The 557,860-nt window shown below is 46.4% G+C and overlaps 7 protein-coding genes and 2 long non-coding RNA genes across 30 annotated transcripts; 5 read left to right on the top strand and 4 right to left on the bottom strand.

The window, feature by feature from the left end:
• The first annotated feature begins 56,164 nt into the window (after positions 1–56,164).
• Positions 56,165–59,636, top strand: TRH (thyrotropin releasing hormone). 2 transcript variants are annotated; one of them, XM_008520842.2, is made up of 3 exons: positions 56,165–56,568; positions 57,546–57,767; positions 58,443–59,636. In XM_008520842.2, exons 2-3 carry the CDS (start codon positions 57,554–57,556, stop codon positions 58,952–58,954), a joined length of 726 nt encoding a protein of 241 aa, XP_008519064.2. In that variant the 5' UTR covers positions 56,165–56,568; positions 57,546–57,553; the 3' UTR covers positions 58,955–59,636. The 2 variants fall into 2 exon arrangements, with proteins under 2 accessions (XP_008519064.2, XP_070432585.1); XM_070576484.1 differs by lacking the exon at positions 56,165–56,568 and adding an exon at positions 57,110–57,342.
• A 30,178-nt stretch (positions 59,637–89,814) lies between these two features.
• On the top strand, positions 89,815–114,045 carry RBSN (rabenosyn, RAB effector). The gene is made up of 12 exons (XM_008520841.2): positions 89,815–90,052; positions 92,153–92,468; positions 95,003–95,143; positions 97,361–97,461; positions 98,626–98,671; positions 98,786–98,947; positions 100,833–101,074; positions 102,364–102,434; positions 107,273–107,359; positions 108,292–108,394; positions 109,611–109,715; positions 110,398–114,045. Exons 2-12 carry the CDS (start codon positions 92,321–92,323, stop codon positions 111,535–111,537), a joined length of 2,346 nt encoding a protein of 781 aa, XP_008519063.2. The 5' UTR covers positions 89,815–90,052; positions 92,153–92,320; the 3' UTR covers positions 111,538–114,045.
• Positions 114,046–118,435: 4,390 nt separating this feature from the next.
• Positions 118,436–141,257, top strand: MRPS25 (mitochondrial ribosomal protein S25). 2 transcript variants are annotated; one of them, XM_070574655.1, is made up of 6 exons: positions 118,446–118,727; positions 119,531–119,664; positions 120,424–120,547; positions 128,348–128,454; positions 140,003–140,090; positions 140,853–141,257. In XM_070574655.1, the coding sequence occupies exons 1-6, from the start codon at positions 118,594–118,596 to the stop codon at positions 141,043–141,045; spliced, it is 780 nt and encodes a 259-aa protein (XP_070430756.1). In that variant the 5' UTR covers positions 118,446–118,593; the 3' UTR covers positions 141,046–141,257. The 2 variants fall into 2 exon arrangements, with proteins under 2 accessions (XP_070430757.1, XP_070430756.1); XM_070574656.1 differs by lacking the exons at positions 119,531–119,664; positions 120,424–120,547 and having other exon boundaries at positions 118,436–118,727.
• Positions 121,641–257,154, bottom strand: NR2C2 (nuclear receptor subfamily 2 group C member 2). Of its 12 annotated transcripts, none has more exons than XM_070574651.1 (15): positions 256,796–256,939; positions 243,973–244,056; positions 192,729–192,839; positions 170,604–170,804; positions 168,403–168,505; positions 165,987–166,166; positions 164,863–165,010; positions 163,990–164,083; positions 159,505–159,638; positions 158,311–158,488; positions 156,838–156,959; positions 155,890–156,029; positions 154,109–154,246; positions 152,729–152,834; positions 121,641–122,335 (listed from the first exon to the last, which is right to left on the bottom strand). In XM_070574651.1, the coding sequence occupies exons 2-15, from the start codon at positions 244,030–244,032 to the stop codon at positions 122,320–122,322; spliced, it is 1,731 nt and encodes a 576-aa protein (XP_070430752.1). In that variant the 5' UTR covers positions 244,033–244,056; positions 256,796–256,939; the 3' UTR covers positions 121,641–122,319. The 12 variants fall into 12 exon arrangements, 8 of the variants coding, with proteins under 8 accessions (XP_070430752.1, XP_070430753.1, XP_070430747.1 ...); XR_011526839.1 differs by lacking the exon at positions 121,641–122,335 and adding an exon at positions 143,486–149,971 and having other exon boundaries at positions 154,147–154,246; XM_070574646.1 differs by lacking the exon at positions 121,641–122,335 and adding an exon at positions 143,486–149,971 and having other exon boundaries at positions 256,796–256,972.
• On the top strand, positions 256,438–260,238 carry LOC103551377 (uncharacterized). 7 transcript variants are annotated; one of them, XR_011526845.1, is made up of 4 exons: positions 256,438–256,688; positions 259,101–259,279; positions 259,371–259,520; positions 259,611–260,238. It is a non-coding gene; the product is annotated as an uncharacterized lncRNA (long non-coding RNA). The 7 variants fall into 7 exon arrangements; XR_011526847.1 differs by lacking the exon at positions 256,438–256,688 and adding an exon at positions 256,834–256,960; XR_011526848.1 differs by lacking the exon at positions 256,438–256,688 and adding an exon at positions 257,226–257,463 and having other exon boundaries at positions 259,371–259,524.
• Positions 260,239–271,593: 11,355 nt separating this feature from the next.
• Positions 271,594–382,301, bottom strand: FGD5 (FYVE, RhoGEF and PH domain containing 5). The gene is made up of 21 exons (XM_070574643.1): positions 382,060–382,301; positions 370,998–373,683; positions 335,480–335,612; positions 320,194–320,252; positions 320,051–320,081; positions 304,265–304,425; positions 303,837–303,993; positions 303,123–303,210; positions 301,388–301,438; positions 300,715–300,773; positions 293,966–294,037; positions 292,683–292,751; positions 287,077–287,160; positions 285,376–285,455; positions 283,178–283,277; positions 282,698–282,835; positions 281,655–281,784; positions 280,689–280,819; positions 278,065–278,193; positions 273,327–273,481; positions 271,594–272,946 (listed from the first exon to the last, which is right to left on the bottom strand). Exons 1-21 carry the CDS (start codon positions 382,070–382,072, stop codon positions 272,910–272,912), a joined length of 4,563 nt encoding a protein of 1,520 aa, XP_070430744.1. The 5' UTR covers positions 382,073–382,301; the 3' UTR covers positions 271,594–272,909.
• Positions 381,539–455,202, top strand: LOC103551372 (uncharacterized). 2 transcript variants are annotated; one of them, XR_544993.2, is made up of 6 exons: positions 381,539–381,636; positions 438,984–439,154; positions 440,022–440,178; positions 447,703–447,974; positions 448,070–448,221; positions 452,641–453,140. It is a non-coding gene; the product is annotated as an uncharacterized lncRNA (long non-coding RNA). The 2 variants fall into 2 exon arrangements; XR_011526838.1 differs by lacking the exon at positions 381,539–381,636 and adding an exon at positions 390,014–390,460 and having other exon boundaries at positions 439,931–440,178; positions 452,641–455,202.
• On the bottom strand, positions 432,767–522,874 carry C15H3orf20 (chromosome 15 C3orf20 homolog). 2 transcript variants are annotated; one of them, XM_070574644.1, is made up of 16 exons: positions 522,558–522,874; positions 514,276–514,796; positions 513,365–513,505; positions 509,463–509,582; positions 500,701–500,836; positions 499,418–499,702; positions 483,333–483,485; positions 482,443–482,563; positions 476,660–476,791; positions 471,724–471,847; positions 470,144–470,396; positions 453,135–453,438; positions 451,950–452,057; positions 450,383–450,525; positions 433,646–433,780; positions 432,767–432,999 (listed from the first exon to the last, which is right to left on the bottom strand). In XM_070574644.1, the coding sequence occupies exons 2-16, from the start codon at positions 514,733–514,735 to the stop codon at positions 432,906–432,908; spliced, it is 2,709 nt and encodes a 902-aa protein (XP_070430745.1). In that variant the 5' UTR covers positions 514,736–514,796; positions 522,558–522,874; the 3' UTR covers positions 432,767–432,905. The 2 variants fall into 2 exon arrangements, with proteins under 2 accessions (XP_070430745.1, XP_070430746.1); XM_070574645.1 differs by lacking the exon at positions 451,950–452,057.
• A 3,094-nt stretch (positions 522,875–525,968) lies between these two features.
• CCDC174 (coiled-coil domain containing 174) lies at positions 525,969–548,385 on the bottom strand. Its single transcript, XM_008520832.2, has 11 exons — positions 548,207–548,385; positions 545,907–546,011; positions 545,081–545,181; positions 539,640–539,698; positions 537,427–537,604; positions 534,305–534,400; positions 533,010–533,152; positions 532,477–532,571; positions 529,652–529,784; positions 527,518–527,670; positions 525,969–526,442 (listed from the first exon to the last, which is right to left on the bottom strand). Exons 1-11 carry the CDS (start codon positions 548,246–548,248, stop codon positions 526,144–526,146), a joined length of 1,404 nt encoding a protein of 467 aa, XP_008519054.1. The 5' UTR covers positions 548,249–548,385; the 3' UTR covers positions 525,969–526,143.
• Positions 548,386–557,860: the final 9,475 nt, after the last annotated feature.

Here is a 557,860-nt window from a genome sequence, read left to right as displayed (position 1 = left end):
GTAGGTGTCCCACATATAAAGTAGAGGAAGAGTTGCGCGGATGTTGACTCAGGGCCGGTCTTCCTCAGCAAAAAGAGGAGGACTGGCAGCAGATGTTAGCTCAGGGCTAATCTTCCTCAAAAAAATAAAATAAAATAATTTGAGAAGCCAGAAATATGACAATGGTGCAAATATGTGGGGAAGACATTGCAATAGAAGATCTTTGAGAAAAATTATATGCCATTCTATATTTATTTTTTTAAGCATTCTTTAAACTTGATAGTGAATACAGTCAAAATCTCCTTTGACATTAGTGAATTTTAAAAATATCTTCAAAGAACTGTATGAATGCTTTTCAGCTTCGGTTAAACATTCGAGTGTATTGAAAACACCCTGAATATAAATTTGAAACCACTGTTAAATATGTGATGGGAAAATTGAGTTGATACTATCATGCCAGTAAAAACTCAGTTACAAACAATGTATAATGATCTTTTTTATGATGATATTAATAAAGAATATGTGTTCTAAAATACCAACCAAAGTTATACTTTCAAACATATTCATGTCTAAATTTATTAGATTGATACTGACTTGGCATGATGCTTTAAGTAAAATTAATGGTTTAAGCAAAATGATACAGAAAATTCAATGTTCAAAAAAATTCAATGTACATAATGCTCTTGAAAACCTCAAAGGGATTAAGAAATTCTTTGAAGAAAAACTAAATGATGATGCTTATAAAAAAATAGATTATTGATTTTAAAATGACATGGTACCACTCATCAAGCAATGCTGAGGCAGCATCCCACATGCCACAACTAGAGGAACCCACAACTAAAAATATACAACTATGTACTGGGGGGCTTTGGGAAGAAAAAGGGGAAAAATAATAATGATAATAATAAAATAAAAGGTTACAATCCGGAAAGAAAATAATGATCTTTTCAGTCTTCTAATCTAGACCCTTACTATTCAAAATGTTATCCCTGAACCAATAGCATGGGCATCACCTAGGAGCTTATTAAAAGTGCAGAATCTCAGCCCCACTCCAGATCAATGTAGTCAAAGTCTTCATTTTAACATGACCTCCAGGCAATTCATTTGCTTATTAGTTCGAAAAGCACTAAACCTGATGACATATGTAATTTGAAGAATTACAATGAACATGAACTACAACAACTATTGAAAATTTAAAGCTGGCCCCATGGCCTAGTGGTTAAGTTCAGGGCACTTTGCTTTGGTGGCCCAGGTTTAGTTCCCAAGCACGGACCTACACCACTCATCAGCAGTCATGCTGTGGCAGCAACTCATGTACAAAATAGAGGAAGATTGGGGGGCCAGCCAGGTGACATAGTGGTTAAGTTTTCATGCTCCACTTTGGCAGCCTGGGATTTGTGAGTTCAGATCCCGAGAGTGGACCCACACATTGCTCACCAAGCCACGCTGTGGCAGCATCCCATGTACAAAATAAAGGAAGACTGGCACAGATGTTAGCTCAGCAACAATCTTCCTCAAGCAAAAAGAAGAAGACTGGCAACTGGTATTAGCTCAGGGTGAATCTTCCTCAGCAAAAAAAGAAAGAAAGAAAATTTATAGTTGAAATTGACTAATGAACATTAGTTAGTGATGACGTTGATGGGAAATGAATGCAGAGGAACTAAAAACCTTAAGCTATTTGGTAAAATCTAGCGCAACTTCCGGTAAAGTATTGCAATATTTTTGCAGCAATAATTCATCACATTTCAAAATACTCTTGTGTCTCTCAGTGTGTGTTTAACTTTGTTAACATGGGTAACCAGTAAAGAATGTAGCTTCACAAAACTAAAATTTAGTAAAAACTAGTTAAGATCTAGAGTGACCAAAAAGATTGTCACATCTAGTGACCATGATGTACTGGAGCAGGTAAGCATTGAAACTGTCTTGAGGCAGATTGGATTGGTGGTCACCAGAGGGGAAGAGGGGAGGCAGGAGGGCAAAAGGTGTGATTAGGCACATGTGTGTGGTGATGGATGGTAATTAGTCTTTGGGTGGTGAACATGATGTAATCTACACAGAATTCGAAATACATTATGATGTACACCTGAAATTTATGTAATGTTATAAACTAGTTACTGCAATAAAAAATAAATAAAAACTCAAAAAAATAGATTTGCAAGGAGTTTGACTTTAAAAAAAATAATAAACTGTCACAAGGAATTTTATTTCCATGAAAGCAAGGCAAGTAACTGTTGTATAGCAAATTATCATACGCGCGTGACTTTGAATTTCTAATTATGGTGCTAGTCATTCTCCCTCACCTTAGGGCCCTTGCTTCTGCTGTTTACTGTGCCTGGTTCAACTTCGTCTCTAAATCTGCTGAGCTTTCATGTCTCAAATGAAGTGTCATTTCCTCAAAGAGGACTTCCCTGATCCCACAGACAAGGTCAGCTTCTCCCATCACATATTCAAAGCATACTGAACTTCCCCTTTCTTAGCCCAACATACATGTAAGTTCCTCCTTAAACATCTGCTTTCCTCTCTGGACTGTGAACACCATGGTCCAAGGACTTTGTCTCTGTCATTCTGAGCCCACTGACCCTCCATGTATCTTTAGGTGTTCAATATATGTTTATTGGATTAATAAATGAATACATTGTAACCCTATTCATATTAAATGAAGCGTGTCTCTGGCATATATTTATACAACGCATTATTCTTTTTAGCAAATTTTTACCTCTGGTATCCCATTTGAGCCTCCAAAGACCACATCCACCTAGTGAGGTTCTCTCAGCCCTTGGAACACACAGGATGTCTCCTGCCTCCTAGATACAAGCATGGGCTACAGAAGGATTGCCTGCCTCCCCGTCCTAACACTGCCACTTCAGACCTGTGTCTTGGGCAAGTCACCTCACCTCTCTGTGCCCCACTTCCTGTGTTTGTACTTGCCTCATGGGAATACTATAAGGAGTAAATGAATATATACGTGTAAAGCACTTGCAACATGACCTAGCACCTAACAAATGTTAGCTATTTTTACAGGAGTACCACGAAGATCAAGAATGTTGGGGCCAATATTAAAGATTAGGCCTCCTCAATATTATGTTGTGTGAAAATGAAGCCAGACCCAAAAGACCATGTACTGTATGATTCTGTTACATGAAGTTCAAGGACAGGCAAAACTAACCTATGATGACAGACATAGATCAGAATAGAGGGGTCGGGCGTCAGGATATTGACTGGGAAGGGGTACACAGCAGTCTTCTTGGGTGCTGGAAATGTCCTGCATCTTGATCTAGGTGGTGGTTACACAGGTGAGTATGTAGGTGTAAATGTAGTCTTAAGATTTGTGTGATTTACTGCATGTAATTTATATCTCATTTAAAAATTTAGGCAGAAGTAAGGAATTGTCACCAATCTTCTTTTATCTTGGAGTAGAAGATTTCCCCCAACTCCTTCTCTGCCTCCCACCAAGAACCTCGAGGGGAGCCTTGATGAGTTTTAATCTCCTTCCCCTTGTTTCTCTTGACACTCAATAAACCACAGATTCCTTTCACTGACCTAGCCTTAACCCTGAGAGGGGTAGGATAAGGCCCTGTTCCGGGAATCCCAGCAGGTGAGGTGGGGTGTGAGTACAGATAGCCCTATCCACAGTGTAAGGACTACGGCCCTCCGTGGAAATCAAACATTGCCGGTGGGACAAGGCCTCAGTGGCAACTCTCATGGTCCCCACCACATCCAAGCAGAGCCAAGAGTGTAGTTGGCTCCAGCGGAACAGAACTCTACAGCCTCCCTGCTGGGGCCTTGTGGTCAAGATTGCTGGTGGTCAGATCTCAGATCTGTTCGTCTATTTTGATTTCACGTGATAGAAATCCAAAGCAAATAGGCTTCTGCCAAATCACAGCAATTTATTGGAAGGATGCCAGTGTATTTACAGAACATAACCATGGAAATAAATGCCAGGGCCTCAGATATGCCTGGACCCTAGGGCACTTTCTCCCTTCTCTGCTTCTCTTAGCTTTATTCTATCAAACAGCTTTCTCCTCACAATGGAGAATATGGTTGCCATCAGTTTCTAAGCCCCACACATGGTAGCCTCCCACTAGAGAAAGCCTACAACCTGCTTCCCTTAAATCCAGTCCAGAAACTCTCAGGGGAAGGGTCTGATTGGCCCATTTTGAGCCCAGTGCCCACCCCTACACCAATCAACTGTGGCCATGAGGGTGAAACATTGTGACTGGACACCCAGTAGAACCACCTGGTGGTTAGAAAGTAGAAAGAAACAGGGCCCCAAAAGAAGGTATTGTTCCCAAAAGTAGAAAGGGTGCTGAAGAGGGCAGACAATGATGGAACAGAGAGGGCTGCAACTTAATCCATGAGGCCTGGTCTGTTACTCTCCTAATTAAATGTAACCTTCTTAGTCCCCATTGCCCAGACTCTAGAGATAAGGCCAGCAGGGACCTGCCTTTGAGATGCAACCAGCTCAGCAAGTGATCGGAGGAGACTCCAGAGAAACAGTGGTCCTCTCTCAAGGCAGGACACTCAGCTCCATCAACAGGTGCAAGAGAGCAGTGGAGCTCACCCTGCTGGGATCCCAGAGACCGGTCTTTAAGCTGCCGCCAACACAAGCTGTGGCCAAGTGCAAATCCCCTTCCCTCTCTGGGCCTCGGTGTCCTCCTCTGTAAAATGGGAGAGATGGAGCTAACTCATTAGAGAGAGAGCAGAGTCCCTGAATGCCCAAATTGGCCTGCATTTACATCTCAGTTCTACCATTAGCACTGGTGTGCTCTTGGGGATTATTATTATTTTTTTACTTTTTATTTTGAAAATAATTTCAAAATTACAGAATATTTGCAAGAACGAGTCAAAGAACTCCTGTATACCCTTAACCCAAATTCTGCAATTTCTAACATGCTGGCACATATATTTAGTCATTCTCTCTCTTGTTTTTTTCCTGAACCATTTGAGAACACCTTGCATACATCACGCACCTTTACTCTTCACGGTTCAGTGTTTCCTAAGAACAAGGATTTTCTCTTACACAACCATGACACAGTTACCAAATTCAGTAAACTGAACATGGATACAATACCTCCTAATCAACAGTCCGTATTCCAATGTTGCCAATTGTCTCAGTGTCCTGGTAGGTTTTTCCCCTCTGGTACCAAGTCCAGTCCAGGATCAGGAATTGCATCTAGTTATCAGGTCCCTTTGGCCTCCGTTAGTCTGGAACAGTTCTTCAGCCTTCATGACATTGTCATTTTATAGAAAGTCTCTGAATGTAGCTTTGTCTGACATTCCCTCATGGTTAAGTTCAAGTAATGCATCCCTAACCGGGATATTCTGTAAGTGTTTTATCCTTTTAAGGGCAGCACACATGGAGGCACGGGATATCTGACCAAGTCTCCTTGGTGGTGTTCATATGGGTCACCTAGTCAGTGTCGTGTCTGCTTTCTCCATTGATTAGTTCCTGTTTTTCCCCTTGCATTAAACAAGCTGGGGGGAAACACTTTAAGACCATGCCAATGTCACGTTCCTCACCAAACTTTCCTCCCTCAATTCAGCATCAGTTGACGATACTTGCCAAATCAATCTTTACTGTGATTGCTATAAAATGATCATTTTTCAACTCGACTTCTTCCTCCACATTATTAGTTAACGTTTTAATATAAGGAAGAGCCCTCCCATCTCCCCTCTTTACTTATTTTCTATTTATTGTCAGTATGGACTCGTTGATTCCAATTTTATTCAATGGATTGTATTCTATAATTATAATCTATAGTCTATTTTTTATTGTGGTAAAGTCTACATAACATAAAACTTACCATCTTAATCATTTTTAAGTGTATAGTTGGGTGGCATTAAGTCCATTCACATTGTTGTGCAGCCATCGCCACCATCCACCTCCAGAACTTTTCCATCTTCCCAGACCGAAACTCTGCACCCTTTAAACAACAACTCTTCATCCCCTGCCCCTCCAACCCCTAGCAACCACTATTCTACTTTTCTTTTCTTTTTTTTTTTTTTTGAGGAAGATTAGCCCTGAGCTAACTGCTGCCAACCCTCCTCTCCTTGCTGAGGAAGACTGTCCCTGAGCTAACATCATGCCCATCTTCCTCTACTTTATATGTGGGATGCCTACCACAGCATGGTGTGCCAAGCGGTGCCATGTCCATACCTGGGATCCGAACCAGCAAATCCTAGGCCACCAAAGCAGAACGTGCGCACTTAACCACTGCACCACCAGGCCGGCCCCTCTACTTTCTGTCTCTATGATTTTAATTACTTTATGTACCTCATATAAGTGGAATCATACAGTATTTGTCTTTTTGTGACTAACTCATTTCACTTAGCATAATGTCATCAAGGTTTATCCATGTTGTAGCATGCATCAGAATTTTATTCCTTTTCAAGGGTGAACAATATTTCATTGTGTGTATAAATGCTAGTATTATGGTTATCATTATTTCATACATCTCGTCCAGCTCTCACATGTAAGGATCCTATGAATGGGAGAACACAATGAGAAAAAAACTATAAAAATATGCCCCATTCTTATTTTCAATCCCCAGGCTAAACTGACAGACAAGGGGACACCGGGAAACGTAGATACTGAGCATTTAGTGGGTACTTACTATTTGCCAAGCAACTTTACATGCATTTACTCATAGCGTCCTCACAACACCCTCCGTAGTAGCTTCTGAGAGCCAGTAGAGTCTCCTTCAGTTGGACTGCATGGTTTGAATACTAGCCTTGCCACTTACAAGCTGTGTGACCTTGGGCAAGTTATTTAACCTCTGTGTGCCTCAGTTTTCTCATTTGTTAAAAAAATAATAAAATGGTTTTTGTACCAGTCTCCTAGGGATGTTGTGTGGATTAAGTGAGTAAAGCACATAAGACAGGGACTGGCACATAGCAAGCATTTTGTTTGCTTATACTATTTTAGATATGCGAATACTGAAGCACAGAGAGGTTAGGTCACTTGCCCAGGCTCACACAGCTGGGAAGTGGCAGAACTGGGATTTAAACTCATGTCTTCTCTGATGACAGACAGACAAGTGCGTAGGCAACTACAGAGGTACAAAGTGCTGTGACGAGAGAGAGCTCGGAATCCATGGCAGCCCTGAGGAGGCCTTTAGGCAGTTCTGGGGCAGGTCTGGAAGGCTTCTTGGAGGAGATTGTACCTGAGCTGTGGCCTAAGGATGAGCAGAAGTTTGCCAGGTGACCAGGTGAAGGAGGTGGAGGAAAGCAGGGATCATGTGCAAAAGCCTGGGGGTGGGATAGGCTGGGGCGAACTGCAAGGTGTTTCCAATGGACGGATCATAGAGTGTAACCTGGGGTGTGGCAGCAGCTGAGGCTTACCACAGACCACAGGGGCAGAAGGAACCTTCACACCCTCGAAACCTCTCTATTTTAGTAGCAGAACTCTTTCAGATAAAACCTTACCGTGATTCCTAGGACAGGAAAGTAGAGGAGCAGCAGGTGGAGTCGGGATGGTTCTCTGGGCCCCCCTCCCTCACATCTTTGGGGAACCCCACAGGGCTGCATCCCTCCTTTTACAGATGGAGGGACTGAGTGCCAGAGGGAAGCGACTGGCCCACCACTCCTAGGCTGAAGCCAGGACATTGGATTCCCAACCCAGAGCTTTTCTCCTCAGGACCTGTTGAAGCTTTTCTGCCAGATGACAGCTTCAAAGAGCGCTGGGGAAAGGGTGGAGGGGCAGGCCTTTACCTCAGAAAACCACAAAGCACCCCCTTTCTGGGACTCGGTGCTCCCATCTGTACAAAGGGGAGTGCTGGGCAAGATGACTTCAAAGAGACTGTCCTTCCCTGGATCCTGAGCCACGGCCGGGCCTCAGCCCTTCTCAGGGGAGCCCCATCTCCGAGCCCCAGATCTTAGGCTCTGTCCCTCCAAATCCCACTCCTAGTCTCGGAGGGGGATGGGGGTGCCCAAGAGCTGCCAGTGAGTGAAGCCCAGAGGCTGAGCAGAGATGAGGCAGCTGGCTGGCCAGAGCCCCAAGTGATCCAACCTGGCAGCCACGGTATTTTTGGGCCTCTGTGCTCCTGCCCCTGGGCTCGAAGCAGATTAGAGAAAAGCAAAAATGGAATGACCTCTGCACAGCCTGACATTTCCCCCAAAGGGAAGAAAGACTTTGAGAAAAAACTAAACAGCCTTTGCTTTCTTTTTGCTCCATCTTCTCTCAGCAGATAGGAGCAAGATCCAGACTGATGAAGAGGTTTGAGGGGCATCAGGAGGGCCCCTCACTCCTGCAAATATCGCATTTGGCCGAGGAATTTCCTCCATCTGCCCTCACAAACTCATGCATCTGCTTATGTCGCCCTCTGCTTAGGGCCTTGGATGACCCCCCAACTTTCGTAAGTTGGACTTACGAAAGCCTCTGCAACCTGGCCACACTACCCAAACTCACCCTAACTCACCCTAACTTGGTGCCACCGACTGACTGAAGGGACACTTACATTCCAGGCTCTACTCTCAGCACTTTCCAATATTGACTCATTTAACCCTCAAACAGCCTCACTTTCACCAATGCGAGAACTGAGGTCAGAGAGAGATGGAGTAACCTGCCTGGGGCCCTAAGAAGCAGAGTCGGGACTCAAACCCAGGCAGTCTTGCTCCACAGAACCAACTCTGAACCTGCATGCTATGCCACTTCTCCAAAGTCTGATACCCTTCAGGGTGTGGGACACTCAGAGCCAGCCCTTTGAAGCAGCCCCAGCAGCCCCCACGATCACTAAGGTCACCCATGCACAGTGGGAGCCTGTTGACCCAGAGTAATTACTAATGCACCAATTGCTCGTCCACCCCATTCATCAGCTGCCTCTGACCTGCTCCTCTAGGCGGCCCTGACAGTGGTTCTGGGGACTTCTCACACTGCTCCTCCTCCAATTCCTCCAAGTAATCTGAGTCCAGGCTGAAGTTCTTACACAATTTTGCTGAAGACCTGAGGGAGTGAAAGAAAAACTGAAACCCAGTCAGCAGACATCTCTGCACTGGCCATGTCCCTGCCCTGGAGAACCCTGCTCTGGGGGCCCCTTCTGGCTGCCTCTCTCCTTGGCCCTTTGCCTCTCATTTTAGGCTGAGGCCTTGCCACCAGAAAGCCTTGTTTTCATCCCAGAGTCATGCCCCAGCCAGAGCCAGCAAACCCACAGAACAGCCCGCCGTCTCCAAAGATGCCTCCTCCCTGCTCCCACAGGACACAGCAATTAACATTCGGTTCCTCCGGGGCCAAGGTTTCTTCCTTCCAGAGGAAGGCTTTCACTTCATCTGAAATAAGTGTGTTCCCAAGTAAATAAAACAGTATTGCCCAAAGAGTAAGTCTAGTGCCACTGAAGAAATGAGCTCCGGGGCCAGCCCCATGGCTGAGCGGTTAAGTTCGCGCGCTCCGCTTCAGCGGCCCAGGGTTTCGCCAGTTCGGATCCTGGGCGCAGGACATGGCATCGCTCATCAAGCCACGCTGAGGTGGCATCCCACATGCCACAACTAGAAGGACCCACAACTAAGAATATACAGCTATGTACTGGGGGGGCTTTGGGGAGAAGAAGAAAAAAAAAAGATTGGCAGCATGTTAGTTCAGGTGCCAATCTTTAAAAAAGAACAACGAAATAGGCTCCTATTGAGAATGACTTTTCCCCTCCATTCCTTGCTGAAAACACAAGTAACAACTGTAATGACTGAGCAGGATACTCTTGGGGCACAATCACAGATGTTTGTCTGCCATTATCTCTTTAAAACGCATTCAGTGGAGGGAGCTCTACCTCTGTCCCTGGGTGAAAACTTGGACTCTCCCAGGGCTTTTCACATCATTCCCAGGTGTGATCGTTCATTTTATTTGTCAACTTGGCTAGGCCACAGAGTGCCCAGATATTTGGTCAAACAATGTTCTGGGTGTTTCTGTGAAAGTGTTTTTAGATGAGATTAACATTTAAATCCGTGGACTTTGAGTAAAGCAGATCACCCTCCATATTGTGGTGGGCCTCACCCAATCCGTTGAAGGCTTGAACAGAGAGACCAGCCTCCCTGGAGCAAGAGAGAATCCTCCAGCAGACGGCCTTTGGACTTCATCTGCAATATCAGCTCTTTCTGGTTCTGAGACAGCCTTTGGACTGAAACTGCAACATTTGCTCTCTGGGTCTCAGCTGCCAGCCTGGCTTGCAGATGTTAGACTTCCCAGCCTCCATAATTACATGAACGAATCCTTATAATCTCTCTCTATATCCTATTAGTTCTGTTTCTCTGAAGAACCCTGATGCATACACCGGATTAAACAAACAAACAGCTCTATATTCATTTTAGGTTCTTAAACACAGCCTCAGTTCAGAAGTTAGAATGGCCAGTCTGGGGAGCAGCCACAGCTGCCAACTGTTTGAAAAGTTACAGATGGCCGCTCGCACTGCTAGAGTGTGGGTGGATCTTTTTTTCTCCTCCCCACCTTAAAGCCTGACAAATAAAAATGGCAAGCAATAGGATATATTGGAATATATGAGGAAGCCATTTGGTCTAAACCTAATTCGGCCTGACCTTGTCTTTCCAAAAGGGCCTGACGAGGCCGTTGAGCATGCATTGTATATCTGCTTTAGAGATTCCCTACGGCAAGAGCAAAAGGCCCTTGAGATAAAGGTGCAACTTCCCTCCCCCTCCCAACGTTGGCATCTCCTTAAGGATTAAGCATCTTAGGCTAGAAACTGATTGCTGTGCTCACCTGTGGCCGCCCAGCTCGAGACAATAGACTTGCCTCCTGCTACGCCTTCCAAGATAGCAGACCCACTACCTGCTGTGTCCATCAAGTGCTGTGCCGACAGGGCAATCTTGTGACTATTGTGGGAGGGACATTTCAATCATATGTAAAACACCCTCTTTGAGGGTATATAACCACCTTGTGTACCCCCACTTCTTTGGAGTGCTCTGTTCCTTTGTGGAAAGACTCTCCCGGGTTGTAATCCTAAGATTTAAGCTCAGAATAAACTCACCCAAATTTTCGTTTATAGATTGGGTATGGATTATTTTCATCGACAAGGCTCCTCCTCCAACTTGCTAAGGTTGGAGAGGGGAGGGAGGGAGGACAGGTAAGCAGCCTTACCTGACTGACACTCCTATGGGATGGTTTTGTCCTGACCCACGTGTAAAGCTGATCCCTCCCAGGTGGTGCTCTCATGGATTCTGGAGGCCCACGGGAACATTCCATTTTACCTTTTTGATGTGGACAACGTTCACTTCCTGCTGCTGACTCTCTCCTCAGCTCCCGTTTTTACTCTTCCCTCCCCACAACCTGGGCACAAACCACATCGACTCTCTGAGGTATCCCGTCACTCCCCCAGGTGTCCTCTGGGGCATGACCAGGCCTGCCTTCCTGAGGGACCCACAGCTGACCTGCGGGAAATCCTCTTCTGTTTGCTCATTCCCCTGACAACCTCGGGGAGCGAGGCCTCCTTCCTGCTCAGCCACCTCTCTGAGGCTCCCTTCTCCCACCTTCAGGTTTCTAAAGTGGGAATCAGAGGCCAGGGCCAGCATCCCCCATCCTGCAGGAAGCCCATATTTAGCTTCCAAATGGTCCCGTCGGGGCCCCTCACCTGGTTTCAGGTAGGGGTACCCTCAACTCCTGCCCTGGGTGGGTGGGGCTGAGGGTGGGGAGAGTCAAAGTTCTCCTCTCTCCAGGCAGGTTCTCCTCACAAATGTCTTTCCTCTCCAGTAACTAGATCGTCAGACCCTCAAGGCCGCTGAGACACGTTAGGGCCTTATCATGGGTTTTTGTCTATTTCCTCTCCACATTTGCATCTCGGTTTGAAATGTCTTACCTATTTTATGTCGGTGACTCAGTAGGAAGTTGCAATTTAACACTTTGTTACACGCACACAGTTACACATGTGGGAAGAGATGGAGGACAGTTTATGCCACTGAATTATTGAGGGGAAGAGCTCTGTGTGTGTCTGGACAGGGAGCAGACGGGAGAGTTGACTTGGGGGTAGATGTTGAGGGTCCTGGACTCGCTCGTTCCAGTGCCCTCCCTTTTCCCACTGCACCTCTAACTACTTCCCTACCCCAACCCCCAGCTCCCAGCTCAAGGCGAGAGAAGGTATGGGAAGCTGCTTTGTACAACAAAGAAAGAATATGAAAGGTAATGGTAGTGGAGGGAGAACAGAAGTAAGGGGAAAGTGCGCTGTAGAACATGATGAAAGATGACCTGACACCTTAAAACTGTCTCTCTACCCCCAAAGCCTGAGAAAGTTCTTCTAAAACTCACAAGCAGGGGCCAGGCCCTCCCCTGTCAATGGACGCCAAGCCCCTCTATCTCATCCCTTCTGCAGGGCTGGGAGCTCTGCAAAGGCAAGGTGGGCTGGTTCTGTCATGGCCACCACTCGATCCCCCCAGAGGGGGTGACTAATAAAGGTCAGATGAATAAAGGTCAGGAGCCACAATCAGGCTCTAGGGTGGGCTGTGATTGCTGACCTATGTGCCCAGCACTCCCCTAGGATAAGTGCATGCCACCCGTGGGGCCAGTGTCCTTGCTTGCTAATATAATGAGGGCCTGTCCTCTTTGTCTTTCTCCCCAAGCTCAAGGGTGAAGGACCTGGACAGTCTGCGCTGAGGAAAACGGCAGAAAGAACTGAAGGAGTGGGCTGTTTGGCCTGGGGAAGGGACGCCTGTTGGTGGAAGGAAGACTCTGGGCAGCTGTGGGGCACCAGCTCTGCTGGCCTGGCATTAGATTCCAGGTTCTGGGGGGGAGCACTTTCTCATGGTTGGGCCTCTCTGTGTAGAGATGTGCAAGCAGGAGCTGGGGGACAGCCTTTCAGGACAGTCCAGAGGAGATTCTCAAACTGGGCAAGAGGTTGATCTCAGTTAGGGTCTTCTGATGAAACCCCCAGAGCCTGGTGAGCTCTAGAGATTCACCTTGCAGCTTGTTAAAAATCCGTATTCCTGGGACAGACATCTAGAGTCTGATTTATGAAGAGATTAAGGTGGGAAAAGGATCTGTAGTTTTAAAAAGCTCCCCAGGTGGTTCCGGTGCATAGTTCTAGATTTACGTCTCTGTGGCTGCAAGTTTTAAGTTCCAGAGGGAAGAAGTCGTATTTTATACTTCACTGTGTCACTTCAGCACCTAGCTGAGGACTCTGTATGTGGTAGGTATTCAAGAAATACTTGTTGAAGGGCAGGAGGGAAGAAGGAAGAAAAGAAAGAAGAAAGGGAGGGAGGAAGGAAGGAAAACTTTTGTCATTAAAACAAGAATCAGCAGATTTAGAAGCTACTTCCCCTGGTGGACAAGAATCCAAATTCTAAATTCAACCAGCTTTGAATTTTGTAGGGAAGGGAGTTTTGGTCCTTTTGCTTAAGAATGTGCCCTCAGTGGTTGCAAATTCAAATGTCTTCAGAGGCTGAGCAAATAATATAAATATGATAGGTGTAGAGTTGTAAGACATAGCAAATTAAAATGCAGGACACCTTGTTAAATTTGAATTTCAGATAAATAACAAATACATTTCCAGTGTACGTATATCCCAAATACTGCATGGGACATATTTATATAAAATATTATTTGTGGTTTTTCTGAAATTTAAATTTAAATTGGATGCCCTGTATTTTATCTGGCAACCCTAGATGGGGAGTTGAGTGAAAATGGAGAAGCTTGTGCCCAATCTTTTCCTGCCAAAGACTTTGCTTCATGTATTTTGGGCTTTGTTGTTATGTGCGTATATGTTAATTGTTATGTCTTCTTGCTGGATGAAGGCTTTTATCATTATACAGTGTCTTGCTTTGTCTCTAGTAATAATTTCTGTCTTAAAGTATATTTTATCTAATAGTTGTATAGCTATCCTAGCTTTCTTTTGGTTTGCATAGTTTATCTTTTTCTACCCTTTTACTTTCAACCTATTGTGTATTTGAATTTTAAGTTTGTCTCTTGTAGATGGATATAGTTGAATCATGTTTTTTCAATTCATTCTGCCAATCTCTGTCCTTTGATTGGAATTTTTAGTTCTTTTACATTTAATGTAATTACTGGAAGGCATGATTTATATTTGCCATTTTGCTATTCGTTTTCCATATATCATATGTCTTTTTTCCCTTCTATTCTCCCATTATGCCTTCTTTTGTGTCAAATAAACATTTTCCAGTGTACCATTCTAATTCCCTTGTTGATTTTTCTTATTGTATATTTTTTGGAGTTATTTTCTTAGTGCTTGCTCTGGGGACTACAGTTAACATCTTATAACAATCTAGTTCTGATTAATAACAACTTAATTCAATAGTATACAAAACTTTTGCTCGTATACAGCTCTTTTTTCTCCCCGTCTTTGTCCTATTATTGTCATACAAACTACATCTTCGTATATTATAAGCCCATCAATACAGTCTTATAACTGTTGTGTTATGCAATTGTCTTTTAAATTAGCTGGAAGAAAAAAAGCTACAAACAAAAAAATACGTTATAGTACTTTTATACTAATGTCTATGTTTAACTATGTAGTTACATTTATTGGTGCTCTTTATTTCTTCACATGGATTTGAGTTACTTTCTAGTGTTCTTTCATTTCAGCCTGAAGGACTCCCTTTAGATTTCTTGTAGAGCAGGTCTGCTTGAAATGAATTCTCAAAGTTTGGATTTATCTGAGGGTGGCTTAATTTCTTCTTCCTCTTCTTTTTTTACCCTGAAATATTTTTATTGTGGTGAAATATGTATAACATAAAGTTTGCCATTTAACTGTTTTTAAGTGTACAGTTCAGTGGCATTCATTACATTCCGAGTATTGTGCAACCATCACCACTATTTCCAGAACTTTTCACCCCCCCACCCAAAATTCTGTACCCATTAAGCAATAACTCTCCATGTGTGTAAGTATACATCACATTTTGTTTACCCATTCATTAATCAATGGATATTTGCATTGTTTCACCATTTGGCTACTGTGAATAATGCTGCAGTGAACACTGACATGTAAGTATCTGCTTGATCTACTTCATTTTTGAAGGGTAGTTTTGCTAAATATAGAATTCTTAGTTGACAGTGTTTTTCCTCTCAGCACTTTGAGCATGTCATCCCGTTGTCTTCTGGCCTCCATGGTTTCTGATGAGAGATCAGCTGTTAAGCTTACTGAGGAGCCCTTGCATGTGATAAATGTCTTCTCTTTTGCTGCTTTCAAGATTCTCTCTTTGTCTTTATCTTTCAACAGTTTGATTAAGATGTGTCTATGCGTGAATCTCTTTGAGTTTATCTCTTTGAGTTTGTTGAGCTTCTTGGTTGTGTAGATTACTACTTTTCATCAAATTTGGGACATTTTTTGCCATTATGTCTTCATAGTTCTATCTTCCCCGTTCTCTCTCTCCTCTCCTTCTGGGACTCCCACTGCACGTATTTTGATGTACTTGATGGTGTCCGCAGGTCTCTGAGATGCTACTCACTTTTCTTGATTCTTTTTTCCTTCTATTCCCCAGATTTGCTAATCTCAATTGACCTATCTTCACATTAGGTGATTATTTCTCCTGCCAACTCAAATCTACTGTTGAGCCCCTTTGGTGAATTTTTCATTTCAGTCACTGTACTTTTCAATTTCAGAATTTCTACTTGGTTCTTTTCGTTTGTTTGTCTTTACAATTTTTATCTCTTTATTGATATTCCCTATTTGGTGAAACATTATTCTCATACTTGCCTTCACTTCTTTTGACATAGTTTCCTTTAGTTCTTTGAGTATATTTAAAATAGCTGATTTAAAGCTTTTGTCTCGTAAGTCCAAGGTCTGGCCTTCCTCAAGGACAATTTCCCTTGGCTCCTTTTTTTCCTGTGTATGGGTCATACTTTCCTGTTTCTTTGTGTGTCTTGTAATTTTGTTGAAAATTTGGCTTTTTAAATATATAGTGTGGCAATTCTAAAAACCAGATTTTACTCCTCTGTAGGGCTTGTTGTTGATGCTCATTATTGTTGTGACTCTGTTGTTTGTTTGTTTATTGACTTTCCTGAACTAATTTTGTAAAATCTGTATTCTTTGCTGTGAGTGGCCACTAAAGTGTCCGCTTAGTCAGCTCAAGGGTCAACTAATGATTAGACAGAGATTTCTTTAAATGCCTTGACACATAAGCCTCCTAGCCTTTGATGAGAGGCTCTGTATGTGTTGGGGCATGCTTTAAATGTTCCATCAGGCGGTTTACAACACTACTTTAGCCTTCACTTTCTGCTCAAGCAGAGCCTCAAGGTTAGCCAGAGGTGAGTGGTCAGGGCCTTCTCAGGCATTTCCTGGACAAGTGCACAGCCCTGCACATGGATATGGCTTTATAGATCCTCAAGAATATGTTGGAGCTTTTCGAAGCCCTCTATGGACAGACATCTTATTCCTCAGTTTTTATTTTAAATTTTTTTGTCAGCTTCTAGTTTGTCCCATCTGTTATCACTGCCTCAGGCAGCTTTGGTGTTAAACTACTCTTGCTGATTATTTTTGACAAATGCCCCCGGGGAAAAGGCTGTTCACGCTGACTGAGCTCTGAGTCAGGTCAAATAAAGACAAACTTTGGGACTGGAGATTTACAAGGAACTTCCAGACAGATCAAATACCGACAACTCTCTGGGGATAGAGATTTTTAGGGAGCTCCAAACCTTTCTTCCTTTTCTGGTGGCTGCTAAGTTGCTGGTTTTCATGGCTACCATGATGGTAAAACTGTTGGTCTTCAAGGCTATTGCAGAGCTGGGCAGAGGGAATGAGATAGGATAAGTTAAAATGCCACAAAGCTCACAGTTCTTACTGAAATTTAGTATTTTTTTCTTTTTTTAAAATAAATGTTTCTTAGATTGTTGTAAGTCTTTGGTTAATTTCCAGAGTACTGAAAAAGTTAATTTGCTTATTTTTGCCAGTGTTCTCATTGGTCTTACAGAGGAGTAGACTTTCAGAGGTCCTTACTCCACCATTCCAGAAGTGCTCTCCCCTCCCTCAAAGACTCCGAAATTCAAAATTTAAAAATGTGCAGTTCAAACAAGAGAGTGTGTAGACTGAGATGGTCTACGGGCCATCAGATTTGCAATCTCTGACCAAAAAATAAGCCCTCTAAAAATATTCATTTATTTGTACAAAGTCATAACACCTTGCGGGGTGGGGGGGGGGGGTGCGGTCAGTAAACACTGATTTCATAGAGTGTGGTCCTAAGATTCCCTATGATATTCTGGTTGTGGTTTTCTCTCCTCCTGTCTCCTACCTATCAGACCATATGCATGGCCGTTGGCTGGTATCCACAACACTTTTGGCTATTCCAGTAGGTCTGGCCCCTGCTCCAGGACCTCACAGCCCAGGATTTTTCTTGGGGTCCCCAAGGCAGGCAGTGAGAGGGCTGCTCCCTGAGGAGAACACTGTTCCAGGGGAAATGCAGTGGGTATGGAGCCTGGCAGAGTCCGAGATCTTTTCTTGGGTAGCTTCTCATCATTTGACCAGGGATCAAATGAGACAGATGGCACAGAAATGAACATAAAAGAGATGCCTTTTGGATGCTACTGATTGATCAGACACTTGGGCACATCTCCCTGATTTATGAGTGAGTATGTGACTGTATAAGTGTTTGAGAGTGTGAGCATGAATGTTTGTAAACACATGTGTAAATATGTGATGTGTAAGTGTAAGTGTATGTGAGTGTGAGTAATGGTGTTTGAGTATGTGAGCGTAGGTTTGTATGTATAAATATGTGAGTTTGAATATGAACGTGTGTGAATGTTTGAGTGTGTAGAAGCATATGGCTGTGTATGTAAGTAAACATGTTGAGTATGTGTGAATGTGTGTATGAATGCTTGTGTGCATGTATGACTGTGTGAAATATATGTGTATGTATGTTTGAGTGTATGAGTGTGTGTGTGCATTACTGAGTGTGCATTTAAATGTATGAGTGTATAACTGAGTGTATGAGTATGTATGTTTGAGTGTGTGTAACTGCAAGTGAGTGAGTGTATGAGTATGTGGATATAAGTGAGTGTGTAAGGTATGAGCACATGTATATGTGTGTGAGCACATGAGTCTGAGTGTGCACATGTATCAGTGCGTATATGTATGTGAGTGTGTAAGTGCAGAGGGTATCTGCAGGTCTGGAGAGGCAAGTAAGTGGTTGATCACAGCTTGGAGAGAAAGCCCTGGTTCTCCCCTGGGATGCACTGGGCAGGTGTCCCCATGCAGGGAGTAGTAGGTCACACATGTCCGTAGTTCAGCTGCCCAGTGCCAGTGCCTGTATTGGGCCCTAAGGGTCCCTGGCCTTCCCTGACCCCTGTCACTCACACCCCTGAGGGGCAGGGGAGCGCTGCCCGGCACTGGTCCGCTTGCTGTGGCTTGGTCTTCCCCTCAGGCTTGAGGAGGCCTGGAGTTTACAGCTTCCCTTTGCCCCAGAGCTTGCTATCTTGGTAATGCAGGTAGAGCACCTCTTATTGGCACCATCAAACTTTTCCCATTGGCCTCGCTGCAAAGGCTAGGAGGCAGGAAAGGCAGGTGTGTTCCCGAGGTTGCTTTTAAAACCCCGCTCCTATTTGAGGAATAACAGGGTAGCTCCCATGTTTTAGAACCAGAAACTATGCTGAGGGCTTTGCCTGTATTACCTTACCCAGTCCTCCCAATAGCCAGTAGTAAGCCCCGTTCAAACTCAGACAGACCCGACTTCAAACAGTGATCCTGGGAGGGGTTAGCTGTGTGACCACAGAAACAGGAAACTGGAACTGGGAAACTGACAGCATCCCCTCTCAGTTCCCGTTACTTATCTGGAAATGGTTGCTGGGTTTCCTCTGGAGGGCTGGCAGCGCTGTTCTCATGATGCAGGCCTCCACCCAGCCCTCACCACCCGGCAGTTCTCTCCCTTCATTTTTCTCCATCACGTAACCCTGTTTATTTCCTTGATAACACAATCTGTAATTATCTTATGCTTTTATTTGTTTGTTGATGTTTCCACCTCCAGACTTCGCTGAGGCAGGAACTAAGTCTGTTCTGGCCATACCTGAATCCACAGCATCCAACACAGTTCGTGGCATGCAACACTAGTAGGTGCGCAGTGAGTAACTGTTAACTGACTGAATGAACTCACCTATATGGACAGAGGTAAATATCTCTTGGAACCAACTACCCACTGGGACCTCCCCTTCACAAAACTCAGGTGTGGCATTTGCTGTCGTGAATTTTCGAATCCACTGCTGCTAAGATTCGTCACACGTTACACGTCGATTATTTGAAAGCTCCAGTTCTTGGTCCTGGATCCATAATCCACACAGCCAGGAGGGTTCTGGCTATTTCTGGAACTACAGTGCCACCTACTGGCTGCAGATAGATCTGCAGCCTCAGGAACAGTCCCCACCCCTCAGGTCTCCGACTAGGAATGGGTTTGGGGAGGACGTGAGCAGATAAGGAATTGATAAAGTGAAGCCTGGCCATAAGGGATTCTGACAAGCAACTTGGTGGCAAAAGATAGGAAACCTCTCTTCTTCTGCATCTGCCCACTTTCTTGCAGCATTAAATTCCTCTCAGGGCTTCAGTTGTCAGGTGCCAGAGTTCTCAGAATCTAACCAAACTCCTCTTCCCCCTTTAAGCCTGCTTCCCCTGCAGCCTTCCCCATCTCAGTAACTGCTCAGGCCAAAACCACTGGAGTCATCCTGGAGAAGTCCTTGACTTCTCTCTTTCTTCCATGCCCCCTGCCTAGTCCATCAGCAAACCCTGTCTCCTCCATCTTCAAAAGATATCTAGAGAGGCTGGCCCTGTGGCTGAGTGGTTAAGATCACACGCTCCCATTCGGTGGCCCAGGGTTTCACTGGTTCAGATCCTGGGAGTGGACCTAGCACCGCTCATCAGGCCATGCTGAGGCGGCATCCCACATGGCACAACCAGAAAGACCCACAACTAGAATATACAACTGTGTACTGGGGGGGCTTTGGGGAGAGGAAGAAGAAGGAAAAAAAAGATTGGCAACAGATGTTAGCTCAGGTGCCAATCTTAAAAAAAAAGAAAGATATCTAGACCCTGACCACTTCACACTACTTTTTCTGACTTTACTTTGACCTGTGCCAACATCATCTGTCAACTGGAAAAGACTCCTCCTGAGAAATTTCTCCAAAGAAGATGTAAAGATGGTCAACAGGCACATGAAAAGATCTCAATCTCACTAACCATTAGGGAAATACAAATCAAAACCACAATGAGATACCGCTTCACACTAGGATGGCTACTATCAAAAAAAAAAAAAGTGTCGGGGAGGATTTGCAGAAATCAGAATCCTCATACATTTCTGGTGGGGATGGAAAATGGTACAGCCACTGTGGAAAACAATTTGGCAGTTTCTCAAAACGCTAAATATAGAGTTGCCATATGATCCAGCAGTTCTACTTCTGGGTTTATTCATGAAAGAAGTGAAAACAGAGAATCAAGCAGATACTTACATGAGAGTTCTTAGCAGCATCATTCACAATAGTCAAAAGATGGATACAACCCAAATGTCCTTCAACATGAATGAATAAACAAAATGTGATATATCCATGCAATGGAGCATCACTCAGCCACAAAAAAGAATGTGGGGCTGATATAGCTGCAGCACGGACGAACCATGAAAACATTATATTGAGTGAAATAAGCCAGATACAGAAAGACAAATACTGTATGATTCCATTAATATGAAATATCTAGAGTAGGCAAATTCACAGAGACAGAAAGCAGCTTAGAGGTTACCAGGGATTGGGGGCAGCAGTTAATGCTTCATGGGTACAGAGTTTTTGTTTGGGATGATGAAACTTCTGGAAATAGTGACAATGACTACGTAACATTGTGAATGTACATAATGTGACTGAATGTACATTTAAAAATGGTAAATTTTATGTTGTGTATATTTTACCTCAATTTTAAAAAAGGGGCAAGTGGAAAAAGACTCATCTCTGGTCTCCCTGCTTCCAGCTCCCTTCACTCCACCCCTAGAGTCCACTCTCCACCTGGTACCAGAGGCATCCGTGAAACCCTAAGTCAGGGCACTCCCAGCCTCTGCTCAGAACCTCCTGTGCCCACCTCTCCCTCAGAGTAAAAGCCAAGGTCCTTACCGCGGCCCTGAAGGCCCCATGTGATCTGGCCCATGGCCACCTCCTCACACCCTCCCCTGCCTCATTCCCCTTTCCACGTTGGCTTCCTCACTGAGCCTCTAAGTTGTGAGGCACACACTCCCCAGGGCCTTTGCATGGCTGTTCCCTATGCCTGGAACTTTCTTCTCCTGATATCCAGAGTTTGCTTGCTCAGTTCCTTCAGGACTTCGCTCAGCGTCCTTTTTTCGATGAGGCCTTCCCTGCCCACCTTATTTATACCTGTAAACTCCTCTCCACACTGGCAACCCCAATCCCTCTTTCTAACTTTATTTTTCTCTTGCTGCCATCTGCTACATGGCATACTTTACTTATTTGCTTATTGTCTTGTCTCCTCCCATGTAATATAAGCTTTATGAAGGCAAGGATCATCATCCCTCTCTGTTTAGTTCACTGGCACATACTAGGCACTCAATAACAATTTGTTGAATGAATGAATGCACGAATGAATGCCTACAGATTGAAGTGGGCAAGATGTGAGGCAACAGAGAGTGGTGGGGACTGGAGATTTACTGGAGAGCTCAAGTCCTGGTTGGTCATCTCCGGTTGGGTTTTGTCACATGGGAAAGCATCCCAGTATTGCCCAATTGTCTGATTATTCAAGGGAGTCTAGAAATCTGGACTTTTTAAGTGAAATTCTCCACTTTTTAAGTGCTAGGAACTAATTTAGCTTTTTAAAACATTGTGCAGAGTGAAAGATACCTGTCTGTGTGCTAAGTTTGGCCTGTGGGCTTCCCATTTGTGACATCTGATGAGCATGGTGCCCAGATCTCTCTCCTCATCCCTGACTCCTCTCCTGGGCTTCAGACCTATCTAACCAGGTCCCTCCGCCTAGATGGCCTCCAAACTTTCAGAATCCTCAGATTCCACCCTGAATTCACCCTCTCCTCCTCTCTACCACATCCTTCTGAGCTCCTCATCTCAGTGGTGGGGCCCCCAGGCCTCTTCTCTCATACACTCCCACATGCTATCTCCTCAAGCAGTCCCTTTCTAATCTGGCCCCTCCACTTGCCCTGTTCCTGACTTAGTGGCTCTACTCTAAGGTACAATGGGGTGGGGGGAGCTCACATAATCTTCTCAGGGCCTGGAGAGGTCTTAATCCAGCCCTGGAGCAGAGTGATCCTACAGAAGCATAAATCAAATGAGACAGTCTCTGCTCTCAGGATAAATTCTACACACTTAATTATTTTCCAAATCTATTTTTAAAAATTTAAATTGATATATATACATATAATATATATATGTTATACTTATTTATTTATATAGCCAAGTGCAAAAATCGTAAGTATTTGGCATGGTGGATTTTACATATGTATTTACGCTTGCACCAGACCCACATCAAGCTATCGAACACTTCTAGCTTCCCAGCGCGTTCCCTTGTGTCCCTTCCCTCAGTCAACACTGTCCCTTAGCCCAGCACTAATCTGACATGTAAATTAATTAGGCTCCTTCTGGAATTTCACATGAATGGGATCATACAGTATGTAGGCCTTTATGTGTGGCTTCTTTGGTCCGTGTAATGATTGTGAGCTCCATCCACGCTGTTGCATGTGTCGATGGTTTGCTCCTGTTGTCGTGTGGATGCCCCACTGGAAGAGTTGATCACAATTTGCTTATTTGTTCACCTGTCAGTGGTTAGTGGGCTGTTTCCAGCTTCAGGCAACTATGAAGGAGTCTGACACAAACTTTGCTGTGCACGTCTTCGGTGGCCCTAAGTTCTCGTTTCTGTGGGGTGTCTACCTGGAGTAGAATTCCTAAATCATACAGTAAATGTAGGCTTGCTGTTCGTGAAAAACGGCAGAGGAAAACTGGCTGCATTTTGCATTTTGCAGTTGCTCCAGCAGCAAATGAGGGTTCCAGGGGTTTCGCATTCTTGGCAACTCTTGGCATTGTCAGTAATTTGATTTCACGCATGCTTTATCTTCACAGCCAAGGCTTGTGATCGGAGATTCTGCTCACGGCTCCAGCCTCAACGCCCCTCTGGTCGTTGTGACCTGATGGCTTTCTCTCATTCTGCTCCTACACTTGCCCTGTGCTTTAGAGCGCTGCACACTAGAACCTTCTCCAGGTGCTCCTCACCCCTCAGGGCAGGGAGTTTGCAGGGCCAAGGGGACATGCCCTGCTGGAGCACATACCCCATCCCCTTCCAGACCATGTCACAGGTCTTCAGGACCTGAGAATTCTGTCTCAGTGTCCCAGAACCTATTTCCAGGGCCTGTGCAGGCTGCTTCCCAAAGTCAAGCTCCTAAGGGCCGATCGTGTCTCTGGTGTGTGTGCCCCTAATCGGAGGGGCGGCCAAGGAGGCTGTGGGTTGGGGTGTTCACGCGTGAGCATGTGAGGCCCTTAGCAGTATAGGACAGAGCCTATGGGAAGAGAAAGGGGTGGGAGACAGCCAGGGGCTGACTTTCCATACACCCCTGTGTTCTGGCACAGAACTTTGAGGAGCCCAGTAATTCTGCATTGAAACCTGGCCTGTCAGTTCCTCATGCACCTAGGGCTGCTGCAACAAAGTTCCACAAACTGAGTGGCTTAAGAGAAATTTATTGTCTCGCAGTTGTGGAGGCCAGACCGCCAAGGTCAAGCTGTTGTGGGGGTTGGTTCCTTCTGAGCTCCGTAAGGGAAAGATGGGTTCTGGGCCTCTCTCCTAGCTTCTGGTGGTTGGCTGGCAACCTTTGGTGTTCCTCAAGTGTAGAAGCGTCACCCCAGTCCCTGCTTCCTCTCCACAGGGCCTTCTCCCTGTGTGTGTGTCTCTGTGTCCAAATTTCCCCTCTTTACAAGGACACCAGTCATACTGGAGTAGGCTGGGCCCCTACTCCAGTATGACCTCGTCTTAACTCATTACATCTGCAATGACCCTATTTCCAAATCAGGTCACAATCTGGGGTACTGGGGCTTAGAACTGCAACATATGAATTTTGGGGGGACACAATTCAACCCGTAACACCCCCGAACACAGATACCTCACTGCTCACATAGACTTTGCTCCTGTTTCTCCTCTATCTTCCCCACACCATCCCCATTCCTCTGTTTATCTGGAAAATTCTTGTTCTTTCTTTAACAGTGGGTGCAGATATCCCCTCCTCCAGGAAGCCTTCCCTGATTCCCCTCTTCTTCTTCTTCTGTGTCCATATAACAGCCTGGGCCTCCTCAATTATAGTGACTTCTCTCTGCCACTAATCTACGTGCACAAACTGGTTTGTCTGGCTCATTGTTAGAAGCTGTGAGTGAGGGAGGTGCTTTCAGAGGAGGCTGATTTTAGGCTCCTGGAGACCTACGTCTACTGCGGGACTGAGAGGAGGAGCCTGTGGAGGGAGCAGGTTGAGGAGGATGGGGAGGGGCCAAGTGAGGTGAAGGACTAATTCTGGAGAGAGGGAGGCTGGTTTCTGGGTGTGGCCAGAGGAGCAGGAGGCAAAGCCGCAGTGCGAATGTGCTCTGGAGACAAAGGAAACCGAGGCAGCTCAAAAGGGCCGTGCAAAGTCTCACACGCGGTTGGGATCCCAGAGACCTGGAATTTGGTCCTAAAATGCCACTTACCAGCCTTGTGACCAAGCAGCTGTACTACCCTCTCTGGGCCTGACTTTTTTGTCTATAAAATGGGAGCATTGATTCCAGAGATCAAAAACTGGCTGTCGCTCTCCTGACAAATCTTGCCCCCTGACATATTTTGTTTGACCTGCATAACCATACATGAACTTTGAATTACTTGCCAACCTATAAAAATCGGGAAATTTCACCTAAAACTCAGATTTCCAGACTCTTTTGAGAAAAGGGTCCTTCTTCCCTCCCGGCTGTGATGGGCTGGTCTACATCATGGTGACACCGGCTCAACACAAGGCTGACATAAGGGAAGCCATATTGTAGAAAACAAACCATATTGTAGCTTTGAATGACCTCGGACTGACAAGCCCAGCTGGATTTGCACCCTCCAGGAGATCCACCTACTCTGTAGATTTTATGACCCCTGCTTGTGCTTGTACCTCCCAGCTGTGATAAGACGATAACTTCGTTCTTTTGAGTTCCTTAGGAATGGGATGACCCCCTAAACAGAGAGTCAATGCTGATGGCCATCATCAATGACAACGGAAAGATCTGGTGTGGCAACTCCCAGTCTGTAACACCAGAGGGTCAACATTTCTAACCCCCCCCCCAGAACCCACTGGCCTATATAACTGCTTCAAGACTCTGTGCCCCCTTAAGATGGTTCTTTCGGGCATTAGTCGGCCATCGTCCCCCTTGCTAGCAAGCTGTAATAAAATGCCCTTTCTCTGACACCATCCTGCCTCTTGACGATTGAGTTTTGTCTCCCCGCCGCAAGGAGATTGCGCCCTTTGTGCAGTAACAATGGCCGCCCCATTTAGAGGTCTCCTGTCAGCTCGGGGGCTAGGTCTGTGTAACTCCAAAGGCCTGTCTTAAAAATCTAAGCTTCTATGAAAAGGGTCGCAGGAAGTGGGGTTAGTGTTGCCTGATTTAGCAAATAAAAATATAGGATATCCGGTGCAGTGACCCCAGGCTACACTGAGCATTTTTCCCTTCCAGGAGCCAGGAGACGTCAAGGACAAGTTTAAGTGCAATTCTGAGTTTGACCACGAAGGGGAAGCAGAGCTGCAAAGTTGGCCTGAGTCTTCCAGGCCCAGGAGCGTTTCTCTGCTGGGACCTAGTGGGCCCCTGGGGGCGAAGGGGTGCCTGAAGCTGGCTGGCAGGAAGCTGAAAGGAGATGGAAACAGGAGGAGCAGGGGCCTGTGCCTGACCCAGAGTCCAACAAGGAGGGGAGGCCAGAGGGGGAGACGTTGTAGCAGTGTGATCAAAGAAGGCTTCTGGAAAAGGAGACTCTTGAGCCAGGCCTTAAAGATAGCCAGGACTTGGATAGTAAAGGAGAAGGGCCCTCTAGGAGGGAGGCATGGCTTGAGCAAAGACATGGATGGAGGGAAGAATGAGCTTGCACAGAGGGTGTAGCCTGGTTTGAGGCAATATGACGATGCTGGAAATTCTGAAACACCTCAAGCCATTGTTTTAGTCATCATTCATGGATACAAGTGACAGAAACCCACCTCAAATTGACTTTAAAAACAAAAAGAAAAGCTATTCTCTCACATTACTAAAAAGTCCAGCATAAGCCTTCAGGCACAGCTGCATCCAGGAACTCAAATGATGCCATTGTGTATCTGCCTCTCTCTATCTCTCTGTTCCACCTCTCTCTCCATTCTCAGGCAAGCTTCCTTCTCCTGGGGGAAAGATGGCTACCAGTAGCTCTAGGCAGACCCCCTAAAACAGCCTAGCAACTAGCAGACAAGGAGAGAATCTCATTCACAAAATTCCACCAGACATCCGGGGATTACTCTGATTGGTCTGGACTGGGTCGTATGCCCATCTTGAACCTCCTTGCTGCAACTCTGAATGACATGGTCTGAGTCACAGGCCACCTCTAGTATGAGCGGTGGATCTGTCCACCCGAACGCCCTGGACCAACATTGGAGGAGGAGGCGGTCTCCAAAGGAAAAGTAAGGTAGTCTTCTCCGAAGATGGGAAAATGGGTGCTGGGCAGACAAAAAGACGAGGCGTCTCTGTAGAAGGTTCTCACTGAGGGGCAGTCAGTCAGAAACGGCCGGGCAGGAAGGGGTGGGCCGTGAGGTTTGTCTCCGTTGTCTGTCTGTTCGTTTATTTTGCTTATTAAATGTGAATGTAGGAATGGCTTGTTGTTGTTGTTAGTCAATTTTATTGAGGTATAATATAATACAATAAGTTGCACGTACTGTAATTGTCCAGTTTGGTGAGGTTTGAGAAGTGGATACACTCAGATAATCATGGTATAGAAGATTTCTGACACCCTAGAGCTTTACATTGTGCCCCTTCCCAGTCAGTCCTCACACTTAAACTGTGGCCCAGAAAACCACTTACTGATCCGCTTTAAATTACTACGTATGAGGTTTATCTAAATAGAGTTTAATAGTAAATTAATGAAATCTTAAGGTATGCACTCTTTTTCGTCTGACTTCTTTTGGTCAACATAGTGTTTTCTGAGGTTGGCTTGTGTTGCCGCATGTATATATAATTCAAGGAATGGCTTTTTTGAGCCCCGTGTACAGTCTCCATCCAGGCCAGACCTCCGATGTACCTTTTACCCAGACAGCTGCAGCCTGAGCTCATTCGTTTAATAACGAGTTAGCGGCACCTACCACGTGCTGGAAGCTGAGAGCGTAGCAATGAACGAAAGAGATGAAGTCCTTGCCTTCCTAGAGTTTATAATCTGGTGGGAGAGACGGATAAAAACAAAGAAACAACTAAATACATAATGTGTCCAGTGAAGATTAAATACTGTGAAGAAAAATAAATCAGGGTAAGGGAAGATCAGTTGGTACACGTGTGTGCACAGGTGTGTGCAAGTGTGATATTCCATACAGGATGGTCAGGGGAGAAACATTTGAGCAGGGACCTGAAGGAGGTGAGGAGTTAGCCAAGCAGAGATCTGGGTATGAACATTCCAGGCAGAGAGAACAGCAAGTGCAAAGTCCCTGAGGCAGGAGTGAGGTTGTGTTTTCAAGGAACAACAAAAGTCCTCACGGCTCTGAGGGAAGGGGGAGCAGTAGGAGGGCAGGTCAGAGGAGTAGAGGACACAGAGGCAGGTGGTACAGGGCCTTGCAGGCCACTGTAAGGACTTCGGCCTTTACTCTCCCTAAAATGAGGAGCCACTGGGGGATTCTAAGAAGTGGAAGGACATGATCTGAGTTTGGTTTTAAAAGAGCCAGCTGGCAGCGGCTAGGGAATAGATCGTAGGGGGCACGGATGGAAGCAGGGGGACCGGAGGAGAGGCTGTTGCAGTTGACTGGGCGGGAGGCGAAGGCAGCTGGAGCAGGGTAATGGCAGGGAAAAGGGTGGAATTCTGAATCTATTTTGAAAGAAGAGCGAGTAGAATTGCTGGTAGATTGGTTGTGGGGTGCGAGACAAAGAGAGGAGTCAAAAATGAGCCCAAAGTGTTTTGCCTGAGCAACTGTCAGCATAGTTTCCTTTTCAGAGACAGAAGGATGGCAAGAGGAGCAGTCAGCAAATATTTGAGAACTGACTATGCACCAGGGGTTACGCCTGTGACCAAGCCAGCCTTGTCCTGGAGTTCGGCAAGAGGGACAAACAATAACCCCAAAACAGGTACGTGAACAAGAAGACACCAGCTGGGAGGAAAGCTATGCAGAAGATTAGAGCAGGGTCATGGGAGTCTGCATGTTATTCTAAGAGCAACCAGAACCTACCGGAGCGTTTTCAGCAGAATGACAGGATCTGCTTTACCCCTTGGAAGGCCACTCTGGCCGCCGTGTAGAGAACAGACTGTCGGGGGCAGAGGAGACAGGAGGCCGGCGAGAAGGCTGATGCCGGCCTCGAGGTGGGAGATGATGGTATTCACATGGAAGAGCTGAGAGAGAAATGGGCACAGGAAATCTGCCTTACTCTCTGCGAGAGACATTTTAGGGGCTTGGTGGCATCACCGTCCCTCTCCAGGGCCTTGGACAGGCCTGCCGCGCCCGGGGACTCTCCATCCCCAGACACTGTCACTTCATCGGTGACTGTTGCTTCTCCTTTGATCCCAGCATCACGGCTTCGTTTCCCTGCAGCCAGCTCCATCTCCAGCTTTTCTCATTTCTTCAGGAGCCACCCCGTCTTGCTCATGTCCTGTTGGTCCAGACCCCTCACCCACTAGTCCTGCTTGTCTCTCTGGTTATGACTTTCCAAATCTTCTCTTGGGGTAGCAAGGAGGGGCTCCCACCTTCACCTCACCCTGCAGCCCCATGTCTGCTTTTTGCCTCTCCATCCTCAAAAACACTCCTGGCCCTCTCGATCCCTCTCCCTAAATCTTTGAGTCAAATAACACCCAGTGGGTGCACAGAACTTTACAGTTGGTGCCATCTATCCTCCCATTTCACAGCCCAAAAAGTAGGTCCTTGAGGGGAGACTCACCAGGGAAGAAGTCTGGCCTCACCTCTTCCTATCTCTGTGACTCTGGGCAAGGCCTGTCACCATTCTGTGCATCAGTTTTCCCAGCTGTGAAATGGGGGTCACAATCTCTGTGGCACGTTTGAGGGGCCCAGCACAGCGCCTGGCACACAGGAGTTGCTCAGGAGGTGAGAATTCCCTTCCCTCCAGTGACTTACTCGAGCAGGACTTGCAAACTCACGGCCCTTCAGCTGAGGCCAGCCATGGGCTCGTTTTCTTTGGTGGACATTGTGGCTTCTCTGACCTGAATCTGAATGTTTTTAGAAGGGGACACGCATTTCCAGTGGGGCCAGATACCTCACCACCCCTTACATTTAAAGAAAAGACCAGATAGCTTCGCATATTTCTCCTACATTTCTGTTTACCACTCAGCCCCTACAGGCCTTGTGGCGACTGTTTCCAAGGTGGCCACCACTACATCTTCCATTTCATGCGCTCTTCTTGCCATGTGACCCAGACAGCCTCCCAATGAGAGGGAAGATCTGCGTTTCCTCCCTTGAGTCAGGGTGAGCGTGTGCGCACAGCACAAGGCATGCCATGTGACTTCCCCGACTAGGCCACAGAGGGAGACACAGCTTCCACCTGGTTCTCTTGGGACACTTGTCCTTGGGACTCAGCTGCCGCGCTGTGAGGAAGCTCCAGCCACAGGGAGAGGACGCCTGTAGGTTTCCCAGCTGACAGGTCCAGCTGAGGTCTCAGGCAAAGGTAGCAACAGGGTGTGTGAGCATAACGGCAAGGAAGCCATGGGAACAACTGAGCTCTCAGATCGCAACTACATGAGACTTGCCCCACTGAGCCCAGGAAACTCCCAGGAGATAACTATAAAACCACCATTTTTGCTTTAAGCCGAGAAGTTTTGGGTAATTTGTTACTCAGCAATACACAACTAAAACAGACTCCTTCAGCACAGCCAACAAAGAGAGGAGTTAGAACTCAAACCCAGGACTGTCAATTTCCAGAACTCAAATGACCCACTTCTCTGGCAGTTTCTGTGTCTTCTGTAGCATTTAAGGAAGCAGAGGGTGAGGAGAAGCGTCCAGGACACAAAAACTTCTGAAGAGAAAGGAACTCAGCTAACTACAGCAACGCAGAGCCTCATGACCCATGAAGAGCACGTATTGAGTCCCTGCTGTATACTCCAGTGGGGTGCTAGATGTGTACACAGAGTTGTGAAAGTAATCCAAAGACACAAGTATTCTGATTCTATCTCTAGCCATCAGTACAGCCTGTACCCAGTAGGTGCTCAATGCATGCTTATTATCCAGGATGAATATAACAATAGAGCTAGGATCAACAAGTCTTGTCCATGGCAATAAGCAGTGTCAGTAGTGATATGTCTCTGAAGAAAAATGAAGCCAGATAAGGGGATAGTGAGCGATGGGGGCTGCTATTTTGGTTTGGGTAGCCCAGGAAGGCCTCTCTAGGGCCGTGACATCTGAGCCGAGGCTGGAGTGAACCGTGGAGCTCTCTAGAGAGGGTCTGGGTGGAGGAAACAGCAGGTGCAACAGTGCAGATATGGGAGCCGGAGGCAATGTGCTGGAGAAAAGGGAGGGAGGAGGAGCAGGGGGAGTGGAGAGAAGAGTCACATGCCGGGTGTGTGGGCTCGCGGGCCTGGTAAGGACTTTGCCTTTTACTCTGGGTCAAATGGGGAGCCGCTGAAGGAAGGCAGAGGAGTCTAGTGACCTAAACTTCAAAATGGCCACTCTGGACATCACCAGGAATCCCTGCCTCTCTACCTCTCAGGCCCTCCTTCCTCCCGGTGGCAGGAAGGCCATCAGCATCTCTTGGATGGCTCCTGCCGGCTCAGCAACCTTAGAGGGAGGAAAGAACGTTGTTTCCAACAGGTCAGCTGTAGTCCTGAGGTCAAAGCTCATTGGATGGACTTGGGTCATGTGCCCATTCCTGAGCCAATCACTGTGTGTGTGTGGGGGGGATGGAGTGTTCTGATTGGCCAGGCCTGGGACACGTGCCCACCTCAGGAATCAAGAAGTAGAGTGAGGCCTTAGGAGCTGCAAGAACTCAGCATGGGGGAGGGGTCCTCCCAAGGAGAACAAGGGTCCCTTTCTAGAGGCAGGGAGGTGCCAGGCATGGGGTCACATGGTGGGGGTTGGGGGCAATGCCACCAGCCATCTCATCCTGCTCATTTTAGAGGGAGCATTGTGGTTCTCAACAGCTTTGGCTCTGGATCTGGATTGCCTGGGTTCATATCCCACATCTGTCACTTGCCGTCTGGGTGACCTCGAGTCATGTCAGATTCCTAGAAGCAGAGCCCGAGTTGGGGATTCTTGTGCACGTGATTTATTGAGGCTGGGCTCTCAGGAGGAATCTGTGAGGGACTGAGGGATACAGGACAGCACAGCGGAAGAAGCTGGGCAAAGATGTCGGTCTGATAGCAGTTTAGCTTCAGCCTGATCCTGGGGGGGCGCACTCTGAAGCATAAATAACCCCGAGGAGTTGTCCCACCTTGTGGCAAGGGAGCCCCGTGTCGGCAATCATTGTCCAAGGGCTGTGTATCAGTTTCTTAGGGCAACTGTCACAAAGTGCCACCAACTGGGTGACTTAAGCAGCAGAAGTGTGTTGTCTCACAGTTCTGGAGGCCAGATGTCTGAGAGCAGGGTTGTGCAGGGGCGTGTTCCCTCTGACACCTTTGTGCATGAGGGGGGTCCTTCCTTGCCTCTTCTAGTTTCTCATGGTGGCCAGCAATCCTTGGCACTCCTTGGCTTGTAGACGCGTCACTCCAATGTCCGCCTCTGTGGTCACATGGCCATCTGTCTGTGTGTCTCAGTCTCTATGTCTCTTCTCTCCTTTTCATAAGAAGTCATGTTGGACGGAGGGTGCATCCTGTTCTAGTATGAATTCCCCTCAACTGATTACATCTGCAGTCACCCTGTTTCTGAATAAGGTCACATTTTGAGGTACTGGGGCTTAGGACTTCAACATGTCTTTTTGAGGGGCACAGTTCAACCCATAACAGACTCCTTGTGGCAATGGGCCAGCCTTTTGTACCTCTACTGCAGACAGTCATTGCTGAGGGTGTCCCCTGAGGGGAGGGCTTTTGGGGTGAGGTGCTCCTGTTGGCCAAAGACAGTCGTTAGGAGAAGGGGGCAGCCAAAACTCACAGCAGCTGGGGGATGGGTGTACCAGCCAGTAAAGGGGACCTGGAAATGGCACCCACAGCATCTAAACAGGCGAGTTGTTCAGCTTCTCTATGCCTCAGTTTTCTCATTTGGAAAACGGGAGTTGTAGAGTGCCTACGTTAGGGAGAGGTGAAGATGAAAATAATTCATATTCTTGGAACAGTGCCTGACATAGTAAGCGCTTTGGAAATGTTAACTTGTTCTTAATTACTCCTTGGGCCATGGTGGGCGTGGCAGACTCTCTGAGAAGTAGCAGTGTTCTTTCTCAGCTCACTGATTGGCCCCTATTCCTCCTTCCCAGCGAACTCCAAAAAAACCCCAGAAGACTTAGTTCACCACAAACAAAAAGGCAGAGTGAGCCTTTCAAGACCATCCAATCCAGTCCTCCATGACCATTTCACAGATGGGGAAACTGAGGCCTAGCAAGGAACTTACCCAAGTAATAAACGGGAGGCAATATGGTGGTGGTTAAGAGAAAGATTTTAGAATCAGTCAGACTTGAGCTTGAATCCCAGTGACCTTGGGTCAGACCTCTCTGAGCCTCAGTTTCCTTATTGATAAAATGGATCATCATTATACCTATGGTTGAACATTAAATGACACTCTCTAAGTGCTTAACAATGTCAGCTCCTGTGTCACACTGACCTTATCAAGAAACATGGACACAGATGTAGCCATTCTGGAGAGAGGGGACTTCTTAGTCCAGGCCCCCAGGACACCCTGGCCTGAAAGGTTTCAGCCCCAGCCCCCTCCCCCTGGCTCTGGCCCCGCATGCTGTCTCCGATCTCTGCAGAGGACCCCATCTGGGCCAGGCTGTGGTCCCACCAGGCAGTCGATACAGGTTGCTGTCATCCAGCCCCTCAGCGCCGTCGAGCTGCTTAATTGTGTGAATGTTGGTGCCACCGCCAAGGCCTTGTTCATCAGAGGCCTGTGGTCACAGCCGTGCTTGGCTGAGAGGTACATTCATTATGCAGACAGCTTTTATCGAGACTTCCAGAGGGACTGGGGATGAGGAGCAAAGCACACAGGCACACCTCATCCCCAGGGTGCAGCAGGCTTCTAGCCTAGGCCGCAGATAATGACAGCAGCGCTCACTCAGGTCTCCCTCTGTGCCGGCCGCTGTCCTAAGAGCTTTAGAGATATCAACTCACGACAGCCCTGTGAGGTAGGTAATATGGTTATCATCCTTGTCCCCATTTTACAGATGGGGCAACCGAGGCCCAGAGAAGTGAAGTGACTTGTCCAAGTTCACTCAGAAAACAAGTGGGCCAGTGGCTCCAGGGCCTGGGGGTTCAGCCCCTGCTACGTGCGGCCTCCCAGGATAAGGGTGTTGATAGTAACAATAATAGCTTCCAAGTTTTGTGAGTTGGTGGGAGCTGGGTGTGGTGCTAAGCACCTTTACATGCCTGCTTTATTTCACTCCGGCTCTCTCAGATAGGGATGGATAGCCCCATTTGTAATGGGCCAGTTGGGCTATGGCAGGTGAAGGCACTTGCCAAGGCCACACGGCTGATCAAGGAAACAGCTGTTTTGTTTTTTTTAACAAAGGCCTGTCTGTCTCCAAGCCTAGGCTCTTAACCACCCCAGCTGCCGTCTTCCGCTCTTACTGTCTGGCTTCAGGGATGTCACTGCCCCTCTCTGGGCCTCAGTGCACTTTTAATCCATCAGTGAGTCTTTTCTGAGCTCCCATGGCCTAGACTGGGGTTGGGGCTGGTGCGGGTACAAAAGAGGGAGGGGATGCCTTGTCTGTGCCGTCAGGGTGTCGGACACCTGCTTCCAGCCCTGCAGCATTTCTCCCGGTGAGCACAGACCTTCTGCAACATGATGGCTAGGGAGCTTGTTAGCAAGGCTGGTGCCAGGCCCAGAAATTCTGATTCCGGAGGCCTAGGATGGGCCTGGCAACCTGCGTTTAAAGAGACTCTCGGGATGCTGGTGCACAGCGTGGAATTAGATTCTGGACTCCCCGCTCTTAATTAAAAAGCGTTATGAAGAGAACACGTTCTCTATCCAAAGACCCAAGAAGGTTATTTTAATCATTTAACAAATTAATACAAAATTAAACAAGTTTTAAAAATGATAAAAGTAATATGTGTTCACGTTAAAACATTCAAATGGCGGGGGGGCGGTGCGGGTGTCACTTTTGGCTCCTGTCCCTCCCACTCTGCCTTCTGTAGCTGCCCAAGGAAAACGGCTCTCCAGTGCTTTCTGATCGTCCACTCGGAGCCAAGCACCGTGCTGGGCACTGGGGGCGGACAGACGTGGTCCCTGCAGAACCAACGACAAGAACCTTGGCAGTTAACGTTTCCTGAGTGCTTACAATGGCCAGGCCCGACTCTGATCCTTATAACGGTGCTTTGGGGTGGTACTATGATTATTCCCCTTTTATAAAAGAGGAGAATGGAGTTTATTGCCCAAACCATGATTTCCCAAAGTTTATCCAAGTTCAGCCTGTACCAGAGGCGCTTGGACCAATCATGTGCGATGCAGATCCCTGGGCTTCCACTCACCAAGCTTCCCGGAGCGGGGCCAGGAGCCTGCATTTTTACGCACACACCACGCATGGCTCTGACCCCTGCTCTATTTTGAGAGCCACTGCCCCAGCTGTCTTGGGAGGTGGGAGCAGATAGTGGGACTTTGAAGAGGAGGGAAAGCAGCCCTGGGAGGTGGCCAGCCAGGGCAGAGGTGCAGTGGGACAGAGCTGGCCTGGGTTCCTCCCAAGTGGTGTAGCTCAGGCCCAGTCCAAGCCTCCCCTCCCTCACCCCGAGGCTGCTTGGCCCTGGCCCCCTCCTCCCCAAGAGGTGCAATTATCCCAGCCTCCAGCCTCCGGGCGATCCCAGCTGCTGCTGTTATATCTTATTAGTCAAGTGGAACATTAATTAAATGTGAGAATAATAGACCCAGAGACAAAAAAAATCGTAAAGCCAGAGGAAGAAAAGAAGTCCCTTCACAGGGCTCTGCAGTAGCTGGAACCCTTGATTGTGTGACAATGAGGAAGGCTGCCACCCTGCCGTTCTCACTCTGCCAGGTGACTCAAGGCAGCAGGCCTTTGGATGTGTGCGTGGGGTGGGGTGCGGGGGCATAGAGGTGGTGAGTGCAGGGAGCCGGGAGAAACCAGGGTCACCCGGGCCACCATGGGGCTCCATGGGGCAGGGGCACGAGAAGGGCCACCATACCGGGATAAACCAGACCCTGGGGGAAAAGGAGAAAGTCCACCCCATCCTCATCCTCCTGCCAGCTTCCCCTGGTAAACTTCTATTCATTCCTCCAGGCCCAGCCCAAAAATCCCCACCTCTGGGAAGCAGAGTTAATGCTTGCCTTCTCCTGGCTGTGGCAGCACTGCCTGCTGCTCTCTGCCGCAGTTTGGGTTCCTATTCCCATGTCTGTTCCCCCCACTCACAACCAGACTAGCACTGACTAGAGCAGTGTTTCCCACTTCAGGGGCCTCTGAACACGATCTGGCCCTGAACAGGTGTTGATGACCATTTGTCGGAAGAACGAATGTGTTTTGCCGAGATAAACCCAGGGCTGGTCAGCTCTGGTTTCAAACTCCTCCTTTCAAATTAAGTCTGGCTCCTACATCCAGCTGGTACAAAACAAGTAGACTAGAGTTGTTCGAACTTCTTTAAAAGTGACATTCAAGGTCCTTTATGACCTCACCCTAACCTACTTCTTCTGCAGGGCTTCTTGAGGATGCTCCTGGGCCACCTGTGTCAGAATGAGCAGGGGTGCCACCCCAGACCTACTCAGTCAGAATCTCAGGGGGTCTGAGGACCCCCAGTCTGCAGACAGTGCCGGGGAGTGCAAGGAGGTGGCGATGGGCAGGGCGTGTACGGAGCCCAGATGGTGGAGCTCTGTGGAAACCAAAACCGGAGTAGCCGCGCCTCTCGCCAGCCCCCCGGGCTGCAGTTTCCTCCTTCGCCAGCAGTCATTATCTAAATTAAACAGCACTCGCAATGAAACAGTGAGGTTATTACACACTCCGCTACCTCCTGGCAAAGCCTCTAATTGACTCAGCCATCCTGAGAAGGCACCGAGAGCTCCCACCCCGCCAGAAGGGAAGGTCTCGGAAGCTGGAAGGTAGCTCGGCAAAGCGCCTACCTGCCTCACTTTGCCGGGGTCCTAGAGTGGGAATACTGCCCTGGCAGGGCTGGGCGGCGGCAGGGGGTCAAAGTCGAGCCGCACAAAGAGCCCCCCTGGCTGGTCTTCCTTGCCTTCCTGGCTTTGTGACGACACACCTGCCCCGGGTTGGCAGGGGGCCTTCCCAACCAGCCCAGCCCGGGGGGCTTGGGCCCCTCCACGGCCGAGTTTCATGACCGCCTGCGTGCTCCGTGCACCCTCACAGCCCCGTACCCCTCTGCCGTTTCAGTCCTCTGTCCCTCGACTGTCTCTCCTCTCATTTCCCCAGCTGATAAAGTACGCCTTACATCACCTCCTCTGTAAGACATGCCCTAACTATCCCCACACCTCTGGCAGAAGGAGCTTCTCCGCCCCCTGTGCCCGCGAGGTCCTCACAAGGACCAAGAGAAGAGACGCTAACATTTACTGAGCACTTACTATATGCCAGGCCCTCTGTTTCCTGTCTGGACCCTCACTGCTTTAGGCCCCATGTCCCACTCTTTCCAGCCAGGGGAGGGGAGCGCAGTTTTCTGAGGTGGCCTCAGGAGGTCTCTGGGTGCTCCAGTTTGATGTGAGAAGCAGCAAAATGATCCCCATATTCCAAGAAACAGGATATGGCCCAAGAGGCCCAAGCAAGGGGATCTGGCAGTGAGGACCCAGGGGTCACAGACCGCAGGACCAATGACTACAGAGTGTGCAGGACAAGGCCAGTGTGAGGGAGAGGTGGTGTGGCAGATTATATTTTCAAGGTGGCCACCAACTCTCCAGTCACAGGCTCACATTGCAAGGAGATGTTGACTCTCTTTTCATGGAGGGGTTTATGTTCCCCTCCCTGGAGTGTGGCATGTGACAATAGCACAAGGATGCTGTGTGACTTCCAAGGCTGTTGTAAAAGGTGACACAATTTCAGCCTGGCTCTTTTGGGTCACTTGCTCTTGGAACCCAGCCACCATGCTGTGAGGGAACCCAGGTGACCTGGATAGGCCCCAACCGATGCCAGCATCAGCTGCTGACTGCGGAAGCCTTCAAGAAACCTCCAGCCTCACCGCCGTCTGACTGCAACAGCACGAGAGTCTGGAGCCAGAACTGCGTGGCGGGGCCCAGTCAGCCCCCAGAACTGTCCAAGAGAATGACAGATTGTTCTTGTTGTAAGCACTAAGTTTTGGGGTGATTCCTTGTGCAACAATAGAAAACCAACACAAATGAGGATTCTGGGGATTGAGTAGTAGGGGCAGGAAGATTCTGAAATGACCAAGATTAAGTTTCCACTTCCTGGTAGAAAGGGAGCTCGAAATAGAAATGAAGTTCCAATCTAAAAAGTCACAATCTTTGCATATTTGGCTTTTAGACTGGAAGTCATATCCTTTATGCCAGCTGTGGTAACCACTATGCCACCGGGCTGTCCCCTGAGCTTCAATCTTGATAGGGGTAAGAATCCCCCTTGCAGGATGGTTGTGTCAGGGAAGAGGGAGAATTCCAATTCCCCTTTTCCACTTCTGGTTCTTAAGGCTGATCAAATAATTAAAATGACATAAGACAGGTTAGCAGGAGAAAATCAAACAAAATTTAATTAATATATGTACACAGGGAATTCACATAGCATGAAGAATTCCAAAGACAGTCAGGCAGGATGAAGTATACATGTCTTTCTGCACTAAGAAGAGGGAGTCAGAGGTCTGAGACTTCAAAGGAGGAGAAGGCAATTTACAAGAAGATAAAAAGAGTTAATATTTGGTAGACAATGGGACCCGAAAGAGATCTTTTGATAAAATGGCCCTTGCTAGATGCCCTCCTGCCTACCACACCTAGAGTGATCTATGGTAATAGCTCCTTTCTGGGACAGGCCCTTCTGTCTTAAATTCTTTTAGGCAATTTGGGGGAAGGTCAAATATTCTTCCTGAGTCTTCTGAGCCTTGATTGTCTTCCACTCAAAATAGTCAGCATACCAGCGTGGCGCATCTTGGGGCAGCCTGTCCTGAACTCCATCAGTTGTAAGGATTTAAGGAGATCAAGCATGTGAAGTACCTGGAATTCACCTGGCACTCCTGGGTGCTCCCCCCCCCCCCTTAGCTGAGCGCAGGTGGCGAAGCGCCCTGGCCATCTCTCTTGCCACCTCTCTGTCTCCACTCCAGGGTCGTGCTGATGCCTGGAAACTTGTATGCAGCTCCTGGGGACACATACACTCCCCCTCCCTTCTCCTTTGCTGCTGGAGTGAGGTGATCGATGGCCAGCCCTGCCCGGATGAGCTCTCTGCTCATTATTAGTGCCTGCCACCTCCGCCTCCTTCCTCTCCAAGGACAGCTCAGTAGGTACTAATTCAGGACAGGAAAGAAACAGCCAGAAATCTGCTTCTCATCCCATCCCCTACACCCCCATTTGCCCAGAGCTGGAGACCTGGCTGCTCGTACTGCCCGCTTCAACAGGGCAGAGCCCGAGTGGACGCTAGACCTTCCCCGGCAAGGAGTCTGAGGTTTCTGGCCAGTCACCTCTTCTCCTGGTCATTTAGCCTAAACTTTTCCCATTAGTCCAAGTAGACTGACTGTGCGATGACCAGGCACTTTATATGTACATCTCAACCCATCCCCGCCAGATCCCTGTGGTAGGCCCTATAACAAGGCCGGTTGTATAGAGGAGAAACTGGGGAGCAAATAAGTCACTTTTCCTGGGGCGCAGTTGGGCTAGAATCAGTCCCGTCTGACTCCCAGAGCTCCTTACACTCAAGGGCTATCAAAATAGCCTCCAAATTCAAGCCCTGTCTTGTCCAGTGCTCGACAGAAGGAATCCTGTGATTCTGATAGAGAGATAGACAAATAGACCTATTCATTCACTCACTGAGCACCAGTGAAGTATCAAGCTCTGGTTCAGGTGAAGGGGATAGAGCAATAAACAAAAGGAAGACCTTGCCCTCACAGAGTTTACAATCTAGTGGCCCAGAGAGGCGACGTCGCTTGGCTGAGGTCACACAGCCAGTAAGTAGCCATATCTGTGGGCCAACCAGAAGAAGAGGGGTGGTCGTGGGGAAGGTCCCGTCTGATCACCCAGGGTCAGGCCAGCCAAGGCTTGGCGGGCAGCAGCTGCTTTGGCAACACACCGGCCAGGGTTTCAATCCCACTGCTGCCACATCCTTGCCTTGCAACCCTGGGCAAGTCATTTCACCTCCGAGCCTCTCTTTCCTCCTGGGCGGAATGGGGATGGTAAGGCCCATTGCGAGACATTTGGGAGGGTAAAATGAGATCTGGCGAGTGCTAGGTGATGCCGGCTCAGCGAGGACTCGAAAGAAAGATTCTTGGACTCTCAAGGCCTGGTAGTACTGCTCCTTTATTCAGAGAAGAGCATCGGGACGAGACCCGCGGGCAGTGAAGGGCTGCAGTGGGGTGAGGGTAGGGTTAAACTTATAAGGCAGAAGTATGTGAGTGATTTTTTTACAAGACAAAGGAAAGACCATGTAAAAAAGTCATTAAAATGGTATCAGCGCAGGTGGGGTCTGGTTATCCTGTGGTTGTATTAACTTTAGACATGAATCAGGTCAGGAGTCCTATTGGCGTGTAGGCCAGAACGCCTTGGGCTTCTCTCCCTGGGGCAGCCTTGATCCTCATCACTAGGGACTGGCTCTTCCTCTTCCCCTTCCAGTGGGGGTTTCACTCTTCTTCTCCTTCCTCTGTGTGGCCAACTTGGCCTTGGTCAACCCTAATGAACTTGGAAGAGATTTGGAAATACTGTGGCCTGATCAGCCGCCTCTGCTTCCTGTACCCTCATCAGTTCATTCCTGGGGATCTGGGGCATGGAGGGGCATGGAGTGGCAAGACTTTAGTGTAGGTAGGCAGACTAATGGTAAAAAGTTACAGCACAGGGGCTGGCCCGGGGGCCGAGTGGTTGGGTTCGCGCGCTCCACTGCAGGCAGCCCAGTGTTTCGTTGGTTCGAATCCTGGGCGTGGACATGGCACTGCTCATCAAGCCATGCTGGGGCAGCGTCCCACATGCCACAGCTAGAGGGATCCACAGCGAAGGATATACAACTATGTACCGGGGGCTTTGGGGAGAAAAAGGAAAAAAGTGAAATCTTTAAAAAAAAAAAAAGTTACAGCACACAAAGCACAAATTGTAAAAGAAGAGATTAAAAAGATAACTCTGGTAGTGTGGGAAGAATGGATTAGAGGGGGTGTATCCACAGCTATTGCCACAATGATGCTGCAACAAACCGCCTCAAACTCAGTGGCTGAAAACAATGATCATTTTTTCTCACAGGTCTTCAGATCAGTTGGGGTGACTCTGCTCCACATGTCTCTTATCCTTCTCCCAGGAGCAGTGGGTGAATTGAGGCATGTTCTCATGGCAAAGGCAGAGGCACAAGAGGGCAAGTCCTAGGCTTGGAAGTGGCCCACTTCTGCTCTATTCCATTGGCCAAAGCAAGTCAATGGCCAAAGCCAAAGTCAAGGGGCAGAGAAATCCATTCCACCCTTGATGAAGCCGTGGCAAGGGTCTGGCTGCAGGAAAGGGTAAAGAATTGGGAGCAATTCTCGATATACCACAAGAAGTGGGGAGGTAGTGCGTCCAGTTAAGAGGTGTCTGCAGACATCCAGGTGAGCAATAATGATGGACCAGAGTGGTAGCAGACGAAGTGATGAGAAATATCTGTTGGATGAATGAACACTCATTCACTTGCTATGGTCTGAATGCTTGTGTCTCCCCCAAATTCCTATTTTGAAATTCTTATGCCTAATGTGATGGTATTAGAAGGCGGGGCCTCTGGGAGGGGATTAGATCATGAGTGTGGAGCCCTGATGAATGGGATTAGTGCTCTTATAAAAGAGACACACAGAGTCCCCTTCCACCATGTGAGGACACAATGAAAAATCTGCAATCTGGAAGAGCACCCTCATCCGACCATGCTGGAACCGCAATCTCAGACTTCCAGCCTCCAGAACTGTGTGAAATAAATAAATAAATAAATAAATAAACTGTTGTTTATAAGCCACCCAGTCTGTGGTATTTTATTACAGCAGCCCAAACGGTCTAAGACACATCTCGACCATTAATTTCACTCCTGAGAATTCACGCTAAAAACATAATCTAAAAAGTGAAGATGTTCATTGCAGCATTGCTTCTAATAATGAAGTGCGGGAAACTATTTAAATGTGCGTGAAATGTAACCCCTGATTGCTAGGGCCTTAGAGAGTATAGCAGAAAGAGACTGGCCTTTGGATTCAGATAGACCTGATTTCAAATCTCAGTTCTACCACTTTTGAGATGTGTGACCCTGGGTAAGTCACTTCACCTCTCTGAGCCTTGGGTGTGAAGGAAGGAAAGGAAAACTCATAACTTTATAGAGCAGGACAGAGAGAGGGCACTGTGTCAGGAAGGGCTTCCTAGAGAAGTAGGACTCAAGGCGGGGAAGGAGAGGCAGAGGGAGAAGGTAGGCACCCTCAATGGAAGGGGTGGTACGGCTAAAGGCCTGCTGGCAGGAACAATATGGCACATCTGGGGAAGTGGGGAAACTGTAGGACTGGAGCAGAGATATCCAGGAGAGGAGTGGTAGAGACCAAGTAGGGAGGAGGCGGGGACCTGACCACAAAAGACTCTGAATTCTGGGCCTGGTGACAGAGGATGTGGGGCGAGGTCAGCGAGTTGTAAGTGTGGCCCCACTTTGGGATTGACTCAGGCTTAATGGGCTATGATCCAACAGTGCCTGTTCTGGGGTCACCCCTTTTGGACCACTGGACATTTTTCTTTTGTTTAAAATATAGGGCATTATGCTGTTAATGGGCTTCCCTTCCTTTTTGGTTTTAGGGAACCAACAGACACTGGGTGCCCTGCCCATTAAACCACTTAGTTGGCACTTGATGTCATTGTCCCATTCACCTGCCCTGTGTGTGTCTCTGAATGTGTTTGTCTCTGTATCTATGACTCTGTATGTTCGTGTGCACCCTTGTGTGTTCTTTTATGTCTGTCTTGTGTCTCTGCGTGTCCTTGTGTGTCCCTGTGTGTGTCTATATGTCTCTGGTGTCTTTGTATGTGTCCCTGTTTGAGTACTTGTATGTGTCTGGGTCTCTGGTGTCTGTGACTCTGTGTCTATGTGTGTCCCTGTTGAGTGTTCCTGTTTGTCTGTCTTCATGTCTCTGTATGTCCTTGTGTGTGTCTGAGCCCTCGTATTAGTCTCCACATGTCTGCATCTGTGTGTGCTGAATGTGTGACATCTTCTCCACCACCTTCCCCGCACCCTAGCCCCTGCCCATTCCGTCCCGCCTTAGGAGACAGCAACCCTGGCCTCTGTCCAGCAGGGACCCGCCTGGCAGCTCAGCACACAGGCCTGAATCCCAAGCCCACAGTAGAAGTGTCACAGCTTTGTAAGGAGAGCTTGAAACCCAAGCCCCCATCATCCTGCCGGCTGTGGAGAATCCATCTGCGATTTCTCTGCATACAAGCTGAAAGATGACCGTCGGGAACAGCGCAAGGCGCTCTTCTCTCTCCGCGTGACTCCAACCAGAATTTATTAAACTTTCTTTTATTAATTTCTTTTCATTTCCCCACCTGTTGGACTTGAGTGGCTCATCAGTCATGGAGCGCCTTCAGTGTGAAATGCATCCTCAGTGTTGCCACCCGACATCCAGCCACACCCGTTCCCCCAGAGCAGGCAGTGCCCCAGTGTCCGGTACCCACCCCCAGGCTGTGTCCCTGAAGAGACCACGCTTATCCTTCATCAGATTGTTGTCATCACAGCATTCCTCTCTCTGTCTGTGGAACATTGGCTATAATTGCATTTGGCCGGATGTAGACTGTGGACGAGGGGACTTGAGAGCATGTTCACAGGGATGGGGTCTTCAAGTTTATTGTCAACAGGGCATTCAGAAACTCTTTGTGCCAGATTCCTCTATTCGACCCTCTAGATCCGCTTTCCCGCCTTCCTCACCCTGCTCCATGCCTGGGAAGCCAGCCTTTATCAATAGCTCCCTTGGTTCCTGGTATTCTGTTGGGTTTGGCCAATGGAGAGTCTGAGATCAGAGGGTGGAAGAAAGAAGATGTGTATTTAATCCCCTGTCTCCCTCTCTGTGAGGTCCCTCAACTGAAGGTTACAGCTCCTGTCAAGACCCTCTCCACCCAGCCCCCTTTCTTTGGGTTCTGGTAATTGCTGCCTCCTCTCACCTCTTTAGCTTAGAGGTGCTAAGAGATCTCCTCTTGTCCGCCCTGGCTACTGCACTGTCCCTTGTGCACTCTGCCCATACTTTTATCGATAGTCCTTTTATTACATTATCCTCAAATTATCCAATTTGAGGATGCCATCTATTTCCTGGCAGGACTCTGACCCACACACTCTTTCTCCCCAGACCATAAGCAGACACACTTTTATTGTTTTAAATTTAAAAAAAAAAAAAAAAAACCTTAACTATATTTGTTTCTGATGACAAAGGTGCCCATTGGGGAAAAGTTGGAAAATAAATAACTGTTATTTATCAGGCAAGCACGATGCCAGACACATTCCGCATTTCCGCACAACACCCCTGTGAGGTATGTTTTACCACCCTATTGGACAGATGAGGAACCTGAGGCTCAGAAATAGGAGGCTACTTGCTCACAGTCACATAGCAAGGAAGTGGTGGGCCTAAGAGTGGAAACCAGGTCTATGAGAGTCCAGAGTCTTTTCTGTAGCCCTGACCCCTCCTCAGAGGCTCAAGCATCATTCATGACAGTCCTGAATAGCTCTCTCACCCCACAGCCAATAAAGGAAAGTCAATTTGCTGCAGCCAGCTTGGCCCTCAGAGCAGCCCTGGAGATGGGGCCAGACTCAGCCTTTGGCACGGCCAGACACAGGATGCTTGTGATGGACGGCTCTGGCTCTCCTCTCTACCCAAGCTGTGGGATAGACTTAGGAGCAGCCCTTCCTTGTGATTTCTGCCCCCAGGATCCATGCCCTAGATCTGTGCCCACAAGTGACTCCTGGCTAAGTGCTGATAGAGGCATCAGAAATGGCAAGGGCTGGGTGGGTCTGCAGGGAGGGAGCAAGTTTCCTCCACTTGGACAGCCTTACTTCTCCACCTGCACGTGGTGTCCCCTCCTGAGTGCCCTAGCCCCTCTTCTCCAGCTTTTCTAATATTATCCATTCTTCAGAGTCCCAGTCAGCCCCATTTCAAGTTTGACTAGACATCTCCAGTCCACAGAGACATCTTCCCACATGACACATCATTGATGCTTTGTGTCTTGGCACATAATTGTTCTCTAATGTTAATATTGTTTTTGTCTTGTCTCCCAGCTGCCCTGGGAGCTCCACAGGGCAAGGAACCAGTTCACTTCTATCTCACTCACTCACTTACTCATTCATAGATTTAATCACTTATTTATTCGCTCCTTGACTCACTCTTTCATTCATTCACTCAATCACCTAATGCATTATTATCCTTATAAACTTTCTGGCCTCCTTTTGGCCACATATAGATGAGACAAAGGTAAATGATGCATCTTTTGAAAGTCCAGGTCAGATGCTGTCCACAGGGCCAGGCTGAGTCCCATGACCCTGACCTTGTGAATGACCTTGACTTGCTTTGTCCTCTCAGAGACTCATGAGACTTTGGGTCTCTTCCCCATAGGGACACTTCTCATGTGGAATTGGAGATCTCCCTGTAAGGTATAGAATATGTCAAAAAGTGACCAGGGCTGGTTGAGTCAGAAGGTGGAGCAAGGCTCCTGGCCCCCTCCACCCTCCTGACCAGCTACATTTTCAACATCTGTGTAACACGGTGGTTAAGAGTCAAAAACTTGGTGTTTCATCTGGCGACCTTGGGCAAGCTGCCAACCTTCTGGGTCTCAGCTTTCTCATCTAAAATGGGGATACCGTAACACTTACATCATTCAATTTAAAAAAAAAATTATTTAAAGATTGGCACTGAGCTAACATCTGTTGCTAATAGTTATCTTTTTTTTCTTCTTCTTCTTCTTCTCCACAAAGCCCCCCAGTACATAGTTGTATATTCTAGTTGTAGATCCTTCTAGTTCTGCTATGTGGGATGCTGCCTCAGCATGGCCTGCTGAGCGGTGCCATGTCTGCGCCCAGGATCCAAACTAGTGAAACTCCAGGCCACTGAGGCAGAACGTGCGAATCCAACCACTCGGCCATGGGGCTGGCCCCACATCATTCAATTTTTATAAGGATTTAATGTAATAATTCATGGAAAATACTTTACATAAAGACTAGCATGCAGTAACCAATTAGTTGGCTGAAATTTTTTTTATTATTATTAACGTTTAAGCATTATCATCATCCTCATTTTACAGAAGGAAAACTGAGCCCTGAGGCCCCCCAGTGAATTAGTGGTCAAGCTGGTGCTGGAACACAGGCCTTCAGAGTTTGAGGCAGGGGTCAAGGCAGGGGAATTTGCTTTCGTGTCATGTGGCCCCTCTTTCCTGCCCTCGCATGGGATGAGCCGTGGCCCAGCCCCGGGATCCCTTCACTTCTTTGAGTTTCATCTGTTAGTCATTAGGTTGCAAGTGATAGAAAGGACAGCCCAAACTCACTTAAACAAAAAAGGAACTTATCAGCTCCATCCAGTGATATGTTCAAACAACGTCATGGAATACCAGTTACTTTCCACGTCCTGGTTCAACTAACTTTGCGGTGCCAACATTCATAAGCAGAAGCTTCCTCTGAGATGACAAAAATGGCCCCCAGCAGTTTTGGGCTTACATCCCACAACCCCAGTGTGAAAGGAACACCTCTGCCTGTGTAATTTCAGTAAAAGTCTCAAGTTTGAGTCTCATTGGCCTGGCCTGGTCTTACCTCTGTCGTTGAACTCTTCCCTGTAGCAGGGGAGACTCATACCCTGATTGGCCAGGCCTTGGTCACATAAGTCTCAAGGTGGTGCCAGCCCCACAAAACCAACAGGCCCAAGGGCAGGGGAGGTGGTTCTCCTTTGTAAACCCCAGGTCCTGTCATAAGGAGAAGAGGGGACTGGAGGCTGACCAGACAAAACTAATAGTTGCATGTACAAATGAGAATAAGAAGACTTTCTTTCAAGTTTCTTGTAAGAATTATTGGTGATCACGTAGAGAGAATTTCTGGAAACTTTGGGCCCCTACATGGGATTCTTTTTTTCTTATTGTCTTTGATAGCCATTTGACCCAACTGTATCTCTCTCTCTTTTTTTGTTTTTTTGGTGAGGAAGATTGGCCCTGAGTGAATATCTGTGCTAATCTTCCTCTATTTTGTATGTGGGACGCCACCACAGTATGGCTTGATGAGAAGTGTGTAGGTCCATGCCCGGGATCCAAATTCATGAACCCCAGGCCGCTCAAGTGGAGTGTGCGAACTTAACCACCATGCTACCTGGTTGACTGCCCCGCCGCATTGTATCTCCTTACCCTTCCCAGTCCTCAGCATTCCTCTTCCAACCTCTTCCCTCCCTTCACCTCTCTTTCCTGAAATCACAGCCAAGATCTTCCAGGATCCCAGTACAGAGGAGAAAGACTTATCAGTCAGGATTGCAAACAACAGAACCCAACTCTAGCTAACTTAGTTGAAATGGAGCATTTTTTGGCTCAGCAAGAGACCAAAGAGGCCAAAAGGAGGGCCTTGCATGGGTCCAGGCAGCAGGGACTTATCAACTATATTGTCCCAGTGCTGTCACTACTATTGGTATGAATGTCCCTCCAATAACTCTGGCATCTCTCCACCCAAGAGTCTAAGTCTTGGGAGAGAGGAGGCTCCAAAGGCCACGCTTGGGCCACTTGCTGACCCCTCACACAGGGAGGTGGGGCAGTGTGGCTGGTATCCCCTCAAGGCTGCACTGGATGGGGATACGGCAATTCTCCAGGAGGAAAGAGGGGTCCTTCTGCTTACTGGACGTCAAAGGGTGGATAGAGGCGGCCAAAGCACAACGGCTTCCACTCCAGACTCACAAGCGGGTTCTCATGGGGCAATGACAAGGAGCACTTGGACTCTCAGGAGGGATAGTGGGCATCTCATTGGGCTAAATTGAAGATCTTTGTCAGCACCCCCTGGGCCCCTCCCTTTCCATCTGTTGTCACCCTGACTCATGGCCCAGTTAGTGGCAGATTAATACCTGCCCCCCGACTTGCAATATTCAGGGTGCAGTCTCCATGTATTCTGAGGACAAGCTGTAATTAGCCCGGAACATCGGGATAGAGCCTGCTTGTGGCTGACAGCAAGACAAATATACCTAAATGGCCAAGGTGATTTGGAGCTGGTTTTCATTTTTCTCCTGCAATAAGAGAAACAATAGCAGGGTGGGGCCTCTTGTCTCCGGCGGGCCTGATGGATGACGAGGTGTCTCATCCGCCAGCGACTGTGGCTCATAGGCGGCAAGCCGTCTACCCCCTGCCCGCACCCTGGCCCACCCGGAGTACTTCTGTCCTCATCAGAGTTAGCACGCATCCTCTCAAAATGATCCAAAGATAAGCTTTATGATATTGCAAAAGTCAGAGTCTCACTCTTTCTCTATTACGGGCTTTGAGACATCAGATTCAGAGTTGAAGGGTAGCTTCAGATATTTTTTCTTCCCCGAAATACTTTCTATTAAAAATAAAAGTTCCTTTAATTTAGTGAGGAGAAGAGGCAACCTAAACATCAAAGAGAATTTTGCAAAAGGAAGAAAAAAATTCCCCATATTTGTCACCATCCTAACACATTAGCTATTTTCATCTGAACACATTCTCTTCCAGCAGGGTAGAACGGAAAAGCTTTGGAATAACACAGACCTGAGTTCAAATCCAAGTTCCTCTATTTCTCGGCTCTGTGACTTTGAACAAGTCACTTCACCTCTCTGGGCCTTGGTTTCTTTCCATAGGCAGAGTCATTTTGACCTCCTAGGGCTGTGTGGACTAAATGAGAAAACGCGCTCAGAGTACCCAGCAGCTGGTCCCTCACACCACTCCTCATCTGTCGTTCCTTTCCAGTGCTCGCCTTCTCCTGAGCACCCACTGTGTGCTAAGCTCTGTGGGAGATGAACACACACTCTGTCCTCAAGGAGATTCATTCTGTGACATTAATACATGTTAACTTACCAGACTGGTAGAGAACAGAGTTTGGAAGAGCAAAGTAAGAGTAGGTAAGTTTCAAAGGAGGCAGTGAGGATGCCCTACCCATGGGCAGAGCCTTAGATCTAGAGCCATGTTCCCTCACCATTTGGGGTCACCGGTGATCAACAAGATCCTAGGATGATCACTAGACTTCACCCCAAACTAAGACAGATACAGGTGCCACACATGTACACATTGACCTGTATACCTGGGCACAAACACACATGCAGACATAGACCCACATACATGCGTACACATACGTGCACATGTACACACATACACAAGGCATAGGTGTGCATGAATGTGTGCACACCATACAGACATGGACCATGCATGTGTACACACATATGCACAAGGTGCACTTGTAGATGCAGAGACGTGCACAAACACATACATGCACATGCTGCATGTCATCCAAATGCATCAGACAACACTCTCCAGAAATTGCTCCTGTGTATCCAGCTCCAGGCCAACCCTATGAGTTGGTGGCGTCCCTGCAGCCCCTGGTGCCCTCCCTGAGCATGAGCTCCACTCAGCAAGCTCCAGCTGGGCAGAAAATGGCTCTTTGGAAACAATCTGGACCACACAGACCTGCAATTGGCCTCTCAGCATGAATGTAAGACCTCATAGAGGGCACAGGGCCTGGTTTGGTGGGGGCTTACAGCTTCCGCTTGTCAGCCCAGACCATGAGTGTGGAAGCCTGGCCTGGCCCTGAGCCCAGACAGGGGCAGACTCTGCCTGGCGTCTCACAGTGAGTGGGCAGCCTCAGCAGTTGACATTATCCATCTCTGGACCACGCTGCTCTGGGGAGGGGAGGTGGTGGACAAGTCATCTCTTCTCAGGAAAGGGAAAGGAAGCAGGACCTTGAACAGCATTGGCTCACTTGCTTCCAGTTTTGCTTATCCTGATTCTCCCCATCCTTCAGGGCCTGGCATCTGCCCCTCCACCTCTAGGAAGCTTTCTCTGATTACTCTGGCCTTCGGGTATCTCCTCGTGCACCTCCAAGACTGCTCTCCACATTGTCTGTTCCTTCTTGTGGTAAATATCTTGACTCTTTCATGTGTGTCCAGAGATGATGGAGGGAGGTTGCCCTTGTGCCCTCTCAGCTCACAGGGCAGGAACAGGCAGCTTGTGCTTACTCACTCTATGCTGAATGCATTCATTCGAGTAGCCATTCATTCAACAAATCTTTACTGAGTGCCAGCTATGCGCCAGGAACTGCATAAACAGCGGGGAACAAGAAGCTGTCCTCATAAAGCTGAGGTTCTGGTTTGGAAGGTAGATAATAAACAAGGAATAAGGAAATAAATACCTAATTGCCCTTAACGATAAAGGCTGGGAAGTAAGAGAGAGTGTGATGGCCACCTATTGCTGGTAGGGTGGTCAGAAAAAGCCTTCTGGCGTGTCCTTTTATCCAAGGCAACTCCAAGACCTGTCCAACAAGACATCCTTGACCCCACAGCCTGGATCTATGGCCCTACTTCAAGGCTTCTGAGCACATGGTACAGTGGAATGTGATTTATATGGACACATCCTTCTCCCTTCCCAGACCGCTAGCACCTTCAGAACAGTGTTCCTGTCTGGATCCTGTCAGTGACCTCTAAAACTTTACACACAACCTGCCCAGGGGATGTTTATTAAATGAATGAATAAACGGGCATTTGCAGTGGGCCCTAAAGAATGAGTAAGTGGCCCGCAGGTAGCAGGAGGTGACGAGAGGGGCAAAAACATGGAGGTGTGAAATTGCACAGTGTGTTTGTAGAATGGAGTTTCATTGGTTGATGTTGGGGGGAACAGGGCATGGAGTAAGGGTAGAGCTGGTAGGAGAGGAGCCTAGATTGTGCCCAAATTATAAAGGGCCTTCAATGCCAGGCTAAAGATTTGGTCCTACAAGCAGCACGGAACCACGCAAGGTTTACCATCCCCTGGCACCTATCACATTGCTTATGAGGACTGGGAGCTGAATAAACGTGCATGGAATCGAAGGGTCCTGGAGGGAGTGGACTGAGTGCTTCTTTGCCAGCAGCTGGGCAGTGACCAAGGGTGGCTAAGTGGAATCAAAGTAGCAGCTGCCAGGAGGACTCTCTTTCCATCACAGTGTCTGAAATCCCTCCATTAGAGAGTCATTTATTAGGGGCTTAATGTTATTTGAGGGCAGGGCTCCTCCAAGTTTCCAGAAAAGACTATGCTCTCTTAATGGCAATTTACTGCCAACAAGACCAGGACAAGATCCTGAGGGTGGGGATGGGACATGGGGTGGAAGGTAGAGCCCACTCTGCCAGCGAGGGTTGGGTCACTTCCAGGTCCTTTAGAGGAAACCCTAACCCAGGCAGTATGGAGGAAAGACCCCGGGCAGAGCCCTGGTCTTGAGGTTGTTGCTATTCCCGAGGGACTCAGGCAGGCCTCTCCTCTCTCCGGGTCTTGGTTTCTTCATCCGTGTGATGGGACCTAGGACACCTGTGCCGTTTAACCGCTCAGCATGCCGCTCCTCTTCTCTTAGTAGGTGAACCTCAAAGTGCCTTTGGAGAAGCCCCTCAGTCCACGCTGTCCGGGTGGGACTGACTCCACCCCCGAGCCCCAGGGTTGGCCAATCTGAAGAGCGATGGGGACACGACCCAGGCTGGGCCACTGAGAACTGACGCTGGGCCTTTTGGGAAAGAGAAGGACTCTCAGGGCAACTCAGCTGAGAAAATGTGATCCTGGGGATGTCCACGGCCACTTCTCCACCTTTGAGGACAGTCAGCCTGCGAATGAAACATCTAGAGGAAAGCAGAGATAACGAAAGGAGAGAAGGACAGACTCTTAGTGACACCATTTGAGCCTCTGGATTCTGCCATACCTGAAACTAGTCCCAAACCTTTCTGTTGTTGGTTATATGCACCAATATAGCCCTCTTTTATTTTGCTAAGTCAGTTTGGGTTGTGTTTTCTCTGCCTGGCGGCTGGTAAGGGGGATCACCCCAGGGCGGGGAGCTCTTTATTTCAGATGACTGTGTAGTTTTTGTGGAGAAGCTGATTTGCGAGGCATCAGCATGTGGCCAGGTGCAGTGAAGGGGATGAAGAGGCGGGGGTGAGGGCAGACACAGGCTGAGCCTAGAGGAGCACACACACCTGAGAGGCAGGCAGAATAGAACGAGAGCCTCAGGAGAGGATGAACAGAGCCGGGGGAGACGCAGGAGAGCGTCACAAAGGAGCAAGGGTTTCACAGAAGTGCCTCAAACGGCTTCGCTGTTTCCCTCTTGCCCACTCCCCTCCCACCCCTTCCCCGGTGCACTCAATTCACCCAGCCGCCAGAGGGATGGTCTGAAAGAACAAGTCAGATCACATCTCTCCCCGGCTTTCCCACTGTTTTCCCACTGCCTCAAGAGTGAAATCCAAACTCCTTTCCTCCCCATGGCCAACAAGCCCCATGAGATCTGACCCCTTCCCACCTTTCTCTTATTGTGGGCATCCACCTCCCCTATCCCCCTACACCCACTGTGTGCCCTGGGCCTAGAACCATGCTTGACACCTGTGCGTATACTGGAATACTTGTGGAATAAAGAAATAAATCAGTGATTGAAATGAGAACTGAAAAGTTTCCAGTGGATTCAGCATCAGCAGTTATTGCTCAATTGGGTCAAAAATCTCTAATGGAATGAGTAAGGGGGAATCTGGGTAAGGGAGATTTCTGGAGCGAGTTTCTAAGGAAAAAGGTCAGACACTAAATGGACTCTTCTTTTTGGAATCCCTGAGATAATTTTTATGATCTTGAGGAAGAGAAGATCTTCATTATTTTGACAGCAAAAGCAGAACATAAAGGAAAGAATTGAATATTTAAAAGCTATTATTTTCTGTAATTAAAAAGCTACTATGTGGTGGATACATGAAACTACACATAACAAAATTGCACAGAACTAGCTGCACACACACACACACACACACACACATGAATACAAGTAAGAGTGGGGAAATCTGAGTCAGATCGGTGGGTTGTATCACTGTCACTATCCAGGTTGTGATACTGTACTATAGTTTTACAAGTTACCGTTAGGGGAAGCTGGGTGAAGGGTACCCATGATCTCTTTGTATTATTTCTTACAACTGCAAGTGAATCTACAGTTATCTCAAAATAAAAAGTTTAATTTAGAAAAACCACCACGAAAAAAATTAAAAGGTAAGCTAGGTGGGGCTGCTTCAGGCTCTTCTGCAGCTCAGGGTTGAGAAAGACGCTAAAATATCTGAGGGACTTCTCTGAACAGGGTCCAGAGGGGCTTTGAGAGACAAGCGCAGGGGAACTCAGGGGAGGTGGAGTTTGGGCACTCAGAACCCTCCGGGGAGTCAATAGACCTCCTGCAAGCAGACGAATGTGTGTGTTGCAGGGGTTGGGCAACTGAGAGTCAGAAATAGTGTATAAACCCATTAAATTACTCTATCCTTGGGGCCAGCCCGGTGGCACAGTGGTTAAGTTGGCACATTCCGGTTCTCCAGCGGCCCGGGATTCGCCGGCCTGGATCCCGGGTGCAGACATGGCACCGCTTGGCACACCATGCTGTGGTAGGCGTCCCATGTATAAAGTAGAGGAAGATCGGCATGGATGTTAGCTCAGGGCCAGGCTTCCTCAGCAAAAGAGAGGAGGACTGGTAGTAGTTAGCTCAGGGCTAGTCTTCCTCAAAAAAAAAAAAATTACCCTATCCTTCATTTTCAAAAGCATTAGTGTGTTAATCCGACAAGCAACTACAGTCTGCAGTTGTAAGACTCAAGCACATTTGTATTATCAAAGAATTACAGAAAAAGGCAAGCTAGAAAAATATATGCACTGTAGTGATTGCACTCTCAGCTCCATGAGAGAGAGAGCAGGATCCTGACTTTTTGTCCTACTGGATTCCTGTTGTAAAATGTGAGTTTCATTATTTTTCAGGTATGGTGAGGCCAGTTGATCAGGAGGCGGCTGCCATTGAGAAGAAAGTTTGCTACTCACGGTTCCTAAGAGGAGAGGCACACCACACCAGGCAGGGCCACACGGGGAAGCGCCAGGGTCTGTCAGGAGGCAGAGTGGGCAAAGAGTTGGGGGAAAGGTGGGCAAGAGCCTTCATTGTGGTTTCTACAGGAAGGAACAGGTGAGGTGGGGTAGTTTAGGGTAGTTAGGATTGGCTAGTTTGAAGAATTCCACCGGGCTCTGGGGCATAGGGGCTGTCCCTAGTTGTTTGGAACTTGGCCCTGGGTGATGAGGGCAGGGGGATAGTGGTCCAGAGTGTGGCAGGGTTGTGGGCTCTGGATTGGTTAGTTTGCATGTGAAAGGTCCTAGCAGGTAGCTCCTTTACTATACCTAGGAATTGGCTTACCCTGGGGAAGGCAGTCTCTCTAGGGTCAGCAAGATCCCAGAGGTCAAAGCATCAGAAACACGTGGTTAATACAGTGCCTAAGGTCTAGAATAGGTCCTGCTACCTATTTTGAATTGAATTGAATTGAACTGAATTGAATTGAATTGAATATTGCCTAGTGAAGAAGGAAGGAAGGGAAGGCGGGAGGGAGGGTCAAGCAAGTTGTTTTGCTGAGGACACCTCTGAGGCCTGTACCATCCTCTCTGGTCCCTTGGGCTACGTGGGAACTCCTTTGCCTCCTCCCCAGCCATCCAGGAACTCTCCTTCTAACAGGCAACTCAAATCCCTGATGATGGAAGCGCATCAAATGGGCTCACCAGGGGGTGATGTTCCAGCCATCTCGCCCTCCAGGAGGCAGCTTTCCCATTCATCCACACTTCTCACTCCTTTCAAGCCTCAGGCTGAGACAAGATTTTGTCGTTGCTGTTTTGTTTGTGGATAGGTAATTCCATACAGGGGAAAATTTCAAACAGCCCTACGGGCTGATGGTGAAAAGCAAGCCCCTCATCCAGCCTCCCTTTCCCTGGCTCCCCAGCTCCTCCTTTGTACTGTGCTGCACATTGCAACCAAGAGAATCTCTGCATAACAGCATAACAGTCCAACTCCCGCGCCCTCACACAGATGTATACGATGAACACATTGTTCTCTACTCTGCTTTTTTCACTTAACAATACATCCCAGAGCTCATTCCACATCAGTATGTATGGAACTGCCTCATTCTTTTAAAGGTGGAATAGTACCCCATAGTTTTGGATGGGCACTAGTTGATTTAAGCAGACCCCTCCTGGTGGACAGACATCCAGGCTGTTTCCAATTCTGGCTTCTATCAACCATGCTTTCCTGCATACCCTGTGTATACATCTGTAGTATATCTCTATCTGTAGGATAAATTCTGAGAAATGAAATTATCTTGTGCAAGGTACATATGTGCTAAATTTTCAGGTTGCCATCCAAGGAGCTGTATCGATTTATACCTCCACCATCGTGTATGAAAGAGAACAGGTCTGTCTGATTTAATGCTTAGCTAGGATGGCAATTCTCCAAATCCTGGAGCCTGGCTGGGAGATGAAGCCTGGGGTTTCAGGTTTACCATCAGTCCTGAGCCAATCATCTGACCCTGGGGACACAAAATGTGCCTGGGAGGTGGCGGGCCAATCAGGCCATCTCTCCAGACCTCAGTTTCTTCATTTAAAAATGAGGAGAGAACTCTAGCTGGTGATCTGAAAGTTCCCTTCCACCTCTACCCTTCAATGTCTCTGCCTCTCCAGGCCTGTGTGTTTCAATCTGTGAAGTGAGATGAATAGTCTCTGCCTTGTTTATCCCACTGGTGATGCGAGGATGCAAGGAGATGGTGGGGATGTCAGGAAAGCTGGGTATTCTGCCAAGGGAAGGAGTAATAATTAAACAGCTTTGGAATCCCTTGCCAAAACACTAGCATGGCCTGGGGCATACAAGAGGTACTCAGTTAAACTTTTAGACTGAAGAAATACTGTATGAAGAGACAGAACAACGCTGGGACTGACCAGAGGTAGGAGAAGCCTTTGCCAATACTGTTTCCTCTGCCTAACATGCAGTTCTCTCCAAGTGGGCCTGTCTAGCTTCTGTGTCTCTAGGACTGACCCAGGAGCCTGGCACAGCGGGTGCCCTTAAATGTTTCAGGATGGAGCTGGCCCAGGACTAGATGTGGCAGTGCTCTCTTCTAAGGTGTCATGTGACTTTGGGGACTAATTGGGGGACAGCCTGTTGGCATCTATACTTTGCTCCTCCCTGCATGCCCTTCTCTCCCTTCCTCTGCCTGGGCGGGGTGGACCCCAACAGACTTCTGGTCCAGAGGCCACAAACTCTAATGTCCCTCCTCAGTGACTGGAGCAATGTTTTTGGAGACAGCAGGACAGGGTGGAGAGTGTGGTGCCCAGGGGCAGCCAGGCTCAGCTCCAGCTGGCTGTTGTCAGCGGGAAATGCAGGTCCACTCTTTTTTAAGAGAAGCCATAAATCCATTTTTTTCCCTGAGTTCTCCTGGTTTTTGAGTGTTGGTTATTCAGGTTTTTTTCAGAACATTGTGGGAGTCAAACAAAGACATCTGTGAACTGGCGGTAGCCCACAGGCCACCAGTTTTGAAATTCTGAAAGCTGTTCCCCTCCACCACTGTACAGATGAGAAAACTGAGGCCCAGAGAGGAAAAGGCATTTGCCAGAGGTGACAGTCAAGATCAGAGCCCAGATCCCACTTGTCCCCTACCCCTCCTTCTCCTTCTCTCTCTTTGTCTCTCTCTGTTTGGACTCTCTTTGTCTCTGTCTCTTTGATGAGTGTCTCTTTCGTGTGTGTCTGCTCTGTATCTCTCCGTCTCTCTCTGTATGCGCCTCACAGTCTCTGTCTCTCTATCTCCCGTTCTTTCCTGCGTGTCTCATTTTAACTGTGTGATTCTCTGAATCCCGGCCTCCGCCGGGATGCCCGCCTTAGGTCTGTGCCGGGACAGGGGGGCAGAGATTCTCTCCGTCTCTCTCCCTCTCTCTCTGTTCCCTGCTCGAGTGATCTCTTAAACAACAGACCTTCGGAGCTGGTGCAGAAACGAGCCTACCCAGCACCCCATCCTGCGGCTCGTGCCTCCTCGCCTCCCCTCCCACCCCCACTGCCCCCGCCCCAGATTTCCGGCCGCGCTGGCAGGCGGCCGGCCGAGCGGGGTACCCTCGGGGCCGACTGCCGTCAGCGCCCCTTCCCGGCCCGCCGACCCCTCCCGGCTGACCTCACCCGCGCCGCCGCCTCGCGCGGATATAAGCAGCGACCCCGCCGAGGAGCGGGCAGCCGGCGCCCCGGGTCCTGCGAGCGCTCCCGGACTCCTGGCCCGCCGACTCCAGACCCCGAAACTGCGGTCTTGAAGCCCCCGAATCCCGGACCGGTCCCGCAGAACTCGCACCGGGCAGGTAACCGCTTCGGTCCCCTCTCCCCCGCAGCGCTGGAAAGGGGGCCCTCTGCCCCCGCCCTCGGGTGCGCCCCGGCTGCGGTCCCCGCGAGCCTCCCGCAGCGCGGGGTGGGCGCACCGGCGGGCGCTGCGCTCGTGCCCGGCTCTCCACGGCGCGGGCACACTGGCGGCTTTCCCTCCTGTGCACCCACGTCCTGGCGTCTGAAGCGCTCGGCGCCAGGCTTCCGATGGGAGGTTCGCATCCCACCTCCGCCGGGATGCCCGCCTTAGGTCTGCGCCGGGACAGGGGGGCAGAACCAAGCAGTCAGGGCGTCGGCGCGAGAGCCTGGGAGTTAGAATACGAATCTGGACGTTAGAAACAGAATTTTCGCGTTGGAATCGAATCTTAGCCTTAGAATCTCAGTCTCAGCGCTAGAAATAGATTTTAGCGTTGGAATTAGATTCCCATCTTAGCCATAGAATCTTAGCTTTGGAAATAGACTCTTAGCGTTGGAATTAGAACGATGGCGTTGGAATAAGAAAGTTGGAGGAGTGTTGGGATAGGAATGTTGCCCTGGGAGCCTTGGGGAGAATCTCAGCCTGCGACGCGGCGTCAGCCTCCCGGCCGTCGGGCCGGCCCTGCGGTCTTGGAGGGGTCGCTCCGGCGAGTCACCCCCGCGCTGGTTTCCCCGGCGCCCCTGACGCTGCAGAGGGCCGGCGGCGGAGGGGTCCCCGCGGCGTCCTGGCTCGCGCAGGCAGAACCGGGCGCGGGCAGGCACTCCAGGCATCCCCATGGGTGAGGACGCCCCGAGCCCGAGGCAGATTCTCCCGCTGCCCCCGCCCCCGCTCGAGGGGCCAGGTGGTCCTGCACCGGGGAGGATGTTTGAACGGCTCGTTACCCTGGCCTCGGGACCCGCTGGGACCGCAGAGCGGGGGATGGAGCGGGCTGGGAGCCGGGGCGCGGGCGCTCATGGTCTCTCTCTTTGCCCCCGACCCCAGACTCCGCGATGCCGAGCCCTTGGTCGCTGCTCGCCATGGCTTTGACCCTGACCCTGACCGGCGTTCCCGGCGGCCGCTCACAGCCCGAGGCGGCCCAGCAGGAGGCGGCGATGGGCGCCGAGCACCCGGGCCTGGACGACCTCCTGCGCCAGGCGGAGCGCCTACTCCTCCTCCGGGAAGACCTCCAGCGGCTGCGAGAGGACCAGGGCGAGCGCGAATCAGGTGAGGGGCGGGCTGTCCGGGGCTGCCGGGCCAGAGGAGGCCGCGGAGAGCGCTGGGGGAAAGCGGGACGCCGAGGGCGAGGGAGCGACTTGGTCATCCGGCCGCTTGCCTTTCAGAAGCTCAGAAAGTCTCATTGGCCACACCCTCACAAGGGTCGTGAGCTGACCATTTCCTGGGATCAGATTGCTCTTCCATCTCATTCTTGGGGCTATTTCACAGAGAGCTGAGAATATTTCCCCTTCAGTGGGGAAGATTCTGTGCGGGCAGGGGGAGGGAGGAAGAGAGAGTCTCTGTGTGTGTTGACAGTTTTAATTAGTAGGCACATATATACCAGGCAGTGTCCCAAGCACTTCAAACCACGTATCACACTATTCCATCTTCCTAATAACCTCTTAGATAGGTACTGTTATTACCGTCATTATACGCAGAAAAAAACTGAGGCTCAGAGAGGTTAAGTGAGTTGCTTATGGTCACACAGCTAGGGAGTGGCAGAGCTGGGGTTGGAATCAGAGGTCATGCCTTTGACCATCTGTGTGTGTGTGTGTCTGTAAGTCCTGAGAGGGAGGTGCAGGGCCATGACTGGTGGAGTGTGTGGGAATCTGCCTTGACTGGGAGGAAGGCTGGAGTGGGTACTCAGGGGTCAGGGGTCCCTCACTGGCATCTTTCCTTCTCCAGAGTCCCAGATTTTTCAACCCAACTGGCTCTCCAAGCGTCAGCATCCAGGCAAAAGGGAGGAAGAGGCAGAAGAGCGAGTTGAAGAGGAGGAGGCAGAAGAAGGGGCTGTGGGACGCCACAAACGGCAGCACCCCGGCCGGCGGGAGGATGAGGCTGCATGGTCAGCTGATGCAACCCAGCAAAAGCGGCAGCACCCTGGCCGGCGTTCCTCCTGGCTCGGGTACACTTTCACCAAGAGGCAGCACCCGGGCAGACGACTGGTGGATCCCCAGGCCCAAAGGAGTTGGGAAGATGAGGAAGAGGAGAGGGAGGAGGGGGAGCTGATGCCTGAGAAACGCCAGCATCCGGGCAAGAGGGCCCTGGGAAGCCCATGTGGGCCCCGGGGAGCCTGTGGTCAAGCCAGCCTCCTGCTGGGGCTCCTAGATGACCTGAGCAGGGGCCAGGGGGCTGAGGAGAAGCGGCAGCACCCCGGGCGGAGGGCGGCCTGGACCCGGGAGCCCCTGGAGGAGTGAGCCCAGTTTGCTGTAAAGTTGAGTTTGGGATCTAAGGATATCTGGAGCCCTGTGTGCCCCATCCCTTTGAGACCCCTCTTTCTCTCCTCCTTAGATCCCTGACCATAAACCTGAGCACCCTGTATACACACACCCATATTACTCCACCTTGCATGGCTGACAAGGGGCCAGATCCCAGAGTCTCTCTCCTCTCACCCCTGCAGGCCTGCTCCCCTTCCTTAACCCTGGCTACAATGACCCTTCCGTGTCTTCTAAGGGATTCCCAGATATGGGGCAGGGAGCCTCTGGGGCAAGCAGCCAGTGAGGGTGGAGTGGAATTGAAGCTGTGCCATCCAAATCCAGCTTGCATCCCCTGCCCCATATCAGGATTCGCCATGAGTAACCTTCACCCCCAAGACCCAGGATCTCCTCCCCATCTTCGGCATCCTTTTGTGGGTGGGCAGAGCCCTGACCCACAGCTGTGTTTTTCTTGGGGAACCATTGTAAGTGGAGACACCCTGTGGTGCTGTGCTGTGCTGTGCTGTGTGTTGGCTGTGGGAATAAACGTGTGTGGGAATATGCAGACATCGCTGAGAAAGTTGTGGTTTGTCTGTGACCCTCTGGCACTTTCCCCTTGTCAATGATCATCATCCTAACGATAATAAAACATGCATCTAGAGAATCGTGGAGCTCTGTGGCTGCAGTTCTGTCTCAGCTGGTGTGAGATTTCTCTTTTCAGCGTTGAGAGGGGACAGGACCAGAGTTGCCCAGCTCTGCTGAGAAGGGAATCAGGGATCCTGGGGGATGAGAAGTCCTCTCCACTGTCCCCATCCCAGAGCAAGCCTGGGAAGTGGACAGGGGTTCTGGAGCCCATTTGACACCTGGGGAAACTGAGACCTGGAGAAGAGGAAGGGCTTGCTGGAGGACACACAGCTGCCTGGGTGCAGGACAAGAGAGAGTGGTGGAGACTGGGGTAAAATGAAGATGCCATCTAAAGACACTTAAATCCAAAAAATTTAATGTCATGTGAATCAAATAATAATAATAACACCAACAACAACATATACACAGCCCACATTATGTGTCAGGCACTGTCCTAAGCACCTTAGGCATGTTAATTCCTTTAATCCTCACGACAATCCTGGGTATTACCATTGTTATGCCCATCTCACTAATGAGGAAACCAAGGTACAGAAAAGTTAAGTAACTTGTCTGAGGTTGAATTTGGCTCACTCATTGCCAGCTTGCAACCTCTGACTTAAAGGAAACTCCAAAATGTCCTCAGGCCTTAGACTCTGAGTTAGTTAGAGCAGCCCCTGTTTGGTGGATGGACCGGCTGCGTGGCTTTTCTGCAAACAGTTTTTAGTCACCTTCTTGGATGGAGGAAGAAGGGGACCAGAAGAGTGTCTGAGACCCAGCTCCTCTCCTTGGGGAGCTCACAGTTCAGGGGGGCGCAGGGACAGAGGAGGACTTGGGGTTTATAAGATGCATTCAACCCATCATCTCCTAGTACAAAAGCCCTCTGAAAAATTGAGCATTTGTTTTTTCAGATTTCGCTCATTTTCAGATGGACAACACAGAAGCTAGGGTCTTGCCCTGAGGCGCATGAAGCATGTAGACCCGGCCTTCCCTCTAAGCTGGCTTTCCACCTCGCCCAGCTGCCTACTGGAAGCTCTAAAACACCCCATCGTCGCCATCAGGCCAAGTGGGGCGCTCGCCAGATTCCCTCTGCTCGCAGACATCCTCTGGGGGCAGGTGCCCAACAGCGGCCATGTGGACGGCTTACACCGGACTTCCCGGGGGTCAGCGCTTACCGACACCTGCTCATCGAATCCCCCGACCCCCCAGGAGACCGGGCTGTCCTGTGCATTTGCAGTTGAGGAAAGTTAAGTTGCAGCTGAGTGTGGATAGGTGAGGCAATTGCTCAGGGATGCACCCACTCTCTCCTGCTTCCAGAGTTGATTGGTCCGGGGGCGGGGGGGGGGGGGGTGTTACCTCCTCAGATATGGGACCATTTGAAGAGGGAGAAACCCACCCTCCCAGACATTTGATGTTTTTCTCTCTGCCCCTGTGAGTGATTGTACCAACGCACCGTGACGGAAAGGATTGACCCTCAGCTTCAGTCGTGAACAAATGATTTGAGCCTCCACCTTCTCATCTATAATACGGGCACAGCCATCTCTAACCTCCCCCAGCATTGTTCTAAGGATTAAATGAGATGGAGCCATGCGTGCAGCTCCTAGCACAGTGCCTGGCATCAAGTTGACCACTGATAAAAGGCGTTGTTCGCTCTAGTGCTCTAGGGCCAGAGAGACTCAAAGCTGAGGCCTTGCAGACCCACTTGTTCCTTCCTTTATTCCTTCAACAACCACGCACACACAAAAACAAAACCAAAGGCGAAAAAACAAGAAACCAGTCCCTGGGGTTTTATTGCAAGTCGGTGCCAGGCACTGGGGCTCTATCCTTAAAATAGTCTACTGGCCACTCCCAAACACCCCTCTCCTTCCCCCTTTCACACACATGCCTTCGCTGGGCCTGGATGCGGTGGCAGAGATGCTGCATGTGCTTCTCTACATTTCCCAGCCTCCCTTGCAGTGAGGGTGGAGTCATAGACAGTCCTGGCCAGTGGGCTCTGAGCAGAAGGGTGTCACTCCTGGGCTGAGGCAGTTAGAGCCCAGGAGCCTCCTTCACCCCTTTCTTCCTGCCGCAGGAGCCTGGGAAGCCACAGATTGAGATGGCAGAGCATGTGATGGAGGGGTTCTGGGCCCCGGCGTCACCAGCTGGAACTTAAACCGTGCTTACCCACAACAGACTTCTCATGTGCAAGAAATAAACTGTGTTGTATGAAGTCTCTGAGATTGCAGGGTTTATTTGTTACCACAGCAAAACTTAGCTGGTTCTGACTCCCACAGAGGCCTCCCCCTTTGTTCTTCCTCCGCTGAATCCTTCCCATCTCTCCCTTCTCGTCTGTCTGCCTTCACCAAGGCACCCAGACCAGGGCCGGGCACAAAGTAGATGCTCAGTAACTATGTGTTGACCGGATGTCGAAAGCTTCAGGTCACTTCTGTCTCAGTTCCCCACCCTGACTTCCTGGGGCTCCCTGCCCCTGAGGGGCTCCCCATCCAGTGGGAAGACAGACAGGTGATGGCCATGTGGTGTGAGAAGTGTTGATTGTGGTGTGCGAAGCATGCAGGGAGTACATGGATACAGGAGGAACTCGGTCCGGTTGGGCAAAGCGGGCTTCCTGGAGGAGGCAACATCCAAGCTGAGTCAAAGGATAAATAAAAAGACAGATATTTCAGATAGAAGGAAAGAGCATTAACAAAGGCCCAGTGGAAAGAAATAATGTGTTCTTGGGGTTGCTAACGTTTGAAATCTGAGGTGTTTGTACCCTCCGTTTCCTCCCATCCCCTACCTTCTAGCCCTGGAGGGGATATGCCTCATCCAGGCCTTGTGCTTTATCTGGTCCACCCTGCTCCCTGGTTCAGTCCAGTCCCCACACAGGGACTCTGATTGCCATGGCTTAGAGGTGTGTGAGAGCAGTGTGGTTTGGGGTGGGATCAGGGAAGCCTTCCTGAGGGAAGGGGCACCTGAGTTGAGTTTTGAAAGATAAAGGAAAAAGAAAACTTTTCCTGAGCACTTACTCTAGGGCCAGACATTGGGGAAACCACTTTTACCCCCACTGTCAGGCACATAGTAGGCGATTTGCAAATATCTGTTGAATGAATTAATTACCCATCATAGTCACCCCTAGTCCAGCGAAGAGGAAACCGAGAGAGAAGTAAGGTGCTTTTCTAAGCTTAGGAGTCTGGAACTTAGGGGTTGTCTCTATGCCCCCCTAACACTCACATCCAATTTTCACCATGTCCTGTAGATTTTACCTCCTAGACACATCTCAAACCCACCCATTTCCTTCCAGCTTCTCCACCACCACCCTGATCCTGGCCACCATCATGTCTCATCTCGAGACTGCAGGGGCCTCCTCGCTGGTCTCTGGCTTCCACTCTTGTCCCCCAAACCCGTTCTCCACATACAGCTGGAGGGACCTTCTTGAAGTACAATGTGATCACGGCAACCACCTACTTAAGACTGATCAGTGGCTCCCATTTCACCTGGGAGAAAATCCAAACTCCTTGTCATGGCCCGTCCAATTGGACTCCTTTTGTCTCTGAACACACCTCAGGGCCTTTATCCCTGCTGTCCCTTTGCCCAGAGAGCCCTCTTTCCTGCGACTCCTGGTGGTACCTCCCTGTGGTGCCTGCGAGGCTGCCTTCCTGGAGTGCAGAGGTCGCAAAGAGAGCCACGTTTCTCTGCCTCCCTGCAGCTGGCTTTCGGGAAGCACAGCAGGTTCTCCGTGCGGCTGCTCTCCTGGGAGATTTGGAAGGCTGCTCTGACGATTCCTGCCGGAAAGCAAGGTGGCAGTGACGTGTGGCGTTTCTGCAGCAGCTTCTCAGTGCCCCAACGCAGGCTTCGGGAGTATCTGGAGTCAGTTGCTGATGGCAACTTTCTGGCCAGATTCATGGCTACAGGAGTATGTTCCTTTCTTTTCTCTTTTCTTTTTCAACAACTTTATTGGGGGTATATTTTACATGTCATAAAATTTATCCATTTCAGGTAGACAATTCAATGATTTTTAGTAAATTTACCTAGTAGTATAGCCATCACATCACTACAAATCAGTTTTGGAACATTTTCAGACCCCCAAGAAGACCCTTAGGCCCACTTACAGTTAATCTCTCCCCGCCCTCAGCCCCGGGCAACCACTAAGCTATTTTCTCTCTATTAACTTGCCTTTTCTATATGTTTTATACAAATAGAATCATAGAACACATGGTCTCTTGTGCCTGGCTTCTGCCGCGTAGCCTAACGTTTTTGAAGTTCATCCATGATGTAGCGTGTTTTAGTGGTTTGTTCCTTTTGATTGCTGGATAGTAGTCCAAGTAGTGAGTTCTTTGAGCTCAATAATCCCAAAGCTGGCTCCTCATTTCCCCCCTTCCTGATTGGAAACAGGGAACAGCTTCCCTGGCATCCACGTTTGTGGAAAGTGTGAATGAAGGCCACACGAAGGAAGGCGGAGCTGGGACCTGAGACCAGCTCTGCCTGATTCCCTGGCCCGAGAGGGAGGTGGTGTGGCAAACCCAAACATTGTAGGGCGCTATGCTCTACCTTTTAAAAACCCTTCAGAGGACACCAAACAGCCCACTGCAGGTGCCAGTGTTCACATCCACACCGTGCCACCAACAGCTGACTGCGTGCAGAGCCCTGTGCAAGGCACTTTCCACCCACCATTTCCACCTCCACTTTATGGGTGAGAAACGCCTGGCTCAGAGAGGTGAAACGACTTGCCTAAGGCCACACGTCTTATGTGGACGGCACTGCCGGGCTCGCCCAGTTCTGTAAGCCTCCAAGTCCACTGGTCTTTCCTCTACCCGTGCTGTTCCTTGCTCAGGCAGCTTTGAAAAGCTGGGGAACATTTCTTCAAGGGGCTGCCTCTCACAAACTCAGCGAAGCTGCCTATCCTGCTTTGGTGTGAAACATCCCGATATCATGACTTCCTTTAATATGTTCTTTGATTAACTCTTTCTGTGAACTTTATTTTGATTAATTAAATGCAGTCAGAGGACCGGTTTGCCGAGGGACTCAGTTCCTGCTCGGGCCTCTCGGGTGGCACGAGAATGTGGAGGGCTACTTACCTGAAGGATGTTGGCAATTAGAGCCCATTTCGATTGCCTGGGCGCGAGCTGACTGCCTTGGAGAACATCAATTAGTTTATCGGCTAAATTGTGCTGCGAGTTATGGGTTTCCAAGGGGACCTGTGGTCAATGCCAGGATTTAAGTGGCTCTAGTCTTCAGGGATCATCTCCCCTGAATCGCGGCCACGTTCTGGGCCTGGTAATTATTGGCAGACTGATTAGGCCTTGTCCGTTACGGAGAGTGACTTCCTAATCACCAGCTGCCGGAGCAGAGCTTCCCGGCACCGACGCACGTCCACCCCGTCCGACGTGCCAGAGGCTGGCCGCACGCGTGGGCACAGCTGCTTCGGGCCTGTGGCCAGAGAGATGGCACAGGGCACACGCTGGGCTCTGCCTGGTCTCCCTTGGGAGGAGCACAGGGTCTCAGGGCAGCCCTGGAGAGGGTGGAACCCCAGGCTGCTCCTGGGAGGTTGAACGTTATCTCCAAGGGCATGCCTGGCCTAGGAAGGAAAGGGAGCCCTCCTAATAAGGGCTCTGAGCTAGTAATGGAAAGGGTCGGTATTTAGTGAGCACTTACTGTGTGCCAAGCACTGCTCTAACCACTCCACAGGCAGTAGTCAGTCAACTGTCTCCAGGAGGAAACAGAGACACAGAGAGGTGACGCGATTGGCCCACACATCTGAAATTCACATCCAAGGTCTGCTTCCAAGTTGAAAGGCTGTGGAAGGCTGGCTGTCAGCTTTCACGTGTACTATTGCTTCTCGCCGCGGCTGTGAGGACCCCCAGGTCCTAAGACTCTTTCAGGGGCTCTGTGGGGTCTTCACTTTCCTAACCACATATCTGTGCGGGGCCTGGTTTTCTTCATATGCTTCAATCAAAATTTAATCTGTGATTTAATTCTAGAAGCAGATAAGATAATCCAGTTGTTTTCTATTGTCAGACATTTAAAAGATTTGTAAAAATGCAAACCGATGCCACTCTTCTCATTAAATTGTTCTTTCTTTTGGAAACTATATTTTCCACAAAAATGTTTTGTTTATGTTAACACATAATGGATTTATTACTTATTTTTAAATAAACATTAAAAAAATTCTCATTTTGGGGCTGGCCCCGTGGTGCAGCAGTTAAATTCACATGCTTGACTTCGGTGGCCCAGGGTTCATGGGTTTGGATCCTGGGCGCAGACCTATGCACTGCTTATCAAGCCATGCTGAGACAGCATCCCACATATAAAATAGAGGAAGATTAGCATAAATGCTAGCCAGCAACAGTCCTTCTCAAGCAAAAAGGGGAAGATTGGCAATAGATGTTAGCTCAGGGCCAATCTTCCTCAGCAAAAATAAATAAATAAATAAATAAATAAATAAATAAATCTCATTTTAATTTCTACTATAGGAAATATCAATAGCTATAACCCACATAGTCAAGGTTTTTGGGGTTCTCAATAATTTTAAGATCATCAAGGGGTCCTGAGATCACAAGATTGAAAACCGCAGATATACCCTATCATAAAAAGAGCTGATACTTAGCAAACCTGTGTGCTAGGCCTTGTTCTAAGTGCTTTACTATTTTGACTTATTTAATCTTCTCACCCAGGAAGTAACGATTACAATTATCTGTGTGAGGAAACAGAGGCATAGAGAGGTTAAGTCTCTTGCCCGAGGCCACACAGCTGGGACATGGCAAAGCCCAGCCACCACCCTAGGCCTCTAGGCTCTGAAGTCTGTGCTCTTAGCCATGGCCCTACACTCTACCTCCAGGCAGCCTTGCTTACACTCATGGGGGTAGGGGTGGGGTGGGGGGCCGGAGGGGGCACCTGCACTGAGCTAAGGGCTCACCTGTTTTATTTTGTTTTTTCTTGCTGAGGAAGATTAGCCCTGAGCTAAGACCTTTGCCCATCTTCCTCCACTTTTATAAGTGAGTTGCTGCCTCAGCATGGCTGAGTCATGTAGGTCTGCGCCTGGGATCCAAACCCATGAACCCTGGGCCTGCGAACCCAGGCCATCTAAGCAGAGGGTGCCAAACTCAACCACTGTGCCCATGGTGCCGGCCCCAGGGCTCATCTGTTTTGATGGCATCATCCTAAATTCCCCATAAGGACATTTCAGCACAGAGAGATGCAGTACTTTGCCTGGATCACACAGCCAGGAGGGGACTTCTTACTCCCCAGCTCTGAGTGGGACCCAGGCCCCACCCCCACCTCCACCACAGAGATTGGCTTGAGGTGGGGGGGGGGCGGGGGGGGGGGGGGCAGCAAGCAACGAGAGTTAGCTCCAGGACTTCTGCTAGAATTTTTGGTAAAAGGCTCTCTATTTCCCCTCATGGGTGCTAAACTAGTAGGATGTTAGCCTGGAGCTGCTGGAGGTCAGCTTGCCAGTGGAGAGAAAGAACCTGGTGGAGAACGAAGCCCACAGAAGACAGTCACGAGATGGAGAGAGAGACAGATATCTGGTCACTCTGAGCCCCTGGAAGCCATGCCGTATACCCTTGGCCTTTTCAGTTAGAAGGCCAGTAAGTTCTGTTTTTTCTCAAGTCATTTGTTTCTTTCAAATAGATCACAAGTTTTAACCCACTCTATAAATGCCACACTCCTTCAGCGTGTTTTTGAGTGGGAATATTCCTTCCTTTCTGTCCCCCTACCTCCTGCCAACCGCTTCCCCGGTCACTGCCCAGCTCAGAAGGGCACGCTGGGAAGGGCTCCAGTCGCTCTCTAGGATGGTGTCCCTGTCACCTCTTCTCCCAGATTCTGGTGTGGTTCAGGAGATCAAAGGCAGAGAGGAAGGTGGGGTACCCCTTCTTCCCGCTGCAGGCTGGGCCTCATCCCTGCCTCGGCCATAGCGCCCGTGGGCAGCCCTCTCCCTCACCCCTTCAGCCCTGCAGGGCGGCAACGGCTCCCTGCTGTTGCTCTCCTCGGGGTGCTGAAGTACCTCGAGCACGTCTCTTAACCTGCCCTCCCTGTGAGAAAAAGTCCCCTCGCTAAGATTTCTTCAGGGGCTGGCCAGGTGGCATAGTGATTAAGTTCGCATGCTTGCTTCGGTGGCCTGGGGTTTGCAGGTTTGGATCCTGGGTGCAGACCTACACACCACTCATCAAGCCATGCTGTGGCGGCGTGCCACATACAGAATAGAGGAAGGCTGGCAACTGATGTTAGCTCAGGGCCGATCTTCCTCACACACACAAAAAAGAAAGATTTCTTCAGACTCCCTTGCAGTGGGCAGCTGTTCCTTGTCTGGGCTCAGATGGACATAGCCTCACCAGCAGTCATAATAATAGCACCATAGTGAAGACAGAGGCCAGTCTTGTGGAATCATGGGAGACTTTAGTAAGCTCCTTATGCCCATTAATACTAAGGAAAATTATGAAGATGATGATTATAGCAACTACGTTTACTGAGCACTCACTATTTGCTGCCCACTGACCTCGGAACTTTACATACGTCATTACGTCATCCCACAATGGTTTTATTGGGTAAGAATTGCCCTTATTCCCATTTTACAGATGAGGGTACTGAGGTTCAGAGAAAGGAAGCCACTTCCCTACGATCACACAGCTAGTGAGTTGCTAAGCCAGGATTAAAACCCGTCTGTATGAACTCAAAACCACACTGTAGATTACGTGACAGAGTTCCAGCATCTAATTTCTGTTTGAGATTTAAATTCTGCCTCTCTCTTAGCTTCCCAGCAGCCCCCTCTGCTCTCACCTGGTTGCTTCTGAGCAGACCCTTCCTCTTTCCCCACAGCCCCAGCTCCTGCCCCTGCGGGACCTCTCAAACCCAAGCCGGGGGCAGCCGCTGGAGGAGAGAGGTCTCCTCTGCATGTCCCTCCTGCTGCTCTTCTGGCGCCAGCCGGAAATGAGAGCCAGATGGAGGGCCTGACCCGCCTTCTCACGGGGGCTCAGCCTGTCTGAGGAGAGAGCGGTGCCTTAATATTAATCACAATAATGGTAACAGCCCCTATCCATCGATCACCTACAGGGCGCATGCCAGGCACACCACATGCATTGTCTCATCTCATTCTCACAAACAGCTTTGCAGTGTAAGTACTATAGTTATGCCAGTATACAGATGGGGAAACTGAGGCTCAAAACCTTTAGGTAACTTGTCTAAGATCAGGCAAGCAACTTGTGATTCCAGTCTTCCTGACACCATACGCTTAACTTCTAAGAGAGTCTACCATTGTGTAGACAGTTTCTGAGGCAACAGTCCCCAGAGGTACAGTCAACAAGAACAGGCTGTCTCTCTTCATGTAGCCTGCGAGGTCTTGTGGTGTGGGGGAGGGCTTCTATCTGAAGGGCTCTGTAGAGAGGCTCAGCTACTGGGCTAATAACAGTGTTAATAACTCTCAAGCTCTTTTTTTTTTTGGTGAGCAAGATTGGCCCTGAGCTAAGACACATTGCCAATCTTCCTTTTTTTCCTTAAGGAAGATTGTCCCTGAGCTAACATCTGTGCCAATCTTCCTCTATTTTGTACTTGGGATGCTGCCACAGTATGGTTTGACGAGCAGTGTGTAGGTCTGTGCCCAGGATCTGAACCCACAGACCCTGGGCAGCTGAAGCAGAGCATGTGAACTTAACCACTGCACTGCTGGGCCAGCCCCACAAGCTCATTTTTTTAAAAATTATTTATTTATTAATTTTTTTGAGGAAGATTAGCTCTAAGCTAACATCTGTGCCCGTCTTCCTCTGCTTTATATGTGGGACGCCTGCCACAGCATGGCTTGATAAGCAGTGCCTAGGTCTGTGCCCGGGATGCAAACCAGTGAGCCCCAGGCCACTGAAGAGGAACGTGTGAACTTAACCGCTGGGCCACTGGGCCGGCGCCCCCGCAAGCTCACTTTAAAGACAGCCTGGATGCTTCTCTCCTCAGAGCCTGGGCATCTGTGCTTCCCTCCAACCCAATAACTCCTGTGATTCTGTATTTAAAATATCTCAGGAGGCTTCTGATTGAAGATGACTGACTGGTCACACACGGTGAGCTCCTCTTCCTGAGTGAATAGTCAAGGATGATCTAAACACTTGAGGAAAACTTGCAACCTAAACAAGAGACTAAGATAAAGCGACAGAATGACCCCAGAGGAAACAGATAATTCTGACAACAGAAAGGGATGTTAGGGGCTGGCCCCGTGGCCGAGTGGTTAAGTTCCCGCGCTCCGCTGCAGGCGGCCCAGTGTTTCGTTGGTTCGAATCCTGGGCGTGGACATGGCACTGCTCGTCAAACCACGCTGAGGCAGCATCCCACATGCCACAACTAAAAGGAGCCACAACAAAGAATATACAACCATGTACGGGGGCCTTTGGGGAGAAAAAGGAAAAAAAAAATAAAATCTTAAAAAAAAAAAAAAAGAAAGGGATGTTAAAAGAAACAAGAAAAAAGAAAATACCTTCTAACTGGTATTCTCAGAGAGATAAGACATAATATAGCATCCATAAAACTAGTAAAAGATGATATAGAAATGGATCAGTCAGGGAACAAGAAAAAACTTGCAAATTAAAACATGACTCCAAACATCTTAGCAATGCGTCTTTTCCTTTCCATCCCTCTGCCCAGCCCTAAATCTAGGGCCGCTCGCCCCCTCTCTTACCTGGTCTCTATTGCTGTTCCTTTCCCTTATCGCTTCTCCTGACTTCTGAATATCCCTCTTCTGGCACCAGGGTGATCTTTCAAAAACATGGGCTTCATTATACTTTCCTGCTTAAAACCCCTGCTGACTCTTCCTTTCCTTCGCAATGAAAGCTTTCGTGTCTAGAACCTGTGACAGACACTGTTAGTTGCCTTCTCAACAGACATCTCTCCCATTCATTCACAGTTTTGTTCAGTATCAAGCAGCCAGACATCTCAGAAGAGCTGTATATCGATGGGTCTAAGCTGATCTTGGAAATTCCATTCTCTTGCTAATGATCTGTTTAGGGGTGTTTGTGTCACTTAGTGAAATATGGGATGTCAATGTGGGAAAGATGGGGCCTCGGAGAAAGCTTTCCTTGCTGATAAAACAGAGGCACCACGGGAAAAAATAATCTCTCTTCTTCTGCTTAATGTCATAATGTTCTCAAGTGATATTTGGAACTTTGGCAGCCATTTTGTGACCACGAGGGCACAAGTCTGAGATAGAAGTCAACCCACTGGGGTGGCAGAGCAGAAAGATGGACACATCTGAGTCCTTGACAATGTCATTGAGCCAAGCAGAATTGACCAAACCCAGAGCCACCCCACCTCTGGACATCTTGTTATGTGGGATAATAAAATTGACTCATTGTTTAAACCACTTCTAGTTGGAATTTCTGTTACTTGTGGCCAAAAGCATCCTAACAACTATAGTACCTGACTTTTCAGCCCCATCCTCTGCCACCTCCCAGCTCTTGTGCTCTCCGTCCTTTGCTGTCACTTTCCTTAGCTGTTCACTATCCCCAAACACGCCACACTGGTTCTTGCCTCTACATCTTTGCCCCCACCATTCTGTCTGCCAGGAATGCCCTTGCCCACTCATCGTTTAATACCCTGAGACTTAACATTATTACTGCCTCTGGGACGTCCTTCCCAACACCCCCAGTTGTGTTGGATGACCTGCCTCTATGCTTCCAGCTCCCCTTTCATCCCTCCCACCACTAGGGAGCATGTCTGTCCCCCAGAGAACTGTGAGATCTTTGTGGGGGGGAGAGAATTGTGTCCCTAGCACTCAGGAAGGACGCTTCTCAGGACCTTTGTGGGTTTGTCACGTCTCGAAATTGCCTCCAAAGTTATGCTCATGTATGGATGTTTGTGTGGTAGAGTGAGCTGGCTAAAAGCCAGGCTTTGGAGTCCAACAGACCCAGGTCTGAGTCTGAGCTCAGGCCCTAACTGGCTGTGTGGCCTGCAAGAGCTAACAACAACCTCTCTGTGTCTCAGTCCTCCACCTGCAAAGTGGAGATGGCGAAACCTAGGGCATCATGAAGATTAAGCGAGATGAGGCTTGTAAACCATTTAACTCGGCGCCTGGCACGTAGTAACTTATTCATAAACGCCAGCTCCTGGGATTATTACTTTATTAGTTTGTATTTAATTTTTTTTGTGGAGAGGGTTGAGAGCTTTTGTCAGATTCTCAAAGGAGTCTTCCAGGAAGGTCAAGAACCACTGTTTGGGAGTAAAAGCAGCAGCGGGTCTGCCCGCTGGGGTGGGGGTACCACGATACGTGTGCACGTCTTGCCATTGTGAAGTCAGCTAGGGGAGTACTGTGTAACTGCCTCCTCCGTGGGGTCAGTGTGCCCACTGCCTGATCTTGCCATGATGAGTGCCCCTTTATCATCTCTCCCCCAAGGCCCTGGGTCCCCGTGACCTCAGGGCTCTCCAAATGCCTCATTAGCGCCTGTTGAGAGCAGAGCTGCACATGGGGCTGCTGCTCTCCCCTCATTCGAGCAGAAGGAGGCGCAGCTCTGACAGGGGCGGGCAGGGGCTGCAGCCCCTTTGTGTTTGGGTTTGATGACTCAGGGAACATGGCACTTCTGAGGACATCATTTTCACCGCAAAGAGTGGCTTTGGCCCTCTGGGCTGCACCGTACCCCCACCCACATGATTCCCCAACCCCAGGCCCAGCTCTTTTCCTAAGTTGCCTTAGCACCAGCATTAGAGCTGCATTTGTGGGGCCAGCCCGGTGGCACAGTGGTTAAGTTCGCACATTCCACTTCGGCAGCTGAGGTTTGCCCATTTGGATCCCAGGTGCAGACCTATGCACCACTTATTAAGCCATGTTGTGGCAGGCATCCCACATATAAAATAGAGGAAGATGGGCACGGGTCTTAGCTCTGAGCCAATCTTCTTCAGCAAAAAAGAGGAGGATTGGCAGCAGATGTTAGCTCAGGGCTAATTGTCCTCAAAAGAAAAAAAAAGCTGCATTTGTAATAAACTAGTTCTTGACTCTTTGGTCTTCCTAGTGGCCAAGAGAGGGTGGATCAGAACAGGAAGCCCCAGTGAGCCGGGGGCAGAGCAGGGATCAAGACCCTGCAGGGTGGTGAGCAGAAGTGCACACTTGGTGTCAGGCAAACGAAGGTGGATCCTGGCTCTGCCACTTTCCAGCCGTGGTGTTAGGTAAGTTCTTTCTGCTCTCATCTGTAAGGAGAGGGTAAATAATCAACCTGAGCCATCACTCCCCTACCTTGCAGAGAAGTCATTTCAAAAGTCAGCTCTGACCATGTCACTTTCCTGCTGACATCCCTCAGCCATGCTCCCCAGCCCTCAGGACAAAGGGCAAGTTCCTTGGCCTGCCATTCAAGGCCCTTTGTGAACTGGACACTGTTTGTGGCTCCTACCCCAGACACCACCACCCATCCCATTCAGTCACACTGTACAAACTATTTCTCTTCTTAGCCCACCAGCACTAGTGGCCTCTTTGCCTGGAATTCTTCCTGCTTCTCTTTTTGACCTGGAAAATCCCAGCTTCAGACTCAACTCAGGCACCTCCTCCTCCAGGAAGCCTTCTGTGACCTCCTCCCACGTCGTATCCAGCAAATCCTCTTGGCTCCCATGCATCAGAGTTGAATGGACCTGGCCTCAGAGTCTGGGGGTTCACCTAGAGCAGTGCATCTCAAAGTGTGGTCCAGCATCGTTTGGAAACTTGTGAGAAACATAAAATCTTGGGCCCCACCCTCAGACTTACTGAATCAGAAACTCTGGCAGCGGGGCCTGGTGATCTGTGTTGCAAAAGGCCCTCCAGGGAATTCTGCAGCTGGCGTTTGAGAACCGCTGGTCTAATCCGGTCCTCTGAAGCCACATTAGATTTCCACATCGGAAGTGCCTTGTGACATCAACTGCCACGGTGCCAACTCTGGCACCTGCTGCAGAAGGGAGAGGTCCTGGCCAAGCGGTCGGCTCCCTGGGTGCCGCCAGCTGATGGATGAGAACGTTCCCCGTCACATCGCCTTCTCCCACTTCCTGGAGACACCCCACCAATCTCAAATTCTAACTTTCTCTTATTGGCAAAGAAGAAATTTCAGCACCTGTCTCATTTATTTCTCATCAGCCTCCCTTCCCTCCCAATCACGCCAGGCAGGGACCTGCTGGGCTTGAGAATCGAACTACGGGTCACCTGCCTCTTCAGGAAAACGCTGTAAATTTCACGTGGCTCCTCTCAGACACATTAAATATTGTCTGGAAAAATACTTCTTTTCTCCTCTTCTCTTGCCCAGCACCCCACCAGTGTGGTTCAGAGAGTTGTGAAGCTCTCAGTAGTCCAGATGTTTTCTGAACCAGGTTTTCCTCCCCTTAGAAGAGTTGTTCCCCTCAATCCTCTGCCCGCCACATCTGGAATCTGTCAGCTTTTCATACCAGGAAGTTCTTCTGATGTCTAACCCAACTCTTTCTTGCTGTCAGTGGCTCCAAATCAGCCATGACCTATAAAGAACAAGTAATTCCATCTCTGTCTCACAGCTCTGGAAACTGGCAAAGGCCAGGCACACCGTAGGCACTTAGTAAGTGTAAGTTTAGAAAAATGAGTGAGTAGGGAGATTAATAATAACAAAATTTCATGATTGAAAATGAACATTTGCTCCAAGGATTATGTGTCTCAGATATATTCAAACATTAAATAACCTTATGAGATAAATACTATTTTATTCGCATTTTACATATAAGGAAACTGAGGCTCAGGGAGATTAAGCAATTTGCCTAAGGTCACACAGCACTCATGTCACAGAATCAGTATTTGAACCCAGGTGAACTAATTGTATAAGTGGGGGCTCGCTTCCTGGATAGTACCTTGAGTGTTGCTTTTCCAAGGGAGCAGCTGTCGCAGGAAGCATCTAGCTCCTGGAGATTCATGAGTGGGGACAAGGCATGAGGCAGAGACAAATGAGCCCTGTAATTGTCCTTTGATGAGAGGCTCCTGAAGAGCGCTGGGGAGGAGGAGGAAGCCATCAGCAGCTGAGTGCCCTGGAGGAGATGTGTGCGCCAAGGCACTAAGTGCCAACAGGTCTGAGGACGATGCCACTTTCCCTGGCACAGGGCTGGGGCTTCTGTTAGAGCAAAGCTTCAAAACCAATGACAAGCCAGCAAGACGGCGCTTGCCTCCCCCCGTTGCCAAAACACAGTTGTTGAGCCAATATGCCTTTCTTTCTTTCCCCCCCCAAGCCTATCATCATTTTTAATATTTTAAATTTAAGTAATAAATTAATACAGTGTCATTAAAAAATTCATGTAATATGTAGAGCATGAGATATGTAGAGCAAAAATTAGAGTCTCCTTTTATAACTCCCCACCCAGCATTGCTCAGAAGAGGCAGCCAAAGTGCAGAGCTTGGAGGTGGTGGGCCCCGGGCATTGCCAGCGAGGAGGAGGAAGGGAGCACGGGAGGCAACCAGAGGGGCGTTACCATGTGGCCATTGTTTCGTGAAAATCCTCGCAGGCTGTTCATGTGGACGGGATGGGCTGTGTGCAAGGAGGACTCTGGACTCCCAGGTCTCCACGTCCCACACACTGAGGGCTGGTATTTCAAGTACGGAAGTGGGGGAATGTTTTAAAATGTAGATTTCATTATGAATCAGGTATGATGAGGCCAACAGGTGGAAGACGACTGCATTGAAAGATAGTTTTTACTCACAGTTCCCAGAGGAGGGGGCATGCCACACCACGCAGGGCCACATGGGGAAGCACCAGGGTGGTCAGGAGGCAGAGGGAGGCGAGGAAATGTGGGCAGGAGCCCTTTGCTCTGGGTTCTGCAGGAAGGAACAGGTGAAGCAGGGTAAGCAGATTTAGGATTGGCTAGTTTGAGTAATGTCAGTGACTCTGGGGCAGGGGGCTGTCCCTAGTTGTCTGGCACCTGGCCCTGGGTGATTAGGACATGGGTACAGTGCCCCACAGTATAAAAGCCTGATAGATAAAGGAGGTGGTGAGAATGAGGGCTCTAGATCGGTTAGTTTGCATATGAAAGGAACGCTCCCAGGCAAATCCTTTGGGAATCAGCTACTCAGGGAAGGGCAATCTCTCCAGGGTCAACAAAGCCCCAGATATCAAAGCATCAGAATACAGACGATAAAAGATACAAGTCATGATTAACACAAGGGAGATGGGCACGAGGCTGGTAAGCCAAAGGGGAGCGTCCCATGCTTCCAGGGCCATAACTCCTGATCCCCAGCAAGGACATGCCCTCTGCCAGCTGTGACCTCCTGGAAGAGTTGGCGTAGGGAATTGGATGGTGGGCGTTTTGGGGGGTCACTATCAGCCTATCACAGTACCCCCTTCCTTCTTTTCCTCTCCTTCCCCCTGGGGTCAGACCTGCATCGTGCTCCGGCGACTCACTCAGTTGCCTGCAGATAAGGTACAGGCTGCTCAGTTAAATTTGAATGTCAGGTAAACAATAAATAATTTTTTAATATAAGTATGCCTGGGACATATTGCATAGGACATACTTATACTAAAAAATTATTCATGGTTTATCTGACATTTGAATTTAACTAGGTGTCCTGTATTTTTGTTTGCTAAATCTGGCGACATTATTCTAGGTCCTTCCCCATTTTCCTTCACGAGTATTTTCCCCAATAAACCTCTTTCATGTCTAGTCCCATATTGGCGTCTGCTTCTCCGAGGACCCCGACTAACACATGGTGAGAATTAAATGAGGGAACAGACAGAAAGATCACAGAACAGTGCGTGGTCGCCAGGAGATAAACGTCTGCTCCTAGCCGGTCAGCACAGCCAAATACTACCAGCTGACGTGTGAACCTTGGCCCGCCCAACTCCTTACTCTATGCTCTCTCACCTCGCCCCCGACACTTAGTAGGTACTCAAAACACATTTCACAAGAGATGTGTGCATTTGTTTGCATGTCTACAGACTATTTGCAGGATAATACCAAGGACTGGTGGTGGTCCTGCAGAGGAAGTATGGAAGGGAGACTCACTTTTCTCTAAATGACCTGCCTACCTTTTGAATTTGTACCATATGATTGTTAGCATCTATCACAAAACTAAAAAAAATTTAAATATATTTTGAATTGAATTAAATTTATTGCAGTTTTTATATCTTGGACGCCACAATTGTGCAGGAGTCCTGAGTGGGAGCCACTATCTTGCCCAAGGCCCCACATCGCTCTGAGAGGCACTGGCTTGGAGGTAGCAAAGGCCTCATCTCCTGTGTTCCTGGAGGTAATTTGCAAGGCCAAGTTCCTAACGTCAGTGCCTAACAATGGCCTTTGATACTGGACAGCCCTGGAGACCTCCCCGATCATCCCACTGCAGCGCTCCCGACCCACCCAGGTTCTTCTTTGGGAGGCAAGGATATTGGCACGGAGGGGCGGGGAAGACCTCCCACTTTGCCTCACACTTCACCTACCGGCAAAAGAGGAGGAGGCAGGGCTCATGTCAGGGAGCTGGAATCACAGAAGCTAGGCATTTAAAGAGTCTTAAAGGTCAGGGAGAGTAGGAAAATTCTCCCTGACCTCTCTGACACACATTTCTTTTCCTTAGTCCATGCTTGCACACCTCCCAGGATGAGTACCTCACTCCCTCAGGATCAGCCTTCCTAACCAGCACAGCTCTGCCGGGAAGAAGGTGTTTGCTGTCTCTGAGCTGAGAGCTGGCGCTGCATGGCTGCCCCAGGATGTCATCGTGGGTCCTCGCTCTGCTCTCCGAGCCTCCAGGCCCCGAGAGCTCACTGCAGAGTCAACCCCAGGATGGCTCCTCCAGCTCCTCGGGACTGGAGCCTTCTTGGCCCCCTACTTGCCCGGCACGCTCAGCCTGGCTTTCTCTCGGGTCCGGCACCTGGGGATGGGATGGAGAGCCAACGCACCTTTAGGAAGCACTTGTTGGGCTGGAACTCAGAGAAAGGTTGCTTGCTGGGCCCACCCTGGCCGAGGGCTGAGGAAGCATAAGTGTCCTACACAGAGGACAGCGGGTCTCTGATGACCAGAACACTGGGTGCCCCCACCCCAGTTCTGTGCCTCTCCTGCCTGGACATGGCAGGACATTCTCAGCCAAAGTTAGAGCTCAGACACTGGCGTCTCCATCTCAAGACACTTCCTCTGTTAACCCATTCTTTCCCTTTTAAAAAACGACTTATTTTTAAAAGTGAAAAAAAGATCTGGAAGATCCAGAGGTAGCTACTTTTACTGGTTTCTTGTGTGTTCTCTCGAGCCATTTTAAGCATTTTCAGCATATGCGTGCTGTCCTTGACTTGGGAGACAGCCCTTGTCCCCCCGTGTGCAACCCTGGAAGGCAGCCCCTGCTCCCTGCTCCCACACACCCTCGGGTGGCCCCTCCTGCTCCCTCCCAGATGGGGTGAGTGCACCCCTCGCTCTGCACAGAATGATTTTGAAGGCGGCATGTATTTAAGTTTGAACAGTTTAGCATTTATTTAAACAGACATTAAAGAAAACAGACTAGTCCACCCAGTCCATAATTTCACATTTGCCCAGAATGGGGTTACAGTTTAAAAATGAGTTTTAAAAAAAAGGTAAATAATATGAAGTTTATAGATAGGGCAAAATTGCACAGGAGGCGCAGGGACCACTCAAAAGTTTGGAAATGCTGCTGGCTGTTAAAGGCGGATGGAGAAAGTGAGACCTCTGCTTGGCACCTAGAAAGAGCCCACCCAGCAGGAGGCAGAGGACGGCAGAGGCTCTGGGGCTGATTCCCAATCTGGGCTGAACATCAGAATCACGTGGAGACCTTCAAAAGCCTCACCGTCCAGGCTGCATTTCACATCAATCTGAAGGTGCCGACTAGCATCGGAATTCTTTCAGTCCCACACGGGACAGGCGAGCGGATCCCAGAGCTCCCTTGAGCTTCTCAGGAGAAGGCAAATGTTGGGCGCCCCCTGCTGGCGGGAGGAGCAGCATGCTCCCACTCTGATGGGATTTGCTGGCGGACTCAGGGGCTCAGCAGTGCGGGTAGAGTTTGGGCAGCTTACGTAAGCTCTGCTGCGGGCCTCATATTAACAGTTAGCAAGAGGAAGCTATTTAAAGCAGGAGGCTCGAAGACAGGTGGGAGGCCGCTAGGTCCGGCGCAAGGCTCAGGACGTAGGCAGAAAACAATGCCCCAAATTCTGATGCTCGAAGTGTCACCCAGGCCAAACAAAAATAGGAGAAGAAGGCAGCGGCCAGACAGCACTGGGGCCCAGAGGAGGCTCTAATTAAAGTGCTTAATGCGCTTGGTGATATTCCTATGTTTCTCCCAGCTATTTTTCTACCCATCCCCATGCACCGGTTTTCTGCTCTTGAAGTTGAAGGTCATTTATAATTCATCATTTCATTCACTCAGCAAACAATTCCTAGGCCAGGTCCTATGCAGGGCACTGGGGGATAATATCAAAAACAGTAACAGCTCACATTTATTGAGCATTTACTTTGTGCTAGGTACTATTCCATGCGCTTTGTACATATTGACTCATTTGATCCTCACACAGCCCTGTGAGGAGGGTCCTTATTATCCCCATTTCACAGGTGAGGAAATGGGTGCACAGACAGGTCAAATAATTTGCTCAAGTTCTCACAGCTAAGATGTGGCTGGTACATGACTAAGACAGCACTCCTTCCTTTAGGAATTCATAGCCTAGCGGGGTGGCAGAGCTGGGACACATATATATGCAACCGGGGACTCACAAGAGAGGAAGTGCCACCTCTTTCTGAGAGAGGTCAGGGAAGGATACCCTTGGAATGGGTCCTAAAAGTTGAGTAGGAGCCAGCCAGGCTTAGAGGAGACAGGAGAAAAGGGAAGGGCACATCAGGCAGAGGGAATGGCTTTTGCAAAGGTGAGGAGGCAGGAAAACAGCACAGCTTCTGCTATAGTGAAAAGCAGTGTGACATGAAGGTGGGAAAGACATTATTCAGTACTTTAAACCTTTGTCTGGAACAGACCAGGAACGGCACTCTGTAGGAGGCTCTGGGACGTGTGCCTGTGCTCCCGAAATCACGGTTAACAGTTCCAAGAAATAACCAGCATGTTTTCAGGGCAAGGGAAAGGAGACCTGGGTGTTCTTTGTGTTTGCTCCACCGTGGGGAATGGTCCAGTGAGAGGGGGCCCCGGAGGCACCACGTGCTTGCCTCCTGCCCTGTTCATCACATCAGCTCGTTCAAGAGGAACAGCTGGTTTTCTAGATGCCCTGTGTCAGCCTGGGCCTGCCCGGGTACGCAGCCCGAATGCAGAAGAGAGGATGGGAGAGAGCCTTTCAGTCAGGAGGACAGAGGCTTCTGTGCTGGCTCCACAAGGCACCTACCTCGGAGCCTCAGCTCCCTGATGTGCGAATTGGGGACCAACTCACCTTGCAAGGCCTTTATCTTACTCAGGACGTAGCTAGGTGTCTGTGGGAGACGGAGCACAGAAGCGGTCACAGTCTCTATCCGTTATGAGCTGCATTATGTTCCCCCCAAATTCATGTCATTTAAGTCACCCAGCACGTGATACCTTGTTATGGCAGCCTGCAAACTGATACCTGTCTCTGTGGTTGCTCCTAGACAGAAGTGGGTCTGTTTCTCCATCCTTAGATCTGGGCTGGTCTTGTGACTTACTTTGGCCCATAGAAGGCAGTAGAAGTGACAATGTGACAGTTCTGAGCTTAGGCCTCAAGATACCTTGTCAGCTTCCGCTTGCTATCTTTTTGTGAACAAGCCTGGGCTGGCCTGCTGGAAGATGGGAGACCACAGGAGGAGAACGCATTTGTTCCCGTCAAAGCCGTTCTAGACCAGTCAACTCTCAAACACGTGGGAGCCTCGCTAAGATCAGCAGAGCTGCATATCTGGTCTGCAGCTGATCTCAGATGTACGAGGGGGCCCAAACTAAGACCAGAAGTACTGCCCAGCAGATCTCTGGGCTCATAAGCATAAACAAATGCTTATGTTGCTGGTTTTAGGGGTGTTTGTTTTAAGCCACTGAGTTTAGTGCTATTTGTCATACAGTAATAGCTAACTGGTACAGCTTCTGTAACAAGGGACCTCTCTCCTCAAACAAGCCTCCTGACTCTCAGTCAATGTGGGCCAGTGCCTGGCCAGAGAGACCTCTCTTTTCCCAGAAGATGACCTGTGCACCAGTGTTTTGAGGGGCTCACAAGGGGTGGACACAGGTCCTTTAGAGAAGGAAGGAAGCTCTGCTGAAGGGAAGCCAATGGGAGTGTGGAAGGCTGCTCAAAGGCAGGGCCTAGCTGAACTTTAAATCTCAAATGAAAACTCTGGATTCAATGGCAAATTCTGTAGCTTGGGGCTAAGGAAATAAGCTGAACCACATAGACAGAGGCAGGGAAGGGTGGTTCCCCAAGGAAATGGAGATGTTATCAGTAGAAAAGGGTTGCCTGCCAGCCAAGAAAGAGCAACAGATGTCCACTGCAACAGTGATGATGGTGATGATGATGATGGCGATGATGGATGATGTAAAAAGGAGAAAATGGTGAGGAGGAGGGGAGATTCGAGTACCCACAAAGTCGGCGGGAAAGGAGCCTTAAATGTGTAGGGGAAGCCTTGGCCTCTCCCAGACTCTTCTCCATTTCGTTCATCACTTTTGGGGTCTTCTGCTCCCTACAAGTTTGCTGTAGTTAGCCTGATGGGTTGTCTAATCTATTGAGCAGGAGGGTACTGGGCAGAAGCCCAGCCTTAAAGACAGGCTGGGACAAATCGTGTCCTCACGATCCAGAGACAGAGACAGAGACAGAGAGAAGCTGAGGCTGTGAGATTTCCACTGCTATCTTTTCCAATCCAGGGGGTCATCCCCCCGAGCTGCGTTACACATAGCATCTGCCCCTTCTCACACCAGCCCGCTAAAGTTGGTGACTTGAGAGCCTGGCAGACGCTCAGCCTGAGGCTGTCATGGAGTGTAGAACTCATCTGAGAAATGATCTGAGGCAGAGACGGCCAGCTGTGCACTGGACATTTGTGCTTCTCTTCCATGGTGTGGAGCTGTCCCTGGGATGCAGCTGCCCAGCTGGGGACTACAGTCCCCAGCCATGCCTGCATCCAGGAGGGGCTGTGTGACTGGTTCTTGCTGATGAAGGTGCCAGACAGTGAAGTGAGCTGCTCCTGGCTCAGGTGGTTGAGAAGAGGGTGTACTTTCTCCATTCTCTGTTCTTCCATTTCCTGGCTGGGCATTAACTCTGGGGTGACCTTGGAGGCCAGGCACCGAAACCGGCCCTTGGAATCATTGTTCTGCAAACCCCAAGGGAGTGAATGACTGCATGGAGAGAGGTTTCCTCCACCTCCACCTCCCCCCACCCACCCACTGACCAGGAACACCTGCACTGCCCATTACATGTTGTTATGGCACCAAAATTTGGGGGTTGGTTTGTTACAGCAACTAGCCTTACCTTCCCAATATAGGATCCATGGGTTAATAAGAATAAGGGCAACAGCTGACCTTTATTTCTTGCCTACTGTCCATCAGAAGCCTAGTGACCTATGTTAGATGCACCATCTTAAACCTCGCCACAACTCTGTGAGGTATGACTATTATCATCCCCATTTTACAGACATGGAAATGGAGGCTGAGAGAGATTCATCAACTTGCTCAAGATCACACATTCATTCACTGAGTCCTTCAACACACGTTTATTGAGGGCCTATTAAGTGCCAGCAGTTTGAGGCTGGGGATGCAGCAGCAAACGGGACAAAGTTCCCACCGTCATGCAGCTGGCACCCCAGTGGGAGGGAGGCAATCAGTAAATACAGGCACATATTCATAAGCGAATGCAGGGCTTGGCACAGAAGGAAAAGAGGGTGGTGGTGCTGGTGAACAGCCAGGAGCAGGGTGAGGTGAGTGAGGCTCCCAGAGTGCAAAAAGGAGACCAGTGCTTGCATGGTCCTGAGAGTGAGCATCTCTTACATTTTGTACTCTGGGAGCCTCACGTGCCTCACCTGGGCCCAGCTGTGGCCTGGGATGTGCCACTTTGATAGTGTGGACAGGGTGCAGTCACATTTGTGCAGAGGCCTGAAGGAGGTGAGGGAGAGAGGATTTTAGGAATCTGGGAGAAGAGTGTTCCAGGCACAGCACCAGCAAGTGCAGATGCAAGGGGCAGAGCATCCTCAGAGCAGGAGCAAGGAGGCCCTGGTGCCTGCATCCAGGGGGCCGTGAGGCTGGAGATGCATCCGAGGGTGCTGGGGGCCAGGTCATACAGGGCCCTGTGGCCATTGTGAAGACTTTGGTGGGAGCCACGGCAGGGTGCCTCGCAGAAGAGGGACGTTGCCTGACTTTGGTCCAGTTTGGACCCTCTCTCTGCACCTGGAGCAGAGGCTGGAGGGGTGAGGAGGCGGGGGCTGAGAGCAGAGGCAGGGAGAGCAGGAGGCTCCTGCAGTCACCCAGGTGAGAGATGGCGGGGTGGCAGCCAGGACAGGAGGAGTGGGCATATTCTAGATCCGTTTCAAAGTAACAGGCAACGGGATTCACTGATGGATTAGAAGTGAGGTGTGAGAGAAAGAGGGGCTCAAAGATGACCTCAAGGCTGTTCGCTGGGGCACCTGGCTGAATGGAGGTGCCATTTACTCCAATGGAAGGGTTGTGAAAAGAGCAGGTTTGGGAGTGGGGTTCCCGAGGGAAGAGAATCCATGAACTCTGCTGAAGGCACAGGCCAGTCCGAAACATGACTGTGTGTCCTGCCATCTGAGCTCCAGACTGTCAGCGGCTGCGCAGTGGAGCCCGGCAAGAGAAAGGGGGCTCAAATTCAGCAGTGCAGGAGCTTGGCAGGGGGAACGGACTCTGCCACCCCAGGCCGCTGAGGTACTCACCCACGTCTGCTGGACAGCAAGAGGGAGCCTCCCAAGGCATCGGACGTGAACCAGCCTAACCGCGCTGGCTCTGAAAACCTGGCTTGTCTGCACGGTTCTTGCGTGGCCAGATGGCGCCCCCTGGTGGCTGGCTCGGCTGCACACAGCGCTCTGCTCATCTTGCATACGTAGCTCGCAAAAAGGCGATAGATATACTGTGAAAAGGAGGTCGCCCTCCAGTGCCAGCTCCCCTTCCCGGAGGCAACGACTGTTAGAATTTGTGTTTCCTTCCGGAGACTCAACATGCATCCTGTCAACTGATCCTTACCTAGGGTCTACTATGTACGAAGCACACTTGGCATTTTTGCCCTCTGCATCTCTTCTCAACACAGAAGTTAGAGGTCAGATCCCGTCCCTCGCCTAAACCAAACCTTTCTCGGCTCTCCACCTCGCTCAGGCCAAAGTCCCTACAACAGCCGTGACCTGCTCTCTCCCCTGGAGTTCTCATCTGTTTCAGCCATATTGGCCTCATTACTTTTTTTATTGTGATACAATATACAAAAATGATGTTTATCATTTTAACCATTCTTAAGTGTACAATTCAGTGGCATTAATGCATTCACAACATTCAATTCTAATATTGCATAACCAGCACCACTATCTATACCCCAGACTTTTTCATCATCCCCACAAAAAGTCAGCGCTCAAACATCAACTCCTCCTCCTCTCCTTCCCCCAGCCCTTGCTAACCTCTGTTTCACTTTCTGTCTCTATGAACTTGCCTAATTCAGGTACAGCACACAAGTGGAATCACACAGTATTTGTCCTTCTATGTCTGGCTTATTTCACTAAGCATAATGAAAAAGCTCCATCCATGTTGTAGCATATATCAAAATACCATTCCTTTTTTGTGGCTGAATAATATTCCATTGTATGGATATGCCACATTTTGTCTATCCATTCATCCACTGATGGACACTTGGGTTGTTCCTACCTTTTGGCTACTGTGAATAATGTTGCTATCTATGAACACTGGTGTTAGTCTCATAACTTTTTCTTCAACCTGTGTGCCTGCCAGGCACACACCTGCCTTGAGGATTGCACTAGCTGTTCCCTCTGCATGGAATGTTCCTCCCCAAGATATCCACATGGCTCATTTCTCGCTGCTTTCAGGTCTTTGTTCAAATGGTGCCTTCCCAGTGAGGCCTACTCAGACCATCCCCGTTGCTCTATTTTTTCTTTTTTCTATAGCACTTATCACTCTCTAACATACTATGTGATGTACCTTTTTAGTATATTTATTATTTACTATCTGTGTCTCTCCACCACAGTGTCAGCTCCACGGGGGCAAGAATTGTCATCTGTTTGGTTTATCTCAGGCACCCAGGTAGGCAGGTGTTCAATAGATAGTTTGTTGAATTAACTTAAAATCGCAACCCTAAGTCCATCGCTGTTACACATTTTAAACCAGAGTCACAAGTCTAATGTGTTAGATGCTTTACACGCCAAACATTCTTAAATGCCTCAAAGACTTAGAATGTCACATTTACACGGCTTATTTCGAATCTGGGTTGGAATTGGGGTTAACTTCTTAACTGGCTGAGCATACCTATCTCCAGAGATCTCGGTCAGAGGAATGAGATGTGAAGCTGCAGACCACCAGTGTAATTTTTCTCACAAGCTGAGGACCAGGCTGGGCATTTATTCTTGTCCCTGGCCCGGGGACCGTCGTGCAGGTTGTGTATAGCACAGCTGAGGGGTTGATGGGAGCAGAAATCCAGTCTGTGCCCCACTCGCCAAGCGCAGGGCTTGGTCCTGGCACAGGGTAGCATCCGTTGGAGGGTTGGGGGGCCTCTTTCCCATCCACCAAAGGCCCCTCTGGGCTGGTGGTGGCCCTGCTTTGTCAAAAGAGATGCCAGCCCACCACCTGAAAATTGGGTGGCCTTGCAGCCCACATGCCCCCAGGCGAATTCCGTATTTTCTACTTTTCAGGTCTGTTGAGGCTGCCACTCCCCCCACTCCCACTGGATGCAGTGAATGTAGTTACTATTTGATTCTATTGTGAGTTCCCATCTGGCAGGGCCATGACTCTCACATATATTCCCACAACACCAGGTTGACGCCTCACACCTCCCGTGGCACTGTCTGACTCAACCTGACACAAGTGCCGAGGCATTTGAATGACACCTCCCTTCCTTTTTCTTTAACAAACATTTACATAGTCCTTCCTATGTACCAGGCGCTGTTCCAGCACTTTCCAAATATTAACTTATTTAATCCTCCAACCTAGGAGATAGGCACTTTTATTATCCCATTTTACAGATGAGGAAACTAAAGCTCAGAGAATTTAAGTGGCTTGCCTGGGATCACAGAGCTACAGGGCTGGGATCCAAACCCCAGTCGACCGGCTCCGAAGTCTGTGCTTATAACCACGATGCTTTGCTACCTCCTAACTTCTGTCATTCTCTCTCCCTCTTTTCCTACTTCCTTCCCTCTCTTTCTTCCCCTTCCCTTCCTCTTTCCCTTTCTCCTTTCCTCCATTCTCTGCTTCCTTCCTTCCTGACCCTGAACAGCTGCCACCTGCTTCCCTGGGGCACTGCCCAGCCTGGCACACCCTCTGCCAATTCTCCAGACCAGGCCCTGTGCTCCTGTGTCCCTGCCAGTCCCTCCGTCATCACTCATTTCCCTGTGCCAGCAGATGATGTGTGCCAATCTCTACCCACTCAGCCCGTCTGCTCACAACCACAGCGGCAGTTGGCAGAGGCCTGGGGAACTGGGGCCTGGGCCAGCCTGGAGGGAAGCCGGATCTTTGGGGAGTTACATGACGTGCCGCGCACCTTCCCCTGACGTAGGCTTACTCACATCATGATTTCCCTTTCCTGCTCAGGGATTTTAATGTGATACCAAGACATCTTGTGCTGCTTGGGATGAACTTAGATAATAAGGGGCCAGAAAGAGAGAGAGAGAGAGAGAGAAACTCTAAGGTGGAAGGCAAAGGTGAAGAGAGCCAGCTGTCTGAGATTCTACCATTAGAAGTGGCTCCCTACAGTGTTGGTGTTGTGGGCTCAGAAGGCCAAAGGGTCAAAAGAAAGATTTCTTGGACTCCCAAGGTCTGGCAGTAGTGCTCCTTTATTCAGAGAATAGCATGGGGACAGGACCCATGGGCAGTGAAGAGCTACAATGTGTTGAGGGTTAGGGCTAAATTTATAAGGCATGGGTGTGTGACTTATTTTACCAGACAAAGGAAGATGATGTAAAAAGTCATTAAAATGGTATCAGTGCAGGTGGGGTCTTGTTATTGTGTGGTCGTATAACTTTAGATATGAATCGGGTCATATAGATCGGGCATGTAGGCCAGGACGCCTTGGGCTTCCCTCCCTGGGGCAGCCTTGATCCACATCATTGGGATCAAGGAGGAGTGTGAATGAATTTTCCAAGTTTCTCAGAGGATGCATGTCCTTCTGCATGACCAGGCCTTTGCATACGCTGTTCCCCTGGCCTGGAAAGCCCTTCCTGACCATTTCTATCTGAGGGTTCTGTTCATGAGTCATCACCTCTGGGAAACCTTCCCTGAATTCCCACAGGGGATTCTGCCTCCCCTCTGATGCCAGAGCATCTGCACACATGTACATACTTCTCTCTCTCTCTCTTTTTTTTTTTTAACTATTTGGCTTATGAGCATCTGTGTCCCCTGCCAGCTGAGCCTTCCTCCAAGATTGAGACCATCCTGCCTTATTTTCCTCACACCCTCTAACTCTATGCCTGGTACATGGTTGGTGCCTGGAAAATACTGAGAAATTCAGGAAAGCTCAGAGATCAGACCTTCACAGAGGAAGGAAAAGTGGGGGTTGTGAAAGTTAAGGCAAGATGACTCTGGGTTCAGCACTTACCAGCTGTGTGACTTTGGACAAGTCACCTAACCTTCTGTGCCTCAGATTCCTCACTTATAAAATGAGAATGATATTGTGTAGTAAGTTTGTATCACACAGGATTATATGAGAATTAATGAGCTAAGACACGGAAAGCACATAGAACAATGACTGGCACACGTGAGTCACTCGGTTAATGTTAATCATTATTATTATTATTAAAACAGAAGTTGTAATAGAGTTACCCAAAGGATTTAAACAATAAACGTGCTTTTGATGAACTGTAAAGCAAACAGGAAGGTCTTTGCCACCATCATTCTTAAAAATATCAAGAGAACAGCAGCAGCTGGTCCATCATGATTTTCAGAAATAATTCACATGCTACAGGCCACACTGCCACTGCTTTTTTAAGCAAATGAAATGGTGAATGTGACACTGGCTTTTCTAAATGACAGAATGACAGGCAAAATCATGATGGTTTAATAAAAGGTTCATTGCCTGACCCCAAACATAGTCCTGCCTGTAAGCATGGCCTTACGGCCCCAGACATTCAATAAGGTGTTTTCACTCTCCAAGTCCTGGCTACTGGCACCCAAGGCAGAGGGCGAGGACAGAGAGACAGAGCTGCGTGTGTTGCTTTGCTTCTCACAGGTTGGCAAGTCTCTTCTCTGTCTGTGCCAATACACAAAGGGGAGTCGCTCTCCACTCCTGCCAAACCTGTGAAGTTAAAAAAAAAAGGGGGGGGGCCATCAAGATGAAAAAATAAAAGAGCTTGCAAGTCTTTGGAACGCATTTTATCTGTACAGATGGGAAAACTGAGGCCAAGGGAGGGGAAGAGACCTGTGCAAAGTCACAAAGTAAGGTGCAGCCAGGGCTAGAGCCCAGGTCTCTTGATGCTTAGCTCACCGCCTTTTCCCCGGCGATTGCTTTCCCAAAACTCAATGCTCTCCACACCAGGACACCCATCTCCTTAGTGGAAGGTGATGGAGGCCGGGCGCTAGTCGCAGAATCCGTGCTCCTGTCCACACGTGGAGCCAGTGTAAAGGAGCCCCCCCTGCCCCCGCCACCAATATCACCTTACTCAGTTTTCACAACACCATGAGGTGGAGACTATTATTTTCATCCCCATTTTACAGATGGTGATACCAGGAGTCAAAGAGGTCCAGTAACACTGCTGGAATGTGAACCGAGGCTGCTTTCTGACCCCAAAGCTCAGGATCTTCCCATCATGCTCTGCAGCTCTTTTTCTGGAGCCCAGGCCATTGCTGAAGGCCAGCACTTGTGCAGGACACAAAGCAAATAGCTCCCCAGAACTGGGCTGAGGTTTTGTCTCTATACATCTTGTGGTACTCAGCACAGCGCAGGGTATGGAATAGGTAATGGCTGATGATCCTTTTTTTTTTTTTTGAGGTATAATGTACATATAACGTATTAGTTTCAGATGTACAATATAATGACTTGATATTTGTATATATTGCAAAATGATCACAATTAATGTCACTATACATAGTTACAATTTTTTTCTTGTGATGAGAACTTTTAACATCTACTCTGTAAGCAACTTTCAAATATACAATACAGTATTATTGACTATAGTCACCACGCTGTACATTACATCCCCAGGACGTTTATTTTATAACTGGAATTTTGTACCTGTCGACCCCTTTCACCCATTTCACCCACTCCCAACCCCCGGCAACCACCAATCTGTTCTCTATACCTATGAACTTGGTTTTCCATGTGTGTGTGTGTGTGTGTGTGTGTGTGTGTGCTTAAAATTCCACATATAAGTCAGATTATACGGCATTTGTCTTTCTCTGTCTGACTTATATCACTTAGCATAAGGCACTCAAGGTCCATCCATATTGTCGCAAACGAAAAATTTCTTTCTTTTTTATGGCTAAATAATATTCCGTGTGTGTGTGTGTGTGTGTGTGTGTATTATATACACCATAATTTCTTTATCCATTCATCTACTGATGAACACTGTGTGTATGTCTCGACTACTGTAAATAACACTGCAATGAATATGGGGGTGCAGATATCTTTTTGAGTTAGTGTTTTTTTCTTTGGATAAATACCCAAAAGTGGAATTGCTGGATCACGCGGTAGTTCTACTTTTAATTTTTGGAGGAACTTCCACAGTTTTCTATAGTGGCTGCATCAATTTATGTTCCCAACAGTGCACAAGGGTTCCCTTTTCTTCACATCCTCTCCAACACTTTTATTTCTTATCTTTTTGATAGTAGCCATTCTACTAGGTATAAGGTGATACCTCACGGTGCTTTTGATTTGCATTTGAAAATGCCCCAGATTTCCCACAGATTTGACCACGCTCCACACCCTCCGGATGGATGCCCCCCCGATTCCAAGTCCCCACTCTCTCGTGGATCTTTTCACATCCTCCAAGTCTCCCGAATATTCCTTTATCTCTAGCTCTCAGGAACTTTGACACCAATTAATGTAGAACTGCAGTCGAGGTGGGATAGGAGGCGTTAAAGACTCCGCCGCCTCATCCATTGCGCCCCTTGGTCAGGAGCTAAAGAACTACGGACCACAGTCGTTCCCTCCACAAGCCGGGGCGAGGAGCAGGGCGTTGGCGTCAACGCGTTGCACTAAGTACCGGGACGTCAAAACGTCCGCAAACCAACCAGCCGCACCCGCTGGTTCTTACGCGCCTGCGTGGAGGCCGCGGGCCGCCCTTCGCCTTCTGAATCCGCCCCGCCTGCTGGGCGCCCTCGAAGACTCGGCGCTCGACGGGCCTCTGTCAGCCTGCCTTCCGGTTGCGGCGCCGCCGCAGGCGCGCCTGCCGAGTGCCGAGCAGCCGATGGAGATGGCGGCGGCTGTGTGAGGGACCGTGGAGGCCCAGCGCCCGGCCGCAGGGCTGGAGAGACCTGCGTGCCCGCGGGAGCCCGGCCGGGTACAGAGGGCAGGGCCGGGCCGCGCTGAGGGGCGGGGGCGCGGCTCCCCTCAGGGACAGAGGCGGGCGGGCCGCGCGGGTGTGGGATGCGTGAGGTTGTGGTGGGTGTGACGTGCGCGGTGGGAGAGGGGGCTTTCGGGCCGTGCGTTTCGCTTGTGTGTGCTTGCGATGCTGGGCTCTGTGTGGTTGTGAGGTTACGCGGGGCGTGAACAGTTGTGTTTGGTTGTGCGGCGGAGCCGGGGGTGGGTGGTGGTCTCCGCGGGGTTGTCCTTGATCCTCTGGTTGTGTGAGGTTGGGGCGTTTGGGTTCTGACTTGTGTGGAGTTTTTGTACTGTTTTGCGTGGCGTCTGTGCGATGTGTGGAGTTGTCATGTCTGCTCTGTGGGTGTTTCCTGTTGTGTGGCTGTGCGCCGTGTGCACAGTCGGGTTGAGTTCTGGGGAGGGGGTCGTGTGCGGTCGCGAGGCGGGGATGAGTGGGCTGTGGGATGCGCAGTCTGTGCGGCGTGGGGCCGGGGCCCTTCCTGCTGGACGTATAGTTGCAGGATATGTAGATTTTATTATTTTTTACGTTGTTTAGGGTGCGAGGGCTTGGTGGTTTGTGGTCGATTTCTTTGGTTTGTGGTGTATGTTTGGTTAGACGATTTTAGAATTAATGAATATTCCTGGAGCTTTGTTTTGTTTCCTCGTGGTTTGCGCCAGGCACTGTGCTAGACCCTGGGGATGTGGTGGCGAAGACAGGCATAGTCTCTGCCTCACGGCGCTTAGTCTTCTCTGTTTAGTCCCTTTGTGCACTTGTGATTATAAATTGAGGCGAGTGCTGTGAAGGAGAAGTGCAGGGGCTGTCCCGTGGGAGAATGCCTCAGGGAAGAGGCACTTCCTGAAGCAGTGAGGTTGGGTTGAGATGTGAAGGGGGCGTGTGTGTTTGATGTGTAGTTGTTAGGGGCCAGTGCCTGGCAAGGAAGGGAGTGGTCAGAGTCGGGCTCAGTTGAACCCCTGGCTGGGGAGGGAACTGGAGCTGCTGTTTCAGTGATCTGGAAAAGGGGCTGAGATCTGCATGTATACAGTCGTTGGGCTTCTTAGCTAGAGGGAAAGAACAGGGACCTGGTGTTTGATTTGTGCGTTTTCTGGGTCACTGCCACCCTTCAGCCTTGAGGACCAGGCAGTGCCTCCTCAGTGGCCCTCTAGGCAGGGCCATCCACAGCTAAGGTCAGACATTCCTCTTCACTCTCTGCTGTGGTTTGTGGCCTCAGGTTCTTGGGGAGAAATTTCTCTGCTTTTGTGGAAGGGTTTTGTCTGGATTCTCCTCTGGCCAGGAGTCTTTCTGAGGTGACATTGCAAGTGACTTTGTCATGGCCTGTTAAAAGTAACAGTGTAACTTATTAAGCCCCGAATTGTTTAAGCACTGAATCCTTTTATTTTGGAAGCAGCGAGAACATTAGGCTTGCTGCTCGACTGTCGTAAACTGTCATTTATGAAATCTAGTAAGTTCATTGGGGAGAAAGTGCTCTACAAACGTGAGACACAAAATAGATTTTTCTTTTTGACCCCTAGGTTTCAAGTGCTCCTCCTTAGACTGAGGTTGGGATTTTGGTTCTGTTTGCTTTTGTTTGTATTTTGGGGCAGACACTATCTCTTTTTCATTGGTGCAAGGTGCAAGGGCTCAATATATGTGGTTGAATAAATGATGAAGGTAAAGAGAGTCAAATAAAAACTTTTGCTTGTTGATAAGTACTTCAGACATTTCCCTAGTGGCTAAAGTGGCGTACAGATTATGGCGTTGGACCATTTGGAATGAATGTTAGAGGATTGCCTTGGTGTTGTGTTTGCTGTTGAAGTTGAATTTTCCTTCCTTGTCTTCAAGAGTCTGTGCTTCCCATTTCATTGAGTTGCCATTGTCCAGTGTCATATTGTAGAGCGAGATGAGATCATCTTAGAAGGTTTTGTGTTTTGGTCTAAGGATTTGAGAAAGTAGTTTGTGTTCTTAAACTTGCACTGAACAAACATTAAGTACCCTTGTTGAATTGTGAAAAGAACAAAGAAAATTCTTAATTGCTGCTGATTTGCCTGAATTGGCTTTTTCTTCCCTTGTTTCCTTTCTCAGGGCTTCTACTCCAAGGAGGAAGCCTCATCCAGGGCCATGATGCCACTACCCCATCATCTGTGTGCTGCTTGGTTAAGCTAATGCTGCGGGAGCCCTCGTCCCTTGTGGAGGAATCACGCTGACTCTTGGCATGAGGCCGCTGCCTTACAGTGGCTGAGAGTGACTGCCATGGCTTCTCTGGATGACCCAGGGGAAGTGAGGGAGGGCTTCCTCTGCCCTTTGTGCCTGAAGGACCTGCAGTCTTTCTATCAGCTTCAGTCACATTATGAGGAAGAGCACTCCGGGGAAGACCGTGATGTCAAAGGGCAAATTAAAAGTAAGAGGCGAGGATTTTTTGCTTATCCCATTCTGTCAATGGGAGTTCTAACTCATGGGATAGTTGTCATCAGTTTCCATGTTGCCACCAGAACATGATAACCAGTAATAAATAATAATAGTAGTGAACATAGCTAGTGCTTACCATGTGCCAGGCATTGTTCAGAGTCTTCCCGTATATTAACTTCATTTCATCCCCACAGTACCTGTGACTGTGAGCCCCATTTTACTGATGAGGGTTCCAGACATGGAGAGATTAGATAACTTACCTGAAGTCACACAGTGAGGCAGAGCCTGGCTTTGAACCTTGTAAATGTAATTACTCTGCTCTGTTGTTTCTTGCTAGACTGTTTGAATTATCGAACTGCTAGCCAAGGAGGGTTTTGGAGTGGAATTCCTCTCCTTTGCTCTGAAAGTGGAGGCACATTGTGCACCCATTTACCTGTCATAAAGTCAAGCCTTCCTGCCGTCCGTCCTTCAACTATGCCTTGTCCTCTGCAACCCAGGAAAAGGAAGGTCATAGTTGAAAAGCAAAGAGAAACAACCCAAAAAGTTAAAACTTGGTTTTTGAGCTTCCAAGGGCTCAGGTCCTGGAGGATTATAGAAAGAATTTTTCAAAGTAATTTGACTATTCATAGTGTTCATTTCCGGGACTTCAGATTTTTTTTTTTTTAAGATTTTATTTTTTCCTTTTTCTCCCCAAAGCCCCCCAGTATACAGTTGTATATTCTTTGTTGTGGGTCCTTCTAGTTGTGGCATGTGGGACGCTGCTTCAGCGTGGTTTGACGAGCAGTGCCATGTCCGCGCCCAGGATTCGAACCAGCGAAACACTGGGCTGCCTGCAGCGGAGCGTGCGAACTTAACCACTCGGCCACGGGGCCATCCCCCCGGGACTTCAGATTTTAACTCCTAAATACTATGCCGCTGCTCTGAAACTCACTTTCCTGATGGTTAGCTGACCAGCTTCAGTGAGATTAAAAAGGTCTGGATGCTGTATTCGCAGTTCTCTGTGGGGTGGGGGAGAAAGGAATGATCTTGTATTCCTAAGTGCACTGTGGCCTTCCCACATGTGAATCACATGAACCCTGGAACCGGATCGTCTCACTCTGTGTCTCACTTTTCAGTTCAGAAAAAAGAGGTATTGAAAGCATTAACATTTATAACTTCTGTCCAAAAATGTGTTTGACAAAGTCAAACATTTTCAAAATCCTGATGGCTATGATGGATGAGGTGGCTTCTGGCTGAAGAGGCTGGAGCAGAGCCATAACTATTAGGAGGGAAAAAAAAAAAAAACACTTTGTGCTTTATAGTTTTCAGAGTTCTCTCACATACATTATTATTTCTTTCTTTTTTTTTTTTTTTAAGATTGGCACCTGGGCTAACAACTGTTGCCAATCTTTTTTTTTTTTCCTGCTTTATTTCCCCAAACCCCCCCTGTACACAGTTGTATATCTTAGTTGCAGGACCTTCTAGTTGTGGGATACGGGACACCACCTCAACGTGGCCTGATGAGCGGTGCCATGTCCGCGCCCAGGATCCAAAACCTGGGCCGCCGCAGTGGAGTGCGCGAACTTAACCACTCGGCCACAGAGCTGGCCCCACATTATTATTTCATTTGACTCACTCAGAAACCTTGCAGGAGGGACGATGGTTGGTCTCATTTTACAGAGAAAAAGTCAGGTTCAGAGATGTTTAGTGACTTATCCAAAGTCATACAGGAATTGGCAGAACTAGGCCTTGAGCCCAGGTGTTCTGTCACCTCTGAGTCTAGTGCTGCTCTTTCTACTTGGTATCATTGATAATATGAGACCCTGTCTTCCAATCACAGCATGCACTGCAGCTGGAAAACAAGCAAACTGATTAAGTTTCCTTGGGAAACTGAAGGGTCTCCGTGATTTTCAGGAAGCATCTAGTCTCAGTGTCAGCTGAACTGAGTTATATGTCACGATATCACTAAGACTTTCATGCCAGTGGGTACAGAGTTGAGAGAGTGTCCTCAGATTCCTGTGATGACCTTTTTATTAGAGGGAAAATGTTTAAGGTTATTTATGGAATAATAGATTTGGGAGTCTATTTCAGGAATGCTAAAGTGAAAATTTTGTTCCTGTGAAAGAAACTTGAAAGGATTCTTTTGTTTTTTCCATCTCTACCTCAGAAGAACTAAGAGATTGAGTTAAGCATTCCTTTAGTACTCGATGATCATTTCTTTAGTTGAGAAGGAATTCTTGCTTGTGTTGCAGTTTTCTGTGTTTCAGAATCAGGAAAGTAAAGTTTTAAAGATTAATATCAAAGATTTTTGAAAAGTCTTAAAAAGCAGATGGCCTCTTCATTTGATCTTCTGATTCTTAGAAATTTTATGATATTGCTAGTTTAGGCAAGTGAAATGTTAAAGGCAAAAGAGCAAAGTGGACTTGGTATCAGGTTTTGGAAGTAGTTTAAAAAAGAAAATAGAGACTCTTGCATTTTGAGATTTCCCCCAACTCTTCACGGGTATTCTTCGTGGATTCATTTATGGTGTTTGTTCCACTTTTCAAGGTCTTGTCCAGAAGGCTAAAAAAGCGAAGAACAGACTGTTGAAACGAGAAGGAGATGACCGAGCAGAATCAGGGACCCAAGGATATGAGTCTTTCAGCTACGGAGGGGTGGATCCGTACATGTGGGAACCCCAGGAGCTTGGTGAGAAATTCTGTTCGTTCGTTCAGCAAATGTTTATTGAGCATCTATATGTTCTAGGTAATGTTTTAAAAGTTGGCTTAGGAGGCGTCAGCAAACAAGAATGGTCTAAGCTTCTTGTGGACCTTATTTCCTAGTAGGGGCAGAGAATGGACTGAGCATCTGCTTTGTGTTAGGCACTGCATTAAATGCTTTACATGAGTGCTCTCATTTAATCGTCACGGCACTCCCTCGGCACCTGCCCATGGTCACATAGCTGGGAGACTGCAGAACGGGAGTAGGAGTGCAGGTGTCTGACCTCAGCCCAGGCACAGACTCCACTGATGGGACTGTCTGCTCTCATGTAGGATGTTACCTGCCTACTGAGAGGCACTGATTTGTGCAACTTAATTTTCTGAAACATGTAATTATGGTATCATCTACTTACTTTCAAAATAATCATCTTTTTGGGGTGATGAAAATGTTCTAAAATTTATTTTGGTGCACAACTCTGTGAATATACTAAAAACTATTCAATTTGTGTGCTTTAACTGGTGGATTCTGTGTATGTGAATAATGTCTCAATAAAGCTGTTACCAAAAATGTCATGCCACGTGGAGTTGAACTAGCTAGTCTTAATATCCTTTAATTGTTGAATGATCACAGTCATTAATGTAATATAGTATTTTCTGTCCATGCAGTGGATAAATAATGATTCCTGTGTAGTGCTTTCTTATACTTTCATGTTCATTATCTTGCTCAGCTTTCACAAAAGCCCGTGTGAGGTAGAGTGGATAGTGATGTTCATTCCGTTTATAGATGAGGAAGCAGGCTCTGAGAAGAGAAGTGATATGTATCCAGGGTCATCTATCATATTCTTCTAGTGCCACCACAGAATGGCTCTTTTTGGATGAGGAAAGTTCTGGAACTGCACTGTCCAATGTGATAGCCACTACCTGTATGTGGCTATTTAAGTAAAAGTCACTTCCTCAGCCACACGCTAGCCGCGTTTCAAGTGCTGTATCTCCACATGTGGCTAGTGGCTACCATTTTGGAGAGTGGAAACATTTTCATCAGGGAGGAGAAAAATGGCTTTAAAAATAATACTATACACATATAATTATGAGTTATGTATGAAAGCCAATTAGAAACATGAAGGAGAAATTTCTTATTAGCTTTTTTGATAGCTTATTTCATGATTGCCAATGTTAAATTATCAGGGTGATTTTCTGATTTACTTGCCTGTTTCAACAACTGAAGGAAGTCAAATCGTGGAAGGTTAAGTGAATGGAAAATTTTAGAAGTTGATATTTGTTATCACCCCTAAGAATTCAAAGCTAAAATTTAATTAGATGTTAGAGTATGGTTAGGGAAAAAAAGATGCATGGATAGTTAAGAGTGTGCATGTGAGAAGCTCAGATATGGTACAGTGTATAAGTGAATAGGCCGTCACTGGGAGGAGGAAGGGAACTGAGTGCTGGCAAGGGGAGAGGGCAGGGCTGGTTCTTTGAAAGAGGTGAGATTGAGCAGGGGATATTTCAGATACTCTGAGACAACAGGCTGCTCGGTTCCATTTGTGTGAGGAGGTTTGTCCTAGGTCTTGGTTGCTGGACTGAGGAAGGTATCAGTTTAACTAGCTCCCGTAAGGGCATCTATTAGCATTTACATATTTTGGTTATTTTGAGGATTGTTTTTGTTCTGATGAAAAACCATATTGTACCAACTTTGGGAAGTACAGAAAAACATGAACGAATTTTCAAAATCATCCGTAATGTTACCGCCCTTTATATTTAACAAAAATTCATGTGCCAGGCAATGTTCTAAGGACTTTATAAACTTTAACTTATTTAATCCTCATAACAGCTCTGTGGAGTAGGTACTATTGTTATCCCCATTTTGTAGATGAGTACTCCAAATTACAGAGAGGTTAAGGAACTTGCCCAAGGTCACACAGTAGAGAATTGAAACTTGAGCACAGGCTGGCTCCAGAGTCCAAGCTCTTATCCACTGTACTCTGAGGTCTCTCATATTGTGCTTTGTGGCCTCCAGAGTCACCAAAATTAACATTTTAGCAAATTTCCTTCCATTTGCTTTCCTGTTTTTTTGAATTCTTAGTAAGGCTCTAAAATCCTAGAGTTTTTACTTACTTTTGAAATTCATTGCAGATAAACAGCAAGGTAGAGAGGCTCCCTCAGAGAAATGACAAGTCACTTATCTCCCCACCTCCTCCTCTCCTTCTAGGTGCTGTGAGAAGCCATCTTTCTGACTTCAAAAAACACCGAGCTGCCAGAATTGACCACTATGTTGTTGAAGTCAATAAATTAATAATCAGGTTAGAGAAGGTAAATTTTGTTGTTTTAAAACACTTATTTTCTGCAAATATAAATTTTTTGGGGGGGAAATTACATTTCTGCAGCTTGTGTTATGTATGTTGTATATATCTGTTTGGTTTTTCTTGAGGAAGATTAGCCCTGAGCTAACTGCTGCCAATCCTCCTCTTTTTTGCTGAGGAAGACTGGCCCTGAGCTAACATCCGTGCCCATCTTCTTCTGCTTTTATATTTGGGATGCCTACTACAACATGGTGTGCCAAATGGTGCCATGTCCCCACCCGGGATCTGAACCGGCGAACCCCGGGCTGCTGAAGCAGAACGAGTGAACTTAACTGCTGCGCCACCGGGCTGGCCCCTGTCGTATATATCTGATGCTGGCAGAGAAACACCCCACCTAGAGAGATGCAGAGGACATAGTGAACAGTTCTAGCCTGGACTGATTTTGCTGAAAGGAGTAGCCCAGGTTGACAGACTTGCCACATATCCAGCTTCCCTTTTCCTTCCTAGGAAGCCCGCTTGGCTGCTGGAAAGCCTTTCTGCCTTCAGATTCTTTCCTCTTTTGTGTGTCCCAGGCAATCACACAAAGGGGCATACTGTGTGATATCATTTGGTGGCAGACAGAAGTTGGTGACTAGATCCATGAGGAGTACTCGCCGGTGCCAGTGTGCAGTGTAGGAACATCTTGACTGGGCTTTGTTTTCTGTGGTGTGGATACCAGGATCACTCTGTTTTACTCTGACTCTAGAAGTGCTTGTTGTGTACAAGCTGGATTGTGTGGTGGGCATGGTAGCAACCACAGGTACAGTTCTTTATGTCTACTTTATAGGGCAGAAATACATGGCCAGTTTCATTGCCCAGGAAGACTATGGAGAATTGGGAGTTCCCCATTGCTTTCCCTGGCCGTCCCCACCGCATCCTTGCCTACCCTTGGTTATTGCTTAAATGGGTAACTAACAATAAAGAGATTGAAAGTGGGTCATGAGAAGGGAGGTGCCTTCTAGATGCAAAGCTAATACTCTGTCTCCCATGTTAAATTGCTTTTGTGACTTTGTGGGGTTGGAGATCACAGATGAGACTTGAGAAATGCAGATATGCTGATTCCCGCTTGATTCCTGTGCAAAGTGTATATACCTCACCTGATTAATTCCATTGGGCACTGTTTTCTCCTTGTCAGCTCACTGCATTTGACAGAGCAAATACCGAGTCTGCTAAGATCCGAGGTAACTCTAGAACTTTACTCACATTCATTCTATTTATCTTTCTGCCTGACCAAATCCTTTTTTTAAATGACTTGCTTTTTTGTTTGTTTGCTTTTTGTTTTGTTCTTTCTAAAGCAATAGAAAAGTCCGTGGTGCCTTGGGTCAACGACCAGGATGTCCCTTTCTGTCCAGACTGTGGGAATAAGTTCAACATCCGTAACCGCCGCCACCACTGCCGCCTCTGTGGGTCTATTATGTGCAAGAAGTGTATGGAGCTCATTAGCCTTCCCTTGGCAAGTAGGTAACACGGAGGCAGGGCCCTGGACCCTCATTTCCTCTTGAGACTAGCCTGTTTGCTAATCACCCCTGGGTGATTTTTTGAACCTTTTTGTTTAAATTAATTGCCCATGGGATCTTCATTCACTCGTTGAGTCATGAAGCTACTACAGGCTAGGCACTGTGCTAGGGGCCAGGGATACAATGGTCTATAACAGTGATTGGCAAACTTTTTTCGTAAAGGATCAAATAGTAAATACTTTAGGCTTTGTGGGTTAAGTATGATCTCTGTGACCTTTCTGCTTTTTTAAAAAAACCTTTGAAAAATGTAAAAACCATACTTAGCTTGAGGGCCATATAAAAAAAGGCTGGACTTGGCTTGCAGGTCATTGTTTCCCCACCTCTAGTCTATTATAAGGCATCATTCATTCTCCCAGGGGTTCCAGCATCTAGCAGGGGATACAGACTCACAAACAACTCATTGCTTTATAAAGAGATGTATACAATGAGAGAAGTTGTGTCAGGTATCCAGGAGAGCTGACCAAATCTTTGTCAGCTCTGCTTGGAAGTGGCAAGTGAGGCTTTGAGAGGAGACTATAGGAGAGAGTATTGAAAAATGGGCAGTAGGCTAGTCCTTTCCTTTGAGATAAAAGTCACAAATGGCTCACTGCCATATAGAACAGATAGTAATATCATAATATGAGAGAGACGGTGTGCTGTGGAGACTGGGCGAGAGGGAGAGCGTGGATGCTCAGGATTGAGAGGTGACGTTCAAGAAGAGCGTTGAAAGATGACTAGGCTTGCAGGGATGGGGCAGGAGGGCATCCTGGGTAGAGTGACGAGCAGGAGCAAAGGCGTGGAATGTGGAAAGGCCCCGGGGAAGGTTAGTAGATGAGCAGACAGACTAGTTGGGGGAGTGTGGAGGGCATGTTTGAGAATTGTGGGAAAGAGGCTACAAAGTAGGTGTAACCCGATCGTCTGGAACTTTGAATCTCAGCTGGCTAAAAGTTGCTAAAGACGATTTCATGAGCTTTTGGTCAGTTCTGGGATGTTTGGGTTGATTTTGCAACCCTGGAGAGTTCTGCTGACTCTACATGTGCTGTTGGCTACAGTGCGTCTGGATAACATGGGGCAGAAGCAGATGCTTCCTCTGTCTAGCTCTGATGTCATTGGGCACATGTTACTCTGATGCTTTCCCTTTCTCTCTGAGACAGACTCCCTGTCTCACCTGGGACTTCAGAAACTATGTTTTTGGGATACTATTCACCTTTCTTCTCTTGGACTAACTAATCAGCATTTACTGGGCAGCTGCTGTGGGGGAGCCCTGTTGGATATGTAGGGGTGCAAGTATGAGTAAGACATAGCTTCTACCCTTGAAGAGTCACAGATTCATAGGGCAGCTCTGGGGTGTACATAGAACTGTTATACAGGGAGAGAAGTGGAAAGTGCTCCAAGAGGGGCAGTGTGGTAGGAACTGATCAGAAGGGCAGATCCAGGAATAGGGGAGAGCTTCCTAGAGGATGTGCCATTTGAGTTGAGCTTGGGAAGGGGTAGGAGTCAGGCATTTGGGAGTGGGGGAAGGCTGTCAAGACAGTCCAGAGAGAAAGTGAGTTGCATCTGAGGCACAGCAAGTGAAGGAGGGCAGTAGGTTAACGGTGGGCCTCAGAGCCTCAAAGGCAGACCACCCTAGGCAGTCTGACTTTTTCCTGGCTGTTGGTGGGAGTCCATCCCATTGCAGAGCTTGACCACAGGAAGGCAGAGCTTCTTGCCCATAGGGAGAGCTTGCTTTTGCCGGCATCAGCACCTGCTGTTACCCCCCATCAGCTCTTACTCCCCTGCTGTCGTAGGAGGTGGGTGATTGGAGGCTGTGGGCTCGCTGCTGCCTGTCTTGTGTTGTGCTTTACAGACAAGCTCACCAGTGCCAGCAAGGATTCTTTGAGCACCCACACCAGCCCCAGCCAGTCACCCAACAGTGTTCATGGCTCCCGCCGGGGCAGCATCAGCAGCATGAGCAGTGTGAGCTCTGTCCTGGACGAGAAGGATGACGACCGGATCCGCTGCTGTACACACTGCAAGGACACGTTGCTCAAGAGAGAGCAGCAGATTGACGAGAAGGAACACACCCCTGACATTGTGAAGCTCTATGAGGTGACTCATTGTGTCCAGTCTTGGGTCTCACTTGCGAGGAAGATTTGGCTGTTCATTATGTACAAGCCTGCACATTTTGGAGAATGCTTTGGGAATTTGTTCCTCTGAATCATTTTTAGTTTCTGCTAAAGGGCTATGGTATAATTTCCCAGCTAGGGCCCTGGGAGAGTCACAGAGTCATCCTGGGTGTGTTGCAACAAACTTATTTCTTCACCCTCCTTGCCCACTTGAAGGCAGGAGGTTGGAGGCTTTGGTGGCCCAGAGGCAAGGGGAGGAAGGATGCTTGCCATGCAGCGTGAACAGGTTCTGTGAGATCTCGTGGTGAACCGTGGGCCAGAAGAGTCCTGGGAGACTCACTTGGGAGTTTCAGACTTTACAAGTTTGAGAAACTGCCCACAGGCTTAGAGCTTCCCCTTTCAAGTCCGTTTAAAGGCCTCCACTCTCATTACCACCAGTGACCACAGAACATCTTTAGTAGATGCACACTGTGAGAGGAACATAGTATAGTGCTAGAATATGAGATTTGGAGTCAGACTGGGAGTGAGACTGCCTCGGCCTCCTATTGGCCAGGTGAGACCTGCAAGCTGAGAAGGATTAGCCAGGAAGGGATTGGGCAGGGAGATGGTAGGAGATGGGGAGGAGGAGGAGATCAGCCCGGGCAGAGGACGCAGCTCATGCAAAACTCTGAACACAGGAGGAGTGTATTTTTGTTTGATCACTGAATGGTCACTGTTAGTGGTCCTGTAGGTCATAATGGCTATGTTTCTGAGATCACCATTAAAATACTCAGGCTACTAGAAATGGTGTTAATTGAACCCTGTGCTGAGGTGCACATGTAGCCATTATCTATCCTTTATGTGGAGTCCCTGACCAGATAACTCATTTTTGTAAAGAGGCACCTTGCTTTTTGCTTCCTTTTTTGAAGTAAGCCCTGGCATTGCCTTGTGCTGCTGTCTTGTATCATCTGTCAGAGAAAGAATGTCACAACTAGTTCCTTTTCTCTGCCTTGGTAAACTCGTTGGCTTGTGTCCTGAAAGGCCTTGCTCCTCTCAAAAACATCCAGTCAAAAGTTCCACCCTCACCTTCTTTCCTTCCTACAGGATTTTCTGCTTGTAAAGTGGGTCTGTAAATCAGGAAATTGATAACAACAATAAAAACAAAAGACTCTCTGCATTTTTCCATTTTAGAAACTGCACATTTTAAATATGTCTCTGCTGATGTAGCGTAACTTCTGGGTAGGCTTTTCTGTACCTTGAGAGAATCACTCACCTCTTCTTTTTTGTACTTAGAAATTACGACTTTGCATGGAGAAAGTTGACCAAAAAGCTCCTGAATACATCAGGATGGCAGCATCATTAAAGTAAGCTATTCTTTTCCATTTTTCTAGTTCAGTGGTGACTGTTTTCTGGCATTTTAGGTCAATTATTTAGTAGCTGAAAATGAAATCTTAACTGGCTGTGCTTCTCTTCTGTGACCAGCTATAATGGGGGTGAGCAAGGGCAGCAGGCCTCCTGCTCATGCCTGCGGAGATGCCACTTCAGGGCAGCAGTGAGGTATCGGGGCTTAGAGTAGGGGTTGGCAAACTTTGGCCTATGGGCCAAATCTAGGCTGCCATCTGTTTCTTTTTTTTAATTAAGATAGAATTCACACACCATAAAATTTACCCTTTTAAAGTGGTTTTTAGTATATTCACAACATTGTACAACCATCACCACTGTCTTAATTCTACAACATTTTCATCATTCTAATAAGAAACCCCATACGCATTAGCAGTCGCTGCTCATTCTCCCTCTCCCTGGCAACCACTAGTCTACTTTCTGTCTGTGGATTTGCCTGTTTTGGACATTTTGTATAAATGGGATCATAAATAAATGATCTTTTGTGTCTGTCTTCTTTCACATAGTGTAGTGTTTTCAAGATTCATCTGTGGGGGCTGGCCCAGTGGTGTGGCAGTTAAGTGTGCATGTTCCACTTCGGTGGCCCGGTGTTCACCAGTTCGGATCCCGGGTGTGGACATGGCACCGCTTGGCACACCATGCTGTGGTAGGCGTCCTACATATAAAAAAAAGTAGAGGAAGATGGGCAAGGATGTTAGCTCAGGGCCATCTTCCTCAGTGAACAGAGGATTGGCAGCAGTTAGCTCAGGACTAATCTTCTTCTTCAAAAAAGATTTATCTGTGTTGTAGCATGTATCCTTTTCTATGAGTACATTGTATGCACAGACCACATTTTGTTTACACATTAGTCTGTTGATGAATATTAGTCCATTGGGTTTTCCTCTTTTGGCTATTATAATGTTTCGATGAATGTTCATGTATAAATTGTTTTGCGGACATATATTTTTATTTCTTGTGGGTATCCACCTAGAACTGGAGTTCTTGGGTCTTATGATAACTCTGTGTTTAACTTTTTGAGGAATTGCCAGAGTGTTTTTCTAAAATGACTACACCACTTTACATTCCCACCAGTAATGTGTGAAGGTTTCAATTTCTTCACATCCTCACTAACACTTATTATTGCTGCTTGTTTTTTGTTTTTTGGGTTTTTTTTTTTTTTTTTTGGTGAGGAAGATTGGCCCTGAGCTAACATCTGTGCCAGACTTCTGCACTTTTTATGTGGGACCCTGCCACAGCATGGCTTGATGAGTGGTGTGTAGGTCTGTGCCTGGGATCCCAACCTGCGAACCCTGGGCTGCTGAAGCAGAGTGCACGAACTTAACCGCTATGCCACTGGGCTGGCCCTGCTGCTTGTTTTTATAAATAAAATTTTGTTGGACCACAGCCATACCCATTTGTTTGATTACTCTCTCTGGCTGCTTTTGCACTACAGCAGCAGAGTTAAACAGTTGGCGACAGAGACTGGCCTGCAAAGCTGAAAATATTTACTATCTGGCCCTTTACAGAAAAAATTTGCTGACTCTTTCTTAAGAGCATTGCTGCTTCTGAAAGTTAGTGATATGAGCTAGAATTTGAGGTGTTACTACTAGAATCAGATCCCAGAAGTTTTTTCCAAAGTTGCAGGAAAAAATTAATTATGGTATCCAGTATTCTCAATTTGAGGATCCTCTGTCTTTGTCTTAGGCCTGTGTTGCTCACCTGCCACCTTTGTCGTGATGCCTGTAGATTTAGATGTGCCTTGTTTAGAACAAACCTGCATTTTTATTTGGACATTTACTGCGGCAGTATTGTATAGAGGTCGCAAAAAACAAAGGTGTATGTTTGGCTTTTCCTGCACGATTTCCAGTATAAGTCTCACATGCAAAGAAAATGGACTTTTTTGTTTGTATAGTCCTTAAGGAGTCTCCTGACTTTTGAGCCTGTAAATGTCTGACTTACAAAATATGAATGGCTAAACCCAGTTGATTTGTGGCAAAACACCCCTTCCCCTGTATCTCTTTCTGCCTCTACTGTTGCTTTGGGCCTCTTCTTCCATTTTCTGTTCTTTCCTCCAATGTTTCCCAGCCAACAGGGAAAAAGAGGTGGAAGGGAATAGAAAAGAGTTAGGGAAACTCTTGCAGACTCTGCCCTATTTTGCCCACTTCTAACAGCTAGATGTTTGCAGCCCCTGGCTGCAGACAAAGGAAGGGGAAGAAACCCTATTTCTCAAGCCCTCTCAGTCACCACTGCCCAGGGCCCCTCCCTCCTTATATTTGCACGTCCTAGACACCAGTCTTCCTCTGTCCATTCCTCAGCCTAAAGCACTGGTTCTAAAGAACAGCAGGAAAGGGCACATCTTCTTCTCTACCTGCGGTTCACTGAGCACTAATTTCAGTCACTGGAACACACTGCCCTCCCTGTGAGTAGCTTGGGGAAAGCACTCCAAGTGACTCTCATATATACCTCCCCAAATGGAGAGTCCTCGGCTTGGAGCAGGTAGCTGTCTCATGCTCCTTTCCTCTGTGGAACTTACTGGAGTCAGCACCCCCTCCTCCCTCCCCTGCCCATTGGTTTGAAATTAGAGCAGGAGGGGCCCAGCCCCGTGGCCGAGTGGTTAAGTTTGTGCGCTCCGCTTCGGCAGCCCAGGGTTTCACCGGTTCAGATACTGGGCGTGGACATGGCACTGCTCATCGGGCCATGCTGAGGTGGCGTCCCACATAGCACAACCAGAAGGACCTGTAACTGGAACATACAACTATGTACTGGTAGGCTTTGGGGACAAGAAGAAGAGGAAGAGGAGGAAGAAGAGGAGGATGAGAAAGAGGAAGAAGAAAGAAAGATTGGCAAGAGATGTTAGCTCAGGTGCCAACCTTTGGAAAAAAAAGGAAATTCAAGCTGTTAGCCAAGGGGCTCCTCTCCCTGAGTCCTGTTGTTTTTTTGCTTTGTGCCTCAGACACAACTGTGGGTTAATGGACTTCCCTGGCCAGCTGGGGAACTACTATTGCTGAGCACATTTCCAGATGTCTAACTCCTGCTCCTTCAAAGACCAGTTCTAAAGGACTTTAAAGATATTTCACTCCCTCACTCATTCATTCAACGGATATTTATTGAGCACTGCTTATGTGCCAAGCACTATTCTAGGTGCTGGGGCTATTGCAATCTACAGTGAAGACAGTGTGTGCCTCTCAGGGAGCTTCATTTTCATGGGAGCACAGAGCATAACCAAGTGAACAAATAATGAACAAGATAACTGCAGATGTGATAGGTGCTCTGAGGGAAATACAATTGGATGACGTGATTGAGACCAGGAGAAGTGATTTCAGATTTGGGCCAACCTTGTTATTTTCCACATGTCTTGGAGATATCAAGACAAGGCACAAATCTCAATTCTAGTCTGCTGTGCTTTTTGCAAACTGTGCAGTAAGAGATGAACAGCCTTAGTGAATCCTCAGATTACAGCCCACACCAATATTTATCCAGCCAGGACTTTTTTATGGATGGTAAAATAGGTGAACGCAGCAATCCTTTCTGCTTATTTAGCTTGAATTGCTGCTCCCTCAGAAAGTGGCCATTGGTGAGGCTGGATTAATAGCTGTGAGATCTTCTTAAATGTTTCTCTTCTCAGTAAACATTGATTAAGCTTGGCCCGTGTGCAGTTACTGAGGATATAAAAATGAAAAGCTGTAAGCACTGCACCTTGAATTCAGCAGTCTAGTGGGGGTGACAGACTTATAAATGAACTATTCCAACATCACATAATAACTGCTGTTGTTCCCTGAAACCAGAGTCAAGCCACCCCTGGCCTTCCCTGTGTCCTCTGCTCCACCCTGGCCTTCCCTGTGTCCTCTGCTCCACCCTGGCCTTCCCTGTGTCCTCTGCTCCACCCTGGCCTTCCCTGTGTCCTCTGCTCCACCCTGGCCTTCCCTGTGTCCTCTGCTCCACCCTGGCCTTCCCTGTGTCCTCTGCTCCACCCTGGCCTTCCCTGTGTCCTCTGCTCCACCCTGGCCTTCCCTGTGTCCTCTGCTCCACCCTGGCCTTCCCTGTGTCCTCTGCTCCACCCTGGCCTTCCCTGTGTCCTCTGCTCCACCCTGGCCTTCCCTGTGTCCTCTGCTCCACCCTGGCCTTCCCTGTGTCCTCTGCTCCACCCTGGCCTTCCCTGTGTCCTCTGCTCCACCCTGGCCTTCCCTGTGTCCTCTGCTCCACCCTGGCCTTCCCTGTGTCCTCTCCTCCACCCTGGGCAGAGTTAGGCCCTTTCCTCCCTTCTTGATTTGGAGTCAAAGTGCTTTTCTCACACAGGGAGTGGTGGTTCATGAGACTTCGGAGCGTGTGGCAGTTGATACAATGCCATGCTGGAACTTGCTTGCCTAGGGCTTCCTTGGTCAGCTTTCCAGTTGTTTCTGTTCTCCATGGGTAGTCTTCAAGTGAGAAAAGCCAAGTGCTTTGTACTCTGATGTGGTGTAACCGACTTATTTAGTCAACTGCTTCATACATCTTACTAGATATAGTGACACTGTTTAGGGAAAGTAGGCCAAAGCCAATTCCGTTGCGTTTATTTTGGCAATAAGCTTAAGAGCTAGTCCTTAGAGGCCTAGGTATGAGTCTGTCCGTATGGTGTCTGCAAATTGGAAAGCGGCTTCCAGTTGATTAGCACTTATATTTTGAAAAGGAGTGAGCACTGCATTATATACAAGAGTCTGAAACATCGCTTTGAGAGAACTGTGTCTCCCTTTTTGAGCCCTTGAAACTTTAGAGTCCTTGTACGCTATACTCTCCGGTCAGTGCAGTGAAACTTAGATCAGACCTCTCTGTGATTTCTCCTTAGTGCTGGGGAGACGACCTACAGTCTGGAACATGCCAGTGACCTCCGAGTGGAAGTGCAGAAAGTGTATGAGCTGATAGATGCTTTAAGGTAAGGTTTATCAGGTGATGTCTTACCTGCTGCCTTGAGTGGAGGAGGTGCTGTTCTAATGAGGTTGTGGGAGGCTAGCAGACCTGAGCTTACCTAGAGTCCTGGTGACAGTGTGTATGTGTGAGGAGGAGGCTGAGGAAGGTGCCAGATCTGGCACTCAACTCGTATCAGTAACTTTTGGTTAAGGATTTCTAATGTTCATTATTATTAAAGGAATAGGAACTAATTATTAACACCAGCTGTATGCCAGCCACTGGATATTGAGAGTAGCTCGTTTATTCTACCAAAGTTACCCTGTGAGGTAGGGATTAACATCCCCATTTTATAGGTAAGAAAATGCACCATAGCTAGCAAAAGTGGTAGACTTAGGATAGAGACCTAGATTCTTTCTTCAAGTTGACGGCTGCTTTTTTTTAACTGTGGACTGGCCGTTGGTGTTAAATCAGCCCTTTGAGGTATAAGAAATACAGTGACTCAGGCTGAACTGAGATGAGGAATCCTTGTCCATCTGTATACATAGGACTGGCCACATAATTTGCAGGGCCTGGTACAAAATGAAAATGCAAGTCTTTTGTTCAAAATTATTAAGAATTTTAAGACAGTGACAGCAGACTGTTAAACCAAGCACAAGGCCCTTCCAAGACCAGACCCTGTGTGGCTACACAGGTCAATCACCCATGAAACTCGCCCTACATGTGTAGTCAGTCCCTCAGTGGGCGAGTATTTGTCATGTACCCTGTGCTGTGTTAGGGGACTTGGGTATAGCCAAAGGGTAAGAAACAGGCTTTGCCTTCACGGACACTTCAGCGGAGTCTCTAACTTGTCTCCTTCACAAATCTTCCTGATGTACAAGCCTGGCAGCTTAGAGACTTTTCACCCTTGTTTCTGAGTCTGGCAGCATCTGTTACATTGATGTGTTTCTTCCAATTCAGTAAGAAGATCTTAACCTTAGGCTTGAACCAAGACCCTCCACCACATCCAAACACCTTGCGGCTGCAGAGGATGATCAGATACTCAGCCACACTTTTTGTGCAGGTAAAGCCATCGTGGGGTGGCATAAACATCACGCTTGTCTACCCTGCTCTTCTACTGCATAGAGGGCAGACCGTGCCAATGACTTGTTTATTTTTTATTTATTATTTTTTGAGATTATAAATGCATTATGCCATATTTAGAGAAAAATCTGGATTTCAAAGAAAAGTAAAACTACTTTTAATCCTATGTCCTCAGTACAATCACACATCAGTCTGGTATATTTTCTTCTTTTTTTTCTGTTTGCATTTGTTGTATAAAGTAGTTATAATAATGTATATTTGCAAATTTATGTCTTCTCTTTTTTTCCCTGAATTTTGTGTCATAAGCACTTTTTTACATAGTCTTCAAGTGTGTGAATGTATTGAATGGCTATAGAGTATTGCTTTGACTGTGTATACCATCCTTTATTAGCCATTCCCCTTTCATTAGGTATTTGACAGACTCCCCTCTTGCTGTTGTGATCACTGCGTGATGGAAGTCCTTGTACATAGCATTTCTTCCTTGGGGATAAGCTCTGAAGGGGCTCTTCCTGGGCCGTTGGTTGGGACTAAACAGCTGATTGTTCAAGGGCAGGCTAAACCTAGGTGTTTAGATCTGAGTTGTTTCTACCTCAGAAAGCCCCTTCTGAGAGTCACAGTTGACAAAGTAATCTAACAGAATCCTACTGGGTTAGTTTCCCGACACCGTATTGTAGAGAATTAGGCCCTTTCTCCTTTGGATTAGTGACTATTCTCCAGTCATTTGGTGAGTGCTACTGTGTACCAGGCAATGTTCTAGGTGTTAGGTGTCCTACTGTGAGCAAAAAGACAAACGTTCTTGTTCTCATAAAGCTTATATTCTAGGGAGGGCGATAGACAAGAAACAACGAAAACATCTAGCTTATAAGATCGTGAAACGTGCTGTGGAGAAATGTAAAGCTGGGAAAGGGGGGCGTCAGGTGGAGGCTCACCAATTTAGATAGAGTGGGCAGGGAAAGGCCTCACTGAGAAGGTGAATTATTGGGATGCTGGTATTGATCATTCATAAGGGAAAGGCAGCCCATTTGGAAGGTGACTCTCTTGCGCGATTTAAGAGTTAGGTCCTTTCCCACTACTGATAATTAATGTACTGCCTAAGGGTGGAGTGGCTTAGCTTAAGGGGACTCTCGTCATAGGGCTTAAGGTTCATTTTTTCCCTAAAAAGGTTAAAGTGCAAAATTGTCTGTGACTTCCTGCAGGAAAAATTGCTTGGTTTGATGTCACTGCCCACCAAAGAACAGTTTGAGGAGCTGAAAAAGAAAAGGACGCAGGAGATGGAGAGGAAGAGGATCCTGGAGAGACAGGTGAGTGAAGCGCAGGGACGCTGGCGGCTGGCTTCCTCCTTGTGCTCTCTGGAGCACAGAGGCCTGTGCAGGCTCCTAAGAGATCCTGTGAGGTTGTAGGAAATCAGAACCTCTCACACGCTCTGCTTTGCCTTTTTCTCCTGTTTTGGACTGACAGTCATCTGTAGACACCAGAATAATTGTTTGTTTCTCTCTCTAGGTCCTAGTTTTCTTTCAGAGGTTCTGCTGATTTTCTCCTGTCCAGAATACCATAGGCAGTTCTCCCTCTAATACAGGTTGCAGGGGACCCAGACACCAGGGAGTTCTTTCTAGAACACTTTAGAATATGCAGTATTAAAGAGAAAAAAATTATGCATTTAATATTGTGTGAGATTCTAGTGAAGATGACTGGTAATAGACCTCAGAGGTTTAAGTATACAGTCAGTGAATCTATGATTGAGAAAATCTTATCCTTTAAGTTATTATTATTCATTATTTTATTTTGAAAATCAGGCTGGTTCCTCTTCTCCTCCTGAAAACAAAAGCACAATTCAATTTTAGCAGTTGGCTGTCTTAGTCCTGAGGTGGGCAGTTGGAGGTCTCACTGGCGCAGGGAGAGCAGGACCACAGAGGGCAGCTGACTATGTGGCTGCTGTTGGCTTGGTGACTGTGTCTCTTCTCTTTGGCTTTGGTGTCTCCCCAGGCTGCCCTGGAATCCCAGCGAAGGCTTGAGGAAAGGCGGAGTGACCTGGCGTCTCGTGCGGCCAACGGGGAGGTGGTGACCCTTCGAGGGGGCCCTGCCCCCTTGAGAAAGGCTGAGGGCTGGCTCCCGCTGTCAGGAAGTCAGGGGCAGAGTGAAGACTCAGACCCCCTCCTCCAGCAGATCCACAACATCACATCATTTATCAGGCAAGCCAAGGCTGCAGGCCGGACAGATGAAGTGCGCACACTGCAGGAGAACCTGCGGCAATTGCAGGATGAGTATGACCAGCAGCAGACAGAGAAGGCTATTGAGCTGTCCCGGAAGCAGGCCGAGGAGGAGGACCTGCAGCGAGAACAGCTGCAGATGCTGCGTGAACGTGAGTGGGAACGAGAAAGGGAGCAGTTCCGGGCGGCATCCCTGCACACACGGACTCGGTCCCTGGACTTCAGAGAAATCAGGCCTTTTCAGCGGGAGCCCGGCAGAGAGCCTCGCACCCAACTTGCTCATGTTTTGGATCTAGGCTCCTCCCCAGCTCAGAGCAGTGCAGCTGCCAAGACCCTTTCACCCAGCTCAGTTCTTGAGCCCATCAGCCTGTGGTCTGGGCCCCCAGCCCTTGGCCAGGAATTCTTCCCCCAGACCACCATATCACAGCAAAATGAGGTGCCCTCCCTAAATCTCTTTGATAAGGAAGACCTTTCCAGCCCCACAGCAGAGGGCACTGCCAGCCCACTTGCCGCAGAGCCTTCCTTTGGTCCTTCAGCCCGCATCCTCAAAGAGTACAATCCTTTTGAGGAAGAAGAGGCAGTGGCAGGGAATCCCTTCACTAACCCAGACAGTCCAGCACCCAACCCCTTCGACGAGGAAGATGAGCGTCCCCACCAAAGTCCCTCAAGCCCTCCTGTTCCTGGCAACCCCTTCGAGGAAGCTACCTGTACCAACCCCTTCGAGATGGACAGTGACAGTGCGCCAGAGAGCGAGGAGCCCATAGAGGAGGAGCTCCTCCTCCAGCAGATCGATAACATCAAGGCGTACATCTTTGATGCCAAGCAGTGTGGCCGCCTGGATGAGGTGGAGGTGCTGACAGAGAACCTGAGGGAGCTCAAGCGCACCCTGGCCAAACAGAAGAGGGGCGCTGACTGACTAGTGGGTGGGCAGGGCACCTTTGGGCTCAGGGCCTGGCAAGAGCTAGTGGAGCAGGAGAGAGGGTTGGTGGAATTGATGGGGAAAGAGGAAGGACGAGAATTAAGATGCACACAGGTTAGGAGAGGGAATCTGCTATTTTGTGCACTTGGAGATTTTCCACTACAGTTGAATAATAAAATGGGAACTAGAACAGGGAGAATCAGCACTCATTTGCTGTTTTTCCTGTTTTTTTTTTTAATTGGATTTTCCCTTTAGAAGGGATTTTAAATTTTACTAACAAGATATAACTAAATGCTGTTCTTTTGGGCCCAGGGCAGAAATGGCTGCCATGCACCTCGTGGGTCCATGTGCTCCTGCCTAGTCTTTGGTCATTATGCAGTATTATAGGGCTGCTTTAATAGGGCCCTTCCTTTAGCCAGGACAGACAAGACAGATTCCTTTAAACTGCTCTGTTCTGGCCGAAGTCTGTCCCCTTTAGGCTATGGGTTCGTTTCACCTGGGACTTCCTCTGCCCTGCTGGGCACATCCTAATTGTACAACGGAAGGGGGAGGCACTGCTATGAAAGCACTAGTTTAGGCCCAGGAGAGCCCAGCACCGCTTTTTTTTAAGAGTAGGTGATAGGGATGAGGTTTCGCCAGGATCTGTTTCCCTCTCAGTTTAAGTTCTTGTTTGTCTCTTTCGGGAAGTTAAACTCCCAGTGCAGGGTATCACTGTGAGTCTGATCATGAGCTTTTTAGAAAATAGGAGTGGTTAACTTTTGGTTGATAGAGGTTAGGTATTATTTGGGAGAAGAGTCTCTACACAAACATTGCTCTGTTGGAACTGAATGGCTGCTGGAACAATTGTCTGTCCCTGGAGAAACCTCCCTCTAGAGCTTTGGCAAAATTACCCTGGCCTGGGCTCTTTCAAAGGCCCCAGACTATAATTTAGGAATTGGTGATCAGGACATTTTGTGGAATATTGTTGGGAGAGTGGAAGCTTCCCTGAGTCAGAAGATAAATTCAAATAATTGCCAAGGCTAGTTGATCAGCCTTCTTCTCTTTTGGTTCATCCTGTCAGGACAGGGGCACTGGTGAGATATTTTCTTACCAATGTTTAGTATTAAGAAACTGAAATGTTTGAAGAGGCACAACCCAGGATTTTTCTGATAGCACTGCAGTACTTGAACTCTTCCCCAGTTAAGGGCAAAAAGGGAAATTGTTAATTTAGCTCTGGTGCTTTGGTTTACAGGAACATAACCCTTAACTGATGTCTGACATGATACCCAAGTGTGCTCAGCTTTGGGTAGAATTCCTGCAATTATGCTTGTGAATTAATGAACAATAACTAGCCACTAGTCACTTTAAACCCCTTAACTAACTCCGGGTCATAACTCTCATTGGTTACTGATGTGAGAGTCAAAATTCATTTTGTTCCTTTCTGGGAAGACCCCTGTTGATCTTGGGAATGTCTGAAAAACATTGTGGTGTAAAAATAAGCTCTATTCGTGTTGACACTATTCACATTTCTTTAGTACCTGCTGGATCTTTGGGCTGAATGAAAAGGTCCTGTCTAGGGGCGTGGGAATGGGGAGTGGGTAGAGGGTATATGGAGGACCTTCATATTTGGGTTCTGCTCATAAAGAAATGTGAGTGGGGTACTGTCCTCAGCCAGTTACTAACCTTGCTGATTGTCCTGGGGGTTTTTGGAAGTCGGCACCCAGGCATCTAAAATGTTGCCTGGTACAGGCGTCTTTTCTCCCTCGAGGTCCGTTCCCTTCATGCTATCCTGGAGGGTTTTACGAATGGTTGCATGCTCCTCCCTGCTCAGTCCGTCATTTCTCTCTGACTGAAGCAGAGGAAGCTCTCTGCACCAAAAAGCAGGTAGTTCCAGAAGCTAAATGCTACTTTCCGTCACAATTACTTTTCTTATGAGAATATATCTCTCTTAATTAGCTGGTGGTTTCAATTAAAATGAGTTTACTCAACATGCCCTTCCCCTGAAATCAACCACAGGTAGCAGTCTGAAGGAACTAAGAGCATTGAGAACCACACATATAAGAAACATTTTTTAAAACTAAAAAAAAAATCACTGAATATACTAAACCAAACTAAAACTGTTTGATGTGATGGAATTCTTCCATGGCTGTATTCTAGAATCATAGACACAACAGGAGTTAGAATTCTCTACCCGTCAGCAGTACCATTTCCCAGAACTCACACAGGCACAAAGTTGGATTCACAGAGACGAGGTAACGTCAGGGGGAAGATGGCCTATGAACTGCAACCACAACTTCAAGTTCTTACCTCGTGAATGTTTCACCGCCTGCAGTCCTTCAAGGCAAACAGCTCATCTCATCAGAAGATGGTGCAGTGTCGGCAGATCTCCCTAGATGTAGACCGTATGTGGAAGAGACTTTGGGGATTCAGGCATCTAATGAAGTTGGCTTTTCCCGTTTATGCCTTGTTTGTATTTTTCCCTGTCTAATACACTAAGGACACTTACTCATTAAACTTGCAGCTCAATGTGTCTTTGCTGTTCAGATACTAAAATGTACCTGAGTCATCATGAGCCATGTGGTAAGTTGAACATTGGCATAGTTAGGTGATGGGACTCAAAGTGAGAAGCTGGTCTCTTTACCAGGTCACAGACTGGGGTAGCAGATTGTGCTGGTCATGTGACAGTGATGGACAAAGGTCACTGATTTGCATGCACTACTCTGGGGCCTTGTATTGAAACCTTTTTAAAAAAATAAAATAACGAATGTTAGTGGTTGGGGATGTGTGTTTGTGTCTGTGCGTGTGTGTTGCAAGTGAGAATCACCAGGTAACATCCCTCCTCTTTCTTAATGACCATCTGAGTTGCTCCTGTGTTTAACTGGTTAAGGTCTTCAGACAGAGTCAAGGTCACTGGGCTCTTAAGAGGACAAATGTGGGTTCCAGTTCTGCTCTTATCCCCAGTTATTCCTGCAGTGTTGATTAAATGAACCATTTTACACAAGCATAGTGTAAAATCCTTTACAATCCTGTCACCCTCATTTGACAGTGGAAAAAACTGAAGCCCAGAGAGGATGAGGAACCTTATGGTTGTCATTGTGCCAGGCACTGTGCTGCGTTTCACACATTCCTCATAATAGCTCTACCAGCAAGCCTGTAAGTTAGTTACATAAGTATTCATCTGAGACTTGAAGAAGCAGATTAAGAGAGGTTAGCCTGGCTGGGGTCACACAGCCAGTAAGTGGTGGGATGAGGATTTAAAGCCTGGTCTGCCTGACTCATTTTGGCCTAAGTAGCAAGGTGGTTTGACGTGGGTCAGGCATGGTGGGAGTGCCCAAGCACTGTGTGTGACCCAGAGGTGGCAGGAACGGGCAGTGGGAGAAGAGGCTGGGAGCTGCTGAGTGAGTTTCTGATACTGACATCACTTGGGCCTTTGAAGCTGAGACCTCCCCAGGACCTATGTAGACTGATAAACCAGGAGGAGCTAATACTGCTTAGTGCCCACTGTGGGCCAGACAGAATGCTAAGTATTATACATGGATTACCACATTTAATCCTCCCAACGACCCCAGTTTGCAGATGAAAAAATAAGTGTGGTGTGAGGTTAAGCAGGCTCAGGGTTACACCACTGGGATTCCAGCCCAGATCTGTCTGACTCCAAAACCCGTGCTTCCCTGTCCTACTTCATATATGGACACTCATGTTTCTAACATGGGATGGAATATTTCATCCACAGGAAGCACCTTCTGTGGACTTGAATATCGAAAGCTCTTCTGCCTAAAACGCATCAGTAGTCTAGCACGATTTAAAAAAATACTTCAGAAAGGACTTCTGGTCTTAGCTCAGGCATGCAAAGAGTTTGGAAGTTGTCACTTCTGTACTTAGAAAGTAAAAGCTGGACAAACTGAAAATCAGTAAATTTTCTTGAACCCATCAGAGAACTGAGATTGCAGGGCAACTGCCACCATAAAATCTGGAGAGGCTTCCAGAGACTCACAACTGAGATCTGCTTACCAGGAGCAGAAGGCCTGGAGCCACAGCTGGTAGGAACACTTCTGATGAATTCCTGGAGGCTGTTTGGACTAGCACAAGTGTGAGAAACTCCTGGGGGCCACAACCCAAGGAAGACCACACACTTTCATGGGTTTTTGCTCCAGGAACCCCACCTGGTTTTCACAGCTCAGAGCTGAGAAACATCCCCTGATGGCCTGTGGCAGGGGAAGGAGAAGAGTAATCGTTGTAAAATAAACTTGGGTCATTCTCTGTAACAGAGGCCTATTTCCCAGGGGAAAAGACCTCACGAAAGTCTAATACCACCTGGGAGAAGGGCATTTCTCCCACTCCAGCCCCCTCTAGCCTTCCTGTCTCATCGAAGTGTGGGGGAGGGTAAAAGAAAACTTATTTTTCTATACACTCCACTACTCACACACATCTGACACTAAATGTGTGGATTTTTTTCCCCACACCAACCAATTCTTCAACGCCAGCTGAGTGTCCTGCAATTCAGTTCAATTCTGACAGCATCCCTGGAGTGAGCATCAGGTCCCACACATTAAGGGCTCAATCCCAAAGACTGCCCCCTCTTCGATGCCAGTCACAACAGCGGGTCTCTGGTACTGCTGACTGACTGGCTATAAATTGAGGGTTCCCATAACCCTTTTCTTAGGATTGATAATTTGCTATAACAGTTCATAGAACTCAGGAAAACAGCTTACTGGATTATTGATTTATTGTAAAAGAATACAACTTAGGAACAGCCAGAAGAAGAGATGCATAGGGCAAGGTATGGGGGAAGGGGTGCAGGGCTTCCATGCCACCTCTGGGCACAGCATTCTCCCAGCACCTTGATGTGTTCACTAACCCAGAAGGCTGCTCTGGCCAGCAGCCAGGAACAAAAACCAAATATATATTTCTTATTATATCACAACATCACAGAAGAGGATTGAGAAACACTTACGAAGGTCACAGCCCAGGGACACAGGCCCACTAAAATACTGAAATTTCATCATAACATTATAAAATGCTTCCCCTCTCCCACACCATACCACCACACTATCAGGGCCCAGTACAACAGTGGGTTATGGATGAAAGAGCTACAAAATATAGACTCTCTGAGAAGGAATATCTAGGGAAGCTCAAAGTCAGGAGAGAACGAAACAAAGAGTAAAGGCATTTGAAGCCTCTGGCACCTACAGCTATAGCAAACTTTACACACAGCTCGACTCCTAGCCAGATTAGCATAAATCCTTATACTAGAGGCTTATTTACCTCAGTTCCTATTATCCAACACACCTGATTATTGTTTGACCTTCAACAAAAAATTATAAGCATGCTAAAAGGCAAGAAAAAAACAGTCTGATGAGACAAAGCACGCATCAGAACCAGACTCAGATTTGACACAAATGTTGGAATTATCAGATGGGAAATTTAAAATAACTGATTAATATGTTAAGGAAGCCAATGGTAGAAGTAAATAATATTCGAGAATAGATGGGTAATGCAAGGTGAGATAAAGAACCTCTAAGAAATAGTTAAAAAAAAAAAAAAAAGATAAAAAAACTCCACACTGTAACAAATAAAGAATGCCTTGGTGGGCTCATCAGTAAACTGGATACAGCTGAGGAAATCAATGAGCTTGGAGATAGGTCAATAGAAACTTTCCCACTGAAGTGCAAAGGGAAGAAAGAATTTTAAAAAAAGAATAGAACATCCAAGAACTATGGGACAATTTCAAAAAATGTAAAGTATATGTAATTGGAATACCAGAAGGAGAAAAAAAAAGAATGAAGAAGAAATATTTGAAGTAATGGCCAAGAACGTTCCAAAATTAATGACAGTCACCAAACTGCAGATCCAGGAAGCTCTGAAAACACCAAGCAGGATAAATACCCAAAATCTACACCTAGGGATATCTTATTCAAACTCCATAAACCAAAGAAGAAGAGAAAATCTTGCAAGAAGCCAGAAGAAAAAATACTCTCTTACCTATAGAGAAACAAATATAAGAATTATAACTGACTACTGGTCAGAAACCATGCAAGAAGACGGTGGAGTGAAAAATTTAAAGTGTTAAAAGAAAATCCTCCACCAACCTAGAGTTCTATATCTGGCAAGATTATTCTTGAAAAGTGAAGGAGAAATAAAAACGTTCTCAGATCAATAAGAGCACCTTAGAACTGCATCTCATTCACTTTTGCTTATGAAAACATCGAGGTCCAAAGCTAAGTGCCTGAACTAGGAAGGAGTAAGTCCCAAACTTTTCTTTTTCCTTTTGCAAATCATTTTTTTTTTAAAGTCAGTGTTAAAAATTGCGCAGTCTGGGGGCTGGCCTGGTGGGGCAGCGGTTAAGTTCGCAAGTTCTGCTTGGTGGCCCCGGGTTGGCTGATTCTGATCCTGCCGGGGACGTGGCACTGCTTGGCAGGCCATGCTGTAGCAGGCGTCCCACATATAAAGTAGAGGAAGATGGGCATGGATGTTAGCTCAGGGCCAGTCTTCCTCAGCAAAAAGCGGAGGATTGGCAGCAGTTAGCTCAGGACTGATCTTCCTCAAAAATAAATAAATAAATAAATAAATAAATAAATAAATAAATAAAAATTGCGCAGTCTGAGTCCTTCATTTTGAAACTGGAGAAGTTGAGAGAGAAAAACTGACTTATTTGAGGTGGAATAGCAAGTTACTAGCCGACTTAGTATCCCAACTCAGCTCTCTTGATTTATTTCTTAGTGTAATTTTGTTGTCAGAATGATTGAGCTAGAGTCTATTTAAAAATATTTTCCCTGGCGGCGAGGCGGGTACTAAGTTACAAAGCATGAAAATCTAAACGTCCCAGGAGGAGGGTGTTCCAAAAGCAAGGTGTACATACCCGCTCCCCCAACAACAATGCTCCGCCAGCCAGGACTACAACTCCCAGGCTGCCCCGCGGCGTGCGCTGCCCGCCGGGAGACGGCTCCTGTGAGTCTGCGCGGGAAGTGGAAAACCACGCAGAGAAGCGGCCGCGCGAGGTCCGCTGGCGCGGCAGCGGCGGCTGCTCTGGTCTCTTCGCTGCTCGGGCTGCGGCCCGCCCTGTCCGCCGCCGCCATGCCCATGAAGGGCCGTTTCCCTATCCGCCGCACGCTGCAGTACCTGGGCCAGGGGGACGTGGTGTTCAAGGACTCAGTGAAGGTTATGACGGTGAACTACAACACGCACGGGGAGCTGGGCGAGGGCGCCAGGTCAGTCCGAGCCCTGCGACGCCGACGGCCGTGGTGGCGTGCTAGTCCCGGGGAGACTGGAGCGGCCCCCTGAGCCTGCGGCCGTCGCCCCATTCTGCGGATGAGCAGACAGGAGCAGCTTGCTCCGGGCCCACAGCGAGAAGAGGACGGCAGGGCCAGGCTTGCCGGCTGCAGGCGTGACGGGGGACGCGGAGGACGAGGCTTCCCTCCGGGCGGCAGCGCTGGCGCGGGGCGGCCGCAGCCTCCTTCCCACCCGGCGCCGGCGGGAGGGCGTGCTCAGGGGCGACGGCGCCGGGTGGGCCCCGCTCTCAGCCCGCCGGTTTTGTGCGCTGGTTTGGGCGAGTTGCTCCTCCTCGGCGTCCCGACCGGGGTGATGCCTGTCGCAGGGCCCGTGTGGGGACGCGGTGAGAGGCGTCGCGGGCGCTGGCGCTTCCCGAGCCGGCCCTGCACGTCCAGCACGGTTCTGGATGCCTCTGGCGCGGGTCTCGTTTGATCTTTACGGAAACCATTGCTGTCCCCACTCTAGGGAGGGGGAAAAGGTGCGAGGTTAAGTTAACTTGCTTCCCCAGGTACCACAGCTATCGAGCGAGCGAGTGGTAGCTCGGAAAGTGCTTCTCTCTCTTTTTTTTTTTTGAGGAAGATTGGCCCTGAGCTAACACCCATGCCCATCTTCCTCTACTTGTTGGCGTGGCTTGATGAGCGGTGCTAGGTCTGCGCCGCGGATCCGAACCCCCGAACCTGCGAACCCGGGCTGCGAAGCGGGGCGCGCGAACTTAACCGCTCCGCGGGCCGGCCCCTGGAAGGGCTTCTTTTGCAGGGCTCCTCACCGTCGTGATCGGGTCAGCGGGCTCCTCCGCCACCCCCACCGCCCCAGACTCCATAATGCTGTTTTCAGCCTGGAGCAGAGACTCACTGAGCCGAAGCTGGCGAGAGAAAGGTTTGGATTGAACCTTAAGGCAACAGCAGTGCTTGGGGCTTTGCTGGTGTTCAGTATAAATTTGTCGAGTGCCTGCTGAATGCTAGGCCACGTGCGGCGTGCTGGGAATTCTGCAGGGACCAAGGAAAAGGTCCCGTCCTTCAGAAGCTTCAGGGTTGGGTGTGGGATGGATCAGCACGGTCGGGGAGAGCATCTCCCTGGGGAGGCCCCCTCCCTGTGAGGGGCCTTGACTGCACCGCGCCTCCTAGTCATTTGCTGTCCCCTGGTGACTGGAGAACTTGGACCTGCTTGAGCTGGGATGAGGGCTTCCTGGAAGACTGGGTGTCACACGTGAATGGGCGCCCGGATGCTGCCTCATAACCCAGTGTGCATCCATCCGTCCACACTAGGAGTCAGGGCAGAGGCCAGGCCATGCCCGAAGCAGGGAGGCGACCTGGATGGACCTGTGAACTGGAAAGCGTGCCCTGTGTCAAGGGGTCATTAGCTGCCTGGCTCCAGCTTAGCTCCATGTGGGCTGTGTGGAGCATTTCTGATTTGTCCGGCAGCCAGAAATTTAGATTTTTATGTAGATGTCTGGTTTTCACATGGTCAGCCAATCAGAATAAGCCTGTAGGCACTGTACTCAAGTATTTTAATACCTTTTAGGTAAACAGGATCCAAACAGCCATTCTGTGTTTCCTTGTTCCTAGTGATAAGGCCTTGCCTGTCCCGCCTGTGCCCTTTGTGATTTCGCGCCCCTGCCTGACTTGCTTTTTCTAGCCCCCAGGCCTTTGCTTGTTCCTGTGCCCTCAGCAGTTCAGCTGTCCCCACCTGGACCTTGCTCCAAGTGCCAGTGGCCAGTGCTACAGCCCTGGGCTAGCCATCGTCTTGGGGTGTCTGCCGGGTATGTTGGGAGCTGCTTTGTTCAGTGTCTGAGGGCTAAGTCTCTGTTGACCTCTGCCAGGCGCTCTTGGCTTTAAGATGCAGTGACAGCAGTGACAGCTGTTAGCGTTTATTGAGTTCTTCCTGTGTGTGCAGCCCTGAGCCCCAGGATCTAGGTGAATTTGATAATTTGATAGTCACAGAACCCTATCTGTGGAAGAAGTCCAGATGCTAATCACGGCCCTGGTTCTTTCACTTACTAGTTGTGCTCCTAGTTGTGTGTTACTTAGCTTTTTTGACCTCAGCTTCCTTAGTCATAAAACCCTACCTTTCAGGGTCACTGAGGATTCGAGTATAAAGTGCCGAGTGAAGTGCCTTTCACATACAGCAGGTGCTCAACTAAAGTTTCCACAGTTACTGACTTTCCTCCCATGCTTCAGCAAGAACCATTTAAAAGTCCCTGTTGAATTTTTGTCCTAATAGTTTTAGGTGTGGGAAAGTCCTGCACGGATATGCCCTGGTTTGTTTGCACGGAGTTCTGGGATACTCTGCTGTGGGGTGGGAGTTGAGCGGAAGTGTCCTAAGCCCAGGAAGGTAAACTCAGCCTTTGTGCTGTTGTGGCCTGCGAGGCTTCTAGAAGTACCCTAACTCCGCTTCCTCCCCCAGAGGCAACAACTTTCCACACTAACCATTTAATTAGTGTTACCTCCCTATAGTTAAATTCCATCCTTAGAGAGCTGCTTCTTACTTGTTTAGCTTTAGGCATTATCTGTTGACTTGCCACTATGCAAAATGAGCATCTGGCTTTTTGCCCACCATGGCCATTCCCCGGCCCCCAACACGTGCATAGCACTGCACCCGCCATTCTCCCAATACAGTCCTTTCAGAATTTTGGATAGAACAATATTCACTGTTTAAATGTGACTTTTAAAACACTGTACGCAGTTGAGCCAAATAGAGTACTGTGACTGCTTTTCCTTTTTTGTTTTTGCAAAGCTTTTTTTCTCTAGAGTTAATAATTATCGTGGCTTTTGTTTTGTTTCAACTGCAGATAGATTTCATCTGCTTTTGTTTCTTTCAATTATGGAAGTCTCCCCAAATAAATGGTCACACAGTCAGGCTTTCTGTTGATTTATCAATTTCATCTTCTTGAAAATAGACTACAAGCTCCCATCTGGAGTGGTGGTTCTGCATCATAATCATCTTGGCATAAACACTGAGGCACAGAGCAGTAACTTGCCCTGGGTCATACAGCTGGGAAGTTGGTCAAGCCAGGTGACTATGTTTCTGTCCCATGTACCACTTGCACCTTCTGTCGTCTGGTGTATGCAGCAGGAAGCAGAGGGTGCATTTAAATTCAGATCATTTGAGGAGCCTTTAATTAAGGAACTGTTTACAGAGGTGTGGGCAAGAAGCCACAAGGAGCAGTGCAAGACCCCAGGTCTGGGCTTGCAGGAGTGAGGGGGAGAATGATTATTGGAACCTGCAGACAGACAGGCTGCCTGACAGGAGCCCACAGGGCTGGGACTCAGGCAGGGGCTAAGCCAGGGAAATAAATACCTTGACTACCTCCCTCCTAGTCTTTTGCCTATGCTTCCCATTGGCCCAATGCAACATGAAGCCAGGGGGCAAGGAAGCTCATTTCTTAGTCCATATAGGTTAGCCATTCAGGACGGAGAGCGAGTGGAAAGGGATCCAGACATCCAGTGGTGTCCTCTAGTGAGGGACGTGTGAGTCATTTCTGTCCTTTGCTGTAACAAATACTGCTGCAGTGAACCTCACACATCTTTGCGTTCAAATGTGAACATATCTAAAAGCAGAAGCAAAATCACTGAGTCAAGATACATGCTTTTGTTTTTACTTTTTTTAAGATTGGCACCTGAGCTAACGTCTGTTGCTAATCTTTTTTTTTCTTCTTCTTCTCCCCAAAGACCCCCCAGTACATAGCTGTATATTCTAGTTGCGGGTTCTTCTGGCTGTGCTCTGTGGGACACCGCCTCAACATGGCTTGATGAGTGGTGTCATGTCCGTGCCCAGGATCTGAACTGGTGAAACCCTGGGCCACTGAAGCTGAGCGCACGAACTTACATCACTCAGCCATGGAGCTGGCCCTAAGATCTATACTTTTAAAATTTTGCTAGTTCCAAATTGACCTACAAAGAAGTTAAACCAATTTATATTCTTTTATTTATTTTTTTGAGGAAGATTAGCTCTGAGCTAACTGCTGCCAGTCCTCCTCTTTTTGCTGAGGAAGACTGGCCCTGAGCTAACATCCATGTGCATTTTCCTCTATTTTATACGTGGGACGCCTACCACAGCATGGCTTTTGCCAAGCAGTGCCATGTCCGCGCCCGGGATCCAAACCAGTAAACCCTGGGCCGCTGAAGCAGAACATGCGAACTTAACCACTGTGCTGGCCCCCCAATTTATATTCTTAAGGAAATGTTTCCTCACTTCTATAGCTTTTTTATCTTTAAATTTTTATTTTTTCTGCCCTCAACGAACTGATAATTTACTGAGAAAATAAAAAAGAAAAGAATTAAAATATGTAGTGTTTTAGATCGTGAAAACCCTGAATTTAACTCTAAACAGAAGGAGGCAAGGCATTCAAAACATTTCTTCCAGTATCTTTATAGGGCGTGCTGGATGGTTCTTGCTGGAGACATGAAGTAGGTACTGTTATTATGTTACAGATGAGAAGTTAGACTCAGATGAAATACCTGCTAGAGAACACTCAACTAGTCGGAGTTAGCGGTGATGCAGCATTTAACCCCAGGTGTTTGAGAGCAGAGCCTAAGCTGGACCATATTTGTGTTATATCAAACTCAGTATTTCCTCATTTAGGGTAAATTTGAACTGTCTCAGGAAACAGATCCATACAGGGCAAGGAAGAACAACAGATCTTAAGAATTGTGAAGACATTTTGCTTATGTCTATAGGATGTGAAATAGTCTATTGCGATGGTGGGAGAATCATTATTCAAGCTATGGAAAGTAGTTGTGTATCAACATGACCTGTCCAATTCAAAGATATGCTTTCTTCCCAGATGGCAGATCTGTAATAATATAAAAATCTAACTTGTGCCCTTTCCTGGGATCTCAAGTAAAATGTATCTTCTTGAGACTGTTTCTGACATTTCTCTGCCTTCAGACAACAATCAGTCATTTCTTTATCCTGTGTAATAAAAGTAATTGCAGTTCTTGAGAAATGCATAGATATAATATTTTTCTAATGTAATCATTGACTTACATATCTAGTAAATTGAGCACTCCATTTGAATAATAACAGTGTCTAATTTCCCTTGTCATATATACAGTTTAGCATAGTAATCTTAATATAAATGCTCAGTAGAAATTTGTAGAATGAGTCAATGTAATAACAAGTTTTCTAGTTAAGAAAATAAGTGATAAGAAAATATCAAATATCACTACAAAATTCTGATAAGAACCAGAAAGTGCTGAGGATAAATGTTGGGCTTTTTTTGTGTATGTGTGTGTGAGGAAGATTGGCCCTGAGCCAACATCTGTGCCAATCTTCCTCTATTTTGTATGTGAGACACCGCCACAGCATGGCTTGATGAGTGGTATGTAGCTCCGCACCTGGGATCCCAACTTGTGAACCCTGGGCTGCCAAAGCAGGGTGTGCAAACTTAACCACCATGCCCTCAGGCTGGCCCATGAACTTTGGGCTTTAATTTCTTGTTTTCATGTGAAGCTGAGGTTTGACAAAGTTTTAAAGGTAAAGTGATCACCAGGATTTGGTTTTCTGGTACATAGTTTAATATGGAATACGTGGATTCTGCCCTAGGGCCAGATGACTCTTGTGAAGATTTTAAACATGTATTTTCCTTGAGTTTTATTAATTTCATGACAAGGAATTTAAGCTTAGAAGGAGTTGGGGAGAAAAAGAGTCTGATATGTCTCATATTGGTAGAATGCAAGAATCTTGTCTGTCAAGGGATACAGAAAATCAGCAGAAGGAAGTCTCAGTAGTTCCTGGGAGAAAGTATTGTAAAGTGTATCAGGAGTCATGGTCATGACTTTGGATGGCACAACATATGGGTCAGAGACAACATGAACTCGAGATTCAAATCTAAGTAGAAAAATACAATCATATGGGGAACTCTAAGTCCTGAGATCTAAAATATGGGTGTGTACGTTGTTCAAAAGCAACATGTCTGAAAGAAAATGTGCCAGTTATTGATAGCCACGTACACCTAAGACTGTAAGCATGATAGAGTACGTGTGAATGAAGCAGAGGGAAATGAAGAGACAAGTGAAGAAATGAGCTGGGAAAAGATAGAGACACAGAAGGAGAGGGAAAGGAGGGAGAGACTGCAGGAGAAAGAGGGAGAGAGGCACAGGGAGAAAGAGAGGGGAGGGGAGAGAGACTAAAGCTATTCTAATCAGATGGGAAAGGATGGATGATAGGAACAGATGATGTGTCTCCAGTAACAGATTGTGAAATGGAAGGCTTTATTTTAAAAGATATGTTTGAATGAGTTCCTCTATTAAAGTAAAAATTGCAATTATCCTCAAGTAAGTATCTGGAGTGGATATTTGAAAAAGAGATTGGAATTTTTGTGGTCTTAGAGGATAAAACTGGGATAGGTGGATGGAAGGTATAAGACGAGAGATTTTTTTCTCAATTTGCTACAGTCATTTACAGTTTTGAGCTCTTCAGAAACAGCCTATAATGTGTCATGAGATAGTATTTTCCTACCACTAGAAGTTGGAAGAAGAAATTGTCTCTTTTTCCTGAATGTTGGGGAAGAAATGCATACATTTATCAGGAGGTTGTTTTAGATGTCTCTAAGATCACTTACAGCCCATGAATTTATTTAACACCTTACTAAGCCAAAGACATTTCACATGGCTTTCTCAGATCTCTTTATCTCGGATATTATCATTCATGTACCGCCTCCCCACCCCGAACAAGGTCCCTTCTGCATGTCAGCACTTTCTTCTCCATCTGTGCTCCTCATTCCTCTTCATCTCCCCTGTTGCTCCTCGATCTATCCCTGTCACCTCCTTCTGATTCACCTAAAAATGTACTGGCTTCCATTGCCTTTTAAAACATTCTCTGAGATTGGTCACTACCTCAGACTAGCGTGTCATTTCTCTCCCGCTTCACCAACTACCCTCACTTCTTCCCACATCCATGCTGCTCACTTACTCCAACTCTTTGCAGTTTTGCTTTTGTCTCAGAAGTAAGTGAAATCCGTTTTCCTAAGTCACAAATGACCTATTAATTTCAGTTTTATAATGTTTTATTAAGATGTGACAGGGAAGAAGATTCAGTATAATATTGGGAAGAGATTTTTAAGATTTAAGTAAATTCAGACATAGAATTGGTTGCATCATGAGGCAGTGATTTTCCAGTCACTGGTGGTCTGGTAATGTACCACAGCTCCCTTCCCTAATTTATCTGCTTATGGTAAGAGTTCTCCCTGCCGTGCTTTCTGGATGAGGAAGGCAAGCAGCATGAACTCTTTGTTGCTAAGGCGAGCATAATATAATGTACTGGAAAGATCTGGAGGGCTTGTAGAATCCTAGGAGTCCTGATACTGGTTAGGAGCTCAGGTGATTGGGGAGTGTGAAGCACAGAACTGTGCTACTCAGAACAGGTGCATCAGACCCTGCTCCTCAGATTGATACTTTTCCTTTGGTTTGAGCAACACTATGTCAGGATCCAGTTTTTTGCCAGATATAGAGGTACCAGAATCTGACTCCTTCCTTTTGCCATTTTTATTTTTTTTTGCTCACCTTGGAAGGATGCTTGGGAACCAAGTCTTTATTTTGAAAACTGGTAAATAAAGAGAAAAACTCAAGAATTTATCTTATGTTTCCCATGAATATACCCCTGGGCAGCCAAATAACTGATGAGGGGAAGTTTGTCTTTGTAGAAGCATTTCAACAATAAATGAAGAAGGGATAGTAGAGTTGGAATATCGTCACTTTCCAAGCCCTGAGGAACTGGGCCCCAATGGCTGCCGGCAACACAAAAAGAGAGCCACCCGGATACTGTGTGCTTCTCGATGAAGACGACAGCACCTACCAGGGAGTCTTCCTCCCCCAAAGTCAAATCTGACTCGGATAAAGCCTCTAGATTCAACTGTCAGTTTGCAGGAAGTAGAGAGGGCAGGGGGTAATGATAGATAAACTACATTACAAGGCTGCAGTCAACAGGATCCTGACTCTGGGAAACTCTGTAGCACAAATGATTCAGTTTCTTCAACAATAAATTGCAAGGGGAGAAAAGAAGTTACAGGGAAACCTATAGATTTAGAGACCTAAAAGACATATTCCATAAAAAACCCCCAGTAAAACTGTATTGTTCAGGGATGCATAGTTAGATGATAAAACTGCAAATAAAAGAAGGTAACAATGCATACAAAAGGACAGTGCAGCATGGGGACTGCACTTAGTAATGCCTTATTATATATTTGAAAGTTGCTATCTTAAAAGTTCTCATCACAAGAAAAAGACTTGTAACTGTGAGGTGATGGATGTTAACGAGACTTATTGTGGTGATCATTTCACAATATATACAAATATCAAATTGTCATATCATACACTTGAAACTAATTAAATGTTATGTGTCAATTATATCTCGAAAAGGAAAAAGTTAAAAGTCAGGACAGTGGTTATTCTTTGTGGTGAGGGGGAGGCTTTGTATTTGAGATGGGCATAGGAATGGCTTCTGGAGTGACTGGCAGGGTACTGTCTTTTTTCATGGAGCGTGAACTTTTTATAAATAACCTTAAACTCTTCAGCGATCTAAGAGGTGAAAAAGAATCATTTTGATTTATATGACTTTATTGGGAAGATATTGAGAATCTCCCTGTGATGACAGGTCATTTGGGTTTCTGTCTGTTTGTGGCCTTTGTCTTTTGTTGTTATTGAATATACATCTTATTATTGATGTGTAAAACTCTATATCAAGGGAAGTAGCATTTTGTTTTATGTTTTGCAAATATTTTCCTTTTGGTTTGGCCAGTGTTGATTTTGTTTTGGGTAAATTTTGCCATGCTGTTGTTTTAATGTAGTCACATTTATCTGTATTTTTTTTTTTTCGAGGAAAATTAGCCCTGGGCTAACATCTGCTGCCAATCCTCTTTTTTTTTTTTTTCTGAGGAAGACTGGCCCTGAGCTAACATCCATGCCCGTCTTCCTCCACTTTATATGTGGGACGCCTGCCACAGCATGGCTTGATGAGCAGTGCATAGGTCTGCACCCGGGATCCCAACCGGTGAACCCCAGGCCGCTGAAGCAGAACATGAGAACTTAACTGCTGTGCCACTGGGCTGGCCCCCACGTTTATCTGTATTTTAAACCTTCTAATTTTAAAGGTTTTCCTATTCCTAGATTGTAAAAATATTTCCCATGTTTGTTTTCATGGTTTCATTCATTTTTAAATTGTGGTATAATCTACATAAAGTGTACACATGTAAGTATACAGCTTGATGAACTTCCACATATGAATACACCCCTGTAATCACCACACACATCAAGATGTAGGACATTTTGTAGTTTCGTTTTTACATTTATACTTCTCCTTTGGCGAGTTCTGGGTTAGTGCGCAATGTGAGGTAGGGATACAGATTTCTCTTCCTTCAAGTGACAAACCGGGAGTCCCAACACTCTCTGTTCAGAGAATTCATTAATAGATTCCTGAGAGCTGCTTTTCTAAGCCTTTTGGGTGGCAAGGTCCCCTGAGAATCTGATGAAAGTTCTAGACGTTCTCTCTAGAAGAGCACACAGGTAAACAAAATTTTACATTAAAAACTCTATTTCACAGGTTTAATTTCTTCCTTTTTCAGGAAATTTGTGTTTTTCAACATACCTCAGATTCAATACAAAAACCCTTGGGTGCAGATCATGATGTTTAAGAACATGACACCGTCACCCTTCCTGCGATTCTACCTAGGTGAGTGCGGGACCTCTCTGCTGTAGGCCAGGACTGTCTTTCCTCCGTCCATTCCTCTAACTGTAGCCATCAGGGTGACCTGAGATTCAGGCTCTTGGAAACTTCCAGAGGTCCCATCACTGGTGCACAGTGCCCCCTGAGATCTGGACTTCTCTTCCCCCAGCCTCATCTCCTGTTGCCCCTGTATGCCGTACATGCCTCACACTGCATGGGCTAGTTGTTCCAAATTCCCTTGCCACACCATGCTCTGATGCCCTTGCTCCTGCTGGTTCCTCTGCTGGAAATTCCCTTTCTACCTTTCTTAGCTTATTTAATTGTTTTTAAATCCTTCAAGACTCAGCGTGGGCACCACTCTCCCAGGAAGCCTTCTCTGCTCCCCTAGAGTGGCCCTTCCCTGTGTCCCGAAGCTCGTCTCTCTCAGTGCTGGCCACATTCTCTGAAACAGTGTATGTGTCTCTGTGTCCTCTTTGGGCCATGTACGCTTACATGGCCGCGCTGCTTTCCTGCCCCCTTGAGGTGCTAAAGTGAATGTTTATTCAGTTAAGTTGGGCTCGGTGCTTAGAAATGAGAAGACCAGACGTTTTGGCCCAGGCCTCTACTCTCTCATTCTGACCGTGAGCCAGTAACCTTGCCATTGCTGCATTTCTCAAGTGAAGGCAGAATGTCTACCCTGCACAGTTAGGAGAGTCAAAAGAAGTGTAGATTGGGAAACACCTCAGGACACAAATGATGTTCTTTCATTCAATCAGCAGATTTGTACAGAGCCTGCTAGGAGCTGGGCACTGTTCTGGGTGCTGGGGTGTCAGGGAGCCACACCACAAAGCTCTGTGCCCTTGTAGAGATGCCATGATAGTCTAGCAGGAGCAGACAGAATGAACAAGAAACTTAACAAGATGGTATGTTAGAAGGTAAGTGCAATGAAGAAAAAGGGAGAATAGAGCAAGGGAGGTGAAGACAGTGGTGGTGTGTGGCAATTTTGGATATGTATTTTGTGTTTGCATTTTAAAAAATTAACTTTATTGAGGTGTGATTTACCTGTAATGAATGCAAGGGTCTAATGTGCATTGATTGAGTTCTGACGACTTTCCCAGTGAAGACCCAGGACATTTCTAGTACTCCAGAAAGTTCTCTAGAGGTGCTTTCCAGTTAATTCCTGCTTCCACCAGAGGCAACCACTATTGCCTCTTTCACCATAGATTAGTTTTATTTGTTTCAGAACTTGATATAAATCGAATCTCACAGTACATGTTCTTTTGTGTCTGGCTTTTACTCATCATGTCTTTGAGACTTATCCGTGTTATGTGTATCAGTAGTTTATTCATTTTTATTGCTGAGTAGTATTCCATTACTGTAATATACCACAGTTTATTTGTCCATTCACCTGTTGGTGAACATTTGGGTTTTTGTTAGATGCCAAGGCGGAGTTAGAAGTATGAGATTTCTTGGAGCTAAGGGGAGAGGGAGGAGAAGTGGGCAGGGAGTCTTCAGGTGGCCCAACAGGTTTGACATCTCCGAAAGGAGAGGAGAGGGAAGGGAAGCAGGTCTGGAAGGAGGTACCTCAGATGTGATGCAGGTCTCAGAAAGTCTGGGCCAACCGAGCGGAAGGTTCTAGTGCTGTGTTGGGCAGAAATGACCATGTCCTAGACCTAGGTCAGGGAGAGCCTGAGCTTGGCTCTGGTGTGCAGTGGATTCCAAGACACAACAGCTGTCAGCTGGCTGCTTCTCACAGGAGGGCCTCTTGAGGGGAGGTTTGAGTGATGGGCCTCCATGGCTGCCAAGGGTCGTTTCTAGTTTTTGGCTGCTAAGATAAGGTGCACATTAGTACCTTCTTGCACAAGTCTTCTTTGTGGACATAGGCACTCAGTTCTTCTGGGCATACTCAGGATGGGATTTCTGGGTCATAGAATAGGTGTGTAATGTTCTTAAAAACTGTCAAACAGATTTCCAAAATGCTTGTGCCATTTCACCTCCAGTAAGCAGGGTGAGAGAGTCCTGATGGCTCCGCATCCTCATCCAGACTGGTATTGTTATTTGTTATTAGTTTCCTTTGTAACAAATCACCACAAACTTGGTGGCTTAAAGCAACACAAATTTCTTAGCTTACGGCTCTGTATGTTAGAAGCCCAGTGTGGCTGAAATCAATGTCAGCAGAGCCTTCCTTTCTGGAGGCTCTATGGATGAATCCATTCCCGTGCCTTTTCCAGCTCTTAGGGGCCACCCACATTGGCTTGTGGCCCGTTCCTCCATCTTCTGACAGCAGCAATGCATACCTGGCCATTCTTCCACAGTCACATGTCCCTCTGACCGCAGCCCTGATGGGTTCTCTGATTTTAAGGACTGTGTGATTAAGTTGAGCACACTAGATTATCCAGGAGAATCTTCTTGTCTTCAGGTCCTTTAATCATGTCTGCAGAGCCCCTTTTGCCACATAAGGTGACATATTCACAGTTCTTGGGGGAATAGGATGGGGACATCTTTGGGGGCCATTATTCTGCTCACTACCTTGTCTTTTAAATTTTAGCCATTCACATGGGTGTATATCTCACTGAAGTTTTAATTTGCATTTCCCTGTGACTGTCGTCTCATGTACTTATTGGCTATTCATATTTCTTTTGTGAAGACTGAATCTTTTGTCTGTTAAAAAAAAAAACTGGGTTTTCTTATTGAGTTCTTTATATATTCTGGATTCAATTTCCTTTGTCAGATATATATATTTTGAGTATTTTCTCTCAACCTGTGGCTTGCTTTCATTTTCTTAATGGTGCCTTTTGAAAGCAGAAGTTTTAATTTTGATGAGCTGCAGCTTATCATTTGTTTTCTTTTATATTTAAAGCTTTTCATGTCCTGTCCAAGAAATCTCTGCCTACCCCAAGGTTGCAAAGGCTTTCTCCTCTTTTTCCTTTGGAAATTTTATAGTTTTAGATTTTACATTTAAGTCTATGATCTAACTTGAGTTATTTGTGTATTAAGTGAGGATAGCGATTGAGAGTCATTTTTATTTTTTTAGATTCTCGATATTCAATTGTTACCACACCATTTGTTGAAAGACACTTCTTTCCCTTATTAAATTTCCTTGGCATCTTTGTCAAAAATCAATCAGCCATGAATGGATAAACAAAATTCACTGTATTCATTCAGTGGACTATTACTCAGCTACAAAAAGGTAGGAAGTTTGACACATGCTACAACACAGATGAACTTTGAAAAAATTATGCTAAGTGAAGAAAGGCACATTCAAAAGGCCACATATTGTATAATACTGTTTATATGAAATGTCCAGAATAGGCAAGTCCATTTAGAGACAAAGTCAGGGGCTGGGGAAGGGGTGGTGTGGGGAATAGAAAGTGATTGCTTAATGAGTACAGGGTTTCTCTCTGTGGTGATGAGAAAGTTCTGGAACTAGATGGTGGTGATAGTTGCACAACATTGTAAGTGTACTAAAAGCCACCAAATTGTACACTTTAAAATAGTTAAGGAGAGAGAATGACGTCAGCATCATGGTAGAGTGGTCTCTTCCCTTAGACTGGCCCCCCTCAGATACAGTGAAAAGGACATTCATACAACACAGTAGACGTCTGAGAGACCTACGCAGCTATACGTGTGAAGGTGGAGGTGCTGGACCCCCGGGGAGGAAGTGGAAGGAGGTGAGGGGATCTCCTCTCCCTCTGTGGCAGTGACCCAGGGTACAGGACCACGTGCTGCTCTGAGAAGAGAGGGGGGAGGGGTGGCTCTCTGTGGGAACACCTTCATTTTCTGAGTTGCCTCCTGGCCATGAAAAGCCCCACACAGAGGAGGCCAGGCAATTGCAGGGGTGTTTTCATCAAGCCTGTACCCCAGGAGGGCAGATAGTGAGGGCAGGGTGAGAATGCCCCCAGGATGCACACACGAAGGGAAGCACCCCTCCCACTGTCCAGCACACTGACCAGCTTGGCTGCTAGGTCAGAGCAAAGGACCCCCACCAGAGCGCATGCACATTCATTTTGTAAAGCAGCAGCAGTAAGTCGACAATCACAGATGTGCCCTGTCAGCATAGATTCCAAAGGACAGACACAGATGCCAGGGATCTCCGCAGGCTCAGAATACACAGCTCTTGCTGACCCTCCTGCAGCGGCAGGTGGAATCTGCAGCCAGATACTTCCACTATGTGAAGGCATAAGTCCATGCCATCAAACAGTATGAAGAAATATATTAATACTCAAGAGCAGAAGGAAAATGACAAGCACCCAGAAATCAATCCTGACGGTGCAGAAATTTACAATCTAAATGGCAGAGAATTCAAAATAGCTATCATAAAAAAACAATGAATTACAAGAACATTCAGAAAGGCAGTTCAATGAAATCAGGAACAAAATTAATGAACAGAGGGAATTCTTCACAAAAGGGATTGGAACTATAAAGAAAAACCAATCAGAAATGTTGGAGATGAAAAACTCAATGAATGGCATAAAAATCTGGAGTCCTTGAATAACAGAGCTGATGTTATGGAAGACAGAATTAGCAGCTTGGAGGACAGAAATATAGAAATGATTCACATGGAGAAGGAAAGAGAACAAAGATTAAAAAGCAATGAAGAAATTCTCCAAGAAATATCTGACTTAATTAGGAAATGCAACGTAAGGATTATAGGTTTTCCAGAGGGAGAAGGAAGGGAGAAAGGAGCAGAAAGCTTCAAAGAAATAATATCTGAGAACTTCCCAAACCTGGGGAAGGAGCTGGGATTGCAAGTAAAAGAAGCTAAAATAACTCCTAATTTTATCAGTGCAAGAAGACTTTCTCCAAGGTAAGTGTCAGTAAAACTGGCAAAAGTCAGTGACAAAGAAACCTCTGTTAGGCTGTCAGCGGATTTCTCAGCAGAAACCTTACAGGCTAGCAGAGAGTGGAATGATATATTCAAGATTCTGCTAGATAAAACCTTTCAGCCAAGAATACTCTATCCAGCAAAATTATCCTTCAGATATGATGGAGGAATAGAAACTTTGCCAGATAAACAAAAGCTGAGGGGGTTCATTGCTGCAAGATCCCCCTCCCCCCAAGAAACGCTCAAGAAGGCCCTCACACCAGAAAAAAAAAAATAGGGTTTACCAAGCCTTGAGCAGGGAGATAAATAGGCAGACAAAATCAGAAAGTTGCAGCTCTCTACGAGGACAGGTTAGCAAACATTTAAATATAACATTAAAGGTAAAGGGAGGGGCCGGCCCTGTGGCCGAGTGGTTAAGTTTGCATGCTCCACTTCTGCGGCCCAGGGTTTCACCAGTTCGGATCCTGGGCACGGACATGGCACCACTCATCAGGCCATGTTGAGGCGGCGTCCCACATGCCACAACTAGAAGGACCCACAACTAAAAGTATACAACTATCTACTGGGGGGATTTTGGGAGAAAAAGCAAAAAAAAAAAAAAAAGAAAAGATTGGTAACAGATGTTAGCTTACCTGCCCATCTTTAAAAAAAATAAATAAAGGGAAGGAAAACATAAAACATAGAAAATAACTATAATCTCATCACTTTAATCACAAACTTACAACACAAAACGGAATAATATGTGACAACACAATAACTGAGAAGGGGAAGAGGAGGGGGATGGAATCTGCTTAGGCTAAGGAAATAAGAGGCTATCAGAAAATGGTCTGTCTTGTCTATGAGGTTTTTTATACAAACCTCATGGTAATCACTAAACAATCAGACACAAATGATAAAATAGGAAACTGAGAAAACCATCACAGAGAACTATCAAACTGAACTGGCAGTCCGAAATACACAGGAGGAGAAATAAGGGAAATACCAAACAACTGGAAAACAACTGGAAAACTGGAAAACTGATAAAATGGCAGCATTAAGCCCTCATATTTCAGTAATCACTCTAAATGTAAATGGATTGAATTCTCCAATCAAAAGACACAGAATGACGGGATGGATTAAAAACACAAGACCCAACAATATGCTGCCTCCAGGAAACACATCTCAGCTCTAAAGACAAACACAGGCTCAGAGTGAAGGGATGGAAGATGATGCTTCAATCTAATGGCAAACAAAAGAAAGGTGTTGCCATACTTATATCAGACAAAGTAGACTTCAAGATAAAACAGGAAATGAGAGACAAAGAGAGGCAGTATATAATGATGAAACTGACCCTCCACCAAGAAGACATAACACTTATAGATGCACCCAACACAGGAGCACCAGAGTACATAAAGCAACTGTTAACAAACCTAAATGGAGATATTAACAGCAAGACAATAATAGTAGGAGACCTTAACACCCCATCAATGGATAGATCATCCAGACACCAAGTCCACAAGGAAATACTGGAATTAAAGGAAAAACTAGACCAGATGGACTTAACAGATGTATATAGAACACTCCATCCAAAAACAAAAGAATACACATTTTTCTCATGTGCACACAGAACATTCTCAAGGATAGACCATATGTTGGGAAACAAGGCAAGCCTCAATAAATTTAAGAACATTGAAATCATATCAAGCATCTTTTCCAGCCATAATGCTATGAAACTAGAAATCGACTACAAGAAAAAAGTTGAGAAAGTGACAAATATGTGGAGACTAAATATGCTACTGAATAGTCAATGAAGAAATTAAAGGAGACATAAAAAAAATCTGGAGACAAATGAAAATTAAAATACAGCATACCAACTCATATGGGATGCAGCAAAAGCAGTCCTAAGAGGGAAATGCATAGCAATACAGGCCCACCTTAACAAAACGAGAAAAATCTCAAATAAGCAATCTTAAACTACACCTAAAAGAACTAGAAAAAGAAGAACAAAGCAAGCCCAAAGTCAGAAGGAGGAAAATATTAAAAATTATCGCAGAAATAAATGAACTAGAGACAAAAAATCAAAGAAGAAACAAAAATGAAAACCTCAGTAGAAAGGATCAATGAAACAAAGAGCTGGTTCTTTGAGAAGATAAACAAAACTGACAAGCCCTTAGCCAGACTCACTAAGAAAAAAAGAGGCTTAAATAAGTAAAATTAGAAATAGAAGAGGAGAAATTACAATGGATATCACAGAAATACAAAGGATTATAAGAGAATACTATGAAAAACTATATGTCAACAAACTGGACAATCTAGAAGAAATGGATAAGTTCTTAGACTCATACAACTTTCCAAAACTGAATCAAGAAAAAATAGAGAATCTGAACAGACCAGTCACAAGTAAAGAGATGGAAACAGTAATTGAAAACCTCCCCAAAAATAAAAGTCCAGGACCAGATGGCTTCTCTGGACAATGCAACCAAACATTCCAAGATTTAATACCTATCCTCAAATTATTCCAAAAAGTCAAAAAGGACGGAATACTTCCTAACACATTTTATGAGGCCAACATCACCCTGAGACCAAAGCCAGACAAGGACAACAAAAGAAGGAAAATTACAGGCCAATATCGCTGATGACCATAGATGCAAAATTCCTCAACAAAATATTGGCAAACGAAATACAGCAATACATTAAAAGGATCAAACACCATGATCTAGTGGGATTTATAACAGGGATGCAGGGATGGTTCAACATCAGCAAATCAATCAGTGTGCTACATCACATTCACAAAATGAATAAAAACCACATGATCATCTCCCTAGATGCAGAGAAAGCATTTGACAAGATCCAACATCCATTTATCATAAAAACCCTCAATAAAATGGGTATAGACAGAAAATACCTTAACATAATAAGGGCCATATATGACAAACCCACAGCCATCATCGTAGTCCACGGGGAAACACTGAAAGCCATCCCTCTGAGAACAGGAACGAGACAAGGGTGCCCATTCTCATCACTGTTATTCAACATAGTACTGGAGGTTTTGGCCAGAGCAGTTAGGCAAGAAAAAGAAATAAAGGGTATCCAAATTGGCAATGAAGAAGTGAAACTCTTGCTGTTTGCAGACAACATGATTTTATGTATAGAAAACCCTAAAGAACCCATCGGAAGACTACTGGAAATAATCAACAACTACAGCAAAGTTGCAGGGTACAAAATCAACTTACAAAAATCAGTGACATTTCTATAATAACGAACTAACAGAATTCAAGAATACAATCCCATTTCGAATAGCAACAAAAAGAATAAAATATCTAGGAATAAATTTAACTAAGGAGGTGAAAGACCTATACAATGAAAACTATAAGACACAGTTGAAAGAAATTGATGATGACATAAAGAAATGGAAAGATATTCCATGCACGTGGAGTGGAAGAATAAACATAGTTAAAATGTCCATACTACCTAAAGCAATCTACAGATTCAATGCAATCCCAGTCAGAATCCCAGTGACATTCTTCACGGAAACAGAACAAAGATTCATTCATGTGGGGCAACAAAAGACCCTGAATACCCAAAGCAATCTGAGTAAAAAGAACAAAGCCGAGGGCATCACAATGCCTGACTTCAAACTATACTACAAAGCCACAGTAATCAAAACAGCATGGTACTGGTACAGAAAGAGACATCCAGATCAATGGAAGAGAATTGAAAGCCCAGAAATAAACCACACATCTATGGACGGTAATCTTCAACAAAAATGGAGAAAGGGAAGTCTGTTCAATAAATGGTGCTGGGAAAACTGGACAGCTACATGTAAAAGAATGAAAGTAGACCACTATCTTTTGCCATACAGAAAACTTAAAATGGATTAAAGACTTGAACATAAAATGTGAAACCATGTAACTCCTAGAAGAAAATATAGGCAGTAGCCTCTTTGACATTGGTCTTGGAAGGATCTTTTTGAATACCATGTCTACTTGGGCAAGGGAAACAAAAGAAAAAATAAACAAACGGGACTTCCTCAGACTAAAGAGCTTCTGCAAGGCAATGGCAACCAGGAACAGAAGAAAAGACAGCCCACCAACTGAGAGAAAATATTTACAAATCATATATCTGACAAAGGGTTAATCTCCAGAATACATAAAAGAACTCACACAACTCAACAACAAGAAAACAAACAACCCAATCAAAAACTGGGCAGAGGATCTGAACAGACATTTTTCCAGAGAAGACATACAGATGGCCAGTAGGCACATGAGGTGTTCAACATTGCTAATCAGCAGGGACACGCAAATCAAAACTACACTGAGCTATTACCTCACACCCATCAGAATGGCTAATGTTAAGAGCACAAAAAATAAATGTTGGAGAGGATGTGGAGAAAAGGGAACTCTCGTACACTGCTGGTGGGAATGCAAACTGGTGCAGCCACTATGGAGAACAGTATGGAGATTTCTCAAAAAATTAAAAATAGAAATACCGTACGACCTAGCTATCCCACTACTGGGTATTTATCCAAAGAGCTTGAAATCAACAATTCAAAGAGACTTAGTCACCCCTATGTTCATTGCAGCGTTATTCACAATAGCCAAGACGTGGAAGCAACCCAAGTGCCTATCGAGCAATGAATGGATAGAGAAGATGTGGTATATACAATGGAATACTCCTCAGCCATAAAAAAGACAAAATTGTCCCCTTTGCAACAACATGGATGGACCTTGGGGGTATTATGCTAAGCGAAATAAGCCAGACAGAGAAAGACAAACCCTGTATGATTTCACTCAGATATGGAAGGTAAACAATCACATGGAGAAAGAGATCAGATTAGTGGTTACCAGAGGGGAAGGGGGCTGGGGGATACCCATGGTGACCAACAAATAATAATGTACACCTGAAATTTCACAATGTTATAAACTTTATGACCTCAATAAAAGAATAACAAAAGGAAGGTTTGATCAACAGAAATAAAGCTTAAACTCCAAGTTCTTACCTAAAAAAATACAAAATAGAAGTTAAAAGTGTGAATTTTACGTTTTATTTTACCATACACAAAAAAGTCACTTGACCAATATTTCTGAACTCTTCACCCCTTTCACTGTCTTTCCTTATACTAATATCACCACAATGTCTTGGTTTTTTTAAGTCTTAAGATCAGGAGGTATAAATCTAACTTTGTCTTTTTCCCCCCCCAAATTACTTTGGCTATTGTAGGTTCTCTGTATTTCCATGTTAACTTTAAAATCTGCTTGCCAGTTTCTAGAAAACTTGCTGGGATTTTGATTGGAATTATGTTATCGATCATTTTGAGGAGAATGGACATTTGAACAATATTGAGTATCTTTTATGACTATTGTACATGGTATTTTAAAAAATTTCATTTTTTAGAAGTACAGCTGATTTTTGTAGTAGGCCTTGTGTCTTGCAACCTTGCTAAATTCACTCACATAATCATTCCATCTGCAAACAGGAAGTTTTACTTCTTCCTTCCCAATCTTTTTCTTTCTTTCCCTTGTGTGTGTGTGTCTTTATTCACTGGCTAAAGTGGCTGCAATATTTTGCATTTTACCAGTAATGCAGGAGAGTTCCAGTTACTTTGCATCCTCACTAGCACTTAATATTGTCCATTTAAAAGGAATTTAGCCACTCTGGTATCTCATTGTGGTTTTAATTTGCATTTTCTTAATGACTAGTGATATTAAGTATCTTTTCATGTGCTTATTATTAGCCTTTTTTGGTGGTGGTTGTTAAATGTTTATTCAGATATTTTGCCTATTTTTTCATTGGATTATCTTATTGTGAGAGTTCTTTATATAGTCAGGGTACAAATCCTGTATCAGATATATGCATTATGAATATTTTCTTCCAGTCTGTGGCTTTTGGTGTCTTTTGAAGCACAAAAGTTTTGAATTTTGATGAATTTCAATTTATCAAATTTTTCTTTTATGGATCATGTTTTTGATGTCATATCTTAAAATCTTTGCTTAGGTAAGGTTATGAAGATTTTCTCTGTTCTCTTCTGAAAGTTTTAGCTCTTACATTTAGGTCTCTGATCCCTTTTGAGCTCCCCCTCCTTTTTTTTTTTTTAATTTGGCGAGGTAAAGGTCTAAATTCATTTATTTGCATGTGGATATCCGGTTATCCCAGCACCATTTGTGGCAAAACTATTTTTTCCTCATTGAATTGTCTTGGCATCTTTGCTGAAAATCCATTGGCCATACATATGAGTGTTTATTCTGGACTCAGTTCTGTTCCATTATTCTATGGTCTGTTCTTTTGGTAGTACCACACTGTCTTGATTACTGTAGCTTATAGTAAATTTGAAATTGGAAAGTGAACATCCTCCCATTTTCTTGTTGTTCAAAATTGTTTTGGCTATTTTTGGTTTTCTGCATGAATTTTAGGCCCAACGTGTCTGTTTCTACAAAAACACCTGCTAGGACTTTGATAGGGATTGCACTGAATCTATAGACCAGTTTGGGGAAGAACTGCCATCTTAAATGATACTGAATCTCCCTATCCATGAATGTGGGATTTCTTTCCATTAAAATAGTACGCTTTTGTACATACTTAAGATTTGTCTGCTCGTGTCTAAAGAAATATGGAAAAAAGGAAGGGTGGCATTATGAGTTATATAAACAAGCATATTTATTTTATTGTTAAAGTTTCTCCACTAAAAGCAAATCCCAAATCACCACCATTTGAGGCTGAGGAGCACACTGCCGAGTTTCAGCTTTTCTTCTCCCCTTTGCTTCCTGTTTCCAGATTCTGGGGAGCAGGTCCTTGTGGATGTGGAGACCAAGAGCAATAAGGAGATCATGGAGCACATCAAAAAAGTCTTGGGGAAGAATGAGTGAGTTGCTGGGATTGACTTGGAAGGGAGCAAACAGCCTAGAGAATTTGAGAGAAGGGGTGCATTGGGAGGGGTGTTGAGAGGGCAGACTCCCTGACAGCAAGCCACGGACACCAGCCGGAGAGCGTGGCTATAAAGTCTGTTCCATCTGGCTTTGCTGCGCACAGATAGGTGACAGTAAGTCACTGAGCCTGTGTGAGCTGTACCTTCCTTGCTGTGAAGTGGGGATGAAGATGTCCGTCCCTCCTGGGGTTAAAGGAAGCTGAGATGCTGCTGAAATGCTTGCCCTGGATGGCTCTGACCACCTCTGTCCTTGGGAATCTCAGCTTGGAGCTGCTGGGTGTCTCTTCCTGGGACCTGCTGTGACACGTCCTTTTTCTTTCCATGGATGAAAGGAGGAAAGGGAGGGAAGCCAAGAAAGTCTGTCTTTGCGAAAGCAGGCCAGTGTCTTTCCAGGCCCCTGTATCCTGGTTGTCGGCCTCTCGGCTGTCGGAAGGCTGACCGCTGCTGTGTGGGCCTGTGGCGAGTGACCTTCCCCCACGGGGCCTGACACTGCTCACATGCAGGCCTTCCTGCTGTGCCTCCTCCCTCCTCTGGGAGGCCTGTGGGGAGGGAAGGGCTAGGCTTTGGCAGTGAGGAGCAGGTTAGGAGGCGGAGATGCAGCTCTCCCTGGCTGATGCGGGGGTTCACTCGCTAAGTCCCGTGCTTCCCAGAGGCTCAGAGCAATGTTCCTTATGCCTTCTTGTCTGTGCTTTTTGGCAGAGAAACCCTCAAGAAAGAGGAGCAAGAGAAAAAGCAGCTTTCTCACCCAGCGCACTTTGGCCCCCGAAAGTACTGCTTACGGGAATGCATCTGTGAGGTGGAAGGGCAGGTACCCTGCCCGGGCCTGGTGCCTTTACCCAAGGAGATGACGGGAAAGTACAAAGCAACTCTCAGAGCTGGTGCCCAGGACTAAGGCCTTAGGCCACTAGGGGCTGGGGCTACCTTGGCCACAGGGAAGCCTTGGTCCTGTCCCTGGAGAGACTCTGAAGAGCTTTTTGCAATAAAAGGATCCCCGTCACACACCTGTGTGCAAGGACGTGGGGGAGGGGAAGGAGTATCTGCAGTTGAGCCACTGAATGAATATCCCTCCTGCAGCAGGTCAATAAAATGCTTCTGTCTCCAGCAGTGTGGTGTGTGGGGTCTGATAGGCACAAGCAGGAAGGCCTGCATGGGGAGAGGGCTTTGGGATGCGGAAGAGTAAGGCCGCAGCCTGTTGACATCCCTGTCTTGGTCCTGCGGCCCTTTCCTGGTCTCCATCAGCTTCGGCTCTTCTTCCAGACCCTGCTCTGGAGAATTAGGAGCTGCTGTGGCCGTCTGGCTGGGGCCATCTGTGTGGATGGTCCCCTCCATTCAGGCTCTTTGGGTATTTTTCAGAAACCCCAGGGCAAGCCTTTGTGCAGTGTTCACCTTTTAACTTAAAGCCCACCGACCCTTTCCTCCTGAGGGGCCTGGCCGTGGGTGTGCCAGAGAGGCAGGAGGCCCCTGGTGGCTGGCTGGCAGACCCACCTCAGGAATGTGCCCACTGGTGAGTCAGCCACTGCCAGCCCTGTGGCCCCAGCCCCCTGCCCATTAGCAGGCAGGTTTGCAGGAACTGCCCTGAGGGTTGGTGCTGGAGGCTTGGAAGAGGGGGAGGCGTTACTGCAGGCCTGCGGGGGAGTTCTTTCCTCACAGGACACTGACATTGCTGTTGCTTTAGTTATGCTAGTTTCAGCCCTCAGGGGACACCAGAGCCCTCTAGGGTCACCAGAAGAATAGGTTTACTTGGTCAGAAAGTGAAGGGCCAGCTGGACCACAGACGCATGGAAACACTCAAGGAGACCTTGCCTTACGGGACATGGCAAAACAGCGGGGCTTAGAAGAGCAGGCTTGAGGTCCAAGCTCCCCTGCTGACCAGAACACTGGCCAAGGCCTAACGCTGTTTGTAAAGTGGGAGTAAAGGCAGTCCCTGCCCCGTGAGGGCGTTAGCCGCGGGAAATGACGTGAAACTAGAATGTTTTATATGAATGTTGCAGGTTATCTCATCAAATCGGGACAATTTTGATGCTCAAGTTATGGACCTGTTCAGGGTGATGGCTTGCGGGGGTTGGGAGGGCAAGGTGGGCGTGTGGGTCTAACGTGTAACGGGCAGGTGCTCCTTGAATGATCGCAGGCTTACTAGGGTTGTGTCGAATTGAAATTCAATACCGTGGCGCCCTCTCCCCCGTCACCGTTTTGGAGGGGTGGGTAGAGAAATCTATCCTCCGTTCTGCTCCTGCCCGTGGGTGCTGATTTCAGTTCCTGGTGTTTCTAATGACCACACCCGGCTGACTGACTGCAGCCACAGCCTTCACACCGGCTGCCAGGGCTTTTCAGTGAGTTCGTTCCTTCCGGTCTGTCTCCACAGCTAGTGAGACAGAAAGCCTTATGGAAGCATTCCTTCTCTCCATGGCCCACAGGGGGCCCAAAAAAGGCTGCGAAACAGAAGGCTCGCCCTGAACCAAAGTAATGCCCCCTTTTTAGAGAGAGACTAAATGTGCAGTGCCTCACGGGACAGCGCCGCGGTTACTGTTTGCGTGGACAGTTTCTTAGGCAGCAGATAACGAGTCATGGAAATAAACACCACTAGGGGGCATTATTATCTCTTCAAACCTTTGTCTCCCATTTCCTACTTTAATAGTGATTGATAGATGGGTTTAAAATTTACAGAAATGGGAGAAAATTAGTAGAGAAAATTGCTATGAGGATTTTATAAGTGACACACTGTTTCTTAATTTTATTTGCACAAGCAGTGTTCACGAGATGGTTTTTAACCTTGTTCTGAAGTGATCAATTTTCTTTTCGTTTTGAGTACTACCTGGCAGAGCCAGCTAAAGCTTTTTGCCTGCCAGTGGGTTCTGCCAAGAATCTGACTTTGGACCTCAGAATCCTCACCTGTAAAAGGAGAAGTCAGAGGACATGAGGAGCGTACTTCTTTCCAACTTGTGAAACTTAACACATGTTCACCCTGGAGAGCAAACACCCTTACAGGATGAATCTGCTGGTTTGAGGCCTGGCTCTGAGTGTGACGGCACTCACTGTGGTCTGGCAGCCCAAGCTGTGCTCTGCTCTAGCAACGTCTCTGGCTTTTTGGCTTCCACACCTTTCGCACTGAAGGTGTACAAGTCCAGGGGACCATGAAATAGCCCATGAAGGGCGAAGTCATTTCTGGCCGAGGCTGAAGTGAGGTGAGGTGAGGTGAGAAACGCAGAGTTCTGAGTCTCAGGGTGCTTCCTCACCATTGACACGGGGTTCCAGTGAGAGCATTCTGAGTGCCTCTGGGGGTCAGGTGGTGTTATTACTATTAGGAGGAGAAATGATGAGCAGGATGCACATTATTAGTCTTTAATTCACTTTTAATAGTATAAACCTCATTTAGGTAGTAGTATTAAGCCACAACAATAATGCCACATTGAAACAGCATTTAATAAAATGCATAAAGCTAATTCATGCACTGCAATACTCTATATACAAACACAACAATGCAAATTCTTCTTCAAGACTGAAGACATTGATTAGATGTAAAATTCAGTTTAAAAAGAACATGCTATTTTTAAATGCCATCACATAAACAAAGCTGACTTCAAGCTATAGCTTTCCGCAGGTTTTAAACCTGGAATTAAAATGTAATGGCATAAACAGTATTTTCTATATTGTGAAGGGGAGAGGTTACAGAAACGGTCCCAAGAAAATCTAACACCTGAATTTTCCTTTAACATGTCTTTTAAAAGGGCTGGTAATGCAGCTACATTTTAACAGAGAGGTCCAAACTACAGGTAAAAACCATGGTTTGTACTATGAAAAATGTGCAGCTTTTCAGTTATAAAACTAGTTGAACACTGGTTTACAAGATAATTGGGAGAACGGAGACTGTAGAAAAATATTCCAGCACTTGAGTTGTATGTGGCAGCAGCATTTGAGTCCATGAATGCTCTGGTCGTTAAAATGATTATACTTCCTAAAGAAAAGCCATTTTTAATGTAAAGCCTACTACTTCCAAGAGTTATCCAATTATTAAGCTTTATCACAGTCTGTCAACTGCCAAATGCTGCTGAGCAGTTTTTTCCAGCATTTATTTTTTCTAGCGTTTTTTTCTATGTTGTATGTATAAATATTGAGAAACCAAAATTACTGGCTTCTCAACTGAAAGTATAGCTGAGCATTAAAAATATCCCACCCCCACTGATACATTTTTAAGCTCAGTTTAATTAATTATTCTTAGACTGCTGTTAAGATAAGTAGCCCCAAAGAAAAATTTTCATTTAAAGATTCATTAAGAGACCGTCAAGCTTCCACTTGTATTTTAACTGGGAAGTCACCTTCAATAATGTGATTGTCATGACAGGCAAGGATGTGGGAAAGGTTCAACAATCACTGCTGGATTAGGCCAAAGAAGTAGCAGGAGCTTTCTTTACATCAAAAATAAGGGAAGCTGAAGGCTAAGTGACCCACCGTCTAATGAAAGGCACTGAGTACTGCGGTCTCAATGAAGTGTTCTCAAACATTTCAATAGCTTATGTTTTTTTAAAAAAAGCAACTTGTGGATTATGTGAGTTTTTGCAGTTATCCAGTGATTTCGTTTAGCAGGCCAGCTTTTAACCTTCCTGCCTGGCAGGCGCCTGCTTACCAGGTCCGTGAGCAACTACTGCAGGGCTGGGCCCTGGCTCCTGAGTGCCCTGCCTGTTTACAGCCCGATTAAGGGGGGAAATTCATCAGAATAGACCTGGACAAGGAAAATTTGGCATCTGTAGCTTTAAGGGCACACATATCTGTACTAAAATGCAATCTTTATCTGAAATTTTTAAATCATAATTTACAGAAAGGATTTAAGTCAGTGGATTTTATTCACATGCTATAGTTTGAGAAATAATTTAAGATTTGTAACTTTTACATGGCATAAAAGTTAGCCATCAACATTCATGCTCATTTTTAAAGAATACTTGGTAGGTTTTTTTTCCAACTGGTGTTAGAGAGATGGGAATCTCTATTTAGTCACAGGGCAGTGCCCACTGTTTAGTGACTGAGTCCAGAGCAAGCGTGGGAAACTGCCACCACACTGGGAGTCAGGCCCCATGACAGGGACCATTCCGCATCTCTCACCACGATGCCCATCTCTGGACCACATGAAAGAGTGAGTATTTGGGAAGGCTGATGGCTGTACCAGTTCCGTCCAGTTAAGCCATAAATAGGTGTGTGAAACCAGGTTAAAGATCGCCACCTAGTTTTAGACATAAGGATGAACTGTATTTCTGCTTCCTAGACTTCTGTCTGGAACCTTCCCCGGTGCAGAGTGGAGATTCTGACTTCATGGCCTTTCCCAGCCAGGCTCACCCAAAGGAAAATGGAGTTAAAATCTCAGCAAATGCATCCTGCTGAGGGACCTTGGAACATCCACATCAATTTACTTTAGCAACTCTGTCATAGACTCTCTTTAAAACATGAGGAAAGTTTGGCTATGTGGCTACATGTCTGTATACATAATATACATCTATGTACACATACACACTCTATATACACTGTACAGATAGAGAAGGTATAAACACATGTACATTCATTCAGTCATACAAGCCTATAAATCTGTACACGCACAAATCCACTGAAGGGACCCCAGGCTGGATGCATGAAGTGCACGCTGGCAGGAGGCACACACATGAGGAGGTCCAGAACCCTGGGTACAAAAGACCCAAACCCACTGTCTCAATTGGGGGTTGGTTTTACAAATTTACATCAGAATTAAGACATTTTCAAAGAGCCGCACAATCTAGAGAATGGAAGTGGGACAGAGGAAGAAAGTGGAGCATCCGCCCGGCCTGCTCAGTCCTTTCTAGGGACGAAAGGGCACTGTGCTCCCAGGATAAAAGTGAATGTCAGAAGATGACACTTTTCAGGACCTGGGCCTAGAGAAGAGTTGGACTGTCATCTACAGCCCCATTGTGCATAGGGCATTTCCACTGCAAAGTGGGCGACAAGCTTGTGGACCCTAATATGATCAGGTCCTGGAAGTGGGATCCACAGCAAGGGCTGCTAGGCAGGCAGACGGCAGGCTGGGAGCGAGACTGCTCTGCTGGAAATTACCCCAAAGGATTAGGATGTGGGCTTTTTCCAGAATCAAAGCACGAGATACAGCTAGAGCCTTTCTAATTCCTGGCTCCCTGCAGCGGCTCTCCCCGAAACAAGCCCAACAGCCAGGTAAGTATGTTGCTCCACCCCGTGCTCTAGTGAGTGTGCTGCCATATTGGGAGCCGGAGTCGACACGGCCATCGCTATTGCCACGGCTGGTGGGAACTGCCTCTCAACAGAGTCCACATTTAATACTGACACTGATAAGCTAGAAAACAATCCCTCCTGAGGGCAATTACATAACATCTCACAACAAGCGACCACACCTGAAATTAAATACAAACCCCAAACAACAAAGGAACCCCAAACAGCCTCATGGTAGAGTTTAGACAATAAATAATGTAACTCCCCAATACACACCACACACAAATCTCAAGTTAGAAAGGTGGTAACATACTTCTTTAGAAGTACCTTCCAAGAATAACTTGGAAAGTATTATTTGCTTGAGTAATTTGGTCTTTTTCTAAGTCTGCTCCTGTCCTGTTTTATGATTATATGTAATGAGCTCCACAAACTTCAACATATAACTGTCCAACATTATGTGAGATACTGCTGGAAAAGAGCCCACTTCATCAAGAAGTAATGGTGTGTGTGTCTGTCTCCACCTCCCTTAGCCAGCATACCTCTCTCCTCACTGAGGGGGGAGTGGCTATGGCAGCGGAAGGGGCGTGTGAATAGGCTACATGGCAAAGAATCCTGCTCCTGGCTTATTTCACTCAAGGATTCACTGGGCAGAGGGCTGGCCTCACTTCACTAAATCTAGAGTTTCACAAATTCCTAACAATGTTTGTTAAAAGCCTTGTGAAAGTTGAACCCAAATATTTGTTTGGGATCCCTTTAAATAATTCCTGACTTTGGGCTTACTTCTCTTAAGCAATTTGACAAGAGATGGAACGGACCTGCTGCCAAAGACTTGAAATGATTTGGGGCAGTAAGAATTCAGGTTGTGTGGACATGATTCTTAAGGAAAAGATGACTTCAAAGTAAGTTCAAGAGGATCTGGGAAACTAATGAGGCATGTTCAATGCCCAAAATGGTCCACTGGAATCAACCATCACCAGTGAAGGGACTTGGGGCAGGACCAGGTTAGAGTCAGCGACTTTCCAAGCTAAATCGATTTTTCTCCAGGAGTGTGGCAGTTCCTCATCCAAGTGTTCACTCTCTTCCTGCTGGTTATCACTTTCTCTTCCTAACATATCTAAACAGTGGCGTCGTCAGGACCTCAAGGTCTTGGCTAAGCTGTCCCAATATCTTAAGGAAACCTGAGTCTAGAAGCCTAATGGACAATGGACTTGGCAGGGCCTGCCCCTGGAAATGAGGGGAGCTAGTCAGTATGGACCTTTTCATGAACACTGAGAACTCAGATCTGAAAGATGCGACACAACATGTACTCCCAGGGAACTGCTACGCGATCAACAGACGTGCTTACATTCAAAAATCAAGAGAACTGAGAAACAGACAACTCACTGTGTAAGACGCATAAATCTGCTCCACAGTGCCCTCTGCTGAAATCATGCAGAAAGGAAACAGACTCACCCTAACTCCATTGTCTTGGCCAGTTTTTGGTGTTAATTTTGAAATTTAAATCACTTCAAAGTTAGAAAACCAAAAAATTTAAGCTGGCAAAATTAATCCTTTCCATCATTTTATATTGGGGACCCCCAGTATTCTTCAAAATTTGCTTCCAAGGCATGAATTATAAATGATATAACTAAATCCAAACAGAAATTTAGAAGTTGGAGATACTGTCGCCACTTAAGTCCCACTAATGACTTTCATAAAGTGCTAACACTTATTTCAGAATCAAGTACCCCGTTTTGCCATAAGCCTGTGGCCGGCTGGCTGGGCACCCACCTTGACTGGGGGCCAAGATGGACCAGGGAGCACCTCCGAGGCAGCGGAGTGCACCGGATCTTTTTGGATATCATCTTGCAAATTTAACTTTACACTGTATTTTCTTAATCTGGGCTATACAAAAAGAAAATACAAAGTACCTGGCCCAGGCTTGGACATGCCACTGTTCCCAAAGAGGAAATGCTTACTCACATCCAGGGGAATTCAGAGGTGCTCTTCTCTAGATATAACTTCCTTATAACTGCATTCTGTTCTCGTAAATGTTGGTCTCTATAACTTTTAAGGAGAAAGAAGATGACTTTGGCAATTATGGTTGTTTTTTATGGAGCAGGTGGCCTGCTTCTGCATCCATCATCTAAAATGCTCCAGGGGTGGTTTGCTGGCACACCCTAGGGGAATCAAAGTGCACGGTGTGCCAGCACCATGAAAAGGCTCAGCCAGCAGAGATGCTGAGTCTGGAGACATTCTGAAGAACCCTGATATTTAAGGTCAACAGAGAAACCTTCCATTCAGCTTCACTACCACCACCCTGGCCAGGCAACAAGATCCTGCATGCCCCACTCCACCTCACTGCACAGTTCTGACTGAACTGCAGGAATACAGGCCCTTCTCAAGGGGGCATTTGGAATGGAAATTCCGTTGAGAAGGGAACCCTCGCACTCCAAGGAGGCCACACTCCTCCATCTGAACAAAGTGCAACCACCCCAGACTGTATTCAGGAAGTACTGCCAGGGGTTCAAAATGCCCACCTCGCATTTTTTGGTCAGAAGGCTCCATGTGCCATGAGTAGTGGAGGTGGTATGGGGATGTTTTCAGTTGCTGCAGGAACTGGCTGTTAATGTCTGACTGCTTGCAATCCAATTCCAAGAACTAGGCATCAGAAGAGAGCCCCAGGTTTAGAGGCGCCTGCAGATGCCCCTCAGAGACCAGGGCCAGAAGTCAGGGAAGCTGACAAGCATCAACTCTACGGCCGAGAAGCTTCTGGTTTGGGTCACCACTGACTGTGCTGCCACGCTCCCCTCCCTGCGATGCAGACAGGCCACATTTCATTTGTTCATAGGAATTTAGCTCAACGCCACCATTGTGTGCATACAATTAGGAATGATGCCTTCTTTTCTTAAACATAAATGATTGTCTCCTGTACCCTAGTGCGTTTTCACAGAAATCATTAGCATTTCGGCAAAAGACATAAGACAGTTTTCCATTTGCCCTGCCCACAGGCAAGATGTTGCTAAGATTACGCATTGATAAGAAGTGCTTAGAAAGTGCTAATATTATTACCCTGGTAATTAGTAGCTATTAATTCCAAGGACATTTTTAATATATATACACACATACTGTTCTCTTAGGTTCTTTTAGTTTTCTTTAATACTACTCTCTGACATTATAAAACTTTGTTTTTTGCCCTTTGAGAATTTCTAAATACAAACTGCGTTAAAAGATTGTTCCAAAATCTGCTTCATCAAAAGGCATTAAAACATTTCTTATGGCAGGAAACGATCCTACTAGTCTTTTAGTTGCTATTGTCTGGGATTAACAGGTAAGAAGAAACCAGGTAGGAAATGGCTAACATACTGGAAATATTTGCACATACCAAAATACCACTACTTTATTTTCTCTGTATGTGAGCGGTCCTGGGGGGATCCTTTGCTCCTTGACAGGTGTGTGGTGTACACTATAGACTGGTTCCAGTGATCTGGCCATTATATTCTGCCGTCTCCATCTTGAGGATGTAGGGGATTATGCTGTCTATCGAAACATTGCCAATGAGACCAGTAAAAAAAAGTTCTTCTGTTATGTTGGAGCTCATCAGCCTGAGCGCAGGCAGGCGGACGAGAATCCGGGCCAATCTGTAAGAGGGAGGGTCATTAGAGAAAGAGGGGCTCACTGCCCTTCAGACTTCGCCCCGGAGAGGCTCCCGGGGCCCTGTCTGCACTGCTGGGAACTCAACCAAACACACAGACCCACTATCCAGCCCTTGTTTTTCTGATTTCAGCAGTTCCTCCTGTAGGATTTTATCATGAGAAAAATGTCAAACAAGTGAGTGCAAAGATGTATGTAAAAATATGCTCCCTTCATTGTTTATAACAACTCTCCCCACCCCCACCAAAAAAAAATTTTTTGGAAATCAATAGAGGATAGGTTAAAATAAAGTATGGTGTCTCCATATAATGGATCACTCCATACTTATCAAAAAGGATGATAAACACCTACATTCACTGGTAAGGACAGAAAGAAGTCCACGACATATAGCTGAATAAAAACTTAAAAAGAGGTTGTGAAGCACCAAGTATAGCACGATATCACGTGTGTATATTTATTTGTGTGTACATGTGGAAATACAGCGTTTGGAAGGATGTTCACCAGAATGCTAATGGTTGGCCTCTGGGTATTGGGATTTGGAGTGATTTTACCTATTAAAACTCTTTCTGTATTGCTCTAATTTCCAGTGTTCATTTAGCGTTATAATTAAAAATAAATAAAATTGTTTTTGTTTTGAAAAACCCCTGGGTGGAAGGGCACACCATGACCCTGTCCTGGTGAGCCACTGGACGCTGTACCTGAAGCATCCCGTGTGACTGGCCATTCCACACCAGTGCAGAAAGTGTGTGAGCAAGGGTGGCCCACTGTGGCGCCAGCCCAGTCTGGAAACAACTGACATTCTCATCAGTAGGGAAATTAAAGAAATTATGGCATCTCCTTAGCATGGAAAATGATGAAGAAGAATATGTAAGTTCTTTGAATATTAAATGAAAAAAAGATTACAAAACCTTTCTTTGTATTATATGATGATTCCAGTTACACATACATAAAAAATTTCTGGAAGTAAATACATAAAATGTTCACAAGTATCTCTGGACAGCAGTATTAAAAGTTTTCTTTTTGCTTTCCAGAATGTTCTAATTTTTTTTCTACAGTGAACATTGTTATTTTTGAAGAGGGAAAATATATTCATATTATGCAAGCAGTATTCCAGCACCATCATCCATTTGCCCAGCCCTTGTGAGTTCCGCCTGCCTCAGTACAGGCAGGCAGACAAGACCCACAAAGGTGTAAGGGGACACCACTGCAGAGCTGGAGGGGCTGACAGGCTGACGGGTCTCAGGAAGTCAGCAAGGGTAGATGAGAGAGGACTTCCTGGAGCATGGGACACGTCAGCTGCATCTTAGAGGCTGGCTAAGGTTTCTATCAGCTGAGATGCAAGGAATGGGAGGGTTGAAATACAAACAGTATGAGAAAAGGCATAAAAATGGGAAAGACTGAAAAAATGTATAATCAGGCCATAAACAAACCATTCTAGGGCCTTTTCTTTGGGAAGTGTCTTTGAGGGAGTTTTGAGTTCCATAAGAAAGCCTCCTTAATCTCGTTTTTGGCCCCAAATCACCTGGCTTGCCCTCCTCTTCTCTGGGATTCCTGAGTGGACCAGGAGTGACTCAGGAATTTTTCAGAAACATCTACTTTCAAAGGCCAGAGAGTTGCTGTTGTCAAGGTTGACTCTAGTGTGCTGTGGCTCTGCCAACAGCCCCCAGAGAGGCATTTCCAGCCTCTTGTGGCCAGAGGCACTGTGTGGAAGTAGGCCCATGGCCCCTCAAGGGACAGCGTGCCCGCAAGCCTGGCTGGATGTGTGGGCTCTGGGTGTGCGTACATTACTTGACAGTCCCATTCTATATGTACTGAGGCTGAAGTTACTCTAAGTCACGTGAGGTCTTCAGTGATTCCAAGAGAAAATGCATCCTGCTTTGACAAAAGCTACATTTGGGCCATGGAGGTGTGCCTAATGCAGAGGCAGGCTCTCTGCCAGCAGTGCCAGCCACAGGCCCCCCAGTCACCCCAGAGAAATGGTGTGGGCTTAGGGCATCCCCATTCCGTGGGGCACCTGTGGACTGAGGTCTGCGCTGGGGAGACAAGTTGGGGAAAGCAGGGCCATGCATCTTCCTGGTCAATTTCGTGCCAGTGTTTATTTTGAGGGGACAGGGTGGGGAGGGAAATATTAAATAATTTGCTTGACAGGACCCCAGAAATTCATGTAGCTTCCAGTGGGTCAGAAGTGGTCATGAGGAAAGAGCTCTTCTACTCCTCGGCTGAAAAGCCTGCCAGGCATTCTGCCCTATTTCAGAACAACTTTCCTGTTCAAATCTGCATGAGAAAGGCTCATACCTGTCTATCTGACTCCTTTATAGGGGGCAGATTTGGTTTCTGTCCATGAAAACTTGTCTGTCAAGTCCTCTAGCCCTGCCTCTTCAGTGGATGCAGAGCAGAGGGGCAGAGCTTCCATTCTGGACGAGAGGAATCTCCACCAGAATTCACGCCTCATGCACAATGTTAGCCCCGGAGGAGACCACACAGCATCGGCTACAACCCCTCAAAGAAAAGCAACCCATGGTCTCGCTCACAGTCTGCCCAGCAACACTGGAATGGCTTGGTATTCCTGACCCTCCTGCCTAGCACTTTCCACACTCCATTACCACCTACAAAATGCAAGAATTAAAGTGTGGTTAAATGGAGGCTCTACCAGGCTGCTGGAAATGAGAAGGCTAACACATTTTCTACTTGCAACTACAGATCCAGCTTCCTGCCCCAGCAAGCACGTGCGTCTGTGTACTCACCGGTAGGTGTCTTCTGAGTAGGTTTTCTGAACATAGTCCTGGAGCTCCATCTGTGCCTTTTCTTGGAATTTTTCAATCTGGCTTGTGCTAGTCAAACCCGGATGATCTGAAAAGAGAAAAGCGCCCCCAAATTGCCCTCTGTATTTGAAAAGCCTCACTTGCAGACATCTTAGTACTTAGTTTTAGTCAAACTTCTGGCTAATTTCTCAAGTACAACAGATTGAACTCTGAAAGCTGATCTGGTTTGGATATTATTGTTAAAACACTGGTTTCTGCTTTGTGCTCTGCCAAGGCCTGAAGGTTCCAAAGATGGGGCCGGGCTCCTGAGTGGTCACACCAGCCTCAGCAGCCCCACCTGGGTGGATCTGGACACCTGGTTTCCTACTACTAGAGAAAACAGAGATTCAAACTATCACATGAGATTAGAAATTATCATTTACTTTCTAGATATTTAATCACTTAATTTCCCCCCCCCCCTTTTTTTTTTGAGGAAGATTAGCCCTGAGCTAACATCTGCTACCAATCCTCCTCTTTTTGCTAAGGAAGACTGGCCCTGAGCTAACATCCGTGCCCATCTTCCTCCACTTTATACGTGGGACGCCTACCACAGCATGGCTTTTGCCAAGCGGTGCCATGTCCACACCCGGGATCCAAACCGGTGAACCCCGGGCTGCCAAGAAGCGGAACGTGTGAACTTAACTGCTGCGCCACCGGGCCGGACCCTCTCCCATTTTTATTAGCTATTTTGTTGTTCATGAACAGAGGGCTAGGGAGGAGGGGAAACTGGTAAGGCTGTGTCCAACTCCAGCTGTTGAGGACAAAAGTCGGCCCAAGCAAGCTCTCTGGAGGCTCCGAGAACAGCTGCGGGGAGTGGGTGAGGCAGCCAGGTCATCTTTTACCTTCCACCAATGTCCTGCAGCCTTTTCTTCATCTGCTGAGACCACACCTGCAGCAGCTGCTATTACTGCCCTACAGAGACAGTGGGTAAACCTGTGGAGTTGCTGCCTGTACTGGATTACTGTACTGAAAATCGGCAAAGAGCAAAACAAAACAGAAACAGGACCCTGGATGGTGGTATACTCTATTTGTATGCCGCATCTTGTCTGGCCAATGGTTTAATTTGGATACAGGTTAAATCTATTCTGCAAATGAAGTCACGAGGCTCTACAGCATATTTCTCTGGGACTGTAAAGGCAAGGATTTAAAAGAAAGTGTGTATTTATGTCAGCTGGCAAAGCACACCTATTCTAAGAACGTTTGGTCACATACAATCTGGCAGGGCTTGCTCTACACTGCTGATGACTTGACAACATGTTCATACTCAGAAATATCAGTAGACACAGGTGGAAAACTGTCATGAGTCACCACCGCATATCTTACCGGGGCTAAAGAGAACTATAGCTTTAAGGTATGCATACTCATAGCCGTCTATATCCAGCTTCGCCATACTGTTACAGAACTCTTGAAGCTTCCAGATGTGCTCCATGACTTGCTTTATCCGGTCGCCAGAAAGTTTATCTAGAAATCAACATCACAGATCCTCTGAGAAAGACTGATGGCTGATAAGAACAATAACACAAGCTTCTTCGAGGGGCCACAGATTGAAAGAAATGAGAGAATAATTTCACTTTTTTTTTTTGGTGGAAGATTAGCACTGACCTAACATCTGCTGCCAATCCTCCTCTTTTTGCTGAGGAAGACTGGCCCTGAGCTAACAGTTGTGCCCATCTTCCTCTACTTTATATGTGGGATGCCTGCCACAACAAAGCTTGATAAGCAGTGCCTAGGTTTGTGCCCAGGATCTGAAGCGGGGAACCCTGGGTCGCTGAAGCAGAGCATGCGAACTTAACCGCTATGCCACTGGGTTGGCCTCAATAATTTCACTTTGTCATGAAAAACCAGTTATCTCAAGATGGTCAAGAGCCTCATTTTCCAGTTGAAAGAGAAGTGAAGTGACAATAGGGACCCAAATTCTGCTCCATTATATATTCTGCCTTAACAACAAACCCCTGGACCGGTGATTCCTCCTGCTCCCACCCTGGGCAGCAGCTTCGGCTTGTAGGTGCAGACTGGTAATTCTTTTTATTCTGTGCTTAAGACCCACTCATCAGTTCTATCAATGGTTAGGTTTTCTAAGTCTCTGTAGGCATTTAATAAATATTTGCCAAGCTGAACATTAAATGTTGGCATTTTTTAGCTGTTAAAACAATTTTGTATGTTATCTTATTTAATCCTCATGACTATTTTGCTGAAGGTATTAGTATAATTATACTCAATTAAAAATAAAGAAAACTAAAGCTCATCTGTGAACAAATATAACTTAAATGCAATAAAATGTTATAGGGTTTTAAAAATCACCTTTATTTAACTATTTCAAAGGAATAATTGCAAAAACAAAGGTGTGACTAGGTAATACATCCCTAGACATCAGACACCTGGAATGCCCAATTAAAAGTGCAGCTCAGTTCCAATTCAGCTGCAAGTGTAGATTTTGGGTGTTAGTCTGGAGTCCTGGGTGCGCTCCCTCCAGACAGTGTCTTCAGTGTGGGTGGACATGCTGCGTGGGGAGAGGCTGCACCGGCCATTTCTTGGTCCTCATATGGCTGGGATTTAAGCACCAAATGTTAGATGGTTGCCACAGATCTTATTAGAAGAGTCACTTGTTCATTCACGAAGAGCTGGGTGGAACTGTGTCCTGGACTAGGGGATAGGCATGACCAGGCTGGTGCCCCAGCTCTTCTACCTGTTGTTTCATTTGGGGCAAGCCAGGGACCTTACTGGGACCTCAGTTTCCCCACATGTAACACTGAGATCATAGTCTCTACTTGATCGGGGTGGTGAGGATTTGTGAGATATTACAGATGAAAGGGTAATCTGTCAACGAAGGTGAAAATATAAGCTGTGATTATCCCGAAAACATGACTGAATGCTTATGTATCAAGGAAGTTGGTAACTTTTTTCAATTATCTTTTTTTTCCTTTCATATTCATTATACGAAAAGAAGGCTGTCAGGCAGAAATTCACATGTTCTGACTGGTAAACCTCCCCTGACTTAAAAGTTAAACTTCCCTCAGCCTATGGATGTTGTGAGACACGGAGGCTAGCCAATTTGTGATGAGCCAGCCTAGACCAAGACATACTCCCTCACATCCTCGCCCTACCTTCCTGGATGCTGTTCTGCAGGTGGTTGACGATGGCCGCCAGGATGGTGGAGAGACTCATGACCTGGGCACACTGGGCCAGGCCGAGGGTGAAGAGCTCATTCCAGCAGGCCCGCACCAGGCTGGTGTTGCAGTCCTGCCTGGGGACACAGAGGTGAGGATGGGTGTGGGTGCGGGCTGGCACTTCTCCAAGCCCCAGCATGTTCCAAACAAGTGGATTCAGCAAGAGTTTGTTGAAGGGCTATGATATGTTCAGGATCATTCCCCAAGAACACAACTATTTATGAATTTCTTAAAGTCCCTCTGAGAATAAACTATCTTTCTCTTAAAAAACATTCTTTAGACTTAAGTAATGAGAAATTTAACAGGCATGACTAAACTGTCATTTCCTGCAGCCTTTAAATCCGCAGCAGTCCTGGTGTGGCTCTGTCCTGAGAGCTGCAGTGATCAAAGGACTAAGAACTGAGTGTGGACTCTGAAGGAAGGAGACACACCCTACACCTATGCTTGAGAACTGAGGGCCTGCAAACCTTGGGCGAGTAGCAGGGAGGAAGGGGCCAGCCAAGTCACTTTCAGCCCTGCCTCAGGTCATTTATACTCAGGACAGCATGGTGGGGGCACTGCAAAACAGTAAGTCCTTCTTTGTCTCAGAAGTCCCCAGATGCAGCATCCCTCTACTTATCTCAAGGATGACTCCTGCCTTCTGTTCCACTCCGTCCCTGGCTCCCAGCACTGAGTCCTCAGCACGTGCAGAAGGCTCAATAAAGGTCTGAGGAACATTGCAGCATTGGCAATCATGGTCCCCTGCTACCATGAGTCTACTGATTGTATTTAATAAGAAAATCAGGTCATAGGAACAAACTGGAAAGGCCCTCAGAGATCTTCCAGGCCATTTCTACAGAGAGGAATGCTCTTGCCCAAGGATATGTAGAGAAAAAGGCTACTTACCCAAGTGCCTGAAAGGCCGGAATTGACCTGGCCCAGTGCATGGAGAGGAAAAGCAGGCGGGATGCAGACTCACAGATGTAGTGCACATTGAGGTACTCTGGCATTGGGCTGGGCATCGTGAGCTGGAAAAAAGGAGGCATACAGCACAAGAGGTGACCGAGGAACAGAGGATGGCTTTGTTTGTCAACATGAATCCCTGCTGTGTTTCGACAATCGTGGCCGTCAGAGTCACTGTCTCTGGTGGTGAAGCTCCTGAGCAGGCCATCCTTATCAAGTATGTGACCTCTGAAGCAGGGGGCTAGCATCAACTCCCTGTGGTTTCTTGCCCAGTGAACTAGGGTCTGATGGCCCTTGGAATGTGGTCAATGATGGACCTCCCAGTATACCCATACAAAGACACACTTTCAACTCTTGCCTCAACTAAATCATTATTTCTTCTAAGGCAATTACATTTTGAGCCATACGTTAAAGTCTCAATTACATCAGGAAACAAGGGTCAACTAAATGGGCTAGCAGGCATTTGACAGGTGACCTCAAGGTAACAGTGAATGAGAGCTGAGCAGAAGCCCAGATGGTAGGAGGATGATATCCCACCACCAGAATGTTGTATCGGGGCTCTAGGAGCTCCATTGTCTAGAAGGGACTCTGATGCCTTTGAAGCTAGAATCCCACTGGTGACTTGTGTGCTTTGCACCCTTGGCAACTATGAGCAGGAACCCAATCTACCTAAGTGATTGGCCATCTCTCTCTAGTAAAGAATCCTAGGGCCAGCCCTGATGGCCTGGTGGTTAAGTTCAGCATGCTATGCTTCAGTGTCCCAGGTTTGGTTCATGGGCGCAGACCTACACCACTCTGTTAGCAGCCATGCTGTGTTGGCAGCCCACATACTAAAAAATAGAAGAAGACTGATGACTCTTCCTCAGCTTAAAAAAAAAAGAAAGAATCCTGGGGGCATAGGAAGACTCAGACTGGAGACCTGGAGACCAAGAGGGCTTCAGGGTACCTGGGAGCGTCTGTAGGAGAGTGCGGGAAAGACTTAGGAGGACCTTACAGCACTCTTCAAGGACATCTCAGTCTATTTTCTATGGTTCTAGAGGAGAAGTGGTCAGAACCAATGGCTGGGAATAAGGTTTGGGTGACTTCTTGCTGGAGCAGATAAAGCCCTGACCCTGTGCTGGAGCCAGGCTGCCACTGGAAGGCAGACGGCAGAACAGTCAGCTATCAGCTCTCTCTGGTTAGCACCAAGTCAGCCCATCATGGCAAGGACAGGCCATGCCTGCTTCAGGGTTACCTTCAGAGCCAGTTAGTACTCTGAGCTACTGTTCTGAAATAAAAGATCCTGATCCAACACCACAATATGAAAAGAGCTCACTCCAAGGTTTGATTTTTAAACTGACACCAGCTTTGGTGAAGAGCCCCTCTCCTAGCTGGCCAGGGAGGTTGGGGGCATGTAGTTAGGCTAAATGTCCTCACCTTAAATGTGACGTGAGTATCTGAAAGGAGGGGGCCTTCGACCTCAATGATGGGTGTGGACTGGTCTCTGCTGATGACGTGGATGCCCCCTCCTCCACTGGTGTCTATCCCATCTGCCAGGCTTGGAGGCGAGGAGCTGTCTGTGGTATTAAGTGCTTTAGCTAAGGTATCAAATGCCCTGTGAGCAAAAACGAAGCAAGCAAGTGTTGTGAATCCACAGCTTTTAAGGGGAACAGAATTCAAGCTGAGACATAAATTAGAAAAACAATGCACCGGGGGAGAAGATAATTAAATTCTACCTGCTGAGAGAAGTGATATTGAAAGTGTCTATGTATTGTCTATACACCATCTTGGGCACTAGGCTATGTATTATTTATTTTCACAGGTAATTTCTACTTTTCACAACTACTCTCCAGGGTACAATTTTCTCCATTTTATAGATGTGAAAGCTGAAGCTTAGAGATGTTAAATAACTTTTCCAAGACCACTCTCTCAGTAAGTGATGGAACCAGAATTCTACTGAACTCAAATCTCATCCTCTTTCCATGGGATCTAGATCTTAATTTTGCTCGGACTGCAAGTGAACAAGAGGACCAGCACGCTGCTGAAGCCCCAGGCTGTGCCCCTGCCAGGCCTGGCAAGACGGGCACGAGTGGCTGGTCCCACAGCAAAGGAGCAAACACAAGAGCCAAGCTGCAGAGAAGAAATCCTTAGCAGCCAGTTATATAGAGGTCTGGGACCAGGTAATGCCATCTATCAGCTGATATCGATCTACCTTTATGGATTCAACCTCGAAACTCACTACTTGGAAGACATATAAGTGAGAAAAACAGGGTAAAACAGAAGTGGGGAAGGGGATGAAATGTTAATATTCAGGTACAATAAACAGTGACTAATACAAATGACATCTGTCCACTGAAGGGTTTTCCCCTGCTTCCACTGAGTTACTGAATTTCCTTCTTCATTGTTTAAATGAAAAGCAGTTTTTATTCTTTTATATCATGTAATACAAGTGGGTCCATGTTTCCATAGTTAAACTCGGAGGGAAGATCGACATGCAGGGGCACTGTTGACAATTTTATAATAATCCTTAATTAAAAACAGCGTGGGTGTCAAAATGCTGCCACCCACCCTCACAATGCAGCAACACTGTGTGCGTCAGGAGGGGAGAGCCTCCACCCTCATGGTTCATACCGAGTAATCTCACTTGCAGACTGGTCCTCTGGCTGCATTTCCGAAGCGTCACCATTGTTAAGGGATTCACTTAGGTTGGCAAGGGAGGTTACCACATTTGCCAGTGTGCCCAGAGCTCCCTGGCTTGTTTCAGCCTATTAAACAAAAAACAGTAACATCAAAGATGAATACACACATCCAAATGACTCTCAGGCCAATGAAGGTATAACGTTGTTTAAAAACAGCTTCTAAGGAGATATGACTACAACGGAGCAGCACTATGAAGATCTTCTGTGGTGATGGAATAGTTCTGTATCTTGATTGTAGTGGTAGTTACACAAATCTACACATGATAAGATGACAGAATAAAAACAAATAAACTGGACTTCACCAAAATTTAAACTTTTGTGCTTCAAAAGACATTATCGAGAAAGTAAAAAGACTCCCCCCCCCCCCCCCGCCAAAAGACAAAACACAGAATGGGAGGAAATATTTACAAATCATCTATTTGATTATGGTTGTATCTAAAGAACTCTTACAACTAAATAATAAAAAGACAAACCAGCCAGTTAAAAAATGGGCAAAGGATTTACAGATTGCACGTGAGCTAACAACTGTTGCCAATCTTTTTTTTTCCTGCTTTTTCTCCTCAAATTCCTCCAGTACGTAGTTGTATATTTTTAGTTGTGGGCCCTTCTAGTTGTGGCATGTGAGATGCTGCCTCAGCATGGCCTGATGAGCGGTGCCATGTCCACAGCCAGGATCTGAAGTGGGAAACCGGGTGGCCAAAGCCGAGCGTGGGAACTTAACCACTCAGCCATGGGGCCGGCCCCTGGGCAAAGGACTTAAATAGACATTTCTTTAAAGAAGATATACAAATGGCCAATAAGCACATGAAAAGATGCTCAACATCACTGGAAATGCAAATTAAAACCACCAATGAGACACCACTTCATACCCACTACGATGGTTATAATAAAAAAGACAAATAATAACAAGTGATGGGGGGAATGTGGAGAAACTGGAACCTTCATACACAGCTGGTGGAAATGTAAAATGCTGTAGTTTGAAAAATAGTCTGGAGGCTGGCCCCCTAGCATAGCAGTTAAGTTCAGGCGCTCTGCTTTGGGAGCCTGGGGTTCACCGGTTCGGATCCCAGCCACAGACCTGCACACTGTTTGTCAAGCCATGCTGTGGCAGGTGCCCCATATAGAAAGTAGAGGAAGGTGGGCACAGACGTTAGCTCAAGGCCAGTCTTCCTCAAAACAAACAAACAAACAAACAAATAAATAAATAAATGAAAAATAGTCTGGCAGTTCCTCAAAAGTTTAAACATAGAATACCATACAACCAGCAACTCCTAAGTATATACATTTGTTAGTGCCGTTGAATCAACTCCGACTCCTAGAGATCCTGTGTACAGTAGAGCGGAGTCCTGCCTGGTCTTTTTGTGCCATCCTCTCACCTTCTGGCACTACATTAGACAATGATTGACTGCTATTCATAGGGTTTTCACAGCCAATTTTTTCGGAAGTGGGTAGCCAGGTCCTTCTTCCTAGTCTGTTTTAGTCTGGAAGCTCTGGTGAAACCTGTCCACCATGGGTGACCCCGCTGGTATTTGAAATACCGGAGGCACAGCTTTCAGTATCACAGTGACATGCAGCTGTCATAGTATGATAACCGACAGATGGGTGGTGTGGCTCCCTGACTAGGAAACAAATCTGGGCCGTGGCGGTGAGAGCACTGAATCTTAACCGTTATATCACCAGGGCTGGGAGGTAAATACATAGGAGAAATAAAAACAAATATCCACAAAAAAACTTGTACACAAGGGGCTGGCATGGTGGTGCAGTGGTTAAGTTTGCATGTTCTCTTTGGCAGCCTGGGGTTTGCTGGTTGAGATCGTGGGCATGGACCTATGTACTGCTGCTCAAGCCATGCTGTGGCAGGCGTCCCACATATAAAGTAGAGGAAGATGGGCACGGATGTTAGCTCAGGGCCATTCTTCCTCAGCAAAAACAGGAGGATTGGTGGCAGATGTTAGCTCAGGGCTAATCTTCCTCAGCAAAAAGAGGAGGATTGGCAGCAGATGTTAACTCAGGGCTAATCTTCCTCAAACAAAACAAAACAAAAACACAACTTGTACCCAAATGTTCATAGCAGCATTATTCATAATAGAAAAAAAGTAGAAACACCCCAAATGTTCATCAGCTGATGAGTGGATAAATAAAATGTGGTACAGCCATTCAATGGAATATTATTCAAGAATAAGAAGGAAGGAAGTACTGATACATGCCAAAAGGATGAACCTTGAAAACATTACACTAAGAGAATGAAGTCAGTCACAAACGGCCACATACTGTATCATTCATTTTATATGAAATATCCAGAATTGACAAAACCAGAGTTAGAAGGTAGATTAAGTGGTTGGCAGAGGTTGGGAGTGGGGAGAAGGTGCAGTGACTGTTGAACAGGTTCAGGGTTTCTTTTCAGGGTGATGAAAATGTTCTGGAACTAAATAGTGGTGATAGTTCCACAACCTTGTAAATATAACAAAAAGCACTGAATTGTACACTAAGGGTGAATTTTATGGTATATGAATTACACCTCAATTTAAAAAAAAAGCCAGAGATAAACTCAAACAAATAAACCAAGATATGTATACACATATCCGTTGTATCTTGATTACAAAAGTGAAAAACTAGAATCAATAGAAAAGATCATAAACAGAGAAATGATTCATAAATCACAGAACAACCATATAATAGACTATTGTGCAACTGCGAAAAGATGTGGGTCATCGTGATAGAAAGATACGTAGAAGGAAAATGAAGAAGAGTAGGGAAAAAAAAAAAAAAACAGAACAGAACCCATACATTGTACCAACATCGTGTCCTGGTTTTGATATACTCTTCTACAGTTCTGCAAGGTACAGCCACTGGGGAAGCTGGGAAAAGGTGCATGGGGTCTCTATAATAGCTTTGTATTCATTCAAAGTAAATTATTTTGAATGCATAATTATTTCAAGGTAAAAAGTTTAAAAGACACCTTCTGAAAATAGCTCCCTTTAGGTGCTCTGCATACATTCCATTATTCATGACAAACTTCTGGGTGGATATTGTTACTTCCATTTTACAGAGCAGGGAATGGGGTAGAGCCTGGGTCTGACTGCAGCTCTTGCTCTTACCTACTGCTTAAATACCAGGCAGCTGTTGGTCCCTTCTCCTCTAGCCGGTGACAATAACTGCCTCCTAACAGTTAACATTTATTGAGTGCTCACTGAATGCCAAGTGCTTTATAAAATGAACTAACTCAAGTTTCCCAACACCCCTGTGTGATGGGTACTGAGGGAAACTGAAGTGTAGAAAACAGGGCACACAGCTGCCAAGAACAGTGCTGGGCTCTGAACCCAGGTCTGACTGACTCTGGAGCCTCCGTTCTTTCTCTCAGTCCCTGCATGGACGGTACAACAGAATAGTTGCTGCAAAATCCCTTAGAAATCAGGAGTTTTAAGGTTATTTGTGCCTTACTTTTAGGGTTACAGTTTCCTTCCACCCCACTACACAGTCACTGTCCCAAATGTCTGCTGGGTGACAGCAGTGAGCCAGGTGTGATTCCCAGGCCATGCATATCATCACTGCCCAGAGATGGGAAGCTCAAAGCCCAGCATGAGGACCAGTGGGTGGAGGGCAGCTTTCTATGCTAGCCAATAGCTCTAACTTTTGCCTTTTCTTTCCCAAAAGAGGATGCTCCTTAATGTACCGAGTGTGCACATGGATGTGCGTGTGAACAGATGAGAAGGAAGCCTGCAGGCCTCACTCTGGCTCTAAGTAATGCCAGTGCTCTGTTACTGAGTTGCTCCTTTTAGAGAAGAAAAACTGGACCTCAGTCGTGGCTTGTTGCTACTTCATCACTATTTGGGTTACATCAGGAACAACAACATGAGACAAACAGTGGATTCCCTTGCCTGCATAAAACCCTCCTCCTTCTTTACCTTCAGAGGAGTTAGCCACTTGTCTCGTCTCTCTTGGATTGACAAACATCTCTGACCACAACAAGTTACATTCCCTGTGGCTGATTTGCTCTAGCAAACGTTTAGAATTGTTAGAATCCTGGCTGAACTTCCTCTTACAGATCATCTAATAAAAAAGAACCAGGGGCTTCTGCAAAAGGCCCTCTTAGGATAAGTATCTATTTCCTCAGCACACCAGTAGTTTGCCAGTGTCTGTATAAGGGGAGAAACTCTTAATAGAGAAGAGAACCATAGAACTTCTGCCAAACTAAACTCTAGACTCTGACATATTATAATGACTATGACCAGCTAGCCCTGAGTTTCTGAAAAGCCATCAGCATCCCTAAAATAAATCACAGGTGGCTGTGTCACAATGAGAAGGCCACGCTTTCAATGTGGTCTCTGACGACCAGGAAGAAGGTGGGCGCACACATTTAGAGAAGCAGTCTGCACTGCAACATAAAGATGGAGAAGGCATAGGTAAAGAACATCACCTTGGAGTCCGTGGCCAGGAGAACCGTACCATCCTCACGTATCAAAGGCTGCTGGATGTTCACAAGCATCCCTGGATCAAGAAGACCTGTTTGTCTATTTAAGACATAAAGAAACCCAGAGTAGCTTCCAACATTTGATGCACAGTATGATCATGCTGCATTTCTCCATCCCTTCCACATTTGAAAAGCTGTTTGAGCAGCAGAAAAGCTCTAACTAGACTCAGTCACCGAGTGACTGAATACCCCCCTTCTCTCCGCAACGAGATTTGCACAAAGCCAGGGCTACAGCCTGAGACAGGTTGACACACAGATGCACATCATCCAGGGCTTTGACACTGACCCACTGACTATGGCCACTCCGCCGAATAAAGTTAACTTGATCTTTAGAATACCACCAAGGCATTCTCAAACTCCAGTTCTATCTATGATACATTTTGGATTTCTTGTTTTCCCTCTTTCTGTTCCTTTAAAATTAAGTTCAATAGATTACATTAAAAAGAATGCATAAATTAACTTGTGGCACTATCTGAGACCACACCTGGGATTTAAGCCCTTTGTCTATACTGCAAAGAAGCCCTAATCTTGAATTACAGAACACGGTTTACCTGTATGAATAATGTTTAAACTACAGGACATAATCTGAGCCCCTGAGATAGGAGAAATTCTGACCCATCTTAAATCAGCCATCCTCAGACCTATCCAAAGGTGTGTCTGCAGCAGCTCGAAAAAGGGTGGGATGAGCAAGACAAGGCTGAAGGTTGTGGTCGGTGGGTGGGGAGCTACAGAAGCCCCCTTTCCAAGGAAGAGCATGCCTCCTCTGATCAGCCCAAGAGGCTGACCACAGTGTTGCCCTTGGTCAAAACAGGGACTGACCTTGCTCCATCTTTATCTGCCACAAACGTGGGAGTGGCTATCAGAGGACTTCTCAGGTCCTTCCGGATATAAATTTTCTCAGTTGAAGCAGCACAATTGCTTGGTTTCTCCCGTTGTACATCAAAAGGCTTCCGTTCACTTTGTACAGCTTAAATCACAACATAAAGATTCATGTTTAGAGGAAAGATTCAAATCAATAAAAACCACATCCTTCATAGTAAAGCAAGGGGTCTTCTTTACTAAGTCTATGACTGTAGGGATGATACGCTCTAGTGCTAGATATGTCTAGCTCAATTTTCACAGTGAACTTTTCAGAGAAAGGTCCAAAGCTAAACAATGTCATGTCAAATCTAAAGGCTGGAAAAGACCTCAAGACAGTGGGTGCTGCCTGCTAAGAGACTGCAGCACGGCATTTGCATGGCCTTGTGGAAGGCGCACACTGAGCCCTCTGAGTTTCCACTTCTTGGTGCTAACAGGATGAGAAACATCCGTCTTCAAATGGGTCCCGAACAGAGAGCTTTTCAAAAGCCACATATTGTAGAGGAACCATACAAATGTCCAACTCAAGCCTGCACGGCTTTTGCCGATTGTTTAATGGGTGTCAATTTTGTATCACCCTAGCAACCTCTCCCCTCAACACTCTGATATAAGATCACGTATAGATGCCACAAACAACTGAAGAAAATAAAGACCTTTTTAAAAGAGAGAAAGGTTGAACCCAGACCCAGTAATGTAAGTAATGTAAGGAGTTCTACTGCACGGATGAGGACCCTGTGGCTGAAGGACGCTGCATGTCTTCCCCAGGCCTCGTAGCTCCTAAGTGGCAAAGCTGGAGTTTTATTTGGTATTAGCTTTACTCCAAAGCCTCTGTTCACTCCACTCCACTGTGCTGCCTCCCCATTTATCTGGAGTCGGTTTCCACATGCCCCATGGGAACTGACCAACCCCAGCAGCGTCAGCACTGCATCATCTTATCTGATCCAGAAGGAAAACCAAAATGAGCCAGAGTGGATAATTTTTTCTTAAAGTATTTTAAAGGTAGGTACTGAAACCTTATTTAATAGATTCTCGCTCACTTTCTCCCTTCTTGTTAACTCACGTGGTTTTTTAATACTGTTACTCACATTCCATTTTCATGCCCATCTCTAAGCATTTTTTCAGCCGGCAAAACTGACAGCGGTTCCGGTGGTGTTTATTGATGATGCAGTCTTGGTTGCTCCGACAGCTATAGGTCAAATTTTTCCTTACGCTCCTTTTGAAGAAACCTTTGCAACCTTCACAACTGACAGCCCCATAGTGACGGCCTAAAAGGAGAAAGAGTGCATGAGCAGTTCACCAAGAGAAGAGGTGATCTGTCACAGGCCCTGTTTTTAAGACAAGTCTTTCAAAGTGACTGGTGTGCAGTGTCAGATGCTGGGAGCCATGGGACAATCACAGGCCTGGGCATCAGGCATGGCACCCAGGTCCTTCACATAATTTCAGTACAACCTTTAGGACTGTGAAGCTACTCAGCGCCTCTGTCCTGCCAAGAGCAACAGGTAGCAAACGTGCTGTTTTAGCAGACAGGGTCTCACTCCTGCATTTATTCCCTCTGTGTGAGTCATATCCTGGGCCCTAGACCTACTCTGGGGGAAGCAGAATGGTCAGAGGAAGAAGCTTGGGAACTGACTGCGTAGGCCCAAGGTGAAGGAAGGTTGCCATGTGGCTCACGTGGGTTAGGTACTCAGATCATTTTGGAAACACAGTCCTAGAAATACATTTATTAAACACAGCTCTTTTTTCTAATCTTGTTTCGTGTCTCTAACTTCTAATTACTAATGACATTAAAAAGAGCTCCCTGCCTCAGTTTACCCTTCCTAGTTCACAAACTGCTTCCACATGCGTTACATCTCATTTGTTCCCAGCTGGGACTGACCATGGATGTTTTCGTGGTTTGCTCTTATGTAACCCAATGTCTTAGCTATGTTGCTGAGAGAACACATTTCACAGGATCACTATTTACAGCAGCTATAGAGCATCTCGTTGTCCTAAGCTCTAGCATGTGCACTTGGAGGGTCTTAATTTTGTGCCTTTAAGAATAGTTGTGCTAAAATTACTGTGTAGACATCATTTTCCTTCCTTGTGGGGTAAGTCCTTATGTCCTTGGGCTCTCTGGCCCTAAGAGTGACCTCTACTGTCTGGGAACAATGGCACTGTAAGCCTGTGACAAGGCCATTCCTCTAAGAAGGGGACTGACAAATGAGGAAGGCAAGTAGATTCTGTGGCCTCTCTGTTATGTTCATGCTTCAGTCATTTGTTTAGAAGTTTGCAGAGTGCCTCTCCTTGCTGAGCAGGAAGATGGGTATATACAGATGGAGGGGGTCAGCCATGGTTCTTCATCTACCTCAAAGAGCACATTCTGGGGGGGAAGGCAAGCCTTAGACTCAATTATAAGAGAACACTACAAATGCGCAGAGAGGGCTGTACAAAAAGGCAATGAGGATAGAGGCAGCACTGACCCCTGCAGACGGGGGCAGGCGAGGGCTTCAGAGAAGAGTGGGATGGGCTGGGTTTACCAGGACAAGGGGTGGGAGCAAGGGCAGGGCATCCTGGCAAAGCAAACAGTGTCATGAGCTGGGAGGGGGACTGGAGCTTCCAACCTTTTGTAGATGCTTACCTGGAGGCTGTCTTCCTAAGAGGCTTGGTCCAGCCTCCATTTTTTAAAAAAACCAGGACCACAAAGTGTCCAAAGTTCCTGTGAATTTAGTAATCACAGAACAAAGTGGAACCGTGCAGCCATCAAAGAACTCAGGTCTGTGCCCCTAGCATCACTAGAACTGTGCCTTTATCAAATACTTCTCCATTCCTCCCAGCCTGCCACACTTACCTTCTATGGCTCCCCAGTGTCAGCAGGCCAAAGTCTGAACTTTTGGGCCAGACATCTTCTCTAGTCTCCTTGTACCCACATCCTAACCACGGAGCTCTTCCCCAAACACACCATGGGTATGGACATTAAACTCTCTGGACCCTGGCTCCACCAGCTGGAATGCCCTTCTGCTTTATCCGACATGCACACACTCAACCTTCAAGGCTCACAGATGTGACTGCCTTTGGGGGGCCTTTCCTGACCCTGGGACTCCAGCCAAAAACGCATGTGCTCCCTCCTCCATCACAGCAGTTTATCACACTAGGTTATAGTGAGGGGATGACAGAGACAGTTACAGTTAGGACGAAGGGGGAACAGACAGCAAAGCACAGTGCAAATATTAACTAGATTAAAGAAATTATTACTCCCTTACTAGCACGTAAATATTTGACACTCAACCAGTACTTACAAATCACACAAATAGTTTGACTTTTCCTTTTGATTCTAATAATCTGATAAACTGGTTTGCTTGTTTATATCAAACAAAAACAATCCCAATAAGAAAAGTGGAGTTCAAGTTTTGAAACCTGTAAACCTACAGAAAATGTTCTCTCCCCATTAACCCCACAATCCTCTCATTTGTTTCACAACGTTGGTCCAAGATGCACAGCCAGTTAAGACCTAAGGTTACTTACCAGAGGCTTTGTCACCACAGACCACACAGTACTCTACCACCTGGGGCCGCTGGACGTCGGCCTTCCCCAGCAAACGCTCCACAGAAGCAGAGTCCGTGACGATCTAAGAATCAGGAAACAAGTAGGGTGCTGATTAAAAACCAGATTGCTAAGCAAAGTAATGTTTAACAGCAAATTCCTAATCCTGGGTTTCTAAGCAGAACTCTGGGCAGGACTGGGAAAATTCCAACCCACAACTTAATCTGATACTAAGAATGGCCCTGCTGCTCATCTGGCCTGTCCCTCCAGCAGGGGGGTTTGTCCAGGGCCAGGCACTGGTTTTCATGGATCTACTCTCCTATTTGGCTACCACAACCACCCACAATCAGGGACCATGGGGGGAATCACACACAGATCCTCTAAGAAGAAGATACTGGAGGTCTTTCCAGCTGCCTCTCTATTCCCAGGAAACAGCTTGAAAGCATACAGAGAGGTATATTTGGCAGAAAAATAATCCAGCTTTATTAATTAAATAACTAAGTCTCTCACTGAGGCAGCTGGAGTGGAAGGACTAAAATAGGTGACTTCTAAAACCTACTATTTTTCCTCCATTCGTAGGTGACTTTCTGGCAACCAAACAGTGCTACTCAACTGGAAGAATACCGTAACTGATATCAATATGAGAAAGTAAAAAATAGCCGTTATTAAATAAAGTACCAAATATGAGCCTTAAAATGACTCATGTATCGAGGGAAAATATACAGAAATCATTATGTAAAATGACGTTTTGTAAAACGTTTAACAAAATCAACAGCCATCCTTTCTCCAACGAGGAGCAGTCCAAGTAAGCAGGGAGGAACTCTGATCTCTGAGGATCAGAACGTGCTCTGGGGAAGGAAAGACGAGCAGCACTGACTAACTGCACTATGAGTGGCTCAAAAGTACAGTTCTGAACACAGCTCTGTCACAAGAAAAAAAATGCCTTCCTTCCTTAATTTTCTCCATAGTAGAAAGTCCCTCACGACACAGATTCTTAGCAGCATTTTTCACAGTAGCCAAAAGGCAGAAGCAACCTAAGCGTCCATCAACAGATGAATGGATAAACCAAGTATGGTCTCTATAAACAGTGGAATATTATTCAGTCTTAAAAAGGAGGGAAACAGTGCCACATGCTACTACATGGATGAACTTGAGGATATTACATTTAGTGAAATAAGCCAGTCACAAAAGGACAAATACCATGTGATTCACTTATATGAGGTACCTAGAAAAGTCAAAGTCACAGAGACAGAAAGTAGAATGGTGCTTGCTGGGGCTGCAGGGTGAGAGGAAATGGGCAGTTAGTGTTCAATGGGCACAGAGTTTCAGTTTGGGAAGATGAAAAAGTTCTGCAGAGGGATGTTGGTGGTAGTTGCACAACAATGTGAATATACTAAATGCCTCTGAACTGGACTCCTAAAAAATACTAAGATGGTAAGTTTTATGTTATATTTTACCACACATTTTTAAAAACTTAAAAATTAAAAACAAAACAAAAACATGGATTTCAACTTGACCCTCACTAAATGTGCTCCATGCTTGGCCACTGGCCTCAAGTCTCTGTTCCTCTAAGTGTTGGGCTTGGAAATTCAGTGCTTCCCAATAACCCTCCTTTCCTTCAAACCTTTTCTTTTCTTCCTGTACCCACCCCTGACCCCATCCCACCCTGCCAGCGTAGGGAGAACCAGGGCAAAGGGAGAGATAAGAACTGACAGGAACTATAGGCAGCATTTCACAGGAGCAAGTAAGGACAGTATGAGGAGCTGAACTGGGCCTGAGCATCTGGACAAGGCCAAGGTAAGAGTTAGAAACAAGGTGGTCCTCATCTGGCTGTGGTCAGCCCTAGGTGATGTCCCTAACATATGGGCCAAGGGCTGCCACCATGTGGCCTTTGTTAAGAAAAATCTCCAGCGGCCTCAGTGCCAGCTTGCCCATGCCAGTCTCCTGTGGGCCCCTGATTCTATCTGGTTTAACTTTCACCCCATCTGAGCACTGCAGTTGGCCACCTTCAGACCCTGCCACTCACTTGCTGGTTTTTAACTTTAGCCAAAGGAGCAATCTGCCATGTTTGCAGTTGCCCAAAGGACCTTCAGGGATAGATTTGACCTCCAAGGCAGAGGTAAGAGTCAGGAACAACTTCAGTAGCAGAAGCGCTGAAACAAATGCCTGTCTCCAGGCCTTACCTGGATCCTGCCAGGGACAAGGTTGTCCGAGGTGGTGAATATGAGCTGTTTGGCACTGGAGGTCTCCGGGGAAGCCAGGATCACCTTCCCAGTTCCAGCTCCATCTGGGCTGGTGAGGAGGAACTGCTGCTTGGGGGACCCAGAGGCGTCCACTGCGGTAACTATCTGGATCTTCTGTCCTGTCTGCTGGTCTGTCACAATCTACAAGACACAACATGGAGGCTGCTCTCACGGAGCATTGTGCGACCCGTGCACTTGCAGGTGGTGCTCAAAGCGGTGACTGCCCAATGCCGTCCTGGAGTCAATGCTGGTCCAAGATGAAGTTTCACCAGTCCGTGGTGAAATGAGAAAAATAAAACACAACAGTGAACTTTTCAGACACCAAATTTCGTAACGCTACTTTTATTCTAGGATGACATATTTCCTACTATTTTTAGAATTAAAATGCCCTTTCTTTTATGAAATGAAGACAATAATAAATAATAGATGATAGGTTTAACTTAAAAAAACAATATCCTTGCCCTGGCATGATAAAAAATGTGGGCAAAAACTAACTTTTTTGAAATGCTACTGATCAACAAAATTCAAAAACCTGGGAATGAGTGCTTTAAAGTAGGGCTATTTCCAAAGGAAGGGCCTGTAAATCATCTTGCCTGGGGTGACAGAATACAGGGAGTCCCCTGCTGACATATACTTCACAACTCCCACTCCCTGACTCAGAGGTCTTTAAGGATAGAGACAATACCTGATTTAGGGCTGTATCCCCAGGGCCAGCAGAGGGCTGGGCACATGAAGAGCTAAGTTTGATAGAAGACTGCAGAATGCATTGAAGGCCGTGGGTGCTGACTGTGGAGAGGTCCTGACTCTGATTCCTCCAGGGGCTCCAACCTTTTGGGTGCTACAGCTGTCAGAGCCTACCTCTTCCTAGATTCCCTGCCTTACTGCATGAGCCACAATTAAAATCTCTTATTCTCACTCATGAAATTCTCTGAAGCTGTTCTAGTCCCTGTCCTACCTCTCTTCCAGGCCAAGTACCCAGCTTAGAGCACTGTCTATCTTCTCTCTAAGGACACTAGCAGGGGCCTCTGGTGCAAACAGACTCTCGGGGCTGTTGTGGCTAGGCCTTGTGCAAGAGGAGATGTGCTTTGTCTCTGCTGGAACTCAGTTCCCTATAGTATATTTAGGGGCAGGTCTGGCATCCGTGCCACCTCTTGATAGATGCTGCTTTGTGACATGGAATTCCAAGGTTCAGACAGCAAACTCACACAGAGTTTAACACAACAGCTTTGCCAACTGTCCAATACAGAAAACCAGACAATACTGGTTGGCTCAAAAGAAAATGACATAGTCAAGAAAAGATTCAATCACTTAACACATAACATGTTTACTGAGCGTCTACTATGTGTCCAGCACTGTTCTGGTCCTAGGGATAGGGGTTTGAGCACAACAAAGGTCCTACTGCATGGAGCTAACTTAGTGGGGGAAACAGACCATGAACACCAATATTACAGAATACCAGTCAGTAGTAAGTGTCAAGGAGAAAACTAAAAAGCAGGGTAAACAAACAGAGCATCACATGGGGAAGGAGGCAGGAGGGCAACTTGAGGAAGAAAGACCTCTCTGAGGGAGTGAAGTTGAGCAAAGACCTGAAAGAAGCAAGAGAGGAAATCGTGCAAAGATGTGGCAAAGTGTGCTGCAAGGTGAGGGCACAGCAAACGCAAGAACAGAAAGAGCAGCAGACGGGGACAGAAGATACAAGAACAAATCTTTAGCTAATGACTAAGCACGAATCCCAGTAAATCATCATTTCCAACTGAAGGGTCAAAGATCTTTAAGGATGAAGAACAGATTTGCAGAGAAGAAAAGGAAGTGCCTTTCATTGTTACAACCTGTGGCGCACCCAGAGTCCCCTGGAACAGAAAAACACGAGATAGAAAACCTTGTAAAAAGGATTCTCTTTTTAAAAACTTTCCTACTCAAGGCTCAGCTGAAAGACTGTAGACACACTGCTTGATACACACTTCTTTCAGTTGCCACAGAAGGGACTCCAGCCTCAGGAGGTAATAAGCAAAATGGCCTTCGAAAGGCCCTCATAACCTTGAGATCTGAGTCAAATGTTTGACTTCCTTTTCATGTGTATCAATTCTTATTTCCTTCCTAAACTCTTTTCCCTGTTAAATGAAATAGTCATGTGATTGAGAGGGGTCTTCAATGACCAACTACAACCAAGGCACAGCTAGTAAGTCCTTCGCCCTCAGCGTGTTCAGAGATGATGTGTGCTGCACCTGAGCACACACAGTAATTGCCACGTCACTTCCTTTTATGTTATTCCCTATTCCACTTGGTTGAGGCATGGCAGGTATGGGACGGGGGCAGGGGATGGGAGGTAGGAGTGACTGGGTCTAGACAGGGATAGCTGCTCTTGGTAGCTATATATAACATATCCCAAAGCCCAGATTATTCTTTTCTTTCTTTGCCCAAAGATTTAGGCTCACACAAGTTCAACGAATTAGTTACAAACATTTCTTTTTGTCTGCCTTTCCCTCCCAAGATATCTCCATTTTCCCTTTACAGAGATCGCTTCCACAAAAAAACTAAAAGGTAAGCAGAAAAAAAGAATCCCCCAAATACTCCATTGGAACCCCAGGGTGACCATCAAGCAAACAAAGAACTTGCTAGCAGACACCATCAGGTAGACTCCTGTTAAATGAGACCGAAATATCAAATCGAGACGATGTATCCAGACGCATGAACACTGAAGTCTCCTGTGGAGGAGTTCTGTGGGTAGAATGTTTCTCCCTCAAGGAAGATGGTTAAGTCCTAACCCCTAGGACCTGTGATGTGACCTTATTTGGAAATAGAGCCTTTGCAGATGTAATTAAGTTAAGATGAGGCCATACTGGATTAGGGTGGGCCCTAAAGCCAGACTGGTGCCCATATAAGGCCATGTGACAACAGAGGCAGAGATTGGAGGATACAGCCACAAGCAAGGAAGGCCAAGAATTGCTGACAACTACAGAAGCTAGGAAGGGGCAAGGAAGGATGCTTCCCTAGAAGTTACGAGACAACGTGGCCCTGCCAACACCTAACACCTTGAGTTTGGGTTTCTGGCCTCCAGGACTATTAGAGAATAAATTTCTGTTGTTTTAAGCCACTAAGTTTGTGGCACTTTTTATGGCAGCCGTAGGAAACTAACACAAGAGGCAAACTGATTTCTTTACTTGGAACAAAGTCATACTCCCTGCTTGTAAACAATAATAAATTGGGGGGAGGGTACTAATATAAGCGATGTCTTATTTTCCCTGTGACTTTTAAGGCCCTCTATAGCCTGGCTACACAGTGAGTACTCTATAATGCTTGTTTTGAAAAGGTGCATTTGTTCCAATGTGATTGATATATTAGGGTATAATTTGAGCAAAATGTGACTCTTGTGCTTATACATGATTTCTTCCATAGAAACACTATGTAAACACAAAATGATGCCCAGGTAAAGTGAGCTGGGTGGGAATATCTAGCTCACGGCACTTGGTGTCACAGCTTTGCCTCTGATTTCAGATCACCCTCTGTGCACCACTCCCAATAAGTGACGAGCTGCAATCCTCCACCCTACCCCACAAGCAAGCTTCAGGTCTCTTTCAAGGTAAAGTACCATATTTATTGTAGTCATTAAGTATTTCTTAACCATTTAACATATGGAGACTGAAGTTCTTATTAAATTCACATCCATTTTTTAATGCGTCACTGACAGTTTTTGAATCTTGTACCACTAACCCCATTTTTTCCCATAAGCCCTGTGGTTTTCATTGTGTAAGTGTGTATAGTGTCGGAATTTTTTGGAACGTATATGTCACATTATAGCAGAGCTAATTGTACTCTACTTTCCCAAGGTCCCTCTCTAAGTTCTACCCAAAAGGCAGACCTGGATGTGACCTGGCACAGTGCCATTCCCCTCCATGTTACTCATTCTCTACTCCAGCCAGGCTGGGTTCATCATTTCTGTTGTGAAGAAGAGCCTGTAAACAAACAACCGGAGGGCAAAACAACCTGAGGGCAAAACCCAGCCATTGGATAATTTTTGTTTGATTTCCCAAAGCTTAAAATTTTTAAAAACTGGTTACCAACATCTAAAAATAGAATCTTATTTCCTACAAAAATCAGATTTACAGTTCTCTTGACAAACTGGAAGCTCTGGCCATTCTGGGCCTAAGTTTCCCTATGGCATGGGCTGGCTAGGTGTGGCTGCCCCTTTAGATGGAGCACAGACTATCTGGTTCACCCCAGTCCCCACTGTACCCACCTCCTCATTGCCACCTGGTCCTGTAAACACCTGTGTTTGTGATCCTGACATAGGGCTTTGCAGCTAGCATCGTGAATGGAATGTTTGCTCTCCTGCTTCCCAAAGGTGTCAATATGGAACAGTTATATGAGCTTTCTGAGCCTCTGTTTACATTATCTATAAAAAGGGATTACTAGGAAAGTGAAACGATATGATGTGTGTGAAAGCACCTGGTACACTGCCCAGAATGTTAACAGGACCTTGAAAAAAGTATTTCCTCCCTCTAAGCTCTCACATACTTCTCTCCTCACTTGGGAAGTCTTATATCCTTTTTATCTCATCAAATCTCTCCCACTGAGAAAATCAGGACTTTCTACTATGGCTCACTCACTCACTCCTCAAATACTTACTCTGTGCCAGGAGCTTTGCTAGATTACAGGCATTATGGAGATGGTTCCTGCTCTCATGAAGCTTTTAGTTTAGTGGAAAAGACTGGCAAAAAAACCCCAAGTAAACAGACCAATCAGTAAACAATTTAACTTTATGATAGACGTCATGAGGGAAAACATCAGGTCGGGGTAAGAGGGAATAATACAGGTACCAACTTCAGAAAGAGAGGTCAGGGAAGGCCTTGGTGACGAGGTAGCATTTAAAACAAGGTTCAAGGCTGAGGAGAAGGGAGCCACATAAAGGTTTAGGGAAAAGTGCGTTCTAAGCAACAGGAAATGTTCTGGCACACGGAAAGCCCTAAGAGGAAGGAACTTTTAAACTGATCTCAGGCCCACAGAAGAGTGGCCTAGGAGCCTAGAGAGGGAGGTAGGCTGGCCCTGCTGGGAGTCTGGATTTCATTCCGAGTGGCTCTAAGGGAGCCATGCAAGAGGTTTTTCCCTCCAAAACCAGGTCTTCAGGTTTCTTATACCATTTTATACCTACCTTATACTATTATATATATATAATAATGTATAATATATACTACATACATATATATTTTTTATATACATAAAATTTGACAGGTCAGGGTATACTAGAGCATTAACAAAGGATAAGAGCAGCGGTGATTAAATTAAAAATATAAAAGGTAAAGAAAATCTGTTTAAAAGTTTTTTTGACCTATGCAAAAAGGTAAACAAATCTTTTACGTAAATATAAATTTTAACTCATGAATAGTAAGTATTGCTCATAGATGATCAAAGGAACATCTCCATTTAGCCCCACTAACTGAATCCCTACAAAGTTTAGGTAGATAAAATATTTGACACAGCTTTCCTTCCTGAATAACATAAAATGGTGTTTCCCAAATACATTCAGGGTTTTAAGAGAAGGAATGATGGGAAGTGGTTTACATTTTAAGCAGATCTTCTGGGATGCTGGAATGGAAAATACATAGAACAAAAAATGTGGAAGCTGAAGAACTGTTAGGATGCCACTGCAGCAGCCCAGGTGAGAGGTGAAGGTGGTAGGTGTGGGTCTGGAAAGAAGAGGATCACTGTGAAATGCATGCTGGAGGGAGAAGGGACATCGTGAGCAGGTGGTAGAGATGTGAGGACTGGAGAGTGAAGGGTTAGGAATGACTCTTAGGTTTCCAGCCTGAGGAACTGGGTGGTGAAGGGGCAAGAGTTGGCAGGAATTCAGAAGCCTGTTTTTGGCTTGCCAAGTATGAGATGCCCAAGAAGATACGTCAGGTAAACTACCAGACAGATGAGTTTGGAGCTGAAAGTATACTTCTGGTTTCAACTTCGACATGTAAAGAGCTTGGAAGTCATCACTCCATCCTTAGAACAAGAAAAAGCTAGATAAGTGGAAAATTAATGACTCCCTTTTGGTTCATCAGAGAACTGAGTGTGCAGAGCAAACTCCATCCTGAAATCTGGAGAAAGGTGAATTCACTAAGTCTGAGATCTGCTTACCTGGGGCAAAAGCCAAACTGGTAGGACACTCAAATGGTAACTACAATAAATTGCTCGAGACTTAGTATGGACTAGCATGGGAGAAGAAACTCCTGGTGGTCAATGTCTTAGGGGGTCCCCTTATACTTTCATGAGTTTTAGCTCTAGAAATCCCACTTGGTTCTCATGGTAAAGAGATGAGAAAGACTCCCTGGTGGCTCTGGCAGGCGAAGGGGAATAGTCATTTTTGTAAAATAAACTCAAGAGTGTTCTCCATAACAAAGGCCTATCCCACCTGGGGAAAAGGGCATTTCATTAACTCCAGACCCCTCTAGCCTTCCTGTCTCATCTAATGGGGAGCAGGGATAACTAAGAAACACTAGTGAAGGTCACAGCCCCAGGACACAGGCCCACTAAAATACTGAGATTTTATCGTAAGATTACACAATGTTTCCCTTCCCCCACACCTTACCACTACACTAACAGGGCTCCAGTAAAACAGCGGGTTATAGCTGGAAGAGCTTCAAGACACAGACTCTCTGAGGAGGAAAATCTAAGGAAGCCCAAAGTCAAGAGGAGAGAAAAAAAGAAAGACACTAGAAGAATTTGAAGCTGCTGGCACCTAAAGCTAGAGCAAACGTTAAAAAAAGCTCTACTCCTAGCTAGATTAGCATAAATCCCCATACTAGAGGCTTATTTACCTTAGTTCCTATTACCTAATACAGCTGGATATTACCTGGCCTTCAACAAAAAATTTACAAGGCATGCCAAAAGGCAAGAAAAACACAATCTGAAGAGATAAAACAAGCATCAGAACCAGACTCAGACATGACACAAATGTTGAAATTGTGAGACAAGGAATGCAAAATAACCATGATTAATATGTTAAGGTCTCTAAAGGAAAAAGTAGATAACATGCAAGAACAGATGAAAATGTAAGCAGAGATGGAAATTCTCAGAAAGTAGGAAACACTAGAAATAAATACTGTAACAGAAATGAAGAATGCCTTGATGGGCTCATTAGTACACCAGACACAACCAAGGAAAGAATCACTGAGCTTGAAGATAGGTCAATAGAAACCTCCTTACTGAAGTGCAAGGAGAAAAAGAATGGGTGGTGGGGGACAGAACAGAATATCCCAGAACTATGGGACAATTTTAAGACATAATATCTGCATAACTGGAATACCAGAAGGAGAATGAAGAAATAATTAAAGTAATAATGGCCAAGAACTTTCCAAAATTAATGACAAACACCAAACCACAGATCCATGAAGCTCAGAAAATATCAAAATAAAACTTGACAGGGGCTGCCCCCGTGGCTGAGCGGTTAAGCTGGCGTGCTCTGCTTCGGCAGCCTAGGGTTTTGCTGGTTTGGATCCTGGGCATGGACATGCACCACTTGTCAGGCCACACTGAGGCAGCGTCCCACATGCCACAACTAGAAGGACCCACAACTAAAATATACAACTATGTATCGGGGGGATTTGGGGAGAAAAAGCAGGAAAAAAAAAAAGGAAGATTGGCAACAGTTGTTAGCTCAGGTGCCAATCTTTAAAAAAAATTAAAATAAATAAACAAAGTAAAATTTGATAAATACAAACAGGATAAATACACATCCTATTTGTAAAGCCAAATACAAATTAAAGATAAAAGGCTTAACTCTCTCTGCTGAAAATAAGGAAAGCGACTTCTCCCTTTCCCTTTCCTTTCAGAATTTCTTTCTCTCCTTTCTTTCTCTGAAATTCTTTCTCTGTCTGAAATTCTTTCTCTGTCCTTTCCTAAGTATGTAAATCTTTATAATGATGAGATAAGCCTGTTGCTAGTGCCACAACTCAGGAATGTTTTCTCAAGGACCTGGGAGCTATCTTTCTGAAATGTAAACTCCAAGAGAGAGATCTCCTTTACCTCCCAGTCTCTTAGGAGAGTGAGAGCCTAACTTGGCAGGCAGCTTGCTCCCATTTGCAAACTATCTCCTGTCATAAAGATATAAGAAGTTTGTTCCCCCCCACAAAGCTAACTAGCTAACACGTGATAAAGTTAGGATCTTGAAAACAAGTATGTAATGGGTTGTAACAGCTTGACTGTATAAATGAGTAAAATCCCTTTATGTGCTTGCAATCTCCGAGAGGATTGCCTGTGAGGCACAGTATGTTCTGGTTTAATGCTTATTCAATAACCCAGCCCCCAAATCTGTTTTCTGTCTCTACTACCTTTGTGGAAAGGTTTTCTGGGTTGAGAGAAGATTTTGTTTCTCTTAATTATATTTCCCTAACACTCATTTGAGTGTGGAAACCAAAGACAAAGAGAAAACATTGAAGGAAGCCAGAGGTGGAAAAAAAACCCCACCTTACCTATAGAGAAACAAGGATAAATTTATAGCAGATTTGTGATCATAAACCATACAAGCCAGAAAAGAGTAGAGTGAAATATTTCATATGTTGAAAGAAATAAACCACCAAACTAGAATTCTATGTTTGACAAAAGTAACCCTCAAAAGTGAAGGAGAGTCCACGAATGGATGAATGGATAAACAAATTGTGGTATATACATACATGGAATACTATACGGTCATCAAAAGAAATGAAGTACTGATATACGCTATAACATTGATAAACAAACATGCTAAGTGATACCAGCCAGACACAAAAGGTCACGTATTATATGATTCTATTTATATGAAACATGCAGAATTAATAAATCCACAGAGACAGAGTGCAGACTGATGGCTGCCAAGGACTAGGAGGAAGGAATAACAGGGAGAAACTGCTTACTGCTTAAGGGGTTTTACTTTGGAGTGATGGAAATATTTTGGAACTAGAAAGAGGTAGAAGTTGTATAACATTGTGAATGTACTAAATGCCACTGAAATGTTTACTTTAAAATGGTTAATTTTATGTCATATGAGTTTCACTGAAAATCATCTTTTAAAAAACCAATTAACAAAAAAGGCAAGGAGAAATAAAGACTTTCTCAGACAAAACAAAAAATAGGAAATTCATCACCAGCAGACCTGCCAGGTAAGAAATGTTAAAAGGTTTTCTTTAGGCAGAAAATAAATGATATCGGTCAGAAACTTGGATCTACATAAAGGATGGAAAAGCAATGTAAAAGGAATAAGTGAAGGTAAAATTAAATCTTATTTTTCTTATTCTTAATTGATCTAACAAAGAATTAAGTTAACAGTAGTAACAATGTACTGGGTAATCACAGCATGTGGAGAAGTGAAATGAATGACGGCAATGTCACAAGGGATGGGAGGGAGGAACTGGGAACATTCTGTTATATGATACCTACATTACATAAGAAACAATACTTTCAGTTGAAAGTGGACTTAGATTAGTTTAAAATGTAGATTGTAAACTCTAGGGCAACAATTAAAAACATTTGTAAAGAAGTATACTTGATACACTAAGAGAAGATATAAAAGGGATCATATAAGTTGCTCAGTGAAAGCCAGAGAAGGCAGAAAAAGAAGCCTCTGACAATAAACAGAAAATAGTTACACACATGATTGATATTAATCCAAATACATCCATAATCACTTTAAATGTGAATGGACTATATATACCAATTAAAAGACAGAGACTGTCACTGGACTAAAAAAGAAGTCCTAACTATAAATTGTCTACAGCAAACCCGAGACACAGATAGATTAAAAGTAAAGGGATGGAGAGAGATACCATGTAACACTAATCAAAAGACAGCCACAGTTACTATATCAATTTAAAGATAAGGTAGACTTCAGGACAAGAAAAATATCAGGCATAAAGAGGGGCATTAGATGATGATAAATGGGTCAATTCCCCCAAGACATAACAATCCTAAACGTGTACGCACCTAACAACAGACCATGAAAATATGTGAAGCAAAAACTGACAGAACTGTCAAGGGAATATAGAGAAATCAACCATTGTACAGTTGGAGATGTCATCACTCCCCTGTCAGCAACTGATAGATCAGGCAGGCAAAAAAATCAATAAAGATATAGTTGACTTGAACAGCACTATCAATCAACTTGATAGAACTGACATTTATAAAACAATCTATCTAACAGCAGCAGAATACACACTTCTCAAGCTTGCCTGGAACATCCACTAAGACAGATCATGTTCTGGACCATAAAATACACTGAAAAAAACCCCGGAATCATTAAAATATGTCCTCAGACCACAACAGAATTAAACTAGAAACCAATAACAGGAGGATTTGAGAGAACCCATGCTCCCCCGTTCTTGTCTTGGGCAATTCAAATAAACTTTTCACCACCTCCAAGCACTCATGCCTCAGTATTTGGCTTACCTCACACTGGGCACACAAACTTGAGATTAAGAGGTTTGGTAACAATTTTGGCAAGCCAGCCAGGAGTCCTAGCTGGGTGGCCCTGGTGAGGGTTTGAGTGATCAGTGGTCCCCAGTAGCTGACTGGGCATCTTTGCCTGGGGTACTTCCTGTATTACTCCCCTGTTCCTGCCGGTGTCAGCTACCCTCAGCGCAACACTCACTTGGAGTGGAGAAACACAATGGACTGAAGTCTACTTTTTGTCCTTGTGTGGATGTGTTTGTCTCGTACGCGAGTACTTTTGGTGTGCTTTGCCAGGTGAGTTGCCACAACACACGCAGTTGTGAATTCTCTGCCTCTCCATTTGCATTTTGTGTGGGTGAAAGGAGCGACCTTCATTTGGGAAAGATCTAGAGGACTGCTGAACTTCACCTGTTTTTGTTCTGCAGGAGTGTAATACCACGTGGCCACCTCCCCTGTTATACTGAGACTGATGAGGCAAATATGCCCCAGAAACCCATCTTGGAGAAAATCTGAATGCTTTCTGTGTCTCTGTGATGTAGATTTTCTGCTCCCACCTTCTCTAGGACCAGAAAGCCATTCTTTGAAATGACTGAGATAGAGGTATAAGAGTTGATGGAATTAAGTGATTACATTTCTTCCGCATGATTGTATTATAAATTCTATCAGGGGACAGACACTGTGTCTCACTGGAGGAAATGCTCCCCCAGTATTGATACTGTAACACAGCACATGCCGTTTTTTGGTGAGTAAGCTTTGGTACGAGTGACCATATTCTTATTTCTTCTTCCTTCTGGTTTGATTTCTGAAAAGGAAGCTTTGGTTTGGCAGGGGATCCCCTCCTCAACTTCTGAAAAAGGAAGCCTTGTTTCAGCCTTCAATGTGAGGGCCTTGGTTTTGGGATTTTCCAACATTAAGGAAGAATTAGGGGATCCGCTCACAGAAGTTCTCTTGGCTTGGTTTGGCTTTGAGATCTGGTTCTAGCTGCAGCGTAAGTATACTTTTGATTGGCCATGTCTAAACTCTGAAACAATGGGAAACTGCTACCCTTAAACAGTCAAGGGGAAATTAAAACAAAATTTAATGGAGTTGTTTAATGTTGTCAGGAATAGTCACTGTTTGTCCTAGCTGAAACTTGACAAGATATTTGAAAGGATTTAGTAACCTACGATTAGAAATTTATCCAAATTAGAAGCTGATATTTAAAGCCTGATAGGAATTTTCTTTTAGGACTTCTTCCTTAAATTAAGATAAAACTATGTACCCAGAGGGAAAGAAACAAATTAAGGATAATGTAACTGGATGGGCGTTTCAATGCTTTGATAAGTAACTAACTTTCCTTGTTAATCTCAAAAGCTTGTGACCTCTCTGGGAGCGATTATCTAGACTATCTCAGATTCTTAAGACTGACAGAAAGTAAAAAGATGGGAAAAGCTTTTGGAGATACGGACTGCTATGAAAGCACCCTTGCCCAAAAATCAAAGACTACAAAATCTTGGTTGCATCTGTCTGTTGTTTATGTGTGTGTCTATCTATATATGTCATAAATGTTAGACATTTTTCTACTTCCAGATTGTATGGCAAAAATTTAGAGCTCTGTTTGTCTTAAAGTAAGAGCTTACATAAATTCACTAAAAATTAAGGTATAAGAAATAATCTTCCATAAATAAAAGCTTTTTTAAATTTGTTGGTTTGATTGAAACAGGCACATCCTCAGAGCTGTATCAGTACTGAATATGAGACAGACATGCAACCTGGGTTTACGAGTCAAATACAAATTTGTCAGCAAAATAATAGCTTAAAATTACAGCTAATTTTGTCTAATGCCTCATGAAGTTTTTCATTGGTAATCAAAATGAAATTGTTGGGAAGAAATATTTAGACAGATAAAAATGGATAAGAGTTTTCGGGTACAATAATTATGTTTCACATGGTCTGTATACTTGAAAAAACAGCTTCCAAATTATTTTTGGTAACTTAAAACTCTAGACTTTTTGCTAAATTAAGTGAACAAAATTTGTTGAGTATCTAGATCATTTGCACATAAGACAAAATATTAGAGATTGATTATTAAGCACAGATTTGTCTGCCTTTGGTTTCTTACCTCAGAGAAACTAAAAAAAGGCTTGAGTTTGTTGATAGACATGTTTTGTACATGCTGAGAAATTTTCTCTGAGAAAGCATATTATTTCTAGAAAGTCTGTATACAAGGAAAGTAACATGTATGTTTTCAGTAAAGAAAGTATAAAGAAGACAGACATTATTTACTTACTTTTTTTTTTTTTTGAGGAAGATTAGCCCTGAGCTAACATCTGCCACCAATCTTCCTCTTATTTTTGCTGAGGAAGACTGGCCCTGAGCTAACAACCGTGCCCATCTTCCCCTACTTTATATGTGGGACACCTACCACAGCATGGCTTGCCAAGCAGTGCCATGTCCACATTCAGGATCTGAACTGGTGAACCCTGGGCCGCCAAAGTGGAACACGTGCACTTACCCGCTGTGCCACTGGGCCGGTCCTGAAGAGAGACATTTTTGTTTGTTTTATTAAGAAAGATACATTTGTCCTAGAGTACCAAGAAAGAAAAAAGGAAAAACATGGGACAAATTCTGAATGTAAAAAGTAAGTGACAGAAGGTTTGTGAAAGTAAAACCCTGAGGAGTTTTATGCATGGTCAAGTTGGCTAAGATTAAGGCAAATCCAATTAAGTAAATGAGTTTTAATATCAAAAGTAAGCTGGTAAAAAAAAAAAATAAGGACGTGTTTTTTTCCCCTCTCTTAAAAGGATAATTTTCTTGAAACTTTAGTCTGCTCTTGATTATGATCATGAAAGGTTTTTGTTACTTTTGAGCGAGTCCCACGTGGTTAAATGAATGACTAAGCACTGTTTCCTATTTGACCAAATGTTTTAAACCTTTTGCCTAAAATCATGATCTGTCCTGGTTGTCACCCATAATTCTAGTTATCATCTTGAAGTGTTGCATGTTATAGAAATAGCCAAGTTTCTTTGTCAATTCAGATCATAAAACTGAGCTTGGTAAGAAATTACAGAACTGTAATGAGAAACTGATGGCCTCATGAAACTGCTAACAGAAGATCAAGAGCTGATATCTTGGGACTGAATGAGTGATGAGGATATTGCTGATTTTCAATGTTTTGATTTAAGCAGAACTGAAATATTTATCTTCTCCTCCCTACCTGATTCCTCTAGAATTTAGAAACTCTGAGTGAGTGAATATTCTTATATTCACAGCAATATAGTTATTTGCATAAGTTCAATAAGAATGTTCTCTTTATAAGAGGACACGATTGGAAACATTGGTTATATGACCAAAGCTTTGACTGGAATGACAGATTTGAGAAAAACATGCAGACTCAGGTATGACAAGACAGCTAAGGGACAAAAGTTGATGTTATGACATAAACTCACTTGGAAATATTGGCCTGGTAGCTTGCTTACAGGGTTCCCAGTAACTTTACCAGGTGAGTAAAGACCTTCTTTAACCTGGCAGGTGCAAGGAATCTCAAAAGAGAGGAATCCACCCAAATCTATAGGTATTGCAGGCAGAGTCTGATGACAAGTCCTTGTCTTTGCTTGGCCTGGCCTTGAGAGGCCTTTAACGTTCAATCTGAGATTCCTTATAAAAAGTTCCAGCAAAGCAGTTTTAAAAGAGCCTAAATGATCAGGGCTATTCTTGCTGTACTTATATAAATTGAGCCAAGTTTACTGAAACTAGACTTACTTGGCAAACCAGTTTCTCTTAATTTGGTCATCTTTTGTAAAAAATGAGGGTGATTTTAGAGAGAAAAATTATGTTTCAGTAAAAACTATAGTACACACTTGTGGATATTAGATTCTAGTTCTGTAAACTGTCTTTGAGGTTTTTGTTTTCTATCTGTAAACCGGCTATTACACTTCCTTGTTGACTTGGACCCCCAAGCCTGGAAGGACAACTGGATTACTAGAATTTCTCAGATGCTGGCAAAGGCAAGTAATCTTTGTAGAGGTTGAATATGTCATCCCATACCTTATTTAGTGCATGACCATAAGGATCTCTTGATAATTCTGGTTTATAATGTCTACACTGGTTTTCAGGACTGTTCTCTTGGATTCCCCAAGGGATTCGATCTATTCTTCAGGGACTATTAAAATGTGGGTTGTATTCTTCTGGCCAGATATCTGAGGATAAAATGTGCTTTTAGATGTTGGACTAAAACTGTTGAATGAGGTGCAAAAATTCTAATAATGTAAAATTAAAAATATAACCCAGTACCCAAGAGTATTTTCAATCTTACGTTGAAAAATTTCATTCCTCAGTTTCCTTATCTTTGCTGCCTTTCAGCAGGAAGTAGCCAAAATGATTGACACTCCACTTCCTATAAGAACGAGGAAGGGAAAAAAGACAGTAGGGATTGAAGCCGGGCACCTAAGGATTACTATAAATATTCAATAAGATTACCTTTCAACCTTGTTATGAAAATAAGTTAAACTTGTCAATTTGCTGTTTTCCTGTTTAACCTCAGGGGTAACTCAAGGGTCACAAGGATTTACGAGCTTGTTTTACAGAATAAAGAGAATGCCTTCAAGGATTACCAGATAAGCAGCCCCAGTTGCTGTTGATGCCCAGAAGTCAGATGGCCCAGGGACTTACTGGAAGTGAAAGAAACATGATTACCCCCTTGTTTCTCCAAAAATCCTCTTGCTACACCTCTTAGCTCTATTAAAAACCCCTGCTTTCTTCTCTTGTTAAGGTGGATTTGAGAGAACCCACACTCTTGCTTTCTCTTCTTGGCCAATTCAAATAAACCTTTCTCCATCTCTGAAAAAAAAAAAAAAAAAACAAGAAAAGAAAAAGAAACCAGTAACAGTAAGATTGCTAGAAAAATCCCAATATTTAGAAATTAAACACACACTTCTGAATAACACATGGGTCAAAGTAGTAGTCTCAAGAAAAATTTTAAAATATTTTGAACTAAATGGAGCTCACAACAGAGGTCTGGGTCATAGATATTCATTTGGGAGTCACTGGTATAGAATGACATTTAAAGCTATAGGTTCAGGTAGAGAAAATACAGAGGAGAAAGTGTACCCAGAATGGAATCTTGAGGAACTCCAACATTTAGCAGTCTGGTAGAGAAGGTGCAGCAGAGAACTAGAAGCTGATACCATAAAAGTTATCCCATAATTATTTCCTGTAAGTTTTCTGAATATCAATCTTGCTATAAAACAGATACTCGGATGATTGACTGTTGTGGAGTATTTCAGAGCAGTGGTTCTTGAAAAGCCTAATATTTTAATATCTATATTTACCCTTGGATCATAAAGTACATTTAATGTAATACGATAATCATAACAAAATCAGACAGAATTTTCAAAAAGCTTATTGGCTGAAAAGTAAATGGTGTAGGGGTAAGGGAAGGATGAAGAAAAAAGTACTTTCTTACTTATAATTCTATAGACTTTGAATATCAGCTTGGATATTTAAAAACAGTAAATAATTTAGTTTATTACATACTTATATGTGAATAAATAACAGAAATGCAAACTTTATACACAATGACACATCATTTCAGTTAGCAAACTGAAAAAGATTAAAAAGTATATGTAACACATGTGGCAAGAACAGTCTTTTCAATAAATGGTTCTGGGAAAACTAGACAGCCACATGTAAAAGAAGGAAACTGGACCACTATCTTATACCAGTCACAAAACTTAACTCAAAATGGATTAAAGACTTGAATGTAAGATCTGAAGCCATAAAACTCCTAGAAGAAAACATAAGGCAGTAAGGTCTTTGACATTGGTCTTGGCAATGATTTTTTGAATTTGACACCAAAAGCAAAAATAAACAAATGAGACTACATCAAACTAAAAAGCTTCTGCACAGCTGAGGAAATCACCAACAGAATGAAAACGCAACCTACTAAATGGGAGAAAATATTTGCACACCATATATCTGATAAGGGGTTAATATCCAAAAGATATAAAGACATCATACACCTTAATAGCAAAAAAACAAACACTGATTAAAAAATGGGCAGAGAGGGGCTGGCCCCGTGGCCGAGTGGTTAAGTTTGCACGCTCCGCTGCAGGCGGCCCAGTGTTTCGTTGGTTCGAATCCTGGACGCGGACATGGCACTGCTCATCAAACCATGCTGAGGCAGCGTCCCACATGCCACAACTAGAAGGACCCACAACGAAGAATATACAACTATGTACTGGGGGGCTTTGGGGAGAAAAAGGAAAAAATAAAATCTTTGAAAAAAAAAAATGGGCAGAGAATCTGAATAGACATTTTTTCAAAAAAAGTCATACAGACGGCCAACAGGTACATGAAAAGGAGCTCAGCATCACTATTCATCAGGGAAATGCAAATCAAAACTACAATGAAATTAGCACCTCACACCTCTTAAAATGGCTATTATCAAAAAGACAAGAAATAACAAGTGTTGATGAGGACATGCAGAAAAGGGAACACTTCTGTACTGTTGGTGGGAATGTAAATTGGTGCAGCCACTATGGAAAACAGTATGAAGGTTCCTCAAAAAATTGAAAATAGAACTACCATATGATCCAGCAATTCCATTTCTGGGTATTTATCTGAGGAAAATGAAAATACTAACTCGAAAAGATACATGCACCCCAACGTTCACTGCAGCATTATTTACAATAGCCAAGATATGGAAACAACCTACATGTCCATCAATGGAGGAAATGATAAAGCAAATGTGACATACATACATATATACACACACACAAGAGAACATTATTCAGCCTTAAAAAAGAAGGAAATCTTGCCATTTGTAACAACGTGAATGGACCTTGTGGGCAGTATGCTAAGTGAAATAAGTCAGACAGGGGAAGACCAAGACAAATACCCTAAATACCAAAATGTGAGCTCAGAGATACAGAGCACAGGTTGGTGAATGCCAGAAGTGGGGGTCGGAGGGTATGTGAAAAAGGTACAAACTTCCAGTTATAAAATAAAGAAGTCATGGGATGTAATATACAGCATGGTGACTACAGTTAATAATACCGTACTGCATATTTGAAAGTTGCTAAGAAAGTAGATCTTAAAAGTTCTCATCACAAGAAAAAAAACTGTATAACTATGTATGGTGATGGATAGTAACTAGACTTATTGTGGAAATCATTCTGCAATATATACAAATACTGAATCATTACGTTGTGTACCTGAAACTAATATCAGGTTATATGTCAACTATATCTCAATAAAAAAAATTACACATGGATATACACCTTCTCCCTTTCTCCCAGTAATCCTACTTTGAGTAATTGATCCTACAGCAATACTCTCACACGTGCTAAATTAAGCAGGTGGAAGCTTATGCATTGCAGCATACACAAAATGGGATATCAAATCGCCACTCAAGAGAGACAGCTCTATTTCTACCACAAAGAACCACCTCCAAAAGATGTTGTTAAGAAAACAAAGTAAGGTACAGAACAGTGTGGGCAGAATGTTGACATGTGTAAAAATATGCTGTATGTATTTACACACGTACTTGTAGGTGTATATGCAGAGCCTGTCTCTGAAAGAATAAATAAGCAATATGCTAATAGCGGCTACCTCTTGGGAGAGACTCGGGAAGGAGGAGGAAGGGAGACTTGTCTTTTACTCTGTACTGTTTGGGGTAATTTTGTTACGGCGTGCACCTATTACCCATTTAACACATACAAACAAGCAACAACCTGAGTTGTTGAGTACCTGAGAGGGGCTGCTACAGCATCAGAGTGAGAAAGGAAACATCAGATAGTTGTGGACATGGAAAGGACAGAACAGGTACCAGCAGCTCAAAGAAGGATGTGCAGGAATAAAGAGTTGGTAGAAGAGAGAACTGGGGAAGGGGAGGGTGTTACAAGGGCCCAAGATGTCTTCCTCTGGGAAGTGTAATAAAGGTTTCAAACTTTTAAAAAATACGTAAACAGCAGAAGCCCTTTCTTGTAAAATGTGAAACCTCAATATGTAAAGTGGTTAAAAGAAATATTTTGTCACATAAATGTACTTAAAAGCTCAAATTTAAACATTTCCTTAAGTCAAACAAGGAGTACAACAATGCTCTCCTGAAAAACATACACTTGAAATAGGAAGTATGGAGGAATCTCTCAGGAAAACCTTTACACAGAGATGGCAAGAGAAGCTCTATACCAAGGTTTGTCCCAAACAGGGGAACACAGCAGCACGAGAAGTGCACCGGTGATCTCCAGCATGTCAAATTGGGCATATGACATGTTCAGGTGTGTTTTTCTTTTAATCTATCTTAATTGCTTTGAAAGCCAGATTAAAAAATAAAACTTGAACCTATTGTTTTTCGTAGTCTGGGAAGCAAGAAAGAACACAATTTGAAAATCTCTGGCCTAGAAAGATTACATATGATGAAAACCTGTGAAATTTACTGAGAAGCTACTTTGTGACTGGATGGCTTCAATTAAGTCTCGTTCTGAGCCAAGTGGGTGCTCTCCTATGGCTCTTATCTCCCCCATCTCCTCCCACAGTTCCCACCCTAGACCTCTGTATCCCAAAAAACAACAGTTCTCAACCTAGCCACAAGGCTTCCTCCCTGACTCTGAGGACTGCCACCCTTCCCATCTGGCCTCAAAGCGCTTTTGCAGACATTAGGATGACAAGATACTGATGGACACAAAGTCTATGCCCCAGATCACCCTCTGTTGGCCTGCATGACTACATAAGTTGGTCTTGTGTTGACTGTCACCTTAATTATTATTACCATTATTAAAAATAATAGCATAAATCCTGGAATGGGAAAAATAGCCATAAAGGACTTAACTGGGACAACTGATAACATTTTAGAATATAGACTATGGATCAGATAATGGCATGTTTCAATATCAAATCTTTCGACCGTGATAACTGTACTATAATTATGAAAGATAATGCCACTGTTCTTAGGAAATACACACTGGAGTATCCAGGGCAAAGAGGCGTGATGTCTCTAATATAGTCTCAAATGATTCAGAAAAAATACATATACACACACTCAGAATGTTATAACAATCAGTGAATCTAGGTAAAGGGTATATAGGATTTTCATGCACTATTTTCCATAAGTTTGAAATTATATAAAAATAAAACATTAAAAAATTATAACAGTTGCTAACATTTATTAGCATGTTAGATGTTAACATTTATTAGATGTTTCCTTCCTATAGGTTTATAGGCATTATCTCATTTAATCCTTTTAAAATCCTAAATAGGTACCATTATTGTTGCTATCTCACAGGTACAGAGGCTATGGAAACTTTCCCCAGGGTCACACAGCTGAGTGGAGACAAGATTTGATCCTAAATTTGCTCCCTTCAAAGCCAAACTCCTAAATGTTGCCTCACCTTATCCTTATTGTATAATCTTTCCCTCCCAACCTTATCACAGAAGCCATTATTTGGATTCCAAGCATTGTTATTCAAGAAAACATCATGAATATTGTCTTATTCTCTTCCCAGGCCTCAGGGCTTTGGAGATTCATTAGTCAGGACTAGAAATGAAAACTTCATTGAGGCCGTCAGCACCAACATCAAGAACCAGAAATCATCCTATAACCTTAATTTTCCTTTTCTAAAAACCAAACCTTGAAATACAGTCAGTTCAGTTGCACTTAGGTACGTCCAATTTTAGGGACGGTTCACAATGAAATGATTTTCAACTACTTTTATCGTACATAAAACTCACGCTGAAGGGATATCTTCCTTTCCTGGAGAGACTGAAAGCTCAACACCAAAGATCTATTCTACAAGACTTCTGCTCAAGGGCCCTTACTGCATTCCATCCAGGACAGCAGCATCACCATGGACCAAACACCAAGGCATGGGAATAGCCCCACTCTATGGAATAGGGACGCTAGAATGGGCCTTAGGAAAACAGAAAGATTATTCTTATACCAATACAGGGGGAAATGTGCACTCCCTTTTGATATACACACTAGCTACTGACAGAGTCTCCTGGGGGAACTTTCTATGTTCTCATCTGCTCTCAGATGGTTTTGAAACCATAATGTAATAGCCATGGTTAAACGCAGTGTTAGCTTCTTTCCCAGAGTTGGGAGTTATATAGGCAGGATCCTAATACCTATTACGTAAAATTATAAAGGACCTATTTTTAAGTCATAATCAGCAAGTAAGAACAAAGTAAAAGAGAAAAAATAATTTAGCTATATAAAGTTCCTAATTCTGAGGAATACTAAAACGTCATTAATGTTGGGCCCTTTACTTCTGAATTTCCAAACACTCAGATATGTGTTTCCTACTTAGTGTGAAGCTAAAATAATGACAAGTGTATAAACTTCTGTATTTATGATAAAATATGCAATACAGACATAACGGAAATATAATGTTTAACTTCTTTCATTTTACTTATTAGAACTCTTCTATGCTTAGTTTATCATAGTCCATAAAATCCCTTTTAAGAGTGGGAAAACAGTATAGAAATGATCTGGTTACTCTAACATACTGTTCACTTATACTGTGCTTAAAGTAAACAGTAACTAAAAGGAATCCTTTTACTTATTCACTCAAGTATCTGTCCACTCTGGTATTCTCTCAAAATCATATTATGTAACTAATGTTTCATGGGCCATTTATCTCTGTTCATGTTTTTTGGTTTGGCCTTTTGATTCAGCTTGTTGAGATAACTATGAATCTCTAATCTGTGTGTCATCAACATATTATCCCTTCCTCCCAGAGTGCTGGACCATGATTTCAATACACCTATCTTCTCTTTGTTCAATGGGCCAAAGGCAGGTTCAGAGCCCTGGGGAAGACTAAACTTCCCAGAAGCGAATATCAATTAGTTAACAGTAACAACAATACTGGTAATAGTTATTATATATAGATAATTAACACATACTGAACATTAGTATGTGCCAGGCACTGTTTTAAGCACTTTACAAGCAACAGCCCACTGATTCCTCACAATAATCTTATGATGTAACTACTAGTATTATGTACATATTCTAAATGAAAAAAACGAGGCATTGAAAAGTCAATTTTCCAAGATCAAAAAAGCTACAAAGTAGGGCAATGGATCTGACTTTAAGTGGGGTCCATACTTTTAACTACCAGGACATATTGCCTCTCAGTTTGGAAGCACATAAGTAATAAAATGTACTTCATCCCAATAGTTTGAAACAACAGTTTAGACTTTTGCATTAAAAGTAAGTAAATTCTGGGGCCGGCCCCATGGCCAAGTGGTTAAAGTTCTTCATGCTCTGCTTCGGTGGCCCAGGTTTGTGGGTTCGGATCCCAGGAGCCGACCTACTCCACTCATCAGCCATGCTGTGGAGGCATCCCACATACAAAGTGGAGGAAGACTGGCATGGATGTTAGCTCAGGGCAAATCTTCCTCACCAAAAAAAAAAGAAAAAAAAAAAGGATTGGCAACAGATGTCAGCTCAGGGAGAATCTTCCTCACAAAAGAAAAAAATAAAAAGTAAGTTAGTTCAATAAACGTAAACTTTTTCTTCCTTTATATTTCAAAGAAAAAATGAAGTTGTACAGTACTTGATGCCCAAGAAGCACAACTCTTAGTGAAACTCTCAGGCAGGTTTGTTTTTGGAAAGGATTCAGGGAAGGGAGGGCTGCACTTGGGCAGGTGGCTGGAACCAAGTGGGACTGGTGCAGGTACCTGAATGCGCTGAGGTGAGGCTACCGCAGAGTCAGTGGAGATTATCTGGATGCGCGGGGAGGGGCTGGTCATCCCTGGAGATTCCGGCCGAGAGGTCTGTGTACGTGGTACCTGTGGGCGAGAAGTGGGCTGGATCACAAGAGAGCTCAGAAAGATGCCCAGTAGTGGTCTCAGGACCATGCCTCTTGCTTTTGCTGTGGTTTTGAGTGATAAACTTGTGTAGCTCTGGAATATGAACCCAAGATGACAAAAGAATCAATGAGATATTGCCACAGAATGGCCCTTAGAAAACAGAATCTTAAAATAGCTGTTTCTAATGTTAAACATGCAATAAAAAAAACCAAAAGAATTTTCAGATCTGTTCTGCACAACTTAAATAAAATAAAAAGCTACCAAAATATCTTTTTAGCAATGATCTTTGAATTTTTTCACTGTCTCTAAAACCAGCTGTAAAACATTCCTGTAAGACCACAGTTTCCAGAAGAAAGGCTCTCACAACACTGTAGAGGATTGCAAACAGAACCAGCATTACAGTGAAAAACTACTGGGATTAGTACTTGTGAAACAGTCCTGGCAACATCCCAGCCCCATCTCAGTGGGGCTGAGTAATAGCAAGGTCTATAATTTAGTCAATATCCACCAAAGGCAAGGTTCAAGGTTCTGAATAGTCACCCGGGTACCTAAAGTAGGCAGATATTATTTCTCTTTGAACAAAGGTATGTTATGAACCAGTGAATTACAAAATTCCAAAAAACAGAAGAGAAGGAAATGCCTCTTAATTCATTCTATGAGACCATTATTACCTGATACCAAAACCAGACAAAGATATCACAGGAAAAGAAAACTATACACCAGTATTCCTTATGAATATAGATGCAACAATCCTCAACAAAACACCAGCAAACTGAACTCAGAAGCATATAAAGGATTATACACCATGACTAAAGCGGAATTTATCCCAGTAATGCAAGGTTGGTTCAACATATGAATCAAACAACGTAACACATCATATTAAAAGAATAGAGGACAAAAGCCACATTATTTCAACCATCTCAACTGACACAGAAAAATCATCTGACAAAATCCAACATCCTTTCATGATAAAAACACTCAACAAAATTGGAATAGAAGGAAAGTTCTCAACCCGATAAAGAGTATCGATAAAATATTCATAGCTAACACAGTACTTAATGGTAAAAGACTGACAGCTTTCTTGCTAAGATTAGGAATAAGGCAAAGATGTCTGCTTTCACATCTACTCGACATTGCACTGGAAGTTTCAGCCAGGGCAATTAGGAAAGAAAAAGAATAAAAGCATCCAGATTTGAAAAGGAAGAAGGAAAACAATCTCTCTTTGCAGATGACCTCATCTTGTATAAAGAAGAGTCTAAAGAATCCACAAAAAAACTATTAGAGCTGGTAAATGAGTTCCCAGGTTGAAGGATAAAAGATCAATATATAAAAATCAATTGTACTTCTTTCTTTCTTTTTTTGTTTTGAGGAAGATTGGTCCTGAGTTAACATCTGTTGCCAATCTTCCTCTTTTTGCTTGAGGAAGATTGTCACTGAGCTAACATCTGTGCCAATCTTCCTCTACTTTATGTGGGATGTTACCACAGCGTGGCTTGACAAGCAGTGCTAGGTCCGCGCCCAGGATCTGAACTTGCAAACCCTGGGCCACCAAAGCAGAGTGCACAAACTTAACCACCATGCCACCAGGCCAGCTCCTATATTTCTATACATTAGCAAAGAACAATCAGAAAAATGAAATTAAGGAATCCCACTGACTATAGTTTCAAAAAGAAGAAAATACTTAGGAATAGATTTAACAAAATAAGTGTAAGACTTGTACACTGAAAACCACAAAACATTACGAAAGAAATTTAAGCAGACTTAGATAAATGTAAAGATATTTGTATTCACGGATCAGAAGAATTAATAAATTGAGCTATAGGTTCAATGTAATTGCTAACAAAACTCCAGCTGCCTTTATTGCATAAATTGACAAGCTGATCCTAAAATTCTTATGTAAATACAAAGGATTCAGAATAGCCAAGACAATCTTGAAAAATAACAAAGTTGGAGGACTCACACTTACTGATTTCAAAATTTATTACAAAGCTATAGTAACCAAACAGTGTGGCACTGGCATAAAAACAGACACATAAACTAATAAAATAGAATAAAGAGGCCAGAAATAAACTCTCACATATATGGTCAAATGATTTTCCACAAAAATGCCATGATAATTCAGTGAGGAAAGAATAATCTTTTTAACAAACGGTGATGGGACAACTGGACAAAATATGCAGGAGAATGAAATTGGACCCCTCCTTCATACTACATAGGAAAACGTTAACTTGAGAGAGAATTCTGGGAAGATGATGGAGTAGGAAGCACCAGGAACCTGTTCCTCACTGGTGGAACCTATCTGACAAGATATTTTGGACCTCTGGAGTCTACTGAAGGTTTGCACAATAAATTGTGGTTAATTTTGGTCAACTTCAGCTCTTAGCACAGTAGCAGCTACTCATCCTCCACCTCCACCCTGAAGCACGCAGCTGTGCATGTGTTCCTGGAGCAGCTTGCACATAGCTTGAGGGAGCCAGCATAGGCAAAAAGGACCTTTGTCTTCCAAATAGTGGGGATCTGTGCTCTAACCACTGATTGCTGCTTCTGATCACAGAGGTGAAGACAAAGAGGGGGCAGCCATTGTCACTATACTTCCACCTATTGTTGCATGCTCCTCCATCTCTGGCTGAAGTGACTTCCAGGGGACTTTAAGGGCTGGACTGTTTCTTCCCACTGTGTATTATTCTCTTTTTGGAGTCAGACATTAAAGACTAGGACATTCAAAAGCAACTGCATATGCAGGGGAAATTAGAAAGTGACGACACATGCCCAGGCAAAGGCACAGGTTTAGAAAAGATCTTAGAAGACCTTATGTTTACATGTCAGAATGATCCTTGGCACAGAGGCAACCTACAAGATAAACAAATAAAACAACAACAATAGTAACAAAACACCAGCAAATTTTGGGAAAGGCAGTGAATCTGATTTCCAGAGGTACCGCATTACTGGAGTCAACGTTCAGTTTTTAACAATAACAAAAAATCACAAGGCGTTCAAAGAAACAGGAAAGTATGGCCCACTCAAATAAAATAAATCAACAAAACTATCGCTGAAAAATGTCTGATGTCAGTCTACCAGACACAAACTTAAAAGCAAATATGTAAAAGATACTCAGAGCATTAAGGAAAGATGTGGAAAAAGTCAGAAAATGATTTATGGGTAAAATGGAAATATCAATAAAGAGATAGAAAACCTACAAAGACAACAAAAGAAATTCTGGAGCTTGGGGCCAGCCCCATGGCGTAGTGGTTAAGTTCAGTGCATTCCACTTCAGTGGCCCAGGTTCGTGGGTTTGGATGCTGGGTATAGTCTATGCCACTTGCCACCTATGCTGTGGTGGTGACCCATATATAAACTGGAGGAAGACTGGCAACAGATGTTAGCTCAGGGCTAATCTTCCTGAGAAAAACAAAAAATAAACTATAAACAATTTAAAAAAAGAAATTCTAGAGCTAAAAAGTACAATAACTGAAAGGAGAAATTCACTAGACGGATTCAAAGGCAAATCTGAACAAGCAGAAGAATCAACGAACTTGAAGACAGCACAATGGAAATTGTGAAGTGTGAGGACTAGAAAGAAAAACGACTGAAGAAAAGTGATCAGAGCCTTAGAGGCCTGTAGAACACCAACAAATGGCCCAACATATGCATTGTGGGAGTCCCTGAAGAAGAAGAGTGAAAGGGGCAGAGAATATTTGAAAAATTAAGAGCTGAAAACTTCTAAATTTGATGAAGGACAAGACTATAAACATTGAAAAAGCTCAACAAGCTCCAAGTAAGAGGAACCCAAAGACACATTATAATCAAACTTTCAAAAAACAAAGACAAAGAGAGAATCTTGAAAAAGCAAGAGAGAAGGAAATTATCACACATAAAGAATCCTCAATTAGATTACTTGCAGATTTCTCATCAGAAACTATGGAGGCCAGAAAACAGTGTGACTATATATTCAAAGCACTCAAAGAAAAAAAAACTGTCAACCAAGAATCCTGTACCTGGCAAAACTTCAAAAAGTCAGGGAGAAATCAAGACATTCCCAGATGAACAAAAGCTGAGTGAGTTCGTGAGCCCTAGACCTGCTCTGCAAAAAATGCTCAAAGGAGTCCTGCAAGGTGAAATGAAAAGACATTAGACCTAATTCAAAGACAAGTGGAGAAATAACGATCTCAATAAGTGTACACACATGGGCAATTATAAAAGCTAGTACTGGGGCCAGCCTGGTGGTGCCACAGTTAAGTCTGCACGTTCCCCTTCGGTGGCCTGGGGTTCACTGGTTCAGATCCTGGGTGCAGATCTACACACTGCTTGGCAAGCCATGCTGTGGCAGGCACCCTACATATAAAAAGTAGAGGAAGATTGGTATGGATGTTAGCTCAGGGCCAGTCTTCCTCAGCAAAAAGAGGAGGATTCACAGCAGGTGTTAGCTCAGGGCTAATCTTCCTCAAAAAAAGTAAAAAAAAAAAAAAAAACAAGTAAAAAAAATAGCTAGTATTATCGTAATGATAGTTTGTAACTGTATTTTTTGTTTTCTACATAATTTAAGACACTAACATATTTAAAGAAAAACAAAACCATCTTTAGTATAAAAGCTGGCATTATTATAACTCTGGTTTGAAACTCCAAATCTTTGATCTACATAATTTAGGAGACTAATGCATTTAAAAGAATTACTAATTTATGTTTTGGGGCACACAATGTATAGATTTAATTGTGTGACATCGACAACCAAAAGGGGTAGGAACACAGCTGTAAAGGAAGAAAGTTGTTTCATGTCATTGAAGTTAAGCTGGTATAAATTGAAACTAGAGTGTTATAACTTCAGGATGTTAAATACAATCCCCATGGAGACCACAAAAAAACCCTAGCTATAGAATATATACAAAAGGAAATGAAAAAGGTTTTAAGCATTTCACCACAAAAAATCAACTAAACACAAAAGAAGACAAAAATGCAAGAAATGAGAAACAAAAAGCTAAAAGACATATATAATACAAACAGCAAAATGACAGAAGTCCCTCTTTATCAGTGATTACTTTAAATGTAAATGGATAAAACTCTCTAATCAAAAGAGAGATAGGCAGAATGTATACAAACTCATGATTAAACAATATGCTGTCTCCAAGAGACTCATTTTAGAACAAAGGACACAAATAGATTGCAAATGAAAGGAAGGAAAAAGATATTCCATGCAAATAGTAACCAAAAGAGAGCAGAGGTGGCTATACCAATACCAAATAAAATGGAGTTTAAATTTTAAAAGGTTACAAGAGACAAAGAAGGACACTATATATTAACAAAAGGTTCACCACAGCACGAAGATATGACAATTACAAACACCTACACACCTAATAACAGGCCAGGAAAATATGTGAAGCAAAAACTTTGAAAACTGAAGTGGGAAATACAGTTCTGCAATAATAGTTGCATGCTTCACTATCGCAATCTCCATAACAACCAGACAGAAAATATGTAAGGAAAGAGAGGACTTAAACAACAACAGACCAACTAGGTCTAACAATCTACACAGAACACTCTACCCAGAAAAAATAAATACATTCTTGTCAAGTGCACATGGGACATTCTCTGGGACAGCCCACATATTAGGCCACAAATTAAGTCTCAATGGATTTTAAAGGATAGATAACAAATTATCTTCTCTGACCATAATAGAATGAAGTCAGAAATCACCAACAGAAGGAAAGTGGAAAATTCACAAATTTGTAGGAATTAAAAACATACTCTTAACCAATGGATCAAACAGGAAATCACAAGACAAATTAGGAAAAACTTAGAGACAAATGAAAATGAAAACACAACATGCCAAAACTTATGAGACATTGGGAAGGCAGCGATAAGGGGAGAATTTATGAGCTACAAATGCTTACATTAAAAAACAAGAAAGGGGCCAGCCCGGTGGCGCAGCAGTTAAGTTCGTACGTTCTGCTTCTTGGCAGCTGGGGGCTCACTGGTTTGGATCCTGGGTGTGGACATGGCACTGTTTGGCAAAAGCCATGCTGTGGTAGGCATCCCATGTATAAAGTAGAGGAAGATGGGCATGGATGTTAGCTCAGGGCCAGTCTTCCTCAGCAAAAAGAGGAGGATTGGCAGTAGTTAGCTCAGGGCTAATCTTGCTAAAAAAATAAATAAATAAAATAAATAAAAAACAAGAAAGATCTCAAATGAACAACCTAACTTTATAACTTAAGGGACTAGAAGAAGAAGAAAAAACTAAACCCAAAGCTAGCAGGAGAAAAAAATAATAAAGATTACAGCAGAGATAAACTAGAGAAAATCAACAAAACCAAAAGTTGGTTCTTTGAAAGGTCAACAAAATTGAGAAAACTTTAGCTAGATGGACTAAGCGGGGGAAAAAAAGAGAGAAGAATCAAACTGCTAAAATCAGAAATGAAAGTGAGGACACTACTATCAATTCTACAGAAATATAAGGATTATAAAAGAATGCTATGAACAACTGTATGCCAACAAACTGGATAACCTAGATGAAATGGACAAATTCCTAGAAACACAAAATCTACCATAACTAAATCTTGAAGAAATAAAAAACATGAATAGCCCTATAACTACTAGAGAGATTAACTCAATAATAAAAAATCTTCCTGCAAAACAAACCACAAAACACAAACCAAAAAACCCTGGACTTCATGGCTTCACTGGTGACTTCTATCAAACATTTAAAGAAGAACTAGTACCAAGTCTTCTCAAACTTTTCCAAAAAATTGAAGAGAAAGGAATACTTCCTAACTCTTTCTTATGAAGCCAACATTACCCTGATACCAAAGCCAGACAGAAACACTACAAGAAAAGAAAACTACACACCAATATCTCCTATAAAACTCTGATACAAAAACCCTCAATAAATACTGGCAAACAGAATTCAGCAGCATATTAAAAGGATTATACACCATGACACCAAATGGGATCTATTCCTGGAATGCAAGGATAGTTCAACATACAGACCTCAAATCAATGTAATACATCACATTAACAGAATGAAGGAAAATTCCACAATGGATCATCTCAACAGCTGGACAAGAAGCATTTGACAAAACTCAACACCTTTTCATGATGAAAACATTCAACTAGGAAAAGAAGGAAACTCTACATAATAAAAGCCATGTATGAAAAACCCACAGTGAACAGCATACTCAATGGTGAAAGACTGAAAGGTTTCCGTCTAAGATGAAGAACAAAGGAAGAATGCCTGCTTTCATCACTTCTACTTAACATAGTAGTGGAAGTTCTAATCAGAGTAATTAGGCAAGGCAAGGAAAGCAAAGGCATCCAAATTGGAAAGGAAGAAGTGAAATTATCTCTGCAGATGGTATGACCGTATACAAAGAAAATCCTAAAGACTCCACACACACACACACAAAACTGTCAGAATAAATGAATCCAGCAAAGTAGCAGGATACAAAGTCAACACACAAAAAGCAGTAGCATTTCTATATGTAAATATCTGAAAAGGAACTTACATAGACAATTCCATTTACAATAGCATCAAAAATAATAAAATACTTAGAAATTAACTGAATCAAGGAAGTGAAAAACCTGTACAATAGTCTTCCCTTATCTGTGGTTTTGCTTTCCATGGTTTCAGTTACCCGCAATCAACCACGGTCAAAAGAATTAAATGGAAAATTCCAGAAATAAACAATTCATTAATTTTAAATTGCATGCCATTCTGAGTAGCGTGATGAAATCTCACGCCATCCTGCTTTGTCCCAACTGGGATGTGAATCATCCCCTTGTCCAGTATATCCACTATTGTATACACTACCTGACCATTAGTTGCTTAGAAGCCATCTCGGTTACGAGACTGTCTCAGTATTGCAGTACTTGTGTTAACGCAGCCTTTATGTTATTAATAGCCCAAAAGCACAAGAGCAATGACGTTAGCAATTTGAATATGCCAAAGAGAAGCCAAAAAATGCTTCCTTTAAGTGAAAAGGTCTAAATAAGGAAAGAAAAAAATCGTATGCTGAGGTTGCTAAGATCTATGGTAACTTTTATTACAGAATATTGTTATAATTGTTCTATTTTATTACTAGTTATTGTCGTTAATCTCTTACTATGCCAAACTTATAAACTGAACTTCACCACAGGTATATGTGATTAGGAAAAAACATAGTATACACAGGGTTTGCTGCTATCTGCAGTTTCAGGCATTCACTGAGGGTCTTAGAACATATCCCCCACAGATAAGGGGGAAGTACTACACAATGAAAACTACAAAACACTGCTGAAAAATATTAAAGACAAATAAATGGAAACACATTCAATGTCTGTGGATTGGAGCACTTAATACTGCTAAGATGTCAATACTACCCAAAGTGAAATGAACCATGAAGATATAGTTAAATGATTTTTTTTCCTACTTTTTCTCCCCAAATTCCCCCAGTCCATAGTTGTATATTATTAGTTGTGGGTCCTTGTAGTTGTGGCATGTGGGACACTGCCTCAGCATGGCCTAATGAGCGGTGCCACGTCTGCACCCACGATCCGAACCAGTGAAACCTTGGGCGTCTGAAGTGGAGCGCATGAACTTAACCACTCAGCCACGGGGCCGGCCCCTGGATAAATGATTTTTGACAACAATGCCAAGACCATTAACAGGGAAAGGACAGTCTTTGCAACAAATGGTGCTGGGAAAACTGGATATCCAAGTGCAAAAGAATGAAGTTAGATGCCTTACTTAACACCATATACAATAATTAACTCAAAATGGATCGAAGATCTAAATATAAGACGTAAAACTATAAAACTCTTAGAAGAAAACAAAGGAAAAAAGCATCAAACCATTGTATTTAGCAATGATTTCATGGATATGACACCAAAGGCACAGGCAACAAAAGAAAAACACAAACTTGGACTTCATAAAAATTTTAAAATCTGTGCATTCAAAGACAATACCAACAGAGTAAAAAGGCAACCAACAGAATGGGAGAAATATTAGGATGGCTGCTATCAAAAAACCCAGAAAACAACAAGCATTGGCTATGGTGTGCAAAAATTGGAACCCTTGTGCACTGTTGAGGGGAATGTAAAATGGTATAGCTGCTGTGGAAAACAGGATGGCAGTTCCACACAAAATTAAACATAGAATTACCACATCATCCAGCAACTCTACTTCTGAGTATATACACAAAAGAACTGAAAGCAGTGCCTTGAAGAGATATTTGTACACATGTGTTCACAGTAGCATTATTCACAACAGTCAAGAGGTGGAAGCAACCCAAATGTCCAAGTACAGATGAATGGATAAACAAAATGTGGTATATTAATAAAAGAAACTTTAACTAAATTGGAGTCAGGAAGATCTGTAGAGGGAGTTCTCATGCCCAGTCATACATTGTCAATGATTTCAAATAGGAAGAGACCAACAGTTCCATTTCTGACAGGAAGTAAAACTACTTTACTACTGAAGAAATATCTCTCTCCTTACCTGGCAATAGCCCAGCCAATGAGAAATGCTGTGGCTCAGCCAATGAAAAGCTGTTGCTGCCCTGAACTGTTATTGTTTTCCCAATGGACTTTCACTTGGAATAGCCCCTCCCTACTCCCCCTTTTTCTCTATAAAGGCAAGCTCTCCTCCTTTGCTTTCTGGATTTGCCTATGGTTTGTCATAGCATGCACATCTCAAATTGAAATTCTTTGTGCTATTCCTGAATAAACTCATTCTGAGAATAAAATAACAAGGTGTATTTGCTTTAACAAGGTGTATTTGCTTTTCAAGCTGACAGTATGGTGTCAAAAGTGGGATCTGAAGGTGACTCCCAGAATCAGGTACCTGCACCGAGCCCCTTGTGCTCATGGCTTCTGTGAGCTGCTGCCTGCTTTTGGTTTGGTGAGTCTCCTTTTGGATTCTGAGCTCTGCACCTTTTGCATTCTGAGTTCTCCAACTTTGTGTGCGACTGGGAGAGGCTTTCTCCTTTCAGGCGAGGAGCTTTGTCTTCCCAATTCAAGGCTCCATCCCTGGGTTCAAGGTGTCAGCCTCGGTGAGTACTCAGTTATTTTCTGAATAACTTCGGGGCTCAGGCTTGCTTAAAATCCAGGAATTTTTCTTTGATTTTCAGATTCCTTTTGGAATCAGGGCTGTGAATCCAACAACTTTGTTTTTAGATTCCTTTGGGGATCAGAGCTAGGACTCTAGTAACTTTCTTGGGTTTTCAGAGGGAATTTCAGAAATGGGATCCTGGTCATCTAAATGTTCTGAGGGAAAGCTTCCTTCAGGGACCTGACTGGGTTTAAGTTTAAGAACTATTGGCTCCTACATGTGCATTTTTAAGTGGGCCAAACGTACCAAAAGCAGTCCAGAATTGCAACAGCCATTATAGGGAACTTTCAATCTCCCCAAACTTGCTTTTCTTAAAACCAAGTTAGAAGACCATGGCTCTAAAGTTAAGCAAAACAAATGGTATGTCTATTTTAATTGGTACCTGGAAGCTTCTGAACATGTACAAAACTCTGTAACTGCCTCACTACAAGATACCTTGTGTAAATGGGCTGAAACAACTAAAAAAGTCAGGGAGAACACAGTGGCTTCTGAAGCGTTCGGTTCCCCTCTCCCGTCTTCTTTGTCTCAAGCATCATCTTGTTTGTCTTCCCAGACCCCTTTGTCTCAGGCTCCATCCCCAGCAGCCATCTTGTGCTCAGGCTCCACCCCTGACACCATCTTCCTCTTTTCCCCTCTGGGAAAACCTGCACGTTTGAAATCAGACCTTCTGAGGCTTCAAATGCTGAACACCTACTTACTAATTCTGAGTTAACTGGAGCAAATAAACAACCAGAAGGAAAAATTTAAATAGCACTTACCCTAAACTTTCGATAATAGACAAAATGACTCCAAAAACAGTTCTAAAAGAATCCTTACAACATGCCAATAAAAAATCTTTAGTAAAAGATTTGGGCCATCTGAGCAAGTAACGTTAACTTAGCCCATCTACCAGAAATACAATTTGCATCCAACTATTCTTTTGAGTTTTGTACCTGAGACATGGCTAAAATTTTTAAAATAAAAACTATGAGATCTCTGTCTGTATCTGTTTATATGTTATGTATATCTACGTAAGTATGTTATAGAGATGTGATATTTTTCTACCTCCAGATGGTAATGCTACGATTGATTTGTAAAAATCTCTATTTAACTGGCTTGAAATTAAGCATTTATAAATTACGTATTCCTAAATCTCAGAAATATACAGAAACTAACCCAAATGTTTTTCAGGTTCATGTGATCTAGGATTAATCTTTAGTAAATAAAAGCTAGCTTAAAGTTGTTGGTATAAACAAAAAACAGGAATGTCTTCAGAGTTCTTAGTATTGGGTGTAACGCACATGTGCAACTTTTTCACTGCCTGGATTTACTAGTCAAACAGGCTCATGATGTCTCTGTTTCAGAATTTGTCAGCAAAAAAGTAACTTAAGATGATAGTTGGCTATTTAATGTCTAATTCAAGCATGATTGTTTAAAGCAAGTAATTAAAATAAATGTAAGATCAAAGTTTATACCAAGTTAAACTAAATAATAGATAGTCACTGAATACCTAAACATTTTCCAAACAAGATAAAATACTAAAAGATTAATTATTGAACATAGGTTTATCTACTTTTGGCTTCTTATTCCAAAGAAACTAAAGATAAATTTGGGTCTGTTGGTAACCATGTCTTGTGCCACACTAAAAGACTGCATTATTCAAAGGGCATATACCCCTAGAAATTATAAAATGTTATTTATAAATCAGTCCACAATTACTTACTTCTTAGTTTTCACCGGGAATTGGGGATTCAAAGGGTTAAGAATTCTAATACATGTAACTAAAGCTATTTGCAACATAAAGGGAAACACCTCTGTAGGCAAGGAAAGTAGGATGTGTGTTTTGATAAATGAAGGTATAAAAAATAGAAATGTATTTTGCTGAGGAAAAAGAAAGCAATTTTGTCCTAAAAAGAGGCTGGTTATTTTGGAATGAGAAAGAGGAAAACATAGGACAAAATCTAAATGTAAAAGTCAAGTATAGAGAGTTTGTGGAAAGGAATTTTATGAGCATTCGGGACAGGCTAAGACTGGAATGAATGAATTTTAATATTAAAATAAGCTGATGGAAACTTAAAACTTGGTTTTCTTTTCTGTTAAAAGGATAATGCTTTCTTGGGCTATTGGTCTGCTGGTGAAACAGATTGCGAAAGCTCCTTTACCCTTAAGTAATAAGCCTAGTAAATCGAGATTTTGTCAAAATGATTTCCTGTGTTGTTTCTATCAGTTCTTTGATTACTTAAGAAAATTGAGTCTTCTTAGTACTGAAGAAGTTGAGTTTTGCTTACAACTATGTAACCTTTTGTATTTGCCTCTGAAACCTGTTTGTGTTACTGTGGTCAAACAGATACTTGAGTATTATTTCATAATGAGCTGTGATCTTGTTTGATCAAGTGGCCAAACCTTTTGATATTTTTGACAAGCTTCCCAAAATATTCAAATTCTAAGTGAAGTTTTTTCGACCCAGATGTAATTTTGGGATTTTCCAGAGGGCACCCAGGATATCTCAAAAGATTTAATCCTTCTCCTTATAAAAAGAGAGATACTACACTAATTAGATTTATTTGGTATTTCAAATTATGTGAGAAGCATGGCCAAGTATGTGATAACCTTTTTAGGTTATGCTGTATGGGTGAATGTTACTAAAAAAGTGTTCTAGAAATTGTAGGAAATTCCTAAAAATCTGATATATCCTAATATAAGGCTATTACTTGTAATTCTAGTTAGTATCTAAAATGTATGTCACTAAAATATCCAAATTTCCTTAACTCTATGTACCCATTGCCTTTTTAAAAAAGTCTTCTGTCAGTTACAGCTACTGTTTTATTCTGAAGCTTTTACAAATGTTTCATTTTCCAAGAACTCATGGAAAAATACTTTAACAAGTACACTGGAATACACAGGTTTTGATAACTTTAAGATCATAACACTGAATTGGGTGGGAGTTTCTGGAACTTGAGTGAAAGACTGATTGCTCTCATGGTTTGTTTTCCAGATGTAAAGGATCCCTCTTCTCCTCTCCTTTAAGCTATCTATGAATTACAGCAATTTGGTAAAGTTAATCTTTGCAACAAGGGTTGAAACACTTTTCTTCTTCTCTCTACCTGATCCCTCCAGAATTAAAAAAACTCTTAAGTATTCTTTCCATGAATATATATATTTTTTCATAAATTCATCAAGAATCTCCTTATAACAGGACACAATTGGAAATAATGGCTACATTACCAAGACATTGAGTGGAATGTTATATTCAAAAAAGATGTACTTAGACTCAGAAATCACCAGACAGCTTTAAGGATCTGCTTGGAAAAATCAGCCTAGTACCTGCTTGCAAGGTTCCAGCAAAACAATCTTAAAAAAAGAGCTTGTACGGTCAATCACTATTCCTGCTGCATTTATATAAATAATCAGACCAAGTTTAATACAAACAAATTAGTTTTACTATGTTTATCTTTAATAAAAATGGAGATTATTATGGAGAGAAAAATTATGCTTGCATCTTTGTAGATATTAAATTCTAGTCTGTTATCTTTAAGGTTTTGTCATATACCGGTAAGCTGGACTGGATCTTAAATTCTTCTGGTTTTCTTAAATGTCTGGATATGATAATCCAAACTGACATTTCCAATTTTACTGCCCTTGAAATCTTCTTGGAAGGGACTACACTAGGCCCTCCTCACTACCTAGATGGCAGTCAAACCCCAGGGACTTGAGCCTTGGGTACACATCTAACAGCTAAAGAAGGCTCCACGTGACATCTGATCCTGAACAAACACTGGAGACTTTCAAATCAAACTGACTAGGAAGAGAAGCAGTTGACATCTGAGGCAGATAGCTCTCCCAAGATGACTGGACCAGGCCTGTATACCCTCTTCCCACTGTTGTTTCTTACTTTATTTTCTCCTTCTCTTTCCTGGAAGGACAATGCTCTTGACTGCATTTCCCAATCCCTTGCAAAAGGCGGAAATCTCTGATTGCTGAATTTGTTACCAGAAACCTCAGTCTGTCCAAGAAAGTAATGACCCTTTAGTTCACCCTATAAGTAATTTCACTGGGATTCCAAATGCTGTTGATTGTCTAAATTGCTCTGCTAGCCATTTTACCAACTGAGGGTGCTAAGCCCACCTAAACTAATTCCTTGCTTTAATCTAACCCAGTCTTGGAAGGGAAAAACAAAATCTTTTGAATATTTTTATGAAAAGTTTTGTGGGACCATCGATGTAAGTAGAATCATTTATATATTTTTTAACATGTTCATGTATTTAGGCAACTCTTGGTATGTAACAACATAGTATCTGAGCCTTGGCCATATAGCGTTAATGCCTTTATGCCGATGAACCATCTATAGATGATGTCACTTATGTGGGGGTCTTATGTACGCTTGTATACGCCCTGGTTATATCTTCACATGTGGAGGTTTCAGTAATGGCCTTTATGTTTGGGCCACTCATTTCCTTGACAGCTGGAGAATACAAGGGCTGAACCCATATTGGATTCACTGTCCTGTTCTCTCTGCATAACAAAGATCTCTCATTGGTCTCTCCCATTGAATCTCCACAGCTGCCCTAAATGAGAACTCCCAGGAGGCATATGTCACTCTGGGTTTGCCTCTATGGGAAGAGCTTTCTTTCTGTGGATTTGAGTGAGTGCCAATGAACAAATGATCAGGAATCTCTCCCTGACGATAGAAGAGTTGGCTGACTCCACGGCCAAAGCAATTTCAGCTCAGCAAGGGATGCTTAACTCATTGGCCAAGGTAATTTTGGACAATCGTATAGCCCTTGATTATCTACTTGCTGAATAAGGAGGTGTCTGTGCAGTGGCAAACACCTCCTGTTGCACATGGATAAATGCCTCTGGGGAAGTAGAAACCCAATTACATAAGATTAGAGAGCAGGCACATTGGTTACAACAAATTTTACCTAACAATCCACTTCTTTTGATTTCTTCAACTGGTTACCTTCAGGTCTGGGCTCCTGGTTTAGAATCATCCTGCAAGCTGGGCAAGTAGGTATTGAAAGTACCTACTCCCTGTTGAACCTCTGTAAAAATGACATGCCCAAAAAGATGATGTAGGTTCAGCACTTCAAGATTATCTCCAATGCTTATTACAACCTTGGAGAAATATAGACTTTAGATGGGAAATGCCCAAGAGTTCCCGCTCCTAACCTTCCTTGTTACTCAAATGTGGCCTAAATGGTTTCCAACCACTAGACACTTTCCCTCCAATGTGGGACACAACAACCAGGAATAGTTCTTCCTGGCGCTGAGGGACAAGAGCACTACGTGCAGAGAACCTGACTGATCAGCGATGCTTTTGTAGAAAGGTCTCGATCAAAAGGGAAAATGTGGAAACTAACAAAAGAAACCTCAACTAAATTGGAGTAGTGAAGGCCTGTAGGGGGAGCTCTCACACTTTATCATACATTGTCTAGTACTCCAAACAGTAAGAGACTGATGCTTGCATCTTTGACAGGAAGTTAAACTCCTTTATTACTGAAGGAATATTTCTCTCCCTACCTGGAAACAGCCTAGCCAATGAGAAATGTAGTAGCTCAGCCAATGAGAAGCTGTTACCACTGTGAACTGTTACTTTCCCCCAAGAGACTTTCATTTAGCACAGTCTCTCCTTCCTACTCCCCCTTTTTCTCTATAAAAGCAAGCTCTCTTCCTTTGATTTCTGGATTTGCTTATGGTTCGCCATAGCATGCACATCCCAAACTGCAATTCTTTTGCCTACTCCCAGATAAACTCATTTTTAGGGTAAAATAACACGTGAATTTGCTTTATTTGACATATGCATACAATGGAATATTAGTCTTATAAGGGAAGGAAATTCTGATACATGCTACAACATGGATGAACTTTGAGGACATTATGCTAAATGAAATAAGCCAGTCACAAAAGGACAAATATTGTATGATGCCACTTATATGAGATACCAAGAGCAGTCAAATTCATGAATACAGAAAATAAATGGTGATTCCTAGGGACTGGGGCAGGGGCAATGGGAGTTAGTGCTTAATGCATATAGTTCCAGTTTTACAAGATGAAAAGAGTTATGGAGATGAATGGTGGTAAAAGTTGCACATTATTAATGTATTTAATACCACTGACCTATACACTTAAAAATGGTTAAGATGATAAACTTTATGTTATGCATAAAATTAACCCAAAATGGATCAAAGATTTAAATGTAAGAGTTAAAACTACAAAACTCTTGGAAGAAAATATAGGTATAAATCTTTGTGAACTTGGATTAGGTGATGGTTTCTTAGATGACACCAAAAACATAAGCAACAAAAGAAAAATTAGATAAAGTGGCTATTATCAAAACTAAAAAGTTAGTGCTTCAAAGGACACAATCTAGAAAGCGAAAAGACAGCCTACAAAATGGGAAAAAATCTTTGCAAATCATCTATGTGATACATGGATACACACATACAGAACATAAACTATTACAACTTAATATTTAAAAGACAAAAAAAGAGAACTGCATTAAAAAATGAGCAAAGGAGTTGAATAGAAATTTCCCCCAAGAAGATACATAAATGACCAATAGCATAGGAGAAGATGCTCAACATCATTAATTATTAAGGAAATGCAAATTAAAACCACAATAAGATGCCAGTTCACACCCACTAAGGGTGGCCACAATCAAAAAGATGGACAATAACAAGTGTTGACAAGGATGTGGAGGAACTGGAACTCTCATACACTGCTGGCAGAAATATAGAATGGTACAGCCTCTTTGGAAAGCAGCCTGGCCAATCTTCAAAGGTTAAATACAGAATTGCCATATGAACCAGCAATTCCACTCCTAGGTATATACTCAAGAGAAAGGCAAACATGTCCACACAAAATCTTGTATAGAAATGTTCCCATCAGCATTATTTATTATAGCTCAAAAGTAGAAACAACCCAAATGTCTATTAACTGATAAATGGAGAAATAAAATGTGGTATATCCATGTAATAAGATATTATTTGGCAATAAAAAAGACTTAAGTACTGATATATGCTACAAAATGGATGAAATCAGTCATAAAAGACAACATATTGTATGATTCCATTTATATGAAATGTCCACAATAGGCAAATCCATAGGGATAGAAAGTAGATTAGTGGTTGCCAGGAACTGAGGGGATGAGGGAGGGGGAAAAGCTGCTAAAAGGGATGAAGTTTCTTTTGGAGATGAAGAACATGTTCTGGAATTAGATAGTGGTCATGGCTATGCAACCTTGTGAATGTACCAAAACTCACTATACTGTACACTTTAAAAGGATGATTTTTTTTTTCCTGAGGAAGATTCTCCCTGAGCTAGCATCTGCTGCCAATCTTCCTCTTTTTGTATATGAACTGCCACCACAGTATGGCCACTGATGAGTCGTGCAGGTCCATGCCTGGGAAGTGAACTCGGACAAAGAGGAGTGTGCTGAACCCAACCATCAGGCAACCAGGGCTTGCCCAAGAGTGAATTTTATGGTAAGTGAATTATATCTCAATTTTATAAAGCATTCATGATTAATTAATTACTGGGGTAATTATGAAAAGATTTTTTTCTTTAAGTATTAATTTTACCAAAAAAAAAAATTCACTGTAATAAAGATAACATAAACCAATATTCTCATGGTTTATGCATGTCTGTGGATGTCTAGCTTACATAATGCTTCATATAAATTAGTTCTCTCTTATCTGAGAGATAGGCAGTATAGGCACAAACCATTTTAGAGAAGGTGTGATGAGGCTCAAATCCTGCAGAATACATTTCCCCCTCCCAGCATCCATGTACACATATTTGCTAGCTCTGTTTATTTGTAATTAAGAAGAAAGGGCAGCCCAGTCATTTTATAAGAGCACACTCACTAAATCCTTCTTTAATAAGAAAGTTAGAATTTTGGTTAAGTCATTTATTACTTTGCAAATTAATTCTACCAATTTCAGATATTTGGAATTCTTAACTGATAGAATAATATGTCAATTTTCTGATTTAGATACTCGCTTTACCTGTAAGAGGTTTTACAGCAATCAACATTATTTGAGTACCCACAGGCTATGGGATCAGAAAGACCTGGGCTCTGAAACATGTACTGTCACCCTGAACAAGTCATTTAAACCTCTAAACTTTAGTCTCCTCAAATTCAACATGGACATATTGTTATTACTGTACGGGATTCATGAGAAGGTTAATGAATAATATGTTAAGTATTAATTCCATTCAGCCCAAAGTAGCTATTAATACTATCACAAACTTCCTAAAAATTTTTCTAAAGCCTGACTTATAAACAGTGCATAACTATCTTTGTTGCACATGATAAACTGGACTAGTGAGTGTTTCCTCAAACAAAAAATTCTCTTTACTTACTATTAAAAAATATTAAATCCTACCACACATCATATACAAAAACTAGGAAATATGGGGGTAAATCTTGATGACCCTGGATCAGGCAATGATTTCTTAGCTACTTTAAGTGTTTAAAGTACAATAAACGAACAAAACAGATAAAATGTACTTTGTCAAAATTAAAAACTTTTGTGTTTCAAAGGACATTATAAAGAAAGTGAAAAGAAACACAGAGAATGGGAGACAATATTTGAAAGTGATATATCTGATAAGGAACTTGTATCGAGAATATTATAAAGAAACTTATAATTCAATAGGAATACCAAAAAACAATTTAAAAATGGACAAAGAAGTTGAATAGACATTTTTCCAAAGAAGATATACAAATGGCCAATAAGCCCATGAAAATGGCTCAATATCATTAGTCATTAGGGAAACGCAAATCAAAACCACATTAAGAGAGCAGCATCAGCATCATGGTGGAATGAGTTATTCCCTAAGTCTTTTCCCCCTAAGGTATAACCAGTGGACATTCATTAACCAACAGATGATTCCATACAAAGCACAGCAGGACGTCTGAGAGATCCATGCAGTCATACATCTGAAGGTGGGGCTACTGGATCCAGGGGATGCAGTGGAAGCAGGAGAGCGGATCCCCTCTCCCTCCCCAGTGGCAGCAATCTAGGTTGCAGGCAGGTCCTTAAACAGCAAGTATGCAACTGTAAGAGGCGGCGGGGGGGGGGGGGGGGGGGGGAGGAGACCTGTGCACAAACGCTTTTGCTTTTGGAGTTGCAGCCTGGCCTGCAGGAACACTCCACATAGTGGCATAGCTCAGCCACCACATGGCTGCCCCCACCAAACACAGCAGCCCAGGCAAACCACCTGTGAACTTAGGGCAGGCCCATGCTAGTGTACCAGCCTGGCTGGTCCCTGGCCAAGATAGCAGTTCTGAACCAGAGTGCTTGCACATACATGTGTGATGTGCCAAGTGGCTGCAACCAGTGGTCACACATAGACAAGCCCTATTGGCACAACTTCCAGCAGACATGGTGGGTTCAGACAACACAGCTCCAACCACCCCCTCAAGGTGGCAGGTAGAATCTGCAACCTGATACTACTACAAATGCCTTGGCAAAGGATCAGTTTATCAAACATTGTGAAAAACTACAGTAACACTTCAGAGCAGAAGGAAAATGACAAGTCTCCAGAAACCAATCCTGAAGTCACAGAACTTTACAATCTAAATGACAAAGAATTCAAAATAGTTGTCATAAAGAAACTCAACAAGTTACAAAAAAAACTCAGAAAGACAGTTCAATGAACTCAGGAATAAAATTAATGAGTAGGCGGAATACTTCACCAAAGAGACTGAAACTCTAAAAAACCCCCGAATTCTGGAGATGAAGAACACAATGACCGAAATAAAAAATGATCTAAAAACCTTAGAAAGCAGAGCTGACGTTATGGAGGACAGAATTAGTGATTTGGAAGACAGAAATATTGAAATGCTTTAGGTGGAGGAGGAGAGAGATCTAAGAATTTAAAAAAATGAAATTCTTAGGAAAAATCTGACTCAGGAAATGCAATGTAAGGATTATAGGTATTCTAGAGGGAGAAGAGAGGGAGAAAGGAGTAGAGAGCTTGTTCAAGGAAATAATAGCTGAGAACTTCCCAATCCTGGGGAAGGAACTGGACTTACAAATACATGAAGCCAACAGAACTCCCAATTACATCAATGCAAAAAGATCTTCTCCAAGGCATATAATAGTAAAACTGTCAAAAGTCAATGGCAAAGAAAAAGTATTAAGGGCAGCAAGGCAGGAGAGAATAATCTATGAAGGAATCCCTATCAGGCTTTCAGCGGATTTCTCAGCAGAGGCCTTACAGGCTAAGAGAGAACGGGACAATACATTCAAATACTGAAGGATAAATCTTTCAGCCAAGAATACTCTATCTGGTGAAACTATCCTTCAGATACGATGGAGAAATAAAAGCTTTCCCAGATAAACAAAAGCTGAGGAAGTTCATTTCCACTAGTTCTCCCTTATAAGAAATGATCAAGAAGGCCCTCATACCTGAAACAAAAAGGCAAAGGATTATAAAGCCTTGAGCAAGGAGATATACAGAGAGACATGATCAGAAAATTGCAGCTCTCTATCAAAACAGGTTAGCAGACACTTGATTATAACATAAAAGACAAAGGCAAGGAAAGTATCAATAATAACTATAAGCACTTCAGTTCAGTCACAAACTCACAACACAAAACAGAATAATTTGTGACAACATAACTCAGAAGGGGAAGAGGAAATGATGGAACCTGCTCAGGCTAATGGAGATAAGAGGCTATGAGAAAACGGACTACCTCATCTACGAGATCTTTTATACAAACCTCATGGTAACCACTAAACAAAAAATCAGAGTCACAAATCATAAATAAAGTTAAAACTGAGAAAACCATCACAGAAAACCAGCAACCTGAAAGGGAAGTCAGAAATACAAGGGAAGAGAAACAATGGAAATACGGAACAACCGGAAAGCAAGAGATAAAATGGAAGTATTAAGCCCTCATATATCAATAACCACTCTAAATGTTAATGGATTGAATTCTCTAATCAAAAGACACAGAGTGGCTGGATGGATTAAAAAACAAGACTTAACAATATGCTGCCTCCAGGAAACACATCTCAGCTTTAAAGATGAACAGGTTCAGAGTGAAGAGATGGAAAATGATACGCCAAGCCAATGGCAAGCAAAAGAAAGCAAGTGATGTCATAATTATATCAGACAAAGCAGACTTCAAGATAAAAAAGGTGATGAGAGACAAAGAGGGGCAGTACATAATGATAAAAGGGACTCTCCATCAAGAAGACATAACACTTATGAATATATATACACTTAAAACAAGAGCACCAAAGACGTAAAGGGAGAAATTAACAGCAACACAATAATAGTAGGGGACCTATACACCCCACTTACATTGATGGATATCATCCAGACAGAAAGCCAACAACTAAATGGTGGAATTAAATGAAAAACTAGACCAGATGGACTTAATAGATATACATAGAACATTCCACCCCAAAACAGCAGATACACATTCTTCTCAAATGTACATGCAACATTCTCAAAGCTAGACCATATGCTGGGAATCAAGGCAAGCCTCAATAAATTTAAGAAGATTGAAATCACATCAAGCATTTTTTATGAGCACAATGCTATGAAACTAGAAATACACTACAAGAAAAAAGCTGGGAAAATCACAAATATGTGGAGACTAGACAACATGCTACTGAACAACCAGTGAAACAATGAAGAAATCAAAAAATACCTGGAGGCAAATGAAAATGAAAATACATCATACCAACTCTTATGGGATGCAGCAAAATAAGTTTTAAGAGGGAAATTCATAGCATTACAGGCCCATCTCAACAAAGAAGACAAATCTCAAATAAGTAATCATAAACTACACCTAAGAACTAGAAAAAGAAGGAAAAAAGGCCAAAGTCAGCAGAAGGAGGGACATAATAAAAATTAGAGCAGAAACAAATGAAATAGAGACCAAAAAAAAAAATCAAACCCAACAATAGAAAGGATGAATGAAACGAGGAGCTAGTTCTTTGAGAAGATAAACAAAACTGAGAAACCCTTAGCCAGACTCACTAAGAAAAAAAGAGAGAAGGCTCAAATAAATAACATTAGAAATGAAAGAGAAGAAATTACAACAGATACCACAGAAATACAAAGGATTATAAGAGAACACTATGAAAAACTACATGCCAACAAATTGGATAACCTAGAAGAAATGGATCAAATGCTTACCCTCATACAACCTCCCAAAACTGAATTAAGAAGAAATAGCAAATCTAAATAGACTAATCACAAATAAAGAGATTGAAACAGTAATCAAAAACCTCAAGTCCAGGACCAGATGTCTTCTCTGGAGAATTATACCAAATACCCAAAGAAGATTTAATACCTATCCTTCTCAAAGTATTCCAGAAAACTGAAGAAGATGGAATGTATCCTAACTCATTCTATGAGGCCAACATAGCCCTGATACCAAAGTCAGACAAGGACAACACAAAGATGGAAAATTATCGGCCAATATTGCTGATGAACATAGATGCAAAAATCCTCAACAAAATACTGGCAAACCAAACACAGCAATACTTTACAAGGATCAAACACCATGATCTAGTGGGATTTATAAGAGGGATGCGGGGCCAGCCTGGTGGCACAGTGGTTAAGTTGGCATGTTCTGCTTCTTGGCGGCCTGGGGTTCGCCAGTTCAGATCCTGGGTGCAGACATGGCACCACTTGGCAAAAGCCATGCTGTGGTAGGCATCCCACATATAAAGTACAGGAAAATGGGCATGGATGTTAGCTCAGGGCCAGTCTTCTTCAGCAAAAAGAGGAGGATTGGCAATAGTTAGCTCAGGGCTAATCTTCCTCAAAAAAAAAAAAAAAAAAAAATGAGAGACCACATTAACAAAATGAAGAATAAAAGTCACATGATCATATTAATAGATGTAGAAAATGCATTTGAGAAGATCCAACATCCATTTATGATAAAAACTCTCAGTAAAATGGGTATAGAAGGAAAGTACCTCAACACAAAGGCCACATATGACAAACCTACAGCCAATATCATACTTAACAGTGAAAAACTGAAAGTCATCCCTCTGAAAACAGGGATAAGACAACGGTGCTCGCTCTTGCCACTCCTATTTAACACAGTACTGGAGGTTTTGGCCAGAGCAATTAGGCAAGAAAAAGATAAAAGGTATCCAAATTGGCAAGGAAGAAGTGAAACTCTCGCTGTTTGCAGACAACATGATCTTATATATAGAAAATACTAAAGAATCCACCAGAAAACTATTAGAAATAATCAACGACTACAGCAAAGTTGCACAGTAAAAAATCAACTTAGAAAAATCAGTTGTACTTCTGTACACTAATAATGAACAGAAAGAGAACTCAAGAATACAATCACATTTACAACTGCAACAAAAAGAATAAAATATCTAGGAATAAACTTTACCAAGGAGGTGAAAGCTCTACACACTGACAACTATAAGACATTATTGAAAGAAATGGAAAGATATTCCATGCTCATGGATTGGAAGAATAAACATAGTTTATTCATATTCATAGTTAAAATGTCCATACTACCTAAAGCAATCCACAGATTCAATGCAATCCCAGTCAGAATCCCAATGACATTCTTCATGGAAATGGATTAAGAATCCTAAAATTTATATGGAACAACATAAGACCCCAAATAGCTAAAGCAATTCTGAGAAAAAAGAACAAAGTTGGAGACATCACAATCCCTGACTTCAAAATATACTACAAAGCTATAGTAATCAAAACAGCATGGTACTGGCACAAAAACAGAAACACAGATCAATGGAACAGAACTGAAAGCCCAGAAATAAAACCATACATCTATGGAGAGCTAATCTTCAACAAAGGAGCCAAGAACATACAATGGAGAAAGGAAAGCCTCTTCAGTAAATGGTGTTGGGAAAATTGGATAGCCACATGCAAAAGAATGAAAGTAGACAATTATCTTACACCATACACAAAAATTAACTCAAAATGGATTAAAGACTTGAATGTAGGACCTGAAACTAAAAAACTCTTATAAGAAAATAGAGGCAGTACACTCTTTGACGTCTGTCTTAGCAGCATCTTTTTGAACACCATGTCTACTCAGGCAAGGAAAAGAAAAGAAAAAATAAACAAATGGGACTACATCAGAGTAAAAAGCTTCTTCAGGCAAAGGAAACCACGAACAAAACGAAGACAACTCATCAACTAGGAGAAAATATTTGCAAATCATCTATCTGACAAGGTTACGGTTAACTTCCAAAATATATAAAGATCTCATCAACTCAACAACAAATAACCAAACTCGATCAAAAAAAGGGCAGAGGATATGAATGGACATTTTTCCAATGAAGATATACAGAGGGCCAACAGGCACATGAAAAGATGTTCAACATCACTAATTATTGGGGAAGTGCTAATCAAAACCATAATGTGATATCACCTCACACCCGTCAGAATGGCTAATATTAACAAGATAAAAAATAACAAATGCTGGAGAGGACGTAGAAAAAAGGGAACCCTCACACACTACTGGTAGGAAGGCAAACTACTGCAGACACTATAGAAAGCAGTGTGGAGATTTCTCAAAAAATTAGAAATATCATACAATCCAGCTATCCCACTACTACGTATTTATCCAAAGACTTTAAAAATCAACATTTCAAAGAGATTTATGCACCCCTTGTTCATCGTGGCATTATTCACGATAGCCAAGACATGGAAGCAACCCAAGCACCTATCAACTGATGAATGGACAAAGACATACACATATATACAATGGAATACCACTCTGCCATAAAAAAAAGACAAAATTGTCCCATTTGCAACAATATGGACGAAGCTTGAGAGTCCATAACACATTATGTTAAGTGAAATAAACCAGACAGAGAAAGACAAACACTGCATGATTTCACTCATATGTGGAAGATAAACAAACACATGGATACAGAGAACAGATTAGTGGTTTCCAGAGGGAAAGTGGGTTGGGTGGTGAGCAAAAGGGGTAAAGGGGCACATATTTATGGTGACGGATAAAAATTAGACAACTGGTCGTAAGTGCTATGCAGTCTATACAAAAACTGATAAGTAATAATGTACTCCAAAAACTACACAATGTTATAAATGACTATGACCTCAATAAAATAACTGGAAAAAATGAGGCAGCCTACAGTTGAATACAAAAATGGCAAACATCATAGAAGGTAACTCATCAAAAAATATATTCTTAATATTCAATGAACAGATGAAAATGATCAACACTAACAAAGGAAACACAAATATAATCAATGAGATACCATTTTCACACATTAAATTGGCCCAGTAGTGAAAGATAAATATGAAGGAAATACATACATTCCTTCACAGTTAATAAACATATTAAACAGTGCATTTGGGAAGGTTCTTCAGCAATATGTTTATAAAAAGCCTTTAAAATTTATCTGGCCTTTCACCTACCCATTTTACTCCTAAGAATTCATCTGCTTTAATCAGAGTAGAGTGCGAATATGTGTCTATGAGTCTGCCCATTATGTTCCTAATTATAGTAATAAAAATTAGAAACCAATTAACCACCCCAAAATTGGTCTTAGATGAAGATTATGCTAGCCTCAAGGATATAAGAAATACTACAGAGAGAAAATAATTATCTCTCGTTAAGGACAGTAGTATCATTAGTTAAGGATAAGCAGATATTTACTTATATACAAAAATATCGACGATATTTTGTTATGTAAAAAGTAGGCTAAAGAGGAATGGAGACAGATAACCCTACCTTTGTATTGTGTTCATATTTATAAGCAGAAAAGTAAAAAGTATGATCAAGACTATACGATCAGCACTTTTGCCTTTTGGGCTTGTCTCTCAAAAATATTAAAACATATTTTATGACTGTGTTGGTATAAAGACAAATATATTAATTTTGCATATTAAAACATTTTTCTTTCTAAAAAGAAAACCACATTAAGATATCATTTCACACCCATTAAAATGGTTATAATCAAAAAGAAAGATAAGTGTTGGCAAGGATGTGGAGCAACTGGAACTGTCGTACCGCTGGCTGGAATACACAGTGGTACAAACACTTTGGAAAACGGTGTCAGTTCTTCAAATGGTTACAGATAGAGTTGCCATATGATTCAGCCATTCCACTTCAAGGTATATACACCAGAGAAATGAAAACATATGTCCACACAAAAACTTGTAAGTGAATGTTCATAGCAGCATCATTCCCAATAGCCAAAAAGTGGAAACAACCCAATGTCCATCAACTGATGAATAAACAAAATGTAGTACATACATACAATGGAATATTATTCAGTCATAAAAAGAAATGAAATACTAATTCATGCTACACCATGGATGAACCAGACACAAAAGGCCACATATGGTATGATTCCACTTATAAAATCTATACAATTTACATGTATGATTCCATTTATAAAATCTTTAAAAAGACAAAGTAAATTAGTGGTTGCCTATGGCTGGGGGAATAGGGAAACTGGGGAGAGGTGATACCTAGGGGGTAGAAGGGTTTCTTTTCGGGATAAGGAAAAATTTTCTAGAATTAGACAGTGGTGACGGCTACAGAGCTTTAGCAATATATTAAAAGCCACAGAATTTTACACTTTAAATAGGTAAATTGTATGGTATGTGAAATATATCTTAATAGACCTCTTAAATTTTTTTAAAAAGAATGAATGAACAAACAAAAAATTATTCAATCCATGGTGTAAGGAGTCAGGATAGAGGTCACCTTTAGGGAGGAGGGTGGGGGCAGTGATTGGGAGGGGGCAGGAAATTCTATTCTTTTCTTTTTTTTTTGAGGAAGATTAGCCCTGAGCTAACATCTGCTGCCAATCCTCCTCTTTTTTGTTTTTTTTTGCTGAGGAAGACTGGCCCTGAGCTAATATCGATGCCCATCTTCCTCTGTTTTATATGTGGGACGCCTACCCCAGCATGGCTTGCCAAGCAGTGCCACGTCTGCACCCAGGATCCAAACCAGCGAACCCCAGGCTGCTGAAGCGGAATGCACGCACTTAACCACTGTGATAGCGGGCCGGCCCCTATTCTTTTCTTAACTTATGTGGTGGTTACATACATTCTCTCTGTGATAATTCATTGTCTTACAGATTCATGATTTTTGAACTTATGCATGTTACACTACAATACAAAGTTTATTTAAAAGAATAACAGTATTCAAAAAGTATTCCACAGGGACTCAAAGAAGGTTTCTAAGTCAGTATGCCAAAGTTACCCTTGTACACGCTTCACTTGAACATGCTGAGCACCGACCCTGTGCCATCCTGGAGCTGCACACTGGGTGTGCAGAGCAATCAGAAGTGGCGCTGCCTTTGAGTACCTGGGAAGATGGACAGCTACAAGGGAAGAAGCACAGGGTTGGGTGATGAGACTGCTATTTGCAGCTTGGCAACCTTGCCTGAGCTACAGTTTAAACTCCCTGGATTCTAGTTTGCTCACCTATTAAGGGATAAACTTGCAAATTTTATGATTCCTCTTATAAGAGAAGCCCAAAGGCCTCTATAGATTTGCCTGAGAGGGGACATGGGTCATATTGGCAGTGGGCTCCCTGTAGCTCAGTAATAAATTTGGATTGGGTGAACAGTTTTAAATATCCCTGGGATTTACCAGAGAGATGCTTAACTCTGGAAGTGACAGGTTAATGGGAAAATATTTGGGATCCCTTCCTTCTGTGGCCTTTAGAGAGAAGGTGTGTTCTAGCGGCACCAGGGGCAGTTTAGATATGATCTGGCTTGAACGCAAAGTGATGCCATGAAATTCTTGCAGCTGTGTGAATTTAGAGCCTAATATTATGAATAGACATCAAGGTGAGGAATCTACTTTTTTCCCAGAAGCATTTTGTTGAATATCATTTAGCACAGCGATAAAAAGTCAACTTGGTAACAGGACAGAAGAATATTAGATGCATTTCTGACTAGTGGAAGCATCTTTCCATCCTTTCCTGCCTACCTTTTCGGTACCTGATGGCAGTCTTAACCCTCCACTTTGGCCTACTTTCTACTGCTTCAATCTGCTCAAGTTGAAAAGAAGAGGATCATTTAGTTCACACAGAAGTGTAAGTGCCTGGCAACACCCAGATGTGTGTTATACTCTGGCCAGAGCACTTGCACTTTGACAGGAAAATTGCTAGTCCAAAGGACTTAAAGTATTAGCAAGCAGGGTATGAAAGTATGTTTAGACATAGGTCTTCCCAGGCATGGTCTCTGACTCACACTGAAAGGCTAAAATCAGCTGTTCCATTTCGAATCCTTCCTAAAGTTAACCATGTTTGACCAAATCACAAACGTTTATTGTCTAAAGAGTTTAATAAAAGCCCTGCTCCTCTCTGGCCAGCCTTTCTCGATCCCTCAGGTTGGCATACATGTCCTGCTCTGGGCTCCCAGAGCTCCTGCATCTTAGCACTCTCCACAGGCACTTGCTGTAACTGCCTGTTTTAAGTCCACCTCAGAGGGCAGGAGGGAACATTTCCCATTTCTCCTTTTACTCCCAAGGCCAGGCATATATTATGCCCACAACAACTGCTTAACTTTGGGAATGATTAAGAAGTCTGCTTTATAGTCCTTGTTCCTGGGACTCTGCCTAGAACTTTCTTTGTTTTACTCCACTCTTGCACCTGTCTGCTAATTAGACATCCTGCAGGTACCTAGTAACACCTGCCTTGGTAGTTTAACATACAAAAAGAGTAATGGCTTCCACTGAAACACGTGGGATTATGAGGCTAATGAGAAAGTTCATACATCTTCACCCTGGAGTGAGAACCTTCTCTATTCCATCACAAGATAACATTGCCTTGGCAGTATTTTTTAAGGAAATAATTCTTAGGAAAAATTTCTGTGGTTTACCTGCAGTCATTTGCTAAAAGATGAACATCTAGGTCGAAGAGACTGCCCACAGCATTGAGCTAATGAGCAAATATCAAGAATTTATAAATCTATTATTTATCCTGGGTTTTGGCAGCAACATTCCCATGGATTATTAATAGGGCAACAAAGTTCACACCCTGTGAAAAAAACCGATCATACAGACATAATATGTTACAAATCTCAACCAGGAACTTCCGACTTCTCCTTAACATTCTCAGTGAAATAATGAACAATGTAAATACCTAAGCAGGGTAAAGGGTTTCAGGAAGCGGACAATTCCAGCCTGAAGTGAAATGTACCACAGCCTCCTTTTGTTTTTACTTCAAAGGGCGATTAAAAGTAAGCGTAGTGAGGGGTCAATGGGCAAAGAGTTAAGGCATCTTTGTGCTGCACCTTGCTTCATAGAGAGAAGAATCTATAGAGGAGGCTGATGGTCTTTAAAGTGCTTACCCCTCACCTCACACAAAGGACGAGTACATTATATTGCCAGTGTGCCACGTTCCTAAAGAATTACTTCTCTTGATGACTGGTAAGTCCAGCACTTCCTTACACTAAAGTCACTGACGGAATCAAAGCTGAACATTGTAAATCTGATTCATTTACATCAGAATTGATTAAATAGTTTTTGAATTTTCCAGTTGATAGTATGTTTAAAAAGATAAAATTACAGCCCTAAATTTCTTGGCACAAACAGAGATCCAAAGTGAACAACCACTACCTTCAATTATGTAAAACAATGAAGTATTTAAGGACGTAGTTCATAAATACTCTGTTCATAAGCAGGTTAACCTACTGAACACAACAGCAGCTTTTGCCTCATCCGAGTTTACCCAGTTACTCAAATACAAGTTCCTATGAAGAAATAATTTGCTAGGCGCTAAGCATAGCAATACAGGATAAATTGAATTCCTTCAAATACATAATAGGCGTCTAAATCTACTCCTATTTTCCCCACAACTCTAAAAACAAGTGCCTATGAAATAAACTGCATTACTAGGAAGCTTCCCCCAGAAAGAGAGAATGAGAACAAGCTTCAATATTACAGTCTTGTTTTCATATACTTACCATGCCAATAGCTCCCTTCAGCTTTATTTACATTTTTCCTCAGCAACCTCCCAGGTCAGAGAGTCCAACCAAAACAGGCAGGGGTTGGTTGGGGAAATTCACAGGCATTTGCTTTCCAAACTGCCAGTGCAGATTCCACTCACCACAACCAGACAGAGCTGTTTCAAGATGCCCTCTCTATGACCCTGCTCTGCTGAAGGTCAAGTACACTATCACTCCCTGTAACTAAGGAAGCAAAATTGACATGTTCCTGCTGTTTTGCCAGCTGCTGAAGCAGTTTGTCTAATAATATGATTAATTGCTTTTAGGGAAGATGTACTTTGCTTTACAAAGTTCTCTCTTCACCTAGATTGCTGCTTTTGCTAAAAGCACTCCCTTTCCTCTTAAAGACCACCTTTCCTGAGCTGAGAGCTCGCAAGAATGTTACCATGGAGTCCATCCAACTCAAAACAGTTTTAAGACTATAAGGCGTGGAGGGAAGATTTGGAGAACTCAGAAATACATTCTGCACGCAGCATTTCCAACTTTACAGCACCGTAAGCTAATATGTTTAAAGATATGGGGTCTTTGTAAGTTCCTCTTTCACTTAAAGGGAAGGCAATGGGGCCGGCCCCACAGCTGAGTGGTTCAGTTTGTGCGGCCACTTCGGTGGCCCAGGGTTTTGCCGGTTCAGATCCTGGGCACAGACGTGGCACCGCTCATCACGCCATGCTGAGGCGGCATCCCACATGCCATAACTAGAAGGACCCACAACTAAAAATATACAACTATGTACCAGGGGGCTTTGGGGAGAAAAAGGAAAAATAAAATCTTTAAAAGAAAGGCAACAACATAAGACATACAAAAACACCCACAAGAATAACAAGAATAACAGCATTGAACTCATTTAACAGACATTTTACTATACCTAGCCAACACGTGCCAGGCACGTGAATACAGGTCAGAGTTCTACCCTCTGCAACCTCCCATTCCGGCGGGAAGATGAGCATACGTCATCAGTGCAAATGAGGGTGCTATAACAGGCCAGTGAATGATTCAAGTCTAAGCCTCACCCCTCCCACAAGGCCACAGAGCTCGTGAGGTACAGTGAGTCAGAGGTGGGGCTGGAACTAATACCCAGATTCTCTGGCTGCAAGACAAGAGCACCTGCCACTAAGCCAAGCTGTAGCCTCCTGTTTGTCATGGAGACTCACTACCTGTTTTAATGACTCGACAACTAATATGAAACAAATGCTGGCCAATCACCAAAAACAAAACAAATGGAAGCCTGGGGGAAGCAAGAAAGAAGTTTTATGGATATATACTTTTATATAGGCTGGAGGGGGATTGACAGAGGAAGGAAATTTAAAAAAATAAGTTTATACTTATAAATGATGAACTTCCACTCCACAAATTTGTATGTGTACTAACCTAAAACAACCTAAGTGAAAGGACTATGTCATCCATTTTTCAGAATCTAGCACAAATCTAGGCACCTCAACCCAAAAGGGAAAAATTAATCAAGGGAAAAAAATCAGATGATTCTCCTTTTTCAAAAGGGAGACCAAAAGTCTCTCCACCTCAAAAACTATTTAAAGTTCTAAGAAACATAACACTCCATTGACTAAGTACAGCCAATAAATGACATGTAAAAGGAAAGATTAATGCAAGGAAGCAAAAAGCTCCAAGGCCCAACTATGGAGGTCAACAGGTCTGCTCCTCTCATCATAAAAATTTGTTCATGCCTTCTGACCTGGTAATTCTACTTCTGGGAATCCACCTTACACAAATTATCCTAAAACAGAAATGGCTTTATCAGTGCCTGGTCCTAAATTTTTTCTAGGGAATATAGGAATTTCCTCTCTCAGGGGGTCCAGATGAGGCAGAGCCCACCTCCAACTATAGAACCAGAAAATGCCAGATACTTGCAGGCCTGGCCTCCCTTGGAGGAGGGCAAGAGGTCAATCAGATGCATCAGCCTGAGACTTTGCACTGGCAGGAGGAGCTCCATGTCTGGCCCTGGTGGTGGTGTGTCAAGCAACAATAGCTTCACCAGACCAGCTCTTCACTCAGATCTGCGTATAGTTCCTAGCTGCAAAACTACTTCTCCAGCCCTCCTCGTAACTCTGTCAAGTTATCCATCCATCATTCCTCACTTATATTTTAATTCAATTAAAAAAAAAATCCCATTTCTGTTGAAATCAGCAACAGTTGGTTTCTGTTATTTACTATTAGGTCCCTAGGCTGGTAAAGCATGGATAAATTTATCAGTGTTAATTTATAATAGAGAAAGGTCAGAAGCAACTTAAATGTCCCAAACTAGGAGGTGGGTTAGTAAATTATACAATACTCCCTTGATACAAAACTATGTAGCTATGAAAAATGATGGTCAGGCAGGCGATGTAGCAACATGTGGAGAGGATAATGACATTTATTCTGTGAAATTAACATTCTGTGAAATCACAAGACACACAGTATGCACACTGTGATTCCAACTGGATGACATGCATGTGAAAAAGACCAAAAAACAATAGGTTTATTCATTCAATAAAGAAATCTTAATATTGTGTGCTTACTATGTTCCAGGCACTGCGTTTTACACACTGGGAAGACAACAGCAAATGAAACAAAGTTCTAGCCTTTCTGGAATTTATATTCTATGTGAGAAATAAAAAAATATATGTTAGTTAGTGATAAGCAGAAAGAGAAGAGAAACAAGAGGAAGGAGGATAAAGAATGACAGAGGTAGAGATGGAAATGGTTATTTGATAGAGGGAAGTGAAAAAGTAACAAAATGATAGTGATAGATAGGAAGAATGGTCAAAATATAGTTTTCTTATCCTTTTCAAATTTTCCAGAATCACTTTTATAGCCACTTTTAAAAAAGTTTCCAAAACAAAGTTACCTTTTAAAACCAGCAAATATTGCTAAACTTGGTATTATGAATGATCTTATTTTCCACCCCACGTCTGAAGTAATGATGTTCTTCGTACTTCTTTTCCTCATTTTTATTATTATTTTTAAAATTTATTTTAAAAAATCGGCACCCGAGCTAACCACAGTTGCTAATCTTTTTTTTTTTCCTGCTTTTTCTCCCTAAATCTCCCCAGTACATAGTTGTATATTTTAGTTGTGGGTCCTTCTAGTTGTGGCATGTGGGACACCGCCTCAATGTGGCTTGACGAGCAGTGCTATGTCCGCCCCCAGGATCCGAACCAGCGAAACCATGGGCTGCCGAAGCAGAGTGCACGAACCTAACCACTCAGACACGGGGCCAGCCCCTTTTCCCCGTTTTTAAAAGAAAAGCTCCTCTTCTACCCATCTAAGAAAGAACAAGGAAATCTATTTTTTTAATAAGATGAGATATAAAACTCTACTGTGAAAAATAATTCTCAGTCTCCTTCCCATTTAAAGAATTGCTGCTGACAATATTTTAAAACTAGGCTATGTTTCTGCAACTACAATCCAAACTGAATCATCCTGGTAGGAAGCTAGTTACGTGGAAACACATTACACTTAGACAGAGAACACCAGCTCCTGTTTCAGTGGATCAGGACAAGTCCTTTATTTGTTCTAAGCCTCTGTTTACTCAATTGTAAAACTGAGATTAATACCTCTCTCCTTACAGGACACTGGAAAGATTAAATGAGGCAATAAATATAAAGTGCAATGTATTATATAAAATACTTAATTTTCTCCCTTTTTGGGTAGAAAAAATGGTTCCATTTCTAATCCTCTATTTCCTGTGACCAATAAAAGGATATGGTCTACAAAATGTTTTTAAAGTAGCAGACACTAAAGGTATACACTTCAAATGGAGTGAGATTTTAAGAAACATGTTTTTTGTGATAGATCGTCACTATTCTGTCCCAAGACACACCAGAGTAAATTATTTTGACACAATCTTTACATGTAAGTTATATCTTTTATAAGGACATCATACTTCCTCATTTCCCCCATTTTGACAATTCCTCTTGTCAACTTTTTTTCTCCTACCATATTATAAGTAAGTATAGTCTTACTTTTCTAACACGAATTTTATCCCAGGTCCACTGTCCTATATTTCATCTACAAAATAGCTTCATCTTCTTACTCCTCTTAAGTCACAGCTCATTTAAGTATGTGCAACCATCTGATTTCTCCAGTATATCTTCTATGATGGCTGTGCCTGAGCACATTTACATGAAGTAAACTGCTTTCCATTTCTCCTGAATATAGTTATTGTACAATATTGATTTTTTGAAGTTATTTGTGTATGAATGGTAATATTTCCTATGAATATTTTTTGTACAGTAAAAGAGCCAATAAAAAATATTGCAATAAAAAGGGGACACTGGGTTTGAAGGAACTGAAAACCCCTAGAAAGAAAGGTTACACAGTACATATTCAATGAATGCTTGCTAAATTAATAACTGAGCTAATCACTGGCCCAGTTAAATTCATGCACATAAGGCTATGTGATTGCTAAAAAATTAAGACAACAACAACAACAAAACTTTGGAAGATAAAACTTGACCCAGATAGCTTTTGATTCAGCAATTCTACTTTTCCATCAAAGCTCCACTGGCAGCGTCCCAGACACAAAACAGAGGAAGATGGGCATAGATGTTAGCTCAGGGCCACTTTTCTTCAAGCAAAAAGAGGAAGATTGGCAACAGGTGTTAGTTCAGAGCCAATCTTCCTCACCAAAAAAAAAAAAAAAAAAAAAAAGGAAGAAGAAGAAAGGCTCATAGCAAACATCATAACTAATAATGAATTGAAAGCAAGGCAATGCTGCCTGCTATCACTACTTCTATTCTACATTGTACTGGAGATCCTAGCCAGGATAGTAAGGCAAGACAAACACATAAGAATTGGGAAGAAAAAATAAAAAGCCAAATGACTATGTAGTGGAATTATTAAAATTAATAAGAGAAAGATTACTGGGTTAAAAAAATCTATAAACAAAATCACTTGCATTTCTATATACCAGCAAGAGTTGGAAAATAAAATTTTAATATGACGTTTACAAATAGCATCATAGAACACAAAATATTAGAAAGCAAATCAAAGATACACTATACCTTTGTGGAAAAAATTAAAGAAAACCTAAATAAATGGAAAGATTTGCCATGTTCATGGATTGAAAGACTCAGTATCATCAAGATGTCAATTCTCTCTAAACTGATTCATTAAGTAAATGCATTCCAATTTTAAAAAGCCAACAGGTTTTTGTTTCTATATGCATAGAACCTAGTAAGTTAATTTAAAGATTTATATTGCAGATCAAAGGGCCAAGGATATGTACAACTTTCTTAAAGACAAAGAATAAAGTGAGTGAAACTTGACCCTTATTATAAAACCTTATATGATACTTCAACATCAATTCCAGGAGGCCCAAAAGCCTAAATCTAAAAGGCAAAACTCAAACTTCAGTAGACAATTTAACAATTGTGACCATGGGGTAGGGATGAATTTCTTAAAGAAGATATACACAGTGTAAACCACAAAGGACTGATGAAAATAAAATATCATAAAGAGAATGAAAAGATAAGCCATAAACTGAGAGTATTTTCGCAAAGCAAATAAGCAACAAAGGATTAACATCACACATATATAAAGAACTCTTACAAATTAATGAGAAAAGACAAACCAAAACAAAAACAGGTTTAAGAACAGAATTTCATTAATGAGGAGCTCATAAAAATGTAAAAGCACGCTCTATGTCATTAATAAATGAAGAAACAAAAATTAACACCATACTGAGCAACAATTTCATACCCACCTGATTGGCAAAAAAATAAGTTAGATCTTACCATGTATTACTGAGAATATGGAACATCAGTAACTTTCATCCAACCCATGCTGATGGGAATGGACAGTGGTCTAATTCCTTTGGAAACAGTTTGGTATTACCTATTAAAATTGAACATGAACATCCCCCACAACCAAGCAATCCCACTATTTGCTATGTAACCTAAAGAGGCTCTTGCACATGTATGCTAGAGACATGTATAAGGATTCCTGGAGTACTGTTCCCAATATCCCCCTAACCCTGTCACCCCCAAAAAGGGGATGTCCAGACAAACAACCCACATGGCCACCAGCAGTAGAATAAATACATAATGGTATATTCTACAACGGAATACTATAACTATGCCTAGAGAAGTGAATGAACTGTAGATTCATAAACTAACATGGACAAATCTCAAAAACACATGTTGAGGGGCTGGCCCTGTGGCCGAGTGGTTAAGTTTGCGTGCTCCGCTGCAGGCGGCCCAGTGTTTCGCTGGTTCGAATCCTGGGTGCGGACATGGCACTGCTCATCAAACCACGCTGAGGCAGTGTCCCACATGCCACAACTAGAAGGACCCACAATGAAGAATATACAACTAGGTACTGGGCGGCTGTGGGGAGAAAAAGGAAGAAGAAAAAAAAATAAATAAAAACACGTTGAACAAAAGACACAAGTCAGAGAAGACTACCTACAAAAGAATCACTCTTATTTAAAGTTTAAAATCGGAAAGAAAAACATATCATTTAGGAATATACGATATGTATATAGGCGGTAAAGTCATGGAGAAGAGCAAGGAAATGGTTCTATAAAATTCAGGACAATGGTTACATATTGTTACTGCAGAATAGATCTCACTTGACCCTTCATGTCAAAGAGAAACTAAGACAGAAAAAACACTGGAGCTACTTCAAGCTCTCTCCCTCGGTTCCTGACTTTTTCCCTATCTCCACAGCACCCTCCCCACACAAATCCAATCTATGTGCATATTTGAAAGCTATAGGCTTGAACTCCAACAGATGACCTATCCAGTTTCGTAGGGAAAAGAAGTCAAGTTAATCTACTTACTGAAAATTGAAGTTTATATCCTTGAAAAGTGACATGCCAGATACATATCCAATATTAGAATTTGGGAGGGTTTGGGTGCTTTTGTCAGTGACTGTTTGGTTACAAATGACACTCAAACTTGCTCACATGAAAAGGGGAGATTTGTTGGAAGGATACTCGGGGAACTCAATCTCAGGATGTATGATCGGGCTATATGGGAAGTAGACAGCTGTCAAGCAGCTTCTCTCTCCATCTCTTTCTGGGGCCACATGCTCACTCCTCTATGCTTCGTTCTGAGAGTCTGGTCACTCTCCAGAATCCCTCTCAGGACTAGCTTTCTTTGCTTCTGTGTTCCCCAACAATATGGGCTTATACATGACATAAATTCAAGCCCTGAGCCTATATGATCTTATAATGCCAGTGTCCAGTGCCACCTTTTACTGCCCATGTGACAGCAGACGTGTTATTTAACCCACTCCTGTGCCTTAGCTTCCTCAAGTATGAAAAGTGGTAGTAACACTTGACAGGTTTTGTTAAGATTAAATGAGATGACACACGTAACAGCTTAGCAGTACATGGTACATAGTAAGTGTTCAATAGGTATTATCGTTAACACGGTATGTTCTGTTGCAAGTTATTTCTGTAACGCGAATTTGATTCTACAAAACTGCAAATAGAAAAATTATCTTGGTATAACAGCTGAAATCATACTGATTCACAAGTGATTGCTCCCAACTCCTTAATGCTTTACATTACCGCTTAACAACCACAGAACGCCAAGTACTACCGGTAATGCAAGCTACCAGGAATTCAGAGTCCTGCATAATGCTATTCACATCAGGCTCTTCCTCTTGTCTCATTCCTGCCATGTGCTCTGTCTTGGCAAAGCTCATTGCATGGTTATCCCCAATCTTTGTGCATTTATGCAATAACTCAGCATCTTTAACTCTTCCTTATATCCTCTTCCGTAAAGCTACTTTCATTTTGTTTTTTTAAGACAAAATGCTATACTTACTCTAACGTTCATTAGGAATTTAACATGTCTTTTAAACTATACTAGCATTTTTATTAGGATTGTTATTATTTCTGTTAGTGCTCTGGTCCACCCTGAATGCTAATTTTCCATAAGCAATGTTATTTTTAGTGTGTAGAATACAAGGTTTTTCAGAAATGCGTATTTTGTGTGACAGCAGGAATGCTTGCCTTCCAACTCTTAATAGTAGAAATTCTATCAGCTCAACTCAGTCCATCAGGGATATAGCTTGGGGGAATCAGCCTGTAGACCAAGGAGGCCAGGGGTAATGTGGTATGGACACGGTCTTGTAGCTAAATTCCACAGCAGAGACTACAGGTAGCAATGGTTTAAAAACAGAGAGCACCTCCAAAATGTCCACAGTCCAGGAAGAGAGAGTGGTCTGTCAGGTCAGGAACTGAGTGCAGCAGTTTGCACTATCAGTAGGCTCCTGGCTCAGCCTTCAAAGATGGGTCATTCTGCTGAAACTCTCCGATGGCTCTCCAACATATATAGAATAATATGCAAATTCCTGACCATGGCCTATAAAACCCAAGATCTGGCCCTACCTACCACTCTGAACTCGTCTCCTACCACTTTCTCCCTCGTTCCCTGCACCGCTGCCACACAGGCCTCTCTGCTGTTCCTTTATCATACCAAACACGCACCCCCTCTTCCCTGCCTGCACTGCACCCCATGCACCCAATAATCACAAGAATCACTCTCTTACTTCATTCAGGTCTCCAATAAAATGTCACCCTCTAAGAAAAGTCTTCCCTGAATGTTTTTAGATAGTAACTCCTGTCACTTTCTCTCTCTTCACTTTTCTTTATAGCACTTACTCCTCTCTTGACATTTCATTTTTGTTTAGATGTTTATTGTCTGTTTCCCAATAGAATAGAAGCTTCACGTGAGCAGAACCTGTATCTTGAAAACTAGAAAAATGCCTAGCACACTGTGAGCACTCCTTAAATACTTGTTGAGTGGGTAAATGATGGGATTTTCTGGAACATCCTGAAGTCTACCAATGAACAATTTCAGTTTGCTTTACTAGCAATACTTTCCCTGACTTCCAGTTAAAGCAAATACATGCATTTATTATCTCTATTCCTTTACCAAATCACCTTTAAGTATGAGTAAAGGATTAAAAAAAATGTACAGACCTATGAGGACAAAAAGTATAGTCAAGGAGAGAGATGACAGTGGATCACAAATAGTAACAAACTTTAAGAAGATAGAGAGCAGATGGTGGAGTGGAAACTGACCGAGCAGAATGAACCAAGTTGAATTCCAAATGACGACAAAGTGGGATACAAGTAGGAAATAAGCTAATTCCCACCTTAGAACCCTGGAAAGGCCAGGTACTAGAACCCTAGGTCCCATAGAAAGCTAGAGTGAGAAACAGACTGAAAACCAGGGGACTAGCTGAATGTCTGTGCTGCAGCCAGGAAACTCACCAGCCTCACCACCACCACCTCTTAATTCTACTGCAGAAAAAAGGAAGTGCAATCTGGATAAGCTGAACCAAAGAGGCCCCAGACCCAGAGACATCAAATACATCTTCCTAGCAAAGGAGGGAGCCCCCATTCTCCAGTTTTCAGAGGCATATTAAGTGAAAGTATTGAAAGGTGAACCTTCAACTCCCCCTCCCCCGCCCTCCTTGTGCTACAGCTTTAAAATACCACCACCACCAGCACCACCACGACTACTGGCAACAACGCATATACCCCCCAGACAGGAAAGTGAGGAATTCTTGCCTGGAAAGACTGAATGGCCCCAGAAAAGAAACATAGTGACATTTGGGGCACCCTTCAAAGAAAATGTGAGGGTGCCTATCTAACTACCCCAAAGTAAAATCAAACCAAACTAGTTGACAAGTGTTACTCATGTATGAAAAACTTTTGTTTTTGTTTTCAGTTTTAAGTTCGTCATTCTTAAATGTGAACCAACAATAAGCATCATTAGCCATTTGAGAAAAGCTTCCATATGAAAAAAAGGAGCTAAAAAAACCAAAAAAGGAACTTGGATAAAACAGCAACTATGTAAGAAGCAAAAGAAAACTAAAAACGTTAGAGCGAAAAAGGGCAATTAACACCCTCACACAGAAAGAAGACAAGCTCCTGCACCCATGAGACAAGAAAAAGGTGGCATGCGGTTCCATCCGGTCCTCGCCACCCCCCACCCCAGACGGGTCTCAGCAGCTTGGGTGCAGCAGCTAGTTCACGGGAGGAGCAGAGCCCAGGGACCCAGCTTCACCACGGCTCTGATGCCATCCCCAGCCCCCACCATGCCCAAAGGAAGGTCAGCTCAGCCCAAGGGGCCCGGGCAGTGGAGACCAAGAAATCTGCAGTTGTTGGCTAAACCTGCTCCTGCAAAAGGGGAAACAAAGCCAAAAAAGGCGGCAGGAATGGGTAACTCTTCAGAAAAGAAACCGCAAACAAAAGGGAAAAGAGGAGCAAAGGGAAAACAAAGCAAGGGGCTAACCAAGACACTAAAGAAGCTTTACCTGCAGAAAACCCAGAGAAAGAAGCCAAGTCTGATTAATATCATATACTTGTCTTATCAGCGGTCCGTGTCTCCCTTCTTGTACAATCCAGAGAAATATTTTTATCAACTCTTTTGTAAACCCAAGTTTTTTTAGTAGGTCTAGAAACATTTTTTAAGACGGAGGGACTCCCACCTCATCCCATTTTTAAAGTGTAAATGCTTTTTTTGAGAGGTGAAATCACTTGCTGGTTGTTTATTTTTTTGGTACAACCAGAAAATAGTGGGATATTGAATGTGGGAGGTTTTGATTATCTTGGGCGTCAGCTTAACATTCCATAGATGGCGGGTAGTTTTTCTATCTTGTTATACAAAGCATACTAAGTGGCAATTTGGAGTCACAGTTGTGCATTTAATATGCCTTGAACATTTTAAATTACTTCTATTCCCATATTGTCGTTAGTAGAATTGTTTCCTGAAGAAAAACACTCCTTGATCTCAGCTCTTCCCCTCAGAATTGCATATGTGCTCTGTAACATCTATTGGGTTGTGCTAGTCCAGTTTTCCTAGAAACTTTTGTTAGGGGGCTGGCCCCGTGGTCGAGTGGTTAAGTTTGCGTGCTCTGCTGCAGTTGGCCCAGTGTTTCGTTGGTTCGAATCCTGGGCGCAGACATGGCACTGCTCATCAAACCGTGCTGAGGCAGCGTCCCACATGCCACAACTAGAAGGACCCACAACTAAGAATATACAACTATGTACTGGGGGGCTTTGGGGAGAAGAAAAAATAAATAAATAAATAAATAAAATGTGTGATTAAAAAAACAAGATAGCAAAAGTGAAAACAAAGTTGAAGAAACAACAATAACAACAGCAGCAGAAGGAACTGGGTGCTTACTATTTGCCACAATGTATTACTTGCAATGTGCCACGCTTTCTATGCATTAACTCATTTAATTCTCGCAATAATCCTCTAAAATGAGTACAATCATTAACCCCATTTGACAGCTGGAGAATCTGGCACAGCAAGGTTAAATATGTTCAAGCAACTGCTAAGTGCTGAAGACAGACCTATGTCGGGACATCTCCCTGAAAGTAGAAGCAGACAGAGTTGGAAATAGGAGAGAAAGATAAGGAAACGGAAAATTAGTTGAAGAGATCGAACTCCAATTAATCAGCAGTTCTGGAAAGAGACTAGAAAAATATTCAGGGGAGAAATTATCATAGAACTAGTATAAAACAATTTTCTAGAACAGGACACGAGTTTCTAGATTGAAAGGACCTTCTGAGTGCCCAGCAGAATGTATGAAAAAATAAGTACACGCAGAGAAATTATTGTAAAGTTTCTGAAAAACAGGGATGAAGAAAAGATCTTAACAAGGTGGGTGGTAAAGGCAAGAAAGAATGAAAGAGAAAGAGTCAGAAGCGGGGGTGGAGAAAGAGAGAGAAGGTCAGCTACAAGAATCAAGAATCTGAATGGCCTTGAAAGCAACAATTAAAGCTGGAAGACAATAAAATGATGCCTTCAAACTCTGAGGTAAAATTATTTTCAACTTAGATTTCTATTCCCAAACTACCAAGCATGTGGGTGTAAGATCTAAAAACAAGTCACCTCTGATGTACCCTTTCCTAGGGAGCTACTGGAGCATAATGCAGTTATTTCTATTTTTTTAAAAAAGGAAAAAACATGGACTGAAGGAAACAAAGAATCCAAAAAAAAAAAAGAGAAGGATGACAGCTGTGCAGCCAGCTTAAAAAGCAATCAGTAGGGACTGAAGCAGGAGGTCAGAGGGCTTTAGAAGGAATGTTTTCACAGAGAAAAAAAGGAGACTGAAAATTCCTCTGATGTATTTGCATGGAAAATAGTATTCAGAGGGTTTTACAACTACATTGGAGACACTAGAAAGTATCTGTGATAGTGCCATAATTAGGTAACAGGACATTAATTTATGCAAAGAGAATACAATTTTATTGGGAGAACGAAGGGAAGAGATGTGAGTGTATGCGGCACCGAATGAAGATGAAAGTTTCTTCATCCATGATGGTAAGTCAAAAAATGTCTAATCCTAAAAATGAAAGTAGAAACATTACCACTGATTTTGCAGAAAATAAAAAGATCATGAGAGTATTACGAACAACTGTCAACAAACTGCCAACAAACTGGATAAGTGAGATGAAATGGACAAATTCCTAGAAACACAAAACCTACCAAGACTGAATCATGAAGAAACAAAATCTGAATAGACCTATAACTAATAAGAAGACTGAATTAGTCATCAATGCAACCCATCCCCCCTAAAAAGCCCTGGACCAGCCCTGGGGATTCTACCAAACATTAAAAAAAAATTAACACTGATTCTTCTCAAACTCTTTCAAAAAACCAGAGAAGAAGAAGCACTCCCAAATTCCTTCTGCGAGGCCAGCATTCCCCTGACACCAGAGTCAGACAAGACCTACAAGAAAATAAAACTACAGACCAACATCCCTTATGAACACTGATGCAAAATTCCTCAGCAAAATACTAGCAAGCTGATATCAGCAGCATATTAAAAAGATTATACATCATGACCAAGTGGGATTTATTCCTGGAATGCAAGTATGGTTCAACATACAAAAATCAATCATGCAATACACTACATTAACAGAATGAAAGGAAAAAAATCACAAGATCATCTCAACTGATGGAGAAAAAGCATTTGAGAAAATTCAAAACCCTTTCATGATAAAAATATTCAACAAACTAAGAATAGAAGGAACCTATCTCAACACAATAAAGGTCATATATGAAAAACTCATAACTACCATCATATCCTGTGATGGAAGACTGAAAAATTTTCCTCTAAGATTTGGAAGACAAGGATACTTGCTTTTACCACTACTACTCAATAATGTATTGGAAATTTTAGCTAGAGCAATTGGGCAAGAAAAATAAATACAAGGCATTGAAATTGGAAAAGAAGAAGTAAAATTACCTCTATTCACAGATGACATGATCTTCCACATAGAAAATCTTAAAGATTCTACACACACACATACAAAAACCTGTTAGAACTAAGAAACAAATTCAGCAAAGTTGCAGGATACAAAACCAACACATAAAGACCAGTTGTGTTTCTATACACTAAAAATGAACAATGCTAAAAGGAAATTAAGAAAACAATTCCATTTAGAATAGCATCAAAAAGAAAAAAACCACTTAGGAATAAACTAAACCAAGGAAGTGAAAGACTTGTACACTAAAAACTACAAAACACTGCTGAAATGAATTAAAGACGACATAAAAAATAGAAAAACATCCTGTGTTCATGGTTTGGAAGATTTAATATTTCTAAGATGTCAATACTACCCAAAGCCATCTACAGATTCAATGTAATCCTTATTAAAATCCCAACTTTTTTTTTTGTAGAAATAGAAAAATCCATCCTAACCTTCATATGGAATCTTAAGGGACCCAAACAGCTAAAACAATCTTGAAAAATAAGAACAAACTGAATGTCTCACACTTCCTGATTTCAAAACTTAGTGCAAAGCTACAGTAATCAAATCAGTGTGGTTGTGGGATAAAGACAGACATATAGACCAATAGAATAGAATAGAGAGCTCAGAACTTTGAGGATATTATGCTACGTAAAATAAACCAGTCACAAAAAAGATAATTTCTCTATGATCCTACTTACATGAAGTACAAAAAGTAGTCAAATTTATACAAAGTAGAACGGTGGGTGCCAGGGGCTAGGGACAGAGGGAAACGGTGAGTTGCTGTTTAATGGATATAGAGTTTCAGTTTTAGAAACTAAAAAAGTTGAGGAGATCCACTGTACAACCATGTAAGTATACTTAACACTATTGAACTGTATACTTAGAAATGGTTACAATGGTAAATTTTATGTTATACAATTTTTACCACTGAAAAAAAAGAAGAGGTCAGAAATAAATCCTTGCATATATGTCAAATGACTTTTGAAAAGGGTGTGCCAAGACCATTCAATGGGGAAAGGTCAGTCTTTTCAACAAATGGTGCTGGAAAAACTGGAAAAGAATATGCAAAACAATAGTTGGACCCATAAGTTACACTATATACAAATGGATCATAAACCTAAATGTAAAAGCTAAAACTATAAAACTCATAGACAAAAACATAGGAGAAAAGTGTGACATTCGACTTGGCAATAATTTCATGGATATGACACCAAAGGCACAGACAACAAAAGAAAACGTAGGTAAACTGGACTTCATCCAAACTAAAAACTTTTGTGCATCAAAGAGCACTATCAAGGGAGTGAAAAAGCAACCCACAGAAAGGGAGAAAATATCTGCAAACCATTTATCTGATGAGGGTTTAATATTCAGAACACATGAAGAACTCTTACATCTTAACAAAAACAACAAAACAATCTAATTAAAAAATGGGCAAGGGACTTGAATTAAGAGACCTCTAAAGAAGATGTACAAATGGCCAATAGGCACGTGAAAAGCTGCTCAGCTTCACTAATCATTAGGAAAATGTAAATCAAAACCACAATGAGATACCACTTCATATCCATTAAATGGACATTATAAAACAAACAAACAGAAAATAAGTGTTGGTGAGAATGTGGAGAAATCAGAACCCTTGTGCACTGCTGGTAGGAATGTAAACTGTTGGCAGTTGCTGCGGAAAAACAACATGGTGGCTCCTCAAAAAATTAAACATCAAATTTTCAAAAGATCCAGCAATTCCACTTCCAGGTATATAACCAAAAGAAATGAAAGCATGGACTTGAAGAGGTATTTGCACACCCATGTTCACAGCAGCATTATTCACAGTAGCCAAGAGGTGGAAGCAACCCAAGTGTTCATGGATAGGTGAACTGATAAACAAAATATTGTATATACATACAATGGAATATTTTTCAGCCTTAAATAGGAAGAAAACTCTGATACATGCTACAACATGGATGAATCTCACTATGCTAAGTGAAGTAAGCTTGTTACAAAAGGACAGATATTATATGATTCCACTTATATGAGGTACCTAGAGTGGTCAAACTCACAGAGAAAGAATGGTGGTTGCCAGGGGCAGAAGGGAAGAGGGTATGAGAGTTGGTGTTTAATGGGGACAGAGTTTTAGTTAGGGAAGATGAAAAAGTTCTGGAGATGGATGGTTGCAGAATAATGTGTGTACACTTAAAACTGTTTATAACAGCAATTTTTATATTTTACCACAATTAAGAAAAAACCCCTCCCTCCCAAAAAAGGACAATGTCTAACACTGATAAGTCAAAAAAAAAAAAAAAAAAAGAAAGAAAGAAAAAAGTCAGGGCAAGGATATTTTTAGAAATAACAAGAAATCTGGTATTTAGAAAGGGAGACTCAGGGATAAGGAAAGGGGAGGGGGGTGGCTCAGGAGCTTGCTGTTTTCTGCTTCAAGCCAAACATAGCATTGTCCAACTTTTAAATCTATCATATGCTCTACTTTGACAAGAAAATGAAAACTTAAATATCCAGCTGCTAAGGGGGCAGAAAAATCAAATTTAATGGTAATGAGTTGGTCTTTCCAGAACATTGGAAAGCTGAAACTTGACCAATGACTCTGCTTTCTCCCACTTGAGGATGTAGCCTTGCCAATACTGAGTTTTGTTCAAAAACTGGGAGAGCCCTGTGTTTTTAAACATTCCCTTACATGGAGGCCTAAGGTTTCTGCAATGGTGAGGCAAGCTCTGATGATAAAAAGAGTAATGGGGTAATAAGAATTTGGCTGTTTTCTCAGTGGTGACAGGATCTTCCTATTCAAAGAGCATCTGATGGCAGAGAGCCCCTGAGACAGTTTGGGTGTACGAGTGATCTCTTTTTGTCAATCAGTAAGCGACTCAAAATGCTCCAACAAGTTAACTCCTAAGTTTTTCCTGACTCAAAGCATCTTACTGAGTTGAAAAGTGTCTTTATTTCATTTAGGCAATGATGAAGAAACACACAGTGTATGTATTTGTGTGTGTGTGTCTGTCTGCCTGTTTTAAATTTCCAGTTATAGAGGGAAATCTTAAATGCTTAAAAAATACTGAAGATCTTTAGAAAAATTCATTTATTTCACACATGAAAAGCAAAACTAATACTACTTTTAGGTATGATTCAATTTCCCACTGTTTCAGTTACAAATTCTCAACTCTCAACTATCCCTTTAAAAAAGAATTGACCATATTGCTTTTTTAATCAAGTTTCATAGTCAATTCCAGAGAACATAAATCCAGCAGAAGCCTGGATTTAGCTGTACTTCTGGCACTCTGTGACCACGGAAGAATCAATAGCTTTGTTTGTTTAAATAAGAGTGCTATCGACTTTTTAAAAGTGTTACAATTAAAATTTGGAAAATGAAAGTATAAAGATAATTGTCTATAATCCAGAAAACTAAAAAATACTATTAGCATGTAGGATATTTTAGAAAATGAACTTACTGTGTAGTGGTTAAAAGCCTGGGCTCTGAAGTCACTCAGATATGGAAACCTGGCAAATTAATCTACCTCTGAGTTTCCTCTTATTTAAAGTAGGGAAAATAATGTTTTCCTTGAAGTGCTAATGGAAGTATTAAATGAGATAATGAGCTTAGCAGAATACCTGGCACACTGTCTTGTGTACATAGCCTGAAGCTATAGATAATTATTAGATATAAATACCTCACAAATTGGAATCAAACTATATATACTGTTGTTTTTTTTTAACCCATAGTTTATCGTATGTGTAATCATTCTTTACTGTTTGGGAAAGTATATAATTCTAATTAAAAAGTAGAAGCAGTCACAAATCCCTTTAGTTTTTTTTTTCCTTTTTGTTCATTTTGGAAAATACTTCCGAATTTCGGAAGTGGCATCTGGTTGCTGTTGTGTACTATTTTTCAAAAAACAGTTTTATTGAGATATAATTCACCTACCATACAATTTACCCATTTAAAGTATATAATTCAATGATTTTAGTATATTCGCAGATACGTGCAACCATCACCACAGTGAATTTTAGAAGAGTTCGTCACGTCAACAAGAAACCCTGTACTCTCTAGGTAGCACCCCCAGTCTCGAGCCCTAAGCAACTACTAACCTACTTTCTATCTCTACAGATTTCCCTGTTCTGGACATTTCATATGAATGGAATAATATAATCTGTGGTCTTTTGTGACCGGCTTAGTATAATGTTGTCAAGGTTCATCCATGCTGTAGCATATATCAGTACTTCATTCCTTTTTATGGCTGAATAATATTCTATAGTATGGATATGCCACATTTGTCAGTTGATGGACATTCAGATATTTCCGCCTTTTGGCTATTTTGAATAATGCTGCTACAAACATTAGTGCATATGTTTTTGTGTGGACTTATGTTTTTATTTCTTTTGGGTATATACCTAGGAATGGAACTGCTGGGTCATATGTTATCTCTGTGTTAATTAGGAGGATCTGCCAGACTGTTTTCCAAAGTGGCTGCACCATTTAACATTACCTACAGCAATGCAGGACGTTTCTAATTTCTCTACATCCTCATCAACACTTGTTATCTTTTTATTTCTAGACATTCTGGTAGATGTGCAATGGTACCTCATTGTGGTTTTATTAGAGTGAAAATTAATGAAATAAAAAATACAAAAACAAGGGCTGGCCTGGTATCAAAGTGGTTAAGTTTACCTGCTCTGCTTCAGTGGCCCAGGGTTCACAGGGTCAGATCCTAGGCGTGGACCTATGCACCACTAATCAAGCCGTGCTATGGCAGCATCCCACATATGAAATGGAGGAAGAGTGCCACAGATGTTAGCTCAGAGACAATCTTCCTCAAGCAAAAAGTGGAAGATTGGCAACAGATGCTAGCTCAGGGCCAGTCTTCCTCACCAAAAAAAAAAAAAAGAGAGAGCAAGCGAGCAAAACATGAATAAAATCAAAAGGTGGTTCTTTGAAAAGATCAACAAATCGACAATCCTTTAGCGAGACTGACCAAGAAAAAGAAAGGTTCAAATTACTAGAATCATAAACAAATGAGGAGAAATTGCTACTAACCTTACAGAAAGAAAAAGAATTATAAAGGAATACTGTGAATAATAATTGTATATCAACAAATTAGATAACTTAGATGAAATGAGCAAATTCTGAAAAAGACACAAACTACTGAAACCGACTCAAGAAGAAACAGACAATATGAATAGACCTATAAGAAGTAAAGAGACTGAATTAGTAACCAAAAAAATACCTGCAAAGAAAAGCCCGAGCCCAGATGGCATCATTGCTGAATTCTACAAGACATTTAAAGAAGAATCAACACTAATTCTTCATAAACAATTCCAAAAAACAGAGAGGTCACACAATTTGCAAGTGGTAGGGCCAGAATTTAAATTCAGGTAATCAGGCTCCAGAGTCTACACTCTTGACTGCTGCATTACAATTGTCTTTCTGAATAACTGGATAAATTTGAACATATTATAGGACATCAAGTTGTTACTTTGTATTATCCAACTTTTGTAGTTTACCTTGGTATTTGTGACTTACCTGGTCTAGAGAAAAAGGCTGATTTGGTGACTCGAGAGAAAATCATTTACATAATTGACAACGTTGCTGTATCTCATTCATGGAGCAAAAGCACAGCCCCTACTAAAGCTCTTCATATAATTTCACTTCAAGGACTTCTCATAACAATCCCATGAGACAGACAGATACTATTATTACTTCTATGTTGTAGATGAGGAAACTGAGGCACAAGGCTGTCACCCAGATAACAAATGGCAGGGCCTGGATTTAAACCCCCAATCTGTCTGATCGCTATAGAATAGCCTCCTTTCCACTACTGATAGCCTGTCCTTTCCTATTCACCCCTTTAGTGTGGCCCATATCTCATGCTTGACCCCAGGGACAGAGAGCTCTTGGGAGCAGACGCCAAGTCCTATTATTCACCTGTGTGCCCTCTATGGCTGACGGGCAGGGAAGTGGTATGCTCCTTCACTGTCTGCTGACTGAATATACAACCGTCCAAAACTGATTGTTAATAACCCCCCAATTGAGATACTTTATTCCCACTCAGCTATTGTTTAGCACTGAAATGATGCACTGTAGGCTCCCTTACTTGTTTAGCTGTTCTATTATATAGTTATTATATGCAGTTTAAAGTTATTGAGCTTGAGATTTCAAAGAACACACACACATACTTATCCCTCAAATAACAGCAAGGAAATCTAGGGAATATTTTAAACAGGAAGATTGCTTTTGCACTTCAAATTAAGAATGCCTTCTATTATATTGGAAGTCTCCTAAAAATGCACTTTTTGCCATAGGAAACGATAGTTACACTAACTTAATATATGAAATACCATTTCGCGAAGAAAATAAGGCTGACAGAAAATTTTAGCTAGTAAATTTTCTGAACAAATACACAAAAGTTCTATTAACCTATAAGGAACTATACTATACTAACCTCTTCCCCTAAAGAACTAATGATGACCTCTTAGGGCAGTGATCCATATACTAGTCTCAAAATCAGCCTCAGTTGGAAACTGTATTAAATGCAAAATAACCCTAAATATTTGAAAAAATCAAAAATGATTTTTAAGGTTATTGTTCCTATCACAAACTAAAGTAACAAATAAACACAAGCATTTTAACTCTAATACTTTCATAGCTCTGACAGTCCTTCCAAAAACATGATATTAAAGAATTTGTGAAATCTCTCTGCTTTCATCTTCAGTTAATATTAATCATTATTTGCTGGGGGAAGATCAGTTATACTGTTGCCTTAAAGGTAATGGCTGATCTAAAATCTGCTCACCATTTTTATTGATTTAAACTGGCATGTGTGCACTTAGTTTTTATTTTTTTAAGTCCTTTCTTTAAATGTCCAGTCTTTGATAAATTTGCATCTTCACCCTAGAATTATGAGTATTGGTTCAAAAATGCAAACCTGAATCCGAATGGCTCCTGGTTTATTGGAGGAGCTTTGGAAAAAGTGAAACAGAACTGGGTCAGTGTGCCCTCAGCCAATTACTTCTATCTTTGAGTCTTGTTTTCCTCACCTAAAAAATGAGAATAATGATTATACCAACCTCAAAAGGTTGTTGTACAGATTGAAGCCCTTGCATATGGCCGGGTACAGAGTGAAAAGATCTGGCCCTACTTCCCTCCTTTCCACCTCAAGTTGCCTGAACATACCAAACTATTTCACGCCTCTCTCCTACCTTTACATAGGTTTCTGACTTAGGATGCCTTTGTAGCAGCACCTGCCACAAAGTTCTCCACCCCACTTCCTTGGGTCTATCTGACAAATGCTTACTTGTCATTCAAGACTCTCCTCCAGGATCACCTTCCTCACATGGAGTTATACTTCTCACTCTGTGTTATAATTACTCCTTAACCAGGCTCCAAGAACGCTGAAAGAAGGACCAACGGCTCATTCAAGCTCCATATTTCCCAGCACTTAGCAAAACCCCCAGTACATGGTAGACAGTCAGTACCGACAGCAGAATGCACAGAATGCACAGAATCGGGGCTTTCCACCATACCACAGTATTAACGAAGTATCAAATGTGCAAGAAACTAAGATGGAGCCTTGGAGTTAAAATTATACTCACAAGTTTGGATAAGCACCAGATTCTTTTAGCTTTTTGGCTCAAGGTGAAATTTTTTAAAGTTACCTTATTGTGTGCAGCTAGGCTACCCTACTCACTCAAAGAAACATTAGGAATAAATGTTCTTGTCATTTTTCTTTTTCTTAGATGGCATCATCCTGCTTTGGATTTAGATCACAAGCTGACTTCACTGGGACTGTTTTGAAACAACAGAGCGCAGTGATGTATTTTTCCTTTCAAAAGCAAGGGTGCCAGCCATTGTGCTAGCCCGTCACTCACCTCAGCCACCTGCTGGGTCCCCACTCTGTGCTGAACCAGCCCCTCCATATTTGTAGCCATGGTGAAGCAAGATCATTAGAGAACCTGTTTGGAAAGATGCAGCAACTTCTATCAGGTGGGGAGAAACCAGACTACTTGAAAAATTCACCTTTGTAATAAAAATTCATTTTTGGTACTGTCTTGTGCAGATTTTGCCTTCTATAGAAGACAGAGCTAGCAGGCTAAGAATATCTGGATGTGCTGCAACAGCTTCTTCAACTACAAGTACTAAAATTGATTAGTAGAAACATTTCAATTTGGAAACAAGACTTCCCCTGGTAAATATAGACAAAGATGAATTTAGAACTTTAATTATTAGGTCCCTTGGGTTGTAACAGCTTGGTTCACCTCTCAGAAAGGTGGGAATCACCCCTTTCCGGATAGCTCCCTGTCACAGTATGCTGAATAAGAAGGTGGCTATCTGAGAAAAGCGTGAGCTCAACTTCAGATACGGAGCACTAGATTGCTATCATCACTACACTTCTGTTACCAGTGGCAATGTGAGAAGCAAAACTCTGCCCAGGTGCTAACATGCCTCACTCAGGTTGATGAGGCAAACGCTATCCCTAAGAAAGAAAGAAAAGTAAGGAGACTGCGTTACTAAAGTGGGCTAAGAGCATGGTACCCATAAATTTATCAGTTTATATTTTTAGGTCCTTATTAAATTAGAAAACCAGATAATTCAGCTCTCTATTAATAGAAAAAATAGTACCATCATTTGTCAAAATTGAGGAAGATCATCTAAAGACCACCAAGTATGCTAGTCTCCTGGGTCAGGTTCACTTGAGTGCAAGCACTGTCGACGAAAGAGACGCCCTAGTCTCTGCAGGTCACAATACAGAGCTCCCCTAAACCCTTTCCAATAACTCTATCACAAAAAATTCAGGATAAAAGGATCTCATTTTGGACCTAATTCCTGGACAAATCAGAAAGACTTCATTATTGACTGCACACATCCCACGGTTAATAGAGAACAAAGCTCTGGTATAATTTATTTCCAGTATTTACAAATAAAAACTATATAGTACTACAAGTGTGCAATATACACAAATGTTCATTTGCTTGGCCCTTCCTCAACCACAAACTGGACTATTTTGCAATGCAATTTGACAAAACACTTTGCTGTAATTCTTACCTAAAGTATTATACCTGTAAGCACTGATCTCTATGAAGCTTTTTCACTCTCTGGTAACTGTGTATAGTATTCTATCCACTATTAGATAGCCCCTTCTATTATCATAATTCTCCTTCTGATTATTCTATTGCCAAAATGATAATGAGAGAGAAATGAGAGCATCAAACTGTGGTTGACAAATACAAAAGAACTGGCCCTTGCCTTCAAGGAGTCGAAATCCTGTAAGAGCAGGTACTGTACCAAGTGCTACAAGGGTAGCAGATCACCAGCATCAGTGATTCATCTTCTGAATCTATGAAGGTCTGAAACTATGGAAGTAGTGTTTCTAGTTATTCATTCTTTTAATAAGTAGTCAAGACTTTTAACTTTTTTTTTCAAGATTTTATTTTTTTCCTTTTTCTCCCCAAAGCTCCCTGGTACATAGTTGTATATTCTTCGTTGTGGGTCCTTCTGGTTGTGGCATGTGGGACGCCGCCTCAGCGTGGTCTGATGAGCAGTGCCATGTCCGTGCCCAGCATTCGAACCAACGAAACACTGGGCCGCCTGCAGCAGAGCGCGCGAACTTAACCACTCAGTCACGGGGCCAGCCCCAAGACTTTTAACTTTTATTTGTTTACTTTTCTTTGCTTCTAGAAGAAAAAACAGAGAAATACTCTGGTCTTTTTCCCTAGTTACAGTTTGGTTTCAACTAACAAAAATGAAGGAAAAAAGCATCACTTCACATATACCAGAAAAGTCAATCAAGTATTGTTAAAAACACAATTATTGCATGTGACGAGTCTAGAGTTCTTTTTTCTCAAAATGGTAAATAAGAGCTCTGTAAGAAATCAAATGGATAAAGATAGCCAATAGGTATTATATATTAAGAAATAAAATCTAAACATGCCACTGCAACTATTAATTTTACCACTTTTAGGTATTATTAGCATTTCTGTTGCTATTATTAACTACAGTTTGATGCAAGAAATGTATAAATTTGAATATTATAGATATATCATTAGGGAAATATTATTGAGTACTATAGGAATAACAGAGTACTAGAAAGACATATCTTTCTATGGGTTTCCCTAAAAGAGGTGGCTTGATCCTTTCAAGGTTTGCGTTGAAGTGGATTTTACAGATGACTGCCTGACAGAGACTTTGTAACTCAGATAACTTTCTGTAATGATTCACTTTAAATTTGCAGGACCAATCAACCTCAGATAGGGCTTGGGGGTCCCAAGATACTACTGCTAATGACTGGTGACTATAGATTTTTAGGTCACAGAGATGCAGTAGTTAACTTGTTTAGTTTAGAAAAGCTAAATATTCCGGATATTCTTTGTTGATTATATAAATTAGAAACATCTTCTCCTACTCTGTGGCTCATCTGTTTACCTTCTTTACAGTGTTTTTTGATGAACAGAAGTTGTCAAATTTAACAAAGCTGAATTTATCAATATTTTCTTTTACAGTTTGTATTTTTATATTTATGAAAATCTTGTCCTACCCCAGGGTGATAAGTATAATTGTATATATTTTCTTATAAATGTTTGAGTTCTGTCCCTCACATTTAAGTCCTCAATCCATCTGCAAATTGATTCTTGAGTTTGATGAGGAGTAAGGATCCAGTTAAATTTCTTCCTTTATGGATAATCATTTTTTCAGAACCATTTTTTGAAGAATATATTCTTCTCCCCGCTAATCCGTGATGCCACTTCTGCCACATGTCAGGCTTCTCTGTACGTGTGGCTATAATTCTAGGTTCTCTATGCTATCTCACTAGTGTTCCACTTATCTTTCTCCATGCCATTACCATTATCTTATCACTGCAGCTTTACAAGTATTGCTCTCTGTTAGGGCAATGCTTCCCACTTTGCTCTCTCCCCACAACAACTTCCTGGACGATCTCAAATATTCAAGACCCAGAGCAGCAACCTTTCTTTATATACTTGAATTCTTACAATTCTTGACCTCACTGTTGGTTTCCTGCCTCCAAAGCAGCTTCAGAAATCAACAGCAGCTCTGGAAGCTGCTTAAAAATGAACAAGAAGGACTGTGCACCTTCTGGAAAAACAAGCAAAGAGTGAGAATAAGAGTGAGAGAGAGAAACTATGAAAAGTTCTTTCAATAAAGATTTAAATTCAGTGAGAGAGGTGAGAGAGTAGTTTCAAAAAATATATTTTCCATTTCATCATTTTTGAAAATAAGTCACAAATCATATCCTATCTTCATATGTAAATAAGGAAGATAGAGGCCTCTTCTTCCAGGATACTACAATGTAAGACATAAGTTAAACAAAACCCTCAGGTGATGTCAGGAAGTGAGAGAAAACATTTAACTCAAGTGTACCCCAGAAAAAACAAGATGATGTCAGGGTTTGGTAAGACTCTCACCTGAGAGCTTTCTTATTGCTACCGTAGCCATAGGTGGTCCTAGAGACAGAAAGATGGCATAGTGAGAAGGAAGGGTAGAGAGCTTTGGAAAGAGTATTGCGCAATGGTAGTCAATTAGGGGGTGTCCCCCTAGAATGAGAAGCTCCAGGGAACAGTGGGTTGTGTCTAAATGTAGTGTGAAAAACCATATTCACTAGCACAATATAATTTTGTATTTGAAATCTGAAAAAAGAACAACGTATTGTTTTGATACTACAAACGAGACAAAGCATTTAAAAAGAATCTTCTTGGCTACCCGAGACAAAGCATTTAAAAAGAATCTTCTTGGCTGGTGGCGCTAAACATAATACTAATAGTAACTAATACTTACTGAGTGGTTACTACACACCAGGCACTGTATTAATAAGCACTGTGGACAGAACACTAAAATAGCTCTTAGTACAGAAACCTAAGGTCTTCAAAGGCTGGCACTTGACCCACTCGACTCTCTCTTGAAGATTGCCTACACACACAATAATGTTTCCTGAAAAGAACCTGATTAGTTGCCAGAAGAGCTATAAGTATCCTGACTAAAAATAACTGCTACAGAATATTGTCCTATGGTGGTTTTAAACTAATCAAGTTCAAAGACCACTAATCCTTTTTATGCAACTGCTGTGACCTAGGCAATGAACTGACTGCTGAGAATCAATAACAACAATAAGAATAAGAAAGGAGAAAAAAAGGAGGAAGAGGAGAAGAAAGTCTTTGTCTTAGAAGAACTTGAGACAGAAATCAATAATAGCTATGCAATGTAAATGATACAATGAACGTCCAAAGGAAGGAGCATCTCCCACTGCTTGCGGGAACCAATGAGGGTTTTATAGGAGGAGCTATTTAAACTGGGTCTTGAAGGAAGAGTGGAAATTTAGCAAGCAAAGAGAGGGAAGATAGAGAGAGAGTTTTAGGCAGAGAGGACAACTCATATAAACCATCAGATATGCAGGAGAACGGCATATTTGAGGAACAGCAGGCAACCTGGTGGGGAATTGTTGGAGAAGTCAGGGGAGGAGAGAGGCTGACACTGCAGACAAACGGAAAACTATCAGAGAAATGAAGTGATCACATCTGGATCTTCAAAAAACAATCCTGTGGACAACAATGTGGTGAAGACAAAAGGAGAGACTGTACATGGGAGGCCAGTTGCAAAGTGGTGGCAATCAAGTCCAGGAGGAAGGCAGAGTCTTAAACTTAACTTGAACTGGTGAAGTTTTCCTGTATAGCACACGAATGATGACAGGGCACACTACATAAAAACTGTAATACAGACCACAAAATGATGGAAGTAAAGCTATTAATGCTTGGCCTTATGTGGCAGTAGGTTTTATAACATAAATTCTTTCAAATACAAGTAGATCAAGATCATTCTTTTAACAACAAAGCAGCAGAGAACACAACGGTGACTTCGAATCAACTCTTCTAGGCTCACAAAAACTTGTGCAAGCAGGGTTTCCTTAGTCAAGCAGGGCTACAGAGCCCATGGCAGTGAAAACTGGGCTCCTACTGTGAACACGTGAATCCCTCATGAGTCGCTAGGACAGCCCAGCTATGCTCTCCACAGCAGCAGGCTTAGGAGCCACTGTCTGAAACAACAATAAACAAGTCCTGGGACAAGAAAATTGCCTTCCTTGACAGGAATGGGTGAGCCTGCCTTTCCCTTCACAATCAACTGATTCACATCATTCATATTTATGTATTGCGTGGCCCATAATTATATAGCATTCAAAATATCTACTGTCATGATATTTTCTCATCTAAACAAATATATGGGGTTCTGAGGCTCTGGCACTAGGTTGATCTCTCTTCGTGGAGCCACCTGAGGTTACTGTGTATTTAAAGGGCCTAACACTATGCCTGGCACATAGTAGATATGAAATACATGGTAGCTACTATTGGTACAAGGAGATGGTGCCACTTTTACTTTCTCAAGAAATCTGAAAGCAGTAACTCAAACTGTAAAATAGGATTTATAATTAGGAATAGGGGTCTCATCTTGATATAGGACCCATATGAAATTTAACTATATATATGCATTATATGCTCATACAGCATTTGTAATTCAATCTGTTAAATTGTGCAATTGGGCAAAATGAAAGGGGTGGATTAGAATAAATCTCACAAATATTTAAAAATAAACCAATACCTAATACTGACAGGTACAGAATTTCTTGATAGGTACAAGGTATTCAATGTAATTTTTATGCTGTGATTGTCAGAAGTCTTTTCATACTGACGGGGAAAATAAAAACTGAAGAATTTAGATAGCCTAAGAGAGAAAAAAAAGTGAGAAATACATAACTCAAGACTTGAAATCAAACATCAAGTCTTGAAATCAAGAAATGGAAATCAAGTGGCAGATTCAGTGTAATATAAATGTTCATCAACAGAAAAGATGCTCAGGGGGATGCCTCTAAGGTCAAGTTCAGATATACAGCCTGTCACCAGAAACCCTGCCACTATTTAGATTCAAAGATTACTTTGCTTTTGGGTCAGGTGATTTTCTGCTCTTCACAGGAAACTTGTTTCTTCCACATTACAGGTCTGGACTATAAGAAAGGGGCAGGTGGGGTGAGGAGTGAATTATGGGGAAGAGAACTGGCTCTCACCTACATGGAGTTCCTATGCTACCAGAGCAGTGCTACAATCCTGTGTGTGGAGAACTTCCCTAAAAAAATCATTGTACAGGGCTGGCCCCGTGGCCGAGTGGTTAAGTTCGCGCGCTCCGCTGCAGGCGGCCCAGTGTTTCGTCGGTTCGAATCCTGGGCGCGGACATGGCACTGCTCGTCAGACCACGCTGAGGCAGCATCCCACATGCCACAACTAGAGGAACCCACAACGAAGAATACACAACTATGTACCGGGGGGCTTTGGGGAGAAAAAGGAAAAAATAAAATCTTTAAAAAAAAAAAAAAAAAATCATTGTACACTGTGGGCGTCTTTCCTCACCTTACCAAGGGCCCAAGTGTAAGGGTGATATGGACTCTCTTCATTTCTATTAGTGTGAACCAGGAATAGACGGATGGAAGGAAAGCAGGATAGACTGCCTGAGCATCTACAATGTGCTGATGTGTCTTATATCAAACCAGGCATAACTTAATCCTTAACATACCTTCTGAGTAGGTATTAGCTCCACCAAAACAGACAGAAAAAAACTGAGACTCAAAGGTTTAATCAACTTGTTTCAGTCATCCAGCTAGTAAGAGATGGATCTAGGATTCTAACTCAGGCCTCCTTGACTTTAAAATCACATTACCTCTGTATACCACAGTGCCCTTCAAAATAGTTTCCCAGAAAAAGGAAGTCAAGAAGAGGTAATTGAAAAAAGTTACAGAAAACAATTTAATTATCTGAGCGAACAAATTATTTACATCAATACGCTAGATCATTTAATAACATTTATACAACCACTAATTCCTAAATATGTGATTTATGTTTCAGTATTGCTCATAGAAATTTCTGACCTAGCTCCACCAGACAGTAACATAACAGCTCTTTTGGAACTTGAACACACTTTTCCCTCAAAATTTTACCTGCATAATAATCATATTGATTAAAATAGTGAGGATAATTTTATCATCTATTTTTTAAGAAAAATTTTTTTACCAAAGTACATGTAAATACAAAAGTGCACAAATCATAAATGAAACAGCTCAATGAATTTTCACTAAGTGAATACACAGGTGTAAACGCCACTTAGATCAGAAAACAGAACGCTACCAGCACCCCAAAAGTCTCCCCTGAATCCCTTACCGTGATTTACTTCTCTTCTCCTGACTTCTGTTATCACGGATTAGTTTTGCTTGTTTTTGAGCTGTACGTAATATACTTTTTGTGTGTCTGGCTTCTTTCACTCATTATTTTTGAGATAACTAGGAGTAGATAGCCCATTTTCATCGTTGTATAGAATTCCAATGTAAGAGTATGCCAGAATTGAGCCATTCTATAGCTGATGAACATTTAGATTGTTTCTATTTTGGAGCTCTTACACCTCACGCTCTTATGAATGTTCATGTGCATGCCCTTTGATGCAGTGCTATCTTTTCTTCATTTCAAAATTTTCCTATTTTTAAAAATTGACTGTTTTTTTGCTTCTTCAGAAAAGAAACATATATTATAAATTTAACTTTTAATTTAAAAAACCTGCATTATATTAAACAAGTCAACAAATACATTCTAATTACCAGTCTTTTCAGCCAGGGTCTGACATATACTTCATGATACGTGCTTTTAACCTTGGTAAAGAGTAATTTTTCAATAATTCCAGGCTTATTCACTAATCAACCTAGTAAAAAGCTGCATTACTGTAGAAGCAATAGGCGAGAGGGAGAGGAGAATGAGGATGGTACAAATGACATTTCTGAAATGTTCTACAAATAATACATAATCAGATTCACTGTACAATAAACACCAGTGGGGGAAATGGTTCATGAAGCCTGCTGGCATTGTGCAACTTTTTAAGAGCCACTCAGTCTCATTGTGTATCCTTCTCAGTGGAGGCCTGTCTTCCGCACAGAGGCAGGCAGTTATTGGAGTTTTAAGGTGTATGTGTGAGCAGCCAGATAAGAGGGTTTTTTCTTTTTTTTTGCATAGTTTCTACGAGTACATGAACAATAAAGGTAAGTAAGGTGGCTCCCAGTAAAACCATGAAGCCTTCAAGTTTGAGTCTGGCCCCACCAGCCTCTCATTGCTCTTCTTCACTCTTCAACAGCATTCACCTCATTTTTCAGGCCCCCACACCTCCCATTAATCCAAACAGGAGAGAATGACATTCTCTTTTACACTTGGAATGAAACTCCTCCTTATCAACATGTTGGCATTTCCAGGAAATAGAATCTTTGGGGTTACTGTTAAAAATAATGGAATGAAAAGTTTTTATCTCCCATTAAGGGATTCAATCCTCTTATATAGCGGAGGAGGTAATTTTTATTGTGCCTAAAAATCATAATTTGTGCCTAAGGTTAGCTTTCATCATTATAGGCTACCTGGAGTCCAGGGGTAAATCGGAAAGGACGGTTGAGCATGTGAGCTAGCCTAATCCTTTCCCATCCTTAACAATTCACCTCCCATCCCTCTACTCCAAGACTCCCAGATACCAGGGGTATGAATCTGCTCTTATTGTCCCCCTAACAATGCCCTATGCAAATACCCTGATCTGGGCTTTCATTCTCTCTATCCACAACCCCCTTACCATCATTGTGAACTATGCTACTTGAGCTGTGTTCCTAGATAATCCTGCCTTTTGGTATAGAGTGCCTGCTACGGTAGAGTGCCTCTCTGGCACTCAGGGCACTTGCAGAGAAGCTGGGCAGCAGGTAGAGCAGCAGGTGTCAAGAGATATGGGACAGGAAAGGCAGGATGAGAAAGAATTGTAAAGAGAATCTCAGCCTCTAGGCATGTTTGAAAGCAAGTGAAACTCCAACAAATAAGAGCATATCTTTTACAATGTGTGACAAGAGCATGAATGTGTCCATCATGTTAAAAATGATAATTATCCATGGGGGAAAAAGACGTCACTATTTAAGTTCCTTATAACCAGCAATAAAGTAAAAAGAGATATCCTAAACTCTGGCAGGGGAGTTTTGCATCAGGTGTGAGGCTGGACTTGAAGAGCTCTAAGATGGATTCCTTCACAGATTCCTCCCATGTGGTACTGATTAAGGGGACTAGTATCTGCTCCAGGAGGTGCTTTGGGACTAAAGGAGCATATGGCATATAGATAAGAGAACTCAAAGATGAAAATCCCAAATGAGAGCCCTCAATATGTGGAGACACTCAGGTAGCTAGACACATGAGGCCAGTGGTTCAGTGACAAAGTTGAAGGGAGGCTGCTCTACACAGGCCCACCTGCCTTGTTCTTTATGTCATTTGGACAACAAGTGGCCCCTACTCCTGGCCCCAATCTCAGTGTTGGCTACTCCTCCCCATTTTACAAGTGGGGAATGTATAAACCTCAGACAGACTATCTACTCAAGGCTCTGGAGACAGGTGCTACACTGTCAGTTAACTGCGTGGACAAAGACGTTAAAACTTCCCAGAAGTCCTCAGAAAGTGAGGTTATTACACATCAAGTTTTTCTTCTTTCTGTAAAGGCATGTTCATTAAAACAAAACATCAAGGTCACTGCAAATACAGCTATTGAAAGTAATAAACAACCAGTTGAATGGCATAAGACAATATACAGCTTTTTCATTAAACTATGAGTTCTTTGGTTACCCTGTGTCATTAGTTCAAGGAATCAAAAGTGTTGAACAAGTGATACCGAAAAATCCCTGAACAGCATAGAAAAGAAACATCCAAAAATAAACAGAATTAAATAAAAGTGTGACTATTTTTAAAATACCGTAACATTTTATTTATAAAATCTGTATTATATAAAACAAATCAACAAAAATATTCTATTTACCAGACTTTCCAGCAGAAGCTCGATATATACTTTGAAAAATCTGCTTTTAACCTTAGTAAAGCGATTAAAAGATGATTCTCAATAATTCCATTGCATGAATCAACTTATCTTTGAAAAAATAAATGTTTAAAATTAATAGCTACAGAGACTTTCAACTCCCAACTCTCTGCAAACCCACTAAAAGCTTCTTCTCTGTTCTCTGATCCCCTGTGATAGAGAAACAAAGACCAGCATTTTTAATTTCAAGAAAATCATATTGGTGCTTTGTTTCTTCAATTAAAGTAAATGACATGATTATGTCTGGGCTATTTATTTATTAGTGAGTTCCATATGAGCTCATTAACTTTCATATAATTAAAACTGTAATTCAATTAATTATTAAATTATCTATTTCTTGTCTTAAAAAACCCCATAAATCAATACATAAGTGGGTAAAAAGGGATTCATCTGGGTTATCTTATCCATATTTATGTCTCTGGGCAGTGCCATATCTGTGAGGGACCACTTCCTAAATTCATCCAAATACTTTAACAGACACTTTATTGCCGGCACTGCTAGCTGAACTGCCAAACAGGCCCACGCAAAGAGGCGCCATTAATGAGCGGCGACTTAGTTATCAGCAATATAAATTATCGACAATTCATTCACTCAATAAATACTCCCAGGCACTCTGCTAAGTGCTGGAAATATAATGGTGAACAAAATGATTTCTGCCCTCATTGAGCTTATAGTAGGGTAAAGGGAACAGATACCAATCAAACAATCATATAATTGAGTGTAAGTACAAAGTGAGATAAAGGTTATAAAGGAAAAGAACACACTGTAAAGTAAAAGAATCTGATCTAGCCTGGCAGTGGGCATGAGAGCCAGAGCCCGCTTCCCTGAGGAAGTGACGCTTCAGCTGAGATCTGTGTGCATGTATCCACAAGGGGACGGAGAGAGGAAACATAACTCATGTGCAGAGAGCCACATTCACATCTGCCTGCGGACACGCATCAGTCTTAGTCATCTTTGTATTCCCAGTCTAGCACCTAGTGCCTGGGTATTAGTGGCGCTCCGCAAATATTTGATAAACTGAAGATGGATATAAGGCGCTGACAAAGGAACTCAAACTGGAAGTAATGGGATTTTCTGAGGCTTTCCCCCAAGTCATGTATTCATCAGCAATTCATCTGATGGCTAGACTTTCCTTGACTCTCCTCTTTCTCTTTTATTATTAAACTGAAGATTTATTCTCCATTACCCTTGTCATATTTCACACACTTTAGCCTGGAGGAAGAGTGAGATAACGGAAAGGACGACGAACTCTTTCCAACCACTCTCACGCCACAACCGGCCTGTTCTCAGTCACAGCACCCGCCTCCCCTCCCGGGCCTTGCGGCTCGCGGGCCTGTCTCGGGGCCCCTAGTCCCTCCCTGGCTCCCTCCCCGACCACCCAGCCTAGACGGTCTCCTCAGGCCTCGTTAACGCCTCATCCGGTGTCACCGCATTTCGGTCACGGAGCTGCCCACTCTGAAATCCTCCCGCGATCTGTCCACTCGCCTCCGTCTCCCGTTCTCGGAGGGCAGGGGCCTTGCCTAACCGCTTCCCTAGATGTGATCCCAGTGCCCCAAACTAAGCAAACGTGCTTCATCAACCAACGAGAAGAGAATTACCTCAGAGTCACCTCTATTCTTTCGAGCCCTAAAACCCTTAAGCTTCCCCTTCCTCGCCCTACATCCCATTTTCAACAATAACACCATTTTTACATTACTTTGAGGTTCACAAAGTAGCCTGGACTCCATTTTCTGAGCACAGCCCCTCAAACGATCCTGAGAAGGGAGGTCCGGCCCGGCAGAAACCCCCATTCTCGCCATTTGGCAGTCTATGAGTCGAGCCTCAGAAAGGGGATTCGCCCGCAGCCGTGCCGAGAAGACGGGCCGGAGCCCTGAGACGGTGCCAATTCCGAAAAGCCCTTCCACGAGCCGGCGCCGTGGATTCAAGATGCTCCATCACCCTTATTACTATTGTTCTATAGCACGCACTCCTGACGCTTTCCGGGACAAGAGCGGCCGCCCGGCCCCCAGCCGCGTCCCCGCGCGCCCCACACCTTCACCGTGCCGCGCCCCCACGCGCCCCGCCCCCGGCCCCGCCCCCCGCGCCCCGGCCCCACGCCGCGCCCCGGCCCCGGCCCCAGCTCCCGCCCCGCCCCGCCCCGCCAGGACTCCCGCGCCCCGTGGGGACTGCCCTCCCCCGCCCGAGCCAATCAGCAGAGGTTCGGGGGCGGAGCCACAGGCCCCGGCCCTCCTATGTGAGCACCAATTGGTCAGCCCAGCCGTCGCTCACGAGGTCGCGCCCCATACCCACCTCCCTCCTTTTCCTCCACCCTCCCCTTAGGAAAAAACGGCGGTTGGGCCGCGGCGGCCGTCAACGGCAGGCGGGAAGCGAAGGGGCGAGGAGCCCGGGAGCGGGGGAAGGAGGGACTGCGGGGAGGAGGAGGCTGAGAAAGAGGAAGGGAGCTCGGCCCAGCCGGAGCCATCTCCGTCGAGAACAAAATGGCGGCGCTGGCGGGGGGCCAACTGTGAGGCGGGGCCGCGGCCATTCCCCCTCCGCCCCCACCCTCGCGCCGGCCGGGCCGGTCAGGGGGAGCCCGCTCGCTTCGCCCGGCCGGGGCGGGGAGGGGAGGGGAGCGGCCCGTCCCACTATGCAAAGCGTCCAGCGCCGCCGCCGCCGCCCCGTGGCAAAGGTAAAAGGGTCGGGTTCAGCCGCCGCCGCGGCGCCTCCATGTCCGCGCGCCAGGCCCGCCCCCTCCGCCGCCGGCCCGAGCCCGCCCCGGCCCCTTTTCAATTTTACCTCAGGATTTGGCGCCAAAGCGGCCTCGAAGCAGGTCCCGTGTCTGCGGCGGGCGCCCCCGGCGCGGAGGGCAGGCGCGGGGAGGCCGGGCTCCCGGCGCTGGCGGATGGCGGGAGCCCCGGGCCGCGGGCTCACGGGGCGGCCGGCGAGAGCCGAGACGCCGAGGTGGGAGCGGGGGCGGGCCCGGGGGCGCCGCCGGGGTCGCGGGGAAGGGGGGGTTTGTTATTGTTTTTGTCAGTGAAAGGTCAGAGTTCGTGACCCCGGTGCCGCCGCCGCCGCCGCCCGCGCTGGTAGGAGGAGGGCGAATGTTCTCCTTCCTCTTCCCAGCGCCAGCCTCGCCGCGGCCGCGGGGGGCGGGCGAGCACGCGATTGGCTGAGGCGCGCGCGCGCACCGGAACGCCGCGGCCCGCGCTGCTCCGGCCGGCCCCTCGGCGGCGGCGGGCCCGGCGCGGCGGCGGCGGGGCGGGCGGGCACTGGGGCCCCGGGCTGCCGCCGCGCTCAGGCGAAAGGGTGTTTTGGTCGTCCGCAAAGCCCGGCCTGCGGGGCCGCGACTCCTCGGGCTGGGTGGGGCTGTGCGCTCGCCGAGCCGTCGTGCACCCCGGCCTCCTGCCCCCTGAAGCCTCCGCGTTTGTTGATTGAAGAGCGGTCCCGCGGCAGAGCGCCCGTAGGTCGGTGGTTTATTGGGTGGGTGTCCGACCGTTTGCGGCCTCCTCGGTACCGCGGGTTTGCTCTTTGGGTTTTCCGGGTCCGAAGATGCGCCAGCTTCTGGCGGTGTCGCGTGAAGTGTTGAAACCTTCCGAAAGCTGTGTCTTTGGTCTCTTAGTGAACGTAGGGTCAAAATCCTGCGGAGTCCACGCGTCTCGCCCTGCGAGCTCGTCAACAGCGGTACCGAAGTGTGTCTAGTAAAGCAGCTCTTTGCAAAATTGCTTAAATGGAGGAAGAAAATCGCTTCTCTCGATCTTACGCATCTTGGGTTGTAGGTTGTCCTTAGATATTTCTCTCTTTTAATTACGGTGTTGACTTGCTTTGGAAGGTGCGGATGCCGTGAGGAGTTCAGGCCGGGCTCTCCTGGGTCGCCATGCTTTGTAGGCCCACGATCCTCTGCTGATTGTTTTCCGCACTTTTGTTATTGCAAATAAATACTCCCAGTTGGATAGGTTAATCTTTTTTCTTAGATAGTAGCCATTGGGGCTTTTATCAGGGTGACCCCAACTGGGAGTATTTTGTCCATTATCTGGTGATATTTGTATTTGATAGGAAATGCTTTAAATACACTCATTTTCCTTACTTCCTTGTTCTCTCCTTGCAAGGAAGTAAGTGGAGAAGAGGTAAATTTGTAATGTCATGGTGAGCCACAGACCCTGAAGTTGGAAGTTGGAAGGCCTCAGCACATAATTATGGTCATATCCTCTTCTGGCAGGAAGGTTTTACAGGAGAGGTGGGTGAGAACCAGAAAGGTCAAGTGATGTGCCTAAGGTAGCCCAGCATTTTGATGGTTAAATCCTTGTAAACGTGGACTGCTTTGCAATTGTGTGCTCTTTCTCAAAAATTAAGTTTTTAATGTTAAATGATCCTTCTAGATAGAGCATAAAAATTCACACATCAGTGAGTTTTGGGGGGTTTTCACAAAAATTACAATTATACTAGATTTTGAAGTAAATATTAAACAATAATTAATGTTTCTATGATGGTTTATAGTTTTTTTTAATTTTCTTCATTTAATACTCAGCAGCTCTGTGAACAAGGTACTATTATTTCCATTTATTTGCACTGTTATTTCCTCAGTGTAGAAACTGAGGCCCAGATGAGTTAAGCAACCTGTCCAGTGCCGCAGGTGCAATAAGTGAAGCCAGGGCTCTGATCTATTCCTTTTGATTCAGGTTTATGGTATAAATCATGCTGTATCAGTTTGCCCTGTTTGTAATAGTATTCGGTAAATTTCAGCTAAAGGTTAGTTGTTTAAAAGTTAGTAGCAAGGGTTCATAATCTTGATCGATTTGAGTGGCTTTTCTTCCCCTGAACATAGACGTGCATGTACACACACACACAGATTGCAAACAGTATCGGCAGGTAACAGTCCTGTGCAAGCAGAGGTCAGCACTGCCATAGTGCCACTTTTTCCTCCATCGTGTTTTTGCTACAAGTCTTTTTAGTGAGCACTCTTTAAGTAGCTTTGTAACACTTGATGGATTTTATAATCACAAAAAATATTCAACTTGTATCATACTAGCTATACTTTCCTTTTATTGACTGTTAAGAAGTATCCTCATTTGCATTAACAGTGCTTTTAATATTATTTTATCAGCCTTGGTAACTAAAGGATTCTTGACTGGGGGGTGCGCTGCAGAGCTGCCAGGCCCCTGATGGTCTAGAAGCAGTAAGCTTTGATATCAGTACTTCTGCTGAGCATCACAGATACTTCTGATGCACACTACAGGCCTGGACCTGCATGGTGACAAATGCCAAACGTGTGGCAAAACCAAGGTAAAACTTTCTGTTTCACCTTTGAAATGCAGTTTAGAAGGTTTTCTTTTTTTTTTTTTTTACTCTGTGCCTGAATATTATTCACTCACAGGGAACCAGGCTCGACCGGAGTGATGATGTATGTGGCAGCACGCAGTCCTTGTGTGTGCATTATCTCGGCACCTACCCTGACTGTGAGCCCTGTATCGAGATGTGCCTTGTCTCTCTCGATCTCAGTCCTTACCACAGTACCTAGTTAAGAGTGGGTATGGAGTGGGCATTTATTGAATGAATGCTTTCCCAGCGACAGTGTATTGCAAACGATATTCATATCATCGTCCTGTTTTTACAGATGAACCCAGTGAAAACAAGGTTTGGTGACTTCTATGAGCTGGGATGTGAGCCTGGGGCTTCTGGCTCCTTGTTCAGTGCTCTGTGGATGAGACCCAGGTGTGCTCTCCGTGGTCCTCCGGGCAGGTCTTTTTTTCCCATAACACTTAACCAGTCTGTTCTGCAGTCAATCATTAATTGACTCCTTGAGCTGTGAGCTCCTTGAGAGCAGGAACTATATCATGCAATTTCCTTTTGTACCTAGCACAGAGTAAACATGTTTTTTGCCCTCCAAGCTTATTTTAAATTTGCATTAAAATGATAAATGTTGATTCACTGAAAATCAAATTTTGAGTAAACAATAGCAGTAGATGTGCTAAATTTGTCAGACTACTATTACCAGAGATTTTTTGCTTGTAAGGGTACTGCTTATATGATAGAATAAATAATGGTTTTCCTTTTTATTTTCATAGACCCGAAAAGCTTAATAATTACCTTCTTAAGTACTTATGTACATGTTTGTATCAATTGTTCTATAATAGCTTCGGCTTTATTTATTAGTATAGTAGTAATCATTTTATGAAACTTCTGTTTATATCATCTATATAAATATGACTTGTTTATAAAATAAACTTTTAAACCTCATATAATTGTTATTAGCCTTATTTTTTAAGAATGTGGAATCTGAACAGATGTAATTGCTGAATACCAGATTGCACATTCCTTACACTTACACATTATCCTGTTTAATCTTCCCAATAACCTTGTGAAGGAGATGGTATTATCTTGTTCTTACAGCTGAAGAGGCTGAGGACTTAAACAGAGGGAGGATGACTTCTCCAAAGTCACGTGGCCAGCAAGTGGTGGAACATTTATTAATAGTTATTTCTGCTTATTTCTCTCTTCTGTCGTTGAGAACTTCGAGAGGAAGACAGCTCTCTTCTTCTCACCTCAATTCCGTCAAAGTCAAGCTCTGACACAGTAGAAGACTACTTAGAGAGGTCTCAACTTCTCTAAAAATGTCCCTTGTTCTTCCCAGGAAGAGAAGAGAAAGAGCGCCCTGGTGAGTTAGTGGTACAGGAACACTGTGAGCGTGTGTTCCTGAGCCCCGGCCAGGATGGGTTTTACTGAGAGTCCTGCCCCTTTAGTTTTTGGCTTGGGGCTTCCTGGGCCTTGAAAAGATATTATTTCTAAGTTGTACTTGGCTTAAATATTTTGGAGCATCATGGAACATCAGATTATATTCTCAGAAAAATGCACCTGCCCTTGGTCCCCTGTTTTAGAATATGGGTTGCTTGGAAGGGTGTTTTTTGTTTTTTAAATGTTGCCTAATTAGGAACTCTCAATCTTGAGGCTTGGGAGTTTATTTTACTAGCTCAGTACCACCTCAAGAGCTAACCCACTTGGGACTGCCGGCCTTTCACTTGAGAAGTCTTAAAAAGTTAAATAGTGCCATTCCTTGAGTTTCTTAAAGAGATTATTTCAACCCCACAGCCTGTTCATTGTAGGCCAGGAAATGTGCCTAGAAGCGAGAGGTTCCTTGGAAAAGCCTCTCCCTTCTGTTCTTTGCTTTGAATCCTGCCCTTCACCTTGAGGAGAGATGGGATGCTACCCTGAGGCTTCTGCTTTGGAGTCTGTGGGTACACTGTCAGGACTGTGGGTCTAAATGACACCAAATCCTCTTGGTTCTACCCTCACATTTTATCCCTCCCCAACTCTTTTTTGGTTTAGGTCCTACTTCTGTCCCACTGCTATGGTTTCCTAACCTTCCTAACCAGTCTCCATCAGCTGCCCCCTCCTTCCCTCGATGGTGCTGCTGAAGTGTTCTAAAACGGAGCCATCCCTAGCCCTCTTCTGTTTATAAAATTCTTTAATGGTTCTGCATTGCTTAGGGCTGAAGTGAAAACTCAGATGCCTAAGCTAGGGGCAGGGTGGGGTGGGGGTCTGGCTGGTAGTCTAAAGGAGGTTAGGAAGCTAATGTAAACACCATTAGTATGTTAAATGGTTGCAGTGCTACCTGGAGAGCTCACTACCCACTTAAAGGGGCAGCCCCTCATCAGCACCTGGAATGCAGCCCAGGTATCTTCAGATTTCTTGAGAGAAGCCAGAAATCCAGATTTGTAAATGTGAAATCTCTTGACTTTAAAATGTTGGCAATTTACAAATGGTTTTTAAACTATGTAAGCCAAACAGAATCTCTTAAGCATAGTTCTGGGCCTCAGAACCAGTTAGGGACCTGTGACCTATCAGGTAAAATCCAAACTCCTGAGCAGCGCTGTTTGAAAGTCCTTCATAGTGGGTGTTTTCAGTCACCTTGAGATCAGAGCACCGCTCAGTGGTAGTCTTTCAATAAAAACACTGTTGAATTCAGTAAGAATTTTGATTCCTTCTATTGAGCATACATTTCCATCCGTTATGGAGAGGGTACTTGGCAGGCAGGAAACAGGAGTCCATGTCTAGAGGCTGAATCCAAAGTGTCAGTGTCTGTGTGTTGGGGGCGGGGGCCTGTTCCTCTTCTAGTTCTTATTTTTTCCAGAGAATAAACTCCATGTCTCCTGCCAGGGTGGTGAAGGGCAGTCTCTTGTCTGTATAGGGTGGGGTTGGGGATCTCAGGGTCTCATGACTCCTTACAGAGGCTCTCAACTGATCTTCATATCTTCAGTCCCATCCTGGCCTTCCCAGACACCTGTGCCTCCAGTTTCCGAGCCTCTCTTAGGAGCAGGGGTCCTGGTGTCTCACTGACGTTCCTCCCTGCAGGCCCTTTGGTGTTAGCTTTCTCCTCTGCCAAGCCAGCTGCCGCTGTCCATGCATGTTATATCTTCTGAAAATGGGTTGACGGTTTCCATACCCTATGCTTACTCTTGCATTTTCTTTGTCTTGTAGGTTATATCTTTTTATTCCTTTACTGTCCTTTTAGTTGGGTTTTGGGAGGGAGCCAAGAAATGCATGTTTCTTGGTTATCTGTGACTCCATAACTAATCATAAGCCCAATGACTTAGAAACCAACAATCATTTTATTTTTATTATCATCATCTTGCAGATCCAGGGGGCTCCGATAGGTTCTCTCTCGGGGTCTCTTGTGGTTGCAGTCAGATAAGAGCTGGAATCATCTGAAAGGCTTCTTTGTATGTCGAGTGGTTGATGCTGTCTGGCAGTGTGAACACTGACACATGGCCTCTCCATGTGGCCTTGGCTTCTTCATAGCATGGCTGATGCATTCCTAGAGCAAGTGTCACGAGAACAAAGTGGCATTTTATGTCAAGTTACTTCCTCTCTTTGCTACTCACTGGGCCACCACAAAAGTCTGTCCAGGTTCTAGGGGAGGGAATACATTCTCCACCACTCAATGGGAGAGGTGTCAAAGTCACATTGTAAGAACATGCAGGAGGGGATCTATTGTGGCCATCTTGGACAGAATAGACTCTACCTCACATGCCTTCAATTCGCCTTCTTTAAATAGAAGACCAGAGTGGTCTTTCTAATACATCTGTTCTTGTCACCTGTCTCTTTTAAAACATCGAAGGCTCCCACCTAAGTGCAATGGCTCTGAATGACCTGGCCCCAAACAGCCTTTCTTGTCTCATCTGCTTTTGTGACTTCCTGCATTCTGGCAATTTTGTACTACCCCATTCCCTGGATGCGCTGCGTGGTGACCTGCTCATTTTCACACACCTTACTCATTCTGCTCTCTGCCTACAGGGGCCTCTCCAACCCCCTATCTCTGTAAGACAACCCCGTCCTCCGATGTCAAGCCCCAACTCAGAAGTCACCCTCTGGAACTCTTTCCTAACCTGCCTCAGGCACAATCCATTCCCTGTTGTCCATTCTCCCACAGTGCTTTCTCATGCTTCTACCACAGAGAATTAGAGCGTTTGTACCTGACGCCTCAGATTGTGAGCTTCTGGAAGTAAATAACCGTGTGTCTCTAGTGCTTAGTACTATGCGAAGCCTGGTGTCATTGTGGAAATAGTGCCTGGGTATTGCAGCGTCCCACAGTCCCTTGGCGTAGGCTTACATACGCAACATTCAGCCACTTACTCTCCCTCTTCTTATTCCACCAGACTCAACTGCAGATTTCTAGTACCAGGAAACACAGCCCCAGTCATATTAACCTTTCTTTCCAGCTAATTAATCCTGGAAATATATATAATGTGTTTCTTGAGGCTCCAGGTTTCAATGTGTAATTTGATTTGTTCATAGATGTTTTGGCTATGACTTAGGTAATCAGCATTTCTCTATATTAGGAAAGTCAATTATTTTTGAGGAAGCTCAGCCCTGAGCTAACGTCTGCCAATCCTCCTCTTTTTGCTGAGGAAGACTGGCCCTGAGCTAACATCCGTGCCCATGTTCCTCTACTTGATATGTGGGACGCCTGCCACAGCATGGCTTGATGAGCGGTGCCATGTCCGCACCCGGGATCCGAACCAGCGGACTCTCGACTGCCAAAGCGGAATGTGCGCACTTAACTGCTGCGCCACTGGGCCAGCCCAGGAAAGTCAGTATTTATTAGTTAACTGTGTATCAGAGTCTTAATCAGCGAGTTTGTTTCCAGAATAACTGAAAATTAATAATCTTTCAGCTGAGGAGGGTGTTGGTGGCAGAGTGGAGAGCACCCTGCACGTCTCCCCACATTCCACATTTACCATTAACTTAGTGTGGGGCTTTTGACGAGAGCGCCAACTCCCGAGTCTCTTTGCTCCGAGGGCAGTTGAGGCTGCACCACCCACTGGGGGGTGAGTGTGCCAGGAAGCACACGCAAGTACCTTTGTGAGCGGTAAAGCGAGGCACTCACAAAGGCTTCTGAACCTCAAAGCTCAAAACTTTTCACAAGCCCTGAATTGAACACCTTATATTATGTAGATAAGAAACTCTGAATGTTTAATGCACTATGTTAAATTTATTTACAAATTTGAAATATGCTATCTAGCAAATTTTCTATTGTGATTTTTCCCTCAAAGAGAGAACTTGTCAAGAAACACTTTGTTGTATCCTTTATTAGAAGTTTTATCCCTGGGGCCAGCCCGGTGGTACAGCGGTTAAGGTTGCACGTTCTACTTCTCGGTGGCCTGGGGCTCGCCGGTTCGGATCCTGGGTGCGGACATGGCACTGCTTGGCACACCATGCTGTGGCAGGCATCCCACATATAAAGCAGAGGAAGATGGGCACGGATGTTAGCTCAGGGCCAGGCTTCCTCAGCAAAAAGAGGAGGATTGGCAGTGGTTAGCTCAGGGCTGATCTTCCTCAAAAAAAAAAAGTTTTATCCCTATAGCTTTTCTGAATAAAGAGGAAAAACACTTTTCTCTTAAAAATTTTCACAAAGAAAGCTTAACAATGTCAGGGGACATAGTTGGAAAAAGAAAAGCTTTTTTAAAAATGTTATTTAAAAGACCATTTTCTTCACTTATTACTGTCAGGAGAGGATCTTTTTCTCATCCTATGTAGCGAGGGATGGACCCATAAGAATGGAAGATCTTTCTTGAGTAGATGAAAGGTCGAGATTTAAGAGAAATTAGTAAAATTGCTATGGTGAAAACCAATGGTCATTTTTTACTTTGCCCCCCATAAAATAAGATTCAAGGTCACACTGAGTGGTATCATAGCTGTACTTTTAAAAGAGCTGTCTAATTTTATACCTATAATAACTTTCATAATTATACATGCTGGAATAATCAAGTCGCATGCTTGGGGACATAGCCAATTACTGTAGTGATGAAGAGGGAATTTATTTTCTCATGTATGCTGCTCACGGCGGGGCAGCTCCATTACACATTCATGAAGTCTAGTGGGTGGTGGCAAAGGTTGTTGAGTAGACTACTGGATTTGAAGGGCCACAGATTTACTGGGGATGGCAGTTCTTTTAAATCCTGATCTCCTGCTCATATTTGTTAGTCAGAGGACTTCTAAGGAACCTAGGACCTGCTGCCTACACTTTGCCACAAGACAGATGTTGGGAAACAGTTGCTGGTGAACGTTTTAGATGCACTTTCCCTCTGTGTCCACCTCTGGAGAGAACGTGATGCACTTTTGAAGGTGAGATCCTAATTCTGGAGAGACCTTGAGGTCATTTAGGGCAGTTCACACTTGAGTGGGGAATCTTTATATAAACCAGAGTGGCAGTCACTGTTGAAAACATGCTTTAGGAACCCCTGGCATAAAACATGTCATTTTACAGTTCTGTAGTATTTGCAGCTCTCAGCTCTTGGGGAATTTTTATAATTTACATATACAAATTATAATAGAGTTTTCTCTTAATTGCTACAGTATCCATTTCCTGATAAAATAATTTGTGTAGCTTTGCCATGAATTTTATACTTTTTCCCCTTGTAATATTTTTGAAACATTCAAAAAATAAAACTGGAAATGTGTTATTACATTTGAACATGTGACTTTAATAAAGTCTTTTTTGGCTCATTATGTGTCTGACTGCAACTTTGTGCTCTTTAATTTTTTCTTACCTGATTCTCTTAAGATAGTGGTTTAAAAATTTTTGGACCATAATCTATAGTATAAATACATTTTACATCAAAATCAGTATATCTGTATACACTTACACACACGATTAAAACAGAAATGTCATGAAATAGTCCTTGGGACAATGGACAAACTCTGCCATGTTAAGGCTGAAACGTGTTTATGATGCTTGCTTTTTTTTTTGGTGGTTTCTTATTATGGATTTTATTTTGTGCAAGCCTCTCGTTGGCTCTTGTGGAAGTGCTGCCACTCCACGCCGGCTCTGTCTATTGTAACGGCACTCTTGAAAGACAAGGTAGAAAATGAGGCCTGTTGTCATTCTGCTCTGTCCACACGGAATGCTCCCTCCTGTAAGACATCATCAGATTATCTGTACAAGGAAGAGGCCGAGACTATGTAGAGAACTTGTTCTGCAAATCTCTCCCATGATCACCAGGACATGAGGGTCATTAAGCCTCTCCAGAGAAGACTTCTGTGGAAGAGCATATTTTACTGGCTGCCACCGCTTTGTGGTAGTCCTGTGTCTGGCCCAGTTAGACTGGTTCCCTCGCAAATATTCACTACCTTGGCCATATATTTCTCCTTAAAATGTTTGGCATAGTGTCAGATTCTAAAAGGTGCCCTGCAATCTTGTGTGATAATCTCAGTGCCAGCTCTCATTCCTATAACATCATTTCAGACTGCCGGGGCTCACTTTTCTTCAGCTAAGTATCTGAATCACAGCACAGGTGTACCCCATAAATTGGCTCTTCTACCACAGACTCTCAGTCTGGCAGCAAGCTGAGGTCATTGCCCATGACTGGATTAAGTTTTAATTCTTACTTAAGGTGCAACTGAACTACTGCAAAACCTTTCCAGACCCTCCCAACCCCAGATCCCCAACCTGCTGGTGCGGAGTCTCCTGAGGCACTTGGTAAACACTGTAGATGCCTGGGCGTCCCCTCACCCCCAAGAGGGGAACACCAGGAGGACAGGAGTGGGTCATGGTAGGAGCCCAAGGCCAATCATGTATGGAGGACACTCGACTTGGGTGGGAATCTCAGGCTGTAGCCTGGGGTGTGAACGTACACAGTGGTCCCCAGGGCCAGCTCTCCCTCTGACTCCTCTCCACTTCCCACCATCAGTCTGTCTGCCGGGGGCTGGTGGGGAGAGGGGCAACCTTGGTAGAGCGGCCCAGGTTCTGCTTGCAACATGTTACAAATTTGTGGTCTCTCACCCCAGACACGCTGCTCTGGCTTCACATGACTTACAGGCTCTGGGCTGTGCACTGCTTGCATTGGCTTGATTTCATTTCTGAAGTAGTCCTCCTCCCTTGGGATGTGATCCCCCAGGACACAGAAGGATTCTGTGAACACGTGCTCTCTTCCTCTTGGAACTAGTCTGGCAAAGGTATGATGGCTTCCTTCCTGAAATGAGACTTCTTGTCAGCTCTCATAGAGCACATGGTAACCATAACGTTCAGGCTTGTGTTTTTTACCACACAATGCAAATTCTTAAAGGATTTGAGAAGAGCAAGTAAATGATCAATTTTTAGGTTACTGTTTATAAATCCATCTTAGAAATTGTGATCTTTTCCCTTATGTGAGGAAAATTTGCTGAATCTCGAAATCACTTACCTTAAAAATCCCTCATATCTTTGGCTAAAATAACCAAAACAAAAAATAAATGTTGGAGAGGTTGTGGAGAAAAAGGAACCCTCATACACTGCTGGTGGGAATGCAAACTAGTGCAGCCACTATGGAAAACAGTATGGAGATTTCTCAAAAAATTAGAAATATAAATACCATATGATCCAGCCATCCCACTATATGGTATCTATCCAAAAAACTTGAAATCAGCAATTCAAAGAGACCCATGCACCCCTATGTTCACTGCAGCACTATTCACAGTAACCAAGATGTGGAAGCAACCTAAGTGCCCATCAACTGATGAATGGATGAAGAAGATGTGGTATATGTACACAATGGAATACTGTTCGGCCATAAAAAGGGTAAAACAGTGCCATTCACAACAACATGGATGGACCCTGAGGGGATTATGTTAAGTGAAATAAGCCAGATAGAGAAAGACAAACTCTGTATGATTCCACTCATATGTGGAACAAACAAACACATGGACAAAGAGAACAGATTAGTGGTTACCAGGGGAAAGGGGGGTAAGGTTGGGCACAAAGGATGAAGTGTTGCACCTATAATATGACTGACAAATAATAATGTACAACTGAAATTTCACAAGGTTGTAAACTGTCATAACCGCAATTTAAAAAAATCCCTCATATCTGAGTGTTCATCCTAACAGGTCAATTATTGAATAACACCAGGAGAATGTTAAAAACTTTTAAAGCATGTACACTTTGCGTTTTAAATATCCAGATCCTCATCTGCAATTGAGGTATAAATCTTGTGCTTATGATTGCAGAAAAATAGAACTGTATTCATTGTTAAATTAGTATATTGAAATGTTGGATTGCGTGCATGGATTGTATATTATAACATTTAATGATTGTGCTTGCATAACGAAATGCAAAATTTAGGCTGACTGGACTTCACGTTTACTAGGATTTTGGAGGAAAAAGTCCTATTTATTGCTCCTCTGCAGTCAGAGATTTCTGTCAATTTTAGGAGGGAATTCACATTGCAGGTGTCAAAATTGCTCATAGTGTCAGCTCAGGCACGTTGCAGGAAAGCACTAAGGCGAAGCAGTTACAAGTGTGGCTTTGCCAATTGCAAGCGTGTGACCCTGGGCGAGTTACCTAATGGTTCTAACCCCTGGTTTTCTCATCTGCAAAATGGGGAAGATAACAGAACTCACCTCTAATGAAGTGACGGGTTAGCGTTTTTGGAGCACTTGGTGCAGAGATCCCTGCTATTATCTGTTGCTCATAATCACACAAAGGTCTTCGAGGAGCCCGTGAGAGGTCAGTGCTCTGGCTGCTGATTTAACAACTGTGTCTGATTAGGGACTTAAAAGATCACTAACACCAACCAGCCTCTTCAACACCACTTACAGTAAGTTTCAGCAGACACATATAACAGATGCCCAAGTAATTGCCCGGTAACTTATTCCATCACAGAGCATCTCCAAAATCCACGGCAAGGTGCAGCCCTTGCACTACACTAATCCAACCATAGTCTTCTTTCCAGAAGATGTGGACTAGAGGGTGGACATCAGGGTTGAATCCTCAGCAGCCATCTCACCCTCGCCCCCCAGCTGACTGGTCTGTGCTGGTCACAGAGGCCCCCTTCGTGGCGACTAGCTCAGGAGAGGGCAGACATAAGTAAGTGTGGTCCTGGAGCAGTGTGGAGGGCCTGCTGGGTGCTTCTAAGAAAAAGCTAGTTACAGGAAGCCTAGCTCTTCCTCCGTGGTAGCTGTGAACAGGCAAGCCTGTAGCCCCAAACATCAGAAGTCCCAACCCATCAGCTTCTTGGGAACCGGCCCTGGAATCAAGCTGACAGTGGACAGCAGGTCAGAGAAACCCAAAGAGCTTGGTTCTTGGAGATACTGTCTGCAGAGCCTGCCCTGCTTTTGCACCTCCTCTTGTTGAGCTAATTTCCTAACTGTTTAAACCAGTGTGGGGCTGGTTTCATTTTACTTGCTGTTGAAAACGGACATCTTAGTGTGGACACATCTGTCCTCTCAAACAACCGTGGCCATTAGTGCTTGGAAGCACAGAAGCCTCCCTGATCACAGACACTGCAGATCACAGCTGAACCAATTAACAGGAGAGTGTTCCAGCATGTTGACTTTGCCCCATACCAGAAAGAAACTCGGGCTTTAGCCTGGCCCTACCACTCCTAGCCCAGGTGGCCTCAGTCCCCATTTAGGGCTTCAGTGTCCAGCAGTGACATTTACACTGTCAATCAAAGGAAAGGCTGGACTAGATGAAGAAAGGACTCCGACCGCATTACCCTTCGGTAGCTGTAGCAGGGCTGTTGGGGTCCTCGGCGCTGGCTCACGTGGTGCCTGCCCAAAGATCAGCCTGAGCGTCGGGGCATCAGCACTCAGGACTAGGCTGCATCCAAGGGAGAATGAGTAGTCAGTCTGTCAGCCTGACCAGAACAACTCAGCAAGTATTTCTGATATGTAAAAGAATTATTATTAGGATCTGGGAACCCAATCGACATCCCTGACTGCTGTGTTTCTGATGTGCTTTGTATCGGTAATAATGAACAGAATTCATCCTGCTTACTAAGACCAAGGATGGAAAAAGACATTCAGTCTGCAGGGAAGGTGTGAAACCACTATAATGCAAAGTAAGTGCTACCTGCTTCCAGTAAAACCCTGAGTTTTATAAAATTTTACTGATTCTGAGAAGCAGGCAGAGGCCACCCCTGCAAAGGCCTGTGTTTTCTTGACTCACGTGTGGTGAGTTCAGGGAGGGGTCATTGAAACAAACTGAGGGGAGGAAAGCCCCGGTGACCACAGGAGGTCAGCCCAGGCCCTCTTCAGGCCTGGTTTCTCTTTCTTGCCATTTTCATGGATAAGAAGGAAGTCTCTTTTTTACATATTGTCTTCATTTTGTATTGGCACAGAGCAGGGCCCATGACTTTATTTTCACTTTATATAACAACTCTGTGCCTTTTCCCATAGGTTTATGGTTTTCAATCCACTTTCACAAATGTTTGGTTTGTGCTTTATCCCCTGAACTCTTTGGGAAGCTGGAATGGTCTCATGTGACAGAAGACACCAAGGCTCAGAGCTACCAGAGTGACTTGCACAGGGCCCGACTGTTCTCATTTCTGAGCCACAGCTTGGCACGGCACTGCATCCTCCTAGAAACACAGCCTTTGCTGGAGGTGCTCTGTGCCTGGGGAGCGGGGTGCGAGGCAGACGGCCTTGGGCAGCATGGCCCTGGTGGTGAAGCTGGCCATTTCTCCAGCCTCTGCGCCCAGGGGGAAAGAGCGCCCTCGGGCCAGTTGGGCAGCTTTGTCCAGGTTACTCCAGGCAGGCCTCATGGATAGATGGGTGACATGAACATGCAAAACGGGCTGGACAAAGAGGAGGGCAAGGAAGGAGCAATGAGCCAAGTTGGCCAGTAGAGATCGGCTGAAACGAGTACACAAAGAAACACGGGAAGGACAGGTAGAAACGAAGTCCGGGCAAACCAGGAGGGCCCGCGCAGTCTCACGTGACCCATCCAGTATGTCTCTCTGAAGCCTAGGTGTTTAATTAACTATTCACTGAGAAATAAAAGCCCTATTACCTCTTCTTTACAGAGTATCAGAAATAGGATGTCATACCATAAGAGGCCTTCGAATGACTTCCAAACACGTGATTCTACCCAGAGCTCAGAAACCGGCCATGGCTGTGCCCTGCGGCAGGGTGACCTTACCTGGCGCTGAGTCGTGCCTGCTTCCTAAAGGCTTTAGAGGGCCTAGGGGCCCACTTACATATGTCTGATAATGAAAATGAGTCCAATGGAATTAAGCCGTCCAAATTTAACAAAAGGACCCACCTAATCACTTAGTTTGAATCATTAATTAAATGTTTAATGCAAATATTCTAAAAGAAGAACTGCAAACTAGAAGAAAAAATTCCCCTGAAAATATTTAATGTAAGTAACTCCTTGAGATGGTGCTTTTTACAAAAGGTTTGTCAGCAAATGCCTTTTTTTAGGGGACAGGGCATCGGGAGGATGGGGACAGGATAGCAGAAAATGACACTGTTGTTTTTTATTTCGATGAGAGTAACAAGGAATCCCGCCCGCCTCCCCTCTGCTTTATGTAAAGAACCGTCCAGCACAATGAGCAGCAGTCATCAGCGAGAGGTGACTGGGCCCCAGGTGTCCAGAGAGTATCTTCAAGCTGCTACTTCTGTGCTCCCTCACTGCGGCCAGAGCCATCAGCCAAGACCATGAATTCACTTCCTGATCGTATCTGGTTTTCTCTCTTTCAAGACTTCAGTAACACAGCCGAAGGATTACCACGTGGAAAATAAGTCCAGGTTCTCAGAAACATAATGCTGTCAGCTCGTGTGGGGTCAACTCAGGAAGGCACACAATAAATTAAAGCAGACCCAGTCGCCTCAGAGGGTTTGCCGTGAGCGGGGTGGGCCGGATCCGCCAGCAGCCGAGTTTCCAGCACAGGCGTAGTGTTGAGACCTCCGGGGAGGGCGTCCCTCCTTTATTAAAGTCATGTCAGCAGACAGGTCGCAGGATCAAGAGGAGGAGAAAACCCTCGGCTTCCTATCCAGTGCCGTGTGGCCCTCCGCAGTAGGGAGGACCCTCCCCTTGGAGTGTCGCTTGCTTGCGCACTGGCAAGCCACAGCCAGGTGTGCACAAATCAATTGTACGTACACCCTTGTTGAATACTGGTGGCAAATTCGTCCACAGGACTTCATCTGCTACTTACTTAAGTAAATCACTGGGCAAACATAAAGTTGGAGGTTTAGCTCAGTAAAACAATAAAGTGCTTTCAATGAGAGTAGCTGTTATTTACTGGTTGTTTCTCATGTCACCTGAGGCACCAAAATCAACAATATGAAAGGTGATAATATTTACCATGAGTAAAAACTGTAAAAGCTTGTTTCCACTAAAAAGCCTGCATTTCTAAAATGTACTTTTCTACTGGCTTCCATGTCTTCACGTTACTAAACTTTAACCCACTGCTGGATAAGGAAGCAGTCTATGCCGGGGGCTGGGGCGGGGGGAACACGGAGACAGAAAAGGAGTGGTCCATAGATCTCTCCTCAGGGCTCCACTTGAGAGGGTGAGGGGGCGTTACAGCAAGAAAGATCAGGCCCCGTGCGGAATCCAGATGTGTGTCTGGATGAGTGGAGGCACGGGTTAACTTCTGGAAGGGTCCACATATCAATCTAAGAGTTTATTCTGAGTCCACATGCTTGATAACTGCTATAACACACTTGCGTCTTCCATGGCCTCGATCCACCTGTAACACAGAAGAGATGGGACACTTGGTGTCACGGTTCTGCCTGTGACTCTGGTCACAGAACCTATAAGTGACTGGACTAGATTACTATTAGCCTGAGGTCAGGGGTCATGTCATATTCATATTTGTTTCACTAGCATTTAGCAAAAGGCCCGGAACACAGTGCAAAGGTTTGTTGAATCAACGCACACCTGTGTGAACGCATCATCACAATCTTAAACCCCCTCACAGCCAGGAACAGGAGTTCCGCTGTTCTGCTGAGGCCCACAGGGACTTGCTGGCACAGGACGGCTGGAGAAGAGCAGAAGCCAAAGCCTGGGCAGCATCTGGTTCCCTTCCGAGAGAGGGGCAAGGAGACGCAGGGCTAGGTATGGTGGTACCTCTGAGCTGAGCTGGTATCCTCTGCCTTGAAGCTATAGAACAGGGTTTTCTTGTGGTAAAGGTGAAAAACAGGTCCTACTTCGCTGCTGCCCTCTTCCTTTTCTGGGGCAATGGTGAAACCTAGCAGGGGCATGCTCTCCATGGCCACTGTGTCCTGTGAAGGGCAGAGGGAAACGCCGATGTTAAACACACTCTGAGTACGGTCGACGGCCTAGCCTTCCCTGGTATCTCCAATCTAAGATGCAGGTGAGCCCCTGCGTGGGGGCAGGCTTTGGCAGCGGTGGACGAACCACACATGCTCCTCATCCCCGCTTCCCGCAGGGATCCGTCACGAGGAAGCAAAGAAACGTACCATTGTCTGACAGCCTATTAGGGTCCAGGTATTTTCATCTTCACATTATCTTGTTTAATCTTAACAACAATAATAGGAGGTGTCACCTCCATTCTAAGAAGAAACTGAAACTCAGAGAAGGTAAGTAACTCCCCAAGATCACACAGCGTAGTAAGGGCAGAGCCAGAATTTGGACCAGGACCGCGTTCTTACCCCACATTCCTTCCATTGACTCGATTAGTTGGTTGACTCAGTTTTCTAGAGTTACTTCTGCTAACTCTGTACTCATTCCCCACGCCCTCACTCACAGTGCCTCAATATGGAGCACTCAGGGAGTCTGACTATAAAATTGCTAACAACTCAGTGAGATGTACCCAGAGAACATTAGATGGATCTTAAAATCATAGGGCTCAGTGGAAAAGAAAGTTTATACAAATAAAGACATTTTTATACACATATATTTACGTAAAAATACATGTTCATAAACAATACAACTTTATAAAAACACACATAAACAGAGAGATATAATCAGTTAAGCACATGAGAATGGTTATGGAAGGAGGAGGAAGGAAAGTAGAACTTGTGTATAAAAGGGAATCAATTTTCAAAGATTGCTGGATCAGAAAAAGCATTTGACAAAATTCAACATCCATTCATGACAAAAACTGTCAGCAAACTAGGATTTGAAGGGAACTTCCTTAATCTGACAAAGGGCATCTATAAAATACCCACAGCTAACACCATACTTAACAGTGAAATACCAAATACCTTTCCCCTAAGACTGGGAACAAGGCAAAAGAGTGCTCACTTTCCCCAATTAAATTCCACATTGTCCTGGCAGTCCTAGCCACTGCATTAAGGCAAGAAAAAGAAAGAAAAGACAATGAAGGTCAGAAAGGAAGAAGTAAAACTGTCTGTGCCTGCAAAGGACACATTTGATGACAAAATAACTAGGAGAACTAATTATGAGTCTAGCAAGGTCACAGGATAATCAATTGTTTTTTATGTCTATGTATTAGCAGCAAACAACTAGAAAATAAAATAAACTCCATTCAAAACAGCACCCAAAATATAAAATACTTAGGAATGAAGTTAACGGAAGTATAAGACCTCTACACTCAAAACCAGAAAACACGAAAAGAGAATTGAAGAACTAAATAAATGAAGATGCACACCATGTTTGTAGACTGGAAGATTCAATCTTGCGAAGATGCTAATTCTCCCCAAATTGATCTCGAGATTCAGCAGTCTCTGTCAGCATCTAGGCAGGCCTTTTTGTAGAACTTGACAAGTTTATATGGAAATACAAAAGACCCAGAATCCCCAAAACAATCTTGACAAAGAACCAAGTTGGAAGACCTGACACAGCCCGGCGGCAAGGCCTCCAGCTGAGGGCGCGGCGGCAGCGCAGTAGTCAGCAACACGTCCGCGAGACAGGGCAGAGGAGCCAGGAACAGGCCCACGCTCACTAAGCCATTCGATATTTAACAAAGACACCAAAGTAATCCAGTAGGGAAAGGAAAGCCTTTTCAACGAGTGGTGCTGGAACAACTGGATACCCATATGGAAAAAAGTGAACCTTGACCTCACACCACACACAAAGATTAGAGATACACCTAAAGGTAAAAGCTAACACATTAAAGTTTTCGGAAGAAAATACAGAGGAATAACTTTGTGACTTCAAGTAGACAAAAGTGTCTTAGGACACGGAAAGCGACAGTCACAAAAGAAAACGTTGATAAATTATACTTCATTAAAGTTATAAACTTCTGTTCACCAAAAGATTCATTAATAAAATGAATGGGCAAGCCACAGACTGGGAAAGAATATTCATAAAGCATTTATCTGACAAAAGACTGGTATCCAAGATACAGAAAGAACTCCTGTAACTCAATAAAAAGGAGACAAACAACCTACTTAACAAAATGGGCAAGAGACCTGAACAGACACTTCTCAAAGGGAAATATGAAGAGCCAATAAGCACATGTAAAATATCATTAATCACTAGGGAAATGTAAATTAAAACCACACTGAGATACCACTGCATCCTTATCAGAGTGCCGAAAATTAAAAACTGACAATACCTAGTGTTGACAAAGATGTGAGGCAACCAGAACTCTCAAATTCACATACATTGCTGGAGGGAGTGTAAAATGGAACACCATTTTTTTGTGAAAAATGTTGGTAATTTCTTATAAAATAAACATATATCTCTCTATGATTCAGAAATTCCTATCTTAGATATTTACCCAAGTGAAATAATAACCTATCTTCACACAAACACTTGTATGCAAAAGTTTAAAGTGGCTTTATTCATAATCACCAAAACTGGAAAGAATCCAGATGTCCTTCAACAAGGGACTGGATGAACAAAGTGTGATGTAATCACAAAATGGAATACTACTCAACCACAAAAACGAATGAGCTATTGCCACATGCAGTGACATGGATGAATCTCAAAAACATCATGCTGAGTGGAAGAGGTCACAGAATTCCATTTATATGAAAATCTCAAAGAGGCAAAACTAATCTGGGTGGAAAAAATCAGAACGGTCTCTGTATACTTTGAAAAGCATCAAAAAGTAAGATGGGTAGAGGGATGGATAGATACTTGATCAAGGTAGGAAAATGTTAACTATAATCTAGTTGATGGCTAGGACAGTTCATTGTAAAATTCTTTCAACATTTCTCATGCTTAAAATTTTTATAATAATAAATGTAATAACTAAATAATAAAATGTTAGAAAAAGTAAAAAAAGATTCACATATATTTCTCATAGTCCCTTCCTCCCAGACTATTACTGAATAGCAAGTTGCATCCTCTTTGGGTCACCTCAGGGAACATGACAGTTCATGGCAGTAGAGCCAGTGAAGACTGGCTATCCGCTTTATCAAACCTTCTTTCTTCACTGGAATCTGAAAGCTTGGTCCTGTCACTGGACTAGGATTATTGAGAAATTGTACAAGGTCCTCTCTCTGCAAGAAACTATTTTGGAAGCATACTTATATTTATCTTTTCAAATTAACCTGTGCTGTCACTTCCATGACAACCGTTACTCAGAACCTGGAGACTCTGGGTTTTCCCATCTGTCTAAGCTAGCATTTCTTCCCAAAGTGTGTCCTGGACAACAACAGTCCTATGTGATGCTCCCTGAGGAAGGGCCTGTAGTCAGGACATCTCCATGTCTCAGAGACCCAGAGCACGCTCAGTGTATTAGAGATTCTGAGAAGCACTACCGTGAGGAAGGCCCACTAACTGCCTACTCGGGGTTCCCCAGGTGCCCAGTTTCTAGAGAACCCCTGTGTGTGTCTTGTGGAAAGCCTACTAAGGAAGATGCTGGTCTGGGCTGCAGAGGGTATCACATCGCATTTCAGTTTGTTCTGGAAAGATCAAAATTCTCCTCAGCACAGAAAGGCCCACCTATGGCCGCGTGAGTGAGGGGCCTCCTCAGGGAGGGCTTGGCTCGCACAGCACCCGAGTCACTCAGGCCCATAGTGGGTCCCTCTGTCTACTTGTGGCCCTGCTGGCCTCTGGGATCCCTGAGGGAGGGGCAGACTGCAACCATCCCAGCTGCACGTTTTCATGAGGGAAGCTTTATGCCGCGAAGAAGGAAGTGTCTTTGCACATTCGCCACATCTGCGGTCAGGGGAGAGGGGCCAGCGCTGTGCTGATGTGCACATCCTCGTGGGGTGACACACCCACACTCTGCAGCTGGCAGAATGCATTTAAGCCCTGTTTTCCAAGTGGATTTAGCCTGTGGAAACCACTAGATGGTGGGGCCTGGATGTGGAAATTTTTCACATCACCCTGTAGGTTCAGGCTGGGTCAGGACCAGACAGCCCCCTGCTGGTCAACCACAGCCCACGCCTGTCTCCTCTGGAAGCAGGCTTGATTTCCAAGGCCCTCTGTCCTATATTTTAGAAGATATAAGTGTAAGATGTTCTACAAAAATAGAAACTTAAGTTTTACCTAGTGGACGAGTCATCACGAGGCAATGTAGTTCCCTGATAAAAGAAAAGCACAGACAAAAAGCGCTTCCTCCAAGCTGCTCAATTTTGTCCCCAACAACTTGCACGGAGAGAAGAAAGGAGCTTTCTTTTATGGAGGGCCTGGCTTGTGCCGGATGCCGGGCCTGTGACAACCAAACACTCTGGTGCACAGGCCTGCACGCTGTCCTGCCGTATCTCCACCAAGAAATGGGATCAGCACGGACACGCGCTTGTGTATCCACAGCAGCACTCAGCACACGGCACTGCTCAGTAAGAACCTGACTGACACGGGAACTGGAAGGAGCAGCCCCGCCTCACACCGCCCCGCAGGTGACGGCATGTGCAAGCCCAGATGGACACTGAAGCGCCAGCATAACCTCGCAGGAGAGAGGAGAGAGAGCACAAACCACCACTACCTCACTGGCCATGTAGGTGTAGAGCACTTTGCCTTTGATGACAAACCAGAGCTTCTTCCAGTGCCTCTTGCCCTTCTTACACCGGCTGAGATAGCCACTGATGGCGGAGCCCTCTCCGGAGGCGGCCACCTGGCAGAAGGGAAGCAGAACGGTCAGGGCACCAGGCGGTGGGCACAGGTTAGACAGAGCCCAAGGACACTGTAAGCTGGCTGGCAGAGCGTTTACGCTGCCTTGAAATGTGAGACAGGGCTGAAGTCTCAGGATCCAGCCTGCGCCTCAAAGGCAGCAAAAGAGCACATGGTCACAGGGACAGGATTTACTGAGCGGACCCAGGAGAGACAGCATCGAAAACGGCCCTGGGGAGTGCTGCCCCCTAGTGGTGCTTCAGATTCTTTGCGCCCCCTCCCAAACTCCTAGACCCCAAATTATGAAACTGTGGACACGTGGGGGAAAGGTGCTTCCTTCTAAAATGGATTCTTCCACTTGTAAGCTTAACTCTTTCTTACATTTAAGGAGGGATCCTCTTTGTACTGTTTCCCTACAAGGCTTTATGATCTCCTGCCTAATGGGTGCGTAACTCTGACGATGAGGAGGCCGCAGCTTGATGGGGGGGTTAAGGACACAGGCTCGGAGGAGTAATACCAGTCCAGGGCTCCAATCCAGGCCGCGCCAGCTACTAGACAGGGAATGTCTGCGCTTCACTCACCTCCTCTAAGTCTCACTTTCCTTTCTAGTGAAATTGGAATTAAATGACATGAGACAGCGCCTGACCCACAGCAGGTGCTCCATAAATATTAATCTTACTATTAGAGCAAGAAGGCCAGGTTTTCAAATAATTTCACCTGATTTTCTCATTTCACGGATGGGGAAACTGAGCGAAAGGAATGGAAGGATCTAGCAAAGGTCAAATCCCTACCTGGGTGAAGAGAGGGTAAGGACTCAGACCTCTCTGGAGTCAGTGAGCTTCAGTGTAGGGGGCGGAAGCTACAACCAGCCCGGGCTGTTTTGAGAAGTACCAGGAAGGGAACCTGCGCCCCACAGGTTCCAGGGCTCCTGACACTGACCCTGGCTTTCTCTCCCCACACCTGACCTCAGGAGCGTCTCACAGGGCGAGAAAGGGAGAGCGGACAGAACACGTCAGAGGAAACCGATCCTGCGACCTCCCTTTCTGACAGATGCTGGGGGTGGGGGCAGCATTTCTGCAGACTTTCTCATGGGAAGCAGGTCACCCTGCTGAGGTGCAGCTCCCCAGGGAGGGGAGAGGGTGGCAGGAGACTGGGGCACCCTGTTCCTGGGGCCGCTGCTGATCCCAGAGTGCGGTCTCTACTAGATAATAAAAAGGCGGTCCCTTTGGGCAGCAATGACCAAGGGGCTGCTGGGGCAGATCCACCGGTACCAGGATCAGAGCAGCTTGACTCCAGAAGGGGAGGAGCAGTGGTTCTCAAACTCTGCACCCACGGACCACACAGGGTCTATGAGCTCGACCACGGCCACAGTGGGGAGAGAGGGAGGTCTGCTCTCCGTCTGTGGAAGGGGACTAATTAAATAAATGATGGCACAGCGTGCAATGTAAAATGTGTGGGATTTATGTGGAGGAGCAAATGTGAAATGATATCTAAGAGAAACTAAGTGGAAAAAATGTATAGAAGATTGAATATAACATGTTATCTTTTGGATAAGAAACCAGAGAATTTATGAATGTACATCTTTATTGTATATATGCATTAAAACTTCTGGAAGGATCCATAAGAAGATGGTGGTTACCTCTGGGAAGTAGAACTGAAGGAGTTCGGGGCGGGAGAGAAGCTCACTTTTCATCATATATTCCTTTGTGCTTTTTTGAAATTTTTTTTTTACCATATATGTGTTAGTCCCAAGATTTTTAATATGCAAAAGCAATTAAATTAATGGACAGAACTGTCTCCATTTAAATTTTTCATCCCCTAACACGTTTTTAAGCCTGCTACTCGATAATGAATATTAATGGACAACTTGGCAACGGCTGATCGTACTGTTTCGACAGCTCATATATTCATGGGCACACGTTGGTTTGTGGTTGTCATTAGAATACAGACATATAATTTGGTCCTATTTGCAGGACGGAACTGAGTTGAGCCAATCCTGCGGTTTCCTGCAGAGAGTCCCATGGCCTCCAGGGGGCTCAGCACCTGAGGCTGTTGGGAGCCACAGGGTGAGAGAATATTCCGGCTCAGAGGTCTGCCCAGGAGGGCCAAGCCAGGACTCCAGCTGCTTTAGTTGGAGAAGCCCCAGTGACCCCTGAGTACTAGGTTGACACTACGGAGCAGGAGACCAGGAAAGGAGAAAAAAGAAAGAGTTGGAGGGGAGAGGGAAAGAAGGATGGGGAAGACATCTTCTAGCACCATCTACAACCACTTCAGGTCCTGCCCTCTGCCACCAAGCAGGCGTCTTCTTGGTCACACCCAGGAGACACGCCCTGCCCTTGTTAGTAGTCAGTCAGTCCTCATACCGGAATGTCTCCCCCTGGGGACTGTCTTTGTCCTGAAGTCTGGTCAGGATGGGGCAGGGGGTCTGACCCCGTCCACTGAGGACAACTGTGAACCCGCCAAAGCCCCTGCCTCCCACAGGAGCCCCACCTGCCTTACCTCCGTCAGGGCGGAAGGGGCCTTCTTCTGCTTCTTGAAGGTCGAGGGGCTGATGCTGTGGAAGACGGCCGAGAAGGCACTGCTCGAGAAGCGGGGGGAGGACAGGGGGAAGCTCATGCTCACGGGCCGCTCTGTAACCAAGATAACCGGGGGTAAGGGAGGTGAGCGTCCACGGGACAGGCACACATCTTGTCTTTGGAACACTGATTCCTGTAAAATCAGAGCTCCTGGTCCCTCCCAGGATGGGACCAGCCTCACCATGGGGGTCATGAGTGACCAGAAAGATGGCCACACTGCATTCTGCTGACACGAAGACCATAGGGGCTAGGAGGGAAGGCCGTTCCTGGGTGCTGGCTAGCCCTTCTTCTCCAGGTCTCCACGAGGCTGGGGCTCGGCTGTCCTCTCTGACGGCCTTGGGTGGCCCCAGGGAGGAGACCTCTTTGATTTTAGGCCCAGGATACACTTGCTTTCCCTCTGGCCTGACCCTGCTGGAGCAGAGCCCGTCCCCTGAGCACAGTCTCTCAAAGGCCAGCTCAGCTTCCTCAGGCTGCTTTATCAGAGGACCCTCAGCCCTTCCCTGACCCACATCTCTGCCATCCATCTCACAATCCTTATCCCAAAACGGTCCCACAGAACACAGGTGTGCACAGCACTCTCGGAAAGAGGGCCGCTATGGCAAAGAAAACGTGAGCACCCCACCTACTGTCCCCTTTGCAGAGGCACCGGCCCAGCGTTTCCCAAATTCAGCTCCCACAGAACCCTTCTTCTGGGAGCACCCATTGATTTTCCATGGAAACAACATTTTGGGAAATGGTGCCCCAGGTTTGAGTTTAAACCCCTATTTCCTCCTTGAGGGCTGCTTTTGTCCCGAGCCCCCACAGGAAAGGAGTTTCAGGCACCAACCATGAACCAGGGAGAAGCCATGCGGGCCACGGGGAAGAAAGGTGAAGGTGGTCCCCAGGGTACCTCTCATCAGGCCTGGGACGTCCCCGCCTCTCTTCTTCAGCTCCCCATAGCAGCCATCGCAGACCTTGGCCATCCGGTCCTTGAGGTACTTCAGAGGGTACTTGTTTCTCGAACAGTTCCGGCACACGATCTGCAGGCCCGGGTGGGGATGCATCTCAGAGCACATGCAGGGGGCCAGCATCCTCTCTCCTCTGCTGACCCGCCCCACCTTCTCTAGGGACCCTGTGTCCTGAGCACAGCTCATCATGTTTCTATGCAAGTGCTTATCTGTTTTTCTTTTTTTATTGAGATATAATTAATATACAACATGATATTAGTTTCAGGTGAACATAATGATTTGATATTTGTATATACTGCAAAATGATCAGCACAATAATTCTAGTTAACATCCATCACCACACATAGTTACAAACTTTTTTCCTTGTGATGAGAACTTTTTTTTGGCGCCTGAGCTAACATCTGTTGCCAATCTTCTTTTTTTTTTTTCCTCTTCTTCTCCCCAAAGCCTCCCAGTATATAGTTGCATATTCTAGTTTCAGGTCCTTCTGGTTCTGCTATGTGGGACGCCGCCTCAGCATGGCCTGATGAGTGGCTCTAGGTCCACGACCAGGATCTGAACCCCTGAAACCCCGGGCCGCCAAAGCAGAGCGCACGAACTTAACCACTTGGCCAGGGCTGGCCCCCCAATGAGAACTTTTAAGATCTACTCTCTCAGCAACTTTCCAAATATGCAATACAGTATTGCTAACTCTAGTTGATGTGCTGTAAGTTTATCTGTTTTTCTGATGAGCCTGTGCCCTTAACCATGACATGGTACTTTTTCTCAAAGGACAATAACCACGTATGCTAGGATTTTCTTTTGAGAGTGTATGGTGTAGCGGGAATGGGCCTGAGATTTGCAGCTCTGGTTTGAGGACACACCTCGCAGAGTTGGTGTGAAGATGCCCTACCCTGGGCCCAACACGCAGTGGCTGCTGGATGCCCCTGAATCTCCACCCCATGCCACCCCTATGCACACACTCCACCCAGACAGGGTGACTCACCTTGCCACAGGCATGGCAGTGATGACGCCTCAGGGTGAGGGAGAAGTCACAGCCGCAGTTCATGCACATCATAACGTGCGTGACGGGCACCAGGGTGGGGGGCCTCTCCCCCAAGCTGACCCCCAGCCTCTCGCGCATCTGGAGCAAAGGATTTGGGTGAGCAGTGTGGCCAGGAGACTGGCTAGATGGGCACCCTCTTCCCTGTATGGGGTGTGTATGTGTGGGGTGGGGTGGACTCTAATCTATACCACCCCCTGCATCCTCCAGGATGCTAGTCTTGGGTTAGAAACAGCCAACCGGAGGTGCTGTAGTCCGGTTTGCACAGTGACGGCCCCTGAGCTGGCAGGAGCGTATGGAAGGGAGGAGGAGCAGCCAGTGCCCTGACAGGAAGAGCTGTGAGCCTCCTGGGTGTGCGGGGCCTGCCCAAGGAAACCCAGGGCTGTGAGGCAGTGTCAGGCAGGTCCCAGGACCCCCACTCACCTCCACGCTGTGGTGGAAGGCAGCCAGCGCTTGGGCCTTGTAGTCCTCGGGGAGAGCTCTGCTCAGACAGCCGTGCCACTCGTCCCGCTCCGCACAAGAGCTGTGGGCAGGAGCTGGAGTGAGCGCGCATGCTCCAGGGCTCTGCTTCCTGACTTCTCAGGGTGGCCCAGGTCCCGCTGCCCCTGCCCCCTCCGCCACACCTGAGCCTCTCTCAGTGTCTGAATCCCACCAGCAAGCACTGGGCCACCTGCCAGATGGGCCGAGGCTCACAGCCCAGCACCTCCATCTACTAGCAGGGTGGCCAGGACACTGCTCCTTCCCCCACAACATGGCGAATCGACACTATTCCTCTAACTCCAGTGCTGCTGTGGGGATGAGATGACGTGTGGGATGAGGCAAAGCACTGTGCAAAAGCAAGGGGTGTCAGGAGGCTCAGGGGGCCCCACCCTTTAGGAGGGATGGCCTGGCGGAGCGGAGGGTTAAGTACCATTGGGCGCTAGGGGGATGGATGGCAGCTGGCAAAGATCAATGTCCCAGTCTCTCCACCTTCCTCCTCATTTTCCCACGTAACTTTCCAGACACTCACTCATCCAATAAGTCAACTTCCCAAACCGCTCTGTGCCTGGTGGGGTTTCCTGAGTGGTGAGAGCCATGCCTGGGCTGGGAGCTGTCCCAGAGGGGCAGCGGGGGGGACATTCTCACAGTGCCCACTAGGTGGCGCTCCCACCCCGCAGTAAGTGTGCCCCTGTGGCAAGGGAGAAGGGACCAGTCTGACCTAGGAGGGAGGGAGTGGGGCGGGCAGCCAGATGCCATGTCCCTAAAAAGGAGATGTATAGTTCTTGCTGTCCGCGGGAAGCTTCAGCGTGAAGTATGTGGGCTGGCAGGAAGGTGACTGGCTTGTCAGTGACAGTGGTTCCTCAAGGCCTCACAGTTGGGTAAACAGAAACCATGCCCTGAGTGTCCTCAGGCCCCTGACTTTAAGGAGAGGAGAGGCCATGGAACTGCACCCAGGTGTCACCTCCTCCGGGAAGCCCTCCCTCAATCCCCTAGATGGGTGGGTCACTCCCTGGAATTTCCAAGGCTTCTTCTACCCCCTCAGGCGGTAGGTAGCAGTGGATAAGAGCTCTGGGCCACACAGTACCGCGTTTGAACTCCAGTTCTGCCTCATGTAGCTGTGTGACCTCTCTCTAGGCCTCAAGTCCCCATGAGTGGCAGGGGCTGCAAGCCCCACCTCCAAGATGGTGATGAGGGTCAGAGGATGTGCCCGAGACCTGGCAGGTGTTACCCTTGTCATCACTACTGTTAATTATTACAGCAGTTATGCTCTGCTTTCTAACCAGTCACCACTCTCCCACCCATAACGTACGCTCCTCCCAAGCAAATCAGGATTTAAACTGCTTGTGTCCTCAGCCCAGGACCTGGCAGCGAGGAGCAGCTAATAAACGCCCAGTGAGCACATGCAGGTACAAGAGAGCATGTGCATCCGTGTGCGTGCATCCTCTTTCATGCCCAGAACCACCACCCCACAAAAGGGCACGGCTGCCACCCCAGTGTCACATGTTAGCTGAGAGGGAAGACAAGCCTAGGAACACTGTCCCACCCCCACCAGGCCCAGAGCGGCCCCTGGCAGGAGCCACGCCTCCCAGTTCGGTTCATGAGCCCTTGAAGCCAGCTGCCTAAAGCCAGCGGTGAGGGCTCCCTCAGAAGGCACAGGCATTGCGGATGGAGAGGCCACACGCACAGCAGGGAAAGCTGAATGATGCTGCTTTCCCTCACTCCCCGGACACGAGAGCCTCAGGGCAGAGCCTCAGTGAACCCCAGTGCACAGTGCCTTCTTCACGCGCCCTCACCTCTCACATCGCTGCAAAGACCCGGGATCAGGAGGGCTTTACAACCGTGAGATGCTGTTACTGTTCTATTTAAACAGCGTGCTCTAGAAACCCCTGAAGTTTCACGTAAAATTTTATGCGCATGTATGTTTTTTCTGGGGAGAGAAGTCACAGTTTTATCGGATTCTCAAGGCAGTCTGTTAAATAAAAATGGTTAAGAAACACTGAGAAGAAAAACAGTCCTTTGATCCAGAAGGATACCAAAATAAAAATGATGACACATTCAGTATTTGTTATTCCAAACTTTCCCACCTTTAAAATCCTGCCCCTTTACCCTCCAGACCCGCCCTCCTTCCCGCCGCCCCATACCTCGCAGACAGAATCAGGCAGGACTCAGCAGTCTCGATCTTTAGAGCGTAGGGCACCTTCTCCATCACAGGGCGGCTGACCTGGAAAACCAACAGCGGCCCTCAGGGTCGGGGCAGGGAGGGGCAACCACAGACTGGATTCTTCTCCTGGTCCTCTCCCTGCCCCTCTCTGGGCCTGAGTTTCCTCATCAGGCAAACCTTTCTGTGATGGCAGATGCTGTGTGTGTGTGCGTGTGTGTGTGTGTACACATGTGCTCGCACATGTGTGTGTGCTGGCAGCCTGGCTGCCAACTCAGACTCCGCGGCCCTTGGTTACCTGCCTACCCCGAGTCAGGCTGAGTGGCATCCCTCTCAGGGCCCAGCCTCCAGGAGTACTTTGGTGCTGGGCGAGTGCCCACTCTGGCCTCTCTCTCTCACGGCCTTCTGTAACTGGCTCCTCAGTGGAACCTTTGGTTCAAAAAGAGAACAAACCCCCCTGCTGAGAAAGGTGCTTCCTTCTGCCCCTTTCTCCTATAAAAGAGCCTCTGGGAGCCAGGGAGGCCCTTCCAAGGCCTCTCACAGCTCTCCCCCACCGTCCTCACTTCCGCTGCCCTCAGAAATGATGCAACCTACTGCTCCGTTCTCCCACTTCAGGGTTCCCCTCCCCTCCCATCCCCACACTCTGCCAGAATTAATTTCCTCAAACCTCCTGCTCATTCAGACCTCAAGAATCCCAATCAGCTCCCAACTGCCCCTGCATTTAGGATGAAGTTACACTGAGCTGGACCACACATGACCAAGCCCACTTCCTGTCTCTCTGGCCTCACCCAGGAGACTGTCCAGCTGGGCTGACATTTCTCTTACATTTAAGAAATATTTGTCACTCAAACAAATATCTGTATACTCATGTTCATAACAGCATTATTCACAATAGCCAAAAGGTGGAAGCAACCCAAATGTCCATCAACAGATAAATGGATAAGCAAGATGTGGTCTATCCATACAATGGGATATTATTCAGTCTTAAACTGGAAGGAAATTCTGACACATGCGACAACATGGATGAACTTTGAGGACATTATGCTACACGAAATAGGCCAGTTCCAAAAAGACAAACACTGTACGATTGCACTTATATGAAATATCTAGAGTAGTCAAAGTCATAGAGGCAGAAAGTAGGGTGGGGGTTGCCAGGAGCTGGGGGGAGGAAGGAAAGAGGAGTTGGTGTTTAAAGGGGACAGAGTTTTGGTTTGGGAAGATGAAAAAGTTCTAGAGATGGATGGTGGTGATGGTTGCACAACAATGTGAATGTACTTTATGCCACTGAATTGTATACTTAAAAATGGTTAAAATGGTAAATTTTATATTATGTATATTTTACCATGATTTAAAAAAATTTACTGAACACGTGCTTGCTCCCTCCTCCAAGCCTTTCTTTATGCGTTTTCCTCCTCCTAGGACGCCCTTCTCTCTCCTTTCCCCATCTGTCCAAATATCATCCCCTCTAAGGAACTTAGCCCCCTCCTCCAGGAAGCCCAGCGTCACCCTCCCTTCTCCCTGGACCACCTACAGTGCAATCCTGCTGTAACCCACAATATAGCCCCATTTCCTGGGGGCTTCCTCTTCCTGTGAGCTCCTAGAAGCAGGGAGGCTGTCTCCTCCTCCCCTGGGGTCTCCCTTCTCCCCAACCGCCCACCCAGGCTGCCTAGCACCAGGCATTTACCTTCATGTTGGCCACAGCCAATGTGTTCTTCAGCCGGTACTTCCCGTCCTTCTGGGGATAGGTGTACAGGAGCACATCGCTCATCTGGGGAGAGGCAAACCCTGTCAGACGTGTCTTGGCCCCAGAAGGCTGCGCCGGGCTTCTGTCCTGTAGGATCACTGAGCACCGGATGCAGAGCACTGTGCTCTCCAGAGACTCCCCCAGAAGAGCAGAACCACACTGGGCTAAAACGTGAGCCCGTTCCCACAATCCCCCTTCCAGGGAGATGCTCAAGAGGAATAAATGCAGATGCTCACAAAAAGTCAAGTACTGGAATGTTCACAGAGGCTTTACTCCTAAGAGCCGAAAAGTGGAAACCACCCAAATGTCTGTCAACAGGTATAGGAATAAACACTGTGGTACGTCCACACTGTGGAATAACACATAGCCACCAAAAGGAAGGAACCAGTGACACACACGATGACAGGGATGAATCTCAAAACCATGCTGAATGAAAGAAGCCAGACACTGAGGAGGATGGGCCACTTGATGGCATTTACGCAGAGTACCAGAAAGGGCGAGACCAATCTGTAGTGACGGAAATCAGGCCAGCGGTTGCCTGGGGCAGGGGCGGGGAAAGCGACTGCCAAGGGCACAGGGGAACTTTCTGGGGGGCTGGAAACATTCTGTATCTTGACCCAGGTGGTGGTTACATGATGACAGGCATCTGTCAATACGCACTGACGTGTTCGCTAAGATTGATGTATTTTACTCCAGGTAAATGAAGACTCGGTCAAGTGTAGTTAAGGGAGGCATGGAGGGAAGAAGGGAGGAAGCTCCTGGGGGACAGGGAATTGGTGGGTCCCATTCACCGCTGTACCTCTAGTGACGTAGCAGATGCTCGATTAATATTTGTTGAATGAATAAGTGAAGCTCCCTGCCTCCATGCAGGGCAGACAGGAAGAAACGTAATAAAAGTTACTTCGCCTTCTTAGGAGACAACTCGTGTTTGGCTAAAATGTTTAAAGTTTAAAGGAGGATGTGGCGCTCCGGGTGGTGCGGTGGGCTGTCAATCCCGACCCTGCTCTGTAGCAGCTGTGTGACTATGCACAGGCCGTTTCCCTCTCTGAGCCTCAGCCTGCTCACCTGTGAAGCGGGGGCCACCTCGGCCCCTACTTCTTAGGGACGCTGAGAGAGAAAGGCCCCCAGTGAGCCCTCCGTGGACGGGAGCCAGCGTAAACTAGGGGCACCGTGAGGACTGAGCAGGACGAGACAGCCGAGGGTCTGAAACGGAGCGAGAACTCCCAGTGAACACCTCCTCTCCCTGTAGGCAGTCGGCTGCGGCAACAGAACGGAGGAGCTTTCCCGCCCCCAGCTCTTCCTGGGACCCGGACAGCCTAGCTCGAGCAGGGCAGGAGACCTGGCACGCTGGGCCGCTGTGCCTTCTCTCCGGGCCTCGCTGTCTCCAACTGGAGTTGGAGTAAACCAGGCTAGAAAAAACGTTTCTGTAAAGGGCTAGAGAGGAAAAATTTAGGGCTTTGTGGGCCATACAGTCTCTGTCGCAGCTCCTCAGCTCAGCCGTTGTGGCCCCGAAGCAGCCCCAGACAAGCCACAAAAAACACATGAGTCTCTGTTCCAGCAGACCTTATTAGCAAACCCAGGCAGCAGGCTGAGCCCCGGTTAGGGCAGCCTCCCAGCCCCTTCCAGCTCTGCCCTCCTAATGAGGACAAGAGCTGCCAGCCACCGGAGACTCACTCTGCGCCAGGCGCTGGGCTAAGCCCCTGACAGGAATGATGTCAGTTCAGGCCCCCAACAATCCCATTAGGCAGGCATTATCATCATCATCCCCATATCACGGAGAAACCGAGGCACAGACAGGCTAGTCAACCTGCCTGAGGTCCCAAAGCTTACAGGTGGCAGAGCCAGGGTGGTGCCTCTGGCATGCTCAGGTGTGGTGTGGTGGGGGTGGCCACACAGTGAGGCCTGGCCCTACCTGGGGACAGTGACCAACCCCAGCACAAAGCCTGCCCACCCTGGGGACCGGCCTGGGCCACTCACCAGAGCAGTCCCGGCCTTTTTGTGGCTACCCCTCGAGCACCTCTGCCGTGTCAACTGCCAATTAGCACCCTGAGGTTTTTTTTTTCTTTAAAGATTGGCACCTGAGCTAGAAACTGTTGCCAATCTTTTTTGCTTTTCTTTTTCTGCTTTATCTCCCCAAATCCCCCCGGTACATAGTTGTATATTCTAGCTGTGTCTCTGGTTGTGCTATGTGGGATGCCACCTCAGCATGGCCTGATGAGCAGTGCCATGTCCACGCCCAGGATCCGAACCAGCGAAACTCTGGGCCGCCGCAGCGGAGCACATGAACTTAACCACTGGGCCACGGGGCCGGGCCCCAGCACCCTGAGGTTTTATGAGCGGTTCAGGACCAGGCTGCCTCCTAACTGCCCGTGGTTCTCCTCTCCTCTTCAAAGCCATGTTTTACAATCCGGATGTGGAGGAAGGAAGAGGAATTCTTCAAGGAGGAGTAAGGGGGAATTTCTCACAATAATGAGCCACCAGTGGGCAGCCCCACCCACTGCTTGAGCCACGGTGGCAACCTCTCCACAGCATCACTGAGTCCCTCGTGCGCTGGTGAGCAGACGCCCTGACTCTGTTCTGCAGTTAAGGCTATTTTATGAAACTGGCACCTTATGAGGAAGGAAAATCCTCAGGTGTGTTGGCCATGGCGCCCCCTGCCTCAGGAACTGTCTGTCCATCCTCCTCTCCTCTATCCCTCCAGCAGTTATTTATTGACACCTGCTCAGTGGAAGGTGCTGTGCTGAGAGAAGAGACACAGACAAGAAGGGGACCCAGCTTGGGATCCTGGGGAGCCTGTGGACTCATCATGACAGGGAAATCGGAGAGACCTGGGCTTATCATCGTGACTGAGAGAGGGGCCACGATGAAGGGCCATACTAGATGCCGGAGAGAGCATGGCGCGGGGGGGCGGGGGGTGGTGGTGCAGGAGGCTTCCACAAGAGGTGACACTTGAGCACTGCTTGAAGGGGTAGCAGGGCAGAGAAGGGCGGTTCTCAGAGAGCCCGGTGTCGGAGGGAAGAGGTGAGGACAGAGGAGGCAAGAGGCTGGGTGTGGGCAGACCGGGGAAGATCACGATGCTGTGTCTGCATTCAAGGTCCCTGTGAGAGGCATAGGGACAAGCAGGGCATGGCCAGAGGGGGTGGCCAGGTGGGGAATGGCTGGGGGACCAAGATGGAGCTCCCTGTGCTCCAGCTGCTGCTGTACACGTTCCCTCACTTACAGGAGGGACTATCACCCCCACTGCAAAGACAAGGGCACTGAGGCTCGGAGGGCACGTGCCACGGGGCTCATAGCCAGGAAGTGTCAAGAGCTGGGATGTGAATCCAGTCTGTCTGACCCCAAGGCCCGTGCTCCTCATCGCCATCCTGGACAACCTCCCTTTTTCACCCTGGAGAAGAAAGGACTCAAGGGACCCACTCGTAGGCTCCATCTCTCCACAGGGCTGTGTGGGGCAGATGGAGCTGACAACTCTGCAGGTCTAGGCAGAGGGAGGACCCGTGTCCCATGGGGCAATTGTCAGAGGGAAGGGAGGAAACTGTTAGCAAAGAAGCTGCTTCTGTGTGCCGGGCACATAAGTCCCCTCATTTAATTCCCCAGACCACCCAGTATTTCCACTCTCCTGGTGGGAAACCCGAGCCTTGGACGCATCTGTGACTTGTCTAAGGTACAGAGAGGCCGAGCGTCCGGGCGGGATCGACCAGCTCAGTCTGGCTCATTACCACACAGACGCCCCTAAATCAAGGGTATGGACTTCTCGAGAGAGAAAGAGTTTTCAAGTATTTGGACTCTAATTGACACAGAACAAGGGATGGCTTCCCCCCCCAGATTCTGAGATCCACGACAGGCCAGGGGTCACATCTACACACCAGCACAGATGCTGGCACACAGAAGGAGGCAGATGATTGCTGAAGAATGAAAGATGTCACCAGAGACAGTAAAAAAGCCTATCTAGAGAAAGGGACTCAAGCATCTGGAGGGGCTCTGAGACCCTCCTGAGAACTCAAATCTGAACTGTCCACTGCCGGCTCTCACATCCCTCTCAAAGGTCCCGGGGATCTGCTCTCTTGCACTGAGTGAGGGTGAGGGGTCCTCAGGGGAGGGACCAGCTGGCTGTTAGGAGGGAGGACAGACTCTGAACTTGGTTCACCCTGTGCTCCACGCAGGGAGGGGGCACCCTCTGAGGCTGGGCTGAGGCCTCGGGACACCAGCCATGGAGGCCCAGCAAACCCCGCAGGCAGCCAGAGACTCTACTTTGTCGCCAGGCCTGGGACTTCTCTACTCAGTACACTCGCTGTCTTTGGAATTCAGCCCTAAGCGGCCCCTCTAGGGCTGGGTCTATTTGGGGCGCAGCAGAGACCCGACTCACGAGTGGAAGGGCCCGTCTGCAGCTGAGGATTTCGAGAGGCTCACTGAGGTCCTTTCAACACCACGCCTCTCACGCCCATCCTTTCTTATGCTGTGCCTACTCCTGAAATGCCCTCCCTTCCTCCCCCTGACAAACTCCTATCCTTCCTTCTGGGTGTAACTCAGGTATCATTTTCTCCAGGAAAAACACAAAACGCTGAGCACGGCGTGTAGCACCAGTAAACACTCAAATGTCAGCTGCTGCTGCTGCTGTCATCTTGTTCCCTGACTCCCCGGACCCTCCTCTTCGCTTCCACAGCCCTGAGATGCCACCTCATTCTCATAACTCAGTATTTACAGCCGACGCTGCAGGTCGAAGGCAGAGCGTGTGACTTCTACCTCTCTGCATCCCGTGCGCGGCACACAGGCGACGCTCAGTGAGTGGCTGGGACAGAGTTCGCAGACACTTACTCAAGCCTACTGACTGTCTCTTCACATGCAATTCTAACAAAGTGCAAGGAGGCTGTCAGGGGCAGCCCCGATGCACGGCGACAAGGGGTGAGGGAGCAGAGGGAAAAATGATGCCCAGCAGACAAAAGAACATAAGAGGCAAAACAACACAGGGGGTTGCCAGATTGGGGCAAAGAGCTGCTTGTAGCTCCACAGCCGCCGACGGTGACGTTCCTATACCCCAGGCCTGGACACGCCCTGGGATTCCAGACTGTGGCTGCAAATCATCAAAAATGTGCATTATACTCCGTCCTGTGCACAGTGGAGGCAGTGCTGGACTGGGGTCCCAACCCCGGATCCTTTCCGGGCCTCAGGCACCAGCCTCCTGGGAGATCTGGCCAAGTGGCGCTCCTTCCTGGGTCTCAGATTTCTGTCATGTTAGGTAAGGCGGTGGGACAGTCATTCCCCATTTAAGGACTTCCCAGTTTTAGGACGTCTAAGACGGGGACGTGGGTAATTGAACTTCGGCAACATCCCATTCCCAGTCACTCGGATAATAAATGAGGGACAGGCTGTGGTTTCCGAGGGGAAGCTCTCAGCCTTCTGGAAAGCTCAGCTGTCCAGCATGGTCCTCGTCATGAAGACTCAGGCCTGCTCTAGCCCTCCCCCGCTTCCAGCTTCCTTGAATGCTGGCCGCAGCCAACCGCATGAACTCGCCAGGCCTGGGGCCTGGTTTGGGGACAGGAACTTACCAGAAACAGGTGCCGGGGGCGTCTGTTCTTCCCCGTTACTTTCATCAGGGTCCCTTCCTTCAGAAACTCCTGTGGGGAGAGAAGCAGACCTCGGTGGTCAGGCTGATGCCTTCTACTGCCCTAGAGAAGGGTGGGGGGAGGCCTTTGAGGGGGAAACTTAAATTAGGACGCCTCCTAGAGTACCAGAGAGCAGCTCATGGGTGAACTCGTAGCCTAAGAGATGCTCCGCGTTTGCTAGAGCAGCTCTGAAGACAGGCATCTCGGCCTTTCAGGAGTGCTCCACCTGGAACTACACCAACCGCCCGCCACTGTCGTGGCCAGAGTGGTCCAAACAATGACTCCCTCCCTGGTTTGCTGGCATGAGCAGGCCATTCAGAACAGAGCCTCTGAAGGTTTGCTAACACAGCTGAAGACCTGTGAACAGTTGCTACAGCCCCCTGAATTCTGGAGGATGCAAACAGATGTTTAATAAATATTTACTAAAGTGATGACTCAGGCCAAAACACAAAGTGTGACTTTACAGAATCTCAGAGCAGTGAGATCCCTGCTAATTTTGAGGAAAATCTCCTGAGCACAGTCTCTCATTGCTTTGTCTCTTGTCCCTCATGGACTGCAACAAGTAAAAAACATATTTGACTATATTTTTCTTCTCCCCAGAACCCCTGTACATAGTTGTATATCCTAGTTGTAGGTCATTCTAGTTCTTCTATGTGGGACACCGCCACAGCACGGCCTGATGAGTGGTGCATAGCTTCACGCCCAGGATCCAAAATGGGGGAGCCAGAGCTGCTGAAGCAGAGCACGTGAACTTAACCACTCAGCCACGGGGCCAGCCCCCACACTTGACTATTTTTGACCTGAGTTGTATGTTTTCTATTTGGAAGCTTAAAAGTGGGTAAATCTGTCTCCTGAAAAACATTATTTTTAAGCTGCTTTGCTGGGGCTCTTGAGAGAGGGTTTTCCTGATTTCCCAGTGACACTGGACTGAGCTATAAATACTTGGCATCTTCTTCTGAGAGGAGAGAAGAACACAGGGGACACTGAACCCACTTCTGCACTGCTTCTTTAAGGACCCTGAGAGCAGAAAAGCCCAGGGAGGCCGCCTGTGGGCCCCGCGAGTCCAGCAGAGCCCACGCCCTGCCCACCCTCCCCCCGAGGGTAAACAGCACCTGCAGCCAGGCCTGTCTGGGGCCAGCCCAGCTGAACAATGGGCTTATCAGAGCCTCGCCCGCCTGCCTGCCAGGCCGCCCTCTGCCCCTGCCCACGGCGACAGTGGCACTCACCCTTCCTGGCTGGAGGAGATCCCCTTGGCCTCGAACGCTGTGCTCAATGTGGACCAGCTTCTGCAGGTTTTCCTGTGGGCAGGAGCAGGGTAAGCGGGAGACAGTCAAGGCCCCTTCAAGGGGTCTTATCTCTTCTGTAAGGGGTGGCATTGCTTCCGCTTCAGAGGAGGAAACCGGAGCCCAGTAAGGCCTTGCCCAAAATCTGACCTCCTGTCAGTGGCAGGATTGGGACCTGAGCCTGGGTCTGCAGGGTGCCAAGTGTGTGGACTGCCCATAATCAGGCTAGTCCCTCTGGGCCTGGGATCTGACCCTACCATCTTTCTGTGTGCCACAGGGATGGTCACTCAGCCTCACTGTGCTCTCTGGCCCACCACTCCTACCCTAAGCCTGTGTCCCCCATAAGGCTTGGAGCATCCAGACATCAGTAACTCAGAGGGAACAGATGCCCAAGGCCAGACTGTCTCTCTGGGCTGGCATCCCAGGATGGGGCCTCTGAGGGAGAGTAACCAAGAAAACGCACCACCTGGGGAGAAAGCAAGTCCGTGCTCCTGGACGTTATAATAAGTGTGCCTGGGAGCTCCTTGTCGGGCCCTCACTGGGTTACCCACAATAGGTAAGTGACATGCCTCCCTCCCCTCTGCCCAGCATGCATAGAAATAACAAGCCCTCACCCCATGGGGTGGGTGCCCCCTGAACCTTATGTAGCGTCAGGTTCTAAAGTTACCTATGAAGGTGAAAAGCGTGGGTAGAGAAATCACCTTGAAAAGGCCTTTACACTGTCCATAGTTTTGGGCATAAAATCCTACATAGTAGAAATGCATAATAGTCATTTCATTTCTGCTTATGATGTAGAAAGCTGCAAGAGAACAATGCCCCCACCCTAACAGTGAGAAAAAAAACAGATATTCTACAAAATCATAACTTTTCTTACATCTACTGGAGAGCTAAAGTCACAAGGCAACTAACCGAACCGATTTCTGAAGACTGACCAGCCCCTCTGTGGAGACATGAGATGGACCAACTGCTGCACCCCGGCAACACACAGGAGGACGGGTGGTCTGCACAGAGGCGGGTAGGAAGAACGCAGCTAAAATGTTAATGGATTCTTAAAGGTCAAGTGTGGGCTGCTGGGACAGCTTAGAATAGCAAGGAGCCCCAGACACAGGTGACATCTGCAGTCACTTGCAAGCTTTTTTCCAAGAGTTTCTGCTGGGTGCTCACAAGGAAGACTAGGGGTAGGGTGGGGGCCAGAAAGAGCCCCCCTGAGTGGTGAAGGTGTTCAGGCTGTCACTGGAGGGGCTGGCACAAAACTCGGCCCACTTCCTCAGGCCCCTCTCTCGTGCACAAAATCTTCAGCCACTAGGGGAGGCCAAGAACCCTCCCACTCCCAGAGCCCAGGCAAAGATCCACCCACTGCTTCTGGGGAAAGGGCAGAAGCAGAAGCTGTCTGCCCCCAGGAGAGGGGGAGGTGTAACCCTTCAGGCCCAGGATTGTGTACCAATATAAAGCAGAAACCTGTCTAAGACATGTCGCAGACACAAGGCAGAATTTGGCTGCCATGCAGGGGAGGGGCAGGAATGCTGAGAGAGCCTAGCAAGCAGGCCCTGCTGAAGACTGAGGCTTGTCAGGAGAGCTGGGACTTACGAGGCTAGCACTGAGGAACAGGAAACAGGAGTGTACCTCCAAGACAGGGCAAGAACATGCAGAGAGATCCCTTCTGTGGTGCAGGGACTGCTGAAAGCTGAGGATGGGGCAGAAACACGAGAAAACTCTCTGGCACTGCGGCCCCACAAACAGCACCAGGTAATGGCAGCCCCTTCTGGAGGAGCATGAAGACAGGGGGCACTGAAGGTCATGACAGTGACAACAGAACCCAAGCTCAGCTCAACTACTGACTGGACTGACTCACCTCCACTCCCCACATGAGTGGCATGACAGAAAAGAGGACGCCCACTTCTGGGGGTGCACACCATGCCCCCAGTCTCTGCAGGTTCTTCTACACTTAACGTCTGGCATTCCACCAAACATTACGAGAAACACACGAGAAACAAACAAGAAAAAACCCCAACTCACTTGCAAGAGATAAAGCATTCAACAAATCCAGAATGAAAGGTGACACAGACATTGGAACCATCAGACAGGGACTTCAGAGTAACTATGATTCTTATGTTAAAGAAGCTGGTGGAAAAGGTGGACAGCATGCAGGAACAGATGGAGAATTTCAGCAGAGATGGAAACTAGACAAGAGAGTCAAACAGAAATGCTAAAAATAAAAAGTATGATATCAGAAATGAAGAATTCTTTTGACAGGCCTAGCAGCAAATTTAACCCAGCTGAGGAAACAATTAATGAACTCAGAGACAGATAAGTAGAGATTATCCAAACTGAAACACAAAGAGAAAAGAGTATGGGGAGAAAGGGAAGAAAAGAGCATCCAAGAGAATTTTCCAAAATCAGTGAATGACAACAAAGATCCAGGAAGCTTGAGAATCACAATGGAAAAAATACCTCCCCTCCAAAAAAACCCCATGCATGTTTAGATATCATAGTCAAACTTCCAAAAGTCAAATGTAAAGAGATCTTGAAGGCAGCCAGAAAAAAGGGACACATTACATAAAAAGGATAAATATAAACATTACAGCAGATTTCTTATCAGAAATTATGCAAGCCCTAAGACAGTGGAGTGACATCTTTAAAGTACTAAAAGAAAAAATCAGTCCACCCAGATTTCCATGCCCAGGAAAAATCTCTCTCAACAATGAAGGTAAATTGACCAATTAAGTAAATGGATGGTGGGTGCTGGGAGCCAGATGTCTCACTGTCGGAGTGGAAATTTACAGATAAGCAGAGTAGGAGGCTGGAATGATCCATGTGGTGACGATTAGAAGTGGAGATGTAAGAAAGAACTCACATTTAGCTTAATAAAGATATAGACGGTTACGTACAGAAAATTTATAGATACGAGTATATAGATGATTATCACATACACATATATGTCTTTGTTCTGTCAGCTAAGATGACCTAAAAGAAATGGTACCCCAATAGCAATGAGCACACCTAGTGCCCAGATCTTGGTTTCTAACACCATTATCCAATTAAAGGAACCAGAGCTCCTTGGAGAAATCACGTTCTAAGACTGGGGCAGGGAATATATAAGATGAGCCTAGAGCATCTTGTACTGCCAGAAAGTAAGGAAGTGTTCAAAAAGCGAAAAAATAGGGGCTGGCCCCATGGTTGAGCAGTTAAAGTTCTGTGCACTCTGCTTTGGTGGCCCGGGGTTCGCAGGTTTAGATCCTGGGTGTGGACTGACTCCACTCATCAGCCATGCTGTGGAGGTATTCCACATACAAAGTCCAGGAAGACTGGGACAGATGTTACTCAGGGCTAATCTTCCTCAAGGGGGGAAAAAAAAGGAGGATTGGCAACAGATGTCAGCTCAGGGCAAATCCTCCTCACAAAAAAAACCCCAAAAACCCCAAAAACAAACAAAAAATTCCCAAACCCATATTGATGAGGGTATGTGATGGGGTACAGGAACCAAACGAAAGGGCTCCCAATGGCCAAAGTGGAAACAATTTGAGAAATAAAATAAATAAAGCCATATGGGATTATGACCCAAAGCATAAAACAAATATCCACGAATCCTTACTGATACAAATGATTATTTATAATGAGTGAATTCATTACTAAATGAGTGAGAAGAGACAAATCTCCCATGTGGAAGAATCCCAAATAATTTAGGTAGATAGTCTGCCCTCGAGTATGGGCTGTGCATAGTGACTTTCTTCCAAAGAGGATGGACAAGGCGGTGGGTGTGCGCGTATGTAAATTTACTGTGGAGAAACCTGACAAGCACTACCTCAGCCAAGTGATCAAGGTCCACATCAACAGCCATAAATCATGTTGCTGGTTCATACACTTCATATGAGGCGACGAAAGCGGTACTTTACTTCTGTGATCTTCCCCGCAAATCATACACCCAGTCTAATCATGAGAAAATCCCAACAGAGAGGCATCCTACAACAGACCTTGCCAGTATTCCTCAAAATTGTCAAGGTCATCAAAAACAAGGGAAGTTTTTGGCCTGGTGGTTAAGAAGGCGTGCGTTCAAATCCAGCTCTCATGCTGAGAGCTGAGTGATGCAGGGCAAAGCAATTCATCTCTTCAGGCCTCAGTTTCCTTACCGGTGAAACTGGGCTGACATTACTTCCCTTGAGGATTAGAGGAGCTCATCTGGTATGGCCCAGCACTCACGAGGGGCAGCTGTGATCACGATGAGTGAGGAAGCTGCGTGGGAATCTGCTACACCCCTTCCCAAATTTCCCACTTCCAAGACTTTTCCCATCCTGTCTACGGGACTCCTCCACTTATTCCCCGCCCTTCATCACAATGTGAGGCTAACAGGAGGGGAGGGCTTTCCTGGGTCTCAGCTCTTAGAATCATGCTTCCTGAAGCTTCTCTGGTCACCTAATAGTTTTCTGTTAACAGGCTGCTCTCACAACGGATTGACCACTTGGCTTGGCTGTCAGTACTTTATTCCAATGAGCTTAATGGTAGTGTTTCAGACCAGGTGTTTGGTAGATACGTGGGCCCTATTTTGGATCAGCGGGGTCGTGGGATCCGGCTCTTCCTAGAAATCATACCTCCGGCTTAGCTACCTTTGTGAGGAGTTGTGGCAATGGTTTGATGTGAGCATAAAGCCCAAGTGGACGCTGCCGCCTCCAGGAAGCCTTCTCTAGTCTTCACAGTAAGTACTTTCCAGATTCTACTGAAGGCAATGTGGAGGCATGGAAAGCTTTGGGAAAAGGAGGAATGGTCTCATCAGACATATTTTCATAGGATCATTCTGGCTGCCAGATGGAGAACGGAATGGCCGGGGTTGGGAGGTAATGAGGCCTGAGCTGGGTGGTGGCCATCAGGAGGGAGAGGCAGAGCCCCGACCCGTCCCTCAGGGACACTCACGGCCACAGAGCTCTGCCTCGGGGGCAGGCTTATCTGGACTCGCCTGTTCATGGCCCAGGCAGAGTGCTAGCTGGATCCAAGCAAGCACGGGGCGGGGGCCGCTGGTCCAGAGCGGGCCCAGGGCGGCTGTCCAGGCAGCTAGAGAGACAACCGCCAGCCTGTGCTTCTTGGGGCAGCACCCAACCTCGGCCCTGGAGAAGCCAGGAGGGCATCTGGCTGTCGCCGACTCCGGTCGCTCCTACACAAGGGCGCTGTGTGCAGGAGCTCACTGAGAAGACACAGCCCTTCCTGACTCGCTTTACTTTTTGGTAGCAGAGGCATCCCTGGCTAAAGGGACGTGTAAAGACCCCAGCCCATCTGCTGCTGTGTCAGGATGGGGCGCTGGAGCTGAGAGCACCTCTGCTTTTCAGCTGCATTGAGGGAAACTTCATGTACTTGTAAGATGCCAAAATGACAAAGAGCTCACGGACATCAGACGGGAAGGAGGACTCGAGGACAACGACAGTTTGACCTACCCTGATTTTCACACTCAGCTGGCTCAGGCCTCCACCCTGAGCCCACCCCGTCTACCAGGTGCCCTGACCTCCCTCCCCAGACTCTTGTCCCACCTCAGCTGCCCTGTTCCCACTCCGTGTCCCCAGCCACGCTGATGATGCTCTGAACTCTAACACGTCCTACACTTTCCCATCTCCATGTCTTTGCCCAGGCCGGGCCCTCTTCTGGCACCTTTTCTGCCTCCACATTCCTGGCACATGCACAGGTCCTCCCTCCAGGGGCACCTCCCATGTCATCTCTTCTTCAACCCCAGGTGGAAGGGATGTCCCCTTCTCTGAACCTTGTTAGCATTTAATCTCTCCCTCACGATATTTATCATGGTTCTTCCTGTCCACAGATTTACTGCTCCACTAAGCTGTGATTTCCTCAAGGACTGGGATGATGTCTTCTCTCTGTATCTCCAGTCCCCAACACAAGACCTGACACACAGCAGGTGTCCCACAGATGTTACTTCCCTTCCCCTTCCACCTGTGGCTGACTCACTAAGAGCACTCAGTGTACCTGCCACAGCAAAGCTGAGCAGCTGCTCAGGACATATACTACCCTCACTCCCCTCTCTGCCTGTAGAAGACATCACTAACTGATCACTGAGCTAGGACTCAGCCTCAGAATCATTCTCAACACAAAGCTCTAGCATATTTACAACTCAGTGCAGCAGAAAATACATGGACACAAGTAACAGTGGTAACCAACGGAATAGAGTTGGGATGGGGAATAAAGCTGGCCATCCGAGGCAGAAACCCAGGAAACCTCTGATCAGTGTCTAACAAACACAGAGTCACACCCTGTCAGAACCAGCTCATGTATTCTTGTAGATGAGCGGTTCTTAAACTTTCGTGGGCATAACAGTTACCTGGGATGCTTGTTAAAAACGCACATTTCTGGACCCTAGCCCTGGGAATTCCGACTGGGAAGACCTAAGGTGTGCCTAAGAATCTGTAGTTTACAAAGCACTCCCGGAGCTGATGCAGGCAGGCTCAGCCCACAGTCGGAGCACTGCTTATGGACAAGACTGTAGCTTCTCTTATTGTTCGAGCGACGAGGCCCAGAGAGGGACACACAGAATCCAAGGTCACACAACTAGTGTCAGGGCCAGAACCCAACGCTCTTTGCAAGAAAGATGGTTGCCTGCAGCTGCCCCGAGAAGTGCAGCATCGCAAGGCAGGCCTGGGCAGGATGGAGGGGCTCCTGGAACCCGCACCCGAGGGAAGGCGCCCAGGGCCCAGACTTACCCCTTGCTCCATGCTGTCGTTGGCGCGGTCTGTGACTTTCGAGATGAGGGTCAGTGCACCTGAGGGAAAGAGGGCAGAGAGCTGGGCCATCTGGGGACGGCCAGTCTAGTGCCACTGTGCCCGCCCCTTCCCCATCCACTGCCCCCGCCCCTGCCCCTGAGGTCACTGCAGTTTCAGGGCCTTGTATACGGGTGGCATCAATTGTTCCCGTGGCTGGGTCAGGTCACAGGCCAAATCCCAGCTTTGCCACTACTGCCTAAGTGCCCTTGACAGTGACCTGTCCACTCTGTGCCTCAGTTCCCCTGGCTGAGAACTGACTATGTTAAAATAGGGACTGCCCCGGCAGGTTGCATGCAGGGTCAGCCACACAGAACTGGCAGGAGGCAGGGAGACTGCGGTGAGGGTTTTAGACCTGGCAGCACCTCCCATCACCAAATTCCGCTCACCCCCTCCTCCTCCTCCGACGGAACATCAGCCCGTCCCAGGGAGTCCCCAGGGCTGAGGACGAGGGGGAATCATCTCAGAAGCCCTGGGGGCTTCACGTCCACTGCCCCCCCAGCTGGCAGGACGGGGGCTACATCCTGGGCCTGGGAACTGCTGTCGAGCCCAGAGTTGGGAGAGTGGGGCCGAAACAGGAACATGTCCCCTTCCTCCAGGTTCACGCGGGACTTACCTTGCGTGTTATCATACTCGGGCGAGTCCGGGCAAAGGTTATTCAGATAGTCTGCAGGCAGAACGAGAGCCAGGAGTCAGCGTGCCCTGGTGAGGCCTGCTGGCCACAACAGGAGCCCTCCTCACTCCAGAGATGGAAGAAAAGTTCCAGAAGAATGGGGTGTCCACTCTCTCTCCTGTTAGCCCCATCACAACACCACACTAGCACAAAACCAGGTCCCGGGTCCACCATCAGCATCACTGCCACCACTGCTGGTCACTCACTCATTCAACTAATGTCTACTGAGTGTCTGCCGTGGGCCTGGTACTGTGCTATGCCTTCAGGATACAGACATGGACGAAGTGAAACCCTGCCTTCAAAAGGCACACAGTCTACTGGGGGGAGACAGACGTGACCATCACGCCAGGAGAGTGTGACGTTAAACCCTTAAGATATTTGTACCCACAAGTCTCTGTGTGGGCTGGCCCCTCTCCATCTCACTCCTTATGGCATCCCTGGCATTCTCGCTCTCTCTTGAACATGTCAAGCTAGTTCCTACCCCAGGGCCTTTGCATTCACTCTTCCCTCTACCTGGCACTCTCTTCTTCCAGATCTTCCTATGGCTCACGTCCTCCCTTCACTGAGCTCTCCATTCGGTGTTACCTCCTCAGAGAGGTCTTCCCTGAGCACTGGAGCTAACACAGAGCCCTGTTCCCCTCCCCCTCAAACCTGCTTTGTTTTCCTCAGAGCTCTTCTCAGTGCATATGATGTTTTTATTTCTCTGTTTGTTTGTGAGAGTGTACGCTCCACGTGTCAGAGAGCTTTCCTGTTTAATCACTGCTCTGTCTCCAGCATCTACCACAGGGCCTGGGACAGTCAACGCTCAATAAACATTTGAATTAGATGAATGAATTCTCTGTCCCCTGGCTCTAACGTATTTTTCTTACAGGCTTGGTCACCACCTGCATGCGCCACATGCATATCTCGACGTGTGCGTGTCTGCCTCCCCCATTGGAACATCGGTTCCGCAGGCAGGGGTCTCTGTCCATTTGGAAGGCAGTTGGGCAAACGGTGTGGAGCTCAGGACAGAGGTGTGGGTGTTTCTGGCAGGTGGAGGTAGGGGAGGGGATGACATTCCCCGGGCAGAGTGTGTGGAGAGGGAAGGAAAGTGGACTAGGCCTGAGCCCTGAGGAACACTGACATTTACAGGACGGTGGAGGAAGAGAGGCCGTCAGCAGACACGGAGGAGGAGCCGTCAGAGAGGTGGGGGGAGACGGGAGAGGACTATTACAGGAGCGCTGGGAGGAAGGGGATTTGAGAATCAGGAAGTAGCGACTGGCAACGTCACAGAGACGGCCAGCAGGTCCAGGCAGACGTCCACTGGTTGGGCCACAAGGAGGGCTGTGGTGACAAGGCAGCTTAAGTGAAATGAGAGGACACGTGCTGAGACGGGAGAAAAACGCAGAGCGGGAGGAGCTGTTGAGTTTTGTCTTAGGACAGGAGGGGCTGCAGGAAGACACAGGAGGCGGCCGCTGGCGTGACGACGTGTCCAAGCTGGCAGCAGGGGTCCAAAGCTCAGCTGGGGGAGAGGTGGCGGCAGGGTCTGGCACCTCTGGAGAGGCAGGAACTGAGAGCAATTCTCCGCCCCTTCCAGCCAGGAGGGGAGACCGTGGTCCTACACCTTGCCCGTCACCCCCGCCCTCCTCAGGTGCCGCCCCCCGCGCCCCTCCGTGCCCGAGACTGCCCGGGAGCCCACCTGTGAGGAGCACTTGGTACTGGAAGAGGCGCTGGACCACCCGGAGCAGCCGGTGCTTCACGTGCTGGCCGCCTCCCTGCAGGCTCCGCTGCTCCCGAGAGGGAATGACAAACCCCCATCAGAGACCCCTGCCGCCGGGCACCGGGCTCACGGCACCCCACACACACTATCCCCTCCATACCTCTTCCTGGCCAAGCTGAGCTTCTCCCCATCTCCAAAACCAGGTTCCCCTCCTCCAGGAGGGCCCCCCAGATAGCGCCGCCCCGCTGCGACAGGTCATGCCTTCAGCCTCACAGTCTGTGCTACACTCAGCAATAAGCCTCTCCCAGCCCCTGCTTTGCATCTAGCGTTAGTAACAGAAAAAAGCCGCCCATCTTTCTGCCCAATAACTGGATCCCCAGTTGGTGGCCATTTGTTGGTCACTCCCATCGCTAGGGTCTCAGCTTGCTTTGTGCTTTTCTACTGGGATAGGAGAATGACCACTAAACCCCCCATGGCTGGGGCTCACCAAGTTGTCACTGATCACTCAACAGGGGATGTTCTGGGTTCTGGGTTCTCCCCCCTGCTGGGTCACCCTCTCTTCCCCCAGCCAGGTCTTCCCCTCTGCCCATCAGCCTCAGACCCACCTAGAAACCCTGATTTGCATTAGGCCCCTTGATACCCACCCGACCCCTGCATCCTTCGAGCAGGTTCTCAGAGGACCAGGGGACCCACCTCAAATTCTCGGACGGCAGCTGCCAGCTGCGGGGAGTGGAGGCAGTGCTCACTGAGCAGACTCAGGGACCTGTCGAACTGCAAGATGTGGGTGGCGTGGTGGTCAAACCCCTCTTCCCGGGCCAGGAAGACATCGGCCACCTTCTGCTGGCCTTCCCTGCAGCCAAGAGGGAGACGGGATGGCGAGAACTCAGGCTTGTGACCAGTCGGCACAGTGTTAGAGGGTGACTGCTGGAGTCACGTCCCTGGATGGGGATCCCAGCTCAACCCTCCCACACATGTTTTACTTCAGGCAAATGACCTAACATCTCTGTGCCTCAGCTTCCCCAGAGTCAAATGGAGACACCATTTCATGCAGTTGGGTTCTGGACCCCTCGCCCCACCCTCCAACACAACAGAAGTCGGGCAGGAATCTGGGGAACGCTCACCAGTTCAGCAGCCTCTCCTCCAGCTCCTCCAGGATCCCCTGGTGCAGGTCATGGATCGCTGGGAGCTCACTCAGGCTGCGCCTCAGCTCTTCCCTGGCCGACACGTCCTGGCCCTCTTGGTCCATCTCATCCAAGGCTCTCAGGACGGCTTCGTGGAAATCCTGAAATCCCAATTGGCCCATTACCCACAGTCCTCCTTGGCAGTTTCCCCTGCGGCCCTGGAGCCCTGACCTACACACAGGCAGCGTGGGCCTGAGGCAGCGTCTGCAGACCCAGCAACCTCACCTGTAAAACCAGGGTGGTAACACGCACCTGGTGACCACAGGCAACTGACGCCCAAGGAGACCTGACAACTGCAGGCACAGAGTAGGGCTCACAGGGCTTAAAGGCTCCTTCCTCCCCCTGCCTAGGGGGACTTGGGGGCTGCCCAAACTCTACAAGAGGGCTGAGAAGCTGAGTAATTCCTTCTGTGAAGAAACAGAAGCTCTTGTATTACAGTTAGCCCTCTTTGAAGAGGTTCACGTGCTGTGTTGTTTGAAAGCAAAGTCTAAAGGAATCACAGGCATGCCCTCCACGGTGTGGCAAGCAGTCCTAGAAATGGTGACGAGCTGACTGTGTACAAATATTCCTGTTGTAGTGCTAAGAAATCAAGAAGAGGCACAAAGCTGTTTTCCCACCCTAACGCAGCTGCATAAAAAATGAACGAAGAAAAAGGCTAAAAGGAAATGGAATAAACTGCAAACAGTGGCTGTTTCAGGATATGGAATTAGGAATGATTTTTTTCCTTCTTATCTCTGTTTTCTAAAACTTCTGTACCATGATCAATTACTTTAAAAATTAAAATAAGGTTAGTACACATTAAAATTACAAAGAATGTAAGACTTCTTCCTCACAACAAAAATATTTGATTTTCAAATACACTTGCTCTTACATGAGGTCCAGTTCTATAGTTTTAAATGCAAGGACTATCCTGAAACTACCCTGACCTGCGGAGCAAGGCGCATCGGGAACATCAAAGTCATGCGGTCCAGCCCAAATCAGGAAGGTCAAGTCACCTTTACAACATTCAGAAAGGACGATCACTCTGCCTGCTTGATCGCCTCCCTGACAGGGAACTCATTACTGGACAAGACAGTTAATTCCATTGCTGAATAGTTTTTACCACTAGAAAGGTGTCTTTATACAGAGACCTGAAACGGGAAAGTGCTGAGAGGATGGGCAGCCCTTCCTCCAGGAAGCCCTTATGGTCTCCTCCCTCCCAGTAAAAGAGTATGGGGGGGTGGGGGGGGTAGAGGTGACAGGAGAGGAATAGGAAAAAAGGCAGGGTGGTGGGACAGGGACAGAGAAACGGAAAGAGGGAAAAAGAAAAATGATAAAGGAGATTAGGAGGGGAGAAGGGAGGGAGAGAGGGAGACAAGGAACATGAGGCAGAGATGAGGGAGCCACCCCGTGCTCTGCCCCCGGAACATCTGTAAAGAGGCCGCCCACGCTGCCAGACAGGGGACAGCAGATGTGGAGGCTACAAAGGTCTCCACTTCCTGAACACCTCATCCTGTCTGGTGCTGACCTCCTGTAGCCGCAACCTGCTCTGCCGGGAACCGCAGGGAGGACAAGGGGAGGGTGGCCCACGCTGGCCTGCAGTCCCGAGGACGGAGGACCAGCTGGTTCCTGCCTGCAGCCACCCCTCCCCAGCCCTCCCCAGCCCCAGTCTGGTGCAACTGGCAGGTCTGCGGAAACCTGCAGCACCCTCACTAGGCTCAGAAACTCTTCGGGACTGAATCCTGAACTGATGAACGGATTCTCTGGGCTGAGGCACGTGCGTCCTCACGTGGAGCCCACACGCTTGAGCCGTAATTAGAAACCGAACCTCACAGAGCCTGAGCGACCCGGCCCTTCCTGAAAGCACAGTTTGGAGGGTAGAGGAGGGGAACTACAGTGAGAGCACACTTGGGCCGGGAGGGCAGCCAGAGGGACAGGTCTTCTTTCTGCCCACGGCCGGCTCTGGGGCACGGGGGTCCTTCCGAACCTCAAGTGCCACTTTCTCTGCTGACATGGGGCAGGAGGGCCCTCCTCCTCTTTCCTGTGAGTCCCCATGTTTAGGCTGCAGCCCCCAGCCCTGCAGGGTCTTCTCAGCCCTGGCATCCCAGAGAGAGAAAGAAAACATCCTGACAAGCACCAGAATCTCTCTTACTTGGGCCACTGGTTGACAGGGGCTTGCAGTGCACCCTCTCCTCAGCTCTGTGCCAGGGCCAAGCCCAGCTGCACCGTAAGGGTAGCTGCGTGACCGTGGGCAAGCTGAGCCTCAGTTTCCTCATCTGTAAAGTGGGGCTAACAGTACCACCAAGTGTAACATAAGGCCTCATATCTAAAACTGCCTTGTAAACTGTAGAGCGCTATTCCCATGGCAGTTATGACCATATTTTAGATATGACATCTTCAGAACAGGGCCAGTTCTGTTTTGTTTCCTGCTATTTCTAAAGTCCAGCAGAGTTTGTGACACAGAGAATTTTATAACGCTTGCTGATTGACTGATAGCAGGACCCTTACTTAACAGAAAAGGGGAGTAAGTCACAGGGGAGTCAAGACCAGAATCGAGTCACTGTGATGCCCAGACCCAGAGCCCCACAGAAAGAGGGGGAGCAAGGGAGAGAGAGAAGGAAGGACCAAGCAAAGACGAGACTGACGGTCACATTTGCATCACCCTCCAGGGAGCTTGGACAGTAACTGCTCTGCAAGCTGGCTGCTCATCTGTAATTAATTCTCACTAAATGGACTCAGTCCCAAAGGGTGGGATGGCCATCACCAACATGACTCATTTCAAAAACTGGAGCATAATCAGAATTGCCACAAACATCCGTTCTTAAAGCTCGAGCATCAGCTGGAAGCGCTGAGTGCCAGCCGCACCATCCCTCACTCCCAGAACGGTTTCCGCTGTCTCAATAGCTCTGGCCATCATCGCACCTGGGGGTCCTGGCATTCACCTCAGAGGGAGGCAGGAGGAGGAAGATACTCAGCCTTCATCCCCTGATTCATTCAACAAGTATTCCGAGTGCCTACTGTGCACCAAGCCCTGAGTGGGGAGAGGGAGCAGGAGAGACTCAGTTCTGCCCTGGAGGAGTTTACAATCTGGGGGAAAAGAGATGAGCAAAAAGATGATTTCAACACAGCAGTGCAAATGTGGCGGTGGGGAAAAGCACAAGGACTGTGGCAGACCACAGCAGGAAGATGTGGCTTAGCTCTGGGAGGGAGCCAATGCCTACACTGAGAAAACAGGGGGAGTTTTCCAGGCAGCGGGGACAGCATGTGCAAAGGCCTTGAGGTGGCAGAGGAGCTGAGTTCAGCATGGTTTGGGTGCAGTGTGTATGTGTGTGTGTGCACATGTGCGTGTGTATACTCTGGCAAGAAGTACACAGAATCGGAACATGATGCTGCTGGAGGGTCAGGCATGGGACCCATTCCACAGGGCCCTGTAGGCTTTTTAAGGGACTTGGGTTTCATCCTGGGGTGACAGGGAACTACTGAAGGTGCTAAGCAGGGGAACAATGTGGGCAAATATCTGTCTTAGAAAGTTCACTTTGTTAGAAGAAACTGGAGGTGGCCGGAATGGGAGTGAGACCAGTGAGAAGGCCGTTGCAGCCATCCAAGAGAGTGGGAAAGAGCCAGGACTGGACGACGGTCATGGGGATAGAGAGAGTGGATGGACTAGAGACAATACAGAGGAAGAACTGACTGGCTCCGGTGCCTGCAGGGTCCAACCCAAACCCATCTGAGCACCCAAGGCCTTCCCGATCTGGGGAACCCTCACCCTATCACTTCCCCAGCTCTTTGTGGAGTCCCTGCGCCAACCTTATAAGGCCCTGGAGAACAGAGACGACTCCTCATCTATGTAGATAACTGTCTGTGTGTGCGCTGGGGAAAGTCACTTCATCTCCACGGAGCCCAATTTCCCCAGCTGCAAAATGGGGATACAAATACCTTCTTCACAGGGTTTGTGCAGATTGCCTTCTGTCATGTTTCAGGATTATTTGTTTCTGTGTCTTCCTGTTCCCTACACTGAGTTTTACTTCTCTGTATCCCCAGCGCCCAGCCCAGGGAAGGCGCTCAACAAATAACACCAGCCGACGTTTACTGAACACTCCTGCCATGCAAGCCATCCTGTGCTCAACACGTTACATTCATTTTCTCACTTAACCCTTACAACAACCCTATCCCTTTGGCATTATTATTATTTCCATTTTACCAATAAGGGAGTTAGGCCCAGAGGGATTAAGTAACTTGCCCAAGGCCATCAAGATGGCAAGATTTGAGCCAAGTGGGCCTGATGCCAAAGTCTTACTTTCTCCATTTCTCTGTACAATTCTTCATTTTACAGATGGTCCAGACAGGCAGGTGACTTGCTCAGGTCAAGGCAGGAGACTAGAACTCAGATCTCCAGAAGCATGGCCTGGCTCTCTGTCTAACCTCAGAGACCCTGGGGCAGCCTGGTGGACAAGCCCCAGTGTGAGAACCGCCCCTCTGCCTCTGGCGGCCAGCTGAGTCTCCGGGCACTCACAGAGTTCTCAGGTCCCCGCCCCAGGCTCGCCCACAGTGGAAGCGGGGACCTGACATTCAGGGACCTGCTACCCTGGCCCCTTTTCCCCTCCTCCGAATCCACTACTGAGTTTTTTGGGTGGCACAGCATCTCCATTCTCCGGGCTGGACAGTCAGTAGGGGGCCAGAATGTCTTCCTCTTTGCAAGCGGTCAAACTACCGATGTCGCTGCTGAAAGTCAAGTGGACTTGCTGGGATCCCATTTGGCCAAACGCACACCAACTTCAGCCATGACCCACCCATGTCCCAAACACACACCGGCAGGCCGCGAGCTGCCTAGCAGACTTCACTTGGCCTGGTCCATAACTGGGGGTACTTGGGAACCTTGAAAATAGTTCTCTATGGGGCAGGCAAGACTTCTTAAACTATACAAAAAGTACTAACCATACAGCAAAACAATAATAAATTGGACTTCCTGTTACAAGGCAGATATGGAGAAAGGGAATTTGGTTGTTCTATGTAGTACTCCTAATCTCGCTACTTCTCTGTAAAATTGAAATTATTTTTAAATAAAAGGTGAAAATCATTTGAAAAGTGAATAAAATAAAAAAGAATAAAATGCTGAGGAATAAATTTAAAAGAAGCATAAAACCTGTACTCTGAAAACAACAAAACATTGTTGAAAGAAATTAAAGAAAATCTAAGTAAATGGAAAAATGTCCCATGTTCATGACTTAATATTGTCAAGAGGTCAACAATGCCCAAGCTGATGTACAGATTCCTCTCAACTCCTATCGAAATCCCAGTTGCCTTTTTTACAGAAACTGACAAGCTGATGCTAAAATTCATAGGGAAATACAAGGGACCCAGAATAGCCAAAACAACTTTGAAAGAGAAGAAGAAAATTGGAGGACTCACACTTCCTGATTTCAAAGCTTACTATAGGCTACAGGAGTCAAGACTATGTGGTACTGGCATAAGGACAGACACACAGATAAATGGACAAGAATTGAAAAATCCAGAAATAAACCCTCACTTTTATGGTCAAGTGAGTTTCAATAAGAGTACCAGGAAAATTCAATGGGAAAAATAGTCTTTTCACCCAATTGTGCTGGGACCTTTGGATATCCACACGCAAAAGAACGAATCTGGACTACTCTACATCACACACAAAAATTAACTCAAATGGGTGAAAGTCTTAATCTAAGAGCTAAAACTATCAAACTGTTAAAAGAAAATATAGGAGAAAATCTTTGTGATTTGGGGCCAGGCAAAGCTTTCTTAGATACGACACCAAACGCAAAGCAACAAAAGAAAAAATAGATAAACTGGACTTCATCAAAATGAAAACTTTTGTGCTTCAAAGGACACCGTCAAGAGAGCGAAAAGACAACCCGCACACTGCGAGAAAATATCTGCAAACCACATCTGATATGAGGCTTGCATACAGAATTACAATAAAAAGTCCATCAAACAAACGGTAAAGGATTTGAAAAGACATTTCTCCAAAGAAAATATACAAATGACCAAAAAGAACATGAAAAGATGCCCAACATCATTAGTCATTAGGGAAATGCAAATCAAAACCACAGTGAGAAACCACTTCACATCTGCTAGGATGGCTATAATAGAAAAGACATATAACAACAAATGTTCCAAGGACGTAGAGAAATTGGAACCCTCATACTATGATGGTGGGAATGTAAAATGGTGTAGCCACTTTGGAGAACAGTCTGGCAGCTCCTCAAAAGGTGAAAGAGTTACCATATGATCCAGCAATTGCACTCCTGGGTAAATACCCAAGAGAAGTGAAAACATATGTGCACATAAGAATTTGTACATGAATGTCCATAGCAGCATTTTCATGATAAACAAAAAGTGGAAAGAACCCAAATGTCCATCAACTGATGAATGTGGCATATCCACACGATGGAATATTATTTAGCCATGAAAAGGAGTAAAGTACTGATACATGCTAGATACAACATGGACGAACCTTGAAAACATTATGCTGGCGAAAGAAGCCAATGACAAGAGACCACAAATTGTACAATTCTGTTTACCTGAAATGTCCAGAACAGGCAAATCTATAGAGATGGACTAGACTGACGGATGCTGAGGGGAGGGGGACAGGGTGTCATAGCTCAGGGGTCTGGGGTTTCTTTGTGGGGTGATGAGAATGCACTAACATTGATTGTGGTGATGACTGCACAACTCTGTGAATATACTAAAAGTCATTGAATTTTATGCTCTAAATAGCTGAATTGTATGGTATGAGATTTATATCTCAGTTAAGCTGTTAAAAAAAATTGAATAGGGAAGCCACAAATTGGGAGAATATTCCCAAAATGCATATCTGAAACTGGACTGGTGTCTAGAATATTTAAAGAACTCCTATAAATCAATAATGAAAAAACGGACAACCCAATTAAAAAATAAGCAAAAGACACTTTCCAAATGGTTAATAAACAGATGGAAAGATACTCAATTTCATTAGTCATCAGGGAAATGCAAATTAAAACCACAACAAGAAACCACTACACAATCACCAGAATGGTCATGGTTACAGACTGACCATATCAATCTGTTGCAAGCCTGAGGAATAAGCGATGCTCCCCCACGCTGGGAATGGGTGTGATATTGCTTCCACCGCTCTACAAACCAGTTTGGCAGTTTCTAATGAAGCCAAATCTATGCTCACCCTATGACCCCACAGTTCCACTCCTAGGCAAATACTGAGGACAAATGAGCGCACGTGTTCCCTAAAAGACATGTACAAGAGCATTCATAGCAGTTTTATAACAGCGCAAGCTGGAAACAACCCAAATGATCATTAACAGGAAGACACATACACCAACTGTGGTATAGCCATACAAAGGAATACTAATATCCATGAAAACCTGGACGAGTCTCACACGTTATGTTGAGCTAAAGACGCCAGACACAAAAGAATACATAATTCATGATTCCGTTCACAGGAGGTGCAAGAACAGGCTAAACCACCCGAATGTGATGGAAGGCAAAACAGCGGTAACCTCTGGGGGATGACACTGACTCGAAAAGGGCAGAGAGGCATCTTCTGGGATGACAGGAATGCTCTCTGTGGGTGGTGGTTACAAGTGTACACACACGCTAAAATTTGAGCCCTATCCTTAAGATCTGTGCACTTAACTGTAAGTTACAAAACATTTTTAAGAAAGGAAAACAGCAGCCAGCCTGGTGGTGCAGTGGTTAAGTTCACACGCTCCAAGTCGGGAGCCTGGGGTTTGCCAGTTCAGATCCTGGGTGCAGACCTAGCACTGCTTGTTGGGCCATGCTGTGGTAGGCGTCCCATGTATAAAATAGAGGAAAATAGGCATGGATGTTAGCTCAGGGCGAGTCTTCCTCAGCAAAAAGAGACAGATTGGCAGCAGATGTTAGCTCAGGGCTAATCTTCCTCAAAAAAAAAAGAAAAAGAAAAAGAAAGGAAAACAGTTCTCTGAGGCTCCTTGGGGAAGGAGTAAAAGCAAGGACCCCCCTCCGCCCCCGCCACCGCTTTCACTCTCCTCCCAACCCACTGAGGTCCCTCCTGCCCTCATGGCCAAGTTAAAGTCCTTGGCCTGGAGTTCATGGCCCTTTAGGAGCTGGTCCAGCTCACCTCTGCAGCTGACGGCTCATTCCCTTACACCAATGGTCCTCCAAGCCAAGTGGGCATCAAAATTCCCTGCCAGACCTACTCAACCCCAGAACGCTGGGCCCCGCCCCCGAGTTTCCACTCAGTAGGTCAGCCCTGGGGCTGGACAACTGCCATTTCTTCCAAGTTCCAGGAGGTGGTGCCGCAGCTGTCCCGGGGCCATGCTTTATATGAATCCTCTTTTCTAGCCTCTGTTCTGTGCTTCTGGCATCCGATCCATATCTTGCTCATCTTTCAAAGCTGTTTCAAATGCCACCTCCATCACGAGGCCCTCCTGGATTACTTCAGCAGTCACAGTTAGTCTAAGGGACTCAAGTGTCCTACAGCCTCCAGAAATCTGGGTCACAGCCAGAAAGGAGTCACCCCAATCTCAGAATGTCTCTAAAGTCTTATATTTTAGCTTAAAAATTAATGTATATTTTACATTATTCCCCAAAATATAGCCATGTTCGATTTAATTTATTTAAAATTATGCACCTAGAGCAAAACAGAGGTTCTTAGAAAATGTGCTGTGTCTATCCTGTGGCCTCAGGTATTCCCTGGGCACCTACTGCACCTGGGCAGGGTTACAAGCATCCCAGCCTGAAAAGCAAACGCTTTACAAAATATTGCATTGTCAGGCTATTTACTTATTCTGCACGTTTGTCGTCTTCCCTCCAACCAAGCAGAGAGGAGACCGGGTCTCCTTCACTTTTGCTGTCACCCTCAGATCCACCCAGCTTTGCTCACAACTGTGCTGAATCCATGCCTGCTACTTCCACCCTAGCTTCTCAGGTCTAGGTGCAAACGGGAATCCCCTGGGGAGCTTTGCAACACCCGATGGCTATACTGCACCCCAGACAATTAAATACAATCGTCTGGGGTGGGCCCTGAGCATCCACATTTTTTAAAGCTCCCAGGTCCCCATGCACAGCCACAGTTGGGGACCAGGGTCCTAGAGGGTGCTGGCTGCCAGGGGGCAGGAAGTCACAGAGTGCTGGAGCTGAAGGGACCTTACAGGACCGTCTCTGTGAGTGTCATACATTACTGTCCATCAGTATCGCTTGGAGGGTTCATTAAAACTCAGACAGCTGGGTCCCACCCCCAGAGTGTCTCAATTAGCAATTGTGGGATGGGGTCCAAGAGTCTGCCCCACAAGTTCTCGCAAGCCCCTCACACTTAATAAGACCCACACTGAACTCATCGTCTCCCCCCACGCCTAGCCAGCAAGCCAGAAGTCTGGGGTCAGCCTGGACCCCTCTCTGCCTCTCCCGCACCCCATAGTCAGTCAGTCAACAAGCACATAGTCCTCAAATCTGCCGGCAGCTCTCCAGTCCACCGTCACCTATCGCTGGAATCACCCAATGCCTCCCCAGGGACCTTCAGGGGATCAAACCCAAACCCCGCCACAGCTGTTGGGCTCTCCCTGTCTGCCCCCACCAAGCTGGCCTCAGCTCTCACCGCTCTCTTGCTCACAAGGCTCCAGCAGGCTGAGTTTCTTTCAGTTCCCAGCATGCCACTCTCTAATGGCCTCTGGGGCTCTGAACGTGCTGATCCTTTTGCCAGGTGCAAGCCTGCCTGCCTGCTGCCCACCTGCTCACTCCTCCCCATCTCTCAGTCTCAGTTTAGACACGTTTCCTCTAGGAATCCTGCTTTGGCCCCCAGGAGCCCAGGGCGAGTGCCTCGCCTGAACCCCCCAGCCTTGGTGTGCCCCCCCCCGCCACTGTATTATTATTGTTCCTCTTCACGCCCATCTCCCTTCTAGACTGTTAGTTCCTGGACGGCAGGGACCTCCCCTTGTTGCTCCCCAGTACGTCCCCAGTACCCGGCACACAGGAGGTGCTCAGGAAATATTTCTGACTGAAGAAGTGGTTGGATGGCTGGAAGGCGTGGCTCCACCATCACTCACTCATCAGATGTCTACTGAGCACTGACAGTGTACTGGATATCGCACCACTGGGGACGGACAGTCAGGCTCTGCCCTCAAGGGGCTCCAAGCTCAGCGAGGGACATGGACAGTAAACAAGCCCCTAAAAACAGCCCCAAGACGTAAGACGCAAAGCTGACAGGACTGAAGAGAGAGACACGTAATTCAAAAACCATAGCTGGAAACTTCAATACTCCACTCTTGGCAATGGACAGAAGGACTAGAAGAAACTCAGCAAGGATGCAGAAGGCTCCGGCAGTGCTATCAGCAAACAGGTCTAAGTGACCTCTGCAGGACAGCCCCAACGAGCGCAGGAAACACACGCTCTTCAGGCACATTCCACAGGCGTGGAACATTCTCCAGGACAGACCGTATGCCAGGCCACGAAACAAGCCTCCATAAAGCTCAAGGATTAAAACCATACAAAATACATTCCCCAACCACAATGGAATTAAATCAGAGATGAGCAGCAGAAGGAAACTGGGGAAATTCACAGATCTTTGGAAACTAAACAACATAATTTAAAGTAACCCATGGGTCAAAGAAGAAATCACAAAGGGAATTAAAAGTATTTGGAAATGAATGAAAACGAAAACACAACGTACAAGTTAACAGACACGTAAGTTAGATAATTTCAGATAGCGAGAGGCGCTACAAAGAAGATCAGATGAAGCCTGAGAGAGAGTGCAGAAGAGCCAGCAGAGCTGCAGGTCTGGCCCCCACCACTGGCAGCTTGGCCTCCCCATGGGGAGAGCACGGCCCCGCCCCTTGCCTCCAGGCCTGGCCATGGCACTTGCTCTGGCCAATGGGATGTGGGCAGAGTGAGGATGTGCCAGTTGGAGCCTGAATCGTAGAAGCCCTCTGGTGTTTCCACCTGCTCTCCCTCCACCCCCGCGGGAAGAGCCTTCCTTTGGTACCTGCTGCCCCTTCAGCCCAGACCCCACACATGAACACACAAGAAGCACAGCCACTGAGCTGAACCCAGCTTTGACCTACAGTTGACCCAGCTTCCCTTGCAACTAGAAGTACCCAAGGAGATGGAAGTTGAAGTTGTCAAGAACAGCTTTCAGAAAATCTTTTTCAAGGGGACTAACTCAGCTGGGAGCATGAGCTTTTCATTTTCCCTTTTTCCTTCTTCGTGCCTGGGACGTGGGTGTGATGGTTAGAGCTGCAGAAGCCATCCTGTGTTCATGAGGAACCTTCAAACTGGATGTAGCAGAAAGACAGATGGAACCTTTCGCTCCTGAGACTTTGTGGAGCTGCCAAACTTGACCTGGATTTCCTACTTCTGGACTTATTCCACATGAGAGAATCACCTCTAAATTATTTAAGCCACCATAATTGGGTTTTTTTTACCAGCAGTCGAACATAACTCTTAACTGACAGAATTATTAGGAAAGGCTTCCATGGTAGATTGTATTTTTGCAAAATGGCCAGAACAATATCTCTTATCTCACGTGGTCTTTACGCAATGTGAGCTTGATACTCCTCCCCTTGTATGTGGAGACTATGTCCCCTCCCCTTGAACTTGGGTGGACCTTTGTGACTGTCTCGACTAGCAAAACATGGTGGAAGTGGTGCTACGTGACTTCTAAGGCTAGACCATAAAAATGCCACGCATTTCCTCCTGGCTGTCTCTTGGGACACACACTCTTGGAACCCAGCCACCATGCTGTGAGGAAGCCCAAACTTGCCCATGCAGAGACCACACGGAGAGGCCACAAGTAAGTGTTCCAGCCAATAGCCCAGCTGAGGTCCCAGACAATAGCTAGCATCAACCAACCAGCCGTGCCAGCTGATTCCAGCCCCTGGCCCCCAGTCACCTCTAGTCCTTAAGTCTTCTCCAGATCTTGCAGAGCAGGGACATGCTTACCCCATCATGCCCTGTCTGAATTCCTGGCCCAGACAATCCGCAAGCTCAATAACCTGGTTGTTTTAGGCCACTAGGTTTTGGGGCACCACATCTTTGAGAAGGTGACACTTGAGCAGAGAGCAGAATGAGGAGGAGGAACCAGCTATGAGAAGATCAGGGGTAAGACGTTCCAGGAGAGGGAAGAGCAACTGCAGAAACTGTACTGAGAACGCATTTGCAGTGTGTGAGGACCAGGAGGAAGGCCAGTGCGGCTGGAGCGAAGAAGAAGAAAGTGGCAGAAGGTGATGCTGGAGAGGCAGACAGGATAGATCACGCGGGGCCTCTCAGGTGAGGGAACTTCTCCTGCGCCATCAGGCAGACTAGCTTCTGAACAGGCCTTCAACACCTTAGCCCAAAGGAGGGACCCAGAATTTTCAGCTTCTGCTAGGAGAGGGATTTTTGTTTAGATGAGAAAACAGGATTGAAGGCTCCCAGGGGCCATATCTGTTCAAGGTCTCTAACAACTCACCATATACAAGGAAAAGCATAAACCCCTTAGCCTGGTAGTTTGGGAACTTCTCAACTTGGTCCGGACCTTGTTTTTGGACCCATCACTTGAGCTCAGATTCCACTTCCAACCTCCCTTTCCAAACTTCTCCACGTTCTCACCCCACGTGACGATGCGGCACTCTCCAGGCACATCGTGTGCCTTCAGGCCTGGGAGCGCATCCATGTTGACCGCCTGCCTCATGTGCCCTTCCAATCACCATCCTGGCCTGACGGACTCCTCCAAAGTCCATCTCAGTGACACTCTTCTGCCAACCTTCCTAAATGCCCCAAAAGGGAACAAGTCTTTCTCCTCACCACGCTCCTGCAGATTTTGAACAAAACTACACTTGGGCAAATTATGCTTACCACAGAGTAGCATAACTGTCTGTTCACGTGTCTATTTCTCTTTCCTACCTCCATCCTTTCCACCAACAAAAAACAGAGCCCTATTCAAGGGCAGGTTCTGGGCCGTTTTCATCCTGGGGCTCCAAGGCCTATCTCAGTATCGATGGCATTATAAACATCCTGTGATATTCCATCCAGAAGGAATGAGTAACTTGGATGGATGGATGGATGGATGGATGGATGGATGGATGGATGGGGAGTTTGATGAATGACTAGACAGATGGATGGAGGGGTGGATGAATGGATGGGTGGATGGTTGGTTGCTTTGGTGGATGGGTGGATGGATGGATGCATGGATGGATGGAAGGATGGACGGATGAATGAATTGATGAATGGATGGGGAGTCTGATGAATGACTAGATGGATGGATGGGTAGACATTTGAATAGTGGATGAATCGGGGTGGGGGTGGGTGAGTGGGTGTGTGGATGTGCCATAGATCCACAGATAGATGAGTGGGTGAGAGTTTGATTACACAGATAGATGGGCAGGTGGATGGAGCCATTTACAGATGGGATGCTGGAAGGATGGGAGGGAGTCTTTAAACCAGAAGTCAGTAAACTTTCTGTAAAGGGCTAGATAATACATATTTTAGGTTTTGTGGACCACATATGGTCTCAGTCATATATTATTCTTTGCCTTCTTTCACAAACGTTTAAAACACATAAAATCCATTCTTAGTTAACAGGCTATACAAAAACAGGAAATCAGGACTCAGGTTTGGATGACCAGAACGTTTAGTGACCCCTGTGTTAGCTCTGTCTACTATTTGACAAGCACTGAGTTGACTCCCAAACACAGAAGGCCAGAGGCCACGGCCTCCCCCTCAACAGCAGCGTAATGGAGCCAGGGAGTCCTCTGGCCAGGGAGGTTCAGAATGCACAGTCGGCCCCTCCCCATCACTGGGCAGCCTTGGGATTTCAATAGCAGCAAATCTCTAAGAAGAAAGTCTGAGAGAGAACCTGCCAACCTTAGTAATCAGAGATGGATCCAGGGGGAGTGGTGGAGACGTCCCAAAGCCTATGGGCCTCCTTTAGACTACTGTCCCTGGCGAGCACTTGGAGTCACAATGGGGCATTTCTGCCACTTCTATCCCCACAAGCACTGACGTCATAAATGCAGCTCCAGACCACAATTTCCCGCAACTAGCTTCTGAGTGGTGATTCTTACGGGCTCTTTTTTTCTCCTCAGGATATTATTATGGATTACCAGCAGCTTCAGCATCTTTCCAACTGGCAGGAAGCAGTGCAAACACAGATGGAAGTTTCCCAGTTAAAACCCTCTTCACAAAGTCATAAAACAAAAAAGCCCAGCCCCTCTGTCACGCTGCCAGCTCAGAAGTGAGTGAGAGAAGGAAATGGGAGAGTGACTCTTCCTGCCCTTGCTAGAGCAATCTTTTAGGTGGAAAGGTGGGGTGGGGGGTATATTTCAGACCCACGGACATCTGGGTTTAATAACACACACAAAGATCTCGACAAAATGAGGGTTGGGAGCGCGGACCAGAGTGGTGCTCTGTTCTCCTGCTGGGGACCTGGGTGCCCCTGCTCACATGACAACATGACACCAGGGTGATGTCACTGACGGGGATCTCAGCTGGATTCAGCAGGAGGCCTGGCTTGGGGCCAGGAACTCCAAAGGCAGTGGGGACGCATGGTTAACACGTGATGACATGACCATGGTGCCCTGGGAGGCAGCAGACCCAGGTGTTCATCCTGGCTCAGCCACTGTGTGACACTGGCCAAGTCCCTCCCTCTGGGCCTCCAATCCACCACTGGCAAAATGTCCAGGGGGGACATTCCTGGCTCTGACGTTCTTGGAAAGACCTGGTGAGCTATACAAAGCAGTGTAGAATGAGTGCTAAACTATGAGGCTTAGAGAGCTGCAAATGGTTTAGAGAGCTCAGAGGCACAGGCAGCCGTCACAAGGACCTGAGGCAGCTGAGCCTGACACGTCCCCTCACGTCCCATGTCTTTGCTGTACCCTCTTCCCTCACCCCTCCTGTGACCTAGCCTGAACGTCACCTCCTCAAGGAAGCCTGCCTAGATTCCCTGAGGTTGTCAGTCACTCCCCCCGTGCTCCAAATTATTCATTCACTAATCTGTCTCCTTCGCTGGCCAGAGAGTTCCTGGGGAAGGGCCCTGGCTGTTCTGACTCTCCATTCCCAGCTCTTGTCACATAGCAAGTTTTCAAAAAATGTTTGTTGAACTGAATCGAACTGACTGCAAAGGGAGATTTTCCAGGCTGTCTTGTCACAGGCCTGTGAAGGATGACAGTGCCTGATACCCAGGCAGTCCCCAAGTCTAACCTCCTTTCCTCTGAAAGTCCAGAGGATTCTGTCACTGGCTCAGGCATTGTTGCCCCAGTTCTAGGGGGACTGGGAAAGCCTCTTGACACCCCAACCGCTGTGTCACTGTGCAAACACATCACTTCCTCTGTATGGACCTAAACATATGACATGCGCACACACATGTACACATGCACGCATACATGTGCACCCCCCCACACATTCACATGCACACTCACACACATCCCTCAACTTGCACACACAGCAATGACTCAGAACTGCATCTGTTCTCCTTCTGCCTTACTCAACTAAAGGGCTGAGGAAACTTCAAGCATCCCCCAGAAACCTCAGCACGTCCCCCATTCAACCCTGGGTGGGCAGGGAGCATACCCACGAGAGCATGGGGCTACTGTCCCCGCAGCGCAGGAATCAGAAGAGGGACTTCCCTGAAAAGCCCCGGTGAACACTCGCCTGCCGCCAAGCCCCCGCCCGTGGACATGACCTCTGTCTCCTCATTGCGTCTCTGCCTCTTATATCACAGCCTGTCAAAGGGCAATTCGCTCTGGACAATTAAAATGATTAACTCACCACATGTAAGTGCTGGAGCATCTCCACGTATCTGCGGAGGGAAAGAGGGTTGAGTCTGCGTTAATTCCCGTCCTGTATAAGCCCGGGAGGGGTGATGTTCTGTTAACAAGCTCAAGGCCACCGGCAGCTGCTTGGGGACTCACGCTTTCTCTGAGGACAGCAGTTCCTGTGCGATGACATGGGCTCTGGACTGTCCTTCCACCTGCGGGAGGAAAGAGAGCCATCAGCAGGGGCCACATCAGCGGAGGCAGCAGAAGGGAGACTCAGCTCTGCCCGCGTCAGGTTTACAGCAGGACTCCACGCCGCCGGAGACAATCCACCACCGTCTCAGCCCACTTCCTGGCCCTCGCTACCTGTGTGACCCACCCCGCTGCACCTCGGTCTCCTCGTCTGTACATGTGGACAGTAAGAGCATCTGACTCCGAAGGCTGTCGAGCTGATGCTCAGCATGGTGCCTGACACACGGTGCTCAATAAGTGGCCACTATCGTGATGGCCTCCACCCACGGCCCAAGCAATCCCAAACAAGCTGTAATTCTCCTGCGTGGGGTGCTCTCTCACCTCCTGCATTTGTACACACTGTCCCCTCAGTGTCCTTTTCCCCTTCTCTGCCTGGCTAACTCCCAGTTATCCTTTAAGACACAGCCATGGTATCTGTCACCTCCTCCAAGGAACCTTTCCTGGTCCCCTCTCTGAATTGGCTGGGTTAGGTATCCTTTCTGGACACCCCTCTCAGGACACCAGTTGTGTCTCCCTGCAGGGCAGGGACCACAGATTTCACCTCTGCACGACCAGTGCCCGGCATATGGTAGGTTCCCTTCTGTTGCCTGAATGAGCGAGTGAAGGAATGAATGTTCATTCCATTTTGGAAGCACTGAGTCCCCTGGCTGACCCCAGGAGTTGTGCCATTTAACCCACCTAAGTCCCAACTTCTGCACCCGCAAGACCTGAGAATAACTGAGATTATGTCTGTAAACAGGAAGGATGGGTGGGGGCTCAGGCACCTGCCTCAACCTTTGGCATAAGCTGGCCCTCCTCTGTGTCCCCAAACCTGCTGGATGTCAGACACGGAAGGTGGCTGGGATCCAGGAAAGCAAGGACACTACAGGGCAGCCTGACAGAACAGATGGTAGACGCTGGGAATGTGCAGGCATGGCCGGGGCGGAGTGGCCCATGGAGGAGCAGAGGGTACTCAGCCAGGACACTTGGCTTCCGAGTCCAGCTCTACCACGGCCTCCCAGTGCAGGCCTGTACGAGTCACTCTCGGAGGCCAGGCCTCAGTTTCCCGTGTGTGGACAAAGTGACCTCTAACTTCCCTTCTGCACTGAACCTGTGTGTTACCGAACTCGAGGAGCCACTGCTCAAGGGATGAGCTGCCCCAGTGACTAGAAACTCACTACCTGCTGGGAGGACAACTGCAGTGTTGCGGTTAAGAGTATTGACTCTGGAACTTGGCAGTTTGGACTCAAATCCTGCCTCTGCCTTTTACCAGTTGAACAAGCCAGTTAACCATTCTATGTCACAATTTTCTTATCTGTAAAATGGGCACAACAGCATAATGGCGTCTAACAGACAGGCATCCTGTGAGGATTACATGAGTGTGCGTACAGTATGTGGATACAGATGTAGACACAGATGCGTGCGCCTCACAGCTGGAACAGTGCCTGGCACACAGGAAGCCCTAGAGAAGGCACAGCTATCATCATCCTTGTTATTCAAGTGGTGCCAGGAATGGAACCAAGTGCCCAGGGGTGGAAGGAGAACAAAAAACAGTTGATAGTGTCAGGTAGAGGAAAGGCCTGATGAACGTGGGATGAAGGGTGAGCCACTCCTCTGACAACAGCAGCTGAGGCAGCGGAAAGCAAACAGACCCTGGAATCAAGCACATCCAACTTCAAATCCTGTCTCCACTGCTGTCTAATTGTATGATGTTGGCAACCCATTACCTCCGAGCCTGTGTTCTCTCCTGCAATACGGTGGAGAACAATCCCTGGTCTCCCACAGTGGTCTTCTGGACGACGCATTCCTGACTCAGGGCCTTCGCACTTGCTGTTCCCTCTGCTTGTGATGCTCTCCCCCAGATCTCCTCATTCTTTCTTTCTGACTTTTTCAGGTCTCTACTCCAAAGCCACATCCTCGGAGTGGCCATCTGTGACCACTTGACCTTAACCACACCCAGAGTCATTTTCTACCCCAGGTTTCTGAACCTTGGCACCACTGACATTTGGGGCCAGACGGCTTTAGTCACAGGGGCTGTCCTATGTGTTGTAGGACTGTTAACTGCACCCATGGCTTTTACCCTTGGATGACAGGAGCAGCGCCCACCCCTAGTTGTGACACCCCAAAAGATCTCCAGACATTGCCAAATGTCCTCTAGGGGCAAAATCTCACCCCTGGATAAGAACTACTGCGCCAATGCTTTATCTTCTGAACTTTTCTTTCCAGCGGTCGCACTACCTAACAGAATACTTGCACAGAGGAGATGTTCAATAAACATCTGAACAAACTAATGAAATGAGACACAGTGCCTGACCAAAGTAGGTACTCAATAAATGAATTCCCTTCCCTAGCTGGTCTGTCCCTAATAGTCTGTTGGCTAAGAAGCACAGTGTTTTTGGAGATTTCAGTCTCTCTGAGGCCACCCTAACAGGGCAGAACTTGGGCCCACGGTCAGTCTCCCCACTGTGTCTCACTGCCCCCTCTTTGGTGGGCTGTCACAGCATCCACCAGGCAGGAGGGAAAATTTTGAGGCCCGCGGAGGCCTCCAGTCCCACCTGGCCTCCTGCCCTCCCATCCGCCTTCTGCACCTGCAGGGCCAGCGTGGGGCTCTGTGGACACGAGCAGCCCACACTCCCCAAGCAGGGCTCCTGCAGAGCCCCACTCGTGACCAGGATTGGGAAGAAAACCCCCACAATGGAAAATGTAATCTGCTAGGACAGGCCTCAACAGCTAAGCAAAGGCTGCGCTCAGGCTTCCACGAGGAGAATTACTGCGCAGAGAAAGGACAACAGTCAGGAGATCTGAAGCTCAGCTTCTTCCCTTATAAAATGCGGACAAGAGGCAAGATGGCCTCAGTCTTCAGGGCCTGTGATGCGGTTCTTGCTTGTCACCCAGCACGATGCTGAGAGCCCTGGGTGACACTCTGGGGTCAGGGCCTGGCTTCCAATCCTGGGCTCCGCTCCTGCCTATAGCTGTACCCTTGGGAAATTACTTTTCTTCTGAGCCCCATCTGTAAAACATGGGTAATGATAACAATAATAATACCTACTTAATAATCTAACAGCTAGCATTTATTGAACACTTGTTTGTGCTAAGTCTGGCTCTGAGCTTTCTACACGTATTAGCTCACTGAACCCTCCCGACAACCTATGAGGTAGGTACTACTACTATCATCTCCAGTTTGCAGATGAGGAAACTGAGGCACAAGTCAGTCCTACCCTTTGCCAAAAGTCACTGCTACTAAGTGGCAGAGCCAAGACTCAAATCCAGGTCGTGTGGCTCCAACACCCAGGCACTCAGCAGTGTGCCTGGCACCCAGCTGTACTCAGCAGAGGGCATCTCTGCTCATTATACACAGTGGGGAAGCACCTGTTCTCCACCTGCGCTGCAAAGCTGGCAGCAGCGGGCCACACCCCAGGACGGCCGGGCTCGTCCTCTGGCCTCAGCTCTTCCTGATTCTGGCCCTCGGAGCAGAGGCTACAGAGGAAAGAGAACTATCAGCAAGTCAGGACGCCCGGGTCCACATCCCAGCCAGGCCACACGCACTATGTGGCCGTGCGCAAGCCCCTCTCAGATGCCTCAGTTTCCTCAGGTGGAAGACGGGGTCAGTATTCCCACCTTGCAAGGATGAGCTGATGAGATGATGGAGGGGAGTGGTCACGCCCCGCCCAAATTTTGGAGTTGTCGTCATTACCACTGTTTACAATCTCAAAGCTGTCGGGGACAGAGGTCTGGGTGGGGTCGGGGCACGAGCCACTCTGCACGTCCCTCCCAGACACTCTTACCAGACGGCAGACTCTGGGTGGGACACACGGGCCGTCCTGCTTCAGGGACTGCACCGATGATGGATGTGTCTTCACCAGCCCGACACGGAGGCCTGGCAGGCCATGTGCCCGAGGCTCTCCTCAGGAGCTGCTTCTGGGCGTTGCCCAATGGGGCCATTGAGTATGGATGTTTGTTTAACCAGGAAATGAACTCTGAGGTTGACGGCAGTGTCCAGAGACAGACTTCTGGGAACAGGGTTCCTCCCAGGAGTGTGGGGGCTGGGGTGCCGGGGCCAGGCTATCGCACTTCTCAGGCTGATGCTGTTGGTGTTACATCAGGAGGCCTTGGCCCCTCTGCCTGAGGCCGAAGCAGCTTATCGCCTCTGTTCCCTGGGGCCACCCAGTCTCCACTTCCTCCCCAGGCCCCAGGCAAACTAGCCATTCTGGGCTCTTCTGGGCCAGGGCAGGTCACAGGGACAGCCCTCCTGTGGAGACCGTGGTGAACAGTCACAGGCAGAGCTGGGAGACCTGGGCCTCTGTCTCTGAGCCTCAGTTGCTCCAGCTGTAAAGGGGAGTCCTCAGCCTCCTCCTAGAGCGGCCGTTGCCCAGGTGTGGGCCCAGAGCTCTGGGTCCCGCCTCCCTTTCCAACTACACATGTGTGTGAGCCTGGATTTTCACTGAAGTCCAGCAAAACCACTGTCCAACAGACGCAGTGCAGACGCAGCGGGGGGAGCCCAGCCATCTTCCCTGAGGCCACACATCAACAACATTGGAAAAGCGTCAAACCAGCGTCACTCTCCTCAATACATTTTTTTGAAAACAGCTATTTTTCATAAAAAATGCTACTTATGTTAACATGTAATGGGTCTATTACTGGTATTTTTAAAAGAATTAAAAGAGAAATGTTTTAAAATGTTCTCAGTGTCACTTCCTCATGTGGTAAATACTGATAGATATACCTCATAGAAACGAAAACTCCATCATTTTTAAGAGGGTAGAGGGGTCTGAGACCAAAAGGTTTGAGAACCACTGTTTTAGAGGCTGTCACAAAGATCATACGGAATTGTGGATGGAAAAGCTCTTCACTCTCAGTGAAAGCTATAGAAGAGTGAGGCATCACTGTCACTGAATAATAATAGTAATAAAAGCAATAATAATAATTAGTAGTAGTAAAGCTCCCATTCCGTCACCTCTCCCTGCTTACGGCCTCCTGGGTTGGCACCTGCTCTGCCTTTAAACAGCCCCTCTTTCTTTTCACCCTCTTCTCTGCCGGCTCCTGGCCAAGCCCCATGTCCTGATGTCTTGGTGTCTGGCTCAGTTTCCCCTCCCCAGTTCACACCTGCTCCCCCCACCCGTGGTCACCTGGACACTTGACTCTCCATGCTGTAACCCTCAGCCCTTCGCCTCCTTGAGCCCTCTTTCTCAGAGGACTTTCTCCAACATCCACATGCACTCCACCCACCCTGGGCCTTGTCCACGCTCAGAACTCCCCTGCCTCTGAAGTGGTAAGCTTTCTGGTCCCCATCTTGGACCTAAGCCCCCCGGTGTCCCTCCCCCGTCAGCTGAACTTGCTCCAGCTCATCGAGAGCTCCAGTCTTTCACCGGCTCCAATCCATCCTAGGTCTTGGTGGTCACCTTCCGCTGTCACTTGCAGCCCCGAGGGGCTCCTGTGGCTCCCTGGCACTTACAGAGAACTTGTCACCCAGCATGATGGTGACAGCCTGCACTCTGGGGTCAGAGAACCTGGGTTCAAATCCTGGGCTCCACCCCTTCCTATACCTGAGCCCTTGGACAAGTTACTTCTCTTCTCCGAGCCCCATCTGTAAAACAGAGAGAATAATAATACCTACTTAATAATATAACAGTGAGCATTTATTCAACACTTGTTTGTGAAAAGTCTGGCTCTGAGCTTTCTACACATATTACCTCACTGAACCCTCCCAACAACCTATGAGGTAGGTACTATTATAATTATCTCCATTTTACAGATGAGGAAACTGAGGCACAAATAAGTCCTACCCCTTGCCTGTAACTCAGCCTGAAGACCCTTTCCAGGCACCTCTCCTGCATTCCTCCATGCCTCATGGAACTCAGTTTTACTCAAGTTCACCTTGTTTTTTCCCTACTTTCAGGCCTTTTGGGCTCATGCAGGTAGGTCCCTGTGCCCAGAATTTCCCTATAATCTCGGTAAGTGTCTCTAAGTCACAGGCTAAACCTGGGGTGGGGCAAAGGGCCAGGGCAGGCACCCCAATGCTCCATATCTGTTAGCCTCCTCAGCCGCACAGCCCATTGGGGAAAATGTAAATCGCATCCGGAAAGAAGGAAGGGGCTGCCTTCCGCGGCTGTTCCAAGCCCTGGGGAAATATTCCTCATGAGTCTTCACTGTTCTGAGGGCCCCGAGGAGGGGACTTGCGGAGTGTTCCAAAGTCGCATCTGGAGAAAGGAGGTGCCCGGGAAGCCAGGCTCACAGGCGGCACCAGATCCAGGAGTGCGCCGGCCGCGACGTTCCTCCGGGCACCACTGTTATGGACATCCTCCTTCCCCTTGGAACTCACATTGGGATTTCCAGCACAGCCTTACCAGTCACTGGAAAATACAGAGACAGGGGCTCAGGGAGAGACAGCTCATTTTCATCCCAGCTACCACCTGTGTTCCCACAGGGAGTGGAGAAGGGATGAGGCCACGCCCGCTAGGACAAGGAGGGAAGAGGGTGGGACCAAACAGAGGTGCCCCCCGGCTCCCCCAGGACCAGGTGGTTGGCTCCCAGTTCACGCTGACGCCTTGTCTTATTCTAGTTTCTGAAGATAGGCTGGTGTGAGTCTGGGTTTGCCCCAGATAGTCTAAAAAACGTTTAATTTTGGAAGAATCTTTGGTTTGTAAAACATTCGTAGAAGCAGCATGTATCCTGGAATGCCCCGAATGAGGCCTCAGGAAACCTGATGTCTACTCCCGACTTTGCCTCCAACCTGCTGAATAACCCCCAGCCTTGGTTTCCTTTCCTCTGAGACACCGTCTCTTGCATAACCGAGACTTTACACCTATTCAACAGCAGCTCCACATCTCCCTCTCCCGCCAGGCCCTGCCAACCACCGTCCTGCTCTCTGCTTCTAGGAGTTCGACTGTCTTGTTTTAGATTCCTCATCTAAGTGGAATTAGGCAGTATTTCTTCTTCTCAGACTGACCAACTCCACTCAGCACAACGTCATCCAGGTTCATCCATGTTGTTGCATGTGACAGGATTTCCTTCCTTTTTAAGGCTGAATAATATTCCATTGTATGTACAGACCACATTTTGTTTATCCATTCATCCTTCCATGGACATTAAGAGGGTGGATCTCATGTTAATTGTTCTTAAAAACAGTGATCTCTAAATGCCCCGGTCAGTTCTCTCCTCTCCTAGAGTCCTAAGAGAGTGGTTGTAACTGTGACTGGCAAGCTCTCACTGTTGGACGGCAGGAAAAGGCCAGTACATGGCTCACGTGAGACACGGTCTTCCTGTCCTCACTATCTCATGTTAGTTGGGGAAAGGACCAGCCATGACCTCAGGAACCCAGGCAATGGTTGGATTCCAAGCCTCATGCTGTCCATTTCTGCCTCCTGTGTATCCTCCTTCTCCTTTCTACCTGACTACATCTACTCTCCTTCAAAGAGCACTCAGGCCTCACCTCCTGCAAGCCTCCCTGATTGCCCTGACTCTTAAGACTTGAGATTCTGCCACTGCTCAGGGTTTAGCTCAGACAGCTGGGCACACTAGGGTTGCCCTACACTGTTCCATCTCAGAGGCCGTTTTTATTGGTTTTTAAATCGCGTGATACAACATTCAGAAAATTGCATAAAACATAAGTGTACAGTTTAAAGAGTATCATGTGAGTAGCTTTTCCAACTTGACTATAAGTTCCCCTTGGTCCGGGACCCCACTAGCTTCTTTTCTGGCATCCCCAGAGCTGAGGGCACTGTGGGTGCTCAAAATAGACTGGAAGGCTGAGATACACAGACCAGGGTTCAAACTTGAATGAGCATAAGAATCTCTGGGGATCTTGAGAACATGGGGATCCTGATTCGGTGAGTTTGGGGTGGGACCTGGGGTGCTGCTGGGCCACATGTCAAACTCTGAATAGCAGAACCATAGACTCAGGACAGAGAGTGACCACCAAGAAGTCAGGAAGGAGAAAGCAAGGGTCAGTGTGACCTTGGGGCCTAAATCCCAAATTGCAGCCAGGGGCACGTCTGAGACTCAGCAGAGAGGAAAATCAGCCATGGAACCAGCTCTCACCGGACCAGGGGGTCCTAACTGTCCTCATACCCAGGCCGCTGGCTTCTGACAGCCCCAAGCCCCTCCAGGACCCTGAACGAGGGGTGTGAGACATGTGGGTGCCCAGGACGCCCCCTGGACCTCTGAGCCCCTATTCTCTCCTATCCCCCTGGGTTCTGAGGTCTGTATCCTCCAGGCCCTCTGCTCATGCTGCCCTGAAACAGGGCTATGATGAACTCTGCCTGGTCACCGGGGAGCTGGCGAGAAGCAAGTTTGGCTCCCAGCTCTGCCTCTCGTTGTGCAAAGAAAATTATACAGGACCAAACAAAGGTTTTCATTTCATTAAACTGTTGTACATTTAAGTTTGTTTTCCTTTCTTAAATACAGAAACTGGTCTAACGTATTTACTTATTTATCAGTTTATTCGGAGATATTTACTGAATACAATCTGATGTGTCGGGTAGCAGGACGCAACTGTGAAGGGGATAAGCGTGGTCCCTGCCCACCTGGAGCTATTCTGACAAGAAAAGGCAACCAATATGCAAATATGCAGGCAAACAAAGAGCAAACCACAGCTGGAGATGAGCATGAGGCAGGAAATCAACAGGAACTCTGCAACCCAGCACTGCAGGGTGAGCAGGGGAGGCCTCTTGGAGGAGGTGACATCTAATTGAGACCTGTAGCCAGCTGTGCAAACAGCAGGAAGAGTGTTTCAGATGGAGGAAACTGCAAGTGCAAACGCGCTGGGGCATTTAAAGTGCAGACAGAGCTCATTTTTGGATCCTTCGTGGTGCCTGGCCAAAGGCCTAGGTGGCTATTAAACTTCATATGATCCACGATTAAGACACGGCGATAGAAAATGAAATGCCAGGGTTCCAAATCTTTCAGATCTGGTGCCAACAACCAGAATGGCAGACACAAGAGGAGAAGCAGTCCGGGGGCGCTGGGAAGACGCCGAGTTCAGCTAGGGATGTGTTGAGTCTGAGGTGTCTGTGATGTTCCCAAGAAGGGCCCACAAGGGCAGCTGGCAGCTGGAGCGAGTGTGGGGCTGCAGCTTCTGGGGTTGGGGGAGGGCGGGTCAGAAGGTCAGCTCTGGGAATGTCACCTGAGAACAGCTGGCTCCTGGCCTGGCATGGGCTGCCTGAGCAAAGGACAGGAATGAGAGGCAGGGCTGGAGGAGCTTGGGCCTTGGGAATAAATGCCTCATGTGGAGGTGTAGGCAGAGTGGGATGGTTGGAGAAGCAGGGAGAGAACCAGCAGAGGACGGAACCAGCGAAGTCCAGGGCAGGGGGAGCTCCTGAGGTGAGGAGACCACCAGAGCTGAGGCGGACGGCATGGAGAGGGCCTGGCTCGAGTAGGTCGTGCAGAGTGAGTGACAGCAGTGAGGGAGGCAGAAGAGTGGGGAAAACCTGAACACGGCCGCAGGCTGAGGGAGGTCCCACAGAGGCCCTCCTGCCCATCTCCCCTTTGCTCCAGCCAAGCTGACCGTCTAGTCTTGCAGTTCTCGAAGCTCGAAGCTCGCCCCCCCTCCCGCCTCTGCGCTGCTATCTCTGCCGGGAACGCTCTGTCCCCAGACCTTCCCACGTCTTGTTCCCTCACACTGTTCAGCAACCTGCTCAAGGGTTTCCTCCTCAGCAGAAAGGCCTTCCTGAGAAATTAGAACCCTGGTGCACTGTTGGTGGGGCTGTTAAATGGCTCAGCCACTGTGGAAAATGGTATGGTGGTTCCTCAAACGATTAAAAATAGAACTACCAAAAGATCTAGCAATTCCACTCCCAGATAGACACCCCAAAAGTGAAAGCAGCGTCTTGAAGAGAGATCTGTACACCCACGCTCACAGCAGCATGACTCACAAAAGGAGGCGGAAACAACCCAAGTGTCCATCACTGCATGAACGGGTAAACAAAATGTGGCCTATCCACACAATGGAGCATCACTCAGCCTTAAAAAGGAAGGAAATCCTGATGCCTGCTACAACATGCATGAACCTTGAGAACACTATGCTAAGTGAAATAAGCCAATCAAATAAAGACAAATGCTGTCTGATTCCACTCATCTGAGGTCCTTAGCGTAGTCAAAGTCACAGAGACAGAAAGTAGAATGGTGGGTGCCAGGGGGGCTGGGGGAAGAGGAATGAGGAGCTGTGTTTTATGGGGACAGAGTTTCAGTTTGGGAAGATTAAAGAGTTCTGGAGACGGATGGTGGTGACGGCTGCAACAACGTGAACAGACTAATGCCGCTGGCTGTACACTTAAAAATGATTAAGATTGTGGATTTTATGTTACATGTATTTTAACATAATTTTTACAAACTGGAAAAAAAAAAGGCTTTCTCTAGCCTCACTGTCCATTTCCCCCGCCCCGCCCCCCGGTGCTCTGTCCACCACAACCATGGTCTTTTGGGTTTGTTCATGGTTTACGGCACTTTCAGCACCTAAGCCCCCTTAGGAGTTTCCTGGCTGACAGTTCAGCTCCTCCTCTGGAAGGTGAACTCCACCAGGGCGGGGGGCGCCTGGTCCAATCTGCGGCTGCTGTACCTTCAGCCCCTAGAAGGGTGTCTGGCACACAGTAGGAGTGAGTAAGTCCTTAGTAAATAAATGAATGTCTGTTGAAGAAGAGGAGGGGACGGAGGGAAACTGAGGTAGAGAGGAGATGCAGACGGGAGGGAGTTCATGTTCACCAGGAGACAAGGTTGTTTTCTGGGAAGGAAAACAGGGTGCAGCCTGAGGAAGCTGATGCTGGTTGACAGTGACCTCCCTGGGGCCCGGAGAAGTGAGCATGTGCGGAGGGCCGATGTGCAGGGCTGCACCAGAGGGTCCAGAGAAAGCACAGGGTGACATTTAACCCAGGCTGGGGATGTGCCCAGGGGAAATAACCAGGGTTCCAGTGGACCCTTTAACCTAGGCAGAGGCCACAGGCACGAGGCCTGGGAGCATGAGGTCAGCAAGGAAGCCCAGGCCAGGCCGAGTGACCTTGGGTGCAGCCAGGGAGGAGATGACCTACACGGCGGGGGCTAGGGAGGGCGTGATGGCAGATGGGTCTGCTCCAGAGGACAGGGCAAACTTCTGCCTGGGCTCAGGGCTGGACCTGTCAGGGAAATGTGGTGACAACGGGACTCAGGTGAGGGAGGAAGGAGCCGGGGGGGGGGGTGGGGGGCGCCACCTCCTGGGCTGGTCTTGGGGGAGCTGGTATTTAGCTTGAAAAGACCCCATTAGTCTGAAAAGTGGGCTCATTGTCTGGGAGGAGCGACCGGCCAGCCAGCCTTTGAATGTCTTCTTTCATAGCCAGATCTATTTTTAAGTTCTCACTTTTCCTTTTTGCCCCCTCTTGCCTTCAACCCATACCCTTTGTATGTCCATGAGTGGGAGAGAGGGAGAGGTCAGACATGTGGGTGGACCAGCTGGGCTCAGCTTCCTGTCTTGCTCCAAAACTCTCCCCTCCTGACTCGGTCACCCCAAAACATCTGGGAAGGGCGGGGCTCACCACCTTTTATTCACTTAACATAAACCATATCAACTGTGTGAAGGCAGGGCTCCTCACCACACCCCCAGACAAGCCCCCTGAGGCCCCACGGAGGCGCTTCCACTGACCACACACCCTCTCTAGGCCGCTCCTTTGAGATGGCTGCAGACGGGAGATCCAGCCCCCACTCCCCCGATGTGACGGAAGCACAGAGAGGAGACTTTGCCTTTTGGAGAAACAGAATTTTCAGAGCCAGTGGAAGACAAAAGAATAAGAAGTAAATGCTCCTTCTCCCCACTTCCTGCCCCGCCAAAACTCCCACGGCAGAAAGGAGCCGGGAAAGATTGCTCATCTGGAAGTCTCCCCTCCCATCTGCACTGAGGCCCAGGGACGGGCAGCCCCTCACCCCGAGGGCTGCCAGGGGGCGTTGCTGGAACACCTCCCGGGGTCACCTCAGCAGCAGGTACAGAAGACTGACAACATGCTTGCTCTCTGATCCACCGACCCCCTGCTGGGATCCGCCCTGGAGGAGAAGGCATAGAAGGCACCGTGTGAGCAAGTGCCCCGCAATGCTGTCGGCAGAGCACAAACCCAGAATCACTGTAAATGTCCCTCAGCAGGGGGATGGCAAAATGAACTCAGCATATCCACAAACTGGAACACTGCGTGACAGAAAAAAAGTGAATTTAGAGTTCTAGGTGCCAAGATGGGAAAATCTCTAAGATACTAGTGAATGAAAGCAACTAAGTTATCTCACAGTTTCTATTTTATAGAAGAATAACTCCACCAACAATACCATCCATTTTCACTCATAATGAATGACGTATGTAGGCGAATACAGGGAGAAAGTTCTGGAAGGATACACAATATAATGCGTACTCCAGCCACCTCGTGAGGGCACAGGGACTGGGAAGGAGGACCCCAGGGGACTGTGACCCTCATCTGTCACAATTTATACTTTACGAGGAGAATCTAGAAGAGCACGCATTGTGAGACGAAAACTTAATTCAGCTTTGGTGCATCATGAACGCTCATACAGGAGGATGAGGGCAGAAGGCAGGGACGCTCAGTCCCGTGGGGCAGGTGGGAAGGCGAGGCTGCTGAGAGGGAATGAACCCGCCGTGAGGAGTCTAGACCTCCGTGCTCTCAGAATGACAGGATGCTCCTGTCTCCGACCCGGCGCCCTGTGTGGACCCTGACCCCAGCTGACACTGAAGGGGGGCCCCTGTCCCAGGCAGGAGCTGCCTCAGTTCCATGACCTTGGCATTATTACTGAGTCCTGCTTGACCTTGGGCAGGCTGCTTCCCTGTCCGGGACCACGGTCCCACCCAAAAGCTCTGACCTTTGTGTGTTCTTTCACTGTATGTCAGGCATTATTCTAAGTCTCCTTAGATTTATTTACTTTCATAACTAATCTGAAGCAGGTACTATTATTGTTTTCCTGATTATACAGACAGGGAAACTGGGGAACAGAGTGGTTAAGAAATTGCCCATTTCCTAGTCACTTAACTAGTAAGCGGCAAAGCTGGGTTTGAACCTCTCATTCCCTATGCTATCCGGCCTCCTGCAAGCTCCTTATTCCTGGGGGTGTCCAAGCAGTGGCCTGGAGACAGAACACTGGGAAGCTGACCCCGATGACCACCAATGTCCGGGGCCCTAGGACTACAAGTCTTCACAATGGTTCTGAGCAGGCCAGACTCTCTCTTGTCCCATGCCCCCTCTGATCCCAGACTCAGAAACAACAGAGAGTTATTATGCCCCTACTGTGTTGGGCTGGCACTCTTGCATCAGTGTCCTCATTCAACCCTCCCACAGCCCAGCAGTTGCTATTAATGCTCCCATTTTAGAGATGGGGAAGCTGAGGTCCCATGATGGGAAGTGACGGGCCACTGGTGACACGGGTAGAGGAGATTCAGGTGGTTCCAGAGGAAGGTTTAACAGAGAACTCATTGGTTGTGGTGAAAGCATCACGGGGTGGGGGACCCTGAGGTATAGAAAGTTGCACAAGGGAGGCCCCACTGCTCTGTCAGCCCTTCACCTCCTCTGGGCCTGGACCCAGACATGATCCTCAGTTTCAGAATGGGGACCAAATCCCTGATGATAACTCTCCCTTTCTGCTCCCAGGTTCCATGACCCCAGTGATGCCCAGAAAAGCCAAAGCCATTTCTAAACAGGCACCACTAACTCAACAGTTCCCTCCTGGGGAAGGGAGGGTGGAGGGCCAAGAGGAGGCCACCAGCACTACAGTGAAACACACATACACTGGGCCTGCAGCCACTTCCATCAGCAGCAGTGTGGCCTTGCACAAGTTACTTAACCTCTCTGAACCTCTGTGTCCTTGACTGCAAAACAGGGATGATGGCACTGAAGTCAGTGTAAGGAGGAAAAGAGATGACAAAGCTGGGAGCATTTAGTGCCAGCAGAGAACTCACTCTATCTAAAGACGGAGGAGCAGGGACAGGAGGGAAGAGGAAGGGGTGAGGAGAGGTGAAGCGGCAGCTAGAGGGAGAAGGAGAAGAGAAGCCAGGTGCCGGGTGGGTCAGCCCCGTCAGCGCCCCCAGAGCCACGGGTGGGTAACTGCGGAAAACACTGTGCAGAGAGACAAATGAATTTTTAAAGGGTATGAAAACACCACGAAAGAAGGACCATTTATAAAAGGCTTGGTAAGTGTTGGGCACTTCTGCTGAGTGCTTCCACACGAAGAGCCTCGAACCACTGTGACACAGCGCACCCAGGCTCGGAAGAGAGGATGACAAGGGCGGGACGGACACAGGACAAGGACAAGGCGCCTGAAGGGGGTGTGTCAGGTAGGAGGCATGGCTCCACGGCCTGTGCAGCTGATCCTGGGCAGACAGAAGCGGACCCGGGAGACGCGGTGGGGGCATCTCAAGCTGGTCTCAGCCGTCCCAGCCTGTTCCCTCTGCTGCAGTGGTGCCCCTGGGGTGGCAATTCCTGGCCCCCATCACCTCATGATATTTCCTGGGTGACACCAAATAACAGCCATGTGACCCTGGGCAAGTTCTTCACCTCTAACTGTTCCTGCAACTGTGAAACATGGGGAACAATTCGCAGCTCCGAGAAGCCGCATGTGGGAGTACTGAGGTCATGTCGGCGAATGGAAGTGAAGCGCTGGTTCACCGAGAGTGCCCACCAGCCAGCGTGTGGAATTACCACCAGGAAGAAGGCCTGGGTCTCCAGTGGCCACCCACCTCCAGACACGTAACGGCCTTCCCTCCGCCCCAACCCCTCACAGCGGCGCTGCAGGGTATGAGGAAACCAAGTTTCACTCCAAGACTGTTTTCGTTTAACAAAACTCACTCACACCCCTTAACTCATCTCACTCTCACGATTCCTACTTCACAGAGGAGGAAACTGAGGCCCAGCGGCCCGAGATCATTAGAATCCAGATCTGTCTGGACTCAAATCAGACAGCTCTCTTCCACTTCATCCCCAAAGGCTCTGGGAAGCCGCAGATGTCCTCAGACCCAAGGGACATCAGCAGGAGCAGCCACCCTTGCATCCCCAATGCAGGACCCATGTTGGCCGTGTGTCTCACAGCCACAGCCCCCGCTGCTCTGTGACTGAGCGTCTGCGTCCAGCTTGGGGCCAGACGTTTGCAAACAGGTCCTTCTGCACCGAGAGGGAATGGAGTGGATCCTCTACCGTCCTCTCTCCACTTTCACATCTCTGACCCCCACATCCCTCAGCCCCTTGCCTGGGATGGGGCACTCTACCTTGTGGGTGAGGCTGGGGTCTCTTGGAGCACTGTCCTCCTCCTCCGAGCTCCCCTGCTCCGCATCCGACGTGAGGTCCTCCTTGGGGGCCGCCGTTGAGATGGGACAGACCTTGTAGGGCTCTGTGTAGGCACTGGGGTCAGAGCAGAGGAGACAGAGGGTTAGAGTTTCCTGTTCAGCGAAGGCAAAGTGAACAGGCCAGGGGCCCTATTAATGCCACAAGCCATTAATGAGTACTCTGTGTGCAAAGCTCCGTGCCCTCCTTGGGGACCCAGAAATGCATGAGACCCAGGCACAAACCTCCCTATCTGCCCCCACTCTGGCCTCCTTTTAGCTCCTTGACCATGCCAAGCTCTTTGCTGCCTCAGTGCCTTTACACATGCTGTCTAAGACAGACTTATCTTCCTGCTAGATACAAGGCAGGCTGTGATACTGAAGGAAGGTACAAATAATTACTAGAGGGCAAGAGATGTTCAGTCTGATTGGTCTGGTAGTCTGGACTGGCCCGGTCAGGCAGCAGGGTTAGTCCTCAAAGTGGCCATGTCCTCCATGCCTGAAGAAGGGATGCAATGATATGGTAGACAGAGTCTGGCCCCTAGTCCCAGCCCTGCCATCAGCTACATCATGGAAAAGACACAATTCAGGGTATCAGTTTCCACCTAGGCTACCTGGGGATAATGATTCCTGTTGCATTTTCTTGGCAGATGCTGTGAGGTCAATGCTTAGAAAGGTGTGATAACAGTCTTATATCCATGTAACTATGACCATTATGCAGGCTCTGCCATTAACTAACTAAATAATTCATACATGCATTCAGCAAATACGTATTGACTGCCTGCTTTAGGCCAGGCACAGGGCTCGGCACTGGGTAAAACACTGGTGAATAAAGCAGATGTCATCCCTGTCCTCAGAAAGGGAACAACTAATATATGGTCATAAATCGTAATGAGTGAAGGAGGAGGAGGTGCTTTCACAAAGAATAACAAGGGGGAACTATGTAGATAGGTCAGGGAGGGCTTCTCGGCGGCTGAGACTGGAAGGAGGAGGAGGAGTCTTGTGACGGCACAGGGAAGCACTCCAGGCAGAGCAGCAGCATGTGTAAAGGCACTGAGACAGCAAAGAGCTTGGTATGGGACATAAAGCAACCTGGAGCAGAAGCAGCTTCCTTTCTTCGACTTCTAAATCATCCCCACAGAGGAGGCTCTCGTCCAATCACAATAGCCTCTTGGTTCTGCTCCCTGCTCCCAGCCCACCCCTCTGCACAGCAGAATGACTGTTCTACAACAGAGATCGGGCCATGCCCCTCTTCTACTCAAAAACCTTCAACGGCTCCCTCACGCCCTTGGCAATGTGGTCCCGGACAACTGCTCACAAAACTTCTCTCATACTAAAAGTCCAGGCATCTGGCTTTATTAAATTCTTACCATATACTTATTCCCGCCCTCTGGGAATGCCAGGATGGGATGCTGGAATGATGGATGGATGGATGGATGGATGGACGGATGGGAGGAGAGAAGGGAGCATCCACTTGCTGGAGGTGCTCGGGCAACTCTAGCCCAGGCCTTATGCAGGCAGTGAGCCCTGCCCTTGCCTCTGGCCCCACTCCCCGCAGGTGGAAGCATGGCTGGGGTGGGGACATCAGGAGAGGAGAGACTGAGCCTTAGGCCACATCTGAACTAGGGATCCATCCTGGAGCTCCTTCTCAACTATTGTAGGAGCCAGAACTGTACATATCTATCTCCAGAGCACTTGGAGCCCAAGAAACAAGAGCAGGACAGGCATCCCCCGGTCCACACGGGGGCCCTGAGGCCAGGGACAAGGTGGCCGGTGATGGTGGGACCTGCTCCTCCCTGGGCTTCCCTGACATAATAAGTGTCTGTGGGGGGACTGTAGCTGTGCACTTTGTGTGCAGAGGCACAAACTGATCCTGACCCAGGCTGAACCTTGACCCTGAACCCTGTCCTGAGCCCCAGGCTGAATGGGTGATCCACTCTACGCTCCAAATGGCTATACTTCTGCTCAGACCTCTTTGCCTTTTCAAAAATTATTGTGTTGGTCTTTTCTTTCAAATGATGAGAGCAAACAACGTATTTTGCAACAAGCCATATACCACCGAGGTGTACAAAGGCATGCTAGAGTCTCCCCTCCCAGGACCACCCTAGACCTCCCTCTCTCCCCACACCACGCCTTAGGGGCCACCAGTTCCTGCCACTAAGGAGCTGTACCCAGTCTAATGGTCAGGAACACTACAGCTGCTCAGCGAGCTCAGAATCACATAGGGACATGGCTACGTGGACCGGTCTGTCTGAGTTCTAGCTCCCCTCCCTCCAGAGCCGCCTGCGTCAATTTACAGCCATGTGTCTGGCATGCAGGGAGAGGAGCCTGTCCTCCCTCCAGGAGGAACGGCCACCTCAGGCCCCAAAAGGAGCCCATTACCTCTGTCAGGATAACCAGTAATGGTGAGGGATGGAGCAGTTAACTGTGCCCCTGGACCACTCCTCCTTCTCATTAAGGAAAAGAAGGTATATGCCAGGCCTTTCCTAGAATGTGCTGCAAAGGAGGAAAGGATTCTCAGCCAAGCCTCCCACCGGGTGAAGGGTGTCACCATCCTCCCAGGCAGAAAGCCAGAAATCTGAGCATCTCCTTGCATAGCCAGCTGCTACTTAAGCATTAAACCCTTCTCCAATTTACCTATAAATATCTCCCGACTCCACTCACATCTCTATCAGAGTCTCAGTGGTCCAAGCCATACACTGCCTGGACGTCTGTAACAGCTGCATTCCTACTCTCTCCCCGTCCTGACTGCTCTCCAATCTGTTCTCCACCCAGCGGACAGAAGAATCTTCTCAAAACCCAACCTGATTTGTCACTCTCCTGCTTAAATTGTTCAGGAATATTCCAGTGCTGGTGGGATTCGGCCCCAACAGCTCAGCCATCCGGCAAGGCTCTGCTCCCCCTGGGGTGTGGGAAGGTGGGCATCCTCAGGTCCTGATGCTGCAGGAAGTCTCCCCAGCATCAGATGCTGCTGGGCATCATGGAACCAGGGGCTCTGCTTCAAGCCAAGCAGAGGGTTGGATCCACAGAGCAGAGCCATGGGTGACACTGGGGCGAGAGCTCACAGAAGCTAAACCCCCAAAGAGGGGAAACGGCTGGCCCAAGGTCATGTGGCAAATCTGGGCCAACACACAAGGCCTGAGAAAATGCCTTTCCCTACAAGTGATCTCACTTTAGAGGCATGAAAACAGAGGCCCAGTCGGGTTTCCTCAGAGCACGAACAAGGGAAGCTGGGTCTCAGGTTGCAAGAGCAAAAGGGGGCTTGGCTTTTGTTGTTGTGCTATTATTTTATTTTTGAGAGGCAATAAAGTGCACAGAATAGAGTTTACAGTCCTGAGTCAGACTGCCTGCGTTCAGATCTGGCTCAGCCATTTATTTAACTTCTCCAAGCTTCAGCAGTGCCTAACTCATGGAGCTGTTGGGAGGGCTCAACGAGTGAAATAATGCAAAATGCTTAGAACAGTGCCCAACACATCATAACTCGATAAATATTAGCTCTCTTCGTTACCAGCCCAGCCCTAGCTGCATACAGCTTGTCTATTCTTTACCTACTGTTGTCTTTAAGTCAACTCATTTTTAACATTTGCTACCTAGTATGGCCTCATCCTAAGGAATAACACCTGTGAAGTCACTGCGTATTCTTGTAACACTTTAAAATAAACCATATCATTATTAATCTATCACGTTTGACTCAAACGATCCTGCTCACCACTGGAGATGCCCAGACCTCCCAGAGATAAACCCAGTCACCTCTGATCCCCCAGCCATCTGTCCTCAACCCAGCCTCAGCTTCAGCCAGGAGCGGGGCCCATGCTCTTTGCATTCTACTTCTTTCTCTGTCTTCTGTTTTCTCGAAAGATCACTAAAATGGAAGTCAGGAGGCAAGAGTTCGGGTGCTCTGATGATATTTCTGGCTCATTTATTTCACTGTACTATTTAGGGACTGTGAACACAACGAATGGGGATAAATTACCATTAAAAATAAGCTTTCACAACATAAAAGAGCAAGTCTAATCCAGCGCCTTTGCAGATTCAATGAAAGCTGCAGTGACCGACCTTATCCTTACAGAAGTCATTAGTTAAATAAGTAAATCAAAATATTCTAAGACCACAAGCGTCAACAGAGCTGCCCCTACAGGCCCTTCACATTTGCTACCACGCTGATCTTCAAATACAGGGGAAGGAAACACCTCCGAGAAATGTTTTCTTAACAACTTCTGCCCAAATGCTCCGACAGGCCCTGGCAGAACTTGTGTTCCGGGTGAGTAACCACTTCTTCCCTTGGGAAAACAGACTGGGAACGCTTGCATACAACTCTTGCATCCATCTCCCCAGTCTGTCAACATAAACCTCTGAGATGGGTCCTTCGCACAGTATGGTCTAAGGATAGCTGCAAGGCTCTATATTTTTGGCTATCTGGTACCTGACTGTTTGGTTTTTCAGTCATTCAAAAACACCTATTAAGAGCCCTCTGTGTTCCAGACCCTGTCCTGTAGGTACTGGTAATCCAGCGGTAAGCAAATAGTCATTGTCTGTGTTCTATGGCCTCTCCAGTCAAAACAGTGATTATAATCATAACTAAGTGAGGTGATGTCTCCAGACAGCTTCTGTGAACATATCAATATAGTGCATATGAGAAAGCCATCTAACAAACCACCTACCCATCTGCATACTCTTCCATCCACTTCCCCATCCACCCAGCCTGCCCTCCCTCCCCCACTCCCTCCAGCCATCCAACCATTCATCTACCCATCTACCCATCCCCTCACCTATCCGTGCGTCCATTCATCCACCCATCCAGCCATCCTTCTATCTACCCACTCGGCCATCCAACCATCCAATCATCCATCTCTCACTTCCAGCCACCCATTTCCTCACTTATTTAGTCAACAAATATGGATCAGCACCTACTTCAAGGAGCTCGCACGTGGAAGAACCAGAGATGACTAAAGCACTCTCTGGCGTCAAGAAAGCACACTACAAAGTGCTGGTTAACTGGGTGGACTCCGAAGTCAGACTGCTTCGAATCCCAGCTCGACCACTTCAAGCAAGTTACTTAACCTTTCCACGCCTCAGTTTTTGACTTTTTATTTTTTTTAATCTGTAAATCAATGGTGATGAAACATGTCATGGAAAACAGGCAAAAGGGCCAGGCGGTCAGCCCCATAATTTAGCGACCAAGTGGTCTAGAACTTAGGCATCAGATAGAGGAGAGTCACTGTGTGACCTTAGGCCAGGCACCCAACCTCTCTGTTTCTTATCCATAAAGTGGGGATGACCATGTAGGTTCATTGTGAGAGTAAATGAGAACATGATGGTGAAAGCAGCCACTGCCTGGCACGCAGTAGGTCCTTTCTGGCCAGCCCAGAAGAGCCTGCAGAAGGGCCAAGTTCTAAACCCCCAGACTAGTCTCCATAGAGCTGTGTCCTCCCTCTGGGTCGCCTTGTGTTTTAAAGGGAACATAAATCATAGCTGCCCAGAGCTCGTTACCTTAAACGACCCTCCAAATGAGCACAGTCCTTTCCAGCAGCCTAGCATCGTAAAAGGACATGCACGTCCACGTGGGGGGATGAGCACTTTGTAACCCGGCACGGGGCTGTCCAACTCTGCCCATTAAATCCCATCCTATGTGACACTCACTGGGAGCCGTAACCCCGAGCACAGCCAAAATGGCCCAATAACTCATAAAAAAGGAACGCTTCCCCCACGGGGAATCTGTCAGCGGGCGCTGTGTCCCCGAACTCCATCCTCGCTGGTGCGGTATGTATGAAGGAGGCCAGATTGCAGATGTAACATCCTCTGGCCTCTGAGATAGGCGGGGGCCTTTCTGAAGCCTGCCAGCTCAGCGGGGAGGGGCAGGGGGCTTCAGGGCCGAGCTCTCAGAGAGCTGGAAAGTTTGAGATGGAGGAGGCAGGATGACGGACTCGGCGAAGATGACTATCCTAATTAGCGGAGCGGCTGGAAGAGCTTGCAAGCGGATGGAGGGGAGGGCTGGGTACAAAAGCAGGGATTTCCAAACCCTCAGACATCCAGTCCCGTCCCTCCCCACTCCCCATACCCCCAGCCCCCAGCCCCTTCAGAGTTCACCCAAAGGATCTCTCTGGGCCTTCCCCAGGTGGCACCTCTGCTCTGATACTCCTTGTCACTCAAAACTGACACCTCCCATCTTCCCCCTCTGAAGGGGACGCTGAGGTTTCCACAGATACAGATATCATCTGCACGGTAACTGGGAACCTTCAATCTGATACAGCAGAAAGAGCCCAAGAGGACCGGGGTCAGAGACCCAGAAGTCCTGGATTCACTGCTAATGCAGTGCACGACCTGGGCTACGTGACCACCCTGGTGGGCCTCAGTTTCCGCATCTGTAAAATGGAGATGGAGAAACAAAACACCCAGAGTTGTGAAACCATGCGTGGAGAGCAGACTGCAGGCATCCTGTGGCCTGGGGGCCGAGCTCGGAGAGCAGCCGGCTGCCCAGAGCCTCCTCTTCTGGAGTGAGGCTCTGCTTCGTCCCCTCTTGGAGGGAACGCATCCTGCACCCAGGGTCAGCCAAGGGATAGGGCTTGTAATGGTTCCCAGAAACATGACTGAAGGAGCGGCTTCTCTAAAAACTCAATTTCCACTGCACTAAGTAAAAACAGAAGGACATCCTTGCTCTCTGACCTGGAACGTCCCCACCCCTCCTCTTAAAACACATTGTCAATGGCTTTACAGGGATTTGTTTTCTTGTTATATAACAGCTTTACTGAGATAAAATTCACACACCATAAAATTTACCCTTTTAAAGTGAGCAGTTCAGTGCTGTTTAGTACATCCACGGAGTTGTGCAATCATCATCACTATCTAACTTTAGAACATTGTCATCAACCCAAAAAGAAACTCCACACCTTTTAGCAGTCGAACACATTCTTCTCTCCCCCCAGTCTGTGACAGCTACTAATCTACTTTCTGTCTCTATAGATTTGCCTAATCTGGACATTTCATATAAACAGAATCATACAATATGTGGCCTTTTGTGTCTGGCTTCTTTCACTTAGCATAATGTTTCCAAGGTTCATCCACATGATAACATGTATCAGCACTTTGTTCCTTTTTACGGCCAAATAATATTCCACTGCATGGTTGTACCACGTTTTGTTTAACCATTCATCTGTTGATGAATCTCTGGCTTGTTTCCAATTTTTCACTATCATCAACAAAGCTGCTGTGAACATTCGTGTGCAAGTCTTTGTGTGGACATGTGTCTTCATTTCTCTTGGGTGTACACCTAGGAACGGAGTTGCTGGGTTACAGGGTCACTATGATTAACCTTTTGAGGAACTGCCAGACTGTGTCCCACAGTGCTGCACCATTTTACACACACACCCCAGCAGTGTTGAGGGTTCCAATTTCTCTGCATCCTCATCAGCACTTATATTGTCTGTCTTTTTTATTTTAGCCATCCTATTGGGTTTGAGGTGGTTTTTATGGAGATTTCAAGGAATTCTGTTTTCCTTGATTCCACTTCAGCTTCCTCCCACCTCAAGCAAACACCAGCATCTTTCCTAGCCAAAGAGAAACATATTCCTAAGTGTGAAGGCTTTCTTTTCAGATAATCAATCAAAGTTCAGAGGTCGAGGGGAAAAATTATCATTAGAAGATCTGCAGAAGCCTCATAAAATGATAAACTAATATAAAGAGTTAATGTATCAGAAAAATCGTAAGCCACAGCCCCAAACCCACCAGTGCAGTGGTCCCTCGGGTTCTGCTTTGGGAGACAGTAACTGCCTTGTGCGACTTGGGGAACGATGCGGGCAGCAGAGTGATGCTGTTGTGGCCCTCAGCAGCAGCCGCATGCCGGCACATGGGCCTGGCCTTGCTCTGATCACTGACCCTAGAATTCTGCCCATGGGGACCAGAGAAGAGGATAATGATAACAGGCACAAGTCTCGAAATTCCAATCCCTGAGGTCAGGACCCAGCTGCCACTTGTCAGCCTGATGACCCTCGGTCAGTTGCTTAACCTCCTTGCCTCAGTTTCCTCATCTGTTTATGAGATGGGTTTATGAGATGATGTATAGGAACGAGGCAGATGGACCACTCAGCACAGTGCCTGGCAGTTTTATTTGCTACAATGAGTTTGACCTAAAGGCCAGGGCTGAATTGATCAGGCAGAGCTCCAAAAGGCCTTACAGACCTGGGTTCTAGTCCCACTTCTGCCAGCAGCTTGCTGTGTGACACTGGGTGGGCCCCTACCTCTCTCTGGGCCTCAGTTTCCTCACCTATAAAATAAGAGAATTGCTGGGCCGGCCCAGTGGCACAGTGGTTAAGTTGGCACGTTCTGCTTCTCGGCGGCCCAGGGTCCGCCGGTTTGGATCCCGGGTGCGGACATGGCACCGCTTGGCAAGCCATGCTGTGATAGGCGTCCCACATATAAAGTAGAGGAAGATGGGCACGGATGTTAGCTCAGGGCCAGGCTTCCTCAGCAAAAAGAGGAGGACTGGCAGTAGTTAGCTCAGGGCCAATCTCCCTCAAAAAAAAAAAAAAGAGAACTGGAGGAAATCTGAAGGCTCCCCCCTCTGCAATGCTCTGTGATTTTTATGCCCAAAGGGGCCCCCTGTGAAGCTGAGGAATCTTGTGCTAGCGATTCCTGCCACATCTCTGGCATTGTCAACCATCATATACAGCCAACCACCAACTCACTGCATGCAGGGAACAGGGGGCGCATAATCATCACTGTGAGGCAACAAGGGCTGGGAGGAGTGGCTGGCAAGGCAGCGGGGGGCTCAAATGTAGGGTGAGGTGCCTGGACGCATATCCCAGGGCTAATGGGGAGCCAGGGAAAGGTTCTAGCCAGGGGAAGGACCCGATCAGTTGTGCTCCCTGGCGAGTTCACCCTGGCCACTTGTAAACAGTGATGGGAGGGAGCCACACAGGAGGCTGGGAGCCCACAGAAGGCTGGGAGCCCACAGAAGGCTGGCGGCAGTCGGGGGTGGGGATGGCAAGGTGGGGGCTCAGGCAAGCCAGTGGGACGAAGAGGATGGTGTGGGAAACAACAAGGTAGTATCCTCATTTCACAGATGAGAAAACCGAGGCCCCGAGAAGCTGGGGGATTTGCTCAGGGTGACCCAGGCAGCAAGTGGCAGACCCAAGACTTAAATTCAGGTCTTTTACCCCCAAACATAATCCTTATCTCTTAACAAGTGAAATCGGGTATGTAAAAGCAACTAAGACAGTGCCTGACAGCCGGCATGGACAAAATGAATGTTAGTTCCCTTCCCAATTCTTATTCAGGCTTTAAAAAATAACCCACATGCCCAGCATAATCAACATGGGGCCTATTTTTAGAAAATTTCAATTTACGCACACTTCTCATGGAATATCGCTGTGGCATATGTGAAGCCAACCTGTGCTCCCGCGTCACAGGCTGACCAGGGCTGGCCTGTTCTCTTCCCGTCTTGCTTCTCAGAGCTGGGCTGTGGGCTCCATGAGGGCAGTGAGCGAGGCCATGTGTTTGTGAGGGCTGCGGCAAGTCACCCATTGAACAGGTGGAGGACAGAGGTTCAGAGCAGGAAGGACTCGAGTCAGATCTCCTGTCACCAGCTCAGTGCTCCTTCCACAGCTCCCAGGAGGCTCCCCGGGAGGAGGGGTCAGCTGGCTGGGGGGTTTTGGAGGCCTGCAGGCTGTGGCAGTCTTGGGGGGAAGAGACAAGGGGAGGGGAACGGCTGCCTGGGAAGTGGGACTTTTCCTTCAAAACAACAAAAAGGCTCGTCCTTGGGGTGGGAAGAGGGGCACGGGCCCTCAGCCCCACCATTGCCCAGACGCATCTTCAGGGCTTGCAGTGGCTGGCTGCCCCTCCTCCACCCGCCTCCCAGGCCTTGTCCTGCATTTCCTGTAAACACCAACACTTCCTCCCTGGGGAAGGCCTGGCAGCGCTTGGGCCACACCCAGCCAGCCTGTGAGCCCAGCACACAATGGCTGGCCGGGGCTGGGGCTGACCACTCCACAACCCAGCCCTTCCCTGGAACCCAGAGAAATGCCACGCTCTGCTAGAGCTGGACAGTCCAATGCCCCCATGCCAAAGGTGGGCAAAGTAAGGCTTGCGGGGTAGGAAGGAAAGAAATGTGCCCCAGACGGCACAGCGAGCCTGCAGCAAAAGGCAGGGCCACGCCTCGCTCATCTCTTCACTCCAACACCTCCCACGCTGACAGCACGTGTTGAGGCCCTGAAGCAGGAACGCTGGGGAGAAGCCCAGACTGGAGCCAGCCCGCCTGGACGTCCAAAGCCAGGTTCTCTGCCACCTACCGGTGATGCAAACTTGGCAAGTGTTTAGTGTCAGTTTTCTCAGTAAAATGGGAGAGCAACACTATAGTCTCACTGGGTTTTTGTGAGGATGTAGTGAGTTGACACACATGCATACAGCACCCAGGACAGTGCCTGGAACATGTTTACTGACAGGTCCACCAGGACAGACCGCAGCCTCCAGGCCACAGCCCACTACAGATGCATTCTGGGTTGGATTTCCAACCTCAAAACACTCAGGGTTAGAAGGGCTATTCTGGGAGTGAGGAGACTTGCTCCGCCAGTAACTCACCCTGTGACCTCGGACAAAGCCACTTCCCTCCTCTGTGCCTCAATTTCCTCATCTGTAGAATGGTGATTAAAACCCCTGCTCTGCCCAGCTCACGGGTTGTTGGAGATCAGATGAGACGGTGTGCAGGAAAACAAGTGGACGTCTTAGCGTTTCAGGTAGGGGCCAGCATCCCCAGACAAATCATCGCAGAATCTCACCTTGAGCGATATGCTCTGAAGGTCCTTCTTGGTACAGTGTTGACACTACGGCTACATCGAGAGCTTCCCAGGTGCCAAGCCGTGGCCACGCGCCTACCTGAGTGATCTCTCAGTGACTCCTCGCGACAGGTGTGCGAGGGGGCTGTTATCCCGCGTCACCGATGAGAAAACTGAAGCTGGTGCAGTGGCAGAGTCGGGACTGGCACTGATCTGACTCCAAAGAAACCGTGCGTGCTGCGCCGCTGGGAGTGACTGCCTAAGCTTAGCCTCCTCTGACTTGGCCTAAACTTCACCCCTTGGCCTCTGAGAATGGGCTGCACGGGATTTTCTTGGAGCTCAGCTGAGATCTGCACAGCACTTACAGTCTACAAACACCCCCACATACTTCATCTCAGCTGATCCTCCCCACAAACCCGGAAGGTAGGCATCATCACTTCCAACTGAGAGGAGAGAATGAGGCCCAGGGAGGCTGAGCAACTTGCCCAGGGTCCCCAGTAACAGAAGAGAAATGGAGGACGAGAATCCGAGATGTGGCCCCACGGCTGAGAAGCCTCCCGTGTGCCTGGCGATACCTCTTTACTCCCTGCATGGACCTCAGCGGACTCTGGACGGTCGCTCCTGACTCCCGACCCAGCGCGGGGGCACGTCAGGCGACTCCCCCATGGACTCGGGGTGCCTTATGAGCAGTTTCTGGAGCCTGTGGCTCCGAATCTGGAAGTACTTACAAGCTCTGCAGCTAAGCCTGCTTTTTTTTTGTCAGTAATTGCTTTGAAATACGGGTTCTGAGAGTTCGGCTGCAATGCCAGCTGGCACGGCCTTCTCCCAACACGCCCAGGACAGAGACTACAACAATGGAAGGCTGGGAAAACCACTCGTGGCACAGGCCATTCTGGCTTGGAACGAAAGAAAGTGCTGGAAAAGAGGCAGTGAGCTGGAAAACAGAACCCTGAGGACAGCTTGGCGCCCTCCTCCCTCGGCCCCATCCACCCTCGGCCCCATCCACCCTCGGCCCCATCCTCCCTCGGCCCCATCCACCCTCGGCCCCATCCACCCTCGGCCCCATCCTCCCTCGGCCCCATCCACCCTCGGCCCCATCCACCCTCGGCCCCATCCACCCTCGGCCCCATCCTCCCTACGGCCCCATCCTCCCTCGGCCCCATCCTCCCTCGGCCCCATCCACCCTCGGCCCCATCCACCCTCGGCCCCATCCTCCCTCAGCCCCATCCTCCCTCAGCCCCATCCTTCAGCGCCCTCTGTGGAGGAGCCCTGAGCCCCTAAACCAGTTAAAACAACTTCTTCAACATGAAGATCAGACTGTACCCCAGGTTCAATTAAAAGGAGGAGTTTGTCCCTAGGCTGTGATTCAGGAGAAAAGTCTTACGTGTAACAAGCTGGAAGCATCATCAACCACAGAAGAGTTTTCGGAAGAGCACGTCGCCTTCACCTAAACAAACCATGGGGCGTGGTGGGTTGAGTTCTCACTTCTGCACCTACACCCAGACCCAAATCCGGCCTCCGAGCAGCCCAGCTCCTCATCTCTGCATCCTTCCTCTCTCCCCGCAGAGCCACCTGGTCCCCAACTTCAGCCTTAGCCCCTCAGATTCTGGGATTCATTCTGCCACTGGTCAGGGAGGAACCAGGGAACCTCATTTGGCTCCGTGGGATCCGAACATAAGTACATTAAGGCGGTTTTCAAACTGTAAAGTCTCTAAGACAAGGCATGCTGGGGTGACCACCGCCCCAGAGCCCACCATGACTGTGCTGTTTCTGACATGAAGCCCACCGCATAACCCTGCTCCAGGGTCTGGGTCCGTCTCTCACATTCCAGCCTCATAAAAGGAGCCCTGCTACATTCATCCCACCTGCATCGCCTGCTCCCGGACTCCCTGGTTCAGAGAAACTTCCCAAACCTCTCAGAGCAGGAAGAGGAACTAACGGGTAAAACTGTAATGCCACAGCCTTGCATGGGGAGGTGAGAGCCTCGTCCCTGGAGGTACTCAAGCACTGGCTTGTTGAGAACTGAAGCATTCAGCGAGGGTTGGGGTATCTCCATCTTGAAAGTCCCTTCAATCCAAAGGTGACTAACTTCATTACTTTTAATTCAAACTTCCCACAGTAAAATAAGTTATGGGTTGATGAGGTCAGCAAGTTGAGGATGACTTCAGAATGCAGCTGGGTGAAACCTTTCCTGCAGTCCACCTCAATCCACAGGGTGGAACAGGAGCGTCCCTGTCTGCCTTCAGAGTCCTCACAATGGAAACAAACTGGGGTGAGGTGGGGGGCATCAGGAGGATTTTGTTGATATATATGAATGACAGAAAAGAAAGGGAAAAAACCCACCTAGATGCTCTAGGCATTTTCTGAGTGAGCAAAGGCAGAATTTCTGTTTACTCTCAAATTCCAGGAGGCACAGAAGTTAGAGCCTGAGCTGAGGTAGACACCTGTCCTTCCCAGCTACTCCAAAACCCAAGCATGGGGACTTCCTTGCACACCTTAGAAGGTAATGAGATGCCAGTCACAGGCTACTGCAACTGAGCAGACCAGCAAGACTTAGTTCAGAGGAGAGAGGAGGGAGAGACTTTCCAGGAAGGAAACACAGCAAGAAAAGGCATGGAGCCAGGGATTGGTGTGGCCTATCTGGGAGAAATTGGGCGTTCTTTTTTATTCAAGCACAACACTGTGTTAGCTCTTTATATACTCTGTCTGGTTTAGTTCTCCCAACGAGCCTCAGAGGTAGGAATTCCGACTGCATTTCCCGGATGACAGAACTGTGGTGCAGACATGAAACGACGACCCCATCACACGGCTGTCAAACTGTGCGGCCAGGGCTGGAGACCAAGGCTGTCCGACCGAAAGGCAAGCTGCTGGGGCACTGCAGCCTACAGCTACCTGTCCAGGCGTGAACCGAAGGAACCTCTTCCCCCGCCCCATCCTTTACATAAATCTAGGGGTGTCAGCCAGGTCCCAAGGCTGCCTCCCTTCTGGAACGGACCTGGCTGAGGGAGGCACTTCTCCACGCAGCTAGTGAAGGAGAAGCCACGTGGTGTAGGGGAGTGTTTATTTAAGCGTATACTGGGGGTCCCGGAGCAGTCTGCACAAATGCAGGTTCCTGAGCCACACCTGAGATCCTGTGGATCAGAATCTCTGGGTGTGGGGCCTGGGGACCTGCATCTTTAACAGGTGTTCCTTTGGTTTGTTTAAAGGCTTATTGAGATTTGAGAAATGCTGTAGCTGAAAGGGTCAGGAGACTCACGCTGAAGCCCCAGGTCCCCTAGATGTGCAATTCTGGGCAAACCACCTCTCTCTTCTGAGTCTCAGTTTCTCCATCTGTCAGTGGGAATCCCTTCCCTGCTGCCCCAGGGTTGCTGGGAAGATGAAAGGAAGTTAGAAAGCTCTCTGGGCAGGCACAGGTGTAGACCCTACAAGTCCTGCGCTTCCTCCAGCCACCAGCCCAGGGCTTGGTCCACAGAAACCACTCCCTGGTAGGGAGGGGCTGGCTAGGACCTCAGAAAGAGAGGGAGGCAGGGTGGACTCGGTCCCCCTCCCACCCCCAATCCCTCTTCCAACGTCAGGGTGAGATGCGTGGCATCCAGATGGCGCTCTGCCTGCAATGCCTGCTGCAGAGCCCTGGGCGGAGGGCTGTCTGGAGCCTGGTCCGAGTCACTGTCAGCCCCCAAGAGCGCGTCTACAGAGGGAAGAGGGGAGCCCAGTCCCAGACTTCAAGGCTAAAGGGAGAAGCCCACAGCAGAGAGAGGCCATCCGGCACAGCCCATCAGCCTCACTCTCCCCTAAGCTAAAAACTCACTTCCAGCACATGAAGAGGACCACCTCCAAGCGCACAGACCCCAAGAGTTCCTGGGCAGTTACGCACAGTGCGATTCTGTTCAGTATTTACAGAGACCCTGCTGTGTGCCAGGTACTGGCTAAGTTTGGGATGGGGACCCTCCCTTTCACAGAGAGCCAGAGTCTAAAAAGAAAAAAATAAATCAAGAAAATGTCAAACATGAGAAAAAGGCAACTCAATTTGGAATCTCTTGTTCTTGAAGAAACATCAAGTATTCAAGTCAGGATTTTTAAATTAAGAACAAGAAACATAAGACTTCATTTGAAAAATATAGCAAACTCTGAAAAATACGATTCTGTTTTCTATTTTAATAGTGGGGAGGAAGAACGGAGGGAGGAAGCACGGCCCAGAGGTCTCACCAGGGCCATCCATCTCGGATAAGAGGACGCCACGGACAAAGGCACCAGTGTTTGACACCCACCCTCCTGCCCAACTACCTACCCGTCCGTCTGCCCACCCACTACCACTGGTCTTCACATCAACACTCAGTCCTGACCAGGCAAGACTCCTGCCAGACTCTGAGGAAAGGAGGGAGGGAGGCGCCCGCTCACTAGGAGGGACCACAACACAGTTACACGCACACAGCCCCCCAAACGGGGCGGGCAGCAGAAAGCCCCAGGAGAAGAGGAGGAGAGAGAAACTGTTTGGAGAATTCAGATGACATCAGAGATACCACTAATTGCCACAAGATACAACGAAGGCTTCAAGGAGAAAGTGGCAGTTAAAACGGGCCACACCGTGCCCTTGGGAAGATGTGAACCTACAGAGAGAGTGACAGAGCAGCTGGGCATAAAGCACAGCAGGGACAAAGGCAGGGAAGTCAGATAGCTCAGGATGTGTAAAGGGGCAAGACAGAATTCCAGTGGAGGGATGAAAAGGGGAGCAGGGAGATGCTGGGAGAAACAGGTGCCGACAAGTGCGCAAGGCCCTGAGCTGGGCTCCAGCCGGTGGGCTCTGCGTGGGCCAGCCGCTGTGACCCACGGCACTGTGCTCTGGGGGTGGGGAGGGGGATGCTCTCACAGTCCCCAGCCTCCAGGAGCAGGGGTCACACGCTGACAGGGTGAGGGATGGCCTGATCCTGAGGTCTGAGGTTGACGGAGAAGCTCCCCTGGGACTCCTTGAAGGAAACGGCGAAGGGGCCTGGCTGGGAACACCGCCGGTTGGTTTGAAGACAACTTGGCGTTTTCAACTTGGGGATGCGTAGTTACACTTCTCTGGGTCCCAGAAAGCTGCCGCTGCCCAGGCCGTACGCCTTTCCAGGAAAAAGCACACCCAATGTAACTGTCAGCCCAAGGGCTGCGCCAGGCAGTGACGGGAGCCAAAGACAGATTTCAGAAACCGCCTGAGGTCTTGCTGGGGAAAAAGGACTGCAGATAGCCAGGGTTTGGGACCTGGCACACAGCAGGGGTAGGACAGGGGCGGGGGCTTCCAAACCCCCAGGAACAAGCACCCTCAAGCGACTGGGAAGTGTGGGAAGCAGGCAGGAGAGGGCTGTTTTGGGGGTAGGTACCCCTCAATCATATCCACAAGGTCAGCACTGCTAGGTGACAGGGCTTCCTTTGGCACCTGGGTCCACAGGAGCCAGTGTGGGACCCCACCCCCACCTGTGTCCTCTCTAGATGAGGGAGAAAGGAGAACTGTCAGGTATACCCTTCGGTGTCTGACTTTTCCTGTATCTCTTCTGAAATCTTATCTTAAAAAAATACCTCATCTCCTTAACTAAAGCCTGTTCATCTTCTTCACCTCCCCCCCCCCCCCCCCCAGTAATCCTTTCTCTGTCTCAGAATCTTGAATTATTCACACCGCCCCGTCTCAGCTTGTCAGCCCTCCACAATTTGACACCAGCCAGGGCCGAGCAGCGTTTAACCCAGCAGGCCCCGGCGCTCCTCAAGCGCACGCGCACCGGCCTCGCCCGAACAGGGGCAGCCATCCACCCTGCGCACGGCAGCGCTTTCCCATTCTAACTCCCACTGTCTTCACTCTTATTAACATCTTCACTTTTATTCCTCTCCACCCCTTGGCCGAACCACGGGTCTCATCTTAGATGGTACCCATGGAGCAGGCCCAGGGGATTGCTGGTGCTGCCCCTTTGGAGAGCATTTTGGCAACACATAACCCCTTCCCCTGCCATCTCTCCTGTGGAAATAAACCCAAACGCCAAAAAAGCTTTAATTACAAACATGCTCACCTGAGCATTCTTTACAACGCAGCAAGATTTTACAAATACCCTGAGCACAAAGCAAGAGGGAACGAGTATGTTAATTTGGGTCACAACCACTCAAATGGAGTATTTGTGCAGTCACTTGGTACTGCTGTATCTGCAGAGCCCAGCACAGACTGTCTCATAGTCATTTTTATTACTTTACTAAGTTATTTAATAAAATAGGCAAATACAATATGCAGTTAAATAAAATAAGCAAGAGATTTTATGCACGGCATGACTACATCTGCTAAACAGACCCCAGATACATTCTCCCAAGACAAGAACAAGACACAACCCACTGCTCACAGTGGTTATGTTAGCACGGTGGAACTGTCTGTTTTTTTAACCTTCAGATATATTCACAAATGTGTGCAAACATGCACACAAAGTTATTAATTTCAGTGTTTCCAGAGGAGTGTAGGCCTGGAAACGACCTGGATATCCAGCCATCAGTGACCAGACATTGGAACTCCTTGCAGTCGTGAAAAGGAATGGGGGCAGACCTCTGCGCCCGGACAGGGAACAATGTCTCACGGGACAAAAGGAAGGTCCAGAGGAGAGCATTCAGCACACTGCCATTATGTGCAGAGACAGTCGCGGAGGGACGTGCGTGTGTCTCCCTGCATGTCTGCACACACACAAAGCATCTGGGGGGCTGGAGGACGGGAGTCCAGTCGGGCAAGATTTGATTTTTCCCTCCAGATCTAAATTTCTGGAGTGCATGCTTCCTTTTACAAAACATTTTAAAAATGGTTTTTTGAACCAAAATGGACTGGCCAAATTTCCCTCCTACTGGACTATCCCAACAGCAAGATTTCGTCCTCTGTGGCCAGAATTCTGGCCATTGTAGTGACCTCCATGCCCCTGCACCTCTTGTCCTCTGAACACTCGCCAGTTCATCAGGTTAGCTTGAGGGTGGGGGTCATTCCAGAGGAGGAGGAGAAGGTGCCATGGCAGCCACGCCCGCCCCGGGGGGCACTACAGGGCCCAGACCACAAATACAGCTACCGTTTGCAAACAGTTCCAAGTCCACAGGACACTCTTCACATACTATTCTCATTGGATCTTCGCAACAAGTCTTATGTTTACAGTGATAGCTCCATTGTACAGCAGAGGAAACTAAGGCTGGGGGGGGGGGGGGCAGGGCGAAAGGAATTTCCTAATTCCACTCTGCTAGGTGGCAGATCTAATGCGAAAATCTGTGCGTTTCCCACTTCCTGGTGCTGAGGACGGGGAGGGAGGTGCTGGAAGCACGTGCTCTTCCTTTGCTGGTGCTGGCAGACCCCCTTCACATCAAACCTCACTCTAATTCCTACCTGAATCCTTTTTCCTACATTTCAACTACATTCCCTATCGCTTCTAGCCAACTGGCACAAAGATATGTGAATGCATTCTCTCAGCACCCCAGAGACAGGGCCAGAGTACAGCCAGCCACCGCTCGCAGAGGTGGCGGGGGACTGAGGAGCTGGTGTTGTTGTATTTTTCCCCATAGTTTGGGAGAGGGGTGTGAGGCCCCTGGAATGTCATCTGCCTCCATTTTCCATCCCCGCTTTGAACTGGAATGTCTATAACTGGTCCCATCACTGTATTTTGGGAACAGATAACTTGTTTCTTTAGTTTTCCAGGTTCACAGATGGAGAGGAGTTATGCCCCAGGATGGATGATACCCCGAGCCTTGCCCATACCCAGCTAGAGGACCGAGATGACAAGATCTGGGACTTCTGAGCTGATGAGATTCAGATGAAATTTGGTGAGCTGATGCCGTCATGGGATGAGGTCTTTGGGACCCTGGGATGGAGTAAATTTTGCATTTGAGATGAACATGGATCTTTGGAGGTCAGAGAGTAGACGGTCATAATGGCCCTCAGAAATGTCCATGCCCTAATCCTGAGACATATGGATATTTTGCATTATGTGGCAAAAGAGACTTTGCAGATGTATTTAAGATTATAGAAAAGGGAAATTATCCTGGCTTATCTGGGTGGGCCAATCTAATCACACATCTTAAAACAGCAAACCTTCTCTGGCTGGAGTCAGAGATTCAAAGGGTGAGAGAGCCTCAACCTACCGATGCTGGAGAAGGCCACAGGAAAGCCCGAGAAAGAAGGCAGGCCTCAGGAGCACAGACCAGCCCCGGCTGCCCGCCGGCAGGGAAACGGGCCTCTGTCCTACAGGGAACTGAAGTCGGCCAACAAGCTGAACGTGCTTGGGAGCGGACGCTGTCCTGCAGCCTCCAGATAAAAGCCCAGGCCAGCCTACAGCTCGGTTTTGGCCTTGTGAGACCCTAAGCAGAGCACCCAGCTCAGCCCACCGGACTTCTAACCTATAGAACTGTGAGATTAAAATGGACCTTGTTTGAAGCCAATACATGTATTGCAAACTGCTATGGCAGCAACAGGAACGAACATGTCATCTCAGACTCTGAACAGCCCTTAGAGATCACTTCACTGAACCTTCATTTTGCAAATGTGGAAACTGAGGCCCAGAAAGCAGAACACAGCAAAAAAGGCTACACAGCAAGAGGTAGAGAGCCAAAGAGCCCCGGTACTCTGGGCCAGTTCTTGTTCTCAGAGCGAGACTCAGGGCTCTCAGCGCACAACCAAACTGTGGAGCACAATGAACACGTTTGTCAATGACCATAATCAACCACTTTAGACACAGTGGTTCACAGAGAGCCCACAAGTGGCTCCCAGCCTGCCTCCATCTCTGTGGGAGGAAGAGAGTCCACGCAGGGCTGGACTTTATTTATACAAAGCCCAGCTGCTCCTCAGGCTGCAGACATAGGGACAGGACAGGGCAGATGCCGACTGAGAGGCCAGGATTCCCAAAAGCCACCATCTAAAGGCGGCTAGTCCTTAGGCCAAAGCCATCTAAATATGTTTTCCCCCCAGTGATTATCTCTAATTGGCCTATTCAAAGGAAACTAACTTATGCCTGTCACCAGGGCCTTCTGGAGCAGCAGCAACTTGAGAATGAAGCCCCCATGAGCTGAGCAGTCACCTCTCCAGGGATAAAGGGGAGGCAGACCGGACCGCAGCCTCAAAAGACACGGTCAGCTCCACACCTTCCCCGTCTCGCCCTGTGTGGGCGGGGAGTAAGGCTGAAAAGGGCGGGCATGGCCCACGACGGTCCTGGTCCGAGGAAGGCTGCAGAGGCAGGGCGAGCCGCGGCTGGGCCCACTGCTGACCTCCACCCTCAGCCTCTGCATTTCCCCTCCACACTTCAGAACCTCAGGCTGCTGGCTGTAAATGTCACCTTCGGTCACTCCCTGTCACATACAGTCCGGCCATCAGCCACCACGCGCTTGTCCTCAGTCTCTGCGGACCCCAGGCCCTTTACAACCGTGCATCTTCACGCACGCCCGCCCTTACGTTTGGAATGCCCTTCCCACACCTGTCCACCGGGCAAAGCCTTAACTCGCGCAAGCGCAAATGTCCCATCCGAACTCTGCCAACTCCTCAGGGAGACGTCTTCTTCAACACGCTTGGCTGTGCTGCCAGAACACTGCTCCCTTTCCTCTTGTACCTAGAATCATGTCCAGTAGCTGTTTATGGACCTGCCCTCCCTCCGAGGCCTTAAATCTGAGCCGCGTCTGTGACATCCAGCTCACACCCTACAGGGGCTGGCAGGCAGTAGATGCCTGCTAAATACTCCTCAAATTGACTTGAGTCTTCCTTTCAGACGTGAGGCTCACAGATGTTTTCCAAGGTCTGACTTGTATGCAGTAAGATCTCAGACTGTCAGGAGCCTGATCCCCTCATTGAACTGAAGAAACAGAGGCCTGGATCACAGAGGTGAGGCCAAGACACACGAGACACAGGGCAAACAAGAAAAGGAAGGAGACAGGAGTGGGGGAGCTCCTGGCTGCAGGGAGGGAGCAGAGCAGCGAGTGTGCAGGGTCCAACCTTCCCCGTGGGAGTGAGGGCTCTGGCCCAGCACCCTGTGACGTTGCCATGGCCAACTTGGGCTTCCTGCCTTGTCCAGGACAGACTGGAAGGAGAAAGCATGGGCTCTGGGGTCAGACAGACCTGCATGCAAACCCAGCTTCTCCTCTTGATACCTGTGTGGGCCTAGGCAAGGCACATTCCTGCTCTGAGCCTCAGTTTCCTCATCTGTAAAATGGGAAAGATGATTGTACCTTCCTCACAGGGTCCTCCCTGCCCCTCTCCCTCTATCAATGCTCGCTATCAAGTTAATCTCTCCTCATATTTCAGGGCCAAGCTCATGTCTCATTTTCTCAGAAGTCTTCTCCAGCCACAAATAGGTCAGGGCACCTGCTAGAAGCTCTTGGAACTGCCTGCACTTTTTTGGAACACTGAGCACTGTTGAATTTAAATAATTAACTGTGCAACCAGGCATTTCATGCCTTAGTCGTCAGGCCGACTATCAACCTGTCTTGTTTCTCCTGTTGTCCCATCATTGGAGCACTGACGAGGCTTGGGGAGAATCCATGGAAAGTCCTGTCTGGGTGCAGTGTGACCCTCTGAGATAACACAGTGCTCTTCAGCCTTAGAATCCGTCTGTTTATTTAACACACTTTTATTGAGCAGCATCTGGGTACCAAGCCCTATGCTAAGTGCCGGGGACACAGGGATGAGCTGTAGGTGGTGATGCCCTGGAGGGGCTCACAGTGAGGTAAGGGAGACCATTACATAAACAACACAGGGCAGAGCGCACAGAGGCACAAAGGAGAAAGTTGTCAACCCCGGGGTCAGGAGGTTGGGAGGTCAGCAAGGTGGTGCTTACCTGCCGGGGTCTGAGGAACACAAAGGCGGCTTTCTGCTCTGGAATATTTTTCCAAGCACTTAATACAGTGTCTGAAATTCCCCCACTGGTGTCAGGCCCTTCCTCCTTTGCCCTCACTCCCTCCTCCCCATCATCACCGTATGCATTGACGAGGGCGGCAGCTTATCTACTGGAAGGAAGGACAGAGGGAGGAACGAAGTCCCCTCTCTGGGCTTCAGTTTTCTCCTCTGTGAAGTGAGGGGGTTCCCAGAGGCTTGGTGGAACCCTGAACTTCCCTCCCCGACACTGGGCACAGGGCAGGGTTAAAGACAGACCCAAAGTCAGGGCAGATCCTGCGACGCAACAAGGTCTCTTCGGCACAGTGCTGCGGCCGCTTGCATGGAGACCTCGGGGCCTCTGGCATCTGCGACCGGGTCTGAGGAGGACGGGAGGATGGGGTGGCGGGCTCCTCATCCCAGCGGCTCAGCAGCCGCCTAAACTCTGATCCCTGCTAAGCCAGTGACTCACTCCATGGCTCTGAACCCAGCCTGGACCTCTGGCCCAGGCCGGCAAGGAAACTTGGGTTTGGACCAGGGACCTCCCTGGAAACTAGATGCAGCATCCACGAGGAGCTTCCGAGAGGGGAACGCGGGCCCAAGCAATCCCCAGCCACAGGACACCTCCCTCCTGTCTTCTGTTTCACTCAGAGCAGCTCCGGGTGTGGCCCAGGACCTGCCTGCCCTGCCCCGGCTCAGTCCCAGGGACCCAGCTTTGCTCGCCTCAATTCCTCACACAACACGTGGCTCGGCGGCTGCTCAGCAGACACCCCCGAGTTCTAGTCCGACTCTGCCACTTGCCGGCTAGGCGATCTTGGACGACACTTCACCCCAGCTCCTTTTCTGCTCTTCATCACCCCTTCCTTCCCTGCTATTGTCCAAACCCTCAGTCTTACAGGGACCTTCTCCTTCTGCCCCGCCTCAGACCCCTCTTCACATCAGGTACAATCCTAATAACAACCATAATTACATCTACTAAAAACCCACTTCACACCAGGCCCTGCACCATGCACCTGCCATGAGTTCCTCTTAACCATTAGAGCCCTGTCACTGTCCATTATCCCCATTTACAGTCGAGTAAACTGAGAAACATTCCAGGAGAATGGCTTACCCCAGGTGCTGCACAGAAAATAACTCTGCCTACCTCCCTCCTATCTTTCTTCAGGTCTTTCCTTAAATTTTGCTTTTAATCAGTATCTTGACAACTCCAAATGGTCATTGTTAAGAGAGTCAATGGAGCTAAAGGGCATGGAAAAGCTGTGTAAACTGTAAAGTGCAGTGCACAAGTATGTGACTGTCATACCAGGTTTCATGACTTTCTGGGTTTTCTAGTCTAGCTTTCTGGCCACAAAAGGAATCCCCAGGACAGCCTCTCTGGCAGGAGTTCACCCAGCCCTCTGCACACACCCACAGTGAGGATGAATCACCACGTCCTAAGGCAAGGCAACTCCTGCCAGGAACACGCATCCTCTGCGGAGCCAGGCCCGCTCCTGTGCTCGCCCTGGGGGCCTGGCGCTGCACTCTGGGCCCGCAGATCCTGTCTGCCGCCTCTGCCTCAGGACATCTTGCAGCGCCAGTTTCCTCACCTGTAAATCGGGGCTGCTAATCAATGAGATAACGTACATAAAGTAGCGGCACGTGCACACGTATATAAAATATCGGCAGACGCTGGAACCTGCTGAGTGTTGCTTCCTTTCCCCATTCACATCATTAATTTCATTTCCATTCTTACAAATTAGATGGTGAGAGGGTTATCATAAGCCAGGAGTTTACGATCCAATAGTTATTTACCCCTAAACTGCTTCTTAACCTGTCACGCCTTCCCCCCCATCAAGGAATCAGAGGCCAGTTGTTGAAAGATGGGCAGAAACCATCATTTCTCCACCTCCCCTACTGTGTCTGGCACAGTGTTCTGTAAACCACTGATTACATTATTGGTGAAAAAGACTTAGAAACACTGTCTTTTTTTTTAGAAACACTGTATACCCAACAGACAGCACTTACTAAAGGAAGCCCGCCTGGATTACTATCAGGTGAGGTGGGGCTTTCAAACCGCATTCCTCAGAAACCCCAGGCTCTTGTGGGAGAGGACTGACAAACGTCTGCTTCAAATTTCATGGACACAGACACTTCTACAGTGTTAACAATGATACTGAAAGTATCTTGAGCACTTAAAGTGCACCAGGCTTCAGCTACATCCTTTGCAAGTGTTAAGTCATTCAAATCTCATCACAACTCTTGAGGCAGGTAGTGTCATCTTCCCAGTTTTTACAGATGAGGTGGCTAAAGCACAGAGAGGTTAAGTAATTTACCCAAGGACACACAGCTACTAACTGGCAGAGCTGGGATTTGAACCCAGCCATCTGCTCTAAAAAACACACTCTCAATCTCCATAATATACCACTCTGGACAATCATTGCCCCTCATTAGGCTGTAGGAGCAGCACTAAAATACATAACTCCCAATTTCCAAGATTTCTATTCATCACGACAATCTCATTACTGACTTCCTATGAAGTATTAAAATTTTGAACTTATGAAAGAGAATCATAATAACAAACGCTTGCCTTCTATGTTGGGGTTCTGAATAAGATTTCATTCGAAAAAGGATCCTGCTGCAACGGAAAGTTTGAAAACTACTGAGATTAAGTGTGTGAGGGAGCCCCAGGAGGCACCCAATAACCGATCTTGCCATTTGCTTCAATATGGCCAGGTCCTTGACTCCAGGAGGAGGACTTCCGGCCCCTCCCAAGGCAGGCCAGAGGCCGGGACCGCCACCTCCCCAAACGCTGCCTTTTCCGCAGGTGAGCCTTCAGCATTTCAGCACTTCAGAGGACCAGACCCCGTGGGCATCGGGCATGAAAAACGTGCTTCACTGTATCAGAAGGCGCCTTCTGGACTGGTCTCGGAGCTGACACCAAGTCTTCCTATCTGCTGAGGCTTCTCCAGCCTTGGGGCCCTTCACAGGCCGCTGAAGAGGACCTATGGCAGCCCACCTGCTTTCCTGGGACTCCATCTGCCCAGCCAGAAATAACCCCAAGAGCTCAGATTTCCTGACCTGTGCAAGTCACAAGAGCCTCAGGATAGATTCTGGTATCCTTTCCATTTGTGCTTAGTTACTGACCATGATGGAGAGCTCACCCCCTAACAGGACATCCTTGCTGGACACATCTCTTAGTGTAAGAAAGTCTCATCATAACAGAGTACAGTAGAAATTAAGGTCTCTGAGCAGATTCTATAAGGCAGGATTTTTTGTGTGTGTGTCTTGCTTTCTTAATTAAAATCATGCAAGCAAGACTGAAATTTCAAGTTCTTGGGTCATGCCTTGACCTGGAGAAACTTCCCTTGGGCTCCATCCATGGCTCTAGACCAGCCCCATGCACGTAGATAATGGGTCTGTTTACATAGAGACCAGCCACGTCATCTCGAAAAACAATCTCAACCCTGAGACATTCGTCTTGCAGGAAAACAGCCAAAGACACAAGCCTCTCCAAGATAGGGAAATAGCAGAATTCTCAGCTGCAAGCTCAGAACTCCCCGACACGAGGCTCGGTGGCTGCCTGCGTCTGCTAGAGGGAGGACAGTCTCAGGGCAGATGAAACACATTAACTCATCACTCAGAAATTATTATGAGTTTTTTGTCCTGTTGACCTGCAGTATCATGAGCACGGATGACAAATCCCCCAGGGCCCTTCCTGAGCATAGCCAGGTGACCTCAGGAAGCACTGACCTCCTGCATAATATCATCCCTTTGATTGTTACTGCAACAGTGTGTGCTGTTCTCTCTATATATAGTTTTTACATCACCCCCTGGTCATGTGGACCTAAGCAAGCAGACAGTCACTATAAGCTGTCCACTGCGAACGCCTACAATAAGGGCATTTCCGTTCTGAAGATTCCTACCCCATTGTGGGTCCTCACCTTTGACATCTGGACGGTCAGTTTCAGTGACGAAGTTCTCAAAGGGGGTGAACCAGAAAGGGGGAAGAACCCACACCTAGAGGTACCTTCCTTCCAATCCTAGCTCCATCACTCACGGGCTTACAAGTCACGTTACCACTCCCAACCTCAGTTTCCTCTCTATTAAAAAAGTAAAACTGGATAACTGCTCCCAAAGGACATTCAGTAAATTAAATGAAGTGATGCCCATAAAGTGAGAAAGAATCTCACAGCACAGTTGAAAACACAGGTGCTGGAACCTGCCTGGGTTAAAATTCTGCCTCTGCTGCTGACTAGCTGTGTGACCTTGGGTCCTTTACTTAACTTCTTTGTACCTTAGTTTCCTTATCTGCTGAGTGTAAAAAACAAAAAAAACAAAAAACAAAAAAAAAACAACCAAAAAGCCACACAGTATCTATGTGGCAGGGTGGTTTTTCAGCTACCCTGAGTTAATACATAGAAAGGGTCTAAGACAGCGCCTGGCATATAGTGAACACACAGAAGCACATGTTGGCCTCAGCTCCCAGCAGCAAACTACAAGACTGGAAACACTGTCTATTAATCCCTGACACAGCCCTCATCCATGCGCCACCTGTGACTCCTCACAACAGCTCAGTGATGAAGGAACCATCACACCACTGGAACAGGTGGGGAAACTGAGGCTGAGATCAGATGACAAGGTAAGGGGCAGAGCCAGACCTGAGCTCATTCTCTCTTCCTGTCGTGCGATCCTGCTTCTCTGGGTCTGTCATCTGGGCCACCTACATGCCAACAACCACCCTGAGAACTCCTATGCTGAGGAGTTCCAGACTAGCCAGAGCTCTGGTTTATTCTGCTCTGAGCGACTACAGCAGCAGTGGCTGAGAGGCCATCCCACCACAGAGGCTGAAGCAGCTAGGTCCTGTTGTCAGGCCTTGATCCCTTGACATTCAGACACCTTACTGAGGTGTCTTCTCTTCCTCCCTGCCACCCCACACAGCTCACAATGACTGAGCTATGGCACTAGCTCACCATGTCACCCCTTTGCTCTAAAATCCTTACTAGCTCCCTGTGGCTCAGAGATCAAATCAATCTGCGTAGGGAGTAAAAGTCCAAATGCAGCACACTCCTTTTCAAGAAACTCCCCAGGCTTACCACCTCCCTCCCTCCCTCTAGTGTGGGTGGGCCAGTCTCCTTTCGGTTCTCTGGACCCCCACCATGTTCTGTAAAGAGCACTGGGATGGGGAACGCAGAACTGCTGGTTCCAGGCCAGTCGGAGCAGTTACCGTGGGAGAGAGACCTGAGTCCCGGACGCTCGAACATCACCCAGCCACAGGCAGAGCCCGGACCTAAATTCAGATCTCTTTACACTTCCAGAACCATTCTGAACAGCAAATACTCCATGCTGCATTTTCAAATGATTTGCTGATCTGACCCTAAATGTATAAGTCCTGTGAAGTGGTCTGAAGAGTTCAGATAATTCAAACATTCTGGACTAACGCTTCCCTCCAAAGGTGTCTCATTAAAGTCAAGTCCAAATCTTTTACACAGGCCTCTGCCCACCCCATCCCCATCGCTCTCATCGCTGCGTTCTGTACTCCAGTCATGCTGGCTTCCTGGCCTCTCCATGACCTCCACAAGGGCCTCCAGCCTCAGAGCCTTTGTCCCTGCTGTTCCCTCTGCCTGGAATGCCCTTCCCCCGATATGTCTGATCATCATTCAGGTTTCACTCAATTGTCACCTCCTCAGAGAAGCCTTCCCTGACCATCCTGTCTGAAATGTCCTTTCCACAGCCACTTCCTATCACACCGCTCGTTTCTTTTTCACAAAAGGATCATCTCATCCTAAAAGAATGATCTCATGACCTGTGATGATCTCTTTTACTTATTAGTTTGTTTACTGTCTGCCTCCCCCCAGGAGAATACCAGGTCTGCCGCAGCGGGGACCCTGTTGATCTGTCTGCTCGTCACCTCATCCGAGGCTCGGACCAGCGCCCGGCACCCGGGAGGGACTTCACACACATTAACTGAGGGAACGCATGAAACACAGAGCCGACTTTTGTCTTCGGCTGCATCCTCTGCGGGCTACGCTCCTCCCCAATCCACAGGCAGAGCAGAGCGAGGCCCAGGCACACTGGCGCCACCCAAACTCGGGAACAAAGGCAGCCTCTCCTCCGGGGCTCAGCTGGTCAAGGAGACCTCTGCTGCCATCTCAGCACAGAGCTCGTGCACCGAGACTGTCCCCTGTTAGAGAGAGTCACTCCCACACCTCCCACAGGGGGCGACTCTGATTTTGTGACGGTAAAACCACAGTCCGATTAACACTTAATCAGTATTTCGTCTATATTACAGCTCTGCAAGGAAAAAGAATAGTTGGGGGCCTTAATATCACGCTAGCAAATGTTATAATACGTGTATTCCTGACACGATTTTCTTATTAGGGTCCTTCCCTGTAAATTTTATTGCGTTTAATTAAAAATTATTGCTAAAAGAAACAGCTGCAGATGGTCTTATTTTAAGGCAGAAAATTAAAAACTGAATATTCTCATCAGTCAATTTCAACAAGAAGCACAGCCGCATGCATTAGGAATGTGATGGATTTGAGATTATAATAATTTTTACGGCATTTCCAGGTCCTTTCAATGAAACTTAATGAAAGCTCTGCATGAGTTCATTTGTCAAAAACGTAATAATAATGGGAAGGCTCCCGGCTTACAGGCAGATATAAAGATACCAATGAATACCACGGTTGGGACGTGCCAAAAATCCAGCCACGCAGCTCTCAGCACCAATGGAATTAGTCAGCAGGAGGCTTAGCCGCCACTCTGCCGTGTACCAACCCAGGGATTTAGGGCCGCGGCTGTAAATCACCTTTGTTTTACAATGATGTATATATTTGTTGCTGCATCACTGTCTGCAGTTGTAAAAAATAAAAGTCAGGTTTCACTCTCTCAGAGAATCACTTCAGCAAAATATTTACTGCCCTCTAAGGCTGCTGGGGGCATTCTGGGGCTGCGGAAGGGGGAGGGGCCCCGGTGCTAGATTTTGTGCTGGATTTCAGAATTTTCGTTGCAGTCGCTGTCCTTGGTCTGCACGGCGGTACAATCACCTCCCTCAATGTTATTACTCGGCTTGTAATCTTTAACTTTAATTTTAAGGACTGAATTCTTAATATTTCTTGCTATGTCTTTAACGGGAAATGAACTCAAATCTTGTATTTATTTGGGACCAGACTGTAACAGATAAGTAAAAGAAGAAAAGAAAAGCAAAGGCAGACCCAAGCTAGCCCTGGAGTTAATCCACACTGGAGAAGTGGGTTGCTGTGTACACTCTGGAGACAGAACTCCACTCTGGCCCTTCCCGCTGCCCCAGCCCTGCCTCGTCTTCATTTTCTCTGGAGGGAACCATTGTAATGGTGTCTTGACTAACCCCCTGCTTCCCATCTCTCCACCCACTCTGCTCTCCACCCTGCTAAGAGTGTTCACGCCAATGCACCATCCCCATCATGGCACTCCCCTGCCGAAAACCCACCGCAGTCCCCCCACTGCCCAGGGGTACGCATTAACTCATCAAGCCAATACACAAGGCATCCTGGCTGGGCCCAAGCTGCCTTCCCGACTTCATCCCACAGACGTGTACACGGATCTGAACACTTCACGGTCTTTTCTTACCCCCAGGCCTGTGTTCCTCCTGGACTGTCTCCATCAGGGACGCCTGTTCCTGCAGCAATACCCACCTCAAGTGCCTCCCAGATAGTGAAGGCTGCCGGCTGCCCCTCCCCCAGAGCTGTCTGGAGGGACCTCTAACAAAGCCCTTATCACACCAGGTTCTAAGGGCCTCTATTAGTCTCTCTCCAGCCAGACTGAAGACACCTTGAGGGCAGGAACCTTCATCCTTCTAGCACCTAGAATAGTAAGTAGCTGGTTTAGTGGATGCTGAATAAATGTTGGCAGAGTGAGGGAGCCAATTAGCTGCACTGGTACAACGTTGTATGGTAAGAACTGGAAATCAGAAAGAGACGGCATTTGAGTTTAGTCCTTAAGCCTTTCACCCTGATCTCTCCCATATATTCTCCAAGCCTGGAGATGACGTGAACTGCCTTCCAGAATAAAGATACCAAGCTACCTTCTGAACCCAGATTAAATCATTTTCATTGCAGCCTTACACACTAAAAACCACAGTCCCGTGTTTCTCTGCACGTTCTTGCACCTTTCTTCCACCTCCATATGTCAAAATCCTACTTTTCCTTCAGTGTCCATTCAAATGCCACCTGGTCCATGAAGCCTTCCACCCTCCACTGGATTCCCCCTCTTTGGTCTTAAGTATTTCCTATCTCATGTTTCAGGGACTTGGGCCTAAGTCCTCTTCCTACCCCCAACTGTAAGCCCACTGAGGCCAGCGATGGCATCTGGTCCACCTCACTCCTTCCATACTTCACTCAGCACAGTTCCTTGCTCAGAATTTCTCAAATGGTCATCATCAGTTAGCCACAGTATTCAATTACCTGGATTTCTGCACTCCTTATCCTCATACACATGCTGTATAACGTGGCCAATCCACAAACTCTCAAGCATGTAATTTGAGCTGCATTCCAGCAAAGCATAGCTCTGTAAGGACCCCGGGCGGGAGAAGGGAGTCCTCAAACTCTGCACTTCAGACCTTCCACCTGGACCAGCCCAGTGCTCTCGGGAGGCACAGGCACTCAGGAGCTGCTGCTCCTGGGTGGGCTGAACCATCTGAACTCCCCTAATGAGCAGTCCCAACCCAAACAGATGGCCTGCTCCAAACCCAGAAGCTCTGGTGACTCAGCAGGCACAGCTGGCCATGGGAGGGCAAGGGTCCCCTACTGTGGCCCTGAGGGAAGGAAAGACACCTGAGCACCTCGTTAGCAAGCCCCAGGAAAGCTTGCCAGTCTCCTTGACGGACTGCCAACAGAGCAACAAACCCACCAGCCACGAGAAAAGAAAGGAAAGTGTCTTTCCACTCTTCCTTGAGCCCTCGGGACCAATAAGCAAAGCCAACATTTTGGTGGTGGCTATACGAGCCTGTCTCCTGCCAGGGAGACACTCTGCAGCTGCTGGATCAAGACCACCAGCTAATGTGGCACTTTTCAACCACGGAAAATGGAGAGAAGTGGAAAGAGCACTGGATTGAGAGTCAGAAAGAGCTGGGTTCGAATCTTGGCTTGGCACTTACTACCTGTGTGATAGAGAATAGTTCATACCACTTCACCGGGCGTCAGTTATGAAACAATAGCCATAGCCAGAGTCACAGAGACAAGCATTTCTACTATTATGATTATGGAATCATAAAACCCCTGGTCCTGCTGTCCTGGGTGTAGAGGCTGCTGATGACTTCAAATCAATATTGCTCAGGCTGTTGTCTGCAGCCCTGACCCCACCTCATGTGAGAGTTAGAAACGATGCTGATGCCACACCCTACAGCTTGCAAGCTCCTGGTCCAGATTTTACTGATGTGATCTCCTGAACCCTGCATCAAACACATGCAGAAGAAGGGTCTTGAGAGAGAGAGAGAGAGAGACATAGAGACAGACACACCCCCACAGGTCTGAAAGGGACCAGATTCTCCACCCTCACCTCGGGAATGAAATTCAAACCCTGCATCCACCACTATGTGACCCGGATCATGTCCCTTAGTAACAGCTGATGCTTACTGAACACTATGTGTTGTATTAACTCGCATAGTCTCAATGACATTACCAGGCAGGTACTGTTATCATCCCCTTTTACAGATAAAGAAACTGAGGCAGACAGAGGTAAGTGACTTGTCTCAGGTGACACAGATAGTAAGTGGTGGAGCGCAGACTGAAACCCAGGCAGCTCGGCTCAAAAGCCTTCGCGCTCAGCCGCTGTACTCTCACAGGCTCTCCCTGGGCTGTGGCGTCCTCATCTGTAAACATAAAAAGCCACCATAAATGCATCAAAAACAATACGCATTAATGGATGGAGAGAGTGCGGGGCAGAAAGAGACGAGAAAAGCCAGTGCAACCATATGTTAACAGAACAATCTAGATGGTGGGGACATGGACAGGCACTGTACAAACTCTTTCAACTTTTCTGTAAGTTGAATATTTTCATAATGAAATGCTGGGGAAACGTGGCATCAGGGATCTGTGCGGATGATAATGCCGAGTGATTATCATCATCATGCAAAAAACAAACATACAATTATAGGGATTTAAATGAGACACTTAGGACAAACTAGTTTGTGTAGTGCTCTGCATCAAATGGATATTTCCTAAGTGTATACAAGGCACTTGGCATTGTGTTGCTGAAGATACACACTTAATATGGTTCTCTCCCCCTGGTGAAGTTCAAAATCACCAACTTGCACGGAATCATAAAACCCCTGGTCATCAACACACATTTATTAAGCTCCTGGTACATAACCAGCATGGGAGCCATGGGATATTCAGAAGTAAAGACTGGGTTCCCCTAACCAAGAGTACTGACTGAGGACATAAAACATCCTATTTGAAAACTAAGAGTGTTAGACTAGCTCTCCAGTCTTTTTTTCTTTTTTTTTTTTGCACGAGGACCAACTCAGGAAGAAAAGAATGTTTTAGGGATACACTTTAATTAAAGGATGACAAAATCTTTCTTGTATACAATGGGAAAAATGTACATAGGTAACAATGTACACACTTCTATGTTCCAAGATAGAAGATTGCTTATAAGAATATTATTGTAGCTCCTAAAATGTTATCTGTGTATTCAAATCTCTAACTTCATGAAAGAAATTTTATAATCATCCATTAGACCCTGAGCTGCTGCTCTGATTTGGGGGTCTCCAAGGGCTCTCTACACGTTTCTTGAAGGGGGTACTCTTAGTGGAAAAAGCACTTAGATTTAAACAACATTGAATCACACCACAAAAGTTATTCCCTTTTCAATTTTTTGAATCCTTCTGATTACGCCAAGTAGAAAGCCTCCGTGTGGTGCCAGGATGTCTTTAACACCTCTCCCTGCTTAACAAAGGGACCAGGCCTCCAGCTCATGGCCTTGGCAAGTAATAACCTCAAGGTAGACTTTACCCTTGTTACTTTATTTTCCTTTGTATCTTATTTGTGCAACTGCTTTCTATTTATGGCAACTGATACCGTTTTTCCATTTCCCAACAGTGACATAAAATTTCCTTTCTAAATATTTTTTAAGTAAAAAAGATGGACTGCTTTAAAGACAAATAATAAGTGAGTGATAGTCTCGGTGGTGTAACAGAAATATCAAGGTGGCACAGGAAAGGCGATTGGTTGAGAAATACAGACCTGGGCCAATCTTAACATTTTACAGACGAGCAACGCGGCCAGCTTTTCCAAGATCCCACAGCAATCAGCCACCAGATGGGCTCTGAACCCTCGTCTGCTGACACACTGGGACTGTTGATATTTATTTTGGCTTCTGCCTCTGATCTTCACACCGAAGCAAGATGTGGGGCAGGACAAGCAGCGGAAGAAAGGAACTGCCTCTCCGCCCTCTCGGCCCGGCCCGTCCAACAGCACCCCTGGGCACGTGTCTCCGATCAGTAGCACCCTCCACTCAATCCTCCAAGCTCCCATTCAGGCCGAGAGGCACTGGCCCCCCACTCCCACGGTAGGCCCTCGTGCCTCTCAACTTGATGTGTCTGAAACCTCCCTTGTCCAGACCTGTTCCAGCCCAAAGTGGGGATTTTTCTCCCCTTCCGCTTCCACCTATTTCGTGTGGGAAAACTGAAGAAAGCTTTGCTCACTGATCGATGTCCAAGAGGATGTGATTCCTACCCGGGAGATTTATCCCAGTCAGCCTGGTCTTGGGTGAAACAGTATCAGGGTGGGGCAACAGTGCTTTTGAAATGTGGTCTGACTGTCAAGACTCACCCCACGCCCCAGGCTGTAGCATCAAATCTGAGATAATGCAGGGAAAGCCCCGATTCCACTGCATGGCACACAGTGAGCATTCAAGATATGGTAGCATTAGCATTGTCTTGGGCATTTTATTCTTATTTTCAAGTTATGAAGGAAGTGGTTTTGTCTTTTGGACAAAATACAGATCAAGGCAACAGGACCTTACATATGGACAAGCAACCTGCACACTACATAACCCCATGGGGCACCATATATAGACTAACAGGTGAATGTGGCCCTGGGATTGTGCAGTGCACAGAGAAGACAACCAGACCTGGCATCCCTTAGCATAAGTCACTGCAAATTCCTGAACCAGGAGTCAGGAAATCTGAGTCCTGGCACTTATTTCTTCACTAACTTGCCGAGAGACCTTAGGCAAGTCCCTTTCCCTCTCTGTGCCTCAGTTTCCTCCTCTGTAACAGGACCAAATGTTGTCTGAAGTTCCCTTCCAGGTATAAAATTCTGTGATTCTACAGAAGCATATTTCAATTTCTGAAGGTGTCATACAAAAGAGGAAATGAGCTCTCACCTGGCTTGAGAGGGGAGAGCCGGCATGTGTGGGGTGGGGATGTTAGAGGGAGAGCGCTTTTGCCTGTCAGAAAGAAGAACTTAGTCAGAGTACCTAGCAACAGAGGTTGCAGCTCTGGGAGGCGGTGAGTTCCCTGTGGCTTGAGGAATTCAGGTACAGACTGGGTTAAGAGAGAGACCTGTTGGGGTGGGAGGTTTGACCATGGGCCCTTTGAGGTCCTTTCCAGCATGGAGATTTTAAGGTTCAAAGCTTAATTCTGTTTTCATTAGTGCCTGGAGGCACTCGGCCAGGGCGGTGTCTCATCAAACCCTCTGGTAACTACGAATGTGATGAACTTGTCGGCTCTGCACACTCGCCCTCTCAGAGTCTGCGCATCCACATGCCCCAAATTAAACTTGGTGCCTCCGGCAGTGTTGGTATTCACCTTTGCTCCAGGAACAAATTCTTTCATCCTAGAAAGAACTGATGCTAGCCTTACCCAGACTTGCAGTGGGGAGAGGATGGAGCCAGGGGGACCACGTAAAACCTCAAGAGAATAAACCACACAAACACTCCGACGATCTACACTCTGGCGACAGCTAGCACTAACTCCCAATCATTCTCATCTCCTCTTTACTGCAAGCCCCCTAGGAATACCTAGCTGCACTGGGGTAAGATACTGCACGTGAGGGGAAAGAATCAGGGTTTCCTTTAAAATCTCCACCATCTCGGCTTTTCATTCATTCAGATCAGGCGCCCCAAAGAGTGTGACTGGCTCAGGTGGAACTGCATCGCCTTCAAGCTGCACCCACAATGTATAAGGAACGGCAAGATCGGGCAATTTGCCACTTGGGATAATCAATAAGGGCATTCAGTCAGCCTCAGGAAGGTGGGGTCAGAAAATCCCCACTGTTGTCAATAATTTCAGTGTTTCGCCCTCACTTCCAAGGTGCATGAGTCCAAAAGGGAAAAAAAGAAAAGAAAAATCCGCTTGGATGAACCTCTTAAAGACGTCTATTCAGAAATTTAGCTCAGGGCACCTTCAGCTCTTTAAACAACTTAAATAAATTGTCTTTTCTAGTTCCCTTGAATAGAGTGCATATTTACACAATAAAAAGGTATCAATCTCAAGTTAGGGCATTTTCCTGATGGCGAAAGATATTTAGTTTGGCAAGATTCCAGAACCTTCTCTCTTGGTGACTTCCCTGGAGGGGAGTAGCAAAGCCATCCATCTAGGAGATGAGAAATGCCTCCCAAATAATGGAAACACAGATGTTCGCATTTGTACCATATCTGGCATTTTAGGCAACACATTTCACATAGATTACCTACTCTGATCTTCTCAAACACTCTGCACGAATCCCATTTCACGGACGCAGTAAGTGAGGCTCAGAGAGGTAAAGACACTCACTCTAAGTCACACAGCTAGAAAGAAATAGAGTTTGAGGCTAAAAAAGCAAGCCCGTTCTGTCCCCTCCACCTACGCTTGCCTCTGGGGTAGTCACACTCGCTGAATAACCAAGAAAGCATAAGTTCACCGTACCTTTCTGCTTCCGGGTCTGCGCTCTGCTGTTTGCTCTCGAAGGCGTTGAAGCTGCTCATGTCCACGTAGCCGTCATTTTCGTTCGCTGTGGACAGGGCTCTGCTCTGATCTTCGAACAGCTTTGTAAACGTCCCGGCCCTTGCTGGCCTCCGCGGCGGAATCTGGATATTTTCGTAGTCCGAGTTCATGGCTGGAATGTTCTCATAGTCTGAAGTGTCGGCGTTGGGGAACGAGATGGACCGTGGCTTGGTCAGGGGCAGGGGCAGGAACGGGGGCCGGGAGCGGTCTTCGAAGGACTCCACTCTGGACACCGTCCTGCTGAAGGGGACGCCCTTCCTCTTGCCATCCCTGTAGAAAATGAGGGAGGAGGGCGATTCAGAAGCCCGGAGCTTGCCAGTCCGAGCCTTCAGCTGAGGGGAGTTACTGAGGCTCCCGCGGTCCAGCTCCAGGAGCCGGGAAGGCCCGTGGTGGCTGGACTCCGAAGAGGATCTGGAAGACACACTCACATCCACGTGCACCTTGCTCTCGCTCTTCTTCTTAAACGTCAGCGCCAGGAACCGCTTAAAGGAAGACTTCTTCTTCTTGGTGTGCTTGTCCGGGGGCTCGCTCTCGATCAGCAGCGAGGGAGAACTCTTCGTGATGGGCTTTTTGGTGATACAGGCCAGGTCAAAAGGGGGTGGGATGTCGACCACGGAAGACGGTGTTGAGGTACCGCTGGACGGGAGGTGGTTCCTCTGGGAGAAACTCCCAGAGGAGCCAATCACACAGGGCAGAGACAGGTTGTCGTCTTTCCTTTTGATCCTGTGGTCATCTAAACCAGATGCCTCTGGCTCCCGGTAAATGGAGACTGGAATCTCTCGGCCTTCCACGGAGAACGATCGTGGGTATAAAGTGAAGGCTCTGGGCTTTGCTGGCAAGGCCCTGCTGGCTTCCAGCGGCTTCCCCTCCAATGACAGAACCGTCTTTCTCATCTCCTTGGTGGCACCTCCCATGCCAATGGCTGACGAGCCAGGTTCTGGTCCAGTTTCTTCCAGGACAGTCTCTGGGACATAGCCAGCCACCTTCCCAGAGTGGGGTCTGGCCCTTGTGACGATGTTCATTCTGTCCGTGGGGACCAGGCCACCCTCAGCATCAGGGTCCATTTCTTCTTTCATGCCATAGCCACCCAGGAGGGCGTCTGATGCAGCCTGTGTCTCAGGCTGCTCTCCCTCTCCAGGGTCAGCCTCACATGCCAGGTCAACTCCCATCTCATAGGGGTTGGTGAGCGCGTCGTCTGCAGCGTCCTCATCCTCTGGCATGACCACCACATCAGGAACAGAGGGGTCCTCACCAGCACCACCCTGCGGGGAGCCACACGGGCCACACGGCGTCCCAGCCACAGGGTCCTGCTCCACACACGCTCCCGACTGCGGTTCCTGCTCTGACACTAAGCCTTTCGCTGACTCGGAAAAAGGAGAGCAGCTTTCGCTAGAGAAAGAGGTGCTCTCAGTCGGGAAGAACTCATAGGGACTTCCCGAGAGCGCAGTCACGAAGTTGTCCACACAGTCACTCTCGAAAGGAATGATCTGGCAGCTCTCCTCGGCAGGCTCATCCTGCGCGGGGTCTTCGCTTTCCTGGGGGTCTTCTCCCGCCACCTGGGTGACTGCTGCCATTTCTTCTTGGTCATTTTTCTCATTTTGGTCAGGTGGCCCATCCTGATCATTCTGGTCACCACCGCCTGTGGCTTCTTCACACTCCTCCTCAGAGACATCAGGACTGTCTGTAGCCATCTCCACCTCCTGGGTGCCCGTGGCCAATCCCTCACTCTCCGGTGGATCCTTGCCAGCGTCTTCAGTGTCCCCCTCGGCGGGCCTGCTGGAATCTACACACTCATCTGGCTCCCCCGGGTCCGCGCTGGCACAGCCTTCCTCAGCATCCTCCTCTGCCTCCCTGAGTGTCCCAGGGGGCCCGGGCTCCTCATCAGGAGCTGCTGGATCCTCTAAATTGACATGAGTTAGAATGGTATCACTTGGAAAGACCGCCTCTCCATCCCAAGCGCCCTTGTCCTCCAGCTTGAACAGGCTGTGTTCTTCCACCAGCTTCTCTTCCTCCTCACTTGGGAACTTTTGCTCCTCGGCCCCTGCATCCTGGCCGCAGTCCTGAGCCTCCATGTTCTCAGGACTGGGGGCTATGCCTTCGTTACCCTCTCCACTCAGCACGACTTCAGCTGGGGTGGCTAAGTCCTCAGCCGCTCCCGTCCCCTCTGTGTCACACTCCTCGTCTCCCTCCTGGCATGCCTCTTCCCCGGTGACATCTGGAGGTGCCATGACTGCATTCTCCACGGAGTCCCCATCCCTGGGTTCGCCCTCGCTCGGCGGAGCCCCGGGGACCACGATGTAATCCTCGTCCACCTCAGACTCGGAACACTCCAGGCTGGACCGGCGCTCCTCGTAAAGCCCCCGATCTACGCAGAGCAGCTTCCCATTGCTACACTTGTTCAAGCTGTTGATCACGTACACGCTGGCTCTCCACTCGTTGGGGGCAGCCAGCCTGGGCTTAGGGGCGATGGGGGGTTTCGGACCCCTAGACATGGAGTTGGGACTGGGAAAACTAGCAGGTCGGGGTGACGAAGGAAATTTGGGTGTCGCCACTGGCGTGAGGGGACTGGCAGTCTTTGGCTTGGGAGCAAGTGGTGGTTTTGGTGAATCTAAAGCAAGAAAATAGAGAAAAGAAGGAGACAAAAAGTACAGTTACCTTTATTTCCATTCAGAATCTCCTACTTACCATTTTTGAGAGAACACTCAAGATGGTTTCCCAAGGCATGGGAACTCAATCGACTCTGTTCTGTCTTACGTTTATGCCCTCCACCATCTCTTTAAAATCCCTTGACCTTCCACTGAAGATTCATTCTCTAAACAAAGTGAATAGACCTTTGTTCTATACACAGTCCAGCTAACGAAACCCAAGGGAATGACATCTTCTACTCCTCAAATAAGGGTGTCCAAGCATGGCACCCCTCATTCAACAATGACATATTAAATGCATTCTGTGTGCCGGGTACACATGAGACGATGTTGACCTTGACAGTCACCATCCTTGCTATCCTCATGGAGCTTACATTCATTCCACAGTTAACTCATTGGATACCTACTATCTACACGCACAGCAATGCAAACAGTAGGGTCTTATAGGGTCAAGAGGAGAAGGGTCTTATAGGGTCAAGAGGAGAATACCTCTGCTGAGCGCTTACAGTGGAGTTAGGTGGCCGAGACTAACAGAGCAGTTGGAGGACAGAGCTGCAGACCCTTGGAATACTATGACTGAATAGCCATTACCTCATTCCCTCAAGAATGATACACCAAAGGTGTGTGACAGCGATGTATGATTCTTCTGAGGGTCACCTCTGAGTTCCACATGCTTCAAGGCTGGAGTCCAGCTAATTGCCCTGCATCCAAATTTTAAGAGCGTCCAAATTTCATGGGAGAAATTATATAGTACTTTTCAACATGGATATTTGCAAAAGTTCTCCTCCCTTGTGGATGTTGAGGATCTACTGACCATGGCAGAACAAAAGATGTGGTACAAGTTGTACCAGCAACAGGAGTTAGAGAAGCAAGAGCTGCCACGGCCAGGGAAGACCTCTTGGACAAGGTGAAGTGTCAGCTAAATTTTCCAGGGTGGAGGGACCCGGACAAGTGGAAGGTCAAGGCATTTTAGCTGCTCCCTCCAAGCTCAGCATCTGTCCTGCCACAAGCCAGCCCATGCTTCCATACCGCCTGCCTGTGCTTCCAAGCCCCAGCCTCACTGGAGGCAGAGTGAGGAACGCAGATCTCCAGGAATGCAACTCCATCCTGACAGCTCTGCTTCCAAAGCACCACCTGGATCCCTACTGCCCACGGATCAGGAGGCAGTCCCCTCCCCAGCCCAGTGCCACCCCCACGAAGGCTTGGGTTTGACACAGAGCAGCCTCAGAAGGACAGCCTGGCTTGTGAAAGAAGGAAGATGGAGCAGAGGGCCTGGAGGTCTGTCAGCAAACTCCTCTCCTCCCCATGCATTTGACTCCCAGTTAAATCCTTGCAGCGCCCAACCCCAGTCATCTCTAATCCAGGGCTGTCTGACAGAAAGATAATGCGAGCCACATTTATCATTACAGATGTAATCTTTAATTTTCTCCTAGCCACATTAAAATGTAAAATGGAAACAGGTAGAATTAATTTCAATGATACATTTTTTCAACTCAGGATATCCAAAATATTATCCTCATGTAATCAATGAATCATGTTCGGATCAACATGTAATCAATATACAACATTTACTCGTGAGACATTTGACTTTCTTTTTTGTACGAAGTCCTCAAAACCTACTGTGCATTTTACACTCACGGCACATCACAATTCAGATTAGCCACACTCAAGGCTCGGGAGCCACGTGTGGGCGGTGGCTACGGTACTGGCCAGCACAGCTCTAACTGAGTTTAACCTATCTCCACGGACCGTCCCATTGGTACCTCAATTTCAATACGTCTGAAGCCAAAGTCAATGTCATCTTCCCTAAACTGGCAGAACTATGTAAAATTCAGCTGAAGAGGCCCCGAAGGAAATAAAAAAGGCCTGGAGTAGCAATAATACAGGGTTATAAAAGCCATGCACTCTGTTCCCAAAAGGGCTTGATTTCAGAGCCTCTTTACTTGTACTTTGCACATCAATCGAATGAACTTAGCGGTCTGGATTCCCATGGCACAGCTAATCAGGAGGGGCCGGGGGCAGCCAGGCAGGAACACTGCCAGTTCTAAGACGTGGTGGCCGACGGCACAAGGGGAGAGAAGAGGCACAGCTGCCAAGCCTCTAAAGGCCGAAGCCCCCCTGCGCCAAGCCCCAGCCCACACCCACCCTCATCGCATCCACATGACAATCAGAGGCTTCAAGACAGAGTACGCGACTTCCCAACTCCCTGTCTCCTAAGCAAGCAAATACGTCCTAGTTTAGAAAAATATCTGCCCAAATCAGCAAAAAACAAAACAAACAAACAAAACCCACAAATATTTGGAGCTTAAACAGCTAAGCTTCAGCTAACTGTCAACATGGAGCAACAGAGTGAGTCTCTGGAGCCTTGGTGATCTGGGTTCAAATCCTGATGTTGCCACTTACAAGCTATGAACCTGAGCCTCAGATTCCTCATCTGTAAAGTGGGTACAACAGTAACACCTATTCTCAAGAGGTTGTTACAAAGACTAAAAGATACATATTAAAAGCGCTTCTTCAAAAGCACTACTATATATATATATAACATGTAATATATTAGTAGCAGGACTTCAGAGAGGAGCACTCAAGAAACAGCAGCTATCATTGTTCTACTAAAATCCGTCTCTGCCCACCCCACATCCTCCCTGGTACAGGTCCTGCTCTACACTGACACATTATGAACATTAGCTTTGGGCTCTCAGCATCAGGTGTCAGGCACTGGCATGGAAATTATCCTTTGGGGGTGGGGACTCTCATTTCTCATCCTTAACAGGTGATATTTCGCATAGGTGCCATGAGACCTGACAGCGGGACCGAAGGGCCGTGAAAAATGACCATCACCTTCGCTGCATCGCCCCCACCCCCACTGCATCCTTCATCCAATCAAGCTATTGATCTGTGGGTGAAGTCTCCTTAGGAAAGGTTCCAGTGGGTGTCTGAGGCGTGATCCTGCAAGAAAATGCCTTCCCCACAGGAGCCCCTAGGAATGATAAGTACGCAGCGTCCCCGCTCTGCTTCCAGCTCTGCAGCTGCATCCCCTCTCACATCAAAGGACGCCAGAGTCAGAAAGGCCTTGTCTGACCCTTCATTCAAAGACGGGAAAGCTGAGGCACAGAGAGGGCAGATGACTGGCGTGGGGCTACTCAGCATGTCTGGAGCAGGGCTCAGGTAGAATGTGGGTTTCCTGCTTCCTGGTCCAGTCACTTGAACCTCTGCCTTCACCCTTTTGCCACGGAACATTTCTTCTACAGTCTCCACTCAGGGCTCCCAGCTTGTAGTGAGGCAGACAAGGGCAAAATGCAGGGAAACTGAGCCCAGAAAGACCAGGACAGCTGGGTGAGAAATTCACATAAGGCTGAGTCCAGCCTGACCTGACCATGATGTGAATGTCTGGCTTTCATTTGCTCCCATCCAACTTCCTTTAATCCACTTCCATCAAAGAGATATTTATTGAGCACCTACTATGTGCTGGCCACTCATCCAGATTCTTTGCATACATCAATAAACAAAACAAAGACCCTGTGCCTCCTGGACCCCATATTCTAGTGGGAGATAGGCAATAAGAAGACTAAGTATATGACATATTGCATGCTACATGATCACAAGCCTATGGAAAAAGATTAGGAGTTAGGGGTTTTAGAGTCACCAGGACAGGCCTCACAGAGAAGACATTAGAGCAAAGACCTGAAACAGGTGAGGGAGCCAGGACTCACCTGGCATGTTCGAGGAGGCCAGAGTGGCTGGAAGGGAGGGAGGTGAGAGGCAGGAGATGACATCAGAAAGGTCAAGGGGAGGGTGTAGATTATGTAGGGCCTTGAGCAGAAGGACATGCACACTCTGGCTGATGTGTTGAAATAAACAGAAGCAGTGAGGACGGGGCAAGGAGACCCAGTGAGGAGTCTCTTGCAATAATCCAGGCAACGGATGATGGAGGCTGGGACCAGGGGGTAGCAGTGAAAGTGGTAAAAAGGAGTCAGTTCCGAACATGAAGGTAGAGCTGGCAGGACTTGCTGACATTTTGGCTATGGCGTAAGAGAGAGAAGTCAAGGACAACACGAAGGTTTTGAGTAGGAGCAACTGAAAAAGTGAAGTGGCAGCAAGTGAATTGGGGAAGGCTATATGCGCTGGGGAGGGAAAACCAGAATTTCAGTTTGCACGTGTTGAATCTCAGTAACCTGTCACACACCTAGGTGGAGATGTCAAATGGGCTCCTGGATATTCCAGTCCGGGCTCCCAGCAGAGGTTTGGCTGGAGGAATCCATCACAGAGATGGAATTTAAGGCATACGGCCGACGAGATCACCAAGTGAATAAGTGTGGACAGAGAAAAGAACAGGGCCAAGGAGGGAGCCCTGGTGGCCCCAAGGTTATGAGAAGGCACCAGCAAAAAGGACTGAGGAGGGAGGAAAGAAAACGAAGGGAGTGTGAGAGCTTCCAGCTCTGCTCCCTCTCTGCTGCCCTCACAGAAGGAAACGGGATAGAGCCCCTGCCCTCAGCACAAGGTTATCTGGCTCTCAGACCAATTCTGCCCAGAGAAGATCCAGGAAGAGGTAGCAATGAGTTGCACCTTGAAGGACAGGGAGGATTTTCATAATCAAAGAAGAGGCTGGGTATTCCAGGTAGAGGGAACAGAATGTGCAGAGGCCCAGAGGCATTTAGATGCAAGCCCTTCGGAAGTACAATAGAGTCCAGTTTGGCTGAGCTTTAGAGTACGGCAGGGGTGGTGGATTATAGGGTAAATCAGAGCTGAGATTTCCTCCTCTAGGTTAAGCTTAACTTTCTTTCTTTTTTTTTTTTTTTGAGGAAGATTAGCCCTGAGCTAACATCTGCCGCCAATCCTCCTCTTTTTGCTGAGGAAGACTGGCCCTGAGCTAACATCCGTGCCCATCTTCCTCTACTTCTTATATGTGGGTCGCCTACCACAGCATGGCTTGCCAAGCGGTGCCATGTCCACATCTGGGATCTGAACCGGCAAACCCAGGGGCTGCCAAAGCGGAACGTGCGAACTTAACTGCTGCGCCACCGGGCCGGCCCCCTTAACTTTCTGACTGTCCAGAACTCAGCCTGGATGGAGCTACTGGACCCTGTGCTGCTTCCTGGGTCCTTCCCGCTGCTGCATGAACCATCTCTCTTCCTGTATCACAGAGCCTGAGGGTCATACCCTCCCCACCCTGAGTTACCAACGCCCTCCCGGCAATTTGCTGTGCCTGAGGATGACTTGAGTGCAGAACACCCTTCGAGCCAAGATGCCAGGAGTTAACTGGGGGGTGGGGAAACCACAGGGACAGGAGGAAGAGATTTTTAACAGCTTCTGGTGATAGAAATCATCCCCAGCCAGCCCCCTGGTACCAGTTTACTGTTCTCTATTTTAACTAAATATCTGTCACTCACGCATTCATGCTGCTGCTCCCTGGTCAGCTAGGCAGAAGTTACATCACAAGGGGTACTGGGAGGAGCACTGGACTGGGAGTTGCAAGCTCTGATCTCTACTCCTGGGACTGCCATTAATTGGAGGTGTGACCTTGGGCAAGTCCCTTCCTCTCTCTGAGCCTCAGTTTTCCCATCCATAAAGTGAGGGGACTGCACCAAACAGCCAGATGGTGCCTTCTGCTCTGGCCGACTAGTCCATTAACTCATGGCTCTTGTTATGATGTCCCCTGATAGCCTCATCTCAGTCCCCGAGTCTGTTTCAACCGCAGTTCACTGTACTCCCCGTGGAACTCTCATAACCATATGTTCTAAGAGGAATTATCTTCCAATTTCACCTTCCATTTGCATCTTAATTTAACTTTCATTCCTGGGTGCCTGCTGGAATGTCCAAGCCAAGCTTGATGATTTCTAATTAGGCTGCTGTTAAGCTAGTCCAGTGGTCCCCAGCAGGGCACTTGCTGGGAAGACAGCATGGGACAGTGGGAAGAGCAGGGGCCCCAGGCTCCGCCAGACCTGGACTCCAATCCCAGCTCTGCCACACGTCAGCAAGGTGATCTTGCACACGCCACTTTGCCTCTCTGAGCCTCAGTTTCTTTCTTGGTAAAATGGAAGAAATACCCTCTTTTTTCATAAGGCTGTTGAGAAGTTCAAGGGAAAAAAATAGACATGAGATGCCTAACTAAGTCAATTGGCAAACATTTCCTGTGTACCTACTATGTGTTAGGCACTGGATAAAAAAGCAGGCTCTCAAGCCCAACAGTCTGTTTCAAACCTGTCTTGGCTCCTCGTTAAGTCAGTGACCATAAAACCCCTGCAGATCAGTTTTTCCATCTGTAAAATGGGAACAGCAAGAGCAGCCTTATAACAGTACAGTAAACTCGTAAGGTTGCTGCGAAAAGTGAACTGATACAAGCAAAACACTTAAAGCAGCATATGGTTCATCGTAAGTACGTACCCAACAAATATTAGTACTATTTATTGGTTGCCTATAATGTGAGAGACACTGTTCCAGGCACCTTACAAGCTTTCTTTTATTTAATCATGAGAACTCAATGAAAAAGATATTATCCTCATTTTTCAGATGAAGAAACTGAGGCACAGGGAGGTTAACCCACTCAAGGTCACATAACTAAGTACGCGCTGGTTCTGAGATTCAGTCCCATGGAGTCTGTGAACTACTATGTGACACGATCAGGACGTTCAGAGCATGGCACGCAGACATCATCATGTGAAGCGTCTATCACTGCCATCACACTGAAAGAGTAACCAGGTTTATGCTGGAGAAAAATTACAGGATGGCTGAACCCAAGAGTGGCAACTGCTAAGATTTCCCGGGACCAAACCTGCCTCTCAGTTTATGCCGGCTCACTCCATCCCCCCAGAGTCTCAGAGAAGGGAGGGCCTGCCCAAGCCTCATGCAGGGAAACGTGGGAAAACTGGAACCGCTCTCACCATTGTTTGAAAGCGCGTTTTATTAGGAGTGTAGGAAAAAGCTAGCCTGACTCTGTCCAGGCTGTGCCAGGACAGGCAGGAGGCGACCTCCTCCCTCCAAGAATGGCTGGTGGTCACTGGGACCCAGCTCCAGCCTTTTCCACTCCCACAAAGTGATACCCCTGCTCCACCCCCGCTTCTGTGACCCACACTCACTCACCACCCAGGGGTCCACATGCCCAGCAACAACAGGGCCTGGACATAGGGAGGTGGCTGCCAGACTCCCAAGTCCCCAAGTGTCTCCCTTGTCAGATCAGTCCAGCCAAACATCTCCCGTCTCCACCTCACTCCTAAGACAACGACTTTTCTCACTGAAAAGATTTTAAAAAGAAAACACCCCACAACACACACACACACACACACACAAGGCAGCAGGATATGGTTCTAAGACAGCCAAAATGGTGGCTTCCTGTTTCTTTAGGGATGTGTGTTTTGGAGTATGGCTTCGGACAAGGGTGTTGGTTGGGGACAGGGCTGCCTTCTGCTAAATTCTAAGAGAAAAAGAGAAAAGAGTGACGATCGCTCCCTGGCAGACAGATGCAGGCAGCTGGGATTGCGGCCCTGCGAACGCGCCTCTTTGAGGGAACTTTCTGCCCTTCCCGCGGCTGCAGTCAGCAGTCCGGAGACCTGGGATCCAGGCACCGACCATCTCTGAGTCTCAGTCACTGAATCTGTTAAATGGCACTCCTCCGGAGGGATCGCGAACATTTAGCGTCACACGCACTCTGGATCTCACGGAATCCCTGCCTGGCAGTCGGGTTCACAGGGCAGAGACGTGAGGGCGGGAGGGGCCGCCTGCACGCGGCTCAGCCTCGCCAGGAGCGTCCCCTCGGCGCTCGGTCCCAGCGGGAGGCACAAAGAGGGCCCCGGGCCAGGGCGCTGAGAGGGAGGCTGCGCTGCGGGGGGCGGGGGCAACCCAGGGCTTTTCAGTCCCAGCCCGAGAGTGAGCTCCAAGTCTCGGGGTCCAGGAGAGAGAAGGAAGCCGGCATCCTCTTAAGGGTGAGCCGCCGGGTGCGGAGGGACCGGCTGGTCCCCGGCGTGGGGAAGGGCTGCGGGCGGACCCTGCGGGCCAGGAGGGGCCTCGGAGGGCCGGGCGGGCCCCCGAGGAGCAGGGCTGAGCACTCAGGGGCACGACCAAGTTGCCTTCGCGAAAGGAGCGTCCTTCTCGGTTGCCGAGGGACCCTCACGCCGGGGGCCGCGGCGGGGCAGGGACAGGGCGGACGTGGCCGGGTGCGGCCTCGCCGAGGCTGGCGGGCGTCCGGACAGGGGCCCCCGGTGGCCCTCAGCCTCCCCGGCGTCGAGGGGCAGCGGCTCGGCCGGCAGAGCGAGTGGGAGGGGCGGGGGCACGGCGGCCGCTCGCTCCAGGCGCCCCGCGGGCTCCAGCCCGGAGCGCCCGGCGGGCCCGTCGCGCGTCGCTCCTACCTGCCCTGTTCATCTTCCAGCGCGCGGAGCCGGGCCGCCCGTCGGTCCGCCGTGCGTCCGTGCGTCCGTCCGTCCGAGCCGAGCCCGCGCGCCGCTCACTCCATGGCCGCCCCGCGGGGCCCGCACCCTGCGCCGCCCCGCCCCCGGCGCGCGCCGGACTCCGCGCGGCGCGCAGGGCCAGTGGGCGCGGGGCGCGAGCCTCGGGGCTGGGCGGGGCGCGGGGGCGAGCGCGGGCGCGGGGCGCGGGGCTCCGGGCGGGGCCGGCGGCGGGGCGGGGGCGGCGTCGCGGCGGCTCCGCGCTCGGGGCTCCCGGCTCCGCACCCGGCGCGCTGCGCTCGGCCGCCGCGCCTCCGCCCCTACTGGACGTTTCCTCCGCTCGCGGAGAGGAAGGCTTTTTCCCTTTCTGCTCCGTCAGGATCGAGGGAGCCGAGGGGCGAGGCGTCCCCGCGCACATTTAAAGGGGCCGTGGCCTGGGGACCGGGGGACCGCGCGAGGCTCGAGGGACTAGGATCCGGGCTGGGGCTGGGGGGAAGCCGGCGAGTTGGGCTTCTGGGGACTTCCCGGTTCCTCCGCCCGACGGACCGTCCTTCTCTTTCTTTTCAACCCGAGGCGTCCATTCAGTCCTGCGCCAAGTGCTGTGCTGAGCGCCGAGCAAGACAGCCCCAAATTCTTGTCCTCATGGAGCGTAAATGGGAGAACGTCAGTGGAGACACAAGACAAATAAGCCGCAAATAGCATTTCAGAGAGTGATAAGTGCCTTGAGGGAGATAAACCAGGGTAATGGGGCAGAGCAGTGGCTCTCAAAGTGTGCCGGCCAGCGTCACAATTGTTAGAAACAGCAAATTCTCGGGAGCCTCCCTAGACTTACTGAGTGAGAAATCCCGTGTTTAACAAACCCTTCTGTTGCTTTTGATGAAAGCTAAAGTTTGAGAACCACTTGAGTAGAGAATGGGTGATCAAGGAAGGCCTCCCTGAGGAGGTGACATTGAAAGGGAAGCGTGGTTGATGGGAAGCCTTTCTTTGTTCTCTCGTGGCACGCTGGCCAGCCAGCACCTCCCTGGGACCAGGCCGGTGCTGGGTGACGTGGATGACTCAGACCAAGCTCTCGGTCTGATTGGCCACGCAAACACAGGCAGATGGTTTTGCTTCCCGGACAAGAGCTGGGATGGGGACAGGAGTGCATAGGAGCTTGTGGGGACCCAGAGGTGGCGCCCAAGTGGAGAGAGTTCAAGCAAAAGAAAGGCCTTTCAGACAGAGGGACTAGCTTGGGCAAAGACTTAGAGGTGTGGAAAGGCGGCCCATTGGAGGAGCCTGTGAAGGCTTTGGCTCGTCAGCGACATAGAAGATGGAAGGGTGCCAGGTGCTTTGAATGCCACACTGGGGCTTCCTTCCACCAGCCATTGGAAGAGGGGTGCAAGGATCATATCTTTCATATATATCTGGCAGCTAACATTTATGGAGCGCCTACTGTGTGCCTGGCATGCTGCTGAGCTCTGTACTTGTGTGTTGACCCATTTAAGCCCCACCACAACCCTACGAAGCTGGTATCAAAATTCTTCCCATTTTACATTTGAGGAAACTGAGTAAACTAAGTGTTAGAATGAGATTTCCTGGCTCTGTGCTTGCCCTCGCTGCATCTCCAGAACCCGGCTCAAGGTGTGGCTTGGTCATTTAGCAGTCTGGCTGTGAGTCTGCCGTGGGCCAGGCTTTGGGCTTTCTGCAATTCCAGCGTGCTGTGGGAAGAGCGGGGAGGGGGCTGTCTCAATTCATCTTGGCAGTTTAGCCAAGGTATCTACTGTGTGGAAGTTGGGGGAGGAGCATGGGACATCCCTCCCCTTCCCCCCCAACCACCACCACCATCCCTTCCTGTCCATCAAGTGGGGAAGAAAGACCCAGAAATGACCTCCTGCCAGCGTGATGGCTCCAGGGCAGGGGCTGTTTCTGCCCTGCTCACCACTGCAGCCCTCGCATCTGAACATAGAACCCAGCACTTAGTAGGTGTTAAAAAAATATGTCTTGTCCACAAGAATAAAGGCTTAGGACAGAGGTTCAGCCTGTTCTTCGGGACCACTTTGGTTTTCTGGGATTGAAGGTGCCAGAGGCCAGAATTTTTGTGCCTTTGACCAGCTGTGCTGGGACCTTGAGAGGAGCAGAATTCCAGATGGACACGGGGCATCTCACAGCCTTGCCATGTCTCCCCGAACCTGGAGACCTCTGGTCCAGCCTTGGGTCTAGGTGGTCCCCAATAACCAGGTAAACACCTTACTGCTCTAAGCCTGCTTCATGGAGCAGGAACATCAGCATCACTCGAGTGCTTCTTAGAAACGCAGAGCCTCGGGCTCCACCCCAGACCTGCTAAACCAAAATCTGCATTTCAACAAGGTCTCCAGATTTTCTGTATACACATTACAGTTGGAGAAACACTGCCCCAGATAACCCACCCCATTTCTTTTTGGCCAGATGTGCTGCCAAAGTATGCAAAACTAGAGAAAAGACATAGATTCCCCAGTTTCTCACTGGGGTGAGAAGTGAATCCCTTGACCTCTGTCTCTATATTAATACATCATTTTATTATTATTATTTTTTTGCTGAGGAAGATTCACCCTGAACTAACACCCGTGCCAATCTTCATGTTCATCTCTGAGCAGCCACAGAGTTTTTAAGCCTGAAACATTTTGTGGAGAAATTCTTGTGTCTCTGGAATAGAAAATCTACAGCAGAATTTGTTACTTGGGCTCTTGATAAACTTTATGAATCTCTGCATGGAGATGGTGGAGATGGTGATGGAAGTGATGGTGGAGGTGGGAGAGGTGGTGTTGGAGTTGAAGGAGGGGGAGGAGGTAGAGGTGCTGAGGTGACAGAAGTGGTGGAGGCGAAGGAGGTGACAAAAGTAGCTGTGGAAGTCATGGTGAAGATGGAAGACGACGTAGTTGGTGGTGGCGGAGGAGGTGGAGGGAGTGGAATTGACAAATCTGGGGGAGGTGGATTTGGAGAAGGGATGCAGGCGGTAGAGTTGGTGTGGTAAGTGAGGGGATGGAGATGGAGTTGCGTAAGGTGATGGAAGTGGTGGAGCTGGTGGAGCCGAGTGAGGTGATAGGGGTGGTGGAGGTGGTGGTGGTAGGGGTGGTGGAGTTGACCAAGGCGGTGGAGATGATGGAAGTGGTGAAGATGGTGGTAGAGGAGGTGGCGGGGGGGGGGGGGGGTGTCTGCTTGAGTATGGGTACAAATGAGTGAGTGGATAAATCACTTCAATATTTGATGCACAAAGAAAACATGTTTTAAAAATTAAGCTTGTTTCTGGGAATTAGCAATGAAACCCAAATAACCTAGGACCCTAAGGCAGGAGCAGGAGAGGGAGGCTCAGGTAATCCAGTCACTGGCCAAGTTACCCTTCTACCCTTTGCCTAGGGCCTGCACAAAGGAGAAGGGAGGGCCGGAAAAGACCTCAGTCTTTGCTAAGCCCTTTCCACTGCTGTTGAATTTGGGATTTGAGGCTAAGCAAAGTCTGCTTAAAAAGATCATAGCACCAGTGACAGTTGGGAAAAAATACATGTCTGAACTTGTTTAGCTGAACCCACACGTTGGTGTGGAGTGATAGGCTAAACGCTTATTCCTTTGTTTGCTTTTCCTAATAAGAGAAAATGGATGTGAAAGACCATGAGGCTTTACAAACATCCGGGGCTAATACTGGTGGTTGGACTCACTTAGTCCTTATGGAACCGAGCCATCACTACTCACTGAGCTCAGGGGATGGCCATAAATACCCACAGAGGACATGCGTGTGGGGGTAATGAGCATCATCAAGCCTTTTGCACATGTACTGTGCCCAAGAATCCTATAAAGGGATTATTATTTCCCCATTTCACACATGGGAAAACTGAGGCCCCGACGGGGGAAGTGACTTGCCCTTATAGCCAGCCAGGACTCACACCCCATTCACTCTGAGAACATGGTCTGAGTTCTTAACTACCAGGCTACACTATTTTCTCTATAATGGACAAAAAGTCTGCCGAGATTTTCACTTTTTCCAAATCACTCTCACCATCTTAGTTGTTCCTCTCAGCAAACTGAGAGCCACCAGGGTAGGTGTTATGCCCACTTGACAGTTTGGGAAACTGAGGCCTAGAGGGGAACGTAACTGGGCTGGGATCACACAGCAAGTTAGGGGAGCGGCCAGCACTGGAGTCCTCGCCTCCTGACATCCAGGCCCGAGCTGGAATCATGCGGTGCCTGAACCTGTGCCCTTCTCCTCAGACGGCAGCAGTCTCTTGCTTTGCCTTTTGAGGGCAGGAGACCCCCCGTTTTCTGAAGGAGCCTCCCAGTGTGGGGGCAGAGGGTGACACCTTTAAGGCAGATCCCCTCAGGAGTCTGGCCTCCTTGAGCCGGCTTCTTCTCTCTCCCTCCTTCTTTTGCTCCCTTCTTTCTCTCTGTCTGCCTTGGACGCTGTGGAAGGGGCGGTCAAGGGCCCACACTGTGGTTCTGATATGTCCAGGGAACAGCCAGGCGGGAGCCTCAGAGCCTGAGGAACTGGGGGTGAAAGGAACTCGGACAGCCAGCGCATTGCCGGATGAGGAGTCTGTGGCAGTAACAGCAGGCAACAGTAACACTGATAATAGTAATCAATGCTGACAGATAACCTCTACTGAGCACTTGGTGCTAAACCTCGTACATGCTTCTTGTGATCATGTGATTTCTATCAGTCTCCATTTTACAGATGAGAAAACCGAGGGCAGAGAGGTAAGAGACTTACTCAAGACTCAGAGCCAGCGGTGGTGCTGGGAGTAAACCTAAGTTTCTCTGTCCCCAAGGCCTGTGCTATTCACCTGATACCACATTTGTCCAAGGTCATGGCGCCAGGATCAGGACCAGAATCCCAGGTGGTCGTCCTTCCTTCCATCCTTCCTTCCTTCCATCCTTCCCACCTTCCTCCATTCTTCCCTCCCTCTCTCCTTTCCTTCCACAAAAATGCACTGAGTGCCTACTCTGTGCCAGGCACTAGGTCAGGTGCCAGGTAAACAGAATCCTTCTGTGCCTTCCAATGTTCCCAGGCCAGCTGAGGAGGCAGGACACCCAATGGCAAATTACCTGTCAGTTTGATGAGAGCACTAATGGGGGAACATAGGCCTCCCAGCTCCCCTCGGATGTCTTAGATCCCTGCTGTGGGGCTGGCAGGTTCCCTGGGGCCCCTAAAATCAAAGTCACCCCCTCACTGGAGCCTTTAAGATCCCCAGGCCCCTCCCCACTGAAGGCCGCTCCCTCACGCCTCTCGTACACACACAGAACGCTGCATAAACGCTCAGGATTCTCCAAGTAAGCACAGGTCCCCCACCTTTTTGTTATCCTTAGACCCTCCGGGGCTCATTACCTCCCTGCACACAGCTTAGGTGACCTCAGATCAGCACCGCGGAAATCCAGCTCCCTGTTCCTGCCTGCCTGAAGCCTCGCAGGGTGCTACACCAGCACCGTGGCATGTCCTCCAGAAACACAGAGCACCCGGGCTCTGAACACATAAGGGGGCCGTGGCCACGCCCCCAGACAGGCAGTAGAACTCTGGTCAGGAGCCACGCTGACCTGGGTGGGACCTGGGGGCAAGTCCCAGCCTCAGTTTCCCCATTGGTAGATCATAATAGGAAGTATTTGCTGAGCGCTTATTTTGTGCACTTGGTAAGTGTCTTGAGTATATTATTAACTCACTTAATCCTCTCAATGAACCTGTGAAGTAGGCACTATTGTTACCCCCATGTTTCAGATGAGACTCCCATGGCACAGAGAGGCCAAGGCACTTGCCTGGGGATACTCAGCTAGTAAGTGGTGGGCACCCCGTCCTGGCTCTGGGGCGGGCTTTCCTACCCACTTCAACACGCTGTCCCCTCTGTCAAGTGGATACGATAATAATCGCTGCTCGTTAAAGGAGATAATTCACCTAAAGCATTCAGGAGGGGAAAGAGGGACACAGGAGGTGCTCAATAAATGATCACTATCATTTAAATGTCTTGTACATAGTTGGTGCTTAATAACTGTTAACAAACTAAGTACACCAGAACTGGGGCACACAAACCCCACAATCAGAGGAAGAGAGGGGCAGGCGAGAGCATTTATTGAGCAGCCACTGTATACGGGGATGGGTGAGAGGAGTAATGTGGGAACCCCACAGGAGCCTGGGGAGACAGCCTGGGTTCTACTTCCTGCCCCGGCCCAGAGGGGTGACAGTCAGGGTTTTGTTTTGGGGGCCCAGCTCTAAGGCTGGGCCATGATTCTGTCCTGCTCCTCCGGCTGAGTGCCCCTGGGTTTCCATGGGGGCAGGTATACCTTTTGTCTACAGGGAGAAAATGCATGTTATTAAAAAGGAAATGACCCTGGCCCCACAGCCTCTTGAGCTGCTGACCCGCAGGTTCCCCCAGCCTTGGACTGCTCGCCCCGCAGAGCCACGGCCAGAGCACCATCAGCTCCCAGGCCTTATCTTGCCCTGGAAAGCCATCGAGTCACCTTCCTGGCTCCAGAGTGGGCAGATCGGAGCCAGACACCTGCTAGGTGGATGGAGTCTTTGCAAGGTCGCCCTTCCCTTCCTGTGCCCCAAAGATTGGTGGGGGGAACGTCAGATAAGTTCGGCTTAGGTATCTCCAACCCCCACTGTACACACCTGGCCAGGCACAAGGAGAGAAAGGAGCCGGGGCCTGGAGACCCTGGCTCCACAGATCACTGGCTCTGTGGCCTTGGGCAAGACTCTGCACCTCAGTCTCTCCTCTGTAAAATGGGAATAGTGAGACCTTTCTCTTGGGTCGTGTGGTGAAGGTTAAAGGAATGTTGGTTTCCCTCTCTCGTCACTTTCCTGTCCTTGAAGAGCTCACAGTACGGTTGAGAGAAGGGCTTGTGGGCAGCTAATAGTGATGCAGTGGAGTGAAAGTAGGGGATTGAGATGAGCTAAGGGGCTAGAGGAAGGGAGGTGACATTGTGCTGGCCTTTAAAGGTCAGGTGGCATTTTCCAGGTGGAGGAGTAGGGTCGCCATTCCAGGTAGGGGAGCAGCCTGAGCAAGCACCTGTGGGGTGCAAGAGGGAGGCAGGGTTGGAGCAAGGTGAGAAGAGCGCTATGGTCACAGCACAGGATGGGTGTGGGGAAAAGCTCTCTAATGGCCTGCTGAAGAGTTTGGACTTGACCCCATAGGTGATAGGGAGCCATAGAATGTTGCTGGGTGAGGGAGTGACATGGTCAGACTTGTGTGGTAGCTGGAGTGGGAGGAACAAGCCTGGAGTGGGGATGACCTGAGGAGGCTGGGGCGGGGCCCCCGAGAGAGATTAGGCCTGAATTCATGAATGCTCCTGACTCACAGTTGTAGGGGCTCAATGCATGCTGGGAAGGTTTTCAGAAGGAGGTAGGCTTTGCCCTGTACCCTGAAGGAATCACAGGAGGAGAGGGGAGCAGGAAAGGGCGCGCCAGGCAGGGGCCAGGGCAGGCCGGCGCCCAGTTTGGCTGAGTGTCCAGGGTGCAGGGCGAGAGGGGCAGGCAGGGGCTCGTAGGCCTTTGTCCAGCAGGCCTGCGGCTCCCCAAGGAAGGGCTGAGCTCTGGGGGAGGGGAGTCGGGCTGGGCAGGGCCAGCTCGGAGTTATCACCAGTGGGTGGGACCCAAGGTCTGTGGAGGAAGGGACCACCCTCTTCCGGCCAGCCATTTTTTTTCCTTCTGCTGGCCGGCTTGGCTTTTTCCCCTAGGCTGCATTTCCACAAGGGCCCCTCCTGGCTGGCTGGGCGTGGGCATGGCTCCACCACACACCCGGCAGCAGGGGCGGCCCGGCCGGAGGCTTCCTGCCCCTCTCTGGGCTGGCCGATTGGAGGAAAACAGCCCTCGAGCCTTCTTCAAAACAGGAAACTGCTCTCCCTGCTTCCTGAAGGACAGGAACTGTCCCCATGGCAACCATGGGACAAAGAGGCCACCTTAACCCTTCCGAGGGCAGGCCTGGCTGAGAGCCCTTCTTACCACCCCCTGGTGGGTGTGGCACTGTACAGGTGACGGGGTCTGCTGCAGGGATGTGCTCCAATGGAAAGGCAGAGCTGGGATTTGTACCCATTGTGTGGATGACAGCGTTGAGGCTAACTCAGAGGGTGAAGGCCTGCCCACACAGTAAGTCAAGCGCAGCAGGGCACAGCGTGGGGTCTGAAGCCGGGCTGACTCCATCGAAGTCTTGGCTCCCTGCCGGCTGTGTACCTTGGACAGGTGCTTTAGCCTTCCTGTCGTCCGTTTCTCTTCCTGTGAGATGGGATGATTACAATGCTGGCCTCATGAGGCTGCTGTGAGCATCTGCTGAGGTGGTCCACTCGTCCACTGCATCCTCACTGGTGCTGTGTGAGCTGTAGCAGGCCCCAAGGACACGACAGTGACACGAGCCTGACGAAAGCTCCTGCCTGGAGGGTGAGTGTCATGGTTGGGGCAGGCAGGCAGTGAAGTCCACAGATCAGTGCACGTGAGAGAGATTGACGGTGCCGTGAGCAAGGATGGGGAGCAGAGTGCAGAGACGCCCCCCAGCTTGGTGGTCCCCTCAGAGGCGAGGACACTGAGGGGAGTAAGAAGGAGCCTGTCTTGTGAAAACCTGGGGTGAGCCTTCAGGCAGAGGGGCCAGAAGGAGAAGGGTCCAGAGGTGGGGAAGGTTCCGGGAGTGGGGTGAGGGAGGGAGCAGGCAGAGGGGCTGGTCATCAGAGCCCCTGGGTTGCATGCTCGGAGCAGGTGGAGCCGTGTGGGGTGAAGCAGGCACCCCAGGCTATGCGTGCCGATGGGATGTACTCGGCGTGACAGGACGCAGGACTCTGAAAGTGTGTTTTCGGCTGGCGGGGGGCGGGGGGGGGCTTGCCCTGTGGACCCAGAGAGACCTGAGTCATGGGGAGAGGCAGTCCTTCTTGTTGTTTTGGGGGGCGGGGCAGGGCGGGGAGCCAGTGGCCTGTGCCCAGTGCTGCCACTGTTCAGGAGCCCAACCTTTTCCTTGACCTCCCACCAGGACACACCCCTCCCTCGTTCTCTGTCTGGATGCCCAGGGGCTGCTGTGAGGAGGCCACAGACGCGGCTTCCAGCATCATGGCACACGCGGCTGCTGCTTCACAGCTGCATTGGGAATAAGTTCCTCACCACAGCGTATCCTCATCACAGCTTCCAAGACCCGACACCCCCTCTCCACATCATCCCCCACCACCCACCGCCTTTTCCCTCCTGTCCAGCAGCACTGGCCTTCCTCTCCATCCCTGACCCTGCCTAGCTCTCTCCAGCCCCAGGGACTTTGCACCTGCCATTCAGTGCTCTCTAGAAAATACCTTCCCAAATTTTCACATGGCTGGGCCAGCTCCCCTCATCAGTCAGGTCTCAAATGTCACCTCTTCACAGAGACACCCCCCCCCGACCCCAGTCTCTCACCGTCTCATCACCCCGTGTCCCCTCTTCAGCAGCACTTACCCATAGCTGAGACCCTCCTGTTTGTCTGTGTACCTGTGTGCTGTCTGTCTCCCCACCTAGAATGCCAGCTCCCTGAGGGCAGGGCTGGCTCTCTCTTGTCGGCCGCCCTCTCCCGGCACCTGGGACAGGGCCTGGCTCACCCCAGTATCTGCTGCACACCGGAGTGAACAGATAGCGACAGAGACGTCCATTCCCGGGGCTTATCACCACTCCCCCTCACCTCCACAGTCTGAGGGGACTGGTGGTCTCTCTGTAGGAAGGCAGCTCTCAAGAGGGGTTAGTGGAGGTGAGGGGAGCAAGAATTAACTGTCCACCCTAGAGAGGGACTAAGGTTTGCTCACCGACAAACACACTAATGTCTGTTCACTGTGTTACCACTCCCAGGAGCTGGATTGGGGCCCGGAGCACTGGGAGGGATGCCGCATTATCCCCATTTTCCAGATGAGGAAACTGAGGCTCAGAGAAGTAAAGTCTCGTGCCCGAGGCCACATGGCTGGGAAGCGGCGGAGTTGAGGGAGGACTCAGGACTGACGACTGGGAGCCTGCACCTTTCTCCTCACCCTCCCACCACAAGCTGAAAGGGGCCTCGATTGACTCTCTGAAAAGTCTCCTCCGAGGCTTCCTCAAGGCCACTGCCACCAGCCACATCTTTGGGTTAAGATTCTTCTGGGCTGGTTAAAATATGCATTCCAAAGGCTCTCCCAGGCCACTGAGTTCAGATCCCCTGGGGCTGGGATCCAGATTCTTTGTTTTGGGAAACATGGGGTTAAGGCTTTGGAGGACCCAATAAAAGGCGAGTGGAGCCTGCAGTGGGAGGGGCACAGGGACCTCTTTCTAGACAAAGGACTTGAAGTTCCAACTGGGTCACCAGGAGAGAACCTGACCACAGTAATCCACCAGTGTGTACTAATGTCCAAAGGGGTGCGTCTCCCTGCCCTGCCCAGCCCCCGGGAAGGCCCTGCCGCACACTCCATCCCAACTTCCTATCTCTGACAACCACCTGCACTTGAGCTCCCCCAGGAACAGGAGCTCACGGCCTCACAGGCCACCCTTCCCCCGTGGGACAGCTTTGCAGAATGAGAGTGGCAATGTCACCTTTCCTGATGCACCAGGGAGAGCAGCAGGTCACAGAGAGGCATTTGATGAGCTGCAACATGGGCTGCTGACTTCTTTTCCCCTGGGGCTCCAGAGCGGGGACGTGTCTCTGCCGGCCCCAAGGCAGAGGCTGAGGGAGATAGCTGCTCTGGAAAGACCATATTAATTAGCTTAATAAGAGCATGTGTGACTGAGCAGTTGTGCACGGAGAGGGACCCAGGAGGCAATGTGACCCCCTGTCATGGGCACCATCAATTGCTGGGGTGAGCCTCCCGCACCTGGAACCAGATGCTTAGAGAAATGAATCGGGCCCAGTCTGGGAACACCATTAAAACACTTGGCGCTCTGGGCGCTGGTCCATTGCCCCATGGTTGCTGTCCTCCTTCCTTCTAGAAGAGGCTGCAGTCAACAGGCATGCTTTCTTGTGGGAGCTGGCGGGGGCTACAGGCTGCCTCCTGACCCTCTCCCGCTCAGGGAGTCCCTCGTGAGGGGCCGGCATGGGTGGGGAGGGGGAGAGGGTGTGGATGACACACTGGGGGTTGAGCCTCAGCCCCACTGCTTCCCAGCTCTGAGACCCGGGCAAATCCTTTCCCTTCTGCGTGTCCCTCTCCTCATCTGTGAAATGGGGTATTTCCTTACCAACCGCACATGCCCAGTAGGAAGACGAGATAAGATAATGACCCTCAAGTGCTCAGCCTGGTGCGTGGCACAGGGTAACTACTCAGGAGATGCCACATGCCATCACTGAGGCTCATTAATGAGGAAGCACCGGGCACGAAGTGGGCCATTGCTTAGGCTGTGGTAGCTTTTAGCTAGTAGACATTTGCTTGTGTCTAGTCAAAGTCTAATCCGCACACAGTTTCTCACTGACTTGACAGTTTGGTTAGCTAATTTTTAGCTATTTCTGAAGACAGTATCTGCTACACACCGGAGTGACCCCTGTCTTCTCCTCGCCTATTTGTTTCAACCCTACTTAGCAAGCAGTCAAAAAGCATCATCGGTTCTTGCCTCACACCTGGGATCAGCAACATAATTTGTGAGGCCCAGTGCAGAATGAAAATGCAGTACCTCTTGTTCAAAAATTAAGAATTTCAAGGTGCCGACGCCAGAGCACAGGGGTTTAAACCAAGCACAAGGTCCTCCAGAGCGTGCGTCCCTGTGTGACAGCACCAGTCACATGCCCATGGAGCTTCCCCAAGCACACCAGTGCTAGGAAAGCAGCATCTCGGGGAGTCTCACTCCCAGCTCACAGCCTGGCATGGAATATGAGCTAAGCACACGTTTACTGAGTGAGTGAAATGGTGCATTCACGCTGAGCTCTGTGAGAGGGATGCAGGGTTGTGAATTTGCAGATGGGTAAATTGAGGCTCAGGAAAGCTCCTGCCTCACGTGGCATCACCCAAGCCCAGGTCCCTGCCTCCTGCCTGGCGTGCTTGCCCGCTGTTCCATGCTGACCCCAATCCTGGCCTGTGTTTTCCTGATCCCAGAGAGAAGGGGTAGTGTTTACCACAGGCTGAACTTTATTTTATTTTTGTGTTTTCCAATAATTGATTCCAACAGTCCTACAGACGTCCTGCTGAAGGAAAACATGTTTTGCTCGCTCAGCCTTCGACTTCCTCATGGCGCCACAGTGGTGGGGGCCCATGGCCGCGAGGAAAGCGTGGGGTGACTTTTCCCTTGCTTATTTTATTTTTTCCATCTCACTGTCGGGGGACAACAAAACATGTTTTCCTTTTTCTCCAAAGGAAATCGGAACTTTCTTATTGGCTACTTGTCGCCTAAAATTCATCTTCCTTAACCTGTGATTATCTTGGATTGGGTCAGTTGTGTGGTTGAACTTCAGAATAAAGGGATGTTCTTTGTTTTACTGAAAGGACAACTGTCAAAACCAAAATTTTCATTCACATGAAGCCATCGGCTCCACTGAAATTCACCTTGGCTTTCCTGTCAGAGTCTGTGCACACGTTTGAATGCTTTATTATCCCAAGTTCACCTTTCTCCAAGTGCAGGACTGGGTAAACACACACACAGCCAATCTTCTGGTCAAGGTGAATGGCTGCTTAGAGTTCATTGAAACAGATGTGGGTGTATGGTGTGAGGTAGGGGTCAAGAAACTTCTCCCCATGTGCATATCCAACTGATCCGGCTCCCTTTATTTAAAGCATCATCCTTTTGCCACTGTACTGCAGCATCTCATTGGCATAAATTGGTGATTCTACACATGTTGGTCTAGTTCTGGACTTTCTATTCTCTTCCCTTAGTCTATTTGTCAATCTTTCTACCAAGACCACCTATCTTAATTACTGTTGTGTCCACTGAAGTTGATAAATCATGGTTGGCTTAATAACTCCCCTATTGCTGAACATTTAGGTTGTTTCCAATGTTTTATTATCATGACTTACATCCTACAAAGTCATAGTAATAAAAAAAGCAATAATAGCTGAGATGAAGTGCCAGGCGCTGTTCTAAGTGCTTTCCATATATTAACTGGTTTAATCTTCACAAGGACCCTTCGAGGGAGGTGCTACTGTGATCTCCTCTTTGAGAGATGAGGAAGTTGGGGCACTGAGGGGGTTGTCATTTGCCTTCAGTCCATGGCTTCTGCCCGGCAGAGCTGGGTTCTGAACCCAGGCAGGCTGGCTCTTGGACCTGCACTTTCATCCACTCCCCTCTATGTTGAGAGCAGATAAAAGGGAAATGCATAAAGGAATGACTCAAATGCAGGCAATGATGCCTCCCTTATCTTCTTGAATTAATGACGTGGCTCAATGGCTGTGGAGCCTGAGTGCCCTGGGACCCCGCCCCAACTCCACCACTCACTGGCCTGACTTTGGGCAGGTCACTACTCCTCTTTAAGCCTCAGTTTCCCCATCTGTAAAATGGAGATTACTGACCTACTTATACGTCTATAGACCTGTAGACCCTGAGCTGTCAGGGGGCTTCAGGGACCAATATGGTGCCTGCTGGCTCAGAGGAGCTGCCCTGCCCTGCCCAGGGGCCTTGCTAGCCTCAGAGGGCTCCTCTCAAAGAGGTCTTTCCTTTGCAGATATTCTGGGCTTCATGCTGGATCTGAAGGGGCCTTCCCAGATGGGGACACTGAGGCCTGGAGCAGCTGGGGGCATGACCTCTGGGACCCCAGAATCTGCTTCTCACAGCATCTCTCTGCATTTGTAGATCTGAAGCTCAGGGCTTTCCTAGTTATCAGCTCACCAGGGTGGGTGCTCTGCCCAGAACACCCCCTCCCCATTCACTGGGCGGCAACTCCCCCTCCACAGGCAGCCTAGCCTCACCACCCCAGGACGGCTCTCCCGACCTGCAGGCCAGATAAGCATCTGATGATATGGCCTGCCTCTTGCAACTGGACTCTGAGCTCAATGAGGACAGGACCCTGTCCTGGTTCTACTGACAGAGCCTGGCACAGGGAGACATCAGGAGGTGTTTGCTGAATGAATGAGTGACTCTTATCAGTTACCAGTGAGCAACCATCCTGGTTTGCCCAGGTCGGAGGGGTTTTCTGGGATGCAGGACTTTCAGTGCGAAGACCATAAACGTCTTGGGTAAACAGGAGACCTGGTCACCTTCAGACACCCCGCGTGGCTGGCACGGGGTCCAGGCTTCACGGTCGTGTTTGATCTAATCCTCACGTCGTGGGTCGGGGTCCAGAAGCAGAGCCCGAGTCAGGGATCCAGATGTGCGTGAATTATTGAAGAAGCTCTCTTGCAGTGGGTGAGGGATGCAAGGAGGGCACCAAAACGCCAGGCAGAGCTGTGGTCCCCGCTGGAGATGGCCTCAGCCTGGCCCCCTGGGGGACTCTGGAGCACAAACAGACCCCCAGAGTTGACCCCACCTCGAGTGGAGGGGCCCACGCTGGAGAAAGGTGGAGGCTGGGGCAATGCTCAGGAGAGCAGGGCAGCTCTCAGTCGCGAGCAGCCAAGAGCACCGCAGCTGGGGGACAGGAGCACAGCCCTGTAATGGGGGCCGGGGCAGAGCCCCCAGAGTCCACGACACTTCATAACAGCTATGGAGGGAGGTGAAGTGTGATTAAAGCCCCAATGACCTTTTTAACCTAACACCATCCAGTGGCTCCCTGTGCTGAGAATAAAATCTGAAGCCCTTACAAGGGCTGCTGGCCCTATTTCTCTCCTCCCTTACCTCATTAACTCTTGGCACCCTGGCCTCCTCTCCTGTCACTATGCTGGCCAAGCTTTGCCTGACCAACAGCCTTCGTCCTGGCTCTTTGCTCCCTCTGCCTGGAGTCCCCTTGGCCCAGATCTCTCTCTCTCTGGCTCCTCCTCATCATTCAGGTCTCAGCTCACATGCCACCTCCTTGGAGAGGCTGTCCCTGAACACTCTCACTAATGCTGCCCCAGGCCATGGGCACTCTCCTCCACGTGACTCGGGATTATTTTCTTCATTGCACTCACCACTCTCTGAAATCACTCTATTTGTTTTGTTCAATTGCTTTCTGTCTGTCTCCATCTCCAGAATGTAAATTCTGTGAGGGCAGCGAGCTTTCCTGCACCTGTTTTACGGCAGGTGCTCAATAAATATTTGTCAAATGAATGAACATGTCCCTACTTTAAGATCAGAAAAATGGAGTCTCTGAAAAGTCACGGGACTTGCAGGCAAGGTCACTGGCTGGTGAGTGGCAGTCAGGAGGTTGTGCTCTTGACCACCAGGCAGCCCTCCTCCCTCACCTCATGGCCAGCCCCGCGACGGACACATGCTGGAGTGTGCAGGAGGGCTCCCCAGCTCCTGCCTCAGGACCTGGCAGAACAGGGGCTGGCAGATGTGTGGGGAGCAGATGAGTGACAGTGACAGGATGAGAAACCCTTCTTGACCTCTTGGAAGGGGCTGCTGAGCTGGCTGTGTCCTGCGTGCATTTCCTGGGCACTCTGGATGCATGAGCCCCTCCAGTCCACACCGCCATCCTCTGATCAGAATGCACCGGCCGGCTCCCGGGGGGTGGGGTGGCGGGTGCTGTCTGCCTCGGTGATCAATGTGAATAATAAACGTTTAGAGTTAATAAGCTCTAGTTAACTTCTCTCGCTTCAGTGACTAATGGGCTTCCCGGAGCCCATAACTCACGCTGTCGGCCAGCCTCCCTTTCCTCCGCGGCTGCCCTGGACCCAGCCTGCTGAGAGATGTTGCCAAGGGAGAGGAGGGACCTGACACGGCCGAGGCCTTATTTATGGCACTGAACGCAGGGCTTCTGGGGAGCCGCAGGGTCTTTCTGGCTCCAGAAAGGAAACCTTTGGGGCTGGGGGAGGTTGGTAATCCATCTGCCGTTCAGGCACCCCTCTGCCACCAGTGGCTGGGGGACCGCGGATGAGTTATTTCCCCTCTTGGACCTCCAGTTCCTCATCTGTCAAGGAAGATAATAATAACCTGGGCTGTTCCAAGAATCAAAGATGTGACGGATATAAATAGTGCTAGACAGTGGGGAGGGGTTGGTCAGTTCTGTTGGCAAATGTGTGAAAAGTTGAGGGAGAAGAGAAGGTAGCTATGAATAGAGATCTCAAAGATGTGTGCCCCATGCTCCTCAAAGGGTCCTCAGACCAGCAGCATCCGAATCTCCTGGTGGCTTGCTGGAAATGCAGAATGTTGGGTCAGGCTCCAGACCTGCTGGACCCGAATCTGCATGTTAATAAGATGCCCAGTGGTTTTTGTGTCTGTTTCAGCCTGGGAATCGCTGGCCTAGACCAAGCATGGCCGGTAAATACCTTTGGTCCTTGGATTCACCAGTCTGCTGCCGATGCAGACATTGCTAATCAATCACAGAACTCTTGCCAGTGGAGCTTAGAAACAGCCTCAGAATCCCTTTCTGCATAGCAGCCTCTGCCACTGTTCAGAACTGGCATGCAATACGGAAACTGGCTATTGTCCTGGTCCAAGACCCTGCAGCCCCAAACCTTTGACCAAGATTAGGAAACCCAGCCCAGTCCCTTCTGCACAGCTTCTGGAACCAGTACCATTCACAAGATAGAAAGGTAGGATGAGGCACAGGAGAGGCAGATGTGGGAAACTGAGGGAGGAAACATCGGTGAGGCTCAGTGAGCAATGGGATTCCTGCTAGCGTGAGGGTGGGAAGAGGAGTGGACACTTGAATATCACTTGGAAGGCCCAGGAAGGGGGTCTGCAGGAAGCTGGACCCTCCAGCTCGGCAGGGGGAGGGCAGCCTTCCACGCTAGTGCCCTGTGTTCGTGATCGTGACACGACAGGCAGATCTCCATACAAAGCACTTCAAAATGACTTTTAAGAAAAAGTGTTTACTACATAAATTATTAGAGCTATAAAAACTTATTGTGAAAGTCAAACAATACAGAAGTGACATAAAAAATATAATAATCTTGCTCCTAGCGATCCTCTTGCCCTGGGGTAACCAATGTTAGCAGTTGGGTGAATATTTCTTTCCATTTTACTCTTTGCTCTTTCAAACATATTTACAATAATAAGATCATACCGAATACCTGACTTTGCAACCTGTTTTCTGTCTAATAATATAAACATGGTTCCACGTCCATATATATGTATGTACAGGCATGCAAATCTAATTATTTTTTATCAGCTACCTAATATTTTGTAGAATGAATGTCTCAGGATTCATTCAATCATTGCCCTATTGATTGACATTTAGTACATTCTTTTTTTGTTTTTTTTTTTGTAACAAACACCTTTGTATGTATCTATATGGTTTTGCAGGATAAATTCTCCAAAGTGGAATGGCTGGATCAAAGGGCATACACATTTTAAACTTTAATAGAAACTGCAGATTACTGTCCCAAAAGATTGTGGCAGCTCACACTCCCACCAGCAGTGTCAAAACTGCTTGACTGCCCTGCTCCTTGCTGGCACTGGATGTCATCAATATTTAATATTTTTTTCCAAATGGCATCTCATTGTTCTTTTAATTTGCATTTCCACAACTGCCTGAAAGGTTGAACGTCTTTTTGTTTGCTTATTAGCCATTTGCATTTCTGCAGTGAATTGCCTGATCATATTCTCTGCACATGTTCCTTTCTTTAGTTGTGTTGTGTATTTTTCTTATAGATTTTTAGGCACTCTTTGCATGTTAATATTAACTCTTTGTCTCATAATGTGGTCCACCTCTGTGCCAAAAAGATCTCTGCAAGCCACAAGGATAGAATTCCACATGATGGAACAATAGGAACGAATGCACATTCTTGCTCTGGGGTCTGCACTACCCTTGGATGGAGGAGGCGGGGCTTGTCCGCACAGGGCATCAGAGGCCGTGGGCTCCGGAGGAGGTAACAGCGGGATACGGCTGCTAAAACAGCTAAATTGGGGCCTCAGGTGCATTCACAGAGACAGAGAGTTTAAAATGCTCTGCCCGCTTCTGGGAAAGGCGTTCAGCTCTGAACCGCCGGAGAAGAATAAGGCGGGGGGGAGCCCCCTTACCAGGAGTAGCTGGTCCTGCTCAGCCTGGAACGGGGCAGGGCTGTCCCCGGACGTGGAGAGCAGACGGGCTACAGGACCAGAGGGAAGAGTGGGGACTTGGGAGACATCCCAGAGAGCTGGGTCCCAGCTGAGAGTGAGGAGGAATTTTCTCCTTATCCCCTGTTTTTAAAGATTTTATTTTTTTTCCTTTTTCTCCCCAAAGCCCCCCGGTACATAGTTGTACATTCTTTGTTGTGAGTCCTTCTAGTTGTGGCATGTGGGACGCCGCCTCAGCGTGGCCTGATGAGCAGTGCCATGTCCGCGCCCAGGATCCAAACCAACGAAACACTGGGCCGCCTGCAGCGGAGCGCGCGAACTCAACCACTCAGCCACAGGGCCAGCCCCCTTATCCCCCTGTTTTTAAAGATTTTATTTTTTTCCTTTTTCTCCCCAAAGCCCCCTGGTACATAGTTGTATATTCTTAGTTGTGGGTCCTTCTAGTTGTGGCATGTGGGACGCCGCCTCAGCATGGCTCTTCGAGCAGTGCCATGTCCGTGCCCAGGATTTGAACCGACCGACAAAACACTGGGCCGCCTGCAGCGGAGCGCACGAACTTAACCACTCGGCCACGGGGCCGGCCCCCCCCCCACCCCCCCATTTTTAGAATAGAAAGTTCCAAGCACTTTCTCCTCCTTTCCTGGTTTACCTTCTCGTAGTGCCTGCGATTTCTAACATTTCTAACATTACTACTTTTGTGTACTGTTTATGTCTCCTTGCTAGAATGTCAGCTCCATAAGCACTGAAGTTTTTGTCTGCTTTGCTCACTACCACGTCCCCTCCAGAAGCATCATTCTTGTTTCTCCTAGTCTGAGCTGTGCAGAAATGGGATGGGCTGAACAATAGGTAGTGAGCTCCCCATCAGGAGAGGCAAGCAAGCAGAATCTGCCTAGCCACCTAGCAGGCTTTCTGGACAGGGGATCCCACTATTCATCTGCAGTCCTCTCATCAAGGTGAAGTCTAGAAGGCCTTGGACCAACAGGAGACCCCCTGGGCCTCCCAGGGCTGCGAGGGGCCTGTGGGTCAGCCAGCTGGGACACCAGAGCGCTCCAACTGGGTCAGCTTCTGTTTATGTCCTCGTCCTGGCCCATCCTGAGCCCCGGCCCCACCCCCGGTCAGCCCCAGTCCAACCTCGACTCTCCCCCCAGCATGAGGCCCTCATGTTTTGGAAAATCAACCGGCATCACACCAGACTGAAAATATCTCAAAATATCGCTTGCGACTTCCTCCCACCCCCCGAGGCCCCCGCCTGGGCGGGCGGCAACCTTTCCCTTGCTGTTGATTTTCAAGAAAGGCTCTTCCATCGCTGGGACACAGGGAATTTCCAGTATTTTTCTTCCTCTGCTTTTTTTTTTTGGCCTTCAGACGCTCACATTGTGTTGTCCTGACGCAGCTCCAGGCAATGTTTGGCCCCAAAGGCCTGGGCTGGGTCAGTGAGGCCTGGACCAGCAACCCTGGCTCCTTGGGCGCAGGAACAATGCCTCCATAATTCATTGAAAACTCCCCTCGGATGACTTTTTCCTGTTGCTGATTGTCTCCGCGTTCCAGGCCTGCACAAACTGCTTTTTCCTGCAGCTAAATTTAAAAGGGCCAGACCCTGGAAACAGTGCACAGGCTGGCCTCACTGTGGGGGCAAAGGTGGGGAGGCTGGGTGGAAGCGGAGCCCAGAAGCCACCACTTCTCCACCAGCCCTGAAACACACGCGTGTACATAGGTGGCTGCAGCCCTGTCTTCATTTTAATTCCCCAAACGGCCGTTAGAGCCCGTTGGGCCACAGTCATAGTCGTTGGAGTTCAGGAAAACCCTCAGGGTCTGTGGAGGTCAGAGGGGCCCCAGGTGCTGTCCCAGGGCAGGGAGAGAAGGCCAGTCTGGGGGGCCACAGGGCAGAGCCGGCCCCCGCTGGGCTCTGGATTCACAGGGTGAAGGAGAGGCGATTTCTCTCAGGCAGAGCAGAGCAAGGAGGGCATAGGCAGCCAGGAGGGAGTGAGCCCCTCATCGCTGGGGGTGTGCAAGCAGAGGTGGCATGACCACCTGCCAGGGAAGCTGTCAAGGGCTCATGGTGCCAGGTGGAAGGCAGGTGGCCAAGGGCCCTTTTGGGCCTCCGTGGCTCTGGCCTTGACACAGGTCAATGAGGAGGGGCTGGCCCTTCTGCACCAGCGGCCTTGGAGGTTCCAGAGGGAACAGAGACCACAGCCTTGCCACCTCTGCCCATGCAGTCCTGGTCTGTGGCTTTTGGCAAGTGTGACACTAAATTCTCTGGCCTTGACTTCCGGCTCTGCCACTGACCTGCTGTGTGACATTATGCAAATCTTTTTACCTCTCTGTGCCTCAATGTCCCCATCTTCGACATGGCAATAATAAAAGCACCTACATTATAGGGTTTTTAGGAGAAGTAAGCAAGTTAATACCTGTAAAGTGTGTAGAATAGTGCCTGGCACAGTGTAGATATGATAAAAATTATTATTATTATTATCAAGGGATTCTGAAGAGGAGCCATCTTTCATATGTCAGAAATGGCAGTGTTTTGTGTCAAGCATTGCCCCTTCGGGGGTCAGATTTAAGCCCCTCCAAGGGAGGAGGAAATCCTCCATGTCTGAGGGACCTGGTTTTGTCCCTAAGAGGCTGGAGTGTGGCATTGGGAAGAGGCAGAGTCCTGGGCACCGCCCCCACCCCCCGCCCATCTCCTGCTCCTCCTGCCTGCCCTTCTGAGCGGGTGCTTTCACGGGACATGGGGGCCCAGACCAGCACCCACTATCATTGTGTCATCCTGGATCAGCTGCTCGTCTGCCAGGCGACCTCACCAGCCTTGTCACCTCTTAGCGCCGGTCCCCACCTCACTGCAGAGAGGGCTGCAGGGAGGGAGAGGGCTGGATGAGACGGTGCCCGGGCAGGGGGGTGGGGCATGATGTGGAAAGCCCTGCTGGACAGAAAGCGAAACCTGGTGCTGCTGAGAAGTCCTAAGGCCCCGGCGGAGGTGTGCCGCCAGTGCCTGCAGACAGCATGGGGCACGCAGACCTGCCAGGGTGGAGACGCCCCCCAGCGGGCTCAGCTCTGCAGAAAGAGGTCCTCGGATGCTCTGGAGCCTGGCCAGGGTAGGTGGGGCGAAGGCTGGATCCCACCCATCCCTACTTCCTAGAGGAAAAGGCCAGGGGACAGTAGAGAAGAGGGGAGAGAAATATCAGACAGGGGACAGACCCAGCAAGTACCCCACGCAAAAGGATGACACGAGACGCACCTCAGCAACCCTACAAACATGTCTGTCAAGGAGTGTTTCCCAAAGGCTGGCTATTTACACATCACCTCCATGACACGTGCCACATTTATTGACTGAATAGCTTTCATTCAGTCCATTCACATTTTCAACCTAGATGTATTTAGAAGAATTATGACCATTGCCGTGATTTTCCATAAATACAACGTTACTGTAAACAGACTGGACATAAGCCACGTTGTTCAATGCTAGCCACATACTGCTGGCTGCAGAGGCTCTGAGATTGAGACCTCTCCCCTTGGTTAAGAAGGGAGACTAGCAGGTGTCAGAGGCCTTAAAGATGGGGTAGCATCCACCCGAGACTCCCCTTGACGTAACGGGAGGATGAGAGAAGGAAGGAATACCTTTCTGAGTCTGTGCTCCGTCTGCTCCCACCTAAAATACATTGCTTACAGCTAGTGTCACCACTGAAAAGAGTCCCGTGAAAGCGCTAATGGGTGAGAATTCCAGCCACCCTCGGGGGAGTCGCTCCGGACCCCCCTCCCCGCAACCTCCCAGGCCAGCTTGGGGAGGGATCCTGGACTTCAGGCTGGGGAACCCCAGGATCCGGGCTGCACCCCGTCTCTCAGGATGTGTGGTCCTTTCTGGTACCTCTATTATAGGGTGTGGCCCCTGCAGGGTCTTTCTTCCCCAGAAAGCTCCTCCCTGAGCTGAGAGGTCCCCTCCCTTCCTCTTCCACCTGCGGAGGTGATGCGCTGGATAGGGACCCAGGGAAGATGGCACATCAGCCTTCTCTGCCTGAGCGCGGAGCGGGCATCTCTAGTTCACAGGCACCCAACCCACTTCCTAACGTCCCACCCCAAGCAGGCTGCTCGTGCAGCTCCGCGACTCGGGCACAGCCTCTCCATCCTTCCAGAACACGGGAGTCACACCTGGTGTCTCTCTTCTCACCCCCCAAGTCTGATCTGTGAGGAAATCCTATTGGCTTGAAAACACAGTCACACTCTCCCTGCCTCCACCTTGCCCCAGACAGACTGTTCTTCCCCACAGCCAGAGGGATCCTGCTGAAACCAAGTCAGGTCTGTCCCTCCTCCATGCCATACCCTCCACGGCTCCCACCTCACTCAGGGTAAAAGCCAAAGCCCTTCCAGTGGTCTGTAAGGTGTCCCCCCGCCAACTGTTACCTCTCCGTCCTCACTGTCCCCCAGCTCCTCTACTCTGGCCCGGATTCTTGCTGAGTATTCTCTTAACACTCCAAGCGCCTCTGCCCCAGGGCCTTTGCTTGGAAAGCTCTTCCTTGAGACATCCACATGGCTCACCCCTCACCTTCTTCAGGACTTTGTTCAAAGGTCACCTCCTCCATGATGTCCTCCCTGCTTTAACTCTCCATAGCACTCATCACCATGGGACATGCTGAGGGTTGTACTTTCTGGGTTTGGGGGGTCTTGTCTCTCCCCTCCCTGGAGAGAGGGGGTTTTCCCTGTTTTGTTCACTGCTGTAGCCTGGTGGGTGTCCCACACGAGGGGTCAACACCTATTTGTTGATGTGTTGACCAGACGACTAACAGGAGGAGAGAGGGGCTCCCAATGCCCTGAGGGCATTAGCTGCCACCACTGTGGCCAGCCCAGCACAACCCCCCACTCAGCTCCAGCCACAGGCTCATGGGGACAGAGTGGAGCCTGGCATGTCCACCTTGGGGCTAGCAGCCATCAGGGGCTCACAGAGCTGTGGGAGGCTGGGTGGCCTCTGGGAGGACTCAACAATCTGCAGAGCAGGCTGGCATTGGGGCCTCGCCCATGAGCCCAGTGGGCATCAGGCGTGGGCTGTGGTGGCTCTGGTGTCTGGAGGGGGCCACTGACCCCTCTTATGTCTATAAGCATATCTGTCATTGATGCACTACTGCACCCACGTCTCCTGACTCCCAAGCTTCTGGCACTAGATAAGAGTCCCCCCGCCCCTGGATGGTTGTCTGACCCCCCCAAAATATAGTCTCATGGGAGTGCCCACCTCTGAGGCCTCTGGAAGGTTTAAATGGACGGCCCATGCAGCATGATCAGAACACACCGGCCCTGAGTCAGAGCTGGGTAAACTGCGCCAGCCTTCGGGAGCCTCCTGTCGGCGGGGACTCTACTGAGAGGCTCAGGCACAGCGCAGTCCAGGAGGGAGAACTGCTTTGGGATGGGGCCTTGCGCTGCCTGTAAACTGAGGCAAAGGGTGAGAGATGAGCCCAGGAGAGCACTGGAGCTCATGTGGGGGTGACGGGAAAAGGCGGGAGCTATGCTGCATATGTTGGGGTCCTCTCTGGGGCATGCAGTTCTGCTCCTAGGCCAGGGCTGATCAAAGCTAAAGGCCCTGTGGCTGTCCCCCTCTCCCACCCTCCCTTCCAGGCTGCTTCCCTTCCTTCCAACACACATTTGGTCAGTTTCATAGTCATTCAACAAACACTCCCTGAGAACTCTCGATGTGCCAGCTCCTGGCAGGAGTAGGGGCATAAGTGAGAGAGAAGATTAAGGTCCTGCCCGGAGAAGCCCAGAGTCCATGGGGGAGCCTGATGCACACAGGCATGAACGACTATGGGAGATGGGAGGAGGGGGGCTGTGGAAGCCTGGAAGAGACATGGAACCCTACCAGGCTTGGGGAAGTCTTCCTGGAAGAGGGGATCTCTGAGACCTGGACCCTGAGCAGAAGTAAACTAGCTAAAGGCACAGGGAGAAATAAGATATGGGAAGCAGCATTTGCAAAGGCAATAGAAGCCATGGAAGGTTTTGAGCAGGCTGTGCCAGGGCCAGATTGTGCCATAACAAGGGCACTTGTGAGGGGCCAGGAGGAGGCAGGGAGCAGGTGACTGTGGTGGTCCGGGGGAGCTCTGATGGGGGTCTGGGCTGGGCAGAGGTGGCAGGGATGACAGAAGCGCTGGCCAGGAGGGCTGTGGAGGAGGCCTACCCCCTTCCCCTGGTCAAGGCCATGCTATGCCCCCAAATCCACACTGTGGCCAAGTGTCCACGGCCCAGGAAACTTCCTGGCTCCAGTGCCCAGGGTCAGAGCACAGAGGTGGGGAGCATCGGCTCCACAAACCAAGGACACTGCAGCGCCAGCTGGAAACTCAGGCACCAGCCCCCTAGACTCTGGGGAGGCACCTCCTGCTCCTCCTCTCTCTGCCCCCGGCACCCTGGAGCCGTCTGCTGTGGAAAGTGGGAACTGGCTGCTAGGGAGTCAGGAGACCTGCCATGGCTTTTGAGAACCTTTGGCTCCAACCCAGTTTCCTACCATGTTCTCCACTGCTCCCTTCCAGGGACCTTACCTTCCAGCCAAACACTCCACAGGCCTGCCTGCCTCCCAGCCTTTGCGGAGGCTGTGCCCCCGACCTGCTGTGGCCGCCCTCTCCTTGCCCCACCTCCTCACAGCTTTTGATATCAAACCTGAAGTGAGTTCACTCACCCGTTGTGCCAATCTCTGACACCGGGGATAGTGGAAGAAAGTAGGAATTTTATTATTGCACAGTGCTGAGCAAGGAGAAAGGGCAGCTAACGCCGAAATCCCAAACTCCCTGAAAAGCTAAAAGGAAGGGTTTTTATTTGGTGTTTTAGGTAGGGGAGAGGGAGCATATGGCCTTGCTGGTCAGAGTCTTCCCCCAGCCTGGGTCTCTTTGGGGGGAGGAGATAATGAATCCAGGTGCTTGTCCTTGGCGGTTGGTGTCCGTCTCCATGGAGGATAGTGGATTCTGGAGCCAGGAAGCCAGGAGGAAGCAGGGAATGAGTGCTTTGGTTTCAACCCCATATATGCTAGGTTTAATGGAGAGAAACTGATGTCAGGGCTGACATCACTTTGGAGCAGGAGAGATCCATGTTTATATTTCTGGGGAAAATTGTTGCTTTTAGCTTTTCTGACATTCTCCTTTCCTCCTCTCTTTTTTTCTCTTTCCCCTCCTCTCTTCCTATTTTCTATGTTATAATGTCTGTCCTAAGCTCAAGCTTTGTAGTCAAAAGACTTGAGTTTAAATCCTGGCTCTGCCATTCACTGTGCAACTTTAGACAAATTCCTTAACATCTTGGTGTCTCAATTTCCACTTCTGAAAAATGGAGAGAATTGGGGCCGGCCTCGTGGTGTAGTGGTTAGGTTCACACACCCCACTTTGGTGGCCTAGGGTTCACAGGTTCAGATCCTGGGCATGGACCTATGCACTACTCATCAAGCCATGCTGTGGTGGCAACCCACATATAAAAAAAAAAAAATAGAGGAAGATTGGCACAGAAGTTAGCTAAGGCCCAATCTTCCTCACCCCCCCAAAAAAATAAGAAAGGAAAGAATAGAAAAACTAAGTCAGAGGACTGACAGTACTCAACTTCAAGACTCACCATAAAGCTACAGTAATCATGACAGTGTGGTATTGGTGAAAGAATGGATAAAGAGATCGATGGAACAGAAGAGAGAGCCTGGAAATAGACCCACAAAAATATAATCTACTGACCTTTGACAAAAGAGCAAGAGCAACACCATGGAGAAAAGATAGTCTTTTTACCAAATAGTACTGGGACAAGCAGACAGCCACATGCCAAAAAAAAAAAAAAAAAAAAAGAGAGAGAGAGAATCTAGACACAGACCTTTCACCCTTCACAAGAATTAACTGGAAATGCATCATTGACCTCAATGTAAACTGCAAAACTATAAAACTCCTGGAAGGTGACATAGGAGAAAACCCAGCTGACCTTGGGTATGGTGATGGCCTTTTAGATACAACATCAAAGGCACCATCCATGACAGAAATAATTGATTAGCTAGATTTCATCAACATTAAAAACTTCTGCTCTGTGAAAGACAATGTCAAGAGAAGGAGAAGACAAGCCACAGACTGGGATAAAATATTTGCAAAGACATGACTGATAAAAGACTGTTATCCAAAAATATACAAATAACACTTAAAACTCAACAGCAAGGAAATAAACAACCCAATTTAAAAATAGGCAAAAGACCTGAAGAGACACCTCACCAAACAAGATATCCAGATGGAAGATAGGCTTATTGAAAGATGCTCAAAATCGCATACTATTATTAAATTTGAACAACGAGATAACACGATGTCTACTAGCACGGCCAAAATCCAACACGCTGACAATATTAAATTCCAACAAGGACGTGGAGTAGCAGGAGCTCTCATTGGTGCTGGTGGGAAGGCAAAATGGTCCAGCCACTGTGGAAGACAGTTTGGTTTCTCACAAAACTAGACATACTCTTCCACATGATCCAGCAATGACACTCCTTGGTATTTACTCAAAGGAGTTGAAAACTCATGTCCACACAAAAACCTGCTCATGGGTATTTATAGCAGCTTTATTCATACGTGCCAAAACCTGGAAGCACCAAGATGCCCTTCAGTAAGTGAAGGATAAATCAACTGTGGTCCATCCACACAGTGGGGTATTACTCCATGCTAAGAAGAAATGAGCTATCGAGCCACGAAAAGATATGGAGGAAGTTTAAATGCATATTACTAAGTGAAAGAGGCCAATCCGAACAGGCTGCGTACTGTGTGACTCCAACTGTATGACCTTCTGGAAAAGGAAGAACTATGGGGACAGGAAGAAGCTCAGGGTTGGGGGAGGGCGGGGTGAGGGGGTATATGGGATCTCCGTGTACTTTCTGCTCAGTTTTGCTGCAAACCTAAAACTACTCTAAAAAATAAAGTCTGTCTTTAAAAAATTGGAGAGAATGAGAGTCCCTCCCGCCTGGGGCTAATGTCAGGCCCGAATGAGAGCACAGGAGGAAAGCTCTTAGGACAGCATCTGAAAGCAGAGTTCATTAATTGAGAAACCAAAGGAAACACAGGGCAGGGCTTCTGGCCGGGCAGAGGGATCCTCCAAACATGGCACGTTTGTGCACTCTGCAGGTTTAAGGAGGAGGAGTCATTAGGGACCCTCCCTTTCCTTTGCCTTCAGTCTCACTTTCATAGATGGGGAAACTCTCAGCTCAGCTTCTCCGGTGAAATGAGTGATTGCAGCCCTCAGGGAAATCAGTTCAGGGAAGGACTCTGATTGGCGACTCCTTGGACCAGTCACTGTTGCGGGCGGTGGGTGGCGGGAATAGAGAGCTGTGATTGGCCAGGCTGGGCCACATGCCTACTGCCACGTGGGAGAGTCAGAGTTTGTTACCTGGAGAAGGGGGATGGGAATACTTGCTAGGCAGAGAAAGACTATGGCTGCCATGGTCTATTCCTTGGGCTGAGTATGTGGCTTGAAGACATCAGCCAGCTCACTGTTGGTGCCAGAGCGGGGGGAGGAAACCTGTGTGGTCTTCCCAGGCCCCTGCCTAGCTGACCGCTGTCCCCAGCCATAAAAACTTGTTTTCAGGAGAGGAGGGCACCGGGTGGGAGGGGACAGCTTATCTAGAAGGGATTTCTGTCCAAAAAGAGACCACAGGAGGGAGGGAGCTAAAAAGGCAGTGGAAATGCAGAGACAGACAACGAGAGAGAGAGAGCAGACGGATGGAGAGGCAGAAAGACAGCCTGAGTCAGAGGCTGTTTTTCAAATGTGTGTCCTGATACACCCATTCCAAAAGAGATGAGGGGGCAGGTGGAGAGTAAGAGAAAGCCTGAGGAGGAGGCCAGCGGGGCAGAGCAGCCTGCAGAGCGGGCAAAGGAGATGGAAGAAGGGGGAGGTAATGGGGCCCCAGGCCCTCCTGTCGGAGTCCCGGCATGCTGTGCGCCTCACTCTCTTCAACTCCTCCAGCTCAGCACCCCCATTTCAGGCTGGTAAACACCCCCACAAGGAGGCGGGCACTGGCACCCCTGGAAGAAGCCCCTGCAGGCTCCATCTGCCCCACGTTGGCCCAGCCCTCCTCACCACTGGTTCAGGTATCCTGGCCATACCTGGGACATGGGTCCTGCCAACCTGGGCATTCATCTCTGCCTTTGGCCTTGAGACATATCCCAGCCTCAGTTTCCTCATCTGTGAAAGGGAGAGCTAACAGCACACATTATAAGGATTAAAGAAGGCAGTGTCTGTCAACACGCCTGCTCTGCGTCCCAGAGGTTCATAGGTGCTCAGGACAGGCTGGCCCAAGGATGCTGAGAACATTCTCCTTTCTTCACAGCAAAATGCCATTTGGCCCATCTGCTCTGGGAAGAATTAACTTAGGGGCTTTGCCCACTGCCCGGGGGCACCTCTTATATTACTTCTGCCCCTTGCCCGGTTGCCTCCTGCTTTGTCATTAAGGGCCCTTCCCAGGACACCCACAGACTGAAAACCAAGGCGCGTTTTTCTTTCTTTTTTTTCTTTTCAATAAGTCTTGTTGGGGGGCAACATTCAGAATCACAGAATCAAAACCCACTCAATAAAGGACGACTAAATCTTGGAGGGGGTGTCCACTCGCTGGTGGGACACTGAGGCCCAAGGGCTGCCTAGCGGTGGGGAGGCACTTGCCTGCTCTGAGCCTCAGTTTCCCCATGTGTAAAGGAAGTGCCAGGCTCCATGACCCCTTGATATACTTTCCAGGAAGCAGCCGGACGGAGGAGAAAGAGCACAGGTTTGCTTGTCAGATAGGAGAGTTCATGTCCAAGCCTCGTTGTCAGCTGGCCTCGGGCAGGCTGCTGGAGCCTCCCAGAGCCTGCTCCCCATCCTACAAACGGGGTGAGCAGTGGCTGAGCTCAGAGGAGGACGGCTTGACGAGGCAGGTGTCTAACAAATAGCAGCTCTTCTTGTTGGGTGTTAGAGCATATATTCTAGGAACGCTAATATTTGTCTGGGTGTCAGATATAAAAGTAGGTAAGAACATGGGCTCTGGGGTCAACTGCTTGGGTTCTAACCTCAGCCTGGCCGCTAACTAACTGTATACTCTTGGGCAACTGAACTCATCTCTCTGCACCTCAATTCAACTCTGTAAAACGATGCCAACAAGGGAGCTTATCTCCCAGGGTTAGTTTTTAACATAACATACAATTCACTCACGTAAAGCGTGAAGTTCAGCGGTTGTTAGGACGTCCACAGAGTTGTATGCCGTTGTCACAATCAGTTTTAGAACATTTTCATCAACCCATAAAGAAACCCCGAACCTATTAGCAGTCACTGTCCATGCCCTCCCCACCTCCCAGCCCTAGTCAACCATGAGTCTTGTTTCTGTCTCTATAGATTTGCCATTTCACATAAATGCAATCACACAGTATGTAGCCTTTTGTGACTAGCTTCTTTCACTTATAATGTCTTCAAGGTCCATCCATGTTAGAGCATGTGTGAGTACTTCCTTCCTTGTTTATGGCTGAATAATATTCCATTGCACGGATAGAACACTTTTGTTTGCCCATTCACCTGTTGGGGTACATCTCAGTGGTTTCCACTTTTTGACCATTATCAGTAACACCGCTGTGAACGTTCCTGCACAAGTGTTTGTGTGGACATGTGTTTTCTTTTCTCTTGGGTACATACCCAGGAGCGGAGTTGCTGAGTCACATGGTAACCTGATGCTGAACTGCCTGAGGACCCGCCAGACTGTTTTCCACGGGGGCTGCACCATTTTTACATTCCCACCAGCAGTGCCTGAAGGTTCCAGTTTCTCCACATCTTCCCCAATGCTCATTATTGTCTGTCTTTTTTATTAGAGCCATTCTAGCGGGTTTGGAGTGGTATTTGTGGTTTGGATTTGCATTTCCCTAATGGCTAATGATACTGAGCATCTTTTCATGTGTTTAGTGGCCATTCATATATCTTCTTTGGAGAAATGTCTATTCAGCTCCTTTGCCCATTTCTTAAATGAATTATTTGTTGTGTTTTACTATACCACCTTCTGTGTGATATGCACCTACTATGTGCTGGGCATCATGCCATTGTCACATTGCACCCTTCCCAATATGCTGGGATGTAGGTGTTAGTGCCCCAGTTTTACAGATGAGGAAACTGAGGTTGAGAGAAAGGAAGTGAGTTACCCAAGGTCACTCTGCTCTGTCGGGGTAGAACTAGAACCTGAACCCCATGCCCATGAAGCTTGCATTCCCGTTAGGGAGACAGACAACACACAACTGAATAGAAACCAGGTAGTAATAGGCACCAAGAGGAAGATAAAACAGCAATGTGCTGGCAAGGGCCTGGGCATGGAGGTGGAGGACAACATGAAAGGGGAGGGCAGAGGGCCGTCTGAGGAGCCAAGACTGACCAACAGTAAGTGCTGACCATATGGAGAGCCAGGGAATGAGCCTTCCAGGCAGAGGAGATGGCTGTGCAAAGGCCCTGAGGTGGCCTGCCTGAAGGACAGAGAGGAGGGCACCGTGATGGTGAGAGGAGAGTGAGGCTGTGGGGTAGCAGAGAGACGGAGGGAGGCGGTTCTTTCGTGCTTCCGCTGGGCAGGGCGCAGCCAGGGCTTCACTGGCTTAGGGAGTGTTTCTGAGGGCAGCGGGACAGTCGCCAGGGCACAGAGTCCTGGATCGGACCCTGCTCCACCGCAAACCGGCTGTGGGCTGGTGGACCAGGCCTTATGCCACTCCCAGATTCAGCTTCCCTTTTGAAAACGTGGTTTCAAGTGCGGGAGACCTTGAGGCACGCATCAAATGAGCTAACGCAGGTAAGTGCAGAGGCTGACGCACAGGAGGAGGACAAGAAACGACTACCTCCTCATTGGTACTGAGGGTCCACCTCTGCCTGTCCTTTCACCATTAAATTGCCAAGGCCTGGCAGGTAGTAGCTGCTCATTAAAAATCAGTTGAATGGCTGACCAGGAGGGGAGGTGATTCTGGTGAGGATCGGTTGTGTACATGAGGCTGTGGAGCCTGGTTCTTACACCCACAGGCTCTGGAGCCTGCGTCCTAGTGCTGCCTCAGGCTCTCTGCGCCTCAGCTTACCCACCCGTAAAATGGGCACGATAGAGTCGTGCGGAGGATTAGATGAACAGATGCACATCGCAGCCACTCAAGACATTCGAGTGTCATCATGAGGGTCCTGGGACAAGCTCAGCCCCAGTCTCTGCCCCAGCATCCCGATCACGGCAGAGGCCCGGTTAGTGGAATTTCTGAGCTGCCACTGCTTTTGGTCAAGGCCGGTGCTCAGTTGAAATGTAGGACTCCTGGTGGGCTCCTGGTGGGCTCCTGGTGGGCTCCCGCGGACTCAAGAACGCTGTGTGGGAACCGCCTCGGAATCAAGCCCTTCCTCTGGTGGTTTATTCTCTGCAGACCCTGTCCCAGAGGACGGGCAATGGCAAAAGAGAAGATGGCCGTGGGATTTTTTCAAGTTTATTTCCTTCCTTCCGGTGCCAGTTTCTTGGGAAATTAGGGGAATTTTTATCATTTCCACGTTGCACACCCCCCAAAAAGACACGCTGTTGGGTGCAAGTGACCAGCACGGTTCAGCCTCCACAGTCAGGCCTGCAGCCACCAGAGACTGCGCACAGATGGCCCCTCACCTGAGCCTCCACTCGCCTGCGAGACGGGCACAACCGGCCACAGCAGCCTGTCCACGGCGGCGGAGGGAGGCAGCGGGCGGTGTACACTGTGGAGGGCTGTGCACACACAGACCTGCCTAGGGGACTCTGGTTCCTTCTCTCAGCCCCTCTCTTCCAATGTGCTAAGAGCAGCCTCCGGCCCAAGGCTGCAGCCTGAGTGCTGGCTGTGAGCAGGCCCTGTATCCAGTCCTCGACTCCAGCGACTTTCAAGCTCTCGTCACGACTCTCCTGGGGGAGAAATACATTTTACACGGTCAGGACAAAAGACAGTGCCCACGCTCACGGTGGGTGCACGTTCCCTGAGCTCTGGGTCACTCCTTCACTCCTGACGTACCCACGGTGAGGGGGTGAGGCTTCTCCCACGACAGAGAAGGAATGGAGGCACGTGTCCGAGCTCACACGGCCCCGCAGGTGAGCTCTGGGTCTGTGTTTTAGCCTCTGCACTCACGGTGACTGAAATAAAGCTGGTCGCTTTATCACACACGATGAGTGCTATCTTCTATTCCAGTTCTCTTTTTAAAAATGCGGATCACGACCCACTAAACGGATTTCACAGCTCACTAACGGGTCGTGATCTGCAGACCCACGGCAGGATGGGTTCGTTTTCTGAGACCTAAAGGGCTTGGGGCACACCAACAGGGTGCTCCCCAACCTGTCAGCACCCCCAGCTCCAGGATCCCCTCCCAGCCCCCTCCTCCCTTGTTTCCCCTTCCTCAGCCCAACAGGGCCAGGAGCTGGAATGACCCCATCTCTCTCCCACACGCCCGCCAACAGCTCCAGGGTCCCCACAGCCCCTAGACCTGGGCAGAGAGCAAGCGAGAGGGGAGGGCCCATCCCAGCCTCCCTGTTCTGTTCGGGGAAAGTCATTATGATGCAGCCAGCGGAGGAGCTTCAGCCTAGAGGGCCTTTCATTTCCGAAGGCCTGAGCTGGGGCGGGAGGAGATCGCTCACAGATAGGGAGACGCTGCTCTGAGGGGGCTGGCACTTATTCCGGCTTCTCAGCAGGCAGCCGAGCTCCTTAACCCTTGATGGAGCTGGAGGCTGGCAGCAGCAGGTGGGCCGTGCTGTGGTGGAAGCTGGCACTGGGGCGGGGGCTCTTTAATCACTTTATTAGTAAGTAGTTATTCTCATCCACGTTTCCCACGTATGAGCTAAGTCTTTCTCCTGCGTGATCATATTTAATCCACCCACATCCTGGGAAGGTTGTCACTGTGCTCGCCCCGCTTTATGGATGAGGAAATGGAGGCCCGGAGAACAAGGTCACCTGCCCACAGTCTCAAGGCTTTGGATGGGAGGAGGGGCACAAGGAGCAGCAGGTTTTGTGTTTTGAAGGGGGAGACACTTGCGGGTTCTGGGTGAGGGACGGCAGGGGCCTCAGCAACTTGGGGCGTCAGATTTATTTTGCGTCTTCCTGAGACCTCCTGGGCTCTCAGCAGAGAGACCCCATCCTCCCTCGGGCACACACTGTCTTTCTCCTGCCTCCGTCCACTCCTGGCACCGTGTTATGGATCTCATCCTGCTTCTCATCTGCTCGCACCGGCTCACTGTGCATGCAACCTGGCTCCCCGCTCCTCTCCATGAGAAACTGAGTCTGTGTGTTCTTGTGTCCAGCACTTTGGCGAATCCATATTAATTCGAATCGTTTGTCTACTGATTCTTGCTTGGTTTTTCTAGGTAGATGATTAATTCGCCTGCAAATAGTGACAATTTTGTCATTTCTTTTCACATCTGTAAATCTCTTTGCTGTGGACTGAACATCTGTGTGTTTGTGTCTCTCCCAAATTCATCTTTGAAGCCCTAGCCCCCGGTGCAATGGTGTTTGGAGGTGAGGCCTCTGGGAGGTAATTAGGTTTAGATGGGGTCATGAGGATGGAGCCCCCATGATGACATTTGTGCCCTTATAAGAAGAGGAAGAGACAGGGGATCTCTCTCTGCGAGCACACACCAAGGCAGGCCACGCCGAGGAAGAGGGTCCTTACCAAGAGCCCGAGCGTGTTGGCACCCTGGCCGTGGACTTCCATTCCAGGCTCCAGATGGTGAGGAATAAATGTTTAAGCCACCCAGTCTATGGCATTTTGTAACAGCAGCCTGAACTAAGACACTCTTATTTCTATTGTTTCCACACCATGTTCAGGATTTCCAGTATATTTTGGATAGTGGTATCGACAGCAGTATCCTTGTCTTGTTCCTAATTTACAGAGAATGCATATAAAGTGTCTCCAATGAGAAAAATGTTTGCTGCAAGGTTGCTTTGGTTTTTTTAGGTAGAATACACATAACATGCAATTTGCCGTCGTAAGCATTTTCAAGTGTACAGTTCAGGGACATGAAATATGTTCACATTGCTGTGCAGCCATCACTAACATCTGTTCCCATAACTCTTTTCATCTCGTAAAGCCAAAACTCTGCACCCGTTAAACAACAACCCCACTCTCCCCTCCCCCCAGACCCTGGCAACCCCTATTCTACTTTCTGTCTCTGATTTGGACTTCTCTAGGGACCTCATACAAGTGGAATCATGCAGTATTTGTCTTTTTGTGATTGGCTCATTTCCTTCAGCTTAATGTCCTTAAGATTTGTTGGTGTAGTGGTATTGCAGAATTTTCTTCCTTTTTAAGGCTGAATAACATTCTATTGTATGTATAGACCCCATTTTGATTATCCATTTCTCTGTCAATGGGCTCTTGGGTTGCTTTCACATTTTAGCCACTGTGAATAATGTTGCTATGAACATGGGTGTACAGGTGTTTTTTGGAGACCTTGCTTTCAAATCTTTTGGGTACAGAAGTGAAATTACTGGATCAAATAGTGACTCTGTTTTTAATTTTTGGAGGAACCACCATACTGTTTTCCATAGCAGCTGTATCATTTTACATTCCCACCAAGAGTACACAAGGGTTCCAACTTCTCTGTATCCTCTTCAACTCTTGTTGTTTTCTGGGTTTTTTTGATAGTAGACATCCCACTGGCGGTGAGGTAGCATCTCACTGTAGTTTTGATTTGCCTTTCCCTATGATCAGTGATGTTGAGCATCTTTTCCTGTGCTTATTGGCCATTTGTATATCGTCTTTGGAAAAATGACTATTTAAGGTCCTTTATCCCACTTTGAATCAGGCTGTTTTAGAAGTTCTCTGTATATTCTGGATATCAGTCCCTTCTCGGATACATGATTTGCAAATATTTTCTCCCATTCTGTTGGCTGCCTTTCTACTCTGTGGATAGTGTCTTTTGAAGCACAAATTTTTAAAATCTTCATGAAGTCCAATTTGTCTATTTTTTCTTTTGCTTCCTGTCCTTTCGGTGGCATATTCGTGAAATCCTTGCCAAATCCAATATCATGAAGCTTTTGTCCTACATTTCCTTCTAAAAGTTTTATTGTTTTAGTTCTTACATTTAGGTCCTTGACTCATTTTGAGTTAACTTTTGTATATAGTGTTAGGGAAGGGTTGAACTTCATCTTTTACATGTAGATATCCAGTTTTCCCAGCACCACTTGTTGAAAGACTCTCCTTTCTCCGTTGAATGGTCTTGGCACCCTTGTCAAAATCATTTGACCATATATGTGAGGGTTTACTTCTGGGCTCTCTATTCTGTTTCATTGGTGTACGTGTCTGTCTTCAGGCCAATACCACACTGTTTTGATTCCTGTAGTTTTGTAGTAAACTTTGAAATCAGGAAGTGTGAGTTCTCCAGCTTTATTCTTTTTCAAGACTGTTTTGGCTATTCAGAGGTCCCTTGAGATTCCTCATGAATTTTAGGATGGGTTTTTCTATTTCTGCAAAGACTGTCATTGGGATTTTGGCAGGGATTGCATGGGCTCTCAGGTTGCTTCGGGCAGTGTGGACATGTGAGCAATACTGAGTCTTCCAATCCCTGAATGCGGGAGGGGTTTTCATGTCTTCTTTAATTTTTTTCAGAAATGTTTTGTGGTTTTCATTGTATGAGTCTTCCACCTCCTCGGTGAAGGTAATTCCCAAGTATTTTATTCTTTTTGATGCTACGTAAATGGAATTGTTTCTGTAGTTTCCTTTTCAGATTGTTCATTGTTAGCCTATAGAACTGCAACTGATACTTGCATGTTGGCTGTATCCTGCTGCTTTGATGAATTCATTTGTTAATTCTAAAAGTTTTTTTGTGAAATTTTTAGGGTTTTCTACATATAAGATCATATCATCTATGAACAGAGATAATTTTACTTCTTTCTTTCCAATTAAGATGCTTTTTATTTATTTTCTTGCCAAATTGCTCTGGCTACAACTTCCAGTACTACATTGCATTGAAGTGGTGAGAGCAGACATCCTTGCCTCGTTCGTTTTTGTTTTTTTTTAAAGATTGGCACCTGAGCTAACAACTGTTGCCAATCTTTTTTTTTTTTTTTTTTTAAGATTTTATTTTTTTCCCTTTTCTCTCCAAAGCCCCCTGGGACATAGTTGTATATTCTTCATTGTGGGTCCTTCTAGCTGTGGCATGTGGGATGCTGCCTCAGCGTGGCTTGATGAGCAGTGCCATGTCCGCGCCCAGGATTCGAACCAACGAAACACTGGGCCGCCTGCAGCGGAGCGCGCAAACCTAACCACTCAGCCACGGGGCCAGCCCCGCCAATCTTTTTTTTTTCCTGCTTTTTTCTCCCCAAATCCGCCCAGTACATAGTTGTATAATTTTTTAGTTGTGGATCCTTCTAGTTGTGGGATGTGGGACGCCGCCTCAACGTGGCCTGATGAGCAGTGCCATGTTCATGCCCAGGATTCGAACCCTGGGCCGCTGAAGTGGAGTGCGCGAACTTAAACACTCGGCCATGGAGCCGGCCCCAGCCTTGCCTTGTTCTTGATCTTAGAGGAAAGCTTTCAGTCTTTCACTATTGACATGATGTTTGCTGTGGGTTTTTCATATACAACTTTTATTCTGTGGAGGTAGTTTCCTTCTATTCCTAGTTTGTTGAGTGTTTTTATCATGAAAGTGTGTTAAATTTTGTCAAATGCTTTTTCTGCATCAATTGAGACAATCATGTGGTTTTTCTTCCTTCGTGCTGTTCACATGACGTATTATATTGAGTTTTATGTGTTGAACCTTGCATCAAATCCTTGCACTTCAGGAATAAATCCCACTTGGTGTCATGGTGTACAATCCTTTCAAATATGCTGTTGAATTCTGTTTGCTAGTATTTTGTTGAATATTTGTATCAATGTTCATAAGGAATATTGGTCTTAATTTTCTTTTCTTGTGTTTTTATCTGGCTTTGGTATTAGGGTAATGCTGACCCTATAGAACGAGTTAGAAGTGTTCCCTCTTCAATTTTTGGGGAAAGTTTGGGATCCATTGGCATCAGTGGTTTAAATGATTGACGGAATTCTCCACTGAAACCATCACGTCCAAGGCCATCATCATCCATGTCAGGGGACAGACTCACGTAGCTTCCTGCTCTGCCTTCTTTCTCTCGTCTCCTATTGATTCTCACACTTATCAATATCCATCTACCTCCTAAGAAGCTAAACACTTTATCACACTGTCATGTCCTTTAGTTTCTCTGCCCCATCCCTATAGTTTAAAGTGCTTTACCTTCAATTCTTTAAAAAATACTACTTTATTTTTCTTGCACCGGGTGTTGCTGTGAGAAATCTGACGTCTGTCTGATCTTTACTTCTTTGTAGCTGGTCTGCTCTCCATCTAGTATCTTTTAGAATTTTCTGTTTGATTATCTCATATTTCACTCTAATATGTCTGTGTATGGGTTTTTCTTTTTCTCTTCAGTTTGGAATTCTGATTCCTTTCATTCTAAAGTCTTTAATTTTTCTTAATTATGGTATATTAATCTCCATTATTTCTTCAAATAGTTCTTCCCTTTCACTTTTACTTCTGTCCTTTCTGGGACTCTTATGATCTGGGTTTTGGCACCTTCCTTTCCTCCTCAACATTTGCGCTCCTTTTCTATTTTTTACGTCGCTAGCTTTCCTGATGCTTTCTTGGAGAGTTCCACAGTCTGATCTTCCAACTCATTAATTGGCTCTCCAGCTTTTATCTCATACACATGATGCTCTTTATTATATTTTTTAAACTTACAATTTCCACTTTGTTCTTTCTTGCAATCTTTTTTACTTCTTTCATATTGCTAATATATTTCCTTATCTCTTGAGATATATTGACTGCACTTATTTAATTTTTTTCCGCTCTTACCAACAGTCCCGCTTCAGATGGGATTTCTTGTCCAGTTTCTCATCTTTCTTTTGCAGTAAATGATTCCTCCTGTATTTACTTTGGCCTTTGAGCTCATATTTCCTCGATCACCTCAGCTACTCTGCTATGTGTTTGGGGGAAGAATGAAAGGCCCGTTTATGTCAGAGTTGTGAAGGGATGAGCCCCAAATACTACAGAACTTCCATTCATCACTCAAATTTGCTGTTGCCCCACCAGGCAAATCCTCTGGATAGGGCACGACCTTAAAAACCCCTGGGGGAAGCAGCACCCACCGTCTAAAGAGGCCTCTCCTTGCCTTGTAGATCAGTTGCCCCTGGCGTCTAGAGACTAAAGGCAAAGGCAGGAATGGTCAAAGGCACCTGTTTGGTCAGCATCTGACACCTTGTCAGTTAGGATCTGCTTTCATCAACACCTTAATGCAAAAGGCCCTCACACTCCTTCGATATCACCACCTGCTCCGTGCCAGCAGCCCAGCCTGTCGCTACAGTGAAGAGGTAGGTGAAGATTGTCCCAAAGCTACGCCGAGGAGAGGCAGGACAGAGCCAAAAGGGATTTCATGCAACTATCTTCCATTGCCACCTCTATCCCTTGTCCTCCTCAGGCTGCAGCCACCCACATTTCCTACACAAACCTCTTCAAAGCATGTTTAGCCTTCTGGGGTTTCTCAAAGGATTTAGTTCGAGGTATCCATGCTTTTTTCTTGCTTCCACAGTTTCTCTAGGGTTGATTTAGAGGTTAGAAGCCAACAGTCCATGCCAGTTTGCCATGTTGGCAGGAACCAGAGTTGCTGTCAGTGGTGTCCATATCTGTGGACACCTTGCTGGCTCTAGCTCTGGCCCCATTGGTCTTTGGACAAAGGGGTCCTTGGGGAGATTTCTGACTATGGTTTCAGCCTAAGCACTCCTTCTTATTTCAATAGAAAGGTGCTGAAACCCGTCTATGACTTTCCTTTTACAGTCTCAGGCCCTGGGATAGCCCCACAGAGACGGGGGACGGTGACTGAGCCTCCTTGAGGCTTTGGGTTCAGGCTGAATTGTCCCAGGCCCCTCAGCCGCTCCTCACAGAATGGGGTCTGCAACCCTCTCCTCAACCTGGCTCCTTCTTCTGGTCATATAATGTGTGACATTATGAGAAATCTTTATAAGAAATCACTAAAGGGTCTTCCAAAGTACTTGTACCATTTCACATTCCGTCTGGTAATGTAAGAGAGGTCTACTTGCTCCTCGTACTTGCCGGTAGTTGGTATTTTCAGTTAAAATTTTGTTTTCAAAGATTTTTGTTTTTTCCCTTTTCTCCCCAAAGCCACCCAGTACATAGCTGTATATTCTTCATTGTGGGTCCTTCTAGTTGTGGCATGTGGGACGCCGCCTCAGCGTGGTTAGATGAGTGGTGCCATGTCTGCGCCCAGGATTCGAACCAACGAAACTTTGGGCCGCCTGCAGCGGAGCGCGCGAATTTAACCACTCGGCCACGGGGCCAGGCCCTCAGTTAAAATTTTTTTAGCCCTAATAGGTATCTAAGACTATCTCATTTGTGGTGTTAATTTGCCTTTCTTTAAAGACTTATGATATTAGGCATCTTGTCATGTGTGTTTTTGCCTTCTATATATCTTCTTTTGTAAAATATCTGTTCAAATATTTCGCCCATTTAAAAACATAGGGTTGTTTTCTTCTTATTAAGTTGTAAGGGTTCTTTAGCTATTCTAAAAATTTATATTCTTTTCCCAGTTTGTGGTGCACTGATTTTTTTCTTAAAGTTTTTTTTTCTTTCCTAAAGAACAGAAGTTTTTAACTTGGGTGAAATCTAGTCCATTATTTTTTCTTGTATTTTTATTTTCACTATTTTTTCTTAGTGTTGTAGGAAATCTTTTCTGCCTTAAAGTCACAAGTATTTTCTCCTGTTTTCTTCTGGAAGTTTTATAATTTTAGCTCTTAAGATCTATGATGCATTTTGAATTAATTATTGTGAATAGTGTGAGATAAAGATCAATTCTAATTTTTTTCCCATGTGGATATTCAGTTGTTCCAGCACCATTTGTTGACAAGACTATCTTTCTCCATTGAATTACCTTGTCCTTTCATTGAACATCAGTTGACCATATGCACATGATTCTGATCCTGGAGTCTACTCTGTTCCATTTATCTACACATCTACCCTTTTGTCAATATCAAAATCTAAATTACTGTAACTTTATAGTAAATCTTGAAATAAGGTAGTGTAAATTCTTCAATTTTGTTCTTTTTTTCCAAAAAAATTTCGGCTACTCTAAGGCTTTTGCATTTCCACATAAATTTTATAATCAGTCAGTCAATTTCTGCTAAAAGAGCCTCCTGGATTTGGGTCAGGATTGCATCAAAGCCAGGCATCCTTCTGAAAACAGCTGACATTTAACAACGTCGAGTCTTCTAATACATGAAATGGTATATCTCTCTACTTTAGTCTTTTTCTCAGCAATGGTTTATGATTTTTTTAAACTGAGATAAAATTCACGATTTTAATCATTTTAAAGTGTACAGTTCAGTGGCTGTCAGTATAGTCATGGTGTTATGCAACCATACCCCCCTCTAACTCCAGAACATTTCCATCACCCCAAAAAAGAAGCTCCATATGCTGTAAGCAATCAGTCTCCACTCTAAATGTCCTCCCTTCCCCATTCCCTGGTGACCATTAATCCGCTTTCTATCTCTAGATATTTGACTATTGTGGACATTTAGCACATGTGGAATCATATAACATGTGGCTTTTTGTGTCTGGCTTCTTTCACAAAGCATAATGTTTTCAAGGTTCATCCATATTGTAGCATATATTAATATTTTATTCCTTTTAATGGCCAAATAATATTCCACAGTATGGCTACACCACATTTTGTTTATCCATTCCTCTGTTGACGCACATTGGGTCATTTCCACTTTTTGGATAATGCTGCTATGGACATTGATTTGCGAGTTTTTGTGAGTCCCTATTTTTTGGTTGGTGAGTTTAACCCATTCACGTTTACTGTACTATTATTATTATTTGCTTTCATTCTTGAAGGATATTTTTGTTGGATATAAAAATTGTAGGTTGACTTTTTTGTCACTCAAAACTTGCATATTTTAGATGAGAAATCAGGATTCATATTTTTTCTTTTTAGTATATAATGAATCTCTGTGATTCTTTTTATCATCAGCTTTCAACAATTTGATTATGATGTACCTTGGTGCTGTCTCCTTTGTGTTTATTCTGCTTGGGATTCATTGAAATTCTGTATCAAATATGCAGAATTTTTGGTCAAATTTACTTCAAATATTTTTTCTAACTATTGTTTCCCCTTTTCCTTTTAGGACCCCAATTATACATATATTAGACCACTTACTGTTGTCTCACTGGTTACTAAGGTTCTGTTCATTTTTTCAGACTTTTTCTCCTTCTGAACTTTATTTGGATATTTTACATTGCCCTGTCTTCAAGTTCACTGATCTTTCCTTCTATCGTGTCTAATCTGCTGTTACTGTTACCCACTATATGTTACCCAGCATATTTTTCATGCAGTTGTTTTTATTGTTCCCATTTCTCTCATTGTATTCCATTAAATCACTTAAAATATGTATGATAGCTGTTATAAAGAACTTTCGTGCAACTTTCATCACTTCTATCTTTTCTAGGTCTGTTTCTATTGACTGATTTTATTTTTCTGGTCTTGGGTCACATTTTCTTGCTTCTTCACATATCCAGAGATTTTTTTTTTTTAACTGTATGCCAGCCATTATGAATGTTATGTTGTTATGTTATGTTGAATGTTATTTTGTGTCTGTACTATATTGTTTTCCTTCAAAAGGACATGCGTTTTTTCAGGCAGTTCAATTTACTTGAAGATCAGCTCGATCCTTTCAAGGCTTGTTTTCTTATAATTTTAAAATTCAGGCATAATTTATATATAGTAAAGTTCACTCTTGGGTCAGCCCGGTGGTGTAGTGGTTAAGTTCACATGCTCTGCTTCAGCAGCCTAGGGTTCATGGGTTCAGATCCCGGGCATAGACCTACACAGCATTCATCAAGCCATGCTGTGGTGGCATCCCACATATAAAATAGAGCAAGACTGGCACAGATGTTAGCTCAGAGACAATCTTCCTCAAGCAAAAAGAGGAAGATTGGCAACAGATGTTAGCTCAGGGCCAGTCTTCCTCACCAAAAAAAAAAAAAAAAAAAAAAAATTCACTCTTTTAGGTGTACAGTTCTATGAGTTTTGACAAATGCATATAGCCAGGTAACCACTGCCATAATCAAGATATAAAATAATTCCATCATCAGCCCCCTAAACTCTCTCATGTCCTTTGTAGTCATCCTCTCTGCCGCACCACCCCCTGCCCCAGCCCCAGCCCCAGGCAATCATTTATCTACTTTTTTCTGTCCCTATGGCTTTGTTGAGGATTGTTTTTCAACTTTACTAGAGAAGGTCTAGATTAGCCTTTACTGCAAGACTAGTTCATCTTTACTCCTGTGGCCTCGCTTTTCTGGGGTCTCCACCGAAAGGCCCAGGTCTCTACTTATGATTGGTTGGTGTCACAACTGTCTATGAGTTGTCAGTTCATAGCTCCCCCAGTTCTTTACCTGACCTCAGGAAGCCACACCCTAAACACATGTCGTTTAGCATTCAGCCAAAGACTCAAAGAGACTCCTATGCAGATTTCTAGAGTTCTCTGCATAACTCCCTCCTCTCTATACCCTGCCCACAAATTCCACTCACTATTGTCTCTGAAAACTCTGATCTCTCTCCTCGTTCAGCAATACTATCATACTCTGCTTGAATTCTCCTTCCCTGAACCATGATCCAGAAAGTATTTCTAGAAGAAAGCTGGGGGGGGGGGGGGCGGATTATAGAATTTGCTTTGTTTCTCTTGTCCTGGTTGTTTCTGTCAGGAGGATTACTCCAGTCCCAGTTCCTCCAACACGTCTAGAAGTGAAATTCAGTCCACCTCTTTTTTGTTTGATAATATCTTGTTCCTTGCTTATGTTTTCAGTTCCTTCGTTTATTTAAACATTGAAAACACAACTATTTTATATTGTGTCTGACAATTCCAATACCCAAGTCTTACATGTCTAATTTAATGTTTGATATTTCTGTTTTCATTCACTTTGGCTTATATTTTTAAGTTTTGGATTGTGAGCTCATGTTCAACCGGCTTCTCTCTGTGGGGATCCTATGAGGGCTGGGTTAAGAGTGAACATCTTCAGAGAGAGTTCATGTTTGCTTCTGCCAGGCATCCTGGGGTGCTAATAACCAGGTTTCCCACACCTCATAGACAGCATATATAAATATACACAGGTAATCCCAAAATCTCTGTGAAGACAGACTTGGGTTACACATTCTCAGAAGACTCCTTAACCAAAACATTCTTCCTCTGGCTGAGACTGAGACATTCACATTCCCTTGTGATTTTGTTGGGACCCTTGTATATCAAGGGCCCCATATTCCTATTTTGGAGTCTCATTTAATGTGTGGTGTCTTGTTCAGGCCCAAGGCTTGGTCCATGTCTCCCTGCAACCAGTGAAGCCCAGGTTCTGGGTCACTGGGATAAAAACAGCCCCAGGACAGCTGTGATTTTAGAGCTCACTTACCACTTGGTTTTCCGAGTCTTATTTTCAGTCCCTGAAGATTTCCCTTATGACTTCATGAGCTCCAATATGCAATTAAAGGAGTATTTATGTTATTCAATATTTCCATGTGTTTTGTAACAGGATGATTTTTTTTCAGGCCATTTAATCCATCCTATTGCTGGAAATGGAAGTCTGATCTTTGTCTTGCTGCCCTCCTGGTTCCCCCTTCCCCTGGCCCTGGGTCCATCTCCACACAGAAGGATGGAGTGGAGGAAAGAGAGTAGATGTGGCACCAAGGACCTTGCCTAATGCTACTGTGTGCCAACAGTATTGCCTCTGGCAGTCCCTCCCTATCTCATGGCCTCCGTCTCCCTCTTTATAAAGTGAGAGATTAGATACCCCGATCCCTGGGTTTCCTTCTCATTTTAATTTTCTTTGACTCTGAATCTATTCTTGGATAGTCGTCCCCTCTCCTGAGCCTTCTACTGGGTCAGCTTGAACGAGAATTGGGGAAAGAGTGCTCAGTGATGAGGGGAAATCCTGCTCCCATTTCCCAGAGGTCCTGAGGCTGCCGACCATCACGTGTCCCCGACAGGCTGTGTGCGTGGGCGGCGAGCAATCAGATTGCCCCTTACTTCCCTGCTGGCACAGATAACACACAGAAAGGCTTCCTAACAAAACCCACCCTCTAAGCTCTAGCTCCAACTCTGCCCTCATTTCTTCTAGAAGTCTTCCTAAAGGCTGAGGCCCAGGGAGAGGAGAGGGCTACTTCATGAGTGGCATTTATTAGTAGTTAATTGGTCGTGGCTGCCTGAACCTTTGTGCCAAAGATGGGTTCTGAGGCATCCTCTGGTTCAGAGTGCTGTGATTATTTAATGATACCTGCAAGGGCCTGGGGTGAGTGGCAGCAGGCTGAATGTCATGTGTTTGCCATCTCTGAAGCATCCACGTGAGTCATGTCACAGCTTTTTGCTTTAGAAAGCCTTGGACCTCCCTATATCCAAGAAAGAAGATGACAGGAGGGAGCTTGAAGGAAAAATCAGGTACTCTAGTCAGATAAGAGTTTATGACTTTCTCAGATAATTTCACACCTTCCCATCATTCCTGGTCTGTTGGGGGCTGAAGCTGTATCCCCCTCTCATGATGTTTCCACGGAGAAGGGGGCTTCCTCTTTTCTCCCTCCTCCCCAGGGGACAATTTGACTTTGTAGCACTGGACATTTGTTGGCCCTGTTCCACCAGAGGGTGACATCCCTGCTCATGGCAGCTTATTTTTGGCCCATTTCAATGTGGGGAGCACCCTGCATTGGGCAAGGGCCTGCCCTTTAGAGATAGGTCTGTGCTCCCTGTGCATGCATCTGTTGAAGTGCACAGCTGAACATATAGGCCTTAAGGTTGGATTCAGGGTGGAAACAAAGAATGTGGACTGATGTTTCCATTCCAACCTTTACCAGAGTCCTGCCTGAGGGGCTGAAGGTACCTGTGTGCCAGGTCAGAGGTGGAATTTGCTTCCCCTTGCCTTCTAATCCTTGTGTGTCCTTGTGCTCAGGAGAGGAGGAGGGCAGAGTGGTTAGATGCCTAGGACCCCTAACAAATATCAGGATCTTAGGTATCAAAGGATGTAGGCTTGAGGACATAGCACGTCATTTCAAATCTACTTCTAGGGGGACAAATTTATAATTCAAAAAAAGCCTTTGAGAAGAGCATTACAAATGATAAAGGGAATGATCCAATGGAAGGATATGACACTTGTAAATATCTATGTGACTAACATGGAGGCACTAAATACATAAAGCAAATATTAACAGACATTAAAGGAGAAAGTGACAGTAATGCAATAATAGTAGGGGACTTTAACACTGCACTTACATCAATGGATAGATCATCCAGATGGAAGATCTATAAGGAAACACTGGCCTTAAATGAGACATTAGACCAGATGGACTTACTAGATACATACAGAATAGTCCATCCAAAACTCCAGAATACACATTCTTTTCAAATGCACATGGAACAGATAAATCACATATTAGGTCAAAAAACAAACCTCAATAAATTTAAGGAGACTGAAATAATGTCAAGCATCTTTACCAACCACAACAGTATGAAACTAGAAATCAACTACAAGAAGAAAACTGGAAAAGTCACAAATATGTGGAGATTAAACAAAATGCTACTGAACAACTACTGGGCCAATGAAGAAATAAAAAAATACCAGAAGACAAATAAAAATGAAAATACAACATAGCAAAATCTATGGGATACAGCAAAAGTGGTACCAAGAGAGAAGTTTATAGCAACACAGGCCTACCTCAACAAACGAGAAAAATCTCAAATAAACAACCTAACACTACATCTAAAGGAACTAATAAAGAAGAACAAATGAAGCCCAAAATAACTAGAAGGAAGGAAATAATAAAAAGCAGAGCAGAAATAAATGAAATAGAGACTAAACAGACAATAGAAAAGTTCAATGAAACTAAGAGCTGGTTATTTGAAAAGATAAACAAAATTGACAAACTCACTAAGAAAAAAAAGAAGCTTCAAATAAATAAAATCAGAAACAAAAGGGGAGAAATTACAATGGATACCACATAAATATAAAGAATTATAAGAGATGCTATGAAAAGCTATATGCCAACAAATTGGATAGCATAGAAGAAATTGATAAATTCTTAGAATTATACAAGCTTCCAAAACTAAATCAAGAAGGGGCTGGCCCCGTGGCCGAGTGGTTAAGTTCGCGCGCTCCACTGCAGGCGGCCCAGTGTTTCGTCGGTTCGAATCCTGGGCACGGACATGGCACTGCTCGTCAGACCACGCTGAGGCAGCGTCCCACATGCCACAACTAGAGGACCCCACAACGAAGAATACACAACTATGTACCGGGGGGCTTTGGGGAGAAAAAGGAAAAAATAAAATCTTTAAAAAAAAAAAAAAAAAACTAAATCAAGAAGAAACAGAAAATCTGAATAGACTGATCACTAGTAAAGAGATGAAAACAGTAACAAAAAACCTCTCCAAAACCAAAAGTCCAGGACCAGATGGCTTCCCCAGTGAATTCTACCAAACATTCAAAGAAGAATTAATACCTATCCTTCCCAAACTCTTCCAAAAACCTGAAGAGGAGGAGATACTTCCTAACTCATTTTACGAGGCCAACATTACCCTAATACCAAAACCAGATAAGGATGACACGAAAAAAGAAAATTACAGGCCAATATTGCCGATGAACATAGACGTAAAAATCCTCAACAAACTATTAGCTAATCGAATACAACAATACATTAAAAGATCATACATTGTGATCAAGTAGGATTTATTCCAGGGGTGCAAGGATGGTTCAACATCCACAAATCAATCAATATCATATTCCACATTGACAAAATGAAGAATAAAAATCACATGATCATCTCAATAGATGCAGAGAAAGCATTTCACAAGATTCAGCATCCATTTATAATATTTAAAAAAACTCTGAATAAAAAAGGTGTAGAAGGAAAGTACCTCAACACAATAAAGGGCATATATGACAAACCCATAGCTAATATCATACACAATGGAGGAAAACTGAAAGCCATTCCTCTGAGAACAGGAACCAAAGATGCCCACTTTCACCACTCTAATTCAGCATAGTATTGGAAGTCCTAGCCAGAGCAATTAGGCAAGAAAAAGATATAAAAGAGATCCAAGTGGGAAAGGAAGAAGTGGAACTGTCACTATTTGCCAGTGATATGATTTTATATATAGAAAACCCTAAAGAATACACCAAAAAAACTGTTAGGAGGAATAAACAAGTACAGTAAAGTTGCATGGTACAAAATCAACATAGAAAACTCAGCTGAATTTCTAAACATTAGCAATGAAATAGCAGATAGAGAAATCAAGAATACAATCCCATTACAACCACAACGAAAAGAATAAAATACCCAGGAGTAAACTGAACCAAGGAGGGGAAAGACCTGTATACTGAAAACTATAAAACACTGTTGAAAGAAATCAAAGTAGACACAAAGAAATGGAAAGATATTCTGTACTCATGGACTGGAAGAATTAATATCGTTTAAATGTCCACACTACCTAAAACAATCTACAGATTCAATGCAATCCCAACCAGAATCCCAAAGACATTCTTCATGGAAATAGAACAAAGAATCCTAAAATATATATAGTACAAGAAAAGACCCTGAATAGCCAAAAGCAGTACTGAGAAAAAAGAACAACGTCGGAGGTACCACACTCCCTGAATTCAAAATATACTAAAAAGCTGTAGTAATCAAGAGAGCAACTTACTGGCAGAAAAACAGATATACAGATCAGTGGAACAGAATTGGGAGCCCAGCAATAAACCGACACATTTATGGAGAGCTAATTTTTGACAAGGGAGCCAAGAACATACAATGGAGAAAGGAAAGTCTCTTCGATAAATGGTGCTGGGAAAACTGGATGGCTACATGCAAAGGAATGAAAGTAGACCATTATCTTACACCATGCACAAAAATCAACTCAAAATGGACCAAAGACTTGAATGTAAGACCTGAAACCATGAAACTTCTACAAGAAAACATAGGCAGTACATTCTTGGACACTGGTCTTAGCAGTATCTCTTTGAATATGTCTCCTCAGGCAAGGGAAACAATAGAAAAAATAAACAAATGGGACTACGTCAAACTAAAAGTCTTCTGCAAGGTAAAGGAAACCATCAACAAAATGAAAAGACAACCTAACAATTGGGAGAAGATATTTGCAAATCATATATCCAATAAGTGGTTAATATCCAAAATATATAAATAATGCATACAACTCAACAACAAAAAACCAAACAACCTGATCAAAAAATGAGCAGAGGAACCGAACAGACATTTTGCCAAAGAAGACATACAGATGGACAACAGGCACATGAAAACATGTTCAACATCACTAATTATTAGGGAAATGCAAATCAAAACCACAATGAGATGTCACCTCACACCCATCAGAACGGCTATTACTAAAAGACAAGAAATAACAAGTGTTGGCAAGGATGGAGAGAAAAGGGAATCCTCATACACTGCTGGTGGGAATGTAAATTGGTGCAGCCACTATGGATAACAGTACGGAGATTCTTCAAAAAACTGAAAATAGAACTACCATGTGACCCAGCTATCCCACTTCTGGATATTTATCCAAAGGACACGAAAACACTAATTCAAAAAGGTATGCGCACCCCTGTGTCTACTGCAGCATTATTCACAATAGCCAAGACTTGGAAACAACCTAAGGGCCCATCAACAGATGAATGGGGGCTGGTCCCGTGGCCCGGTGGTTAAGTTTGCGCACTCCACTTCAGCAGCCGAATTTCGCCGATTTGGATCCTGGGTGCGGATCTAGCACCGCTCATCAAGCAGTGCTGGGGCGGCGTCCCACATAGCAGAACTAGAAGGACCTACAGCTAGAATATACAACTATGTACTGGGGAGGGGGTGCTTTGGGGAGAAGAAGAAAAGAAATAAAAACCAAAAAATCCCCAAACAAAACGAATGGATAAAGAAGATGTGGTATAGGGGCTGGCCCCGTGGCCGAGTGGTTAAGTTCGCGCGCTCCGCTGCAGGCGGCCCAGTGTTTCGTCAGTTCGAATCCTGGGTGCGGACATGGCACTGCTCATCAGACCACGCTGAGGCAGCGTCCCACATGCCACAACTAGAAGGACCCACAACGAAGAATACACAACTATGTACTGGGGGGCTTTGGGGAGAAAAAGGAAAAAATAAAATCTTTAAAAAAAAAAAAAAAAAAAAAAAAAAAAAAAGAAGATGTGGTATATATACACAATGGACTACCACTCAGCCATAAAAAAAAGATGAAATCTTGCCATTTGCGACAGCATAGATGGACCTTGAAGATATTATGCTAAGCCAAATAAGTCAGATGGAGAAAGTCAAATACCATATGATTTCACTCATACGTGGAAGACAAAACAAGAACAAAAAACAAACACATAGATATGGAGAACAGATTGGTGGTTTCCAGAGGGGAAGGGAGTAGGGGGAGGGCAAAAGGGGTAAAGGGGCACATGTGTGTGGTGATGGATGGTAATTAGTCTTTGGGTGGTGAACACGATGTAATCTTCACAGAAACAGAAATATAATGATGTACACCTGAAATTTATATGATGTAATAAACCAATGTTACCTCAACTGAAATAATTAATTAATTAAAAATAAATTGAAAAATGAAATTACTTGTAATAGAAATCTTTTGTATTATCAAGTGAACAAAAATATCACCCTGCGGTATGGATGTAAAAACAAAGCCTTTGAATGATACAAATAATAAAAATTAAGCCTCAAAAAATTCAGATTAAGAAAACATCTTACAAAGGGAGCACAGCGGTTAAGTGTGACATGCATCCCGGAACGCGGCCCATAGACTGGGGCCTGAAGTCTCTCCCGGGCTTGGAGCACAAGGCCAACCTTTGACCTTCGGCGGTCCTCCCCCTGCTCCTGAGAAGTGGCTCTCTGGAGCTGGCACTCAGCCAAGCAGGCCCAGGGCTGGTGTGACGTCCAGCCGGCCCTCTCAGGGGCCGGCGGGGAGAACTCAGCACAGCAGATGCTGGGACGGATGCTTGAGGCCTGTGGGCTCCAGGAAGGGATGTCTAATCCGCCAAAGGGCTCTGAGGCTGGGCTAAATGGGGATGTGAGCACAAGGAGCACGTGGCCACAGGGGTTCTGGTTTTTCGGGCGCCACCAAAGGGCCCCGGGGTATAGCCTGTTGCTGCCTTTTCCATCCTACTCCATGCCCCTCTCCCTCTCATTCCACCTGTCTCTTATTCTCCCTACCCCTTTCCCTGTCCTCCCTCCCCACCCTCCCCTCCCCTTCCTTTCCCCCTCCCCTCATGCCTCCTCCCCCCAGCACCCCCTTCCCTCCCACCCTTCCTTCTTCTCCCTCTCCCCTCTCCTCCCACTCTCTCCCTTCTCATCATCTTTCTCTCCCTCCCTCTGTCTCTTTTCCCACCTGCTCCACCTTTCTGTCTCTCTCCCCTCTTTTGTCTCTCTCCTTATTTTCCACCTGGGCCGGAATCTGAGCCCTTCCTGCACTCGCCTCAACCCCCGCCCACAGTGAAGGGTAGCAGGGCACAGTTTAGTCCATCTGAAACCTCCCCAGGGCTAAGAGATCATTTGGCTTGCCCCGTGGGAGACTTTCATTTCCTTGGGAGTGGATGATTCTCGGGCTGACTTAACTGGTCACAGAGGAAGCTCCAGGTCAGAGCAAGTTTCCAGGCTGGCCTAGAACAGGGCTGTTGGGGGGCCTCTGGCCTTGTAAGAGCCAGCCTACCCGATGGCCTCACCCAGATGCTGGAGCACGCTTGTTTATTACGCAGGGGCTTGGAGAACGGGGGTGGGAGCTGTGGAGGCAGGACCGGGGTGGCCCTGGGTGGGTGTGGGAGGAGCCGTGTCCAGGCCTAGCGCTCTGGGTGGCCGTGGGGGCGGCATCACTTCTTGGAGGTCGGTTTCTTCCCGTTGGTTATCTTGCTGCCTCTCCTGGTTTTGCTGGGAGGATGCAGATCCACTTCAGTCTGCTGAATTCTAAAAATCAAAAGAGAGAGAAGCAAATGCTGGGAAATGGGTGGAGAAGGCTGGTCTGGAGCCCCGGCCTGGCCTGGGGAGGTGGGCGTGGCCCTCTACCTTGCACATTTGAGACCTCTGGGTGTTGCTTTGGCCTGGGGGTCCCAGCAGCACCTGTGGCCTTTCTAGGTGCTCACAGTTTGCATTTCTATCTTGATGAGAAATGTGTGATTTTCTTGCTCTTGCAGAACACAGGATTTGCTTCCCAGTGGCCTTGGCCAAGCCTGTGGACTTTCGATAGGTCTAGGAAGTTTCTCGCAGGGAGCCAGGGGGCAGTCTTCACCCTTCTCAGACTGATGCATCTGGGTTGTGGGGTTTCGCTCCAAAGTCCTCAAAGGCCTCAATCTCCAGCCCCCAGACCACTGCCAGCAGTTCCAGGGAGCAGCCTTCATGCCCCACTGGACACTGTGCTGATAAACAGGCCAGACCTCAGGGACTGCTGGAGATGGCCCATGCCCGGGGATGGGGTTGGGAAGTGGCATGCCCAAGGCCACTTAACCCCGAGAGGCCTCTACGGCCTGTGGTGGAGCCAGGGGCCCTGCTGGGAGCCACACCCATTCTGCCGCCCATAGGAGGGCCCCTCAGCCCTGGCAGGGTGGCCACCTACTTCTGCTCAGCTTCAGAAGACGACTCCTCCACCTTGTCACTTATGGCCAACGAGGAGAAGCTTCCTTGGATGTCTTCTGACCTTACTCTCTTGACCGAGTCAGGGTCTTCCGGGCTCCAGATGGAGGCTGGGCTGCTGTAGGGAGGCAGGGCAGGGAGGGCAGTGCTCAGCGAGGAACAGCCGGAGGGCCCAGAGCCGGGCGGCCCAGGCAAGCAGCCCCCGCCTGGCACGGCCCCTTCAATGTTCCAGCTCCTAGAAAGAAAGGGGCCCAGGTGCTTCTCCCCTCGAGGGGGTCAAGGGAGAACGTGATCCCCTGGGGACCCAGAGACTCACTGGCGGTTGGCTTCCCTGGCTTCTGTTTAAGGCTGGAATTGCCCTGATTGTGTGTCAGCGACACCTGTCCACCCAGCACTGACCGCCAGAAAGGCCTGTAGTGGGGCGGGAGGCTCCACAAAGCAAGCAAAGGAGAGAGGACAGGAAGCCAAGGAAATAAGTCATCGTGTATGGGGTTATGGGTTGACTGTGTCCCCCCAAATTCACATGGAGTCCTAACCCCAGCACCCCAGAAGGCATCCTTACTCGGAAATAGGGTCATTGCAGATGTAATGAGTTAAGATGTGGTCATACCAGAGTGGGGTGGGCCTCCACTCCGACGCACCAGATGGCCTGACACAAATGGGGAGATGTGGACAGAGACATGCGCGCAGAGCGACAGCATGTGAGGACAGGGACAGTCTGCCATAGCCAAGGGACAGGTCCTTCCCTAGCACGCTCAGGGGGAGCATGACCTGCCCACACCTTGATCTCAGACTTCTGGCCTCCCAAACCAAGAGACAATGAATTTCTCTTCAGGCCACTCAGTGTGTGGAACGTTGTGACAGCCGTCCTGGGACCTAACGAACACATGTGGTCACTCCCCACCTTTGCACCAACCCCAAGGCCCTGCAGCCGGGCACTGTTCTCACACGCCTTCCAGGCTATTGATGGCGTTGAGCATCACAGCAGCCCCGGGAGGCAGGCAGCTCAGGGGCCTTCGTCCCCATTTTACCGACAAGGACAGAGAGGAGAGCGGGCTTGCCGAAGGGACAGGACTGGCCCTTTCATTGATTGTCTCTTGGAATTTATCAAGCCCCTGCTATGTGACTTGCTTAAGGAAAGGGCATTTAAGAGACAAGTGTTGCGGGGGGAGGGGGGGGGGCCTCTTCCATCATTGGAGGGCCCTAGAAAAATTAAAAGTGGAGAAATACCAAAACGGGGGTCACAGATCTGGGTACATTCCCAGTGTTTACATTTAGCAAACTAATGCCCCCCTCCATGCCTCACTCTACCGCCCCACCCCACCCCACCCCCAGGGAGCACACACATGAAGTCCAAGTGGCCCCTTGCAACATGGCACTGGAGATGGGGCAAAGGCCTACGTGCGGGCCCTTGAGAAGTCGGGTCCCTGGTGGTCTGTGGAGGAATGTGGGCTGAGACCAGGGGTGCTGGCCTCCATGCCTGCTAGTCCCAGAGGGCAGGGTAGGGCTGCAGGGGCAGGGCCGGGCTGATGGGCTCCTGCTGGGCCGCTGCCTGGGTGACGGGAGGAGGTCCCCGGGCTCTCTGAGTACATAGAGTGCTTGGGAAGTGCAGGGGAAAAGCCCAGAAGGAAGAATGAACCCCTAAACCTCTCCATCATTCATTCATTTGTTCCACAAGTATTTGCTGAGCACCTACCCCCAAGCTGGGCTCATAGCCAGCCCCGCGGTCCCTCCCACCCTGAAGCGGCCCCTCCAGGGTGCTGGCCTCCTCCGTGGCCTCCCCGTGTCCAGCCTCACCCGCACAGCGTCCACGCTGCTGCCTGAGGGCTTGTCCTCCCTGATCTGGCCTTGTCTCTCCCACTTAACACCAGTCTGTAGCTCTCCAACTTCTGCAGGGTGAGCCCCCACTCCCTAGAGTGATGCCCAGCTCAAGGCCCATGAGAATCTGGCCCGAAACTACCGGTACGTTTTTCTAACAGCCCCCCTTGGCAGCCCCCCTAAATCCACAGCTCTCCTGCTCCCTGGTCCACACAGAGCTCCACACCCTTGCCCACACTAGCCCTGCCAGGAGTGCCTTACCCCTCCTCTTCTGCTGGGCCTTCTACTCATCCCTCAAGGCTAGGCTCCCATGTCACCACCTCTAGGAAGCCCTCCCTGAACTCTCGAAGGAGTGGTTTCCTCCATTGTTTATCACGGTGCACGGTTTGCAGCTCTGAGTCTGCCTCCAGTCACCTGAGCAGAGGACTTGATCTTAGCAACCTGGCATGGCTCTTGGGAGGTATGAGTGAGTGAATGAATGAATGAACCAAATGACATCAGGGGAACGTGAGTGACCAGGCCAGTGGGGCCACATGGCCATCCTGCTGGGATGACAGGCGCACTCCTGTTCCTGCCAACAGTACTGATCTAGAGATGAATGCCAAGACCATCCTTGGTCAGGGATAAGTAGAAAAGGCCACCTGGAGGTTTGCTTGAGGCCAGCCCCTCCAGTCAATTCAAAAACCTTGGTACTCCCCTCAGTGATAAGGAAAACATCAGCAAGGGCTGGCCCTTATCAGACCACCTCTCCCTAGCGTCAAGGCCAGCCCCTGTTTCAGAGCTGTTGGCCCACTTCCCGAAGGTAACTTCTCCCCACTCAGCTCATTCAGGGCACACAACAGCATACACAGCACCGGTCACTACAAAGTCAGCTCCCAGTGCGTCAGCTCTTACAGCTTTTGATTCTCTCAACTCACTCCTCTGAGCATGGTCTTGAGAGAATGCTGTGCCCATCCCACAGGGAGAAAACCGAGGTCCAAAGAGGGTGAATGACACATCTAAAGTCACGGCTGTGGCACCCTGCCCCTCCAGGGCACATCTCTGCCCTCGCTGGCTCCCTGCACGAGGCGTTCAGAGCCTAGGTCAGCTTCTTTGTAGGAGGCCCACCTCCTGGACCCCACATTGACCAGCCGCTGGGCCTGGAGCCCACAGCCTCACTGTCTTCTCCCCGCCACCCTGTGCCGGCCCCAGGCAGGGCCCCAGGGGCAGCACCTGAAGGCAGGTCCAGGTGGCGGGGCACTGACAGCAGGGTGAGTCTGTGCTCTGTGGCCCCGAGGTGAGGACCAGGCTGCCTCTCCCTGTCCCCTTTGAGCCCCAGATGGACAGGGGTGGGTCTCTTGAGACTTCCTGTGCTTGGAGAACTGCAGTGAGCAGGGAGGGAGAGCTGTGGTGATGCTGAGGGCTCCCCTTGGCCCCCACCAACCTGCCCCTGCCCCCAGGGCCCGGCATTTTTTAGGAACTCAAAGCACAGCTAAACCGAGAAATAATGTCAAGCCACGTGGGACACAGGGGAAGGACCCTGGTGAAAGCTGCTGACAGCAGGATACGGATGAGAGAGTCGGGGGACGGGGACGGGCATCGCTAGGTGCCCCCAGCAGCACACCGAGCTTCTTGACGTGGCCAGGAGGGTCTCGCTGCTCTCTCTGCCTGGCCAGCCTTTCTCTGTCACTCCTCCCCTGCGTCACACCCTGCCCTGTTGGTGCCCCCACTGCAGCACAGCTTGCCTCTGCTCACAGGCACAGGTCGCAGGGCCTGCGAATCGCCGTGACCTCTCTTGGCCACAGTGAGGACTCCCCGAGCCAACGAGGGCGGCAGAGAAGAGCAGCAGCCTAACGTTCAGGCGGATGCAGCCCAGACTCACGAGGGGCCACCTCCTCAAGACGCAGCCCCATGTGTGCTCTGGTTGTCCTTCCGGCTGGCTGTAGCCCACTCTGCCCAGGAGCTTTCTGCACTGCTCCGGCCTGCGGAGCCCCTCCTTGGTCAGGGCTCCCTCCGTGCCCTCCATCTGCGGGCCCAGAGGCTTGGCTGGGTGAGGACGAGCCCTGTGCACCTCTGTGCATATGTGCCACTGCTTGACCCCAGCCCAGAGCCGCAGAATGTCAGAGAGAACCCAAGACGGCAAGGGGGGCCGAGCCAGCATGGATCAGTGCCAAGCACAGGGCTGCCCCCAGGGGTGGGAGGGCCACTGTCTGCTGAGTGAAGGAAGGCAGGGAAGGAGGTGCAGGGTGGGTAGGGGGCAGTGGGGGTCCAAGCCTCCCACAGCTCTGGTCTCTAGGCCAGTCCTGGCTCCCGGTTTACCCAGCCAGGAGCCTTCACTGGGCCTCACCTTGGTGCAGCCCCCTCAGCCCAGTCCCAGGGGTCAAAGATGAGGACCATGGAAGCTCCCCCTTCTGGAGGCCACCCCACCCCATAGGCTCCCTCTCCTCACCCACCCCGTGCAGCCTGGCTGGCTGGGCCTCACGCACGAGGAAGGAGCTGCTCCGCGGAGCACTCAGGAAGCCTTCTGTGGGGAGGGCCACTGTGGACAGACTGTGAGGGACAGACGTGGACAGGCTGGTAGAGCAGGGGGACATGTTCTGGTGGCCAGAGTGAGCCTGGGACCTGGTGCCACCAGAGCAAGGAGGTTGAGCTTTGGAGAGCAACCAGCCCTTGCCCAGCAGCTCACTAGCCAAGGAGACAGCCCTTCCCTCCCCCTCAGCTGCAAGCGCCCGCAGAGCATCCCCTCCTAGCTGTTTAAAAACCTGTGGTTAAAAGCACATAATGTAAAATTTATCATCTTAACCATATTTAAGTGTCCAGTTCAGCGGCATTAAATACATTCACATTGCTGTGCAATCATCACCACCATCCATCTCCAGAACTTTTTCATCTTCCCAAACTGAAACTCTGTATCCATTAAACACCAAGCCCTCATCTTCTTCCGGCCCCAGGCACCCCCCCCGTTCTACTTTCTGTCTCTAGGAATGTGACTATCCAGGGACCTCATATAAGTGGAATCGTGTCGTATTTGTCTTTTTGTGACTAGCTAATTTCACTAGCTTACTGTCCTCAAGGTTCATCCATGTTGTAGTATGTGTTAGAATTTCCTTCCTTTTTCTTTATCCCTTCACCCCTCAATGGACGCTTGGGTTGCTTCCACTTCTTGGCTACTGTGAATAATGCTGCTATGAACATGGGTGTACAAATATTCCTTTGAGACCCTGATTTCAATTCTTTTGGGTATGTACCCAGAAGTGGAATTCCTGGATCATACGATAATTCCATGTTTAAGTTTTTGAGGAAGCGCCACACTGTTTCCACAGTGGCTGCACCATTTTACGTTCCCACCAGCACTGCACAAGCATTCCAACGTCTCCATAACCACTCTAACGGCTGCTACTTATTGTTTTGGGGTTTTTTTTGATAGCAGCCATCCTAACGGGGATGAGGTGCTATCTCACTGTGGTTTTGACTTGCATTTCTCTAATGATTAGTGCCCTTCACTCTTTCACATCAATTTCTAGGTCTTTGGATCAGTGAAGGTGAAGCAGGTCGAGGTCCTGTTCACCTCCAAACCACCAATGCTGAGTGTGAAGCTGGACATGTGGCAGCTGCTCCAAAATTGATGGAGCGGCATGACTTTCAGGCTGAAAGAGGAGGCTGCTTCTGGAGTGAGGGGTCTCCCATCATTAGAGGTATGTGAGGGGCAGTCGCGTAACCACGGCAGCCAGTTATCAGTGGACACTCTGTCAACCAGCCCTTCCTCATTCTGACCTGACCTCTGCCTCCCTGGGATAAAGTCAGCCCTAGGTCATCATTCAGCAAACATTTCCCAAGCGGCCTCCTATGTTCTGGGCCCTGAGATGAGTGGAGGATGCAAACAGAGGGGAGGTGGGACGTCTAGGGTATGTGACACAGGACACCCCGCCCTCTGGGCTGGTATGGCTTAATACATGCAGAGAGACCTGCAGCCCTTCCCATCCCACTGCCTGCTCCTCAGGGCAGGGCTGTCCCCAGGCAGCCCCAGCTCCTCGGGCCTGTGTGAGTCTGGGGCCCTCGTATTGGTCTCATAGTCTCCCCTAGTTGTCCTTGGCCTGGCCCTACCCTTTTGCTCTGTTTGTCACAACCAGTCTACTCACTAGGCAGGAGCCCACCCCAACCTCGCTGGGGCTCAGGAGGAGCGCTGCCTCCCTGGGGAGCTGAGCTCCGCTGCTGGCTAAGGATAGACCTGGGGCCTCTTCCCACCCACAGCTCTTGCTTCTCCATGGTGGCTTCACAGACCCCAAGCCCAGACTGAGGACTGTCTCTGTGGCTGGTTCCTCTTAGGAAAGAGAAGGTCAAAGAGTCCCCAGGCCAGTGACCAGGGCAGCCTTTCTGGATCTGGCTCCCAGCTCTGCCCACCTCCCAGCGTTTACTCTGCTGACCTGTCTCTTCTCCTCTCAACTCCCTACCTCTAATCCTCCCACTACAGCTGTACAAAACCCAGCAGATTCAAAGTCTTCTCTGCAGGATGGTGTCAAGATGGCGGCGTAGGTGGACTCTGAACTCACCTTCTCCCATAGATGCAACCTACTCTTGGAATGATTACCCCTAAGAGAGGACTGAAAACTGGATACAGGGAACCCCAACAATGAGACAGTGTTGACTGAGGTGGAAAAAGCAGAAGTTCCTTTCTGGAGAGAAAAAAGCCACCTTTGACCAGCCAGGAGCAACCCTAAGGTATGAAACCTTCCCTGGAGGAGTGGGGGATCTGAGCAGGGGAGCATTACCACAATAAGCAGCTTTTAGACTCCCAACTGAGATAGGTGTCAAAATACCTCGCTTTGCTGGCTGTTAACTACAGTGGGGAATACCCCCAGGAAAGCTATCAGACATAAGGGGAAAAAAAGCCTGTTCTTAAAGGACACACACACAAATTCACCTGTTTCAGAAAGCAACCTAAAATCACCATGAAGAAAGGTGCACAGTCCTTTGGTGAAAAGAGACTCACCTGATAGGCTCTGAGTGCATCTTGATGAGAGGTGAGACCTCTCCAGGGACTGAGACATTGGTGGCAGCCATTACTGTGATGTGGTACAGGTATGCTGACATAGGTGCTGGCAGATGACATTGGAGATCTTCCCCTGGCCTGTTACACAGGGTCTGCCCCTCCCACTAGAGGACCTATTTAATCCAGCTCAGTCAGGGCAGGCAGCCCACCTACCAGACCAGCCCTACCCAACAGCAAGCCTTTGGGCAACTTGTGGGCCTGCATAAGTGGGGTGCCTGGAACCTCTGCAGCCAGGTGAGTGAGTCCACCTCTGCAGGGCAGGACATGCATGAGGGGTGGGCCTGCAGCAGTGGAGTATGTGGGGCCTCTGAAGTGGGGTGACTGGGTCCACTTCAGTGGGTCAGGGCATGTGCATGGGGCAGGACTGTGTTGATGGAGTATGTGGCCCTGCAGGTGGTGGGGCTTGTCAGCTACAGCAGACTTGTGCTTCTCAAACAGCCACATAAGGGATCAGCTCAACCCTCCAAAGCCTGAAACAATTGGGTGCTCCCATGCCTAGGGGTAGCCCCACTCAGCTGCAACCCTGAGAGAGCCAACAACAGCCTTGCAGGCCAGAGGCCTACAGCAAGTGTAAGTGCCAGCCATGCTGGGAGCCTACTCATTTAACAGAAAAACTACAACAGGAATGGGCTATTGGACTCTGCAGCCAACTGTGCTGGGGCTCCCCATGCCTGATAAAGTGACTGAAGTGTCCCTAGCAGCCACACACAGCTGAGCATTCAACCAGCTGGCCAGGTGGACAGCCTAGCCTCCATGGACACCTGCAGTAAGAGCAACTCTGCCACAACAGAAGGACACATGTAGCCCACAGGGGGACACTCCTAGAACATTTGGAACTGGTGACGAGAGGGAAGCACACTGCTGGGCCTCATAAGGCATCTCTTACGTAAGACCACCTCTCCAAGATCAGGAGACATAGCTGATCTACCTAAAACAGAGATATAAGCACAGAGAAAGAAGTAAAATGAGGACACAAAGGAATGTGTTCCAAGTAAGGGAACAGGACAAAAGCCCAGAAAAAGAACTAAATGAAACAGAAGTAAACAATCTACCTGACAAAGAGTTCAAACAAAAAGTCATAAGGATGCTCAGTGATCTTGGGAGAAGAAGGGATGAACTCAGAGAGAACCTCAACAAAGAGTTGGAAAATATCAAAAAGAACCAGCAGCAATGAAGAACACAGTACTGGATATGAAAAATTCACTACAGGGACTCAACAGCAGAGTAGATGACACAGAAGAACAGACCAGCCAGCTGGATGAAAGACTGGAGAAATCACCCAAGCTGAACAGAAAAAAGAATTAAAAAGAACAAGGACAGTCTAAGGGACCTCTGGGACAATGTCAAATGCAATAATATCTGTATTATACGTATCCCAGAAGGAGAAGAGAGAGACAAAGGGGCAGAGAATCTATTTCAAGAAATGATAGCTGAAAACTTTCCTAACATAAGGAAGGAAACAGACATCCAGGTACAGGAAGCACAGAGAGCACTAAACAAGGTAAACCCAAAGAGGCCCACACCAAGACACATTGTAATTAAAACATCAAGAATTAAGATAAAGAGAAAATCCTAAAAGCTACAAGAGAAAGGCAACAAGTTACATACAAAGGAAACCCCATAAGGCTATCAGCTGACTTCTCAGCAGAAACATTACAGGCTAGAAGGGAGTGGCACAATATATTTAAAGTGTTGAAAGGAAAAAAACCTACAGCCAAGAATACTCTACCTGGCAAGGTTATCATTCAGAATGGAAGGAGAGATAAAGAGTTTCCCAGACAGGCAACAACTAAAGGAGTTTATCACCAAGAAACAAGCTTTACAAGAAATGGTAAAGGGATTTATTTAAGTGGAAAAGAGATTACATATAAGAATAAGAAAATCATCCAAAAAGACCCCAAAATCACTGGTAAAGGTAAATATACGGTAAAGGTAGTAGATCAACCATCTGTGAAGCTAATATGACGGTAAGAAGACAAAAGTACTGGGACCGGCCCCATGGCCCAGTGGTTAAGTTCGCATGCTCCACTTTGGCGGCCCAGGGTTTCGCTGGTTCAAATCCTGGGCACAGACATGGCGCCACTCATCAAGCCATGTGGAGGCGGCATCCCACATGCCACAACTAGGACCCACAACTAAAAATACACAACTATGTACTGGGGAGCTTTGGGGAGAAAAAAGGAAAAATAAAATCTTTAAAAAAAAAAAGACAAAAGCACTAAAATTATTTGTTTCCAAGATAAGAGGGTAATGGATACACACACACAAAAAAAGAGGTTAGATATGATATCAAAAACATAAAATGTGGGAGGAGGGGAATAAAAGAGTAGAGCTTTTAGCAAGAGGTCAAACTAAAGAGCCCATCGACTTAATACAGATTGCTATATATATGGAGGTTATTGTATATGAACCTCATGGTAATCACAAACCAGAAGCCCATAATAAATACACAAAAAATTAAGAGAAAGGAACCCAAACATAACACTAAAGAAAGCCATAAAACCACAAGGGAAGAGAGCAAGAGAAGAAGAAAGGAACAGAGAAAAACTACTAAAACACCCAGAAAAAGTAACAAAATGGCAATAAGTACATAATTATCAATAGCTACTTTAAATCTCAATGGACTAAATGCTGCAATCAAAAGGCAGAGGGTGGCTGATTGAATAAAAAAACAAGATTCATATGTATGCTGCATACAAGAGACACACTTCAGACCTAAAGACACAATTGGAAGTGAAATGATGGAAAAAGATACTCCATGCAAATGACAATGAAAAGAACACGGGGTTGCAATACTTATGTAAGACACAAGAGGCTTTAAAACAAAAACTGTAACAAGAGACAAAGAAGGGCACTACATAATGATAAAAGGAATAATCCAACAAGAGGATATAACACTTGTAAATATCTATGCACCCAACATAGGAGCACCTAAATATACAAAGCAATTATTAACACACAAAAAGGGAGAAATAGTAACACAATAAAAGTAGGGGACTTTAACACTCCACTTACATCAATGGATAGGCCATCCAAACAGAAGAGCAATAAGGAAACACTGGTCTTAAATGACTTATTAGACAAGTTAGACTTAGTAGATATATACTGTACATTCATTCTTTCCAAATGCACATGGAACATTATCCAGGATAGATCACATATTAGGCCACAAAACAAGTCTCAATAAATTTAAGAAGACTGAAATAATACCAAGCATCTTTTCTGACCACAATGCTATAAAACTAGAAATCAACTAAAGGAAGAAAATCAGAAAAGCTGCAAATAGGTGGAGTTTCAACAAAATGCTACTGAACAATGATTGGGTCAATGAAGAAATCAAAGGAGAAATCAAAAAGTACCTGGAGACAAATGAAAATGAAAATACAACATGCCAAAATTTATGGGATACAGTAAAAGCAGTTCTACGAGGGAAGTTTACAGCAATACAGGCCTACCTCAACAAGAAAAATCTCAGATAAACAATCTAACAGTGAACCTAAATGAATTGGAAAAAGAAGAACAAACAAAGCCCAAAATCAGTAGAAGGAAGGAAATAATAAAAATCAGAGCAGAAATAGATGAAATAGAGACTAAAAAAAACCAGAAAAAATCAATGAAACTAAGAGCTAGCTCTTTGAAAAGAGAAACAAAATTGACAAGTCTTTAGCTAGACTCACCAAGAAAAAAGGAGGAAGGCTCAAATAAAATCAGAAATGAAAGAGGAGAAATTACAGTGGACACCTCAGAAATACAAAGGATTATAAGATAACACTACAAAAAGCTATACGTCAACAAATTGGATAACCTAGAAGAAATGGATAAATTCTTAGAATTATACAGCCTTCCAAAACTGAATCAAGAAGAAATAGACAGGGCCAGCCTGGTGGCACAGCAGTTAAGTTTGCATGTTCTGCTTTGGCAGCCCGGGGTTTGCCGGTTTGGATCCCGGGTGTGGACCTACGCACTGCTCAGTAAGCCATGCTGTGGCAGGTGCCCCACATATAAAGTAGAGGAAAATGGACACAGATGTTAGCCCAGGGTCAGTCTTCCTCAGCAAAAAGAGGAGGACTGGTGGCAGATGTTAGCTCAGGGCTAACCTTCCTGAAAAGAAAAAAAGGAAGAAATAGTTTGAATAGATTGATCACCAGTAAAGAGACCAAAGCAGTAATCAAAACTTCTCAAAAATAAAAGTCCAGGACCAGATGGCTTCCCTGGTGAATTCTACCAAACATTCAAAGAAGACTCAATACCTATCCTTCTCAAACTCTTCCAAAAGACTGAAGAGGAGGGCAAGCTTCCTAACTCATTCTATGAAGCCAACATTACCCTGATACCAAAACGAGACAAGGACAACACACACAAAAAAGAAATTTATAGGTCAATATCACTGATGAAGATCGATGCAAAAATCCTCAACAAAATACTAGCAAATCGAATACAACAATCCATTAAAAAGATCACACACCATGATCAAGTGGGATTTATTCTAGGGATGCAGGGATGGTTCAACATCCGCAAATCTATCAACATAATACACCACATTAACAAAAAGAAGAATAAAAATCACATGATAATCTCAATAGATGCAGAGAAAGCATTTGACAAGATACAGCATCCATTTATGATAAAAACCTTGAATAAAACAGGTATGGAAGGAAAGTAGCTCAACATAATAAAAGCCATATATGACAAACCCAGAGCTAATATCATTCTCAATGGAGAAAAACTGAAAGCTATCCCTCTAAGAACAGGAACCAGACAAGGATGCCCACTGTCACCACTCTTACTTAACATAGTATTGGAAGTCCTAGCCAGAGCAATCAGGCAAGAAAAAGAAATAAAAGGGACCTAAATTGGAAAATAAGAAGTGAAGCTGTCACTATTTGCAGATGACACGATTTTGTATACAGAAAACCCTAAGGAATCCACCAAAAAACTTTTAGAAATAATAAATGAACACGATAAAGTTGCAGGATACAAAATCAACATACAAAAATCAATTGCATTTCTATACACTAACAACAAAGTAGCAGAAAGAGAAATTAAGAATACAATCTCATTTACGACTGCAACAAAAAGAATAAAACACCTAGGAATAAACTTAACGAAAGATGTAAAATACCAGTACACTGAAAACTATAAAACACTGTCAAAAGAAATAGGAGAAAACACAAAGAAATAGAAAGATATTCCATGCTCTTGGATTGGAAGAATTAACATAGTTAAAATGTTTACACTTCCTAAAGCAATTTACAGATTCAATGCAATCCCTATCAAAGTTTCAACAACATTTTTCACAGAAATAGAACAAACAATTCTAAAATTTATATGGAACAACGAAAGACCCCGAATAGTCAAAGGAAGCCTGAGAAAAAAGAACAAAGCCGGAGGCATCACAATCCCTGATTTCAACATATACTACAAAGCTTCAGTAAGCAAAACAGCATGGTACTGGCACAAAAACAGACACACAGATCAGTGGAACAGAATCAAGAGCCCAGAAATAAACCCACACATCTATGGACAGCTAGTTTTCAACAAGAGAGCCAAGAACATACAATGGAGAAAGGAGAGTCTCTTCAATAAACGGTGCTGGGAAAACTGGACAGCCACATGCAAAAGAACGAAAGTAGACCATTATCTTACACCATGCACAAAAATTAACTCAAAATGGATTAAAGACTTGCATGTAAGACCTAAAACCATGAAACTTCTAGAAGAAAACACAGGCAGTGCGCTCTTCGACATCGGTCTTAGCAGAATATTTTCAAGTACCATGTCTGACTGGGCAAGAGAAACAATAGAAAAAATAAACAATGGACTACATCAAACTAAAAAGCTTCTGCACAGCAAAGGAAACCATCAACAAAACAAAAAGACAACTTAACAATTTGGAGAAGATACTTGCAAACTATATATCTGATAATGGGTTAATATTCAAAATATATAAAGAACTCATACATCTCAACAACAACAAAACTAACAACCCAATTAAAAAATGGGCCAAAGATCTAAACAGACATTTCTCCAAAGAAGATATATAGATGGACAACAGGCACACGAAAAGATGTTCAACATCGCTAATTATCAGGGAAACGCAAATCAAAACCACAATGAGATCACCTCATACCTGTCAGAATGGCTATAATGAACAAGATAGGAAATAACAAGTGTTGGAGAGGATGTGTAGAAAAGAGAATTCTCATACACTAATGGTAGGAGTGAAGCCACTATGGAAAACAGTATGGAGATTCCTCAAAATATTAAGAAAAGAACTACCATATGATCCAGCTATTCCACTGCTGTGTAGTTATTCAAAGAACATGAAAATACGAATGCATAAAGATATATGAACCCCTATGTTCATTGCAGCATTATTCACGATAGTCAAGACTTGAAGCAACCAAGGTGCCCACCAAGGGATGAATGGATCAAGAAGATGTGGTCTAGATACACAATGGAATACTACTCAGCCATAAGAAATGATGAAATCCAGCCATTTGCAACAACATGGATGGACCTTGAGGGTATTATGCTAAGCAAAATAAGTCAGAGGGAGAAAGTCAAATACCTTATGATCTCACTCATAAATGGAAGATAAAAACAACAACAAACAACACATAGAGACAGAGACTGGATTCGTGGTTACCAGAGGGGAAGCGGGAAGAAGGGGGGTGAAAGGGGTGATTAGGCACGTGGTGATGGATTGTAATTAGTCTTTGGGTGGTGGACATGATGTAATCTACATAGAAATCGAAATATAACGATCTACATCTGAAGTTTATATAATGTTATAAACGAATGTTACCACAAGAAAAGAATAAAGCACTAAAAACAAACAAACAAACAAAACAAAGTCTGCTCTGCGTTAAACAAGACATGATTCCCACCACGGGATGGTGAGGGCCCCCCTCGCAGAGTCCTGATTGCAAAGCTGCTGGCCACTGTCCCTCTTGTAACAGAAGGACCCAGAAACCAAACGTCAGCACCCAGGCGCTACACCTCGATCTACACACTGATACTTCTGCCTTCTAAGATTTCGTTGCGGCGTAATAGTCTGTTGCGCTGGGACTTCCACCTCCACTGACCATAAACCTTCCAAACCTAAAGGTGAACATTTGTTCTTCCTCCCCAACCCCCTCCTGGCGGCTGAGCAGCTGCAAACCTTGATTCAGTCATCTCTCCCCGTCTAGGGCACAAGTGACCAGCAAGTCTTCCATGTGCTCATCCCGGTTGCGTATTTAGGCAAGAAGTGACCAGGCCAAGCACAGAGCCCTGCCCTTCAGGCTCTCCACCACTCACTGGGTGTGGCCGAACAAGCCGCTACCTGAGCCACACCTATCCCCCTTTCCACGAGGACATCAAGAGCTTTCACCCAGCGTCTTCCCGGAATCTGGATGGTCTAGGCCAGCAGCATGTCTCTCACTACTCCTCCAGTCACCCTGCCGGAAGATGAACCGGGCCGGTAGGTGGTTTTAAAACCCGTCCACAAATTCTTCAACAGTCCTCCCATCAGGAGGTGAGTCTCACTCCCCTCCCTTGAATGTGGGCTGGCCCTAGGACTCACATGCAGGGAAGGAAACGCTACACGTCTTACAAGGCCAAGTCGTAAAAGGCAACGCAGCTCCCACCTGGCTGTCGCTCTGGACACTCCCTCTTGGAACCCAACCGCCATACTGCGAGGAAGCCCAGACCACACGGAGAGGCCATGTGTAAGTGTTCCGGCTGACGGCCTGCAGTGACCGTCAGGCGTGTGGGTGAGCAAGCCTTTGGGATGACACCAGGCCCAGCCAACTTCTGGCTGCAACCCGAGAGACCCCAAGCAAGAACCACCCACCCAAGCCCAGTCAGCCCCCGACCATCAGTGACAATAATAACAAATGATTGTGTTGTTTTCCACCACTAAGCCTGGGTAGTTAGTTTCACAGGTCCAGATAACAGAACTGTTGCTATGGCAACAAGAATCTCTTGCAGAGGTCCCATTCCCTTTTTTCCGTGAGCGTTTTCAAACTGTCGACCTAACAGGCCATCTAGAATTAGGAAGAGTCCTTCGGGTTTACAGTTCAGGAATCTGCCCCTTTCCACTTTCCAGAACCTGAACCATCTATGTGTGTGTCGTCTCCTGATTCTTCCCCACCATTCCTCAAAAATTGTTGAAAACTGTTGTAAGCATACTATTGAGTCTGTTTAGAACCCTTGGATATAACAAATTAGGAGCCCAGAATTCATTTTAGTAATCATAATAGCACTAACAACTGTAATTTGTAACCTCTCAGTAAATGTTAGTGGTGCCAGCACTTCACATGTATCAACTCATCTAATCCTCACAACCCAACACACTGAAAACTATGCTTATTCTTGCTGAGGCACAGAGAGGGTGAGCAGTTTGCTCGGGTCACACAGCCACTAAAGGTGGCCAGATTCCTTTTTCCTGCCCCTTCGCCTATCTCATGTATAGGCTGCCCTTTCCCATTAAAGGTCATCCTCCTTTTGAGGATAGCAAAAGCCAAATAAGAGCTGCGTCTTTTTGTAAGTAGTTTTTGGCATCCCCCACTCCCCAGCTACCGCACCCCCAAGTGGCAGGCCAACCTTCCGAATGTTTCTGAAAAGTTGCTGGTCATCTTCGGCCTCAGCTCACCTTCCGTTTGGGCCTTCCTGATGGTGTGCTCCCTCACCCACTTAGGTCTTCGTGTATTTCCTACCTAAACCTGAGCAGCCCCTCTGCCTCATCTCCCCTCCTCCCGGGGACTGTCGAGGAACTCGTCTTCACGGGGCTCCAAGCCCTCCCTCTCTGGGTCTCTGGCCTTCAGGTCTCAGTGACTTTGCTCTCTGCACCTGTCAGCATCTGCCCTTCCTAATGTCCACAGGTTCCTCTGGCTCCTGTCTCCTCTGCTAAGTGTCCAGGATCCTGGGGTCACAGCGTGACCTCCACGATTCCTCCAGGGATGGCTTTCCCCCGAACCTCTTTAGGGTCAGGCACACATTGTGACAAGGTCCAAACTCAGTACTCTGGGGAGAGACTGGCATCAAGGCTCCTAGAAAGCTGAGGGGTCTGGTGCTGCCCAGACTCGGTGTGGTGGCGGGGTGCAGTCAGGCGGGCCATGGCTGCAGGCCGGTAACACTTTTTACACGCTTGCTCATCACTTTGCGGTTTATGAAACATTTCGGTACACACGCTTTCATAAGATCCTCACAACGGCCCTTGCAGGTGGGCATTCTTACCCTCACGGTAAGGGGGAGGAGAGTGAGATTAGCCCACGGTCACCCAGCAAGTAAGGAGCAGAGCAGAGGCTCCAGCCTCGTCTTGGGACCCCTGACCCAGTAAGCTTTTCACTGTACCTCCTGCTCAGGCATTCCAGAACCTGCTCTTATCTCCTGACGCCACCTGCACTGCGGCAACAGCGTAACCCCAGCTCCTGCCGTGACCCAGGCGCTATGCTTCTCCAGAGAGACAGCTACCTTTGCTCATCACGCCCAAGCCGGGCCCAGGTGGTGCTCAATGGATGGGCATCACCTGGCTGAAAAGCCAAGAGGCAGGCTGGGGCCAGCACGCGACCCTTGTCTACGTGGCCCTGCTGGGAGACAAAGGCGCAGCAGGACTGGGATCCACACAGGATGGGGCGGGTGTGGTGGGATAAAGGCAGGGGTGTCGCTACAGCCCCACCCAAACCCATCTGCATGACTCCCCCACAGAACCCGGCACTGCACAAACGCCCCCGTGGCCCTTTCCCCAAGTCTGTGTCCCGAAGACACCAACAGCACCGCCCCCTCGCCACCGCAGGCTCCCATTCCAGCCTCCGCGGCACCCGGCCGCTCCTCCCTCCCCTCCCCCCCACACTGTGCCCACCCCTCATCCACGGTTTCCTGTTTTACCTAAATTTGTAGTTGCCCGGCAGGAAGCAGCCCATCTTGCAGTTGTGTCGAGCCTGGTCGATCTGCTTCAGCAGATTCTTCCTGCTTAAGCCGCAGCCATTCAAAACGCTGCCCCCGAAAAGGAGCTTCCCCCCAGCAAACATCTGCTGACACACAGGGAGGAAACAGAGGGCGAGGCCCTCAGCACAGCAGCCCTGACTCTTGGGACAGGCCGCTGGCTCTCAGTGCTCGTGCTGGGACCCAGGCCTTCTTCTGTGGATGGAGAAGGGGTGTTGCCTTCCCTGAGTTGCCCAGTGAGGTGTAGCTGAGCCTGTCCCCAGTCCAGGTCCCCCAAGTCAGAGGGCAGACCCCCGTCCCAGCCTTGGCCCCTTGCCAGCCCAACCAGCTCAAATGCCGTTTCACACGCAAGCCCTCCCGGGGCCCCAGGCCTGAAGGGTGTCTCCCTGCTCAGAGGGCCCTTAGCCCACCCACCTCTAACACACTTATCCGCATGCACCAATCAGCTGGTCCCATGGGATGGGAGCCCCTTGAGGGCAGGGATCTTGTCCCATTGCTCTCTGAACCCTACCCTCCAGGTGTCAGTCTCCAACCAGTAGAGACCTCTCCAAAGATTTCTGTGTGACGACATCCATTATAGTGTTTTTTGCTATGGCCAAAACAAAAAACAAACAAACAAGGAAATAACCTAAACATGGGACAAAAGGAACACAGGTAGAGAAATGACACGACAGGCTCCTACACAGTGGTTAAAAATCACAATTTAAAAAGCAGGAGCTCGGGGCTGGCCTGGTGGCACAGCAGTAGAGTTCGCACGTTCCGCTTCAGCGGCCTGGGGTTCACCGGTTCAGATCCCGTGTGCGGAACTACACACTGCTTGTCAAGCCATGCTGTGGCAGGCGTCCCACATATAAAGTAGAGGAAGATGGGCACGATGTTAGCTCAGGGCCAGTCTTCCTCAGCAAAAAGAGGAGGATTGGCAGCAGATGTTAGCTCAGGGCTAATCTTCCTCAAAAGAAAAAAAAGGAAAAAGCAGGACCTCAAAGTCAGAAAGAAGACTAAAGAGCCAGACACCAAAATGTCAGCAGGGTGTGCCCCAGGGCTTCTGACAGTGTGGGCCAAGCAGGTGCCCAGTACCCACTTGCTGTGTGAACAAATGGGGCATGGGCTCAGCAGGAACCTGGCCTGGCTGAGAATGCAGGAATCTGAGCATGAAGCATGAAGAAATTTTCTAAATTGTATTTTCCAAATTTTCTACAATGAATATATCTGTTTTTATGATATGCTTTTTAGTAAAAAGTTATTTACAAACAAACAGATGAAGGGAATTTGGTTCTCCGGGTTAAGTGTCATCCATCCCTTCCGTCTCCTGGGATGGGAGACGCATGGGCTCTATGTGCTGTGTGACTCTCAGTCAGTCCTTCTGCTCTCTGGGCCTCAGGCTGGGCAGGGAGAGGGTCCCATGGGCCCCCTCTCCTCCCCCCTCCCACATCTGTGATGCCACACGGGTGGGGGCTGCAGGAGATAGGGTGGCAGCCAGTCAGCGAGTCCCTGCTGGGCCCCGGCTCACCAGAACCATCCCCTGCACCACACCATTGTTCTTCACCAGCAGAGGCGGGTCCTTCTGCAGGGGGCTGTCCAGGTCGTACCGCAGCAGGCGGTAGGGGTCATGCCGGCACTGCCAACAGAGAAATGAGTGCCCATCGCCCCATGCCAAGAGGATGCCCTCAGATTCCTGCATCACAGCCAGACCAGGTTCCCACTGAGTCCTGGAGGCTCAGACAACAACTCTCCCAACTCCTGCTCAACGGGCCATTCAGCCCCTGCGTGCATACCTCCCCTCACCATCCCCAGAGCATGTCCCTGGATCCATTTAGGGCCCTCGACTGGTGAAGGCTGTCATGGAGACAATTGCCCCCCACCATGTGACACCCAGAAGCCTGGCCCTCTGGGGTCTGCAGGACTAGACTGTTCCCTGTGCCTGTGAGAAGCCCTGCAGAGATCTGAAGGTGAACCACGTTCCCAGGTGTCCCCAGTCCCAGGATTCCTCCACCCCCACCCCCTGCTGGCTGCCCCTCCGGACACCTCCCAGTCATTAAATCCAGTGCCAGGACCTGAACTGAACCTACACCTCAAGGTAGGGCATGTCAATCCAGAGTAAAGCTAGTCTCTTTCCCCTCCTTTTTCCGGATGCTATGGATCCATTAATATGGCTAACGTGTAACGTGATGTTTTCTGATTTTTTCTGCCTTTTATTCCAGGTGCCTCCAGTTGTCCTGCCTGATCTTCCAGTTTAAGATGTGAAACTCAGACCTGCACCTGACATTCTGGCTGTCAGAGCAAGAGAAGCCCGGGAATGTTTCTGTTTTAACCAAAGACACGGGAAGGGTGGAAGCAGAGTCTCTGCAAAATCCAGCCCCACCCTCCAGGCCTGTCCTGCACTCCTCAAATCCCCCCGCCCACTCCTCCATCCGCTCCAGCGCCTCCGGCTGGCCCCCGTCCCCATCCACGCTGCTCGTGGCCGGGCTGGACCACTGTGCACTCTATGCTTATGAACAATTGTAAGGGAACAGTTAATAGCCCCAAGATACGCTAAAGTCAACCCCAAGTGCCCACCGGGCAGGGATTATATCCGTCTATACACAGATGGGCCAGAGCAGGTATTCAGTCAGCCCTGGCCCCCTGTGGGGTTCTTTCTCCACTCGCCTCCCCACCCCCAGACCCCGGGGCCTCCTCGGCTGGACCCCAGACCAACCTGGATGCAGGGCGAGGCGCGACCCCGCTGCTGGTGACTGTAGAGGGTGTTGAACAGCCACTGGAGCTCCGCCGTGCTGGTGGGGCTCTGGCCTGCCACTATCCCAAACACCAGCACCTGGGTGGGGTCCCGGGGCGCCGACAGGAAGTGCGCCAGCTCCACGTCAGACACCAGGGGTGTCTTCACCAAGCACTTGCAGCTGGCCCGGAAGTCTTCCTTTCGAATGAGCTTCCGCAGCACTAGAGGGCAGTCAGAGGGCAAGGCCTCCCCTCTGGTGGCGCAGTGCGGCGCTCTCGCCTTCCCTCTGCAAGGAGGAGCAGGTGGCCGAGGGCTCAGTGGGAGGGGTGCAGGTCCCTGCCCCCGGGCCCCCAGTCCCTGGTTCTAGACAGACAAAGATCCTGCTGCTGCCGAGTTCGGGCTCCAGGCGGTTGTATCCTGGCCTCTGCCACCAACCTGCATCACCACCTTGGATGGGTCCCCTGACCTCTCTGAGCCTCAGTTTCCTCAGGTACAAAACAGGCTCAACAAGCGACATGTTCATCCATCCAACAAAACTATGGAGTCATCTTGAATTCCTTTCTTTCTCTTACATCTCACATCCCACAATCTATCTGCAAGCCTGTCCACTCTACATTGAAGAAAGACACAGACCGCAAGCACTTTCCTGACCCTACTCCTAGAACATGGTCCAGGCCTCCATCATTTCTTGCCTGGATGCCTACCAGTGCCTCCTAAGGGGTCTTCTGCTTTCTCCTCTGGCCCCTCTGCAGTCTGTTCTTCACACAGCAGACTGAGGGATCCTGTCAGAACCCAAGTTACGTCACGTCACTACTCTCTTCCAAACCCTCCAGCGGCTTTCCACATTTCAGGGAACAAAAGCCAAAGTCCCTACAATGCGCTCCCGGGCTGTCCACGCTCTGGCCCCCTCCCTCAGCCCCTTGACCTCTTGCTCTTCTCCAACATTCTCACCTTTGCTCATTGCGCTTAGCCATTCTGGCCTCTGCTTATCCTCCACCCTCAGGGCCTTTGCTCTTGCTGTCCTTCTGCCTGACTGGCTCTTCCCCCAGATAGCCACACAACTCAATTTCTTACCTCCTTTACATCTTTATGCAAATGTCACCTTCTAAGTGGGACTTTCTCTGACCCTCCTGTTGGGAACTGCATGCCTCTACCTCCAACGCCCCTTCCCTTTCCCCGCCTGTTTTCCCCCCAGCATTGCTCACTATCTAACATTCTGTACATTTGCTTATTTCCTTTAGCTGTTGTACTTCTCCCTCCCACTAGAACGTAAGTTCCATGAGTTCATGAGTTCAGAATGTGTCGCTCAGTGGAGTAAATAGTAACCCTTGGTAAATAGCAAAGATTCAATAGAGACTCAAGCAAATGCTTATCAGGCACCTACCACGTACTAGACACTGTGCTGGGTTGTTGCAGGATCACGAGGGGCTGCTGTATTTAGATGAGAAAATATAAAGCACTACTAGACTTTATTCTCATCATTCCTGCCACCTTACATCGTGGTTAGCATTTCACAGCATCCACAGCCCTTGACACAGACATTGTCTTGGTTGTTTTTCAATAACCTGTATAATAGGCTGGGCAGAAACTCTTATCACTGTTTACAGGTCAGAAAGCGGAAGGCTCCCACCAGGTGAATGGGTTGCCCAGGTTCATAGGGTAATTAAGCGGCAAGGGCTAGGATGAGAAACCAGGTCGTCCTAACAAGAGCCATGCGAGTGACTTGCTGCTCATACTCCTTCAGAGGCTACTCGACACTAATGAAGACGTGCTAAACAAACTAAAGAATATCTCCTGTTCAAGAGCCCGAGCCTCTGGAGGGGAAAAGGTTGGACCTAAGGCTCATAACTTATACAAAGACAAATCCAAAATGGATCAAGCATTTAAATGTGGGAAAATTGAGCCAGAAAAGTTCTAGTAGAATATATGAGAGAAGCATTTAATAAATTTTGAGCAGGGAAGGCTTTTTCTAATTATGATTCAAAAGTCCAGAAGTCGTGATAGAAAAAGATTGATAAATTCAGCTGTGCAAAAGAAAAAACAAAAAAAACCCCTGAGGGGTGAAACCATCACTAGCAAAGACAAGAGACAAATGAAAAACTGGGAAACATATATGAAACTCTTATCACAGACAAGTGGCTAGTTTCCCTACTATGTAAAGAACTTTAAATGAATTAGAAAAAATTAATAATTCAATAAAACATGGACAAAGGAAGCGAACACACCATTCATAAAAAATTATATAGGAAGGATTGTTTTACTTACAAAAAGACAGTAGTGACGGTGTGGAAAATGGCAGCGTAGGGCACTCCAAAGCTATGTCCCTTCACTAAAGCAACAACTGAGCTGGAAAAACTGTCAGAATTATCTCTATCAGAGCTCCAGAAACTACTTTAAAAACACAACAATCAGGGAAATGCTTAATGAAGGAAGAAACTGCTAAATTTTGGTAAGAAAGTGTTGTGGTGTTTTAACTTACCTACCATCCCCCACTCCCCAGCTTGGTGGGATCCATCAGGGTGGGAGCCCATGTGCCTGGTGTGGCACTGGTCCCAGAGAGGGCAATCTGGACTTGCTCCCAGGAACTATGGTTTGACCTGTCTGGAGGCTCCCTGAGGGGTTGGCTAAGGGGCTTGCCTTTGTTTTGCTCACCTTGGAACTTTTGCAGGCGTGTAGCAGTCTCCCAGGCAGCGTTTGTCAAAAGCTTTTAAAGGAAAATATACCAGACACAACCTCCAGGTGCCCAGGATAACAGACAGGGCACACAGTAGGAGATCAAAATGTGTGGGAAGAAAGAGGCTGTGGAAAAAAATATATGCAGGAATAAAGGCTTTGAAAGTTTCCACATACACTAGGGAATCTAAAGGGGCACAAGAATGCCCAGGGTTGGAACCACAGTTAGAAAAGGCCTCAAAACACCCTAAGCTTTCACCTCTGGCTGACCCCTGGGCTCTGGGCGAGTGAGAAGTCAAGGCTAGAGCAGAGGTGTAAACAGCCTGCTGAGAGCACAGACAAAGTACCCCAACACAGAGTCGATCTGTAACAACTGGGAGAGGATTTGTTTGCAGCACTAGGTATTTAAGGAAGTCTCTGTCAAAACACTAGCTGACCACTAAGCTAACCAAACAGTCTTCAGTGACCACACGTGACAAAGAATAGTCTTAGACAAATAGTTAGGAAAAGTTGCTAAACAAACAAATAACTACAAACTGCAGCAAGCAGCAACAACAAACCCTGGGGAGAGGAGGGAATTTGACTTTCTGAGTTATCACATTATAATATTAAAAACATTCAGTTTTCAACAAAAAATTATGAGGCATGCAATGACACAAGAAAGTATGGCTTGTTCACAGGAAAAAAGAAATTAATAGAAACTGTCCCTGAGGAAACCCAGATATTGGACTTACTAGACAAAGATTTTAAATTAACTATATTAAATATGCTCAAAGTACTAAGGGAATTAGGGACAAGGAACTAAAGGAAACCAGGAGAACAAAGTTTCATCATATAGAGAATATCAATAGGAGATAGAAATTCTAAAAAGTAAGCAACCTAGAGTTGAAATGTACAATAACTGAAATGAAAATGAAATGAAAAATTCAACAGCAGATCTGAACAAGCAGAAAAAAGAATCAGCAAACTTGAACGTAGGCCAATTGAGATTATCCAGTGTGAGGAGCAGAAAGAAAAAAGAATGAAGAAAAATTAATAGAGCCTAAGACACCTGTGGGGCAACATACACATAGTGAGAGTTCCATAGGGACCAGAGAAAGGAGCAGTAAGAATACTTGAAGACATAGTTGACAAAACTTCTCCAGATTTGATGAAAGACAAGACTCTACACATTCAAGAAGCTCAACCAACTCTACGTTGGATAAATTCAGAGAGATCCACACTGAGACACACTATAATAAAACTGTTGAAAGACAAAGAGAGAATCTTGAAAGCAACCAGAGAAAAGAGACTCATCACATACAAGAGATCCCCAATAAGATTAACAGCCAATTTCTCATCCAAAAACTATGGAGGTCAGAAGGCAGTGGAATGCCATATTTAAAGTGCTGAAAGAAAAAAACCCCTATCAACCAAAAATTATATAGTGAGCAAAACTATCCTTCAGAAATGAAGGAGAAGTGAAGACATCATGGATAAACAAAACTGAGGGAGTTTTTCACTAGTTTTTCACTAGGCCTGCCCCACAAGAAATGCTAAAGAAAGTCCTTTAGGCTGAAATGGAAGAATACTAGACAGTAACTTCAAATTATATGAAGAAATAAAGAACAGGGGTAAAGATAACTACATAAGTAAATATAAAACCAATATTATATAGTTTCAGTTTGAAACTCCTCTGTTTTTTCCTATATGATTTAAAAGACAAAATATATAAAACAACAATTATAAATCTGTTAATTGGGCACACAATGCATAAAGATGTATTTTGTGACAATAATACCATAAGGGGAGAGGGATGGGCTATACAGGAGCAGAAATTTTGTATACTATTGAAGCTAAGTTAGTATTAATTCAAACTAAATTGCTACCATAATCCCCAGAGTAATCACTAAGAAGATAAACTACAGAAAAGGAAATGAGATGGAAATCAAAACCATATGTATTAGTCAGGGTTTTCCAGAGAAACAGAACCAATATGATATACATGGTTCTTTTTCTTCATTCCTTTCTTCCTTTGTTCTGTCCTTTCTTTCTTTCCATAATAAATTTCATCATGGATAAATATCTATATCTGTCTATCTATCTATCTATCTATCTATCTATCTATCTATCTATCTATCTATGTAGGTGTCTTTGTCTCTCTCTCTCTGAGGAAATTTATTATAGGAATTGGTTCATGCAGTTACAGAGGCCAAGAAGTCCCACAATCTGCCGTCTGCAAGCTGGAGACCCAGGGAAGCCAGTGGTGTAGTTCACTCTGAGTCTGAAGGCATGAGAACCTGGGGAGAAAATGGTGTCATTCTCAGACCAAGGCCAAAGACCTAACAACTGGGGGCTTCAATGCCTGAAAGCAAGAAGAGATGGACTTCCCAGCTCAAGAAGAGAAAGAGGGAATGTGTCCTTCCTTTGCTTTTTTTGTTTTATTCAGGATTCAGTGAATCCCTCAATGGATCGGATGATACCTGCCCACCTTGGTGGGTGTGGGCCTCTTTTCTCAGTCTACTGAATCAAATGCTAATCTCTTCCAGAAACAGTCGCATATACACACCCAGAAAAAATGTTTTACCCTTAGCCCAGTCATCACTCAGCCCTGTCAAGTTGACGCATAAAAGTAACATCACACCATAAGCTAAAAAAAGTCAACCACAAAAGTCAATAATCAAGGAATTGAGGAATAAAAAAGGTGTAAGTTTTAAAGAAAACAAATAAAGAAGTTTAAAGAAGTAAGTCATTCCTTTTTGGTAATTACTTTTAAATGTAAATGGATTAAAATCTTCAACAAAAGTCAGAGATTGGCACAATGGAAAAAAAAAATGGCACCACTATTTACGCTATACAGGAAACTCATTTTAGATTCAAAGACACAACTAGGTTACAAGTGAAAGGACAGCAACAAACATTTCAAGCAAACAGTAACCCAAAAGGAGCCAGGGTGGCTATACGAACATCAGACAAAAATAGACTTTAAGACAAAAATTATTACAGGAGACAAATGAAGCTTTATATATTAAGAAAAGGGTCACTCCCTCTAGAAATATAACAATTGTGAAGCATACACATATATCAGTAGAACCCCTAAATATACGAAGCAAAAACTGAGAGAGTTGAAGGGAGAAATAGACAATTCTAGAAGAATAGTTGGAGATTCAACACCTTGTTGTCAATAAGGGACAGGAAAACTAGACAAAAGAAAAACAAAGAAACAAACAACTTGAAGAAAACTGTAAACCAACTAGACCAAAGAGACATATATAGACCAATTAAATCAACTACAGCATAATACACATTCTTCTCAGGTGCACATGGAACATTCTCCAAGATAGACCATATATTCGGTCACAAAACAACTCTTAAAAAATTTAAAAAGAAATCATACAAAATATCTTCTCTATCCACAATGGAATGAAATTAGAAATCAATAAGAGAAGGAAATTTGGAAAATTCACAAATTTGTGGAAATTAAGCAACACATTCTTAAACAACAAGTGGATCAAAGAAGGAATCACAAGGGAAATTATAAAACACTTTGACATGATTGAAAACAGACACACAACATAGCAGAGCTTACGGAACGCACTGAGAGCGGTACTCAGGGGAGGGGTCTATTTGCAAACACCTACATTGAAAGAGAAGAAATCAATGACCTAACCTAACCTCACACCAGAAAAACAAAAGCAAACTAAGCCCAAAGCTAGCAGAGGGAAGGAAATAATAGTGATTAGAGTCAAGATAAAGAAAATAGGGAATAGGAAAACAATGCAGAGAAACAGTGGAACAAACGTTGGTTCTCTAAAAAGTTCAACAAAATTGACTAATCTTCACCTAGACAAACTAAGCAAAAAGAGAGAAGACTGAAATTACTAAAATCAAAAAGGAAAGTGGGACATTACTACTGGCTTTACAGAATTAAAAAGGATTATGGGAGGATATCGTGAACTGTATATTAATAAATTAGATAACCTAAATGAAGCAGACAAATTCCTAGAAAAGCCCCAACTCTAAAACTGACTCAAGAAGAAATACAAAATCTGAATAAGCCTCTGATAAGTAAAAAGATTGAATCACTAATCAAAACACTCCCCAACAAAGAAAAGCCCAGGACCAGATGATTTCACTTGTGAATTCTACCAAACACTTAAAGAACTATTACCAATTGTTCCCAAACTCACCTGAAAAATAGAACGAAGGGAACACTTCTTAACTCATTCTATGAAGCCAGCATTACTCTGATACCAAAGCCAGACAAAGACATAATAAGAAAAGAAAAATACAGATGAATATTCCTTATGAATATAGATGCAAAACTTCTCAGTGAAATACTACCAGACTGAGGGAACAGCTCCAGTTGCCTAGTGGTTAAGTTCAACACACTCCGCTTTGGCAGCCTGGGTTTGGCGTCTGGGTGTGGACCTACACCGCTCTGTTAGCAGCCATGCTGTGCAGGCAGCCCACGTAATAAGAAACAGAGGAAGATTGGCACAGATGTTAGCTATGGGTGAATTTTCCTCAAGAAAAAAAATACTAGCAAACTTGATCCAGCAGCATATTGAAAGGATTACACACTATTAGTAAGAGGGGTTTGTCCAAGGAATGTAAAGGTGGTTCAACATACAAAAAGCAATAAGCGTAATACATCATATTAATACAATAAAGAAAAAAAGACACAATCATCTCAATTGATGGAGAAAAAGAATTTGACAAAGTCCAACACCCTTTCATGATAAAAACACCACTCAACAAACTAGGATTAAAAGAGAACTCCTCAATATGATAAAGGGAAATTATGAAACACAGCTAAATCGTACTCAATGGTAAAAGAAGAAAGCTTTACCCCTTAGTAATCAGGAACAAGACAAGGATGTCCACTTTCACTATTTCTTTCAACACTGTACAGGAAGTTCCAGCTAAAGCAATCAGGCAAGAAAAAGAGATAAAAGCCATCTAACTTGGAAAGGAAGAAATAAAACTATTTCTATTCACAGATTATATAATTTATGTATGGAAAGTCCTAAAGAACATACACAGACACACTATTAGAGCTAATAAATTGAGCAAACTTTCAGGATAAAAGATTAACGTGCAAAAATCAATTATAGTTCTATACAACAGCAATGAACAAACGGAAAAGGAAATTAAGAAAATAATTTCACTTAGCATCAAAAAGAATCAAATACTTAGGAATTAGCTTAACCAAGGCAGTAAAAGACTTGTACAAGAAAAACTACAAAACACTGCTGGAAGAAATTAAAGACATAAATAAATGAAAACACATTCCACGTTCACGGATTGAAAGACTTACTATTGTTAAAATGTCAATACTCTGCAAAAGGATCTATAGATCCAAAGCAATCCCTATCAAAATCCCAATCAGATTTTTTTGCAGAAACACAAAAACTCATGCTAAAATTCATATGGAATCTCAATCTTCAAACAATCTTGAAAAAGAACAAAACTGGAGGTCTCACATTTCCTGATCTCGAAACTTACTGCAAAACTACAGTTATCATAAAGGTGTCACATTGGCATAATGACAGACATATAGACCTATGGCATAGAACACAGACCCCAGAAATAAACTCTCAGACATATGCCTAAATGATTTTTGACAATGGTGCCAAGACCATTCAATGGGGAAAGGACAGTCTTTTCAACAATGGTGCAAATATCTACATGCAAAAGAATGAAGTTGAACCCTTACCTAACACCATATATAAAAATTAATTCAAAATGGATCAAAGACCTAAATGTCAGGCCTAAAACAATAAAATTCTTACAAGAAAGCATAGGACAAAAGCTTCATGACATTGAATTTGGCAGTAATTTTAGGCAACAAAAGAAAAAATGGACAAATTGGGTTTCATAAAAATTTTTGAATTTTGTACATCAAAAGACACTACCAACAAAGTAAAAAGGCAACCCACAGAATGGGAGAAAATACTTGCAGATCATATATCTGATAAGGGATTCATATCCTGAATATGTAGAGAACTTCTAAAACTCAACAACAAAATAGCAAACAAGCTAATTCGAAAATGGGCGAAGGACTCAAATGGACACTCCTCCAAAGAAGACACACAAAGGGCCAATAGCACATTAAAAGATGCTCAGCATCACTCATCACCAGGGAAATGGAAGTTAAAACTACAATGAGATACCACCACACACCCATCAGGATGTCTACTATCAAAAAATCAGAAAACAGCAAGTATTGGCAAGGATATGAAGAAACTGAACCCTTGCGCACTGTTGGTGGGAATGTGGCCATTGTGGGAAACTGTATGGCGGTTTCTTTAAAAATTAAAAACCAGAATTACCATATAATCCAGAAATTCTATTATGGGCATATACCCAAAAGAATTGAAAGCAGGGTATCAAAGAGATGTTAGTACACCCATGTTCATAGCGGCAGTATTTACAATAGCTAAAACCTGAAGTGTCTATCAATGATGAATGGATAAGCAACCCAAGTGTCCATCCACAGATGAGTGGACAAGCAAAATGTGGTCTATACACACAATGGGATATTATTCAGCCTTAAAAGGAAGGAGTTTCTGCAATGTGCTACAACATGGATAAACCGTGAGGACATGACGATAAGTGAAATGTCAGTCACAAAAAGGTAACTACTGTATGATTCCACTCACTTAGAATCACTTAGACTAGTCAAAGCATAGAGACAGAAAATAGAGCGGTGGTTGCCAGGGGCTGGGGAGAGAAGGGAATAGAAGATTATTGTTTAATGAGTACGGAGTTTCAGTTTTACAAGATGAAAAGAGTTAGGGAGATGGATGGTGGTGATGGTTGCATAAAATTACGAATGTATTTAATACCTCTGAACTGTACAGATAAAAATGGTTAAGATGGTAAACTTTATGTTACATGTAGTTTTTACTACAATGAACAAATTGAAAGAGATACTATAAGAAGATGCTCAACTTCACTTACAATAAGACAAATACAAATTAAAACTATACTAAGGTAACATTCTACTGGTGAGAATATATATTGGTATAACGTTTATGGAGATTAAATTGGCACTCTCTCTTAAAATTATAAATGTGCATGACACTTGGTCTATCAATCCCATCTTTAGAATTTATTTACAGATATTTTTGTACAAATGAGGAAACTGAGGTTTCAAGAGTTTGAGTTACTTAGACAAGAAAGTCTTCTCCTAAAGAACAATTCCTATAACCTCAAGGCTTTAGGACGGTGTTCTCTGACTTGAAGAGTCTGAGCTTTAGGATCAAAGGAGCAAAGGATGCGGAAGCCCATTGAACAGCCCTACGAAAATCCACGACAATGGCTCTGAATGACTCCTGAGGTCTCCATCTGGGCCAGGGGCCCTGTTCACAGAGGCACAGATGCATACTGAAGTGCATATATTTGTAATTTGCACATTTATTCTAACCCCTCATAAACCTACTTTTCCCTCATTCTTTCCCATCCAAGTTAATGACACCATCATCTCTCAGTTATTTAAGCCAAAAACCTAAAAATCACCCATGATTCTTCTTTTTTTTCCCTATTCCAAACCTATGAGTTCTGTTAGTTCTGCTTCCAAAATGTATTACAATTATGTCTAAGTGTCCCCTTTGCCCTGCTACTACCCTCGACAGCATAGCATCAGTGTCACCGGGATTATTCAAGTAGCCCCCCAACTACTTTGGTGTCACTCTTTCCACCCTAAAATCGTTTTCCCACAGAGCAATCAGAGATGTTCCCCTTCCAAAACTGGCTGACTAGGGTGTTTTAGAGCAACTCTCTTGAGAAAAACGAGAAAAGTTCAACAACATATATTTTTAAAAATCTGTTTAAATGCCTTAAGAGATTTCACAGGTCAGTGAGAGTTTGCAGGATCAGGATCTGGAAGAAGAGAGGAACCAAGAAAGATGAGCGTGATGTTTAAGACAGCTCTACCCCTGAAGGCAAATGATTAGGCAAGTGAAACCTGGGGATGAGAGTCTGAGAAGCCGAACAGAGCTCCTGACATGGTCATGGGTTGGAGGGGGAAAACGGGAATTCAGGGCCCACCAAAGAAGATGGCCCTGGTAAACAATCCCAGCTTTGAGTTGAAGACCTGAAGGCTATAGCTGAAGAGTAAAGGCGAAACAGAGATAGCAAGCCCTCACAAGATTGAAACACAGCTTCAATCCCAACCCAGATGAGGGTGGTCGGGCCCTAGGCAAGGAGACATTGAAAGGGAAGGTGAGTCCTCTCTGAAAGAACATTACGTCACCCAGAGCCTCAAGTCATCTCTACATTTTTTCATACACAATATCTGGCATACACAAAAATGTCAGGTATATAAAAAGTCGAGAATTGACTGAACATAATGAGAAACAGCTCCATGGGGATATAGATAGTGCAGATGTCTGACACGGACGGTAAGGTAGCCACGATTAATGTATACAAGGAAACAGGAGACAAGATGAAGTTTTAGATCAGCAGAGCAGACAGTTAAAGAGCATTAGTGAACTGGAAGACAGGTCAGTTGAAATACCTAGACTGAAGTACAAAGGGAAGAAAAGGATGGAAAATAAAGACTAGAGGAAAAAAAACATGCGTGGAACTCAGTGAAAAGGTATAACTTGGATACACTTGGAGTCTCAGAAGGAGGGGAGGAAGAGGGAGAGGAAGAGGCCCGAATGGGGAAGGGGGAGGGGGAGGAAAGGAGAGAGTGAATATTTAACGAAATAACGGCTGAGAATTTTCCAAAAATCAATGAAAGCCACGGATCAAGAAGCGCTGCAGAGAGGATAAATACAATGGGAATCACGTTTGCGCACAGCACGGAAAAGCTGCTCACTAAGGAAAGGCCACTAACTGAAGGTGGAGAGCAAAAGAGCCAGAGGAAAAAGACCCTTACCTTCAAAGGAGCAACGATAAGACTGAGAGCTGACTTCAAAACAAAAACGACAGAAGCCGGAAAACAACAGAAAGACATCTTTAAAGTGCTGAAAAAAAATAATTGCCAATCACAGGAAATATCGTTCAAAAATGAAAGTGAAATAAAGAAATATTAAGGCAAAAAAAAAAAAAGGCATCAGCAGACATACTGGAGGAATTCTAAAGGCAGACCCTCAGGCAGAAGGGAAACGATCCTAAAATGGAAGCATAGAGAAGGAAGACAGAAGGCACAAATAAATATTAGTTAATGTAAAAGCAGGTGTCACTGCCTGTTCTACAGTCATTTAAAATATCGCAAGAGGACATTTTGAAAAACTTTATTTCAACATACTTAAATATTTAGATGAAATGGTAAATTCCTAGAAAAATCCAACTTACCAAAACAAACAGAAAAAAAAAAATGAAGATCTGAATAGTCCTATATCTATCAAAAATAAAAGTTTTAATTAAAACTTCCACTGAAAGAAAATGCCAGGGCAGATGGCCTCACTGGTAAACTCTAGAAAATATTTAAGGAAGAAATAACCCAAGTGTACACAAACACCAGCAGATCGTAGAAAAAGAAAAAATAGTTCCCAGACTGTTGTAAGAGGCCAGTCTTACAGAACGTGACAAAAAGGGAAAACTGTCGGCCAATCTCTTTCATAAACACAAGCACCAAACTCCTAGATAAAATACTAGCAAACCAAATCTAGAAAAATATAAAAAGGGAATATATTAAAACAAAATTAGATACGTTGGGAATATAAGATTGGTTGAACATTTGAAAGCCAATCAGTAAAATTCATCACAATAATAGAATAAAGGAAAAAACAGGATCATCTCAATAGATGCAAAAAAGGTATTTGATAGAAGTTAGTATGTGTTTATGATAAAAACTCTTGGCAAACTAGGAATAAAAGGAAACTTCTTTAATCTAATAAAAGGTCTCTATAAAACACAGTATAGTGGAAAAAATACTAAAAATTTTTCCTCTAAGATGAGAAGGAGGCAGGAATGCCTGTTATTACCGCTTCTGTTGACTGTTGCATTGGGGGACAAACCTGTGGAGTTAGGCAAGAAAAGAAATAAAAAGGTATACTATTTGGAAAAGAAGAAATTAACCTTGCAGAGAACAAGTCTGTGTATCCAGGAAATCCAAATAATCTACTGATAATAAATGAAATTGAGCAAGATCACTGCAAAAAAAGTCGGTATGTAGAATTCAATTGTGGCTTCCAGTTTTGACCAAGATGGAGTAATGACACCGCAGTTTCCCTCTACCACTGACTACGACTAAAAACTCTGGACAGAATATTTTTTAAAGCACCTGACGACTTTGAAAGGTAAACAATAGCAGGTAGATTGTGGGAGGGGGAGCAGGGAGTCAAAAACTTGAGGAAGGATCAGTATGGCGGTGGGGACTTTCCTGGCCTTATTCTTTTTTCCTTCCTATATATCCCAGCTGGACTTGACGGTGAACCGAATCTGGAGAACTGGCCAGTGGAAGCAGTTAACAAAAACTCTGAGGAAAAACATTCTTTCTAGCCGAGGGACTAGCAAAAGAGGTCCCTGTGATCCTAGGAGTGTGGAGAGAAATCCCTATTTCCTGTTTTCTCTCTCCTGGCTCTGCCACATGGCCAGTACTCGTAACAGAAGTGCACTGCTGTCACAGTGGCAGCAATGGCATGGGCACCTAAAGACTGAGGGAAAATGTGTCCTTTCTGAATAGAGGAACCAGGAAAAGGGGCTCCTCATGTGCAGAGTGTGGTTAGAATCCATAATATTTTAAAACTCTCTCTTCTCTTGACATTTCACCCTAAGGGCAGGCCCAGTTATAAAGAACTATGTGATATATAATAGCTATAACTCTGAGAAATTCCTCGCTTTTTACTAAAAGATCAGAAGATGAGGCTCCTAGGAGCTGGAGAGTGTGGTGGAAATCCTGTGGAGGAGAGAGCAGAAGGGGCTCCCCTATTTCCATGTCTGAACTGACGTAAGTCCTGGGCTCACACCCTAGATGCGCATACACAGAACATCCCTAGAAAAGCACAGCAGAAGCTCTGAGAACTTAACTACCATTTAAACCACTACCCCAGTTTCAGAGTAACGTCTGAGTACACAGGGAAGAGCCAGACCTAAACAACACTGTAAAGACTTTTAAAATCAGACAGATATTGGAACTCCACACCCAGAAGCCAAGACAGAACTTGCAGTCTGAACGTAAGCACGTTGATTGTTTGCCAAACCAAATCAACATTTCCCCAGAGGATTTTAAAAGAATCTAGAGTCTGACAACATAATATACAAAATGTTCAGGATATAAACCAAAATTACTTGACGTACCCTACCGCAGGATAATCTATCAAATATGTTGCTGATGAGAATGCATAATGGTCCAGCCACTTGGGAAAACAGTTTGGCGATTTCTTATAAAGTTAAACATACATTTACACATGACCCAGCAGTGCAACTCGCACGTGTTTACCCAAGTGAAATGAAAACCTATGCTCACATAACAACCTGTTCTGGAGTATTTATATCAGTTTTATTCATAATCACCAAAAACTGAAAACAATCCAAATGTCTTCCAATGAGTGAATGGATAAATAAATTTTTGCCCATCTACGTCACATAGCACATGCAGAAATGAGTTAGCATAGAAAGCCTGAGGCTGCTGTCTTTAGAAGAACCTGCTTACAAGGTTGGCCCTTGGCTGGTGTCCGAGAACTGGCACTGGAACCGTTTCTAACACTGTGTCTGGACGGTCTGTGTGAACAATGTGATTTATGCTGAACTCCTGCTTTCCTTCTGGCAGTCTGGAATTTTGATATTTGTTAGGCAGAGAGCACCCATGTGACCAGCACCCAGCAAAAACCTTGGGCTCTGAGTCTCTAGTGGGCATCCCTGGGCAGAAACATTGCACATATGTTACTACACTTTTCAGCGCTAGAGAAAGGAGTATGCTTGGTGTTTCCCCTCACAGGAGGGAGACAGCATATGAAATCTATCTATGGATTTCTCCAGATTCCACCTGCATCTTTTTCCCTTGTGGATCCTATCACGCATCCTTTCACTGTAATCAACTTTATCTGTGAGTTAAACTATATGCTGAATCCCATGAGTACTAGCAAATCTCTGAATGTGGGGTGCTGTTGGGGCCTCCTGAAACGGACTACTCGGCAATAAAAAGAAATAAACTATTGATACATGTGACAACACGGATGAATCTTGTATGCACTGTGCTAAGTGAAAGAAGCTACATAAGACTCAAAAGGCTATACACGGTACGATTCCATTTACACGACATTGTGGAAAACGCAAAACTACAGCGGCAGAGAGCAGGTCAGTGGTGGTTAAGGGTTAAGGAGAGGAAGACTCTGAGTACAAGGGGGTGGCAGGAGGGAACTTCAGTTTTAGGGGGAGAGGTGATGGAACTGCTCTGCATCCTGTATATCAGTACTTATTATAAAGCTATAATAACTAAGAGAGTTTGGTGTTGGTAAAAGGTTGGACAAATAAGGTAAAAAACAGAGAGGCCAGAAAAATGACCTTTGATTTATAATCTAGAGCCCCTTGATTTACGACAGAGTTTGCAAAAAAGAGCTGAGGGAAAATTACAGTCTTTTCAATAGGTGATGCTGGGTCATATATATATATATAGGAATATTTATAAATTAATAAAAATATTAAACATATGTAAATTAAATATATATGTTAAAATTATACATAATGATAATAAAACTTGGCCCCTACTTCGCATCATACACAGAAATCATTTCCAAGAAGAGGATAGATATAAACGTAAAAGTTAAAAAAACTACTAGAATGAAACTTTGGAAAATATCATCATGTTGTTTGACATATTCGTAGACAGGAAAGTTCTTAAACGGGATACAAAAAGCTAATTAGAAACAAAAAGATTGAAAATAGGATATTAAATTTAATAACTTCTGTTCACCAATAAACACTGTTACCAGACTAAAAGTGGGAGAATCATTTCCAACACATATTACTGACAAAAATCCTGTATCCATGATATATAAAGAACTCCAAAAGATAAATCAAGAAAAGCTGAACGACCAGTAGAAAAATGAACAAGAGAACTAACACGCACTTTGCAAGAGAGAATATCCAAAACGGTCAATGACGCATATTCTATGACGGCACTTTCACACCAGTCACAATCAACCAGAAATCAGACACATGCAAACAGCAGCACAGTCTGTGATTACCAAATCTGTAAACACCCCAAATCCCCATCAACTCTAGAATGCATAATTTTAGGTGTACTCATACAACAGGTTATCACACAGCAATGCAAGCGAGCATCTACTGTTACAAGCAACAACGTGCATAAATCTCACTATTGCAACGTTGAGGGAGAGAAGCTGGATGCCAAAGAATACATACTGAATAGCTGCATGTAAACAAAGTTAAAAACAATAAAAACTAATCTATGATGTTAGCAACCTTCCCTTTGCGGGCAGGATGGGGTGAGTGGTTGGGGCGGGGAGGGGACAAGAAGCCACGTCTAGGGAGCTAGTTAAAGTTAAAATATAAATGTATACATTTTATGTTTCTTAAAAGTTTAAAATAAAACCCCATAGATCAGAAGATGTCACTTCCCGTCTTAACGTTATGGAACGGCTTCCTACAACACTAGCGAGGCTTCCTGGTCTGGCCCCTGCCTACCTCTCTGTCCTCAGTTCGCATCATTCTCCCCACTTCATCACGATGCTCTGGCCACGCTGGTCTTACTTTCCCTCACACATCCAAACTTGTTCTTGCCTCAGGGCCTTTGTACGTGCGCTCCCCTCTGCCTGATGCTCCTGCCCCACCCATCTCTGTGGCTGCCTATTTCTCATTCTTCAGGTCTCCACGAAAGCACTGTCTCCTCAGAACTGCCTTCCCCGACTCGTCCACCTAACGCAGCACATCCTGCCCCCTTCCCAGTCACTCTCCACCCCTGTGGTTGGCCCGCATTTTCTATAAAGGGCCAGAGCATAAATGTTCCGGTCCTTACAGGCCAGATGGCCTCGGTCACAGCTCCTCAACATTCCACCCCAGCAGGAAAGCCGCTCTGGGCAATATGTAAGGATCATGAAAACTTCTTTTGATTTCCGCCCCCCACAAACACTTAAAAACATAAAGACCCTTCTCAGCTTACCCATAAAAAGGGCCCGCCGCGGGGCCAGGTCGGGCACGGCTGCCGGGTGCCAACCTCTGCTCTAACGCATCACCCCGGTTACTTTCTCCTGGCCCTTGTCACTCCCTTGATGATTCAGTGGTCCCTGTGTTTCTTTTCCCTCTCTCCCCACCCCTAGGATTTCAGCTCCGAGACGGGGAGGCCTCACGTTTTGGTCACCGGGTTTACCATCCATCACGGCCCGACGCGGGGAGGTGGGGGGACGGGACGGTGGAGCCACCTGGGCACGGCCGCGGCTTTGGCTTCAGTCTGGATGGTCTTCTTCCGAAGGCGCCTCACAGGAACACACACGGAGTCTTCCCTCACAGACTCCCCCGCGGAGGCTTCGGCTCGGGTCAACTGAGACTGTGACGACAGGACTTCCCCCGAGTGCCGACTGAGCTTGGTACCCTGCTCCAGATGGGGCCCGGATTTTATCCTGGCTCGGCTGATTTCCGTCTCTTCCTTCACAGTATATTCGATGGTGAACAGGCCTGTCGACAGAAGACACTGCCGTCACCCTCTCCCGGGGCCTGGCCTGCCCTGCCTGCTGTGAGGCTCTGCACACTGGAGCCCCTTCAGTTCATGGCCCTCTCTACTCCTTGCCTCTTGCACATTTTCCTGCCGGGCTGCCTCCCCTGTCCTCTGGCACAGTGCTCCAATCCTAGCACTGCTGGCGATCAGCATATGCGGGTGAATGTCAGAACGAGCCCATCTCATTTCTCTTCATTCCTCAAGACCCAGCTGAGATCCCTCCTCTCCCAAAGGGCCTGTGTTTCCTTCAGTTTCGTGTCTTCCATAGCACTCAATGCAGAGGCTGGGTACACGATGCATCCATGCTGTTCCCTCCCCTGAGAATGCTGTTCCCTGTGTCTCCAGATTTAAGTCATTTCCATCTACTTTCTTTGTTGTAGTGTATTTATTTGTATTCTTGTTTTGCTTTCCCTACTAGACCAGAAAACTTCTGAGGCCAGGGACCTCTTATTCCTTCCTTCACTCACCAAACAGTTATTGAATGCTGGGTGCTGGGTACACAGAGACAACCCCAAACAGGGTTCCCTGCCTCTGGGAACTCCTAGCGGGCAGACAGGGCAGATGGGGACACAAAGAAATGTTCACAGTGCGAGGTAGTAAGACTTATAATTAGAGCATGCCGAAAGTGCTGTGAGAGCCAGGGGGAGAGTGCGGTCCTGTCTGCGGAGGGAATCAGGGAAGGCTCCCCAGAAGAAGGGCACGGTCGAACCGAGTCTTCCAGGGACAAGGAGAAACTCCACAGGGAGGCCGTGGGGGAGCACAGCCCCTTCATGCCCAGCCAGGCATGGAGCGGGCGTCAGTGTTCCTTTGTCCCCAGGCCCACCAGCAGTGAGGAGGAGAGCCCAGATGTGGGAGGGGTCCCGAAGCCACCCACACTGGCCCTGGGGGACTAACAGGGACTTTGTCTCTTCTCCTGAGATCTTCCACGACAAGGAGAGAGGAATGGGGCTGCAAACAGATGATGGACGATATGGGTGATGGAGCTGAAAGGTGGACGAGGGGTGGGCGTAGGGACAGACAGAGATCCGGAAAGATGATGAGAGGCCCAGGAAACAGGACAATCACATGAAGACATTAAGGACACACGGGAGAGCACTCGCGAAATGAAGTTGGTGAGGGTCACCATTATCAGCCGTGTGGCCTTGAGCAAGTCCCCTCACACTCTGAGCCTCTTCGTCCCATCCACCTCCCCAGGGGGGAAAGAGCTGTCCCTGGAGGCGACTTGTAGGTGACCCGAGACTTGGGAAGCCATCAGCTAGGCTGTCACCCACCTTCTTGCCCCCTTACCTGCCGCCAGCAAGACAGAGTTCATGAACTGAGTCACCGTCTTCTGGAACCGCCGCTTGATCTCCGCCAGGGCCCGGCACAGCCTAGCCGTCTTCTCGTCCATGTTGTTGATTCTGTGCGTCAGCTGGGGAGAGGCCAAGGGGCAGGGGCCATTGTCACCTGCCCTGCCAGGGGCTGTCTGCGCAGCCCAGCGTCACCCAGGCCTTGCTCCAGCTTGGATGCAGTGCCGTCCCCACCGCCTGGAGCACACTGCTTCCCTCCCTAGCCCAGCGAACGCCTGCACCCGGCCCCACCCGCCTCAAACCTCCCCTCCGTGCAGGCTTTTCCCTGACTCTCCTGGGCAGGGCTGTCCCCTGCCTTGGTCCCCGTCAGGCTCGCGACACAGCCGGAAGACAGAAACTAGTCCTTTATGAAGGAAATGGAGGCATTTGAGCCTCTGTCTCCAGCTAGACCGTAAGCTCTAGAGGACGGGGACCGGCTCTAGTCTCCTCTGTGGCTGCGTGCCTGTCACGTAGAGGATGCTCGATAAATGCTTGCTGCATTAATGAACAACTGGATGGACACAGGCCTCTCCGGAGCCGTTGCTGCCATTCCCCCTCTGTGTGCATCCTCCAGAATCCCCTTCATCCCTCCAGCTGCCAGACAATCTCAGCTGAGAAACCGCCCTTGGCCAAGGTTACAGGGATTGACTGGTCCCTGTGGGGCACGAGGCCCAGGCCTCCTGCCTCGATCTGGGGTTACTCTGAAGGGCATTCTGGCCCTGGGGCTCCCGGTGGGACGGCACTTCCTGCAGTTCAGCCCCTCCCTCTGCCAGAGCCTCTCAGTGGCACTACAGAACTAGGCTCAGATTCCAGAGCTGGCTGCAGTCAAGGTCTGACTTTTCCTCCAGGAAGCCTTCACTGATTTCCTCAGCCAGCAGCAACCACTCTCTGTGCTAAAACCTGAGCATCGGCCCATTTTAGTCCTTTCTTCCCAGGGTCCTGGTCACTTTTTCCTTTCCTCACCTCTAAACTTGGTTAGCCCCTTGAAGGCAGGAACCGTGCTTTCTACATCGCCCAGTTAACCCAGAGGAGGTGGGAAAAAATTTTTCTTCTATGGAATTGAAGCCTCCGGTGGAGAGAGAGTGGGGTGGACAGTGGACAGATTTTCTAAAGAACAATGAAGTCGGCCACATGTCCTTCCTTAGCCTGCAGGCAGGACTTCTGTAGAGGACGCCCCAATTAACAGCGAAGCCTCAACCACTTTCCGATGGTCGGGCCCAGCTGCCGCTTCTGGGCGAATTTCATTTATTTATTTGTAATTTATACCCAGCCTGCTTCCAAGAAGGATATGGGGCAGACTCTGAGCTCATAAAGCCTTCACAGTGAGGTGCTGCCTCACTTCAAAGTGCTGCCGTGACAGAAATACTTGGTGAGGAGCCTGGCCACAGGGCCATAAAAGCTGGGACCGCCATTCTGCCTGTCACTCTGATGTGTGGCTCCTTCCAGGATGATGGGTGTCTGGGGAAGCCATTTAACAAGCTTCCCAGTGACAGGGACTTTGAGGGGGACGGCCACCCTGTCCCTCACCCTCAGCTCCCCTAGACTGCCATGGACTTTGCTGATGAGTGACAACCAGCCCTGAACACAAACACAGGATGAGGTGGGGCAGATTGTAAAAGTCCCAGGGTGGGAGCGTGTGAAAGCTGGGGGGTCCCTTACACACCACTATATGGATGGGGAAACTGAGGCCCAGAAATGAAAGGGACTGGCCCAAGGCCCTACGGCCTCTTCCTAGCCTAGGCTCTTTGCCAGCCCCCGCTGCAAAGTGTCTCGGGAGCTCCTCATAGCTCTCGCTGTCCAAGACTCTAAGATGAGCCAATTCTCTGAGCCTTGAGGGTTCGTGTAAAAACATCCCAAGATTCTCAACCTGGCAGCTACATTTGGAAATCCTGTTACCTACAATAAATCTGATCTTCCGTCATTTGTTGTTTATTCATTAGAAAGTTGTAATATATATTACACCTCCCTGAATTCTCAAGCAGAAGGGGTTACCGCCCTGACGTTTTTTTGGCAAGTCAATCTTCTTGGTCAACATCAATGACTGTCACCTAGGATGCGGTACTGTGTTCAGTCGCTGTTTTAATGTACTGGTCTGTGTATCCCTACGCCAAGTGTCCCCAAGACGGTTATGCTTTTTGAGTCATGATGTCCTTTTAAAGAAATAACTTTCCAGCCTCTATGCACCGTCAGACTGCCTCTGGGAGCCTCCCTTGTGGAGACTCCATCTTCCAGACCTGCACGGTCCAGCAGATATCCACTGCAAGCCACAGGCACAGTTACTGAAGCCACAATAAAAACCATAAAAGGTGAAATTAATTCTAATATCCAAATATGATTATTTCAACATAGAAGCAAAACAAATGATTAACGAGAAATTTTGCACCCTCTTTTCTGCTAAGTCTTTGAAATGCAGTGTGCATTTTCACTCTCCGTCCTCTCCATTGCCACTTGTCACTTTGCAAGTGCTCAACAGCCATTTGCGACTCACAGCGGCCACTCGGCCAGCACGGCTCTGCACTTCCAGCTCTAGCTTGCCAAGGTCACCTTTAGGTAAGAAAAAATAAAGCCTGAATGACTAAGGGGCTTTTTTAGGCCTAGAGGGCATGTTTGGGTCATGGACTCAGAGTGTGTCTCAGCTGTTCACCGGCGTCTTTAACTGCTTATGCCCCGGTTCTTAGCTGAGTTCCACGCTTCCACGACCACAGGCGAGAGACTGCCAAGAAAACGGAACATAACTGCTACTTTATGGGAAGAAATAATTCTCTAATATCGATTGCCTTTCTCAAGAAAAGTAAACTCACATTTTTTACACCGTCTAAAAAAGGTTTTCAAGACATGAGGACATGTGACCTCATACACACTTAGTCACTTAACAATGGCGCTTAGAGTAAGTGTATGGAACCAAATGGACAGGAGGGACTCAGCAAGAAGTGTGATCATTCAGCTTAGGCCAGATGGACTCCAAATCCTGGACTATTTTACTCTTTGACGTAATGAGTGTGGGCTGACATCACAGGCATCCGAGTGTCCCCGGTGCTCCCAAGAAACCCCTTTCACAAACACCCTCTGCTCCTGCAGCACAGCAGCCCCCACGGCGCCCAGCTGGATTCCGACGGGGGCTGATGCTTCGCCCTTTCCATGAGTCTGAACATATTTCAGAGGCTACGGGGAGAGAGACTTCTTTCATTTCTACGTCCCCAGCGGCCAGCATGGCACACTGCAGGCGCCAGCACATGTTCATTGTTTCAGTTAATGAATGAACGAAGTCAAAATGCTGCTGAAATGAAAATATAGTGGAAAAAACAGGTGCGACATTTTCTTCCAGGAGAAACACAGGTGTTCTCTGTGTCTTGTTCAGATAACATGGATCCCTAACCAATGCTTGTCTCCCGAGTCCCCATGTGGATTGAGGACGTTGGGCTGGCTGCTCCTTAGGGCTTCTGTCAGCTCTGTGAGTCCACGAGCCTGTGGCATCGGCAGCAAGTGCTCCTGCAGCACAAGAGCCTCTTTCTCAGGGTGACCATATAATTGATCATCCAAACCGGGACACTTTTGAGAGTGAAAGGGGGATGCTGTTAACAATTCCTCCAGACTGATAGCTAGACACTGGGACTGGCCCCGGGCAAACAGAGGTATGGTCCCCCGGCTCCTACTTCATGGAGCCTTCCAGAGCGAGCCAATCCCAGCCAAGCGCCCTGTGTGCAGTGCAAGTGGCATCCTCCATCAACGAGACCTTGGGCACCCCAGTTTCATGGCGTGTGTCAACTGCTCTCTTCTAGACTACAAACTCCTCAAGGATCAGGGATTGTGTCCCCTTCATCCTCCCCATCTCTCTCCATCATGTTGACTTGAGACCAGCCACACAGTAGGATCCAGTGAATGGAAGAATTGGGTTCCCAGTCGCCACAATTTTCTCACCTGCCCAACAAACATTTAGCAAGTACTTAATTAGAAGCAGTCTTTGTGCTGGGCCCTGGGGCAACCGACAGCAGTAGGAATCACAGGGAATTTGCAATTTGGTGGAGAAGACTGGCTTGTAAATAAAGGAGTGCCAGAAGAGAGGTGAGTCTGGGAGGGCCAAGTAGAGGGAGAGGCGGCCTCTACCTGGGACGGAAAAGCGGGTGGTGGGAGGGTCATAACACCCATTGGTAGTTATTCTGTCCAGCATCCTCGCTTCCTTTTCTGGTAACAGCACCATGATTTTCCTTTTGGAAAACATTCCTGCCTCATCCTCTGCCCTGGTGGCACAGCTGGGGCTGACTGTAACTCTTGGCTTCCAGGAAGGATATGACACTCGAGCCTCGCCAGTGAGAGCAACACACATTCCTGGCTACAGGGAACATTTCAGGCATGGGCAGCCAATAGAGTCAATGATGTGGTTTTGGCACGTCTACTGGAGAACTCAGGAAAAAGAAGCCCTCTTTCTCCTGGGGAGACCAAAGCTGGTAGAATAATGAGCCCAGAGACGCTCAAGATCACCTTCTCACCATAAGGAGAGAAAATCCCCGAGAATAAAGCCAACAAAGAGGAAAGCAGAGCCAAGAGATGGAAAGAGCTAATGGAATCATTTGAAGGCCTGGATCCAGCCAAGCCTGAAGCTGTCTCTCAACAGATTTTTCAGCGTGCTGAGCCAATACAGACTCTTTTCATGCTTAAGCCACTCTGAATTGCATTCTGGCACAACTGAAAGACTACCGATGGATAGAAGTTTCACAGAGAAGGTGGTACTAAGGTCAGACAGTGAATGGTGAGTAGGACTCCATTAGGCAGAGAAAGAGGTAGGGCCTTGCATGGGGTGGGAGGGTAAGAGAAGCAAAGGCGTTAAGATGTAGAGCGGCAACCCACATTGAGATGCCCTGGGGTCAGGCCTGGGTGACTGATCTGCTCTGCCTTACCCGTTTATCATGTGCTATCCCGTGGGGACAGTTGTTGGCTGACACAGTGAGTGTAACTGTTTCATTCACGGAGGTGAAGGTGACCATGATGGCATCCTGCCCCAGCACCGTCAGCTTCATTTGCTCGTTCACCTGCAGATGAAGAAACCAGTAATCAGCGGACCCCTGCTTCTACCGTCTCACCCACCCCTTCCTGATCCTCCACAAACAACAAAACCCCTCTTGGCTTGGAGCTGAGGGAGCTGTGAGGTCTTTCCAGTTCTTATGTTGGAATTTAGCTTCATGGAGAAAACAGAATTCTAGTCTCTCTTTGGGGGATTAGCAGAAGAAATGATGCCTTCGTCCGCCCGCCCCTGCCCTTTCCAACCCAAGCTAGGAACCAGCTGTGAAAGAAACACAGGAGTCTGGCAGGTGAATCCGCTCCAGCTCGGGGAGAGCTGGATGGGGAGGCTGCCGAGTCAGAAGCCAACACCACCCCTGAATCAGACGACGTGTCCACCCAGGCACCAGGTCCGATCACGAGCCTTGCTCCACAGCATGCAGAGCTGCCCTGGGAAGCTGGCCACACGGTAGGGGGTTCCAGAACACACGCATCTTCAGACGGTGGGCAGATGGCATAGGGAACCCAGCAGGTGCTGAGCCACACACACTCAGTCCCCTGCCCTACAGTCACCAAATACATCACTACTCTTCCTCTGAGGAGGACCCAAAGGAGCCACCTTTGTCTACCACTTTCAACAGGGTGGGGCTTTTCCATGTAGCAGTCCCAGAGAGGAACACAGGGAGGGTTCTCTGTCCCGAGAAGCGTGTGGTCCAGGGGTGAGTCCCAGGTCTGCCTCCTGTTAGCAAGCTATTGACTCTCTCTGATGCTCGAAGTCTTCAACAAAAAATCGTTGAAAGGCTAGCAGCAGGTTCAAATGAGATAAAGATTATGGAAGTGGCTTTGAAGCCATAAAGGCCCATACTGAACACGAGCAGATATTCTCAGGACGTGGCAGAGCAACTCACATGTAAGGCGCCTGGATGGCCCACGTGTGTCGAGAGTTATCCATGCACAGTGGCCCTACCCAAGGGCCTCGGATTCTACAGCCCTACACTGCTGTGCAGCAATTCTCCCTTTCGTATTCAACGTCCCTGACCATACACGCGCCCCAGGACTCCTCTGAACTAAGAAGTCACGCTCCCTTCTGCTCTTTCCACTTGTTGGCCCAAAGATCAACACTCAAATTCCTCACCACTGAGCCCCTTCCTCACACTCTATGGCCTGGATGCTTGTCTCCTTCAGTACCCCGAAAATATTTGATTCATAACTGTCTTCTTGCCAAGTTTTCTGACATCTTCACACCTTGTAGATCACTCTCACTTAAGAGAAACCCTACCCTCTCCTATGCTCCTTCTAGAGAGTGTAGTTTAGAGGTTGGGAGCTCAAGTGCTGCAGCTGGACAGGGTTCCAATCCCAATGTCACCACTTATCAGTTGGGCATTTGTAGGCAAGTTAGTTAGCTCCTCTGACCTGGGAACAGTAAAAGAACCCTTTTCCTGGGGTGCTGAGCAGATTTCATGGGATAAGTCATGCCAAGGGCTCAGCATGATGCAACTGTTCTTTACCACCTTGCTCCCGGGGGGGTTCCTCTTCCTCTCCCCACTGCCCCAGATATCGGTGCTCTACAAACAGTCAGTGCTCATCATCTTGGGAGCTCGTGTGCCAGCCCAGTCACATATTTCATCATCTCCATCTCTCACCCTAGATGCAGATTATGTCACAACAGCCCAGAGAGATATGGCCACTGAGCCCAATCAGCATGTCTAAAACCACATTGATCTCAGACTTTCTCAGAAACATCTCTATTTCTATCCAGACACACACTCGACTGCAGAGTCATCTACAATTTCCTCCTCAACTTATTTACCCCTGATAGCTCATGCCTGCATGCCGCTGTATTCTTTTGCTGAAAAAGCCCCTTCAAAAAATATTGCTACTATCCTTCATCATGTCAGGTCTGGCTAGTAACTTCCTAACTAGTCTTTCTACTACCCTATCCACTGATCTTTTCCTCTCTACTTGATCTTCCACATAAATTCTGGACTGAGCATGCCAGGCCTCAGCTTAACAACTAACCAGTTAGCTATGCTTCCAATGTAGCTAAGTTAACTCCTAACAGGCTGACCCTCCCACAGAACATGAAAAAAAAAACCCAAAGGCTCTGAAGAGTAAACAAAGCAGGCAGATTTTGAAGAGTCAAAACTTAAAAGAAAGGACCAGCATGGGACAAGTTTCCATTTTACAACTTTACGTGAAGGCAGGCCATAGTCATAGCAAAACACCACCATCTTTCTGGCCCAAAGAAACAGAGGACAGACCCTAGGGCAACTACAGTTACAGCAAAGTAAGAAGAGAATTCCAGAAGGGACAGAGCCAGAGAAATAGACCCCCAAATTCTCTGTATAAACCGTCCACATCTCTGCCTGAACCCTGAACCATGTACGAGCAGGGCAAACTCAAGACAGCTCACAGTCAAGGAAATAGAAAAATGGAAGTGAGTTTGAGCTGCTGCACAATGCAGGGGAGACAAAGTTCACGGTGTGAGTCTAACCAAGCTCGTTGCCTATTAAAACAAAAATATCAACACTCTGCAGAGAAACGCATCAGAATTCGGCGACTCCACAACATAACATTCACACTGTTAGCAATCCAAAATTACTCAACATGTGAAGAACCAGTGAGGTGGGAGCCATTCTCAAGCCAGTGGATAAGAACCTGTCTCATATGTCCCAGATGCTGAAACTATCAGACAAGGAATTTAAAGCAGCTAATTTAACCATACTCGATGAGGCAAAGGAAAACATACTTGTAATGAATGAAACAATAGGAAACCTCAGCAGAGAAATAGAAAATATAAAAAGAACTAAATGGAAATTGTAGAACTAAAAATATCTATTTGAAATTTAAAAATTTCACAGAATTAGCATAATACCAGAATGGAGATGACAGAATAAAGTCAGCGAGCTTGGAGATGGATCTATAGAAATTATCCAATCTGAGAAGAGAAAAAACTTGAACAACAAAAAAGAACAGAGCCTCAGGGACCTTTGGGACAATATTAAAAGTTTTAAAATACATCTAATTGGAGTCTCAGGAGAAAAGGAGAGAAATTGGAGCAGATTTTGTTTTCTAAAATAATGGCAGAAGACATCCCAAATTTGGTTAAAGACATGAATTTACAGATTCAAAAAGCTCAGTAAATCCCCAACAGAATAAATATGAAGACAACCACACCTAGACATATCATAATCCAACTTAGAAAACCAAAAAAAGAGAAAATATTGAAAGCAGCTTAAGAAAATGAGCAATGATTTGAATAACTACAGACTTCTCATCATAAACTATGGAGGACAGACACAGTGGAACAACATCTTTAAAATATTGGAAGAAAAACAGTCAACCCAGAATTCCATATCCAGGAAAAAATATCCTTTCAGAAAGACATTTTTTCACATTTGCACTTCAAGAAACACTAAAGGAAGTTCTTCAGGCTGAAGAGAAATGATACCAGAGGGAAACTTGGATTGTCAGAGAGGAATGAAAAACACTGGAAATGGTAAATATCCAGGTGGAAACAAACTGGCCACTGCAGCCTCCAATACAGCATACAAACTCCTCAGCCTGACATCCAACACCTCTCACCTGCACCCCAAAACACGTACACCTCTTGCTCTCCTTTCTTTGACAAGAAACACTCGTGAACTTCTAAAGATGCCACATGGAGTCCCAACTCCAAGCCTTTCCAGATGCTACTGCCTCTGCCTATGAATCACATGCACACACACTCATGTCACAGCTCAAGGGCCACCTCAGCTTCCAGGCCACTCCTGGATGCAGCAGCCCCTGTTGTGCATTTGTGTATGTGGCTCCAGGGAACAGAACAATGAACTAAAATATACTGCTAAAACACTTCACTGACGTCAGAGCACCTTCCTCACTATTATATCATTTAGTTTTCACAAAAGCAGCATGAGGCAGGAGGGCAGGTCTGGTGACCCACCTTGTATTAATGAGACAGCGAAGGCTCAGAGAAGCTGAGCAGTTTTCACAAAGCTGCACAGCCAGAGTCTAGCAAAGCTGGCACTAGTACTTGGCTCCTCAGACTCTCATCCTAGTTCTTCATCCACTTGGCCACACAGACACATAACATATTATGCCTGCTTGCAACTGATTAATAATCTTCTTGGATTTTAAACCTTTCATATAACTACAAAAAATATATATTAAGACAAGAGCTCAATACCCTCCAAGATTGGGAATCTTGGACCTAGCCAAGCATCAGAACTGTGAAAACTATAGAAATCTCAAACTCATAACAGACCAACTAAATCAGAATCTCTCTGGGGCTGTGCCTAAGGGTCTGCATTTTTTTTAAGTCTCATGGGTGATTCTGAAAGGCAACCGGAGCTGAGAACCTGTGCATTGCAGGACTAATTGTCAAATGACTAACCCACACTGTGGGCACTGTGAGAAGAGAGAAATGGACGTGGGCTGGGATGGCATGAAGGAGGGAAATCTGAGCAGGGCTATGAAGGAGGGAAAATTGGATTGGTGGAGAGAGGAGGGAGTGCATTTCAGGCCAAGGAGGTAGGAAAGGTAAGACATGCTCAAGTAATTGAATGTTCCTGAGCAGAGGTGTGATCTACAGAAACTGGGATATAAGAATGAGAATCCAGTGGCCAGTGCAGAGGATGAACAATCAGGGTGCGAGACAGGAGGTGAGGGGCAGGGCGCCTGAGCCCTGCCATGCACTCCCGGAGGGCTTCTGTCCATAACCTCACCTCGGGGCTCTTAATCTCAGGCCACCTTAGGTGGATTCTATGCCCTGTGATCTTTCTCTAATCCCAACTCTATGAGCATGTCCCTCTCTTACGGCCTTATCCTTTTCTACCCCATGTTCTTATTACTCCTTGAGACTTCTGAGTCCCTCAAAGGGCCTTTCTTAGCTTTCTATCCCCTAGATCAGTGATTCTCAATCAGGGGTGATTTTGCCACCAGGGGACATTTGGCAATGTTTGGAAATATTTTTGTTGTCACAACTGGGGCAGGGGGTACTAGTGGCATCTATTGGGATGCTGCTAATTACCCTACAATGCACAGTTATAACAAAGAATTATTCATCCCCAAATGTCAGTAGTGCCAATGATGAGAAAATTCGCCTTCGATAAAGTGACAAGCACATAGAATTGCTTTATTAGTAATGTAATGTATTGGTATTTAATATTAATAATTCAACAGTAATTTATCACAATAAATCTCTGATGAATGACTGAACAACAAAATGAATGAAAATAAAGTCTGTGTTTATCAGCACCTTTGACTCCCAGATTTTTTTTTATTTCACAGATAGTAAAGTTATAAAAACAAACACTGGGCAGATAACATAGAATTTTCCTACTGCCACATATAGACGTTAAAAATAAAGCTATCAACTACTATAAGTTATTTTCTAAAATAAAGGACATTTTAACAATAAAAATGTAATAATATTAATAATAACAATAAAATAGGAAAGATAGTACCAAAAAAAGGTCAGTACGGCAGCCAACAGCTGCTGTCAGCTGGTGAAAAGTTCACTTTAGCCAGCCCTGGACCACCACCCACCAACCTGGGAACATCCCAATGAGAACACAAGCTCCTGGAAGGCAGAGCTCCCGGCTCGGGGTGGCCCTCTGGCTTTAATGCTGGGCAGCCTTGGAAAGGCCACCACGGCCACCCAGCCTGTGCTGCCTGCCCATACCTTATATTGCAGGGAGAGCAAAGTCTCTGTCTTGGAGGTCCAGTTCCACTTGTGGACTACGTAGCCCTTGTAGTCGTAGGTGGCCCCACCTTCCTCATCCAAGACCAAGACGTAGGGGCAGCTAGGAGAGACACAGAGGTAAGGAGCCGCCACCAGGCCCCTGAAGGCAGCTCTCATCACCTTGGGCCATAGGCAGGCAGGGCCTTGAGACTCTGCCCCAGGCTGGAGGAACCATGAAGTCCTGCAGGCAGCCTCACTTACCCCATCTAACATGGCCTGAGGCCTCCTCACCTGTTAATGCTACCGGGAGTCTGTCAGGAATGGCAGTTCTGAGGGAGATGATAGAGGCTCAGGCCAAACCCAAGCAGGGAAGACAAGGAATGTGTGCCCTGTTGCCCGGGAGCCTGAGCATACAAGACCTCAGGCACAAAAACGGGAACTAGAACATCTATAACACGAGAGTAAGTCATCCCTTCTGAGGACAGTGCCTTACGAAAGGCCAGACAAAATCAACTATTTTGCTGACAAGAATATGTGCTTCTCTTAAAAGATCCCAGAGAAGTGGTGCCCATGGCCTCTCCTTCACTCTCTCCTGGTATAAAACACTTTTCTCCACTAAAGAATTCTTTCATGAATCCAGCCAACAATCAAGATCTTAGCGCTCTGGGGGTGCAGGTGGAGTAGGACTTGGGGAGTTGCCCCTCTCATTGACTATGACATGGATCCAGGAAGCGAGGACCAGGCAGCCCAGCCTCAGCCCTGCCTCACTGCCTTCCTAGACTCCTGGACACTGCTGGCCCCTCCTTTTCCCAGGGACTGTCACCACAGTGCCCCCTTCATTACCCCAAGAGATATTTCCATGGGGCCAATGGTCCCCCCAACCCACTCACCAGGCCTTCAAGTTGTAGTGAACACAGCCCTGGCCTTCAGCATTGAATAGAGCCAGGAAGGAGAAGCTGGGTGTGTCATTAAAGAGGTAGGTGATGGTCCTCCCTCTGCAGCATGTGGGGATCTGACACATGGCGATGTTTCCGGAGGGATAGCTGGCAGAAATGGTTAAGTAGAACTAACAGAAACTCTCCAGGTTCCCCTCTCAGGTGCCCCGTGGAAAGCAAGTTGACATGTCAAGGTATTAGCTATTGGGTGCATCATTCCCAGTCTTCAAAGACCCTCCCTGCACTTTTCATAAGTAACAGTTAAATTCCTATGGAACCTGACCACGCCCTGGGTGCTTTCCTGGATCTTCTTTCTATTCCTCACAACCACCCTGTGGCAGTAGTATTATCTCCATCTCACAGACAAGTGGGGTTTCCCTGCATCTGAGCGGTTTCCTGGGATACAGGACTTTCAGTGTCCAAACCAGGATGAGCTGGTCACTCTACAGATGAGGAATCGAAGGTGCAGAGGAACAATCTTCCTCTCAGAACACCACAAGGGAGCGGCAGAGCCGGGATCTGAGCTCTGAGGCCAGTGATATTTCTAACTCTGTCAGGCTACCTCCCCTTCTGACTAATAGGAGAGTAGGCAATGTATCCCTACTCATTCCTACTAAGGAGGCCCCAAAAGCAATGGTCTCAACTAACAGAGACATGGTGTGGGCATCTACTATCCTATGTGCCGCGGTCTCAGAAGCACCACAGACATAAGAATTTCAATGGCAGCACCGGGGTGCACACCCTTAATCCTTCCCTACTAACTGATTGAAAGAAATTAACAGATAGAAATTATGAAAGGTAACTAAATAGAAACTCTGGAGTTGAATAGTAAAATAAATGAAATGAAAAATTCACTAGATGGGTTTAGCAGCAGATTAGAGCAGTAGAAGACAGTAGAAGGAAGAATCAGTGAACTTCAAGACAGATCAATTGAAATTATCCAGTCTGAGGAGTAGAAAGAAAAAAGAATGTAGAAAAATGAACAGAGCCTAAGAGATGTGTGGGAGACCATGAAGCAGATCAAAATATGTATAACAAGAGTCTCAGAAGGAGAGAGCAGAGAGAAGGGGTCAGAAAGCATATTTGAGGAAATAATGGCTGAAAACTCCCCAAATTTTATGAAAGATATAAATCTACACATTCAAGAAGCTCAACAAACTCCAAGTAGGATAAATTCAAAGAGAGCCACCCTGAGACACAAATAATGTATCAAACTGCCAAAAGACAAAGACAAAGAGAGAATCTTGAAAGCAGGAAGAGAAAAGAGATTCATTGTGTACAAGGGATCCTTACAAAGATTGATGGCCAAATTCTCATCAGAAACCAGAGGTCACCGGGAGGAAATACCTAAAGAACTGAAAGAAAAAAGCCGTTAACCAAGAATTCTATATTAAGCAAAACTATCCTTCAAAAATGGAGAAATTAAGACTTCCCACATAAACAAAGCTGAGGGCGTTCATCACTAGTAGACCTGCCTTCCCAAAAATGCTAACGGGAGTCCTTTAGGCTGAAATGAAAGGACACTAGGCAGCAATTCAAAGTCATACACAGAAAAAAAGAACACCAGCAAAGGTGACTATATAAGTAAATATAAAATCCAGTATTATTATATTTTTGGTTTATAGTTTCTCTTTTTTTCCTATAGGATTTCAAAAAACAAATGTATAAAATAATCATTGTAAATCTATGTTAGTGACACACAATGGATATACAAAGATATAATTTCTGATTGTAATGACACACAGGAGAAGGAATGGAGCTATAGAGAAGCAGAGTTCTGTATACTGTTGAGGCTAAGTTGGTATTAATTCAAACTAGTTTGTTGTCAGTTGTAATAATAAAGTGTATTATTTTCTTGGGGCTGCCATAAATAAGTAAACTGGGTGACCTGAACAAGAGAAACATATTCTTTCATGGTTCTGGAGGCTACAAGTCTGAAATCAAGGTGTTGACAGGGCCATGCTCTTGGAGGCTCTAGGGAAAAATGCTTCCTTGTTTCTTCCTAGTTTCTGGTGGTTGCCAAAAATCTTTGGCATTCCTTGGTTTATAGATGCATCATTCTATCTCCGCCTCGGTCATCTCATAGCCTTCTTCCCTTTGTGTATGTCTCAGTTTTCTCTTCTTATAAGGATACTAGTCATTGAATTAGGGCCCACCTTAATCCAGTATGACCACATCTTAACTTAATAATTATTTCTGCAAATACTCTATTCCCAAATATGGTCACATTCTGAGGTTCCAGGGGAACACATATTTTTGGGAGACACTACTCAACCCATTATACCAGGGTAACCACTAAGAAAATAACTAAAAAATTTTGAGAAAAGGAAATGAAAAGGGAATTCAAATGGCTTGCTACCAAAAAAAATCAATTAAATACAAAAGAATGCAGTAATGGAGAAACTGAGGAATAAAAAAGATATAAGACATATAGAATACAGATAGAAAAATGGCAGAATTCAGCCCTTCCATATCAGCAATTACTTTAAATATAAATGGATTAAACTGTCCAATCAAAGGTCAGAGACTGACAGAATGGATTTAAAAGAAACAACAAACAAAACATGATCTGACTGTATGGTGTCTACAAGAGACTCACTTTAGATCCAAAGATACAGTTAGGTTGAAAGTAAAAAGATGGAAAAAGATCTTACACGCAAACAGTAACCAAACAAGAGCAGAGGTGGATATACTGACGTCAGACAAAGTAGACTTTAAGTAAAACTTTTTGACAAGAGACAAACAAAAACACTATGTATTGAGAAAAGGGTCAATACCCCAAGAAGATCTAACAATTATAGACATATACACACCTAACAACAGAACCCCAAAATATACAAAGCAAAAATTGACAGAATTAAAGGAAGAAATAGTTCTACAATAAGAGTTGGAGATTTCACTACCTCACATTCAATAAGGATAGAACTAGATAGAAGACCAATAAAGAAACAGAGGACTTGAACACCATAAACCAACTAGATCTAACTACAGAATGCTCCACCCAACAATAGCAGAATATACATTCTTTTCAAGTTCACATGGATCATTCTCCAGTATGTACAATATGTCAGGCAATAAAGCAAGTCTAACAAATTTTAAAAGATTGGAACCATAGAGAATATCTTCTCTAAAAACAGAAAGAAACTAGAAATCACTGGCAGAAGGAAATTTGGAAAATTCACAAATAGGTGGAAATTAAATGACACAGTCTTAAACAACCAATTGCTAAAGAAGAAATCACAAGGGGAAAGTATTTTGAGACAAACGAAAACAAAAACCCAACATATCAAAATCTATGGGATAAAGTGAAAGCAGTACTCAGAGAGAAATTTATAGCTATAAATACTCATATTAAAAGAGAAGAAAGATCTCAAATCAATAACCCAAACTTCTACCTTAGTGAATTATAAAAATAAGAGCAAATTAAAGGTAAAGCTAGCAGAAAGAAGGAAATAATAAAGACTAGAGCAGAAAAAATAAAATAGAGAATAGAAAAATAATAGAGATAACCAGCAAAACCAAAAGTTGGTTCTTTGAAAAGATCAACAAAATTGACAAACCTTTAGCTAGACTGACTGAGAAAAAATGAAGACTTAAATTCCTAAAATCAGAAATGAAAGTGGAGACATTACTACTGACCTTACAAAAATGAAAAAAGATCATAAGAGAACTATATGAACAATTGTACGTCTACAAGTTAGATAACCTAGTTGAAAAGAACAAATTCTTAGAAACATGAAAGCATAACTACAGGATACAAGAGCAACACAAAAAAACTAGTTGACCCTGACACACATGGGATGTCTTTCCATTCATTTCAGTCTTCTTCCATTTATTTCAATAATATTTTTAGTTTTCAGTGTACAAGTCTTGCACTTCCTTGGTTAAGTTTATTCCAAAGTATGTTATCTCTTTTGATGCTATTGTAAGAGGCATCATTTCCTTTTCTTCATTGCTTTTTTATTGTTGTTGCTCATAAAGCATTTCAGATAATTTGTTGCTACTATTCATGGATTGGAAGACCTAATATTGTCAATGGCAATACTCTCCAAAACGATCTACAGCTTCAATGTAATCCCTATCAAAATCCCACTCATCTTTTTTGCAGAAATGGAAAGTCCCATCCTAAAATGCATGTGGAATTGCAAGGGACCCCAAATAACCAAAATAATCTTGAAAAAAAGAACAAAGTTGAAGGACTCACACTTTCTGATTTCAACACTTATTATAAAGCTACAATAATTGAAACAGTGTGGTACTAACATAATAATAGACACATAGATCAATGGAATCATAGAATCCAAAATTAAACCTATGCACCTATGGTCAATTGATTTTCAACAAGGGTGCAAAAACTGTTCAATGGGGGAAAGAATAGTCTCTTAAAACAAACAGTGCTGGGACTACTGGGTGTCACATACAAAAGAATGAAGTTAGACCCTTATCTCACATCATATGCAAAAATCAACTCAAAATGGATCAAAGACCTAAATGTAAGAGCTATAACTATAAACCTCTTAGAATAAACATAGGGGTAAGCAATGATTTCTTAGCTATGAAACCCAAAGCACAAGGAACAAAAGAACAAATAGAGAAATTGGATTTCATCAAAATGAAAAACTTTTTTACATCAAAGGATGCTACCAAGAGAGTGAAAGAACACACCACAGTATAGGAAAATGTGTTTGAAAATCATGTATGTGATAAGGGTCTAGTATCCACAATATATAAAGAGCTTTCACAACTCAACAAGACAATGACATTCATAATGAGTAAACTTGAATACACATTTCTACAAAGAAGATACACAAAGAAGGCACTCAAAATCATTAGTTATTAGGGAAATGCAAGTCAAAGTCACAATGACCTATCACTTCACACCCACTAAAATGGCTGGAAGTAAAAGATTGGAAAATACCAAGTATAGTCAAGGATATGTAGAAATGGGAAGCTTCACACATTGCTGGTGGGAATATAAAATGGTGCAGCCACTGCGGAAAACATTTTTGAGGTTCCTCCATAAGCTAAACATAGAATTACCACACGACCCAGTAATTCTACTCCTAGGTATATACCCAAAAGAATTAACAGGTGTGCAAACAAAAACTTTTACAAGAATGTTCATAGCAGCATTAGTCACAATAGCCAAATACTGGGGAAAACCTAATGCCCATAAATAAAGGAATGGATTTTTTTTAAAGTGGCATACATATCCACACAATAGAATATTATTCAGCCACAAAAAGGAATGAAGTAGTGACACATGCTACAACATGTAGGAACCTTGAAAACTAATTATGCTAAGTGAAAGAAGCCAGACAAAAAAGGTCACATATTGTGGGATCCCACTTACATGAGATGTCCAGAATAGGCAAATCCACAGAGACAGAAAGCAGACTGGTGGTTGCAAGGCCTGAGGGTGGAAGGAAATGGGAAATGACTGCATAATGAATATAGGGTTTTCTTTTGGGGTAATGAAAAACTTTCAGAACTTGATAGATGTGGTTGTTGCACAACATTGTAAATGCATGAAATGTCACTGAATTGTACAAATTAAAAGGATTGACTTTATGTTATATGAATTTCACTCAAATTTTAAAAAAAGGAATGAACTACTGATGCAGACTACAATGTGGATGAACCTTGAAAACATTATGCTGGGTGAAAGAAGACAGACACAAAAGGCAGCATATTATATGAGATACCTGGAATAGATGGAGGCAAAAAGCAGAGCAGTGGCTGCCAGAAACCGCAGGGGAGGGAGAAATGAGGAGTGACTGCTTAACAGGTGTGGGGTTTCCTTTTGAGGAGGTGCAAAAGTCCTGGAACTAGATCATGGTGATAGTTGTCCAACACTGAATATATGCGAGGGAAGTTTGATGGGAGAACCTGTGATTGAGGGAAGACATCCAGGGGACACTGACAACCCAGATGAAATGAATTCTGGGATGGTTGTGGGGTCTGATGCTGACAAGTGCAAACCAATCAGGGCTTGGAGCTTTTTGGCATCCCAAGGACAGATATATCCTTTCTACCTGAGAGATTAGCCCAGCAGTCTCCATGAAAACAGAATCAACTGCTGAGCCCAGGGTTCTGTGGAAGCCATGAGGTGAGGGAAGTGTCTTCCAAACATTTTCTCTGCTCAAGAAGCATCCAATAGCTGCACATGTGCTTTGGCCATTTGAACACAGTAACAGAATTTCTCCTTCAAGATCACTGGCTCCAACTTCTTCATCTTATAATGGAAGGAAGTCAGGCCCAGAGAGATGAAGCGAGTTGTATGGGGTCAGCAAGAAGAACTGGGGCTAGAACCTAGGCCTCTTGGGACTCCCAAAGAGGAAATGCAGTAATTGCCAGGATGTGATCACTGTTGGGGTATGAATCAAGCATGCCAGTAGCATGGCCTGCAGGTTTGGGGTGGTCCCACCCAGGCAGACCTCAGGATTCTGAGGCAGGTGAGAGAACAAAGATCATACACTAGTGCACCCTCTCTCTGGTCCTGCCACAGTAACATAATTCAGACACAGCTTGAAGGAGCTCAGGGAGATGATCCTATTCAACACAGGGAAGAGTCAGAAAAGGGGGAGGGGGAGCCCCACGAACCACAGTGAGCAGCAGCTGCCCTGGAAGGAGCATGCTGTGCTCAATGTCACAGGGAGCACTGGAAGCAGGGCTCTGCAGAGTGGGATGAATGGATTCATTTACAGTCAGAGAAACAATAGGACTCCTTTGACAGGGCACTTAAATTCTGAATTCCCAGTTCAGTGGAGAGGAAGTCAAATGAAGTAAGGGGGGCTGCTGTTGGGCAGGGCTGCCTGGGCAGCCTGTTTGAGAGCTCAGTGAGCTGCCCTCTCCTTCAAAGGTAGGGGACACTGAGTACTCAGTGGCTTCATTATTAAATGAGGTTCCCTCCCATCCCCCCATCCCGTTCTCTGCTGGAGGAAACAATCCCAAAAGGCATAAAAATGGTGCCAGAGAAGGGGCCCTAAATGGAGGTGAGGCAACCCTGAACCCAAATTCTGCCACCAAATTCCTTTTGTGACACTGAGTGAGTCACACCACCCATTCTTACAATGAAGAGACAGGAAAGAACAGCTTAGGGTCTTTCCCTCTTTGACGGCTCGTCCAACTCAGACTGCAGAACCTGGAATAATGCTTCACTCTCTCTGGCCTCAGAGCCTTGCTGCCAAATGGGTTGGGCATGTGGGGTCTGTTCCAGCTCTAGGGCATGTTGGGGAGGGGCTGACAGGACTCCTGCAAGGAACACAGGGGTCCAAGGTGACTACTCGATCCTTTGCTTCTCACCCTCACATTTTCCAAAGGGAGCCTTCTCTGACCTGGATAAAATCTTCATACCCTGGAGGACCAGGCACCAAGATTTTTGGTCAATTGGAAAGCCAAAGGAGAGTGATGTCACCATCATGGTGGAGTGAGTTGTTCCCTCGGTCTCTCCCTTCTAATTTACAACTAAACAGACATTCATTAACCAACAGAGGATTCCCTACAAAGCACAATAGGACGTCTGAGAGGTACACGCAGTCATACATCTGAAGGTGGGGGTGCTGGATGCCAGGGAAGCAGTGTAAGGAGCTGTGCGGATCCCTGCCCCTCCCCAGTGCCAGTGATCTAGGTTGTGAGTCCTCACACAGCAGCCAGCACATGACTGAAAGAGGATGTGGCAAGGGGCAGGCAGGCATGTGCGTGAATGCTTTCACTTTTGGAGTTGAAGCCTGGCCCACAAGAGCACCCATGATGCAGTGGCAGCCCTGCCCGTGGGAATGCTCCACACCAAGTGGAGGGGCTCAGCTCCCGCAAAGAAGCCCCCACCAACCACAGCAGCTCAGGTGAACTGCCCACAAGTGCAGAGTGGGCATGAACACACAAAAGAAAGCAGCCCTACAGTCCTGCCCAGCCCACCTGCTTGGCTAGTCCCCTGCCAGGGCAGCAGTCCCACACCAGAGCACCTGCATGTACATGTGTGACCCACTAAGTGGCCATCGCCAGTGGGCAAATGCAGAGGAGCCCAACTGGCACAGCTTTCAGCAGGCACGGTGGATTCAGAAAACTAAGCTCCTGCCCCCAACCCAGAGGTGGGAGGTGGAATCTGTGACCTGATACTACTACAAATGCATCAGCAAAGGATTAGTCCATCAAACATGATGAAAAACTACAGTAAGACTTCAGAGCAGAGGGAAAATAACAAGTCTCCAGAAACCAATCCTGAAGTCACAGAAATTTAAAATCTAAACAACCAAGAATTCAAAATAGTTGTCATGAAGAAACTCAATGAGTTACCAAAAAACTCAGAAAGACAGTTCAATGACCTCAGGAATAAAATTAATGAGCAGAAGGAATACTTCACCAAAGAGACCAAAACTCGAAAGAAAAAAAAAAACCAAACAGAAATTCTGGAGATGAAGAACACAATGACTAAGATAAAAAACTATCTAGAAACCTTAAAAAACAGAGCTGACATTATGGAGGACAGAATTAGTGATTTAGAGGACAGAAATATAGAAAGCCTTCAGGTGGAGGAGGAAAGAGAAGTAAAACTTAAGAAAAATGAAGAAATTCTTTGAGAAATATCCAACTCAATTAGGAAATGCAACATAAGGATTATAGATATTCCAGAGGGAGAAGCGAGGGAGAAAGGAGCAGAGAGCTCATTCAAGGAAACAATAGCTGAGAACTTCCCAAACCTGAGGAAAGAACTGGATTTACAAGCACACGAAGCCAACAGAACTCCTAATCACATCAACGTAAAAAGACCTTCTCCAAGGCATATAGTAGTAAAACTGCCAAAAGTCAATGACAAAGAAAAAGTATTAAGGGCAGGGAGGCAGAAGAGAACAATCTACAAAGGAACCTCAAGCAGGCTTTCAGCAGATTTCTCAGCAGAAACCTTACAGCCTAGGAGAATGGAACAATATATTCAAAATACTGAAGGACAAAAACTTTCAGCCAAGAATACTCTATCCAGTGAAATTATCCTTCACATATGATGGAGAAATAAAAGCTTTCCCAGATAAACAAAAGCTGAGGGAATTCATTTCCACTAGGTCTCCCTTACAAGAAATGATCAAGGATGCCCTCATACCTGAAACAAAAAGGCAAAGGTTTACAAAGCCTTGAGCAAGGAGATAAATAGACAAAATCAGAAAATTGCAGCTCTCTATCAGAATAGGTTAGCAAACACTTAATTATAACATAAAAGGTAAAAGGAAGGAAAGCATAATTAATAACTATAAACACTTCAACGTAGTCAAAAACTCACAACACAAAACAATTTGTGACAACAATAACTCAGAAGGGAAAGAGGAAATGGATGGAACCTGCTTAGGCTAATGGAGATAAGAGGCTATCAGAAAATGAACTATCTCATCTATGAGATCTTTTATACAAACCTCATGGTAATCACTAAACAAAAAATCAGAGACACAAATCATAAATAAAGAGAAAACTGAGAAAACCATCTCAGAGAACCACTAAACTGAAATGGCAGTCAGAAATATGACGGAAGAGAAACAATGGAAATACAGAACAACCGGAAAGCAAGAGATAAAATGGCAGTACTAAGCCCTGATATATCAATAATCACTCTGAATGTAAATGTATTGAATTCTCCAATCAAGAGACACAGAGTGGCCGGATGGATTAAAAACAAGATCCAACAATATGCTACCTCCAGGAAACACATCTCAGCTCTGAAGACAAACAGGCTCAGAGTGAAGGCGTGGGAGATGATACTGCAAGCAAATGGTAAGCAAGAGAAACTAGATGTTGCCACACTTATACCAGACAAAGGAGACTTCAAGATAAAGAAGGCAATGAGAGACAGTATATAATGATAAAAGGGACAGTCCACCAAGAAGACATAACATTTATGAATATATATGCACCTAGACAGGAGTACCAAAGTACATAAAGCAACTATTAACAGATCTAAAAGGAGAAATTAACAGCAACACAATAATAGTAGGAGACCTCAACTCTTCACTTAGAATGATGGATAGATCATCCAGACAGAAAGTCAAGGTGGCAATACTGGATTTAAATGAAAACTTAGACCAGAGAGACTTAATAGATATATATAGAACATTCCATCCAAAAACAGCAGAATACACATTCTTCTCAAGTGCACATGGAACATTCTCAAAGATACACCACATGTTGGGAAACAAGGCAAGCCTCAATAAATTCAAGAAGATTGGAATCATATCGAGCATCTTTTCCAACCACAACACTATGAAACTAGAAATCACCTACTAGAACAAAGCTGGAAAAGTCACAAATATGTGAAGACTAAACAACATGCTACCGAACAACCATCAGATCAATGAAGAAATCAAAGGAGAAATCAAAAATTACCTGGCGAGAAATGAAACTGAAAATACAACATACCAACTTTTATGGGATGCAGCAAAGGCAGCTCTAAGAGGGAAATTCATAGAAATACAGGCCACCTCAACAAACAAGAAAAATCTCAAGTAATTTTAAACTACACCTAACAGAACTAGAAAAAGAACAAAGCCCAAAGTCAGCAGAAGGAGTGAAATAATAAAAATTAGAGCAGAAATAAATGAAATAGAGACCCCCCCCAAAAATAGTAGAAAGGATCAATGAAACTAAGGGCTGGTTCTTGGAGAAGATGATAAAGTTGACAAAACCTTAGCCAGACTCACTAAGAAAAAAAGAGAGAAGGCTCAAATTAATAAAATTAGAAATGAAAGAGGGGAAATTACAATGGATACTACAGAAATACAAAGGATAAGAGAATACTATGAAAAACTACATGCCAAGAAATTGGATAACCTAGAAGAAATGGATAAATTTTTAGACTCATAGACCTCCCAAAACTGAATCAAGAAGAAATAGAGAATCTGAATAGACCAATCACAAGTAAAGAGATTGAAACAGTAATCAAACACCTCCCAGGGGCTGGCCCCATGGCGTAGTGGTTAAGTTCTGTACGCTCTGCTTCAGCAGCCTGGGTTCACCAGTCTGGACCCTGGGTGTAGACCTACACCACTAATCAGCCATGCTGTAGTGGCAACCCACACAAAAAATAGAGCAAGACTGGCACAAATGTTAGCTCAGGGCTAATCTTCCTCAAGCCAAAAAAAAAAAGAGGAAGATTGGCAAGAGATGTTAGGTAAGGGTGAATCTATGTCAGAAAAAAATCTTCTGCCAAAACAGAAGTCCAGGACCAGATGACTTCTCTGAAGAATTCTACCGAGCAATCAAAGAAGATTTAATACCTATCCTTCTCAAATTATTCCAAAAAGTTGAAGAAGATGGAACACTTCCTAACTCATTCCATGAGGTGAACATCACCCTGATACCAAAAACAGACAAGGACAACACAAAAAAAGAAAATTACAGGCCAACATCGCTGATGAAGATAGATGCAAAAATCCTCAACAAAATATTGGCAAATCGAATACAGCAATACATCAAAAGGATCATACACCATGATCAAGTAGGATTTATTCCAGGGATGCAGGGATGGTTCAACAACTGCAAATCAATTAATCTGCTAAACCACATTAACGAAATGGAGAATAATCATCACATGATCATCTCAATAGACGCAGAGAAAGCATTTGACAACATCCAACATCCATTTATGATAAAAACTCTGAATAAAATGGGTATAGAAGGAAAGTACCTCCACAAAATAAAGGTCAGATATGACAAACCCACAGCTAATATCATTCCGAGTGGAGAAAAACTGAAAGCTAACCCTCTAAGAACAGGAACCAGACAAGGATGCCCACTGTCACCACTCTCATTTAACATAGTGTTGGGAGGCCTAGCCAGAGCAGTCAGGCAAGAAGAAGAAATAAAAGGGTTTCAAATTGGAAAGTAAGAAGTGAAATTGTCACTGTTTGCAGATGACATGATTTTATGTCCTAAAGAATGCACCAAAAAACTTTTAGAAATAATCAATACAGTAAATTTGCAAGATACAAAACCAACATACAAAAATCAGTTGCATTTCTATACACTAACAATGAAGTAGCAGAAAGAGAAATTAAGAATACAGTCCCATTTACACTCGCAACAAAAAGAATAAAACACCTAGGAATAAACTTAACCAAAGTGGTGAAAGATCTGTACACTGAAAACTAGAAAACATTGTTGAAAGAAATTCAAAACACAAGGAAATGGGAAGATGTTCTATGCTCTTGGATTGGAAGAATTAACATAGTTAAAATGCTCATATTTCCTAAAGCAATCTACAGATTCAGTGCAATCTTTATCAAAGTTCCAACAACATTTTTCACAGAAATAGAATAAAGAATCCTAAAATTTATATGGAACAAGACCCCAAATAGCCAAAGGAACCCCGAGAAAAAAGAACAAAGCCAGAGGCATCACAATCCCTGATTTCAAAATACACTACAAAGCTATAGTAACCAAAACAGCATGGTACTGGCACAAAAACAGACACACAGATCAATGGAACAGAATCGAGAGCCCAGAAATAAACCCACACATCTATGGACAGCTAATTTTCGACAAGAGAGCCAAGAACATACAATAGAGAAAGGAGTCTCTTCAATAAATGGTGCTGGGAAAACTGGACAGCCACAAGCAAAAGAATGAAAGTAGACTATTGTCTTACATCATACACAAAAATTAACTCAAAATGGATTAAAGACTTGAATATAAGACCTGAAACCATGAAACTTCTAGAAGAAAACACAGGCAGTATACTCTTTGACACTGGTCTTAGCAGCATATTTTCAAATACCATGTCTGACTGGGCAAGAGAAACAATAGAAAAAATAAACAAATGGGATTACATCAAACTAAAAAGCTTCTGCACAGCAAAGGAAACCATCGACAAAAGGAAAAGACAACCTAACAATTAGGAGAAGATATTTGCAAACCACATATCTGACAAGGGATTAATATCCAAAATATATGAAGAACTCATACATTTGAACAACAAAAAAACTAACAGTCAAATTTAAAAATGGGCAAAACATCTGAACAGACATTTCTCCAAAGAAGATATACAGATGGTCAATGGGCACATGGAAAGATGCTCACCATCATTAACTGTCAAGGAAATGCAAATCAAAACTACAATGAGATATCACCTCACACCCGTCAGAATGGCTATAATTAACAAGTCAGGAAACAACAAGTGTTGGAGAGGATGTGGAGAGGAGGGAACCCTCGTACACTGCTGGTGGGAGTGCAAACTGGTGCAGTCACTCTGGAAAACAGTAAGGAGATTCCTCAAAAAATTAAGAATACAACTATCATACCATCCAGCTATTCCACTGCTGGGTATTTATCCAAAAAACATGAAAACATGAACACATGAAGATACATGTACCCCATATTCATTGCAGCATTATTCACTATAACCAAGACTTGGGAGCAACCTAAATGCCCACCAAGGAACGAATGGATAAAGAAGATGTGGTATATACACACAATGGAATTCTACTCAGCCATAAGAAACGATGAAATCTGGCCGTTTGTGACAGCACGGATAGACATTGAAGGTATTATGCTAAGCAGAATAAGTCAGAGGGAAAAAGCCAAATACTGTATGATCTCACTAATAAGTCGAAGATAAAAACAACAAACAATCACAGAGAGACAGAGACTGGATTGGTGGTTACCAGAGGGGAAGCGAGTAGGCAGGAGGGCAAAAGGGGTGCCTAGGCACATGTGTGTGATGATGGATTGCAATTAGTCTTTGGGTGGCCAACACGACGTAATCTACACAGGAATCAAAATATAATGATGTACACCTGAAATTTATATAATGTTATAAACCAATGTTAACACAATTTTTAAAATTTTTAAAAAACAAAAACAAACAAAAGAAAACAATACCATTTACAATTGCAACAAAAAGAATAAAATATCTAGGAATAAACTTAACCAAGGAGGTGAAAGACCTATACACTGACAACTATAAGACATTGTTCAAAGAAATCAAAGAGGACGTAAAGAAATGGAGACATATTCCATGCTCACGGATTGGAAGAATAAACCTAATTAAAATGTCCATACTACCTAAAGCAATCCACAGATTCAATGCAATCCTGATCAGAATCCCAATGACATTCTTCACAGAAATAGAACAAAGAATCTTAAAACGTATGGAAGGAGAAAAGATGCAGAACAGCCAAAAGCAATCCTGAGAAAAAAGAACAAAACTGGAGGCATCACAATCCCTGACTTCAAAATGTAGTACAAAGCTACAGTAATCAAAACAGCATGGTACTGGCACAAAACAGACACACTGATCAATGGAACAGAACAGAAAGCCCAGAAATAAAACCACACATCTATGGACAGGTAATCTTCAACAAAGGAGCCAAGAACATACAATGGAGAAAGGAAAGCCTCTTCAGTAAATGGTGTTGGGAAAATTGGACAGCCACATGCAAAAGAATGAAAGTAGACCATTATCTTACACCAGACACAAAAATTAACTCAAAATGGATTAAAGACTTGAAGGTAAGACGTGAAACCATAAAATTCCTAGAAGAAAATATAGGCAGCACACTCTTTGACACTGGTCTTAGCAGCATCTTTTCGAAAACCATGTCTGCTCAGGCAAGGGAAAGAAAAAACAAACAAAGGGGACTATATCAGACTGAAAAAACTTTTGAAAGGCAAAGGAAACCAGGAATAAAATGAAAAGACAACCCACCAACTGGGAGAAAATATTGGCAAATCATGTATCTGATAAGGGGTTAATTTCCAAAATATATAAAGATCTCATACAACTCAAAAACAAACAAAACAAGCAACCCAATCAAAAAATGGGCAGCGGATCTGAACAGACATTTTTGCTAAGAAGCTATACAGATGGCCAACAGGCACATGAAAAGATGTTCAACATCACTTATTACTAGGGAAATGCAAATCAAAACCACAATGAGGGGCTGGCCCGGGGGCACAGCAGTTAAGTTTGCAAATTCCTCTTCTTGGCGGCCCCAGGTTCACCGGTTCGGATCCCGGGTGTGGACATGGCACCGCTTGGCTAAGCCATGCTGTGGTAGGCGTCCCACATATAAAGTAGAGGAAGACGGGCACGGATATTAGCTCAGGGCCAGTCTTCCTCAGCAAAAAGAGGAGGATTGGCAGCAGATGTTAGCTCAGGGCTAATCTTCCTTAAAAAAAAAAAAAAACTACATGAGATATCACCTTACACCTGTTAGAATGGCTATAATTAACAGGACAAAAAATAACAAATGTTAAGAGGGTGTGGAGAAAAGGGGATCCTCTTACACTGCTGTTGGGAATGCAAACTGGTGCAGCCACTGTGGAAAAGAGTATGGAGATTTATCAAAAAATTAAAAACAGAAATACCATATCACCCAGCTATCCCACCACTGGGTATTTATCAAAGAACTTGAAATCAACAATTCAAAGAGACTTAGTCACCCCTATGTTCACTGAAGCATTATTCACAATAGCCAAGACGTGGAAGCAACCCAAGTGCCTATCGACTGATGAATGGATAGAGAAGACGTGGTGTATATATATATATATATATATATATATATATATATATATATATATATATATATATATAACAATGGAATATTATTCAGCCATAAAAAAGGCAAAATTGTCCCATTTGCAACAACATGGATGAACCTTGAGGGTATTACATTAAGTGAAATAACAGAGAAAGACAAACAGTGCATGATTTCATTCATCTGTGGAAGATAAACAAACACATGGAGAAAAAGAACAGATTAGTGGTCACCAGAGGGGAAGGGAGTTGGGGGTGGCGAAGGGGTAAAGGGGCACATTTATATGGTGACAGATAAAAACTAGACTATTGGCAGTGAGCACAATGCAGTCTATACAGAAACTGATAAATAAATAATGTACACCTGAAATTACACAGTGTTATAAACCATTATGACCTCAGTCAAATAACTGGGGGAAAAAACAAAATAAAAGCCAAAGTAAATACTGAGGCTTTTTCAAACCTGGGAGTTCTCAGGGGCGGAGTTGCTGGGGAGAAAGGGTGGCACCAAATAAAAGGATACTAAACGAAGGAGGACCCATCATAGAAAGTGTAATGCAACTTGCTGACCTTCTTGGCTGACTTGATGTCCTGTGACTGCCGGTTGAAGTGAGGATGGTGGGAGGCAGGGTGGTGGGGGGCGGGAGTGGAAGTGTGAGCACCAAGGGGGTGAGCGGGATGGGAGCTCAGGGGCTGAACGTCTCCTTTCAGGCCCGTCAATGAATGAGAGGGTATATTTGCCCTGTAGTTGCGTAAGATCACGGGGTAGGAGAGATTCCTCTCTTTCCATGCGGCCCTCTCGGCTTCTCTGCAGGGAAGGAGACCAACAAACCTTCTAGCTACTTGGCTCTCACTCACCAGGGCGGCTCCCTCCAGCCCCGCCCCAGCTCCCAAGACTCCCATCCATTTCCCCATCCCCAAAGTACCCCTGTCCCCACCCCGTCCCCTTCATCCTTAAAGGTAGTATTTCAGGGGACCCCTCTGAGCCCAGTCCTCGCCGGATTTCCACCTTCAGTGCTGGGGTGAGGACCTATAGAGAGGGAGTGTGTGCAGAAACGGGGCCTTGGGGGGCTGGAGGCTTCGCTCCCTCCCCAGTTCTGAGGTTACAGGAAAGAGAGCTCCCATCCAGAGCGTTACAGTAAGGGGCACACGGAGTGGCTGCCCTCTATCCGCGTTCTGTAGCTGCAAAAGTACTCAATGGTCCAGGAAGCCCACGACATACACGGCTTAGATGTGACTAGGTTTTAAATCCTTTACAGCCCGTGGTCTGGGCCTTCGGAGAAATGCAGACTAACTTGCTAGGATTTGGGGACCTGCCAAATCATAAATGTCACTTATCACCCATGTCACTGTTTTTCGTTTGTTTTCAGAGGTGCTTCTCTTTTCTGTAGGAGAATATCTGACAAACTATGTTAAGAAATAAACATTCAGGGCACAAAGGCTGCAAACGGTAAGAAGCTCTGCAAAGGGGCATCACTGGTGAGGAGACGAAGAGCAAAGACCACCAAGCTGTGGGACCTCACGCCATGCCTTACCCTCCTGCTCGGGCTGCCTCAGTTTCCTGATCAGCAAAATGGGCACCCGTCCCCTCTTCCCCATAAGGTTGTAGTAAGGACTGAAAAGGACTGTGAGTGGGAAAGGACTGGGGACATGCATGCGTGCGAGGGACGGCCACCCCTGTCCCTGTCATTGGGGGCCCTGGGTAGCCGAGACTTCCCCTCAGACACTTCCATGATTTCAGGCACACACAGGCGACTGCTGCCCACGCCATCCTCTCCCATCCACCCCCACCACTGAGGTGCTCACATACGGCGACACAACTCCTGCAGCTTCCCCCGGGCCTCGGGGCAGGGGTCGCTGAGCTGGGTGCTGTCAGAGGCAGAGGTCCCGGGGCCTCGGTGGCGGGGCGGTGTGGTGGGCTCTTCCACATTTTTCAATTTCCCTGTAATTGGAGATGAAGACGTTATGGAGGGCTTTTAGAAAATGGTCTCCCCAGATGCTGTGTCCACCCGAGGGTGAGCGGTGGGGAGAGCAGGACAGCGGCACCGCCTGAGAATCAAACTAATTGGGGAATTGTTTATGCTTCCCGGGCAGGTCACTCATGAAACAGAGACATCGCTCTGTGAGTCCACTGAGCCTGCGTCAGGAACAGACCGTGCAGAGTGGCGAATCCAGCTGTGTTTGCCAGACTAGTTCTAGTGAGCAGAGCACAGACGTGGCTGCCACGGACGCTGAAGTGATTCCCTTCTGATACCTCTGATCAAAGACAAAATGTCCCAGGGGGTCAGCACTGCCCTGGCGTTGGCTGATCTCAGGCCTTCTGCAGAGGGCAGTGTGTCGATTGAGACTTGCACTGCAATTTTTTTAAATAACTGTGGTAAAATACACATAAAAATTTACCATCCTAATCATTTATTTATTTATTTGGTGAGGAAGATTGGCCCTGAGCTAACATCTGTTGTCAATCTTCCTTTGTTTTTTTCCTCTCCAAAGTTCCCTAGGACATAGTTGTGTGTCCTAGTTGTAGTATATCCTTCTAATTCTTCTATGTGGGACGCCACCTCAGCACGGCCTGATGAGCGATGCCAGGTCAGCGCCCAGGATCCAAACTGGGGAACCCCGGGCCACCAAAGCAGAGTGCACGAACTTAACCACTCAGCCACAGGCTGGTCCTAACCATCTTAATCATTTTTAAGCGTACACTTCAGTCGTATGAAATACATTCACATTGTTGTATAGCCATCACCACCATCCATCTCTACAGCTCTTTTCTTCTTGTAAAATTAAAACTCTCTACTCATTAAACAATAACTCTCCATTCTCCACTCCCCCCGGGCCCTGGTGGCAACCACTGTTCTACCTTTTGGCTTTATAGTTTTGACTACTCTAAGTAGAACCATACAGCATTTGCCTTTTTGTCACCGGCTTATTTCATGCAGCATAATGTCCTCAAGCTTCATCCATGTTGTAGTATGTATCAGAATTTCCTTCCTTTTTAAGTCTTAGTAATATTCTATTGCATGTATAGACCACATTTTCTTGATGCACTCATCCACTGATGGATGCTTGGGTTGCTTCCACATTTGAGCTATTGTGAATAATGCTGCTATGAAGATGGATGTGCAAATATCTCTTCAAGATTATGCTTTCAATTTTTTTTTTTTTTTTGGCGAGGAAGGTTGGCCCTGAGCTAACATCTGTCGCCAATCTTCCTCTTTTTGCTTGAGGAAGACTGTCACTAAGCTAACATTTGTGCCAATCTTCTTCTATTTTGTATGCAGGATGCCGCCACAGCATGGCCTGACAAGCAGCGTGTATGTCTGTGCCCAGGATCCGAACCCACAAACCTTGGGCAGCTGAAGTAGAATGCTTGAATGTAACCACTATGCCACTGGACCAGCCCCTCAATTCTTTTGAGTATATACCCAGAGGTGGAATTTCTGGATCTTATGGTAATTCCATTTTTAATCTTTTGAGGAACTCCCGTAGAGTTTTCCACAGTGGCTGCACCATTTTACCTTCCCACCAGCAGTGCACAAGGTTTCCAACTTCTCCTACATCCTCTCCAGCTCTTGTTGCTTTCTGTTTTTTTGATAGTAGACATCCTACCGGGGGTGAGGTAGTATCTCGTTGTAGTTTTGACTTGCCTTTCCCTAATGATTAGTGATGTTGAGCATCTTTTCCTGTGCTTATTGCCATTTGCTTATCTTCTTTGGAGAAATGTCTATTCAAGTCCTTCGCCCATATTTGAATCAGGTTGTTTGTTGTGGTTGAGTTTTAGAAGTTCTCTATATATTATGGGTATCAATCCTTTATCAGATATATGATATGCAAATATTTTCTCCTATTCTGTGGGCTCCCTTTCTACTCTGTGGACAGTGCCTTTTGATGCATAAACTTTGAAAATGTTCATGCAGTCTATTTTTAGTCTATTTTTTCTTTTGTTGCCTGTACCTTTGGTGTCATATCCAAGAAATCATCACCAAATCCAAGGTGACGAAGCTTTTATCCTATGTTTTCTTCTAAGAGTTTTATTGTTTTACTTCGTATATTTAGGTCCTTGATCCATTTTGAGTTAATTTTTGTATATGGTGTTGGTAAGGACCCACTTCATTCTTTTGCATGTGGATATACAGGTTTCCCAGCATCATTTGTAGAAAAGACTGTCGTTTCTCCACTGAATTCTCCTGGCACTCTTGTCAAAAATAATTTGACCACACACGCAAAGATTTATTTTTGAGGTCTCCAGTCTATTTCACTGGTTTATACATCTGTCTTAATGCCGATGCCACACTGCTTTGATTATTGTAGATTTGTAGTCAGTTTTGAAATCAAGAAGTGTGAGTCCTCCAGTCTGGTTCTTTTTCAAGATTGTTTTGGCTATTTGGGGGTCCCCTGAGTTTCCATATGAATTTTAGGATGAATTTTTCTATTTCTGCAAAAAACATCACTGGGATTTTGATAAGGATTGCACTGAATCTGTAGCTGTCTCTGAATAGCACTGATGTGCTAACAATATTAAGTCTTCCGATCCATGAACATGGGATGCTTCCATTTATTTGTCTTCTTTAATTTCTTTCAACAATGTTGTATAGTTTTCATCGTACAAGTCTTTCGCCTCCTTGATTAAGTTAATTCCTAAGTATTTTATTCTTTTTATACTATTGTAAATGGAATTGTTTTTGTAGTGTCCTTTTCAGCTTGTTCATTGTTTGTGTATAGAAATGCAACTGATTTTTGTGTGTTGAGTTTGTATCCAGCTACTTTGCTGAATTCATTTACTAGTTCTAAGAGTTTTTTCGTGGAATCTTTCGGGTTTTCTACATATAAGATCATATCATCTGCAAACAGAGATAATTTTAATTCTTCCTTTCCAATGTGGATGCATTTTATTGCTTTTCTTATCTAATTTCTCTGGCTAGAACTTCTAGCATTATGTTGAATAGAAATGGTGAAAGCAGGTGTCATTGCCTTTGTTCCTGATCTTAGAGGAAAGGCTTTCAGTCTTTCACCATTGAATATGATGTTTGCTGTGGGTTTTTCATATATGACTTTTATTATGTGACGGTAGTTTCCTTCTACTTTTAGTTTGTTGAGTGTTTTTATCAGGAAAGGGTGTTGAATTGTCAAATGCTTTGTCTGTGGCAATTAAGACGATCATGTGGGGGGTTTTTTCCTTCATTGTGTTAACTGCTGTATTACATTGATTGAGTTTATGTATGTTGAACCATCCTTGCATTTCAGGAATAAATCCCACCTGGTGTCATGGTGTATAATCCTTTTAATATGCTGTTGAATTCTGTTTGCTAGTATTTCATGGAGGATTTTTGCATCAATGTTCATAAGGGATATTGGTCTGTAGTTTTCTTTTCGTGTAGCGTCTTTGTCTAGTTCTGGTATCAGGGTAATGCTGGCCTCATAGAATGAGTTGGGAAGTGTTCTCTCTTCAATTTCATGGAAAAGGTTGAGAATGATTGGCATTAGTTCTTTAAATATTTGGTAGAATTCATTCAGGTCCAGGGTTTTTCTTTCTTGGGAAATTTTTGATTACTCATTCAATCTCCTTATTATTTATAAGTCTATTCAAATATTTATTTCTTCAGGATTTAATCTTGGTAGGTTTTGTGTTTCTAGGAATCTGTTCACTTCATGTAGGTTATCTAATTTGTAGGTGTACAATTGTTCACAGCACTCTCTTATGATCGTTTTTATTTCTGTAGAATCAGAAGTAGTGTCCCCACTTTCAATTCATTTTAGTAATTTGAGTCTTCTCTCTTTTTTTCTTAGTTGATCTAGCTAAAAGTTTGTCAACTGATCTGTTGATCTTCTTGAATAATCAACTCTTGGTTTCACTCATTTTCTCTACTGTTTTGTTTACTCTCCGTTTCATTTCTCTCTGCTCTAATCTTTATCATTTCCTTCCGCTAGCTTTGGGTTTAGTTTCCTCTTCTTTTTCTACTTCCTTAAGTTGTAAAGTTAGGTTGTTTATTTGAGATCTTTCTTGCCTTTTAATGTAAGCATTTATAACTATAAATTTCTCCTTTAGTACCACTTTCACTGCATGCCATAAGTTTTGGTATGTTGTGTTTTCATTTTCATTCATCTCTAAGTATTTTCTAATTTCCCCTGTGATTTCTTCTATGATCTGTTGGTTGTTTAAGAGTGTGTCATTTAATTTTCACAATTTTGTGAATTTTCCAGTTTTCCTTCTGTTATTGATTTCTAACCTCATCCCATTGTGGTCAGAGAAGATACTTTGTATGGTATCTATGCATTTCAATCTATTAAGACTTAATTTGTGGGCTAATACATGATCTATCTTGAAAAATGTCCTACGTGCACCTGAGTTTTCTCAAGTGTATTCTGTTTTGCTGTTTGCGTTCTGTATGTGTCTGTTAGAGCTAGTTAGTTTATTGTGTTATATAAGAGCTCTATTTCCTTATTTATTTTCTCTCTAGTTGTTTTTTTCATTACTGTGAATAGGGTACTGAAGTTTCCAACTATTATTGTAAAACTTTCTATTTCTGTCTTTAATCTGTCAGTTTTTGCTTCATGTATTTTCCTGGTCTGTCATTAGGTGCATAAACGTTTACAATTGTTTTATCTTCTTGCCGTATTGAAGCTTTAATTAATATATAATGTCCTTCTTTGTCATTTGTAACTTTTTTTGATTTAAAGTCATTTTGTCTGATATTAGCATAGCCACACCTATTCTCTTTTGGTTACTATTTGTATGGAATATCTTTTTCCATCCTTTCACGTTCAACCTGTTTGTGTCTTTGGATCTCAAGTGAATCTCTTGTAGACAGCATATAGTTGGATCATGTGTTTTTATCCATTCTGCCAATTTGTCTTTTGATTGGAAAGTTTAATCCATTTGTATTTAAAGTAATTACTGATAATGAGGGACATCTGTCACTGTGCTATGTGTTTTCTATATGCCTTGTAGTTTTTGTCCCTCATTTCCTGCATTACTGTCTTGTTTGTGTTGAGTTGAATTTTTGTAGTGAAATCTTTCAATTCCTTTCTCATTTTCTTTTTTGTGTATAACCATTTTCTTTGGGGTTACCATGGGAATTATATTTAACATCCTAAAGTTATAACACTCTAATTTGAATTTTCACCAGCTTAACTCAATAACATACAAAAATTCTCCTCCTTTACACCCTTGTTCCTAGCTCTTTTAGTTGTTGATGTCATAAAATTACATCTTTATATATTATGTGCCCACCAACATAAACTCACAAATCTTTTAAATGTATTAGTCTTTTAAATTATGTAGAAATCAAGATTTGCAGTTAAAAGCCAAAGTTACAGTAATCGTAGCTCTTACACTAATAATATTTTTTCTTTAAATGTATTAGTCTTTCAAATCATGTAGGAAACAAAAAATGCAGTTACAAACCATTGTCACAATAATACTAGCTTTTATAATTGCCCATGTGTTTACGTTTATTGAGATCTTTATTTCTCCATATGGCTTTGAGATATATCTAGTGTCCTTTCATTTCACCTTGCAGGACTCCCATAAGATCTGCAGAGGAGGCCTAGTGGGCACGGATTCCCTCAGGTTTTTTTTTTTATCTTGGAATGTCTTAACATCTCCCTCACTTTTAAAGGACGGTTTTGCTGAATATAGGATTCTTGGTTGACAATTTTTTTCCTTTAGCACTTTGAATACAGTCACGCACTGCTTAATGACAGAGATATATTCTGAGAAAGGCATCATTAGGTGATTTTGTCATTTTGCCAACAACATAGAATGTACTTACACAAACCTAGATGGTAAAGCCTACTACACACCTAGGCTATATGGTACTAATCTTATGGGACCACTGTCACATATGCAGTCTGTCATTGACTGAAATGTCATTAAATGGCACATACTGTATGCTGGCCCAGTGCTTTCTGGCTTCCAAAGTTTCTGAAGAGAAATCTACCGATAATCTTATTGCGTATTTCTTGTAGTAACAACTTGCTTTTCTCTTGCTGCTTTCAAGATTCTTTGTCTTTTAAAAGTTTGATTATAATGTGTCTTGTGTGGGTCTCTATGAGTTCATCTTACTTGGAGTTTGTTAAGCTTCTTTGATGTTTATATTTATGTCTTTCATCAAAAAAATGGGGAAGTTTTTAGCCATTATTTATTCAAATATTCTCTCTGTCCCTTTCTCTCTCTCTTCTCCTTCTGGGACTCCCAAAATGCATATGTTATTCCTCTTGATGGTGTCCCTTAGGCCCTGTTCATTTTTTTTCAATCTTTTCTTTCTCTTCTTCAGATTCAATAATTTCCATTGTCCTATCTTCAAGTTCACTGATCCTTTCTTCTGCCTGCTCAAATCTGTGGATGGAGATGTTTTGTGCTTATTGCACTTATTTTCACAGTGATCTCCTGTGGCAAGTGTTAGGTGGTATGAGGATTTGGTGACATGAAATCGTGGAGGTGATCCTCCATGACAGAAGTTCCAAAGGCATCTATTCAGGTCCTGCCTGCTTCCTAGCCTCTGCTGCCTACCTGGCTGGATCCACTTGCTCTCCCTTGATATATGAAGGCTCAACTTCACCTTGGTCTCAAGAATGAAACCTGGCTTCAGGCCAAGGGCATTGTTCAGGCTCCAGCTGAGCCCTGAAGGCCGAAGAATGGAGACTTCCTCACTGTCAGCCAAGTCTTGGGGGTTTCCAGTGGTGCTTGGGTACCACCTCTGGTATCTGCCACCCTGAATGGTTCCTGGTCCCTTCCCCCATTCCTCCCACCACCAGAGACCAGAGACAACCCTGAGGCCCAGCTACCAGCTGGCTGAACTCATGAAACATCTACTAGCCTGAGCATCCATGTCTGGCCTGCCCCTGGTTGCCTTGGGGCCTCAAGACAACAGACTTCTCTCAGTTCTATTTCGTAAATTTGGGCTACTTTCCAGAAACAGTTGTTGTCTCCTCATGGAGTAGGCCCAACTCCTGGAGCCTGTGTGTTCCAAGTCTGCCTGGTCCTGTACCTGCAAAGGGGGCCAGCTGGTGAGGTGTGATAGCACGTGTACATGGAACAGATAGTGCAAGTCCCAAACCCAAAGTGACTCAATACACTACAATATATTGTCCCAACTGGGGAAGTCCCTAGAGTGAGAATGGGGATAATTAATAGTTATGTCAGGATGATAAACATAAACTGGGACATTCCTGGGCAAGAGAGGACACATGGTTACTATATACCATTAGGGAAGGTTAACCACCCATCCTAGCATGCACGTGTAAGAGTAATCCCAAACACTATCAAGAACCTAAAAGAAATGCAGCACCACTGAGCACACATCCTAGTGCAATTTTTTGCAACAAGATCATAACAATTGTATCTTAGTGGGGTAGTTTTCCTTCAAAGGAACTGTGTCAATTTAGGGCCAGCTCAGGAGGGGAGAAGATAAAACCAGGAGCACACCAAATGGGATATCAGAAATGATTCTATGGGTTATTGAACAATGAAAGAAAACGTATTGTAGAGGTAATGGAGCCAGGGAAACGAGAGGGGGCAGCTGAATCCACTCCATGCAGGGAAGCTGAGGCTGTCAACTCTATCAGGGAAGGCATTCTTTGTCTTAGAGTCCACATGTGTGCCCCCAGCATTTAGGACAGTGACTGACAACTAGCAACTATTCAGTACACATTTGTTCACTGATTGAAAGCATATAGGATCAGTTTGATACAGAGGGTGAGGCCTGGAGGAAGGGAAATCACACAGCCAGTCGGGGCGGGGTCAGGAATAAGATCCAAACTTCTCAACTTCCAGCCTTACCTCCAGTGTCCGTGGGAATCAATTGGACAGCCTTTGAGCATTCCCACCTTATGTGGATCCTCCCACCATCTCTTTGCAAATACAGTCCTCCCCCACCTACCCCATTTCACCACTCTGCCATCATAGCCTGGGGGCCCTGGAAGTTCCATGAAGTCTTGCCCTGCCCTCTCCAGCTCCAACTTCTCTCTCCCCTGAGCTTCTGGCTGCACAGTTGTTGCCATATTGTTTGGTCTCATCTGCCACCGGTTCTTTCCCTTAAGCGTTTCTTTCTGTTGTGTGTCTTTCTCAATAGCATAGGAATGAATGCCTTCTGTCTTTGTTTTCTGCCTGCACGAACTGGCCTAGTTTGGGACACTGTTAGGTTTAGTGTGCAAACACCTCTCTTCAGATACTGGTTCTCCTACTTGCTGTGTGAGTATGGGCAACACAGATCTCTCTCTGAGCAGATAGGGTGAGTTTGGGATATTGTAGGAGGTGGGAGATGAGGGTTCGATAGGGGTGTTGTCCCAGTAGAGGGGAACCACCTCACCAGGAATGGAGGGCGTATAAGCATTCAAACCAGGAGACTGCCCTGTGGAATGACTGGTTGAGACGTATCAGCTTTCACGGGAAAGAACCTGTGTCGATAGCTGCTGAGTCTCCAGCCAGGGGAGCTATATATCATTCCTATCAGAAAACTAAGTCAAACCAACCCATGAACCTACTCAGGGAATCTTCTAGCCCCCTCCCCACCCCCTTCTCCACCCCTGAAGATGGGTCAAGAGGTCTTGCTGGAAACCACTGTTACCTGTTTTCTTCTTGACTTCCCTTCCAGTTGAGAGGGAAAAGCTCAGACAGCCAGTAGCAGGTTCGTAGATAAGCTGGTAAGGAGAGTCCACGCCAATGGCGGAGATGTTGATGGGGGACTCTGGAGTGGAAGAGAGAGATTCTTCTTTTTTTAATTTTTTTAACCAAAAATGTAATATGGATTTTTTTGTTCTGACAGTATGGTAGACCAGATATTCTCAAGTGCCTTGTTGTTAAAAAAAACCCAGATCTTGGAGGGAAAGACTTTTTAATGCACGAGTGGCTGAAAGTAATTAAGGGAAACCTTTAAGGTTCCCCTCTACAGGGTCCCGCCTCCCATATCTCCCAAGAGTGAAATGACACCAGAGCAGGGAGCAGCAAGCACTCAAGGTGTTGTCACCCTACAGGCTACTGCAGATGTAAGCGCTGCACTAGGTCAAGAGAATACACCTCGGGCCAGCCAGAAGGAAATGTATAGTCGTCTATTTCCCCTCATCCAAGCCACAGAAATCAGATGCTTCTCCAACAACAGAACAGTCTCCAGCAGAATCACACTCTCCTGTGTAGAATCATTTGATATCTGGCCACGCAAGAATTAAAATTGAGCACCCCCATCACTCGTAGAAAATCTTGATCATTCTTAAATGACAAACTTCATCAAATCTTTGCTTATTTTCCCCCAAATATGGTTATTTAACTGATTAGGCATGAAATTGTTAGGAAATGTTAAGCAATTCATTCACTGACATGACTCATTCAAATTCATAAAGAAAATGGCAAACCTGACCTCACGAGTAGACAAAGATTATAAGCAGAGACGCACACTGGATGATGCAGACACGCCAACAGTCACCTTTGCTGGTGATCCCAAGGCTGGAATGGGAACAGCTTCAGTACCTCCAACTTAGCAGAAATGAAAAGAACTAACAATAGCAACGCTGGTAAAGATGGAATAAAATTAGCCAACTCTGGTGGGGTCGAGCAAATCCACCGAGAAAGCAAGCTATACACATATCGAGACCCTCTGCCTCAATAACCCCTCTCCCGGGAAACCAATCTTAATAGGCAATGCAACAGAGAGAAGAAGTGAGGTACACAAAGCTGCATATCATAATACACATTGTACTCATAACAAAAACCTGGAAACCTAAGCATTTGGTTAATTACGAAACATGAATGTTAGAAGGAGTCAACACCCACTCAAAGGGATAACTATTCAAGTATATAGCCATGTTGGAAAACATTTGTGCCTGTTAAGTAAAAGAAACTGAGAAACAGAAAAATTGCTGTATTCTTAAAAACCTGGATCTATATATTATATAGATAGATACATATAGATAGATAGACAAACAGACAAAGGGAACTGTAAGAGTGAAAAATAGCTATTACGTAAAGATGGCAAGATTATTTGTTCTTTTTTTTGGTACGTTGTAATTTAATGATACTGCCGTCAACTAAAAACGAAGAAGCAGTCCAGTTCTCTTTCACAACATGCCAAGACTAGTAGGTATCAGGACAGGAGACAAGGATGGAAACAAGTCTTATTACTGTGAAAATATTCCCCTAGCAAGGGGTATATTCCGGCTACAGCTTTAAGCGAAGAATACCTCAGACTCAGTTACAGCTTTGGTCTACTTCATGCAATAAGATGGGCCAGAAAAGCAAATTTCATGCAAAATAAATTGACAGAGTTTATATCTTCTTTTTAACGCCCTGGGAGAGCTAATTCAAGTCCTTCTAGGACGAATGCTTTTCCGAAAGAAATGGATCGCTCCTTCATTTCTATTCTGTTATTTAGATTTCTTTCTTTTTCAAACTCTAGGCTTGTTTAAAGAGAGGAGCATCTGAAACAGAAGTGCCAGAGAGAGATTTCGAGAGAGAGATGTCCTGGAGAGGGAGGGACGGCTCTCTCAGCGCTCTGGCGATGCGGCAGGATGCAGCAGTCACGGAAGGCGCTCCAGAGCTCAGCGCCGTTCTGCGGATTCGCCTCCACTAGGCCAACCACAACCCACGAGGGATGCCGAAGCCGCTGCGTCCCGGGTGAAAGCCTGTGATCCGGCAAGAAGGCTCAAACCCCGCATGAGGGGGAGTGCCAGAGGCGACCATCGTTTCCTTTTCAAGGGCAGGAAACATAGGGTTCAGGCAGAGCACCAGGGGCAGGTCTGTGGGTGGGCGGTTGGGCCTGGACGTCCAGGACACCTCCAAGGGGCTCTCCTCCCCACACAACAGACCATCAGGCAGCTGTCCCCCGAGTGAGGTGGAGCTCTAGCCCTGTGTGGAACGCAAGGTGCAGAACTCCGTGTATGCTGGTAACCATCTGCATGGAAAATTACAGCATGATCCGAAGGCCTGCGTTATCAGGGCTTAGCTGATCCCAAACAGAACCGGCACAGAGTAAATTCCCTTAAAACGGAGACGTCCATTTCATGGTAAACAGTGTGCTTGTAGGGGGGAGGGGTTTGATTGGAATTTTGTCTTAGAAAAGGAAGCCAAAATTTATCTAAAATAACCTTATTTATCTTGTATTTAACCAAACTTTGTTGGTATTGTAAGCACACACTAATTCTTATAAGAAATAAAAATGACTGTGGATTTTTTTGAGTCAGTGTGATTTCCTTTCTTCCTAAATGGCGGCATGATACCAATGAAACGAGTTCCTTCATGCTCACTTTTTGCGAAAACATCCAGGGACTTTATCAATGTTTCTTCCTCACCCTTCGCTACCCAAGTCATGCTTTCTCCATGGAGTCATTATCCTAGCTGTTTTCCCCTCGTCGGTAGTTAACTAGTTTTGCTCCATCATATCACTCATCAGTGGCTTCGCGTGGGAATCGCGCGGCTCTCCAACATCACTTTCACTAACGCCATAAAATCCTACATTTTTGCCAAGGTTTGCAATTTCACTATGCAATTTATTTGCATTGTGTGTGTGAATTATTATTAGATGTTTAACCTCTGACCATCAAGGAAAGCCTGCCAAGCATTCAGTGGCCAGGGCGATGCTAAATGCGGATGGATTTCAGAGGCAGCTTCCAGACCCCATTCCCTCGCCCATCCGGAGATGGCGTCCTCCCCCTTTGCCTCTATCCTTCCCCTCACGTTGTGGCACTTGCTCTTTGGATAATGCACTCATAAGCAACATAGTACTTCACGTTCTTTTAAACTTTATTTAAATAGCATCACACCAAATGTATCCTTCTATAACTTGCCTTTTTCTTGTTTTGCTTAACACAACTTTTTCAGATTTATCAATATTGCTATGTGTGCTTTAGTGTTTGATTCATTTTCACTTCTCAGTATGTTTCATTGTCTAGACTGTAATTTATTTATTTTTCTCCTGTTGATGGGCATTTAGGTTGTTTCCAATTTTCTTTTTTCTATCAGCAAACATTCTGCTACAACTTCTTGCACAGGTGTGTGAGTTTCTCTAGGGCAGTGTGGCTCTCACGTGCGGCCTCTAGACTGGGACGAAGCCACACCAGGCCACAACCAGGTGAGTACAAAATCTGAGAATAAACATTTAGAAAACTCTGTAGCAATTTGACATTGCTGTGGCATCTTTATCATGTTTTTTAAAGGGTCAGTTCTCAAGAGATTGGAAATTTTACAAATTGGTCCTTCGCCACAGATTGAGGAGCACAGCTCTAGGAAATGAGCAGGGGAGAAACTGGTGGGTTGTAAGATGCTAGAGCATCTCCCACCTCACAGATGCCCCCAAACTGCTCTCCACAGGAACGGCACCAATTTATGCACTCGACTGCAGTGTCTGAGGACTCCTGTTGCTTCACAGTCACCTGAACTTTTGGAAATGTCAAATGTTTAAACTGGCGGTTTGACCTTTCCATTGCACTCCTGTTGGTATTGTTTAAACTTTCACGTAAGGGCCGACGCTTGGCTACCCACCGTTCTCCATCTGTCCAGCAGCATAGCCACTTTTCCCAGCCGTGGTGAGCAGGTAGCTGAAGGCCGTCTCCTTGGCACTGAGGTGGAGCAGCTGGCTGGCCTCCACGAAGCGCCTCGTGATGTCCAGGGGGTTGGCGCCCACTAAAGAAATCATCAAAGGCAACTCGTTCTCCTCCCAGCATGAGGCTGATGCTTCCAGAAAAGGACCTCCGCAAACGGCCCAGGAAATAGGGTAGAGTGAAGGTTGACTCCTCGGGCAGGCAAGTGTGCGGGGCTCCTCGTGGAAGGGTCTCGAGCTCTCAAGCCCTGTCAGGTGGCGCTTTGCTCTCCCCCACCCTCACTCTGTTCTCTTCCCACCCGTAGGCCTGGGTACCAGCGCGGTTGGTGTTTAAAATAATGGAGCATCTAGAAGGTTGGATTATTCATGCGGCTTTACATCCTGGCCTTGCTCTTGGGATGACACCCTCATTGTAGACGGACCCCTGTTCTCATGACTCTCTCTGGTTCTGGCTCTACTGGGCTCTGTCTTGCTACCCACCGATCAGCCCTCCCAACTCGCCCCCTCCTCCTAGGTGCTGTCTCTCTCTACCTCCACATCATTGCCACCAACTCTATCCTTCAGTACCTCTGACTTCGCTCTGTTCTCCACAGCCAACCTTCCAATCTGGGCTCGGCACAGTTGGGGGAATGGGAAGAAAAAGTGGAGGACAGAGAGGGGTGAGAGGATGATTCTCGGGGGTGATCATGGGAAGGAGTTCAATTCCTACAGCAGACCCACGGCCGCCACCTATTCCCAGTGCATCCTTATATACCTGTCTCGGGTGGGTGCAGTGGACACACACATATTTGTCCAGGCCAGACCTTTCTGGGCCCAGAAAAAAGTAGAGAATAATCTGGCAAACCAGCCTTACCAGCCATAGACTCCATCATGACCTTCATCTTCAGGCTGAGCAGCTCTGTCAGCAGGTGGACGGACTGCCGCTGGAACTTGTGCAGGGTGTCCTGGGCGGAGGGCAGCAAATGGTCATGGGCGATGGAGAAGGTGAACTTGGCTGGCCTAGTGGATGTGGGCGGTGTTACTGGCGGTGGGGATTTCTTCTGGGTGGGGGCCGGCATGGGGGTCGATTCCATCAACACCAAGGGCGGGGCTCCCACGCTAATCTCCAGGCCCAGGATGTCAGATGCGGTAGGCACCATGGGGTCGGTGATGAGCTCCTCCCAAGTGAACTCAAAGATGTTTCTGATGCCCTTCGGTACAGAAATGCCTGCATTCCGGCAAACGATGAGCAGTTTGGAGATGTGGGCCAGCAGCTTGGGGGCCGTGACTGTGTACTGCCGGTACAGTTCTCGGTTACTCTTGACGTCGTTCATGTTGCTAGAGCGTGCATGCTGCTAGGTAATACTGTCCATCTCCGACAAGAGGGACTTTCAGCTGTAAAGAGACAGAGCACCCTGAGAGGTGAGTGAGAGCGAAAGTCCTTACCTAAGGTGAAGCCTTACAGACAGACAGAACAGCGGTCCTGTGCAGGAAGGAGAAGGAAATCATTGGTCACTCTCCCCCAGCAGGGCAAAGGGACGTCCCTCCTCTTTTTTCTTCCCAGGGACACCATCAGATAGACCCACATTAGAGAGTCACTTTGGGAAGGGCCTGGGGATAAGCAGGTTCCAGAAACGGTTCCAGGGACAGTCACACAAACTGAGTACCTACGGAGGGACCCTGGAGGCTGGAACGGGGAAGGGAGAAAGGTTCCACCACACCTTTTGTAGTTAGAGACCTGTGGGTGGAAAATCTGCTTGTGATCTACTAATAAGCCTGCAAAAACAAAAAGATGTTTCATTGGCTCTTTCTGGAAGAAGGTGACGCGGAAGACCCCGGCTGTAATGCAAGGATGGGCATGGAATTATTTAACACGTATATCCAAGGGCAGACAGGAAAGAATGAGAAGAATGAATTTGCTTAATTCAACAACTAATATCATTTGCCACATTTCATCAGATCTAAGATTTGATGTAATTGATTGTTAGATGCAATATTTTACAAGAAAGAAAAAAAATGAATGTAAAATGCCATTGACTATAAGATCTATCACAATTTCAGAGATGTTAAAATGGGAAAAATGCATGCCTTGAAATTGATAAGCTGTAATAACTATTTTCCCACTCTGACAGTGCTTCCTCAGGGTCTGGGTGCTCCTCAAGTGGACACATGTGGCTGTGACGTCAGCAGTATGCGTGCTTGTGTCTCGGTCAGTGACAGTGATTTTTACCCTGGCATATTTCTAAATTGCATTTTATTCTTACCTTCATGATTTATACCAAAAGAAGACCACTGGCTGAAGAGAGAGGGTACGAAGGACAATGTGATGAACACAAATGGCTAGAAAAATTCGCAAATAGACTTCTAGGGTTTTGTAGTCAGATCTGAAAGTTTCATTCATCTGATCAAAATGAACCCCATAAGGACTTCCTTCAGTAATTTATCAATCTAAAATACATCTACAAAACAGTATAATCACTTCTTGATCTTACGCCACATGACAGTGATTATTTATTTCTCTAAATTCCTGAGGGGCTTCGTGAGAATACAAGCCTCTGCAAAGATGCTCAAGAACCCAGACACATGGAAAGACTGGTCTAAGGTCATCTTAGAGCAGAGGGGTGGGTCCTCTCTGATGCCCTCTGCTGGCATTTGCGTGTGATGTCAGCAGCTGCCCCTGTCGTCTGACTTAACTGGTCCCAACCAGCACCCTTGCTAGTAATGTCGGCCTTCAGAGCAAAGGAAGGACCCCTGGCCAGCGCCTTCCAACAATCCTCGTTGCCACAGCCTTCCAACAGTTCTACCACCCTCCATCCTGACGGCCACTCCCCAGGTCCATGGCCATCCTATCCTGACACAGTCCTCATTCTTTCACTTTCAAACCCTGTCTGTCCTCTGCAGCTAATGTAAGTTTGCCACTCCAGGACCACATCCCGGGTGCACACCCTCAGCGTTCACAGAGCAGGTTCATGGCCGTGATCTTGTGTGACCAACTTGGGATGAGAAGGCTATTATCTCTCCGGTTTCACTGATGAGGAATCGGAGGCTTAGAGAGGGCGAGCGCTCAGTCAGGAGTTGCCTGTCTGCAGACTCCCGGCACAGACGCCTTTCCAAACCCCGCACTACTTCCCATTGCCGTCAAGCTGCCTCTGTCCGTCCATCAGCAACAAATCTCCAGGGAACAAGAGTCCCATAGAGCAAACCCTCCTGACATCCTGCTGGTTTTCAGATAAAGTGGCTTCCTCTGTCTATTTGCTGACCCGTGGCAGCTCTATTCCTCAGCTCTGGAGACTCGAAAAATAGGTTCGCTTTTGAAATGATAAGTCTACAGAACAAAGACACCACTCAGAATCCTGGGCATCTGGGCAGCCAGCCAGAGCGGCCTGCCCCTGGCCGCGCAGGGCAGATTGGGTTTGAAAGCCAGGACGCCAATGCAGAGAAGATGACGAACGCAATCCTTGAAACGTTGACTGGTTTGAGGAACTTCTCCCCACTCCGCACTAGTTTGTTTCTTTTGAGGCTAATTTTGAAGATATGTCTTACAAACAGATAAAAGCTGATTTTTAAAATAGCTTCTTTGAGATATAATTCACATACCATGCAAATCTTTTCAATCCTTTTTAAAGTGTACAATGATTTTTAGTATATTCAAAGTTGTGCAACCAACACTACTATCTAATTTTACAACATTTTCATCATCCCCAAAAGAAACCCATTAGCAGTCACTCTCCAGTCCCCCTGACCCCCATGCAACACTAATCTGATTGCTGTCTCTACAGATTTTCCTGCCCTGGACAATTCAGACAAATGGAATCAGACAACATGTGGCTTTTGTTGACCGGTTTCTTTCCCTTTGCAAAAGGTTTCTGAGGTTCATCCATGTTAGAGGAGGCATCAGTACTTCATTCATTCTTATGGCAGGATAACGTTCCACTACATGGATATACCACAATTTGTTGATGGATTCATGATGTGATGGACATTTTGGTTGTCTGCACTTTTTGGCTATCATGAACGGTGCTTCTACAATACTGCTTCACGTACAAGTTTCTGTGTGGACGTGTGTTTCATTTCTCTTGGATATGTATCTAGGGGAGGAGTTGCTGGGTCACATGGTAACTCAGTGTTTAACATTTTGAGGAACTGTCAGACTCCTTTCCAAAGTCCTGAGCCACTTCACATTTCCACCCCAGTATACGAGGCTTCTAATTTCTCCATGTCCTTGTCAACATTTACTATGTCTTTTTGATTCTAGTACCATCCCAGAGGGTGTGCAGTGGTATCTCGTTGTGGTTTGATTTGCATTTCCCTAACGACTAATGATGTTGGGCATCTTTCCATGTGTTTATTGGCCAATTTATATCTTCTTTGGAGAAATGTCTATTCCCATCTAAAAGCTGCTTGTTTGTTTGTTTTTTGAGGAAGGTTAGCCCTGAGCTGATGTCCACCACCACTCCTCCTCTTTTTGCTCAGGAAGATTGCCCCTGAGCTAACATCTGTGCCCGTCTTCCTCTATTTTGCATGTGGGACACTAGCTGATAAGCAGCATGTAGGTCCACACCCAGGACCTGAGCCAGTGAACCCTGGGGTGCCAAAGCAGAGTGCGGGAACTTAACCGCTATGCCACCAGGCCAGCTCCTAAACTCTGCACTTTTTTCCCAAAGAAATGCCATTTTATGTTAAATGCACAAATAACCTATATCTATTACTATTTATCTCTTCAAAATCCAGGTAGAGGTGACCACGTGACTCTCCTGGCCTCTGAGATGCAGGTGGAGCTGGTGGGTAGGACCCCAGGAAACCCTCCTAAAGGAGACTGCCCTCAGGAAGAGAACACTTTTTCTTTACTCACTGCCCTTCTCTTCCTTCTAGTCCGGAATGCATGAGATGGCTATAGCTCCAGCAGCCATTTGGAGCCATGATGTTACCTTGAGGAAGGAAGCCATGCGTTAAAGGCGGCCAAGCAGAGCAACAGAGCCTGGCTCCTCGTGACATCACCACACCCCACACCAGCACTTAACCGCCTACCTCCAAACTTCTTACACAGGAGAAAATGAACCCTGATCTCTCTAAGCTGCTCCATTCGGACCTCTATTCTTGTAGTCCAATGTGATTCCTGACTGACAACCAGCCGTGCTGGAACACCATCACTCCCTCTGCTCCAGTCCTCCAATTTTCACCCTGTCATTCATTCATTTTCCCATGACGGAGAAAAGGGCCCTGCCCTTGAGTAGCTTGACACTTAACAGGCAGAAGGGACTTACAAAATTGACTTATCAAATATATGATAAGGGTCACACTACAGAAAAACGTGCAAAAGCCATGAAAACCCAAAGAAAAAGGTGTAAAGGAAGAAGGACTGAAGCCTGTCATAGAAGATGAGTAGGAAGGGGCTGGGCAGACAGGAGGGAGAAGGCACGCTCAGCAAAGGACCAGGATGTACAAAGGAGCAGGCACACTGGAAGCGTCCTGGGTGCGGAGAACTGCACAACACATCAGCATGGCTGGGGTCCAGGGGAGAGCAGCAGGTGAAGTTGGAAATGTGGTCTAGAGTCAGATTGTGAAGGACCTTCTATGTCATGCTGAAGAATTTGCATATTAGGGGCCAGCCCTGTGGCCGAGTAGTTAAGTTCGCATGCTCCACTTCAGAGGCCCAGGGTTTTGTGGTTTCAGATCCTGGGCGTGGACCTAGTACATCTCATCAGGCCACGCTGAGGCAGCGTCCCACATGCCACAACTAGAAGGACCCACAACTAAAATATACAACTATGTACTGGGGGGATTTGGGGAGAAAAAGCAATTTAAAAAAAAAAAGAGAAGATTAGCAACAGTTGTTAGCTCAGGTGACAATCTTTTGGGGAAAAAAAGTATTTGCATATTATATAACCAAATACTCAATACAAATACACAGATGTATTGTCTTTAAATTGCTAGTTGCACCCACGTGGTAAGTCCCATCTCCGCAAATGGAGGGCAGAGACCATGTCTTTTCTCCCTTTTAGTGTTCATAACACCAAGTATGGTGCTGCCAAGTGCCAGAAACTAAACACGGTCAGCCTGAGAGACCCACGTAGACAGCTTTAAACAAAGCTCCAAGACACAACTCCCACGAAGAAATGACAAACCTGGACAGGAGGTTTACAAAGCACTGCCTCCATTCAGTAACCTGCGCAGGTCTCCTCTGCTGCAGGCCAGGGGCAGGACGGGGACAAAGGCGGGGCACTTACACGAGGCCACGACAAGTGCTCTCTGTAAGCAGAAGGGAAGCCCAGAGGAGGCAGTGTCATGGGCGGCTGAGACCTCGGGCTGCGTGACCTTCAGCCCGGCGCTGACCTAGGTGATGTTCTCAGGGGCTCTGTGTGGACACTAGTGCCACCTCCCAGGACCACGAGGCTTAAGTGAGGTGTGTGTAAAGGGTTGGCACAATGCCTAGTACAGAGTTAAGTGCTCAATGAATGTAAAGCAGAAAAAGGTAGTTATTTGAAGCGGTCAAAGGAGGCTGCACAGCAGAAAGGACAGAAACTGGTCTGGAAGTAGTCGACCAGCCAACAAGAAAAGGAAGTGCGTTCCAGGCGACAGGACCAGCACTTGTTCTAGCTGGAGGCTTTAAGCAGCTTGGCGAGTTTGGGGGGCTGCAGGTAACCAGATGATGCTACAGGCCGGTGTGGATGGGGAAGGGCGTGCGTGGGAGGGTGGGCGGCGGCCAGCTGAGGGGAGCCTGTGTAAAGCGCCGAGCCCGGACTTCACCTTGCAGGTGATGGGAGGGCCTCGAAGGACTGAGCAAGGGCGGCATCTGTGCTGAGGGTGCTCCTTCCAGGGGCTGGCAGCACAGCGGGAAGCAGTGTGAGACGCACAGCTACCAGGGGGACCAGCCAGGAGGTGAGCTGTGCCCACAGCACCCTGATTCCTGCCTACGTAAAAGGGGATTTCAGGCCTAGGTGCACCTGGAAAGGTACTTAAAAAGCACAGACACAGCAAACTGCCACCAGGGGTACCCAGTGGGGCACAAGTAGAACAGGAGTGAACAGGGGAAAGCTCTGAACAGGCGTGGGGTAACTAAGTGCTCTTGACTAGAACGAAGCTGAGGGGAGATTCGGGTATACATTTACTAGAAAAGGGCATACTGCCTTCCCTTTACTGGCACAGATCCAAGAATACAGTTTTGGGTAGAAATATATAGAGCTGGATACTTAAAAACAAAATTAAACTTAGCTCCCTCAGGTTATCCGGTCCTGGTATTCTTCGCTGGTTTCTGGCTCTCCCTGGTTTTAATCAGAAATGCTTTGATAAGGACAGAAAGCCGTCCAGAGGTAACTGCGTGACCGCAATCCGGGAGCAAGTGCAGCTTCAGGCTAGCACAGGCATGAGAACAAGCCCTCACACGACGCAGGAAAGAAGTGGAGACGGGACTAGGAAAATCAACAGACGCTGTCCTCTTAAACAACGTTCTGGGAAGGTGCCTGACTTCTCCAGCAGAAGAGAGGAAGGAAGAAGGGCAGAGCTATAGAAACAAGCGGATCTGAGAGCAAGCAGAGGTGTGCCACGCGCAGAGGAGCAAGCTCAACGGCCCGCTACTGAGTAAGGTTTCTGTGAGACTGGAACCTCACTGTCACCGCTCGTCCAGGAGACTTCACGTGCAAACCACCGGCATCCTCCACCAGGGCGATTTACTGGCACCAAGGGCCCTCCCCTCGTTAAGGCAGGTCTCCCGCTAAGACCTATGGAGAACATAAAAATGACCATCCCGTTGACCCAGTGATCTCAGCTCTGAAAGTAACGCCCAAGGGGATGGTGGAAACAGGGAGCGGGTACTCGGACAAAGGTCAACGTTGATTAAACCAAACAAGAAGATGCTCACATTCCTAACAGTGAAATAACGCAGCCAGCCAACAACTGAGGAGGCGTTGAACAACGGGGTATGTCAGCTTGATGAAGTATTAGGCAGCAATTAAATGTAAGTGAGCGGCTCAGTTTTAGAAACAACGTTAAATGAAAAGAAAACCAAAGAAACAAATGGGATGTTTACATTGAGCACACATCACATAAAAACCCACGCAGATCCTGCTGGGAGCAGAGGTACAAATCATCTTTTCAGGTAGACATGATTATTTTTGGAAAGAAGACAATAAAACACGGGCCCCCTGCAAAGACAGCACCACTGCTCTCAGACACGCCTGTGACTCAGGAGACCGGGGCCGGGCACAGGCCCACGCTTGTGTTCTGGTTTTCATGAGCAACCCTGACCCACCAGGACTGGAGGTGTGGAGCGGCAAGGCACAGGCCGGGGGGAGCGGGGTCAGGCGTCTTAGACCACACCCCGTGTTCAGGCTCAGGGAAGCCTGACTGCTGATGACGACCCAAGAGAAACGGAATACAACGTACCCCAGGGAAAACGCTTACAACCAGGCAAACTGCCACCAAGCAGGTGGCTTTCCAGAGGCAGGGAGAACGTAGCTGTTAAAATGTGGTAGAGGGGCTGGCCCTGCGGACAGGTGGTTAAGTTCGTGCACTCTCCTTCGGCCAGCGCGGATGTGGCACCGCTCATCAGGCCATGCTGAGGTGGCATCCCACATGCTACAACTAGAAGGACCCACAACTAAAATATACAACTATGTACCAGGGGGATTTGGGGAGAAAAAGCAGAAAAAAAAAGATTGGCAACAGTTGTTAACTCAGGTGCCAATCTTTAAGGAAAAAAATGTGGTAGAGAAAGAGCTGTGTAAACTGAGGGTGAAAAAGATTAATATTTCCACTCCCGGCACTGGACAATCTCACATTTACTAGGCACGAATACATAAATGCAGCCCCGGATGTATGAAGAAACATGGCAGCAGAAGATCAATACCAGGCCTGGGGGACGTTTTCACTAAAACACCCTGCTTCATGTCATTATTGTCATTTTCCAGCTCTCCCAGACAACCACCTACATCAGTTGCATCACGCTCCCGGCCCCCCAAGCCCACCCCAACACACACACAGAAATATGAAGCCAGACGCCCACAATGCACACGAGTGTAGCGCCGCCCCCCTCCCCCCCCTCCCCCCCCCCCCCCCCCACCGCACCAGCTCACAGGGCAGGCGGGAGGGCCATGGAGGGTTCCTTCCCTCTCAAGGTCTTCAGAGGTCAACAGACCCTTCCCAACTATCATCACTTACCTTAGCCATATAGGTTTTCACATGAGCTGCTTGACGTATAACTTAGTTCAATTTCCTGGCTGAAAAAGAAACTAAACACATATGGCGTGGCTACTCTGCGTGTATTAACTCTAAGACCAGGAGTAACCGCCACTCCAAATTCTAAATTCTGCCACCTCACCTGTATGTCACAATAAGGTCAGCTGGAAACCACCCCACAGCTGCACGGCCTTTAGGAGGAAATAAATTCTCACAAGTCTTTGGGAAATATACAGCTAAACATAGCCGGAATCTCATGTATATGGATTTACAGTTTCTCCTTAGGGAATTTTGCAAACAAACAGAATGATTTATTTAGCCAATTCAGACGAAATGTATCAAAACACACAAAGGCCTGGAGAAAAGATTACAATGAAAACAAACAGAGCAATTTCTGATAGGGAACATTTTGCTGAGCTCTACAAAGAGTGAACAGGGAGCGGTCACGGTTTCCAACAGCTTTCACCACTGCTTGCTCCCGAGGCACCCACAGCCCAAGACCTGCGCGCTGACTGTACGCCTGGGAGAGGAGGTTGGCTGATCCTTCCTGCACCACTGGGAGCATCGCGCAGGCAGACCGCGAAGCACGAGAGAACAGGTCACTGGGCCATGCTGGGCAGCACAGCAGCACTGGACACGGGAGGTTCCTGAGCATCTGAAACATGGTTAGCGTGACTAAGGAACTAAATTTTAATATATCAATTTAAGTTTAAAACTTGCTAATTCAGTTATTGGCAAACTTTTAAATATGTTAAAGTATGTTTGGAACAGCTTGGGTATTTGAATCCAGTATAATTTTTCAAGTATATTTTATGAAATCTAAATACAGATCAAGTATCCCTGACGAAAATTTAGCATCTGAATTGAGATGTGCTGCTGTAAGTAGATATACTGGATTTTGAAGACTAGATGTGAAAAGAAATGGAGAACATCTCATTAATAGTTTTTGTACATTGATTAAATGTTGAAACGCTATTTTGGATATACTGGATTAAAGGAAGTGTATCATAAAATTAATTTCACTTTTTTAATGTGGTTCCTAAAAAACTGAAAATGACGCAGAGGCTTACATCATATTTCTATGGGGCTGCGCTGTTTTAGAGCATGGATCTGAAGTCTTGAGAACTCTAGTGCCATCTGCTGGATACACGGGTACAAGACAGGCCTGTGAGAAACCGTGTGTCAACGCCAACTCTGGGTCTGAAATGGAAGATGTAACAAGTGGGCTCACAAAATACTAAACTAAATAAATGTGTGCTAAGAGGGGATCAGAAATAGGTTCATACAGTCTTTGAAATCCTAGATAAAATAAAACTTACAGTTATTAGTCAACAGTGACAGTGAGGCAATGTGCACGGAAGGCTCTGCCGTCCACCCCAGCTGCCCCGGACAGGAACAAAAGGTTATTTGGGAGCCCTTTTGTGACCAGTGGTCCCATAATCCTGGGCATACTGCTGCCCAACTAGTCTTCCCGACCCTTCTCTGTAATCTGCTTTTCGAGTCCTTCTGTTCTACCTTATAAACACATCCTCTTTCCACCATTCTCATATTTGTTTACTGGTTTCCTTCTTCCCTTTTCTATTTTTTATGATTCTAGAATATCTAATAATTCTATCTTTTCAGTATTCCAAACTTTTTGTCTCTTCTCCCTTTGTCCTACAAGCTGTTCCAGTTGGTTTTTTAGTTTCAGCTCTTACATTTAAGTCTTTGATCCATTTTGAGTTGGTTTAATATATGGTGTGAGGAATGGGCCCAAATTCATTCTTCTGCATGTGGATAGTTAGTTGCCCCAGAATCATGTGTTGAAGAAACTATTCTTCCCCCATTAGATGGTCTTGGCCCCACTGTCAAGAATCAATTGGCCAGATATGTATGGATTTATTTCTGGACTCCCACCTCTATTCCATTGATCCATATGCTTATCTTTTTCTCAGTACCACCCTGTTTTGATTCCTGTAGCTTTGCAGTAAGTCTTGAAATCAGGAAGTATAAGTCCTTCAACTTTGTTCTTCTTCAATATTGTTTTTGATATTCTGGGTCCTTGCAATTCCATATAAACTTTAGGATCAGCTGATCAATTTCCGCAAAAAGGTAGCAGTCTTTTAAAATGAATATTTAAAAGAGGTATTTGCCTAATTAGGCTGACAGAACGACCATTAATAGGACTGCAATTTTGCCTATGACATGGAGGTTAGAGGTTAAGTTTGCAACAATTTGCAATTTTTGTCTAATACTGCTTGATACTGGGGTAGCAAGACCGAGAAAAGAGAGCACTGGAGAAAGCACGAGTCTGGAACAAATATGAGCCTAAACAAACTGCATTTAAGTTCCAGACCTGCCACTTAGATGCCACATAACCTTGGATGAGTCGCTGAGCCCCTCTGCACTCCAGTTTGCAATCTGTAATGAGAATGGGGCACTCCCACCACCACCACCAAGACTGCTCATCACTGAGCCCACGGGACGGCAGGCTCCCTCGGCGCTTGAGGGTCTGCTCTAGCATGTTCTTACAGGACTCACGGCGTGGGAGGCGGCCACAGGAGCCCTGTGGGCCTGGTTGGCCAACTCCTACTGCTTGTCTGCAGCTGTCAAGAGGACACTGAGGTGTAGCAGGCAGAGGACGGGGACGGAACTCAGGCACAGGAAGTCCCTCTGGAGCCCTGCTCAGCCACCCACGGTTAGTAAAGAGGAAGGGACCTACCTGCCCCTCACTCTAGCCCAAGTCTACTCCCGTCAGGCTCCTGAGGCGACTCGGCTCCGAGAGTGATGAGGGCCGAGGGCAGGAGCAGCAGGAGGCAGGGGAAGCTGACTGACTAACTCCTACAGCCAAAACGTATCTGGCTGCCTGACAGGCCCCACAGCCTCCACACGTGGCCCGGTCATTCAGTACACACTTACTGAACGCCCACTACAGCCGGTGCTGGGAACTGCCACTTAGGATGGATGACAATACAAGTGACTGACTCCCACTTCTCCGGCTCTGGAGGACAAAGTTCTCCTCCCTCGTCTCTTTTATCTTTCAAATGTTATTGCTGAACAGCCCAGCAGCTTCAGGGTCCTCTTGGAGACCAGATCACTTTGCCTCCCACACAGTGTCCCCCAGTTTGCCACTGTTTGACAGTCAAAAATTCCTCCTGAGAGAAGCTCTATCAACTCATCTGGAAGCTGAATCCTTGAAACAAGGCCATCTCCATGCTAGTATTTGCAAAAGAAAAGGAATGGAGCCCATAAATCTGAATGAGCCATGGGAATGGGGACAAAACAGAAAGGGTTACAAGCTCCTCGGTGCCAAAAAATACAGAATATTTCTACTCTATCACAGCTTACACACACATCCAGATGAACATGTCTCCAGACCAATTAAAAGAAATGAACAGCCAAGTGGCCACAGAGTTCCCACAGTAACATTCATTTTCTTCCTTGCTGACAAATCCAGCCTGAAGTTTCTGTTTTCCAGGGAAAGGACAGGAGGAGAAAGGTACAATTCAGTCCCTAATGTTACTTTCCCCGCTCAGAGAGAGGAAGGCACCGTCAACAGTAGGAACCCAAGTCCGAATGTTTGTTAAGTTCATGTCACTTGTTTATAATATGATATCATATCATCAAGAGTTTCGAAAGTGACCGTGGGGGCTCGTGGTGGGCTGCTGGGGGCAGGAGAGGATGATGTGCGCGAACAGCCAGGGTCGTGGCCGGGGCCCGAGTGCTGGCCCAGGTCAGTCTGTGCAGGCGCAGGTCTGCTCCACGTCTGGCTACTGAAAGAAGCAGTTCTCTTTTGACCCACAAAGTAATCGGATGGTGGGGCAAACTCGGGATCTCTCTCAGCCCGGAGATCTGACTGCCTCTTCGACCAGTACCCAAAGGAAAATTCTAGAAAAAAGAAGAAAGAGTATTATTAGAACTGATTATTGAATCAGTTGAATTTTTACTCTTACTTTTTAATAATCATCGCATATATTTCTTAAAAGCCACCTCCAATTCTCTGGAGAACAACGATAGCAATAACAAAACTATAATACAAGGTATATGCAATGCCTACAAAAGCAGGAGGACCCAGGCTAAGGAAAGGGAGTGACTACTTCCCGATGAGGAAAGATCTGAGGAAGGCTCTATGGAGAAGGCAGGCTGGTAGGCTCTGGAAATAGCACATCTGAGAGAGGAATACAGAAAAATCAAACACCCACATCATTTGGTTGACATGATGCTGTAGGTATTTAACATTAAAACACAAGTTTCGTCCTTTACTGAGTTTTAGAAGACACAAAAGGCACCTGTGCATATCTGATTTGGTATTTCATCTCTATTTCTACCAGCAGCATAACCAAAGGCACTCTCCTGTTTGCATGTCTTTTACTTTGACCTTGCATCTCATCAGCTGGAAGAGCATGAGCTGATGCACTTTCAAGAGGCATAAACCACAGTCTTCCTCCAAGGAGAGGCTGCTGTGGGCACCATGGTTTATTTACAGAAAATTTTGCATAACTCAATGGAACCATATGTGAATCCAGGTTAATACTCTAGAATGCAGACTATTTTCAACTGAATATAAAAGAGAGTGCTAAAAACAGAGGACATTAAAATACCAAACCTTCCTAAGATTTTAAAAAGCAGTTCCTGAGAAATGGCCTTCCAAAGCTGTAAAACCATGAGGGCAACAAGAATTTTAAAAACTTCCCCCAATCGCTTCTAAAACAGAAATTGCCCTCTTGACATGACGTGCTGTAGACTAGATCTGGTCTTTTGTAATCACACTTTCTAGTGCTCCTGTTTACAGGCAGTGTCTGGGTATCAGGAAGAAACAAGTTCAAGGGTCTGGAGAGCTCCTTAAGCCTCAAAGGACCACTAAGACTCAGCAGAACCACATTCTTGTCAGGAGAACCAGAAAAATCTCCTGTGCAGGGCCCATCACTGGAAAGGGTTTGCACCTTGGAGCCCAGCCACCTACCTTTTCCTCTGTCCCACTCCCGGACGTGTGGCACTCCAGGCCTGGTGTCCTTCCTCTCCTCAACGATCACTTCTACTTTGCTACTCTGGGCAGCAGCACGCGGAGTCGGCACGGCCTCTGGTTCCGGTGGCAAAGGCCCAATCACACCTCCACCTAGTTTTTGTGGGAGAATGAGACATCACTATAACAAAGCTAAAGCTATTCAAAAAACAACCGAATATGAACTAGAACATGCTGATCCTGCGAAAGGTACTAACTAGTATTTACTGAGCACTCACCATGTCCCAGGCAGGGGGCTAAGTGCCTGGAGACAGTAGCTCATCTCATCTTCTAACAACCCTTGGAAAGTCAGTATTAGTAACCCCATTTTACAGACGAGGAAAATTAACCTCAGAAATGCTATGCAGGTAGATAGAGACAAGAGCCAGGATCCAAACCCAGGTCGGTTGGATTTCAAAGTCTCTGTTTTCCACAATATCACTCTGCTTCCCCAGACCAACAACTGCAGGACCAGAAATCCCCAATTAGTCAACTAAGAGTCCCAGACAAAGCAAGGGGACTTAGGGTGAGGAAGAGCTGGAGTCTGGTGACAGGCTGCAGGCTAGTCAACTTTGGCCATATTTGAAAAGAAAATGGACTTTTTAAAAACACTGTAGTGGCGCTTCACATCTTGTGGAGATGACAGACGTTCAGGAGTAGAGCCAAAGAGAGAAACACTGTGCAGAGCGTGCTACAGGGAGACAGCATCTATATGGAGACCACACAGACGGTTTCCCAGTCCCTAAGTGTTTCTGGGCTCCTTTCAAGGCTAAACTGACGCTGAAGTCAGAATTAGAAAATGGCCCACACTCAGCACACGGCTTCAGGAGAGCGGAGAGGCGTCTCTGTGCCCCTAACACCCACACTCCCCTTCTTCCTTTTGGGACTAGAATGCCCCCAGTGTCAGTTGGGTACGTGCCCACCCTGCTAGACAAGCCATTCCCCAGCCTCCCCTGCAGCGAGCGTGGCCCATGGACCGCCTTCTGGCCAGCGGGATGTAAACGCACAGGCTGTATGTGACCTCAGAGGCACACTGCTAAAAGGGAAGCTGGTTCTCCTCCCCTCTGCCCGCTTCCCCGCGGCTGGATCACGAACACGTGCTGGGGAGCAGGCGGGGACCACGCAGCTGGGAACAACACTCTGGGGCCGGCAGAAACAGGGGGACAGGAGGCAGCCAGGGACTGGGTGACAATCTGGGGCAGAGCTGCTACCTGCCTGGACACCCACCACCTCCGAAGCGTTAAAACAGAGAAACAGACTTCTGTCCTGTTCGAGCTAGTCTCCGTCAGGGTCTCTTTGTCATGGCAGCTGAGCCCAGACTAGGACAATTCATACAGGGAGTCACAGGACTATGATTTTTAACAGTCCTTTGATAAGCTGTCTCTATGCCTACCTGTAAAATCTTTACTCTATTATCTGACTTTGTGAACGTATTTCTTCTTTAAAATAATTTTATAATAGCCAACAAAAACTATAGCCATAGCAAAAGAAATCAGGTCTAAACCATGTATGTGCACAACTAAACTTTACCCTAAAACACTTTTCTCTAAGCCCCAGTTACTAAACCGTGCCGCTCTATGAAGCAGCACAAGGGACTGTTTGTTCGCGTCCTTGTCTGTATAAAAAGATTTTTTTGGAGGGGCTGGCCCAGTGGCGCAGCGGTTAAGTGTGCATGTTACGCTTTGGCGGCCCAGGGTTCACCTGTTCAGATCCCGGGTGTGGACACGGCACCGCTTGGCAAGCCATGCTGTGGTAGAAGTAGAGGAAGATGGGCATGGATGTTAGCTCAGGGCCAGTCTTCCTCAGCAAAAAGAGGAGGATTGGCAGCAGTTACCTCAGGGCTAATCTTCCTCAAAAAATAATAATAATAAATAAATAAATATATATATATATATTAAAAAAAAGATTTTTTGGAGTGTCATTCTGCACCACTTTGGTTATAAAAACTGTTCCTTGGCAGTACCTCAAAGGTACCCTGCTTGCTTAGAGAGTAAAACAGAATGACTAATTTCCATACTGCCAGTCCTATTAGTGAGACGTCAGTGGAACTTAGAATTTTTCCTTTTGAAGTTTAGAAACACGAGCCATGATATACCTCCACTTTCTTCCTCTGCTCCATCTTCTTTTGACTTTTTCATCTTTTTCTGTCGAAGTTTCGCAAGTCTTGCTTCTAACATAGCCTTTCGCTTTTCCTTTATGTTTTCTCGTTTTGTTCTCTGATCTGTTGTCTGCACAGAACAGAAACTTAGAAAATTAAGTCGAAAGGATAAAATAAATAATTTTATTTTAAAAACAGACTAATTAGTTGATTTTCGTGTCACCTCTAAGAAGCTATCCTTGATATCTTCAAAATGAAGACCATTAAAATACTTTTACACAAGCTCTCTGATGTTTTTTAAAGTTTATTAAGGGTTCACGGAGCATCCTGGAATGCTTAACATTCAAGAAAACCAACCAATTCTGTTCTATGCTTTACTTACTTAAATAATTTTGTATTTTCTTACCCAGGCCACTCCAAAGTACCATATTTGAAACCAAACTTAAAACACCAAAGTTAGGTTACTTCCAAGCAACTGTAATCTTAAAAGTCTGAAACAGCAAGACAGCATGGCAATCACCTTTATGAAACCTATAAAAATAGCCTTCTGATAAAACTGTCACTATTTACAGATAACATGATATCACTATAAAAACCCTAAAGACTCCACCAAAAAACTGTTAAAATAAATTCAGTAAAGTTGTAGGATACAAAACTCAATACCGAAAAACCTGTGGCATTTCCATACACTAATAACAAACTATCAAAAAGAGAAATTAAGAAAACAATCCCATTTACAATGGCATCAAAAAGAATAAAATACTTAGGAATAAATTCAACCAAGGAAAGACCTGTACGCTGAAAACTGTAAGACACTGATAAAAGAAACAGAAGAAGACAAATAAATGGAAACATATTCTATATTCACGGACAGAAAATATTAATATTGTTAAAACGTCCATACTATCCAAAGGCATCTACAGGTTCAGTGCAATCCCTATCAAAATTCCAATGGCATTTTTTACGGAAATAGAGCAATCCTAAAATTTTTATGGAACCACAAAAGACTCCAAATAGACAATGCAATCCTGAAAAGAACAAAGCTGAAGGCATCATGCTCTCCAATTTCAAACCAAGTAACAAAGCTATCATAATCAAAGCAGTAGGGCATTGGCGTAAAAACAGACACACAGATCAGTGGAACAGAATAGAGAGCCCAGAAATAAATCCATGCATGTATGGTCAATTAACTTATGAAAAAGGAGCTAAGAACACACAATGGGGAAAGGACAGTCTCTTCACCAAATGGTTCTGGGAAAACTGGACAGCCACATGCAAAAGAAAGAAACTGGACCACTATCTTCCACCACACACAAAAATTAACTCGAAATGGATTAAAGACTTGAATGTGAGACCTGAAACTGTAAAACACCTAGAAGAAAACACAGGCCCTAAGCTCCTTGACATTGGTCTTGGTGATGATTTTTTGGATTTGACACCAAAAGCAAAGGTAACAAAAGCAAAAATAAACAAGTGGGACTACATCACACTAAAAAGCTTCTGCACAGCAAAGGAAAACATCAACAAAATGAAAAGACAACCTACCGAATGGGAGAAAATATTTGTAAATCATGTATCTGATAAATGGTTAATATCCAAAATATATAAAGACAGTTATACACCTCAATAGCAAAAAAAACAACAATCCAACTAAAAGGTGGGCAGAGGATCTGAATAAACATTTTTCCAAAGAAGACACACAGATGGCCAAAGGTACATAAAAAGGTGCCCAACATCACTGATCATCAGGCAAATGCAAATCAAAACCACAATGAGGTACCATCTCACGCCTGTTAGAACAGCTATTACCTAGAAAACAAGAAATAACAAGCATTGGAGAGGACATGGAGGAAAAAGGAACCACGTGCACTGTTGGTGGGAAGGTAAAACGGTGCAGCCACTATGGGAAACATTATGAAAAAAAATGATCCAGCAGTTCCACTTCTGGGTACTTACCTGAAGGAAACAAGAACACTAACTCAAAAAGCTATCTGCACCCCAGGTTCATTGCAGCATTATTTACAGCAGCCAAGACATGGAAACAACCTACATGTCCATCAACGGATGACTGAAGAAAATGTGGTGTGTGTATACATAAAACGGAGTATTATTCAGCTATAAAAAAGAATGAAATCTTGCTGTTTGCAACAACGTGGATAGACCTTGAGAGCATTATGCTAAGTGAACTAAGTCCGACATATAACATTGTTAGTTTCACGTGTACAACATAATGATTCAATATTTGCAGATACTGCGAAATGATCACCTTGATAAGTCTAGCTAATGTTTGTTACCATACATAGTTATAAAATTTTTTTCTTGTGGTGAGAACTTTTAAGATCTGCTCTCTCAGAAACCTTCAGATATGCAATACAGTATTATTAACTATAGTCACCATGCGGTACATTACATGCCCAGGACTTAACTTATTTTATAACTGGAAGTTGGTACCTTTCGACTCCATTCACCCATTCTGCCCATCCCCACCCCCACTGCTGGCGTCCACCAATCTGTGCTCTGTATCAACTATATCTCAATAAAAAAATATAATAAAATATCTGGTTTATGGCTATAACAGTATTTATTAAATATCAGAAATTGATCTTTAATTTCAACAAAATTGAAAGTTTTTATTTTGATGCACTTTTGTTTATCACTGCTCTGTATACTAATAAATAAAATATTTTTTCAAAAGAAAAAAGCATTCTGAATATCAATTTAAATTTCTAGTTAGTTTACCAGATTTCTTTTTTGCAGCCTGATCCAATAAGAAACCAACTGCTCAAACCCTTCTTAACATCCACTCTGAACTGAATCTGTACCTGTTCGCGTAGCATCTCTAACGTTTTCATTTGCTTGTTTCTCAACTCTTTATCTCGGGCAAAGGCGAAATATCCAACACCAAGTTGCCGGGCCTCTGAAATAAGTCAAAATTATCCAAAAGATTAGAATTCCCTGACCAGTCAATTAGACTCAGGTCAAATTTCCTACGAAAGCAAAAAAGAAATACAGCAATATTTGGCATAAGTTAAAAAAAAACAGGTAAGCCAAAAAAAAAAGTTAGAAGTTGTTTTCATCCTGTTTGCCAAGTGATCGACACAACAAAGATGCATTAATTTTTCAGACATAGGCTGTCTCCACTTCTCCTGAGGAACCTCTTGGGTTAACAGACCCTCTGTTAGGAAGATATTTGCAATATGAGTATTTTTCAGGCTATAAAGTGAACAAAGGGGACATTTTCCAGTTCCAAAGCAGGATCTTTCATTCCCACGTTAAGAGCAGCTTCATCCATACCTCCCTTTACGCTCCCCGTCAGCTCAGAAAAGTGATTTAGGAAGCTGCAAGATGAATATACCATTTTCACGAATGTCTTCGTAATGGATGGGCCCCATGGGCCTTTTGAGAGCCTCCCTCTCTTCTTCTTCCCATTGCTGGCGCTGAAGCTCTTTCCTCATATCTTCAGACAGCAAGGTTTTTTCATTAGCAGGACTAACAAAACTAGTAGGAGAACAGAACAGAAACTACCTTTAGGTCAGCGCTGTGACACGGCAACGCTTCAGCCCAGGTAGCTGGACCATGGAGAAGTAACTAGTTGGTAAAGACAGTTTCCTTACAGAGGTTTCTGACCCGCAGTACCACTGGGAAATTGCAAAAACTATTTTCACCCTTTTTTTTTTTTTAAAGATTGGCACCTGAGCTAACATTGGTTGCCAATCTTTTTTCTTTCTTCTCCCCACAGCCCCCCAGTACACAGTTGTAGATTTCAGTTGTGGGTCCTTCTGGTTGGGGCACTGCCCTTTCTTTAATCAAGCAGCCAACCTGTTACATTAGCATAACAGACTTGCCTCGGCAATGAAGACAACTCACTTTCCCTCCCACCTGGTCCTGGGCTGAACGGAGGAGGCGGGCCAGGGAGTAGGAGGAAGCCCGGGCCTCCCTGGATGGTCCCCCGCAGGGGCTGTGGGAGCTGCATAACGCTGCACCCCAGGCAGTGCCTCGTGTCCTGTCAGAGGCTCAGGGCTCCTGCACCTCCCCGCTGTGCCAAGCCCGGGCTGACCTGAACCTGGAGGACCCGGACGAGGTGGACCCTCCCCCAGTGCTTTCCACACAGCGCTGCCCTTGGTGAGGGGAATTTTAGTCCCTGGGAGGTTTTAGCGAGTTACCTCTTAGGTGTGTCTTAGGCCCCACAGAAAAAAATATAGCTCTAAGGCCCTGACTTCAAAATGCAAAGATGTACAAAGAGGAAGCGACTAAGCTACCTCCCTGCCCGCCCGACCTGCTGTGGGATAACCAAGTGTACATTCTTCAACCCCCTTCTCCACAGAGGCTGGTCTGGGGGTTTGGTTTGGGCTCACTCCGTTTGTTACTCTGTAACAAGACCTCTTCTCAAGTAAACAGATACAGCTCTTACTCAGCGCTTTTAGTAGCTATACAACAGGAACGAGCCACCATTCGGGTTGTTCACCACATGTAGACTATGTGTGTATGTGTATGTTAACCAGGAAAAAGTGTTTCAGTACATCTTCCATATTAAAAAAAGGTCTCCTTACTGGAGCCCCGAAGATACTTCACTACAAACAGCCTCGCCCACAAAGCAATCCCTAGGGCTGCACGCCAGGCCTGGGCAGAGCTTTGCCAGCACACACTTACAGCCTCCCCTGAAGACTTTTATCCATCTCCAGCAGATCTGGGAAATCCTTCCTCATACAGCGACGGGATCGCCCTAAAGAGTCCACATAATCCACCCTGAAATAAAAGTGAAAAGACATGAAGAAGGCTTTGTCCGCGACACGTGCTCCCTAAGTAAGGGAGCTGGTGCACGTGACGACGAATGCAGGCCTCACTACCACGAAAAACCCTCAACAGAGAGACCAGCACCACTGATAAGAACAGGCATTTTTAAAGTTAACAGTTGACACACAATAAGCTCATTGTGCCCTTTATGACATCTCAGTTTTAGAAACTACAAAAAATGATTGATTTTGTACGTCTGATTGCAGAGATAAACGCTCCAGACAGAATCTTGCTGCAACATCTCAGAACTTACTTTAATCTGGTTTACACAATTCTAAATATTTTATCGGCATCGTAATAACTTTGCTCTCTACCAGATTCTCAATTTGCTCATTTCCTCAGAGTCTTCCCAAAACTGACCTTATTTCTTCCAATTGGTAGATTCTTCCCAATGAATTAGAAATTTCTCAATATAAGTCATGGTATTTTGGGGACTCTTTTTAATCAGGAAGAAGTCAAGCAACATGCACTTTGTACCACAAAAGCCCCTCCACAGCGGGCCAGTCTGTTATCCATTACCCTTCGCTCTTCTTTCCCCTCTTTGCCCAAATGAGACAGCAGCTCGAGACAGGGGAACCAGGCAGACGGCAAAGCAAAATGACATCCTTGGACTTCCCACAACAGGAAACACGGGCGGATCCTCAGGGAAAACATTTTATTTGCATTATGATGCAACACATTTTTTACTTTTAAATTACGGGCGGGGAACTTCCCACAGCCATTAGCAGGTTGCTAAACACACAGAAAGAGGCCAGAAGTGCTGGTGGACCAGCTCAAGGCCAGATTCCCATGTATGTGGCTTTGCTTTTGTCAGCAATTTCTTTCCTCTCACACACGCTGACTCAATTGTTAGACCACGATTTAAAAATAGAATGTTTGGGAATCTATGACTTTAGTCCTAAAGCTGATTACCCCCAGAAATGAGACCTCCAACTGCAGAAAGCAGTGTCTTTCTTCCTTTTCTTCTTTTCCTTTTTTTTCCTAAAGGAATGGAAAAAGAAAACCATCTAGCCAGATGGTCTGAGTAATTATTTACAGTATTTTTGCAGAAAGATTTTCCACCACCTGGAACTTAACTACCGAAAGGTTTTTACAAGTAGTTACAATTCTGAGCTTAATTTAAAAACAAAAAAAGTGTGAGAACTGCTTGCAGTGCATCTTCCTTCACCATATGGTGGCATGTGACACCTTCGATTGCCCTCCAAACTCTTCGAATCACTGACAAACTGCTTGTAATCACACAGGCATTAATAAGAAAAAAAAAAAGACACGCAAACCTTTCAAAGGAGACGAGATTTCTGCTATGAAAAGCAATCACAGGCTATTCTGTTTCTGGAGAAGGCTCCAAAACATACAGAGCCCATCACATCAGAGCTGGCAAGGCAGCAGGCAGCAGCTGCTCTACGTCATCAGCAACCGCCGAGAGAGCTGCCGCGAACGCGTCCTCGAGGGACGGCAGCAACACGGAGGCCCGGGGCCACCCATCTTCAAAGGGCTCTGGGGAGAGTTAAGGCACATGCCAGGCTTCCTAACAACAGCAGGCAGGATATAAAAAGTACCAAAAGTCTGCCTCGAATCTTTTCCTGGTCATGAGGCCAGTTCTGTGTCAATAATAAATAAAAGGTAAGAACCAAAGGAGCGGAAGTGTATTTAAGGGCCACCAGAGTTCAGATGAGGGAGAAGTCACTTAGACCAGAAAGGACGAAGAAAAGCGTCCACGGAAAAGACCACATGTACGCACTTCTCCTCTGGTTGCTTCCAGCAAACACACAGCCAGATAACCTGCCCCAAAGAAAAGGTTCTCAGAAGGTAGGTAAGAAGACATCTGCGCTATCCCATTGAGAGTGTTATTTCTGGACCAATGTGGACATCCTCGGTAGTACGAAGATGCCGGTTCTCTGCACTCCTCAGTGGCCCTCAGAAGCCGGACTGCTCTCTCAGGTCACAAAGGACTCCTGCCCACAGGGCCGCTGGCTGACCAAAGGTCAACACGTGCTGCCAACAACCCCAAGCAGGCCTGACGAGCACCTGCGAGGAGGACCCTGGAGCCTGGAAGGGAGGGCGGGGCTCGGCACAGGCAGGAGGGTGAGCAGGCAGTCGTTCCCAGCACACTTTCATGGCATCAGTGCACCTCTACACAACTTTAAGCTCTTCTGATCAAGTTTCTAAGCAATGTCTCAGATAGGGAAAATCATTATAACGGAATTTCCACTCTAATCTCTTTACTTATTGACACATTGGTCTCGTCAGGCAAAGGCAAGTGTGGTTTCCCATCTCTCACCTACAGGGAGGTAAAATTCAGAATAATTTTAATAATGAAGGTTGACAAAATGTCTGCTTCCACTCTACAGACAGCAGTTTCTTGTCTAGCCCAGAAAACTCTGACTTCCTGAAGGGAGTGTAAGGCAAACAACCATGGGAACTAGGCGTCAGCACCCGTCTCACACAGGTCAGGAAACTGAGCCCCAGAGAGGTTAGGAACTCGACCAAGGTCGTATCGCCAGTGAAAGGCGAAGGCAGTGCCATCAGCTCCAAGGCCCGGCACTGTCAGAAAATTGTCACAGCCAAGGTAAGGCTCACGGGACCAGTTCTGCTGGCCTCTTCTCGCAGGAAACAGAGCTCACCACCACCTAGAGGACAACTCTCCGTGAGGTGTAAGACAGACGGCAGCATGGGTAACAAAGGAACGTGCTCTGCCTAAACCACGCTTCACAGGAATGAAACAAGTGGCCCGACACCTCCCGTGCCTGGCGCAGTGCTGGGCACACGGCAGGAGCTCAGTCTTTATTTGCAATTATTTCCTCATTGGAACTGTTTCTACATCTGTAAATCCAATCTTACTTAAATGAAGTCTCAAAAGAAAGAAAACTGAGGATGACTAAAGAGAACAGTTTGATAACAACCAAACAAAATCACTCTCAAAAAGGAAACGCAAGTCTGACGATGTTAACATGACGAAATCACATGACATCACCAACCATTCTTCGCTGGGATCCTGGGGAGGAGGTATATCTTTTTCAGAAAGATTTTCTTCATCATCGTCTCTTTCTCCCGCCTTTCTAGAATCTCTGTTGGCACCAAACGCCTCCACTTCTTTGTGTCTGTCTATGATCTTCTGCGTGAAATCCACAAGGTACATATCCTCCACTTCTTCATCTAGGACACAAAAGTCAATTTTCAGATTCTTGACATCAAGGAGGAAAACCACACACGGAAGAGAAACGAAGCAGTCCCATTCATCGCTGGGCAGCTACATGGCCCCTGATGGTTCACTAGTGGATGCCCCCACCCCCAGAACACTTACAAAGACACAGAGCCACCACGGGACCTGACAGAGAAGCTGTAAACAGGCCACTGGAAACACACATTATGAAAAAATCTTTTAAAAAGCCTAAAGTTTTCTACTGCCTCATCAATACGCTGAGTGAGCAACACCGTCCCAGAATGCAACTTTAAGATAACAAAACCATTTGATTTCAAGACACTCACACGGCCAATTACATAACACAGAGGCAGAACTGCAGTTTTCATGTCATCAGACCAGGACAATCGACCTTTGTCACTATAAACACCTCTCTAGTCGTGTGCGGTACATCACTTAACCCTAATTATATTGTGGTGGTATGGTGTTTTAAGGGTCATAATGCAGGTAAAAGAAGTCATCTGAAATCCTTTCAATCCAATATACACCACTCTCAGGCAAAGCACAGTGCCGGGATCTGCAGGCACACAGAGATGCATAAGATGCTATCTGTCCTCAGGGCTTATGATCCACCTGAGCTAAAACATCCACTGCAGGTTAAACAGCGAGCTGTGGCTTTAATTTAACCCAGGAGAGGTGAGGTACTCGCAAACAAGGTTTACACGAAGTTTCACTACGCTGGATTCGGGTCCAGTCACTGCCGTCCTCCTCTGAGGACAGAGACTAAGCTCTAGGGAAGAGATGTCAGGGCCTCCACTGCCACTGCTGGTGCACCCCACGGCACAGTGGAGGGTAACTGAGGTTCCAAACACAACTCGCCCGAACATGCAGCTCCAATACGCCTCTCAGGAGCGGGGCCTGCCAGTTTGGACAGAACCACATTTCCACGTCCACAGGCACACTCCTTTGGACCTGATTTCTCTATTAACTATATAAGTAAAGTTTGAATCAAAAGAAAAAGATTTTAATTTTTTCACAAAGCCACAAAATAACTCAAATGAGGAAGAAATGTATTCTTCTAGAGCTGAGCTACACGACTCCTGACAGGGAGGCCTCCTGGTAGCTGGCCACACTGCTGCTTCTTCAGAAGGCAGGCAAAACCTTGCCAGGTGGCCCTAGCTATGCGAGTGCCTGACCCTCCTGCGTGGGGCGCCCTGCCAGGCAGGAACCTGCCCCCGGTGCGGAAGAGGGGGCTCAGCTGGCAGGGCAGCCCACCACCTGGTCCAGCCCCACCCTCTCCTGCTGCCCCGCTGCCCCTTCTCCCAGCCCCTCCTGCCAGCCACGCTCGTCTGCCCTGCCAGCGATGCCCTGCCCTCTCCTCCCTCTGCCGGTCTGCTCGCACATTCTCCCTCCGCAGAAACCCTTTCTCCAGCTCTCCAAAGCCTTTACGGGCCTTCCACATCTTCGCTTTCCCCGCCGTTTGGCAAGGAAACATGCACTGCCTTGTGAGATCTCTTCTACTGTCATCTAACTGAAGGTGAGTTTTCTTTTTCTAGAAGGTATGAGGAAAGGAGGATCTCCTTTTTATTATTATTTTAAGGCAATTATAAGCACATCATAGAAAAAATAGAAAACAGAGAACAACAGGGAAAAAGCAAACATAACTCTAGCATCTCGATATAACCCTAATTCCCCCCGTCCTTTCCTTCTTAAATATAGCTACAATTGTTCGTAATCGTGGCCTAGTGAGACCTGGCTTCCTAACTTTGTTCTATGCAGTTTCCTGCACTGATGACACCCTCTGAGGGCAGAGGCAGAGAAACCGCTTATACTGGACGTGCTCGTCCCCTCACAGCACCTAACGCGCAGCCCAGCACCCACCGTGCAATCAAAAAATCACTGCTGACCGTATCTCTGTGCTGGCCCAGAAAGCAACAATTTGATTTTTAAAATTTCTCCCTATCCTTACAGTTATTTTAACAAATAATAAAATACCATACAGTTGTATGAATTACAGAAAACAAAGAAATATAAATAATTGCTATTTACCAATAAAGTCTCCTTTAGTCATTTTTTCATATAATTTGGCTTTTTCTTCCAATTTTTCCCTAGGAGAAAAAAAGACAAGTATTAGAAATGGTCTTACAGCTGCCACTCCCGGTAAGGCTGCCCCACCCTCAGCCAGACTGCAGCAATCTGCCCAAGACGTCCAGCCTGACGAGGTGGCCATAACCAGAGCAGAGCACCCGGCCCTGAAGGGCCCCTCAGAGCCAGCCACAGCCACTCTGCCGACTGAATGTGAGCTCCATGAGAGCACGCTCGCGCTTCTTATTCATGACTACATCCCAGCGCCCAGAACAGGACCTGGCGCACAGTAGGTGCTCAATCAGTATTTGATGAATGAATGAAGATGCCAACGTAATTTAAATGCCAAGTGCAACTTCAATTAAATACCAAAAAAAGAGAGAGATGTCCAAACAAAACCATTTTCTACTTATAACCTTCCAAATGGATCACCAAATTTAACGCAAACTCTTTGCATTACTGTTTCTAGACAAAGGTCCCTGGTCATCCATCTTTTATTCTCTAAGGGAGCTAGAGAGCAACTTCTTATAAGTCTGTTAAAAACATGATGTCTGTTTTAAACAGAGCATGAATAATTTATTCACACACACAGCTACTAAAAAACACGTCAACCCTTGTATTTCAATACAGCAGCCTCTCTGCTCACATTAATTCTGGTGATATTTATTTTTTAGTGGGCATAGACCAGGTAAGACAGCTGACAATTCTGGGGTTTTTTTTTTTAGGAAGATTAGTCCTGAGCTAACATCTGCTGCCAATCCTCTTCCTTTTGCTGAGGAAGACTGGCCCTGAGCTAACATCCGTGCCCATCTTCCTGTTCTTTATAGGTGGGATGCCTGCCACAGCATGGCTTGACCAGTGGTGCAAAGGTCCACACCTGGGATCCAACCCGGGGAACCCTGGGCCCCCAAAGTGGAACGTGTGAACTTAACTGCTGCACCACCAGGCCAGCCCCCGACAATTCTTTATTCTAGAAATATTTAATGCTGGTAAAGAGCCCCAACGAGGTCATCTGAGCTTTTGCTGGTGAAGGATTGGGAAAATTTCGTTTCTAATGGTGTCCCAAGGCAATAAAGTCCCCTGGTCACAAGGCTGTTTGCTCTGGAACAAGTTACTTAACCTCTCTTGAACCTCAATTCCCAAATCGTAATAGCTGAAAAGAACAGCAGTGCCTCTGAGGGTCGTCAGGAAGATGAACCAGATCACACATGTAAAGCATGCCATCAGTTAGGTCATCTGCATCTTTATCATCTAAGTCAGACAGAGTCCTCTTTATTTCACACATTCATTCACAAGTACTCATTGCCTGCCTCCTCTATGCCAAGCACGGGTGGTGAGGACTCCGTGGCAAACAAGACAAAAGTCCCAGCTCTCATGGGGTTTACATTCCACAGGGGGAGAAAGATAATAAATAAGTCATGAAAAAGAGGATTTCAGACATGAGAAGTGCCATAAAGGGAAGGAAATGAGAGCAGGTTTCGCCAACAGAGGCCCTGCCACGCATTAGGGGAGGGCTCTGTGCACCAGCTTAGTCATATCACCTTCTAAGAGGGTAAGCTGCCCTATTCAGAGGAGGCTTAATGTAACAAGCTATGTCATCACGGAATACTATTGTCTTAGTGAACAGAAAACTTCAAAAAATTTAACAAATAAAACACACAAAACCCCAGTTATCAGGACAGAGTAACCAGGAGGGACACTGAGTCAGTTGGGCTAGTGGAGGGAAACCTTTCTGAAGGTGACATCTGAGCTAAAGCTTGCAGAGCAAGGAGAAATCAACCATGATCCAGAGGGAGAAGGCAAGTCAGGCAGAGGAAAGAAGAGGGATGAGCTGGACGTGCACAAGGAGAGACCAGCATGGCAGAGGGTCGGAGCAAAGGCGAGAGTGACCAAAACAGAGCGAGGCAGGGATAAGCGTGCATGGAAAGCATAAGAAGGCTGGACGAAGTGGAACAGAAGACAGTTTCAGACAGCAGGAAGAGGCTACAAATGAATAACAGAGGTCAGGGAGGATGTCAGGGAAATAACCACTGGATTCAGTAGATGAGGAAGTCACCGGTGACTTTAAAGAACAATTTTCTTCAGTCGAGCAAGGAAGATGGAATTCAGAGAGCAAGAGTGAGAGACACTAACCCGGAACCCACTATGTGCCAGACACTATGTATCGCCTTTACTCCCTAAAGGGCTTCAGGAGCTAGGTAATTAACCACCTCATTTCACACATAAGGAAAGAGTCTTAACAGATAAGCAACTTGCCTAAGGCCTTATATCCTCGTGGAACTGTCTCTGCCTGTGTTGAGCTCAGGAGAGATGCAGAAGTCCCACAGATCATGGACAGACTTGACAGCTCACAGGTACAGTAAAGCCAAAATATTCCATAAAAAGTTACTAGATAGAGGGGCTGGCCCCGTGGCCAAGTGGTTAAGTTCGCGCACTCCGCTGCAGGCGGCCCAGTGTTTCGTTGGTTCGAATCCTGGGCGCGGACATGGCACTGCTCATCAGACCACGCTGAGGCAGCGTCTCACATGCCACAACTAGAAGGACCCACAACGAAGAATATACAACTATGTACCGGGGGGCTTTGGGGAGAAAAAGGAAAAAATAAAAAAATCTTTAAAAAAAAAAAAAAAAGTTACTAGATAGAAAAATCACAGTAAAGTACCAAGGAAAACTCTGTTATAGAGAGTAAATAATAAAAGATTATGCCCATAGCTAACATCACACTATGGTGAAAAGCTGAGAGCTGTTCCCCTAAGATGAGGAAAAGACAAGGATGCTCACTCGTGCCACTTCTATTCAACAGAGTATTGGAAGTCCTAGCCAGAGCAATTAGACAAAAAAGAAATAAAAGGGATCCAAACTGGAAAAGGAGTTGTTAAACTGTCTATACTTGCAGATGACATGATATCGTAAAGAGAAAATCCCAAAGACTCCACCAAAAAACTGTTACAACTAATAAAAAAATTCAGTAAAATTGCAGGATACAAAAATCAATACACAAAAATGTTAGGTTTCTATACACTAATAATGAACTATCAGAATAGACACACAGATCAATGGAACCGAATCAAGAGCCCAGAAAGAAACCCACACATCTATGGACAGCTAATTTTTGACAAGGGAGCCAAGAACATACAATGGAGAAAGAAAAGTCTCTTCAATAAACAGTGTTGGGAAAACTGGACAGTCACATGCAAAAGAATGACAGTAGACCAGTATCTTACACCATACACAAAAATTAACTCAAAATGGATTAAAGACTTGAATGTCAAACCTGAAGCCACAAAACTTCTAGAAGAAAACATAGGCGGTACGCTCTTCGACATCAGTGTTAGCAGCATATTTTCAAGTACTGTGTCTGACCGAGCAAGGGAAAACAATAGAAAAAATAAACAAATGGGACTACATCAAACTAAAAAGTTTCTGCACAGCAAAGGAAACCATCAACAAAAGGAAAAGCCAACCTAACGATTGGGAGAAGATATTTGCAAACCATATCTGATAATGGGTTAATATCCAAAATACATAAAGAACTCATACAACTTCATAGCAAAAAACGCAAACAACCTGATAAAAAACTAGGTAGAGGATCTGAATAGACATTTTTCCAAAGAAGACAAAGAGATGGCCAACAGGTACATGAAAAAGCGCTCAACACCACTGATCATAAAGGAAATGCAAAGCAAAACCACAACGAGCTATCACCTCACACCTGTCAGAATGGCCATTATCAAAAAGACAAAACATAACAAGTATTGATGAGGATGTGGAGAAAAGGAACCCTTATGTGCTGTTGGTAGGAATGCAAACGGGTGCAGCCACTATGGCAAACAGTATGGAGGCTCCTCAAAAAATTAAAAATACAACTACCATCTGAACCAGCAATTCCACTTCTGGGTATTTATCCAAAGAAAATGAAAACACTAACTGGAAAAGATACATGCATCCCTATGTTCACTGAAGCATTATTTACAGTAGCCAAGATGTGGAACCAACCTACCGAGGAAAAAAAATGCAGTGTATACCCACCCACACACACACAATGGAATACTATTCAGCCATTAACAAAAAAATGAAATCTTGCCCTTTTCGACAACGTGGAAAGACTTTGAGGGTGTCACACTAATGAAATAAGTCAGACAGAGAAAGACAAACTGCGTGATCTCACTTATATGTGGAATCTAAAGAAAACAAATAACCAAAAAACCCCCAAGTTCACAGATACAGAAAACAGACTGGTGGTTGTCGGGGGTGGGGTGGGGGGGGGAGAGTTAAAAGGTCCAAACTTCCAGTTCTAAAATAAGTAAGTCATGGGGATGTAATGTACAACACGCTGACCATGATCAATAATACTGTACTGTATAGCTGAAAGTTGCTAAACAATCTTAAAAGTTCTCATAAGAAAGAAAAATGTTGTACCCAGGTATGGTAATGGATGCCAACTGATATTATGAAGCTCCCGATGACATTCAACGGGAAGGACACGTCATCGTCTACGCGATAATCTTACCAAAACCAGTTAACGTGACTGTACTCAGACCATGGGCCACTGTAGAAACAACGGGCCTGGACCCTTCAGAAACACCAACGGCACACCAGACGACAAAAGGGAAGGGAATTATTCTAGATTAAGAGAAACTAAAGAGATAATGACAACTAAATGCAATGTGTAATCTTTGATTAAATTCTGGACCAAATTTTTTTTAAAAACACAAATATAAAAGATATCATTGTACTAGGGTAACTGGTGAACTCTGAATATGGACCACAATAGATAACACTATTTTATCAGTGTTCAATTTGTTGAGTATGACAGCAGTACTGTGGTTATGTAGGAGAATGTCTTTACTCTTAGAAGATCCACGCTGAAATAGTTACAAGTAAAGCATCAGGATGTTTAACAAAGTTTCTCTACACACACACACACCGAGAGAGACAGAGAGAGAAACAACACAAATGTGGAAAACGGTAAGTGGTGAACTTTGATGAAGAGTATTAGAATGTTCTCTGTATTCTTCTTTCAATTATTCTGTTGATTTGAAGTTTTTCATATTAAAAAGTCAGGGAAAAAATTTAGTTTCTAAATGCTAATGTCACACCACCTAGCCCAGAACCACACTCCCACGGGGACACTTCTTAAACACTTGTTGATAATCTTAGCACCTGACGGGGGCTCAAAGTGGGACTCCGTTTCATATTTTAAACTGAGGCTATGTCCTATCTTCTTACAGGACTACAGATACAACTGCAAATTATATTATTTTTGGAGTATATTTTATATGTAGAGTATTTGGTTAGAAGGATGATAAAAATTAAAATTGTAGTCAAAAAAAGTAAAAGTTGAACTTTCCTTCTTTGCTTGGCCAGCGTCAACGGTAAGTACGTTTCAGAGAGCTCAGCTTCACCTTGCTTTCTCTAAAGTCTTCTGTTCCTCAATCTTCTGCTCAGCATCCTTCTCAGCTCGATTTGAAACTCCTGCATTCTGCTTGCTCCAGATACTTGGTTTCTGGAGAATAATTTAAAAAGACAAAACAGAACCACCAATGATTGCAAAAAGTCTCTACTTGTACATCAAAAGAAAAAAAGAGAGAGAGACCATTAGATCTTATGAATCCACAGAGATAACTAGATCTTCTGATAGTCAACCTATGTCCTGCAAACAGACCGTACATGGCAAAGCTGGAGCTGAATAAAAAAGCCCTAAATTATATAAAGAATTTCTTTATACAACTGCATAGGGTTCCTTCTCTATCTTTCATCTCCTGAATCATTACAACCTAATTTAAGACTCCAATGAAAAAGTATATATTACAGAGAACTCATAATACAAATAGTAGATACCATTACCTATAAAATTTGAAACCATTCACAACCCTTAAAGACCGTGCTATTTTCTGCTATATTTCTATACATCTGCTTATCTCTGTTTGGATTTATAACACGTACAGAACAAGATAATCTTCCATGGGAATGCAAACAAACCACTTATTAATAGCATGTACTTTTCAAAAGAAGTGATAAAGATTTAGAGCATTACAATGTGCTTTTAAATAATCTCACTGATTTCTATTTTAAAATTTAAAACATTTCATGCAGATGTTCAAATATAAGACAGAGATTGTTCCTTAACATTTGCACATAGCAGACACCATGGACACTTCCAGAAAACCTAAGTATGATATACTTCCTCCATGTTTGGAATCAATGAAGATAATCAGATCTTATTTTTACCTTATTAGTTGCTTTCGGTTTTCCCAAAACTCCAGAATCTTTTAGAAGTTTTTCTTGTTTGAATTCTTCTTGTTTTCGGAAGAGTTCAGCCTTAAGGTCTACCAACTAGAATAAAACCAATAAACCAAAAAAACCATTTATTTCATTCTAATGACTGGATTTCTAAGTTACTATAATTCTCAAAGCAAGATTTCAATTCCCTATAAATGGACAAAAATGGATATAAAATTAAAAGTTTAAATGTAGAATCCAGTACAAAATAAAACCAAGTCATATTTCATGCCAGCTCTGTCGGAAATGTACTTCTACTCTAACTTTCAACGCTCAAAGGCTCTCCTCGGGCATGGGGAGAGTGATGAAGCAAAGTTAATGAAGTCTGCATCTCTAGATGCAGATTCAACTACATTAGTAACACCTTCTCTCTGACTGGCACCGTACTTGGCTTTTTCACATGGTATAATCTCATTTAATCATCATAACAATTTATCATTTCTCCAGGGAAATGTCTTTGTTTAGCAACTATCTGAATACCCAGGCTGTGCGTGGCACTTTACACTGAAGACCAGGATACAAACATGAATCAGATAGACTCCCGCCTCAAGAGGAGCCTACAATCTAAGAAGGAAAGTAACTTATAATACCAGTAAGATGTAACAAATGACCTTAAGAGTGGAGGAAATAGCACAAAAGTCCAGATAAGGGAGCATTTCCGTCTGTCCACAGTGATCAGAAGCACCTCTAGCTGAACCTTAAAAAACAGGCAGATTTCGACAGCCAGAAACAAAACGGACTGAGTGAATAAGAGCAGCTCAAGTTAGTTTCTGTATGTTTCTAAAACATACATTCTAAAACAGCTGAATCACAGGGTTCAAGAACAGGAAAGATCAGGGCAAAGGGAACAGGCCTATGCCCAGCCCTCAGCTCAGCCACCGCTGTCTGCTCTGCAAAAAAGGGACACAATGACAGTTTGCTTTTGAAGGATCGGGGCACAGTTGCTTAGACACGTGGGCATCTATAAATCATTTACTTAAAAAGCCCAGCATCACGGACTGACTTTTAAGGAAAGGACTGACTTTAAGGACTGAGTTAAATGATTTCTATTTTGGAAGAAATCAATTTAAAATAGCTTCGGCATGGATTTTAATAATGCAAAGGGTAGTTCATCCCAGGACCTAATATTCTAACATTTTAAAAACAAATTGAAAACTTTCACCTCTTCTTTTAAGCTGTCTTTACCACAACAGTTTTCCAGGCACACGTTATCCTACTCTACAACTACTTTTGAATTTTGAAAGAAAGATGCTCAGAAAATCGTCAGTTCTCAGATGGCTTTCTGTTACGACTGTTGCTAATTTTAATCTGTTGGGATAACTTGAAGATTTACAGCTCCTTGGCTCTGAATCGTCAAACATAATAACAAGTACCAATTTTCAGTATTCGATGAGGAAAGGGGCTCAAATATTGGAACATTTATTTGTACCCCTTTTGCATCCTAATACTCTGCAGTAAATTCAAGATTCCATCAAAGGTTAGGCGATGTGCTCTGACAGAACAGACAAGGCAACAGCTTTGGAGTAAACCCGACTGCGCCAGTTCTCTCACTAAGAATTCTGTGTAAGCCAGGGAAAGCCACTTCCGCTTTCTGAGCCTCAGTTTCATCACCTGCAAAACGGGGATATTACTAGCACCTACCTCCTAAATCAATAGGAGGATCCAACGAGCCAGCGGATGCAAAGCGCTGGCACAAACAAGCACTCAGGTCCTCTTCCCAGAAGCAACCAGCCTAACCAAACCCCCTACACCCGTGAGACTCGCAGCCCCCAGGCAGGCATCCCATGGGAGCATTAACAACTGTTTCGTTCCTGGGCTGCCGCGGGGCACTCTCGGGTCCTGGGGAATGTCACACTCCAACGTCCCGGGAAGACCCTGCTGGACCCCGGGCTGGAGAGGAACCAGGAAGGGTAATGAGTGCACAGCAAGCACAGACCGGGGCTCCTCCCCGACCCTTAGGCCGCAAGGAGGCCCGGCGGGTCGTCGAAGGGAGGCAAGGAGATGCCGGACCCGGAAAAGACGCCAGGTTCAGGACCGCGTCCGAGTGGGGAAGCCTGGTCTGGGCCCCACGTCCTGGGGGAGAAGCAGAGTTCAAGGGCGTGTGGGTAAGGAAGCTGGCCCGGGGTCCCTCTCGGAGGAGCAGAGCCAGGTTCGGGTCCCCAAGTGAAGAATCAAGCTAGGTCGAGATTCTTATCTGGTGGCAGCGGGGGGAACTCGGAGCCCGTAGCATCATCTATACCCGCACTCACCGAGGAGGCCGTGACGTCCAAGGGCTTCTTCCTCCGGTCCATGGTCGCGCCAGAGAGCCCCGGCCCAAAGCGAACCCTTCCCGGGGCCCTACAGGCCTCCTACGCCTGCCGCCGGCGCAACCGGAAGTGTCTGTTAAGCTAGCGACGCTGGGTTTGCGTGTTGGCGCCATCTTGAGAAGGTCATTACATGCTGAGGCTCGCGTTTGCCACCATTTTGAGAAGGTCAGGAATGCCCAGGGTTGGCGTTGACTGCTACTGCCATTTCGAAGAGGACGAAAGACGAAAATGGCTAGTGTAGGCGCCATCTTGAGAAGGTCTACATGTGGCTTTCAGAGCAGCGGACGCCATCTAGAGTGGGGCGGCGGGGTGTGGGCGAAGGCGCCATCTTGGGGAGGGCGGAATGAACTCAAAGTCTGTATTTAAAAAGAAGAGTGAGTTAGTGGGACTGGAAAGATCTCAATACCATTTGAGGACCTGCTGTGTGCTAGGCACTGGCTGGTGCTTTTCACACTTTGATTTATTTAATTCTCACAAGAGTCATATGAGATTAGGATTATTATACTAATTTTAGTAGAAATAACAATAATAATAGCTAACATTAATAGAGCACTTATTATGTGCCACTTTACATATTTCAGCTCATAAGAGCATGAACGCCAAAAGCCAGCTTCCTTGGTTGAAATTGCTCCGTCACCACTTACTGTCTGTGTGACCTTGAGAAAGTTTCTTACCTTTTCTGTGCCTCAGTTTCCAAATGGGAATAAAATAGTATTTACTTCATGGGAGTTAATGAGGATTAAGTCAGTTAAATGAGCTAGTCTTGATAAAAATATTAATGATTGTGGTAGACACACTAATGACCTCCCTCCATTGTAATGATGTTAGAAGATGCCCATCTTCTACTCCCCAGACCTGGTGACGGTGTTACCTTACGCGGCCAAAGGGAATTTGCAGATGTGATTACATTAAACATCCTGAGATGGGGAGATTATCCAAGGAGGCCCAAGGTGATCACAATGGTCCTTATAAGAAGGAGGCAGAAGAGTCAGAGTCCATGAGAGAGAGCGGAAGATGCTGCGCTGTGGACTGTGAAGAAGGAAGATGGGAGCCTCTGCCAGGCAGTGTGGGCAGCCTCTGGAAGCTGGAAAAGACCAAGAAATTCGTCGTCTCGGGCTTCCAGGAAGAAGGCAGCCCTGCTCACTGCAGAGCTTAGCCTTGGGAGGCTCATTTCAGACTGTCCGCCCTCAGGACCGCCCGGGAGTACCTTGGTGTTGTTTTCACACTAAGTCTGTGGTAAAGTGTTACAGCCGCGATGGGAAACATACAAAGTACGGTGATTGTAGCAGGAGCGCTACTCCCTGCCAGGTGTTTGCGGAGCTCTTTTCCAGGACTGTCTTGTTTAATCTTTGTGGTGACCTCAGAGGTGGGAGCTGTTATCCCCATTTTACAGAGGAGAAAAATGAGGCCCAGAGGTTGAGGGATGCCAAAGGGACTTGCCAGCTAGTGAGTGATAAGCCTAAAGTCAAGGAGTAGCTCGAGGACAGTGAGTTAGTTATTTGCACTCTGTTTACCTCTGAAGAGGGGAACTCATACAGATGGACTGCATCTGAAAAAGGCGAGAAGGAGATTTATATAAAAGATGGAGGAAAGAGGGGAGGAAGAAAAGCCCTAAACAGGTTGGAAACCATGAGCTTTGGTTTCCTGGCCTAGGTAGCTGCCGGCGGTGAGACCCGAGCGTTCTGATCCTGGGCCACGGGAAAGGACGGGGTTTTAGTTGTTTCTGGATGCCCCAGAGACTGCGAGTGTTCACCGTCCTCCGTTTAATGCCCGTCAGCATCCTTGTTGTCATTAGGCAGGTTGGTACCATCGCCCTTATCAGAAGTTGGCACTAGAGTGGCATCTGCTGATTTTAATTATCTTCCAAGCCATTTAAATTACTGCGAAAAAGCCAAAATGTCTCCTTTATTCCCCGCAGTCCCTGAATACTTTGAGGTATGGAGAAGCACGGAGAGCTTAATGTTGGATTGACCGGAATGCCCTCCTAACACATCAACGGTTTTTCTCATGTCCCGTTTCCTCAAAGCTCCTCTTCCGTTGATGCTATCGAATGTCCAGGCCTGTCTGGAATTGCCTTCCTCTACCACAGACAAAAATTGAGGCCACTGCCCTTACGTTCCTTGCAGCCACATTCTCTCCCTAAGGTGTCACCTTCTAAACCAGATCTCGGGCCAGCGTCTCCTCCATGGGCTTGGGTGTGTTCTGGAAGAAAGGCGATGGCAGCATGCCCTGGCCTGGGGAAAGAGCACAGGATTTCCTCCGAGGAGCCCGGGACCCAGTCCCAGCTGCACCCTCCAGCTGCCGTGAGAACATCAGGTCACTCCACCGAGCCTCCGTGCTCCGACCGGATGGGCACCCAGGATGTGAGAGAGAGGGTGGCAACGGTGTGCAGGCTGAAGAGGGCCGGGCATGCCGCACTGGCGGGATGCAGAGCTTCTGCGCTGCGCCAGTTTTCTCGCAGCCGAAGGCAGACGCTCGACGGCAGGCTGTGGTGTGACACTGCGTGTTTGCAGCGTCCTGAGCTCCGGTTTGTCCCCACGCCTGCTGGGTCCCACGGGGGTGGGACTGGGTGTGAGATCCATGTTCTTCTTCCTCCTCATCTCTGAACAGATTTTAATTGTCTGTCAAACCTCCTAGCTGCTTTAAATCAAGGGGGAGAGAGGAGGCCTGTGGAACAGTTACTGCCCCATGAGTGTGGCCACCGAGCCAGGCTCTCATTTTTAAAGGGGCCCTGCGGTCATCCTCCAGCATGAGGCTCACAGCGCCGTGACTGTGGTGTGGTTTTCACGTTTTAATCGGTGGTTAAGTCAAGAGGTTTGATTGAGCCCAGGCCCCCTTTCAACACGTGAACTTTTTTTTTCCATGTCCTGTTTCCTCAAACTGAAAAGGCATCCCCCCCGCCGCTGCGTCCAGCCCACAGCATCTTTCTCTCTGTGCCGTCTCCAGCACACTATCTCTGATAATAAATTACTCAGCAGGAATGCACTAGGCGAGTTCAACATGTGAAAAAGATTAGGGTGGACTGAGGAAATTAGGTTCTAAGCATGCGTGCAGGATGAGGCAGAAAGACATCCTCACGCCCTGGATGACAAAGGAGCTAGCCTTTATTAGCATCAGGCAGGAAATCTGTTACTGGAATCATGTCATGGAATCCCCACCACAACCTCAGGTGTGGGTGCTGAGCTTAGCCTTCTTTTGTGGATGAAGAAAGTGAGACACAGAGAAGTTAAGTAATTTATCCAAAGTCACACAGCTAATCTTGGTCCCAGGATTTGAACCCAGGCAGCCTAGCTCCAGGCCCTCACACTCTCCTCCCTCAGTGGATCTGACTCTATATTGGCTTTGCCTTCATTGATTTACTCATTCATCCATTCAGCTCTACTGGGGAAGGGAGAAGATTTTATAGGAGCTGGCTCTAGAATATATCTGCAGGAGGGCCCTGGCATTAGGTCGCTGCAGGCAGAAAGGACCAAGTAGGTGGATGCCATGAGGCCTGATGATGTGGGCTGGGACTGGACAAGGGTCATCTGGTGGCCTGAAGAGCCCTGCTGAGCTTGCGCATCTGGAGGAACAGGACAGTGGGACTTTCCTGCAGCCTGGGAAATCAGCTCCCGACGCCACAGTCGGAAACAAGAGGTGCTAAGAACTCTACAGGCTGGCAAGGGCTGCCCACAGATGGGGCTGAGTGCTTCCAGCAGCTTCCTAGGAGTAGGAGGAGATGCCGCGTTCTACCCGCCCCACCCCACTGCACAGACAGAGACAGCTGGGAGTGGGGCAGGAATCTGAAGCCAAGTGAGGCCCCAAGGATGGGGGGCAGAGGGCAAGTCAGGGAGCTGGCAATGCTGGGGACTGGGAGGGTTATCTCTCAGAGGGTCTTGAAGGCCACAAAGTGCAGAAAAGCAGAAAAAAGCAGAGGCTGGAGAAGTCAAGGGCGTTCATTCGCCCTTGTCCCCCATCCCTCCTTTCAGCCCTGTGTTAGTATCCCGGGCCCAACTGGGTGGCTTGAGACAACAGACGTGTGTTGTCTGGCAGTTCTGGAGGCTAAAAGTCTGAGATCAAGGTGTTGGCAGGGCTGGACTCCCTCTGCAGTCGGTAGGGAAACCCTTCCTGGCCTCTTGGTGGCCTCTGGGGGTTGCCGGCCATCTTTGGCGCCCCTTGACCTCTGGATGCATCATCCAGTCCCTTCGCTTGGCCTTCTCCCTGTGTCTCTGTCTTCACGTGGCCATTCTCAGCTGAGACAAAGAGTCTGGGTGATACTAGCGAAGGAGTTTATTCAATAGTCGGCGTAAGGAGTTCTAGCCCGGGAAACAGTTCTGCAGAGGGCTCCGGGGGACTGCTGCGAGGAGGGTGTCGGGGTGCAGCTTAGACGGCTCGCACAGAGTGGGGCACGTACAGGAAGGAGAAAAAGAAGACTGACAACTAGGTTTCATGGACGTCAAAAAAAGGGATAGGGTACATCTGGTTTTTCTCTACATTGTAAATTAAAAGTAACATAAAGAAGAATTCCTTGGTTATACATCAGACAAGTTCTGAGATGCTGACGTTGTCTGTGTGTGGAGGGAGGCAAGGACCAGGTCGTTATTTATTCCCTCAATCTCCAAGAAATGCAGCCGGGGATGGGGGAGCAAGGCTCCCTCTACCCTTCCTGTTGCTGGCGTCTCCAGTCACGAGGTGCGAAGTTGGAGGTCATTTGATGCAGGCTGTAGGTGGACTGCACGGCCGAGTCACAGGACGGTGTGCATTTTATTTTACTGACTTTAAGCCTGTAATTTGTCTCCTGGATCCGCCTGTTTTCGCCTAGAGAAAAACCCGATGTACCCTATCCCTTTTTTGACGTACATGAAATCTAGCCGTAAGTTTTCTTTTCCTCCTCGCTGCACGTCTGCTGTCTGTGAAAGCGATCTAAGCTGCGCTTAACCTCGCCCACTCGGAGCAGCCCCCCAGAGCCCTGTGCGGAAATGTTTCCCGGGGCTGGAGCCCCTCACACTGATTATTGAACAAACTCCTTTGCTAATATCACCTAGACGCTTTATTTCAGTGGATAGCTCCATCTTAAATGATTACATCTGTAACGACCCTACTTCCAAATAAGGTCACGTTTTGAGATACTGGGGTTAAGACTTCAAAATAGGGGGACACGTTTCAACCCAGAACAGGCCCCAATGCCAGTCTTGAAAAGGACCCCTCCGAGGCCCACAGTGCTGGGGACGGGGGGCTGAGACCTCCACCCCAGAGAGGAGCTATAAACTGGCTGAGAATGGGCAGGGTACAGCTGAGGTGTCACTAAGAAATGACAAGGAAGGGTGGCCAGGCAGAAATGGGACAAAACAAAGCTTTTGTGTGTGCGCCCCGGCCAGGTCGGCTGCTCGGAAGCCGGCTGGTGAGGTCGGTGAAGGGGGCTGAGACGCCCTCCTGCCCCAAAACAGAAGCAAGGGGACAGACTTTGGTTTGAGCCATGACGAGGCCCAGGCAGGAGCCAAAAGGGTGAAATGGTGGCTGCGGAGTGACGGAATCAAATCCAGATGCACTAGGAGTGAAGGGTGCGGTGTGGGGCCAGGGGACGGGAGAGTGTTCCAGCCAGAGGGCAGGGCAGAGGGTGACCAGAGAGGCCGGGTCAGAAAGGAGGGTGGACAGTCCACATCGCATGGAGGCAGGTGCCAGATGGTCCAGGAACGGCAGGGAGGCTGGTGTGGCTGAGGGGAGCCAGGAGGGAGGCCGGAGAGGAGGGAGGGCGGTGCTCACACCTCCTGGTGCTCCACAGGCCACTTACAAGGGCTCTGGCGCTCACCCTGAGTGAGCGGGAGTCGCGGAGCCTGCTGAGCAGGGAGGGCCCGTGGGTCTGACTTAGAGTTTAACAGCGTTCCTCTTGGCAAGAGATTATTTTTGCCAGAACAGTTTCCTTTTTTGCACGCTACACACTATACACAGAAAGGGCACGTGCGACAGGTCTGTGCTTTGAGGACAGGTGTATGCCTGAGACCAAGCAGAAGATCCTCTTACGCCCGCTGGCTCTGAGCCCGTGGGGAGTGCCCACTCCACGCCAGGGTCTGTGCTAAGTGCTTTATGTAGTTTTTTTTCTTTTAATAAACTTTTTTATTTTAAAGCAGCTTTAGATTTACAGAAAAGTTGCAAAGATAGTACACAGAGAGATCCCACGTGCCCCTCACCCGGTTTCCTCTACTGTCAATGACTTACGTTATTACTGTAGTACCTTTGTCACAGCTAAGAAACCAACATCGGTACCACGTTGCTATGAATGGAACTCCACATTTTATTTGGATTTCACATTTTTCCCCAAGGTCTTTCTCTGTACCAGGGTCCCATCCAGGAGAACACGCTCGCGTCCTGTCTGTCGTGTCTCCTTATTCTCCTCAAGTCAGTCGCAATTCCTCAGACTGTCCTAGTTCTGATGCCCTTGGCGGTTTTAAGCAGTACCGGCCAGGTGCTTTATAGAATATCCCTCCATTTGGATACCTTTGATAGTTTTCTCGTAGTTTGAACGGGATTATGGCTTTGGGGAGGAAGACCACAGAGGTGAAATAGCATCTTCCTCACGTCATATCAAAGGTACTTGCTCCTGACATGACCCGTCACTGATAGGAACCTCGATCACCCGGTTGGAGGCAGGATCTGCAGGGTTTCTCCCCCACCAAGCTGTCTCCAACCCTCTGCAGACTGACCCTTTGGACACAAGCCACCTGGACCAGCCCACTCTCAAGCAGCGCTCTCCGAATTTTCCCTCATTTAATTTGCATAATAACCTGTTGGCAGGACCTGTTGCCGCCTCCATTTGAGAGATGAAGGATGAGGCCGTGGGCGAGCTCCTAGCCTCGCACTCCTGCCTCTCCAAGGAGATGGGCTCCTGCAGCCGTCTCTCCCCTAGTTTGCCGCTTTCTCTGCGTCCTGCCTGCGATCGTCTTGCTTCACACATCCAGAGGTGGAAAGAACCCAAATTCCTTTGTGGCCTCACGTCTGATATGAGACTGTACTTGAAAGAAAGAGGCGCCTGAAGCACATTCCTTTTTGCAGACACTCACGGTCCCGGGACCTGGGGCCTGAGCTGTTTATTACAACTGCTCTGATGCGCACTTTCATTTCCTGCATAGTCTGGATGGACACAGATAGAGACAGAACGGGGAGGTGCCCGCACAAGGGGGGCCATGAATCTCACAAGAGGGAACAAAGGCTGCATCCCCCTGCATCCTGTGAGGGACGGGCAGGCTGCAGGGAAGCTGGGCGTCAGCCCGGGGACAGTGACTTCAGCAGGAGGGAGCTGGGGTCATGATCTTAAAGGGGTGGGGCAGGGGGCAGGATAGGCGCACCAAAAGACGGGGAAGCAAGCTGCCTGGGTAAACCGAGTACACGTTTGCCATCCTTCCATTCCAAGGAGCCTCCCCCGTTGCATGTCAACTCCACCTCCTCTCCAGAGCTCACCCTCAACTCGGCAGTACTCAGGGAATTAGTGGGCTTCATGCTTTTGTTCAAGTGCTCAACATTCAGCGCACACGTTACCAGTGCCTGTTCTGTGCTGGGAATCGTGCCAGGTGCTCTGCATGTGCTGCCCCATTTCATCCTCTAGCAGCCCGGGAGCTGAGAATCTTATGCCCATTTTACAGATGAGGAGATAGAGGCCTGGAGACTGAAGGTGACTCACAGCTAACAGTGGAACCGGGATTCAATCCGGGAGTGTCTGATTGTGAAGGCTCTGCCCTTTCCGCCCATCATTAGGCATCCATTCAACAAATTTATTTTCAACCCTTGCATATGCGCCAGCTGTTGTGCTAGTACTCTAGCTACTGGAGATATGGAAATAACAAGACAGACACGGTGCTTGCCCTCAAGCCCTCCCATTCCACGAGGAACCAGCACATTCCCTCACTGTGAGTCCCAGTCATTGCTGTGAAAGGGTCCTGGTGACGTGCTGTGACAGTAGAGACCCATAGGTGGTGGTGGGGGATCTGATACCGACCACGTGACCAGGGAAGCTGTCTCTGAGCAGGTGACATTTAAACTGTACCTGAATAATCGGAACAGGGAAAATGCATTTAAGGAAAAGAGGACAGCAAGTACAAAGGCCCTGAGGTCTGAAAGAGGACCAGAAGGAAGGCAAGGGTGATTGGAGTAAAGTGAGCGAGAGAAGGATATAGGACAGGAGATAGGAGAGGTGGGCCTCGTAGATCAAGATAAGGGTCTGGAATTTATCATGGGTGTGATGGAAGCCACTGGAGGGTTCTAAGCAGGGCAACGAGTCTCTTCTCACAAGATGCTCACATTTTAGAGTAGGGTTTCTTAACCTCAGCACTGTTGATATTTTAGGCCCAGTAAGTCTCTGTGGTGCTAGCCCCGGTGGTCTAGTGGTTAAGATTCAGCGCTCTCACCAGCGAGGCCCAGGTTTGTGTCTTGGTCAGGGAACCATGCCACTCATCTGTCAGTTGTCATAATGTGGTGGCTGTGTGTTGCTGTGATGCTGAAAGCTGTGCCACTGGTATTTCGAATACCAGCAGGGTCACCTATGGTGGCCAGGTTTCAGCGGAGCTTCCAGACTAAGACAGACTAGGAATAAGGACCTGGCCACCTACTTCGGAAATAATTGGCCATGAAAATCCTGTGAATAGCAGCGGAGCATTGTCTGATACAGCGCGGGAAGGTGAGAGGATGGCGCAAAAAGACCAGGCGGGTTCGTTCTGCTGGACACAGGGTCGCTAGGAGTCAGAATCAACTCAACGACATTAGCAACAAAAAATCCTTTGGTGGGGGCTGTCCTGGGCATTGTAGGGTGTTTAGCAGCATCCTCGGCCTCCACCCTCTGGAAGCCAGTAGCATCTCCCTACCTTATCCCCACCTCCAATCATGACAACCAACCAGAATATCTCCAGGTATTACCAAGTGCCCGTCTTTGAGAAGGAGTGACCTAACATAGCAAAGGTTTATTTGTTGCTGTCACAAAGACCAATGCACCTGGGCTGGGCTGGTGATCTCCTGGAGGGCTGGCCTCCACATATCACTGAGGGGCTGGGGCCTATTCTGTCAGGCAGCTCCACCATCTCAGAGCCATCTGCTTCCACCTGAGGGGCAGGGAAGAGAGAGAGCATGGGAGATCCTACGGGACACCTTATGGCCAGGCCTGGATGGATGGATGTCACCCCCACCCGCAGTCCGTTAGCCGGAACTCAATCCCGTGACCTAACTGCGGGGGGTTGGGAAATGTGCTCCCTTGTGCCTCCAGGAGATAGAGATGACTTTGGTGGCATAAAGCTTTGCCTCTGGACAATGAGCTAAGCTCACTGAATGCATTACACGACCCATTGAGTGCTCACAACACCCAGGCAGGTGTGTTGATTCCATTTTTCCGACACTTATTTGTAACATGGGCCAGAGGGCAGAGCAGGGACACCGGATCCCAGATAGCACCAAAGAGAAGGCTCTGTGCAGGTTTCCCTGGACCACAGCACGAGCCTGACATGCGTGGTAGACAGCTGTGGTTTGTCTCGCCAGCATCCCACTCTCCTTTGCTAGCAAGAACCCCTGATTTTTGCTGGGAGACACGGCCTTGTACAGGCTTGGTCCAGGTGAGGCTCCGGCCCCGGGTCAGCATGT

This window comes from Equus przewalskii, chromosome 15 (assembly GCF_037783145.1).
Source record: "Equus przewalskii isolate Varuska chromosome 15, EquPr2, whole genome shotgun sequence".
Classification (NCBI taxonomy): domain Eukaryota; kingdom Metazoa; phylum Chordata; class Mammalia; order Perissodactyla; family Equidae; genus Equus; species Equus przewalskii.
This window is presented reverse-complemented; position numbering and strand designations above follow the sequence as displayed.

Excerpts from the sequence above, each read along its gene's own strand:
- FGD5 (XM_070574643.1), bottom strand. Across the intron at positions 303,211-303,836 it reads CTGCCGTCCGAGAATTTGAG|CGGAGCCTGCAGGGAGGCGG; the intron begins GTGGGTCCCCTG and ends TCTCGGGAGCAG. Across the intron at positions 272,947-273,326 it reads GATACCAGCTCAGCTCAGAG|GTGGATCGAGGCCATGGAAG; the intron begins GTACCACCATAC and ends TCTGTGTTACAG.
- TRH (XM_070576484.1), top strand. Across the intron at positions 57,768-58,442 it reads CCAGGGCGAGCGCGAATCAG|AGTCCCAGATTTTTCAACCC; the intron begins GTGAGGGGCGGG and ends TTCCTTCTCCAG.
- NR2C2 (XM_070574646.1), bottom strand. The coding sequence starts at position 244,032 with ATGGCTACAAATATGGAGGGGCTGGTTCAGCACAGAGTGGGGACCCAG. Across the intron at positions 168,506-170,603 it reads TTGTCCCTGGCAGGATCCAG|ATCGTCACGGACTCTGCTTC; the intron begins GTAAGGCCTGGA and ends CCTGATTCTTAG. Across the intron at positions 156,960-158,310 it reads ATACTCACGTCACATTTAAG|CTCACGATGCCCAGCCCAAT; the intron begins GTGAGGACATTT and ends CCTTTTTTCCAG.
- MRPS25 (XM_070574655.1), top strand. The coding sequence starts at position 118,594 with ATGCCCATGAAGGGCCGTTTCCCTATCCGCCGCACGCTGCAGTACCTG. Across the intron at positions 118,728-119,530 it reads GAGCTGGGCGAGGGCGCCAG|GGCTTCTTTTGCAGGGCTCC; the intron begins GTCAGTCCGAGC and ends GGCCCCTGGAAG. Across the intron at positions 120,548-128,347 it reads CGTCTTGGGGTGTCTGCCGG|GAAATTTGTGTTTTTCAACA; the intron begins GTATGTTGGGAG and ends TTCCTTTTTCAG.
- RBSN (XM_008520841.2), top strand. The coding sequence starts at position 92,321 with ATGGCTTCTCTGGATGACCCAGGGGAAGTGAGGGAGGGCTTCCTCTGC. Across the intron at positions 95,144-97,360 it reads GTGGGAACCCCAGGAGCTTG|GTGCTGTGAGAAGCCATCTT; the intron begins GTGAGAAATTCT and ends CTCTCCTTCTAG. Across the intron at positions 108,395-109,610 it reads CAGCCACACTTTTTGTGCAG|GAAAAATTGCTTGGTTTGAT; the intron begins GTAAAGCCATCG and ends GACTTCCTGCAG.
- C15H3orf20 (XM_070574644.1), bottom strand. The coding sequence starts at position 514,735 with ATGAACGACGTCAAGAGTAACCGAGAACTGTACCGGCAGTACACAGTC. Across the intron at positions 453,439-470,143 it reads AAAGCCGCGGCCGTGCCCAG|AGGGAAGGCGAGAGCGCCGC; the intron begins GTGGCTCCACCG and ends TCCTCCTTGCAG. Across the intron at positions 450,526-451,949 it reads TGGTGCAGGGGATGGTTCTG|ATGTTTGCTGGGGGGAAGCT; the intron begins GTGAGCCGGGGC and ends GTGTGTCAGCAG.
- CCDC174 (XM_008520832.2), bottom strand. The coding sequence starts at position 548,248 with ATGGACCGGAGGAAGAAGCCCTTGGACGTCACGGCCTCCTCG. Across the intron at positions 546,012-548,206 it reads TGGACGTCACGGCCTCCTCG|TTGGTAGACCTTAAGGCTGA; the intron begins GTGAGTGCGGGT and ends GTTTTATTCTAG. Across the intron at positions 526,443-527,517 it reads GGAGTGGGACAGAGGAAAAG|AATTTTCCTTTGGGTACTGG; the intron begins GTAGGTGGCTGG and ends TCTTTTTTCTAG.